This window comes from Neopsephotus bourkii, unplaced genomic scaffold (genome assembly GCF_033783945.1).
Source record: "Neopsephotus bourkii isolate Nb327-2 ecotype Australia unplaced genomic scaffold, CSIRO-AGI_Nbou_v1 NB_1574, whole genome shotgun sequence".
NCBI lineage: Eukaryota > Metazoa > Chordata > Aves > Psittaciformes > Psittacidae > Neopsephotus > Neopsephotus bourkii.
The window spans coordinates 2,514,923-2,980,723 of NW_026902050.1; the positions used below are offsets into that span (position 1 = coordinate 2,514,923).

General features: G+C 40.9%; 13 protein-coding genes and 6 long non-coding RNA genes across 31 annotated transcripts; 10 read left to right on the forward strand and 9 right to left on the reverse strand.

Annotated features, from left to right (window-relative positions):
- Nucleotides 1-18,661: 18,661 nt before the first annotated feature.
- On the reverse strand, nt 18,662-31,551 carry LOC133222121 (uncharacterized). Its single transcript, XR_009728204.1, has 3 exons — nt 31,372-31,551; nt 19,474-19,621; nt 18,662-19,010 (listed from the first exon to the last, which is right to left on the reverse strand). It is a non-coding gene; the product is annotated as an uncharacterized LOC133222121 (long non-coding RNA).
- Nucleotides 31,552-31,693: 142 nt separating this feature from the next.
- Nucleotides 31,694-46,628, forward strand: GYG1 (glycogenin 1). 2 transcript variants are annotated; one of them, XM_061371513.1, is made up of 8 exons: nt 31,694-31,928; nt 35,131-35,266; nt 37,089-37,263; nt 37,658-37,820; nt 41,532-41,658; nt 44,707-44,926; nt 45,561-45,611; nt 45,821-46,628. In XM_061371513.1, exons 1-8 carry the CDS (start codon nt 31,922-31,924, stop codon nt 45,989-45,991), a joined length of 1,050 nt encoding a protein of 349 aa, XP_061227497.1. In that variant the 5' UTR covers nt 31,694-31,921; the 3' UTR covers nt 45,992-46,628. The 2 variants fall into 2 exon arrangements, with proteins under 2 accessions (XP_061227497.1, XP_061227498.1); XM_061371514.1 differs by lacking the exon at nt 45,561-45,611.
- Nucleotides 46,629-49,842: 3,214 nt separating this feature from the next.
- Nucleotides 49,843-77,516, reverse strand: HLTF (helicase like transcription factor). The gene is made up of 24 exons (XM_061371517.1): nt 77,222-77,516; nt 75,815-76,022; nt 75,079-75,245; nt 74,008-74,141; nt 72,426-72,523; nt 71,616-71,690; nt 70,894-71,085; nt 70,647-70,742; nt 69,751-69,799; nt 67,724-67,811; nt 66,931-67,010; nt 65,903-65,989; nt 65,583-65,680; nt 64,124-64,267; nt 63,097-63,235; nt 62,202-62,337; nt 61,707-61,886; nt 61,147-61,271; nt 59,868-60,046; nt 56,620-56,748; nt 54,893-55,005; nt 54,549-54,729; nt 51,544-51,624; nt 49,843-50,811 (listed from the first exon to the last, which is right to left on the reverse strand). The coding sequence occupies exons 1-24, from the start codon at nt 77,239-77,241 to the stop codon at nt 50,659-50,661; spliced, it is 2,952 nt and encodes a 983-aa protein (XP_061227501.1). The 5' UTR covers nt 77,242-77,516; the 3' UTR covers nt 49,843-50,658.
- Nucleotides 77,517-91,464: 13,948 nt separating this feature from the next.
- LOC133222056 (tubulin alpha-3 chain-like) lies at nt 91,465-95,743 on the forward strand. Its single transcript, XM_061371400.1, has 5 exons — nt 91,465-91,798; nt 92,348-92,496; nt 93,366-94,046; nt 94,280-94,584; nt 95,545-95,743. The coding sequence occupies exons 1-5, from the start codon at nt 91,480-91,482 to the stop codon at nt 95,741-95,743; spliced, it is 1,653 nt and encodes a 550-aa protein (XP_061227384.1). The 5' UTR covers nt 91,465-91,479.
- A 144-nt stretch (nt 95,744-95,887) lies between these two features.
- Nucleotides 95,888-114,726, forward strand: HPS3 (HPS3 biogenesis of lysosomal organelles complex 2 subunit 1). The gene is made up of 17 exons (XM_061371502.1): nt 95,888-96,253; nt 97,011-97,505; nt 98,744-98,930; nt 99,369-99,454; nt 100,642-100,834; nt 101,016-101,097; nt 101,850-102,004; nt 102,954-103,062; nt 103,273-103,454; nt 103,797-103,974; nt 104,630-104,860; nt 106,600-106,785; nt 107,930-108,118; nt 108,621-108,728; nt 109,102-109,308; nt 110,750-110,840; nt 111,967-114,726. The coding sequence occupies exons 1-17, from the start codon at nt 96,031-96,033 to the stop codon at nt 112,092-112,094; spliced, it is 3,030 nt and encodes a 1,009-aa protein (XP_061227486.1). The 5' UTR covers nt 95,888-96,030; the 3' UTR covers nt 112,095-114,726.
- A 170-nt stretch (nt 114,727-114,896) lies between these two features.
- On the reverse strand, nt 114,897-132,345 carry CP (ceruloplasmin). The gene is made up of 19 exons (XM_061371501.1): nt 132,136-132,345; nt 129,188-129,432; nt 127,792-128,004; nt 127,092-127,265; nt 126,270-126,524; nt 124,757-124,922; nt 123,623-123,762; nt 122,914-123,054; nt 122,577-122,788; nt 121,848-121,998; nt 120,798-121,010; nt 120,174-120,381; nt 119,014-119,153; nt 118,557-118,685; nt 117,891-117,997; nt 116,897-117,113; nt 116,143-116,282; nt 115,499-115,661; nt 114,897-115,088 (listed from the first exon to the last, which is right to left on the reverse strand). Exons 1-19 carry the CDS (start codon nt 132,288-132,290, stop codon nt 115,054-115,056), a joined length of 3,204 nt encoding a protein of 1,067 aa, XP_061227485.1. The 5' UTR covers nt 132,291-132,345; the 3' UTR covers nt 114,897-115,053.
- On the forward strand, nt 117,112-119,165 carry LOC133222112 (uncharacterized). The gene is made up of 2 exons (XR_009728201.1): nt 117,112-117,836; nt 118,985-119,165. It is a non-coding gene; the product is annotated as an uncharacterized LOC133222112 (long non-coding RNA).
- A 5,545-nt stretch (nt 132,346-137,890) lies between the features above and the next one.
- TM4SF18 (transmembrane 4 L six family member 18) lies at nt 137,891-144,201 on the reverse strand. The gene is made up of 5 exons (XM_061371509.1): nt 143,044-144,201; nt 142,007-142,096; nt 141,144-141,286; nt 139,447-139,627; nt 137,891-138,221 (listed from the first exon to the last, which is right to left on the reverse strand). The coding sequence occupies exons 1-5, from the start codon at nt 143,218-143,220 to the stop codon at nt 138,207-138,209; spliced, it is 606 nt and encodes a 201-aa protein (XP_061227493.1). The 5' UTR covers nt 143,221-144,201; the 3' UTR covers nt 137,891-138,206.
- A 1,858-nt stretch (nt 144,202-146,059) lies between these two features.
- Nucleotides 146,060-192,536, reverse strand: TM4SF1 (transmembrane 4 L six family member 1). 6 transcript variants are annotated; one of them, XM_061371506.1, is made up of 7 exons: nt 172,507-172,674; nt 172,219-172,318; nt 154,087-154,153; nt 149,718-149,807; nt 149,480-149,628; nt 147,879-148,059; nt 146,060-146,708 (listed from the first exon to the last, which is right to left on the reverse strand). In XM_061371506.1, the coding sequence occupies exons 2-7, from the start codon at nt 172,260-172,262 to the stop codon at nt 146,694-146,696; spliced, it is 546 nt and encodes a 181-aa protein (XP_061227490.1). In that variant the 5' UTR covers nt 172,263-172,318; nt 172,507-172,674; the 3' UTR covers nt 146,060-146,693. The 6 variants fall into 6 exon arrangements, with proteins under 6 accessions (XP_061227490.1, XP_061227491.1, XP_061227489.1 ...); XM_061371507.1 differs by lacking the exon at nt 154,087-154,153; XM_061371505.1 differs by lacking the exons at nt 154,087-154,153; nt 172,219-172,318; nt 172,507-172,674 and adding exons at nt 151,528-151,604; nt 172,378-172,473.
- Nucleotides 179,637-181,783, forward strand: LOC133222059 (uncharacterized). The gene is made up of 2 exons (XR_009728167.1): nt 179,637-180,370; nt 181,492-181,783. It is a non-coding gene; the product is annotated as an uncharacterized LOC133222059 (long non-coding RNA).
- TM4SF4 (transmembrane 4 L six family member 4) lies at nt 185,053-189,553 on the forward strand. Its single transcript, XM_061371500.1, has 5 exons — nt 185,053-185,492; nt 185,753-185,842; nt 187,954-188,087; nt 188,878-189,058; nt 189,340-189,553. The coding sequence occupies exons 1-5, from the start codon at nt 185,319-185,321 to the stop codon at nt 189,346-189,348; spliced, it is 588 nt and encodes a 195-aa protein (XP_061227484.1). The 5' UTR covers nt 185,053-185,318; the 3' UTR covers nt 189,349-189,553.
- Nucleotides 192,537-194,338: 1,802 nt separating the features above from the next.
- PFN2 (profilin 2) lies at nt 194,339-329,645 on the reverse strand. 2 transcript variants are annotated; one of them, XM_061371516.1, is made up of 4 exons: nt 329,339-329,645; nt 327,752-327,944; nt 324,773-325,777; nt 194,339-196,042 (listed from the first exon to the last, which is right to left on the reverse strand). In XM_061371516.1, the coding sequence occupies exons 1-3, from the start codon at nt 329,468-329,470 to the stop codon at nt 325,680-325,682; spliced, it is 423 nt and encodes a 140-aa protein (XP_061227500.1). In that variant the 5' UTR covers nt 329,471-329,645; the 3' UTR covers nt 194,339-196,042; nt 324,773-325,679. The 2 variants fall into 2 exon arrangements, with proteins under 2 accessions (XP_061227500.1, XP_061227499.1); XM_061371515.1 differs by having other exon boundaries at nt 194,368-196,042; nt 324,773-326,107; nt 329,339-329,640.
- On the reverse strand, nt 194,368-263,127 carry WWTR1 (WW domain containing transcription regulator 1). Its single transcript, XM_061371512.1, has 6 exons — nt 262,445-263,127; nt 224,982-225,118; nt 210,363-210,562; nt 200,763-200,896; nt 200,110-200,222; nt 194,368-198,113 (listed from the first exon to the last, which is right to left on the reverse strand). The coding sequence occupies exons 1-6, from the start codon at nt 262,834-262,836 to the stop codon at nt 197,929-197,931; spliced, it is 1,161 nt and encodes a 386-aa protein (XP_061227496.1). The 5' UTR covers nt 262,837-263,127; the 3' UTR covers nt 194,368-197,928.
- On the reverse strand, nt 269,729-275,230 carry COMMD2 (COMM domain containing 2). Its single transcript, XM_061371510.1, has 5 exons — nt 275,103-275,230; nt 274,901-274,978; nt 274,394-274,476; nt 273,248-273,421; nt 269,729-272,745 (listed from the first exon to the last, which is right to left on the reverse strand). The coding sequence occupies exons 1-5, from the start codon at nt 275,167-275,169 to the stop codon at nt 272,548-272,550; spliced, it is 600 nt and encodes a 199-aa protein (XP_061227494.1). The 5' UTR covers nt 275,170-275,230; the 3' UTR covers nt 269,729-272,547.
- On the forward strand, nt 276,368-321,672 carry RNF13 (ring finger protein 13). The gene is made up of 10 exons (XM_061371518.1): nt 276,368-276,512; nt 282,938-283,065; nt 286,250-286,330; nt 287,202-287,327; nt 291,527-291,614; nt 293,515-293,605; nt 301,977-302,082; nt 305,462-305,555; nt 315,538-315,618; nt 320,186-321,672. The coding sequence occupies exons 2-10, from the start codon at nt 282,952-282,954 to the stop codon at nt 320,548-320,550; spliced, it is 1,146 nt and encodes a 381-aa protein (XP_061227502.1). The 5' UTR covers nt 276,368-276,512; nt 282,938-282,951; the 3' UTR covers nt 320,551-321,672.
- Nucleotides 329,646-375,262: 45,617 nt separating the features above from the next.
- Nucleotides 375,263-383,281, forward strand: LOC133222120 (uncharacterized). Its single transcript, XR_009728203.1, has 4 exons — nt 375,263-376,287; nt 379,485-379,609; nt 380,071-380,191; nt 382,707-383,281. It is a non-coding gene; the product is annotated as an uncharacterized LOC133222120 (long non-coding RNA).
- On the reverse strand, nt 382,797-384,752 carry LOC133222122 (uncharacterized). The gene is made up of 3 exons (XR_009728205.1): nt 384,498-384,752; nt 383,306-383,445; nt 382,797-382,921 (listed from the first exon to the last, which is right to left on the reverse strand). It is a non-coding gene; the product is annotated as an uncharacterized LOC133222122 (long non-coding RNA).
- A 2,342-nt stretch (nt 384,753-387,094) lies between these two features.
- Nucleotides 387,095-395,486, forward strand: LOC133222119 (uncharacterized). Its single transcript, XR_009728202.1, has 2 exons — nt 387,095-390,854; nt 392,355-395,486. It is a non-coding gene; the product is annotated as an uncharacterized LOC133222119 (long non-coding RNA).
- Nucleotides 395,487-433,681: 38,195 nt separating this feature from the next.
- TSC22D2 (TSC22 domain family member 2) lies at nt 433,682-460,756 on the forward strand. Of its 6 annotated transcripts, none has more exons than XR_009728207.1 (5): nt 433,682-436,016; nt 447,690-447,763; nt 451,582-451,690; nt 458,311-458,362; nt 459,137-459,180. XR_009728207.1 is itself a non-coding variant. In XM_061371555.1 (5 exons), exons 1-4 carry the CDS (start codon nt 434,023-434,025, stop codon nt 458,349-458,351), a joined length of 2,181 nt encoding a protein of 726 aa, XP_061227539.1. In that variant the 5' UTR covers nt 433,682-434,022; the 3' UTR covers nt 458,352-458,362; nt 459,137-459,275. The 6 variants fall into 6 exon arrangements, 5 of the variants coding, with proteins under 5 accessions (XP_061227539.1, XP_061227541.1, XP_061227540.1 ...); XM_061371555.1 differs by having other exon boundaries at nt 451,582-451,653; nt 459,137-459,275; XM_061371557.1 differs by lacking the exon at nt 451,582-451,690 and having other exon boundaries at nt 433,683-436,016; nt 459,137-459,275.
- Nucleotides 460,757-465,801: the final 5,045 nt, after the last annotated feature.

The following is a 465,801-nucleotide window of genomic DNA, read 5'->3' on the forward strand; positions in this document are numbered from 1 at the left end:
ACTGAAGTAACCAAATGGCTGTTCTTAAATGGCAGAATTCCATGCAGATTCTCTTAAACTGGAATGTATCAGGTTTGGTAAATTTGTACATAAAAACTAAACATCTTATGTGATTTTCAGACAATGAATGTATCTCATTGTGGTTTGCGCAGATTTAACTGCATTGGCTTTTTGCATCAATTTTACTTAAATTGATACCATTTGCATGAGGAAAGGGATCCCTCTGTTGTTTCTATTCAGGCAACAATTCAGCTCTTCCTCTGCCCTGACAAATGACTGAGCCAACTTTTACAGCGTGCAATATCTCTATCACTATTTCCAGAACCCCTAGTGCCCTCTGGGCTCCACTCTGCCTTTGTGTGAGAAGGCACAGCCAGATCTCTCATTCCTTCACAAATCTGTCTATGCTGGACTCTTGTTTGAGCTCCCCGAGTTACTGTTGTAAACCTTCACTAAAGAGTTATGAAACAAACAATCAGCACCCATAAATCTATAATCAGATGAATTTAGATTATGCAGCAGTGCAACTAATCCCACGTTTACTATGTTGAGTAATACGCTTTGACAAGCTGAGGAGGAAGTACACACAAAAAAATCTCTGTTGCTAGAAAATAAATAGATGTTTCTTTGTTGAGTAAAGCATACTTGTGTTCTATTGAGCACAAGCTGAGGTTGTTTTCCTAACTGCTGGCTCTCCAAACTCAAGTTTCTATTTGAAATTCAAGTTGTCTTTTTCCTGCTTTGATAGCTGTAATGATTTTGAAAATGAAATATAGCATTCTTATTAAAGTGCAGGCGACAGATTAACATTTCATTCTCTTTCTTACGTTTTGAACACTGCAGAGCTAACAGAAATAGAAAGATAGCAGTTTCTCTGACAGTATTCTCAGCTGTCAATTGCCTATTAACAAAATTCCTGCCTGCAAATAGTGCTCTTACACTGTGACTTAAAAGAAATGCATTTTCGAAGTAACAGTCTTAAGTTTACCGGGTGCTTACAAGTGTACTATATGGGTAATGTATAACTAAAATCGTAACTATTAAGGCCTTTATTATCTTTTAGTTGAAATACATCACGGCGTATTTTATTTCCATCATAACAAGGTAATGAACATTTTGAATAAAGAAAAGACTGTCACAGGTAAGACTGCTTTCTTCTTAATTTTGGGGCGCTACACTTGCAATCATAGATTAGTAGATCAGTTCATAAAAGCCCAGAAATTTTTCCAAGTCTGTCTATTAATAACAGATGAGATATAAAAGACAGTTTAAATATGTGTTCCAGGAGCAGATCTCTGGCAGGAGGAAACTGTTTATACTTATCTCTACAACTGCCTTCTTTCTAGGGTTTTGTTATCCCGCGATAATCTAATCGGTTGCTTTTGTCTCACTGGAGTTCAGTAATTTCATATCTGCATCTTGATGTATTTTACATTTATTGGTTTGGATCTACAATACACAACAAACCTGTGGCATGCAAAAACCATTCTCTAACGGTGGTTTATTTCAGAGGCAGTGATGATTTTTCATTTCCATCAGTGGGTTTGTGAAACCAAGCTACCTACAGGGATAAAAGATTCAGACTACTGCAAAGGTCTGATTCTGCTCTGTTTCAGTTCCAATATGCTACTGTAAAAGTTGGTGGTGCTAGTCCTGGTTCATTCTAGTGTAAACAAACAAGACACATAGCTCATTCTCTATAACATAACTCAAACTACAGATGCAGCTGTGTCTAAAATTAGAAATCTCAGGCCTGGCTTAATGAATGCTGAAGTGTGATTGAATTTTCAGCTCACCATTGCACACTTCTTTGAGGCTGATGAAGCCTACATTGTCCCTCCAGTCCTCAGCACTCTAATATTAACAAGTCTTTATTTGAACCAATTTTAAACAGCTGTTGTGTGCCTGGTTGATTTTTTTTCTATAGATCCCAGATGAACTGGTGCAGTTCCTTGCCTTCCAGTCCAATTTCTCATGTCTTGAGTAACCCTACAAACCTCTTACCTCTTCCTGGTTGTTTCAGGAAGGATGACTTCTCCCATCATGTTACCTCATAGATAAGGTTGCTTTTTCTCAAGATATAGTCCTAAGGAATGATCACTTCTTACAGCAAGAGAGCCCTCTAGATATGCAATGACTCCTGCAATTAAGTTATTAAACCTTGTTATTACAGTTGCTTCACAAAAAAAATTGTAATACAATTTACTTTTTATCTAAATATATAGAGATGTACAATTATAAATTACTAAAGCCAACCATATCCTGGGCTGCATCAACAGGAGCGTGACCAGCAGGTCAAAGGAGGTGATCCTGCCCCTCTATTCTGCACTCATGAGACTTCACTTGAAGTATTGTGTGCAGTTCTGGTGTCCTCAACATAAAAAGGACATAGAACTGTCGGAACAAGTCCAGAGGAGGACCACGAGGATGATCAGGGCACTGGAGCACCTCCCATATTAAGATAGGCTGAGAAAGTTGGGGCTGTTCAGCCTGGAGAAGAGAAGGCTGCATGAAGACCTCATAGCAGCCTTCCAGTATCTGAAGGGGGGCTATAGGGATGCTGGGGAGGGACTATTCATTAGGGACTGTAGTGATAGGACAAGGGGTAATGGGTTAAAACTTAAACAGGAGAAGTTTAGATTGGATATAAGGAAGAAATTCTTTCCTGTTAGGGTGGTGAGGCACTGGAATGGGTTGCCCAGGGAAGTTGTGAATGCTTCATCGCTGGCAGTGTTCAAGGCCAGGTTGGATGAAGCCTTGGGTGACATGGTTTAGTGTGAGGTGCCCCCGCCCACAGCAGTGGGGTTGGAACTAGATGATCTTAAGGTCCTTTCCAACCGTAACTATTCTATGATTCTATGAGCAATTATAAATTACTTAAAAATGAAGAAGCTTTTCAACACCTATTAATATGGTCTGATCTATATCCTATACTTCCCGTGATTCCTGGAACTATGTACTGCTGCTTTCCATTACCTAGATCACAAATACCTTCCTCTCCAGTCGAGAGGAAAACCCATTAAGAGGTGACTGAGTTGAGCTAAAAAAAATCTCAGTCTGGCAGCTCCTGCTGCTTCTACAAGGACAGACAGAAAGGAAATGTAACCTGTCGCACAGTCTGCCCCCAGATCACAAACTAAACCCACTCTGTACCCTAGTAAAGTATGAAACTTGTGAAATTCATTGCTATTTGTACTTTGTTCTGCAAGTTCTACATCTGAAATGAACTAAACTGAAACGGAGATCACTTGTGTCATTGACAGGTTCAGAATGAGTGATCAGCATTTTGCTGTTTGCTTTGGAGTTGAACTGTATAAAAAAGCACTTGAGTTTTGAGCTACACAGGAAAACAAGGTTTATATCTTGCAAACCTATGAGAATATATGATTTACCTGGATAGTAGTACATAGTGCATCTGTGCCATGAGCAAGACTTAAAACTGTGTTGAAAATTCATGTTAGGCTTCAGAAATAACCTTGTGATGGCTAAAGAGTCCCAAAGTTCACACCTCTGCCTTTTCTTTACTGCCTTAAGAGCTCTGATCCTCCAGGTCATACCAGGTTATGCTTTCAGGTTTTCAAAGAAGTAGAATGCTTTTCTCCCTTGTTTGTTTTTAAGCAAAACGCCATCTTTGAGTCAAAAATATCCCCTTCACAAGTTTAGATTTATGAAAACAATTTCTTAAAACTAAGATCAAAATGGGAGGATTAGCAATGATACAAAAGCATGTGGGTAAAGCTGGGAAACAGAAGCAGGGGCAATTCCCTTCACACTGTTAATGTTCTAAGTACAGGACTTCCAAGAAAGGCAAACTTTTAAATCTTTCCTGTACTTTTGAATAAACCTTTTAGAGATGGATCACGTGACACCTGCAAGTCCTGGTAAATTCTCTTTATTCTAGGCCTGCTATACAAAGAGTATAGCAGAGGATAATCTGTGAGAAAAGCTTTATGGGGAAAAAAAAAAAAAGGAAAAAGAGAAAATTTAGTATACTAATCAGTTAAGATTTTACTATGGAAAATAGTTTTCATTTTATCCCACAGTTCTCCTATTGCCTGTGCTAACGTGTAAATCCAGAAGACGAATAAAAAGAAGACAATAATACAATATACTTAGAAAAATCTTTTAAGCAGTCACAGGCTGTAAAGCATTGCTCTTGTCTCCCTTTGCATCCACACAGCTAGGAACAGGTCTCCAGATTGCTGTGTTCCAGGGACCAGGTGCAATATAGTACTATAGTTGCATTCACTCCATAAAGCCACATGGGCTTTTTCCCAGGATCAGGTTTCAGAGCTGCTCGTTAGTTCCCATTTCCCAGGGTGGAACCATGATATGACAGGACCTGTCAGAGGTCAGAGTAGAAAGAAAACCCAGCCTTTATCTCAAATGCCTGTTCTGCGGGGTAAGCTCTTGTACCTTGGTCTTCCACATCCCATATGAGTCAGCCTGTCTTTCTGGCCCAGGTGCATTTAATTTTTCACAGCAAATGAGCAAGTCCAAAGAGGAAAAATGTGAGTGAAATTACCTGGTTAGCTCAGGGACTAGAGCGCTTACCTGATTTGTAAAACACCAAAGTTTCACCAGAATGAAACAGTGGCTGTGATGGAGGCTACAGGTAGATGAGCAGATGAGCAACCCTTAAGTCTTAAAGGTGGTCAAATTGCACTGTGTCAGCCATCTAGGAAAGAGAAAACTATGCACTGGAAAACACAGTGAAGGGTGAGGCTTCTCCCTGGAAGGCAAGTAGCTGAAACACTGCCAAGCTTATCCTGGCTTTTGTAAATGCATTCGTGCTTTTGGTGGGATGATGGCAGATCACTTTTGGGAGTTGCCAAGGTGACCAGCTGGGATGGCTGGCCTTGCTAAGGATGCTCCCCAGCACCTGTCAGCAGGCTGAGACAAATACCAGAGATGCTGGTAGCAGAAGCTGGTGGTAAGTAGGGAGTTGAGGTTTGGTACTTAAAACCTGAACTAAAAAGCAGCCCAGCCTGGGGCCGCTCTTTGGCCCATGACACAGCCCTGCCCTGCCTGGCTGTAGGCCCTGCAAGCTGATGTCCTGGCTTGCACTGCTAGCCCCTGCCATCCCAGGCTGTGTCTGGGCCTTACCATGACGCCCACACATGGGCTCACACCTCAGTCTGGGGGACCAGGAACTGCCCTGAGCTGGTCAGCACTGGCTCAGGCACTGCATGAGGGGCCCAGGCTGCACCCGGTCAGGGGCGCTGGTGGGGTGGTGCCTCTGCTGGCAGGGAAGAGACTGGCGCACAGGTGGAAGCCACAGAGGGAAGGAAGGACCCCAATGTCTCACACCACCTATCTCCTCACAGGAGGAGATTCTCCATGTTCAGATTGTTTTACCTATCACACAGTCAGTCCCCTATGTGCCTTACGCAACCAGGGGATCACCCAGTAACGTCACAGAAATTTTCTGTTTGTGCTGGAATCACTCTGGTTTTGTTTCTGGTACCTGGTCTGATCTTGATCTGTGGGGAAGTCAGTTGCTGAGCAAGCAGCATGGCAGTTTCTTCCTCAAGTCCAAACTTCAGCTTCACCACGCCTGGTGTTTAAAAGAGTAAGCTTTGATATGCACCAGGACAACCCAGCCCAGCATTTAGCTGGGTGGAGTATGGTATCCATTGCTGTTAGCAGACCCACTGAGTTAGCTCTTCATCACAAGCCACTTCATCTTGACTTTCATGCAAAGTTGTCAACTTTGCTTTGATATCTGCAGGAAAAATGCGTAAAAAGAGAAAATAGTTATTGTTTTGGTTATCCCTCAAGATTTTAATGTTGGTATTAGGTTTGCATAGACATGGGTCTATTTTCCAAGGTTAAGTCAAACAACTATTAATCATGACCCTTGCCCTTCGATTATTTTCTTGAGATTGGATAAGATCGGGTCCAATCTTTTGCCTTTCAGGCTCAGTGTAATTAAGCATTTAAAAATGTCTTCTGGCAGGACTGTGTTTTGCCCTATTGATCTCAGCAAGCCTAGCCAAAGTCTCAAGTGGTTTTGAACTTTCTTGACATTTTGCAGACTCCAGCCCTGGCACATTATGGATGTTATGAAACGGAGGATAAACCTCCTTAATGTCTGGCAATCATTCCTGTTTCAGTACTTGTGTGTATCTTCAGGCTCAGTCCTCTCTTCCTTTCCCTTCAAACTCTGGGGCTGAATTTCACAAATAGTTTTCTCTCTTTAATAGACCAGGGCAAAATCCATGGCGTCAAACTCCCTGGCATCAAAACTACAGACAGTTACGGAGGAAAGACAATAGATTCTCTCTTCTGATAGATAGTTTGGTGCAATTCCTGCTCAATTTTGTCACCCCTGCTACCTCCAGAGTCCACCAGATGCTGAGGAGGCTGCCTAAAATGAAACAAGGGTAAGAGCGTTAGGCAGGTGCATCCATTACTGCTAGTCTCCAATAATTACTGGATAATCTCAGCTGCAGATGATGGCCAAATCAAACTGTGCTGTAGTCCTTTAACTAAAGGGTTACTGACGCATTAACCTGTAGAAGAGATGTATGAGGATGTTTTCAAAGAGATGCCCTGTTTGTGTAGGTGTGACATCTAATACTTCTTTGTGTGATCATTCACACACTGTGAATGCTTGGATAAACATTTTAAGTACAAATACTTTCACATGCTCCCTACCTGGCAGTCAGCAGGGTTTTAAGAAAATACAGTCCTCTAGCAAAGCCACATTCTATGCACTGTGTAATGTTTTTTTTGTGAGAACAAGTTTTAACTCTTGAGGATTTCCTCTTCCAACTCTGTTATTTCCTAAACCCCAGAGAGTAACTATAAACAAGGGATTATTATAGATTGGGTGTGCAGCTTACGCTCAGCTCTTGGGTGGATGCTGTTTAACATTCTGAGCAAAGATATGGTAGAAACCATAAAATCATGACTGATGAGGTGTGCAGTGACACAGATTTATGACTATATAAGATAAGAAAGACTATAGAACAGTGATACAGAGATCTGGAGTGCTTGTAATATGCACGCACATTCACTCAGGGCAAATATAAAGTTGTACTCTTGTTACCAAAATACAGGCTATACCTAGAGGAAGGTGACACAACAGAAGAAATTTTCTAAAAGACTGAATGTTCACAGTGTACAGTCAGCAGAATTCAGTATCATAAACAGAAGGGATGACCTGATTTGGGGTGGAGAATGTCAAATCAGCTATGGAAACTATAGTCATCTAAGCATTTCTGCTTATTTGAAGTATGTTATTTTAGGCTGGATTCAAAGATCCAAGAAAACTGCTGAAAATATCAAAATTATACAAAAGAGAACAGGTAGAAGGAGCTTTAAATACTGAAAAATATTATACTGTTGATAAATAATATGCAAATATGCACTTAAATGTCATAGTGCCTACAGAGAATAAGGCCAAAGTGATGGAAGTAGAAATGGTAGTTTTAAATTATCATTATGCAATTACAGAGTCTTGGACTATATAAACCTAATAAAGGTGTGAGGTTTCTTTGATTTGTTTTTGTTTGGTTGTTTTTTTAACACAGTTCCACATGTGGTGGAATAATTTTCTTGTGTGCCATAATTCCCTCCCTTGTTAGAGCATGCTAAAGAGATGTACTTCCTCAGGTTTGTAACCTTCAAGTTACCAGTGAGATGGGGCTCATTAGCTCTGCTGTTTCATGGCATTACCAGTGGCTTTTTTGAATTCACTTACAGGGATCTGGCCAAACTGTATTCTGGCCAGAAGTCTGGTTCTTCATGAAGTGGAAAAGTCACTGGAATTTTAAAATACAGACCAAATAGAATTTTTGTCTTGTCTTGGGAGTTTCTTTTAAATCACTAGTTCTACTTGGAGTACATCAGGAAAAGCAAACCTGAGGCCCACAGTCCTATGGAAAATGTCCCAAACTGTTCAGTTTGGTTATATGGCATCAGTAACTGCAAACAGCAGCAGAGTTCTACTTTTACTTGCTCAAATTCTCAAAAATAAGTATTCTGTCTCCATTTCAAGTGCCGAGCTCCTGATGGCCTCTGAAAACCAAGCTTCTTCAGCCTAATTTTAAACTGGGCAGAAGTAAAGCTCCCTGACCACCTGATACTTTATGTGGAAGACTTTCAAGTTCTACCAGGTATCTGTTGGTCTTTTAGGCAGTCTGACTAAGAACTACAGAAGCGTGCCTTTTAAATGTTTGTCCATGCCTAAAAATACTTTAACTTTTCCCACAATCTCTGATACTTTGAAGGCACTGAAAGATCCAAAGCACTGTAACAGGCATCTCAGCTCTGGCAGCTGTACATAATTTTTTTGTAATGACTCCTGGGAGTCATGGCAACTTCCACTACGGGATGAATGGGTGGTAACTGAAAATCTCTGCATTGCACTGCATTGTGTAGACATGCCCTGAGGCATATTATTTAATTGCCTTCAGATTGTAGGTGTAGAAAGTACAAAGATAAAAGGAATCTTCCACAGTTACATGACTATCTTAAATAGTGCCCTTTGACACTGCATGACTGTGAGCACAGCAGAAATGAAAGCTTAGGTAGGAGTTGTCTGGTTCTCAAGTTAATGTAGCGGCTGAACAGGAGTCTTGCAGTCATTCAGATTTGAAAGTGATGGATGGTGATGTTTAGGCAGATTAAATATTTTTCAGTTTTTCCAAGTACGTCAAGGTAGGGTCCTTAGAATGGGAGCATTCCAAATCATGAGCCCTTCCTGAAACTTTTGGGTAAAAACCAGTCTCAATATGGAAAAAACATACTCTGAGGTACATACAGATGAAAGGTGGTGTATAAAAGATTTTTTAGGAATATAAAAGGGGTCTATAATAGACCATGTAGGAAATTCCTTGAAATTTCTGAGAGAGTTTTAAACATTGAGGAAAATTTACTTTTTCTCTGAGGTCGTTTCTTCATCTCTTTATATCAGGATACTTTGAGTGACTTATGTGGTGACGGATGACAATGAACAATGAAATTTATTTATCTATATTTAATCTATATTATTGCAGTGGTCACTAAAGAAGCATCACAGTTTTATTACCCAGGTATTGTCAGAAGGAAACCTTAATCTCCCTCAGACTAACTCAAACTGATGGTGAAACGATTGCAACTACATATTCACTACTGTCAACTGTCCCAACTTTGAAATACATCACCCTTTACTAGGGGCCAACTTGAAAGTTTACCTTCAGTGAGATACTGGACATAAGACCCAGGGTTAAATCCTGGTTCTTACAGCCTACCCACATAGTGATGGGTGAACGTTCTGGTGTACATCCAGATGTTGACTTTGCCATACTAAATCTCATGGAAAGAAATTCAAAGAAACTGGGAGTGAAGAGCCAGAGTGGCCATGTAATCCCCAATCTCAGTCTGGAAGCAATCTAGCTATACTTACAGAACACAGATCTGTTAAGTCAAATGAGAGGTGTCCTAGCCTCAAGACAATGTTGTAGGGTGCTGCCCTTGCCTGTCCAATAGTGATTTTTAGCAATACCAAGCATTATCAGCTGGTTCAGAGCTGTGAGCAGCAGTGTACAATTCCAAGGTACACCTGCTCCACTGTCTGCCTATAGCATAGAGACAAAAACTCTTTCTCACTTTCATCTATTAGAACTGCAAGGCCTTTTGGGCACTGCCCATCTTCAAAGTACTTTTGTACTACACCTTTTCTGACATGAAGCCAGATCTCAGCAGACACACAGTTTGTGTGTAGCAATAAAGCCTTTACGAAGTCATAACAGACTGCAGCAAAATTGTAGTTTTCAGTTTTTTAGTGGTTTAGTCACTGACTTTAATCAAAGAAACCTTTAGGACCTGCCTGACAGAGCCCCTCTTGCCAATGTATCATCACAGCAGAAATCAAGCAGAGTGTCTCCATTATACCTGTCAATTGGGGAACCAAAAGAATTATTGAAAGCTCTGCCCTTGGCCATCAAATCTACCCTCAGTCCAACAGAATCAAGTACATTGGCAGGACAATTAACAAATCATATTTTGGGTGAGGCTTCTGTATGAGGGTGGGGAGCAGCACACATCACTGGGTGTGAGCTTATTTTTGCAGCCAAATAAATGTTACTATATTAAGTTGGGTTTATCTTGTTCCATCAACATGAAAATATTCAACCCACGAGATGACTCAACAAACAAAGCTTCACTGTCTACCAAGAAGTTATGCCAACAGGGAAGGGAGAGATGACAAAACTCATTGCCTAAAGATGAGGAAGGTACTCAGCGCTTGTATTTGAAAGTGCTGCCAGCTCCCACAAATTCCTCTCTGCCCTAGAGATGAGCTGAACTAGATAGCTGGAACGGACAGCAGAAGATCAGGTGTTTCCTAAAGGAACCGATGCCAGATGAGGCAGGCAGGAACTGGTTGCTCCTGTGGAGCAGAGACCTGCAGCTCTTCTATGGGTATATTTCCATTCTGACAGCAGCATGTGTAGTGGCTCAGCTCTTGAACACCTGTGTCTTTGCTGTAAGGATTCCTTGTGGTTTTCCTGTGTGGCAACTTCTGAGAGAATCCTGCTATCTACGCAGAAGTTACAAACCTAACCATATGGCTGCTATACAATAAATCAAGGTACACAGTGACGTTAATTCTGTTGTCTGGTGCTCACTTCCCCATTGCAGTTTTGCTTTTGCTTCATCTACATCACAGAAATAGATCTAAAAGCCTTACATCTTAGGGCTTCAGAAAGTTGGTCTCTTTTCAGACAGACTGGACAGAAGATGCATGTTAAACAAATCAGGAAGACTGAGTACACCCAGCTGATGACTGGAAAAAGGTCAATATAACCCCCATTTTCAAGAAGGGGAAAATGGATGACCTGGGAAATTACAGACCAGTCAGTCTCACCTCCGTGCCTGGCAAAATCTTGGAGCAGATTCTCCTGGAAGGCATGCTAAGGCACATGAAAAACAACAAGGTGCTTGGTGACAGCCAGCACGGCTTCACTAAGGGGAAATCCTGCCTGACCCATTTGGTGGCCTTCTATGATGGGGCTACAGAACTGATGGACAGGGGTAGAGCAGCTGATGTCATCTGCATGGACTTCTGCAAAGCTGTCGTCACTGTCCCACACAACATCCTTGTCTCCAAACTGCAGAGACATCAATTTCATAGGTGGACCACTCAGTGGATAAAGAACTGGCTGGATGGCCACATGCAAAGAGTTGTGGTCAATGGCTCAATGTCCAGCTGGAGACCAGTAATGAGTGGTGTCTCTCAGGGTTTGGTGTTGGGACCGGTCTTGTTTAACATATTCATCGCTGACATGGACAGTGGGATTGAGTACGCCCTCAGCAAGTTTGCCGATGACACCAAGCTGTGTGGTTCGGTTGATACGCTGGAGGGAAAGAATGCCATCCAGAGGGACCTTGACACGCTTGTCAGGTGGGCTGATGCCAACCCCATGAAGTTTAACCATGCCTAGTGCAAGGTCCTACACCTGGGTCGGAGCAATCCCAGGCACAGCTACAGGCTGGGCAGAGAAGAGATTCAGAGCAGCCCTGTGGAGAAGGACTTGGGGGTGCTGGTCAATGAGAAAATGAACATGAGCTGGCTTCAGTGTGCGCTCCCAGCCCAGAAAGCCAACCATATCCTGGGCTCCATCAAAAGGAGCGTGACCAGCAGGTCAAAGGAGGTGATCCTGCCCCTCTACTCTGCTCTCATGAGACCTCACTTGAAGTATTGTGTGCAGTTCTGGTGTCCTCAACATAAAAAGGACATGGATCTGTTGGAACAAGTCCAGAGGAGGGCCACGAGGATGATCAGGGGACTGGAGCACCTCCCATATGAAGATAGGCTGAGAAAGTTGGGGCTGTTCAGCCTGGAGAAGAGAAGGCTGCATGGAGGCCTCATAGCAGCCTTCCAGTATCTGAAGGGGGGTTATAGTGATGCTGGGGAGGGACTGTTCATTAGGGACTGTAGTGATAGGACAAGGGGTAATGGGTTAAAACTTAAACACGGGAAGTTTAGATTGGACATAAGGAAGAAGTTTTTTACTGTGAGGGTGGTGAGGCACTGGAATGGGTTGCCCAGGGAAGTTGTGAATGCTTCATCGCTGGCGGTGTTCAAGGCCAGGTTGGATGAAGCCTTGGGTGAGACGGTTTAGTGTGAGGTGCCCCTGCCCATGGCAGTGGGGTTGGAACTAGATGATCTTAAGGTCCTTTCCAACCCTAATTATTCTATGAAACAAATTTGTTTCCCAAGCATAAAAGACAGGGGTTTATCACTCTTGGCACATACATTTCAAAAGAGTTATACTGCAGGAATTCTTATTTCTAGAGCTTCTTTGTAGCAGTAGGTGAAAGATTAAGGGCTGATTGTTAGAATTTGTTTTTTTTTCTCAAAGAAAGTTTAATCATAAGAAAGTGCTGACTCTATGAGCCTTTGGCAAAGGGTGAACGTGTAGTCAGGAAATCTTCTGTCTGTGGGAGACATTAGCTTTCTCCTCTGTTCTACATAAGAATCATTAATCAGAAGGCTGTAATAATGAGATAGCAAAAGCCAGCTGCTATTTAAATATGGCATGTGCCTATCCCAGCCTCAGTCAGGCCTGCTGATGCTGCAGTACAGCTATATGGAGGTGGGTAGCTTCCTCTGTATGAAGAATAAAAGGCCAGAGGGATTAATTCACTCACAGCAGGGAAACAGGGATGTACCAAATCAGCAATCCCTCTGCATCAGTAGGTGAAGTCTCATACTAACAGTGATGTGAAAAGGATTTCTGAACTCAGCCCACTTCTAACTAGGCTGTGGTCTACCCATATTCCCTGGTTGGCCCAGAGGAAATATCTCTTCAAAATGCTGACAGAGGGATGGTAAAAGAAAGGAGTCCAAACTGTTGCCAGTCTGCAGCAGGCCAGCACATTTTCCAACAGCTCAAACCTGCACAAATGCTCAGGGACCTCTTGTGGGACGCCATCCATTAGACAGATGTAGCAATCATTTCTATTCACCTCAGACTGCAACAGAGCACATTCATTGTCCCAAAAAGCCTGTTGCCATTTCTCTTTCTGATTGTAATTTTAGACAAATACAAGTTTTTTTCCATTTCCAATGGAGCTCCTTTACCCAAGTAGCTTTTAATGTTCTAGTGCATACTTGTTTGCCTCCACTCTGATTCTAACTTCAGAAGGACTGGTGACTCTTTCTCTGAGGACTTCCAGTAGTAATCCAATCACTGCTCTTGCTTAGTTGCACTGGAAGGTGACAGTGTGCAATCCCTGCTAATTGGGCTGGGACTAGCCAGGTGGCAGTCAGCAGGGTCTATAGGACTGCCATAAGAAAGGCCAGCCCTGGAGCTCATATCCTCTGAATTCCATTTCTGATAGGCATTTCTGTGCCTTTTTCTGCTTATGCTCTTTTTGCCCTGTTTTTATAGAACCTTGAAAGAAAACATCTTCCTGAGTGTAGTTGTATGCTGTTCAACAGATTGTTACTCCACCACTTGATGTGAAACACGCGGAACAGCGCCCAACACCAGCGTGCCCCTCTGAGTTTTAGCAATACAGCTAAGGCTGCCAGATGCAAATGTTTGCACAGCAGAGAAGAAAAGAAGCCATAGCAAATGTCTATGTATCTATCCCCATTTACCTCTTGCAAATTCAGAGCAAGGAAAATGGAAGAAAGGCAACAGCAATGTTGGGATTAGCTTGTGTCTGCAAAGAAACATGCAACTCATCAGCCCTCAAAGGCAGGTGTGCCCCAGCAGCAGCATCCCCCGGAGCTGCAGCCCCTCACACAGTGACCGTGACCATCACCATCAGCCACACTGGCCACTCCGGGGCTCCTCCAGCTCACAGCTGCAGCCACGGCCGTTTACACGCACTAAGCAATCTGGATTCTCTCCCCAGGGACTAGGGCCGGGCACGGGGCCTTGCTGCGCCAACACGGGTACGGTGCCCGCGCTGCAGCACCGCGCTTCGCCACGAAGCGGCAGCACACGGCGCGGGACGCGTGCCCAGGAGCCGCATGAGCACGGCAGTCCCACGCTTTGCCCGCCGGGCGCCTGCCGACAGCGAGCATACGGGGAGTCTGGGGCGGTGTTTCCCTACCGGGAGGCAGCACCCAGCCTTGCGGCGTCCTCCTCCTAGACACCGCAGTGTCGCACTGCCGTTACCGGCGGGCGGCAAAGCGGAGCCCCGCGGCGCTCACCTGCAGTACCGCGCTTCACTCGCTAGGTGGCAGCAGAGAGCAAGGACGAAAGCGTATGCTCGGCGTGCGAGCTGCAGAGCTGCCGTTCAGAGGGTGGGCGGCGAGCAACTTTAAACCCGCGGGAAACCCCACGAAACCCGCAGCAAAACCACGCTTGGTGCTGCAGAGATGCTAAGGCCAGAGACCGGTGTGGCTGCCCGGAGGCCGAGGCCGCGAAAATCACTGGTCCGGGCATGCCTCGGGAAACACGGAAAGACTACACCTCCCGGCATGGCTCGGGAGCCAGCATGGCCGATCGGAGTTCTGTACCCCAGCAGTACAGCTACCAGCCTGCCGCCGCCTGACCCTGCGGACAGGGACCCGACGGGACCGCTATTCAAGCCGCGGGGACCCGCATACCTTCTCACTCCGTAAGGCCGCAGCCCCCGGAGGATCAGCAACTGCTCCACTCTTCACCGGCCCCTCCACGGCCACCCGCGGCAAGGCAGCACTTAGCCCCTCTACCGGCTCCTTGTCTTTATAGGGAGGGGCTGTCGGCATTAGCCTCACTGACCGCACCTGGGTCTCCTCTAGCCCCGGCCCGCAGCCCAGCAGAATCAGGGGGCCATCGCCTGACCTCCACAGTGCATCATGTCCTTCCTCACAGCTCCTCACCCGGTGCAAAGGAAGCGCAAACGAGGCCAGGCGGCCAAAGGAGACAGCGAGTAGTATTTGTCCCATCATCTGTGTAACAAGCCCTAGAAGGGAGTCTGCTCCAGGGCTGGGGGCCTGCCCCTGGGATACCTCTGCAGTAATTTCTGTAGCCATGCTTGGTCAGCCTGGCAGGGAACACAGTTAGTTGGCTCCTGGAGCGATGGGTTGGTGGGCAGAGCTGGAGACGGCAAAAAATGAGGAGCAGGCTGCAGGGCACTAGAAGAAAGGAGAAAAGTGGCAGCTGCTGAGCAACGGGTGTGTAGTAAGAAAGCATGAGGCAGGGAATGGAACAGCAAGAGAAAGCTGAGGACAGGAAGCCAAGCAGAGGTGGAGAACGAAGCAGCAGAGAGAGGGAGTAGTAGCAGGACAGAGAAAGAAAAATCAGGACATGGAGCAGGATGAAGATGTAGAAAAATCCTGGGACAGGCAGCATGATGGGGTGGGGGTGGGGGAGAAGAATAGGAGCAGAGGGCTGAGGGGAGAGAGAAAGACAAAAAAGCAACAACAGGGCAGAGAGGAAGGATAAAACAAGGACAGGGAGCTGGAACAGCCAACGATGGAGGAAAGGGGCAGGGCAGGGGGAACAACAAAAACCAAAACATATAGGTACACACTACAGGGCAGAGAGGGAATAATTAAGAAATAGGGACAGGGAGCCAGGAAAAGGAAGATCACTGGAGAGCAACTAGAATAGCACTGTGTACAGAAAGAAGCAGAAAGGGGGGAATTCTAAAATAGGGTCATCAGGAAGGCAGAGATAGTGAGATGGAGAAAGGACAAAGGCAACAGGCTGCAAGGTAGAGAGGGAAGAGTTGATGGATAGGGACAGAGTGCTGGCCTGAGAGAGATGGATAAATGCAAAAGATCACACAGGATATGTGGCAGAGGGAGAAATTAAAAATCCAGGGACAGGGAGCCAGAAGAGCCAGTAGAAATAAAATGGGAAAAAGTGCTGGGCCCCAGGTCTAAGAGGAAGGAATTGATAAGTAAGGACAAGGACCAGAGAGAGCATGATGGAGATAATAGAAAAAAATAGCAGTGGGCCACAGGGAAAAGGGAGGAATTAAAGAACAGGGGCCGGGAGCCAGACAGAGAGATACGGAGAAAGAAAAAAGAAAGTTGGGGTGAAAACTAAACAGTAATGGTCTACAAGATGTATAGGGAGGAAATAAAAAATACTAGCAAGGAACTGGACAAAGAGACATGGAAACAGACAGACAAACAAATACATGGGGCTATGGAACAGTATGTGGAATTAAAACACAGGAGAGAGATGGCCAGAGAGAGGCAAAGAAAGGTAAAACCACAGATCTCCAAGTCAGAAAAGGAGGAATTTCATAAAGGAAGGGACAAGGAGCCATACAGCCATAGAGAGACAGAGAAAGGGAAGATAGTGACAGGCCATATGGCAGAAAGGGCAGAATTAAAATGTAGGGACAGGGAGCTGGACAGTAAGCAACAGATAAAGAAAAAACTGCAACAGGCTGCAGGGCACAGAGGGAGGAACTAAAGACTCGTGACAGGGAGCAGGACAGAGAATATTAAAATAGTGATGGGTTGCAGGGCAGAGAGGGAAGAATTAAAAAATGGGGACAGGGAGCCAGACAGACACAGAGAAGGACAAAACAGTGATGGGCTACAAGATAGACAGGGAGGAATTCAAATATCCTGGTGTGGAGCTGGACAGGGAAAGATGTCAAAAGAAATGAAATCTTTTTGATGAGAGAGAAGAAGAGACTGAGAAGCAGGAGTGGGGGAAGCAACAGGCCGCATATATACGGTGCTGGACGTTCCACCTGCAGGACCACCATTTGGTCACCGGGCGCAGCAGCGAGCGCTGCCTAGCGCCCTGACAAGGGCAAACGGGCTCCGAGAGCACAGGACAAAGGGAGAGCACACGGAAATTAAAACATGACCCTGAAGCACACCAAAAAGCCGTAGTGATGAGGCAGAGTACCATCAAGCCTGCAGATGATACAAAACTGTGAGGAGTGGCTCCTAAGCCACAATATCACGGTGCTACACAGAGAGACCAGAGGCTAGAAAAACAGGCTGATATTAACCTCCTGAAGTTCAACAAGAGGTGTAACTGTCAGTCTGCTTTTTCCTTCAAGAATAGGATGCAGTTCTGTTATTCGAGGCAAAACCCTGATCTCACCTGTCTGCTTATGCCTTACACCTCGGCTAGAGACCTGCAAGCAACTTTTGGCTGCTCTCAACTCATCCACCATCTCAGCAGAGGCAGCATGGCATGTGTGCAGTGTCAAACCAAGACCCAAGTTCTCAGAGCACAGAGGGGAACACTGGGTGGCACAGGGAAAGGTCACTGTTGTGATCCTAACCAGAAGACTAATGTACAGTTGGGGCATTAGTAATTGGCTTAAGAGTCAACTTGAGAAGGCAGGCACTCCAGCTGTGCTATGCTGCATGTATATAGCTTAGCCTTCAGGCATGTGTTATGCTGCATATTGCACCTTGGTCACAGGACAAATTTAGCTGACTAATTGGGACAAAGGAGCCTGAAGGCAGTTCCTGCTTGCCACTGGTGATTATATGTAATTGTCTTTATCTTACACTGAAGCAGAAGGTTCTCAAGTGAACATTCCATTGTTAGATAGTAAAAGGGTGGATAGCATTATTTTCTTCCAGGAAAATCCTGTAAAAGCTCTAAAGACCAAGATGTGAAAAGATCATTCTCAAAGACAGGAGATGCACTGTGGGCCATGCCTCAGTTGGAGGACTCCCAGATTCTGGATACTGTTGTTCCCAACATCTGAAAGAATGTATGATTATACCATGCTTTTTGCCTGGTAGTGTTCAATAAGTGGAAATTAGATCAATAATTTACAGAGTCTTGAGTGCCTTTTTTACATCACAGTGAACATTAGCCCTGCCGCATAATGGTTACAAACCCCAGAGAAGGGTTCACAACCTACTGTTTATGATTCAGGGCTTACACATTATCTAGGAACTCAGACTTTTCCATTTCACACAGTAAACCCTACAGTGATAAACCAAAAATCTCAGAATCCAAGCAGTCATTAGGTTTGATTTTTACACCCAATGCCCTTGTCAATAAATGTGTAAACAGTAAACCCTGGTAAATAAAGAGCTCCACAGAATAAAGTAATAAACTATAACCTCTGAGTGAGAAATCACTGACACCCACAAACTCTAAACAATAAACCATAAGTGAAAAACTGACCACTCAGTTTTAAGCAAGTAATGTCAAAGAGTAGCTGAGCAGGAAAAGAGTAAATAGAAAAGTAAAAAGGAGATGAGATTTTTTTTTCCTGTAGCTTTACATGTTTCCCCTTCATTTGGAAGGGCAGCAGAATGGGAATACAGACACACCAGAAACACTTTGCAATTGCTGCTTATAGGCTTGGTTTTAGCCACCATTCATAAGTGACCATTTGTAAGAATCAATCCATAGAATGTTCCACTATACTAAGCTGTACTTCCACTGAAGCTACCTGCAACATGGCAAGCCCTAAATCTCCATTACAATTAACTTAATATTTGTGGTTCTCTCAGCTCTGTGATCAAATATCCAAAGGCTGCCACCTGTAACCACCAAACAGCCCCTCCTTAAAGGAAGTGGTACCTGCTGAGAGAGAAGTGTTTGTGACAACAGGTAACACCTTTCTTGCAGTCATTAACACCACCCCAAAAGTCTCTTCCATTGTCCAGTAAATCCCACTCCAAAGGCTGACCAGAAGAATGCCTCACAGAGTCAGCAGAACGAGTAAAACACTGCAGCTGGGAAAATACTTTTTAATATGTAAAACAGACTGGGGTTTTAGCCTGTTACTCACACAATGAACATTTGTAGTCCAAGGTACACAACCACTTGGCCCATCAAGCAAATTCCCATTGCTGGGCCTGTACATCACTCACTAAATGCCCAAACTTCACCCTCCCAGATAAGATTTCCAGCTCCCTCCACCCAGCAGTACCCAGACTGCCACACAGTATGGCTCATCCCCAGGGAGGGCACAACCACCTTCCGCTCACCCAACCTCCCTCATCTACAATGCAGTCCAAGGACTTAGCTGTGCCGATGCTGTGAGTCAGAGCTTATCCTTTGTGTCTGGCCACAGATCCCCCAAGCTTCAATCTGTGATGCTCCCTCAACCACCAGACTATGCTTCAACACCTGCAAAAAGCCAGAAGAGTTGTTACCAAGAGGCCAAGAAACTGCACAGCCCGTCCAGAACTCTCCAATTCCTGTAATTGCTCCCAAATCGCAACTGACTCGCTGTGCTGCTTCAGCCATGTCCTCTGGCTCTCCTTCATCACCGAGATGCCACAGTAGTCCTCACAGATGGTCAGGCTTGCTCAGGCACTCTGTTACCTGCAGCCTATGGCACAGCATACTCCTCAAGGCAACTGCTGCACAGCACTGCAACACTGCATCTGTCTTATTTGGCATAAAAAGCATAGAACCAAATTTAAAGAACAAGTTGGCCTGGAACACTGACAGTGATGGGGCAACCATAGCATCTCTGGGCAACCTGCTCCAATGTCTCACCAACCTTGCAGTGAAGAACTTCTTCCTTATGTCTAATCTAAATCTACCCTTTTTCAGCCTAAAGCCATTCCCCTAGTTCTATCCTTACATACTCTTGTACAAAGTCCCTCTCCAGATTTCTTGTCATCCCCTTTAGGCACTGGAAGCTGCTCTAAGGTCTCCCTGGAGCCTTTTCTTCTCCAGGCTGACGAACTCCAGCTCTTTCAGCCTGTCTCCATAAGAATGGTGCTCCAGATCTGTCAAGGAAAGATGGAGCAGAAAAGCTGTAATTGAAGCCAAGTGGGATGTAATGTATCCTGCAGCATTAATACCTGTATGCCCAGTGAAACTCATGATTGTGTCTCAGTCACTAATTTCCTAGGGAGGTCTTGCTATAAAGAAGCTTGGCTAGCGCCCCTCTTACTTTCCGTAAGTCTTTCTGGGCAATGGTTTCAAGAGATACTGCCAAATGTCCCTATCTAACAAAGCTTCTCAGCCTGTCTTCAAACTTCTCTCCCATACAATTCTTTAGCTTCTGTATTAGCCTCAGCACAGAAGCCTTTTTAAAATTGATCTCACTTAATGTTCCAGCCAAAGTCCCTGATTTTGTCTCTCCCCTCTGCACTGCATCATTGTCATTTCATCGCCAAGAACCCCAAAGAAACTTTATTTTTATTCTTAGAGGTCTCTTCATTTTCAAATTCTTAAAACTTTTACAGCTGAAATTCTTTTCAGCCTTTTGTCTGTTTCAGTTTCACTTATTTTCATTTATGCTATGTTTTCTCCAGCCTCTTCTCAGTTTCTGTAAACCCTCTCCTTTTCCAAGGACTACCTCATGCTTTTCTTTCTCTCAACACTTCCCTTTCCTTTAGAGTTTTTCTTGCATTCTGACTATATAGATGCAGAGAAATTGTTTTTTACTCCACTGCAAACCCATCAACCAAGTGAGTCTCAGGCTCATTCAATTCAGCTAAATTGCATTATTGTTTGGCCTGGCTACTCTCTTCCATTCCATAATAAAGGAAGTCAGGGAGCAGACTTACAGCCTACAGAAACTATTATCTGCTGTATGTTCTCTGTCTTTGTTGAAAAAGAACTCTGAGAAATATAAATAGATGCTTTCAGCAGGCACTGTGAGGGCAAAAGGTAGAGAGAGATTTATGCCTCTATAATTACAACTGGGGCAACACTGAAAACAAGAATGAAAATATTCCTGTTGCAATGTTCTAACATTCTGGGTCATTCAAAAACTGCAACATAACAGATGCTGAGAAGATACAAAATATTCAAACACTTCTGTTTTTAATGCTATAAAGAACACATTTATCATTAAGTGCTTGTCACTGAATGTATTCATAGCAAACTCAGCCACATGAAGCACTGAATGTCCAGCAGTGAAGTCCCAAGAGAAACTTGAGAAAAACAGATAGAGGAAAAACAGCATTGGAAATGTGCATGACTTGAAAGATTCATCCCAAGCAGATGGGGGGCATAATTTTACTGGTTTTATCTGATACTTAAAGGTCCGGCAACAAAGAAGGGCTAGGAAAAGCCCCAGTGGTGGCCTTCACACAAGCATGTGTGTTTGCTCGTCCAGGTTTATTCATAGACTACTTGAGAACTGAACTAAGGTCACCAAGTGGTGCCAGGAGGTGGCACCAGATGGTAGATACAAATCCTGCAAGCTGCCTGGTTGGATGGGTAACAGTTCATTGTTTTACAGCAGGCTTGCTCCTATAAATGGTATAACTGAATAAACAGCACTTAGCTTTAGAGAAGCTGTGATGGTCAATAACCTTGTTGCTGGAGAAAGCAAAGCTGTAGAAGTTGTACTAATTACTCCTGGTTTCAGAAGACTGCATGCTTGAAGGCAACAAATACAAGTTTCTGCCCTACTAAGTTCAGCAGAGTATAGCCAAATGTCGAAGTATCAATGAATATGACTAAGGAAATGAGAAAAGGGTGATAAATGCACTTAAACCAGAAACTGATATGGAGATCTGTCACAAATGTTATACAGCCCTGGAAATGCTAGGTGTGTATCAGTTAGATCTTCTCTGAAAGACAAGATAGCTGACAGCCTTGAAGTAAAAGAGAAGTTATTAAAAGAGAGGAGACAACGTTAGGGCAGAGAAACAAGAAACTTATTTCCTATGGAACAGATAGGTTAATGAGGAGGTACATTACGATATGCCATAAACCCAGTAAAGCTACTGAATCCATGGTTTTATTTGAGCCTCATGTGTCCAAAAGTTTGTCTTTCTCCTACTGATCAAGTAAAAGACCTCTACCTACCAATTCTGTTTATGTCCTGCTCTATTGTCCATGGTCATGTTTCACTATCAGAGATGTCATACTTATGTTAGTGGAATTCCACAGCTGACTCCCCGTTACCAGCACTAAACCACTCTTCATACCAACCATTATTAGCTATGAAGGTGTATTTGGACACTGAGGTCTTTGAAAGATGTGATGAGCAGTTACAAAACAGACATTATACAGATCTCCCTATCCAAGTTGTTTAATATGACCAGCTTTTAAAAAGCTAGATTAAAAATTTAAAGAAGCCTACTGTAATCTCTAGCTTCTGCTCCTGTCCATCTATGTTTATCATCTTTATAGTTTAATGACCACATTCTCCAGCATGATTCTGCAGCACATAAAAGTTCTCCTACCAATTATCCCCTATCACAGATGCTACAAATTGCTACTCCTTCTGCTGCCTCACTTCTTGATCTGTTTTCATTTCTTAGCTGAACCAGTGCACAACTTTGATCTGTTTTAGCTCTCCAAGTTCAGTTAAGAAGCAATACAAAATACAGAACAGAAAAACAACCTAAAAATAGTACTCACTAGGAAAATGCAGCACTCTCTCCCTCATTTCTATTACTCCAGAAAAACTTTGTCCTCTCTACCGCAATTAATCACAAAAGGGTCTTATGAAAGATTTCCATATAATATTTGAAGCCTACCAGTGGTTGTAAATGCTAGAAGGAAAAAGCACCTTAATTTTAGTGAAGCTATGGACCTTACATGTGCCAGAGCTGAAGTAGATGCTGGAACAAAAATACTTTATGCTGTGCTTTTCATAATTGTTACTGGCTTCATAAACAAAGGTTTACTCTTTGCTGTACCTTTTCCTAAATGAAACATGTATCCTCAACATATATTCGTATAAGCAATAAGATGCTTTATCCAAATGGGCCTCCTGAACATAAGCCATATCAACGTTAAGTGCCTAACAGCTACAGGCTAAATCTTATGATCTCTCAGTTGGACCATTATACCCATTAAATATCTAAATAAAACATTTTACAAATTATGTACAAGTAGGGTGGTTTTATTTTTTTAAAGGAAAAATCATGTCACAAATAATTCTGTGCTATAGCTTTTATAAAAGCTATAAAATATTCATTTAGATGAAAAATAATGGCTGGGAGTTCCTACCTACAGAATTTTTATGCCTGTTGTGCAGAGAACACAAACTGCATAGCAGTCATCCCTATGTAATCTAAAGCATTCAGAATATCCCTTGTAAATAATAATTATTAATAGAACATACAGGACCAGTCAAATAACAAAAAAAAAGATGCTTTAAACCTTTTCTGCAACACTAAAACAATTACTTTAAGTATTGTTTTATTATTTAAGTATTTTAGTATAATTCTTGAGAAGATAGTGGGGAACACAGAATTGGAAGGATCTGTAGCACTAGCACTGAAGGATCTGTAGCACTAGCACTGACAAAATGTTAACCAGAGGAGTTCAGTTCGTAAGGTGTTATAGTCAGAAGCATTTCAGGGCTTCTAAATGTTTTACATATTTACGGGAAATAAAAATACAGTCACAAAAAGAGTAATGAAAAACTCTGAGGATCAAAATCCCACTCAAACCCACCTGATACAGACTTTAAGTGCCAACCACAACAGCTACATCAGTGTAAACTGCTATAACAAACTGACCTTCATAAGCAATAGGCTGCATCAAAACATAAAAGGTCACTAGCAAAAGCATCAGAAAGAAGCAGATGGAGCTTAGACCTTCTTATTATGTCAATCATTGCTTTTAAAACAAGCAACCAAGTGTCCATCCATCCCCAGTTAGTACTCTTCGTAATTAAATCTGTCTTCCTATGAACAACTAATGTAAAGAATGCAGAGCATGGGTAATGTGATTGCTGTTCCCAGCCCAGTGAACAGAACTGCTGCATCTGCATTGTGAACAATCTGGAAGCTGTGGGGAAACATTGATAAAAATCCTGATAAAAGACAATGAAAAAATAACCAGACTATACAATGAGAAAAGCATGAGATGTTGTTTCAATGTTCATGCAGGATAAATAATGATACGGTGTGTGTGAACTATGCAGCTAGAAATTCATCACTGAGCTGTGCCTGATACACACAGACCAACTTGTAAAAGAAGGCATTCTCAAACTAATTATGTCCAGCTTCCTAATATAGCCCTAAAACGTTTGAAGAAACCTGCTTTATACAGCATGTACTGCAAGGTAGCTACATTTGACAACTATTGTAAAGTAAACTTAAGGATCAACCTTTTAACATGGGGATATTTACTTGGAATTATAGCCCTGAGACAGCAAACATACCCAGTACAGCCAACATGGATGACATAAATATGACACAGCAAGCAAGAAATTGTTTTCTGCAGACTTCCAACAGGAAAAGAATTATCCATCTCTTAAGTGGATACAGAACTACAGCACACAATCAGTGTGAACGAGGAATGTGTAAGGCTGATTCAAGTAGCACTCCTTTAACTGTCCACCAGACACATTTCTCTTTATATCCAACCAAAGTATTTTTCATTATTGTGACAAGACCTCTTTCCTTCAGTATGTATGACACCAATTTTAGCACAGAGATGGGGTTTAACGCCTACAGACCACTTTGCACTGCGATGGCTTTGATAACAAGGACTGCTGATCAACATCTTGTAACTCTGACTAATGATCTTTCTCTTGTGCAAACCTGATAGTCCCAAGATAAAACTCCACTTAAAGAAGACACTTCTAATTAGCCCTCAAGCACACTGGCACACTTAGGTCAACAACCCAGGAATGTGTACCTCTAGGCTTACATCATCCTGCTTTGATGAATACTAACCTTGTCAGTGAGGTCAGGTGTGAAGCCACTACACCACGGGTCTGTACTGCTAATGTTCTGTGCAGTCCTGAGGAAGTCTTGTAAGAAAGACCAGTGTTGCCTGAACTGGTGGTGTCATAATGAAACAATTCTTTGAGGTCAATTAAAATTACCTCCCAACTAACACTGCTGTTGCTTTATGCTAGCGTAAACTGCAAACTGTCTTCCCATTTAATCTAAATGAAACCTATAATCTTCTTCAGTAAAAATGGATGTGGTAATGGTTAACTACTGAGATATAGGATTAATACTGATAAAGGTTTTGCTATTTTTATAGCAATAACAATAATTGCTGAGCATTAATGTTAATCTGTTACTTCTCTAGTAACATTCTAGTCCTAAACAAAGATTCTGGGTTCTTCTGGTTTAGAGAAAAAGAGTCTGAGGAGTGACCTCACAGCTCTCTGCAGCTTCCTGAGAAGGGGAGATGGAGAGGAATGTGTTGAGCTCTTCTCCCAAGTATCTGGGAATAGGATGCTTGGAAATGGTTCGAAGATGCATTCATCAAAGGAAGTTTAGACTAGACATGAGGAAGCATTTCTTTACCAAGAGGGTGGTCAAACAGGCTTCCTAAGAGGCGGTTGATGCCCTATGCCTGCCGATGTTCAAGAGGCATTTGGACAATACCCTTAATAATATGCTTTAACATTGGGTCAGCCCTGAAGTGGTCAGGCAGCGGCATTAGATGAGCACTGTTGGTCCCTTCCAACTATTCCTATTCCTATTCTGTTCATGTTGGTATACTTCTTTATCTGTGAAAGGGGTTGAAGCATTTGAACTTAATGATACTAAGGTCTTCCAAAGGGAACTAATTGAATTCACTTAGTATTAATCAGAAATGTCATTCCCAGGATATCATCCTGATTTTTTTTTTCCCACATGAGACTAAAGGTAATTACACAGCCTAAAATGGACAAAATACTAGTGTGAAATTCAGCAAAATTCTACCATGAAACTAGAGCATTGTAGTAAGTCTGAGGAACTTGTATTACCACCAGTTCTTCCCAGATCCCTGCTAGAATCTCTGTATTTTCAGCACTTTGCATCTCCAGAATTTTTAGCATGTGCTAGTTTGTTTGTTTCAAGTACTAAAGAGTTTTAGCATTTCCTGTAGTAAGGAATGAAATGCGTGTTAATATAAGGTACTAGAAGTCTTCTGTTTTGGAAGAGTCTTTTGAAAGATTCTGGTCAGCACATCTATGCAGGTAAGAAACTGTTAAGACTGATTATTACCTACTCAGGCAGTAGCATCTACAGCTTGGATACGCGACTGAGACTCCGCTGTATAGAGCAACAGGTGGCATTGCTGGTTTCAGTCTAGTACAGAAGAGAGAAAATAAAGGAAACAAGTATGTAACTGCATTGCTCACCCTTTGCATCATGGCAAACAAGGAGTGCACTGGTGACAAAACCTTGCTTCCTGCTCCCAGACACCAAGTTGTTACCTGTCGGTCTTGTGGCCTCACATCCAGAAGAATCGTTTGCAAAGAGGAGCAGAGACAGATTAGTGCAGGCTAGGAGAAAGACACATACACACGTGCCTTGTTTAGCATATTTGTTGAAGGAGAAGAGGCGTGTGAAATCATTTGTAACTGGTTCTACGTTCTCCAATAACATTTAAACCTTTTCACTAAGTTTAAGAAAGAGGAAAGAGGTCTCAGCATTACTACTTTTTGACAGGTTTGGGAAGACTGATGAGTGACACAACTATTTGTCCAATGAGAAGAAAAAGCTCAGCATCTAATTACTTATTAGATGCCAGGTTACTCATGCAACCAGAAGAGAAGCTTCTATTGTACCTTGCCTTACAGACCACTGAAAACCAAACAAATGGTGATATAAATCAAAAGAAACTGAGATATATTTATTTCACTGCTTATATAAGTGTTTGTTTTATCATGTTAGCTACAAGGAATCATTAAACAGCTGAATGTGGTCATTGCCATGTGTTAAGTAAAACACCAAGCAAATGCAAGATGGACAGGGCTAGAGCAGTTGATGTCATCTACCTGGATTTGTGCAAAACGTTTGACACTGTCCCACACGACATCCTTGTCTCCAAATGGAGAGACATCAATTTCATAGGTGGATCACTCAGTGGATAAAGAACTGGCTGGATGGCCACATGCAAAGAGTTGTGGTCAATGGCTCAATGTCCGGCTGGAGACCAGTAACGAGTGGTGTCTCTCAGGGATCGGTGTTGGGACCGGTCTTGTTTAACATCTTCGTTGCTGACATAGACAGTGGGATTGAGTGCGCCCTCAGCAAGTTTGCCGATGACACCAAGCTGTGTGGTTCGGTTGATACGCTGGAGGGAAGGAATGCCATCCAGAGGGACCTTGACACGCTTGTGAGGTGGGCTGATGCCAACCTCATGAAGTTTAACCATGCCAACTGCAAGGTCCTACACCTGGGTCGGAGCAATCCCAGGCACAGCTACAGGCTGGGCAGAGAAGAGATTCAGAGCAGCCCTGCGGAGGAGGACTTGGGGGTGCTGGTCAATGAGAAAATGAACATGAGCCAGCTTCAGTGTACGCTTGCAGCCCAGAAAGCCAACCGTATCCTGGGCTGCATCAAAAGAAGCGTGACCAGCAGGTCAAAGGAGGTGATCCTGCCCCTCTGCTCTGCTCTTGTGAGACCTCACCTGGAGTAGTGTGTGCAGTTCTGGTGTCCTCAGCATAAAGAGGACATGGAACTGTTGGAACAAGTCCAGAGGAGGGCCATGAGGATGATCAGGGGACTGGAGCACCTCCTGTATGAAGATAGGCTGAGAAAGTTGGGACTGTTCAGCCTGGGGAAGAGAGGGCTGGGTGGAGACCTCATAGCAGCCTTCCAGTATCTGAAAGGGGGCTATAGGGATGCTGGGGATGGACTAATCATTAGGGACTGTAGTGATAGGACAAGGGGTAATGGGTTAAAACTTAAACAGGGGAAGTTTAGATTTGATATAAGGAAGAAATTCTTTAAGGGTGGTGAGGCACTGGTATGGGTTGCCCAGGGAGGTTGTGAATGTTCCATCCCTGGCAGTGTTCAAGGCCAGGCTGGATGAAGCCCTGGGTGACAGGGTTTAGTGTGAGATGTCCCTGCCCATGGCAGTGGGGTTGTAACTAGATGATCTTAAGGTTCTTTCCAACCCTAACTATTCTTTGATTCTAAGATTCAGAAAATAGAACCTAGCTTGGCAGGAGACTATTGCATTGATATAATAGGTGAATGTTTTTGAAGGAAATGAGGCCAAAACTGTGAATGGACTCTGGGACAGGCAAAGAAAATGCCCATTAGGAAAAGAGATTAAGATGGAGTGACAGCATTATATTTTAATTATTCAAATAGAAACACCAAAGCCTATTCAGTCCTACTGGAATAAGTTAGATTATACTGAAATCATAGAATGGCTTGGGTTGGAAGGAACCTTAAAAACCATCTAGTTCCAACCCCTCTGCCACAGGCAGGGACACCTTTCACTAGACCAGACTGCACACAGCCCTGTCCAACCTGGCCTTGAACACTGCCAGGAATGGGACAGCACCAGCTTCTCTGAGCAACCTGTGCCAGCGCCTCGCCATGCTCATAGTGGGTCTAAGCTAAATCTACCCCTTTCAGATTTTCAGAACTCCCAGCCCTACAAAAATTTTGTGCCAAATTTTAAAATTCTCAGCAGACCATTCTAAGTTCTCAAACAATAAATGTCCAGTCTTAGCTTCACAGTAAGGTCAAGGTGAGAAGGGGTTCAGAAGACTGAGGGGATGACCCAGAACAATTTTTGTCATCAGGGAAGTTTATGACAGGGCAAGACAGAGATGGCAGGACAAAAATGGAATCAAACCTCTCAGCAGAGTCTTGAATCAGGCTATATTCTTTTTATACACCCATCTATGCACTTCACACAATGGAACTCTTTCCTAACTAGACAGATTATCATTTCAGTTGCAGTGCTCTGAAAACTGAATTCCAGTACTTCAAACAGAGTGAATGCATAGAGTCGACTATTTTTCTTTTTTCCTCCAGATTTGGCAGAGGCAGAAATAATGTTTTATATTCAAACTTGCCTTACAACATTTTATTAATTTAATGTTTAGACTCGTAGTGCACATTTGAAAAATTATTATATAAAGTGTAAATGGCTAACCAAGTGCTTTAGAAGTTTACACTTAACACAGTTATGCGGGTAGCTGTTTCTGTTACTGCTATGTAAATCCTAACTGCATTTCAAAGCTACTTCTTAGTATTTGGTGTTGTGAAATGTCTTTTTACTTAATTTATAGACAAGCTCCTACTAAAATAACAATATTAGTCATTAAAAATAGGATGTTCCATAATGCACAATGCAACTTCTGTGATACACACTGTGATGTAATTTTGTAATTGCATAATCACAAGCTAATTTTCCATAGGATGTGCCCCTTGTTCAGTATGCCAGTATGCACTAATGAGCTGCTATGCAGCACTTCGTCCATTCTTTCCAAATGTTGTCTGCCTCTTTATCCAGCAAAATGCATTCCTTCTTCCTCCTCACCAGATTTTTATAAAGTCCTATAGTGTCCTAGGCTTAGATGCTTTCCCATCTTAGCTCTCATCTCCTCAGAGCTTGTCTCAAGCATTCCGTTTTTGGGTTCTTTTTTCCAGTTTGCTCTTCTGTTCTCATGTGACATGATCTTTTCTTCCTTCTGACCTGGAAGCCAACGGGACACCGAACTATCCCTCAGGTTCTTCCTGTGACTCTTCCCCTTGTGGGGAAAGGAGTGTTAACCAGTCAGTACAAGGGCATGCATGTACGCATAATCCAGTCACACAAGAGAGCCATTGAATTTACAGCCTGTTCAATCATAAGCATCTGAAAAATCTCAAACACGCGTGTGCAAACAGGAGTGTGCATAGGGGCAGGGGAGCATTTCTCTGTCACACTTTAAAGCTTAACACCGACAAACCTAATTGATTGTTTGTTTTATCGTTTAACATGGAAACCAGAAGGAATTATGCCCTTTTGCTCCACTCTAACACAATACAAAGGAGCCAGAGGGGCGGCGGAGAGGGCAGTCACCAACAGCGGCTATTCTATTGTTTTCTCTCAAAACTTGGCAAAGCAACAAGCTAGACGCAGCTGAAATGTGCTGGCTAAAAACTTCTCAAAACTTTCATCTGAGACAGACACAAACCATGCCCAACACCATTACAGAGAAAGTCTATCAAGCCGTGGATACCTGAAAAAGAGCTGCATTTGGGAAAAATATTAGTAAATCCTACTCACATACAACATACCAGCATTGACTGTAATTGTGATTCATGCATTTTTTTGCACATGCTGTTTTATAAATTACTTGTATGTTCTAAAAGTTTGGGTGTTTTTTTCTCTTGGTCAAGGAGCACTTCCCTGACTTTGGCATTTTTAAAAGTAAGCAATTTGATTTTAAGACATGCCTACAAAAATTGTGTCAGCTCAAACATAATTTTCTATATTGGGTAAATTGGAGGTGAAATGTTCTTTGTTCATCACTTTGCATTTGAGGGCTTGTTTGGTTTTTAAATCCTTTCATGACAAAACCCCTTTGCCATTTCAGGTTGGAAAGGTATCCGCTTCCTAACAGATTTTCCTCAGGTTATTCTTGGTGAAAAAGCAGGTATAGGTCATTGTCTTGAGGAAGACAACAGACTGCAGAAAAGGACCTTGGAGTCCTCATAAATGCCAAGTTGAACGTGAGCCAGCAAAGTGCCCTTGCTGCAAAGCGGGTGAATGGCATCCTGGGCTGCATTAGGCAAAAGCATGGCCAGTAGTTTGACAGAGGTGATCCTTGCCCTCTGCTCAGCACTGGTGAGGCATCACCTGGAAGACTCTGTCCAGTGCTGGGCTCCCCAGTACAAGAAACACATGGACATACTAGAGAGAGTCCAACAAAGGGCCATAAGGATGATGAAGGGTCAAGAAAGCATCTGTACTATGAAAAAAAGCCTGAGAAGTCTAGGACTGTTCAGCCTGGAGAAAAGAAAGCTCAGTCTCACTACGATGATGTATGTAAGTAACTGAAGGGAGGGCATAAAGAAAATGGAGCTAGGTTCTTTCCAGCAGTGCTCGGTGACAGGACCAGAGTCCACAGGCACAAACTGACACACAGAAGGTTCCCTCTGAACATCAGGAAACACTGCCACTGTGAGCGTAACCAAGCACTGGCATACAATGCTACTCAGAAGCCATCTGGACATGGTCTTATGCAGCCAGCTCTGTATGACCCTGCTCAAACAGCAGGACTGGACCAGATAACCTCCCAGCCTCAACCAGTCCATGATTCTGTGAAATCTCTTCAGTTAGGCCATCTTGTACATCTATGCCTTTAGCTATTTGTCATAATTTTTAATTGCTTAGTAGGTAAAGAGTCATGTGAATAACAAAGGATCTGTATTACAGTCTTAATACTGTTAATGCTTGCAAAAGTTATAAAGAAAAGCACAAGAAACCCTTCCTATAGTCCTGAAAAGGAAGCACAGCTTAAATTTCTTCAAGGACTGAAACTGAGCCATAAAGAAAATATGTAAGTGTAGGTATATCTCCGCATCTCACCTTCTGACACACAACCTCCTGAAGTACCAAGCATTGCCAACAGTACCAGTTATGCTGAACAGAAGCATGATGGTGTAACCCTTCCAATTAAAACACCTCACACCTTCCCAAGGGACTCTCCTGCCATCCCATAACCTCCTGCAGCTCCCACCAACCAACCTCCAGTAATCCTGCTTGTGTCAACACCTGCATTTCGAAGCCCACCAGTGATCCCAACTGTGCATGCAGGTCCCTCATGTGAACACCATCCTCAGCTATCATTTTGTGGTAGTTATCAGCAATGGATCACCAGCCCACACATTACCCCAAAACGGCCACAGGACTAGGGTTGTCTGGCGTTTGCCTATGCTGTAAGTGCGTTCCTTGCTGCTTCAGGTGCCTTTTGGCCAAGCGTGGTTTTACTGCTTTTTCCTGCAGGGCTCGACGGACACAGGAGGAACACTGCTGTGCCACCGATGCTGCAAATCAGAGCCACACCATCCCGATATGGGGTCCTATCCTCTGTCCGCACGGTGGCACATTTTAAAGCTCCATTTGGCCTAGGAGGCACCAGGGAAGACAGTACTTCTTCACGACGCCCTACAAACCCTCGTCCCCGCTGCCCGGCCGCCCCTGCGCGGGCCCCGCCATGCCAGAAGAGGGATACAGCGTGCAGCCACCGCCCGAGACCATGGCGGAGACCCCGCCCCCCGGCGACGCGGGGATTCCTTAGGGCGGGGCCTCCTCCTCCGGCCGCAGACGTCTGCCCCGTGGCCCCGCCCCTATATAAGGGTCAGTGCGAGCTCGACTCGGGGAGCGCGGCCGCACCTCTCCCGCAGCGGACCCGCGGACCCGGCGCCATGGCAGGTCAGTGGGCGCGGCCACCGCTCCCCGCGGGCGCCCGGCACGCGCGCCGCGACTCGCGAGGGCTGCTGGCGGCGCGGGCCGCGTTCGCGGGGCCGCCGCGCGCCCCCGGTGGCGCTCCATCCGCGGCGGGGCCCGGCCCGGCCCGAGTCTATTTTTAGGTGCCGGCCCCTGCCAGCACGCGGCGAGCCCGTGCCGACGGCGGTGGGGGTAGGGCTGCACGCGGGGGGGGAATGGAGGCGTCCCTGCGGGCACGGCACCGCCGCGCGGTTGGAAGGGATGCTGCCGGTGCAGCCGCCCTCCTTCCTTGGCACCAGTATCGCCAGCGGGCGGGATGCGGCCAGCGTGCGGGAGAGCAGGAGCGTCTGGGGGGGTCACTGCAGGGCCGCAGCGGCTCGGAGGGGAAAAGCTAGCTCTCTCCCGAAAGGCTGAGGAGAGCGTGCAGCCGCCGTGCGCTTTGATGCGTTTTCACGATCCTTGCCTTACCTCAAGCTGTCAGTGGAGTCGGTTTTACTTTCGGATCTGGAAGGTTGCAGCGAGTCTGATGCTCTGCCTTCTGATGCACGTCTCGATTAGGTGCTTCTGTTCCTAGAAATCCTGTGGTCCAAAAGTTGCTAGAACCAAACTCAGAGAAGAGGCAAACACCTGCAAACTCGGCTGTGTCTGAAAACGCTTTCAGGGGAAGTTTCAGAACATCTAGGGCAAGCACTCTAATGCCCTCCTGCATGCTGTCACATGAAGCTCAGACTTCCAGGATGCTCTGGGGTGTGTAAGGATCCTATAGCCTATGAATTGGGCAGCCAAAGATGTCTCTGAAGTAGCTTGGTTTTGCCTAGATAAATTAATTATGAAGTTGTGCAGCTCTCTCGCATTCTCAGTGGTTTTGCAGCCACATTGTTACTAATAGTTCATTATGTTTCAGGCATAACAGTGACTGCTGTGTGAACATAACCTACTGTAGAGGAAGTGTTCACAGAGAATGGAGAGGGGGAGAGGACAGGAAGGGAAACTCACACAGCTGAAATACTTGCGGTTTTGGTAGAACAGACTAGTCTTGCAGACCTAACTTCTATATTAAAGAGCAACTGGTTGCCAAAGCTGTAGTATGGACTCATTCATAACACATCTGAATGTATGTGTGAATGTACTTTAGAGAAGGTATGAGACAGAACATAATTCATTCAGAACTTTGGAAAGCTGTACTGACTTGGATGCCCTACAAGTTGCTAGTATCCTCCTCCTGTGAAGCAAAGTTTCCTGCTGAGGTTGGGATGTAACAGGGGGCTTTTTAGCCTTTACTCCATCATTAAGTTGACTTTATTTCTCTAAAACCTTTGTGAATACTCAGTTTCAGCAAGGTAAGATGTGGTAGAAGTACACCTGTTAACAGTTCAATGAAAGGTTAATGGCAAGGCCACTTTAAGAATTAGCCTTGCACTGCTGGGGGGAAAAAAAAACCACAAACAAACCAACAAAAAAAAAAAAAAACACCCCAAAACAAACCATAAATAAAATCAAGGCAACATTCAGATGAATGTTGGGCACAGCCCCACTTTATCTACACTGGATTTCTAGTAAGCTGTCAGCCAGCAGAGTGGCAGACTTCTATGTGTTGAGGAGTAACATGCAAATCAAGTAATGCAAAATGTTGCACTATTAGGAGGATGTTATACCACTTAAAATGCTACATGCTTACCGTTTGTAAAGCATAAATAAATGCATTCTGTACATTTGCTGAATATATGTACTAGTACAAATTGGTAGCTAAAGTGAATTGCTGGGATAAAAAAAATCAACCCAACAAACTTTATTTCTGGTATTGCAGAAGCTTTTTTTGAACGTTGTAATTGGCCACTATAATCTAAATCCCTTGGGACTAGTCGGTTTTGCTGCTAAGCAAAACAGAAAGTTTTGTAGCTGGTCTATAGAGCTTGCAAACCAGGCTTCCAGTGCTTATATGCAGTTGTAGTACATGGCTTTCTGTTGTGAACTGTTAAGATAGTATTAAGTTAAAAAGGTAATTGACAACTGTCTCATGCACTGAGCTGTACCAAACAACAGTTTCTCTGGTAGTAGAACACTTGGTAATCTTACTACTAGACTTAATGGCAAGCCTCTAAGTGCCCAGAAGCCTCACTCTCCATCCTGATCTAGCCTAGTTAACAACTTCTGTAAAGAAAAATCACAGTTTTTAAAATAAATTTGAATGTGAAAATCTACTCTCAGAATTCCTGGGAAGAAGCGGTTTTGTTGATGTTGTCAAAAAAGGTTTGGTAAAAAAGAGCACATTTCCTTTCCAAGCTACAGTGCTTTATAAAAAGAGGTCTACATGACAATAGCTAACAGTGAACTGAAGAACTTGTTTGCTTTTGTCTGTTCCACCCTGGCAGCTTAAAACAACCTGACAATTGAAAGAATGCAAAGCCTGTATTATATGACAAAGTGATCCATCTTAATCTACATTTAAGGTAGAGCTGGAGCAGAAGAAAGTACCTGATAGTAACCATCCAACCTTATTTCTTTTTGCTTAAAGAGCAAAAACTGTTGTTGCAAGTCTTATTTTATCATATTACTGGTTGTTTCCAATTTAAAACTTGCATTCCTGTGACTGAGCTGCAGCCATGGGTTGCAGCACAACTAATCTGCAAAATCCTGAGCTAGCAAAACTTAATACTGTTGTCCAAGATCTAATTCAATACTTGCTTTCATTTGAAAATGAAATGAAAATTTTATGCTGCCCTAGCTTCAGGGTTGAGAGCTGAACCTAGAGTAACTCTACAGAACTACTAACTTTGACCAAATGCAAGCTCAGTGACTCCCAGTACTTTTAGCTTAATATTGTATTGATGGCCAAAATAAGGCTCTCTAGAGCTTTTGGATTGTGTCTAACATTTAGCATGACTTATTTAACCTGTGGGCAAATTGAAAGTGGTATTCTATTGCAGCAGTCTTGATTTTGCTGGGGGGGGAGGGTGTAAGGGGGGTGTTACTGCATTTTGCCATGTGTAAAGTTACTAATAGGAAGTATAGCTGTGTAAGTATAATCTGCTTAATTCAGCTATCTGGGTAGACACAATACGCAGAGTTAAAGGGCACATCTTGGGGGTCTTATAACATGACTATCTAACAGTACTAGGTTTCTAGTATATCTGTCTTGGAATAAAATAGTGGATCATGCTAACTTGACCAAGTTAATTTCTTCCAGACCAGTCTTTTGTGACTCTAGCCACAAATGATTCCTACGTGAAAGGAGCACTGGTACTTGGCTCATCTTTGCAACAGTACAGAACAACAAGGAAGCTGACTGCACTCATAACTCCTCAGGTCTCAGATCTTATGAGGTAAGGTCATTTACAGGCTTGAAACTGCTGCAGTTCCTGCTGATGTGAATGTTGAAACATGAAAGTTAAATTCCTTAAAGTAACCTTCCAAAATCTGGAAGCTTAATTGCTGAGTCCAGCAGAATTCAGTTTATACTGGGTTTTTTTTTTTTTTCCTAATACGAGTTAACAAATGCTGTGTAGATAGAGCACTAAATTGAGTTGATACTGATATTTTGACTGGATCTTTGTTCTTTAATAGTTCTGCTTCAGACTGTCCAACAACATAGTATTGCCTATGTGTTCATTAGTGCTGTGTGTATGCATTTGGAAGTGAGAGTAGAGGATTGGTATTTGTCTGAGATATATTCCCAACTGTGATAATGTAACACAAGCTCTCCTGAAATCCAACAGACATTTCAAATTTCATCATGAGAGAAGAAAATGAGCAGAACTAGAATAACACCAAGTATATCAAATAAGCATATCAACAGAGGCATCTAATGTGGTTACCATAGTACAATAAATGAAATTAACTGCTTTCTACAGCCTCTCTAGAATAGTATTGGTATAGAGCAGACTGGGTGCTCTTTCCACATGTTATAGGGTGGGGGGAAAAAAAAAAACAAAAAAACAAAAAAAAAAAACAGAAAACCAAACACCAGTTAATAGTTTATATGAACTACTGGATGATAGGTCAAGATTCTCTACATGGGGGAAGTTCTGAAAAGATCTCTCCCTGTAGAGACAGAGAGGTGTCTCAATAAAAAAATGTGTGCAGCTCTCTCTGGAGTATCTTGACAGCTAAACAGCCTTATTAATATTAAGATCTTACATATAGGAATATCTGTTTTAGCCTATTAAGTGAGTGTGCTCTTTTAAGATGACTCATAGATATGCTTATGTGCTAGTGTAACCCAAGGATACCTGCCTACCTAGTGGTGTATCTGGAACTTGAATTTCTCCCGCTTACCCACTGACAAGGTGTGCCTGAAGTTCAGAAGCAATTGTCCATACCAGAATGTCAGTATAAAGACAGCCTTGTGAGGCAGAGTTCTAAAACACATATACAAGCCCTGTGGCTGAAATTGTACTGATAATTGCTGAGCATTCAAGATATGTTGTAGAATAGCAACAACTTACAGATGCTTCATATTGTAAGCGTTGTAACTCCTTAACCTTTCTTGAACTAATGGTAATGCTTTAGTGATGGTAAAGCAAAGGCTGTCTATCTGCCACAATTTTACTATGCTCTCTGAAAGTCTGTCCTCAGTAGGTGGACGTCATACTGGGTCAAAACACTGCTATGCCCACAGCCGTGATTAAGTGAATAAAATTTTACGGGATGAAGAAGGTTCTAGCAACTGGGTCTAGTGAGATGTCCCCTAAGAGTCACAAATCCAGAACAGTTGTAACTACTGTTTCAACTGTTTAGGATTTAGCTGCTGTCTTGCTCAAGCTACTCTAATGGCGTCCCATTTCTTAACTGACTGCTCAAAGTAGGCTGTTAACTTGCCAAAATTGAGTCTGGCTGAAAAAAGCTGTGTGGAAAGTTTGTACTACATAGACAGTGACCTACTGGACTTCGTAGCAATGCCAACTAAAGCCCTGTTTGGGGAAGGAAAAAAAACCCCAGACTACTTAGTTCCCCAAAATGTGGCCATTATAAACTAGAAACCTTGAGGTAGACAGGTATGCATTCCAACAGATGCAGTCAGCTCTTACTGATGGCATAAGAAATACTGCCAGGTTCCCTGCTATTCCACTTCTCCTAATAGAATCTGTCATGTGGTCTGGCACTGCAATAATGGAACTAAATCTTGTCAACTGACTCTTTCCCCAGGAGAGTACTGGAAAAAGTCTTTGATGAAGTCATATTGGTAAATGTCTTGGATAGCGGGGACTCGGCACACTTGGCATTAATGAAAAGACCTGAGCTGGGTGTCACCCTAACAAAGCTTCACTGCTGGGCACTGACGCAGTTTTCAAAATGTGTCTTCATGGATGCAGACACCATGGTAAGTGGTTATGTCTCATGGTACCTCTTAATGACCTGCTATGGGAGTTGTTGGATTTTATTTTTCTGTAGATTGGCTTTATTATTGTTGTTGTTATTTGAGTTTTTTTGGGGAAGGGAGGTTGGCATTTTTTTAACAGGAGGGGTAATAGAGGCTTTTTTGCTACTTGGACTAGTAACTCTAAACATGTATGTGCCTTTTCATCTAAATTAATTGTAATGTAGTCTGTGGAAGCTATGTCATCAAAGTACTGTCTTCTGTAAGACCAGAGCATTGATATGAGAACTTTCTTACATGTCATAAGGTGGATGTCAAAATCCATTAAAACATATGATACCCCAATTCCTAATGTAAAAAACAGAAAGCAAATTTTCTTTTACCCCTTTACAACTAGGTTTTGTCAAATATTGATGAGCTTTTTGAGAGAGAAGAGCTATCTGCAGCACCAGATCCAGGCTGGCCTGACTGTTTCAATTCTGGAGTCTTTGTTTACCGGCCTTCCATTGAAACATACAATCAGCTGTTACAGTTTGCCACAGAGAAAGGCAGCTTTGATGGTATGTGTTAATTTGTATTTCAATGTAAGGTAGAAAATGGTAATAGTGGTTGGGATGGCTCCCTAGTTACATATGTGTCATGGAGACTCTAGGATTCTGAATTCAGTGTAACTACACAAAAAATACATCATTCTCACAATAGAGGCTATCGTTAATTACTGTATGTAGTAAACTTTTTTCCAGATTTTACAAAATAAAAAGATTAAGTTAGGCCTCCAAACAAGCAGCTGTAAGCATCAGCAATGTAGAATCACATAACAAATTTGACATGTAGTGCGCACAGTGCATGCACTAGCAAATGAAACTTCAGTAGTATGCGTCATGCATTCCTAACACTCAAGGCTTGAGTGTTCTATGCTAACTCAAGTTCCTGGGGCAGGGGGGGGAACAGAACTGACCAGTTTCAGTGCAGCTTCAGAGACACAAACATTTGAAGATGAACCATCTCTTCATGAGCTATGTGATAGCTTCCTGTCATTATAGGGTGGTGACTGTCTTTTCTTTCCCAATATCAAGTGCATGTAGCCTTGGCTGCTTCCCACTGTGGGTCACTTGGGATTGGCCACTGTACCAGACTTGAGCTTGAGAACTCAAGTTCTACTGTCCTGTAAGTCTCCTAAATCTATTACTATTACAGTAAAAGCCCATGCTGCTTGAAGACTGCTATAGTTAAAGGCTTCTGAGTGACTATCACTATCTCCTGTCACTAAATTTCATTATGCAACTACTTTGGTACAAAACAATGTCTAACTGAAAAAGCTTCAGAAAACTACATAAATAAAATGATAAAATGGAACTCTTTATGGAAGGTAATTAACCAGCCTGTTGACTTACCTTCCAGTACTTGGTAAAAATTAAAATTTCTAGATACCCCCCCTGGTCTGCAGAATAATCCCTTTTACTGTGTGGAGTCTTGTGTGCAGTCTCCTTTAGAACATCAGTTGCAGTTGGATGCTTAGTGCTATTATATGAATAAACTCCAGTGAAAATAAATAAATGTAATGAAGGGTTTGTCTGTATGTCTGTACCTGACTGCTGATGAGCTAGCAGTTGGTAGTTCTAAGAGTGCTCTCAACCATTTGGTGTAAACTGACCACCAGCTATGGCAGAAGCTGTACTGCAGTACTGAATTTCTGCATTAGAAAAAAAACTGAACACAACTTCCCCACTAACCCTGGGGTGGGGGGGGGGGGGGGGGAAGAGGGGAGGGATGACACCAAAAACAAACCCCTATCTTTGTGCAAACTGACTGCTCAGTAGCTCCAGGAACACCTGAGTCTTGGCGATTGCCTCCACTGAGCTTTGTGCTTGACTGCTAGCAGACCCCATCTTTTAGAAATACAGAACTGCTTACAGTATATACCTTCTGGCTTGAAAGCTGAAGCCACAAAACAATGAAGCTTCCTCAGTGTCCTGAACATGAAGCAATTGTTCCAGCTCTTACCAGCAAAAATGGTGGGCTAGTGGTTTACCAAATAATGTAATTTGTACTTCAGCTTTAAAACTTACTCAGGTTTTTATTAGATGGTAGCACTAGTCTGAGTAATGAGACCACAGAGGCTTATACTACCTGCATAAGCTGCTGCTGAATTAATGAACTCAGTGTGTAGAAAGGGGATTTAAACTTGCATTTATCTAGACAGTAATAAAAGTTCCTAGGAAACCTTTTGTAAGGGAAGCTTCTGTTAGGGTTGCTACCCTTAACAGAACACAGGGATACAACCACAACAAGCTACCAACCTATGCATAATTAAAGTCAAGCTCTAAGAACCCCAACTGCAGTACTAGTAACTAGGGAATGCAAGACTTTTCAGAGTATTTAATGTTTATTACAGATGCTTCCTATGTAATGTTGTTGTCCAGAAATGGAGTGATAGATACTACTTTTATCTATTTAAACTTTACCTGTCTAGATACCATCTAAAAGTAACATGTGTGTTGGAAAGTTTGGTTTTAAAAAATCTGGCAGTACTGATACCTGAAGAATGTTGCTATTGCTTTGACAGTCATCTAACTCTTTAGCCTAGGATCTAAAATGATTGCTTTATATATACATATATAATGCTGCAAGACTGTATCTGTAGATACATAGTTAATGTAACTACTGCCTGATTCTTTCACCTTCTGTCTAAGGCCCAGTTTATACAAGACTACTGTTGAAGTCTGAACTAGGACAGCTAAATGCCACTTTCAGTGGCTGCCTTTTCACAAATGCATGCAGGCTGAAAACAAAAAGCTGAGTATGTAAAACAATCGAGTGAGAGAAAGTCCTATAGAGTGAGTTAAGTACATTGTTGCTGCCCCTTCAGCTATGAGCTATCTGTTCTGCGAGGGCACCCCAGGCTTTCTTCCCTTTTAGGTGATCTTACTGTTAACATTCACATTCTTAACACAGCATGAAGTTGGAAGTGAAAATGAAACATAGCTGAAGAAAGACCAGGGGACTTGTCTGGTTTCTTTAACTGCACTCTGTTATGGTGGGCACAACTTCTTCAAAAGTGCTTTTTTTCCTTTATGGTTGAGGGGCAAGTCAGAGATCTGAAATTACTGGACTGAGTCTCTAGGCAGTTTCTCACTCTGCAGTCTGTATGTGTGCTGACAGCTGTAACAGGATACTTGGAATTTATATGTGTTGCTATACTGTCTGTACAATTAAGTTTACACCCAGTGTCCAGATGCTTCAGTGGCAAAAAGCAGCTTCTGCTCAAACAGTGGTGAAGGTGTAAACTGCCCTAAATCTAACTGTAGGCCAATACGAAAAACCTTTCTTTAGTCAGCAGATACCGAGTGCTTTAATATTTTAAAGATTAAAAGAAAACATCTCTTTTCTAAGCTATCAATTTACCTACTGTTTAGGAATGCTACTTGCAAATGCAGTTACAGGTGAAGACAGCAAAGGAAAGTTGAGGGACTCCCTTCAGTCTCCTTCATAAGAGGAATTCTTAGCACTTAAATACTAAGTATATTCATTGTAATAAAGAATTAATGGGTATAAATAAGTAGTTTTTACTTCTCAGTAGCTGCCTATTAACTTGTCTGCTTTGGGCCGAGGCTATGTTTCTAGCTACTCTAGCACTGATATACCAAACACTTTCAGACTCATTTGACTTCATTAAAACCTCTGTTTGCAAGCAAAGAGGTGACCACTCCCAATGCAGTAGGACTGGCCATAACTTAGATTATTGTCCTCACTCAGGGGTCACTCAGCAGCTCTAGTTCTGCTAGAGTTGTCACTAGGCTTTTCTTATCACGTTACAGGGTAGGTAGATGCATTCTGATCCTAACAGACCACCAATACCCTAACTCTGGCACTGAGATGTTGGTCATGCATCTGAAAGCATAAGTAATAAAACTAATTTGTGGCACTTCAGCTTCTGAAATGTATCGTTCCTGAAGCTGAACAGTACTTAATTGTCAAGTCCTGTTTTTTGCTGCTTTATACACCTTGAACTTAAGTTACAGAAGAAACTGAATGGCAAGGTTTGTAAGCAGTTAGTAAAATGTAATGCCACACTATCTTTTTAACTCTCTTTTTTTTTAGACTTTAAAAAGCTGTAAGGTTTACAGGGTTGTTCCCAAATAGAACTTTGGTGCTGTGTGCCAAACTCCTACTGGACATGACAACTGCATTACCAACTCCTAATTAGAAGTGATTGAAAGAGATCCTGAAACAGCTATCTGATTGTACTCTATTAATGCTTTCTGTTTCAGGTGCAGATCAGGGGTTATTAAACACCTTCTTCAGCAGCTGGGCAACAACAGACATGAGCAAACATCTACCATTTATTTATAATTTGAGCAGCACTTCAGTATATTCCTACCTTCCAGCATTTAAAGCGTAAGTTAAAAATTCTAAGATGACTTTTGAAGCTTATACAAGCTACTTTCTTCCAACAGAATAACCAGACAGAATATGTACACACCTTTTCTAAAGGTAGACAATTGCTGTAACTGAAAGAAGGTATAATAGTTTCCTCTTGAAGTTTAATATTAGTTAAATGAATCATCTTATGATAAATGCAGAGAGAAAGCTGTATCTGTAGCTTAAATTACTAGTCCCTGGTAGTAACACTGAAATTGATGTAAAAATACTTAACAGGTCACTTTCAAAAGGAAGAACTACTGCTCCAGTGTGGAATACTGTCTGTTACAGCTCTAATGAAAAGCAGTAGCTCTTGAACCTGCTTGAGCTGAAATTCACCATGTCACTGGTAAAATTGTTCCCACCTAGATAACTTGCCCTATCCTCACTCAAATTACTTAAGGCATTTAGCAACTAGTAGTTATAGTTCATCTAATTAACCTATACCATTCAAATAAATGTAGTGAGCAAAGACTTGTATAAAGCTAAATTTCTCTCCCAAGTCTTTCTAGATCTCAATATCAAAATGGAACAGACAATAGCCAACCACCATACCATTGCATGTGCACTGTGTAAAGTAAACAACTGTATCATCCCTAGCTAGCAGTATTAGATTTGGCGTGCTAGTAAGCTATATGTCAGTGGCAGGATCAAAATGTTTGAATAAACAGAGGGAAGCAAAGGAAGCTGAAATGTTACACAAACTTAAGAGCTGCAAAAGTTGAGTGGGGGAGGGAAAGTACCAATCGCATAAAAACAATCTGATCTGAGTGACATCAGGTTACTAGTGTCTAAAGCAGCAGCTAGCATAAGCAGGACTGTTGCTGGCTCAAGATCAAGCTGTGTCTTGTGATCAGAATACCATTTGAAATCATGTCATGCTAAAAGTGGAACGCTTATTTAAAGAAATACATGCAAGCCTAAGAATGATGAAGTAGTTGGATAGCATTTGATAAGCTAACATCTATTGTAAACGGCGTCCTTTTTTCATGGCTGGCTGGTTGTTACATGACCTTAAGTTTGCAAATGACCTTGTTGCCACAAAAGACTAACTGGATTTGGGGGCTCCTGGCAAAAGTTCCATTTAACTGATTGAATCAATTGCCTAACTGAAGACCTTCACAAGTAGAACACTTGAAGTGCAGCCCTTCTAAGTAGGAATGACCTACTTAATAGGTGGAACAATTTCCCTTGGTTAGATCAGCAGCTATACTCCTGATAATCAGCAGTTGGAATAAAGTGAAATTTAAACCTACTGACATCAATAGCTAAGTTTTTAACAGCTTTGTACAGCGAGACTAGATTTCACAGCAGTCTCAGTAATCCTTTTTCCAAAGGAAAATGCCAATTCATGACAAATGCTCTCTAACTTGAAAACATTGATGAAGGACTTTTCTGGGAGATGGGGAAAGACAGATTAGTTGCTGAGGCCAGTGGGGACAGAAAACTTCCTAACAGTTGAGCTTAAATGGCAAAAGAAGTATTGCAGATCTAGAAAGTATCTAGAAAGCGCGTAATGAAAACATCATAGAAACTTGGCATCTGTCAACTTGTGTACAGGTCTTAAGTGGACAGAACATTAAGAATACATTTTTCCATTAGCAGCAAGTGTAATAACATAACACCTCTTAGGCATTCTCTAGCTTAAACAGCCTTGATTTTTAAACAATGACAAATTTCCTCAGAACAGCAGCAGCTTAAAACGAAGAAAACTCAGGCTGTTAAGTAGTGCTGTGACAGCTAATAAAACTAGGGTAGTTCTCTTACAACAAACCTTGACATAGGGAATTTAAACTTAAAGCCCAGGAACTGACCTCTTGAAGACTTTTTTTTTTTTTCCCTCTCACATTTAGTACAAATACTTGACCTTGTTTCACCTATGCATAGGTTTTCATTATGCAATAAGATCACTTGTGTTCAAAACATTGAACATGAATACTGAAATACAGTCAAGGATCTTACAGTAGTACCCCCCCCCCCAATGCATACTGCCTTGTTACATGTTTTTGAAACCCACCTGCATTGTCTCAATATGTAAAATTCCTTAAACATCCAAATTCTGGTCAAAATGACATGTTAGACAAACTAGAGGCCATTATTATTTTAATCATGAGTGGAAGAAATCTAGGGTGCTACAAACCAAAGTAGGCGAGACAGTCACTGTTACTGAAGAGGCTGGAGTTGGTTGTTCACAAAACTTACTCAAGCTGCACTCTAGTTCTGGAACCATAGAAGTATCTCTTTTAGTGTTAGGTTCTTTACTTCAGAAGGGGGTGCATCTCATCTACACTTGTATTTAAAAGAACATACTGATAACATCTGAGACAAAGCTAGAAGTCCATATTGAAGAACCAGAAAAACCCAAACAAAAAAATCCAAACAAACATCCACGGCTCAGCTAATCTTATTTAGAAAATAACGGTTGGTTGTCTCGCAAGACCCCAGTACACAGAGATTAGAAGTCCTCTGAAATGCTGAGGTAATAGCTGCTGTTTTGCAGGGACACGGTCTTCCTGCAGGAGTGCATTCCAATGATCCTTTTTTTATAGGGCTGTAAACTGAAAGGGTAACTAACACTGACCCTTCTCTAAGTAATGCTTGTCATGCTTAACTGTCTGGATCACTGACTTTGGAGAAGAATCTTTTTCACTTTTAAAACCAGTTCTGATTGCAACGGCTGCTTGAGACTGCTCTTTCCTGAGCTATGGACATCTCTACCTAAAGACTTGAGTTGGCTGTAAGTAAATAGCCCAGGCAATTATGTTTTCGCTGTGTTCTCTAGCATAATGTAGAATTCTGTTTGTATTTTTTTTGTTGTATAGCAATGCTTTCAGTCCTAGTAGGCATTGGCACTGCTGTCATTTAGCATTTAGCCTCCTAAATATATTCAGATTTCTGGTTTCTGGACACCTACAGAAACTGTAGGCTTAAAAAAAAAGAAGAAAAAGAATCTGCCAGTCACTTTCTAAACACATTGCTAGACACCTGCACAAACTGTGGGTTCTAACTTTTTCTGTCCAACAGGTTTGGTGCAAATACTAAAGTGGTGCATTTCCTGGGAAGCACAAAGCCATGGAACTATACATATGACTCCAGAACAAAAAGCGTAAAAGGCAACATGGACGACCCTAAAATAGTTCACCCAGAATTCCTCAACATGTGGTGGAATACCTATACAGCTGATGTTTTACCATTACTAGAACAGCATGGAATTGTTGAAGACGTTACTACCAATGTAAACATGGTATGTGCTTTAATATTCTTGCACAAGCTACCCAAGTATGAATGACAGGTTCTTTACCATTCCACTGACTTCCCTCTGTCCAACTCGAAGCATGGGTGTGGTTTAGTTTGTGGGATGCAGGTTTTTTTGGTTTTGTTCTTTTAAGCTTGGAATCAATAACATTGCAGAAGAGAAGCATGATGTAGTGGTCTTGAACATAGCTGTCTGCTTGCCTAAAACAACCTGTGCAAGCAACTAATAGTGCACCAGAAACTATACTGTAGTAACTAATTTATACAGAGAAGGGCTCTAACTCTTAGTATGTTGCAGTTACTGAGGTTCTTGAGCAGAACCACCCCCCTTCAGCATGCAATATGTACATACAAATCTTGCATGGTGAGACAAATCTAGGTAAGATTAGGTTGACTAGAGAATGAATACTGGCAGTGATGTATCCCAATACTTACAAAAGCCAAAGTAATGCTTCTAACTCTAGTTCTCATTCACAGTTTCGTAGCTTCCATCTGACTACAGACTATCTTAGCTTAGTACATGGGCCAGTTTAAGTTCTCAACCTTTCTGAGACCAAAGTTACTATCTCTTAAGATGTGCTTTCTCTTGTTAATCTTGCGTCTTTCTAATGAACTATTTGCAGCTATCGGGCTTGGTCTATACTCTGGCTTTCTCTTGTGGCTTCTGTAGAGAGGTATGAAGAACTTAAACTTCACCTTTTTTTCTCCCTGCTAACTCCTGTAACTCCGCTTTGTTATTCTGCTAGGTAAGCTGCACAATCCCTGCCCCTTGGCAATGCTTGCTGTTGTGCATGAGAATGTCTTTGTTGTTCCATTCTATGGCCTGTTGCTCACTTTAGCTGTGCGAAGTATTTCTGTATTTTCACTCTATCTTCCCTTTTAGGCAGAGGTTACAGAGGCAGTGTCCCACATATCGATATCAGCACCATCACCAGCATTACCAACTATATCTTCAGAAGAACGTAAAGAACGGTGGGAACAGGGCCAAGCTGACTATATGGGAGTGGATTCCTTTGACAACATCAAGAAGAAACTTGATACCTACCTTCAGTAGAAATGCCTGTCAAAACAGTGGTGATGCAAGGACTTGTTCCAGAACTAACAGCTAGAAAGGTGTAGATGGTGGTCAGTTACACTTGCTAGTAGCTTGATGAAAAACTTCTTGGCTGAAGGCCTCTGCAGTGCTACAGATGAAGACTGAGCAAAAGCCAGGAAGCAGAATTCCTTGGGCCACCTATTACTGCCCAATTTCCAATTCTCCCTACTAGATAACACCAGGTATTTTCAGCTTAAATTTTCTTCTGTTGTGATCAATTGGCTCAACATACTTGTTGAAACTGGGTTTATTACCTCACTTTATTAAGGTGATAATTAGCATTGATTCCCTTTGTTTGCTGTTTTAGATGTAAAATCTAATTCATGGGATTGCTCATACAGTAGGAGTGGTAGCCATTCTGCTTTACCATAAATGTATTTATGACACTGGGATACATACAGATGTAACAGTAGTAGCACTGCTTTGCTCTTCCAGTCACAATTGCACTGAAGTTTTGACCAGGTTCTTACGCACAGTGCCTAAAGCATGGCAGGAATGCATTTTTTGGTTCTGTATACTACGGGACTAGTATAAACTGAGTTTTATCTGTTACTTGCAATGTTGCACTTGATGCAAAAATAAAAGCTGTCATGCATTTCTGTCTTCCTTAAACTCCTGAGCAATTGAGGGGGGAAAAAAAAATGCGTGAGCTCTAAAGCCTTCTAATATATTCAACAGGTATAAACTTTAAGCTTCGCTAATGCTACTTTAGCTATCATTAGCAAGTGTCCAGCTTTTAGCTCTGTAATTATTTACAGAGTATACAGCCATGTGCCAAGGTGCTGTTTAGGGCCAATCCTCTGATTAGATTGCCATAAGCAGAGGACTGGGTATTGGAAGAAGTTACCTGCTGAAGCTACTCATATAAGCAACACAGAACTTGGGAATAGGGCAGCTTCCTTTCTGAGACTAAAGAAACATCATCCTGAACATAAGCCCTGTACAGTACGAACTTGTTTTAAGCACTGTAGTGATGTTGTTTTGGCAAAAGAAAGACTAATTAGTTGCTTAAGTAACTACCCCTTCGCTGACTGGGAGAAGTATTTCTTCCATGTGTGCAAAATAAAAGTGCTTTTTTTTCCCCCACTTAGGTTACACGTTGTATTCTAATGCATGTAGAAAAACAGTAAAAGTACTGCAAATAAGAAAAGCATGCTGAAAACAGATTGGCTGTTCTGTACTAAATTTCAGATCCATACTTTAGCCAAAAGTCTAAACAGAACCAAATCGGTGTTCAGTTTTTGACAGCTATGCTCTGTACTAGTCCAGAAACACTAAGAAAATATTTCAGTATTTCCTAATAAAAAAGGATTGTGGAAGGAAGCTGATGCAGTTGCTAAACTTTTAGCCTAGAGAGAGAAAATAAACCAACAAACTCTCACAGGTTGCTGGTAAAGCAGATGATGTAATCCGGGTATGAGATCGAGTTTATTTTTACTACTAAATTGCTCTAAGATTCCTTGGTCACCATTTACCAAAAATGCTGTACACGAGGGCCAAACCTAACTAAGTTGTAGCTATTTAAAAGTACATAGTCCCTGAACTCCCACTTGTAACTAGCTGTTCCCTGTGTGGGTTTTTCTTTTGCTGTGTTGTTGGGTTTTTTGTTGTTTGGTTTGGTTGGGGTTTTTTATTATTATTGAACAGATAAAGCTAAAGTTGTGTGAAATCCAGCAGGATTGTAAGTTACAATCTATAGTGACAAAAGTATACTTTATCCAGCAAGTACATATATTAGAATTCTGTGGGCTCACAAAATGTTTTCTGAAAAGTAGTAAAGTACTCTGTTGAAGACAAGAGTCTTAGTTTTCCACCCCTTGGCTGTAATCACAGTAGAGAATAGGCACGTTAGTTCTTTTTTAAGTTTGTTGGAGAGAACTGAAAATGTAAGAGCATGAGACTATACCAATGTGAAAATTTGGTTTAGCACAGAAGTTTTATTCTGTTACTACAAGAAGATAAGGAGGGATGCTGACTAAGTTGAAAACCTGCATGTTTTAGGTTAAAATATACAGCCAGTAAAGAAAGAAAACCTGTAAAACTGTTCTGTCCTAGTCTCTGTGACTCATATTATGGCCAAGCATTTACCAACAGCCTCAGGAAAGCAAAAGGTATGACACCTATACCAAAGTATGCAGTTTATTTTCAATAAAATTACCTTTATGTCATTATCAGCCACTATTTATTTCCTTCATAATTACTGTAGGCAGCACTTGCAGAAAGAAAAACCCTTTTGTCCCTTGCAGGAGTATTACTTGATACATCAAATGATTTTCTCCTCTAATCTGTATCTACTCAAATCAGTAGCTGAATTAAAGCACTATATTCAAGACATTATTGAAAAGAATCACAGCATTACTTAGATTGCAGTTCAAATACTTGCCTTTAAAAAGCACATAAACTAAAGTGGTCCTTGGATGGTAACAACTCAGAGCATTTTTCTTTTCATTTATGTCCTTATTTTACACATAGAGTAATTAAAAAAGCAAAACACACCAAAAACCACTGAACAAAACAGCATGACAGGCCGCTTAGTCTTTGGAATTAAAAATTCCAAGTTCGTAATTCCAAAAGTTCATTTCTAGAACATGCCACAGAGCACAGTGCTAGAACTTCAAGAAACAAAATACTAACAGCTAAAGATTGCTTACAGATCATGAAAAGCAAAAGTAAACCCCAATCAACCACAACACCTGATTTTTAACCACCCAAGTAACTGGTTGATCAAATCAGATGGGACTTTTTCTGTTCTCACCTTTGACCTTTAACTGTTCTCTCATATACATTAATTGCTTTTTTAAGACACACTTTAATTAGCCATACAGCTTAGTAATAACTCCAGTAAGTTTTTATTTGGCCTTGGAACATGGAAACCATCATCTAGTAGAGGAAAAATTATACTAGTAATTGTTTTCATCATCATAACTTAGCCACTCTGCAAAACATCAGCAGATTTTAATGCAAGTAATGCTAGAGCTTGACTACCCATTGAAATGCGTCTCTTCCTGATGGAATTTTAACTTTGAAAGAATGACACAAAGCCAAGTCTTTCATTCATAATCAGAATTACTTCTCCAACTTCTCTCTGAATGGCAAAATCTGAACCACAAAACCCCAGAGTTATATAAACTCAATTAAAAAAAAAAAAAACACCAAACAAACGAACAAACCAAAAATCATGTATAACTGCTTGCTTGTTTGTCAGCTTTACAGTAGCAACCAGTGACTGGGGTTCATGTTTTCAATTAATCACATCTTTTAAGTCTATTAGAGAAAATTAAAACTGCACCTTTCTGCATAGCTAAGATGCTGGCTTCCCAGAAAACTGCATCAGGCTACATATTCTGAATTCCTTTCTCACTCCTTCCATTGGCTCACCATTCTCCAAGTATCAGACATCTTCCCTTTATTTCTCAGTCCCTTTCCATTTTCTGTGTTTGCAATTCATCTTACAATCAGGTGACTGGTATTCTAAGACATAAGAAAAGGTGAAAGGCATTAGAAGCAAGTCAGATTCCACTTCTCTACTGCCAAACACACTTCCTGAATCTAAACACAGAATCTAAACAGGACCTTAATATAGCAATATCTGCTTCCAATTCGAAGTCTAAGCATTACAGGGAAGGCAGTACAGTATTAGGAGCAGACAAGAACATTCAACTGAGATTTTCCAGTGCTACTTAATACTTTGCAGTACATGAATATGAGTAGCTTACCAAATTCTTCCTATATAAATCAAGATGCATGCAGATCAGCATTCCATTAAGACATATATATGGGACTGAAAAAACACTTAACAGTGCAAGAAAACTGTTAGAAAGCTGTCAGTTACTAATTTATTCTGCAAGGACTAACTGATTCATTGGCAAGTGAGTGGGTCATATTCTGCTTTGCATATAGCACAGTTTTACTCTTCAAAGTGTCTCTAGAAACTAAAAGAAAGCATGTTACCAATACAAGCCTATGATTCTAGCATTTCGTTCAATCATAAAACCTTTATTTTTACAAAAATAAGTGGAGTTCTGCTTAAGGGAAGTAAAATATGATGAAATTTTTACAAATTTTAAGTATTTCATTTTCACTATCCCCTGAAAAGTAATCAACAGAGCAACCCCCTGCTGCACCTGTGTATCATTTAGAATATTTTAGAGTTTTGAATTAAACTACCATCTTTGAACATAAGAATTCCTTCTGAAGTGGTCAGCGATCACCTATTCTGAAACAAACAATCCAGATGCTCTGTTTGGGTATCAGGAACACACCAAGATTGAAATAAGAAGTTAATTCATTTCTTAAGGGTTGCATCTGAAGGACAAACCCTGTAGTTACCTCTAAAAAGACATGAAATTCTTGCAAATTAGAATGCACGAATATGCATTTCTGTTTCATGCATTTTTATGTGTTCTTAAGTGCTGTACATAATAGGCAAAATTTCAAAGGAGTGAACACTGGAAAGATTTCAAGAATACAAAACAAGTTTGTGCATTTCTAAACTTCACATTTAGGAGAAAATTAGATTTTATATTTTATGTGAAGCATTTATGTTTTGACCACAAAGACAGCAAAATTAGAACAACAGAGCAACTTGAAGAGCAATATTAAATATATTTTACCACATTTTCAAGCTATAAATCAATTAGAGCCTTAATTTCCTTAATTTTGGTTTGTTTTATTTCACTTGCTGAAGGCTTTCTGGTAGCAAAGGCTCCTGCTGCAAGTTCCCTCTTCTTGTTCTGAATTTTCAGCATATTTTCCTCCACTGAATCCTTCACAATGAACTGAAAGACAAAAAAAGGCCCCATTGAAATGTTGGGGTTTGTTGTTTGGGGTTTTGTTTGTTGGTTGTTTTTTTTTTTGGGGGGGGTGTTTAATTAAATGTTTATGATGGGACATTTAGGTACTTTAGGGGAAAAACATAGCTGAGTGAGCCTAAAGCACACTTATATTTTGTTACTACTTTGTGAAGCAAACACAAAAGGGAATAGTACAGACAGAGAAAAAGGTTTTGTATTTTAAACACACACCCCCACACCCCTTTTTTTTTAACACTTCTTGGAAGAATATTTATCCCTTAATTGCTACTTATATGAGAAGAGAACCAGTCTTCAATTTCCCATGTTTTTTGTGACCAGGTATTAATGCAACATGCTAGCTGCTCTTTTGCAGCCGAATGAGCTGCTATGACGAAAGAAGAAGCATTCTATATACTTTCAAGACAACAAGCTAACAGCCAGGCCAGGCAGCAGCAATACTACCCCATATAAATCACTCCAAATAGCTCCAAACAGGGACATCTGATCTCTAAAGTTATTATTTCACAAGAAGTAGCAAGTAGCTTACATTTAATATGATCTTACAATCCAAAGCCCACACTTCAAAAATCACAACTTTTGAGTTTATTCATGAGATTATGATGTCACAATTCTTTTAAAAGTACAACAAAGCTTTCTGAAAATTATTTATTTATTCATAATCAGAACACTGATCCAACAGATCATCTCTCAACTTACCTTAGTTATAACAACATTATGCTTCTGACCCAGCCTGTGACATCTATCAAAACACTGGTCTTCTGCAGCAGGATTCCAAGCCTACCAATAGCAATAATGAACAAGTTAAATAACCACTGGTCAAAATACATAATAAAATGCACATAAAATCACAAGGAAGTTATCTGATAATGATGGAAGTACCACCATCTCTTGTACAAATACTGCCTGCAGATTAATTACTCGCAACCTAATTTCTCACTTAAGTATCCCAATATAAATAAAGCTTTGAGAACTTCTGGTTATATATTCATAACAAGCAGGAACTTATAAACGTACAAATGCTTTAAAAACTAAGTTTGTCAGGGGTCTAGGAGACATCAAAACAATCTTATTTCTGAAATACACACTGTATGTACTAACTGCTTCAGTACTCTTTTCCTGATAACAAAACCTAAACCAGCTGAACACAGGCAGTTAATTCATCAGTAGACTAAGTCCCCTTGTCGTTAAAAAAGGAAGGCCATGTATGCTTCCATTAGTACATGCAATAATCATGAAGATAGTTAAAACAAGGAACTTGCAGAACACAAAATAATAGTGTAGCTGTTCCTACTTATGCTTAGGATGTTAACACTAAATATAAGGATTTGGGAAATGCCAGGTCTGCACTGCATTTTTCCAGCATGTTTTTTCTATTTAAAGGCATAATGCTACTCATTGTCACACAACAGATATTTAAATCTAGCTAAAATGTAATCATATTCTTTCTGTGATAAGAAAGTCTCATGCAATGGGCTCACCTTGCCCTGTCTCCCACATAATGAAAGTTACCTAGGAACTCTTCTTAACAACTCCTTTCTACAGAATGGGGGAAAGAAAAGCACTAGGCTAGCACAAAAAAAAAAGACTTATTTAGATTCTAAGAACCTCTGATGCCCAAACCCACTTAAGACATCAAGATGCAAGATAGAAGCCAAACAAGTCTTGCTTCTCCAATATAAGATAGTGAGCAGAAGTACAACAAATGATGTATCTGTCACTACAAGATGAACATTCCTGGTTATGTAGAGCAAACTGTTCCAATACTAATCTGACTGTAGGAAGTTGTCCTGAGGCAAGAGCTAACCCAATCATGCGCAAGCATGTTCCATTCTATTTTTGGTGTAATCAAGTAGGACCAAAGTGTGCTACTCTCGCTCTTCTTCTCTCATCAAAGGAAAACTGAACTGAAACAGCTCTGTGCCTTTCTGCAGTATCTCATACAAAGGATACTGTATTTTACATGGGAAAATATAAAGAAACTTGAGCCTCAGAGAAACTTGTATACTTGCGGTACTCTCATATTAGAGGTTTGTACTTCTTCCTAAAGGTGAGAATTCAGCAGATACAATTGTATTTAAACAAACACTGTAAAAAAGTGGGGGGAGGGGCATAGTCTGCGGTTGGGTAAATGCTACTCCCTTGCACTGTGACACACCACCTGTCAGCAGACCGCTAAGCTACAGTTCTGCAACAAATCCACAGAATTTGAGTAGAAAAAGTGTGGTTTTCCACTAGCTCCAGAGGTTTTTCTGCTTCTTAAATCCTATTATTGCCGCTCATTCGTTTCAAAGAATGCTAATGCATGACCGCATCTCATTCAGCACTGAACATTCAAACATGAGACCATAAAGGTCATGTGGTCCCACTGCCCCTTCATCAAATGTAAGTAGTCAACCACTGCCACATGGGGTGGCTACCACTATAAGATGGTTAACAGCAGGATGAGGAGTTGTTCCATGGTATAGGTGTATAAAGGCTCCAATTATATTTGGTTGTGGTTTGTGAGATATAACTATACACTGTAGATGAGCCAGTGTCAACAATGCTTAACTTATTTTCTTACAACTGCTTGCTGCAGGACAGTGTATGCATAACACCTCATTATCTTCACAGAAAACTGAAATTCTCTTGGACTCCCCACAAGTTTTCTTATTCAGAGAATTCTTAAAAAACCCCAACCGAACAGTTGGACTAGATGGTGGTGCGGTGCTGAACGTCCCTTCCAACTGAACTATTGAATGAAACATACACAAAGACAGTACTTGTGAAGATGTATTATAATCCATAAGAAACCTTTTCCAAGGCAACTGCTCCCGATTTAATTAACTCATATTTAATTCCTTTAGTTTGTTAAGCTTTTGTCTTTATGCTGTTGTTACCACTAACCTGATGTTCAATCTAGTACTTTATTACTGGGATAACCAGATGCTACACTATTATTTGTTGGTTTGTTTTGAAGTGCACAAACTGCAGAATTTGTCTCAGTTTCCAACTGCTAAAAAAACAGGACATCAGAGAGAGGAGTACAGAGTGAACAGGGAAATTCAGTTTTGTACAATGACACAAAAAAAACAATTTAAGAACACCATTTTGCTATCAATAAATGTAATTTACATTTTTATTCCTTACAAATGATTTTGCATTCCCAAGCACTTTAACGAAAGGAAAAAAATGTCATAAATTTAGGTATCACCATCTTTCTCGGTCTCCTACAACTACAAAATGTAACCTCAGACTCATATCTGTATTTCTGAAATAAATGCACAAAAATAACAGACGAGACTAGAGCAGAGAAGCATTACACTGTACCACAGGAAAAAAAAAATAATCACACTGTTCCTGAATTTTCACTTTATGGCTTTTGAAGTTATTAAACAGAACAAAAAGAAAAACACATTCAGAAGTGTCAGACAGACAAAGAAATAGAGAAGGAATAGATATCAAATGCTACACTGTCACAGCACTTTGTTAACAATGCTACTAATATTCTTTCTATTCACAGTAAATAACAGCACAAAAATACTGTGTTAGAATAAAAACGTGCCAGGGAAACAAATTAAGAAAACCCCTATTTGCCCTTTAACAGGTACTCATCAGTATCATTCATTCTCACAGGGCCTTTCCTTGTACCTCCTAGGAAAACACCAAAAGGAGGTTCACCTATATGTAAGCCAGATCATTATTAACAACCTGTTACTCACAGGATCCATTAAAAACACTCGGGAAGCTGCTGTCAGATTTAATCCAACTCCACCTGCTTTCAGAGACAAAAGCATTACAGTTGGGGATCCTCCTTGGCTGCTTTGGAAACACTGAATTGCTTCTACTCTTTTCTTCTGTGCCATTGACCCATCCAAACGAGTAAAGGTAAACCCTGATTCTCTGAAGAGAAAGTAAAAATGTTCAGTTTACCAATCAATTTTCTGCAACAACAGGGAAAAAAAAATCAAAATGCCAACCACTACATTGAAATAATTTAATTTTGAGAAATTTTCTAAAACACTAAAAAAATGTGTTTATTAAAAATGACAGTTGTTCTACTTACTTCAAGGGATTTTCTATCAGTGACAGGAAAGTTGTAAACTGAGAAACAACTAGACATTTAGCAGCTGGATCATCCCTCCGTAGTTCTATCAAAGCATGCATGAGAGCATTTATCTGAAATCAAATAAAGACTTATGTAGCTTATTCTGACTTGGTTAGATCCTACTCCTATAGGTGCTTCGATGAGTTTCAACTGAGAAATCACTGCTCAGCAATACCTTTTAAATGAATTAATCTTAAATTCTGTGTGTGGGGTTTCTTTTAGCTTCCAAAGAAACCTAAGGGTTGAACACTTTTAATGGTGATTGATAGTGCTTTGGGGAAGAGGATTCACAAACCCATTCTCCAGACATACTTCTCCGTGTCAGGAGTCAGAAAGGTCCCTGCCTCCAGGACATAACAAAAGAAAAAAAATAATAAAAATGTCAGAAGAGAGTACTGGAATTCCGACAAGTAAGGCTTAACCTTTCTGTTAGGGTGGTGAGGCACTGGAATGGGTTGCCCAGGGAAGTTGTGAATGCTCCATCCCTGGTGGTGTTCAAGGCCAGGTTGGATGAGGCCTTGGGTGATATGGTTTAGAGCGAGATGTCCCTGCCCATGGCAGGGGGGTTGGAACTAGTCGATCTTAAGGTCCTTTCCAACCCTAACTATTCTATGATTCTATGATAAGAAAGGTACAGCCCTGAGGCAAGTGTTCTACTTAGCACTACTCAGGAAGCAAGAAAGGCTTCCCCTGGGAATATTCAGGCAAACAAGCTATGCAAGACCCTTAGCTAGGTGTGACAGAGAACAAGGAGGCACCAGAAGCACTCTTGAGACCAACATGAGAACAAAAAGAACACTGAATTGTATCCGAGGCAAAAGAACATCGCCAGTTTTCTCATGTACGGTTTAGCTATGATGAGGTAAAGAACCACTAACTAAAGAAGGCAAGTAACTGCACCAGCCAAAAAATAAAAATTAATAAATAAATAAGTAAATTTATTTCAGAGCACAATGTCCTAAATTAGGTCTCAGGCCTCCACAGAAAAATTTTTAGAGAATAAATTTATAGCCAAGTTTTGAAAGAATAAAAATTAAAACAAAAATAAAAAAAAAACGTTTCAGAAAAATCCATCTCAAAAAAAAGAGGTCAAGGTATAAGCAGAAAGATTTAATTTCTTGCAGTGAATGCACAATGAAGGTGGGGCAAAAAATGTGACAGACCTTGAGAAACCGGTCTGCAAACCAAAATAAAAATCTCCCTAGTTCATCTGACAAGTGTTACACTGAACATACGATGCCCAGTTAGTTTTGCCCTCTAGAGCAAAATGCATATTCTTTAGGCAAGTTTTAAGAAAGGACTTATGCAGCTTTTTAGTTTCTAGAAGCAAATTAAGAGCTGAATAATCTCTACTCTATAGTAGTTCTATACCCACAGAAACCTTCAGAAACAAAAGGCAAAGCAATAGCTTTTTTTAACTGAAAGTCTCACATAATTAGTACACATCTCTGTACAGCACAATGACCGTTATCAAATTACAAATGGTGCTCCTTTCTCTTGTTTCCCTGCTGCAAAGTTTGTGGTAAGATGTTATTACATATTTTCTCCTGTGCTGACTAGTCTGTGAAGATTTTCAAATAATAAGGTTATGCATATGTAAAGTACGTTCAGTGTATTTACATAAATATTCTAGAGAGTGCTCTACAAAACCGTAACAAAGCCAAGTAAAACGATATGAAATGTACCTTTGAACTGGATATCCACTCCTGATCAGACTTCTTTTCATTACTGGAATCTATTTCCCCTTCCAGGGGACATTCCACCAAGTGCTCTGCTCGAAGCTCACTCCTACAGAGAGGGCATTTGGCATTTGGCTACAAAAAAAGCCCAAATGACATTAGGAGAAACACATTAAATCAAATTATTTAGAGTGCTAAAGATCAACTTTTAGAAGTACCTTTCAGGAAATTATTGGTATTAATACAAACAAAAAAAATGTCCTCAAGAATTCATTTGTAACACAACTGCTTTGTCATTTCTGACATGACAATAGGAACATTTCTGAGAACATCAGGTAACACAAATATTACATGTTTTAAAAACCTCAATCTTCCTTAAAACTGGTTGTCTTTCTGGCCATATTTATGTATGAAATAAGCAGCTAAATATTTTAAAGCAATCAAATATTTGGACTATGGGGAGAAGACTAAAATATCAGAAAAAAATAAACCATCTTTCAAAGACAAGTCATTCTTTGTAGCTAAGAAAGATCTTGTTAACCCTTTTTCTTCAAAGCCTGCACAGAAATAATTGCAGTCTGATGAAATACGCTTTGTCAGGGCCAGACACAAAGTATCTTTTCTTCTTCCCTAACACAGATGAGAAATGAGGCATAATTTAACACCAAGGTTTGGGGTTTTTTTCTCTGAAGTATACTCTAGATAAGGCAGAGTTTACAATTTATGCAACAGGACTTCCATGAGACTACTCACAAAACTTTAACAAAGACTGCGCACACTATGCAAATATACAACTTTACAGAGCAAAAATAACAAGCACGAAAAACTTTTGCCTAACAGCAACCTTTTAAAATTAGCTAACTCGGTTTATATAGTAATCTGGCCACAGAACCAAGGCATCTTTAAACAGGCTATAAAGCAGACCTCACAAAGCAGATGAATACTGGAAGCTGCTAATCTGGAATGAGCTTCTAGCCAGTTAAAGAGGCTGGTGGTCATAGTCTGCATATATGAATTTATTGCAGCAAGAAAAGATAACCTTTGAAGAGACAGAACCTCAACACAAATGTACCTGAAGTTTCCAAAATGTAGTTACAAATGAACCATTCCCCATTTGCCAGCAACCCAAAAAAAATCCTCCAATAACACGACAAAATAAATGAACTTTAATAAATCTTAAAAAAAAAGAAAAAATCCTAACAGTGCTCACAGAGCTTCTCAGTTTGTTATACACATCTTTTTGCATCCCTTCTCCAATTTAGTACTAGTCAAAGCCAACACAAAAACCCAAAATGCAACTAAACAGTGCCAATAAAAATACGTAAGACTTGCAGTGAAAGTATATAAGAGTGAAAAAACTGTCTTGCTATCAACAACTAGGAAAAAAAAACCCCACCAATACTGTAGAGATTTTACAGCTTCATTAGGCCTTCTGAAGCTAAATGGAACGAAAGACTGGAATCAAGGTGTTAATTTTCAAGCTGTTAACTACTAAGAAAGTTTTTCCAATTTCAGAATATATTTTTAGGTTAACATTGGAAAGATAAAACGTTATCCAAGTCTGTAACCAATGAAAGGCTAAACTTGTCACTCAGCAGTTTTGGGCTGGCAGCTTCACATCCCATGCCTCACTAATGGCTTAATATTCTCACTTGTATTACTCATGGAAACCACAGGCATACTGCCTGGCAGAATCCTTTTTGAACTCAAGCTGTTTTGCGGGAGGAAGCATGCTTTAAGGTGGTTTGCTTTGTTTTAAAGGTGGTAAGTACTTTCCCCGAGCTATTTAATAGGAGAGAGTTGCACTGTAACCAGTCAGCCACAGGAACTACCCAACTGAGATGCAGCACTAGCACAGACACTTATTATGTCAAAAAAGTGAATTCCCCAACTTTGGAATTTAGATGTCTGTTAGTGTTTTAGCTGGAAGCTGCAAAACCTTCCTTGGAAATTGATTTAAATTAGGAAGCATTTTGAAAGTAAGAAAAGCTTAATTGCTTCTTTAGAAACTCATGACAGTTCAAGAGCAGAATCTACTATTTCACTACTATGTAAGCAATCTACGGAACAATGTGGGATTGGACAAAGGTCCTAGTTCTGCAGATTCCTAGATGCCTTCCAGGCAAAGCATAGTAAATAACTTGACTGTACAGTCAAGTAATCCAGGTTCCATCACATCATAACCTGATTTATTTCTCTGCATGACTAACTACACCTGAAGGCTAAGTAGGGGCACTGACTCTACTACAGACATATCAAGAACTTCTGCACTGGAACAAGGCCTCTTCTCTGTTCCTTAGAGAACAATTTCACATCACTAGTTTCCCCTCAAAATTCTCAGAGACTTTCAACTAGGATAACTGCATCAGAACCTTGCATGTCTGGCAACGAAACAAAGTCAAACTGCATGCCAGATAGGTAACACTTCCTAACTTTGTCTTGTTGGGTTGACTAATTATGCGCAAGCAGGGACTGATTTGTCCCCTGCCACCTCCAATAGAGAACACCACCTAGATTTAGCCTGTCACTTGCAGCTCTACTGTGGCTGAGTACAATTCCAGAAAGGAAGTGCTGCAGCACTGGATACTGATGTCAAGATTACTGCACTATCAGATTGCCCTAGAAAGGAAAAGGCAAACAAGAAGAAAAAATATAGCTTAGAAGCACACAAGACATACTATGTTTAAAAACCAAACAAATTAAAAAAAAAACAACCAAAAAAAAAAATCAATCAAAAGACCCTCATGGACAAGCTTATTCTGGAGACAGTCCAGAGAAGGGCCATAAAGATGCCCTCTAGCAAGGTAGCTCTTTCACAGCAGAAGGTTATCAGCTTGAAATACAGAGAATATACATGATTTTACTTCAATAGTCAACTTCCAATACACAACTTTGGTCTCTTTCAGGCACAACAAAATACACATGTATCACACCATGTAAAAGCAGTAAAGAGCATCGAGCCATATGAAAGAATACAATGCAACACTGGTTGCCATCACTTTTACCTCAGGGACAAAGGTGAGAACTGGAGAAAAGGTCTCTGAAAATACTGGTGAACCTTAAAACTGTTCATTTTGAAAGCCACTCTCAGTAGTTTGACTTTAGGACAACAAGTTTTTATAACTCCGCTGATAACTAGGCTTACACTATTCATGTATGATTTAAAGGAACAATAGCTAGATGTCCTTCTGGTGATACCAGTTCATCACTTTCAAATAGCCATTACAATTAACTGCAACCATAGAACAACCAACCTGCTCACTTCTAATGACTTCAAAAATACATGGCCTACAAAACACATGTGCACAGCGTGTTATCACAGGAAGAGTCAGCGATTCCAAACAAACTGCACATTCTTCATCTGAACCAGAGCTCAGAACCAGCTTCATTTTGCTCACTAATACCTCACGCAGTTCTTCAGGAGTTTTACTATCTGCAAATATAGAAAGACACTTTGAGATTTTTATACAGGGAACACTCTGAGGTCGCATACATTAAACAGTTCTATTAATCGAAATTTAACTAGGACAGTTTATACACAATGAGGATACACCCTACCACGTATAAACCCACAAACTGGCCAGCACTACAGAAAACTCTAACCTACAATTTCAAATCACATGAAGAGTAATCTTACTTGGAAAAATTATAACTAGAATTCTAAGAAACTCGACAGTGGTAAGCACATATGCAACACAATGCCTAACGGGAACAAGCATTTTTCATATGGCAGCTGTTCAGGTAGTAACATTGAGTTGACATTATTTATGGTTAAGATTGCTTTATTTCATTCTTTTAGAAATTCAAATCATACTAGTTACTAATTAACTTCTAAATAATTGTTGAACAATTTCCAATCACTTCTCCACCCTGTATTTTTCAGGAAGATAAATTATAACCTTCTAAGCAAGATTCTGACCATATCTCACGGTCTTTCAGTTTCCTGAAAAACTATGCCTATAGCCAATAGCATCTCAAAATAGGATATTTCAAAATATAGAATTTGAGAATTGTCAAATTTAGAGTATTTCAAACAGATTATATTGCTTCTGAAAAACAAACGCACAGTTTTTAACACTATGCAGCTGTACAGTTCTGGCTTATCAAAAATAAAATGTCACTCTTCTTTCACCCTTTCTTACAGCCATAACAAAGTCAGAGCTGACAAAAGCTACCGATCTACAAGCCATTCCTGAAAGCCCCTCTACATCTCCTCTCCTGAGGCAAAGAAAAAAATTTACTGTAAAAGCACTTCTGTAAATTATTACAACAGATGCACTGCTCGTTAACAAGCCTTGTGCATTTTGGCTCTGTAGGGGACCTCTTTGTTCATATTTGAGTATGTGCTAGGGCACCCACTTCTCAAACATATGGTATTGAAAAAAATAAAGGTAACAAAGCTAAAAGTTCAATAATTCAAGCTGAAAAGGCTGAAGCTAGAAAGCCTAGAAAACAAATAAATGTGTTTCTGTTCTTGAATATGAAGTGCAAGTCCTGCTTTTAAAAACAGAGGAGCCAAAAGCGTTCACTCACCAGCTGAAAAACTAGATGAAGATGTATTTATACACAGACGAGGATGACAACAAAGCTGCCTCAATCTGAGGAGGACACCAAGGATGTCAGCATAGTGAGCTAGTACAGTCCCTTCACTGAAAAATCTGAACATAAGTTTTATGGTTAGTGTGAAATGCTACAGCCTGAAGTAACAGATGACATCAAGTGATGAAGTGTAACTATTAGAATGATATTCTAATTTTTCACTTTCCTGTTTTAATTTTCTCAAATCCTCTTCTGAACAAGGTACAAAAGACTACCAGTAACATGTTTGATGTAGAAGAAACACTAACACATGGTCACAAAAATTTTAAGGCCGTTCTTTACATAGCCAGTATCCCATTCTAATACATAGCTCTGCAATAGCCTCTACTTTACTCTTCAGAGCTGAACAGATGCTACACTCATCTGCAATTTTTCGTTTACAGCATACAAATTGATACACTTTGCTAATAGAGCTAACATAATCAAAACTTCCAAAACACTAAGTCTGTGGTATCAAAATCCAACCTTCAGAATTAAGAAAGCCTTCTACTTACCTGCTAATAGCAGCTTTGCCCTCCTTCTTCACCGACTGATAGATTTGTCTCTCTTCCTCTGTGAGTGTAACATACTGAATGAGTACTTTTCGTTCTGGTAACTCCAAAACAGGTTTTCCTTTAACCTTACTTGTTTTAGTTCTTCTAAGGGTAATACTCCTAATCAGAGACTGTAAACGCCTAAAAAGATATATATCAACAACATATTACCCAGCTGGAGTTGTTTCATTTTCAGTTTTGTTTTTCTAGCTTTTCAGTTGTTTTTCTAGCTTATTGCATAAATACATGTTCTGTACAAAGTCCAAGACTAACAGTACAATATAATTCATTAATCTGAAATATAAAATAATTTGAATCATTTAATATTAATTAGAACTACAAAGTTGAAATGAGAACTGATACCAACCGCATTTCAAGCGTGAAACACTGATTAGTCACATTGCCCAAGCACTGCTAGTCATACTCTTTCATAAACCCTTTGGGAACACTTCGTACCCAAGTCCTCCTGGAACTCCCATTGTGACTGGACGTTGAATTGTTCTGTGCCACCACTCTCGATCAGTAAAAGGCTTCAGTTTTAAGAAGGAAATAAGTGACCACAAATCCTTTACAGAATTCTGAATAGGAGTGCCTAAACAGAAAACAAAAGATTGCAAAACCTCAAAGACAGTAAAAAGACACAAATTTTAGTAAAAGTGACAGTTTAGTGCTTTCTTCAAACCATACACCACGGACGAGGTCTCTTATAACTAGGCTGACATGTCATTAAGTATAACATGTATTTTTTAATTGAACTATCACAAAACTCTTACATACATGAGTGCAGATCTCTAGGAGACTTGGCTGTTAATTTTTCCATTTCAGCTTCACCAGCAGCAATCACAATCATGATATACTTTAAGTTACATTTAAGGATCATATACTTGCATGGTCCCTGGCAGTTTTTAGGATGACTATTACATTTCAAAAGCTGCTGAGGTTCCAATATGTACGTAAAAGTCTGAACTTTTAAACTGACATGACATGCCAGATCGTAAATAGGTCCCTTTTTCCTTGCAATTCTATCAAACCTGTGTATCAAAAGTTATTTTAAAATCTGTCTAACTGAAAAAAAAAAATGAAAAAAACCCAAACAAAAAAACCCAACAAAACAAAAACCCAACACCCACATAAAACCAAGCAAACAAAATGAAAAAACTTAAAGAAGACACACCTAAATCACAATGTTAAAAATGCAAGCTCAAGAACATTCCAAATGAATCTGAAGCAGGCAGACATTAACCCAGTATCTCCCAGAAAAATGCAAAGTGGAATCACCAAGTAGAAAACACAAGATGGTGTTATATTAAGACAATCTGCACTGCATTTCCTCTGGTATCAAATATTTTACCTGTAAGTACCCATCTTCTGTGTCCATCCAGATTTAAGGCAGCTTTAGTTTGCTGAGCATTTGGATTCCGTATAGTGTGCCCCTCATCCAACACAATTCTCAGCCACGTGACGTTGTGTAAAGGGCTGTCGCCTTTCATCTGAAACACAGTATTTTTTAAACCTTCCATTAAAATTAAAACTTTTTCACAACTTTGATTAAGCAAGCTATTAATATAACAATTCCGCAATTAATATTGGAGGATATTTATGTACACCTTGTTGATTTACCAGTACAGAAGAGTAAAACTATGAATGAGGCATTCCTCCTTTTAGATTTAATGATTCCTGGAAAATGTTACCAGTCTTTTCATACTTAGTATGAGGAATTAGCTACAGCAAAAATCAGCTCAGTCTGAAAAGAAAGGCTTCAAAGACACAGAGATATAGAAAATGTATCATAGAATTAATTTTTAAGATGTAAATCTTCAGGCTTTTAAAAAGGCTAGAATTTCTCTAAAATCATGACTTCACAAATACATCTCATGCAATGAGCTACCTGGCTGCAGCAGCCCACATCAACAAAAACTATGTAACTATGTTTTCATATGTTCCATATTCTTTGAATGCAACAGGCAAAAGGCAGAAATGGAAGCCTCCACTGAGATTTGGGAAGATTTACATACTTGCCATTTTTTCCTATCCTTAAAAAGTGTCCTCCTTAAGTTATCATAATTGCAGCCAAATAGTTTTCTCTACAGATGAAATTAAAAAAATAAAATAATTAAAAAAACAAAAAATAAATAAAAATAGAAGATAAAATTAAAATAAAATAAAAATAAAGAAATTAATAAAATAAAATAAAAATATAAACCCCTGTCTTGGTTATCACAGCAAACCAGTATGAAAGTATGTAAAGCAAAACTACAATTATAACCTTTTCATTACCTGCCAGAATAGTACTTGAATATACTGCCATCATTAGCCTGAACACTGGAAGTCCTGAACAGTGAGGGGTCTTCAAAGAACACTTTTTCTTATTTACTTACTCCGTAATCAGTAGCCAAGATGTTGTATGTTGTCAGTACAATGTCTTGTTCTGAAAGAAACGACGGGTCTCTGCTACGGTCAGAACCGTAATACATATAAATATTGACATGAAAATCTTGGTGGATGTGTTGTTCAAACTGGTCCTGAAAAAAGAGTTGCCAGAAGCCACACAAAAGACACTTGTAAGCTACATGATTGTTAGCATAATATTCTTTTAAAGTTTCCTTAGCTAAAAAAACACTTCCTCTAGCCCTGTGACATTCTACATCCACTTTATATAAACAAAAGCCATTTGGATTTGGGTTTCTTTTTACTGCTCCCCCGAGGTGAAAAGAGGGACTAGAAGCAGTCACCTCTGTCATTAGTAACAGATACAGTACCACATTCCGTTAACTCTAGCTCTACTTTTTGTATGCTATTAATTCACATCTGGATGGTATATGCACTTCAAACCCCACTGTTCCTCCCAAATTGTAATGGAAGAGCTTTTAAGTTTCTTTTTCACTTTCTACCTTCATCTTCTCTTTGTTCATTCTTTCAAAACCTTACTGGATTAATGACCTACATTTTAACATAAATGACAACACAATCATTGAAGTATTCATTTTAACACCAATGATTATATATTCCCTACATTTGTGCTGTGAAGCACTCTGAATACGCTAATCTTGACAGACAATTAAAAAAAAAAAAAGACAACAAAACCCCCCAAAATTTTAATTTCTGAAGCACCAGATTCTCAAGTTTTCTTTTTAAATACTAATTTGGTTTTGAATTGATGAAAAGATTATTTATTTACATTATTTGATGTTTATCAATTACATTATTTTAGTGTTTTTCCTACAATCTAAGATTGTTTCCTTTTCTTACTAATGTTCTAACCACAGACAGCAAAACCTTCCAGATAAAACACAACTTGAAAGTTAAAGAGATCCCCTTAATATTTGTATTCAAAATGTCATGAAAACAACATAAAACAAAAATTGACCAATGCAGAGACAGAGCTTCAGAAGGGCCCTGCAGCCTGTTCACCCTAGCAGACCTACTCCAACATATCGTGAACAGTGTGCCAATAATCAAACGCCTCTAATGTCACATGCATTATCAATAAAGTACAATAGTATTTTATTCTGAGCATGCACGAAGAAGGACCCATCTCTTCCACCTTCTTCATCTGATTTAAGAAGTTGAGTCACCCAAGTTCCAAAAGTGCCAAACTGAATCTGCCTAGTCAAAACCAGGGAACAGAAAGTGAGCTTGCTACTCATGGAACAGCACTCTCATTACAATATGACTCCATTTTTAAAATTTCTATCAAATAAACCTCTCTCATGAAAGCAGATGTTTCATAAAAAAGGAAAACCATGACCTAGCATGAGAGACTACAGGGAGTACTATTTCTACTACATCATAATCAACACACATCACATACACATATTTAGGAGGCTTAGCACTTACAATCCAGTTGCTTAAGACAGACAGTGGACACACTATCAGCGTTGCTCTGGGGCCATCACCAGAATATTTCTTCTCAACTGACTGAATGCTAGTGGTACCTGAGAAAACAGAAGTCGTATGTAGTGGCGTAACAGCTCACTAAAGCAGAAATACAAGTTCAACAGATTTATGGTTCTCTGTAAGTCCTTTCTAAATTTCTTCACCTGCAGCACCAAAGCTATTTACAAAGACATAAGCTTCATTTATTAAGTCACATATGCATACTACTTATGCTTAGAAAAACAACCTACAAAACACTATTATTTGTATTCCTTCATTACCTTTTCTCTTTGTTCGTCTTTTTAAAGTAGATGGAGGTAGAAGAACAGATGCAAAGCCTGGATCTTCTTGGATAACAAAGGAAGTTACTGCAAAGCCCAACACATACAGATTTTTCACACCATGCAGAACGTATGTGTGCATTTATTTTTATGACATGTTTCATCAAGCCATTATCCAGATTACTTTTCCTTTCCTATGCAATAATGTAGAATATTTCCTACACAGTAATGTACAATATCTTGAGTTGGAAGGGACCCATAAGGATCATCAAGTCCAGCTCCCTGCTCCTTGCAGGACTAGCTAAAACTAAACCACATGGCTAACAGCATGATCTAGATATTCCTTGAAGTCTGAGAGGCATATGTGCAGAAATATAGTATCCTATACATCTATTTCAGGTTATGAGTCTTCAGAGGAATGCAGTTTACCAGTTGTTTACCTTAGCATAGGTTTCACTCAGTATTTTAAACCTAACCTTAACCGCTTCCTCCAGAGTGCCATTAGCCCCCCTTTTTTTTTCATACTTAATTCAACAAATGACATGTGTTCTTGCCTCTTCAAGACCACATTTCAGGTATTTATCACCAAAAAAAAAAATAAAAAAAAAATCAACAAACAAACAAAAAATAACCCACAAAAACAAACAAAAAAAAAAGTTTTTAATTCGTTTTTCCAACCCTAGTGCCCTGACAACAGGTCTATGTCAAACTCTACAAATCTTAATAAATTGAGTTTTTCACCATCTGTTTTACCCTGCTTATAGCTTGTTACACCACCTCTCCTTTAGCTAAGGAAACAGATCACAACACTTGAAACTAAAATACTGCCTTCCTGTTCAGCAATGTCCAAAATTTTCTGCTTAGAAGTTCTGGTTGAACAAAACACAAAAAGACAAAGCACAAAGCCCCCAAGTTTAGTTAATTCCTTTTCCAGTTAATTAGAAATCCTTTTTGGGTTGGCTTCAGGAAGACAGACACCAGATGTCACAGTAACCAACTAATAAAAAAAGAAATTCCTCACAACTTACTTTTGGTTTGTTGCACTAGCAAATCTTCAGATTCTCCCAAGTCACTGCTTCCTGAATATCTGGGTTTCTTGGCTTTATCACTAAGGTATTATCATTAGGAAAGGAGACGGAAAAAAAAAATACAGAGAGAAAGAAACCCCACAACTCTACTTCTGCTCAAATTTACACATTAAATCTCAAGCGCATTGAGCAAATGAACTTGATATTGCAAACAAGATACCACTACGACTTGAAAATTCACTGATTCTAAGGATTTGAAAAAGGAAAGCACAGAACACGGAGCTGCAGGGTGAATGATGCTCATAAAGCGTGGTACAGATTATCACTGAAGTTCACCGCAATTGTAAGAGGCTAGTGTGGTGGGAAGGCTCAAACATGTTAGTAAGTTTCAGAACTTCATCAGCCCAAGGCTGTTCCTGTCAGAAGCATGCCTACAAAGTATTTCTAAAGACCTAAAAACCCAATTAATACTAGAAGGAAGATTTATTTCACAGCCTGTTTTTTTAGCATGCCACACACTGATGATACTAGACACCTTTACTAGTGAAGGAGACATGCAAGCAAGCAGTCACATAACCCTGGCTGAATAAGTAAATGCTTTTTTAATATATTTCAAAGTGCAACACAGATACAGAACACTTAATGATAAATGTAAGCAGAACTACAGCATACTGAAAAGCGAGGAGAACACAGGAACACATTTCAGGCTATGGTTAGTATTAACCACGTATCACTTTATGTTTACTCAAAATCTACGTATCAAACCAACAAAAATATTATTCCAATAATCTACCTTTTTGGAAGACAACTTGAGTCCTTCAGAGGAGCAGTTTCCAACTTTTTTATGCTAGAAACACCAGGGTCCATCACGTTGCTAGAGTCTTTATAAAGAAAATGGTATTTATGAAAAATATACATAGTCTTAAGCTCAATTATCAAACCAACTTTAACATAAAACAACTTAATCAAGAACAACTGTGAACTTTTAAAACCTTAGCTCTGCAAGGGACAAGTGCTACTGCTACTGTGATAAAAAATGAAAAATAAAAATACTCTTTAAACAATCTTAAATATTCATGAAGTCATAAAACATGTACTGTGCTTGCAAGTGGTCAAAAACAAACTGTTAAAGAAGAAAAACACAAATATAAGCATTGCACTGTTAACAGTAAAGTTATTCATAGAAGTCTTAAATGCTAAATGACCTTACTAATTAATAACAACCATTAATTAGTCAGGTTTGACCTTACTGATTTCTACACTGCCAAAAGCTAAATTAACAATTGCTACATTAACAGAAAAAAGTGGTAACATCACAGATGTCCAGGGTGTTAGGGCTGTCCCAAGGGAGTTGTTTTCATTTGGGGTTTTTGGCAGGTTTTTGTTTGTTTTCTTAAGAGTCTTTTATCAGGTAGTGAACAAAACATCACCTCTGAACTCTGCAGATCAGAAACAAAAGCAAAAAAGAAAACATATCAAGACAGAGCTGCTTTCAAAACTGAAGGCACCAGTGCTTGCAGAAAGAGTTTTGGTGTAACTCAGGTAAGAGAATTCATGCTTGATTCCAGATTTAAACTTTAATACAGATTTAATACAGTCCTGAAGACGGCAAACCTTGCAAAGACTCAATAAACAGATACCAATGTAATGTATAACAGGATGAGAAATGGGAGGCAGGGTGTAGTACGGGTTTGAAAGATGTTATCACTTTTTCCATATTAAATAATAGGAGAAATAAGCTCTCCCCTCACTGCTGTAAACAGTAACTCATTAAAATGCTTAATGCTCTGGAACAAAACAAAACAGAACAAAAACTTGGATGCTATTAGGTTCTTCAGTTTTGGTAAAGGTTCTGTTTTTTCTGGAAACACTCATATTGACCTCATGGAAATCTGCTTTTCCTCCTTTCCGGAGTACTGGTAAAAATAACTTTCACCAGAGGCACTTCATACTGTGTTCTCTCCATATCAGTCCTTTTCAGTTATCTTACTTTTACATTTCTTTACTGTGAGATTGGTGAAGCACTGGAAGAGGCTGCCCAAGGAATCTGGGAATGCTCAATCCCTGGCAGTGTTCCAGGCTAGGCTGGACAGGGCCTTGAGCAACCTGGTCTGGCAGAAGGTTCCCCTGGCCATGGCAGGGAGGTTGGAACTAGATGAGCTTAAGGTCCCTTCCAACCTTGATCATTTTATGATTCTTGTGCTATCAGTTAAGGCATCTATATTAAAATTCCTTCACAGGACAGTGAGGAAGAGAACTGCAAAAAAACTTCAAGCCGCATACGTTTCTTTCATCATGTTCAAGAGCATGAAGAGCTACAAAACTTACTAACAGCAATTACAATTTTTCATATACATCTGTACATTCTCCTGATACAACCTGAAAGCTACAGGTGTGACAAAATCCTTCTAAACACTTGTCATTCACTCATTACTTAAAAACATATACATAAAAAAAAACCAACCCTTGATACAGAAGCTAACTGCAATTAGCTACTAATTTTTAAACAAACAAGATTTTAACAGATGCGTAAGTGCTCCTGTTTTACCTATGAGGAAGTAAAAAGGAAAGCAAACGGAACTCTGAATCCATTTCTGGAATGTGGTAACTTTCCTGGCAGGGTTCAACTTTCTCACAAGGCACTCATCTTTTCGTATGTCAACTGAAGCATCTTTAAGGGTATGTTTCAAATACCTTTCTGAGATACTTCGTTTGTCAAGAGTTTGTGAAGATTAGCACTGACCACAGACTAAGAGTACTCCAGATCATAACATTAGTTATCATGAGAACATTACTGGACTTTTGATAGCTTGCTGTCACCTTTACATAGTCTGCGTCCAACGCTGTTCATGCTGTTAGTACCAGATTCCTATTGAGGAATGGAAACTTTTATTCTTTAATGTAGCAACTGGAAAAAATGCCAATAACATTATTACACTAATCTGACCAGTGATTAATCATGCTCTGAATCATGAAAGACTCACTCAGTGGCAAGTCAGTCAGTCACTTAAAGGTGCTGAAAAAGGTGTATTTATACAAAACACAACTCTCAGCATTGGCACTGTCAGAGAATATTGCATAATAAAGACCTAATCCTAGCCTTTCATTTACTTCATTTTCTTCAAAATCATGTCTTAATAAAAACAAAAAGCACGTGAACTGCACTACCCAAGAAGAGTCTGCACCCTGGTGTTAGCTCACTTACTGTAGTTTCCCCTCCTCACTTCATTTCAAGTATTTGGCAAAAATAAAAGCCAAGAGATGTATTTATTTATTTATTTATCTGCCTTACACCAAGGCCCTCTGCTTGCTATTTTAGTTGTTACAGGCACTTCCTCAAAACCCCAGAGGAACTACGCATGCATACCCCCAGGAAAAAAAAACAAACAACAGTCTATTTGTGCAGTCACAATTTGCCTTTTAGACAAATTTATAAGAAACTTCAGAAGTTATAAAACTTAACACTGAGAAGTGTTTATTCCTCCTTATTCTTCTTTCAAGGATACTTAAGCATATACTCCTAAGATAATACAGTATACAGCTCAGTTACACACTGAAGTAGCATAGTCCACCTACCTTCAATTAATCTACCCTATTCTTCCTCTTAAAGTACTTAAGTAACATTCATTTTCTACAAAACATATACAAAGTTCACCATACAGAAAGTTACTAGGCATAGGGTTTTTTTATTAACTATATCAACACTTTCATCTCACCTCATAAAACTTATCACTTGAGATCTTTTGAACAGGAAGAGGCTTGCCATCTTGAAAGTTTGTGAGAATCAACGCAATAGTAGTAAGTGTTTTACCCTGCATAACAGAAAAGAACGTTGTATCTTCCACAGAATGAACCAAATGCCCAACCAATCAGGAAACACATGCACACATTCCGAATTTAGACTCCACCCCCCCAAACAAAGCAAAAACAAACAAAAACCAAAACGAGCTTCATAAGTATTACCAGTCCCATATCATCAGCCAGTATTCCTCCAAGAACATTTTTAGGCCGCTGCTTTTCTGCAAAATTTGTAAGTGTATTATAGTAGAAGTTACTTCTCTCTTCCCAAAATGGTGGCAAATCATTACTGTTCTCACGTGAAACCATCCAAGCTAAAGCCTGCTTCTGATGGGGAAGCAAGAGTGTGGCAACAGCCTGCAAATTAGAGATATATTATGTACTATTCACATATTAGCGTGTATAAATATATAAAGGGGGAGTGTCACGAGGATGGAGCCAGGCTCTTCTCAGTGGCAAGCAATGACAGGACAAGGGGCAATGGGTACAAACTGGAACACAAGAGGTTCCACTTAAACTTGAGAAGAAACTTCTCAGTGAGTGTGACAGAACACTGGAACAGGCTGCACAGGGAGGTTGTGGAGTCTCCTTCTCTGCAGACATTCAAAATCCGCCTGGACACGTTCCTGTGTAACCTTATCTAGGTGTTCCTGCTCCGGCAGGGGGATTGGACTAGATGATCTTTTGAGGTCCCTTCTGATCTCTAGCATACTGTGATACTGTAACATTCCATTTTTGGAACAAAAATTTTTATAAAGTCCTTTGTATCTACTATTTTCCCCCCACCCCGATTCAAGCATCTCCTGTATCCAGACAAAGCTAAACATGCATCTAGATGTTTAAGTACTTATATTTTTATATAAAATGGTTTCTAGCTTAAGAAATACCTCCGCTCCTTCCAGTTCACAAGTTTTATCATCTTCCTTCAGATCCTCAAACAATTTGTCAAATTCACTTTTAAGCTGTATAAATGAAAACAAAAAATGCAATTAAAATTATTGCAATTAAAAATAATCTCACTAAACAATCAATGACTACTAAATTATTTGTCATATGGTAATCAGTATAGATAGGTCTAAATATATAGATAGATCTATAGATAGGTCTCACTTTAGACCTGATTTGCTGGAATATGTTTCTTAGCTACTGATACATAAAAATGAAGTTCAGTTTTTTCCAAGACAATCACATGCCAATACAAGCAAGAGCTTAAGAAGGGATGCCTAAATATATTTTCTTCCTTGTACAACACTCATTAAAGTAATACTTCACTCTAATTTGAAAGAGCAAATAAAAAGCAAAACCAAAAATAAACCACCACCCAATCCTTCACATATCACCCTGGAAAAATCTGAAGATAAAAGCCTGGAAGTCTGATTTTATTTTCACTTGGGAAAATACTTGATATGTGGTAAAGCATTACGACAGAGACGCCACCTCAACAATGTAAAAAGTAAATTACTGAACAACTAAAGCTTTCCAAAATCACATGGGACTCAAGGTTGTCACAGCTAAAATGTCTCCTCACAGTATGAAAAAAGTTCAAAAGTTCAAAATGACTTCAAACCAGATAGGTGACTGACAAGGCGGGGGGAGACAACAGACTTCCACTTCACTAGAACTGCTTTGTTAATGAAAAATTAAAGGCCCCAGTGTTTAAATTTCAACTTCCACGTATTTAAATATGAAATGCAAACCTGTTCAGGTGTCAACTGCACAGCAGCATGAACTGGGGCACTGTAACTAGGACCAGCTCTCCCAGAAATCCACTTCGATGCAAAATCATATTCTGAACCTATGTGCCATTAAAAGAACAGTATTTTGAAACACAACGATATGATGACTTCTCATTCCCAGCCTTCACTGGCTTCTAAGTAACAATGCTGATCAGACTGTGGGCTATAAAACAGAATCTTTCACTTTCTCTTAGCCTCAATTTACTCTTTACTTTCACTGGGGCAAAGACTTTCTACAAAGCTTTGTAAGACTCACAGGCAATGAGCTACAGGTTGAGATCCTTCAAGATGGCAACCATGTTTCTTAAATATTATTGTGTCACATGAAATCTGACTTGGTGACATTACAACAACTGATAATCATAGAATAGTTAGGGTTGGAAAGGACCTTAAGATCATCTAGTACCACCCCCCTGCCATGGGCAGGGACACCTCACACTAAACCATGCCACCCAAGGCTCTGTCCAACCTGGCCTTGAACACCATGGGCAACCCATTCCAGTGCCTCACCACCCTCACAGTAAAGAACTTCCTCCTTATATCCAATCTAATCTTCCCCTGTTTAAGTTTTAACCTGTTACACCTTGTCCTATCACTACAGTCCCTAATGAAGAGTCCCTCCCCAGCATCCTTAGAGGCTCCCTTCAGATACTGGAAGGTCTCCACACAGCCTTCTCCAGGCCAAACAGCCCCAACTTTCTCGGCCTATCTTCATATGGGAGGTGCTCCAGTCCCCTGATCATCCTCGCGGCCCTCCTCTGGACTTGTTCCAACAGATCCATGTCCTTTTTATGTTGAGGACACCAGAACTGTACACACAATTTATTTATTTTTTTTTTAACTACAAACTCTTTTTCAATTAACTATGTGCAATGCAACCTGTAAGTTAAAAACTGAATTCTAAGTATATGTCAAACAAGATCTATCCCTCACCATGCATTTATTTCTGCTTGCATCCTTATCCTGACTACCACTGCTTCAACAAAGCTTAGTTCCAGAAGCACAGGTGCTTTTTGTGTAAGGCTGGCTCTGCAAAGCATGATGTCTGCTAAGCTCATTTGTTTAGAGACATCTCATCTCTATTTGCTCACACCTCACAAGTAGCACTCATGCCCTAGCACTTTTCTAAAAGGCAGCAGTGTCCCTGAAAACCTCTCCTTATGAAAGGATCTGACCTGTTTTGTTGTTTCTCTTTTTTTTTAATACAAACCAAATCAATCTAGAGAAATTCAGGGAATCATTATGGATTTTTAAAGAACTTAAGGAATCAAGTATGTTTCTGAGACTGCTCAACTGTCCCTCCAGTTGCTGGCAGGTAACATAAAATGTAAGAAGTACATTTTTGTGTCCTATAAAGTTTGAAATCAATAGCTGTGGAGTCTGCATTATTCCCCAACTAAGTTAAAAAAATCATTTTGTGAATGACAAGATAATGACAAGAATTAAGCCCTCAAACATTTCTTCCAACCAGTGGCAAGTTCAATCTGAATATTCTAAAAGGAAAAAAACCCCAACAACTCAAACCCAAAACTTCAACACTTGCCTTTCGGAGGAGGAGCCAATTTAAATCCGTGCCTTTTTAGCTGATCTAGCACTGCTTCCTTGTTTTCTTCTCTTCCCCAAAAGCTCATTTGTACAGGCATGGTAAAGGCATTTTTTGCTCCGTAAGGGACAACCCTAATAAAATGCAGGAAAAAAAAACACAACAGTAATTTTTTTAGTGTTTACTTTTCCATAAAAACCTTATTTCTTCAGCAAGATGTTCCAGATAGGTGTTAGTTCTCATACTCCATGAACCTTTAATACACACCACCACATGCAGTTAATTTAAGAGTTCCACAACGACTAAGGAATTTGCTCTAATGTCTTTACATTTTATCACATACAGAAAAGGATGAACTGTATGCATGTAGTTCAATGAAAGAGTCTGAAAACATGAAACTTTAGTAAGTATTCCTCTACTCTACTCTCATGAGAGCCCACCTGGAGTACTGCATTCAGCTCTGGGACCCCAAACATAAGAATAACAGATCTGTTAAGAGCCAGTCCAGAGGAGGTCACAAACATGATCAAAGGACTGGAGCACCTCTCCTATGAAGACAGGCTGAGAGAGCTAGGATTGTTCAACCTGGAGAAGAAAAGGCTCCAGGGAGACCTTAGAGCAGCATTCAAGTACCTAAAGGGGCCTACAAGAAATCTGGAGAGGGACTTTTAACAAGGGCCTGTAGTGGCAGGACAAAGGGGAATGGCTTCAAGCTGAAAGAGAGTAGATTTAGATTAGATATGAGGAAGTTCTTCATGATGAGGGTGGTGAGACACTGGAACAGGCTGCTCAGAGAAGTTGTGGCTGCCCCATCCCTGGCAGTGTTCAAGCACAGGTTGGATGGGGCTTTGAGCAACCTGGTCTAGTGGAAAGTGCCCCTGGTCATGGCAGGGGGGTTGGAAGTAGATGATCTTTAAGGTTCCTTCCAGCCCAAACTGTTCTGATTCCACATTATAAAGAGCTGCCAAGAGTTCTCAAACGAGAACTGTTATAGTTCTCAGAATTTGCTAGTGTAGCAACCAAGAACATTTCTATTATTCACAGAACCAAAAGCATAATCTTCACACTTACCCTTCAATTAATGCTAGTTTGTTGTCCATAATGCCTGCCAATGCTGCTGCTAGTTCTTTTTTTATATGGCCTACCTGGTCTCCATTCACATTATTCACTTTCACTGCATTTTTATCATAAGGATTATTGGGCTCTCTCTGAAGTGCAACCATTTCATTGTTATTAACCTAACAAAGCAAAAAAACAAACACGAGAACACACTAACTTAGTTGCAAATTATCTGCAGAAATATCACACATTGCCTTAAATATCTTAAAGATTAATTTGGTATAGTATTCTGTTCAGTCAAGCTACCATTTACGCGAAATATAAAAAGCATTACAGAAGAGCTACCAAGAAGTTATCAGCAATTTCAAAAGTAATCCTGAGAGCAAGAACTTCCTTCAATTCCTACCACATTTCATAAGGGAATAAACATCCCTTTCTGACAGTGTAAGCAGTTCAAAGACTTATCTAACTTCCTGTGTTCAGTCACTTTCATTTCCCTTATGTGGATGAGGAGAGCTACCAAATAAAACCAGAGTTGAAAGCTTGCTACCTTAATTACATTTTGAATCAGAATGTTTTAGATTAAGTACTTCCTGTGAAGAATGTTGAAAACAGCAAGTTAGAAGAAAATATCTATCGTAATTATACTTAGCCAAAAGTTCCACACATTATTAAAATTTAATTAAACGTATTTTTTTTCTGAAGCTTACAACTTTTTATTCTGCTTTATAACTTATCACACACTTACAATCCCTGTGTAGTATCGTAATCCAACAACACTTCCTCGCAAAGTTCCATACAAGACAGCTGAGTCTGTTTCCTCCTCTGTTCCAGATGTGTCACTTGCAGAGAAGCCTTCCAACCCAAGACTGGTAGAAAAATCAGAAGAGGACAAATGGGAACAGTTCCCCTCTTCTCTGTAGATGTTACATTGAGAGCATCCTCTAGCACCATCTCTGCAGAAAGACAAAGTGTGGAATATTTGACAATAACTTTAATAGCAATAACAACAGAGGTCTTATTTCCTTGTAAACTATTTTACACCTTTATATACAGCTACCTATAAACTCCAAGTTTTACAACTTTACTCACGTAATTTTTACCCGGAAACATGACGAAAATATAAAAGAGTTTTGTATTGGAAGAAAATGTCTGCCATTTTCTAATCCCAAATAGCTCAATTTAAACCAGTTACAATAAAGAGCTGGCAACTTAACTCACCAAACTATGGCACCTGTGCATTCCAACCTACCTTCCCTCACAGGCTTAAAACCTGTTTGTAACTGCCTAACTGTATGTGTGGCTTATAGCCACAAAAACTGAAATGCTAAAACAACTCCACGTACTTATTAAGCTCACTTTCACAACCTGATGTGTATTATTGCTTTATAATAAACTTCAGAGATAACCAGCTGCTCCAACGCAGGTCAGGTAATTACACTATGTATTTCTAATACAAAGCTAGCCAGGCTTCCCTTCTGCTGCTCAGATACATCTACTAGCTCACATTACTTAATGTAAAGAGATGGAAAGATAGCTACCTACACATTTAATGTGTGCCTGAGTGAAGACTGACATACTAACAACTGTTTTTAACACGAGTACTTTAACAATAAAATCTCAATACAAGTTTCGGTTGATACATAACAATTGTGACGTTTGGTGGATCGCAAAACTACGCTTCTGTATTGCTGGATTAATTGAAGAGTACTGCCAACATAAACAATGAGATACCATGCACTAACTACTCAGAGCTTGGCATAGCAAACTTTGGTTTCTTTTGCAGATGATATCTAAAGTTACTGCTCAATCGGCATTCCATTTCCTCAGACACAAAGTTTAAGACGCTTTGCTGTGCTAACTGCAGACGAGCCAGCCGGGGTTTACTACAAGCCATTCTGAAGATGCCCAGGGGAACCCCTCTCCGGGAGCCCTGCCAGAACGCAGAAGCAGCAGGTACGGGCCGGCACTTACCGCACATCAAACAGAACAAGCACAGGGTGGCGGAGACGCAGCCTCTCCGCCAGCCACTTCAATTCACCGCGACCGCCGCTCGCAGGAAAGGGCGCGAAGCGGCCCCCAGAAGGAGGCGCACGCCGCTAAGTGGGTCAGCACCGACACGTCACAGCGTCCGCCACCACCTCCTCCGCCTCACCTGGGCTTCTTCCACGACATAGCCGCTAACAGCACCACCAACTAGGCTCCCGCGGCCCGCAGAACCAGAGAACGCTACACCCACCGCCGCTCCTGGCCGTGTATCCGCACACCAGACCCAACAGCAGCCACTAATGCCAGCCCGGGGCTTCGGTGACGTTGACCAATGAGAGCACCACGGGCCGGACGAAGCCGCTTCTTCCCTGCCTCTTCCGGAGGCGCGCAGCCTGCGGCAAGCGCCGTCGCCGTGACCCGGAACCACACAGCGGACATGTTGTGCGCCCATCGCTGCGGGGCTCTCGGCTCTGTCCGTGTGCCACGTGCAATTAATTAACCGTAAATTATAGACAAGAAACTGCTCACGAGTTTACAAAGATGCCACGTGAAAGGACAAAGCATGAGGCTGTCCAGAATGCTGTTGTCCATAAATTCATCTTGTGATAAAAGACAAGTGTTTGTTGATCAAATCTTGCTTACACTAGTAGAAAAACCAGATGTCGACCTTGAATCGGGAAGGAGGAGGCCTTGCATTAACCACAGACATCCAGTAATGTAAACAATGACTGTGAAAGCTTTGTGCTTATGTAAGATAAACACGCATGCGTCAGGCGAGGGGCACGGGACGGTCACAGGAGGAAAACTCGGGTTTTTCATCCCAGCGACCACCAGGAGGCAGAAAAAGACCCCCTAGGAACAGGCCGGCGCAGACGCACAGTACACCGAGGAAGACGCATACCGGAAATAAAGGACTATAAAAACTGTGGCTCCGGGAAAGGGGGTTGTGAGCCGTTGGCGGAGCAGTGGCTCCCTGGCCGCCCAGCGCTGTTTTGCCGATTTACCGCTTCCTTAATAAGTAACTTTTTATTATTCACTACAGTTGGCTCCTGGACCTTTGTCCTAACTTACAACAATTTTGGTGCCGTGACTCGGATCCAGGCAACTGCGACTCGGGACTCGCACGCTGGGGAGGCGCCCCATCTTTGGATGGCCTCAGAGTGAGAACCTCCCGTGCCGAGACCTGGATACCTGAACCTCTCCAAATTCGGTAAATGGGCAGAAGAATCTGCAGAACCCCGTATTTTTTTGTGCACGAAGACCAAGTGAAGACTTTGGAGTGAGTATTTTTTGTGTTTTGCGGTAATCCACTTGGTTGGGGTTGGGTATCCCGGAGTGTAACGACTGAGAGGTCTCAGGGAGACCAAGCGAGTGCGGACCCTCTAGTAGTGCAGCTCTCGTAGCCCGCGGGGGAGCGAGTCACGACCGAGGAGAGCCGGGGTGTGTGTGTGTGTGCGTGTGCGCGAGTAGGCACTCCGGAAGATGGGACAGAGGAAGAGGAAGCCCTCTGATTCCATAGGTGGCAGCCAGAAGACGCTGCCGGATATTCCCCCGGATAGTCCGTTGGGGTTAATGCTTAAATTCTGAAGTGACTCCCCACGAAGAGAAAAGTAAGGAGAAAATGGTACACTATTGTATAGAAATTTGGGGAGGGAAGCCCCTTATAACTCCTCATATAATATGGCCAGTTTTGGGTATGTCAACAATTGAATTTATGGGTAAATGATAAAAACCCCCTAACCCTGAGGAAAAAGAATATGCTGCTTTATGGGTATCGCAGGAGGATGAGAGGGTGTCCATATTTGCCTTAAAGGAGAAGAAGCGAGGGAGGTCTTGTCCTGAAAACCATGCTTACGGGTGGCCCCCTTCTTATGTTCCTCAGCTGCCTGATTTAACCCCCCCTAACCCCCCCCCCCCCCCCCGAAGGTCAGGACGACCCAGGGGATTCCGATGCGGACATAGGGAGTGGAAGTTCTTCCCATGCCCCTCAGGCCCCTTCCACAAGGATCACAAGGAGTAAAGCTAGGGAAGAAAAGTTATTTCCCCTCCGAGAAGTCCTTGTCCCTGGGGGCAGGGGTCAGGCTGGGGTACCAGGAGCCAGTTATGTCTCAGTCTCATTAAACACCGGAGATGTTCAGGACTTTAAGAAAAAAATGGGGAATTTATTATAAGATCCCCCTGGAGTAGCTGAAAGACCAATTTTGGGGGCCTAATCTTTATACCTGAGATGAAATACAGGAATGTTATTTACCTCAAAGGAGTGAGAAATGATTCGGAGGGCTGGAATGAGAATATGGGATCAGCAACATCAGGCGGGCCCGGCAGCAGACCAGAAGTGGCCTAACCAAAGACCCAATTGGGATAAGCAGAATCCCAAGCACCGGGGTAATATGGCTGATCTCTGTGCCATCATTATCCAGGGAATTAAGGAATCAGTTCCTAAAGGCCAGAATACTAATAAAGCCTTTAGTGAACAGCAAAAAAAGGAAGAGACTCCAACCGATTGTCTAGAGAGATTAAGACAGTCTCCAGTTATATTCAGAGTGGCCACGCAATTCCTGTTGGTCAGGCACTATTAAAGACCCAGTTTGTGGCAAAACCTTGGGTGGACATTAGAAGGAAATTAGAAAAGATGGAAGATTGGCAAGAGAGGGGATTGGATGAGCTGCTCAGGGAAGCTCAGAAGGTTTATGTAAGAAGGGAGGAGGAAGCACAGAAAAGGCAAATGAGGGTGCTGGTGGCAGCAGTAAGGGAAGGACAGAAGGGAGCCTTTGCAGCAGTAAAAGGCCAAGGAAGAGGGGGGGGAGGTCCAAGGGACAGATCTAGAGGGGCCCCAGTACAGCAATCTGAAAGAAGGATTGTGAGGGACACAAGGGACATGGAATGTTTCTATTGAAGAAAGTGGGGACACATGAAGCAAGACTGTAGAAAAAGGATAGAGGATGAGAAAATGTTTAAGAAGGATTAGTGGGGTCGGGGGTCTATGTGCTAAGGACCCCAAAAGGAACAGAGCCCTTGATAACTTTAAAAGTGGGTCCTCAGCAACAAGAAGCGGAGTTCCTAGTGGACTCCAGAGCTGAAACATCTACAGTACAAACCTTACCTAAAGGGTGTAAAATGTCTCCAGAAAAAGTTAACGTAATAGGAGCAAAGGGGGAACCTTTCAAGGTCCCTGTTACAAAAGATGTAATGATTGAATCAAAATGTAAATAGGGGGTTGGATCTTTTTTATTAGTCCCCGAAGGAGAATACAATGTAGTAGGGAGAGATATGATTGTGGAATTGGGAATTAACCTAGAAGTAAAAGATAAAGAAATAAAAATAAGACTGTGCCCCCTCACCATGACCAACGAAGAAAAAATTAACCCCGAAGTATGGTATACTCCAGAAACAGCAGGGAAATTAAATATTGAACCCTTCCAGGTCACTATTCGAAATCCTGAAATACCTGGGAGAATAAAACAGTATCCATTGTCACAAGAAGGGAAGAAGAGGACTTAAACCTGAAATAGAGAGATTAATCAGTAAAGGATTACTAGAACCTTGTATGTCTCCCTTTAATACCTCAATTCTCCTTGTAAAGAAGCCTGATGGGAGCTACAGATTGGTTCACGATCTATGGCGGGAAGTAAATAAACAGAACGATTACTAGATTTCCTGTAGCAGCAAATCCCCAGACCCTACTTAGTCAACTGAGACCTGAAAACCAATGGTAAAGTGTAATAGACTTTAAGGGGGCCTGCCCCCTTAAAGAATAATGCAGAGATTATTTCGCCTTCGAATGGGAAGACCCTGACACTTTTAGAAAACAACAATTACATTGGACCGTATTGCCCCAGGGTTTTACTGAATCCCCCAGTTTGTTTGGTCAAGCCCTAGAGCAAATTTTAAGAAGTTACGACTTGGGTAAAGGGGTAACCTTGGTACAATATGTACATGACCTGCTGTTAGCAGGAAGTGATGAGGAGGCAGTTAGAAAAGAAAGTCTTAAATTGCTAAACTTCCTTAGTCTACAAGGATTAAAGGTATCCAAGTCAAAACTGCAAGTTGTAGAAGAAGAGATAAAGTACTTGGGACATTGGCTTAGTAAGGGCAGCAAAAAACTAGACCCAGATCTGGTAAATGGCATTTTATCTCTAGGAGCACCCAGAAGTAAAAGACAAATCAGGCAACTTTTGGGCCTATTGGGCTATTGTAGACAATGGATTGAGAATTTTAATAAAAAGGTTAAATTTTTATACCAAAAATTAACCAAAGAAGGCCTATTAAAATGGACTCAGGAAGATGAGGATAAATTAGAGGCTCTTAAAACTGATTTGATAAATGCTCCAGTATTGAGCTTACCTGATGTGAGGAGACCCTTCTACTTGTTTGTCAGTACAGAAGGAATTGCCTTTGGGGTGTTAACTCAGGAATGGGCGGGGAAAAAGAAACCAGTGGGATATATTTCCAAACTACTGGATCCCGTAAGCAGGGGATGGCCAACGTGTCTCCAAGCAGTAGTGGCGGTGGCCCTCCTAGTGGAAGAAGCTAATAAAGTTACCCTTGGAGGGGAATTAAAAGTATTGTCCCCCCATAATATTTGGGGGGTACTGCAGCAGAAGGCGGACAAATGGATAACAGATGCTAGGCTTTTAAAATATGAAGGCAGATTGAGCTGTTCACCCAAACTAGAAACTGAAACAACCAGCGTCCAAAATCCTGCCCAATTCCTGTATGGGGAACCCAGTGAAGAATTAAGCCACGACTGCCTCTGTAGTATAGAAGAGCAGACTAAAATCAGGCCTGACCTAGAAGAAGAGGAACTAGAGGGAGAAATTATTTGTAGACGGATCCTCTCAGGTAGTAGAAGGAAAGCGAAAGTCAGGGTATGCAGTAATCAATGGGAAGACCTTAGGGATTTTAGAATCGGGGCCCTTGAGTCCCAGATGGTCAGCCCAAGCTTGTGAATTATATGCGGTCTTGAAGGCTCTCAAATACCTGAAGGGAAAAATTGGAACCATATACACGGACTTGAAATATGCTTTTGGAGTGGTACATACATTTGGAAAAATTTGGGAAGAAACAGGGCTTATAAACTCTCAAGGTAAAGGATTAATATGCGAATCTTTAATCATACAGACTCTCCAAGCCTTAAGGGAGCCTGAGAAGATAGCTATAGTATATGTGAAAGGCCAGCAACAAGGATTAACCTTTAAGGGGAAATAATTTAGCAGATAAAGAAGCAAAATGAGCGGCCCTGTTGTCAGTCAAAATTGGGAAACAGAATAACCCTCACCCTAAAAATCAACAGGAATTAAGGTTCACGGATCAAGAAGAAGAAAAGTTGATCCAAATGGGGATTAATAAAAAAGAGGGAAAATGGGAACTACCTGATGGAAGAGAAATGCTACCTAAGCTCTTAGTGTGGAAAGTAATGAAGGGATTTCACCAAATAACTCATTGGGGAGTACAAGCCTTAGTAGATCAGTTTGCCACCAAGTATATGTGTATTGGGGTTTACAGTATAGCTAAAAGAATTACAGGTGACTGTTTAACATGTCAACGAGTGAATAAACGGCAAATTCGTGAAAGGATTGCAGGAGGTAGAGAGATGGCTCAGAGACCCTTTGCGAAAATTCAAGTAGACTTTACAGAATTACCCAAGATTGGTAGATACAAATATTTGCTGGTAATAGTTGATCATCTGACACACTACGTGGAGGCCTTTCCAACCACTCAAGCCACTGCACACAATGTAATAAAAATACTGTTGGAACACATTATTCCTTGGTACGGAAATGTAGAAATAATAGACTCAGACAGAGGCCCACATTTTGTCTCACAGGTAGTTAGGGAAGCTTTAGCGCCAATGGGAACTAAATGGGAATATCATACCCCCTGGCATCCCCAAAGCTCTGGAAGGGCCGAGAGAATGAACGGGGAAATAAAAAAGCAATTAACTAAGCTCATGCTAGAAACAAGGACATCCTGGGTCAAATGCCTACCCTTAGCACTATTAAACATAAGGACTCAACCTAGAACAGATATTGGAATTTCCCCATTTGAAATGCTATATGGAATGCCCTATGACTTAGAATCTCCTGCAGATCATCCTAGAATCGAGGACGGCATATATATATATATATAATTGAGGGTATATTGTACAGTTAATGAGAACAACTTAGGAGAAAAGGGATGGTGGTCCAGAGACCCCCGTTGGACATTTCAATACATTCTATAAAACCTGGAGACAGAGTGCTTATAAAAACCTAGAAAGAACCATCCTTGACCTCTCACTGGGAAGGCCCCGTTTCTTGTTTTACTCACTACAGAGACTGCCATTCAAACAGCTGAAAGAGGGTGGACTCATGCTAGCCGAGTGAAAGGACCTATTGCAGACCCCACTTGGAAGGTGACAAGCCAGCCTAGCGACTTAAAAATCACCCTGAGAAAAGGACACGCATGAAACAGAACATAACTGCTGTGTGGGTAAACAATATAAGTGAGGCCACGGGCCTAGACTACATCTGTACTGATGATATAGCCATTGCTTGTGTGAATCCTGACTATAACTGTTATCCCTTTGTATGATATGTTTGTAAAGTGTGCCGGGAACAGTGGTGGACCCATTGCCATAACAGAACACCCCCGAGAGGGGTGTGTAGAGAGTGCTGGGAAAAAGAGAGGAATCTAACTGAATTGGCCTTACGAGTAAAAGTTTCAACAGGACAACTAAAGGAGTGGTCCAAGGAATGGTGGGAGATCTTTAGTTTGTGCATAAATCCTGAAAAATATTGTTACCATTCTAATGAACCCATACCTTTTATAATTGAAATTACTCAAGCATGTTGCTGTCAAACCTTAAAGGGAATATGGTGTGATTCACCGGGAGTTAAAAACAAGAACTGGGAACAATATAAGAAAAGGGCAACTTGCTAAGAATGGTACAAGAACCCCTGAAGAATACCCCTGCTGCCAAGAAGATGGCACACCCCGTTGCTCGAAGCAACCGAGTAGACGGGCGAGGCAGAGGAGTAAAAAGGTGGGGAAGAGAAACCAGGATGAGTTGCCTCGATGTTAACCCAAACTCCCATGCTAAGAGTTTAAAACTTCCCGGTGATCGCAGCCATCATCCCAATCCAGATGGCAACAACACATCCTATATTCCATCAAAGATACTAGAATTACTGAGAATCACTGGCAAAAGGTGTACTCTACTATCCCAGCACATACTGGTGTTATTTTTGTTGCTGCTATTGTATCCTGGGAACTCTCAAGGAGAAGAGAGACATATACGTCAGCCCTACAAATGGATTTTAAGTAGATGGAAAGACCAGCAAATTATTCAAACTGTGATTGGACCAGAAGCCCCAAGCTTTACTGCCACCCTCTGTCAATTAGTCCCCATAAAACCCTGTCTAGATCTAAAGGGATTTTATTTTTGTCCCAGTTCAAACCCCGGAAAGGGATACTGCAACCATCCTAATGAGTATTATTGTACTTATTGGGGATGTGAAACTGTTGCATCAGATTGGCAACCAGGGGGAGGAAGAGACCATTACATAACGGTAGGATGGGGGCCCTTTGGATGTAAGCCTCCTAAACGAGATTCCAGCGGTGGAACGGTGTTACCAGGGGACTGTAACTATATATACATAAATATATCTAACCCTCTAGACTCAAGTTGGGTTTTTGGAAGAGCCTGGGGGGTGCGGTATTGGGAACCAGGGACCGATAGAGGAGGCATAATTCTAATCAGGAAAGAAATCTTACCAAATGATCCCATAGGAGTCGGCCCCAACTCAGTACTTACAGGAGAAGGGGAAACAGAAGAATTGAAGGATAATGCTACCACAGGGATAATTAATGCCAGTACTATCCCGGAGAACGAGCCACAAGAGAAAATTGAGGATAATTCACTGTGAAAACTTGTTCAAGCAAGTTACCAAGTACTCAATGCCACTAGTCCAAACCTAACTGAACATTGTTGGCTCTGCTATGACTTCAGATCCCCATTTTATGAAGCCATGGGAGTGACCTCTAAACCTAAAAGAATCAATGGTTCAAATCCTGCCCAATGCCTATGGATAAAAGAGATGGGACAAAAACAGGAAATAACCTTATCCTAAGTCTCCAGAAAGGGTAGATGCCTGGGAAAAATCCCCTTAAAAAAGGATCACTTATGTGGAGTAAAAGCCTCACTAAGAGAAAAACCTCCAGCAGATTGGCTGATACCTGCAAGCAATACTAAATGGATTTGTTCTAAAACAGGAATTACCCCGTTTATCCCTAAAAATGTTTAACAAAAGCAATGAGTAGTGTATAAAAGTGATCATCATCCCCAAGATAATTTACCACCCAGAAAACTTTATATACGATTACCAAATTGTACAGGAACATCACTTACAGAAACAGGAGCCGTTCACGGCTTTAACTATAGGCCTGTTAGTGGCTGCAGGGGCAGCTGGAACAGGTATTGCCTCACTGGTCCAACAAGATCAAAAATTCCGAGCCTTGAGGGTAGCTGTAGATGAAGACTTAATAAAAATTGAAAAATCTATCAGTGCCCTGGAGTCCTCATTAAGGTCATTATCTGAAGTGGTCCTACAAAAGAGATGAGGACTAGACTTAATGTTTCTGCAACAAGGGGGGTTGTGTGCTGCTCTTCGAGAAGAATGTTGCATGTATGCAGATCAGACAGGAGTGGTCTGCGATGCTATGACTGAACTCCGGGAGGGATTAGAGAAAAGGAAAAAGGAGAGGGAAATGCAGCAAAGCTGGTACAAATCATGGTTCAGTCACTCCCCTTGGCTCATCACCTTATTATCAACAATGGCTGGACCACTCATTTTGTTGGTTTTAGGACTTACTTTTGGACCATATATTTTTAATAGATTAATCACCATAGTTAAGGGGAGGTTGGAAGCAGCACATTTGATGCTAATTAGAAGCCAATATGAGCAACTTAGAGAGGGCGAATTGCAAATTGAAGAAGCCCCTATCTTAGAAAAGGCAAAAGAAGCAGTAAGGCGATTTGATGAACAAAACGGGGAAAAGAAAAAGGGGAGATTGTGATAAAAGACGAGTGTTTGTTAATCAAATCTTGCTTACGCTAGTAGAAAAACCTGATGTCGACCTTGAATCGGGAAGGAGGAGGCCTTGCATTAACCACAGACATCCAGTAATGTAAACAATGACTGTAAAAGCTTTGTGCTTATGTAAGATAAACACGCATGCGTCAGGCGAGGGGCACGGGACGGTCACAGGAGGAAGACTCGGGGCCTTCATCCCAGCGCCCACCAGGAGGCAGAAAAAGACCCCCTAGCAACAGGCCGGCGCACAGAGTACACCAAGGAAGACACATACCGGAAATAAAGGACTATAAAAACTGACTCCGGGGAAGGGGGTTGCGAGTCGGTGGTGGAGCAGTGGCTCCCTGGCCGCCCAGTGCTGTTATGCTGATTTACCGCTTGCTTAATAAATAACTTTTTATTATTCACCACAATTGGCTCCTGGACCTTTGTCCTAACTTATAACAATCTTGTAACAAAAATCTGATGTAGAAAGTAGCATTTCTAATACACTAAACAAAGTGAAAGCGTATGGTTTGACACCTTACCCAGAGACACATACATTGATGAGAATCGTTAAGTATCTCTCTGTGAAGTCATCAATCGTTGCCAATGTCAGTGACAATTAAAAACATACCATTACAGGATAGAGCTTTTTGAAAAACATTTTCATGTCACTTCAGTGAAACCACTCTGAAGTTTCCTACAGCTTCTCCCAAAGATTGTAACCGAACGAGCTGTAATTTTAAATCAAGTAGATACTTGCTGTAACTGACAGCAGACGAGGGAAAGATTTTTTTTCTTCTTGGCCTGATGTTAATTAAAAAAAAAAAAAAAAAAGAAAAGGGTGGGGGCAAGTTTTGAAAATTTCCTTTGCTAAAAACTGAGTGCTACCACTCACCATTCCCGGGTGCTACTACTTGCCATTAAATAAATGAAACTGTTTCATAAAGTCACTGAGACAGCCACTGGTATCCACTGAAAAATGTTTTGTCAAAAAAAGGGATTTATGCAGCAGTCTTCTTGGATAAACCTGGATGCTAGATGAAAGAAAATCATGTAGTTTTATCTAAAGATGCTGGTTAATGTTAAAACCAAAAACAAAACCCCACACAACAAAACCCAGAACAAAAAAAGCAAAAAAACCCAACCAAGCAAACACAAAAAAAACCAAACACACAACCACATGAACAACAAAAAGAAACCAAATTTCAGCTTTTACTTATCTTTAAAACTTTGCCAACAAATTCTGTATAAAGGTTTTCATGAGGGCAAACTGGGCTACCATTAAAATCAAATGTATCTAATGAGTAAATCTGTTGTCTTATAATAGATTTGCCAGACTTTGTCAGAGACAAAGGCAGTAATATAAAACCCAGACTCTAAGACTGATTTCTGAGAGAACTTTCTTTTGTGTGAATACATAATTTCTTCTCTTTAGATTTATACAGATATTGCCATGGTCCTAGGCAGTGTTGAGATTGACTCACCTTTTACAAGCCAATTTTAACTTCAGTCTACAGAGATCTTTCAAACGTAAGTGTAGTTTTCTAGCCAAGAACCTGGTTTTCACTGAATTATTGCCACACTGTCATAGATTCAGCAGAAGATGGAGTTTAAAATCTGCCTGTGTAGCTGTGTTGGTTTCATGGTTTAAACCCAGACAGTTGGTCAGCACAAATTTGTAGGTCAAAATAGTGACCTAAAACTTGTATTATAACTGTCACAATTAAAGCTATATATATTTACAAGGAAAACTATAGTAAGACAGGATTCTTAGAAACTGTTTCTTAGACTTTTCGGGGGGGGGGGGGGGGGTGGGAATATTTCCATAAGGACTCACTCGTGCATCAAAACCAAAAGCAGCAAAGAGAATTCCTTCACAGTTATTTTCCAGCTTATATAAGCTTTTCTGCAAAACTGGACTGGTTTCCCACCTGCTTCCTAACTCTTAAGCAATGCATGTGGCAGACTGAAAGGAAAACTACTCTTGGGCAAGCCAGGAGACATGGGCTGGAGTTTTAACCGTGAGTTTCCAACGCTTACAGCTCCATCAAAACCTGCATCAGAGAATGGCTTGCAGCCAGAAATGCTGACTTGCACAGTTCACTTCTGTCATTTATACTGTTTATTATCCCTATACTGTCTCCTTATGCCCCTTCTGTAATTTTTCTTTCATACAATGCTTGCTAAAGTTCTGTTATCTTCTCTTGAATATACCAGAAATACAGACTTGGTCATCTCTAAAATAACAGCATGCTCCAGTCTGGGTATTTTCCAGTTTGATGTGATCAATATGGCTAAGACCACAGAGATCAGCACAAATCATATCCTAGAAAAGGTTTGGTACAGCAGCTTATGTCCTGCCTCCGAAAGGCTGTATTTTCTCCAGGAGTTAAGTATCTACAGATGGATTCACACAGCAAGATTTTGGTAGGGGGGGGGTGGGGAGGGCTGCTGTGTGGCATCTGTTGAGAAGCTTCTAAAAGCTTCTCCCCTGGCTGATGGAATCAATACCAGCTGGCTCCAAGATGGATCTGCAAAACTTTCTAGCAGGGAGTCGAATTAATGGCCATACAAAAGTTTTGCCAGTAAAACATGGCCTATAGCTTTGTGCAGAGTTCTAAACACCAGAGTTCATGAGAATTTAACTAATTTTTATACACATGACAGAGCAAATTTAAGAGATGAAAAGCATGTAACTAAAATTGTTCACACAAGCACAAATCGTTGTAGCTTCTTACACATACATTTCAACAATAAATAGAAAATACGAGACTAAAATAAATGGTTATCTTTGAGATCACTTTGTAACAGCAGTTCGGCGACTTAACTGCCTCTTTCAGCAGGGAATGTACTCAGCATCAATGACACACCAGTAAATATACAAAAATTAGTAAATCCCCATAGTTTGGTACTCTCAGCAAGCCAATAGTCTGAAGATGCAGGAAGGAATGTATGAGACAGAGTGAAATAGGTATGGTCACTACAAGAAAAAACAGCATTTGGGAGTATGGTAGAGCTCAGAGTCTTTGTCATCCCATAGCTGTGCTTTTCTCTCCTTTGCTTACAGAAGCAACTGACTCACAAGTTGCTCCAGTAAGCTGTACAAGTTAATGTAATGGACAAGGGCCTCTGTCTTTGCTGTGATTCTGACCAGCTTAAACTATTGTCATATTGGGCAGGAATCTGAGGAGTACACAGCAGATTTGCCTATTAATAACTTGACCCTAACTTATTCATACATCCCTAAGGAAAAAAGATAAATCACCTCCCTGTGAGGGACTTAAAAGCAAACAAGTTAACAAACTAACCTGTTTTTATGAAATTATAAAGGTGGCAGTGATTATCTTTGCATGTTTGCCATTACACTTACCTTAGAAAAACCCAAAACACTGCAATTAAAGTTCAGCTTACATTAGACTCCTACTTAACATGAATTACACATCACTTGCTTCAAGGAATGAATAGCAATTTCATCTTAATTTTTCTCAGGCCTTACTGTTAACAGCAAATCTGTTATTTGCTTCTCTTTGGAGAGAAAAATACCATTTGTGGCGTGGCGTGGCGTGGCATGGTATGGCAGCTACTCCAGAAAGCAGATAAGCGTGCTGACTTCAGCTCTGGACATCCAGCTTCATCTCTCCAGCTACTGGTCTTCTCTGCTAAAAGAAATTTCCAGGCTGTCCGAGGCTTTATTTTCCTGTCCAGAGCCGTACGAAGTCACTTATACCGTTCCCCTAGCAGACATAAGCCTTCCCCCGGCCTTAAGAACAGACAACACAGCAGCGAACCAGTCAAGCCAATTCCACAAAGCCCAGCCGCACCCCCGATCCCCATCCCCCACAGCCGAGCCCAGCACCTCGAGTACGGGACGCCCCCACCCGCTGCAAGGCCTCTCCACTCGCGCGCTTTCGGGAGAGCCAATCAGCGAGTTCCGCTCGCCTCTGCGCCGCCCGGGTGACAGCCAATGGGGAGCCAGCACGCAAGGGCGAGGGGATCGAGGCGGTTTGTCGTTGTCAGTTGGTGTTGCTCGGCGAGCGGTGCCGGACTGGGTGCAGCGGAGCTGGAGTGTCTCAGCTTAGTCGGACATTATGGTGGGGAACGGGGTCCTCGCGGCTGGGCAGAAGAAGGGTACTTGGGAGGGTCGCTGTAGCGGCGGAATGGGGAGCCTGTGATAGCGTGTGGTCTGTTAGGACTTGCAGTCTCTGTGAGAACGCCCCGCAGTAGCAGCAAGGCAAAAGGACTGGGGAGGAGGAGGAAGAGGAGAAAAAATAATATAATAATAGTTAAAGGGAGGAGAGGGATAAAAACTGGCCGGTGGGTGGTGAGACAGACATGTAAAAAAGCAACGGAGGCTTGCTCTTAAATTCGCGTCTCGCGGAGAGACAAGGAGCAGACCGAAACCTGAGCCGTGGCGGGAAAGAGCGTGGCAGTAACCGGCTGGGCCTGTGCTCTCCGTTGCTTCGGGCTGTTAACGTGCACTGCGCCGGGACCTTGCACGTAGCCAATGGGAGGGGAGGTGCTGGATCAGCATTCGGCGGCGCCGCGTGCTCCGTCAGGGCTGAGTGCAGGGGCCCTCTCGCGGGGGCGCAGGCGCGGCAGGGCAGCCCCACACCGGGAGGCGGGAGCGGAGAGGCTGCGTGAGAGCGTTGGAAACGGGCTGCCGGATGAGTAGAAGTAGGAACGAGCACAGAAGTAGTCTCGCTGGCAAAAGGCTAATGACAGAACCAAGGTGTGAAAATTAAAACATGAAAGTAAGAATACAGGGTTTGATGAAGCTACCAAGGAAAGAACAGCCCAGTTTTTTCCACCTCTGCTTTTTCCTACATGTGCTGTAACAGTAAGCTAGAAGAACAGCTCATTTCCATCTCAGGTGTAAGACAGAATCAAGGTATTGAGAGATCAAACATTTGCGGCACAGTTGCTTGCAATCAAAGTAGCTGGCTAAAAGTGGGCAGGTGACATCTGATTGAGACTCCTGGATGGTTTCAGAAACAAACCCAAATATGTATGAATTGCCAGGGATTAGATATCTGCTTATTGTAAAGGAAAACATACTAATTGGTCCTATATAGGAGAAATTATTGCACAGTATATTTGACAGCAAATAAAGGAAATTAGAGAATGCTCTAAAGAAGTCTTCTAAGGAAGATGAAAAAGAGACTAAGCAGAATATTAAAGATATTTTGCATGGTAAGGGAGGATGAATCTATATTCACCTATGTGTTCACAGAGACTGTGTTGTATTCAGGATCTTCCAGTACTTTCACATGACTCAGCTAAGGTAAGTAGACAGCAAGCAGCAGACAATTTGATGAGTTAATAGTCACTGAAGAGCAACCAGGGGATACTGAAGCAGAGAAAGCTCATGGAAAGATACAACCCACAGATGACTAGTTATTATGAGAAGAAAATCTGGAAGACAGGTAGATCCATATCTCATTGTTCTGTTTTCAATTTGCAGCGTGAATGCATATCCATCCACGTTGGTCAGGCTGGTGTACAGATTGGCAATGCATGTTGGGAATTGTATTGTCTTGAACATGGAATCCAACCTGATGGTCAAATGCCAAGTGATAAAACTGTGGGACATGGAGACGATTCATTTAACACTTTCTTCAGTGAGACAGGAGCTGGTAAACACGTTCCCAGGGCAGTGTTTGTGGACCTTGAGCCAACTGTTGTTGGTATGTACCCAACATTAAAGATCTTCAGTATAAAAGTGAAGAGCCCCTACAGATTACTTATGGTCTGGATTTTTTTCTTTTGGTTTTGGGGGTTTTTGGTTGGGTTGTTTTTTGTTTTTTTTTGGTGGTGGTGGTGGTTTTTGTTCTTGTATATGTGTGATCAGAACCCTGTACTTTGAAAGATGTGTGTCTGCATGCTGTTCTGACATTTGAGGTTATTGTTACTTGAAAGAAATGATGTTCTACAGGTTAACAACATTTTTCTAGAGTGCTGCACTGCACCCAGAGTTTCATTCAGTTGCTATCTGGAATCTTGTCTGTACCTGTAATGTAGATTTTCTGAGTGAACCTCTTTTCAGGAACAAATACTGTTCTATGAATGGCTGATGTCTTCCTCTAAACAAAAGAGCTGAAGTTGTGCCAGCTTTCTAGTCTAGTCAGGCAGTCTGGTTATAGTCAAGGAAATGCACGCTTAGTGTATAGTCACTAAGTGGCATACACAGAACTGAATAGATTGAATCTGTGTTGTGGTAATCTGTTTTCTTACAGATGAAGTACGTACGGGCACATACAGGCAGTTATTCCATCCTGAGCAGCTCATTACTGGGAAGGAAGATGCAGCCAATAATTATGCCAGAGGCCATTATACCATTGGAAAAGAGATTGTTGATCTAGTGCTAGACCGCATTCGCAAACTGGTACGAATTCATGCTGCAAGTCCATATTTAAAATAATTGGTACAGCTCTACAGCTATTTATAACAGTGGTTTGATGTGGTTTCTTCCCTGAGAATTTTGTGCATAGTTTATTGTTTAAAACCTGGTCTTCTTGTTCACACCCCCAGTTAAATAAAAATTCAGTAAATAAAACTTACTACTGGGCCCCCCCCCCGGTTTTGGAATACCAATATTTGAAAGTATTTTAAGGATACCTCAGAAACATTATAAAAGCCTTGAACAAGTGTAACAATGCAGTTATACTTTATTATTTGTAACTTTCAGTTTGATTCCATGCCTGTTATAAGTGGTGCAAAATAGTACCCTCAACCTCAGATTTTGGTTGAATACTTAAAAAAAAATAATTAAAATGGCTGACACTGCACTGAGAAACTCATGTAGGATCATGTGATTCAGAATTAAATGGTGATTGTCTTTCAATTTTTGTAATTTTAAATAACTTGTTTTTAGCATCTAATTGATACTTGCTGAAAGCCAGAATGGGAACAAATGTATTCTAAAGATACAACTTAGCTGTAATTTATAATAATAAATCACAGTGGTGCTCAGCTGCTCTTGCTTACAGAAGAATTAAAATGGCATTACAGACAATAAAGCAATTTTTAAATAGTAAAATACTCCTATTCAGAAAAAGTTACACAGTGGCACTGGTACTTTTGAGTAAAAGGCACACAGGAAAAAAGGAAGCCCATCTTTCAAGAATACTGGGGGGGTTTATTATAAAAATCTAAAACACACTTAAGAAGGAAATGCTGTTGAATGATTATTTTAATAGTGCTTTCTGCAAAATAATTAATTTTTTTTCCCCACTCTTTTCCACCCCATTATAGGCTGATCTGTGCACAGGGCTGCAAGGTTTCCTTATCTTTCATAGTTTTGGAGGAGGCACTGGTTCAGGATTTGCATCTCTGCTCATGGAAAGGCTCTCTGTTGACTACGGCAAAAAGTCTAAACTAGAATTTGCGATTTATCCAGCACCACAGGTTTCCACTGCTGTAGTGGAACCCTACAACTCAATTCTAACTACCCATACAACATTAGAGCATTCAGACTGTGCCTTTATGGTAGACAATGAAGCCATTTATGATATATGTCGTCGTAACCTTGACATTGAACGTCCTACTTACACTAATTTAAACCGATTAATTGGGCAAATTGTTTCATCCATCACTGCTTCACTGCGTTTTGATGGAGCCCTCAATGTAGATCTGACAGAATTTCAAACTAACCTTGTTCCATACCCACGAATCCATTTCCCCCTGGTAACATATGCCCCTGTCATCTCTGCTGAAAAAGCCTATCATGAGCAGTTATCTGTGGCCGAAATCACTAACGCTTGTTTTGAGCCAGCCAACCAGATGGTAAAATGTGACCCTCGCCATGGCAAATATATGGCCTGCTGCATGTTATACAGAGGTGATGTTGTTCCCAAAGATGTCAATGCAGCTATTGCTACTATCAAGACTAGACGTACCATTCAGTTTGTGGATTGGTGCCCTACTGGATTCAAGGTACTTGCAGTGCTTTTTAAGCGCTTAATGTTTGGGTTATTAGCAATTGCATAGTATTTAGAGGTAATAGTCATTCCAAATCTTGTAATGTCCCTGTTAAATATTTTGATGAAGTGCAGAAGAACTGTAATCTATTTTATTTGTTCATAACCATGGTGCTTTTTGATTGTTAACAGAAATAAGTTTTTGAGCCTTAGCACTCATAAGGAACATTTTTATATGTTTTGTTGAAGGTGGGCATTAACTACCAGCCTCCAACTGTGGTACCAGGTGGTGACCTTGCAAAGGTGCAGCGGGCTGTGTGTATGTTGAGTAACACAACTGCTATTGCTGAAGCATGGGCTCGCCTCGACCACAAATTTGATCTCATGTATGCCAAGCGTGCCTTTGTGCATTGGTATGTTGGGGAAGGAATGGAGGAAGGAGAATTTTCTGAAGCCCGGGAAGATCTGGCTGCCCTTGAGAAAGATTACGAAGAAGTCGGCATAGACTCAGTAGAAGCAGAGGCTGAAGAAGGAGATGATTACTTGGACAAAATGTAGAGAAAGAGGAAAAAAAAGTAGAGCCCTGTTTGTAGAACATCTACTTGTTTGCCTGTTTTCAAATAAAGTTTTAAAAGTTCTACTTCTTTTTATTTTCTTCTTTACTATGTATGTGCATACTTGCTAAGTAAGGATCATTTGAGATGGCGTATTTCGGTAGTATCTTGTCATGTGCAAATTACAGAAAAATTCAGGAAACTAAACACATCCCTGGGATGCCAACACATTCTGAGAGCTTCTTCATCTCCTTCGTTTTTGGTTTTTCACAAGCAGGAAACTGCTTCTGCTTCAGGTTGTTATAGCACTAGTTACCACCCTTACTATTCCAAGCCTGTCTGCATGATCCAAAGGAACTTAAACTTTTCTGAAGATGTTTTAAGTATCCACAGTTAACTAATGCTGTACTTCTGACTAGTTATGGCAGATGCCATTACACTTTCAAACAGAACTAGCACTTAATACCTTTGCTAAGGACATAAAACTTCACAATTGAAAAGTGTTTAAAACTTTCCAATTGGAATCCACCCCACTACCTCCTGTATTTGATTCACATAAAAAATAGATGTGTAGATTTCTTACCTGCTTTAAGAATATTGTCACTTTTTTTTACATTCCTACGTTTGCCTTGTGAAGAGAAAAAATACCCCCCCAAAAAAAAACACCCCCAAAATTTATATTCTTTAATGGGTACGTTCAAATGACTATAGCTTTATATGCATTGGAAAGTTAACTTGTATGGTGCTTGGCTGCTGACCTGCCATGTTCAAATTTTTAGTCCTAAATCCCGAAGAGAAACAAGTGTTGTGTTTTGGAGGTTTATATTTTTTTTTCCCTTCCTGTGTTCAAGAAAACCAGGAGGGAGAAAGAGGGGTTACATAGACTAAAAATACCCTGAAGTGAATTATTTTCAGAAGTTCCTGTAACCAGCATCTGTAGAGCATGTTCTGTATGCACAGTTTACAGGGTTCTAAAAAACGAACCGTTGTACCAAAAAGTACCTTTGGTTTTGGTTCAGAAGACGGAACGGCCCCAGAGGGCACCGGCCCGACGCGTGAGGCACAGCCTCCTCCGTCCCATGCTACTCGGCACCGAGCTCTTGTAACCGCATCACACCCCTCACCAGGTCGCTCCCCGCGCCTGACGCTGCGATCCTAGAGGATGCCCGACCGTGCTAACGTTAAGTTACGCCAGCGCCACAGAGAAAAGTGTGTGCAGCCCCCCACAGGACGAGCCGTGGGCTGACGGCGAATGCAGTCCCGGCGCTGTACACGCTCACTTCCCCACTCCACCGCCCGGTTTCGCCGCGGGCCGGGAGGAGGCTTCGGTCGCTGCGCGCGCCGCTCCGCCCCCGTACGGTGCGGAAGCGAAGGGGGCCGCAGCCGCTTCTCGCCGGGGGTGCTCCCGTGCTCTGTCCGCTGCGGGAGCGCAGGTTTTCAGGGACCATGGTGCAGCTTTACAACTTGCACCCCTTCGGGTCGCAGCGAGTTGTGCCCTGCAAGCAAGAGCCGGCCCATTTCTGCTGCGGCCGCGACGTACTGTTCGTGGCCAGCGCGTCGGCCAGTTGCAGGGTGGAGGTGTTCGCCCTGCGCGACCAGGGTCGCTGCGAGCCCGTAGGCTCTTTCGCCACGCTGGGCCCCGTCCTGCGCATGGTGCACAGCCAGACAGGTCAGTGTGCTTCGCCGACGGGCCCGGAAGCGCTCGGCTGGGGAGGCTCGGACGTCTCCATAGCGGGGAGAGGCCCGGGGGCTCTGCCGGGTGGAGGCGCTTGGTCTGTGCCGGGCCGGCACGGCCCGAGCCGGGCCTCGGGGAGACGACGGCGGGCCGGAGGAGGTGGGGATGGCGGCGATTAAGGCCCAGCAAAGCCCTGGCTGCCGCGGTCCGGGCGGCACAAGGCTGGCGCTTGCAGAAGCACTGACTGGTCTGAGAGCTGTGCAACGGGCTGGGAGTCCTCGAGCCAGTGGGAAGTGCGAAGCCAGCACACTGAGTTTTTTGCCGTCTTGCCCTTTTTACTGTTTTTTATTTCAGAGCACGGGTCGGGCGGTCAGTGCAGTCGATCCCACAGCTCTTTATGAGTCTTAACCCGGCTCTTCAGAGAACAAAACGTTTTCTTCATAGTGAATATTCTGAGGGGGGAAACACCTTGACTGCAATCACAGTTCATAATGTGGACTCACTTGGGAGTTAGTCTGGACCTAGACCTAGAAGTTCTTTTGTTTTTAATGATGCGTGAAGTGTGTTCCACCCAACAAAAAAACTTGTACTTCAGATTTCATTGGAGAAAAATTGGTGAAAATGGGTTTTGGAATTTCATGTAAGAGCTGAGAATTTAAGATGTTTCTTTGCAATGTACTATAGCAGGTAAAGAGCTCAAAACATGTATCTATTCCATAATAATATATCACTATCACTGCTTTCTTTGAAGGAGACTATCTGGTGACAATTGAAGAAAAAAGCAAAGCCACTTTCCTCAGAGCGTATGTGAACTGGAGATGCATGTCTGCAGGGAGTTCTCGCGTTTGTGTTCGGATGGTCGGTCACAAGATGGAAGAGTCATACAGTGAAACCTTAAAAGAACAGATGTCAATTGTGGAAATGCCACTTTCAGATCCTCCACTCTGCATTTCATGCTGTCCTCTAAATGGAGATCTTCTTGTGGGCTGCAAAAATAAACTAGTCATGTTCTCTTTGAAATACCTGTTTATAAACCAGAATTTGACTGTGTTAGACTTTGAACGCTCCTTAATTTTACACATTGATAACTTCATTCCTGCTGAAATTGCATTTTGTGCCAGACATATAGCCATAACAACAGAGCTGGATGTTCTGATCCTGAAACTGGAACTGGTCCAGCAAAGTGCAGACAGGACAGAGCAATGTGCACATAGCGTTAGTACACTAGAAAAGCCTGTGGGTGGAGGTGAGTACAAAAAAATTACTTATTTTTTTTTTAATATCCAAGAATCTTCTGGTTTGTGTTATTCTCAGAGAATTGCCCTTCAGAAAATATTTCCAAATCGTCTAAGTACTGTGGATATTCTAGTACATGGAGAGTTATACCACTTGCTGTTGGAGGTAACCCTTAAAATATGCCATCATTCTGCAGACGATTTGAGGATAGTGCAGTCTCTACAGAGATAGAATTAGGAACCTGTTTTGGGCCACTTTGGGTGCTGCCATGGGCCAAAGCAGTTGTAGTTCAGTGTGCTATGTTCAGAAAAATTATTGTTAGTGTCAGTGCCCAGATAACTGTGTCTCTTCTAAGGAGCAAGTGGGAGGCCAAATGGAGGAAGCATGTAATGAACCTTGAAGTCAACCCTGTGTATTGGCTTACACAGTGCCAGTGCCTATGCACTCTTGTAACTTAGTAACAAGACTCAGAACCTGCATAAACAAGGTGTCAGCAAATTCTCTTTTTTCAGTCCTTTGTGTTATTCAGGAGTTTGCCTTAGAATCCTAGAAATCCCAGAAATAGATTTGCCCAAATAGGTTGCATTCCTGTGTATTGCAAAAAATCAGTCCGTATGGAATGAGTTCCCACGTTTCCGAAAGTATCAGATGAATACCAACAAACCTTAGGAAAATCCTTCCTTTATAATTTAAGAAACTTAGAAAATAATGGTATTTTTGAACTGGACACTGTACAAAGAAGAAAAAGGGAAAGCATAAACTGGAACTGAGTGAAGATGGATCTTAACTGAGATAGTGGCATCCTGCACCTAGCTGGTTTTATTCCTAAAAACTAAGAAGAAAAGTTCAAATTACTCTGAGTGCTGTTAGGATTTGCTTTCCAGAACTTATGTGAGTTTAAGATAACACAACTTTCTATCGTAGCTGCCTTTTCCTTCTGAAAACCAATTCAGCCAACATTGTTAGAGGGTAGCCATTTGCAGCACAGGTTGCCCTGGACTTGCCTTCTAATGAACAGTTTACCTGTTCTTTCAGAAATCTTCACTCATGGGTATTGAGATTGTTGAGGCTTAAGTAAAGGATTGTTCTCATCTTCTAGCATAGGTATTTTCAAAACCTCATGGTTTGATGAAGCCAGTGCTAGTTAGAAAGCTGTAATTGAAGTATTTAATTTATACCTTGCCATATAATTTTGTTACTGCTAAATGGAATGGCTTGAACAGTTAATACAGCATTTTCTTTGTTAAGGTGTGAAAGATGAAGGCCCTTCAACGCATACTTTGCAGCTAGAATTAGATGAGTTCATCATATGTCAGAAGCCAGCAGAACTGCTTGGGGAAGAAAGTAAGCTGTGTGAGATACCCATCACACTGGAATACACAGAGTTACCTACGGAAGACACAAAGCGCTTCCAAGTGCGGTATCTGCTTTTCAGGTATTTGAAATGTATTTTGCCCTTTACAGGCTAATTCAGTACACAAAACCAGAATGAGCTGTGTCTCACATCTTGTGGGAATTAAAATCCTGACATTTTGACATCTGGGGTTTTTATAAGGTTAGAGTGTTTTTTGTGCTGAGGAAATAATGTGATACCAAAGAAAGCCCATTTTTCAGTTGGAAGGGATCTGCAACAATAATCTAGTCTAACTGTCTAACCACTTCAGGGCTGACCCATTGTTAAAGCATATTATCCCTAGCTGTGCTGTGAGCTTCTTGGCATTGCCATGCTAATTACATTAGTAGTACGAGCGCATGTTGTTGAGTATAAAACATGAGCTATGGCTTTTTAGCTCGTGCTGTTTACTTGTCCAGAGTAGCTCATAATAATTTCTCACAGAGGTCCTGTGTTGTTCTTTTGGATTTTTTTCTCTAGATGTTTTACACCTGACCAGTCGCCTTTTGGGTTCTGTGAAGAGACAAAGCTGCACTCTGTTCAGCTGCTTCCTGTATACCAGACAGGTATATGGATATGCATGGATGCATTATGGCCTGTGTCACAGGAGATCTGGGAATGGAAAGAGCTTCTTTGTATATTCTGTTCTGTAGACTGTTTCTGTATGATTTGTTTTTAAATTAAGTCTTTCTTTCCTTGACAATGATTTAAACTGAGCTTTTATTAAAAAATCTTTTAGTTTCTCCATGTTCTGCGTAAACCTTGAACTAAAATACCAATTTGCCACACCAAAAGAGGGTGACTAAACCAGCTTTTATCAGTTTCTCTAGTTATAACACTGAGTTATTTTACGTCACAAAACAGTCCCTCTTTAAATTGCGTAATAAAATTATCCTCAGTGTTAGCAGATACTAGGCTGCCCCTCATTAGTCAACAGTGGAAATCAGAGTAGTAAACTTTAATAATCATTAAGATACAGTTTACCTTTCTTCCAGGCTTTAATTAAAGTTTTAATTAAAGGGATGAATGCAGATTTAGGGGTTCACTAATCACAGTACCTCAAGCCACAGCAGACCTGCAGAAAAATTTAATGCTGTACGTTACCAGTCATAACTGACTGCTCACCCAGTTTGTGATTATTTGCCTGTCTGATAAGTTGTGAAGTCTCATTTAAGTTGCAGTAGACTCAAAAGAATGAGCTACTTGCCATTACTCCAGCTGTCCTATGTTCACTTGTGATTTACTGACTTTGACAAGAGGGTCTGTAGAATGGGAACACAGCATTTACCTGCCAAAGCGGCTTTATAAATAAATTATGCCATTTCCAGTCTTTCTTTCCCTTAAGTGAGGACATGTATTTTGGTGAGCTGCAGCTCTGGATGACCATTCATCCCAGCTCACGAGTAGTTGTTTAAGATTACGCTGATCATTCAGTCCATGGATGTTTATTTGTGATGAATCTGACAGGACTCGCAGATGTGGTGACCTCTCTAGAATGTCTTCACTTGGTGGTACAGTCACACTTTTGTTAGAAAAGCCTCCAAATGAGATAACATGGCATACACATTTGCAGCCTGTGCACTGATCCAGCCTGTACACTGGTCTTCATATAGCGCTTTTCACTAGCTATTAACGAAACCAGTCTACAGCCTGAGCAGGTTTGATAGTATCTTTTAGGTATCAGGCTTGCAAAGGAATTGCTAGGTTTTGATTTATGAGGTATATAAAACACTTTTCTTATTGTTACATCTAGGAAGTTCTGTGGCAGCCCATGAGGAAACTGAGACCAAGAAAGAACTACTGAGTCTCTTTTGCTTTTTCTCTTTACCTCATGTTGGATATCTCTACTCTGTTGGGAAGTTAGTAGAACTGATTTCTACTTACCAATATTCAGAGAAGTCAGAGCAGGCAGTTCTCACTCCACAGTTCCTGCATGTCATTACAAGGTACAAGGTTTATGATTTTGCTGGTAGTATTACTGTTTTTCTATTCTGCTGCCTTTTTTGCATGCCCATTCAAGGCCCATTTCTACAAAGGAAAAAGATCCGATTCTCTATAGCTTTGGCTACTTGACTTGAGCAAGTCTTTTTTTTTCCTTCATCATTGTGGTTTCATCTTTCCCTCTAGTGAGAACCTGCAGTGCTTCACAGTGCGGTGCAGTGCAGCAGCAGCTCGTGATGAGGATCCATATATTGATACGACTGTGAAGGTGGGGGCAGTAGTATGGCACTTAGCTTTCTTATGTTTCCTTCTGCAATCCCATTAGTTTCTATTAGCTGAACCAATAAAATGCCATAAGAAATTAGTACTTCAATCTGTGGCACATTGTATTTTAGTGGTCTACAGATGTCTCAATGACACAATCCATTATTGCTGTTTAAGATTCTATGCCATTAGTGCTGTGTTTTCAAAAACATAAAAAGCTATAAAGTCATATATATTCTTAAACTAAATTCTATGCTGTATAAAAAATAAATGAATGAAGGGTACAGAGTTTTCCGGTATTGTAACTGATGATGTTTCTCAAGTATCCTTGAAAAAACAGTTTTTGTAAGAGGAGTGTAGACACCTGAACAGTCTCTGCTACTAGTTACCAACTGAAATCAAGACTTTTATAACCATGTCAGGTGATTTTTTACACCTTGGCCAAATTCGATCTATTTTGTACTAGGTTTTCCATGTAAGGCATCTCCCTCAGGGTCTGTTAATTTGAGGCACACAGCTAAAACTGCAGTTGCTTTGAAGAGTGAAATGATTTTCTGTTTACCCATTGTTAAATGATTTATGTCATAGTTTTGCGATTATTTTTATTTGTAAGTGAAGCACTTAAAGATGGTAAAGCCAGTGCATGTTTTTAGCATCCTTGGAAAAAGGTTACCTCTTCATATTTTTTTTACTTTTCATTTAAAGACTCAAAGTACATGCTAACTGAAATTACAAAACAATCACTTCCCTTTATAGGCTTGTCCGCCTGTCACACTGGATGTCTGCACATTAAGAATGCAGCTTTTTATAGGACCAAGAGCTATCTGTCATTTCAAAAACCATATAATTCTTTTGACTAAGGCGGACACAGAAGGTATTACTGAAAGAAGAAAGCCTACAAGAAAGATGCTGTAAGGATTTGTGTCTTTTGGGGAGATGGTTATTTGTAGCTCTGGGTACAGTGCTCAGTTTGTGGGTGCTGGAGTTGAAGAGAGGTTCCTTTCAAAAAAGTGGAGATAATTTCTAGTTAGTGCATGAGAACAGAAACCAAGCATTTATTTTTTTCAATTCTACTGTATTAACTGACTTAGAAGAAATAAGGATAGGGTCACAGATGCTTGAAAGTCACTCAAGTTTGTAAAAAACTTAAGTTTTATAAAGAATGTTAATGTTATTTAATGTTGTTTATTTTCCTAAAAATTTATCTGCTACTGAGAAGAAATTTTTATTTTGAGGAAACAAAAATTTGTGGGAGTACTGAAGCTACAGGCTCACAAAATGTGTTGTAACACAAAATGAACACAATCTTACATTTGGCTAAGGATTATTTCCAAGAAAAGTTATGAATACCACTGTAGTAATCCATGACAAAAGAAGGATCAGATTTTGGCCTAAGATGTTCTTAAAGCGTGCATGTAGCTAGAGGCATCTTTGTGAGAACTGCTATTCCCATTCTTTTTTGAGGGCCTTTCATAAAACAGCTGAACGGCCATACTAAAACAGCTATTCAGAAATCACCTTTATTAAAGTCAGTTCATTAGCAAAATTCGGACAGCTATACTTGATTGAAGAATTACTTGAGTTGGTATTTCTTAAAGCCTATAACAGTCATTATTCAGGAGACGATGAGGATAAGCCAGCAAGGAGAATGGTGATTCAAAATACTGTTATTTTCTGTGTATACAATACAGTTTCTTCTGCCAGTTGTGTTGTTTCAAAGATTGTAGTTGGCGTTTGAGAAAGATAGGCATTACAGACCTAGCCAGTATTTTTGCATCTAAATCATGAAGTTTGTGATGTTTTTTGTCTGCATAGTGTTTATTTGGAGACTGAAATCTCAACTTTTCTCCTTCTCTCTAGTTCCAGAAAGGCTGACAGCATCAAATCACGAACAAATTCTGAGTCAGAGCCTGGTTGGAATTTATATATTATAAACACTGTTTCAACCATTCAGCTTTACAGAGAAATGGTATTGCCCATCTCCTGCTTTTGTTCTTTGGTGACTAAAATTAAGTACTGTTAATTAACCTCTGGTGCATGTCATTGCTGAATATAAAGTAATGTATTTCTCATGAACAGCCCCTAATCCTGTTTCAAATGGCTGCTGCCCTCATTAACACTGTTCCTGTATATTCTTAATTTTTGCCAGCAGCCTAAGTATGTCCTGTGTCTGTTCTAGGTAGATTATAGTAGAACCTATGAAAATGTAAAAACTGAGAGTTGCATCCATCTGCTAAGCGAGGCTCACTTACTGGTCAGAGCAGCTATAATGGACCCTCATTTCTTTAAATCAGATGAGAAAGAAGAAATTCTAAGAGCATTCAGAGAAAGTTGTGCCTTCTTAGGAGACTGCTACAGCAGGTATGTTCTAGATGACAAAAGTGATATAGGTGAGCTTTTGTTTCCAGTAATGTAACCTTAAAACTAAAATCAATAATTCTTTATCGTTTTACACTAGTATTGCATATATAAATCTTTACGTTCTATGAGAACAACTTTATCTAGTAATCTCTTCAGTATCTTCTTGTCTTTATTGTCATTGAACACACAATATATTACATCGAGCTACGTATATGAGCTATGTATTTGCAGATACTGGTGGGTCTGCAACCTTGTTTGAGGTATTATTTTAATTCCTACAGTGATGGCAAAAGTATCTCCTTTAGTTGTTTTGTTTTGTTTTTCCTTCTCTATTGCCTTTAGGTTTGACACAAAGGATTACCACCTTGCTTTGCCATACTACAGAATGTCAGGTTTATCCATGACTGAAGTTTTAAAGAGACTAGTTTCAGAAGGTGATGAAATACAGACGTATGAGAGAGGATTTATATTTTACTTAACTCACTCTCTTAATGAAGACTTAAATGAAGAATTAAGTAAGGTAGGAACAAATTGAGTTTTTTCTTAATCTGTTGATTTAGTTCTGATTTTAAGAACTGTGTATAAAATTTTAATTAAATTCCCTTTGAAACTGCTGAGCTGCTTATTTTACCATTGTTCTTTTTCACATATTTTTTATTCTCCAATTTTTATTGTCAAAACAGAAAGCAGCACCTGTGCTGCTTTGGGCTGTTTTCAAGCAACATAGTATGAGTTTGACTATCATGATGCATGTTGCTAATGATCTGGTTCCCACTTGCACACAGAGATAACGTCAGTTTAGGAAAGCTTTGCCTCAAATTTCTTTCATCTGCTATTTCTGTAACAAAAGAAACTCTTTCTGTAAATGTTGCCAAATCATACAGGTTGGTTATACCAATTCACTGTGGTGGTGGCTGTTCTCCTACCACCCCAGAGTATGGGTTGAATCGCTGCTGGTTAGAGATCCTTTACTTCTACCAGCAGGGAGGAAAGAAGAAGGAAAGGCACTGTGACTTGATATATAAGCTGTACTTGTCTGTTAAACTAAACAAAAAAATCCAACAATACTCCCCCTCTCCGAAGCAACAACAAACAAAACTACACTACCTTCATATGCCATAGCAGAATACATATCTGGAAAGGTCTAAACTGTCAAATGGTTTTCATTTCTACAGGAATCAGCAAATAAAGTTCTCCAAATATTCTGTCTTGCTGACCCAGTGCAGCTGCCTCATATCCTCTGCAGCCCCTGCATGAGAAATGTATGTCCAGTGACAGCTGTGAAGTACCTTCAGAAAGTAGAAAAGATTATGCCATCAGTGGTCCTGACGCTTACTAAGGCCTTTATGGCTCTAAAAATGGGAGACCTGACAATGTATGAACATGAGATGGACTCCTATAAGGAGGTAAAGTATGCTGAAAGCATGAGCTATTCACATTTTGCAAAGCCCAAATCAGTAGATTTGGCTTTAAGTTGTACCTTACAGTAAAGAAACATTCAGTTACTCTTCCTCCTGATATGCTATATAGGTTCCACTGAATATTTGCAGTTAATTACAGTAGAATCAAGGGCTGGCATATGCTGGGACTACACTGTGTACCCTGCAGGTAGGGTAGTCTTAGCAAAGCCTTACCAAGTAAGTGAAAGTTTTGAAGCTGTTAATTCTTGGTAAATTAAATGCTGTTTTCTGGGGTGTAGCACAAGCTCTGCAGAGCCAGTGCTCTTCAGCACTATGACAGGGTTGGATAGTAGCATTTTTACATCCCTGCACCTGTAATTAATATGTGATATGACCATGAAAAAGATGTATGCAAACAGCCCTTATAAAACTGCATTTGAAGCACAATGTCCATGGTGCACACAGACTGAAGTTTCTGTATACAGTTTCCCATGTTACATGGAATCATAGCACTTAACCCTTAAGATGAGATCAGAACCTGCTTCACTGCTATCAAATAATTCCACATCAGTGGGGGGAAAATGTTAGTGAAGCAGTCTCTGTCACAGATGTTCACATGTGCTTTTAGACTGAGACCAGTCTGTAAATTATTTCTTGTTAAGGTTGGTCAGAACTGCTGAATATTAAAAGGTGACAGAGCTTGAAATATACAGACTCCTTCTGAGAGTGAGATACTGGAGGTCTAAACACTCTTAAACTGATAGCTGTCCCAAAGTTAGATACCATGCTTCAGTAGAAGTCCTGGAGGGCTTTCAAAGTTAGCAGTTTCTGAATTGCAGAGTGGGAGCTCTGGAGTGCTGTTTCACGAGTGATATTCAGCACCACCTGCTTTTGCAGTGTGATCCAGTGAAATTTTCATGTTGTGAGCAAAAAAAACCTTACACATTCTGCTGCATGGATGTGATTTAGAGAATAAGGTGGCTGGTGTTTGGGTGTTGGGTTTTGTTGGGCTTTTTTTCCTTCTTTTTAAACTGACCTATCAAAAAATGTTCTATTGCACCTCACCTTTAAAAAGCATTTTGTTACAAAGTAGAAAAAAATAACAGTTTCAGAAAGACAAAGAAAGGAAAGATAGTTTGCATAGCAGGATGAAATTGATTTTTCCTCCTAGGTCTGCCTTGTATTTCTTCTATAATTCATTTAACCTGCTTAGGCATCATTTGCCTACTGTCTTTCTAAGTGGAAATAGTAATAAGTCAAAATTTCTAAGTGGAAATAGTATCTTCTCATGCTCACCTTCAAAAGCACTCAGGTACCCAGAAACAACTTACTGTTGCATGTTTTGATCATTGTCTCAGGGCTAGTTTCAAAATAAAAATCAATAGCAAAAGCAGTCTACTGAAATGTAGCAAAGTAGTCTGTTGATGTTTCAGCCAGTGATTTTGACACCACCACGTGTATTGAATGTCTTGGATTTCATAGTGAGATCTGTCTCCACATTTCAACAGCATGTTACTTTCAGTGTTCAGGTAACTGGCCTCTTGCTCAGAGTCACTGCTCTGGCATGTGGATTGGAGCTCAGTCTCTGGAGAGCTATTCTGTAAATTATAGAAAGGATTTATTTGCTTCCCCTGACTTCCCTTCATTTCATCTGTCAAAACTTCACTGCTTGAGGAAATACTGTGCTGAGTTGAAGTCACGCGGACTGAATTCTTTACATGATTTCTATCTAACTGTGTTTGTAGACAGCACTGGGTTGTGGCTTCATCGAGCAACCAAAGCTCTTGAGACAGTGGAAAGAAGGAATTGTTATGCCAACTGAATTTGCTGTTCACCTGAAGGAGACGCAACCTGGTTTGCTGGTGGCTGCCACTGTGGCTTTACATGAGAACAGTAAAATTGAACTAGAGGAAGCAGATGCCTTTTTCAAGGTTGGCCTGTGATCATTTTTTGCTTCTATTTTTCTCATGATGGTGATAGGGGTAAGCAAAGCAGCTTTGGTTGCCCCTTCACTCACCTTTCAGCATTTCTTCAGAAAGAGGGACATGAGGACTGGGAGATGAGCTCATGATAGATGCCTACAGAGTCAGAAACTGGACCTTTTGGAAAGAAATACTGGTTAAATCAAGAAAAAAAGAAGTTTTTTGTTTTGACCTTGTCATTTCAATGCAGAATGCCCTGATGTCAGAGTACCCTGAAGCTGTTGAAAGACTTTCCAGTAATTTGGTTTCTTAAGGCTAGTGACATATAACAGAATTTAGATAAATCATTCCATAAGCTCCTTTTGAAGAAATCACTAGGATTGAAACATAATTCTAAAGACTCAGGCTTCAATATGAAGGTATAGAATGTTCTGGTGTTCTGTATAAATTTCTGAAACAAGAGTGGAGTCTTGTTTCAGAAGGATAAATAGAATTGTTTTCTGGTATCACTGAGGTTTTCTTTATTTAGACTGGGAATAGACAAACCTTTTTTATTTACAATGAATAACATTGTTTGGATTAAAATCATGTACTCTTCAGTGTAGGTATTCTGCAGTTCTGTATCTGTTACTGTGAAATACCAGTATCAAAAATATCAAGTCATGAAGCTCAAATTGGAACGAGTGTTATTATTTAAATCCAGTTGGAAACCAAGTAATGATCCTATTCATTGTCATGCCAGACATTAAAGCATCTCCCTTGTGGATCCTACCATTGCAACCAACTGAGCTACACAGAATCTCTTACCATGGCCTTGAGAGTCTTCTTTTGAAGGCACCTGCTTGGCTGTTGGCATATAGAAAATTCTCCAAATTAGCAGTCTATAAATAGTTGCTGACAGTGTGCTGGCATTTCTGACAGTGTAGTAAATCTTGGAAAATAAAACAAATCTATCATTTAGAATTTATTAGCTTAAAATCATTCCATGAACTTTTTACTTTGCCTATTACGCAGAATGATAAGACAAAAAAGGACCAAAATTCTGCTTCTAGTACAAGTGAAAAACTGTTCCTCCTGCCTCTTCTAACTTCTGCTACTAAATAATTACTATACTCTGTGCTAACTTGCTGTCTTCTAATGGTTTTATTCTTAGATGGTGTGTGGTAACAGGGAAAGCACTGTTCCTCAGCTCTTGGTAGATTTCTGGGAAGCTCTTCTTGTAGTGTGCTCTCAGGAAGAAATACTTCAGGAGCTTTTACTGAGGCTTACTTCTCAGTATGTTTCAAGAATATTGAAGAAGCAAGTTCCTGAGACTAAGCCACTGAAAACAACAGAGGATCTGGTAAGTACACCACTCAGAGGAAATTTTAGGACCACACTGTACCTCCAAATACTATCTTTAGTATTTTAGTTTTGGACAATTTATCTCATAAAAGAAACAAGACTGAAAGCAGGGAAGTTAGTGTGCAGTTTTACCAGATAGGTATTGTAGGCTCTGGGGACTCTGCTGTTTGGGGACGTTTCACATATACTTCCCACTGGAGCCTCGGCTCTGGATAGAAATAAGGGTTAAAATGAAACGGTGGCCGCTTGTCAGGTGGAGTGTTTGCAGTTTTGCAAAGTTGACTAAAGGAAAAATGTGTGTGAAAGATTAAAGTATTCTGAATGGGAAATCTGAAATACAGAATTAAATAGAAGATTCCAGTTTATTTGTTACTAAAATGTATGAACCAGAAGAAAGAGTAGATGTTATTCTAAATTTTCTTCACTGGTGGTGCATTTCATATGGAACTGTCACTAATAGAAATACGTCTTTTATTGTAACTTGACTTTTTCTTGTGTAGATAAATTCCTGTAATCATTTTGGGTTGATTTTCCCGTGGGTAACGTTCATAATGTCACTGGGATCTCCATCTGCCAAAGATTACAGTGAAGATATCTCAAAATTACAGGTATGAAACCTTTAAATCGTACTGTTTACAGTTTAGATCCATTCTGCAAATATTCATGTATGTATAAACAACTTTTTTGCACAGACTCCCCTTTTCCTCCCCCTACCTCTCTTCCCCCCCAGGTTATCCAAGTTGAACTAAAAGGCCCATTAAAATGATAGCAGAAAAAAAATACTAAAGAGATATGTTGACAATAATTATATTTGCAGGCCACTCTGAACTGGCTTTCTTGGTTTTCAGTATCATTTATTAAAGGAAACAGTATTTCAGAATTACTCTAATAAGTAAGAGCTTCTGTTCTAAGGTTATAGCGAGCTATTTTTTTGCGAAGTTTGTCTTAAATTCAAACAATATGTTTTCTTCTTGTCTGCAGTCTCTTCTGTGTAGTCAGTCAATCAACATAGCTTCAGCTCTGCCTGTCTTGGAGCCTCTGACAGAGGATGGCAATGTTGGCCTCACCATCCACGTTCTCTGCAATACCCGCCTAGGCAAATATGAGGAAGCCATTGACCAGCTTCTCGAAAGGTGTCCTGATGCAGCTGTATTATATGCTCAGCATGAGCTGAAAGATGACAATCGGGTGAGCTACTTTTGTTAAAATTGTTCAGTATTTTTTGGTTTTTTTTTTCTGTTTTTTGCATACCAGATGGACTCTGGATGGATCAGATAGACCACCTTCAAACAAACTAAATGGCTAAGCTTGCTTTCAACTTCTTGCTTGGCATTTAAATTCCATATCTCAGTTCCCACTGATATTAATAGTATTCATTTTTTCCCAGTTTCCTCTGTGACTAGTAGATTTAAAGCGTAGTCTTCTCATATGGCAGAGTGCCTTAAAAAGGGAGAGTAGTATGTTCTTTATCCATCATAAATGAAGAACTAGCTAGTTTCTCACTAATCAGTGTTCTGAATTGTTTGACAGTGTTGCATAATGTAAACTTTTAGTGCTAACTGATAGAAGAACATGGTACTTCGAATAAAAACACTTAAATATGTTCTTCCTGTGTTCTAGTGACATCTTCTGATACTATAACCTCAGAATGAGTTAGTTCAGGAGTTGACAGTCATGGTCAGACACTTCCTGATTGCGTCAGCACCCTTTCTCCCAGATTTGCATATCCCACATGCCCTTGGTCATCTTGTTTGTAGTAAGCGTGGTTAAAGCCCTTCCCAAATCTTCGCTTGCGAAGCCAAGCCATCAATAACCTCAGAATGGTACTGGTGCACTAGTGGATTGTTCTTTATGGCCCATTTTCCGCTTGGGCCTCTACACAATTTTTATTTTGCATCTGATTTTATTCCAGTGTTCCACAAGTGCAGAAGTTCACTCCCCCGCCCATCACAGCTACTGAATTAACTGTACACAGTTTTGTTGGCCAGAGTTACCAAAGGTGATCATCTACCAGATGGCCATACTAGAGTAGAACCCCCTTCAAAACCAGATCTGTGCTTTTTAGTCAGATCTGAAAATAGTTTTTTTGATTATTTCCACGTTAGTTAGAGTTGAGTGTGATGCTGCAGTACAGGCTCTGAATTCAGGTTGAAGAAAATATTTAGCCACATTTAAAAAAGGAAAGAAATTCCTTTCCCTCTCAATTCTTATCAACAAAATTCATAATTCACTACCACAGCTGTTGGAAGATGACAGGTTAGGAGACAGAGCTAGTAATGCTATTCATCACTTTACATGGAGTTGTTTGGAGGGAAAACCCTTGATTTTCTGACTGCATTAGTCTTGCCAATTATGTGGTATTTTTAGCTTATAACCTTTTATATAGAGAGGCACTAAGGGGCGCTGTGTAAAAGTTTTTGAGTAGAAAAAGTTGGGACTGAGAATTGAAACATACAACCTGTGTAAAACCACTGCATGTTAAAGCAGTGTGTAAACTAACAAGTTCATCATAACCTACCTGTATTTGTACACATCTGAGCTTAGCTCAGTGTATATTTAGCAGTATTTCATACTCTTAATTGTAGTTTTCGTTAAGGTACACTTTTGCTGTGGTTTTTTTCTGGATTAGGCTGTATGGTGGAACAGGCTGCTTCCTGAACTTTGCAAGAGAGCTAGACTTACTGGAAATGACTGCCCTGTTTTTATTTCATCACTGAAAGGTAAGTCAGTGGACTGCAACTCAACTCCAGAAACCTTTGTATGTCATCTGACATTCTAAATACTGTTCAGGCTAAGGACTACTGATGTGATAATTTGGAAGGAAAAGGGGACCTTTTCCTATAGTTAAAGCTAATACAGCTCAGCAGGCTTTCTAGTTCTTATCACAGCATTCTGCGAAGTACAGTGTGTTGCCTCATATAAAAACCATAGCATTCATTTTGTTTTAAAAACAGTTAAATTGTTGGAATCATACTGTTTCTATATAGGTCAAGAACAGACACCATTAAAAACTTACTAAATAGAGCCAATGGACAGTAATTGTTTGGTTGGGGTTTTGTACTAGGCTAAGTGACTATATGACAGCTAACAGGCTACTGTTGATAACCCAGTGAGCACTTAAGTGTGTGTTGATGATGAGGTCACAGATTGAAAAACCCCCACAATGTGTTAACTACTAGAAGTGTAGAAACAAACCCTGGTAGTTGATATAGTCCTATTGGTACACTGACAGGGCATTAATAATACCATACATAGCTGAGGGGCCAGTGTGTTTGTTTTGGCAGAATACAGAGGTTGAATAAAGCACATCTTTTTAAAAAATCGATGTAATGCCAGAGAGCAGAAAAACAGCAACACAGGTCACCATGCCCTGTCATAAACTTCTAGTTTCTAGTGGTAGCATCGTTTTCATGCGGTTGCTTTGCTGTAATCAGTTAAGACGATAACGTTAAAACAGCTTGGTCTGGTCTGAGAGGCTGCTCTCAGAACATCCCATTTTATAGATAGTGCTCAGTTAGAGTACTAGTACAGATTTCAGGGCTTCCTTTGCATTTGATACAAAACCTATGAAGTACTAGATCAGACTCCTGTAATCATTACAGTGCCCCATTTAGACCTGCTGAGTCAAGACAGAGGTATAGTTTTAACGTAAGACATCATTTCAGTTTGGTTTTGAGATTTCCTGTGGTTGTATTTGCTCCCAAATTGGTGTGTCTCAAATGTCATTCTAGTTGCAGTATTTAGGTAATTTGATTACTTCAGTTAGTAATGATGTTAATATTTTTTCACTTCTTTGTACTAAATTGAAAATACCTAAACAAGATCTTTTTCCTGTGCTCTGAGCAGAAACTTTATCAGTTGTTGCAATGGAACTGGAACTAAGAGATTTCCTCAGTTTTCTACCAGAGGATGGAACTGCAGCATTTTTCCTGCCACATCTTCTTCACTGCAGCCAGAGGAAGGTGATGACCTAAAACAACGGAAGCCTGCTATGCACTCAAATACAAAGAATGTGCCAGAATAAAAAAGTAAATGAAACAAACAGAACTACATATAAGGTACTGTAGGACTCCCCTCACATAAATCACCTTTCTTTATTTCTCAGTTGAAACCTTCTGAGAACTATTGAGTGACAGCTATTGTCCGAAGCAAAGCAACTCTTTTGAAGCTAATACTAGTACGCTCCGACAAAGATCAACAAACCAGAATTACTGCCAGGTAGAACTGAATGGTAGTCAGTTGGACTGGTAAAAACATAACTTTTCAACTGTTAGGCAGGATCACATGTCCTCTCAAGGAGGGTAAACTTACAGCCAAAGCAGCTAAAAAATACAGACTGTACAGTACAATTGGACATTCGATGTTCACTGAAAGTAAAGCAGAGAGTCAGACGTATTCTGCGTTACTTAGCTGGATCACTGACCAGGGAGGAAGAGTTGTTTAAATTCAGGCAGAGGTCTAACTGTGAGCAAAAAGCAGGTGACTTACTCCTCCAAGTGGAATTTGGCCCCACTTCATTTTGCAACAGACATTCCCTTGAATTCCAGTTGGTAAACCCAGTCAACTGTTCTGGCATCTTAATTACATAGCCATGCAAGTGTTGCACTGAAAATGTTTTCATTTAGCAGTTCACAAAAAAAAGTCATAATGATAAAGAGCGTCAAATTGAAACCAAAGTGTTTCCAAGGGCATGGAAGATATGGACTACTGCCTGTTTGCTCTTTATTTTCTTTCTTCTGTTGTACTCTGTCAGTAGGAAAGTATTTGAAGTATCCGTAGGCCAGAGATGCAGCTGAAAACTTGTACTACTTCTGGGTTTTTTTTGTTAAACCTCTCAGGTACTTGTGCACGTATGTACTGATGTTTGTCTGTCTTTTGGGCAGAAACTATCCTACTGTTCCTTCAGCTGTAATTCAGTTGTAATAAATTGTTACTATGTTTATGACCTTCTTACTAATGCAGTTTGTTTTTTTGAGAATCTACCACAAATAGGATGACTCCATGATTCCGTAACCATCTAAAGGTTTAATTAGCTGGCATTCTCTATGAAATCCATTTTTACAAAAGCTGTAATGTTACTTAATGTAGAAGACAGTCAGAAGCGATCATCTGCAATGCAAATATATATATAAAAAAAAAAAGTAAAAAAAATAGTATCATTTCTCTGTAGTGTTACTGATACAGCTGAAGTCAGTGATCTGATTTACTAGTAAGGATTATGCTGGTTTCAGTAGAATCTTTCTACCTTAAAAAATGATAAAGCAATTTAGGCTTGTTACAGAAAAGCAATTTCATTTGTTCTGGTAGCTGTAAAGCCTAATATTTTGCTTGCCTGCCTGTCCCATAAATCCTTCCCTCTTGTTTGGCACAGGTCAAGGTAGAGCTGGGCTATTAAAACACACAACGGATGGCACAACAATACCTGCTCTTACTGCTTTCATTTTTGAGCAGTGTCAGTCATGCACTAATACTGCTGCTTCCGTCTGTCAAGAAAAGCTTAATTTGCCTACGCCTGCCCTACATAACTAACAGCAAAATGATTCCACTGCAGGAGCTGTCTAAGATGCAACAAAACAAAGCTCTTAGGTAGAGCAGTCACCAAGTTTTGCCCTTCACTGTGTGAATTTCATCAGGCTTATTTCAGCATAACTTTGTCTTGTAATTATTTTCGTAACAGAAAACCAAAAACATCTTGTGCAACCATGATCCCTCAGCCTGTGCACCTTTTAAATTTACTATTTTGAAAGACGTTACTGGGTAAAATGAGAAAATAATTCAATGGGAATAACAACTATTTTGTTAGGTGTTCAGTTACATGATTGTGTGTGTGTGTGTGTATATATATATATATATATATGAAATGTGAACCTGTGCATAAAGTGATAACTAAATTCCTATTTTAAAAGCAATAGCTACTACTCTATTTGACCAGTAAAATGTGACAGCAGATACCCAAAACAGTCCTTCCTGTTACATAGGGTTGTTTACAATCTTTTTTTAAAAAGCACATTCCATTTCACTCTTCCGTGTCCCTCAACAGTTAAATAACATGCACTAGGCATCACCTAGAATATGTTTAGATTGCAAGTTACTGTTTTTATTTAGAGGAAAAGATACGTAGAAGCTGTTTTATCTAATGAGCTGTCTTAGTCTACAGCACATTTGTGAGCCATGGGCCACCAAATGAAATCTTCCAGAACACACATGGAAATGAATTGTCCAGGGGAGGGTACGTCTCAGGAAATACTTTGCTGAAGGTAAACCTTGGAGAATCACTGTGGTAAAACATTTTCATCATTCTAGTATGCCCCATGTGCCTTTACACTTGAACTGATCAATAATCTTGGTAATAAAGACTGTTTTTCTGTAAGGGAGAAAATAATAGTTCTTGTTACACACATTTCATCAGAAGAATAATAGTCTGCATGTGGACAACAGAATGGAAAATCAGAGCCATAAGTCCTACTATCTTCAAGGTATTGTGTAGTAGATTTTAGAACAGCTTTAAAATGCATTGAAGGGTATATTTTAGTGCACTTTAGATGGCTGGTTGTAAAAAATCCAACGTACTACTTCTACAAATTAAAGTCTGTTTCTGCATCTCTTTCTGTGTATTCTTACGTCAGCCTTTTTATTACATATTCTGTAAATCTCAATGCTTTATAAAATAGAACTACATTGTGTTTAACATTCCAATGTGTATCTTTAGTGATAGATACACGTGTACATTATATAGTTGTGTGTGTATATATACATACACACATTTTGAGATGTTCTTGCTGTTCTGTGTCAGTTAACTGCGATACATACCTATTGTGCTTAGTCTTTTGAGTACAGAAAAGTGTTGCTTTTAAAATTGGATTAACTGTTGAAACAAGAACTTCCCACCAAATTCTTCAAGATGTTTTTTTTTTCACATTAAATATTTCTAAATCAAGGTAATTGTGTCTGTAAAGCTGAAATATGTCCTTCAGAAAGAAAACCGCAGTTTTAGTGTTTTAGTACTTCAGCTGTTAGGGAATATGGCTTCAGGTTTATCTGCTAACTGTTGTTTTAAATGAAGACTGAGAGGGAGTCTGACACTACTGGCACTTTTTGGGGACACAATACTCTTTTGAATAAAAGTCTGTCATTTTTATTTCATTGATGGGAAGCTGAAGCAATAGTCAGTTAACATCCAGTCCTTTAGCTACTTCTGTTTTCTGAGCAGCAGCACTGAGGCAAATATGATTGGATAGCTTGCAAAATTCTGGCCCCCAGACATCAATATTAAGCCATGACATATTGCTAAATGCCAGAACTGGTTCTGAGTATGCTTGTGAGCCCCATTCTGCATCTTTTAACATAATGAACATCATTGAGTTAGATAAGCTCCTACCTTTCTTTGGGAGCACGGTGTAGGTTGTTTCCATGCCCGCGTGGATGTGGTCAGTAACATGACAGTGTAATAGCCAAGTTCCAGGGTTCTGTGGGGTCATTTCCACAGTTTGAAATGTTCCAGGGAATAGATCAAAGACATCTGCCCGGTAGACCTCTGTTTGCTTCAGGACAAGAAGAAACAACGGTTAAATAGTGTGGCATTACCAGATGGCAGTAATTTAAGCTACCTTTTATGCATATTCCCACCACACTTTTTACAGTTGAGTGAAAAGACATTTACTGCATATCATTTCTACAGAAACATGATTTTGTACATCTATTTCATGCTTAAAGGATTAATAAACTAGCAACTAGGTGGAAATGAAGGAAAACTACAGCTGCTGGTTTACCACAGCCATGAAAATTCACAGCCCCCTTGTGGAAGCATCTTGTGAGGTCACTGTTCAGCAAATGGTACTGGCAGATGCTCTGTATATTGTATATTGGTCATACGCAGGTTTGGGGCATGAAAACTTTACAGTCAAATTACAAGTCCTGCTTAATATTGTAACACATGGCTTTTCACTGCAGATTACAGTCCTTGGTATTTGACATAGCTTTCATTCTTAACACAGCGAGAAATGAGTGAAAAGAACCTGTTACCTTATAGTCAAAGCTGTGGCCATGGAAGTGTGCTGTGTGAATGTCTATTTCATTGCCCATTCCCATCAAGTACCAGCTTACTTTATCTCCAACATGCATAGTCAGGCCATGTAAATTTCCAAACACCTTTCCATTAATGGCTAAAGAGAGGAAAAGAGCAAGACAGAAAATAAATAAAACTTTGCGTAGTGTTGTTCTCTAAGCTTTAATGGAATACAAGATCTGAAAGCCAATGCCAGGCAAAAGTAACAATTTTGAATGGTATATGAAAACAAAACAAGTGGACAGCATATTATGAATGGGTCTGACTGTATTCCATATATAACTAGAAAGCAAGATGTAGTTAAAAATTCTTTCCTGTACACCCTTGCTTATAATGCAGCTCTTTGTCGAGGGTAAGCTTTACCAGGACGCACATTGCCTTTCCAGCTTATCCAGAGCAACTGTCCGCTGACATAAAATCAAGATTTCAGATGTCATTTTTAAACCTTTATTCCTTCTCCTGAAGGATTTTTATTCCTTCTCTCTGAGAATTCAACATGGAACCATTTTTATAGGTTAAAAAAAATAAAAAATAAAAATCAGTCATTCAGTGGCACTAACAGTGCCAAAACAGTTCCAAACAGTTTTGAATGAATTTTTTCCTAGAACTGAAAATTCAGAGAGAACAAGAAAGTCAAATTTATATGTAGTATTTTCAAATACATAATTATATAGGGTTTCCAGATTTACATTAACTAAATTGGGAACATACCATGCATTTTATTACTTTCAAGGAATTCTTCATCCTCTTTGTCAACAAGGTGTGGGTTGGTAGAATAGGTTTTAATGTTTTCATCCAAGTACCATGACTCATTTTCATCAAAAACCATAAAAAGAAGAGCGAATTGAACTTTCTTTTTAGCATGAAAAGATGGCAAGTAATGTGTATGGCACACAACAAGTGTGCCTATTAATCCACTGTAAGTGTCCTGAAATGACAAATGAAAAATCATATCATTACATGATGTGACCAAGCAGTAGCATTTTTTAATGTCAGACATGAATCTTCCTAATATTTATACAGCTGTCAGCATCTGGGAATAAAGGTAGCCAGACAGCCAAGGTTATTTCTTGACTGTTACATGGTACCTATGGATCAAGTTCAATGTACTGTGAAGAGCAACTACCTCTTTTTCTTCTCTTGCCAGAAATAAACATTTGTTCCATTTTAATTTGTTGCCTTTCTTTAATTTTTTTTAATTTTCTTTTTTATTTTCCAAAATTCTTTTCAGACTTCAGGATTTTGACTTGGTTTCCATTCAAAATACACTTCTTGAGACTTTTTCATTGGTGCTTTCTGAGACACAATGGAAAGAATCCTTTAACTTACATTAAAAATTGTTAGTCATGGTAACAGGTGGCTTGTACAAAAACGTTGGATTTATGTTCCACAGTTGCATGTTAGTTTTTCCACACATGACAGATTAGATATTGAGGAAGCTATAAAGTGTTAGCTTTAAGAAGGAAATCTGAGTGAGGTGATCTATACAAACAGCAGAACCAGGAAACAAGAACATGAAGGGCTGTGACTGAAATTCTGCCCTGATTTTCTTGCATTATTCAAAGAGGTATTTAAATTCAGAGGTATGGTAACGGGGGGAAAAACTTGACAGAGAAAGCAGAAAGAGTTTCAAACTCCTCTTTTGCTGTAAGTATATTTGTATTGAATTAATGAGCAAAAGCCTTCAGATTTTATTAATAATTACCTTAATTATGTCCACTGTTGAATGGTATGCCCATGCAATGCAATGTGCATCTCCTCTCTCAGGACTAGATCTCTTTGGGATTTTCCAGACATACCTTTTTGTTTCACCTAAATGAAATAAATATAAATTAATTTTATAAGTTTTCTGTGTGCTGACCTATAAGAGGTCATCCCGAAACAGACGTAATCTCTGTAGCTGATACTTGTCTCAAACTTCCTCTTCCCAATTACTGCACTGGCCAGCTTACTGTTATTTCCCTTCTGCAAATCCCTGACATTTTGCCAACACTATATTTTTTGGTGGCTGCACTGTCCGGTTCACCATACTTAATAAAAACAATTGTACCTTTTGTAAAGATCACAGAGGAACCTCTGAAATAACAGCTAGCATAAAGCTATGCTCTCCCTATGTTGCAAAATCTGTTTCCTTTTATGAAAGGTGCAGCCACGCTGCATCAACAAATTACTGATCTGCCAAGGGCTGGGATACATAGCAATAGTTAGCAGGGCCATTTTAATTGTAGAAATATTTTTTTCTACAACTAGAACCTGAGGTGAGAACAAAAGAAACAAACAAAAATGATGTCTTCCCTGCTATCCTAACATGAGAGCTTGCTAAACCTTACTAGAAGGCTTGATATTCTGTTAGACAAGAATGCTTTGATACCTGGGTTAGTTACAGCAACAACAGAACTGTCTGTTTTCACTCCATGGGCATGTATAGAATAAGGTCTTGATGCCAAGTTCTTAAAAACTATTATAATTTTATCTCCAATATTTGACATAAGCAGTGGCCCTGTTGAATTGGAAAGAAAGATTAACTTGGTTTGACAAAAGATCAGAGCAGACAGCAAGACATGGTTGCATTCAAATACACAACATCAGCTTGTAATTCAACTAGAAACTATACACAGAAAATGACATTCACTATGATGAGCCAACCTGAGTAGCTGAAGTTAGACATCTAAAGTAGAGACTCAAGTCCCAAAGCACCATAATAAAAGTAGCAATTCCTTGTAAGTTTAAGCACTTTGTGTGCACTATACTTGGTATTGTTCAAATAGTATCTTGTTTTGTTTCACTGCATTTTTCCAGGTCAAAACTGAACTTCATGATGACTATACCTTGAATTTCCAGGTGCTGCTGCTCCTCTGTTCTGGTTTTGGGAGTACTGAATGTCTGATCAGTGTACTCGCGATACACTACCTTTCTGTATTTTGACCCAATGAATTTGTCTCCTTTATTTAAGAATGGATTGCCAGGACTGGGGGAAAAAGGAAAAACAAAATATGTTGTACATTTCTTTATGTATTTTAAAACATCTTTTTGCAGGCATGGCAATTAATCATCAAACAAATATCTAGCTCAGTGAAACGGTAATCTCATAGATGACCAGTATCTTCAACAAGAAAGGATTCTTGTTAAGCTGGGAGGCAAAGCTTAAGTGCTTTGCTGAAATGAAACATGAAGGACTGATTCTCTGCTAAGAACATGGGGGCTGGAGACCATGGGGAAAAAAAGCGGTAACAGTAGAGTCCCTATTACTTGTACTTAGAACTATGACAGAGTCCACTGGGGTGTGCAGGGCAAGAAAACGTACTATCAAATGGAAGAATAAAATACAATTAAATAAATAAAAAATATAAGCAGTTACAATCTACTACGTTACCCTCAAATACAGGTGGAACACATAGAAATTAATCCGTTAATTGTTTAGTCTTTTCTGCTCATTGGCATGAATTATATGATCCAATCAGTTCTCTCACTGAGATTCAAATACTGGGAATAGAATATCAATGTGACAAGCTTCACAGTGAATGGATTAAGTCAAGAATTTTTCTTGTGTAAACTAATGAAACTGAGAGGAGTACAAAAGAACCTTACTCAGAGTACAGAAAAACATGAGACAAAGACATGTTACATGTTATAAGAAATCAAATATCAGAACAAAGTAGTCATCATATCTACAACTTAACATTTTAATCATTACACATCAAGGACTGTACCAACATCAGTAAGTAGTAAATGTGCATGGACTGTCCAGGATCCGTGAAAAACTGCAGCTGCCCCACAGAAGATCTATGCTGGACTATTTCATGAATGTTATTCTGTCTGTCTCACAGTTACATGGCAACATTACTGTGGAAGGCTCACAAATTCAAGTGATCCCTAAAAATACATATGCAAAGAGTGTCTAGAAATGCCTCGAGGAGGAAAAGGTTCAGAGAAGTGAGTTTGTCCTTTGCTTTTTTGTATCTTTTCCCTTGCATATATTTCAAAGTACCTTTCCTCATGGTATTGATGCCGCTCAAATTCCCATGTCCTGTTAGGAGAATAGTCCCATTCAACTTCCACTGCAGCAATATAATAAGTCTTTTCATGCAAATACATAGATACATCCACATTCCACCAATGGCACTGTTTCACACTGTACTTCTGTTTCATGCCCCCTGTGTAGTGATCTGTTGTCAGGCATGACACTTCAAAAACTCCTAGAGGTTGTACAAGAAATAAAGACTTGAGAACAAAAATCTATGACTAATCTTGAGATTGTATTAATCTTGATATTGTATTAACTACATTGATTTAGATTAATCTTGAGATTGTATTAACTACATTGATCTAGCGTTTAGAGACAGGGACACAGGCTATTGCTCATATAAGACCCCGATTCTTTGTGTAGTCTGGCAACTTGTAGTAAGGTTCAGCATACACAGAAGTAGATAAATCAAGACTTCAGCATTAGGAACTTATGCCCTACAAACACAAATTTAATGTCCTTAAACACGGCTGTACACAGTTTTAGTACCCAAAGGTTCAAAATACCAGCTATTTAAAACTTATCTCTAAGCATAAAATCTTCACAGGTAAACAGTCTATTACCAGAATTTTTAAACAAGACATTTACCTTCAGAATCAGGCTTCATAATAGCTGTAAGAAATGTATGTGGAAACAGATTTGCAGTATCCCTTCTTGTTCCTTTAGTTACAAATGTGTTTTCTGAAAAGTATATCCCATGGACATCAACTTCTGACCCCAAGCCCATCAAATGCCAGGAAACCACACTTCCTTTACACATCTCAAGACCAGGTTGATTTCCGTACATATAACCATTAATGGCTGTAGAAGATTTGAGGAAGCAAAACCCACCTTGATTAACACATTACTTAATTCTGCAATACAGATTAAATAATACACACTTCAGATGGAATGTGATGCCCCAGACTGTCAATAATAAGTTTCATTACATCAGCAAAATTAGAGAATCAATTCAAGCAAAGCTTTTCAAACCCAGTGTTTAAAAACAATCACTAACTGTTCTCCTTTTCAATGTCTACAGCACATGTAGCTGACTCGACTGGCTGGAACTTCCACTGGTTTATAGCTGTTAAGTATTCAGGATACATAGAGCATCCTGTTTTATACCCTGCAAGACCCTCCAGCCACACAGCAGAGACAATCTGAAGTGGGTTTTAGCTACTCCTGCGCAGTTTTCAAAGCCTGGGCCTCACAGGTACCAATGAATGCTCAGGGCTCTGTAAAGAGTAGGAATGTCCCTGAGCACAACATTTAAGAATGAGCACAAGTAAATATGCTTAAAGATTAGGACTAGGTACTGAAGATAAAACTATTCCTCTACAGGAAACTTTCACAGTATTCAAATGTGATCAGTGTGAAACTCAACTCTGCCCTATTAAAGGAGGCTAGTGGTTATCTTGGGCTGCATTATGAGGAGTGTTGTCAGTAGGTAAGATTATGAAGGTCAGGTTGCAGATGCTATTGTAGAATTCTTTCAGCTAAATAGAGCTGGAAAGCAGCTTGTCAGAAAAGAACCTGTCCAATGGAAAGGAATGAAATGTCTCTGCCACTATACAGTTTCCCAGACTCCAACATGAGATCACAAAAGTAAAAACCTTATTATAGAAATGAGTATTTGTCTAACTATAATTTTCTTACAGTGCATTTTGTTAGACTCTTGGAAGTCTTCGTCATCTTTTTCAATTTTACCAGGATTTAGTGTAAACATCAAAATATTGTCATCCAAGTACCAGCTCAGATTCTCATCAAATACAGTGGCAAGTAGAAAAAACTCCATGTTCACATTTTTCTGTTGAGAAGAAATAGCACAAAGGAAAATATAAATGAGTGAACAGAAAATGTCAGGGGAAAAATCTGTGCACATAATAACGTATCATTCACAAATTACGATAGATGCATACATTGATACTTCTTTCTGATAATCAAAAAGCTCTCAAATTGTTTTATTTGGTGACCAGATACCTGCTGCGAATGCTCTATCAGCAGGAACCACCTCCAGAAACAAATGTGTGTTTTGGTCTTTTCTAGTCATTCTCATCCTAGCTGACTTGAATGCCAGTGGTTGCTTACTGCGATGGTGGTTTCACAACAGTGTCTATCTGCAGCCAGACTGATTTTGCTTGGTTAGAAAAACCAAACCAAATGAAAAAAAAAACCCCAAACCAAAACCCCCAAAACCACCACCAAACACAACAAAACCTACTTCCTTCATGTTATTCCCCTGAGCACGTAGTTGAGATTGATGTAGAGAGGAGAAGGGGCCCAGTGGTTGATAAAATGTGGCAGGACCTGAGGGCACAATTCAGGAGGAGAACTAAGACTCAGCTACAATGATGCAAATGCTTCCAGTTCTCTTCTTTGACTGACCTGTTTCCCAGAAGGAAGCAGAGCTCCTTTCCTGCACACCAGGAGAGGACCCACAAGGCCAGAACTGGTGTCTCTGACTGCATCCACAGCTGAGTAATAAAGCCAGGTTAAACAGTCTGGATCTTGATCTGTGGGGCCCACATCTTCTGGCACATTCCACTCATATGTAAACGTAGCACCAGGACTCACATGAGAAGCTGGAGATTCAGTACCTATTATAGAATTCAACATAAGGAATTCTGCCAAATGAACTTTGTTTATTTTATCACCATTAATACATTAACATGTACGACAGCTTTTTCCCTGGTGCTTGAAGGATTCCCATCTGTAGGCGCACCTCTGGAGGCAGCACCGTACCATGCCCCCTCGTCGCTCTTGCGGTAACTCACACCATGGGGCTGAATGCTAAACGGGTGGCTGGCATTGTTTCGGAAGGTCACCCTGATGCTCTCACCCACTTCAGCCTTGATAACAGGTCCTAGAAAAGAGCACATGGTCCAATTACGAGATGTTTCTATCAAGTGATGTATAGGTCATCATGAGCTTAAAGCAATCAATGGCTGGCTGCTTCTTCCATTGCATGGGGGCCTATGTGGCCACAGACTAGGTCCCTGGCACATGGCCTGAATCACACAGCAGCCCAGCAGCAGCTGGAATGTTCCATTCCCAATTCCTGATGGGGCCCAGTGACATGCAGGACAGTTCCTCCCTTTCGAAAGGAACCTACAGACACTAGTACCAACCTCAAACTCAGTCCAGAGCCATGCTAGAAGCAGACAGGTCATAAACAGGGCTAGACCTGCCTAGACCGTTGGTGACCATGGCATACTCCCACAGGCAAGCTGGGGATCACCACAGCATTGCCTTCAAGATCTTTCTTACACCCTGGGTGTCTCTTGGAGGAAGCCACAGGCACCAGCATCTGCAGAAAGCAGGGAGAGACTAGGACCCCTCCTTCAGAGGTGGAAGGACACTGTTGGCTTGCTGGCAGAATTGGGAGTTTACTCTCATAAATCTTTGACACAAAATAATTTTAGATATCTTACCTAAGAGTCCAAGATGTGTTTCCTCTGCAGGTCTTTTTTTATGTTCAGTGAAAGAACCATCTGTGTATTCTTTGTAAATGGCTTTTTTATAAGAGCCACCAATTCTTGTCTCACTTTGTTCAAAAAATACCCGAGATTCACTGTGTGAAAGAAATTTCAGTAGTTGCAAATAGTTCAACTCGTAATGCTCAGCTTCACAAAGACAGTCAGGACCTCAACCCTATTATCTGAGGCATAATGACATGCCCAGTTTGTCTTTCCGTTTTCCTTTCAGTGGGCTGGCTGCACACTTACACGCACTCCTACATAAGGACGTGCAAGACTCTATTGTCCTTCACTAACTTCTCCTTAAGAAAAAGACACAGTGCTGTGTTGCTCTTATAAAGCCAGCATGCTTTGAGACTCATCAGCAATGATTTCTAGTCAACATGTCATAAGCTGAAGTTTACTCTTCTTTTTATTAAAAGTTACAAATAATTCAACATTAGATACGAACACCAAGAATATGTAACATCTAAATAAAAAGTGAGAAGATTTAGTTTACACTTTTTAATCTATACTTTCAGTCTTCATAAAAGGACCTTTCAATGTTTCACAAGCAATGTTTTACTCAAGCAATGAACTGTGTCATGCCCCTTGTGAAGTGGGTGAGTATTCTTTAACTCACAGGTGAAAAATCTGAAGACTCAATCTATTCAGTGAATTGATCCAGGTCTTAAATATGTAAACACAGAGCAAAGGGCAAAGCTATCTCGTGCAAGTTGTTTACTAGCTGAGATGCCATTAGCATCATTTTTATCAGCTAAGGATACAATGATGAATTCCTAGCTTTGTTCTCTAACTCAGAATAATCAACCATCTGGAATCATCAGAGGTCACTACCTATGTATGATATTACAATTCATCCTCATCCCAGTGAAATTACTAACATTATAGCAAAATTTATAGTAAGATAACAAGGAAAACAATAGACATAATTTGGTCTGATATTTAACCTAGCATTAGTATTTAAGCAAAGATGAGAAAATGAGAAATTCTCCTTAGAAGTTAATTCTACCATATGGCTTACCTTATTTAACATGTTTATATCAACATTGCTTGGAAAGTAAAACTACTTTAATTAGAAGCATTTACCTGTCAGTAATTAATTCTTGTCCAGTAAAATGGTTTATTGCAGATGGGCCATAATTCCAGATGATCTCTTCAGCAGCAATGAAGTACTCTCTTATCTTTGTACTCTCATTGTGATCTGTTGTGGATTTCCTGCAGTCTTTTACATTGAAAAGGGCTTGCATACCACCTGGGAAAACAATGATTAGGTAGAGAAAACTAGGGAGAAATAACTGCACTTTGTTTTCTCTTTCCCTGCCCCCAATAGCTCTTCTCTTCCCTGGAGAATTCCCATACCATTGATGGATATGCAAATAACAAATGGAAAGGAAAATGAATTATATGAAAGAATGCATGCCAGATGAGCTAGGATTTAGAAACTTGATTATGCTATCTACAGTAGGCAGATTGGTGTGGTAAAGTGCGTCCTGCTTGTAAAGCTGCAACTGGTGTGGTAATTACAGAGAAGGTCAGGGTGGAGCAGAAACAGTACTGTCAGCACTTCAGTCAGGTCCAGGTGGTACCCGACTGACAATCTTCCATCTAAATCTAATCAACAGCTTACTTGTGAAACTACTATGTCTCTGCACTCTAGGAGGTAGATATGTTAGCAAATTTGTTTGATGGACATATAAATAATCTAAAAAGAGAGCTCTTTAATAGCTCAGGATTAGGCCAAACTGCAGGATTTATGTCTTGTACAGGATGCTTCAACCATGAGGATACTGCTTGACATAATAGCTATTTCAAAGCTTATAACCTCTGTGTAGTTGAAACTGTAGGTTAAACATACTCCTTTTTTACATCAGAATTTTAAAACCTTGGAGAACAATTTTGAGTTTTATGTCCTTCCACTTTTGTGACAAATAGCTTCTCTAACTCACAGGGATATACATCATGGAAAAGTGGGATATGGATCATGTAAGAGTGTGAAATTAGGTTCTAAGTATTTCATATGGTTATCAAGAAACACTGGAAACCCTCCAAGACAGGGGGGTTGGAACTAGATGAGCTTTAAGGTCACTTCTAATCCAAACCATTCTATGATCCTATGAAACAGAAGAAGATACAGGCAAGAGAAATTCAGATGATCTCTGCTTATTAGCCAATGCACTTTCCAGAATATGTCTTTGGCAGCAGGCAAGTTAGCCTGCCTGTCCCTGTGCCCCTTGCCCAAACATGGAATGAGCCCCAACTTTTTTTGTTGGCAAACAGAAAATTGTGATTACCTTCAGTAAGAGGCAAACATCATGCTATTGTTTGTCTAAAGTTGAGGCTTGCAAAACTGCAGCTGTGCCAATTCCTGCCAACTGATAACAATTTCCATTACAAAAAACTATTTCCTTGATTTCTGTGGCTACATGCGCAAGCCCATCTAGTACACTTCTAGGTATTTCAATTACTATGAGAGTTTTGTTACCTTGAGGAGAATATCGTCTGGTTTATAACCAGGTATTGTCAGGAATACTGTAAAGTGACTTGAAAAACTCTTAGCTCAACCTAAAAAAATAAAATAAAACCTGAACTTATTCTGTACCTTCAATATGGTCATTCACTTGGCAGCTGAGCATCCATTCCCCAGGACTCCTTGGTATCATGACAGCCTCAATAAATGTGGCTGGGAAGAGGTTGATGGTGTCAACTCGATGATGCCTTTCTATTAGGGTCTGTCCATGGAAGTAGGCTGAATGAATATCAGCTTCATTACCCATGCCAAAAAGATGCCATTCTACCTTATCTTCTGCACACATTGTGAGGTTTGGGAGGTACCCATACATGTACCCGTTGATTGCTACAAGAAATGTTATTTATTACAGTTACTTTCACAGACCTTAGGATTTTCACTTTGAAAGTAGGTGTCATACAACCATTGCTTTATTACTCAAAATAGAAAGAAGCTCAAAACAAAACTCCGCACCTTTGAAAGTGAACCCACTTCATCTGCACAACTATCTGCACAATTAGTAGCTCCTGCTAGGATTCGGGAATCCATGCCAGAGGCAAAGGTAATTTTTTTGACACACACACTAAACTGTTTTGCTAAACTGCAATATTATAGTATAGAGTTCAGTACTAAGAAACAGAACAAAGTAACTCAACTCTGTTTAGACTGTGTGAGACACACTGGCAAGGAGGTTCTTGGCCCCTAAGAATTTTACATCATAACTCCAAAAGTTTCATTGCACAATACTTGCCATCACTTTTTTTTTTTAAATGATCTTTCTTAATCCTTCAAGAAAAAGCCCTGCTTAAAAAAAACCAACAAACCTATTTACAGCTCATCTTCAAAAGAGACAATACATAAAATTATTACTTCACCATATCAGTGACAAGTAGTATTTATATAATGTTCTCTCACAATGCATTTTGTTGCTTTCCTGGAAGTCCTCATCATCTTTGTCAACTTTGGAAGGCTCAGAACAGTATGTCTTGATATTATCCTCTAGATACCAACTCAGATTTTCATCCATCACAGAAAACATAAGGATAAATTCATCATCAAAGTGTTTATCAGTGCCCTTATTCATTGTATCTGAAAAGGAAAACCATATATTCAAAGTCTTTGCCAACTGACATTATCTTTTCATGAGTTAAAGGTGTAATATCATTAGGGCTGGTCATTGTTTATTGCTTATTGTGTACACTCACAGTTACTTTTCTAGAGTGTGAGTGTACATATAAGCTTACAGACACACTCAGAAAACAAAAGCTAGTTTTGATAGTATAAAATAACTTTACTAAGAATAGGTATGACGTGCTAAGATTATAATAAATCTCATATCAGTATTTTCACATCCTTTTGCATTATTAGCATGAACAGATCTCACTCTCATGGATTAGTGGACAAAGTATTCTGCAAATTATATCTGCTGTCAGACACAAAATCGAACTATTTCCTATATTATGGAAAGGCAGCTAATTGAGAAGACCAAAAGCTGCTATTTCAGAATTAACTGTAATCTTCTTCTCTTCCAGTTAATTACTTCTCTGATATTTATCAATAACCATTAACAATCACCTTGCATATGTATTTACTTACTCACTTATTTATGGTTTACCTTTCCTGCAAATTATTAAAGGCCCAACAAGCCCTGAGGCAACATCTCTTGGAGCATCTATGTGGGAGTGGTAAACCCTGGTTATGCAGTCTGCATCTCCCTTAGCTGGACCTTGATCTTCTGTCACGTCCCATGTATATGTGTATTGGCTTCCAGGCTCTACAGCATCATCTCTCTTTTGCAAATCTTTGGTGTTGTCAGGGTACAAGGCACCTGAAGAATGCCACACAGCCACCGTCAACAGAACACATTTACAATATGTTGTCAGGATAGCACTTGCCACACTTTAGCATTGACTACATTTTGCAGTAAAATAGACTGAACATAGAAATACAGGTAAAAACAAAACCTTTAAAAATGTTTAAAATCAAGTGAGTAGATCTTTTTCTTCTCTTCATGAGTCTTGTCCTTTGCCTTTGAATCCCATGGGAATGCTTTGATTAATAGCATGTTCAATTTAGTCTTTTGTTTTTTAGGAGGGCACTATGTACTTCTGATAAACAGATAACAATTCAAATATTTGTAAAGCATTTGTTAAACATTAATCTTAGACACTGTTCTAAAATATTCCTTAGGGACATATGCAGTATTGGTGTTGCTGGAATGAGAGCAGCAAAAAGAAAAAACAATTAAACACTGTTCCAAAAAGTGTGTGTACTGGTGTTAAACACACTGTTCCGCTCCCACAGAATGTATCTGTATCAAGCCACGTATTAGTTGTATGGCTACTACTTCAAAAATACTTCTAATGAAAATACTTTAAAGATTGCTTATGAGACAACATCATATTGTCAACAGTTTACACACTCTTTTTAAGGCCCACTAAAAAAACTTCCAACAGCCATATTTTGGTGCCTTCTTTTACAGAAAATCCCCCACCACTTGAGTGTGGCACGATAGGCTATTGCAAGGGCAAATCGACACTAATCCAGACAGTACCCCTACAAAACATCTTGAAGTGTGTCAGACTTTCATCTCCTTAACTTATTACTAAAGCAGTAGCTGTTTCTCCACTTTAAGAAATTTTTGTGTATCTTACACACAATATATATAAATTTAGCGCTAAGAATTTGGAACTGTATGTTACCACTATTCAGATCTTCGTGAAAGCATCAATTTTTCCTTTAGAAATCCTCAATTCTGTATCTCATATATAATTACAGTCTTACTTCAGGTGGAATATTGATCTAAAATTGCCACCTTTATGAATTCCACTTTTGGCTTCATATTTCACTTTTGATAAATTATCGAATTTCTTAGCTCTTATTGTATATTTATTGTGTTCTGTTTTAAATCTTTATTTATTTGACCAGTCTTCTCTTTGATGAGAGGGTATCACATCCAGAGGAATGATTAGCTTTGTATAAATCCTGGCATAGAATGGACTCAAGCTTACCTTCATTTTCCTTTGTGTAGGTTACACCGTGTGGATGCAGCGTGTAGTTTCTGGAAGCAAAGTTTTTCAAATGTATAATAATGGAATCTCCAACTTCTCCCTTAATGATGGGGCCTAAAAACCCCAGCCAGGAAGGTTTGTCGACTACCACATCATATAAATGACTGGTGTACTGAGTGTAGACAGCCTTTTTGTAAGTGCTTCCTATCCTATGTGGTCCTCTTTTGAGAAAGACTCCAGCCTGCCTGTAAAGAAAATACACAAACGCATTTCTAGTGTGAGCTAGTCATTTTGTATTTGAATGGTATTAATTAGTATAGTCTCAAATATAAGACCGTGCCTCAGTAGCACTGTGCACAACTACATGTGTTTAACAGCAAATATGCTTCTTACTGTGAAGAGTTAGGCACCCATATAGACATGACATACTAAGCACTAACCTGAATATTTTATACCTGTTGTGTAGACTGAAGATAAGGGTATTTGATACAATTTATACATTTATATAAAAAAACAGGTTCGATTAGCAAGGAAACAGCCTAACCCATGGCTAAGATGAGATTGATGTAGATGGTATTTCCTACGTGTGGTAGGAAGTGAAGTGAGTACCCATCATGGATATACTGCTCAAGCACCAGCAGCCAAAGGTGAGGCGTCACCACATGTCTCTGAAAACTATCAACTGGGAGTGCTTTGGAGCCAACCTTTGCCTGTGCTGAGGGGACAGGTACCTTTCATTAAATATTTTGCTCTCTGAGAAGAGTTATCTTTGTGGGGAAAGTGCTTGTATTTGCTAACTACAATGGAAAGAGAAACTGCCAGCACTGGCTGTTCAAACCAGTAGCACTACTTTTGGTTGATGCTGTTAGCCCGAACTGTAGAGTCTCTTTAACAACAAATCCTCCTGCACAGTTCCCTGCCCACGCTATGAGGACTAGCTGTGAAAGTAAACCTACTCCAGGAGGAGGCAATCCCAGGAGATAGAGCAACACTGCGTGAAGTTCAGCAGCCTCCTGATTTCTCATCTTACATGATGAGAAACCAAGCCAAGTTGGTTTTATACTCCCAGCAGGCTGCATTCTGAAGCAAGTTAATACTGCCAAAAAATGCAAAATGTTTCCTACAAAGCTGAGCATTGTTTGAGCATGCAGGGAAGGGGAAACCTTAGAATACCTAAAGTGGGCATGCATGAAAGCCTGGAGAGGGACTTTTTACAAAGGCATGTAACAATAGGACAAGGGGGAGTGGCTTTAGACTGAAAGAGGGGAGATTAAGATACTAGGAAAAAATTCTCCTCTGTGAGTGTGGTGAGGCACTGGCACAGGTTGCCCAGAGCAGCTGTGGCTGCCCCATCCCTGGCAGTGTTCAAGGCCAGGTTGGATGCGGCTTTGAGCAACCTGGTCTAATGGAAGGTGTCCCTGCCCAGGACAGTGGGTTGGAACTAGATGGTCTTTAAGTTCCCTTCTAACCCAAACCATTCTGCGCTTCTATAGTTCTATGAATTGCTTATAAACTTCAGATCTGTGCTTGCCAAGGTAATTAAAATGCCAATTCAGAGTTCCTTGAAACTTGGAGAACATAAGCTTTGTTGCAGAAGCCCTGTTACTGAAAGTGAGAGCCTGAAGTTTTTCAGCCGCAAATTAAATCAAACAAATACATTTCAGCTCTTCTTGGACTGTTTAAACAGCTACCATTTAATTGTAGAGAATTCCTCCTAGCAGGTACACCACCTTTTCCCTTCTCCCTCTCTTTCCTGCCTCTATAAATATCAATCTCCGTACAAGCAGGTCTTCATAGTTGAAGGGTTCAGGTGAAAAAGAAGAATCAGAAAAGCTGAAAATTAAAAGTAGGATAAAAGGGACCAGCTTCATTGCAGGCATGCAATTACTGAAAAACTGCAATTAGTTTAGCATGCTGCAGGTTGTCACATAGCACAGAAATGCAGTGAAAGTGCAGTGAACAGCAGTACCTTGCTGTATTACAAGACAGCTCTGCAATTCTCAGACACGATGCCGTGTCCCACCATTTCTCAGCCTGCTGCACCACTGGCAGTGTCTTAAATGTCACTCAGTTTATGAGTAAAAAAAAAGAAAAGCTGACTGCTTTGTCCCACGCCTGATGAAGCAGCAGATTATGGCTGAGAGATTGTTGGCTCTCACTAGCAAAAACAAACCACGGGAAATCTCCTAATCCCTCATCTACAAACTAAACAAGAATTAAATTTTGGAGATTTTTCTAATTTCTGAGTTCTCTCTTCATTGCTTTTATTTTAATATTGTCCTATTTCATTTTAAAGGCACTGAAAAAAGGAACTTTGTTTCTCTCTCAGCTATTTCTCTGATGCTTTTTATATCTGAGCTTTTCTTTACTGATCATTCATATCTTCAGGTGCTCCCCTTCTCCTCACCACACTTATCCTCATCCTACTTACTGCTCTCACTCTGCACAGGACCCTCCTTGCCTTGTAACAAGCAACCCAGCTCCTCCACTCTGGGTGGAAGGACTCAGCTGTGCTGCTGCACCAGTGAAAACAACCACTGCCAACAATTAATATCTGAAAAGCAAACCTGTGCCCAGTATGAAAGTTTTAAATCTGTCAAACTTCTGCACTTAAAAACATAACCACAAAGTCTTCTCTTCAGCCCTGGGACTTTAACCATTCAAAATTAAGTATCATTAGACATTCACGGTCTGTTCTTGTCTCTACTTAGTAAATATTTCATCGCAACAAATTCACAAAACCACTACATATATTCCAATGCTTTTAATTAGCAGAGCATTGGAATGCAATTCTCAAGGAAGCCAGGAAAAGTCAAAATTCCTTTATGATTCCCTGACACCAATAGGATTCACTTCTTTGCCTTCACCAGGCTGTCTGTCCTTAGTGTCTGCTTTTAAAGCAGACAATGCTGTAAAATGAACCAACCAGTGTAAACTGTTCTACTTACTCTTCTTCTGCAAAAGGCTGTCCAGATATGATATTGGTATTGCCAGGTGCATAGTTCCACTCTGTCTCAATAATGCCAATGTAGTATTCCCTCTTCACTGCCCCGACTTGGCAACAGCAAGAAACCATCAAGCAGCTTAAGAAGAAAAGCTTCATCTTGCACTCATGAGCCTTGTGGAAAATGTGAAATACAAACACAGGACAGGCACATGCAATTTCCCTTTATATGTTCTTGTCTTTCCCACCCACCACCCTCCTTGCCTCCCCCCACTCCCTGCTCCTGTTTGCTTTGGTGAATACAAGAAACTGTTGCACAATGTCTCAGTGTGTTAAGAGTAAACAAAAGATTCTGGTAATCTCGTCAGTTCAGATAATCTTCAAAGAACTTTTTCCAATTTCTGCCAAGCTACTACCACACAAATGACCATTTAGACTGTTACCGGGCTGTAAACCTTGGAGCTGAACTGAAAGTACGGTAGATTTAAATGGCTTTACATACTTAAGCTTAATTACATTTGTCACAATCATCTTTATCACCCTATAGCTTGCATACTACTCATAAAATCATTTTGGTGATGTGCAGCACAAGAACACAACTTTTTAAATGCGTTGTGAAAATCTCTAATGACACCTGGTTTTCCCCATGTATCTGCTTGTACGCTGACATAACTGGATGCAGGGCAGGCCCTGTAGATGCACACTGTCTGCTGCCTGTTTTCCTTGCTGATTCTTAATCTACAGACTGCCGTTTCTTCCCCCCTGCACAGCAATTGCTAAACTGGTACAACACAGATAAGAGAGGATTAGGTCACTGGTATCAGAGCAGAGCTGATGTGTCTGTGGATAAGCTCTGCTAACCCACCATAGTTCCCTTGGAAATGCAATTTTAACACAAAGTATGGCACATACGGCTAGAGATGAAAAGGACTGCCTGGTCACCAGTGGAGGTAGGGGATGTTTGCGTCTCATTTCCAAGCAGTTTCAGTATTGTCCAAATGGAAATTTCACAAAATTAGCTCCCTATGTTATCTTCCTCCCAGCCTATCACCAGACAGGATAAGTCACATTCCTCAATGATTAAAAGCACAATAGATGTATAAAGTTACAGATAACCTTTAACTGTTACCATTATCTAAATAGATTAACCAGCACAGGCAGCTCTACTTTTGCTTATTTAAGTTCTGTAAATATTTTGTATCTGTAAGTCTCATTGAGAAATAAGAACAAAATTGAACCTTAAATATAGGCCACACAAAACCCACCCAACTGAAGTTTGCAGTTACGTTTTTTTTCCAAGCCTACATCCATTACATCATGGGTGTATGCTTTAGACATGCAAAGCCACCTGTAAACTTGCCAACTGTAAAGACTTCTATGAAATATTGATATATCTTCAGTTGCTTGGGAACTCTTAAAAAATCTCTTCTGCATTTTGAGCACTGACAGAGTCACACTCACTCTAAATTACAGTTTTCATTGTATGGCAACTTAAAACCACCTGTAATAACCAGAATCTTCTTTTTCTTAAGGGCCAGAAAAATTATGAGTATTTTGCATAGAAGAACATAACTAAAGTACAAAAGGTTTCCTTTAATGCACATACAAATCTAAAACTTATTTACTAGGACTGTGACATACAGATAAATTACCAATTTTAATCACTATTCAGATAAAAAATTCAGGCACTGCCAGAAAACTGAAGTTCATAATCCCACCTTTCGGAACCTTCTACACATCTGCATTAAATGGATGATTCTGCTTCTGTCTCAACAACTGTAGCTAAAGCCAAGTTTTTGAAATCTGACCAAATCTATGATGAAATTCTGGAGTTTCCGAGGTTGGCATCACATGCTCAAAATAACCTCCACAGGGATTTTTGTTTTTCTTTGCCAAGAATGAAGGTCAGTGGTTCAGTGGAAAGATCAGCTTGTACAGGTTGCATATGCCCATCTGTAAATTAACCACAGGTAAAAATGAGGAAACGTTTACCTTCTTATACTACTTAAATTCAAATTCATTCCTTAATACTCAGCAAACAGAGTTGTTCATGTATATGTGGGCTATTTGCTTTATTTTTAATTTCCATCAGACCGAGGAAGAGAAAAAAAAAATAAAAATCACATAAGCAGTATCCTTGAAATCTCCATATTTATTTGAGGGTAAAATTGTGAGCATTTCTTTGCCTAAGTCCTTTGACCCCTCTAAATTACTTTTCTTGATTTGCAGAAGAACTGCATGTTGGTTTTATTTAAAGATAAAAATTTCTGAAAGGCAAGATTTGTCCATTACAACCTTTAATTGTGCCTCACCCAAACTTTTAAGATATTTCTGTGCCTTTCCCTAGTATCTTTCTCTTAAGGAACTCAAAAAGCGGACTGAGGTGACCAAGCAATACAGGCTAAGTATTGCTCTCTGCTAAACAGGGCCTAAAAAGACAGCACCTAATTTAACTGGTTAAATTATGAGTCTCCAGTTTGGTGTCATGAATATTCCCTTATTGTTTTAAATCACAGTGCCTCAATTTCTCATACTGAGGATGCTGAGAATGCAATGACTGTTCTGGAAGTTTGCTTTGAAAATATAAAGCTGATCTTTTACTTCAAAAATGTTCCTTGAAGAAATAAACAAACAAAAAGAAACAAACAAAAAAGAAACCAAAACAGAAGTAAACACGGAATATTCTTATAAAAAAGTCTTAACAGAAGCTCCCAGACAAAACTGAAACCCCACAATTTCATAATTCCCTAATCTGAGTGTAGTCTCCTGCCCATTCTGCTGTTCTGACCTCCTGCAAAAATTTGCAGGTAAGCTTTAACTTTCTGAGGAGCTTCATTTGTCTTCTGCCACCCTATTCCTTGTCAATGTGGGAAAACACCTCCCTCCAACGTGTGAAGAATGAGGAAACTGTATTTCAGGGAGACTCACTTTCACCTGCACAAAGAATAATACACCCCAACATGAAAAGGTGTGTTTGGGGCTCCACAGTATTTTACTACAAATCTCAGCTCACAATTATTTGTGGTCAAAATCAAGTCTCTACATCTATTTCCAGTTGCAGTGTTTTAAATGAATGATATTCCCATTGTAGACACAGCATCTTAATACTCTAACAAAATGCATAGGCTGTAAGGAACAAATACTGATGAAACTCTTAACTTCTACATTTCAATATTAACTCCTTACTTAGTGAAGTTTATAACATCAAACCTGCAGCTCTGTTCCAGGTGTGCCCAGGATATTTTATTTAACAAGCAGCACATGCAATTCAGGTTCAGGAACACTTCTTCAGAAAAGGGTTTCTTGTATGCTAGCATGGAGTGAGCTTTGTCCTTGCTCTGCAGCCTAATTCCTTATCCTGTTGTCAGGGTGAGATCTCTTTTCTGCAGCTGGAGAGCCAGACGGTCACGTTGTCATAAACACCACTACCAGAGTTGCCTGTTATGTCTAGATTTCAAGTCAGTTAATATTCCTTACAGGAATCTTTCTTTGCAACAAGGTACAGTTCGAAGTACCTCCTCTTACAGACACCTTATTTAGGATTGAATACCGTTTTAAATGGGTTAGATCAAATTTAAATTTGCCTTATCCAAAAGCCCTGTGTGAGACAAGTTGTTAAATTTGTAAATGCAACCCACTGTTAGCCTTTAGTATTCTTACCATCAATTTCAAATTAATAAATTGGCCATTTAAAAGGTGAGCTGCCAAGTCACATTTGAGTCTGGCTATGGCAATGAAGATGCCAATATACAGATTATGGATGAAGAGGGTTGCAGAATCAATATGTCCAACAAGAACTAAATTATACACCTTTTATTTGATTTAAGCCACTAAAATAGGAGATACCAGTCTCTGATAGGGCAGAAATGTAAATTCACAAGGCAATAACACACAAACAAAAAAAGAAAAAAGAAAACAACAATGAACTAAGGACAGCCAAGCCCCATCAATCATTAGGTACAACCACTAATAGTATTAATATGGAAAAAGCTGTCAAACTAGATACTGCTCTGTGTGTCCTTCATCTGCCAAGCTGAGGCAGATGTCAGCATAAGCAGAGTCAGAAGACCCTGAAAAGTAGAAAGGACATATACAGGAGCAATAAAAGAGTTAAGTTTCCAGTGTAACTTTAAAGTATTTCATTTTTTTCATCCAGCATAGCAACATCTCTCTCAGTAGACCCTGTCTGCCTAAAGATTAGCCTCTATTTTCCCCATGGCTGACCTGGAGTCTGAATAGAACACAGTTTTTCAATGAAATAGCACCATTCACTTCAGGAATATTTAGCAGTTGTAGGGACATTCCACTTTGAATATCTACCCAACACAAGCTATTTTTCAACCAAATAACCAAAATTTTTTTTCAAATATTTCTAACGTCTTTGAAACAAACAGCTCCATAGTTTGCAGGCATGACAATAGCACGATTCTCCAAGATGTTTAGCAGGAGTATGGGTTGATTAAGTTTTCCTTCTTTTCCTTCTGTCTGCAAAAAATATCCACAAGTCCATAAAAATGTGGGATTATCATTTAAGTAGATTGGTGATATGATTTATATTTAAGCCTAGGGAAAAACAAGTGTGAAGATACAAACAGTCCCTATTTTATAATCATGCCTTTTTACCACGCATCTCTGAACACCCATGCCACCTTGAACTAGCTCTATTCTTAAACATCATTCTCAAAAGACTAGCTCCATTCTTAAACATCATTAATTTCTTCATTACTTCTTGCAACTTAATAGTAACTAAGCAATAAAAACTTTAAATGCATTCTTCAAATCCTACAGGAAGAAATCAGCTTTTCAAAACAATCTGGTAAAGGAATATCAAGGCAAAATATTAATTTTGTCTTGAAAAAAAATCGACTGATATATTGTTTTTTTTTTTTTCTAAATATCTTACCCTGCTGCTACTTACTGTACAGTTTGCAGTGCTAGAAGCATTTTATGTTAGATGTTGATACAGTTGAATACCACTAGTTCTGATGTAAGAGATACGTGCATTACCGCAAGTCTGAAGTACATATTTTGCTTTCGTCTGGGTGTTCATTCTCTCATAACTGGAGTATTGAATACAGCCAAATTGTTGCCCATGCAGCTGCAAATGAGCTGAACATCCACCTAACTGCAAATTCCCAAATTTCCAGTGGGAATTAAACAATCATTCTTTGGAAAAAAAATCCAACACTTTTTAGCTGGTAATTTAAAATGGATTATTCTTTTTCATCTGATTATTATTGTCGAGAATATTAGCCCTCCATCGCAGCAAAGTCAGGGTATTTACAAGAGTATTAATAAGTTAGCAATGGGTGCTTACGAGGTTCCCTTATATATTCCCTCAAGTCACATAATAATTGACTAAAAAAAGTTTGCCTCCAAGTATAAAATAAAAAGAAACCCAGTGCAGCTACTACTGTGATCTAACTAGAATGGCTGACTTCAAAGCTGTGTATCTAATTCTTCAATCAGGTCTGGCTGCTACTCTAAAAGCCCTTCCACAGGAAGACTTGATAGACTTTTTCCAGTAATTGCTTTGTGCAGTTAAGAACTTCCAAGACAGAATGGGCAGGATTAGCTGCTGCCCTTCATAATGATCTGTCTGTAACTAAAATTTATTATCAGACCCTTTGGAACAACAAGTATTCATGTGTTCTTAACAAAGAGAGGGCAGTATAAAAGCACTTCCACAGCAGTTTTACAGCAGGTCATTAAGAAAAAAAAAATCATATAAAAGCAGTTCCATAGCAATTTTACAGCAGTTCATTAAAAAAAAAAATTCATATAAAAGCAGATCCATGGCAATCAAATCTCTCTACTGTCAGAACAAGCTGGAGGGTAAAAAATAATGAAGTCTCTGCCAGGGACAACTGAACAGGTTAGAAAACAACCAGGAAAATGTAGACGTCAGTTCAAATAACTTCATTTAAGCTACAGAGGCTTGAGACACGAAGATTTAAGACAAGGGTTTCACTGTCTTTGTAGCACTCATGTCTACTATCATAAATGTTGGAGAAGCCATTTTTCTCTTTTTTTCTGAGGGATTATGGAGAAGCAGTGAAGATTTCCTTGTCATTTTCAGAGAATCCCAGCCTGCAAATGAAAAGGAAGAAATGATTGCCCTCTTTTTCTCAGATTAAGTTGACTGTTCCAACATCCACATCCAATCGAAATCCAACAATCCGACCCCCAGAGGTGACCCTAGTCTGTGCCTGGGGACAAGCTGACAATACTGCTTTTGACTTTTCCGTAAGCTGGGCTGGATCCCAGCCTGAGGAGGCTCTTTCACTGGCAAGAATGTTTTGACAGAAATTGCTTCAGGCCTTGACCTTATGTAGGTTGCTGTTACAGTAAATTCCTACAAGAAGACTCCATTGTCTGCCTGCCCAAAGCCCTCCAGGGCACCTGCAGTTCCTCTGCCCTGGCTGACCCAGCACTGCTCAGGAGGCTTCATGCTGCAGAAGCACTGCCATCCTACTTGCTCTGCCCTCCCAACATTTCTCACTTACATGATAGCACTAATCCTGTTGTTGGTGTGTGTATGCATGTGTACACATACATGGGGGGGGGGGGGGGTCACATGCATGCTACTGAGGGCTGCTGCTTTTCCCAATTAGAAATCTCTCTTGTTTGTGCTGTTATCACTGAGATTGTTAATGGCGTAAAGATCCTGAGAGCTCCTTGATCCCAGTACAGATGGTTAAGGATGGAGGGTTAAGGATGTCTAATTTGACCCTACCTCCACAGCTAGGGAAAGTGAATGCCACACTAAACTATACTACTTCACACTAGTGTTCAGGTGATCAGGATCAGTCACTTGAACTCTGGGGTTCAACTACTTCTGCCCAAAGCAGAGCCTTCTCAGTTACTGTTTCAATAACCTACTGAAAACATAGTAAAAATTGATGTCCAGATCACGACTGCTACATATTGCCTCTTGCGTCTTTCTTGTTTGCTGTGAAACTCACACACTGATAAGAACGTTGAACACATTGAATGCTACAAGAAAGGTACTCAGAAGGCTCTGCTGACATAGGAGTAATGGACTCAGCATCAGCACTGAACTGACAGACACATTCTTCCTTCTCAATCCTAGCCTTAAATATCAGAGTGAGCAGCCACCGATCCCTGTATAACACAAGGAATTAGTGGATGAATTAAACACATTAGATTTATTATCAGTACATATCCTCTGGTAAAAAAACGTGGCAGCATAAAGAAAGCATAAACCGAAAGGGTATGTCCTCAACTGAGAGAAATAGCTGAAGCTAAGCTGACTTGAAGATGGCTGAAGAAATCACCTCTGGTATTTTGTTACCTGGACAAAAACAGAGTAGGTCCCACAGAGTGTCCGTTTCAACTCAGCAGCAACTTTGAGAAAACAGATGATCAACTGCAGTCCACTAAGAGCAATCAGAATAGAGAGCAAGATGATATTCCACTCCACTATGTTAGCAGGTTCAGTGCACCGAGACCAAGCAGTGTAATCTGTGAGGTACCTGTTAGAGAAACAGCAATGCAAAGTAAATTAAACGTGATGAGCGTAATTCAATTTAAATACACATATTTCATCTATAATCTGTATAAAACCCATATTGGGCTTTATATGTTTCGAGTTTAGGAGCCTGACTCTAGTCTTTCTTTACGCTAGCATAACTCCTGCCTAGGTTTATCAAACTCAGCTGCATGATAACACTCATTTTCCTCAAATACATCTGCTTCAGTAGGTTCCCTGTTAGACACCCAAGTGTTAGAAAGACACATTTTTTCAAATGGCAGAAGCCAAGTCTAAAATGGGAATTTTCCTTTCCCTGATTTAATTTCATCTTTATGTGAAGGCCAGCTGACATCAGTTCCACGCAGAGAGAAGGAACACCCAACAGTATCAATCCAACCAGCACATGCAGCCTAAATGGCAGAGCTGAGGTAAGTGTCAACATGTGCAATTTTCAGTTTTTCTAGGGCCACGCTTTGCATCCTTGAGGATCATAATGTGGACAACAAACACGTGCCCTTTTAACCAAGACATGCTATAGCCTGAAGGTTAATTGCAAAACCTTAGACTCACTAGCCTAGTGTCAGTTGCTTTTTTCCTGAACATTCATAACTGAAATGCTTTAGGGAAATCTGGAGTGCAGTATTCAGCATCTGGCCCTTTATGTTGAACTCAAGTTCTCCTTTTTGTATTTCCAGATGGGAATGGCAGTGCTGGTGATGTATTGCAGGATACAATTCCCTGTTTTAAAATAAAGCTGAGTTAAGTCAGAGAAGGCCACAGTTTAGGAACTACCCTGTTGGATGCTCAAGGAACTTGTTTGTGACCCTCTGACAAATTTAATCCTCAGTGCATTAAAATGCGGCTGGAAGACCTTGGCATTATATGACTTGAAATATTCAAGCCTTATAAAATTCTGACCTTTTAACTGGAGAACATAAAATCTTGTGAAAGCAGTCTCAGGTTACTGATCTGAATCAACCTTCCATGCCTGTTGGAGGCTGGGACACATACAACACTTTGTCTGCCTTACTTCAGTGTTTGAGCTACAGCAGCTTTATGCTAAAACTACCATTGATCAAACCACAGAGTTCACTGGGTTTTAGGAGTTCAAGAGAAACCTAGTGAGTTATTAAATATAAAAATGCCATCTATGATTCTATGATTCAAAAACTTGAAGAATTCATGGGAATATACTGAGAAAGTATCCATCTACAGTCACTCTAATCTTACATTTTTTCACTATCTGTGACTGTAACCATCACCAGATAAAGGACACTTATCTAAATGGACCTTCAGTTCTGATCAGTGCAAAGATTCTTACATTTAATCTTTCCTTACAAGGAAGCAAATGCCTTTCTTTGAATGTTCTGGTATTCATTCAACGAGTTGAAAAACCTCACTCACCAATACAGGTCTTGTGTTCAAGAGACTATGATATTTTGTATAAAACTCCAAGAGAATTAGACTATTGTTTTGACAAACAGTTTCTTCCAGGGATTTACACTGATGTTTCTTACCCTCCAGCAGTGTCTTTGAAGATATAATCCCATCCATCTGATGAATTGCAGAAGGGGCCTTGGATCAACCCCAAGGTAAAAATGATGCAACTATATCCAGAGAAAGCAACTCCAAGCAGGGTCAGCACAATTGATATAAAACTCTGAAGAGGGGGGAAAAAAAAATTACTGTGTGGGAACAGTGTCCACAGCAAATAGTCATTCAGCCTGCCTAGCTACTTCCTTGAGGTTGAATTTCACACTTGATTTGCCCAGTCTTTAAAATTCAGAAAGAAAAATATCAGGTACAGAACAGTAAACATACACACATCAAATAAAGACTGACAGAGTTTAAGACAGTCTCACAACTCTCAGTTAAATATTATTTTGCTGTTTGTTTCTGGGGTTTGTTTGGGTTTTTTTAACTTGCATTGTTTCACAACTGTTTCCCAAAATGTGACAGGAACACAATCACGCACTAAATAAGTTTGCACCCCAGACAGTGTGTATTGAGTCATTACTGGAAAAAATAACTTCCAAATGCAAGCAAGAGGATGAAGCTGTTTAGTTGGGGCATTTCGTTGAAGCTCTCAGGCCTTCTATGTTCCAATTTTCTTTTACAAGGATTTTTTTATGGTGTGTTTTTGGGGGTTTGGTTTTTTTTTTTTGTTTGCATTTTTTTTGTTGTTTAGTTTTCTTTCATCCTGCTTATGCATCAGAAGGAAGGAGCTACAATTCCAACTCTCAATCCAACTTCGAATCCTCAGTAAAAGGAAGTAGAAACATTGCCATGAGAAGGCAAAAGGATGTGCCGGAAACACAAGAACAGGAAGGTACTCAGAAATAATGCTGAAGATATGCACAAAAACAAAACACAGACTCACCCTGTAGGTTTTGTTACAGCTCTCACTCTGACAGCACCGATAGAACACACTACACTCCAGTATTATTAGAATTACCGCCAGCAGAAGGATCTGTAAGGGGACATTATAAGGTCAGTGAAATGACTGGAGATACTAAGCCAAAGTGTCCACCTATGGAAGACAGGGACTGCATCTGTTATGCTCTGTTTATATTTTAAAGGGTAAAAATGCTTCAAAATGTGAATGTCACTGTCACAGTTAACGTTTTCCCAAATTTTCAACTACACTTTTCTGTTCAAATTTTCTGCCAGATGCTTTTCACTAGAAAAGACAAGGCTTTTCTTTTAAGAATACACAATTTCAAAAGAATATCTCACATTTTAATAACTCTCCCAGTTCAGCACCTTCATAAAACCCCCTTATGCATGTTTATTACATACCTGCTTTCTGTGCCTGAGCCTATAGTTCTTTATGAACATAGCAAACAGTACGAGCAGTGGGCACATCTGTGTTAGCATATTACTGCAGATGAACATATTACAAATGTCATGGAGAAAATCCCAATATGCCCATCAGAGTGAGATAATCTTATGCATTTTGCCTAACAACAGCGGCACTTGATACCTTGTGAACTGTATCCAGTCCTCTAAATACCGGACTGCACACAGCTCTTAAAAGCATCTAAGCGTTTATGCGCAGCTTTTTTAGGTTTTGTTACATTTTGTTTTCGTAAAAGAGTTCTAACTCAGCCTCCACAGAGGATTAAATCAACACAGTGCCTGGCTCCGCAATACAAACATAAATGACACATAAACAAAAAGCCAGCAGAAGAAACAATCAACATTGCAAAACCACTTACATGAAATTAAGTAGTATACACAGCATATCATTCAGGATATTCACATTTATTTCAGTTTGATCAAGTCTTTCCTGCCTGCACTGTTTTTGTGAAAGTAATCCATACTCTCTTTAAAAGCACAATTATACTGCTGCACAGGAACCCAACATTACTTGCAGTAAGATGCAATTCATTAAAAATTCATAGAATCAACACTTACCATCACACCTGAGAAACAAATCCCTTCAAAATACCACACGTAGTTGGGAAGCTGGTAACTGGCGGCATGCAAAGCTTTCCCATTAGGGAAGTATAATAGGATGTTAACAACAATACTCCAAAGTGCAAGAGGTATCAACAGACAACTCAAACAGTTTCCACATGTCTCTAAAGCCATCTCAGGAACTTCAGAAGTTTTGCTCTTCTAAGCTAACAGAAGATTACAAGCTTTTAGATATGAAAGGCTTTTTGACCTCCTCAGATTGATTCAGTCATTTCATATTCACAGGAACGGGATGACTGGGGTATGATTCCAGAGAGAGAAGTGCTTAACAGTTAGCAGAACAATAGATGCGTATCACTGTCTAAACTCATTGTCCTTTCTAAGCGTGTGTCTTTAAGTAGCAGTTGCCCTTCTAAAAGATACTCCTTTGTGATCTCTCAAATAAAATATGTCAAGAAATTAGACTCAGGAAGGAACTTAAAACCTCATTTCCTAGCAACTGCTTAGAAATGCACTCCTCCCGAGAACACAGATTATGATGTAGATACTCTGTGACAGAAGGGAGGCTGCTCAGCCTTACTGAAGCCAAAATTTTTCCTATACCTTATATAGGGAAGGGGGGCTGTCAAATGATGAGTATGTCCACACTGCCTTACACTACAGAGAATTAATACCAGAGTTTAGCAGATACCACCCTAAGGGTGAACCAACACTTGCTGCTAACTTGGGGCAGCCTCACTAAAACACCCCATGAGTCATCAGAAAAATAACTGAAGAATGAGCTTTGGGTTTACTCAATAGGAAAGTCACAGTCAGAGAACAAAAATATATGGGCTTTATCAAAGGCAAGAAGGCTGATTTTAGAAGCAATGATGTCATGGCATATTTTCGTTCTGTTTCTTCAATAGCTGTTTCAGGCTCTGCACACATGATCTCATAAAAAAACTGGGTTGCATGTTGAAACTAATTCCTTCCTATTGCTCTGAATGAGATCATCCAAGGAAATGGGCATGGTGGTACTCATGCAATTACACCCTTTTTCTACATGTTCTCTGCTGTGACTCTTCATTTCCCCCTCTTTTTCTAGGATGTTTCATTTTGAAGTCCTTAAACTTTAATCTGAGGATTTTCCCATATTCCTGGTTTACTCCCTAATCACTGGACACTTTTATCAGGATTCCCTCTAATAAAAATTAGCATCAAACCTCCCTCTGCAGGCTCACAGGCATGGACAGAACTCATATCATCAACACTATGCCTTACAGTTCAGAAAAAACAGCTGAATTAGACAGCTGAATTAGAAGCAGGCACGTCACATCCCCAGGACTGATTTTTTTATTAAAAAACTCAGAGATCATGTAATAAGCTAGAAACAATGTAATTGGCTGCTATTTCCCACAGTAATGTACTCTGGTTAAAGAAACATGGAAAATGACATCTGAGACAGCATTTTTTCTGCAGTATAGCAGTCTACATCATGACTTATTTTGTACTTAAACTGAGCTCTGCAAATACCAAATCAAGGCGTGTATTTTTGTTGGCACACTATATTGCCAGAACAAAACAAAAAAACAACAAAAACCCACCCAACCAAAACCAAAATCCACTCCATTTTACACTAAGTATTATGCAAACCTAGGAATCAGTTTCTCAAATATCTTACCAAGTGTTGCAAGAACTGCTTTCCTGTTGCTGTCAATATCCAAAAGCTGATGCCAAGCCCATTACCGAAAAGCCATGTTTACTCTGGATGAGTGACTTCTCTGCTAACTGACTTAACCTAAAACCAACCTCTTCTCCATGATAAACTGATTAAACTCCCAAACCACTGTCTTATGCATATGGCAACAAAGGAATTCAACTGGCCTTTTTTTAAATGACAACATAAGCAATGAGTACTAATACTGTGCATTAGCACTGCATGCATCTGAGCTAAAATTTTAGTTTTAAACTGTAACCTAATCATTCTGTCCATTGGAATTTCTAAAGTTGATTCGGTTCTTTAATTAGTTGTGTGTGCCAGAAAGACAAGTAACAACCACGTAAGCATGAAAGCAAACAAATCTGTAAGTTGCATGGGAATTAAGCCCTTTCCATCAAGACCCTCTTTTCTTAGAATCATAGAATAGTTAGGGTTGGAGCGGACCTTAAGATTACCTAGTTCCAAACCCTTACCATGGGCAGGGACACCTCACACTAAACCATGCCACCCAAGGCTTTTTTCTTCCTCCTCCTCTCACTCTACTGTTAATTTAAACTTGCAGAGCTTTCTTCAAAGAGTGTTTCTTCATATATAAAGACACCGTGCTTCAAAGCTGCAAGGAATTTTGTGTGTATACACATGTACATGCACATATTCTCTTCTTAGCAGGGCAAGACACAGATAAATACAATAAACAGTCGCAGTAAAGTATGAAAGACTGCCCTCAACTGTTTCTATGTGTTTATGTATGAATAAACGACATTGCAAGAAGTGGATATCCTGAGATGCTAAACACAAATTCTTCCCATCTGTGAGTTCTTTTGCTGCTGTGGATGCATATGTGCAATTTCATCTTCACAGTTAACTTATCTTTTCAGATATACTTCTGTACTCGGCAGACTGGGCTGTGAGAACAGCTTGAGACACACCTCAAGTTTCTGGTATGTTTTCGAGCTATAGCTCAGCTTCAGGGGAACCCCCCTCTGCTCCCTGGGATGGCCATCAGCAATGAAATAACTACTAGCCCAGACGCAGGACTAAGAGTCCATGTAGATAGTTTTATCTGTCACAGAGCCGTACCTGTCACTGAAGTATCATACCCTTGTTGATGCACAATTGCCTGGCCCAGCTAAATGATCTAAACCAAAGAGTGAAGCAGTTCCCACTCTGACAGAGCCTGCTGGAGAGAAGAAATAGGTTATAACCTGACTGCCTTACATTCATGTTTTAATGCTGCACTATTTTTTACACTAAGACAAGGAAAGCAGTGTTTTAGCAGGGGCAGGGAAAGAATCACCAACACCTGCAGGGTGTTTTTAATATAAATCTTTATTTGTGAAACACAGAACTTCAGAAAACTTCTGAAGAGGTGAAGCACATAGATCTACCCTCAATAACCCACATTTTACTGCTGCTTTATTTTTGCTCCAGCCTAGTATTCCTTTATATACAGGACATACTAGGTTGGGTTTGTGCTCATTCCAATAAAGTGCAACTTCACTGGGAAAACAACATGAAGTACAGAGCCATTTTGTCAGTAGAAAGAAAAAGCACAAACCCAACATCTATAGTGATATATGTTCAGGCAGTTGCCCATACTAAAATGAAATGAACCAGAGAAATTCAGGATACATTTTGGCTTTAGATACAGGCAGGTTGGTGGAAAACACGCACATGACTAACAACAAAGGGTGGCCCCAAGTCAGTTAAATTGATGGCAATAGCACAGTTTGACAACAAACCACATGCATTTTAGTAAGCATGGAATGTAAAAACAAAAGAAAAAAACAATGCCCAACCTCCCACCCCCCCCCAAAAGCCAAAACCGACCAACCAAAAAAAACAAACCCACAAACCAAAAACCCCAAACTTCCAAACCCGCAAAACCCCACAGATATCTCAATACATCACACATATGTACCGACGTCAATACATTGTCAAGTTTCTAGCAAGCGTATGTCTGTGGGGGAAACAAAAAGAAAGAGACTTATTAAGGGGAAGAAAGCTAATATTATATTCAACCACAAGAGCTAAAATTAACCTGGCTACATTTAGACAACCTTAGCATGGCTCTTTTATACTGCAGTTACAGCATGGCAGACAGGAGTGAAAGACAGTAATAGCTTTGATAAAACCACAGCATTCAACTATGTCAATTAAAAATATGAAATGTTCTTAGTCATAATGTATGTGATATAAATCACATCTGGTTCATACCTTAAGATACTGCAGTTCCATCACTATGATACCAATTTTAACAACATACTCAAACCGTTTAACAGGACACAAAAGAAGTCTAGAAAAATTTCTGTTCTTAAAAAAAAAAACACCCCTTCCTTCAAAAAACTCATCAGATCTGTCTGCACGTTTTGTTAGCTATGTGCAATTTAATTCTTTCCCTTTAGCAAGGCCAGATGCTGTGGTTTTCATTACTGTATATTCTCAGTAATACATCTGCTGCATGTGAGCAAAATACACAGCTAAAGCAATATAACTAGAACAAGTAACCTACTACAAAACTGTAGCACGCTATGCAACAATAGTTTAGGCTTTGGCAAATAACACCACCAGGAGATTTGCATTTCAGGTATATCGCACCTATATAGTGCCGATGACAACATGTGCCACAGGGAGGGGAAAAGCCTTCCAGCTTTTCTGCAGCCTAACTTCGCTGTGACAGGTGAGGGATCAGCTGAAGTCATGTGGTCAAACACTACATGAAAACGCTAAACACAACGGGGCTTTAAGAAAACCTGTACACTGAATTGTTGTTTAAGAATACCTATGAAGTAGCTACTAAGTAAGATTCCACAGTAACAACAGTAACAAGTGTTTGAAGTTCATCTGGGAAGTAGAATCACAGAATCATAGAATAGTTGGGGTTGAAAAGGACTTTAAGATCATCTAGTTCCAGCCCCTCTGCCGTGGGCAGGGGCACCTCACACTAAACCATGCCATCCCAGGCTCTGTCCAACGTGGCCCTGAACACTGTCAGGGATGGAACATTCACAACTTCCTTGGGCAATCCATTCCAGTGCCTCACCACCCTTACAGTAAAGAACTTCCTCTTTATACCCAAACTTCCTCCTTATATCCAAAAAAAGTATGGTTATAACTACAAATGGCTTACCTCCTCATGACTGCAGCACAACCCACACAGTCCTCCAAGAATGCCGTTGATTATCTGTATGAAGCACAGAATGAACTCTATTGCTCCCAAGACAAGAAGGATGGAAAAGAGGGTGACATTCCACTGCACAATGTTATGAGGTTCTTGACATTCAGACCACCTGTTATACTCAAACAAGTACCTGTACAAAGCAATTAGAAGCATATTAACAGAGTGGGATGCTTACTATACCTAGAACAAATAATGTCTAGTCTGTAACTGCATTGAGAATACTCACTCTAAGTGGGAACAGAAAACACAATGGTTTATTCCATGCAGAGTTTGCTCTGCTTAAGAGCATGTTGAACTATCAATCATACATTGTTGTGAAGTCTTAGCTTCTTAAAAAGATTTTTAAAAAAAAGCAAAGAAAAAAAAAGCAAACTAAGTTATAAAGGCAGAATCTTGTATTACTGATTAAAGTGAGACACAAGCTCAAGGAAGCTGAAAGAACAAAGCTATTTCTCAAAACAACCAGAGCTTTTCAGGACTGCGCCTTTATTCTGAAGACAGCAATTACTGATCCAAATGGGTCTCTTGTGCTCCTTTCTTTGGGCCCTCACATGCCTGTGCTGGAAGAGCCAGACACAGAGCAAATTCAGAGTATTCCAGATGTTAGTTCGCATTCATATCTTCAGAACATCAGCACTGATGAACCTTCAGCAAGGAGTTGACTCAGTTCTTCCGTATTCAGTCATATGGGGGGAGAAGGGACAAGGGGGGAGGGGGAAGGGAATGAAGGAGAAGGATGAATGTGCCCTCCCAGGAGAGATGCAATTGAAATGTAAAATTCAAGCTCTCTGCTGCAAAGTTGCTTTATGTGGTTTCTTAGTACTCAAACTTTCTATAGTCTGGCTTCAGCCATAAACTTACTAGAAACAACATCAAGGCTGCCAATCATACAGCCACTGTAAAAGCATGTCATGATCCAAACCAAATTCTCTTCCAGCCTATGGGACTTGTGGGGGTTAATGGGGAATAGCATACAATTCAGCTTGGTTTGCTGGAGAACCCTAATTAGAGATAGTTAGGCGCTTCTGGCCCTCCCAGCCCTGTGGTATACAAAGATTCTTATAAGCCTTTTCTAGTTTCATTTACAAAGCTTCTATGCCATTGTCACTAATGAAGGTATTAGGCCAGTTTATAGCAACGCAGAGCAACTTCAAAAGCAAGCCTCACAAAACAGTCTTATACAAATGATGAGATGATTTTCGTAACAACCGCTATTCATAGTTTGTAAATCCCTCAAAGTCCAAAACTTTATGTTAGTGATGTTCATGAGTATGAACGGTATACAGTATATAGGTATTATTACTTATACATATATGATCAGACTCCTTTTTGTAGGACAGAGAATTTATATTGCTTTGGTTTTAAACTTAAGCAGTGTGGGTAACTGATGCCATCTGTTCAAGAGTAAGTAAGCAAGTTCAAGTGAGCAAGAAGCATAAACTTACAAACAGATCTGGATATATGGTTACTGTATATTGCTGAAAGGTACTGAAATACAGTCTGTGTGTACATAGGGGAAGATTTAACTTCCTCATGAACAGCCAACTTACCCTCCAGATGATTCAGTGAAAGGATAAATCCAGTTTCTTTCTAAGTGAGTAAAACAGTATGGTCCATGAGACAAGCCCAGCGCTGAAATGATTATACAATATCCAGAACCAATGATCCCAATAAAGGCAGCCAGAACTGAGGACAGCATCTGCATAGCAAACACAGACATGAATTTTTGACGCAGCCATCACCTTGCCTTTGAGATTATCTGGGAAGGGAGTGTAAAGGCTCACTTACTGCACAGCTTTTCCCACAGTCCTCATGGCCAAAGCATCCACAGCAGTCGTCATTGTGAAGCCCAATGAATACTGCAGCTGGAATAAGTACCTAGATGTGGAGCAGACACACCACACTTCTATTTTGTTGCACAGACAGAACAGATAAAACATAGTCCTCACACTAACTTCATTTATATTGTTCTTGGCAAGGGGCTAAGGCAGTCTGTTTAAGTTATTCAGTTTCACTCCTACTTAACACAGCAGGCATCTTGCCTCTGATATCAGTAACACCAACACCAAGATAGGTGTATTTCTATTTCTGCTTTGCATATACACAGCACTTAAGTGCATAAAGAGCCTGCTGTTGTACTGCTGCAACTTAAAGTACTTCAACTTCAAAAGTTTTTGTTCACATTAAAGGCTGTATCTTCCCAATAAAATGTTTTGCAAAAAAATGTATTCACTTTCTGTCAAATGAGAACTATGAGAGAAGTCTCCCACAATTATTTGTTAAAAAAAACCCCAACTATTACTGACATATTAGTCACTGAAGAGTTGTCATCATTGCCTGTGTGACAAACCAGTATGACTAGAGTCTGGGAATATTTAGCCCAATTCAGGCAAACATCTCATTACAGGCACCTTGCTGCTTCTAGGTTTTCACAACCAGTTTCCAGTGACAGAAATGCAAAATAACAAAGCAAGAGCTACCTGTAAAAAAACACTAATCATCTATATGCCAGAGTTTTTACCATAAAAATCAAGGAGGAGAGTTGATTAAACAAGAGTATCCAACCCACCAACATCAGGACTTAATAACAGTTTGCACTTAAAAAGTTTCCACACCCAGGAGTACCTTGGAAAACCATAAAGAAAGAGCAAAGTGTTATCTGCAAACTGTATAGATTTACTCAACAAGACAGTAAAATAAAAACTACCCAGATGAATAGTCACATACTCGCCAGCCCTTCCTCAAACCTATTGCTAAGCCCCAATGCTGAACATCCAGAAGAGATTGTACAAGTGTGTTCCAGAAGCAGTTAATTGATTTCACTTGTATTATTCTGTGTGTAAAGCTTAGTCTTTGCAAATCCCAGCCTAGGTTCCAATGGGTCTATAACACAGCTGTAAGCACCTCTCACAAGCTTGTGCGCCTTTTGCAATGGTTTTGAACCTGTGATTTGCAGACATCTTCAGATCTGTAGCCTATTTCTAAGAAGGACTTTTAAAAGCAAATTACAAAGGAGACCTGAAGTCAGGGAACTTAAATATGCTACAATGTGGTCCATAAAATTATAAAAGATAGAATATAATAGCTTCAGATTAACGATGTCCTATAATGAACATACTCAATTCTTCATCCTTTACTGTTACTGGAATGCAAAGCCTTGATAACTGACACTTGATTCTTCTGAATAAACAGCTAAGGCAGAGAAATAACTGTCAACATCTCATATAATAGAAATTAAGGAACTATTAACTAAATGCTAGTTATCTAGGGGTATACTGTTGAACTCCTTTTAAATAAGTAAAATGTAAGATTTAACCCTTTATGCAAACCGTGACACGCTCAGAGGCTTGGTTCCGGTTTTGCATTTGTATTCTGCAACCTAGGCTCTGATTTTCTCAGCTTTAAAGCGACATAATGTTGCAGATAAGATAACCAATAACAAGTAATAATACCTATGTGGTAATATAGCTAATTTATTTTGATACAGCTTAAGAGATTCCTGTTGACAAGGTATTTGATCAATTTACTAGTGTAAATGTTAAAGAAATAGTAATATTGAGTAGTTCCAAAATAAACTTGAAAGAAGCTCATTACTTACCAAAAAGCCTCCACCTAGAATGCCATGAAGGCACTCCACGTATTTTCCGAGATGATGCTCTGAAGCGTACCTTGTTTCTCCATTGGGAAAATAAAGTAAAATGTTGGCCACAATGCTGAGCAAGGCCAGGATGAGCAACTTATAGCCAATACATCTAGCACACGTTCCAAAACACATGTCCTAAACTTTACAAATCCTTCCTTCACTAGTCCAATCCAATTTATCTCATACCTGTTCACACCTAAAAGAAGGTCAGCCTTTATCCTCACCTTCTTAAATACTCATGGTTACCTAGCTATGTGGATGACGTTTACACCTCTTTGTAACTACCATTCCCAATTGCAGAGTGAGGGAACAGGGACGGCAGAATGCCACCACCCTTTTTAAATGCAGTAATTGTTGACAAACCAGATGCAATCAAAGAAATATTGAATACTAGGTAATTTCACTCTAATATGATGCTTGGAATGATCATCAGTGAACATGATTAGACATGAACAACAGGCTTAAACCACAACACAAGTTTTGCTAGGGACAGAAGGAAAAAGGTTTTGTTTTCTTTGTTAGAACCAGCTTTGACTTTTAGGTTTATAGACTGATTCAGAACAACCTGAAGCCGAGGAATGACTTGGCTGACTTCAACAGTATTGAGTCAGAGTTTTGGGTATAAACAGAATAAGGTCTACAGCTATGAGAAGGATGTAGAGCAACCTCTCACTTTGCTATCCTGTGGATGGAGTAAGAACAAACCTCAACAGGAGGCTGGCAAACAAATAAAACGGACAGGTAGGCTTCTAAGGAGTGTCCTTGTTCTTGCCATTATATGACAACCTGAATTTAGATTAACAGCCATTTGTTATAGCTAAACCAAGCAAACACTGGTGAAAAGTACTGCTTAGGAAAAAAAAACACATTATAAAATACATTCCTTGCACTGAAGTTTCATGTATGCAAACACAAGAAAACATCACAGGTTTCCAAACTGTGTTACATGTACCAGTAACATTAATTTGCATAGTAAATGCAGATACAAAGAGACCTGGAAAAATGAAGATCTAGCCTGCTCTCTTTTCCTTCATGCAAATTTTGCTAAAATATCCTAAAGCTTTCTCCTTCATGTATACACAGCTCAGCACAGCAGCATGAGCTGCCCACTACTACAACATGACAGAAAATAACTCAGAAGTGCACAGGCCAAGGCTGGTGTGGTGCTGGGAGGCGCTGCTGCTGCCACCATGACAATACAATGTAATGCTCATTGCAAAACCATCAGATAGACAAACCAAGTTTGGGAATGTCCAGGATATTAGAAGACTATACTTGGATTTTTTCCAATTATTTAGGGAGAAAAAACTACTCATTCACTCCTGCTGATTGTTTGGGGGGTGGCCTATTATTTTTTTAATAGCTAAATAACACTGTAAACAGAAGTCCAAACCAAATCCATGGTATTCTTGCAAGTGATGTGAGCAAGACTTAAGCTGAGAGAGAGAGAACATGCAAAAAGGAGATGAGGGGGGTGGGAGGAAGAGAGCAGTCTTGTGCAGATGTGGTTTTGTGATGTAACTTCTCCGGGTATTGTAGCAGTTGACCTTGGAGACTTCCTTCATTATGAGAAATATCCTCCAATTGTAGAAACATAGGCTTACCATTATTGTGCACTTCACCTCTGATGACTAAACAAGCATAAATATCACCCTGTGAGTTTCCTCCACAGAAGGAGATGGCTGCTCAACTGAAAACTCCCTTTATTGTGTTATGCAAAAAAAATTAAACCATTCCTCCTGCAAAACACCACCCAATACCATCCCCCACCATCCCAGCCACCACATACATATGGCTGCTGGAAAGTAGACCTGAAATATGTTCTAATTATAATCTGTATAATTGTTTTCTAAACACTTGATCTGAAACAAAATTTCACAAAATCAAAAAATTTCTATATTTATTATTCATTACCAAGCACATGGTGCATTGCATGGGCATTGCAGTTTGCAGTTGCTACCAAACCTCCTCTCACTCCCAACAATAAAATAGTTCAGAGCACTCTTCTGTATAAGCGTATAGATTACAAAAGTCTTGAGCAAGCTTGTTTACTTCTTATGCCTGTTTGCTTCATAAGTCCTAGTTTTACTGCTCAAAGTGAGCAGCAGTGGATTTCTGGAATGCATTTGGGTACGTCAAGTTTTAAATGATTAACTGACCTGCACACGAGCGGTAGCCAAACATGAGCTTCTCATCAACCCCAGGAACAGCAGGGCCCAAACTGCACCTTGTGACATGCTCCAGCACCATGAGATGGCAGAGTTTACACTAGCATGAACAAAACCAGAACTGGGTTTTGAGTTTTTTATACAAGAACCACAGTGTTTGCACTTAGAGAGGTAAGATAATAATCTAGGTTGTGAATGCTCCATCCCTGGCAGTGTTCAAGGCCAGGCTGGACAAGGCCTTGGGTGATATGGTTTAGAGCGAGGTGTCCCTGCCCATGGCAGGGGGGTTGGAACTTGATGATCTTAAGGTCCTTTCTAACCCTAACTATTCTATGATTCTACTCACAGGTGCTTCCTCACAGGAAACTCCACTATTTCTCTCTCTCACAGGACTATTCCTGTAGCTCTGATGCCTGTCTTGGACAGAGAACACTTATTAGAAGGCAGTCCATCAACCAGTGTTACTGGAAACAATACAAGTCTAATTCTAGGCTAAAGCCTAACTTTAGATTGTAGGTCTAGTCTTCAGCTCTGGCCAAGAAGAAAGTACTGCATTATGGCTCAAAAAGGAGAAGACAATCAAAAGGGCAGTGAAGAAATTTTGACGGCACTCTAAGGTCCAGCAGCAATTTTGAAAGACTTTCATATCCTTTCCTGGCAAAAGGAGGCTAGTTTATAAACAATTACAGCACCTGGCTTGTATCCCCAAATCAGCAATTCTGCAGGATAAAGTCTGTCAGCAAAATAGTGGGGCTGGACACTGAGCTTTCATGCCAGGGAAGCAGCTAAAATTAGATGCCTTGTCCAATTTACTGAGGCATCTAATATTAAGGCTTATTTCACTTGGGGTCCATGAATCCAGGAGCTCCTCCATAAAACAAAAAACCCCACCTCAACAGTCATCATTATTTGGTTCTTCTGTTGCAACAGGGGGACAGAAACCTTCTTCCACAAGATAAAAATGTTAGAAAGAGACTAGTGTTTCCTGATGCCAAACAATGGGAAATCTCACAAGTAGAAGAGCTCTCTACATTCAAGATCTGAAAAGCTGAGTATTCTCCGGCTTTCCGTATCTGATCCTCAGCCAGCATGACAGGAGTAACAAAAATTACTTTCTCAAGCTCAGCTGCATATTGGAAACTCTTGCTATATTTTTGGACAAGTACTAAGTTTACCTACTGTAAAGAGAAGCAATTTATCAAAGTTACCACAACTTGTATAGTTACTAATACTTGGGGGGGGGGGGGAAATATCCCAAACCCACAGAATTTTAGCAAGAAATAGAAAACTATCAAGTATCGCATTTCTCCTACAAAAGCAAATTACTTCAACCACAACCACATCTAGCACCTCCGCCCTAAGCCAGCTTTCCAAAGTGATTCATCATAATCAACAGAAGAAATTGTGTTGCAGCAGCAAAGAAAAGTGCCATACAAAAATGAAGATTTTGGACTTCACTGATGTTTCAATGCCCATGTTAATCCTGGAAACACCCATATTCCTCTATTAAACAGGAAATCAAGTAGGACAGGGGGAAGGATATTTGCAAAATAAATACGGAAGTGGTCAGACCAACCCAGACTTGCTGCATCAGAGGCAGCATACTGTCAAGTGCAAGGTCACACAGACAGATCTCAGTTTCCCTGACTGGACACGGGGCATGCTGCTGTGTTGAACTTCTTGCATGTGTATGCTGTAAGACTCCCATGATCCAAGGCTGCCAAAGAACCCTCTTTCCTTAGCTCTCCGGCACATGAGCAGGACAGTCTGGCTGCTAGTCCCTCCATGGAATTGAGTTTTATAGCTCATCTCTCCCAAATCCCCAGAATTAATCTTGCTAATCACCTATAAACTGAACCTTGCTTTTTTTTTTTCTTGTCTATTTTAGCACCTAAAGAGGATCTCATTCCTTATAACCAGACAAAGGATTAAACATTTGCAAAAAGTGTTTCTGCTGTCAGTGTTTTCTGAGCAAATATAAGCAATCTCCTGATTTAAAGATGTCAGAAAGATGTAAAGAAAGATGTCACTCTACTGAAAAACACATGTTTCTTCCCACTAGTTTCTTCTAATGCTCCAAATGGTCAATCTTTACTGCTTTATGCTGCCTTACAGTCATGCCTAGATGTGGATGGCTAAAAGACACAACAGCGATCAAGAGACACAGCTTAAACACACACATGGCAAATACCTTCTAGTTACCTTAAAAACAATCTACAGAAAAAAAAAACAAACCCAAAAAAACCCCAACCCCAAACCAACAAAAAACCCCACAAACACTATCCTCCCCCCCCAAAAAAAACAAAACAAAACACACCCAAAAACCCCAACCCAAACCAAAAAGCCTTGAAGCAAATAATTTTTGACATTATAAAACCTGGTCAGATGTGAATCAAGGGGCCTTTACTAATAGCACTGCTATTTGGACACTCTACACTACAACTTCTACCAGAGAGTTTCTCATTATAACTTTTCTTGCAAAACTCCTGGTCCCACCCACCACTGCAAAAAGGTTAATGTCAGGGAAGTACCTCTTGAGGAAGCACTGGCGGGGTGTGGTAACTGCATGACATGTGTAGATGAGACATGGCCTAGGAAATAATAGCACAGGCTGCACAGATTCATTTGGAAAGCCTGGGCAACACAATGCATGTTGTATTGACACAGATTATGAATTCACACTTGTATTTCCTCAAAAGCTATTCTCATTTGTTCTTCACTTACTGCTTAGTAAGTTACTGCTCACAGAGGCAAATACTAGCTCAGACAACTGCTGGGAATATGATGAATACACAGCTAAAGTAAGGGAAGCCTATTTGACAGCTATTCAGACAGGAACACCCATGACTTCCCTTTAATCAAATAGAGAAACACCCATCCATGCTACCATGCATTTCTCGATGTCCAAGTGATGCACTGCTCATGTTTTCCAGCCACTTTCCACAAAAACAGTATGATGTAGCTATAATTACCCTCAGGCATATCATCTCATGCGTGCATGCCAATCACCAAACTCTGCCTGGACAGTTTTGAAAAGAAACTGCTCCCCTGAAGTCCTTGATGTCTATGGTCTCCTATCCACAGTCAGAGGAAAGTTTCCAATTAACTTCATTAATTACACGACAGCTCCTCAGATGAACCAATGAGCTGCTTCTGAGGAGGAGAAACCACCTGCTGCCATGAGACATATCGCTGAACATAAATGCAATCACTTTTTATACAGCTATAACACACATGCAGATGCTCGCTTGCTATCTCAGAGATAATCTCAGAAAGAAAACTGACCTGAACTGCAGAACAAGTCAGCTTGAAGTGAGTGCTCACACTTTTATGCAACACCACACACTGACACATACAGAGAAGAAAACTCATTAGTAGTAATGCTGACCTAAGGAGGAGTACGCAACGATGCAACAAAAGCAGTTCTGACACTTCACCAACCAGCTTGGAGATTCAAAAGCTTATAATCAGGGCAGAGCTACCACTAAATGACTGTACAGAAATACCTCTCTCAAAAGAGGAACCCATAAACCTTACTTAAGAATAATTACTACTGACCCTAGACTTGCAATGCTACTGTAACATCACAATCAAATAAACCACTTCAAAAAACTGTTTTCTGGTGACATATAAAAAACATGATGTAGCCTGCATTCATTACTTCTTACAACAATGTTATGATAAAAAGTAGGACACAAAACAAATTCTATTTCTGCCGCAGCCTGTGGGTGAAGCCTTGGCCATGCAAAATGGCCGATAAGAGTTTGTTTCCCTTGGACTGCAGCATTTACACAGGTTTGAATTCTGTATTTCTAGTCTATCCCTAAAATTGTGACATTCTTGCAAAAGTTAAACAAGCACGAAGCATTATCATCACTGTACTATAAGTATACCCTGTTCTATACTGTATGTAATGGCTGTATGGATTCAGAAATATGGATTAGCTTAGCACATATATCTCTGCATAGCACAGCATGAAGAACACACTGTCTTCAAGCTAGAAGTGAGCTCCTTTTGCGACTCCCCTCTCCTGCAGCAATATGAATAAAACAGACATTCAGTAACACATCAAATTCTGACATTCAATTCCATTTCAGAGAACACATAACAAAGCAATCACAATTGTCTTTGGGTTTTGTGGTGCAAAAGTCAATCATTTAGCACTTTTGTGTTTCTCATATGGTGATCCTGTGTGTAGTTTTCTACTTATCTCTAATCAAGCAAAAAAGATTACCTGTATCATACTATATGTATTCAAACTATAGACTCAAAAAAGGAAAGAAAAAAGAAAACAATTTTATTGCCCATTTTGTTTCATTGGCATATGCTTGATGCACTCTTCATGCAGTCTTGTCTCTGGAATTAGCCATTAGTAAATTCATGTCAGCTAAATTAAGAATATTCTTGCTGATTGATCCTACAACTACTGCTTGGCTAGGAACAGTCTCTGTATTGACTCCATGGCAATAAAGTGTGAAATTTAGTGTTTAAAATTATCATGTCTTTCATGTTATCATGACTGATATAGCAGCATGCTGTACTGCTTATAAGTATTTCAGCATCAGTACAAATTGAATCATATAGATCACAATCAGAAGAGCAAATTAGACATGACCACAGACTCTCGAAAGGTGATTTCCTAAACTGCACTCCCACCCTTCATCATTTAAATTGGAACTCTGAAGTTCATTTAACAACACACACTCAGCACACTGAATATTTCTTTAAATGGCTGTCAAAGATACAGCCAACTATTTCAAGGTCATGTTCCGTCACCATCAATACCTCAAAAATGCTATACAAGTGTAACACATGTTTTTAATAGCAGGAATGATCATTAAAAAAAGAAAGAAAAATAATCAAAGCTACAGTTAAAGAATACATCTGACTGCAAAAGATCCCCTTTAATCTGAGCAACATTTGATGGAGAAAAGCAGAAGAAAATCATGATTATGTTTTAATATTTTAGCCTTTTTATTTTTTTTTTAAGGAAACATACTGAAATAATACAACTGAGACTGCATTCTGTGTAAATACACAAAATACCTGTCTGCCATATAGTGCCCCTACTGCACGTAGTACTTTGCTGCTGCTGCTGCTTTCACAAGGTCCTAATCCACATCTGCAGTGCCATTCTAATGAATTACAATTTGGTTTGGAGGGTGGGGAGAGGTTAAATTTCTGAATTATGAGTTTTATATTCCTTTGAACGATAATTACAGCTAAAAGTATTCATGCCACTAGTGCACCTAAATATGGAAGTTAATGCTGCAGAATTACACACATGTTCATTCCAGAGTAGTATTCCATTGCACAGCCACCTCCTCAGGTGTCAGATCCTGCCCACAGGACTTTTTGTAAGTACTTGGAAGGCAGAGAACCCCAAGATTTCCACCAACTCCCTCTAGTGATAATCAGGCTATGACCAAACAGGCTCTGTTGTGTCCACTCAAGCGCTACTGGCTCCAGAAAACTGTCTCTCAAGTCTTCTACACCTTCAGGTTACAGATGCCACCAGCCTTCTGCATAAAATAGCAACGTTCACCAACACCCACTGATGGCACAGGAGTCACGCACGATGCACGCTGCAGTAACAGGAACTGAACTAAAGCATCACACACACAGTCAAATCCTGAAGGTTTCAGTAGGACTGGATTAGGTTCAGGTGACACTTTCTTGCAGAGGAAACTGCAGCCACGTCAGGAATAGTGCTTGCCTGTCAGGCAGAACACCTTGGGGTTTTTTGTGTTACTCTCCATCAACCCCCAAGATTTTGATCAATTACACTCTATCCCAAATTGAAGACTACCTAACTAAAGACATAGGGCTTACTAATTGAGCATTGCTCAGGGGCATACAAAAGGCTGACAGAACATTCAGACATGTCCTGTGGAACCATTACAAAGTCTTTACACAGCTCTTCATATGCAGACTTTGTATGTGGGTTGCTGATTAATCCAGCCTATGATTAAGCCACGATGAATATAAAAAGACTATCAGAACAGGAATGCCATCTCATAGTAAATTTATTTCAGATTATGCACTAAGCAAGCAAATTACTCCTTTATTAACAGGCCTGAGAACAGCAGACAAATACAGCAGAACAGCACCACCCACCACTTCTCTACTACGTACCTATAATGCTGAGAACTGCTATTTACATGGTCCTCACAGTCACTTCTGTTACTGTGTCTGTGCTACAACTGGGAACTCCACACCTAACCGCTTACTTTTCAAGCATTAAATTGAGATCGTACCTCTTCTGGAAGTGTTCAAATAAAGCCAGATGGCAGCTAAGGCTTGCTGAGGATTAGAATCATAGAACAGTTAGGGTTGGAAAGGACCTTAAGATCATCCAGTTCCAACCGCCCTGCCATGGGCAGGGACACCTCACACTAAACCATGTCACCCAAGGCTCTGTCCAACCTGGCCTTGAACACTGTCAGGGAAGAAGCATTCACAGCTCCCTTGGGCAACCCATTCCAGTGCCTCACCACCCTCACAGTAAACTCCAACATGTTTGGTAGTACCTTTAAAAAGATTAAACAAAGTTCTGCAATGAGGTAGAGTGTATGTGATGCAACAAATCTCACAAAACATCTTCTGATACTTCATAGGAAAACTGCTCTCTTGCACATAAGCTGCCTTGGTAGATATAATTTTGCATTCAGTTTCAGATGCCTGATTATTTTTCCTTGTAGATGTTTAATACAGACATCTTGATGCTAGGAAAGTCAAGGGTTTGTCAATAACAGGAAATAAAGGCTGAAGAAGCAAAAATTTGTTTGCATGTCCTATATTGCCCTATTCTTGAGCCTCTATGTTCTTATGAAAACACATCTCTAGACTCTACAGGAAAGGCAAGTGCTCATGTATAACACAACAAGAAGAAAAAGGGTGTTCCTGGAGCCCTTAAGAGTACCACAAAGGGAAGGAAACAGGAAGAGGATTACTGTAGTGAATAAAACAGATATACAAAAAGCAGACTAAGCCTAATCCAAGTATTCACCACATCTGCTTTGGCTATGCTTTTTCTAAACTGTTTGCAAGACTGTGTTAGCTCTCTTCCATCAGCAGGGACTACCAATACACATGCTAAACTAAAAAAGGTGTGTGACATTTAAGGAAAGCACAAAACCAGTGACAGAAGTGGTTATAGACTCCACCTGGCAGTCTAAGGAAAGAATACAGTTCTTCACCCAGCTCTGGCTCATCATCCTCTCACCCCTCTCACACTTTCTATTTGCCACTAACAACATTCCACAGCAGTAACCAAACAGAATAAAAACATGCACAGATCACTAAAAAGGGCCTTCCTCCTGAAATTCCCCTCTGGGAGAGCACGATTCTTACAGCTCTGGATGTGAAATTTGCTTTCACAGGTATTTTAAAACTTTTTTTGTAGTATTTGTCTATTACACTGATGAACATAAACAAAAACACTGTCCTTGTTTCAGCTGGGATAAAGTTAATTATCTTCCTTGTAGCTGGTAGAGTGTTGTGTTTGGGTTTAGGATGAGAATGATGTTGATAACACCTATGTTTTAGTTGTTGCTGATCTCTCTCTCTCTCTCTCTGCATTATGTTTACAAAGAGCAATAAGAAAAGTTATCACCATTGATTACACATGAGAGTTCTATACATACAGGTTACCAGGTACACAGTTGTCAGTGATGCAACCTTGCACTGCTAAAGGAGTCGCTTTCCCTAGTGAGGAGTCGCAGTATTTTAGAAGTCATGGAAGACATTTCTATCTTTCTTTGCCTTAAAGAAAAAAAGCTCAACTATAGCCACAGCACCCCAAGTGTAACCTCACCAACAGTGTATCTGAATAGGTCTGCTCAGACACAAGGCTGACCTGCTAAGGCTAGTGAAGATGTGTAACAATCTCACCTCCAGGACTTGGCCAAAACACACGTCAGTCAGTCCTTTCCTGGAAACTCACATCTGCTGTGCAGAATGAGAACACAGGCAGTTGAGGCTGGAATTCCAACCCTGTTCTCCTTGCATAAAGAAGTCTGTGTAAAAAAAAAGTGTGTTTCTTTAGTTAGAGATTAACAAGAACAGGAAATATTTATTAAAAAGAAAAAAATAACCTAAAAATTAACTAATCTGTCCAATCTGAGTCTCCACACATACTAGAATGTGTTATACTGGCAAATACTTTCTCACTTGCAGTATAAATCCTCAGCCATCTGGAACCAGTCCTGTGCTGAAGACCATGCAAGTGCACTTGATGGAAGACCAGGCATTGCCTAGAGAATCTGCCACAGCGAAGTAAACCGTCACTTCTGAAGGCAAGTCATTTTCAGAACTAGATTTCTGTCCTGGGTTTAGCAGTAGCAGTCATTTTTCTCCTTCTTGGTAGCTGGTGCAGTGCTGTGTTTTGACTTTCGGGCTGGGAACAAAGCTGATAAAAATGATGTTTTGGTTTGGCCAAGGACTTTGTGAGCCTCATGCTCTGCCAAGGAGGAGGGGAAGCCGGGAGGAAGCAGAGACAGGACACCTGACCCAAACTGACCAAAGAGGTATTCCACACCACAGCACATCATGCCCAGGGGGGAACTGGGAGTTACCCGGAAGGACAGGGGGTCTGTCGGGTCGGACTCGTTGGTCGGCGCGTGGTATTGTACTCCTTTCCCTTGCTATTTTCTCTTATCATTGTTGTCGTTGGTGGTAGCGGTGGTGATTTGTATTGTACATTAGTTGCTAGACTGTTCTTATCTCAGCCCGTGGGAGTTGCATTCTTTCGATTCTCCTCCCCATCCCTCTGGGAGTGGGGAAGGGGGGGGCAGCCCCTGGGTGGGGGGAACATGGGCCTCGATTGCTTCCAGCCTGGCACCACTCACTGGGAGTAAGTCCACAAGCTGTCTGGCTGGGGTTAAACCACGACAGTTCTTTTTGGCGCCCAACGTGGGGCACGAAGGGGTTGAGATAACGACAGATCTGACCGGATTAATAGTCACTCATCACAATGCTGATTTATTGGCTCTCAGAGTTGTTCCTCTTGATCTCACAGTTTCAGAATATTGTACCTTACTTCCATCTGGTATTTGCTGTATTAGTGTTTTTCAAGTGTGGGGCTTGGGCTAAAGTTTTTGTCTCATTGTACTTTATGGTAATGACTTGTAATACAATAGAATTATTGATCATGAAACTTATCTGGCTTATGTTCCCAGTATGGTCACCACCTTTATACTTTGGGAGGTATATAATAGAAGTGCTTAGCAATTACACATCTTTTTTCTCCTTCTCGGGTGGTCAACCTGTGAAGGAGACATTCTTTTACCCTCCCAGTCCTCCCCCCAGAGCATTTACAGCATCATTTGAGAGTTTTGAATGGCCTTTTAATGCTGTTGAGACTTGTTTGCTGATTGTGATGGGGATCACCATGTTGGCACGTATACAGAGTGTATTTTGCCCACAACTATTTCATCTGTTTTCAAAAGTTAAGCAGAGTCAGGTTTGGGTCTTGTCTGGGGTTAAACGACGAAGTAGGAGGACCAAGAGATTTTCTCTGAGGCTGGACAGCCATGAGTGGCAGGGTGTGTGGGACAGTATAGGCAAGTATCTCGGTCAGTGGGCCCCTCCAGTACTTTGGAATTTCACCACAGAACAACTGCAAAATCCAGAAGAATTAGTAAAACACTTAAATGAGGTGTGTGGTCATTCTGGCAATACTAGAGACGGACAAATCATGGCAATGTGCTGGGGCTTGGCCTATGCTTACAAGGCCATACCAAGATAGGAAGCTTTCTCCTCACATCTTTAACCCAGGCCCCAGGGAGGCAGCAGACTTCCCTAGGAAGTGGGTCCAGTCTGCATAATGGGCCTTCTGAGAGTCTCCTGTGGGTATTTTTCCTTATGAAGGCAGTTGCGCAGCATGGCGTAGGCTGGGCCGAAGGTAGTGGGTTATCTCAGTTGATTGTTCACAGTCAGTTACAGATTGATCTCCTCGTTCTCTCTTTCCCCCCTTAAAGTGGCTCAGATGGACTTAGACTGGCAGCATAAAAGTGAATTATTTTTGGCCCGGTGGGTCCATGACACTTCAGGCCATCAGGGCAGAGATGCAACATATAGATGGGCCCGTGATTGAGGGGTGGACTTAACAATGGACACTATTGCTCAGGTTATGCATGAGTGTGAAACATGTGCTGCAATTAAACAAGCCAAACGGTTAAAACCTCTTTGGTATGGAGGACGATGGCTGAAGTATAAATATGGGGAGGCCTGGCAGATTAACTATATCACACTGCCACCAACCTGCCAAGGTAAGCGCCATGTGCTTACCATGGTGGAAGCAACCACCGGATGGCTGGAAACATACGCTGTGCCCCATGCCACTGCCCGGAACACTATCCTGGGCCTTGAGAAACACATTTTGTGGTGACACGGCACCCCAGAGAGTTGAGTCAGACAATGGGACTCATTTCCGGAATAACCCTATAGACACTTGGGCCAAAGAGCATGGCATTGAGTGGGTATATCACATCCCCTACCATGCACCAGCCTCTGGGAAAATCGAAAGGTACAATAGGCTGTTAAAAACCACACTGAGAGCAATGGGTGGGGGAACTTTCAAGCACTGGGATACACACTTACCAAAGGCCACCTGGTTGGTTAACACCAGAGGATCTGCCAACAGGGCTGGCCCAGCCCAATCAGAACTTTTACATATTGTAGAGGAGGACAAAGTTCCTGTGGTGCATATGAAGAATTTGCTGGGGAAGACAGTCTGGGTTATTCCTGCTTCAAGTAAAGGCAAACCCACTCGTGGGATTGCTTTTGCTCAGGGACCTGGATACACTTGGTGGGTAATGCGGGATGATGGGGAAGTCATATACCTAAAGGGGATTTAATTTTAGGGGAAAGCAGCCAATGAACTTAATTGTATGTTGTTGCCTGCTGTGTAATACTTTAATAGCCCATTAACCAGATGTCTTCAGGCCACCAGCGACTAGCCCTGACTTCCCTTCAACCATCACCCCAACAGAGAATGAACTTTGACAGAACCAGACAAGTTCTACAGTAAGGGAACGATCAGCATCAGCAGGCAATGACCCAATACTGCACGCAGCCTCTCCTGTTCTGAAAGACTGTTACAAGAGATGGAGCCTGACATCATGGACCAGATGGACTCAGCAGCTTTATAGGGACTAGTCCATGCACTAAGATAGAAGTGCACTGAGATCAGGTGATGGTATATTGAAAATGTGGGATCTGAGCATGACATGAATGGTATGGAATAAGGGGTGGATAATGTCCTGGGTTTAGCAGCAGCAGTCATTTTTCTCCTTCTTGGTAGCTGGTGCAGTGCTGTGTTTTGACTTTCGGGCTGGGAACAAAGCTGATAAAAATGATGTTTTGGTTTGGCCAAGGACTTTGTGAGCCTCATGCTCTGCCAGGGAGGAGGGGAAGCCGGGAGGAAGCAGAGACAGGACACCTGACCCAAACTGACCAGAGTGGTATCCCATACCACAGCACGTCATGCCCAGGGAGGAACTGGGAGTTACCCAGAAGGACAGGGGGTCTGCTGGGTCATACTCGTTGTTCGGCGTGTGGTATTGTACTCTTTTCCCTTGCTATTATTTCTTATCATTGTTGCTAGTGGTGGTGATTTGTGTTGTACACTGGTTACTAGACTGTTCTTATCTCAGCCCGTGGGAGTTGCATTCTTTCGATTCTCCTCCCCATCCCTCTGGGAGCTTGCTTTATTAAAGCAAAGGGCTGGATTAGTCCAGACTCCACATACTGGTACAGAACTTGGAAAAAAAAAAAAAGTAGGAGAGCAATTCCAAATTGGTAGTACAAACCATAATCTGAAATAAATGTGGCACACCAAGTTTCAGATGGACGCTGTAAATGACAGATGTTATCATATGAAAGACAAAGTACTGGATGGAGCCAAAGTCCTCTTATAGCTACGTAATGCCTATATCAATAAGGCATTTCAACCTTAATAGTTGGTTAAGTTCAAACACAATCCTGCCAATAAATTAAAGTAAATACACGTATCTAAAGTACACAAAACCAGACTAACACAGCCTGGTACTTACACACATGGGAATTTTTACCTGTACATAAGTAACAGCTGTGCTTATAGGACTTTCTTCATTTTCCTTCAGTAAGGCTGGCATTGTACAAAACAAGAAGATGACTCCTAGCTACAAGATCTTGCTAAGCACAGGTCTTACTGAATTTGACTGAAGTGCAAATGCCATCAACTTCCAATATTTAATTTCTGCCCTGCAAACACACTAATGAAACAAAATCATTAAACAGAAAGAACCGTGCTGGCTGGTAGAGAAGCAGAGCCACGTGGAGTGTGTTTGGAAAGGTTTATTGCTGCTTCATTCACCTGTTCTGTGTTCACCTTCCACTTTCTGCTCCATACACGTAGATGCAGTTCCTGCCACACTGAACTCTCAGTTAGGGGCACAAATCTGGGGCCTGAACATGTGTCACAGCAAGCAGCAGAACTCTTAGGAGAGCTGCAGTCATCTTTGACTGAAGTTAGGCAGAGGGGAATAAAAGGACCTATGGGAAGGATACTCCTCAACTATTTACTGCTTCCGAATGACAGAAATTAGTACTGAAGAAGCCAGTTGTCATGAGGCACAGACACCTGCAGACATACAAAGACTTAATAACTTAATAACATAATGTCTGTATGGTTCTCCTGTCATGTGGACCAAGACTTACAGTTTCAGGTAAATTTTCCTCTTTTATTCCCTGACTGTCCAAGCAAAATTTTTAGCATTTTTCTTAGGCAAGAGGAAAATATCATGTAGTCATTGAGGAGTAACTTTTGAAATTGAACTTCTTAACCCAATTTTAAACAAAATGCTTTAAGACATCAGTACACCTCTTTCATTGCTATATTTTAAAACCTGCAAACTAATTGTTTCTAGTAAGTCTTTACTGGAAGTTATCAATTGTTATTTGCTCCTTTGCTGCTGCCTTTCATTTTTTAAGTAGTACAACAGCATAAATGGACTAAGATTATAAAAAACAAACTAGGTACCAGAGCTTTGTTGGGGTCAGCACACACTGGGAAAGCAGCAGTGCAGCCGAATTACATGGCCTCAGTCAGTCCACGTAGAGACTCAGCTGTATTGTGACCCACGACTGAAATCAGCAACAAAAGTACAACTGCATTAGATTTGCCACACATTTGAAAATATCCAGTACTGCTGCATAATAAAGAGCACTGTGTCCAGACATTATTCAAGTAACTTATTAAAATTACTATTTTAATCATATTGTTCACAGCACTGTAGTTAGCAATGAGGAATTCTGAAGTGGTGTAAGGTTGTTATTAAAGACCAGTTAAACCATAGAATGGTTAGTTGGAAAGGACCTTAAGATCATCAAGTTCCAACCCCCCCCTACAATGGGAGGGGACACCTCACACTAGACCATGTCACCCACAGCTCTGTCCAACCTGATCTTGAACACTGTCAGGGATAGAGAATTCCCAGCTTCCGTGGGCAACCTGTTCCAGTGCCTCACCAGCCTCACAATAAAAAATTTCTTCCTTACATCTAACCTCAACTTCCCCTTTGAGTTTAAACCCATTACCCCTTCTGAAGATTTTCTTTGAAGTTTATATTGTAGCCTGCAAAACACGGTATTTTCAGCATAAAATTGAAATAAAAACAATTTCATACTAAGAACCTCTCACAAATAAACCCCCATTTTATTTAGTAGTAGAAAACTACTGTAGAGTTTACTAGACCAGGCTCCAACAAAGACTTTCTTTGAACTGCAGATGGTTGCAGATTTCTACTTTACTTCACCGATTCATTCTTCTGGTTCTGAATCATACTTTCCGAATTGGCCAGACTTGAAAAACAAACACACGCCTCCCAGATATTTTGCTGGATGTAAAAGCCACACCTTAAACACTAGAATTCTCCAAAATGGTTTGGGTCAAACCTGTGATTCCCTCTCCACTTGGAGGTATTTCCCAAACATTCACATACCACAGGGAGAAAAAAAGATTCCCCAACCCCCCCCTTCTTTAAACAACAACAGAAAGATCATTATTAGAAATTTATATTGAAGCCAGCATAGAGCGAAACTATTTCTTCATAACACAAACACATGAACTTCTGACAGCAAGGTAGTGGCTTCCCCCACTTCTCCAAGAAACAAGCATAAGTTAGCAGTATTCTGCAGCAGCAGTCCAATCTGCTGTCCAATCCAGTGTGAGAAAGTGCTAATATTCTCATTATTGCTACATGGGAAGAAATCTTGAGCCTTCACAAAACAGACTTCAACTACAGATCAGTTACAGATAGGCGTTTTTCTTAATGCATTTGAAGGTTACTTGGTGCAATCACGGTCATACTGTAGCCTTTATTTTTGCCTAGTATTCTCCATAGCTGAAAAAGCTCAGAACCTGTCTGCAGCAGAGGTGTTCCAGTCAAAATGGTTTGTGAGAAACACAAAAATCATGAAAACCCCTCTTTTACCTTCAGCACAGGATCTGTAAACCGCCTGCAAAGAATAAAAGCCTAGACCGCAAGTCTACTTGCTCATAAGAGAATATCAGTAAACTAAGATGCTTTCTAAATCCTGCGAAATATGGATGCACGTAAACTTCTGCTTTATCAGACAACTGGTACCATAGTTCCATTGGCAAGGATACAGGTCCATGCAATACATGCTGCTTTGCTGCAGCCTTGTGTTTCTTGAACCCTCTAGTTACTCAAGGTTGCACGTAAGCCAAGGCAGTGGCACTCCCAGCAAGACCAGCCTACTGATAAGGAGTTCCATGCTGAGTAAGAGATGTGATTTAAAATGTCCTCAGGCTGAGGAAGGCTTGTGACTTTCCTCATTGGAAAGGCATTTTAATGATCTGCTCTCAAGAACTGAACACCCCAATTTCTATGGCTCTGCTCTAAAAGCAGTAATGCTTGTTCCACTTTTAAAAATGATTCTGCACATGGATTTGCCACAACCTCAAAAATTCCCTCTTTCTTTTGACAGGAACAAGGCACTACACACTCCTCCTCCTGGCCAACAATATCAGTCGGCTTACAGACACCTGCTATTGCAAAATCCATCCCTATGGGAGGAATTTCCTTTCCTCTGCTGCAAGGCAGCACTGGCTCCAGCGCAGCTATCCCAAAACCTGTTGGAAGTCAGTGCCAGTTCTGAGGCACCTTTGGAGGCCTAGCCATTGACCATGTCAAGACAGATCAAGCACTTCCCATTCCTCTTTCAGCATACGTCATCCTGGCAAGACACACTCTGGCTCTACAGAGCACATATACAAATGTATTCAATGTTTCAGATGCCACACACACCTACTGAGCATTAAAGCAAATACCTCCTTTAACACTGAGCTAAACCAAATTATCTTGTTAAGTCTATAAAAATCTTGTAAAGTTTTATGTCTACTTCCAAAGAAACTATGTATCTGGATGTTTTGGTTTCGGTATTACTCAGTACATGGATTTTCCTGCTTTGAAAATAGGAAATTCGCTAGCCCGACAGGTAGCCCATGAGTCCTAAGAGTCTGTCCTGTGTTGCTCAACTTGGACACAACTCACACTAATGTAACTTAAAGTTTCCTCAGGTAAAGGCTAGGGGCACGGGTGTGCACGCAGCCAGGTATTTCAAAACCGTCTCTGTGAGCCATGCTGTGGACTTCTGTTTCTTTCTAAAAATATTTCTCAACAGGCAATGGGTGTGCCACTCAATGAATGACTAATAACTTTTTCCTGTGAGCTCTGGATTACGAGGAATGCTTGCTCTTGGGAGTAAGAAGCATTATGGCATTGCAGGAGAGTGCGCCTAACAGGTGAGTGTGCAGAGTATGCTGACCTACTGGCTGAGACAAAGCAAGTAGTAACTTTTCCTATGGCAAGAATACAAACCTTCCTTTTTCTCATGCATTCTGCAACCCAAATATGATGTTATATAGCTTCAGTATAAAACAAAACTACACAAGTTTTCAGAAGCATGAGGAATGCTAGGAAGTATAATTAGGCAAAGCTGAAATATCTAATCAGCAAGAAATTAAAAAGGTAATTTTGCTTTTTTATGCATAATAGAGGTATATGTATACATATGATCATATCTATGCATTCTGAGTAGAAGCACGTCAGCTGAAAAAACCTGGGACCAAATCCTTTGTATCATATGCCCCGGAACATTATGCACAACTAAACATTGTATTGTCTTCTTTTGTTGGGGTGTTTCTGTTTGTGAGTTTGTTTTGGTTTTGTTTGCTTGTTTTCCATATTGTTATTACATTGTAACAATTGACAAGTACATGACAGAAACGCATGTTATCAGGGATCATGATTGGGACAGTTGAGTCAATAGAGATCACTTTTTTAAAAAGTCTTTGTCTCAAATCTCCCATACTTTTTACTTTTTACAGACTAACAACAGTTCTGAAGACATCTATCAGTACCCTATAAACAAAACTTCAGCGCACGTCCAGTGACTGCTTTCAGCATAACAAGGCTGAACAACCACATGAACCCCTCAGCTGAATTTTGTGGCCTCCACAATACAAAAGTCACTGCAGGTACGCCACGTCATCTGGCAAGTTACAGCTTCAAACAGAAAGTCATCACTTGAGCTTATCCTGAAGAGCTGTAGGCTTGCTAAATGAGCTGCTTGCAGCTTCTCCCTTAACTTTGAGGAAGGTGAAGGTGGCTTTTTACCATCAGCTGAAAACAGCAGTATTTTCAGAAGGAAACAATGTTCTTGTGTGAACAGCATAACATAGTGACTGCACAGGATCACCGAAGGAACACAGAGCCAGTCTAAGTACCAAGAAGATACCAACATAACTAACTGCAGAGGTAGTGGGGATGAGAGAAAGATTTCTTCATAAGGGCTATAAGTGTTTCTTGAAAAACATGCAACTACTTCAACTGCTGTTCATACTGAAAATTGGTTGCAGTTCCCATACTAAGCCCCAAAGATTTCAATTAGAGTACTGGGATATTCAGCACCTTGAAATTTAGGTCACTTACTCTGTTGCCCAAATAGAAATTATAGGTGGCTAGTTTTAGAAATCCAAGTTTGACAGCATTAAATAGTAGCCAGTTACAAAGAAGGAATGAAAGCATTTTATGAAGTGGAAGGTTTTATTAAAACACTGTAAAAATCAGTGACTTCCATTTAAAGACAGATAAATACCTAAGAAAATCATGACATTAAAATGCAGTAGTTTTGACAAAGTCAAAGTGCAAATCTGCATGGTTCTGAGCTTGTGAGCAGATGAAACAGGTTTGCAACCAGAGGAGATCTTAACCAGAGCTCCTTCTGCTCTTGAATTCTAGAGAAATGACAATTTTATCCCACACACATGCACATACAAAATGGCTTATACTCCAGTTAAAGAGTTTGGTAAGCCAGCAGAAACAGCAGAATACAAAGATGAAGCTAGCTATAAAGACCTCATTAAAGATCCTGTGAAGGGAGGGTGTCAAGACTTCTTGGTGGTGCCAGACGATGGGACAAGAAGCAACAGGCATAAACTGAAACACAGGAAGTTCCACCTGAACATGAAGAAGAACTTCTTTCCTGGGACAGTGACTGAGCACTGGAATAGGTTTGCCCAGAGAGGCTGGGGAGTCTCCTTCCCTGGAGATATTCAAGAGCCATCTGAACGCAATCCTGAGTGATGTGTTCTAGGTTACCCTGCCTGAGCAGGGGGTTGGACTAGGTAACACCTGATAGTCCCTCTCAGCCTTGAACATTCTGTTGATTGTATTAAGATAGGACTTCATGTAGGTGATCAGGCAGCTTTGAGTTATAGATAATTACGTTGCAAGAATATACAATACTTCTGCTCAAAAAGGCGAGGGTGTGACAGCAGCTGAAGCACTTGCACAAGGTCATATAGTAATGACAGTCAGAGGAGCTGAGAAGAAACCCCTGTGAGCTCAATGAGGCACAACCTGGTATGGTATTATGAGACATACTGGTGATGATCTAAAGAACCTACTTTGCTACAAACAACCTATAAGGTTTACTGAGGTCTTGAAATATATTCACCATTTAAAAAAAATTTTAATCCCTTCCCAACAAAGAGCAAGATAATGGGTTACATTTGAAAACAGTTATTCCCAGCTGCTTTAAATGATACAACGATTTGCTACTAACAAGTTAATAAACATACACCAGTAAAATCAATTCACATACATTGAATGTGAAAATATTAAAAGAAATCCTTAGTACAACATATTTAAGGCCATTCTCACTTCCTAAAATCACCTCCAGACTGCCAGTAGGCCAAAAGGAAAAACAGATACCTCAAAAAGCATTGTAACAAAAAGATAACTCTACAATAAGCAAACCAAGGGTGGAAACCCCACTGCAGATTTTTACCTATTTCCAAATCACTATCCTACTACTAACTCACATCTCATGCAAATTTTGTTAAACCCAATGCAGATACCTATTTTAACCATGAGCAACCCTGACTACAAGCTGAAGTATGACCCACCTGAACCATGGCTTGAGGCTGTCCCTTCCTAGGGAAGGGAACATCAGACAGCATTTTGGGGAAACATGCTTCCAGGGTAGCCAGCCACGCACTGCTATTCCTTTGGCAAGAACAAAGGAAAAAGCCTTCCTTGGCCTTACTTGCTCTGTGATTGCCTACCTGCTGAGCAAGAGGGCAGGCAAAGAGGCCTGCTCATGGATTTTTACTCCAGGCACACAGGAACAGCATACAGGGACATTCAGAACAGCAGAGGGACAGGAAGAACATCTTGAGAACACCACAACTTACATATTTCCAACATCGGCACAAACACTGGGTTTTTCTCCCACCTTCCACAATAGTAGTGGGAATAATTTACAATAAATGTGCCCAGGGTTTTCACGTATAAGCAAAAGCACTTCAGCACACCACTACAGTCCCCAGCCACACACAGGCCAACAGCAAACTCCTTAACTCTTACTCACTCTCCCTAGCTCAAACTCCACCTAGCTCTTACTCACTCTCATTTTAAAGGACCTAAATTCCACCAAGGTCAGCAACAACAACCTAACAAAGCATCTTGTTAATCAGGCCAGATTCAGACCTCCTGTGTGGAACAAAATGCAGCCAGCATTGCCTTGTTTTATCCTAAACTCACAGAGACTAAGTGAATACGATTGGAAAAAGTTATCTTAACAAAAACAGCCATCCATAAAACTTTACTGTTATTAAGTCACAATATGATTGTACTGCATGAAGAGACCAAATACCATGACATTTACCTTCACAGTCTAAAGGTACAATTTAACAGTTGACTTAAACTGATTTAGCAGCAAATTGCCACTGGAGATTCAGTCCTGTTCACTACTTGCATCTATATATTCCTGCTTCTTCCCTAATACTGTGAGGCCTTCCTTGGACTAACGTGGATGAAAACTAGCCCAGTGGTGGAAATTAAAAAACAGCAAACAACTGGTCTTCAGCCAGGTCAGTCCCTTGATCCTCTCCACAGACAAATTAGCATTGCTGTCAACAAGCCACTGCCATGCCTCCTCCTCTCCATGGTGATGGAAGTCCAGGTGGACACAAGCGGGCTGCCAAGTGCACTCCCAGCCACAGTGAGGGATCTGAGCTGTGCTGCCCAGGCCATGGAAATGTCAGCGCTGGAGACTAGCACCGAGTGACAACAGAAGGAAGCAGTCACAGCGGCTTTTGACAGGAAAAGCATTTTCTGTCCTCTTGGTGAAGTATTAAAAGCACAACAAAGGGAGAAGGGAGAGAAATCGAAGAAGCTCAGCTAACTGCCAAAGAGGATAAGAGTCCATAAATTACTGTGGTGGTTTTTTTCAGATCCCTGCTTCTGCAGCACAGAGGTGCCTTCTTAAATAATGCTCTTATCAGTATCCCTTGCTCACAGGAAGATTATGGTGTGTAGAGCAAGCATGGACATTGGTGATTACCAGGGAAATGACAGGTGATGCAGAGCAGTGACCAGGGGTGGGAAGCACAGCAGAAAGCATCCCATCTCAGAGGCACAGCTGATCTCAGGCACTCATGGCAGAAGGAGATGTAGGAAGAAGACAGCTTGTTGAATACTAAATCTAAGGGCTGCTACAGTCCCTTGACCTCAGGCCAGCTTCAAGAAGGTCAGCATATTTTTCACAATGAGATTAAGATAACAAACTAGAATGATTTCTAATTTAAATATTTTCCCCCTGATCTAGTTTATTTCTAACATTTCTAATCACTCTCAGAACCTTAATGTTTGCAGTGCTAGGATCCATCACAGCTTTTACACAAAGAAGCACCAGGTCTCTGAGGCCACACAGTCAGATACCTGGTATTAAGGCAGGAGATGCATTATCTCTCAAAACAATATGGGAGTGTTCTGAAAGTAACAGGGTACAGCCTGGTACCATACCATTAAATATTAACACAAGCGATAACTAATCTACTCAAGGTGAGTCAACGACCAGAGTTTTAACCATTTACAAAAAATAAGTTTAACAAACCAAGTCTAAGCACATAAATTATTGTAAGATGTCAGATTATAGTTTTGAGAGGGAAGATGTGAAAAATATCAGAATTTAATTTTGCTGTTTAAGAAAAAAAAAAAGTTCTGTAACTATCCATGAGCTTGCAGTTCTTACAGTTTTATGAAACAATCCTCTTTTGCATTCAAACTGGATTACTTTCATGCCCTTTGGAAAAACAAAACAAAACCCTAAACCCATACGTGATCTATCTCTGAAATAAATGGTGTCCTGATAAACTTCTCTCTGAGCCTTCTAATTGCATGATAGCCAACTTCAAATTTGAAGCAGAAGCGGGTTTTTGTAGACTAGATTAACAATTATCTAGGTCTAGTTAAACTGGTAAACACAGTAAAATTTCACAGCAATGAGAAAAAAACAACCCCCAAAAGGCAATGCATTATGTTTCCTACAGCTGAGATCCTGTATGTGCTTTTAGCATGGATGAACTAGCACTATCAATAGGCTCTCACTCTCAATTACCTATTTATTTCTGCTGACATTTGGTTCTCAGCAACCTGTACCATTACATTCTCTACACAACAAGGTTAAGTGTCTATATTTATCTGCTCGTGATATGGAAAATTATTGTAGTTACCCATTTATTACTATACAGAAAAGCCTATCTTCCACCCATTTCAGTCTTACATTTACTGAAATGAAGTTATCCAGGAAGCAGAAAGAGTTGCCATGGAAATAAAACCAATTTCACAGAGGCTGCTGCAAAACTTCCATTAATTAACCTATTTATGATAAAACCATTTCTCCTCTCATTAAATGTAGTTGCTATCATTTCAATGACACAATAAGAAAAATACAGCTGCTCTCCACTTCTTGTATATTCCATGCTTTAGTGAGAACTGCATCAGCACAGTTTTGTACCACTTTTTATACTTCATGACAGAGCTCAAACTGAAGTGGTGAAAAGGGATTCACAATTTGTGTCCATCTATAAAATTGAATGTAACTTATTCCTGAAAAAAAATGAAGATTTTTCTTGCTTGTTTTGAAACAAAAATAACTCATTTAGAAAGTAAGTTTAAAATTTGTTTTAACTTCTGAAATCTAGACTGTCAAATTCTTCCCTAAAAATATATCTTGAATGTTTTCAATAACTATGTCGACAAAAAGAAATGGTCCATGTCAAATCTCAGGAAATAAACTTTAAAGCATAGAGTATAATAAAGGATACATCTGTGAAATAGTTTAAAAATTCCAACTCTGCTCTCGGCAGGATACTAGTACACTATACCTGAAAACACATGGGCTTTCAAAGAGAGAGTAACCAGCTTGTTTCTTAGGCTGGGAAAACTTTCTCTGCAAGAAAAACAGGTATAACTAAATGAAGGAATAGCAAGAATATCCTTTTGCTTAGTAATAATTCAGCAACAAAGCCCTGCCTAAACAGCTATCACATAATGACAATGACAAGAACTATGCTATAAGGAGGGACAGACCATACCCATAGGCAAGATTTTCAGTGTCAAGGATCATTTGAAGTAGATGTGGTATAATTCCACTCCTGCCCTGGCAAACTTGGTAACAACAAATCAATAATTACCAGCCACAAACACTATGTAATACAAACCAGTTCAGACCATCTGGATGTTTATTTACAGATCAACCAATTTGCTGCTGTACCTAATGTAAATTTCATGATTACAAGGTAATTTGGTGGAGGGTGAGAGAGGAGTATGAAAAATGCACCACCTCTCGTGTGGATGCTCTGAAAACAGGCACAGGGTAAGCTTCTCAAAGCTGCAAAGCAAAGGAAGAACTGAAGGGGCAAAGAGGTTGGAAGAAGGTGTTAGGGGCTGTCCTGTCCTCCCCCCAAAACTCTAGCAAAGAAATTCAAGCTAAAAAAAAAATAAATCCAAACAAACAGTAGTAAATAGTCTTATAACAGAAATAGCATGTCATGTCCTTGCCTCCATGGGCTTCTCTTTGGATAGCACAGGGCTGTCAACAAACAGCATACAATTCACAAAACAGCCGATGTTTTATACATTTTCAACTGGTTCATAAAAAGAATACAAACTTTCACAGAACTGGTGAGAAACTAGACTTACTATTGCATGAGCTGTCTCATTTTTTAATTTATTTGTTAATCAATGAACAATTCCAACAGTGGAAAGGCAAACTGAGCAGATTTTGCTCTCCACTACAACAGAGTGGACAGGTAATAAATCCACTGCAGGTAAGGCCGCTAACATGTAATCACATATTGCCCACAAGGACGAGCACTCCAAAAATCTATGGAGCCTCATGCTGGCCACAAGAAACACAAAGACTGCAAGGTCAAGCCACCAGCAATTTGAGACACGCTGGACAAAATAATGCACTGTCTTAATTGTGGATTAAGAAATATTTTGGTAAGATTACTCAATTCTGCATTCACTTTTCCAGCATGGCTTCCCACAGAAGTCAGTGGGAACCACAGATACATGCAGGGTATGTAACTAGACCCTTAACATATAACTAAAACCGATAAGCTTGATTCATTGGGGGGGGGGAGGAGCAGAAAAAAAACCCAAACCAACACAAAACATCAACCAACCCAACCCAAAAGTCACAATTGAGAGCTCTAGACACCAGAAAGCTAAAATCCCAACTTGCTGCTTCCTTTAGAACTTCTTGATTCTTGCTATCATCAGAGCTCAGCATGGAAATAAAAATACTCTTCAGTCATGAAAATCTCTCTTTTGAACAGAATTCAAGCAGAGGATAGATAAATAACTGAAGAGGAAATGAAGTGTCAACATGGACTCTGACCCCAGTCTTAACAAACGCTCCCAGTAAAATCAGCATAGGAGATGGACTAACCAGCTGGAAGCATGTTTGCAGTTATGAGTGAGATATGAGGCATTAAGCATCCCAGTCTCACACCAGATGGATTAAAATAAATGCAGTACCTAACAGCATTCCTATTGTCAATAAAAAGCTGTACAGAATCACATCTAAGTACATGAGACATACATCTTGGAAGATGCAGTCCTTCGCAGTTCTTAAATTTGATCAAATTCAAAATTGTAACAGTCTTCCAAATTTGATCTAAAATGTGAGACAGGAATTATCCAGTTCCACAGAGAAGACAGCCTTCCTGTCTCTCGTCTGTCTGCCTCCCTACACAATCACCAATTTATGATCTGTAATTTCGCACAGGTGATCTGGAAGTAAAACTGAAGTTACCTATACCATCCAGATATTCCAAGTATCAATAGTATAAGATTAATATTATTTCCTGCAAAGCAGGGTCCATTATTTTCCTCTGCCACACATGAACCATTTCCACATAAGGGATTTTAGAGCTAAGATAATTTTAAGTCAGACACATCCCTTACAGAAAGATGGGTGGGAGAACCAAAAAGCCAGTGGGCCACAACTGTGTCATTTCTGTGAAGCATGTGAACAATGCAGCTGGACGACACAAATTGAGGATATGAAGCCAGGCAGCAGGGATGCAACTGGAGAGAGATACTCAGTTCAACCGATGTGTAGCTCACATCTCCTCATTACCACAGGAGCCCGCATGGTGTTGAAGAGTTAGCATACAGGGAATGTTGTTAGCAGCAATACAAACAAGTAACAGAAATTAAGAGCTAGTACTCCCTTGCTCTCATGTACTCCATGTCTATAAAGAAACATGAGAAAGACAGACGGGCATTCTTTTCCAGGGTAAAAGCAAAGCAACTCCACAGAAATCTTCAGCATTATACCTGTTTCATGTTTGGGGCCACTCGGGCCACAGTTTATTTCTACATGAATGAGTTAATGAATTCACAGAAGGTTTTTGCACTGCTATCTAGCAAAGGATAAGAACGCCCAGGCCTTATCTGTGGAACCTACCTTCCCTTAAGATCACGCACCCACCACTTGATGTTTGCATCCCAGTAAAGACAGAAACAATCTCCAGCCAGCACTGACAAGTCAGGTGACACTGAGGGCAGTAGCTCCAGGCAAAGGCTTTAGTTCTAACATGCCTCCCAGCCCACTTCTCTTAAATACTGTTCATCAGGATACTTTGCTTTTCTGTATTCACAATCAATGTGCAACTTAAAATACCACCTAGGCCAAACTACATCTGTCACAAGCTCTTATCTGAACAGAAATGTCAGGAAGAGAACAAAGGTCAAACGATACTAGGGGAACCGTGCATGTTTCCAGCCTGTGCTCAGAGGCCAGGGGGAAGTCTGGCAGCTGGGGCTGGGACAGGAAAACACTGTCATAGGGAAGCCCATGATACTGAGTTTTCTCTTGGGCATTTTTCCCTTTGCTACTTTCACATGCCTCACCGCACTGCTAGCCTCCTGGTTTGACAGAGACATCTGTGAATACAAAAAGGAATTAATTTCTCCTGTGTCAAAAGGTTGATGATAGCTTTTACTCTGCATATACACAGACCCATTTATGCAATCCTCCTCTCCTAGCATCCCACTGACATGCATTCCATATCCATGCATTCCACAGAGAAGGTGTGGCCCATCTGAGTTGCTGCCAAAGAGGAATGAGGTCTGTCCCCTCTGTATGTCTACCTGGGCTCACTACACTGGTATCAGAACTGGGTGGCAGTTCTGTCCTCTGTTCTCCAGAGGACAGCTCGTACTATTGTGATCCTTCACTGCAGTGAAGACTGGGGTAACATGAAGGGAGACATTTTTCAACTCGTTCTTCTTTGTTCTCTTTTGAAATAAAAGGAACTTGGTCCACAGCTTACCAGTTTCTCTCTAGTCCTCAATACAATGGCACAACACAAAATCAAATACCACATCACATAAAGTGTGTTCAAGAGTGATTTTATGCAGGAAATTCTTTCTGTATTTCTTGCTTGAGATCAGTATGTCACCATCTATATGAAATATATATAAACATACATACACACAAACTTACTTGCAGCAGGGTCTTGAACAGACCTGGTTTCATCTATGTAAGTCCATCCTACCTACAAATTCGTAGCAAAATCCTCCCTGGCTTAATCGGAGTCAGGATCAATATTTCTCACAGAAGCTTATGAAGCTCAAGATATCCAAACTACATTTAGAATATGGAAGCAGCTACACAAATCATAACTGCAAGAACTCATGGCCTTGGGTCATAACTGTCTAATTAGTACAGTCATTGACACAAGAACTGACCAAAACACACCTATCTGCAATTAAAAATTCATAGATACATCAAAATATACGTTAAATAACATTCACCTATCCAAACAAAATCAGATTACCAAGATTAGCAAGAAATCCATGGCAACAATGAAAAAAAGAAACTTCTTGTAACAATAGTACTGTGTGGTACCTCAGGGGACTAGCCCCAGGTACTGAGAGAAGGATGATTAAATAGTGTATGCTGCACCCACGATAATTTACTTCTCAGGTTACCACCACTGCTACATCTGGTTCTGTTTCAAGGTCACTGCTTCCAATTATTGAACTTTATCATTTAACAGCTACCAGCTCCCATGCATTCTGCAGGTTTATATACAGCCACAGAGCATGTAGCTGTATTTATATTTATTTTTATCCTTTGTATTTCAAATTATCTGTGTCCTCTCAGTCTTCACTTAATTTTCAGATCACTGCCTGTGTCTTTAGAAACCAGGCAAAAAACTGATAAGGTATCATCACTGATACATCCTACTGAAACTACCAAAACTGTTTGAGTGGCCTCCTATTAGTGTCAATTTTCCATAGGAAAATGTCATTTCACCTTTCTCTGCAAAGACTCTGTGTGATTCAGGAGGTGAGGTGAGGAAACACCCTCTAACAGCATTCCAGAAAGGAGTGCCTTCCATTGCGACTCCACAATTGCTAGGAAAACACTGTTGCACAGGACAGCATGACACAACATTGAAAGACTGCCTCCACCCCAGTTACCCGCCTTCACAGTCTCCACAACAGAGTATTTATTCCAGGAAAAGCAGTTGTGGCTGATGCCTGACAATGGTCTCGCTGGTTCTCCTCCCCTCCCAGATAGATGGCCAGAGTTGGAAAATGTGGACTAGAATGGAAGGGAAGCACAACCAGTTCATCTCAAAGGGGTTTGAGTCACTCAGTTTTTCCCTGGAAAAAGACTTGAGCCAGTCTCAGTTTTATTTTCCAGCTCAGGCTGAATACCACTTCCTCTTAAGCCGTCCTTGCTGACAAGTGTAATTTAACCTCTCACCTAAAGGTTGGCAGTAGTTTAATAAGGCCATGCATAAATAATAATATAGTTGAACAGAGGAGTCTGGCTAGTTTTCTGTGATACTGACAAAGCTGGTGAGTGCAAGAGCAGGATTGCTGTGAAGCTCAGCTTGAAAGCCTAGCAAGAGCCTGGTAGAAGCATCTGCTTTTGAATCACTTGCAGTAAATCAGGATGGCAGGTTGCTGGGTGCAATACCATTTAAACCTTTTCCCCTTATTGCAAGCCAAGATTCACAACTGCAAAATAGCTACATTCTGACAATCAGACAGAGAAGGAGGAGAAAAAACAAGATTTATATACCAGCTACAGCAAATATTTTCCCTGTGCCTGTTCCTGTCACTGCTGTAACTGGGAGCCAGATTACACATGCTCTCTATCCACTGGGAATGTCATGAAAGTCTATTTAACATACCAGGTAAAGTATGGAGAGTTTTCAAGTTCTGAATCCTTTGCCACAGAAGCAATAGCAGGATACAGAAAGCCATGAAAACTGCTTACATTGGCCTGACATCCTACTGAACACCACGTGTAGACTGTGCTATCGGTCAAGACTTCTTAATTTGTTTCTCTCTCTGCTTTTCTTTTGCATAATAGCTGCCCTTCTTGGACTGAAATATTAAATTTATGAACCTTTCAAAATGCTCTCAGTGGTCATGTGTAAAAAGCATGTTGCTTTTACACTCATGGGACCAGATGGTCCTCTCTCCTTTAGGGGCCCAGCTAACAGCAGCAATGGCTCCAAAAGTATCTGTTCCATGAGGAGGAGGTCAGGTACATTCAGCTCCCAGGTTATACATGACACAGGCCAAAGCAGCATGGGCTTTGTGGAAGGCATCTCCCAGAACTTCCTGAGGCAATTGCTGTGGCTCAGCAGAGTGGGATGTAAAGGGTAACGCTTTCTGAACACAAGCCAAACAGCTTATATTGTTCACAGCCTTGCAAGATGGCTGAAAGAGGAATCACAATGACACAACAAGACAACTCAATGAAGTGCAACTCCCAGAAACTGTTCAATTAATCATCAACTGGCTCCTCCTAAAGCTACCTGTGCTCATAGTACTGAATGCACTGTGCTTGACAGGGATCTTCAACTCCACTGGGAACCATCACTGCCATCATCCAGACTGTCCTGCTAGATCTGCATCAAGAACCTGTGGACTTCATCCATGTTGCAAACTTGAGAAGCCAGTCAAAGTTTGTCTTACTAAATACCGGAACTTCTTTTTACAAGGTAAACTAGTGTGATTTTCTAAGGAATCATGAGTTTACTTAGCACTAGAGACATCAGCACTACAGGCATGTTTGTTCCTAGAAGTGATCCTCACCAAAGAACCATCCTCTGGTCTTCCTAATACTCAAAACAATACATACGATTACTTCGGCAGTGTGTTAACCTAAAACGTGGCATATGCCACAATTTCAAAATACAATCCATGGAAGATACATTCAGATTTTGATTAATCTTCATCATACAACTTAACGTTTCAGTGAAGAGGGCTATTAAAAATTTCTTCCCAGCAAACAGCCTTGCACCATATAGCAGAGCTCCCAGAAATCACAGAATATATATAAAATCAACCTTTTAACCCCAAATATGTTAAACAGGCTAATTTATTCCACCTATGTTTATACAACCTAAAGTCAATAGACTGGTGTTTCTCATTATTCTGCAATCCGAAAACTCTTCCAGATTTGCGGATATGCATCTTTATCAGCCTATGATGTCTCATCTTTAGATCCACTGGTTTATCTGCTGTTTCAATTATGCAAGCATCTCATGACGTGAAAGAAGAATTTGGACCGTGAATATATAATTGCAACAGAATTAACTTATCAACTAGTTAATAATAAAAAAACCCCTGCAACCAAACCCAACTGCCTTTATTTTCTAATATGTATGTATCTAACAGAAGGTTGCCACAATACTTTTATTCAGGTTCTTGTTAAAGGCAGAATGCCAAGTAAGAGGTACTGGCCCTGAACTGAGCTTAGCCACAAATTTTATACACCTGCTAACACCACTCTTAGGCACAAAACTTTTCAGAAAGTTCATTTGGAAAACTCCACGTGCTGCAGGTGAATGAATGACATGGACATGTCATACATGAGTAGCTGAATGACCAATAAAATATTCACCTCTCATTGTTGAATGTGATTCATAAAAGGTCTTTCATGCCAAAGTGCAATGCTACTGTACAAAGTCAGTGCGCAGCAGGCAGATCCCAGAAGAGGACATGCTGACTACAAGAGTAAAGAAATTCCTACCTCTATGGAAGAAAAATTTCCTAAGAACAGTTCTGGAGAGTTTGATTTGTTGTTTTTATAAATGTGCCATCTAATCTGTATGTAATAAACTGAATAGGATTGAAACATAGATTTGATATATTCTGATGTGAAATACACCCCTATGCGAATCTGATCTATTTCTATTTAAATCAGTGGTGTAGTTATAGATAGCTTGGGTGGAAAAGAGGTGGATCTGATCCCATTACTGTTCTGTCCACCTGTGTCTGTTTCCCATCTTCCACCCCATTTTAAAAGGACAAAGAGCTGATTTCAGAATTCTGCAGTTCTAGTGATTCTAGGACTTACTGCAGTGCAAGTCCTGGTGCTTCACTTATTTTTACAAATATTATTCCACCTCCCAGGCTTTTTCAATGTCTTAGATTTCTGCTTTGGTGTTTTGTAATTTAAGAATTAAAATCACAAACCAAGTAAAAAGGGGTAACCTCCAAACGCTCATGTCTAATTTAGATACATCTATTTTTTCCTATCTCACCTCCCAGTTTCTGCATCTTCTGGGTAATGCACATACTTTCACCTCATCATAATGGTTTTCAGAGTTATCAGAGAACAGAATCAGTACAGTAAGGAACCTGACAGCCTTTAACATTTGCCCAGTTAATCCCTAGTATCTACAGAAGAACACTCTGGAATAAGTAAGATTTCTTCAGCGAAATTGCTCCACTTAATGCCAAGTGAGTACACAGTAAATAAGTGAGCTAATTTTTTACCTGCAAAGATTACACAGTACTGTGATAATTTCCTTAGGTTGAGAGCAGGCTCCCTGAAGCAAACATGAAGCTCAAAACTCACATCTTATGCCTGACATGAAAATGGGTTTCATAGTTTCATCTTTCTATGAAAAAAAACCCAAGACCATTATCCTTTCTGCCTGAAGTTAGAGAGAATTTAGCTACTGAAAAGAACAGGACTATACCCAGCACCATATCTAAGTTAATAGTAATTAATTTTCTTTACATTTGATGCATATTTTACATTAGAACCCCAAAATACACTATTTGTCAGAGAGAGTACCTGTGTTCAATCCTACTGGCACCTTCAGGAGAAAAAGTATTGGAGAGCCCTCTCACAAGCTGACAACCCTTCCAATTGCACCTCATGACTACAAGCATTCCATACATAATTAAGTAGGATTTCTAGTATTGTTACTGTTACCTTAAAAAGATACTCACCTAGAAACATCAGGTTTGACCCTCTGGTCTAGTAAAACTGCTACTGTTTCTGCACAGCAGCCTAAAGCTGAGAGGCCCACGCCCTGGTTCTTGAGCATCAGTGGTGTCTCAAGGCATCCCTGTTCCTGCTCTCCCTGCTGCCCTGTATTTGCACAATTGTTAGTGCGGCTTGTGATGAACCAGATTAGGGAATTAGTCTAGATGAACAGTGACTTGGACTTCTTTCAGCATCGTTTCTGTAAGGATGGTGGCTGTGAAAACCAGCTTATTCAGCACTGCCACCTAACCCGAAGCCATAGCTCTGGACAGTTCAATACAGCTTTTGGACAGTTCATTATCATGAACTTCATCAGATTTTGCTCTGATTTTGTTCAAACACCTTTAAAAACTTATTTCAAATTTGAATGAGAATTTCCTGAGCTTTATCCTTTGAGTAAAGTGGAAACTGTTGTCCATCTCAAAATACATGGAACTGCATCTATCACTATTTGCTAGGAATGAAGATTGCTGGGAAATATTATCCTAATACAAGTTCAACAGGACAATATACCAAGTATAAATATGATAGAGAAGGTATCCAGTTCCTGTTAAAGATCTGCAGAGTCTGGTTTAAAAGAGTGCTTGCTTGAATAAAACGTTGTATGCTAAACCAGTGAGGCTCTGCTTGAGCTCCTGAGCCTGCCTGCCACATGCAGCATAATTTTAAGTGGAAATTTTGTCTGAGTGAAAATGAAGTGCGGGGCTTTGAGGGAACGCATTATCCTTAGAGAACACAAAATAACACAATATAAAGAGCAAGTCCACTGAAACTTCTGATGATTAGCCTTCCGGAGATACCAGCTGCAAAGCACTGCCTCCATAAAAATTCATTACCTATTACAAATCTATTAATTGAGTGCTTCAGAATAACAAATTAGTAGCTCAACTTTCCCAAAGAAAATTCACTAGAACTTTCCCATTGCACATGGCTGGTTCTTAACATCAGCTGATTTGTTACGTGCTTTCATGTCAGTCTTTACAAAGAAGTACTGTGAAGAAGCACTGTGTGTTGTAAAAACTAAGAAGGGTATCTGCCCATGACCTGCGCTCAGATAATGAAACACCTCATCCATATTAGTAAAATATTAACAGAGGTTATTGGTTGTCATAGTAAAATGAGAGGCTGCATTGAACGTAATTTCATTTACAGACGTTGAGAAAATTGACATCATGGCTGCAAGAATGTATAAATAACCAGCACACTGCATTTCTGGTCAACTGCAGCAACATCTCTGAAGGGAGCATTCTACAGGCTCAGCTCCTCTAAAGACACAGCAAAAACTGGATTCTGTAAAGTACACCGAGGAGCTCTTTTTTATAGAGCAGCTCTAAGAACATCAAAGAGACTTTTTCCTCTGCCTTCAACTGCATTTACCACTTACTTAAAAAAGCAATGTGCACGGGAAGTTGTGCTAAGTGCCTGGGAACCACTCTTATCCCCCTGGCTGTGCTATGTACCCTCGCTAACATTTTGTTGTTTTTCCCTGGAGGAAAAGTGGCTAACGACAATCAGCACATTACGAATGAGGTCTGGTACTTCGGAGGGATCTTGGGGTCTGGTGTATTGGTGAGTATATAAATCCAGATATTCCCACCTTTCCCTCCCACCCACACCATCACTTTGCATTGCTGAATTTCTTCAGTACTTCAAATGCAGGTTCCACAACTGCAAAATCTTTTCTGATAAATCAGTTACAAGTCATCCAACAGTTTTGCATTAAGTAGCTTAATTTAGCGATAAGAAAAAAACCCCAGAGAACTGTTATATTACAAAGCAAATGTAACTTGAAGTCATCCTAATTCAAACTGTATTTTTGTTATTGTTAGATGATCTTTCCTGCCTTGGTTTTTTTGGGCCTTAAGAATAATGATTGCTGTGGATGCTGTGGTAATGAGGGCTGTGGAAAGAGGTTTGCGGTAAGTGAGAAGAAACACTGCAAAGAAGTAAAAGCTAAATTATTACCAATACATATATCTTCTGCTCACAGTCATTGAGACACTGTACAAATGCTGATCAGAGTGTAAGACACAAATCAGCTATTTGTCTGAGTGCTGGGAAGTAGAAATAGAGGCTGTAAAAACTGCATTATGCCTTTGATTCTGTGTCACACGTATGACAACTTGGTGTATTTTGCTATCACAAGATACAGTTGCTATCACAATTAAAACTAATTTCTGAAAGATCTGCGCTTAGTTTTGCAAAGCATGACAGTTTTCTCTTTAGACATTTTTTTGTTGTCATTTTAAAAATTATTCTGACAGTTGCACACTACATTCCCAACTCACTGCAGGCTCACACCTTGGGCTGCAGGTATCTCATTAGGTTCATAAGAAATTTCAGGTTGGAAGAGACCACAGAGAGGTCACCTAATCCAACCTTCTACTTAAAGCCAGATATACCAGGCTCCACTTTGAATTCATAGCTTCCTTTCACATGAGAAGTGAAAAGTTTTAAATGGATATCTCCAGATACTAGTAAACATTTAAAGCATTTTGGTTTAAAAATGAGATTAAATTAAAAATAAATATATTTCTATTAGGAAAGTCTGTCCTTTCGAAATAAATTGTTTGGCTTGAGTACATAATTACACTTTTTCACAAAGAAGCAGGCTTTCAAGTTGGAGAAGGAAAAAAAAAAAAGGAAAAAGCAAATAGGAAAAGAATCACAACTATGAGGTTAACAAGGGGCCTTCCCTCACCACGCTGTGTTATCAATGTTCTGTTAGCAGTGAACATATCTTAGTTTAGCTTTGAAGACCACGCATAACTCAGGGACTATAAAAATTACTAATGTTTTGCTGCTGGGGGGCCACTCACACCCCTGCGGTGCAGCTGAACCAGCAGCACAGTTACACCGTGGGTGACCGGCGGTGAGCGCCTCCAAAGCTGTGCCCGCTGCCGCACGTAGGCGGAGCCACGCACACAGTGCTGCCCATACAGCAACCGACATCCTGCGGTGCAGAGCCTTACTGAGGATTCCTGTGAGAATGCAGCTGAGAAACTGGGTGTTATTAATGCAGTCACTAGTATTAAGTACACTGTACCGAAAGAGTCCCAGTGGCCTTACCACAGCATGACTGAGGACTGAATTTGGTCTTGTATGTTAGCAGAAACGCTGCTATTATTTGTTAGCCCCATCAGCTATATCAACATAAAAATGCGTATCAACAGTCAAGGCAAGAGTCTTGTGATGACGTCTGAAAAAAAGCTGAATAAAAGTAATATTTTTTTTCCCTACCAATATCTCTTTGATCCAATAAAATGCACTAGCTTTACCTACAAACTATTATGGCTACAAGTGCTTCAGAAATCAAGCAGAGCATTAGTTTTTGCATTATTCGTTTTTGCATTATCGGTATGTCTACTTACATATCAGTACATATCATATTACACATCTGATGTCAGTATATCGGATTATTTTCAGATCAGTATATAAAAATGCCATAATGGAAAGCCAGAAAGATAAAGATGTCCTTTCCAATCCATTCCAATTGCACTAGTAGAACTAACGCTGACAAGTACCTGAGAGGAGATAAAGTATACCAAAATGAAACCTGAAAGGGAGACTAAGGAATAAAAACTGTAATTACTTGGTACAAATGTGACCAAGACACCAAAGCCAACTTGTAAAGCATACTGTAGATTCTCTTCTTTAATGTCTTGAGTGGTCCAAGACCTCAGTCTTGCTTGTATGTCTTGAGAAAGACTTCCCCTTCAGTGAAACTGAAGACCTTGAACAAGATGAGGACTGTTGGACAAACACTATCTGAAGGGGAGGAGTGCCATCTACTGTGGCAGCGTCCAACCCTTTTGCCTTCAGACAAATGGTGCCAATTGTTTTAAAGCTTTTAAATACCAGTGTAGGTATGTGTTACACATCTGGTATGTAATTGTGAATTAATACATTTCAGCTGTTCAGAGTGTAGGACCTTTAAGAGATAAATTCAGGGAATACACATTCACATTAATAGGGTACATTTCATTGTTTGAATGAAAACAAAAAATAACATGATTTTTCTCTTCATCAGATGTTTTCTTCTGTAATATTTGCTGCAGTTGGAGTTGTGGGAGCTGGATACTGCTTTATTTTGTCAGCAGTAGCCCTAAACAGAGGCCCTAAATGCAACACTGGAACAGAGTGGACCTATCCTTTCAAAGACGGGTGAGACAACACAATCAGAAAAAAAAAAGTTACAAGTTTTAATTTTGTGGTATGATTTAACTTTCAAATCTGTAATTATACTATTTGTCTACAAGACAGAAGCTCTTGGAAGAGCCAGGAACTCACAGCAATACTAAGTAAGGCTCAAGAGCAGATACAAAGAATAGTGAGTACTTTAAAACTAGTGAGTTTTAAACGAGCCCATAGAGGGAAACGCAAAGCTTTCTAGGTTACTCCTGGAATGATAAGCAGTATATGAGGATAAATTCCACCTAGATGAACAGCAGTGACATTTTATATTGAAATTTGATGGCATGCAAATAATTAGTATCAATTTATTATTTTATCTCGGTTATGGAATTTGGAAGTTGTCTGTTCCTCACACTCTGCAGCTCAAACGTATTTGCTGTCATGTATATTTATCACTTTCAGAGAGCTGGTGTAAAGAATATGAGCAACCCCTAGCAATCCAGTTGCTGAGGGCTGAAACCAGCAAAGGTCCAACAGAAAGCAGGGTACAATGTATTGTCAAGGAGAGCAGGCGCGAGCAGAACAGATCAACGAGGGGTAAACTCCTCACTGTCTCAGAATCTTTAATGCAGTCTTCCGCAGTCAATTGCTTCAGTTGACCTAGAACCTAAACAAAATTATGTTCTAGATATGTGGCACCAGTGCAATAATGGAAATTGTTTCTTGCACTAACTGAAGCTAACAGAGACTCAGCTGTATCACAACAGTGACAGCTTGTGACAGACTTCCTCTCTGTGAGCTCACATCATCTTCTTCACAGGGATTACCTTTCTAACCATACACTGTGGAACATTTGTCAGTCACCTGAAAACATTGTCCCTTGGAACTTGACCCTCTTCTCCTTGCTGCTCATCATGAGTGGGATCCAGGCAGTGCTCTGTGGTATCCAAGTGGTGAATGGCCTGTTTGGAACAATCTGTGGGGACTGCAAATGTTGTGGGGTGAGCAACTGACTGTTTTCTTTTGCTGTTTTTTCTACTGATAATAGTTATATGCATACCTGACTAGCTGACAGTCTGAAAAACTAAACTAGCCTTTATTCAGTGCCATGACGATGTTTTCTTAAGTGTAGCTGAAGCCCTACAATGTCCCCAGCTGCTGAAAATACTATTTCAGTCCATATTTATGTTGTTTATTCCATAGCTACTAGGAAATCATAAAAACATTTGAAAGTGACAGGAGTGGTAGCCACTAAATTATCTCCATGCTTTTATTATTCCAGGGATCTTGAACTGTCTAAAGAATATGAATATTGCGCACAACCTTTACCTTGGGAGGCTCCTTTTTGCAGCCGTTGCATAAAGCAGCTTTCAGATGCATCATATCTGGCTAAGAAGATGAGAATGAAGGGCACTTCCCCTTAAGAAGCTCTGACTCCCTTTCCAAACTTCCTGAAAGCCTTTATCATAGAACAGAATAAAATAAGTGAAATTTAACTCTAACATTCATATTTATTTTTGTAAAACAGTTTCTGTCTAAAAGAGGATATTCTCAGGCAAAATATTTTCTTTCCTGAGTCAACTTTCCCACTGGGGTTCACCAAATGCTGCTGGTACCAGCTCAGCTATAATGCAGTTGTGTCTGTTTTCTCTTGAGGTTTATCAGATGGAAATACCACAAGTCTAACTTTTTTTAAGTATGTTTATGTTACATGGAAAAGTGAGGACTTCTCTTTTCCAAACCCATTATGATTAAAATGGTCCCCATTAACAAGAGATGTTTACATGCTGAAATACATTCTAGAACTGTAATCCTCATCTTGAATCTCTCATACAGAAACTATGCAGCCGGTGTAATTTAATGACATAGAAATAGTCACCGTAAGTAAACTAATCTGTTCCTACTTATGAAGGGCTTTTATCTCCCTGCTCATGGCACTAACTCACTGTGAGCTCTCATCTAACAAAGGTGATGCAGTGACTTAAGTCACAGATTAACAGGTCTAGGAGCCTACCTTTGCACGTAAAGGCAGCACAAACACCACTTAAATATTTTGTAAGACATTTGTGTAACCTGTTCTTAAAAATCTCCAAGTTCAGATGATTGTGTGGCCTGTGCTTTCAGAAAATGTATTCATGTACTCTGCAGCTATATTAGAGCTATCTCAAGAACTTAAAAAGTATTCAGAAGCACTAAAAGCTGGTGTGCAACATGCAAAAATGTGAAATAGCTAGTTTTAGGTACATTAACAAAAGCAAAGCAGCCTGAGTGATACATTGTGCAAGATGATAAAAGTAATGATAAAACGAACATCTTCAGAAACAGCTGTTTCTCCCACCTGTTCTACTGCATTGCTGGGGAATCCGAGAGCACCCTTTATACCACCACCCACTGATGCAACTATCCTACATCTATTCTTTCATCTGTGGTTAGCAGCTGTCCTGCACCTCATCTCACATTTGTTTCATTTTATTTATATGAAGCCTTTGGGAACATGGAATGTTTCCAAGCACCAGTGAAGAAAGGGATGGGTCACTGCATAGCGTACAATTTTGATATATTAATAAACAGAATACATAAATCTTTGTGGGAGACTTGGGATAACAAATAACAGAGAGGAGCTACGATACCTAAAACCAAAACCAACAGGTGGTTCATGAGTCAATGCTTAAAAGATGCCCAAGTACATTGTGGTTTTCTAACATGAGCTAATACCTAGTAGATACTGAAACAAGGCACACAGATTTCATCTCAACCCGGACTGCATTTGCACCTTGGCCTTGGGATGCATTGAACAAGCATAAATGAACTGGAATCAGCAGCTTAGCTGATCTAGCATTTTCAAGAGCCAACAGTACTGTTCCTAAATTTATTCAGTTGTGATTAACATCTGAGGCTCCCACCTAGCATTTAACTTCCTGGGAATCACACTTATCCAATTGTCAATTCTGCAGCAATTGGAGATAGCTCCCTCTGTTTTTCCTGAGCAAGGCATCCAGTAAAATCAAGGGGTGGGACTGATCACAGATCGCTGTGACAGGGAAAGAAGTAATGGGCCAGCACTACTCCTAGTAGAGAAGTTACAGATAAAGAGCATACAGTGTTAGACATAAACAGAAAGACGTTGGCAAGAGAAAAACTACGAACAGGGAGAACTGAAAGAGTTAAACCTGACCTCAGTAGTCCTTACCAACTTGAACACCACACTCAGTTTGTGTGTACAAATATCAATGCTTACACAGATGTAGAAATCCTAGTAGCTTAAAGGAAAAATATTAGTATTGTCTGTAAAATCTCAGAGATGCACGTGTTATCTGGGCCCTCGTTATTCACCCACAAAACCTGGCTGCTCAGTGCCAGTTGACTGGGTGCTGAGAGCAATTCTGGGGCATCGGTTCAGCTGAGAGTTTACATAATTATTTAACACACAAGTTATTTAACAACTCAGATTACAACACGTGGAGTGTGTGCACATGATTCTGAGCCCGTGCATTTCAACTTCTGCCTGCGGAAACTGGTGCCCCTGCACGGCTAAACTGTATACAGTTGGAGCTCTCTTTATTGATTGTCTCCAATAGACTGCAACAAGATGATACATTAACCAGTACAGCGCCACCTGTCGGGAATGATGCATTATCTAACTGGCAACTTTTTTTTAAAGGTTCATTTCCAAACTTAGGAAGTTAACATACACAAAGTTAAAAGACATTTGCTTAGCCAAGAGCAAAGAATGTTTTCTAACATCATTCTAGTCTTGAATGTTCATCACCTGCTCCCAGTTCAACATTAGCTCACACTTCATGGCTTCTACATTACTCACGGTGTAACCAGCCACAAGGCAAACAACAGCAAGCTCTGCAACAACCCCTACTGCCCAAGGATGGGGAGACTGACTTGCTCTACCACACTGATACGAGTGGGGTCTTTGCCCCGAGGGTGAACACTGGTATCAGTGATGGACATCAGCGAAACTCCAGATAAAACACCTTTGAAGTTTTTCCGTGCCAAATTACTTTTTCATGGGGATAGAATCCACCGTTTAACTGAAATTACAAAAGCTCTGCCAATACAAAGGGACTTTTTATAGGCATCTTCACCTGAGAAGCACCATCATTATCCTCCACCTGCCACTGCTCATTTGCTGCAGGACCCTTCACTGAAATACAAATTGCTCCCACCTGTGGATCCAAACAACCTAAACCGAAAAATATCATTTGTTGGCACTGAGAAATAAAGTCTACCAACTAACTGTGCTAATTGAGTTTACGGCAATACTTGGACACTGCTACGTGCAGAAAAAGGGCGCCAGTGGAAGGTCTCCACTGCCTTTGCGTGTGCACATCTCACCTGCCGGGGAATCTCCCGGCTGCTGAGGGTGCAGGACCAGCGGCAGCGCCCGGCCTCGGGCCCCATTGCTCCTTCCCCCGCGCCTCCTCCCGTAAGTCACCCATCCCCCGCCCAAGCAATAGCGGTGTCGAGACCCGCCATAGGGCCGACCCTATGGAAGCAAGGACTGAATCCCGGCCCATCCCTCACCTGCGCAACAGCCCCAGCCAACAAAACAGCGGGAGCCCTCGAATGCATCTCCCGCCTTCGGCCCAGCCCCGGGGAGGTGCCACGGTCTCCCCAGTGGTCTCCTCCTCCCTTCCACCTACCTCGCTCCTCCCGTCCTCGCCGCCCCGCCGCACTCCTGAGGACAAGGTGGGAGCCGCAGCCAGGGCGGGCCAGCAGCCCAGGAGCGACCACCTGAGGTGGCGGCGGGGGAACCCGCCCTGCCGCGTCCCGACTAGGCAGAGCCGAGTGGCCTCGGGCGGGGGTGTCTTCCCCCTCACCTTAGTCCCGCCGTCGCGCCCTCCCTGCCCTGCCCGTCTTCGCTCCCTTCCTCCTAACTGAATTCTGTAAACGCCAGGTTACAAGAGGGCTTGCTTTTAGCCTAGCCCAGCGTAGGGTCTTAATTTTATCAAAATCTTCTAGCCATCGCATTTTGAAGAATAAAAGGGTACCTGGTGAGGGATGCAGGCACTGATGATGGTACAGCGAAGAGTAAGCTTTGAGGACCAGGTAGTGAAAAGGCTTAAGAACAGGCGTTAGTACCGCACTGAAAATAGCCACGTCAGGATGCTCTCCTGACAAAACTCTCAGCAAACGGGTGTGAGAGGTGAGATTCCCGGGGGTGAAGTGCACACCCTCACCCTGGAGAGAAAGCTAGCACCAGGATCCTTTGCAGCTGTGCAGCTGTCCTTGCAGCCCGAAATGGCTTCCTGAACTCATGCACAGAAACCAGAACAGAAGGCCCGTCAATAGGAGTGCTGCATTAAACGGTTATCTGAGAAAGCCAGAGTACTGACATGCTTCCTCTGAAATGCCTGGGGTTTTCTGCACATCACAATCTCGGGAAATCCCTCCCTAAGGGTTTTATTACAGCTCTGAGGCAATACCACACAGGAGCAGCAATCTTTGCAGCGCACCACTGAGCAGCTTGGAAGGAGAGCGAGCTTCATTAGGAACAAACAAAATGGCCTTCATAAACAAACACACAGTGTTTCTGCCAAAAAAAATACTTGATTAATATTCCCGAGTAAATGAACCATGAATTAGCAAACACATTTCTCAAAACAACTGATAACACTTTGCATTTCTGTTTAGTGGCGGTTCCACAACTTCTTTCTGTTAAAAGCAAGATACTGTTAGAAGCATTCTAATAATTAATTAGAATAAATTATGTGAGGGAACAATTCAAGAAAAGTATTAAACTTAATTAATAGTAACAGTTGCATTGGATCAAGTACCATGGCTGGAAAGACAAGCCTGGTTGGTTAGGTTTCATGGTTTGTTCCTGGAAAAGAAGACAGTATTTTCTTAATGCAGAATTTAGGATGCTTCTTGAATAAGGGATCAGGCTGAAAGCTGTGCACTGAAGTCCCCCAAACAGAACTTGACAGCAAACGTACTTGGTGTTAACTCTTCTGCTTAGAGATAAAGGTATTAAGCCAAATCGTAACAAAACATTTGTGTCAGTGAATTATCAATTGCAAGGTGCCACTAAAAGAAACACGTAATGGTGGCACTGGGAAGGAAGATGTTGTAGGCATTACAAGTAAATCTGCCATTACCACTAATGGCTGTAACAACTGCCAATAAATTAAAACATATGGGTAAAATAACTCATCTGATTTGCTAAGAGCTCGTAATTTAATAAAAGATTTATGCCTTTTGCACAGAATAGTATTCCAAGCAGTGTTACACAGTTCCCTGGGAAGCACATACTAAAGTCTCCAAAATAAAAAAGAAACAATTTAATAAACCAATATGCATCCAAAATCTTTAAGTTCATTTATATTTGGTTTTCATGTACAAGATCAAAGAAATAGTAAAAAAAACAGAATCAAACCCTGGATACAACAGTTTGATCTGACTGCTTTTGATACATACAATCTGCTGCAAGGTACTCGAAATTAAAAACAAATGCTCACACATGTCATATAACAAAATGAAAAAAGTAACTAAAAAAGTTAAAGTACTAGCATGTACATGGATGTAGTGTATTAGGAAACAAGTTTATCTGAACACCCATATTTTTCTGTATTTAAAATAGACATTTAAATCCTTCCCTCAAACAGCATTTGTTGTCAAAAAGTCAAATCCCATCCCTCCCCAAGTTACATTCTGACAGTATTACCAGAATACAAACTGTAATTAACAACATCCCATTACTCCTGTATCACCAAGACTTACATATGCCACCCTCGGTGATGGCTGACATTAAATCTATCCAGCTGGCATATTTGCTGTATTTATACTACAAGCAGACAGTGTGCATTTAGTAAAGTAAATGTTCAAAACCTGAAATAGGCAAACATTGGCATCTATAAATCTAGTTTCAGAAGAATTGCATATGCTTTGAGTACTTAAAAGTTCTGCCACAGCCTGTTTAAAGCTAGAAACTTCTAGAAAAAGAGAACTTTATAAAAAATAATTTTGTTGTTGCTGCTCATCTGACACATCCTCTCCATTACAAAAATGAAAAGTTTACAATGTAAAGTAAAGAATGGCTTTTAACTTAAACGTGATTCAGTTCATGACTGAGTAAAGACCTGACCTAAGGTTCTGGCAGTTGTTTTACACTGTAAGTATTGTTTTGCACAGCTGGTTTATTATGGAAGCAATATGGAAAGAATTTCTGATTGTTTTACCTCTTTAAGGTCTTTGAACCAAGACACTTAGCCACGTGAAACACCAATGAAAAGAGGAATCAAGTTTGTAGCTTCACAATTCTGATAAACATCTTATGTGACCTTACAAGATTGGGTTTCACTGTAAGAAGCATGGCCTGTAGTTGATGAAATCAGTGTAGCCAAACAGAAGTCAGGTTAACTAATGCACACCAGCAAAGAACCCGATCTGCTTGGAGTATCTTCTACTATGACAAAGCTTAAATTTACAGTAGTACAGACTTACTAGCAAATGAAAAAACTGCATTTTCTAAATATAATCTAAGGGTGAGTAGTATCAACTGAGTCACGCTAGAGCTCAGATCTGCAGCTACTGTGTTCTAGCACCAACAGCCTTCAGCTTGCTAGGCCAATCACGCCGGGCTTAAGAGTTGCCTTGCAAGTCGGCATCACAATCAGATGCCAATAAATCTCCAAGTCAGTCATGTCACTAAAGAACAAAGCCTTAGGACGTGGTTTTTGTTTAGGCTGACAACCTGAAGACACCCTTAAAAGAGAGAGATTAATCATAGTTACAGTAATATTGGTCAGCTCTGCCCGGTCCCCTGTTCGTTGAAAAGAAATTTCTGCTATATCAATAGTTGGCACTCACAAAAATAATTAAAAAAAAAGAAAATCCAAAATCCCAAAACAACAAATAACCTCTCAAAAAAATAAGCACAATGCCCATTCAGTAATTAAATCCTGTGCAGACACAACTCTGCTGTCACATCTCATTTTCTATTAAAAAAACCCCAAACAAAAAACCAACCCCTTAAAAGAGCTATTTTTCCCTATGTAATAAAACTTTATGACTGTAGGTCTTTGCCTTCCACCTCTTTTTTTAATTTGAAATTTGGGTGTGTTTGCTGTTTTTTTCTACCCTCTGGTATCTTGTACAACCAGCAGTTCACCATTGGCAAGGCAGTTCATTGTATCAAGTTCTTCCATTACATTTTTTACTGAATGCTGATGATGCATTTTCTGTGTATCCCTGTCTGCAACAACCCTTCCTGTCAAGAATCTGCATCTGTTACATGATCATTTGTCTTCCAAACCTCCTCCGCATTCCCATCTCTTCACCTCTGACCTTTTCACCTGCTTTCACCCAACCAGATGGAAAAAAAAGTTTTTAGTGATCAATATTCTGGGGAATCAGTAAGACCTTGTTAAGTGTTATCAGACCTGCCAAACACATTTACACTGAGTGCTACATCTCTTTCTCTCTCTACATAGTCCGGCTTAAGGTTAGAGAAAAGTTTTAATGCCTTTCATAAAAAGACATATTTTTCAATATAAAAAGCTTAAATTCACAGATTATAAATAACATAATTTCAAAATATTTAAGAATTTTAGGACTTCATTTGCATTTCAGGGGAACTGCAAGCTTAATGTCCTTGATGCCTTCTCAGTCCCAAACCTCTGATAAAGAAGTATTTGTAGGATATACAACAGGTAGAAATACCCAGAACACGCCTTGTGTCCTGTATACCAACTGCAGTAAGTAAAAGACTTAACTAAGTAACTTTACCAGACAAGTTCCAATACTGCTGTAGCACTGCCCTGATAAAGTTACCATCTTTTTTTCATGTAAACAACTACATGTATTTTGACATTGTCAGTTAAAACATTAATGAAAACAGTGTAAGGCTTCTTTCTGCTACATATGACATTAACAGGTTATGCCACATTTTCAGACCTGCTTTTAAAAGAATGTTTTTGCATTTAAGATGTTTGACAAAGATTTTATATACATAAAAATTGTTTGTTTATGTGTTAAGTTAAAAAAATGTAGTGCTTAATATAATAAACATCAAAATCTAAGATCTTTTTTAAAAATGCTTGTTTATAATACATTACTTTGTTTGTAAAAGGCAGCAGTCAGTACCAGCCTGGTTTATTCTGCAACAACACTGTAGTATAAAAACGTTGCTAAACAATTCTGGTACTTTCAGATTGGAAGTATTTGTTTTCCAAAAACTATACAGTAATATACTGAAAAAAAGAAACTGCAATAGTACTGTTTGTGCCTTTGCAAATACATAATGAGAATTATTATGGCTGATATGGATCAGATTTAATCTGTATTCCATACAGCATAGTTAGTAACTAAGAATAAAAAAAAAATAATAAAAATTAAAGCTTAAGTAAATTGATAAAAAACCCCTTCTGATACTATTGTCATAAATGCAGTAATAAAACTGCTCTCATGGTCTGGTGCTGTGCATGTTTTTTGAACCAAGTGAGCTAGTATTTAGCTTTGGTGATTCATGAAGGGTTTTCAATGCTAACCAACACCTAGGATTTCAGTCAGGGACATGCACAAACACCACCCAATTTCGGTCCTTAAAGTGAAACATTTCTGCCTGGTCTGAAAAGGTAAAGAAGTATACAGATATGTAAAGTAGTGTGCTTGTTTGTAAAGAGGAATAAATATATATGCATATATGTATTTTTAAATATATATATGTGTGTGTATTTTATATTTAAATTAGTGTCAATGAAATCCAGGCAGAGATTAAACCGACCATAAAGATGATGTAACAAAAGACATTAAGGCAGTAAGTTGTATCTCTTGAGCATTTTCACATATTCTACCTATATCTCAAGAAGAAAACCAAATGTTGAATTGCATTGTAGGCCAAATCAGCATTCAATGATTACAGCCAGGTAAGGAAGGGCTCATTTTTGTTGAGTACTGACTCCACATCGTTGAGAATAGGGATCAAGTCTTCTGACTCTAGAGTCCCAAGATCAACATTTGTTCCTGGAAGACAGTCGAGGAAATCAGGGAAACGTGTTTGTTGTGGATTTATGTTCATTGTCGTCTGTGGTATAGTTTCTCCTAGGAAAAGTAAAGAAGAAATATTTAAATGCCAAAAACTCGTCTTGTGGGTAATTTAAACAAGCACAATCCATATAAACATTTGACTCCCCCTTTCCTACCCTCCTGTGGGATGGGAAAGCAGTTGTGAGCATTCCCATCCTCTACAAATGTTACCTCAAGACTATACTTGCTTGCAGAATGCATATTCTTCTGAGAATTAATTTCTCATCTTTGCTATCAGCCGCTGACTTTCCCCTTGGGAAGCACAAGTTCAAATTTACTAGTCATCCAGGGAGCAACGCGATTGAGTCTTATGTAAAGCCTCTATCCTGCTCCCTGGCATAGAGTGAATGCTGTCCTGAGGGCATAACTAAAGAAGGAAGTGTCTTACAGCAATTTAGATCTGCAATATTATACTACTTTTTTTGTAAATTAGTAATAACAAGTATGAACATCTTTAATAGAGAAGGCTTTCACTCTTAGCATCATCTAGAACTTCTGATGAATACAAAAGGAAGCTCAGGTAAGGAAGTGCTAATAATTTCACTATCTGGGAAAAAGCTTGTCAATTTCATAGAAATTTCTTTCAGTATTTTAAATAACATGATGACAATGATGTAAAAATAACTAACTGTGAAAACCTGGACCAGTTAAATACATTGTTTGAAGTCAAATCCAGCTTTGCCATTGTAAGAGATTTACTAGTGAGACTAATTTTCCAGAGTACCAAGAATGTAACCCAGATTTTTCAGGATCAGTGTTGGGACTGGTCTTGTTCAACATCTTTGTCGCTGACATGGCCAGTGGGATTGAGTGCACCCTCAGCAAGTTTGCCGATGACACCAAGCTGTGTGGTTCGGTTGATACGCTGGAGGGAAGGAATGCCATCCAGAGGGACCTTGACATGCTTGTGAGGGGGGCTGATGACAACCTCATGCAGTTTAACCATGCCAAATGCAAGGTCCTACACCTGGGTCGGAGCAATCCCAGGCACAGCTACAGGCTGGGCAGAGAAGAGATTCAGAGCAGCCCTGCAGAGAAGGACTTGGGGGTGCTGGTCAATGAGAAAATGTACATGAGCCAGCAGTGTGCGCTTGCAGCCCAGAAAGCCAACCATATCCTGGGCTGCATCAAAAGGAGTGTGACCAGCAGGTCGAAGGAGGTGATCCTGCCCCTCTACTCTGCTCTCATGAGACCTCACTTTTAATACTGTGGGCAGTTCTGGTGTCCTCAACATAAAAAGGACATGGATCTGTTGGAACAAGTCCAGAGCAGGACCACGAGGATGATCAGGGGACTGGAGCACCTCCCATATGAAGATCGGCTGAGAAAGTTGGGGCTGTTCAGCCTGGAGAAGAGAAGGCTGCGTGGAGACCTCATAGCAGCCTTCCAGTATCTGAAGGGGGCCTATATGGATGCTGGGGATGGACTATTCATTAGGGACTGTAGCGATAGGACAAGGGGTAATGGGTTAAAACTTAAACAGGGGAAGTTTAGATTGGATATAAGGAAGAAATTCTTTACTGTTAGGGTGGTGAGGCACTGGAATGGGTTGCCCAAGGAAGTTGTGAATGCTCCATCCCTGGGGGTGTTCAAGGCCAGGTAGGACAGAGCCTTGGCTGCATGATTTAGTGTGAGGTGTCTGTGCCCATGGCAGGGGGGTTGGAACTAGATGATCTTAAGGTCCTTTCCAACCCTAACTATTTTATGATTCTATGATTTTTACTCCTCCTACCTTGGACTGTGGTATGAAAATACTAATTAAGGCTCACATTTTCCAACTTTTACTTCTTTTGTTTAATATCAGTGTAAGGTAAAAGCATACAATCTGAACCTAAGTTAAAGCTGAGAAGCTTCTAGACACTAAGTACCTTTTAGGCGTTTTTCCCCTCAGTCTCAGTCTGTTCGCTTGCACAGGAAAGCAAGAGATTATTGTTCAGTTGTGCAATTATAAAACTTGTTATAACACAGTTATTTGTATCATTATATTTTAAGCTAAATCAGAGTGTTCTACCTGTATCCATCTCATCCACGTTGCTGAGGAAATCTTCCGGTGTCGTTGGTATACTGTAACATCCTAATCCCAAGCCACTGTCAGTACTCTGTTCCCTGGAATGGTATGGCCCACTATAAATTAAAATATGAAAAAGCTTCAGTAAAGATGTTCTGGTAGACACAGTCCCTCATCATGGTCTTTGAAAAAAGATGGCACAGTAGGTAAGATATTAAATACTGAGTCATTAAGCCTCATTCTCAACTGTTGGCCACTAATGTAGTCCTGTTAAATCAGCCCAAATATAAAGCAACTGAAGTGAGGCTACTCGTAGATTTTGAAATACACACATGTATATCTAACTCTCTAGACAAAAACAGTTCTGACAGCCTAAAAAAAAAAGTTTATTTATACTTAGGTTATGTACTTATTCTACCTAGGGTTGTCTACATACACCTACCTACAGTGCAATTAAAACCATCTGTTGCCATTTGTTTGATTTTTCTATGATTCCTTTCTAGAAGTATAAACTTCAGGTCAGCCACTCAGCTGTACCCCATGTTCACAGTAAGTACAAAAGACGATAGTAATAGGAAACTACTTTAGAAAGACAGCTTTCAAAGTGTAGAGAAGACAACAGGACTAATTGCCTAATGAAGAGGACACGAACTTGCCTGTTCAAGAAAGGATCAGATCCATTATTTGTAATAGGCCTCATGTCTTGTGTCATGGCAGGTGTATTCACAGCTGTCTGAACTGGGACCATATTTTCGGAGTCCATCGGAAGTTGTCTGCACAGAGCAGCTTCCTGAAAAGGCAAACAAATACAAGGGAGGAGTTATTCCAGCAGCTCAGAAGTCCTGCAAGAAGTCTTATAACAAGAGAACACATAATCATAGAATCATAGAATAGAATCATAGAATAGTTAGGGTTGGAAAGAACCTTAAGATCATCAAGTTCCACCCCCCCTGCCACAGGCAGGGACACCTCGCTCTAAACCATATCACCCAAGGCCTTGTCAAACCTGGCCTTGAACACTGCCAGCGATGGAGCATTCACAACTTCCCTGGGCAACCCATTCCAGTGCCTCACCATGTGCAATATATACACATATCTTATTTATGAAAGGAATTCTATGCAACTTAACTAATGTCTATTTGTTTACAATGGTGTGAAAGTCGTAATGTAGACAGCATCTTTCATACTGACCTGTGCTGCCCTAAAACACCACAGAATCTACTTTTCAGTTACTTACATGGCTGGAAGACAGTACAGTAGTTCAGCCAGCAGGCACACGTTCTGAGGACTTTGTAACACGTTTCACACTAAACCAGAGAGTTTGTCTGCCTGCTTAAACTAGCCTCACTCTCTTTGTGTGATGCAGATCACAAAATACTCATATAAATGCTTTACTGGCAGAGCTGTCACAATGGTAGTGGCAGACAGCCAGGAGGAAGTCAAACCTTGAACAAACACAATGACCTGCAAAATGGCTGCATCTCTATAGCCTTGCTGAACCCAGAGAAACACCCTATAAAACCAAATTACCTATGTTATAATTTCAGACGCCTTGTCTGTCACCTCATCATAAAACACTGATAGGTCTGCACATTATAACTGATTCCTGACAGCCTGGACACACTTCATGGGCCAGCTAACACCAGCTGACAGTTTTCCATGTTGACATGCATATTATAGCTATGTTAATGCGCAAATTACAATTTCAGTTTACTGTTCAGTAAGGACAAGTTCTCTGAGAGCCAGAGTGGCAATAATAAAGCAGTTTAAGATCTGCAGACTTAAACTTAACCTCCCACATATTTGTTTCTACCCTTAACTGAAATTGCTCTCAGTTTAGTTTAAACCAGTGCAAAAGAGACAAAAATCAGGCACTGAAACTATGTGAGTTGCTACTAGATTACATGATTTGCTATATACCAAAGCAGAAGATTACTACTTGCAACCATAAAATATGTAAAATGCTGAAAGAAAACTACTGGAAGAAGGCTTTGACCCAATAATCTTTAGAATGTATCCTCTGCCTAATAATAACATCTGCCTAATGACCTGTCCCATGTGTACTGTCATTAGGATGACAAACAAGCCACTAGAGCCAAAAGAAACTTGCTTCAGAATTTCCTGAAAGATAATTCTAGCATTGTCTCTGTGAAACAATCATGACATCTAGTGGTACAGAAGTCTATGCAAAGGTTGTTTGGCTCCACGAGGATGTTCCACACAAGTATCCTAAGACCTAAGAAAAATAAAGCTTTATCTGTATTTTACCTACTTTATTCAACCTTACCAGTATTTTTTAATGAAATAAACAATGGGAATATTTCATTTAAATCCTAGTAGAAAACTTCTCTCCAGTGAATCAGTCATTCATTCTCCCAACTACAAAAAAAGCTTAATATGTTTTTGAGGCTAGAATATGATAGTTTACTATGTTTTCTATTGATTTTGTCATTGAGGAGGACCAGTCTGGTCTCTTCATGAATAATGTAACAATTATTCATTGGGAATTAACTTATGTTGGTGCCAATTAATGCAATGTTTCCTTTATAATCAAAATATCAATATATGCACAGATAAATAATAATTTACATTAGATGGTGTCATTATTTGGGAAGCGCTAAGAACAGTCTGAAGATTCTGAATAGCCTACGTATTTCATTACATTTGTTAAATGACAACTCCACTGGTGATGCTTCTATTTATAATTAAATCAGCTGGAGTTTGTCAAAATGTAATCTCAGAAAATGGTCAGACTGTATTTTTAACTGTCTACATGAAGATACTGCAAGTATTTGTTCAAATATAATTAACAACTGCATCAACACAAGCAAGGCTAATACTAGAAAAACAGCAAGAAAGAAAAAAAGACAGCCATAAAGAAAGATACACAGAAAGAGAAAGGAAGAAGAAAAGACAGACAGAACGAGGCAGGGTATACTCAGCTAGGGTTTGGGTTTTTTTTTAAAGTCCAATCTAGCAGTGAAGTTCGTGGTTTTGATACTAGGGCAGTGCATTTTCAAATCTCACTGGACATTGTTCCATTCTAAAAAAAGGTAATATCAGTATGGGGTGGGAAGAGAGGGGTGAAAGGCAAAAAGAAAGCCTTTCCCCTAGTTTGCCAACATATGAAGTACATGTTGGTTATCATTCTGGTTGCTGTCATTTCTGAAAATCAAATGCTATTACTGAAAATAACTGAGAAAAGTCTGTTCAAGATCCAAGTATCTGCCTCTTTCAGAATACTCTAACTCCTAATTTGATGTCACTGTTACAAGCTTTCTAACCTCAGGTTAGCCTACAATTGCTGCAATCATACCTGCTTTTTACAGAACAGACACAGGCACTGCCTTTCTCCAGACAGACACAAAGATTGTTCTATATTATATTGTACTGGGGAAAGTCCTAAACCACTGGTAACTTCTGTAACTTACTCCCCAGTAATTACTTAATTTCCAAAAAGTTGCTCAGAATAGACTATTAACAAAGGAAAAACAAAGGCATGGAGACTGCATTACTGCGATGCATCAGGCTGTCTGTCCTATGGCCAGTAAGATGAACAGTCAGCCATTTGAAAAGGATTTCTGTTAAACTTGAAGGGTTCTCAATGAACTGCCTCTCAGAAATATGAATGCACTGCAAAATGCCCATTCTTTCCAGGGCATTACCTGGACTTAACTCCTGCATGAAATGCTGTGAATTTCACATGCATCTGCAAACCTTAATGCTGCCCAGCTGTTCTCTGTCCTGCAGCTAACCTATGCAATTGGGGAATTCAGCTAGTGATCTCTTTGGAAAACATGGTGCCAACTCCTGCTTGGTCCAACAAGGAGAGATTCATACCCAGGTTTATAATCACATCCCTAGACACAGTAATTAGCCCTCCCAACTGCTAACTGCAGCAGGGCCAGAAATCCATTCCAGGAATGTTTAATCTACTGCAGGAGTTAGGCAGGCCCTGCAAAGCAAGACAGTTTGTGAGTTGAAAAACCTTCAGCACCCTAAAAAAAGACTCACACTGGCATTTACAAAGTCTAAGTTCATGTCTCCTCTTTCTTGCAAGAAACACTAAATTTGTTATAAAGTTACTTTTTCTACTCTCTCTTGAGGAATGACTTGGCACCTCCTGTGTCTTTATTTCAACATACCGCATGTTGCTTGTAATGTTAACTCCACGTGTACTTTATAATACAGAACAACAGAGCTCTGCATACTGGAGTCAGAGGCAGGCTGGGGAAGCAGCGTACTGGCTCTTACCATACATTGAACCAACCTTCTGCTGCTGCCTGATGCAAGTGATATGTTCAGAAGTCACACCACAATATTAGTACTGCTACAGATGTCAGACTTGCTTGCTGCTTTGCTTCTCTGACATTGCTATATCAGTGTCAATAGTAACAGATCAATTACACCATCACAAAACCTGTGTGATAGCCTGTTATGTCTGGTTCTCTATTCTAAGCATGGCATGACTACAAGATTCTTAAGAAGAATATTCAGGCATCTCCTACCCTAGGTGAAGAAGTCTGGCAAAAAATACCAGAGAGTTCTTGCAGCCCTGTCAATGGCAATATTGCAGTTGCAAGCTACCAGAAGAGGCTTAGCTAGTCTAATTAGCTCGTAGCTCCCACATGCAGGAGTGCCTCCTGTTGGCCAGCAGAGACCATACTTAGCACGTAGCTTCAGAAAGGACCAAAGACCCGTAAGTATCTGCTTGGCAGTACTGTAGGCACCATTTTAAAACCCCAAAGGTGATTTTCAAAATAAGTAACAAAACAAAATTAATTAAAAAACCCCACAATACCCTGACATCACAAAGGCATGTGAAAAGCTTCATCAGTGGTTATTTTGCAAAACTTTTTAAAAGCTTCAAAGCACTACAGCGAGCTAAAATTATTCACTGCCTCTGCACACAATTCTGATGTAAACCCCCTTTACCTGTATGCCAGACAAATCTAGACATTCATTGTCATATTTCCTGGAACCCTCTTTGGCACAACTGAACTGAGCTCCATGCTTAGTTTTCAAAAAGTCACTTCTAGCTGCTGGAGGCAAGTGAGGGCATTTTTACAGCGAGTTTACATTGCTAGCCACTGGAATTCCTTTTCTCACAGTTCTCATCCTTAAGGTGGAAAATGAGACGACTAGATATTGCCTTTGCCATCAATCTATCAGACTATGAACCAGTCTGTGCAGTGGAAAGAGTACAGCAGGACATTTTTCTGTTCACGCTTTAGCAGGTCAGTAATGTTCTACTCTGCGCAGAGAAAACACTGATACAGGTTCCTCTACAGCTCCATACAGCACCCCTTCTACAGTCTCTTTTGAGCCCCTGTATTTTTCTGTGCAGAAATTTATGGAATAGGATTGGGGGATCAGAAAAGGAAGCTCTGAGAAGTGTTGCCTTTTTGTACCCTTCCAAACATGGTGCACGATGGCACTTGTGCACACAGAGAAATGTTGGGACATCTTCCCCACAAGGCCCTTTCAGAGGTTCTTACTGACATGACCTCTAACTACTTCAGTTTCCAAGAAGTGCTTGAACATCAAACAGATTCTCCCTTTTCCTTTGGAAAACTGCCAAAACCAACCAGGAAAACAAACAAACAAACAAACAAACAAAAAAAAACCAACAAACCAACTTCTTTCCAGAATGACAAAACTGAGTAAGGAAACATTTACAGAGAAGCTGTCATACTGGTTTCCTGAAGCGCTGCCCTTCTTGCATATACTCAGCCTGCAGTTCTAGAGGCTTTACCAACTAAATTAAATGGAGGACAAAGAAGGAAACAGACTCCCTAAGAGGAGATCTTCCAGAACTGCATATTCCTCCAGGTTGGGTGTGCTGCTCCATGCAAGCAGCTGCAGCCAGGAATGGCTGTGGGGAGTCAGCAGCTGCTGCCAGGCTGAAAAGAAGTTTGTGACCCACCAAAAGAATTCCTTGCCTCTTGCTCAGATTCTCTGCACCAACTCACAGTTGCTAGCAGCACTGTGCACTTACTCAGCATTTTTCCCTTAGACAGATTACACTAGAAAAGCAAAAGCAGCAGTAAAGGGTCAGGGCAAGAGAAACTGTACTTGAATGCTGATGACTCCAGAGGGATTTTTGGCATTCTTCTCAGCTATCGGGGTTCAGAAGTGCTCAGATTACTGTCGGGAACTTCACAAAGTTCTGTTAGAAAGGATGGATTTTGCATCTAGCTTTCCTTGGATGGGAAGCATGTTGCTACCCCAAGAGCTACACCAGTGCTGAAAACTTTAACAGTGCAAAGTGCTCCTGTCCTGCTTTATGTAGTGTGGAGTTCAACCAGCATAGATGCAGGGTGTAACTAGGCATAGTAAGTCGGAGACTTGATCAAGTACAGCACAGCTGCAGTGTGGTGTGTGTATTAGCTTCAAAGTAAAACACAGTCAGCAAAACAAGGAAACCAGCCCCTGTATTAATGGCACAACTGTTTTGAAGCTCCATTTGCTCTTGTCCTGAAGCAAAAACAGGGCCGAAGAGTAAAAATAGCTAAATATGCTATTAGCACGATGACAATTCCGACTAAGCTATACCAGATATCCCCACTTGCTTTCCACACCCATCTCTGTTATGTTCTGAGCTCTTGATAGCAAAGGAGAAGGTACTCAAAATACTTGAGATCACTGCTTATGTCAAACACCATTACCTTGAGCATAGTTCTACACACACAGGTAACATATCTTAATGTAAGTCCCCAAAATTACAGGTAGTGGAAACTAAACACAGTCACAAGATGTTGGTGTCTACAAAAGGTCTGAACCATGAAAGTCAAATTCAGCCCTGATGTAAACAGGTAAAAAAAATCAGATACATTAGTGGAATCGTATCTGCCTTTCACCCCTGTACAGCATGAGCATTGAGCACTTGTTTAACCTTGAGCATGGACCGAAGATGATGGGAATAATAATGTGCAAAGATAGCCAAGTGTCACTGCAGGAACTATAAAAGCTCGTAATTTCAATGCCTCCCCCCCCCCCAAATGCAGCTAGGTGGTGCTCTGCAGTTTCCAAATGTATTAATGAGTTTTTGTTAATTACTTTTGCTAAGCATTTTTATTTTAAGTTCTTACTCATGTATTTAGAGGAAGGAGATAAAAGAGTAAAAAATATAAATGAAGCAAATATAGTTGTAAAACGTTTTTACAAATATTCTCACTAATGTTTTTGTGATTCTACTCATCAGACATCCATTTTTATTTTTACAAAAGCCTACTCTATGGTAGTATGTACATTCATCCTACTTTGGGTCTTTCTGTCTGCACAAGTTGAAGTTACTAAGGTTCCAGTGGTATAACTGGAGAGAAATTTGACTTACATATAGTTTGTACATAGGAAGTGTCCTGGGTTTAGCAGTGGCAGTCATTTTTCTCTTTCTTGGTAGCTGGTGCAGTGCTGTGTTTTGACTTTCAGCTGGGAACAGAGCTGATAAAAATGATGTTTTGGTTTGGCCAAGGACTTTGTGAGCCTCATGCTCTGCCAGGGAGGAGGGGAAGCCGGGAGGAAGCAGAGACAGGACACCTGACCCAAACTGACCAAAGAGGTATTCCATACCACAGCACGTCATGCCCAGGGGGTAACTGGGAGGTCCCCGGGAGGGGCTAGGTGGACTGCAGGGTTGGAGGAGGTATCGGTCGGTGCTTGGTCGGGCTGGGGGGAGCAAGTTATCGGTTGCCTGGTGATGGGGTGTTGTATTCTCTTCCCTTGTTATTTCCTTTATCATTACTATTATTGGTGGTAGCAGTAGTGATTTGTGTTATACCTTAGTTACTAAACTGTTCTTATCTCAACCCGTGGGAGTTGCATTCTTTTTTATTCTCCTCTCCGGCCCTCCCAGAGTAGGGGGAGGGCAAGAAGGGGGGGGGAGTGAGTGAGTGAAAGCTGTCTGGTTGTGGTGAAACCACGACAGAAGAAAAGTACAGTCATATTCTTTTTTGTTAGAAATCTGTATTAATAATAAATACCCGCATCAAACTGCATTTTCTGTATATGAAGGAAATGTCCACTTTCAATACAATTCTAATAACCTTTGTTTTGGTGAGTAACTGTAATAATGTCTATTACTGCTTTCTGAAATGTGATTTTATAAAATGCCATTAAAAATATTTATTCTGAAATAAAAGCACAGAGAAAGAGCACCTCAAATTCTCAATCATTATAAACATGAAAGACCTTTTCTTCCATTAATTTTACTGAGATAGTATGTTTAAAAAAATATTTAGTAAAACCAACATTCAAAGGCTGCAAGAGAGAAAACCAAAATGCTGGCCATTAATTTGAGGTTTTCATGACTGTTGCCTCTAAAAGATGACAAAAACTCTGTGAGTTCATAAACCTGCTCTGATCATGCAGATCTCTATTTCAGACCTAAGAGTTTTAAAGATACACATGTCCTTTTCTTTGCTACTCACAAAGTCTTCCAGAGGTCACTGAAATGCTCCAGTCTGTTTCATCAGTAATGTGTTTCTCTCAGTCATTCTCCTCCAGATTTGGAAGTAAAAGTGCATCACTGCTCATTTCGTGGTGGCTAGTCAACCTATGACACACACTCTGCTACTCCACCTCAGAGGGTATCTTAGTGTGAGGATTTTCCTTAGGCTTCTTTTCACATTTTACACAAGTCACATTTCAAAACATTACAGCAAGTTATGGTTCTTCAATAAATCATAGCAAAGTTCAGCCAATTGGCGTCATCAGTCCAGTAACAACTTCTGGTTACTACCTGTTACGAAACAGTCATACTGCATTTCTAAATACAGTACAAACAAACATTACCCTAAAATAACCACAGATTCTGGTACAACCCTAAAGGCAAAAGGACTGATGGCATGAAATAATGACTCCACAAAATTCCTATTTCCACAGAGGATGGAAGTAAGGTTGGGTAACCTGGGAGGAACACAAGGACACTGTACGAGCACACAGGCATGAGGTTAGGAAACCTAAAGCCCAGCTGGAACGGAGTCTGGCCAAGAGAGTCAAAGACAACAAGAAGAACTTCTGTAACTACCTACGTATCAATAGGAAGGTTACTGGAAATGTGGGCATGTTGCTTTTCCTACAAGGAAAGGCTGAGAGAGTTGTGACTTCAGCCTGGGACAGAGAAGGCTTAGCAGAATTTCTTCCATGTATATAAATACCCAAAGGGAGGGTGCAAAGAGGAAGGAGACGGGCTCTTCCTGGTGCTCCCCAGTGACAGGACTAGAGGTCAAACAGACACACAGGAGGTTCCCTCTGAACATCAGGAAACACTTTGTCACTGTGAGGATGACCGAGCACTTGCACAGGCTGCCCAGGGAGGTGTGGGGTCACTGTCCTTGGAGGTGACCTGGCAACCAGCTCTGGGTGAACCTGCTTGAGCTTGTACCAGATGACCTTCAGAGGACCCTTCCAACCTCAACCAGTCTGTAATTCTGTGAACATTACCATTTTTAAAGGTACTTAGAACTGTAGCATTTACAAGGCCACCAATAATGGTGTTGTTCTTGATAAAAATGTACTTTGTTCACACTGTTCCTGAGAAAAACAGGTTATTTTTTTTTCCTCTAAGGAAGCTGATTAATATGCCATGCAAAACACAACATCGCTAGTAGAGTTGTCTGTAACAGAAGAAATGTAATTGCTAAAACTTTTTAATTCTCTAAGGCACTGTAAGGGAAGTTACATATCTATTTTGCATAATAAAAGTCCTAATATAGATCTGAAACTTTAGAACAATAAACAATACATCCACAAAGAATCATCCCTGGCAAATCTTCAAGTCAGAGGTTTTCATGTAAGATGTGATGAAATTTTATTTTAATCCTAAGGCAATAGGTGCAAGTTACAGAGGTGGGATCAGACTCAGGAACAGCTTCAGATGTTCTGCCTTTATCTTCAGTGAAGCACGAGCATGGTCTCCTATGCAAACCAAGTTAAACTGCAAATTAATCTGTGATAGTTGCTCTAGATTTATAAACAGACACAGACCAGAACTTGGTCCTTACACTACTTTTATACCTGAAAGGAAAGACACCAATCTTTAACTCCTGACAGATGACCATTTTTTGTTCTGTTCAATGTTATTTTAGAGAAAAAAAAAAAAAAGAGTTCTATTTATATTAGCTTTTTTGTTACCCTTACCTAAAACAATGGTTAATCTTGACGAAGTTACAGAGCTACTAATTGTATCTGGTAAAAATTTGGATGCATTGAACTAAAGGCTCTTGAACAAAATGAAAGAGTATCTTTGACATTACCTGTCGCAGTAACTCCTCCTGACGCATCCTAATTCGCTCCCTCTCCATCTGGATTCGCTGGAGCCTCAACTTCTGCTGCTGCTGTTGCTGTGTGGTCAGTGCACTCGGCATGTTCAAAAGCCCTGGCTGTGGAGTCTGGGGAGGACGACTCTGCTGTGACATGGCTGTGCTGGGTGTTATTTGGTGCTGGTGATTCATGACTGCAGGAGAAGAAGTAAATCATGGCTGGTTAAGTAGAACTGTACTTTAACAAAGGACCTAGGACACATATTACTCCTTTACAGTATAGAGTCAGTAGAATTACTGTATTTCAAATGAATGAGACGACTAATTCATCTGGCAAGATCTGGTACTAGTAAATGATTAGTAAATAATTTTTCATATTTCATATGTGTATAAAACATGAATGCTTCTAATAAAGCAAGTATTTATATTCATCCTGGTATGTTCAAATATTTACCTAATGATGTGTAGTAAATGACATGCAAGCTTTTTTAATTGAAAATTCCCCTACAGATGTGTACCTATAATATGGCTGGTCTCCTGTTCCAAGGAACAAGGGACAGGACAAGAGGAAACGGCCTCAAGCAGTGCCAGGAGAGGTTTAGACTGGATATTAGGAACAATTCCTTCCCTCAGAGGGTGATCAGGCCTTAGAACAGGCTGCCCAAGGCAGTGGTGGGATCACCGTCCCTGGAAGTGTTCACAAACCGTGTAGATGAGGCTCTCAGCGACATAGTTTAGTAGTGGTCTTGGCAGTGCTGGGGGAACAGTTGTACTCAATGATCTTAAAGGTCGTTTCCAACCTGGCTGATTCTATGTTTCTGCGCTAGCCAGCTTTCTGCCAAATCAGGTACTGTCTTATCTTTGCATCTGGAGTAACACAGGTTTCTCTGGCATTAGGCCAGCATAAAAACTTTGCCCTGCTTTGTTTGACAGAAATATTTATTTACATATGCTCACATCAGATCTGAATTAGATTTTTCCTTCTGGATGCTCCAGTATCACACAGGCCCAGCATGTAAAGAGTGTGGAACCATTTGAGATTGTAGCTGCATATTATTTTAGCTTTATGGCAAATCTAGCTCAAAAAATAATTCCAGTTTAAAAGTAGTCCTGCAGTAACATAACCTTTTCACAGGTTCAGCTTATATGTGGTCCACAAATAGCTGTATCCACACAAATGACATCATGCTTCCACATGAAACCAGAGCGTTCCCATTTATCACCTCCTTCCACACCCAGCTGCTGGTTCCTGCCCACATGCTATCCCTTCACTAAGCTGGCAAAAGCATTTTTGTGGCAACACAGCAAACTAAAAATTGTCTGGGAATAAAAAGAAGGTATTTTCTAGCTAGATCAGTTCCCAGCAAAAGTAACTGGGTCGCCATGAAACTGCATATGTGCATCCAGTGTAGGAGTCCAGGGGAAAAATAATCTGGCTGCAGGAAAGCCAGACCAAAGCCAGCACTGATCAGTGATGTTTCAGTGGTACAATCCCAGAAAGGTTAGTATAGAATCTCCTAACCTAATGCTAAGAATCCAAGCTGGCTGAAGGATTATCACAATAAATTCACAATATCACAGTAAATTCTCCACAAGAAAACGGCTTTCATCTAAGCAGCAAGTACAAATAATAGAACCAGGCAAAGTTAAGTAAAGATCAATAACCTGCACAGTGTGTCTAGGATACACTCAGGGCTAGGGCATGAGTTCTAGTACTGTCTGTCATGGCTATTTGTTGCTTTTGCTATATAAAACTCATAGAATGATGGAATGGTTTGGGTTGGAAGGGACCTCAAAAAACACCCAGTTCCCCCCCCCACCCCCCGCCACTGGGCAGGGACACTTTCCACTAATCGGTTGCTCAAAGCCCCATCCAACCTGGCCTTGAACACTTCCAAGGATGGAGCAGCCACAGCTTCTCTGGGCAACCTATGCCAGTGCCTCACCACCCTCATAGTGAAGAACTTCTTCCTAATGGCTAATCTAAATCTACCCTCTTCCAGTTTAAAACTGTTCCCCGTTGTCCTATTCCTGCATGCCCCTGTGAAAGTCCCTCTCTAGCTTTCTTGTAGGCCCCCTCTAGGTACAGCTGCTCTAAAACCTGGAGCCTTCTCTTCTGCAGGCTGAACAACCCCACCTCTCTCAGACTCTGAAAAATGCCATTCTTCTTCATCAGCTGATCTCTACACATGTATCAACAGCTGAAATTATACATGCAAGAAGATAAAGAACAAGACAATATGAAAACACTGAGAAATACTTCTCCCTGGGCTATTTCTTCTTATGGACAGACAGAATATTTTGGTCCAATGAACTCTATATCTTGCAGTTAATTACTTTTCTTTCAAGCAATAGGATCCATTGTTACATACCATCAAGAAACTACAGGAAGCTCAGTACAATGCGTAAACATTCTCACACTTTCACAGTAGTATAGAAATTATATCACTCTACATCTCTGACAATTCAAATATGCCTTATGTCTTCTAAGAAACAACAACAACAAACATTCTACTGCCAAAATGTGCATCATATGGATTTGGTAAAGCTATAGCTGTAGAAAAGTTTTACAAGTTTCAGTGCAGGAGATACACAGAAGGCAACAGAATAACCAAAAGCCATCCTTATCCAATTTTACCACCTGCATTATTTGGCTCAGCTCCTCTTTCAGTGACCGCCTTTCTCCTCAGAGGTTTGTAGGTCTAAATCTCTGAACAAAGGTCCACAGAAAAATTGATTTGTTCAAAATTACCATTAATTGGAATGGCTTTTAAAGAACTGTTGATTTGGCTCACAGAGACAAACTTACTTAAGATTATTTGAACATACTGACACCACATTTTTCTCTGGCATACGATGCTTCAAGAAAAAATGGAATTCAGGTAACTCTCCATTCAGTTTGAATACCAGACACCTACTTTCATAGCAGCCCAAACTGGACAGACTCAGAAATATTAAGTGTAAGCAGTCATTCATCTGTGCTTTCAAACAAGTACAGATAGTTTTATCAAGGTATCTGGATAGAGCATGTTTATGATAAAGTCTATCTTAAACCAGAGCATTAAATCCATATGGTGATAAATTTTCTTTTTTTAATATCATTCAAAACTGGTTTATAAAAACACCGATGCTGAGGCCCAAGTTTTGATCCTACCAACTGTGTAACAGTGTCATTCTATTTGAGTTATTCTGAAGTGCAATAACAACATGCCCTATAAGGAAATTTAGGACATACGTGGTCTACTTTTGTGAAGTCAAGTTTAGTTTCTGGGCATGTGCATGCATACATACAATGGACATTAAGTTAATCTAACCTAACTCAAAACAGTAATTGGAAATAAAAACAGTATAAAACATGAGACTGTTAGGGTTTGGTTTTTTTTAATCTATATATATATCTATTATAGAAAACAAAATGAAACCAAGAGCTGGGACATTCTGCAGCACTTCCCACAACAACTGCTGTATTCAGCTGCTCTAAAAGTATACCCTGTGGGTCAAAATGGTACATGTACAGTAATGAAACACCTGACTCTGGGAAGTAGCTGAAGAGTAATTAAATCATTGCAGATTTGCAAGTACTCTTCTGCATTGGTTCCACTGAAAGGCACTGGAAATTATTATGAGCAAGCCTTCAGTTCATGTGTTAAGTTTTAGGACTTTTCTGTACTAGCAGTGCACATGTTCTGGTATTTGGAATGTGCCACTAACAGTCATTGCTACTTTCCTCAGCACAGTGCCGTTAAGTCATTTGGGCACTGAGTAACTCCATGCAGTTTGTGCACTAGCAAACACCCATGGGCACAGATAAATCACTCATAGGTATCACATTTCCCTGTTTGCTCAGTTCCCTGTCACCCTCCTCACTGTGCAGGAAACCAGCTGACTCATTGACTTCACACTGACAGAAATTCTTGAGGTTGAGGTTGTGTGTGAACATGCACTAAGCAACACCTTCTCCAGGGGTTCAGGGCTGTGCTAGACAAGACAATACTCTGCAAACACGGTATCAACAATATGAAGATCTTCCTTTGTATACAGAACTGATCACAGAAGATAAACATGAGAAAATGGTGGAATGATTTTATTATCTCACTGGGAAAAGTGATCCCCAAAAGTAATACAGATGTAGCAAATATACTACAAAGACAACAACTTATGGGTTAATCTTACACACAGGAAGAATTCCTGACTCAAGACAGGAAACATTCACAGGAAGCATGACTGTGGCTCTCAGGAAAACAATGTAACTGACAGCAAAATGTCTTCAAATACCAGGGAAAAAATTAATTGAAACATCCAGGAGAATCATAGAATGGTTAAGGTTGGAAAGGACTTTAAGATCATTTAGTTCCAACCCCTCTGCCATGGGCAGGGACACCTCACACTAAACCATGCCACCTAAGGCTTCAACCAACCTGGCCTTGAACACTGCCAGGGATGGAGCATTCACAACCTCCCTGGGCAACCCATTCCAGTGCCTCACCAACCTAACAGGAAAGAATTTCCTCCTTATATCCAATCTGAACTTCCCCTGTTTAAGTTTTAACCCATTATCCCTTGTCCTGTCACTACAGTCCCTAACGAATAATCCATCCCCAACATCCCTATAGCCCCCCTTCAGATACTGGAAGGCTGCTATGAGGTCTCCACGCAGCCTTCTCTTCTCCAGGCTGAACAGCCCCAACTTTCTCAGCCTGTGTTCATATGGGAGGTGCTCCAGTCCCCTGATCATCCTCGTGGCCCTCCTCTGGACTTGTTCCAACAGATCCATGTCCTTTTTATGTTGAGGACACCAGAACTGCACACAATACTCCAAGTGAGGTCTCACGAGAGCAGAGTAGAGGGGCAGGATCACCTCCTTTGACCTGCTGGTCATGCTCCTTTTGATGAACAAAATGAATAGAACAGTAAGAGCCAGTAGCGCTGAGCAAATGTATCAGCTTCAGCTGAAAGAGCTGTGAATTAACAAGAGGAAGGCTGATTGAAAACCTAGCTGAGGTAAGCACAGGAAGACAGTGGTGAAAATTCCCTGATCAAAAGACTGATCAATTCCCAAATCAAAAGACTGATGAACAGAACCGCTTTAGAACTTCTAGTGTCAGAGATACCCTTGGGTATCTCATAGTGGTAAGTAAATGTACTGATTGTTCGAACCAGTCATTTTCAGTAAAAAAGTCTGTAATTGCACAAGCAAGGCCAGAACTTCTGATACTAAGCAATTCAAAAACACTGCATACACTCCTGATTTACCTGAGACAAAAGATCTTCCTGTTTATGGTGCTAAGAATAGCATCCAGCACTGATACCCTCCAGGTAAACCAGCAGTGAAATACAGTGAGTTTTCAAAGAATTAACTATATGGTTTGTTCAGAGTGCAGATTAGCTTTATTACTTAGGCTAATTAGTCCTAGCTGCATAAAACAGGCATGGATTAGTCCTGTGCTACACCCAGTGCCAGTCAGAGGCAGCTTTATTACCTGTAGGTGGTGCAAAGCCCACACTAATAAACCCTTCTGGACTTGGTGGAAGAGATGTAGGCATAACTAAACCGTAAGTAAACTAAATCTTTATTTATTCTTGAAAATCATTACTTAACATATGCACACAAAAATGACACTGTACAAATCTGTACAAGTTAAAACACATTAAAACATCCTAGACAGGGCAATTCCAGAAGTAAGTCTCAGCAGAGTATCTGATTCTTGCTATTATTATCAACCTCTAGTTTATACATTGATTGATAACAAAGTGTGCTTTTACAGGCAATTACCTGCATCTTTCTAGACATTTTCTTTACAGAATTAACACCATTAAAACCTGTGGTCACATTTGTCTCCCTTATAATTGTACCACTTAAAATTATTTTCCTCTTTTTTCTCTACCCTCCTTCCCCTCCATGTTTTCCAGGCACAATACTCTATGTAACACCAGGTGGGTTTTATCCTGAAACACTATCTACTTGGACACAAACGAGCATCCATACAGAACTCCAGTCTCCTCAAAATAAGAGTGGAAGAGTATGATGATATAGTTATTGCAGGACCAAGTCTTCTCAGTGCTTTTTCATTTTCCACTGAGTTCTTCAAACAATGAGAAAACAAGAAAAAAACCAAAACAGTAAGCTGCTTTTCTTAAGGACAGAGCTACAATGATATGCATGTGGAAAACAGAAAAATATACTACGTTGAATACCTTTAAGCATGTTTGAAGGCTCTGATATTATCTAGATTTCATTTAATAGTGAATCTTTAAATACAGTAGTTGGAATGAAAAGAATCCCAACAATGGAAAAATTAGCCCTGTGTTATATCCAGAAGCTTAGTTTGCAAAAAGTCTTCTACCTAACTGCTTTTCCTGGAACTAGTCAAGTGAACCAGGGCTGGACTCCTGTACTGACCAGTTCAGGAACACTGTTTTTGAATATTGCTAATAGCTCTTCGTAACTAAAGGTCTGAATGAGCCCACTGAAGTCAAAGTCCTGGGTCAACTCCAGTGAGCAACTTAACAATACAGCGACATTCTACAAATCTCTATTCCTTATGATGTAATCATATGGCACATTTATTGTGCTATTTATGCAATTTTATTAATGTCTGCTATTATTTATATTTGAATTCTCAATTTTTATTTGAATTTTATGCAGAACATAATGGAGTTTGGGTTAAAAAAGAAAAACTTACAGTTCATGCCCCGTCTACACTACCCAATATGAATATTGATTTCAGTACAATGACACTCATCTAATGAATCAGTGATGCTTCAACAGATTACAACCCTTATGCCTGTGATCTGAGGAGTCTTAGGACCTCTGGACTGTTTTTGAGAGGTCAAAAGGTAACTAAGGAAAATCAGGTGGTCTTCAGTAAGCTTAAATTCAGTAGGCAGGGTTTGGCACTCCAGTGTAACATTTCTAAGGTTCTGCAAAAGAAACTGGATATAATACAGCAGGTGAAAAAGATTCACCATTACAGCAGACGGACTTGGGCTGGACTTGAATTCAATTCTCTTGAGGAAAAATAAATTTATTTTGCAAAACAAAGCAAGTCTCTTCAATAAACAGCCATTACACAATTTTCCAGCTCAAATGAAGGCAAGTAAAAATGTGGAGCCAAGTTCCAAACACGGACTGTGTGGTCACAGTTTCATTGCAGTCCATGGAATTACAACTAATTAGTTCACATCTCAAATCAGACCTATGTAATCTTCTATTGCCAGTTAGATGGGGGGGGGGGGGGGAATGCTTTTGTTTGAATTAGGTTTTCTGACATTGCAGGAGACCTTTCTGTTGATAACTTTCCTAGATGTATACTAAGCAAGGATTGTTCTGCGGGCAAGAGACTGCAAGTTGCAGAAGTCAAAACAGGCAAGTGTAAATTGTTTCTGATGGGTACTGAACTGATTGTACCACCTTTTATTATTTTAGTGTCATAAGTTTCTGGATGCAACTGTGGATCTTTTTCTCTACTCTGTTTATAGGCAGTCCAGAGCCTAATTCGTATGAACTGGCCAGCATCAGGTGTCACGCAACACAGTCTGATGAAAAACAAATGTCTATAGAGTTGTTTTTTCTTAAAAAAAAAAAAAAAAGAACAAACCCAGCCATGTTACAATTTTGACTTAGTCACGACATTGTGAAGAAAAAAGTCTAGGTTCCCCTCCTTTTCTCTCTCTGCTTCTGCCAACAAAGAACTGCTTGTTTCATTTATTTCCCAGAAACAGCATTAGCCTTCCAACAAGGTCAGCAAAAAATGCTGCTTTTCAGTTCTGGTGCATTTTGTTCCAAAAATCTGTAAAGTATTAAACCAAAAAGTTGTACTATCCCAGTGCACAGAGACTCCTTTATTCAGATTTCTGGGCTGAAAATAGCTATACAGAAATTTCTCAACAGTTTCACCTCTGTTAAGTTCTGTGATATTCACTTTTAACTAATCTTTCCCGTCTTCAATGACTCAAGCTTAAAAAAAACCCAAATGACCAACCTGCAGGTGCAGCATCAAAGCTACAGTTTAGCAGGAAGTTATTTAAAAGATTAGAGATTTACTTTGTAAGCACTGTAAATCAGTAACAACAACGAAGTGAGGGCTGTTTGGTGAGACAGCTTTAAAGCTAGTGATCAATTACAGATTATGATTATTATTTTAAATATTTATTAAATTATTTTTGTTTCAGGCAATCTTCAGCTTTTGCATTTCATTCACTTTGAAACTATGGAAAATGACACTCCATTCTTGCACTGGCGTACGTTTGGATTACTAACCTTGAAGAGAAATGCTTAGACAAACAGGAACTTCTTTTGTGTTAACATTAAAAATTACCAGATTTTGAAATAATACCAACATCTCTTCTGAGCACATCACCCTTTAACATTTCAGGTTTACTAGACAGTCAGTTGCTGTTTTAAAGGTGTGTTGTCCTTTGAGATATCTGGATTTGATTTACCAGATACTGGAGTTAATTCCTGTTAGTTACTGGAACTATTAGCTACTGTCTTCAAAACATTAAAAAAAAAAAAATTAAAATAAATACTCCATCTGAAATCTGCCTGATAAATTCCTTCTTAGAGGTTTTAATTGCAAATGACAAAAAGAAACCCACCCCACCCACGTTCTTTTCCAGAGCTGTGTCATAACTCATTCCCACAGAACATGCAAGTACTCCACAATTCTTTCAGCTCTCCTCAAAGTGTTATTTCACTAACCAGAAGCAAGCACCAAAATTATTCACGCTGACCACAAAAGAACTGTGTCCACTTCTACCAGGATGTCCAGTAATTAAAAATGACCTGGAACAGGAAGCCTTTCCACTGTGCAGGTGGTGTGAGGGCATGGGCTACACTGTGGAAAAAACACGTTCCTCTCACTGTTACACATATATAGCCAAATTCCCAGGCAATGCAAACTAAGCCTTGCAAAATCTAGACCATTTCATGTATGTTAGTTATCACTAAAATACATACCAACTGTTTTTAAATGCTGTGGGAGTTTCTGTGTTATCTCCAGAGCCTCAGTTTGACACAGTAACCAAAACTGCATTTTATCATCCTCAAACAATGGTAGCTACACCTCTTTTATCATGGCAGGATATGGAAACTTTGGTTCATGTGTTTATTGCTCTTAGACAGGATTATTGCATTGTTTTATTGGTTGGATTTCCTGGCTGATTAAGAAAAATGAAAGCAGACACAAAGTGTCATAACTCCCAGTTGTATCCAGACCCAATTAAATACCGTTAGCAATGCAGTAGAAAGCTAAACTTTTTTAATTCACAGACAAATTTCTGTAACAGTTGCCAGAGTAAGAGGCTCTTCAAGTTACATTCTATTCTGTAATATACGTCTTTCACCTTAGAGAACCAGTGTATTTATCCTGTTTGTACCACTTGGATCATGCCTGCTGGTGGACCTTGATAGAATAAGTTTCTAAGGTTAAGAATATCTTTCTCTTCTTCAGTAGAGAAAAACAAATAAAAATCAAGTAGTTCTTCATCTGGAGTTTGACACAGTACATTAATATGGTTGAATTCTCAGGATCAATGAGTACAATAAACAAATTAATGTTGGGCTTTCCACTGTTTTATGCCAGAACTGCTTTATGGAAATAAATATTACCAGCTTCTACCACAGATGTGCCATGATTTATTTTTCTTATATTCTGCATTTATACATGATCTGATCAGGTGAAAGTGCAACCAAAAGTATATTTAATAGCCTTCTCGCTCTGCCAGAAATTTTTCTCTGTTCTTAACAGTGTATTCCATATTCCGAAACTTCACCACCCCATGTTGATGATACATCATCCATTTTCCTTATGGCGCCAGTCTCCTACTTGATAAAAGCGTGAGAACTGCACCAGGACCCTCTAAGCTGGCACAGAGATTTTTCAAGACCGGACTGCATAAAGCCCTGAGCACCTGGTCTGATCTCACAGCTGACTCTGCTTTGAGCTGTAGGCTGGGTTAGAGATCTCTCAGGGCTGCTTCCCAACTGAATTATTCTGTGATGGCTACAGCCTTAAGTTTTGCCATTCCCCAACCCTCAAGTTGAGTGGAAACTCACCCAGCTTCTTACCTCAGGACAGGCACCTTTACCTTTGCAAGCTCAAAACATTATTTACCTGAAGGCAGCTGTCCCTCAATTCAGTATATCTGAGTGAGTTCAGTTTCTTATAATACCCCCTTGGAGGATACCACTAGCAGAAAACTGATAAAAAAGCAGCAGCCTGTAAATAAATCAAAACAATGTCTTCTAGATACTGATAGAGTACGGGAACACTGAAAACCTCAGGAATTTTAACACCAAGCATTTTTATGATTGTTTTTCCTGAATATATACATACTGATAAGTTCATCTTGACAGAACCTGAGAGAACACATAGTTACGAGGTATTATGTCAGTGTTCAGAATTAAGAGTGATCTGGGTACATTTTCTGAAGACAAGATTAGCTGTGCCATTAGACACTACTCAAGAAGATGCTAATTTACCAGTTACAAAATTATCAGGTTACCAACCATCATCATAGAACAGCCCAGGTTAGAAGGGACCTCAAAAGATCATCTTGTCAAAATTATATGCAAAATAATAGATTATAAGGGAATAACCAAAGGGGGTAGGAGATGACTCAGCTCTAATGCATAAGGGATCTACACAAGCATCTTTCTGCTTGTCTCTTTGCTTCACTCCTTATCACATCTTCCTGAACAGCCAGCTCATACATAATTGCAGCTTTTAAAAGCCTTTTCTCCCATCAATCCCATCTCCATGCAAAGTCTGAGAAGTCACACAAGTTCTGTTGTGTACCAGAAGTGGAAAACGCATTGTGGTAAAATCAGGTATGTATGTCTGTTATTGCTGGTGCTGGACTGTCCAGTGTGAAGAGAGTCAAAGATGACAGTGGTAGCCAAGCACTGGGAAGCATTAGGGACATCCAGCCTGGTTGGACTTCAGTGAGTTTAGAGAGACCAAACACACATTTTAACCACATTTTCTAGACAAATAAATTGAAAGCCCCTATCCACACCCAAATAAACTCAAAGGCATTTTGCAAAGTGGCAGAATGCCCAAAACTCTCAAACCACCAAACTCTGGACACTACCTAACACACAGCCCAGTCACTCACAGAGGACCTAGAATAACTGTGCCTTGCAGTCTGCAATTGGTATTTGTCCTAAGGCCTAAATTCTACAAACAACTGTACCATAAAGCCTATTCTTTTTGTATAAGGAACTTCTGCATATAAATCCAAGCTAATTTATACAGAATAGATAAATAATATGAGAGAGGCTTATTATTTTATGTCAAAATAAGTTGCAACTGTTAAATTTGAAAAACATCTAAATGAAGACCAGATTGTGCTCACCAAATGGATGAAGAGCACAATCACAAAAGAAATCTTTTAAATCTTTAAAAAAAGTCTGAAGGAAGCAGGATGAAAATAACAATGGTTTTGAGTGTTGCATAATGTGGAATAAAGACTACAAACCAAGTATTTAATTAAAAATTGTTGCAAAAGAAATTTTTATAAGGTTCTGATTTTTTCCCCTAAATCTTGCTACACATAGGCAAAAACTACCCTCCAGCATCTTCTTACATCAGTGACTGCCATTAAAGCAGAACAGCTTCCCAAGCTTGGACTTTGGCACTCCCAGCAAACAATTTAGTTGTTTAAGTCAGACAGTAGTTTGACCATTAGCTTAGCTGCACTGCAACTGCTCTCCTTCCTTTTATTCACACAACGTCCATGGAGCTTGGTCTCCTAATTCAGGAACCTAGGTTAGATGTCTAAAATAAGGGTGTACAAACACCCTTCCTCCCACATACAGTCTTTGTTTCTCTTTGACTTGCAACAGATATTTAATACCTTATCAGTCAGCTGAAAAAGACTCTTTCAGAATGGGCAGGAAAAGAATACATGTGCAGATTCAGCACCAAAGTAAATAGGATTTAAGAAGTACTTATAAAAATGGAAGAAATACAGTGTTGAAGTTATGAGAAAACCAGTATGTGTATCTCATAGATACCGTAAGACCACAGCAGGAAAATGGTAGAAAAATACAAAGGATTTTTTAAAATATATCCAGTAATTTCAATCAACTTTCACTATATGCTCCTCTTATGTCTCAGGCACAGTCATACTGTGATTTGGTATCATTTAGTCACACTGTGCTTTTGATAGAATGTTTGTAAGTGCCTTTGTACACTTCTCAGCAAATACTGCTGAAAGGAGTTTATAAAGTAAAGCAACAAGCTGTACAGAACAGACCGTATTTTCCATCTCTTCAGAAGAAGCATAGCAAGGAAAACACATGTGTTAGTAATTAGAAGTGCAGACCAGTACGCAGACCTGGAATACTTGAATCCTTTTAAGTGGCACATCTTCAAAAGAAAAACTACTTATAATTCCTACAGTACCAAAAAACTGCAAGGCAAAAGACAAATGCACATACTTCATTTGCTAAAAAGTTACAAAATTATGTCCAGAAGAATGGCTTAACTGGGTATCCAATTTCTATTTCCCCCCTGATGTCTCTAAGATGTTGGCACAATCGCTTCTGGCTTGGAGTTCAGACTGCCAGACCAACAAACTGCTCACTTCAATGTCTGAGACCCAAGAAAGCAGGTTCAGCAGTAACACTGTTAGCACCACAAAAGAGCAGAAAGACCTTGCCTTTTGACCAAGCTAATTTCAAAATAGAGACATTCTGTTTCAGTACTGGAAAATGCACTCACATGTATTTTAAACGGTCACACAAAGTATTCAGAGGCTACTGTTCACATTCTTGCAATTTTCTGTGTGTACATGTATGTGCATATATGTAAAAAACAGTTCCTAGATTAAATCTTTTTAAATATATCTTTTAATATAATAGGTCACCTTGGTGTGTTCAAACAGGTAGACTGGAATATCAGGGACTGTGATGATGATTTTAATAGTATGGTGCTCAAAATGCTACTAAGCTGTGCAAACATATTTGCTTGTCGCAAAGTGTCACAGTATGCTTTTCAAAAGCCACCAGAATGAGAAAAACTCCACCAAAACATATTGACAAAATACTTTCTTAATTAAATAAGTATGAACACTGTGGAAATATTTACATACTATTTCTAGTGGGCAAATGTTTAAGAAATTCAGTCACAGATCTGAACCATGCCAAGCACTGTATACACCAAAAAAATGGAATTTCATCTATAACTGCAAAGGTTACTGAATGAAATACAGTCTGTATTTGATATAACAGATTTTGAAGTCTTTGGAAATGCCCCTGTTGGGCACCTGAAGTCCCTTCAAGACTCTTAATTAGGTGTATGCTTCTATTTCTAACCCTCTGTATCCTGAGAAAGACCCTCCTCTAAAATTCAGTATAAAAGTAATTCAGTACAGGATTTGGTTTTTATTCACCTCTTCTGACAAACTGGGGGGAAAAAAGCTTGCTGTATACTGCCCTGATTTATGGTACCTCCTTTATCATTGTAGAGAATGTAAGAGATGTAAGCATAAGCTGAGGAGTTGGCAAGAACAAACCCCACTGTCCTATTGGCCATTTCAGAATTGCTATGAACAGATTGACCTAAACGCAGCTGCGGTCTGAAGTAATGTGCACAGAGCAATTGTTAGCTTTACCATATAGTATAAAACAATGCAGTTGCAACCTAACCTTTCCAATTTTACCACCGTTTTCGTGCTGGTGAAGGGACAGCCCTGATGAACCACACTGCAAATAAATAATCATGAAATCATGAGACCAACATATCGAAAATTAACCTGGACAAGAATCAGGTCTGTGTTTTTAAAACTACCTATTTGACAGTTTTGTGATCTTAAGCCTGTAAACTGACCTATCCGTTCCTCATTGTCTGGAATGGTGGAACAGTTAAAGCAGCAGATATTAGGGATTATTTGTAATTCTTGATTATACAAGAGAAATTTTTCTTCCATTTTTCTTCATGTTTTCTTTAAAATAGTCAGTGTTTTCATCACTTTATTTTCCCTAGGGTTCATATCTGGCAAAATCAGACAAATGAAAACTGGTGCTTAAATTGAAGCTCCAAGTGCTAAACAGGTACAGTGACAATCCCACACTGTTTATAGAAAGTCTTCAGGTAGTTAAGACTGCAAAACAGATTTTTTAGTATTTTGCAGGTAGTTTCCAGTGCAAAACCTAATTATGAAAAAAAAAAAACCCAACCAAAACCCTACCACCATAAACAAGCAAGCAAACCAGATACAACCTCTGACCTGAAGAAACACAGATTATCTATCAGCACGCTGTACAGTCAGCTTTGAAAATTATACAGTGGGTTTGTGGAGGCTTTATATCATCTCTGAATGAAAAAGCACAGGAAGACCTTATTTTATTGTTAAGACTACATTAAAAAATTGTCAGAGAGACTCTAAAATATAATATAAGACATGTTAGAATTTAACCTCAAACAGGATGAATTCGCTTGCTGCAAATTCCACAGAGGGAAAAATAAGAAAGTGGAGAACATACTGGTAGGTCTCACAGCAGAATCAGAGCTAAGCAAAAAATACTTTGGGAAACAAATTAGTAAAAGGTGTCTCTCCTCACTCTTTTTATTTTCACCACAGAGATGAAGTGCAGAGATGACTCACCAAGATTTGGCTGAGACATTGCCATAGATCTCTGCGGTACTGGTGTGGAAGTAGCTGCATGATGGTGGCTCATGTGGTTCAACGGTTGGTTCATAGTTTTTCGGGGATCTTGCCATGTTGTAATTTTCTCTATGTGACTGAAAAAGAAAAGATAAAAACACAAGCTTAACATGAAATAACCAAGTATATTATATTCATAGCTTGGCATAAAGTCACAGAAGTCCTATTTGCTTCTCTTATGCCACAGTTTTCCAACCTTCTGATCTCACTCTACGTGAAATTACGTATCATTGTAATTTATTCTTCTGATCTTCTGCCCCTGCCATTTTACCTTTTTTATGTACTACTGTTGAATAGCTACTATTACTTGAACAATGCGTGAATTCTATTATGATACTAAAAATCTGTGATGCACACTCATCTTCCAGACTATTTAATTATCCACTGTAAACCCTATATTACTCTGAAGACAATGGAGTAGTACATAAATCTGCACGAGATTTTACATCAAGATAAAGTGTGATCTCTGTATAATATTTTTTAACACAGAATACAGTGGTAAAGGAACTATGGTTTTGTTGCAACTGAAGGTTTTTGCTGAAATGCGTCAGTTTTGAAAGAAACTTATTAGGACAAGGATTTTAAGGATCAGCACGTAAATTCTATTTGAAGCAAGAAAAGAAAGAGGAACTATCTTAAAGCAATCAATAGTCTGGTATTTATCCAGGGACTGCCTGGTTCTGTGTCCAGCATTCACCCAGCTGAATAACCAGGCTACTGATTACTGGCTGGACTTTGATGGGTTTTCCTCTATTACTTTTTTGTTAGAAAACGTGTAAAGAGGTAAGTCTTTAAGAAGAACGTGTAAAGAAGAAAATATTAAGCATTCTCTGTCTGGAAAGCTATTGCAGTAGAGCTTCCATAAAAGCATGGTCTAACATCATCTTTACTGAACTCAAACTCATCACTGCTTTCACCTACACTACTAGCACTGCCATTACTGCTGTAAGCACTCCCACACCTTCAGGCTCAGCTGATCAGCTGCACCACTTCACATGCAAGTTCCCATCTATTATGATGTTATCACATATGAACTCTTTATAGCAGGCCTCTTGTATTACGAAAAATAATGTGAATTACAAGCAGGAGAAAAACCAGAAAAACAAAAACCCCAACTTGAACCACTTTTCAGTTCTTTAAAAAAGTGAAAGTCTTTGTAGAAATTTTCTTTTCCTGATATTTTACATTTAATGTATACTTCCAAAACTGTAACTGAAGATCACACTTTCACTTCAATGCTTGTCTAAGACTCACCCTTTAAGCTTTCAAGTCACCTCCTTTCTTCACAGCTTCTAAAATATCAGTTATAATTCATAGTGAAACCACCCTCCATTGCTTCTCCCTAGCATTAAGGCACCCCTCACTGAAAACCTTTATTATATTTTAGCTTTCATTCTTTTTACCCATACTTTTCAAATCTAAGAATTCTTGTTCCCAGTTCAGTTAAATGATCTTTTTCCAAAATTAAAAAATGTTATTCTGAATGAAAGATGCTGCTAGAACAATATAAATTGGGCAATGTTTTTTGTTAAGTCCTAAAGGAGATGAAAAACAGTTTGACTGTTTTGTTCTTTTGGCATTTTAATTCAAATAAAGAAGCTACACTTCATGAAAGCTGTAAGTTTTGGAATATCAACATATAATGCAAAAGATGAAACATGTTTGTAAACATGAGTTTTAGTGATTAAATTAATACTGTCGTGATGAAACTTATGTAAAAACATTTCTCACTTTACAATGCTGTTTTGGGTTTTTTGTTTGGGTTTTGTTTGTTTGGGTTTTTTTGTTTTGGGGGGGTTGGGGGGGGTTTATAAAAACATAGTAAAATTTAAGCAGAAAGCTTAAAATTAAATTAGACTTTTTTCCCTGTAATATTACTCTCTTAAAAAATGAAAGCACAAATACCTGTTAGGAAAACTTAAAGCGTAAGTTAAAGTATTTATGAAATCAGTTGTATTAAGCAATCTGTAACTTCTTTGAATATATTCCTCACTCTTAACTACAAATCCAAAACCTTCCACTAGAACTGTCAATTACGTATGGTGAGTGATAACCAGAAGTGCTCTTAACAAAAAGCCACACTAGAATACTGAAATGGTCAACTTCAAAATTCTGTGTTATCAAAGTTCTTTTCAGCAGGAAGCTCCCCACAGCTGTGGACAAAGGGACTCCACACCACCCACCATCTCTGTGTGAAACTTATCTCAAAATACAGTTTGATGTTCATGTTGTTTTGCTGGTGACAGGACATGTCCTATGAGAAATGGCTGAGGACTCTGGGTTTGTCTCATTTGGAGAAAAAGAGGCTGAGGGACAACCTTGACCTTATTGCTCTCTGCAGCTTCCAGAGAAGGGGATATGGAGAGGGAGGTGCTGAGCTCTTCTTCCTGGGACCAAAGGACTGGATATGTGGGAATGGTTCAAAGCTGCATCCATCAAGGGAGGTTCAGACTTGATATAATTAGGAAGCATTTCTTTACCAAGAGGTTCATCAAACACTGGAACAGGCTTCCTAGAGATGTAGTTAATGGCCCATGCCTGCTTGATTTTGGGAAGCGTTTATTTGGACAATTCCCTTAATAATATGCTTTAACATTATGTCAGTCCTGAAGTGGTCAGGCAGTTGGACCTTATGATCATAGTAGGCCTTTTCCAATTGAACTATTCTACTCTATCTCGATGATGCTATTACTTTATGCAAAATGCAATGTAGAGAAAAGCAAAAATAATCTGCTCTTCTTTGCAAAATATGTCAGCAAGTACTGAAAGTAGACATTGAGCAAAATACAGAATTTGTCATTTAGGCCTTGATCCTGAAGCACTGAATTCACCAAAAGTTTTACAGATGCCAAAGGAAAGTAGGTCATGGTCTTAATTTTGCACAGATACTGCATGGCAGATATTTAGGAAAGAGCATGGTATCAGGAATGCTTGGTTGCAGCTGGCAGTCCATTACAATAAGTATTAATTTCTTTGTCTTACACTTTTTACACAGAGCCACTGGGTTGACTTTATTGAAACTGTAAAAAAAAAAAAAAAAAAATCATATAGGATTTAGGTAACAGAAGTCATTAGAAATGTTCTTCAGCAATTCAGTTTATATAGTGCTGACAGTAAAATTATCAGCTCAGCAAAACTTGTCAAAATTATAACTTTGAAAAACATTATATAAGAACAGTATCATGTTTAGTGTTATCCTCAGTATACTTTAAAAGCCAAGGGTCAAGCAATAGTTACACTTTTACAAAAACATTCTTTGTAACACCTCCTGTTGAAGTACTTGGTTTCTGATCACCACATTAGGATGAAATGAACAGTAATTCTGTGTTTTGGGTTCAGCAGGAACAGTCCTTTTTCTCCTTCTTAGTAGCTGCTGCAGTGTTGTGGTTTTGACTTTCAGCCTGGGAACAGTGCTGATAACACAGACGTTTTTAGTTGCTGCTCAGTAATGTTTACTCTGACCAAGGACTTTCTGAGTCTCATGCTCTGCCAGGGAAGAGGGGAAGCCGGAAGGAAGCAGAGATAGGACACCTGACCCAGACTAGTCAGAAGAGTATCCCATACTACATTACGTCATGCCCAGTATATAAACTGGGAGGAGTTACTCAGAAGGGCTAGACCACTGCTCGGGTCTGGCTGGGTATCGGTAGGCAGGTGGTGAGCGGTTGTATTCTCTTCCCTGGTTATTTCCTTTATCATTATTATCATTGGTGGTAGCAGCAGTGATTTGTGTTATACCTTAGTGACTGGACTGTTCTTATCTCAACCCGTGGGAGTTACATTCTTTCGAGTCTCCTCCCTATCCCTCCGGGAGCAGGGGGAGGAAGAAGGTGGAGGAGTGAGCAAGCGTTTGTGTGGTTCTGAGTTACTGGCTGGGCTTAAACCACAACATTCTGTAAAGGAGCTTTTTTCCACATTGTACCAGAGGACAATTTTTCATCCCTTTCCTTTTTTTAAATATGCCCACTTAAAATGTCCTGCCTACAAGGATTATGAGGAAGAGATCTGTCATCTGCTTTCCCTGAAGTACACGTCTTTTCTGATTTATCTACATAGTGAGGCAGTTGGCATTAACCCAAGGCAACCAGCATCAAGTCAGCACAAAACATGAAGAAACACATAATCTAGGATCAATAATAAGGAAGTATTTTCTAACTTAGTGTCTTTCTCAGATGTATTTTTATTGCCTTGCAGATTTTCTCCTTTTTCACTTGAAATAAGAGTTGCAAATTTAAAAACACTCCATCAAGTTTTATTAAATTCATAAAGCCTCTTCTCACATAAAAGTCGTCATAATAAAAGATTAAAATGTTCTGCAAATTGCTATCGAAAGCAACCAGACATGAAACTGTAGCTGAAAAATACTGCTTTTGTTCAAAATCTGTTTGATCCTTCTTACTGAGAAAACAATCTGTACCCGAGTTACACATGTGAGAAGCATGGCAATGACAACCATTTAGCAGCACTTCCTAATTTACAGAAGAGCTGAAAATTGATCAAAAATTTAAGGATCATAGCCCTTAAGGAATCCAGCTGAATTTAAAATAAAACAAAACATGGGAATTTTCTGTGTAAACATGGTAACTTCTTAGCAGCCACTGCGAAGACCCAGGAGTGGCCTTGCTTACCCTCCTTGGGACCATCCTGACAGTGTACAAACACATCTTCTTCATTAAAAAACCACGCAGACAGATTGTCTGAAACAGAACCCTCAAATATGGCATTGATATTATGATTCAAGATCAAGTAATGACTGGCTGTTGCTACAATTTATTACGCTAACCACTAAACCAGTTTGGTTTTATCCAGTTATTAAAGGCTGTTAAACATTAGACAATGCTTATTTAACAACTTAAGATAGTAGAATCGAAAACCCAACATTCTCTAAAATCACACTACGATTCTAAAATAAAGGGCTTGGTTTCAGGACAGAAATACCTCCCTCACTCTGATTTACGTTGTTTATATAAACCTTGCCCCTTGATTTCTGTACAGGTATCAAAAAGGTTACATTAAACTTTGCAGAAACAGGTACCAGTTAGTTCCACCTTAAATGTATTGGATTTATACTGGAACAAAAGATTTTGGTGCAACACCTTTTTTTTTTTTTTTACAGAAGAATAAAAGAAAATGTATCAGTGACAGGAATTAGCCTTTTTTGATATTCTTACAGCCTCTTGGGTACCAGAACTGAAAAAATTCAATTTGGAACACCCTATTTCTATTAAAGGCCAGTGAGTAATAACATTAAACATTACAGGTAGATTTCAAACACTAAAATGTAGAATACTATCCTAAAATTAAGGACCTTCATCACTAAATCCAATTCAAGGACAGTTACCTGGGTACACTCACCAAACGACAGGCTGCTCCCATCCATAACCCTGTTGCAAATGTTCAAGTAATGCACACCGTGTTTGAGCAGCCAGATCAGATCTAGTCACAATGAGCAGGAGTGAGAGTAGCGTTTTAGCTCTGAGGTTTTGTTTAAAAAGTATGATACAGTTTGATCTTGGTGAAGCTGTGATTTCATGACTGGCTGAGGACAATCCAAGTCCATGCTGCTGTTGAGAGGGGAAGTCCCATGTCCCCAGCCATGTGTTCTCCCCTTTTTCTTGGCTTAACAGTATTGATCCCGCAGTCATGCAGCCTGCCAAATCAGGTTAAGCAAACCCTTACAGCTAACACTACTAATTTCTTACTATTTTCTGTTTTGCGATTTGTTTTTTTGCTGGCCTCTCATCCAACCAGTTGTATGGTTGCATGATGAAGGGAGAGAAAATTCACAGGCTTAGTGGCGGAAGAGCAACATTGCTAATTATGAAACCACACCCTTTCACCATTTGTTTCCACCCTGGAAAAAAAAAAAAAGTCACTTATACATGTGAAATTTCAATTTAATCAAGACCATTTATTCATCTCTGCAATGTGTATCTGTACACAAGAAAGAAAAACACTACAGAGAGAACCCCTAAATATCCTTATCTGGGATTCTATCAATCCATCTGTTCCTTGTTTTATTATTTCCAAAACTGTTAAACCCAGAAGGATTTTTTTCTTGGCATAGATCTCACGGCCTACAATGAGACAAAAAACAAAGCTTCAGATAAAAGCAAGTTACATGTGCTAGAAATCTTGTCTTCATTGTTAAACTGTACCTCACGGGTGACCTGCTTGGAAGACAGTAAAATCTGTACTTTTCCCAACATCTGAGCTCTGCCCGGGTACTGGACAGAGAAGAAAGCATTAAACCCCTGGCCTAAGTGTCGCCATGGCACTGACTTGCATGCTAGTTTTATCCACTTTATCAATGAAATTATATTGTTATAAATCGCTTTACACATTAACTGGGGTTTTCCAATGTCTGTACAGAAAGATAACCTGTTACACTACATCTGTCTAAATTAATAAACACCACAAAAATATCCTTCATTCAGTCCTAAGAGTTATATTCTGTTTCTGTAAGTTGTAAGAGGTTTTCACTTCCCTTGAGAAAGAAATTATTTGTCTACAATGCTAATCTATGCTTTTCCTTTTTGCATAGTTTTCTGCAAATGCCAATAACATTTTCATTTCAAAAGTTTTTCGTAAAATAGCTCCAAAGTTATGCAAATAATATTTTTCCATTTCCCTTGTAATTTTTACTTTTTTTTTTCCCTGAAAGGCAGGGTGAGAAGAAAATAGGAGTTGGAATAGTAACACAATCTTGGTTTAAAAATGTATATGAATAAAACCAAATGCTTTCTGTAACAAGTATTATTATACTTCCTCAACCAAAGATGAAGCTGAAACTCAGTGTAAGAACAATTATGAAAAAAGACTGACTTATGAATGGTCCAGATATACAATTATTTACTCTTCTATTACCTACTTAATAACAGGTAATATTTTTTATTGCAAACATCTTTTATTGCATCCCATTTTCTGTTCATTGTCTACACACATTATCCAAAAAGACAACCTGAGAGTTTGGAACAGAACTGGTGAGACAGTTCTTTGCTATAAATTTTGGAGGGAAGTGTCTCCATTACATGTGTATGAATCCGAAGAGGAAAAGCCCCAAACTTTAAAGAAATCTTGCCTAATCTATACTACGGAAGGTTCACTATGAAGTAGCGGAAACTGCTATGTAGAAACAATGAACTTTTAAGACTTGCTCCTGTAACATTCTTATTTGATGAATATTCCAACACATGACAAGGTAGCCCCAAAATACATATTCAAATTCTCATGTTTAAGTTTTTCAGAAGCAAGCTTTGCATTTCTTCTTCCTATAAATCCTAGTATCAGAGTAGGCCATTTCTCAACACGGTCTTAATTCATAAATAAGCAGGCTAGGAAAGAAGGGACATTAATTTTAACTTCTATTTCTGCATCACAGATGAGACTGATGGAGGGTCTTCACAGCAAACAAGAAGTTCCAGTGTTTCCACTGAAATCAGGGAAGTATTTACCACTCACATGAAATACCCCAGGTATCTGTCAAGCGTGATAGAGAACATGCTATTATAAATGGCACCCCAAGCTGCCCAAATCACAGCATTCACACCCATAAAAAGTGCTACGATGCACAAACTCAGTAAGTGGTAAATTGTTTTCCAATGGTAGCCCCTCATCAGAGAAAAATTAAAGCAAAGTTTGGATGTAAACAACTCAGTATTTTACTTGGACTTTTGATTCTGTTCCACCTGTTGTACTGTAGGCTTTCGTTAAATGCTTCCTGTTGGGGTATCTGCTTCCCACTTTGAAATGACAATGTTCTTCAGAACTTGTGCTACTGCCGGGTACTGCATTTTTTAATCCACCACAGCCTTGCCAAGGCAGCTCAGTTATTTTAAATTAGCAAGCAGCAGCATGAAGTATACTAATTTTCTTTCTGCTTGTACTAACTCCAACAACAAATGTATCTCAGTAGGTTCTATTTTCAGACTCTTTTTTGTTTGGTTTTTTTTTTCCTCTAGTATTAGGAAGTTCAAATCTGTTCATCTAAAAAGGTTTAAGGGGAATGAACCAATTTGAAATACATTATTCCATAAGTGCACTGTCACCTGAAATAACACAACCTTAGAATTTGGCTAATGCTGTAGTACTTGTATGGGATCCTTTATCAGGCTTTGTCATATGAATTTTCTGACTGAGCCACATCAAAGTAAAGCTGCTTCAAGGCAAGTGGGAAGCTGATGACTGAGGAGCATGAACAGCCCTCATGTTCTGACTCATTAACTGCTCTGAACACCACCACCACTCACACTGCCTTGGAGCACCTCCAGGCATCTGCTTCCGGCTACACCACCATTGCTAAACATTGGGAAATCTGTTTACATCTCTGCAGACAGAGCCAAATCATTGCCCAACTTTTTCTCTGTCCCTCTGTTCCTTGTAAACAAAAAAGGGAAAAAAAGGAAGCTTGTCTCAAGCAAGAGTCCATTCAGTGTTTTGACACTGCGTGATGTGACAGATATACTTCTATACAGATGGAAAGTTTTTTAAATTTAAGAAAAATACCTTGGGGCCACAACATCCCAGTCTATTGTGTGAGCTTGTGCATGGTACTGCAGTGCAATTTCTGGTAAAACTACAGTCACAGCCAAGCCACACAGTATTTCAGTAACCATTATCATGCAGGATCTAGCAGCAAATGAGAAATTGTGTATAAGCTTTTAGTGCCTTAGAAACTTGCTTTAAAACATGCTGGTATAAAACAAATTATTGACACAAACCAGAGATGCTCCCAGTAACTGCAGGAGCAGCCCTCCCATCCCTGCCCTTGGCAGGTGGGTTGGGACTAGATGATCCTAAGGTCCTTCCTAACCCTAACTATTCTGTGCTTCTGCCCTGCCAGGGCCTCAGTCATACTCTCAAGTAGGGCTCCCACTCTCTAGGCAAGGTGGGCTTTCTCCCCTGAGGAGGAGTTTGTCATTTTGTCCCTCTCTTCGGTCCTGATGAAAGCATCCATTAGTATCACAAGTCAGGTGGCCCAGAACTCCTGAGGGCTCACAACCCACATGAGCAGTACACCTTCAATGTAACCACCAGCATAGCTCCAGCACAGCCTGAAGACAGCTGGCGGAAAGAAGAAAGAAAAAATCATGGTTTTTTCTTATTAATACCTTCATCTGTGTAGAGGCCTAACCCACAAGGCTGATAGCATTCAGTCCATCAAAATATAAAAGGTTCAGCAGCATTTAAAGTTTTGCAGTACATTTTGTGAGGTCACAGTGTCACAGTCAGTCCTGCACCTTGCTCATTCCCATCTTCTGCAATCTCCTTAGTTCATCTGGTACAACTAGCTTAAGCTATGGACAGCAACTCAAATTAGTGGAGAGATCCACATTAAAAATAGAACTAATAAATATAATTATTAATATACTGGATCAGTTTAGCACAACTTAAGTGTTGCTACAAAAGTTGGAGTGATTGGTCAAGGCAGGAACTCTTTACACATTTCCTCATGGATTTTCACGCTGGGCTAGATAAAACATCAGCTGTCCAGAAATAAGGCCTTCTCTGCATGCAGAGAGCTGCATGCAACTTCCCCCTCAACAGCTATTCCAACACAAGAGCTCGCTACCCCTGGGCATTTATCCCTGCACTCCCAATGCAGTTGGCTGTCTCCCTCCTTCAGTTACACTACAGTTTTGTGGGGCTGCACCCTAATCCAGATTCACAAAATTAAGTGGGTTATAAAGAACCCTAAATAAGGAATTAACTGTAGGTTCATGCAGTTGCACTTTCTTACCTTTAAACATGCAAAGTCCTCTCACCTATTTTTCAGTAACCGTCTTTTATAATCTACTATGGTGACTTATGGCAGAGATAAAAGTAATCTGTATTATCACTATTAATGTTGTTGTTTTTTTTATAAGACAAGCCAGGGCCTGTTCAGTGTACTGCATCCCTCAGACCTTCTGGTACTCATCCCTTGGCCAAAGGAGATGAAAGGACTAACTGCGCAACACAACGGGCAATTGCTAAATAGAAGTGTGTTTGTATGTGCTGCTGAATGTACATAAACTTATTTCAGGGGTGTGTGGATTCATATGTACATTCACATTAAAAATAAATAAATAGTGAGTATCAAGAGCAAATCAAGACTTTAGTTTGCACACACCAACTGAGAAATAACGTGTTAGCTTACTCATTAATTATGGTGGTACCTACTAGCTCTATCTTCTTTTGCACCAAACCATAAATGTCAATTGCTTACTGCACACATCAGCCCCAGTACATTCGTGCATTGAAAAAAAAACCCCTGTCAACTGCCTGAGGGCAGACAGTAGATCCCACTGAAACAGTCCCTCATTTCCTCTCCTACAGGCGAGTATTCACATAGAGTAGCTCATTCTCAATTTCCCAGTACCTTTTATGTAACAGTATCTTTTACCCGTCCCATCTGCAAACAGTTCACAGGTTTTCTGTTATTCCAAGTTCAGTTCAAAAAGAATACTCATTTTAGAACAGTCAATGCACTTGACAGTTGGCACCCAGCCAATTTCACAATACTTTATCATTTAATTCCCCTCCCTATATCCTTTGCTTATCTAGCTGTGGCTTGCCCTCTCTCTCTCCAATTTGCCATAAGCAGACAAGGTTTTTGGGTTTGTGGTTTTGGGGTTTCTTTTGCAACTCTCTCAATTGAAAGGACCATCCTAGGTGGCTTTGCCTTGTAAGCTCACTCAAAATTCCTAAATATGCTTAAATATTTTTTCTCTTGCTCTACTTATAAACTTATTTGACACTAGTCCCTTTTACTAGGGTTTGACTCTACAACTGCATAAAATCAGCTTTAGACGGCTTTTTAACACAGATTGTTTTAAAGATCCTGTCTATTAAAAGGGAGTTTGGTGAGCTGTGCTGTAGACTAGAGAGAAAGGAAATAACCTACTAAGAAACAGAAATAAACAAACATAGAAAACTTGTGTCTTCTTGATAAATTATTTGAAAAAGTTTAAAAAATGTAGTGTATACCTTGTACTCTAGGTGGTCAACATGAAAATCCTTTTTTTTAGACTATAAACTCTGGCTAGGTTTTCACAACCTTTGTTCTACTTGAGTGAATTGGGAAACATTAGATTCTGGTTGTTCACAGATAATGAGTTTGGAACAATCTGGTTTGGTTTTCACTTAACTGTTAAGAGACATCAACATAAATACGCTTCGAGCTCCAAAAGAGTTTTGGCATAAAAGCTATTTACAAGAAATTTTCTTTCTACTCCCTGAGCTTTACTAGATGTTGAATATTTCAAAAAAAGCTTCTTCCAGACTTCATATGCAGCATACGCTTTATGGGCTTTTTTCCTAGATATGGCATTGTTAAAGCCATGGTAAAAGCTATTTTTCCACCTGCAGCTCACATCAAGTGAAACCTATTTTAAGTCTTGCATTTTTTCATGTCACAGTTATTTCTTGCCAGGTGGCTGTAAGAACTAAAGTATAAGGATACCAAATTAACTCACTGCTTTTTCATTTGAAAAGCCAACGGACCAATTCTACTAGTTCTACATTGTTCTTTGAAGTTTTCAAATGCTAGGTTAACTCAACTGGAGTCTGAAGTCATGATTTGGTTTAAAGCATATTTCTTGAGGCTGCTTCACTAGCCTCACAGAATCTTGTTCATCTGTAAGTTTAGTATCATCAGCTTCTGAAAGACCTTAGCTCTCAAGTAACCTTTATGCCTTGCAGTCACTGGCGAGCAAAACTTAAGATATGAATTGAACAAAATGATTTTTAGCTTTAGAAACAATTACCCTATGTGTGTGTGTCCAAGTCCCACAGAAATTAATTGTGCTAAAAAAAATCCCAGCATCAGGACCATAAAGGTCCTTTACTATACTGTATCTCTGACATTGTGCAAGTGAATAAGCATGAAAGGGAAGACCACAGGACCAGTATTCTTTGTCATTAAACAGAGAATTCAAACCCCATCACTAGAATCTAAATAAATGGAATCTACTTAGTACAGTCTGATTAAAAAAAGAGTCACAAGAATCCAGTTCACCACCCAAAAATCACATGAAGTGACCTGCAGAATTTTACCCCTTTAAGGTAAATGGAAAAAAATCATATACAAGTATGTAGTCCTGTGTAACAATTAGAATGCAAAAAAATAAAAATGACTGCATATAAAAACATCCCATTTTTATTACAGAAACCTTTGCTCTCATTTTCCTCACACACTTTGAATTTCCAGACCTAGTGTCTGCTCCTAGGAAACTTCAGGAGGAAAAAAGTGAGACCTAAGTGCACAGAAAATTAAAAACACTGGTTTGGGCAAAAAATTAACTCACAAATGAGTATTTTTAAATGCTTACCAACTGCAGTTACATTTATTGGTGTGTTCAGAAACCTCCAAACCCACTGTTCACTATAGAAACACCAACAGCTCCCTGAGGATCACAGCGGTAGCAGTGCCACTGTAATACCACCATGAATGCCTTGCCTGAAGGTGCTTAGTTTGATCAAGGGAGTGGCCAGGAATCTCTGAAGGGAATGAAAAGGATCAAGGAAATTCTATAATTAAGTGGTATTTTACAGCAGCTTATGGCAGCTGTTGGAACCAGTGGGAGGACTGGTCAGAATTCCTCTTCACCAGACCACACGCAGCCTGTCACCCTCAGCACAGTCCCTGCCCCATGTCTTACCAAGGTTACTTTACACCAACACCTGCTGGTTCTGCAGACTTCAGTTATTGCTGTCATCTTCCCAATCCTGACAGGGGGAAGACTTCATTGTTCATTAAAAAAAAGTAACTGAGAAACATTTTAGATTGTCTCTAGTAAGAAAACTGTACATCTGCTACATGCTCCCTTAGGTATTATTGAGAGAATTTGCAAATGCTTCTTTGCAAGAATCCTAGATTAAACCCTGTTCTTAATTATTAACAAAACACTAATGTCTTAATTCTCAACTTCAAGTAGCTTTAGTTTCATAAGGTGAACCTTTAGTATTGGATATACTGTAATTTATATATAAATATATATAATACATACAGTATAATTTTTATATATGCAAAAATATAAATAATAAAATATAAATATTTTATATTTCCTTGAAAATATTCTGTCTTCTCCATGGTCATTATATGCACAAAAGAAGGGCAGGACGTGATTTGGTAACTGTGTGAGACATGTAGCATGCAATTGGATTCCTTTTCCTTTACAATGCTTCTTTTCCCTTTCTCTCACCACAGACTGGAAAATTTCAAGAACCAAGCTCTGCCTCTCATCGTAACATGGAAAGGCTTTACAGAAACTACAGCACCATGTCTTAACAGCACCTACCTGTGCATCTGGTAACTATAACTCAAGCAAGTAGACTGCAATGGTTCCCACAAAGTGGGAACTACCTCCCAGACACGTAAGACACAGTCACTTCTCTTTAAACAGTAAAGCCTGAAGATCATGACATAAATTCAGTAAGATAGCCCAGTTTTTATGGCTTGTCACTTGTTTACAGCTCTGTTAAATGCAAACTTGAGAGGAAATGGGATTGAGTTAAATTAAGATTTCACATACTGTGAGCCCATAAAGAACATATTTGGAGAAAAATCTTTATTGGCATAGATAGTTTACATGCCAGACTATGCAGACAAAACATCAATTTAATTACGTTTGTAGTTGTCTTAGTCTTTTCTTCTAGATTATATTGCACAAAAAAAAAAAAAAAAAAAAGGCAGAAAGTTTAATACAATGAACCACAATAACATTGTTAGCTTCTTTTGGTCCTCTCATGGTTGTGCATTGTGATACCATTGATAGTTATATAATTATATGCTAGTTTTGCAGAGTGTGCCTGCTTTATTTACTAAGTGCATGGACTATTCAAAGGCTCAGTTACTGACATGCTATTAAGTATTTTCTTTAGCTAGCACGCAGCTTCATCCTGTATTTACTATGAAAGTCTCAACTCCATTCTAGTGACAGATGTAATAAACCGTCTTTGAAAGACAATGAGTAAATCGCCACAGTGCAACTTCAGATTACCTTTCAGTTTTGTAAGGCTGTTCCATTTTATAGATCAGTACAACAGGCCCTGACCTTACAAAGTAGGTATTGCTTTTGTGTTCGAAACACATCAGCTATCACTGTGAGTGCCTGGCATATTTAGAAATCATGGTGGGGCATGGGAAGGGTGGGATTAGTATAGGTCAGGGAGCTCTTTCAAATACATATACCCTTTCAAGCAGTTAAATAGAGATAAAAAACAATTTTCATACAGCAAGCACTAAGATGGACAGAAAATGAAGACTTCCTTTAGGCTATCTTGTGAAGAAAAAGTAATTCCCAAAAATATTTTTAGCAAACAACGGGTAAAAATGGCATTCCCCACAGACATTTATCACATCCTTCTCTTGTAGATTTATCATCTGTAACAACCACATTAAAATGAATATTATCTGCAGAACAAGTATTTCTCCATTACCCTCTCATTTTTCAGCATCATATAACGAAAAGTTGATAGGTCTGGTGCTCTTCCAGGTAACTCAAGGAATTCTATCACCTTCTCATACACACAAAAGGAATGTACATTTATTTTTAGATGGGTTCTACCTTCTCTAAGAAAATATGTGAGAAATAACAAGTGATTTCTAACAGAAGAGGGAAGAATGGCAAAGATTAATGGAAATCTACCCTGATATTTTCATTTTATACCAAAGCCAGACATCAACAAACATGCGCTTTACTACATTTTTAGTATGAACTTGTACAACTTCCCTCTCTTAAATGGAAGACATTTGCCTATTCTTAGGACACTCTCCAAACACACTGGCACTCAGGACTAAGCCAGTACAGCTACCCCATGTTTACAGCTGCTGCAAAGCACTCCGGGTGGCCCCTACTGAGATCCTGGAACCAACTGGTGGTAGGCAGCCAGAACAGCTGTTAAGTATTATTTTCTAGCTTTGGCATTTTAATTATCTGCTGACATTACTCGCTGTTAATTGGGAAAGCAAAAAAGTCTGCCTTTCTCAAAGCAAAATTATACAAATATTTTGTAATATTTTATCAAAAGTATATGTATTAAGAGAAAATACCTATTAGGCAAAAGAGCTAAAGCTGCATGCTGTTGATTTCATTTATACTGTTCATGTCAGCAGTTGAAAAGAGTAAGATTTTATCATTCATTATATCACTAAAAGCACACAAACAAACCCCTGTATCTCAATCACTTCTCCTTTGAAAGTACAGAAATTAATAACTAACATTTAACAGTTCAACTATTCACTACTGCAGTAGGCTCAAGTGACAGTCTACAGTATTTCAACCTGCAGGTTTAGCTCGTAAAATTCATGGCACTTGCTAATTCAGACACCAATAATGTTTCATGAAAATTTCATGAAGCTTTAACAAGGAGACACAATGTAATTATTAAACTGATTGAACCATGGACTTTGTTCTCCTACTGCATCGTAATTTCTAATCTTGAAGCTGGAACATTACATAAGTATCTGAATATTTATTATCCTATGCTAAGTACTAATTAAAATAACTTCTTCAGTGAAAAGAGTTGCTCTTTTCCTGAATTAGTTTCAGCATTATTTGCTACTATGAAGAGAACTTTTAAGAATGTCCCGCTAAGCTCCCCTGTAACTGACTGATTCCATTGTTCGTATATGCTGAAGACTTAAAAAACATTAAACTAGTTATACAAATGGAAACAAAACACCCTTTGAGTTCTATTGACAACTTAACCTTTAGAATTGGATGAAATCCCAATTCTGGAGAGAAAGGAAAAAAGGTACTAAATGAAACTATTATATAGAACATTCTTCTGGGATTTTTTAATGTATACAATATATAATGGCATTAAGGCATTTGTTTACTTGATGAGTGCCTGTTGCACTCATACTTAAAGAGATATATTAATGTTTCTATTAAAACCATGTTTATCTTATTTTTTGGGAAAATGTAATCATGTGAAGACAAAATACTCCTTTGTGAGAGAGGGATGCATGACATTTTCAGATTCATGGAATCACATTGTTATATAGGTTACCGAATGAAAAATAATTAACTGTCCCCACTTGAGCTGGAGGGCTATAATCAGGTTTTGTTATGAATGCCTTCATTCACCAATATAAAAGCCATATCAAAAGCAATCATATTTATGAACAATCAGGGATTACGCACATAAAATACAACATGGTGCAGTCTTGCAGCAAGAAAGGGAGGAGCAGCCCAATCTAATAGTCTTTTACTACCAAGCTGGCATTTCTAGACAAACTATTATTATTTTAACATATTCTGCATTCCAGCAAAAACAAACAAACAAGAAACCCTCCTTCAACTATGCCAAATCCCCTTACAGGGAAATAAATCAAAATCGTGCCCAGGCAAGGAGGAGGATTTTGAACAAAACCAGGCATAAAATCCCTGTGAAGTTATAGGAAAATTCTCTTTTAAAGTTGTACCCCACTGCATTGGCCAGAGGCAGAGAAATGTATGACACAGACAACTTTGGTCCCAGAATTCTCTCCTGCAGTCTAGATTTTAACTTCGTATTTTGCTTTCAGAGTCTGTCAGAATGTCACCAGGAATGTTGTTTCCTGAGCACCATACATTTTGTATGTGCGTTAAAAAAAAATGGATTTTCTTTCTAGTACTGGTGCCCTTTTGATCAGACAATCAATAGGGTTGAACTCATCACCATAAAGCCAATAAAACCCTACTTGTGCTATTTAACTAATCATCATGTGCTGTTCTCTTTGTAATTTGAAGAATAACTGTCAAGAGCTTCAGATCAGTGCAGTATATCCAATCACACTTTTGTGAAAGATTTTGTTGCAGAAATAGATTATTTTCCACTCCAAAAGTAGGCAATATCTGCACTCCTGTTTACCTGCTGGCTTTGATATCATACAGGCACTAGTATTTCTTAAAAAGACAACAAAATGGTGTTACCACAGGCTCTAAAATTTCTTCCCACAAATGCACAGCAGTTGTTCTAACTTTTTCCTATGACAAGCTCTCTCTTTTTCCAGTTCTGCTTGGTCAGAGTTTCCAAACAATAACACGAATTGGCTTGCAGAATATATTTCCCAAATAGACAATTCTCCTTCACTGGAAACTGAGAACTCTGGCTCAAAACACACACACTTGTGCAAAGCAGTGATCATTCTCACAACCTCAGCTTTCAGGTCATTTATTAAGCTCCAAGAAAGTCATATAGCTTCTGCTCTCTGAACTTTATAGGGTGCAATCTGCAATCTTTAGATTTTAATACAAATGCCAGTGGCTACGGCACAATCAACATGCAAAGCCAGGCTAGATCCTAAAATATCTTTTTTTTTTCCTCAAAGCCCCAAATTCCTAATTGTTCAGACCAAGATTCACATCTTGTCCATAAGACTTTAACTAGTTTGCCAGAATTCCTCTGGCAAAAGCATTTTCTCCAATGATTTAGTTACAACATAAGCAACTAAAAATAATGTTTAGACAACAAGCTTCATTCATTTTATCACAGACATAACTACTTAGGTGAATAAAATTACTGTAGATGTATATTTACCCACCACAGCAGTGGCTATGAGGTAGCCAGAATTATTTTAAATTTCAAGCCCCTCAAATCTCTCAGTATTTTAGAAAATAATGCTGTGTTGAAAAATTGTCAGGAACAACTTTTTGACTGCTAACTGTGCTGAAGTTTTATCAGCTTGCCAGTGATGCAATGCACACTTATTTTTCATATTTATTTAATGACAGGAGACATTGAAGAAAGGGCTTCTCACAGCTGTGTTAGAAGATTGCTGCTTGTGGAAGCAAATTTACCGATTTCACTGGAAGTGATGCTTGTACAAGAAGTATGGAATTGCTTAGAGAAGTAAGAAAGATAAAAACAAATCTGTGCTTCATGCTGCTTATGTAACCACCAAACTGTTTTTTCAAGTCCCTGCTCTTCTTTCACTGTCACATGGTGTAGAATAATCACAGACTCATAAGAAGCGCTCTTTCAAACCTACGTGTCTGAAGTTAAGTAAACATTTCTAAATTTTTTATACTGTGTAACATGTACATAAGGAAGCAGACAGGTGGTTGGTTACCTGTAAAGGCTGTACTGAACAAGTGTTTTCACAAGGTTGAAGAACCCTGACCTCCCACACCAGGGTCTGTACTAACTAGTCAGTGGTAACTACACACAGATGACATTCTTGCAGACAATCATTGTCAGAGGCTGAAGGCTCCATGCATATTTAAAAACCAGCCAACTAGCCAGCTTGAGCTCCTTTCACCCCAATCCTGCAAACCCAAAACTTTTAGATCTTGTTCACACAGTTGAAAGTCATCCTCTGGACAATATGGGCAGAGAAAGAGGATATCAGGATGCCTTTGACATTTCCTCCGTAAAGTATCTGCTTTATTTAAAATAAGACTGAGACACCCATAAACTTGAATGGATCAGGACTTCATCTTACTTCCTCCATTTTTGTAACTATTGAGAATACAGTATGGGCAAAAGACGTTTCAAGATAAATATAGTTTTAACAGATAGAAGGTGTAACAGAATGTTGCCCTCTTAAGTCCTCACAAAGTGAGCAAAAGGAAACCAGTACAACCAAAATCAAACAACGTATGCTAAGGAAAACGGAGGATAGCTCTTCCTTGTAAGATTAAGAACTGCATGAGCACTCCTGATATTCAAAAAACACCATCACTTTCAGGACCATATTAAATATCCCATGGATTCTGTTCAAATAATGACAAAACTCTCATCATCAACAACATCTCTCTTATTCCATATTACCTGCTTAAGGGGCTCCTTAGAACATGGGAAAATACCAAAGCGTTCATTCTCTTACTTGGCATATACACACAAGAAAATCCCACCAGTTTTTCCAGTGAATTGACTCATAGGAAACAAATCAATATCAATCAAATTTCTCATGGCATCTGTAGTTTTACATGTTTTAATTACCACCTTGGTTTTAATTTTGAAGGTCAACTTAGAATATAAAATATGTTAATGAATGTATGGTTCTTTTCACAGTTAGCACTGGTTATCCACTGCCTTCTGCTCACAGAACTTTAACTCACTGGTTATGTGTTTCAGGGTCTTCAGTACATCAACTCCACTAGACAAAAGGGGATTCAGGAGGTTTTTTACAAAACTTTGACTCCTGAAATACTGGTTCTAGCTCCTCAGTTTTAGTACACAAAGGTCATGAAGTGTCCTATTTTGATTTTTTTTTCCTCTTTGTTATTCATTGTGCAGGTTGATTAGTTAACAGATGATTTTTTTCTTGGACCCTATTTCTACCGTCCATATGACGAGCTGATTAGTTCCCATGGAAGAAAAGGCAGTACAAATAACCATACTAATCACTACAGTTCAGAAAGCTGGCCTTTTACAATCTCAAACCACTGTGTATCCAGGAAATCCTGCCAGACAGTCGCTGTTTGCAAATGGTTGGGAAATGTGATCGTCTGCCATGAAAAACAGATGAAAAGCAGGATCTGGTTAAAGGACCGAGTCTTTGCCCAAACAAAACCTTTTCAAAATAAAGAAACAATGTCTGGTAGCTGACAGTTGACCTCAGCTCAGGAAGGGTGACAGTTCTACACTGGGGCTATCTGTACTTAATTTGAGAATTTTAAAATTAGGCCAGAATTTCAAGTAAGATTTAGCCAAACGGATGGAACTGCTGTAAATTCTGATACTGTAGTAATACCCTGATCAAACACAGTCTATTTGAAAAGAAATCTGTCCTTTTAAAATTTAAGTACAAATGTGGACAAACAAGACCTCCCTTAAGCTGAGAATAATGTGTAAAAATATCAGACACTTAACAGTGTAAATGTCACTGATTTACAATGAGGTGCTCTGTTCACTTAGAAGTATAAATGCACACTTTTTTGAAGGATTATTGGTACAAGTATGAGAAGTTGTGTACATTTCAAAAGAATATACAGTGCTGTGCTATTATAGCAGCATGTACTATCTAGCACGGTTTAGATGTAGTCCCTAAGCCTACTAATGCAAAAGAGAGTAACTGACCATGTAATACTTAACCTACACATTAAACCTGACTAACAAATATCATTTTGGGGTGGGAGGAAAAGAAAGAGGCTTGCTACCCTCAGAAAAGGTGTGACTATTTTGTTTAATATTAGAATGCTATGCCATAGCTACAAAAAGATATTGATTTAAAAAAAAGTTTTACAGTCAGTGTCATAGTATACTGCAAAATTTCCTAATAAACCATTTAAAATCTGGTAGCTAAAATCTGATCTTTAAAATCCAGTAGGAATGGAGTATTTTACACTGTCTTCTTACCTGAAAAAGCTTCCCTGTATTTCAGTTGGACTTCTTATTAAATAAATGCAGAATTTTTTCATAGAACTATAAAATACCCTGAGTTGGAAGGGACCCACAAGGATCAAGTCCAACTCCTGATTCCACAGAGAGCAACCTCAAAGTTAAATCAAGTGTCTGAGAGTCGATCAAATGCTTCTTGAACAACAGTAGGCTTGGAACCATGATCACTTCCCTAGGTAGCTTGTTCCAAACATGGTTTGACCACCCTCTCAGTGAAGAACTTTTTCCTAGCACCCAATTTGAACTTCCCAACACAGCTTTAACCCAGACACCTGGAAGAAGAGGCCAGCACCTTCATCTCTGCTTGTTCCACGAGGAAGCTGTAGACAGCCATAAGGTCACACCTTAGTTTCCTCCAAGTTGCGCAAACTAGTCCCTCAGTTGCTCCTCACAAGTCCTGCTCTCTACTACTTTCACCATCTTTGCTGCCTTCCTTTACAATTTCACATTGTAAATATTTTTGATAGACTGTATTTTATTAAGTTCAAAGCCTTAAAACCCTTCATGGTCTTAAAAGAAAAAAAAAGGGGCAAAAAAAAGCCAGAGAATTTGTAATAGCTAAATTCAATGACATGGTAAATAAAACTGAATCCTTGACCAAAAATAAAGCACTAGATGGCCAAAGAAACTGTGAGAATGCAAATTAAGATATGACACACAAGGAACTCTGTCATCTTAATGAAGATTTGTGATGTTTTACTGGCACATTGAGTTCAGAGATGAATAAAGCAGTCCTATTTAAAAATTTACCTGGTATAATGTAACCATATGTTGGCACTTTCATAATTTACAATAATGAAAGTAATCAGATTATTACCTGAGAAGTAAAAGCAGTCATTCTGTATTTGTGTTTTCAGTTCAGCTTCTACCAGCCAAAGCAACATCAGCCTTTTTCTTTGAGTACAACTGTATTGTGACCCAAGATGAACCCCAGATATTTGCCCCTAAAGCCACAATGCAACAGAGATGAAGTCAGAGGGTACTGACATTACTGTCTGTGACACAGATAGCTTTGTGTAGTTGTCTTTGTTCTTGCATATAGTGAAGCAAGGACAGGGAATCCAATGGAGCTCTCTTTCCCTTGCCTCATCAACCAGCCCCTGCATCAGGGCTCATGCCACACCAAGAGGCCACTTCAGTGTCTGGCTGTTTATCAGCTCCTTGTCTCCATTAGTAAAACCAGCAGCAGGAATGAAGACCTAGCATAAGAGCTCTCTGCTCCTACCTAAGACAGAACCGAGTAACAGTTGAGCAAGGGGCTGAGTAACCTGAGAGGCAGCCTGTAGACCACTGCCAATTGAACCAATGGAAAAGAGCAGGGGGAAAAATACCTTCTAAACTTCACTTTTAAAACCTGCTCTTGTTCCACTCATCTATGGAGTTCAACCGACTGTGCATGCTTATTTTGACTTCCCAGTATCACAGGATCGTCCACTACCAAGGGTATTATTGTGGTGTTATTTCCATTGAAGTCAGTATCTGTGAGTACTTAACACTAATCCCCATTAGTCTGCATCTTATTACACTATCTTATGTACTGTTGACATAAAGTATGTAAATAAAAACAGACAAGCACAGGAAAGAAACCAGAATTATGGTGTTTTCTGGTTTTGTTTTTTCTTCATGGCCTCTGATTGCTTTCTGCTGCCACAAACTACTGATTCGGGGCAAGTGTGAAGCCATCAATCTTCTCTGGAACTTCCAGACTCTAACACATGACAGTCAATAAACGACATGAGACAAATAACAACTCAGCATTTCCATATGATTACTGTTGCCCCCACCCTTTTCTGTATGCTCTCTGGAAACACTGCAACAATACCCTAAAATAAAAACCCCACGATACTAAACTTGGAGTCTTCTCTTGTTAACATCATCAAAACCAAACAGGGTAAACATATGCAGAAAAAACCCAAAACAGGCTTCTTCAAATTCAGCATGAAGTGAACATTACATGTAACAACTTCTGCTGGGAACCCCTAGACTTAGGGGTCTGCAGGTAACCCAGTTACAGAGCCTGGCTTTGACTCAGCTGAAAAATAAACCAGTATTTTGTGCCTGTAATTTACAACACATTTTTTTCACCCACAATTACAGTTATCTTAAATTAGGACTTTTTATGTATACAGTTGCCTGTAAATTAGGAATTTTTAGGTATACAGCTGCCTAAAGTGACTGTGGCCACTAATCACACAGCCGGATTACAAACTTCTTTTTTATTTTACTAGAGACACACATTTGGAACCTCTAAGCTGCAAGTAAACTACAGATCCACCAGTTGTTTCATAGGCAGTCTCTCCTAATTAGGAGAAGGACTACAGAGATCAGAGAAATGACAAGGCTATCCAGGGGACTGGTACAGCTCACCGAAGAGCACCACAAACTCCAGTGAAAAGGTAGTCTGTCTTCAGAACAAGTTCATAGTGTTCAGTCAGTAAGTAAGGTATGAAAACACAAGAAAGGTGATGAAGTAAAGCACCTATGTTTACTAACTGTGAACTTCTCAGACCGTGTAGTGAGAGAGTCAACAGGCCAGGGAAATAACATGCAAAAGCATAACTAAAGATGCTTAGCTGTCAAAGGTGTCAAAATAAAGGTTGTGCAGGGAAACAAAAACTGGACCTAATAAGGCAGCAGGAAGTTTCACAGAAAAAATTAGGTTAATGGGTCTGGTTACCATAAACCTTAATGACAAAGTGGTGAAGGGGGAAAAAGGGTTGAGAAGTCATAATTTTTCAGGCACTAAATTGCTTGCAAGCTATACGCAAGTTTCAAGTCCCCCTGACCCTTTTTTCGTGTAGAGTGCATGACTAGATTCTATTTCTAAAGTGAGTTGTTACCAGTTCATCAAAAAAAGCTTAAAAGGCCAGCGAGCATCTTCACAGTGTAATCAGCTGAAGATCAGCAAGAGTTTTTCACTACACCTTGTAGAAAGGAAAATTAAACTTCAGCAAGTTTTCCATGGGCATGACTGCAAAACTCATTTACTACTGTATTTCACAGCAGGCAGCTAGCTTGCTAGCTCCACAGAGCAGGAAGCACTGCCTAAGGGGGATGGGAACTTCTGTATGACTTGCTAAGGCCCATCAGCTTCAAGGACTAGTTCTGGGAGAGGTATCCAACTACAAAACCCAACAAAAAAATGGCATCTTCAGCAGAAAGAAAACACTTGGAATTTCAGTCCAACCATGCAGTTACAACTCTGTGGTCAGAGAAATAATGGTGGTTATTCCCAGAAAAAAATGATTTTTACAGACCTTCTAAAGGACACAGTTGTAATAATACACAGTTTTCTCTCTATATCTTGTTCAATACAGATCCCTTTCTTCTTGGCAACTGTGATGTACATAAGTCAGTACTCTGTTTCATGCATGCTAATATGCCTGTTCACCAGAACCAAACCCACTTCCACAGTCCCACCTGGCACTATCAGAAAGGAGCGGAGGAAGAAAGGGAGTAGCTGGGCCAAACTCCTGCAACAAAAAACCCTTTTCCCACAGCAAGAGTTGGAGAGTATTGTCTAGCAGTTATGGAAATAAATTAATTATCCCCTATATTATTTAACACTGGCTTACTTTTGTCTGTATGGAAATAGAGACCAAATGCTGTATTGCATTATCATGCAGTGATGGACTATAGTGGAACACTGATCAGCTAGCTCTCAGTCCTGTTTCAACCACTAGAAACCAATACAATATTATTTTTTTGTGTGTGTTGGACTAACAGTCCACTACAAAATACATTAAGAGACAATCTTATCATCAGCTTCTTATGCTTATTTAAAATGTTTGCTATTAATCTTCATTACAACTTTAATTCCAAGCATATGAATTAAAGACAAATCCCTATATCAAACAGTGAAAAATGGTTACTTCCGTTGCCTACTTTGTACATGCAGATTGCATTAAAACACACAGGCTTTTTTTTTTTCATAAAAGCTCTTTTCTGGAATAAAACTCATGCATATCATCTGCCTTTCAGAGCAACTCACCAGACTATTAAATAAACCTACACATGGTTTGCACTGTGTATTTCTTTAATATTCATAAAAGCAAAACTTTGCCCTGTAAAAGCCAAATATCTTGGAACTAAACAAAATCAGTAAGTTTTTTATCTTTATTTTGAAATACCTGTATTTAAACGCTTTACACTGATGTGATCTTAACAGCATTCTAAGTTGAAAACAAATAAATGTTTGCAAAAAAACGAGAATCTAGTATAAGGGAAGTGTTTATAGGATTTATTTAGATCCAGCAGGTCAAGATTCCTGCATATTGCATCTGGAACTACACTACCAAAGGAATACCCATTCAAATGACTCAAAGGAATGAGTCATTCGTAAACTGCAATCTCTCAGCAGTTAACTTTTCTCTTTTCTCAAAAAAAAAAAAAAAAAAAAGCGCTGTGATTTGTGTAAACTTTCATCTACTGATTAGAATTAAAGACTGGCATAGCTTTGTCTCAGAAGCCCTCATGTAAAACACCAAAAGCAGCCTTTGCAACTTTGTTGGGTTTTTTGTTGGTTTTTTTTTTTTTGTAAAAAGGCTGGACACTGCCTGAATAGAAAACCTTTCTCTTCTTCCAGCATTTGAAAAGGCAACCTGCAACACTGACACGCACAACAAAGTCAGAACAAATGTCATGTCTGTATCAGGTCAGAAAGAACTTCCAACTGAGATTTCCCAATATGATCTTTTCTCTTGCTTTCAAAGCACTTAGTCACAGTCAGAATCTATACCAGCCACAGTGCAGCAGTAGTACCGAACATTGCGACAGATAACATAGCCCACACAGGTTCACAGATGGGATGTTGCCAGAATACCTGCTGCTGTACTGAAGCCGATTTGAGGTTTTCATATGTGTAGACGGAATTTTTTGTTTGTTTGTTTTTAATTTTGGGTTGGTTTTTTTTGTTTTTTAACAAGCTCATCTTAAATTATGCTTCACATGAAGTTCAGATAATATAAGGAAAATGGTAAAACTGTACTATCCCCTCAGTACCTAACAAAGAGTTACTTAGTTTGCTTCATACCCATATAAACTAAGTTGTAAGCAATAGCATGCATTTCTTTTCATCTTGTCTTCTTTACAGCTTCCTGTTTTTTTCTAGAAAAATGAATTGGACATTTGTTTCTCCAAGATAAAAAAAAAACTACTGAAAATATTGTTCTAGTAGAGGCCATCTTACAGAAAAAGGAAGTGTTCATGAGACAATATCCTCAGCAAAAGGCATGCTTTTTGTAAAGCAAACCTGACAGTAGCCCAAAACTACTCAAACAAATGCAAACAAATGTCTGTATCTACAGGAAAAGTAGCACACAATGGACAGTGCTGCTGTGTCTTAACTGCATCCTCACTTGTTTTATTTGCAAGCTTATGCTTCTCTGTTTAATGTACTACATGTCATTTTAAGCAAGATCTGCAAAAACTGCTAAAAAGTGCACATCAAAAATCACAATTTAGTCATTTTTTAAGAAGTATTTGTCTATAAATATACTGCACCAAATACTGGAATCAATTGAAATGCCCAAGTCTTGGCAATTATTTGACAAGAAAATCAACAGTCCCTATATGATAATTAAGTGGGTCTCTTAAATCTGAGGCAGTTTCTACAAAGCAGACTGTGGGACTTGAACCAGATTATCTCTTTGAGTTAGGACAACCTCAGATCATGCAAGAATTGCTTTCTGGAACATACAGCACCTGAAACCACTTCTGGTGCCACAGACTCTTCATACATTTCCACACTAATTCCACGCAATGCAAAACAGTGACCTGCCACAGCAGCAGGAACTTCATCCAAACGGAACATCACGGCAAGTCTGTTTCCATCAAATAATTCACAGGAGATGGTAGATCTAGCTGTTAACATAATTAAACAGAATTTAAGGAATCAAAGTTAGATCATCCCTCTGTCCTCAGAGCAATCTACTACAGGGAGGACAGGAGAGCATCCACCAGGCACTGAAGGCAGTGCTACAACAAGAAGAAAATAATATGAATCATTCAGTCACTGCAGGCAACTGCTTAAAATTATGTTTCTCCATAGATTTGAGTATCTATGGTAGAGTGAGTATTGGCACAGTTAATACCAAGAGATGACCCTATAAAAGTAAAATTTTGTGGCAAGAACTATTACAGGATGCAGAACAGAATTATTCTTTCCTCATCACAAGACAGAATCCAGGAAAAAAAACCCTACATTCAAGTCATTGATGAAAAGGAGTTATCCAACAATATGCTGTGGCTGGGTGAGACAAAGAGAGGCATCAGCGAACAAAATCAGTTTATTCATCATGTCAGCAGGGTTATTTTAATTAACATCAAAAACCAAACACATTTGGTGAGAGACCTAACTAAAAGGTCTTCAAGCTGGGACAGTTACTCAACACATCAGTACACAGATCCCCCACTTCAGCTGTTTGCAAGAAGAAAATAATTATTACTTTTGGTACTAAAAGTAAAAATCCCAAATGAATAAACCTTGAAAAGTAAAGTTTTGCCTCATCTTGGTTAAATGTTAAGCATTTAAAACAAGCTTGCCTACAGAAGTTATGGAGAGTTTGACATCTCAGATCATTAATGACAATCTAAACTTAGAAAGCCATTTAGTGAAGCAACACAAAACGCACTGTGGGGTAGCATTACCCACACTAGAGCATATCAGCCCTTTATTAGGGAACCAAGGCTAGAAGAGGGCACACAAATTCTCTAGTGGCATTCCTGAATTTTGTGTCTCTTCCTTGTACTTGGACAGGGGACCAAAATGCAATCACAATCACTGGCTACCAACTAAGAGGTGAAATTTTTTGTTTAGAGCACGAAAGAGAACTCAGAACAAAATTCCACAACTGAGTCACTAGGGTTATCCACACTTACGCAGGACCTGCTTGTTTAGAAGCATGGGTCATGGGGTCCGTCTTCAGTAAGGATGCAAGAGAAGAACAAACCCATAGATTCTAAATTTAAAGTTCTGGGACTCCCTTTTCTCTCTGGGAATACAAGACATGGAATTCTTTCAATGGAAAAATGTATTCTCACTGACTGTTACTGTCCAAGCTCAAACTGCAGGATACCAAAGGAGTCCTGACACTCACCCCACTACCACCAGCAGCTTAGGCACCTGAGCAGCAATGTACACCCTGCCACTACAGGACCCCCTACATACCAGATGCAGGCAGTCAGACTGCCTGATCTGCCAGTCCTTTCTCATGGTGGGACCTGAGAGAGAAACAGGTCACAATGTTAACACTGCAGTCAGAAGCATCTCTCCAACATGACTGCTCACTGAACAGAGCACAATTGGATGTTGCGGTCTTCAGCTACTGCTTCATGCTGCAGCCACCCCAGTCACAGACAAAACCCTGACAGGTAACCCAAGTACGTGTTTCAAATCTAGCTTCACACCTTTGTCAAGCAAGGAGGTCTGGGTCCTCTGCTTCTGGATTTCATTTTGAAAATGTTTTATTAAGTAATTCCTATTCACATGATTAATCTATCAGAACTATGGACCCGTGAGATCAAACTTTTAATTTGCAATAAAGAAAAGCAGTATAACAATCACCTACTTTGCAAAGCATCTTTTCCGAGACAGATGTTTCATTGCAGCAGTAAATGGTCTAACTACACGTTTTTGCAACACTTCTTATATTGTAGAGGTGATAAAGAAAATTTTAAAACCTAACAAAACAGCTAAACTTCTGCCTTTCCATTACATCAACTTGGTTTTCCTGCTGACTTATAAAATAAACAGTCACAGAAAAACAAGTCCAACAGCACATTTAAAACAAGAAAGCCCTCTGAAAGTGCCTTAAAAAAATTAGTAAAGTAAAAACAAGGCCTCAGACATTGAATTCAATACTAAACTTTGTCTAATTATGTGTGGCTGAGTGTGACACTGAAAAATAATGACCTGCCAGGCTCCCCAGAGAACCTTATTTTCCCTTTCCAAATGTATATTTAAAGCAAGACAACAAGAACAATTAACAGTGTTCCCAAAGGTAGACATAAGTATAGAATTTTGGCTAGGTGACCTTCAGCTACAGCTGCACTACAGCTGATCACATCCATAATCTTTGTACCAACAATTGCCTTCAGAGGCCTTTACAAGGATGTCAGAATTAGTTTGAAACTAATTCTTAATCTATGTTTGTAGGGCACTTAGAACAAATCATACTGAAAAATTAATTTAATGAAATGTAAATAAAACATAATACATAATCAAGTAATACAAAATCAGTAGCTCCAGAAAGTTTCATGAGATTTGTTTGCTTTGTTTTTTATTGCAATTGTGCCCCTCTTTTTTGTCTTTTGACTGATTTTGTCTGATGACTAAGTCAACATTTTCCTGCTTTCAAGTTTGGCAGAATTTGAAAAGGATGCTTTCTTAATCCTGGGAATGTAACAAATCTCAAACCAGGATTTCTCCTCACTTTGACAAAGTATCTTTTACAACATACCTACCTTTACTGCCTTCTCTGTGCTGAATCTCAGCAACACCTTAATGTCTCTTAATTATCAACCATTTAATGTTCCACTTTAAGTAAGTTGTAAATAGTCTCACAAAAAATCTCTTTTACTCTAGTTATTCAATTTTACATGGTCCATGTTCTTGCAGTGGCATAATTTCATCATTCTCCACTGCCATAAAGTTTTTCAGCAGCAGATAAAAATCAAAATGCCAAATGTAAAACACAAGTAAAAAGCAGAACTCACTGCCACCTCTAATAAAAATGAGTTTTGCCTAAGATTACAATCTACTATTTGAGTGATGTCGGGGCTGAGACACAGTGATGGTAACATCTGCGAAAACATCATCCCATGACTGGAAAAGTCTTCATTACAGGAATGGTTGACAGAAAATTATATAATTTCTATCCTCTGCAGTACGAGGGGATGTAAGAATCACTGCCATCACTGCATCCCTCCTGCCAACAAGACTGTGATGTCAGTTAGAGGAGTTGTAGACTGCATGTGCACACATTTTCTCCACAATTTTCACATTAATGTCATATCACATCCTCATTTTTGACATGTGCCTATTCAATTAAGCTACATACATTTGCAAAAAATACATTTTTCTGAAGGCAAAAGCATTGAAATTTCTGTTTAAACAGTAGAATGAATAAAATGACAAACATGACTAGGAAAATGTAGTGTCAAAACCAAATGTGACATAAAAAAAACCTTTTGTGAAGAACTCCCACACTAAATTCTGCTCTTATAAACTCAGAAATTCTGACTTTTACTACATTCCCCATAAAGATGTACAGTGATGACCCCACAGAGCAGACTGTACTCATGTACCATTGCAAAGCCTGATTTGTTCCAGTCCCTGGATATCTAATGCAGGTGAGTGATGGCACTCACAAGAGAATTCTTGCCAATGTAACTTCCTGGGTGGCTCTAAAAGCAGCCATAGAGAATGCATGTTAAGATTAGAAAAGCTCCTTACACCCATATTGTCCAACTAAGCAGACAATCCAGACCCTCTCTCAAGGGGTAATTACTTTTATTTCTGAAGCTTTTGAAAATACCATATCTTGAGAAGATCCTGAAAATGACATTCGCATTTCCACCTTCATGTGTACAGGGCTGCTTAGGCAAACAAATGAAACAAACCAGTTTGGTTTTGTTCTTTTTCTTTCTTCCTTTGTTTAACAAAAAGAGACTCCAAATCAACATCTCCAAAATGATTAATCAGTTAAGAGACCTTTGAAAATAGGTCTAAAAATATAACAAACTCCAGTTGGGCAAGTTTGTTCCTATGAAAAATTCCATGCTACCTCCAAAGGTGGTCCGGGTGTTGCTGTAGTCTGTACAAACTATAGTTACCTTTTGTAAACAAACCCACAGGAGAAGCATATTAAAGAGCAATCTGTATCTTCTCCAGGGATTTTAAACTCCTGCAGCTGGTAGAATGGTCAAGAATCACCAATGACTGCACTAGGATGCTCTAGTGATTAAAGTCTGAGCCACCCTATGGAAACACAAGCTTCGTGACCATTGAGAATGGCAACACTGGAAAAGGATGTAAGCTCAGATTTCCGTGGAGTGAAAGTTTAGTGCTTGTTCCTGTACACAGCTTCAACACACTGAAGTTTTCCATGGAAAAGAACAGACACTGATCAGTTCTTACTGCATACGTCCTGCACTATCAACATCACTATGGAAACTTCTGAGTTTCATGCTAGTGCCTCAATCTTTAATGTGCTATTTCACAAGAGCTACTAGAAAGTGGGAAAACATATCTGTCTAGTTTCACATACCACAAATGAAGGCACAGAGAGATTACATGATTTCCTAAGAGTCACCCTCTGCAGCACAACAGGAACTGCACAACTGTTTCCTTCAACCTAGGTCAGCTTTCCAGTCTCCCATGCTTCCTTCTTCTCTGATGCTCCTGTATTTAGGTGCTGCATAATGAAGGTGAAGCCTAAGAAAACACAACAATCAAGAAGTTCTGATAACTTCTTTAAAAAAAAGAAGACACACAGTTCAAAACCAAATTTTTATTTTGGAAACACAATACAGTTTAATGCAACTTTTAAGAGTTTCTTGATAGAAGGCTGTTACTTCATTTTGTGATGCTTACACCATCGCTCACAAATCAATCATTGAAAAATAGGAATGCAGAACATTTAAAAACACAAACAGAAGACAGACTAGGAAAATTGATCACAGGTAGAAAAAAAGGATTACTTGTGGTACAGGGAAAACCTCAAATGTACCATGGAAATGTCCTTTTATTCACAAACCTGAAAGACTGTCAGAATATTGAACCCAAAAAGGATTAGGGACTGACTGATACCAAATGAACAAAAAGGAGCATTCTGATCAAGAAAATAGCAAGGGCCAGCAGATGTTACATAGCGTATGGGCAGACCAATGAGTTACTGCAGGAAAAGATGTGTCTGTACTTGCAGTTCTACCACTGCTGTGCATACATTGTAACTACCTATCTGCCTGCCCATAGCTACGAGAAAGTACAAGACAGTGAACTCCTTTTTCACATCTCCCCTTATATTGTAGCGATTCATGGAGTGCTCTAAGAAATTATTTTGGTTCAAACATTATACATTCTGTTCAGTTCTCTAGGCAAGCCTTTATCTGTCTTCAGTCACATCTGCCTTAAAAAGTCATAGGTAGAGAATAGAGCAGAACCATGCCATGTTCTCAAGTTTTACATTCCTGAAGAACTCGTACAACAGTCACAGACATCAGCATTCACACTACGTCTGGACTTAGATTTAATCAGTGTAAAAAAAAATAAATAATCCAACCTCAAACAAACCCTCCACCTCCAGCCCACATCACACCCACCCATCTCTCTAAAATGAAGGGAGTGAATGCCACAAGTCTGTATGTTGAAATTCAGCCCACATGACATTTCCTTTGGATTTAATTGCTTCCATACGATTTGTATCTGCTAGTCACGCTAGGCCCCAAAGCACTAAATATGCTGTTACAAAGAGGCTCTTGTCCTGTAATAACCTCCTTAATCAAAGAGACAGAATTATGGGTAAAACAATTTTCAGCTTCACCCAAAGCATCCGAACAGAGAACAAAATCAAACCCAAACCACCAACTCTTCCAACATGATGTGAAGGAGTGAACAGTAAGAAGCTGGAAAGGACTTTGCAGATTCAAACCTCTTCAAAGTTGTGTTTCACTGGCTTGGGTAGCAGACAGCTCTGTGCCCTGTCATTTAGCATTTACAGGATAAAGATGGGCTGTAAGACTTTTAAATGTTTACCATCTCTTAAATGCTGACTATAGCATCTCACAAAAACTACAAAAATAAACTTACTCTTCACTTTTCTTTCTTTGAGAAACTGAAACCATTAGCAAGATTATACTCTTTCATATAGTTCCAGTAAACCCATTTGTTTTTCATGGAAGTTTTCTTAAGTAATTCCTGTATCTACTGTATACTCAGCTTTCTAAAAATATATACTAATCAATATTATTTTACAATGATTAATGCATAAAGCAATTTTATTTTCAGCTCGTATTATGAGATGGATGCATGTCAGTTGTCATCCATTAATGCACAAATACTCCTGGACTTTGGGTTTAACACTAACACCACAGTATTATTAAAGATAAATTTCATTAAACCAATGCAATTCTGCATGCACATTATTAATTTATTAGCTTAGACATGTACATCAGTCCAATATAGCAAACTTTGCATCAACACAATAGTGTGTATAGCAGAGTTGTCACCAATTTCCTTATATCATTTAGAAGTGCATACACCTAAATTCAGTGCAGCTTTTGGGTGGAGACCATCCTTTACAGTAAGTTTCTTAAATATTTCCTCAAAGAAAACTCTTCTTGGTAACACTTCTAGACTCAGTGTAGCCTTCCTTAAAGCTTTCTTCAATGACACTTTACAACTAAATCAAAAATGTAGCACGCATCCTAACTCAGAAGACCTGACGAGAATTAGGTCACATCTGTAAATCAAATGTGTCCTTGAGTATTACTGCAGATCTGCTTTTGTTCTCAGATTTTATTAAGCACTACATTTGAAGCACCACATTATCCACCTAATTTTATTAAGCATCACAGGTGACATGATTTCAGATTCTGAGAAAATAGTCTATGAATAGTCATGAAACAACACTATGGTGGACAAGAAAATGAGTAACTTTTAGTTTTCACCAGAAAGTGTTACTGTGTCCACTACCAAATACAGAGGGGGAAAAAAAGTAGCTCATAGCTAGCTTCATAGTTTTCTTAAGCTTTTAAGAGGGACTCTAACGTCAACATAGAAATTAGCTTACTTTTTCTTTTCAAAGAAAGTGGCTTAACAAATCTGTATCAAATGAAGTTATCTGCCTATCCAGGTCAAAAATTATTCCAGTGAATCAGTCCAATTTTAATCTATTCCAAATATTTGTAACTGTTAATGGGAAGAAAAACTTTAATTTCCACAAAGTTAAACACATTAATAACTTTTTTTCACCTTGCTGTAAATTATAAGCTTAAACCAGGCAGCTCCTACTGTTAGGACTTGAAGCAGACTTCATTAAATTGCCCATTTACAGCCATTATCAATGAACACAATCCACCACTCTAGCTGCAGACCTATAGAGTCAGTCTGCACTACAGTAACTTAAAACATCATGTTTTGCTCTTTTCACCAGCTCTCTTTGGTCAACATCTGAAATAGATCCCTACCAGTCAATAAAACTTGATCTACCTGTGAACAGGACCAACCAAAGACCCTAGAAATAGTTTTTAACTTATCACTGGATTTCTGCTATGAGGCCATTGTCATTGTAAGTAAATCTGCATCTGTTTACACACTCATGTACCTTTAACAACAAATGCAGCTACCTCTAAAAAACCTGTATTAATCCAAAACAGAATTTTAAGCTCATGAACCAAAATGCGGTCCACTAATAAATTAAAAATTTCTGACATTCTGATTTTAAAAATCAGTGTATTTAGTTACAAAGCTCTCTCCATAAACTACTAGGCCACTTGGTGTTTCACCATTTAATTTGAAAGCATGACATTTTAAAATGTCAGCACGTGAGCCCAACCTTACAGCACACGCATTACATCCATGAGCAACTGTAGTAATAACTGTTGAACAATACTGTAAAGGTGCCATACATGGTTAGCTTTTTCTACATTTTTATCAGAACTTAACAAAGTAACTGCCTTATGCATTGCTCATCTCCTCCCTGATTTCTAGTTGGGTAACTAACTTTCTTGAGGCAGAAAAGTATCTTCATTATGAATACTGTGCAGCACCATGCACAACATCAATATAAAATAATAATAATAATCTCTACAGAATTAACAGAAAAAGCTTTCAGGGAAAGGCTGTATTTGGAAATCATTTGAGCACTTGAACTATCTTCATAATGTCTGTTTTGTCATTGTCAGTAAAAAAGTATTACTTTTTATGTTGTCCTGCTGAACACGGCCAATAGTATAAAATTGATCATGTGTTAAATCAAGCTTCTCTATCAACATAAACCAGTAGAAAAAAAATGGAACATGTTGAGCAAATCAAATAGTGAAAGTAATTAGCTTTCTTTCCCCTTGAGAAGGATCTACTGGCAAATACATCCTGGTATGACAAATGTTCACTGTAACATTTAAAAAACTGCAGTGTGATAAAGGTAACAGCCCCAACAGTTTCACAAATCTCCCCAGTGCAAAAGCTGCTGTACTCTCTATATTCTGTTTACCTTCTGGAATGAAATCAGTCTGACCAAGAAGCACTGTGCACACACTCACAGAACATTAAAACCTTAGTCTTCATTTGAAATATGAGTCTGTACCACCTGAAAACAAAATCAGTGGAAAGTAATACTTGAAAAATTCTTTCTACGGAATATGTGTACACAGCTTAGCATGTGGATCAACAGGCAAATGATATTCCCACTTACCGACACAAGAGTTATGCAAGGCAGTTTGACTGTCTTTCCAGAAACCATTTTTATCAGAAATACATCACACTTAAATTTTTTTCCACACATGCACACACAGAAAAATGCTTTAGATAACATTGCTGTAAGTGTGTGTGTGTTCATTAGTCTGTTTTCCACCCCCCACTTCTGTGGTTTGGTATTTAATTACAGGGTGGAGTGGTCCCCAGGCTACTTATGTTTCTTCCAGTCACAGCCAGAAAATTTCTGCAGGAGCTGACATGCAGGAGTGCGACCGCTTCAAGTTATAGCTGGTTCCCTGTCAGTAAGGCTAGCTCACTCTTCACTGAAACTCCCAGCACTGCTTTTGTTTAAACGTATGCTTAAATAGAATAAATTGCATTCTGAACTTCAACAGGACCTAATTTAGCTATTTACTCTTAATTTGCTTTTCAATTTTCTTTTGCTAATGACTACAAACAAATCTTTACGGATAATTAACTTGGAAAGAAATGGCAAATTTTCTTTTCCCTTGAATACAGGAAAATGTAACCTTGTATGCCTGGTTTTACCAGCTGGGATTTTCAAGCACATCATCTGACTTGAAAACTATGTGCAATAATCCACAGGGTTAAATACTGCTTTCCATAAACACTCTTAAATTTCTGCATAAAATTCTAGTTTCACCTGAAAAATATTAGACCACTCATAAAATATTATAGTTCATATATGACCATTTTATGGTTAAGTATTACTCCCAAAAGTATTGGAGTATAAAGAAATACATTATTCAAATTAATTTTTATAGGAATTAGAAAAGTTCTGTTGGATAAATAAAACTGGGCAAACAAAATAAAGACAAACTTAAGTAACAAATACATACACAATTAAACTTTTGTTTTATATTAAAACAGGATTATGATAATCAGACTATTACTGTTGACAGGATTTGGAAAAAAAATAAAAGAGACTTTGGGGGTTTACCCATCATTTTTGTTTAAAAACTTGCATTTTCAGCCTAAGCAACAAGAATCCATCAACTTGGAAAACTATGTCTTTTTCAGACATGTGTGACATGAAAGTGAAACCACATGAGCTCATTTTGACTACTAGTCAATAAAAAGAGAGCAGACTATGTTACGTAGTTTTTAGCCAGAGGTATCTGAAAACACCTGCTGGCCAAGCCCTAGCAAGAATTTATATGAAATACTTATTTACAAATGATCTCTTACAGTGCTCCTGTCAGTCACCTACTTCTCTGTCCTGTTCTACTGAGAAAAATACACGTAAAGTGCAGAGCAACATGATCCTCTCATTCAGGTGATAAACCTGATTATAAACCTTTTTTAATAAAAAACTTCTAAGTTTGAACACTAGCACATGTTCACTCAATATTATAGATCATATACAGTAACATACAGAATGGCAGAAAGAATGGAAACATAGTTTTATGCTTTGCTAGTAGCTCAGAGCGTGACTTGAGATAAAAAATCTAAACTCTGCAGTTTCAAAGACTGGGGTCTTGAGTAATCATTTGGAAATTCCAAAGCAACAAGGCAAAGAAATCATTATAGAATCATGCAGTTTATGCATGCATTAATTTCTCTACACAGTAAATATCCTTTTTCTTTCCTCTCATGCCTTGTCTATATGCTATTTATTATGGCTGGACACAGAGTTGAATATGAACTCAAGATAATACTCTTCTGACTAAGGGCTGTGGTAAATGAGTGAATGATCTCCTGTAGCCCTGGCAGTTTAACTCCCTCAGTATCCTTGGGTACATCCTTCATCAGCAAACGTTTTATTTCATTAGCAAACATTTTGTCACTGTGTATTTACCTGGTTAATACAGTGCCATTTAATTCGCAATGAATCTGGAGCAGAGATACAGAATTTACCAAAACAAGGCACTGTGACCTGAGCACATTTTACAATTACTACATATTTTCAGGCCTATTAAACTGCTTCAAATGAAATTCCAAATGCCATAAATAACACGGTAGCCAAAATTTCTGGCCAGAAGGGATAGGCAGTTATGTTACACTTCTCAAAATCTGTCACTAAAATAAAGACGACTCCTCCCGTGTCCCTAAAGATATGGATGCTATAAATATACATACACACCACTTGTGCTGCAGCCGTGCATTCCGTTTGTGAAAAGCCACCCACGACCCGAGCACAACGGGTTCGCGGTTAGAACCGAGCTGGAGACCCGGGAGCCCGCGTTACGCGGTCCCTCCCACCGAGCCTGCTTCACCTCCAACGGGTCACCGGCACAGGGTGCCCTGGTCCCACCTCCCGGAAAACTCCCGGGAACAACTGCTATTAAACTTGCTTTAAAAAAACTTTTATAACAGTTTTTACTAATGAATCTGGGACGCCTGGCCAGGCAGGGAAGCTGTGCGGAGCCGACAGTTCACATGCTCCGGGAACTCCCTCCCGCCAGTGCCTCGCTTCACCCCGCTCTCTCCTCTTCCCACTGCTGCACTGGGAAGAAGTTTCCTCCCCCTCGGATTCCACATCTACCTCACACTTCGAAACCCCCGGCGCCCCCGCCTCACGGCCAGCACAGCAACCGCCTCTATTCCCGGAACTAGCCCCGGCTGGCCGGCGTGAAACTTGGCGGACCACCCTCCCTCCCTCAGTGCGGACCAAGCCACGGTAACGGGCCTCCGGCCCGGGACCCCTACTCACTTGAGGAAGTACCGCTGTCCCGTGTGCGTGAGCGCCATCTCCCAGCCGGGCGGCAGCGGCAGCTCGTCCGTCACGTCGTAGGAGCGCTGGCGGAGGTGCGCGTGCTGCTGCGCGGAGCCCGAGCCCAGGAGCGAGGCGGGCGAGGAGTGGGAGCGGACGTGCTGCGCGGCGGCGGGCCGCAGGGGGGGCGCGCCCGAGTCCGTGCTCGACTGCCGCGAGTGCGAGCCCGAGTCGGGCTCCTTGAAGAAGGACTCAGGCAGTATTTTCTTCCTCCAGGAGCTGGGCGTGGGGTTCATCACCGCGTTGAAAAGCGCCTCCAGCTCCGTGTCCAGGTCCTGCGTGACGTGGATCACCTGCTGCCCTGGCGGCGGAGCAGCAGGAGCGGGGTTCATTTTCCACCCGTCGGCCGCAGGCGGCTCTGGAGCAAGCAGTAGCCGGCGCCGGCCCCGCTGCAGGCCACCGCCGAGGACGTGCCCTTCGGAGCCAGGCGCTCTTCAGGAGTGGCGCCGCTCTGCCGGGGCGGGCGATGAGTGCCTCTGCGCCCCCGCCAGCAGCGTTGGTGTCCCGGGCGGGCGGTTCAGCCCGCAGGCCGGGTCGGGCCGCGCCAGGCAGCGGTGGGACGAAGGCAGCGCCGGCCCCTCCCGCCCGCCTCTCAGCACTCGGCCCGGCCCCCTCCCCGCCCGCAGTTATGCAACTGCAGTAAAACTTTGGGCGCTCGAAGCCGTGGAGGTACGGGGGTGCTCTCGTCGAGCAACAGAGGGGCCCTTGGGACGCCGGGGCTACGGGGTGGGCTGGGACCGCTGGGCTGTCCCTCAGAGCCCGCCGGGGCCTGTGTTCGCACCCCGTTTGCCCCTCTGGTCGCGCCGCCACACCCCAGTCCCACACGAAGTTAGCAGGACCAGGAAGGCGGTGCCAGGGCCGCCGGGCGGGGCGTTCCGGGTGAGCGCGGCGGCCGCGGACCCGCTCGGCGCCGCCGGAGCCCTCCTCTGTGCTTGCGGAGCCGGGTGGTCCGCTGCCGGGAGCAACTGCATGGCCCGGCAATTGCCGGGGGCCGCCGCAGGCGGAGCTGCTGCCCCTTCATGTCATGCAGTGCAGTTACATGGGGCGTCGCTTCAGTGTTCAAGGAAACTCGAAGCATTTTCTCTCCTGATGGAACTGAATTTGTGTAAACCTAATTAGCTTTGCTCTAAAACCATTATTCATGAAGTTCATGGGTGATACTAATTTCTGGAGGCAAACTGATGCTTAAATTAGTTCACATACGATCTTCATAGCACAATTCAGTGATGCTATGGCAATGGGAAAAAAGGAAGGAAGCATTCGTGGCCCACAACTATTCTGTTGTAGTTTAGGTAATGCTTAGTGCTTTGCTGACAGGTACAAATTTGCTGCTGAGTTGTATCATAAATCTTTCCAACTCACTATCCATAGGTGGTTTCGGATACAGCTGTGACATTTCATGGATCTATCCTGACCTCTTGTAAACAGTTGCTTGTCCTCTATTTAGTCTGTACTAGAAGCCAGAGCCACTACCAAAATGCATTCCTTAGGCTTCTATACAGTAAATGTAATACATTTTTATTTAATCTTCTCTCATTTGCTTGGTGCACTTGGAACACCTTTTGAATAGTGATGTGACCAGAATTAGACAAGTCTATGGAACAGATCTTGCTTGTGCATTTCCTGATTTCCTTGCTTCAACAAATACTCCCTGTCATTTACTTTTCCTTACATTTCCTGCTTGTGTTTCCATTAGCTAGGCAGATCTTCTTTTTGCTGATTTTCTTTTTCTTCCCACATCTGCTATATTTCTGGTCAGGAAACCCAGTACTCCTGAGACTTGTTTACGCTTCCTTTCCCTAAGAATTTTCCATGCTATCTTTTGTACCATTCTTCTACTGCTTCCTTATGGGGTCACTTGCTGGCGTTTTTACTAGCCCAGACAGCTGTGCTAATTACAGCACCTGCTCCAGGGTTATGCAGCTATTACATATCTTCTTTTTTTTTTATCCCCCCCTGCAATTTCCTCGTTTAAAACCTTGGATATTAGATGATTGCATGTGTATGTGTGTGTGTGGCTATTGCACAGATAGTGATCTGAAAATGAGTGATTTTCCACACAGCCTTTACAAGTGCTTTTTTGCTTCCTCCAGGCCTCTGTATCCGTGAGTAAAGGCACACCCAGCTACTGACTACATTCCTTTCCAGATGACATGGCTGTTCAAGGGAAAGCTCGATGTGCCCTCTCATCTGTGTTAATTAGACCACTTCCATAAGAGAGTGTTGTATCTCATGAGTAAGTGTATTCACATTTTAAACAATATTTATTACATCTAGAACTGTCTCCTTCAGCAAGCTGTACTTTTTCCTGAATAAGAGTTAGCTGCTATTGTACCAATGTTGCAGGCTAACGCATCTTTTTCTACTAATCTGAAAGTGATTAAAACTGTAAGACTAAATTCTCATAGTACTGTTGTTATTCTATGTTTAGAAAATACTAACTTCCTTCTTTGAACATAAAAATAGGACATGACCACCAGCTTTTACAGAAAATGACTCAACATGTTCAAGTCCGTGGAAGACAATGCCACTTCCATCACAATGGGACTGGATTAAGTGATAAAAGAAGCAAACCACAAGCGTGATGTGCAAAGTCTCCTTATCATTACTTCTTTCTTCTAATTACAGGATTGTACATTAAAAAAAACAAACAACAAAACACCACCAAAAAAACCTAACCCAATAACATTATTTTATCTCCAGTCTATGTGTGGTTCAAATGCTTTTCAATAGCACAGCCTTTTTTTTGTTTAACTGAAGTATTTATAAAGTACACTACTTCGAGCATATCATATTTGTCATACATTTTTAGCAGCAACTTCAGTCTGTATTTCAGTGGCACACCAAGCAAACAGATAAGAAATAAGTTCACTTTCAAATTTACCCTTAGATAATGAGCATCTAATGGTTTGAAGAAACAATACCATGTTGTAATTTTTAATCTAGATACATCACTGCTTTGCATTAAAACCCTACATTTTTTATTTTTTTTTTCTTTTTTCTGAGAAAGCCCACACAGGTGAAAATCCATGCATGATGTCTGCTACAAAATAAACCAGTCAGCATTCCCTGGAAAAATCTCATAGTTTTGGGGTAACTTAATTACATAGTGCAGACCACGAAGAGCTGCACAGTTCCTGTCTTCTGTTTAGGTATGTACTACACAAAGAGGCTTTAAAGTGGTCATTAACTACATCTAGTTTTTTTTTCATATACTTCAGTGAAGAAGAGCTGTATATAAAAAGAAAGCTTCTATTCCCCCCAGATAAATAGAGAAAAAGAATACAATGGAACAGTAGACGTATTACACAAAATTTCACTACAGAAGGCATATATGTGCATCATACACACGCATTTACACTTTGAAAAAATACAGTTTGTCATGCAAATGAATGATTTTATTTGCACTTGTGGGTATTGTTTGATAGGCTTTTTTTGTATATTATGCTCTTGCTAATAGTTCTATATTAATATAATTTTCAAGAAACTTCTGGAAAGGTATACTTAAGAAAAATTTACTGTGTTTTTTTAACAAATGGGTCAGTGCTTAAGTTTCTGGTTTTTATCTGCATGCATTTCATAGCTATTTGTTTCTCAGGTAGGCTTAAACTTTGGTTGGCACCTCAGAACACACACAAAATGTATCCTATGTGTGTAGACAACTGTGCTGTGGTTTGTTTAATACAAAAAGCTGGTGTATATTATAAAGTTTCACAAAAATAGCTATGTAAGCAGATGTCCCTTGCCAACATCTTCAGGCCAGCAAAACCTCTAATGTGAACACAGTGAAAAAAAAACAACCCAACCATAACCAAAAACAAACCAACAATTGAACTTGTGTCAGCTTAGTTCATGTTGGTTTATAAGTTGATGTAATTCTCCTGGCAAGGAAGCTATGTGAACATCTATAGATGACTGCTCAGACATTCATTTCAGAAACAGCTGTACTAATCAAAAAATTGCACTAATGTTTGTGTCTCAGGGGTTATTCCTCTTTCAGTAATGCCAGTGGAATGAGACATACGAACACTGCTCATCACATCAGTACAAAGGCAGATTTCACGTAAGCAATTTGGAGCAGTGATTTGGGAAAAGCTGTAGTTCCTGCTTTGCAAACAGCTGAAGCCCTGTCGGTAGTCACTATGCCACAGCTGCTGCTTTAAGCTTCCTCACTGACGTTAGCATGGTTCCTCCCCAAAAGACAGTTGAACAAAATACAAAAAATACTATGGCATAATCAGTTTGCCTTGGGTAGCTTAAACTGCGGATGAAAATAAGATTTGCTAATACAGCTGACTTTGCACATAAACGACTTACTTAGGAAAGAAATTCACGTTTGTGGAAATGGTGGTAGTGTTAAAAGGACAGAAACACAGCTAGTCATTATGACTTTCAGTTACTCCAGAGAGATTTGGAAGATGATTTTTGGCCAAATTATCTGGGATAAATAAGTCCAATAATAGTCATGTAAAATAAACTGAGACCTGATCTGTTGCTTCAGACTAGAAGTCCATAATTGCAATAAGAAGAAATTGCTTAATACAATATGATCTTATTGGCATGAGTTTTTCTGGAATAGTTACGTCATTCTAGCTCCCTGTGTGAACTCTGCTGACAATACCAGAATAACAACCCAGCTAACAAGACTGAAATACACAGGAGAAGCAACTGAAGAAGAAAAATATTCTGGAATAGCTCTGCAAATATTAGCTGAAGGGTAGCATAAATAGTGCCGAGAATCATAAAAAAATACTTTTTCTAGGTTAATTTAACTTGCAGGAAGATACATCATTCTTTCTTGGTAATAAAAACTGCATGTACACAGAGGGTTTTCTGGTGTAGATTTTGCCAGGAAACAAAGGTAATAGTTTAATTACAGTCATTCAGATTTGCTATTTTGGAAGAGTCCTCCAATTTGCATTTCCTGTGTCCAACACAGAAAGTATATGATTTGCTTAAGCTTAGCAGAACAATTTGAAATGAGATTGATTATTCTGACATCTGCTGTTGCTGTTAGTGTAAAATATTTCAGCTGTTACCTATTAAGTGTATAGATACATATAAATAAGTCTTATACTTCATAACATCATGAAGTGTTGATGGTTGCACTTGCTGCTCAGCCCTTTCTATTCACCCTTCCCCACTTTGTAGAAGGTAAGTCCTACATAACTTGTTCTGTGTATTTTTGAATTGCTGGATCCTCTTGTTTCCCCTAGCGACTAGAAACAACACTCATCATCAGTATTCCCTGTTTTCATCATGTGTTTTCTTTTTGCCTGGAAAGTCATACTTGGTACTGATTTTTAACCTTCGCGGGAGAACAAGCAGGGATGAGAGGGAAATTGTTGTTCTAGGAAGCATGAGAGTTGACTAGTATAAAACCAGACATTTAAGATGTGGTCCTGCCATTAAGCACACACATGATGGCAAGAATAGTTATCGAAGCAGAAAAAGAAGTACTTCTCTTCCATGCCCCTTTTTGTTTAACTGCACAGGGGAAGGCCCGCAAATGGGGGTGTGAGTATGTAGACCAGCAAGCAAATTTAGTCTTCAGGTGGACAGAAACAGGCAGCACAGGACACCTGAACATCTCATGCTTGGCCTGGTTTCCAACAGTGATCCATTGAAAGAGACCAGCTTCATCAACACCACAGACTAAAGACAGCTCCCCTGTTACAGGAATGGTTATGGTGAGTACACATACTTCCACTTCAGACTGTTTGCTGTCCTCCAGCAAACCTGAACTGCAATCTCCAACAAGAACTGAGAAATGTTTGTGAAACTTGTAAATTGTTAGACCTTAAAAGATACATTTGGATGTAGAAGAACACAATGGTGATTTTAAAAGCCATTCATGTAAAATTATTAAACAATTCCTGGAATTCAGAGCAAAAGTGTTTAAAAGTGTTGTCTCAGTAACACCATCAGTACTAACGGAGAGATTTCTCTAAAATTAGGGTTTGCTTAGGGCTTCTGCTAAAGACAAACCTAACAGGACAGAAATTCTTCTGTTATCTTACGGTAGGTTTACGAACACAAAACACGTGAACAGCTGGGTAGAGAAGCTTCCCAGCTTCTGCAGTTCTGGTATTTTAAGCATCTGTTCTAAGGAGTACTACTTGGAATGTTCACACACATGCAAGCACACCACGGAGTAAGATAAATTCCATAACGTGAAATTCAGTTTTAATCTATTTACTTTTCTTTTTGGAAGAAAAACAACCCCAAACCTAACAAACCCAACACCATTCCCCCCCCCCAACACCAAAACCCCCAAACAAAAAAAAACCCCAAACACACAGCCCCCCCCCCAAAACAAACAAAAACCCAACAAACCCCCCAAACTAAAGTAAACCTTAATGTGTTTTGCAGCATATTTGCTCACTATAGTTTGCATCTTAGCCTGAATATTACCTGTGTTTTGGGCCAATCAAAATGCAACTATTTAGAGTGGTGTCCCTATTATAAACTTTGTTATTTTCACCGATGGAGTGAAAGATTGCCTTTCCTTATGTAGTTAGGGTAAGTTCTAATAAAGAATCTAGAATAAACAAGCTGTAAAGCTGATGATTATGGTAATTCCTAAAATGTATTCTAAAATTTATTACACACTCAAAGCTGCGCTTCTATGTACATAAAAGCACTCTGCTCACTATCTGCCATAGAACTACTGGTAGCCTTTAAAACCTGCCACATTTCAAACAAATACAAATCCAGACCCTAAATGAAATAATAGTATTTGCTATAGATACAAATAATCTGATAGACAAGTGAAATTTCAACGTACAACTGCAGTAATAAAACTGCCACAATTAAAAAATAAAATCGGCAAGATTATTTAAAAAAAGAAATTGTGCTGTAAAATACCTGACCCTGAGCACAAAGCCAAGCACGGTGTGAGGGAAGACTTCCTTCCCTTTGTTTAGAGCAGTAAGGACCAGCAGAGCTTTACTCATGGAGTTTTGCCAGGTTATTCCTAACCTTGGGACTTCCTTTCCTACGCACAATCTATTGTTAATCTTACAAAATCACAGTGTAGGAAACAGGCGTTCTTAACAAAAACTAGGACTGAAACAAAGTCACCATTCGTGCCATACATGGACACATTTCCTAAACAGCACTAAATTTAAACCAGTAATACATTTAACATTAAATTCAAAACACAGTGTTAAGACAAAATCTTAGTTCGGTGGGTTTTCTGTTAAATGAGAATTGTAGGCCTAATGCAAAGTTCGGGTATTGATTTTATTTATGTATGTGTAGATCTAAATTAACTCTACCCCTGTTTAGATGAAAGCAGTTTTCCACATGTAATTCAAGGAACATCTAATTAATTAGCCAGGTGAAAAAAATCTTGGTCCAGTACATTAAAAAATCATGAGAAAGCATGGTAAGGACAAGCAAAAGTGCAAGAAAATAAAGCTTACAGGAGATCCTAAATACACTTCAGAGATGAGGAACTGATTCAAACCTGGATCAGAGACTTAAACAATAGATTTTACAAAATGGACAACGATTATATGAGTTCATTCAAAGGATTAAAAACCAGAGCAGGAGGAAGAAAAGTGTTGCCTCTTGAGTTTACCCAGTGCTTAAAAGAATACAAACATTTTTCAACACCAAACAAATTGTTATCCTGAGCTTTAAGAACTGGGGGTTATATTATATTCTTAGCTAAGTGGCTTAGCAAATTCATTAGCAGACGGAGAATGTTGTACAGTTCTTGAAAACTGGATGTATTGTTTTCAGTTTAAAATTAACCATGAATTAAAAAATATAAAGTGAAATACATCCCAAACTAAGTATTGAGACAAACAATTCTTGCTGCAAGACAAACGCCGAAATGATTACATAGCAGAACTTTTCCTTTGTAGATTATAAAAAAACTTTCTGCCCCCTGCTGTTTAGACCAGGAAAAAATAAACTGGGATACAAATCTGTTGAGACATGTACAGCTAAAGCTGAGCCTAACTTTGCTTTTGAGAAAATAATCCAGTTTGTACTTGAACTAGTTAGATGTTTAGTTTTTTCGTGCACTTAAGACTCTGCACTGGCATGATGTTCGCCTGAATTTAGTGCTCCATGAAAAAGGTGCCAGGGAGCCACTCACAAGTTGCTGACTTGGTAAACCAAGACCATACTGACACCCACAGGAAAGGCAGCTCTGCAAAATGACATTAAATCTGAAATGAAAACAGTCAAAAGTTCTACATCAAGGTCAAAATATTATACTCCATATTCAAAAGATGTTATAGGTGAAGCAGTAATGTAATACACTCAGAACTTAATGTTTGTAAACTGCTTCAAGGTTAAAATGTTGCATTGCCTACAAACTGACTTTGATTACTCACTTTGGAAAAAAAGTTACTGAACTTTCTAAGACACAAAAAGCTTCTAGGACTGGTATCCAAAACTTCTATTTTGCTGCTGTAAGTCCTAAACTACAGCTACAGTGAAAAGCTGGAATAAAGAGAAAAAACCTGGCCTACATATAAGCTGTTCTGTATTTCACCTGAAAATGTAGACGAATTACAGGGGAAAAAAAAAAAACCAAACAAACTAATCAGAATTCTTAAGTAGTAACGCTTAATTACTTTTAAGTACCACATACTAAATGTGAAGAGAATTTTGTGACTCTATGAAAAAAGTCACCACATATGAATGGTAAATGAAACCCGTTACTGACTTGCACAGAGAAGAGGAACTGAAGTTTGTTCACACAATCATCACACTACACAAAGCAATTACAGAACAAGCAACTCCCTGTTCCAGGAAACTGACCTCTTTAAGTGAATGTTACTGATTAAAGCACTTTTTCCAGGCAGGTTTCCTTTGGAACAGCAGCTCTCAGACGTCCAAACATTCAAACCAACAAGAAAACAATGCATTTGGGACTGAAAAGACCCAGTCAGTGCAGAAATTTGTGGTGTTGCCATGACAGACAGTAAACACACAGCTGCTGCCAAGATCTGTGTGTTACAGTTCCCTCTTGCCTATCTGTCCTCTTCAACGGCTTTATGATGCACCCTACTTGTGACAGTATAACATTAGGAGAAGTATTTAACCTTAGTCCCAGAAGCTACAAATATTTGCATTAGATTACAACTGAAAGATTATTTTTGATATAACCTTTAAGACTTTTTTTCTTGAAAATGGAAAAGTGTCATTTACATTGCAATACTTGGCTAGTCTTTCCCTTGTGAGCACACTACCCAAGCAGGGGGAATAAAATGGTTGCATCTCAACACAATATCCGATTCAGCAGAAGTTAGTACTATTAACCTGCCTCCCAGCCTGCAGTTTTGCTTCTGCCATTTCTCAGATCACCTTTTACCTCTAACCAGTATATGCTAGCTCATGTCTAGGGCATGGGGTTGTCTGTGGCAACTGCTCCCTGCAGAAAGCTGAGACTGCCTAAGCAGGAGTTACAGCTGACTGTGTTGGAGTGGATTACCCTGGTCATAATTACTTAGAAGGGTAGAAAAGCAGTGTAATGTCCAGCCTCAAAATTGACTGAATCTTCTGCAGGAAGATGGCAGCAGTCCCACATTGACTCTGCATGTACATGGGTCTAGACAGAGGAACCTTTCTAGATGGAATTGGTTAAGGACCATTCCCACCAATATAGTTTTGTGGGGTTTTTATTTTACTAACGTCAAAACAAGCAAAACCAAGGCAAAAAGCTACTTGATAAATGTAAAAATAAATGTGCAGCTTCATATAATATTGGGACAGCTCTACTTAATGTAGGAGAGCTCTTCAAGTGGAACAATACTAATTTAGAGCTAAAGAAATTCTCAGCATAGCACACTGCATTTCTACATTTGCAAGTAAAGCCACCCAATTACCTATCTCCTATCAGGCAGGTGTATCAGGTTAGCACCCAGCGGACATTTAGCTTATAATTATTACTGGTTCAAGATCCTGGCACAGGACAGCATTTCATCTGATCCAGATGTTTATTTTTCTTCAGAATCTATTTGTGATCACTGTTTTCAGTCATTTCACAAACTGCTCAGTAAGATGGCGACCACCGAACATTCCTATTTCATGTTGCGCACTATTCTCCTGCAATGGTTTGTTTTCATTTCCCCCAGTGCCTGCTCCAGCTGCTGTATTAGGTGCAGGAGGGTGGAAGGGTCTGTTTGCAACACGTGGGCAGTCTGATCGTCATTCTCATTAAGGTGTAGCTTTATAGTCACAGCAGGCTTGATCTGTTGTCTCAAACTCCTGCTTGCAAGCTGCATGGCGGGGTTCCGATGAAATGGGTACAGGGAGACAAACACACGAGAGTTATCAGCTTTCACATTTACAAGTCACAACTGGCTTGCAAGACCTGCTTGGAGGACTGCTTAAAAATCCTTTTCACTCACATGAAAGATACACACGATCTATTACTCAGTTTTCTCATTAGGCAATACCAATCCACTTGAATCAATGTGATAATATTTCTGAAAATCAGGTGATAATTTGAGATGGAATATATTTAGTATATGCAAATATTTTTAACACACCAGTGGAACTATGAGACCACCTTTCCTAAAGCAACAAATATACTGTATCATTACATATCCTAATCACCTCATAACTAGCTATCTCTGGTGCAATCACAAAATTGTGTTGGTTTTAAACACATGAAAACCTGCTGCCTCTATTTCTTTAAACAATATAAATTGTTTAGTACCTGTTTGTGATGTAAAAAATGCGTAAAGTAAAATGCTGAACACTGAGAACAGCAGTTACCTGCACATCCAGTCTCCACTCAAGGTTGTGGTAGCTGGGAAGCTTTGGTGCCAGCTCACCAAGAACACTTCTGATCTCTTTCCTGTTATCAAGGTACAGCTGGAGCAGCAACTTGTTCAGTTCATCTGAGAATCCCAGAACATGAATGGAATCTTGGAAGTCCGTCTCAGAAATCTAAAAGTAACAATTTAGTCCTTAATACAGAACAGTGCAATAATCATTATTTGTTGAGGAAAAAAAAAAAAAACAAAACTAAGTAAATATTACATATGCTATGGTGAAGTTGTTCTCCTGCACGAACATATGAGGACAGATCTACACCCAGGACAAACAAATAATCCACGTCAAGTGATTTACATGTGTTGATGTATTACTGCTGGTTATTATGAGCTTCAGGAACAGTTTTAGACCAGGTTTTTATAAAAAAAATTCAACACCCTCACATTTAAGCCTTCATACCAGAGAAGAAAATGCAACACAACACAGCATCTGAGCTTGTCACGAGGAAGTACATATTTTGGTTATCAATTTATCAACAGTATGTGAACATAATACCGATACTCAAATACTCTTAACTGACCTGAATGTTGACAGATGTAAGCAAGCACCACATACAACTTCAAGGCCCATGTTACAGTAACTCAGCACGGCCCCAAGAAGCCAATTCCCTCAGCTTCAGCCTTTGTGCTGAACCAAAGACATGTGGTTCACCCTTGTGCCAGCAGTTACATATTCAACAGCAAGCATCATGCCTTTACAGCACACTCATTCATAAACACATTCTGTGATCATCTATATTCTGCCACAGTACCCTGCATTCATCTGTTATTCAAGTCACCCGACCTCCCTCTAGGGAAGATTCTGCACTATTTCAGTTCCTCCTCCACCTCACTTCACAGTGCCTGCTTGAGTTTTATTTGGAATTCCTTGTCTCTGTATCCCTTCTCCATGTTGTCATTGTTCAAATATCCTACTTTATCAAAAGTATATACAGTGTTTCAATAAGAGGCACCTTTTTTTGACATTAAAACATGCCATCAGAATTGTGAACTAGGTTTTCTCTATTCATCGGTATTTTCAGAGCTGTATGTGTTTAGATAACACCTCCTGGTGTATCCTTGAATTTGAGAACAAAGGGACCCTCACCATAACTTTGGAGCTTTCACTGAGAAGATACGTGAGTCCTTCCACTCCATGCTGAATGGTGTCAACGTCGATGTTTAGTTTTCCTTTAAGGAAAGCATAAAGTACCTTTTACTTCCCCATTAAGCTGCCAGAGCACCGATGCAAAAAACCTGCAAATTCATCCCAAGCCAACTTACAAAACATGCACAGAAAAGTAAAAAAGCCGAAAAGGCTGCACACCCCTCAAATGCGAATGTTAAGGGAGACAAACAGCCAATTCGATCCCCCACCCAAAACAACCCAGAACGCCCTGGAGAAGCCCAAACCGCTTCTTACGGCTCAGTAAGGAAGCTGCGCGCTCCCCCCCGACGCCGGGCTCGCGCACACAGCAAGGCAGGTTTTGCCGCTGCCGGGCCGGCCCGACACCCGGTAACACAACCCTAGACTGGCTTGAGCCAAACTCTCTCCCTCCCCCTACCCCTCGGGCCCCGTGCAGCCTGGCTCCCGCCTCCACCACCCGTGCCTTACTGGCGGCCGCCTCGTAGGCCCGCGGCGCCGCGCCCCGCCGCAGCAGCTCCACCGCCAGGCGCCCCAGCTCGCCGACCGCTGAAACGAGAGAAAACAACTCCGCTGCACCCCTGCCGCAGCCACACCCGTGTCGGGTCTCCCCCGCCGCCGACCGCGCCGAACCCCTGAACCCCCCACCATGGTGCCCGTCTCGGTATTGAACCTGCGGCGCCCGCCCGCGGCAAACAACCCAGATCCGCTCTCTGCGCCTCCGACAGCACCAGCAGCATCGCCCCAGCCTACGCACGAAAGAGTGCGGCTGTGCACCGGTACGCGCCTGCGCGGAGCCGTGCGGGGCGTGGAGGCCCCTCTTGAAGGGAGGCGGGGACTACCAGTGTTTGTGAGCACCGTGACACCGTTTTCGGTCCTGCCGAGCTGCGCTGAAGTGACCTAACGGATCCCAATCCCTTGTGCCCTATCATAAACTAAAGGTGATTAGGCAGTGTTTGAAAGTGAGAAAATGGAATACAAATCTTATGCTTAAAAAGCAGGTGTAAAAATGATGGGAAAAGGTAAAAGAGAAATAAAACAGTGGAGATAAGATGCATGAAAAAAAGGAGGGGGAAAAAATCCCCAAACCTGAATATGTATACATGTGAGTGAACTCTAGGAATCCTGATAATTGCCTCAATGGCAGCTCATTGCCTTTGTGCCAAGAACATCAGTAGGATAGTCCAGAGAAATAGACTGTATGCTGGCAAGGAAAAAAAAATACACAAAGCCGAAGACTGGAAGCATACAACGAGCCAACAGGCGATACATGCTATATGACCCCCACCCTCTCCTCCTATCCTATTATTTTTTTGTGTTTACTGTAACATTTTCTCAGGGTACTTTTCTGGTTGATTTTTTTTTTTTTTTTTATACAGACTGGGGAAAACCATCTCGTCTCCCGCACAGTGCAGCTTGTTCAAGCTCTTCCCTCGCCGGGTACAGCCCGCCATTCCGCAGGACCGGCGGGCTCCGCACTGAGGTAGAGGCATGGCGGCTACGTTACTCTCCGGCACCCGATCCCCACGTACTTCGGGGGGACAGTTCCGCCGTGCCTCACTCCAGCTGAAAGCTCGAGGACGACGGCACACTTCAGCCAAACCACGATTCCGCCACGCTCGAGGGGCTGAGGAGGCCACTCTGGCCACCAGCATCGGATACCCGTGATAACAGCCACAGTGCTCGCCTTCCTCAGCTTCCGCTACTAACACAAGCGACACAGTAAGTCCAACAACCAACGACCGCGCACGGTGAGCGCAAAGCCGAGGCCACTACAACAGCCCCACCCCTGCCCGTACGCAAGCGCGGCCCCTGGCGACGTGCACAGCAAGCCCCGCCCCTCGCGGGCGCGACCGGCTGCTGAGCCCAGCTCCGCCACTCACCTGCTGAGCCCGCCCCGCGTCCGGTGCCAGCGATTGAGTGGCAGCCAGGAGAGCCATGGCCTGTCCCCCGGCTAACGTCTCTTATTGCTCGGCGGTGGGCGGGACTTCCGCTGTGGCCGCGGAGCGGACGGAGGGCGCCATGGAGTCGGCCTAGGCGCGGCTCTCGGCTCCCCGCGCCGGGCCCTGTGCCGGGCCCGCAGGTGAGGGCCGCCACGGCGGGGGCGCGGTGGAGAGGTCCTCTCGGCACCTTTCCTTGCTGCTGGGCGTCTTGGCTTCGTGGCGGTTAAGGAGTTAGTTGCTCTGTCACGCCATTGCGCAGCGCTTATTTGCCTCCACCCCTGGAGCAGCGAGGTGGGGCCGTCTGCCCGTGCGGCTTTGGCGGAGCCACGGCCGGCCTAGCTGCCCCTTCCCGCAAGCCTTCACCAAAGGCTGCGCCGAGGTCCACCTCATCAGGAGGGAAGGAGGGTGGGAAGGAAGGAGCTAAAAAGCTCTTCGAGCGTCGCTCCAGACTGGATAAAGCTTGAAGTCTTGCTGCGACATGTTACGGCCCCGCCCGGTGTGTGATTCCCCTCGGGCTGGCTGTACGCTGTGGGACTCGTTGTGCTTGGAAGAGAATGAATAGCGTGGAGCCTGGCTGGCTGACAACCCAGTTGCCTGTAGAAAGATGGAAACTGGTTGGGAGGAATAGTTTATGCATCTTATCAGATCTGAACATGGAGCTTGCTGTGTGTGCGTTAGTTTTCAGTTCTGTGGGTAGGTGGATGTTCAGCTCTGTTCATGGAGATTTAGAATGTTGTCACTGAGTTTGCGTCAAGACAAGGTTTTTATGTGGTCCTATGATTTGGGGGATTGTTCTAAGCATTATAATCCTAGTCAGCACTAAAGTAAAAACATACAGATATGCGAGGTTTTTTTTCACTAATGGAAGGGGAAAGATCTGTTCTCTTGAGACTTATACTATGAGCGTAACTACTCAGATAAGGAATTGCTTTGTGTTGTCTTCTGCTGTGAAATACTTTTCGAGCTAATAGATAAGCGTCAGATTTTCAGAAGCTTCTATGTATTTTGTGGAGATAGGTTTGTGGATATTTGCCAAAAGCTCTGGAGGTTCTTATCTGTGTCCCAAGCCATGTAATGTCTTTATGACCTCTGTCTTAAACGTACTTCTAGGGCTTGTTCGCATTGGCAAGCGTGAAACTAGTATTTTTGTCAGGATGTAGGGGCTGTATTCAGGAGAATAATTCCACTGAAGTTGTTTATTCTGGTTTGGGAGTCAGTGCATTGGTGTTAAAAACATTGTGTATTTCATAACCCCTATTATTAATGCAGAATACCGTTAATGAATTAAGAGGTAGGCAAGACATTGTTTATGTCCAGTACAGCAGATAGCTATATCTGTTATGTGTTGTCCTTGTGTCGAGCTTATCCAGCCATCCTTATCTTCTGGTGAGAAGGGAGGTTTTGCTCTCCCCTTCCTTTGAAAGTGTAATCAGAAACATGTTATCTGTTGTACAAACAACAGTATTACTGCTGCCTTTTCTTTATGGACAGTACCTTGTCTGGTATATTCCAAGTCAGCGTGTTTACTTCGTGGTTGTCTTGCTGTTTGTAGGTGTGCTGTAATGCAGCACACCCCACGTTCTCTCCTCAGTTCTGACCTGGTTATCCTGTTCAGTCCTGTGAGGGAGCAGTGTAGCTCCTCAGGCTTGTGAGTTCAAGAATGTAGTGTGGGAGGAAAAATGATTCTCAGAATACCTGGAGTTACTTAAGGAGAACTTACACTGGAAAATCAGATGTAAAGTGCTGAAGATTAATGCAGAGTCAAGTTTAACTTCTTTTGTGTGGTTTACTGTGTAGTCTTTAATTACATAAACCTATATTTCTGTGTGTTCTAAGCTGTCTTGTTCAGTTAAGAGTGTAATCTACAAATGAGCCACGGAATTTCAGGAATTGTAAGGCGGGGTTTTTTGTTTTGTTGTTTTGGGTTTTTTTCTTGGTTTTGTTTTTTTTTAGTTGTATTTGAGGCAATAGTTCTTAGGCCCAGAAGAATCTGTGTGTAACTCTTTGACAGAGAAGATTACACTGTGCATGCATGTTGTTAGCAAGGACAGCTCTAGTTCTGGTATTTTTATGACTTGCTCAATGCTGTTTTAATGTTTTTCTGTCTTGTAAGGTATGTGCTGAATTTACTGTCTTGGTTAAAATACTGTGATAATGTCAAGTGTATTGTTGCTTCTGTCTGGTAGAAGTTGGTAGGTTTTTTTGATTTTTTTTGTTCTTTATCCTTTCAGTTTCACTGACATCCTCTTTTTTAGGCCAGGCTGATAAGGGGAAGTGGTAAATCTTAATTTAGAAATAAAATTTCGTGAATGTCACAATTAATTACAGGTTCCTGTGACTGTAGCTTCTGCTCTGCTAACAAGTTGAAAGTTGCACAAAGCATCATGTCTGAATGACCAAGTCAGAATCATGAGAACTCTTTTTGAAAATACCAGCTGTTTCTTCCCATTAGTAATGGTGAACTTTAATTATCTTCGTTAGTGTAAGTTTAAATTGAATTTAACTGACTGTTATTTGCTGTAATTAATATTGAGGACCTCTGATCATGGGACAGTGCTTTTTGCGTAGAAACCCCATAAGGAATACGACAGTAAGACAGGAGTTCTTAGGTACTTCTTGATTGTGAAAGAAAACGTAGTAGTCCTGAAAGAAAATGTAGCAGTCTTGGCTGTGATTCTTCAGTTAAGTCAACAAAGATACAGTTTTCACTATGAAGTTATCTACAGTCAAAACAAATCCCCATAGAACCATTTTAATAAGAAGGCTCAATTTTGAGGTTTTTAACATATACAAACAACTTGAATGACCTAATAGAGTTGAATTAGAAGTGCTTCTAATTTCTCCAATATAAGAAGTTAGAGGAGATCTGGATGCTCTGATAACAATATTAATTATGTACCATCTAATTTTAAAACTTGAACTTTTTTTAACTATTATAGCAATATTGGATCCACTGTATTTGCTGCTGTTTTCTGTTACCACTATTTTAATTTTATGTCATTTCAAGTAATTCCTCACTGCGAGATTGTAATAATCGCTGCAGAGGCTTAGGTGTTCATTTGTGGACCAAGCAATTCTAAATTCAGCAATGCAAGTGGCTAGATTTCATGCTGAAGGTAGCATTTAGTTGTTGCTTGTTTAATACTCTGAAGTAGGTAGTGCACTGGATCATATGGTTTTTGTTGAATATGTTGGAGGTTTGAATGTTCGGTTTTTTTTAGCTCCATCACATTTAGGTGTGGGCTTTTATAAGGGACATAAGGTATTTTGTACCTCTGTTTCTTAAGAGATTGCCTGTGCATGGTCACGCTATAGCTAATCCAAAGCGGAATGTGGTGTTCCTCTGTAGACAGCTAATCATTGTCTGTCTTAAAACTGGATTATGACTGTAGCAACAGTGCGAAAAGAAATCGTCATATGTAACTTGTCATTGCAGAACAGAGGTCGTGATCTTCGGCAGTGGGTTGTGTTTTTGCAGTGAAAGGCATTTGGAAGTGAGAGCTGAGGAGGAGGTTCTTCCTGGCTGTTCTCATAAACAGTGGCTACTGTTCTCATGGGGATATTCCTGATGCCAGGTGTTTTCTGGGAACTAATGGTGATCAGGCTGTACACTCATATCTTACTGTATCCCAGGTTAGTTAGAGGCTGTGTTAGGGTACTTATCCATTACAATTTGTTCCAAAGAGGTTTTGTTGTTAAAACAGTCCTCTTCAAAGAAAAACAGAAAGGTATTTGTTTAAGCACTAAAATGTGTTGTCTCACTTGGTGAGTAGTATTGTTTGGAATAAACTCATTCTCTGTCATGCCTTTTTAAGACCTTGTCTAGCAGACGCACCCGTTGTCCGAGTCGGTTGTAATGAAGAATCACGATCTTTCCTCTCTAAGCTTGTGTGCTTGTAGCTGTCCCATTGAACCTGCATACTAGGGTCAGATCGTAAGAGCATGTGACACAGAAATGAGCCATAGTTGTTGTCCCTCATGTTCTGTAGATGGAAGTGCTGCTGTTAAATGATCCAGGCTATTATGTAGCTAAAACACATTCTTTTAAAATGCAAATTCAGAAAACATCTCCAGTGTTATCAATGCTTATATATAGGCTCATAGGTTAAGTCTGGTTTTGTGACTTAGAGTATTGATGCAGAACATGTTGTATTAGGACTTTTAAATTGTACATTGATACCGAGTTCTGTTTTAATAAAATGAAGTTGATAGACTATGACATCTGGGGGAAAAAAAAAGTAAAAGGATTGAGTCAATAGAGAGGTACAGAAAACAAACACTGGTTTAATTCTTTTAGGGGCGGGGCAGAGACACATGGCAGTAATCCATCCTGTCTTTTGGCAACATCATACGGGACAGAAGCCTCAACATGTAGTGCCTGAGAGATGGGGAGAAGATAGGTGGGCATCTGGCCAGTATTCTTACACAGCTCCATGTCTTTCCAGTTCAGGTTGCATTTCTCAACAGCACAACTTAACCGTAAATCTCAGCCCCCCACATTACTGCAGGCTGTGGGAAGTATATTTACAGGAATTTAACCACCTTTAGAAACATTAGGAAACTTGTAAGTCATGGGGGAAGTATTAAAAGGTACAGTTTATGTGGAAATCCAAGGACTCAAACTGGGAAGTGCTACTTTTATGGATGGTTGCACTACTTCAGTTTATCCATTTGCCCTCTTGTGCAGAAATAGCTATACAGTTTAATAAATTATATTCTCATATTTTTCCACTGCAGAACCTTGCTTTATTCAGTGCATGAGTGGCATGCACTAAAAGGCATCAGGCATTATGCAGAAAGCTGAAATTTCTTCCTCTTCCTTGCCCAACCCAAGTTTTTGGATGCTTGATTTTGTGATTTAGCTAGTAGAATCTTAACCTGTATGTGAATGTGTATTGCCTGTTGTTTCTATTACCAGCTGATAGACCCATGTGAGGTTAAATGTTCATGGGCATTTAATGGTGTTCAGCATTTTAAATGAGAGCTTTGCAGAAACACCATTTCTTACTACCTTAAATGTGATATGTAAATGTTGCAGATGAGTACCATGTTCTTATTTTTGTGGATTGTGAGAGCATAAATATGAGTGTCGTATAATTGTGGAGGAAGTTGGTCCTTCACAGGCATATAGTAAATCCTGTGATCTTAAGGAGCAGCCTTTGTCAGTCGTGGAAATGACATTTCAGCCTGAATCATGTTTGTTGTCTAGACTAGGGACTCTTTGGTGCCAGAAAAATAGTTATTTGGAAGAGACAAGTGGAAAATAATCTGTAACCTTTTTCAAAGAATACTGAGTTTCTGAGCTGTAGATTAATATAGTGTGTTAGCTTTTGTCTTTACTGAAAATAATTGAAATGTTCAAAACCTAAACACTGTATCTTTAACACTTGTGTTGTATTTGATGTGCCAAATTTTGTAATATAAGATACACATGATTGTAAAGTTTGGCAATTTTTGATAACGAGAGCTTACAGAACAAAATCTGTTCATTCATATCTTTGGTTTCGGGCATGGTTGTTTGGGGCTTTTGCTGGTGGTTGTTGGGGGTTTTGGGGGAGTTTGGGTGGGTGGTTTTTGTTTTTTGTTTTTGTTTGTTTTTGAAGGAAACATGAAGGTCTTAGTGACTTCATTAAGGGTGTAGGTATCATTCATTGCTCATACAAGGAAGGCAGTCAGGCCCTTAGTGTATTTTTTTTAAATCATAAAAAAAATAATAATCTTTGTGTGGCAAAGGAAAAACATGAAAATGTTTGGTTTGCTTCCTTCTGACCCCTCTACACACTTTTTTTCCCTTGATTAATGATAAATCGGCAGTTTTTAAGAAGAGTTTCTGTCAAAAACCATGCTTATTTCCAGATACAAGCTATTGCTTTTTGCTCCTGTTTTTAATGAAAATTTATTAACAAAGCAGAATTAACCTCTGTTTAATACCATGAGCTTGTGAAATGCATACAAGCATACTTTACAGAATACTTGTACTCTTTTTTTAAAGGTCTTAAAAATGCACATAGTTCACAGGAGAGTAAATCTCCTGTCCAGACTGTAAGTTGCATATGTACATTTGTGCATGTCACCGAACTTCATAGAACTAGTTTGTATTTCTTGCCTGTTGGTATCACACTGGTTTTGCAAGTGTATATTTAGAAATAAGTAAATGCTTTTAGTACAACTATTCCAGGTACATGAAATTTTGCTGATTTGGATTTATGCTAGAAGAAGGAAAGATTAAAATTAACAATGTCTAAAGATTATTAATACCATATAAATGTTAATTCCTGTATATAGTTTGCATTGATACATGTTTCCTAAAGCTCTTTGAAGTGGTAATATTACAATTTTTGTTTTATGCATGCACTCCCATGGAGGTTACAAGCTCTTAGCAAAGAGGGCTTCTATCTCTAAAATAGTTGGATAAATTAAAGATTACTTGTAATCAAAAGTAAACATAGAACAAAGTTTTGCATACTACTTTAGAAAATTTTAACTGACTAGTAGAGCCCAGTAAAAATCACAGGAAAATATTTGCTGTATGTCTTGACTCTGGTTTGGCTTTTTTTTGTTGCAGGTGCTAAATAAAATATGCTGTTGTCAATAGGAATGCTGATGTTGTCTGCCACTCAGATATACACTATTCTGACTGTTCAGTTATTTGCGTTTCTGAATCTTTTACCTGTGGAGGCAGATATTTTAGCAGTAAGTATAAGAATGTTTTTTTACGTAGATGAAATCTCTGTAAAGCTGAATCTTCTTTTAAACTATTCTATTAATGAATCAGTAAAATAATGTTATAGTAGGTTCCTCAGAATGGAATTGCCTCAACATTTTAGTTCAGTAAAAAAAAAAGTACATTTTCAAATACAGATGGTGTGTGCTCAGATACCATGACAGTGAGAGTACTTCATTCCCTTAGACATTTTAAAAGTTCGAATCTGACCAGATACCCTATAGCATGTTATAATCCTGTTAAAAAATTTCATGATTCATTGGTTTAGACAGCAATTTAAGTTTAGATGATGAGTACCATTTTGTAGGGCAGTGGTGTATAAATGAAGTAATATAATCTTTTGTGAGTAGTATAATGTATGTGTGTGCTAGAGGTCTTGTCAGTTAAGTGTTTGTGTGTGTTGCACCTACATAGATGTATATATATAATTTTTTTAATAGCTGATAATATCTGCTATCATTAAGAATAATATTGTTGGTATGTGTAGAATTTTAAATTATCAGGCTAATAAAGAATATAATGATCATAGGGTTAGTGGTAAAAGTTGTTGCGGGGCTATGTATTACCAATTTGTATATAATTAAACATAAGTACTACAGTCTTCATAGTCTCTGTTAGTTACAGTAATATCCAGGAGAGTTGTTAATATCAATTAATTTAAGAGAACAGCATGAAAAAATCTTGAAATTAAATGTTAAAATAAAAGTACTTAAAGCATAGTGGTAATGTGGAGTTGATGATTACTGGATTATGCAACTTGGATCTTTGGGATGTTACTGTTCTATCATTTTTTGTAGATACAAATTTTAAGGATCAGTGCAGATAGATAATTGCTTTATTGTGGAACTTACATCACCATTCTGTTGTGAAATTTTAAAAATTACTTTCTACTGTAAAACTGAATTTCCCTCCTCCCCTTTCCTCTCTAACCAAGCACATGCTTCCTCTTTTCATAAGAAACCTCTTTTTCATTCTTGCTACTTCCTCCCTTAGAAAACATATTTAAAACAAAACAATCCACCAACCTAAAAAAAGGGCTTTTTTTTTTTTAAGTTTAGTTTAATTTCTTTTATTTAAGTTTGTGTGCAGTATTCTGAAATAATTCCATCTAAATATGAAGTGTGTCATTCATGAAGTGTCTGGGTATTTGGAAGTTACTGATCTGTTCTCATGGGAGACTAGCATCATCGAGTGCTTTGGGTTGGAAAGGACCATAAGATCATCTAGTTCCAACCCCTGCCATAGGCAGGCATACAGTGAAATTGGATTGTTTGCTTGTGCTGCTGTTGATTCCCTCTCCCTCCTGCAACGGGAAGGTTCCCAATGGTGCAAGCTGGCTATTGTCAACTGAAGGAACAAGTAGAAGACTCTCCCCTCACACACCACCCCACCCCCATTTTGAGAAATAGCACCTTGTAACAGAAAGATGGGTAGAAAGGCTTTTGAAGGGTTAAAAAAAAGGGTTTTGAAGGATTTCTGAGAATATCTTTGCAGCAGGAAATGAAAAGATGAACTAGGCACTTCTTTAAAGTTTACTATAAAAAGAAGTCAGTGGAAAGCTGATGAGATACTCAGAAGAGAGAATGTTTGCACACTGTGTCACATGGAGTTGAAGGCATACAAATATTTTATAATCTCAGGAGATTTCATGGTTTAAAAATTATCTGTGGAGAAAGATTCTGCTCAAAATTTGGGTTCTCCAACAAAAGAAATTCTTTTTTGACTGATTTATGTGTATTATGCTTAAGTGTTCTTGTGTAGTTGCAGCCTCAAATGAAGGATTATTTGTATAAAGTAGTTACATTATATGAAACATTATTGTTTATTTTTTAAATAATGGCTAAAAATAAACAGGCTTGTGTCTGACTCCCAGATTAAGTTGGGGCTTGCTAAGTGATTCAGAAGAGTAGCACTAGCTCAGGAAGGGCATTTTAAGAAAGCGGATAAGTGAATAGCGAGGATGGAGGAAGACAGGTTTTCCTGGCACAGTGCTGTGCTATGTGATGGTAGGATGGAAGATCAGGAGAAGAGGTTTTATGGAGCAGGTTGATTAAACAGAACAGAAATGCTTCCTTCAAATTTAGTTCCATTCCTGTCTCTTCCCCCTCGATTTTATTAAAGTCTGTGGGAAGGCAGCTCCTTTGAAATTTTGCTCCTTTGAAAGAGTTAAGATAAATCACGGTAGTGTTTTTCTGTGAGCTATAGTTTGAATTTCTGTGTGTAAGTCTGGCTCTTAGGAAATGCCTTGTCCCTCTGAAAGAAACACAGTCCTTACTTAACTGTTCTGTATGACAACTGTGTAATATAATGAATAGGGAAATATTTCTGAGTCACTAAGCTATGTAATAAAATTTACCAACTGATGTGCATTCAACTCAGTTATCGTATAATTCACAACTTTTGCAAGAAACTAACTTTATCACTTTTAATAAAAAATACAGCATACATAGTTTTTTTTTATTGGTGTGAATTCTGCATTGGTTAGGCATATCATAGACCTACAGAAGATGAACAGAGAAAGGGGAAAACAAGTTTCCACAGATCTAAGGTCTTTGTAGTATTCCTTTCCTTTGAAATGAGAGTTTGTCGTTAATATAAAACAAAACCATATAGTTTTCAGCTGCTAACCTGAATAGACAGCAGGTAATTTAGAAAGGATAATGTATGGAGGCTATTCTTTGCCTACAAAAAACCACCTGTTAGAAGTTGTTCTCCCCTGTATGTAAGTGAATTCAAAGGGGAAAAAAAAAAAGTACCCAAGCCAACAAGAACACCACCATCCAGAAAACCCCCACGCCCCAGAAAAACCTTAGCTCTTTCGATTTTTGAGCTTTTTGGGTTGTTTGTAGTTTATAGTCTGCAAGTATAATGGTATTTGAATTGTAGACAGTAGAAAGAAAATTTAACATAGGGATAATTTAACAAAAGATCTGTTACTTCGTTGTATTGACAACTAGTTAAGAAAAGAATGATGTTGCCATGACAAGTGGAAGAAGCAATTTTGTGATTTCATTGAAATGCTCACAAGAGGTTCTATGTCTGATAGATACTTTAATCTAAAAAAACAAATGTGGTTGTCTATTTCAGTTTACACCTGTTATCTATTTATTTCTTGTTGCAAACCTGAATTTCTTTAAATTTTTTTTATTTTAGTATAATCTTGAAAATGGAACCCAGACCTTTGATGACCTGCCTGCTAGATTTGGCTACAGACTGCCAGCAGAAGGCTTGAAGGTAAAAAAAATACAAAAATAAAATCCCCACTGTATCTTTTGAACTGTATCTGCTGAATATTTCTTCTATAAGCCAAAAAAGATAGAAGTTAAATGAATAGCACTGAGGAAAAATAAGTACAGAACAGATTAATCTACTGCTCGAGCAAAACAGAAGTGGAAAAGGTGACACCGTTTTCATGCCTACTGGTTTTATTTTGGGAAAAAGAGCTGTGTAGTTGTTTACTGACTATATGAGAAACAGTGCAATTAAGTAATTTGCCCAAGTAGTTTAATAACATCCAAAATAACTTCCCTTGGCAGCCCATTCCAGTGCCTCACCATCCTAACAATAAAGAATTTCTTCCTTATAACCAATCTAAACTTCCCCTGTTTAAGTTTTAACCCATTACCCCTTGTCCTGCCACTACAATCCTTAGTGAACAGTCCCTCCTCAATATCCCTATAGGCCCCCTTCAGATACTGGAAGGATGTTACAAGGTCTCCACGCAGCCTTCTCTTCCACAGCCTGAACAGCTCCAACTTCCTCAGCCTGTCTTTATACAGGAGGTGCTCCAGTTCCCTGATCATCCTCATGGCCCTTCTTTGGACTTGTTGCAACAGTTCCATGTCCTTTTTATGCTGAGGACACCAGAACTGCACACAATACTCTTAAGTGAGGTCTCACGAGAGCAGAGTAGATGGGCAGGATCACTTCCTTCGACCTGCTGGTCACGCTCCTTTTGATGCAGCCCAGGATGTGGTTGGCTTTCTGGGATGCAAGCGTGCACTGAAACTAGCTCATGTTCATTTTCTCATCAACCAACTTGTCTGCTAACTCCTTTGTTAAGGGAAAGAGAAATGAAGCACCTGTTTCTGTTCGTATTTTCTAGGGATTTCTAATAAATTCAAAACCAGAGAATGCATGTGAGCCTATAGCCCCACCTCCACTGAGAGACAATTCGTCCAGTGCTTTTATTGTGTTAATTCGAAGGCTTGAGTGCAACTTTGATATCAAGGTAAGATTCTTCTAATATTCACAGAATCACAGAATCCCAAGGGTTGGAAGGGACCTCAAGAGATCATCTAGTCCAACCCACCTGCAAGAGCAGGGTAACCTAGGGTACATCACACAGGAACTTGTCCAGGCGGGCCTTGAATATCTCCAATGTGGGAGACTCCACAACCCCCCTGGGCAACCTGTTCCAGTGCTCTGTCACTCACACATTTTTACCCTCTCTCTGTTTCAGGGTCTTAAAGAATTTACTGGTGCTTCAGAAAATATACCTATAGGTAACATCAGGATAGATGCTGATCTGAAGGGAAGTGAAAATTTTGTATACAGGCATATAAAGCAGTATTGTAACATGATTTAGTTTAAGATTACCTGTTTGGGGGCCAGGTTACATGGGAAGTAAGGATGACAGATGCTGCAGTTTTAGAATAAAAAGTATTTGGTAGCAGTATCAGCTTTTCTTGCCAGTTAGACTCTTTGCTGCAAGGGATCACAGCAGAGCTTCTTGTGGCTCGCATCATCTTTTGGCTCACACTGAGACCATGTAAACAGTGGTAGTGTCATGGTTGGCTGCTGGGGAGAGGAGACAGTGCACTGTTGGGTAGAAACGGGCACTAATGGCAGGATGGAAATGTTTTTAAACACATGTAGGTGTTATGTTACAAAGTATGTATAAAAATTTTTACCTACAGCTGGAGTATTCTCTGTGTTAATGTAAAAAAAAAAATACAAAATTAGAATTACTTTTGCTTGGCTAGAATATATGATTTTCTTGAAAATGGCCCTCATACAGGGGCAGCTGAGGATATCTTAAGCAAAGCAGTGCTCTTCAATTTGCATTGACTTCCTTGCACTGAAAGGAGATCCAGCCCTGTCTGTTGCTACATGGTATGGTCAGTTATGTGGTATGGTGTTTAAACATGTGAATTCTATCCAGACTGTAGATTCCACTGCTCACATAATCTACCTTCACATCAAACTGGCAAATGTCATATATTTTGTATTGTCAATCCTGTCACTGTACGTAATGGCTTAGTGAGAAAAGGAAGGGCAGATGACTAATCGTCATTTTCATATCCTCCTTGCCTGATTGCTGCCTCTAAATTGATGGAACAGTATTAGATTTGTAGAATTTGTTGTTAGGGACTTTAAAGATCATACAGTTCCAGTCCCCTTGCAGTTTTACTGCTGAAGACATGGTTAAAGGAAGGGGTCATAATTTTTCAAGTGGAACAGACTTAATCAGAAGTACTTACTCGCTGAAAATTAGTTGTTTTGCTGGAGAAGCTGGCATTGTGACTGAGCCTTCAGCTTTTTTACTGTGGTGCTAAACTACAAAAATCACATCTCTGTTGCTGGCTACAGAATTCTGAGATAGAGAAGCTTTGGAAAGGTACTCAGCTACAGACAAGAGTCGAGCAGGGGGAAGACATGCAGAATTTCTTTTCCACATAGCTGTCAACTTAGTAAATGTAGATTCTTGTACTTTAATTTTACATACCTTGATTTGCCGCACACTGTTAATGAGCATTCCTTGCAAAAAACGGAAGATTTGTACATTATGGTTGAGGGATTTCCATGGTCAGTCCTTCAAGGATTAAGTCACACTGGCTTGGCGTGTAGAAAATTTTTATGTTTTGTATTTCATGTCATATCCATGGAAAAGAGGATTCCCGCACTTTATTAAACAAAGAGTAAGGTGGAAGGTGAATGAGAAGTTCCAAGTCAAGCATGGGTATCTGTGTACTCAACTGGCAAATGAATTCGCTCTTGTGTTGTTAATGCTGTTGCAATATTGCATTATATAATTTTATGCATAGTATAGCATTTTGCCCTAAAGTTTCTGCCATGAAGTGGCGTGTGCACAGAGATGTGAGTTGTATTACATGTCAGCTACTTGACTGACAGGATGTTTATTAGAAATATAGGTGCATAGTTATTTCTTGATTTCTATCATGTAAAAGTATATACTGTGCCAAAAACTGTCTCCCCTTGCGGACTTCCAAGGTATTTGCATTTTCCAGCAATATTGTTTTCCTGTTTGGAATACAGCTGTTAAGAATAGAGGGAGAGAATCTGAATTGCTTGCACTCTGAGGCCTGTAATTGTTGAGTGAAGAGTTGACTAATTTACTTTAGTGAAAGGTTACTATACAGTGAGAAGTCACTTCCTGAAGGTATTTCGTCCTGCTTAGGTGTATCTTAAAAATGGGTTAGTGCTTCATTTTTGGTGCACAATTAATGCTTTTGTCTTTGGGGTCCTGAGTGGCAAGGGTAAGCTTCACAATGTGATTGAACAGGCAGTTGCTACTGCTTTTTGCAGCTGGATGGCATGATTAAGCCTGTGGTAGCTTGTGTGAAAGGTGCCTGGCTGTGATTGTGTCAATGTCATCCTTTATTCAAGTAACCCTGTGTTAGCTCAAAACCACATTTATGTGTGATTTTACAGAAACACCATAATTTTATAATCCAATAATTAAGCAAAGGGTCTGTGTTATAAGGAACTAGCAGAAGTGTGCAGGGAAGTGGAACACTTCCTTAAGTAATATAAATTATTTACAGTCTGTCCTGAAGGATGTGTTTCAGTGTATAATGGATGGTTAATAAATACCTGTTCAGGACATGATGTCAGAGAAATAAACCAAGCAAACAAGAAAATGAATACGACATGGAAACTATCACTAATTACCATAGCACATTTATGTGGCTATGAAGATTAAGAACCTGTGATAACCAGGGAGCTTTAAAGCTCAGATCACTCAAACTTTTGTGTTTCTTCAGCTTCAATGCTTGGTGACTTGTAAGTTATCCATGATGACTCCATTACTGCCATTCTGTGTCACCAGCGCAGATACATAGATATTCAAAGTTTTTAATCCTTTTCTTGTCCTAATCTTGACTTTTCCATTTAAAATTCTTATGCCTGTTTGTTTGTTTGTTTGGGGGTTTTTTTGCCAGTTTTTGCTGTTGTGCAGCAGGCAAAAAGGCTTCATATATCAAACTTCACCTAGAGAACTTCTTTTATTTTTTTCAGTATAATCAGTGGAAGCTTTCCAGCTTTACAACTCATGTTCCTCATTGTTTGTCTCTTGAGAAATTGGGAGTGTGTGTGTGTATACATACACATGTATCTTCCCCTCCCCTGAGGGTAGAGGTCTTGAAAAAGAACACTCAGGTTTCCCCTCAGTTTTTCAGATCTGGTGATGACAGTCTGCTGTAGAAGAGAGGTGGGGGTGACTTCTTGTAGGACCAAGATTTGTATGTATGTTTGTAAGGAGGTGGTATTTGATGCCATAATATCCAAATACTGCCACTGTTTTCCAGTTTCAAAGGCATTTAAAGCTGTGATCTTCTGTTCAGTTGTTCTTAATGATTATTTGTTTGCCTGTTACATAAATATTTGCATTACAGTGTCCTTAAGTAAATGCGTGCATCTCAGTGCCCTATGCTAGCTTAGTTCAGAGCAAGTCTACCCAGCTATTGCCAAGCTTATTAATGTAGTTTTAAACAGGAGTTGAATACAGGATGAAACGTTAGTGTTTTCTCAAGGTTCTCTAGTGCTTTTTGCATTTTGCTATGAGTTTTAATGCTGCTGTTGATGCATTAATGCAATATGTAAGATGAATAGTTGTAGCTTGGTTATGCAAATGTTAGTAATAGTCGCTGCAGCAAATGCCATTTACATGGCCTTTAGTCTTTGTCTATATTGACAAAAAAGCCAGTATATAGCATAAATGTAGCCAGTACACAATGCTTTTATAGTTATGTATCCATATTTGTAATTTTGTACTTTTCCATGAGAAAGCTTCTGATACCTGGGCTGTCAAATTAGTTATTTCACATTTTTAAAGGCACAGAAAAGATACTACTCAGGTGATTTCTTAAGCTATCAAAAGGTAATTTCTAGTTTACCGAAGTTAGTGCCTTTATTTTCAGTTATGATTAAATATTATTTTTACCTATCCATAGAAAGTTTTAAAATCTGTTTTTAATATATGTAAAAAAATGTCTGTCTGCAGACAATACTAAATTATTTTTCTGGAAAAGTAGTGTAATTACAGGAGTATAAAATAATGACATTTTTATTTTGAAACGTGCTAGTATTTGTAATTTGCTGAAAGTGTACTTTGTCTTAGAGAGGACAGACGGGTTGCTGTATTTTTAAGCAGTGTTTTTTGTAGTAAGTACTTTGTATGGCTTACAGGTATTAAATGCACAGAGAGCTGGATACAAGGCAGCTATCGTTCACAATGTTGATTCTGATGACCTCATAAGCATGGGATCCAACGACAGTAAGTACAGGTATCACTTCTTCTCTCCTGTTTGAAAATCATTTCACCCACTAGTGTACAGTATTAAAATCGGTATAAACCATTATGATGAACTCACACTAAAAAAAAACAACACACCAAACCAAGCAACAGCAACAAAAAAAACCCCAAGACAGACAACCAAAAAAAAACCAAAACAAAACTCCAAATGAACCCTCCCAAACCACCCCAACAAACAACACAACAAAAAACTCAACCCAACAACAAAACCGCAAACACCACCAAAAAAAAACCAACAAAAAACCCACAGAAAAATCCACCCCAACCAGAAATCCTTCTTTTAATATTTTAAAATAGGAGAGGCTTGTATAAGAAAGTATATATCTACTTGTGTATTATTTGTGGCACTAAGTTTGTATGTTCTCTGAGTGTTTCTTCTGGTTTTCCTTTAAATTTCAGTTCAGCTGTTCTGGGTTAAATGGTTAAATTTGAGATAGACTTGTATAACTGATGTGGAAAATAGTTGATACAGTCTTAAGTAGAAATATAATTAAACTACTGTATTGGAAGGAGATCAAACTTTAAAATACAGCTTTTTAGTATTTGATAGTAGTTCAGTAGTTTTGTGGTTGCACTGTTGTGCACATTTTCTGTTCCCTTGGACAAATGGATTCTAATTTCATATGAATGTATATTACATATTTTCAGTTTTTCAGTTGGAAAAGAATCTTTAGAGACCAGTGCACCATTTTCTGATTATGATGCTAGTTGTTCCAATTTTAATCTTATATGGAATGAATGTGTTAGAACAGTTTGTAACCTAGTCAAAACTTTTGTTTTATGGTGTATGTTTTTTGTCTGTAATGCTGTCATGACTTTCATTGTGGCATTTCTTTATTTTGTTTAGTTTTTGAGCATGCTCAATATGGAACAAGAACATAAATGAGAACAAAAAAAGTCCTTCCAAGTGGAAACACCATTGAGTAAACTAGGAAGTGAACTTTCAGCAAACTAAATGGCAGCTAGGTAGCCAAGAAAGCTACATGAAAGTGGTTTTGATGAATTCTCAACCCATGTGACTGTTATTTTCAGGTTTCGCTGAGAAATCAAAATGTAGAACACATTTGCAGCAAATGCAGACTTGGGTGGTGTGAGGTGACTCTAAGCCATATATGCTTTTGCCTTGGGAAACCTGAATGCTTTGCTACTAACTCAAAAGATACTTTGACCCTTAAAATGTGAAGCGTAAGTCAGAGATGCAAATCAATATAATGTGAAACTGAGGAAGTTTTCTACAATATGGGATTTATCTTTCAATGTTTTTCATTTGTGCTGCTTCTTTTGAGCTTCTTGTTACCTTCACAATTAAGCAGTGAAGGGGGAGGAGAAAGTTGCACTCAGTGTCTTGAGACTGAAATAAAAATCTGGGATTTATTCATTCTGTTCTTCCTTCTTTTTGATCTTTTCTATCCAAAGCTGTTTCCAGTATGTTCCCTTATAATTAGGATGAAAAGGAGGGAAGAAAGATTAATTAAAATTTACAGTAACGGATCACAAAATCCTAAGTTTCCAGAAATTTTGGAAATTAGTGGAGATACGTGACTGACAAAGTCTCTGATCTGGTTAAGCTTACTCTGATGATTCTTCTTTTGTAAAAATATTTTGGCTGTATATCCCTTTAAATGTTCCACTAAAAACTGATTTCTGTACCTGCAATAAAATACCAAGATATTTTGTAGGAAAAATACAGTCACTTCTTAAGTGAAGTATAGATATGGTATGTACGTATATCAGTCTTTATGTCATTATGTTAAAATGTCTTTTATGTTGTAAGTCTCATCATGTTAAAAAGTCTGATGTCTTAAGCATGCCCATAGTGTCTGCATAATAATAGTTTTTTTCCTACCTTTTTAAAATACAGTTGAGGTTTTAAAGAAGATTGACATTCCTTCTGTCTTTATTGGTGAGACGTCAGCTAATTCTCTTAAAGAAGAATTTACTTATGAAAAGGGGTAAGTTATTTCATGTGCAGCTGTGTTATTCCTCGCATTAAGTCATTGCCTTTTTTTTTAACATTTATGGGCTTAAAATAGGATGCTTTGATGACGGGCTATAGGTATTCCAGGTAAAACTGTGTGCCTGAAAGCAATGGGCAGAAAAGATTTAAAAAAATCAATGTAAACTTATCTCCTGCAGGAAGGTTACTATCTATTTAGGAAATGCTGCTCCTCTATTTTCATATAGCATTAAGCATGAGTTCAGCTAATGATCTAGGAATCACAGAAATGCCTGTGAGAGCATGTCTGTTTAAGATCTAAGGGTGTATTATTCTTACAATGTCTTTCAGTTACCATTGAAGTCAGATGCTGGTCTTTGGCGGGGAGGGGGAGGGAATCATCCTTTATTATTGGACTTATTAATTATCCTTTTATTGGACTGTGAACTGGCTGAAGGAGAGAAGCCAGAGAGTTGTAGTCTATGGGGCGGAGTCTAGTTGGAGGCCTGTATCTAGTGGAGTGCCTCAAGGGTCGGTACTGGGACCAGTATTATTTAATATATTCATCAACGATTTAGATGAGGGAATTGAGTGTACTATCAGCAAGTTTGCTGACGACACTAAGCTGGGAGGGGTGGCCGACACGCCAGAAGGCTGTGCTGCCATCCAGAGGGACCTGGACAGGCTGGAGAGCTGGGCGGGGAATAACTTGATGAAATATAACAAGGGAAAGTATAGAGTCCTGCATCTGGGCAGGAACAACCCCAGGTTCCAGTATAGGCTGGGGAACGACCTGTTAGAGAGCAGTGTAGGGGAGAGGGACCTGGGGGTCCTGGTGGACGACAGGGTGTCGTGGTTTAACCCACAGCCAGACAGCTTGTTACCCACTCCCCCCCCTTCTTGCCCTCCCCCTACTCCTGGGGGAACGGAGAGGAGAATCAAAAAGAAATGCAACTCCCACGGCTTGAGATAAGAACAGTTTAGTAACTAAGGTACAATACGAATCACCACTGCTACCACCAACGACAACAATGATAAAACAGCAAAGGAAAGGAGTACAATACCACGCGCCGAACCGCCAGTCCGACCCGGCCGACCCCCTCTCCTTCCGGGTTCCCCCCCCAGTTCCCCCCTCGGCATGACGTGCTGTGGTATGGAATACCTCTTTGGTCAGTTTGGGTCAGGTGTCCTGTCTCTGCTTCCTCCCGGCCTCCCCTCCTCCCTGGTAGAGCATGAGACTCACAAAGTCCTTGGCCAAACCAAAACACCATTTTTATCAGCTTTGTTCCGAGCCCGAAAGTCAAAACACAGCACTGCACCAGCTACCAAGAAGGAGAAAAAATGACTGCTGCTGCTAAACCCAGGACATTATCCACCCCTTATTCCATACCATTCACGTCATGCTCAGATCCTACATTTTCAATATACCATCACTCCGATCTCAGTGCACTTCTATCTTAGTGCAAAGACTAGTCCCTATAAAGCTGCTGATTCCATCTGGTCCATGATGTCAGGCGCCATCTCTTGTAACAGTCTTTCAGAACAGGAGAGGCCGTGTGCAGTATTGGGTCGTTGCCTGCTGATGCTGATCATTCTCTTACTGTAGAACTTGTCTGGTTCTGTCAAAGTTCGTTCTGTCTTGGGATGATGGTTGGAGGGAAGTCAGGGCTAGTTGCTGGTGGCCTGAAGACATCTGGTTGATGGGCTATTAAAGTATTACACAGCAGGCAACAACATACAATTAAGTTCATTGGCTGTTTTCCCCTAAAATTAAATCCCCTTGAGGTACACATCGGACTTCCCCATCATCCTGCATTACCCACCAAGTGTATCCAGGTCCCTGAGCAAAAGCAATACCACGAGTGGGTTTGCCTTTACTTGAAGCAGGAATAACCCAGACTGCCTTCCCCAGCAAATTCTTCATATGCACCACAGGAACTTTGTCCCCCTCTACAATATGTAAAAGTTCCGATTGGGCTGGGCCAGCTCTGTTGGCAGATCCTCTAGTGTTGACCAACCAGGTGGCCTTTGGTAAGTGTGTATCCCAATGCTTGAAAGTTCCCCCACCCATTGCTCTCAGTGTAGTTTTTAACAGCCCATTGTACCTTTCGATTTTCCCAGAGGCTGGTGCATGGTAGGGGATGTGATATACCCACTCAATGCCATGCTCTTTGGCCCAAGTGTCTACAAGGTTATTCCGGAAATGAGTCCCGTTGTCTGTCTCAATTCTCTCTGGGGTGCCGTGTCGCCACAAAATGTGTTTCTCAAGGCCCAGGATAGTGTTCCGGGCAGTGGCATGGGGCACAGCGTACGTTTCCAGCCATCCGGTGGTTGCTTCCACCATGGTAAGCACATGGCGCTTACCTTGGCGGGTTGGTGGCAGTGTGATATAATCAATCTGCCAAGCCTCCCCATATTTATACTTCAACCATCGTCCTCCATACCAAAGAGGTTTTAACCGTTTGGCTTGTTTAATGGCAGCACATGTTTCACACTCATGAATAACCTGGGCAATAGTGTCCATTGTTAAGTCCACCCCTCGATCACGGGCCCATCTATATGTTGCATCTCTGCCCTGATGGCCTGAAGTGTCATGGGCCCACCGGGCCAAAAATAATTCACTTTTATGTTGCCAATCTAAGTCCATCTGAGCCACTTCAATCTTAGCAGCTTTATCCACTTGTTGGTTGTTCTGGTGTTCCTCAGTGGCCCGACTCTTGGGTACATGGGCATCTACATGACGTACCTTCACCACCAGGTTTTGCACCCGGGCAGCAATATCCTTCCACAGTGCAGCAGCCCAGATAGGTTTACCTCTGCGTTGCCAGTTGCTCTGCTTCCATTGCTGCAACCACCCCCACAGGGCATTTGCCACCATCCATGAGTCAGTATAGAGATAAAGTACTGGCCACTTTTCTCGTTCAGCAATGTCCAGGGCCAGCTGGATGGCTTTCACCTCAGCAAACTGACTCGATTCACCCTCTCCTTCAGCAGTTTCTGCAACTTGTCGTCGAGGATTCCATACAGCTGCCTTCCATCTCCGATGTTTTCCCACAATACGGCAGGACCCATCAGTAAACAAGGCATACTGCTTTTCACTTTCTGACAGCTGATTATATGGTGGGGCCTCTTCAGCACGCATCACCTCCTCCTCTGTTGATATCCCAAAATCTTTGCCCTCTGGCCAGTCCATGATGACTTCTAGAATGCCTGGACGACTGGGATTTCCTATTCGAGCTCGTTGTGTAATTAGTGCAGCCCATTTACTCCATGTAGCATCAGTTGCATGATGCGTAGAGGAGACCCTGCCTTTGAACATCCAGCCTAGCACGGGCAACCGGGGTGCCAGGAGGAGCTGTGCTTCGGTGCCAATCACTTCCGAAGCAGCTCGAACCCCTTCATAGGCTGCCAGTATCTCTTTCTCAGTTGGGGTATAGCTTGCCTCGGATCCTCTGTATCCCCGACTCCAAAAACCAAGGGGTCGACCTCGAGTCTCTCCTGGAGCTTTCTGCCAGAGGCTCCAGGTAGGGCCATTCTCCCCAGCTGCGGTGTACAATACATTTTTTACATCTGGCCCAGTCCGAACTGGTCCAAGGGCCACTGCATGAACTATCTCGCGTTTAATTTGCTCAAAGGCTTGTTGTTGCTCAGGTCCCCATTTAAAATCATTCTTCTTACGGGTCACGTAATAGAGAGGGCTTACAATCAAACTGTAATTTGGGATGTGCAGTCTCCAGAACCCCACTGCACCCAAGAAAGCTTGTGTTTCTTTCTTATTAGTTGGTGGAGACATTGCTGTTATCTTGTTGATTACATCTGTGGGGATCTGTCTACGTCCATCTTGCCATTTTATTCCCAGAAATTGAATCTCCTGTGCAGGTCCCTTGACCTTACTTTGTTTTATGGCAAAACCGGCTTTCAGCAGGATTTGGATTATTTTCCTCCCTTTCTCAAAGACTTCTTCTGCTGTATCGCCCCACACTATAATGTCATCAATGTATTGCAGGTGTTCTGGCGCTTGCCCCTGTTCCAGTGCAGTCTGAATCAGTCCATGGCAAATGGTAGGGCTATGTTTCCAGCCCTGGGGCAGTCGGTTCCAAGTGAACTGGACACCCCTCCAAGTAAAAGCAAACTGTGGCCTGCACTCTGTTGCCAAAGGAATTGAGAAAAACGCATTGGCAATATCAATCGTGGCATACCACTTGGCTGCCTTTGACTCCAGTTCATACTGAAGTTCTAGCATGTCTGGTACGGCAGCACTCAAGGGTGGTGTGGCTTCATTCAGGCCACGATAGTCTATTGTTAGTCTCCACTCTCCATTAGACTTTCGCACTGGCCATATGGGGCTATTAAAGGGCGAGCGGGTCCTGCTGATCACTCCCTGACTCTCCAGTCTACGGATCAGCTGATGGATAGGAATCAGGGAGTCTCGGTTGGTGCGATATTGTCGCCGGTGCACTGTTGTGTTTGCAATTGGCACTTGTTGTTCTTCGACTTGCAGCAGCCCCACAACAGAAGGATCCTCTGAGAGACCAGGCAAGGTGGACAGCTGCTCAACTTCTTCAGTCTCCAAAGCAGCAATACCAAAAGCCCATCGGTACCCTTTTGGGTCTTTGAAGTACCCTCTCTTGAGGTAGTCTATGCCAAGGATGCATGGAGCCTCTGGGCCAGTCACAATACGGTGCTTTTGCCATTCTCTCCCAGTCAGGCTGATTTCAGCCTCCAGTACAGTCAACTCTTGGGACCCTCCTGTCACTCCAGAAATATAGATGGGTTCCACCCCTTGACAGCTCGATGGCATCAGGGTACACTGTGCACCGGTATCTACTAGAGCCTTATACTTCTGCGGGACTGATGTGCCAGGCCATCTGATCCACACAGTCCAGTAAATCCGATTGTCCCCTACCTCCACCTGGCTGGAGGCAGGGCCCCTCTAATAGTCATCACAGGTTTGGACGCTTAAGTCATGTTGAAAGGGATTATTCTTCTTTATCACAGGAGCTGGAGTAAGATCAGCTCTTCCACTCCACCTGGGAGACTGCTCACCAGAGACTGAAGCCGTAGCTCTCATGGGACGCTCAGTCTTGGCCTTTGCTCCTCTTTTCAATTCATTCACCCGTTCCTCCAAAACTGAAGTAGGTTTTCCATCCCACTTTGTCATGTCTTCTCCGTGATCCCGCAGGTAAAACCATAGGGTAGACCGTGGTGTATACCTCTTGTATCTCCTTTCTCGAACAGTGGGACGCCTTTTGCTAATAGCTGAAATGTGTGTTGGTACACGCGAGGAGTTGGATAAGTCAGATATATCGTCCCTCAATTGTTTGAGATCCTGGGACAGTTTTTCCACAGCTGAGATGATGGAAGGGGTGAGATTGTCTTCGAACTCGCGGAGTTTATGAACCATTTCATCCACTGTTAGTGGTACTATGTCATTCCAGGTTACTGTTGCCAATGAATGGGCGTATGATGATGGTGCATTCCGTGTAAGTTTTCGCCACATGGGTCGTGTACATTCGACTTCATCTGGATCTATAGGTATATTCCCGTTATTCGGCTTGACGTGATAGATCATCTCTACGATGGCTGATTCTCTCAGAGACTGGATACCTTTGTCTATAGTAGTCCACTTGGCCGAACGACTCATAACATCGTCCTTGTATGGAAACCTTTCTTTGACAGCTGCCAAGAGCCGCCTCCAAAGACTGAGGGACTTTTTCTCTCTTGCAATTGCTTTGTCAATTCCTTGCTTTTTAGGAGTAGGGGGAGGGCAAAAGAATGCCTCCTTCACAGGTTGACCACCCGAGAAGGAGAAAGAATATGTGTAATTGCTAAGCATTTCTATTATATACCTCCCAAAGTATAAAGGTGGTGACCATACTGGGAACATAAACCAGATAAGTTTCATGATCAATAATTCTATTGTGTTACAAGTCATCATCATAAAGTACACTGAGACAAGAACTTTAGCCCAAGCCCCACACTTGAAAAACACTAATACAGCAAATACCAGATCTAAGTAAATTACAACATTCTGAAGCTGTGAGATCAAGAGGAACAACTTTGAGAGCCAATAAATCAGCATTGTGATGAGTGACTATTAATCCGGTCAGATCTGTTGTTATCTCAGCCCCTTCGTGCCCCACGTTGGGCGCCAAAAAGAACTGTCGTGGTTTAACCCACAGCCAGACAGCTTGTTACCCACTCCCCCCCTTCTTGCCCTCCCCCTACTCCTGGGGGAACGGAGAGGAGAATCAAAAAGAAATGCAACTCCCACGGCTTGAGATAAGAACAGTTTAGTAACTAGTGTACAATACGAATCACCACTGCTACCACCAACGACAACAATGATAAGAGAAAACAGCAAAGGAAAGGAGTACAATACCACGCGCCGAACCGCCAGTCCGACCCGGCCGACCCCCTCTCCTTCCGGGTTGGCCCCCCGGTGCCCCCCCGGCATGACGTGCTGTGGTATGGAATACCTCTTTGGTCAGTTTGGGTCAGGTGTCCTGTCTCTGCTTCCTCCCGGCCTCCCCTCCTCCCTGGCAGAGCATGAGACTCACAAAGTCCTTGGCCAAACCAAAACACCATTTTTATCAGCTTTGTTCCGAGCCCGAAAGTCAAAACACAGCACTGCACCAGCTACCAAGAAGGAGAAAAAATGACTGCTGCTGCTAAACCCAGGACACAGGGTGACCATGAGCCGACACTGTGCCCTTGTGGCCAAGAAGGCCAATGGCATCCTGGGGTGTATTAGAAGGGGGGTGGTTAGTAGGTCGAGAGAGGTCCTCCTTCCCCTCTACTCTGCCCTGGTGAGACCTCATCTGGAATATTGTGTCCAGTTCTGGGCCCCTCAGTTTAAAAAGGACAGGGACCTGCTGGAGAGAGTCCAGCGCAGGGCAACTAAGATGATTAAGGGAGTGGAGCATCTCCCTTATGAGGAAAGACTGAGGGAGCTGGGTCTCTATAGTTTGGAGAAGAGGAGATTGAGGGGTGACCTTATTAGTGTATATAAATATATAAAGGGGGAGTGTCACGAGGATCAGCTAGGCTCTTCTCAGTGGCAAACAATGAAAGGACAAGGGGTAATGGATACAAATTGGAGCACAAGAGGTTCCACTTAAACCTGAGAAGAAACTTCTTCTCAGTGAGGGTGATGGAACACTGGAACAGGCTGCCCAGGGAGGTTGTGGAATCTCCTTCTTTGGAGACATTCAAGACCCGCCTGGACACGTTCCTGTGTAACCTTATCTAGGTGTTCCTGCTCCGGCAGGGGGATTGGACTAGATGATCTTTTGAGCTCCCTTCCAATCTCTAACATACTGTGATACTGTGATACTGTAATAGCTCTAGAACAAATCACAGATAACTTCCTATGCTAGGTAAATCTGCAGGAATCATTTAAGATGATTCTGACGGCATGCATGATTAGGTTCGCACTGCTCCTGTTCTGCTTTAAGTTTAAAACTTGAAAAACATTGTGAGAACAAGATGGTTGAAGGCATATCTTGAATAGGATGGAAAAGGAGGTGTGTTTTGTTATTAGTCTAACGGTCTTGCTTCTGTAGGTTTGCCTGTCCTTTCACTGACTAAATCAGAACTAGATTTTGTCATCATTCTCAAGCAGACACCCTGATAAGTGTGGTTCCACAAGAGTAGTGGTTATAGAACTACTAATACTTCTATACATTGTCCTTTCACAGGTGTTTCTGACTTTGTTCCAACAGAATAATAATTTTACTTCCTCAAGTATCAGTACATACTGCTATTCAGATATCCAGTTGCCAGCATCTGTATCAGGTTGCCTGGGAAGATGTTTCGTTACTGTACTCTATTTTAGTGACTCCTCAGAGGACAGAGGGTGCAACTTGCTATGCTTCATGATTTGAAACTAAACCTTCTGTATAACCCAGAAAACTTACTAAATAACAGTGGTTTCACGGTATGTTCTGACAGAGTTTATATAGTCATGTTTAATGTATGGTGTCCCTGCCCATGGCAGGGGGCTTGGAACTAGATGATCTTAAAATCCTTTCCAGCCTTAAGTATTCTATGATTCTGTGTTACGTTTCTCTCATTCTGCTATTAAAGCAGCTATGAGATTGTTTTCCTGGTTGCTTTAGATGTATTTATGATTGAAGTCAGCAAGTAGGTTTGACTCCCAAAAATGTTCAAAGAAACATTGTTTTATCCTTTCATTTGTTGTCTTTACGTTACGTGGCTATCAGATGAATTTTCTATGTTGTTGTGCATAGGTAGGTATTCCTTCAGTGTGCCTAGTGATAATGCTTTATTTCAGTAGGTTGGTTGGTCTTTTTCATTGTACTTATTCTTTAATTCATTATTAAATTCTAACTTATTTACAAAGTGTTACCTTTCTCTCCCCACAGTGGCCATGTTGTGTTAATCCCAGAGTTCAGTCTTCCTTTGGAGTACTACTTAATCCCTTTCTTAATAATAGTAGGGATTTGTCTTATTCTCATCGTCATATTTATGGTAAGTTTCTTCTTCTAATAACACTTTTTTCTAAATTTAAATGAAGGGATACAGTAAAGAAAGTAAAGGTCAAAGGAGGTTATCCTGGCTCTGTACTTTGCCTTTGTGAGACCCTTCTTGCAGTTCTGTGTACAGTTCTGGTGTCCCCAACATAAGAAGGACATGGATCTGTTGGAATAAGTCCAGAGCAGGGCCATAAGGGGGTTTGAGCACCTCCTATATGAAGACAGGCTGAGAAAGTTGGGGCTGTTCAGCCTGCAGAAGAGAAGGCTGCATGGAGACCTCATAGCAGCCTTCCAGTATCTGAAGAGGGCCTATAAGGATGCTGGGGAGGGGCTCTTCATTAGGGGCTGCAGTGACAGGACAAGGGGTAACGGGTTCAGACTTATAAACAGGGGAAGTTTAGATTGGATGTAAGGAGGAATTTCTTTACTGTGAGGGTGATGAGGCACTGGAACAGGTTGCCGAAAGAAGTGGTAAGTGCTCCATCCCTGGCAGTGTTCAAGGTCAGGTTGGGTCTAGTGGGAGATAAGGTCCTTTCCTACCCTAACCATCCTATGATAATGGTGAAAGCTCTGTGTACTGTACGTACCTGTACTTATAACCCTTTATTTTGTCAGTAAAATAAACAGGTACAGAATTTTGGCAAAGTGATATCTTTAAGGGATCCCTTAGGGTGTTCTACTTGGCATATAACTGCTTAAAAAGAGTTATCCTCAATGCTACCCTTTGTTTTTTATCCAGTAATGACCTGTCCTTGTGCTCTCATATGCTGAGACTATGTCCAACTTTAACAAACTTGTGCTACATAATAAACTTTAGTCCCTTGTTCCACATTGCAGTTTGTTATTGCAGGTGTAGTAATGGATCAGCAAGCTTGGAACATGTTACAGCATACAGCGTATGACTAACAGCATATATGTTACCTATAGAGGTTCTCAGCTGAACATGTCTCCTTTACATAGCTATGCTATTTAAACTTTTTTATTTCAGAATATTTGGCATCCCACTTCTTGGAATCTCTGCTGGTCTCTGACCAATTTATTATTTTACTTTTTGATGAAAATCAAGTAATGTATCAACTGTTCTATAGCATTTTATTAAAATATTTCTTTGTTAGTGGTTTTTTTCACTGCAAATTATGTATTTCTTTGACAATCTTGGGCATATTTGGCATAATCAGAATTGCAACAGCTCTCTGAAAACAAAGCAGAAGTGGTCAGCTGGAGATGATGTAAAATTCACCAATGCTTTGTCTGACCTTCTGGTGATAACCTTGATTGGAGGACTTTGTCTCAGTTAATTTGGTGAAAGTACAGTTGTATTGTATCCTGATGGTCAGCACTTTGAGGTGAGGAGAGATGGTATGTCTTAACAGAGAGCCATTACCAGGGGTAATATTCTCTGAACCTCTGTTACAAGACTATCAGTATTCTTACTCGAACGTCACTAATAATCTGCTTAAAGTACACTTAAGTTGAAAATTGAAACAAAATACTAGTAATCTAATAAGTGGAGTGTAGAATGCTGTGAAAGGGACTGTAGTATCGTTTTGAAAATCAAAAGTACTTGCTTTGCACCTTATCAAAATACGGTCTGTCATTTTTTGGAAGGATACTGATAAGGGAATGAAGGTAATAAGACTAGTTAGGGGGGCTCTTATTTAAACAGCAATTTGGAATGCTACCATTGAAGAGAAAATTAATGAAGGAGGGGAGACATACACTGTTGAAATTACTGGCATAGCAATACTGTTGTTATGAGGAGTGTGAGCTTGACTTTTATCATGACCACCACTGTGGAAATTCAGAAATAAGGGATGGTTTTTACTCTCAGAATATTTCTTCATATTTCACTTCGGAGTTTTTCACCAGTTTGGCGGCTTTTGTTTTTAATTAAGTTAGTGCTGGACTTCAGTGCTGTTAGCTACAGGTAAGTAAATGAACTGAGTTACAGACTAATTTACACCAATCGCTTTAGCAGGGAACTAGAGCTACATAACACAGTGCTAATACCACTGGAAGGCCATGTCTCCTTAGAATTGCAGGTGTTTCCCTATGAAAACAGCAGTTTTCTGCATCCAGAGTGTCATTACAAATGTTACAGGAGTGAGCTAAACAAATTTGTAAAGTGTTTTGACTGTAGGGCATAGGTGCGTTCTCTTATCAGAAGCAATTAAATCACAGAATGATTTGGGTTGGACACAGGAGACCAGTGCACATGAAGTAATGATACTACAATTGGGTTGAATTTGGTACTCACTCATTTGTGGTTTTGGTCCTGCTTATTTCAGGAAATCTTGTTTTAACTAAGAAATTAATCTGAGGCTCTTCCATAGTTACTAAATACCTGAATTACAGAAGTAAAACTGCAGTTTATGCATGCATATGGGGTAAAAAAAGAGTCTGAACAAACAGTTTAGATCCAAAGATGCTTAAAAAGTGAAGACAGGTGTGATGCAAAAGAGTAAGTAAACTTTATTTTGGCAAAAGCAATTACAGTTTCAAATGTTCCTAATAGTATTTGTGAATAATATACATATACTTGTACTTTCTAAGAAATAATCTGTTATGAAGTATACCAGTGCCTTTCAGGGATTTCTGAAGTGAGAGGTGTTAATGCAGTTTATAATATTAATACTCTCTTGTTGTTTACGTTACCCACAGTGTAGGCAGGTGTAGAGCAGGTCTGCAGATTTCAAATTATTTGTTAATGTGTATACTTTGGTTAAAGCCCTTGCTTGTCTGTCATTGTATTGGAAAAAAAGAATGTTTTATCACAGATGCTAGAATTAGGAACTGAACAGAAATAGCATTAGGGGCTATTAAGAAAATGGAAACAATGTCTTTGTTACAGTTGAAGACAGCAACTAACTGTGGCTGGAAGTAACCCCTTTAATGGTTCCTAAACTACACCTAGATACTTTGAAAACAGTTCTGATGAATGTGGGAGTAATAATGCTAAGAGAGCTGTAATAGTCCAAAACTGTGAGCAAAACCACTGAATGAATTGTGTTTTGTATTGAAATGTGCCACCCCATTATATGTGGCTTTGATAGAGGATTGCCACAATGGCCATTATTTTATATAGTATAAACCTTTTTTTTCCTGTTTCCTTTCAAAAAAAAACAAAACAAAAAAAAAAAAAAAACCTCAAAAAACCCACCAGCTTGTATATTTTCAGCTTCAAGTGTCATGGTCATTGAAAACTCCCTTTAGGCTTGTTTGGCTTCATCCTTGAGTTCAGGCTAGGAAAGTGGTGATTCAGTTAGAGCCAGGATTCCCTTTTGACTAACTTACTGTGTAGACTCATAAATCAGAATAGTTTTATGGTTCTTTTACTGTTTTAACTTTCTGTTTTGTCTTATGTCTGTTTCCAGATAACAAAATTTGTGCAAGACAGACACAGAGCAAGAAGGAATCGGCTTAGGAAGGATCAGCTTAAGAAAATTCCTGTACATAAATTTAAGAAAGGCAAGTGAATCATTCTGTGTCTAACTAATTAGACCCCATTGTTTCTAACACCAAAGAACACTCTAAATTGAGGAGGATTTGTAGTTTTGAATATAATTTTGAGTATGCTTGAAATAGCATTTGAAGTGAAAGCACATTAAATAGTTGACCCTGTTCTGACTGAAGAGTTTTAACATTTCTGTGACTGAAACACAACTGATATCACATGTAGACTCCAGCTGAAAATGAAAATGTTGGTTAATATACCACGGAATTGGTACAGAATTTCCACAAAAATTCCTTGTTGTGCTGTCATTAACAATGAGCACAGCAGTCAGTCACTGATGCATTATTTGGACCCTCCCCCCCCCCCAAAGGACTGTGTCCAGCTCTCTGATTCTCTGGAAACTGAGATACTAGTACATAAGTTGCCTGACATGGTAAAGACTATAAACCAAAACTATCTTGTGGGTATAATTTATCTGATTTTCTAGAGGAGTGGTCTTTTCATTCAATCACCATACTTCTATAAGGGCAAGATAGATTTAAATTTAATTCCAAAATACTTGCAGTTGTGATTTTTTGTAGTGATTCATTTTTATGCAATATCTAATGACAAGGTGAGAAACAAAACTGTTACTTTATTCAGTGAAATAGAGAAGCTGCTGTAATTCTTTCTCTGTTGTAGTCTATTCCTTAAAAGTAGAAAAAAAATCTGCTACTTAATTTTGGGGTTTTTATATGTGCCATCATTTTACCATCGTTCTTTCATAGAAGCTATTGCAAGGCATGAGAGGAAAAGGTGGGAAAAGCACTTACTTGAAACAATTACCACATAACACGTGTCAAGAAAGAATGTATTTTCTGAGGCACAAAGACCATGTTAGGGAATACGCCTGGATTCAAGGATAGAATGGCTTACTGTTCTTTGCCCCTGATAAAGCCAACTTGTATTATTCATGACATCGCTCTCACTGCAAAGCAGATGTTCAGTTTGAGCAATACCATGTTTGTGGAATGTTAGTCAGCCTCAAAGGAAAAAAAAATGTGTTTTCTTCTGCAAGGTTGACTGAACCTTGCTACAGTGCTATGGATTTAAAATTAACCATGAAAAATTATCATAAGCCAATAAAGGTAACCTTAATTGTGTTTCCTTTTCTTGAGTCCTTGTGACATCAAATTAGAATAAAAATAAGCAGTAAATTACGTTCTACCTTATATTGAAATTTGCAAGAAAAATGGTACTTCAAGAAGGTCAGTTAATGTCTTACTATAGATGAGTACAATCAACTGAAAATCTCAAGAATTACAGGACTAAGTTAGCCAGTATATGAACCTCTTACTGCTCATTTCCTCATTCTCCTTCCTCTTTGCTTTTGCTGAATCTTACGCCATATGCATTGTTTGGCGCTCTGTCAGTCATTAGAAAGCAACCTGGCTGTAAATCTCTAGGTAGCCACTGCATTTGGTGGCTTATAAAAAACAAAACAAAAAGCTTATTTGTTCAACTATGATTTCATTTCTTTACGCAAATGATCGCTTTGGTTCTACTGCTGTGAAATTAATCTCTTACATTACTTTAAGTCCTTTTACTAAAAGGACAGAATTTGATCTAGTACTTGCAGTATATTGTCTTTAGTGATTATAATGAAAATATATCGCTTCATGTTTATTTGTGAAACACCGTCTTTCTCAGGACATTATTGCGCAGTCCATTTACTTCAGATCTCTTGATATTATATCCAAACAACCTTAACCTTTTATTTTGGAAGGACAGGTGAAACTAACTCCTGTGGACTATAATCCTGTTTTCAGGAATGCTGGATTTTCTTTTTGTCTCCAGTGTATTCTTAAAAATCCATTAGTATTGAAATGTTAGCTACTGAAGCTAAGACACCATAGATACTGTTTCTTGTTTCTTGCCTTGTTTTTGTATCATGAACTGCGTAATAAATGGTTTCACTGTAAAACATTTTTAAGGGAAAGTTGGCTTTAGTGGTTGTCTAGAATTTTATAGGTTGATAGGCAAATGATGATGTAATGAAGATGCTTGTTCTGTATAGGGGATCGCACCCTGACATAACTGAAGTTGTTAACACAGGAAATAACATGAATAATCTCTGATTTAAGTCAAATACCACCATAACACATGGAAATTCTTTTCCTGATTTCAGTAGGCTTTAGATCAGGCACTTAATATTTCTGTAATGAGTAGCAGATGCAGAAACAAAAAGATGTGACATTGACTATCTCTGCAAAGTCTGAATCAACAAGCCTTGCCTTTGGATAATTCCACAGAATGCAATGTGCTCTGTATTTTCCAGGCTGGTGGATTTTTTTTGATTGTTGTGTTGTGATTCCTTACAAATGGATTACAGTTGGGTCATGCAAAAGTCAGTGGGGGTTTATATCTTTTGTATGGATGTCTCTATAACAAAGTGAACACAGCAGAAAAAGACATCCATTTAATGTGCCTGTAATTTGATCTTTGACGTATCTGAATATTCAGAAGAATTACAGCTTAGATGTGAATTGGTAGTTACGGTAGAATTTGGTTTTTTTTTAGAAATACATAATTTTATTTCCACATTGGCTTAACTAAAATGGAATCTAGCAAAGACTGAAAAGATTTTTAGATTTTAACATCAATGAAATTCCAGTGTAACCTCTCACTCCCATAGAAAAGAAAATACTGTAAATTTAGTGAAGATGGAATGCTGCAAAAGGAACAAATGTGTGGGCATATCATTAAGAAATTAAAAATGAACAGAGCAATTTTTTTCTACATCGAGTGTTGAAAACTTAAGATTACAAGTGAGTAGTTAGATATGTGATAAAGAATCCAGAATTTGGGAGTTGCTACAGCCACTAGACTTCTAAAAATGGAGCTGTTAGGTGAAAAAAGAGTTTTACTTAAGCAGTCAGCTTTGAAATGCTTCATACACACATGAATAAAACCCCAATATATGGAGCAAATAATAAGCTGTAAGAGTACGTTTCATTTTAAGTAAATACATATTTTTATATATTGAATTTTTGTGTACTTATCTTTATATGCAGACTGATAATATATGATTGAGAATAGTGGGGAATAGAGGTATCTCAAGGCTTTCTAAAAATCTGCTCCAGAGTAAGTGCAGTTCTGCCGGTTACTGTGTATTCCTAAATTATTTCCCCCCCCCTGCAAATGGGAGTATAACTGATCATTACTGACCCTTCTGCTTAAATGCACAATACGTTTAATGTCTAATAGAGATAACAAGTCATAAGGTCTGCTGCTCTTGGCAGTTTTGTTCTTGCATTTTTTATTGCTCACAAGTGCACGTATATGTGGATGGCTAATTCTTTGTTTCTGAAAATACTTTATTTGTATGTGCCAAGTAGGTAGAAGATAATACTAAAGACTTCTCATACACAGTTTATTTAGGTAAGATACTGTTGTGGTTTAAGCCCAGCTGGTAACTTAGAGCCATGCAGCTGTTTGCTCACTCCCCTACCTTCCCCCTTCTGCCCTGCTCCGGGAGAGATGGGGAGGAGAATCGAAAGAATGTAACTCCCACCAGTTGAGATAAGAACAGTCCAGTAACTAAGGTATAACACAAACCACTGCTGCTACCACCAATAATAATAATGAAAAGGGAAATAACAAGGGGTGAGAATACAACTGCTCACCACCCACCAGCCAATACCTGACTCGACCCAAGAAGTGATCTGACTTTCCAGGTAACTTGTAGCAGTTTCTGCACTTTTTCCCCAATTTTTGGTGATTCTGAGTCAGCTTCTAAAATACAGTAATGGGTATTTCAGAAAAAGTTGTCTGCAAAGTGTTCCTTTTAGAAATTAAATCTGTTCTTTCAGGGGCATGTCATCATGAAGGATCAGCATTGCTAGAAAAGTTTATCTGTATTTACATGGCGCAGAAATGGATATGATGCTTTACCACTGTGTTGCTTTTTTCTGAATGTGCTGATGTTCATTTGCATGAGGATGTCTTAGAGAGATAAGCACACTCAAGAGCAGTGTGCTATCATTTTTCTGGTATTTCTTATACATGTTGAATGACTAGTGGGGGGATAAAAAGACAAGTATTATTTGAATGTGGGTTTTTTTAAATTTTCATTTTCTCTGAGCTGTGATACCCTTGACAGTGCTGACTGATGGTTAACATTCATTTCTGCAGTTAACATGATGATAATGTGCTGATTATAAATGATCCATAAACGTGGTTTGACTAATAGGAACAACAGAGAGAAGGAATGTCATAGCAAAAGAGGAAGCAATTTTCTTTTAAAAGCTATAGCTGAAGTACTTCACTATGTTACATTAGACAAAAACTCGTATGTCAGTGATCTAGGTCTGGCAGTAATGGGCTCTGTGTAATCACTGACTTTTCCTACCTGCTCATGAAGTGTTTTTTGTTTGGTTGTATTTTTCTCTCCTGCTTTCCCTTACCTTCTCCTGTTGTATAGGAACTATTGGGGAAAACTGGTTCTCATGTCCACTGGGCTTATTTTGAAATGCCAGATTTCCACAGTGTTGTTTTCCAGTGGTGGTCATCTGCTCTGCATGTTGAATAATATATATTAACAAAAGTAACATGAACCACAATTTACAGGCTTCTATGCCACCACAGAAGCCCTTGGAATTTATCTTTGGGGAAACAGATGATTATTGAGTTTTAATAATGGATTTCTGTTATTTGGAAAATAGACATATGAACTGGGAGGTCCTGAGTTGCAACATATACTCTGATGTTTTACATGCTAAGATAAAATAATTAAAATCTCCGTCCACTTTCTTTTGTATCCTTATAAACTAAGAGTTGGCATGTTTACTACTTTGCAGTGTTCTAGTGGAAGCTGAACACTTAACGTTACAGTGCTCTATCAATACAATTTTTTTGCATTGATTCCTTTTATTACTGTCTAGTTTAAAAATGGTTTTTAATTAAAGCAATGTAATTACTGCATGTGCACTAATCTCCATAATTTACCTTTGCCAGTAGAGGAGCACATTGCAGATGTGCTCCTTCACTTCTCTTTGCAGTCTTGCTTCCATACTTTCTTGCCTGTCAAAGCACTAGCTTTAGCAAAGCTGTAATTTAAGTAATTTGCTGTGTCTTTGTTAATTGTACCCGTGCCACTGGCTGGTATATTTAGTGTGATCTGTAATAATGGAGAAGCCAGGCATTATGTTTACTGCATGAGAGATCAGTCTGTTTTTGCATAGGTGTGAATAGTTTTTGGCATCTATCTTAACACTCACAAATAAAGAAATCCTTTCAATAATGTGAAGAAGTTGCCTTTTAAGGACATCTTACGTGCCTTGGTTTTGTATCTGCTATATAATTGAGTACTGTTTGAAATGTTTTGTTGGTCTTATGCCTTTGGAAAGACAAAGTTATAAGTTTTTGTTCTGTTTTAAAGTGGAAGTGTTAGGCACAGGCAAAATACAGATTCAGTATAAATTCTGTCATGGCAATCATAAAACAGAAGCAATCAAGTGTATCCAGTATTTTGGATTTACCAAAATATCCAGTATTTTGGTAAAATGAGACAGCTCATTTTGCATTCCTTTGTTTATTAGGGGAGTTGAAATTGTACAAGGAATACAAGAGCAAGCCTTATGAATGAGGCAAGAAAATAATTGTGTGCAAGTAGGCTTCCCTTACTGCCTTCCAAATATAGACCTAGTAACACAATGGAGAGCCCTTCACACTCTTTATGGTTTTTCCTGCTTTCGTCTTTAATAGATGTCAATTTTGTTTGTAGTACTTTTGAATTATTGGAGTCTTTGTGGGGAAGAAAAAAAATAATAATTTTGGCACAACAGCAACATGTGACAGTCATGATCCTCCATAAGATCCTATTCCATGTCTTCCACCCTATAGAAGACAAATTCCAGATAACAGCACCACATATTGTCTGTATTTTATTTATTATTTTTTTAATTGACAGCACCCTTAGAAAAGCCCAGGACAGAACATGCTTTATGCTGAAAATTTTTAAATCTACAGAAGCACCTGCTACCAATGCAGCTAAACACAAACTCAGATAAATTAAAGCAGCCTGATTGTTAATGAGCTGTCTCAGTTCTTAGAATCATAGAATAGTTAGGGTTGGAAAGGACCTTAAGATCATTTAGTTCCCACCCCCCTGCCATGGGCAGGGACACCTCACACTAAACAATGTCACCCAAGGCTCTGTCCAACCTGGCCTTGAACACCGCCAGGAATAGAGCATTCACAACTTTAACCTGGGCAACCCAAGGAAGCTCTCCTTTGTTAGAATCATCTGCAAAAGAAAGCTTGCAGAAATCCTGAATCAAAGCAGAAGAGAGCTTCCCTTGGTCTGGTAATGTGGAGTATAAGGCATGTTCTTACTTAAAAGCTGAGGGTACAGTTATTTCTATGCAGATATATGAATACTATTAGGCTACTACTGTAACTCTTTGGTATGTTTTTTAATTTTTATTATGAGAAGTATTTAAACATGACCAAGACTGATGTGAGTTAAAGACTGTTTACAGACTAAACTGGAAAAACTGTTATGCTGCATTTGACTGACAGTATCCTTCATTTTGGAATTAATATTTTTGTGTTGGGTTTTATTTGAGTTTTTTACATTTGCAAAGGAAGTTTATTTTTCTCAGTGAAATATATTGTTGCACAGTTAATGAAAAATCCTGGTCAATTTGCTTTTTAGTACTTTAAGTTTTGAATTTAACTTTTGTGCTTTATTAATGATCATATTGCGAACACATGAACAGAAAAATAGTACATCTTTGCCTCAGCTGTTGCTGAACAATTTAATTTTGCTGATCCTCTTCCCCTGAAAACTGATTTTCATGTAATACTTGAAATTTGAGCTGACAATGGCTATTCATCTTCTGTGCCTCTAGTGTTACTTCTGTTACCTTTCTGCAGCCTTCTTGGAAAGCTCGGCTCCTTTGATGTTGATGTAGAGCTCTTAGTTTTCCTACTCTGATATACTTGGTCTCCTTACTTGTACTAAACAGATACAGAACCATGCTGAGTTGCATTATGAAAACTAAGTTTTCATTTGAAAACTGACTCTAAATACCTAATTTGTTAATTTTGCCGTCTGTAGAAAAGGATTGGATTTAGCAGGATGGTATCAAAATGAATTTTGAGCTGAATTTCCAGAAATTCTCTCCTATCATGCAGTTTCATCACAGGCTTTTGTGTTGAAAGGACATCTCTTCTGAGTAATGCAAAATCTGCTGGTTTCCTTCAACTGCAGTCCTTCCTGATAGCGTAGAGTAAGCTCATGACCCAAGTGTGGGCCTGCTGTAACTACACACTACTAAAATCTGCCCCATTATTTCCACCTTTTTCCCAAAACAACACTTCGACAACTTGGCTGTTGTGTATTGCGCAGATTTCTTTGAACAAGCCTGGAGTGTGAACTGCGATGTCAGTCTTGTGTATGTAATCTGGAAAGCGCTTTGGGAAGTAGTATAAGATTCGGTATTAAAAAAATCTGTCAGTTTGTGCTAAGCTCTGGTGTGTCACAGGTTACTGCGGGTGATATGTGTATGTTGAAAGGTGAACTAAGTATGTGAAGACATTCTTTTGGATATTAACTCTAGCCCTAGCACGTTAGTCTTACGCATTTAAATCTGACATTTCCGGTGTCAAGCCTTGGAGTGATGTGCAGCAATGAAGCTCTAGTGCAGCAGATAGTCAGGAAAAGACTTGACAGAAGTTTACTGGGAAAGGATTAAGGTGATGCTGCGGGGCATGGGAGTAGAGAATAGAGTTGTGAGCATATCTGATGAGGTAACACTTGTGGGATGTATGTGGCTCAGGTAAGGCAGAATTTTTAAGGAATTGGAAGGAAATGGGGAAGGGTGCCCTGACGGGCACTGGGAATGAGATACAGCATCTCAGCCCTTTTTTCGTTTACCTTGAGGTGACAAGATCATGGGGACCTCATTTCTTTCATGGGGGTTGCTACCTTGCTGTATGCCTTCTCCCTTAGGTATTTTAGTATATGAGATAGTGAACCTTTTCTGCACATGCTCTTTCTCATGGGACTTACACCTCCTTACTTCCCTAGCTCGTCTGCTATATGGTAAGACAAAAAGGGTCTTAGCCCCTGAAGACGGTGAAATGTAAACTGCTGTGCAGTGGAATGTTAAGAAGCAGCTGTGAAGATGGTACAGATTGGGAACAGGCAGACTTGATCTAGGGTTCCTGTTATGAATACTTAGCCAAAATATCAAAATACGCAGGGAATGACACAGTTCATTGGGATATTTGGGGTGTCCTCCTTTGGACAGTCTTTTTTTCCTGCCCAGTCTTTTATCACTGGTGCCTTTGCTTTCCTATCACAAGGCATATAACCAGGATGCAAGCACACTAGCACCACATGTTGAGCAGATGACTGCCCTTGTGATAGTATGTACAAATACACATTGGATCACTTGACCTTGTAGCTATCCAGTCCCTTAACCTGTTAGTCAAGTGGTAGAAAAGCTGTCAGTTTAGCCTGCTGCTGCATGGGCTTCTATCCCTGTGACAGGGAAGACTTAATAGGGGAGAAGGGGGGCTGAACCAAGCAAACTTTTTTCTGGTACACTGTAGTTTAGACATCTAAACAACGCTTCATGGTTGGGAAGGTGCAGCCCTCCCAAGCAGCTGCTTGTGAAGAGACAGTGCAGTACTAGGCAGTGCTAAGGCAGTAAGGTTCATTTGTTTAAATGAAGTGCTGATGGCATAATAGAAATACCATCTGGAAACAGTGAGTTGCAGTAGTGGATGTGTCTTAAGTTGCAAGAGATGTATGAAAGAAGAGTTCACCAACTTTTGCATGTATAGTGGCTTTGAGCACATGGCCAGAACTTTTCCAGCCTTAGAGCTGAACAGATACTCAGCCTAGCTCATGTCAAAGCAGGGGGTTCAGTAACAAACAGTGACCCTTTCACCCCTTAAGTCCCTCTCAGGTGTTGATCAGATAAATATTCACAATACATACCTGAAATATGGCTCCCTATAAATGTAGCTACCTCTTTATTTTAAAATATGTACTTTGCACTACTCACCTGTAATAATATAGCCTAGTAATTGGCAGTCTTGGACAGGAATTGGGGGATCTAGGCTTATTTCTCTCCATTGTCTTCTTTCTTTTCACTTCCAACCTAGCAGTTCCTGGTCTGATGATAGCTCTTCCCCCCTCTCCCCTGCCCCAGCTTCTCTGGGTGATATTGCTCCTCTGTGTTGTTGATAGAGAAGGCTGAATGAATCCCTTTTCAGCCTTGAAATATTTCTATTAAAAATATCTGGCTATTTTATTTTACTCTTCTTGTATGATAAGTTTCTCTGTTATGTGATCATTAATACCCTTTTTTTGTTTCTGTTTGAATTAATCTTTGAGGATACAGGTGGCCACATTACAGACTCCTGAACAGTACTTAATGCTTCTGGAAAGACTAGTCTTTGGTGCTCTCTACTGTTGCATTTTTCTTCTTCCCCACTTATATCACACTAGCAACACCGTAGTGATCAACCAGTGCACTCTGCTTCTTCGCAGGTTTTGGGATTTTTTTTTTATAACTGATTAACTCAGGTTATGAGAAGGGCATAAGCTTCTGGTGTAACTGCAAACTTCAAAGAGCCAGCATCTTCAGGAAATTTGATTGGTAAAAAGGACAGTCTAAAAGCCCTTGATAAAAACGAAACAGGAATTTTTATGAATTTCTTTAATCTTTTTATAAGAATGAACAAGTATTACAGATACAGTGCTTCACATAGTTGGAAACATTTATTAACCTGAAGGGAAAGTGAATGAGCTGTAGCTTTAATAAGTAAGGATAGAAATACAGCAGTCACCTATGTAGTTTCAAAGAACCTGCCCCTTGCATGGACAGGGAAGAGTAGTAGTTTCTTCAGCCTGGGAAGCTGAGTAAGAGAACCTGTATGCATGTGTTTGCAAAGGTCTGTTGCAAATCTGTTAAACCGATTCTCAATTATGTGCTGCAGGAGATGAATACGATGTTTGTGCCATTTGCCTGGATGAGTATGAGGATGGAGACAAGCTCAGAATCCTTCCATGTTCTCATGGTAAGCAGCTGTATGTTGGGTTTGGCATTTGTATTAAAACAGCTTTCTAAAACACAGTGTCTAAACCCCACAGTGAACTTGTTTATTGATACATAAAATTTATTTTTGCTAATATACAGGAGTGTATGTACAGATTGGGAACAGAACAAACTATTTTTGTCTTTTTAAATAGAGAAAAAGCTCTTTTTAAAAGAGAAAAAAGCTCTTTTAAAGAGAGAAAAAGCTTGTATTTTAATTTGGGTGTACACATGAAAGGACATCTGGGTTTAACACTGTACTCTAAATCATAGAACAATAGAATAGTTAGGTCTGGAAAGGACCTTAAGATCATCTAGTTCCAACCTCCCTGCCATGGGCAGGGACACCTCACACTAAACCATGTCACCCAGGGCTTCATCCAACCTGGCCTTGAACACTGCCAGAGATGGAGAATTCACAACCTCCCTGGGCAACCTATTCCAGTGCCTCACCACCCTAACAAGAAAGAATTTCCTCCTTATATCCAGTCTAAATTTCCCCTGTTTAAGTTTTAACCCGTTACCCCTTGTCCTGTCACTACAGTCCCTAATGAAGAGTCCATCCCCAACATCCCTATAGGCCACCTTCAGATATTGGAAGGCTGCTACGAGTTCTCCAAACAGCCTTCTCTTCTCTAGGCTGAATAGCCCCAACTTTCTCAGCCTGTCTTCATATGGGAGGTGCTCCAGTCCCCTGATCATCCTCATGGCTCTCCTCTGGACTTGTTCCAACAGTTCCATGTCCTTTTTATGTTGAGGACACCAGAACTGCACACAATACTCCAAGTGAGGTCTCTTGAGAGCAGAGTAGAGGGGCAGGATCACCTCCTTCGACCTGCTGGTCACGCTCCTTTTGATGCAGCCCAGGATACGGTTGGCTTTCTGGGCTGCAAGCGCACACTGCTGGCTCATGTTCATTATCTCATCGACCAGTACCCCCAAGTCCTTCTCCACAGGTCTGCTCTGAATCTCTTCTCTGCCCAGCTTGTCACTGTGCCTGGGATTGCCCCAACCCAGGTGTAGGACCTTGCACTTGGCATGGTCAAACTTCATGAGGTTGGCATCAGCCCCCCTCACAAGCGTGTCAAGGTCCCTCTGGATGGCATTCCTTCCCTCCAGCGTATCAACTGAACCACACAGCTTGGTGTCATCGGCAAACTTGCTGAGGGCGCATTCAATCCCACTGTCCATGTCAGCAACAAAGATGTTGAACAAGACTGGTCCCAACACAGACACCACTCGTTACTGGTCTCCAGCTGGACATTGAGCCATTGACCACAACTGTTCGTGTGTGGCCCTCCAGCCACTTCTTTATCCACCGAGTGGTCCATTCATCAAATTGATGTCTCTCCAATTTAGAGACAAGGATGTCATGTGGGACAGTGTCGAACACTTTACACAAATCCAGGTAGATGACATCAGCTGCTCTACCCCTGTCCATCAGTTCTGTAGCCCCATCATAAAAGGCCACCAAATTGGTCAGGCAGGATTTCCCCTTAGTGAAGCCATGCTGGCTGTCACCAAGCACCTTGTTGATTTTCATGTGTCTTAGCATGCCTTCCAGGAGAATCTGCTCCAAGATTTTGCCAGGCACAGAGGTGAGACTGACTGGTCTGTAATTCCCCGGGTCATCCATTTTCCCCTTCTTGAAAATGGGGGTTATATTTCCCTTTTTCCAGTTGTCAGGAACTTCACCTGACTGCCATGATTTTTTCAAATATGATGGCCAGTGGCTTAGCAACTTCATTTGCCAGCTCCTTCAGGACCCACGGATGAATTTCATCAGGTCCTGTGGACTTGTGCATGTTCAGATTTTTAAGATGGTCTCAAACCAGATCCTCTTCTACAGTGGCCCCAAGGTCTCCATTCTCACAGTCCCTGCCTCTACCTTCCAAGACTTGGGTGGTGTGGTCAGAGCCTTTGCCAGTGAAGACTGAGGCAAAGAAGTCATTCAGAACCTCAGCCTTCTCCAAATTCTGCGTAGCCAGTTCTCCCAATAGTTTCCAGAGGCGGCCTACGTTGTCTGTTCTTTATTTGCTAGGTACCTGTAGAATCCCTTCCTCTTCCTTAACATCCCTAGCCAAGTTTAATTGTAACTGGGCCTTAGCTTTCCTGACCTGGTCCCTAGCTTCCCGGACAACATCCCTGTACTCTTCCCAGGCTGCCTGTCCTTGCTTCCACTTCTTATACGCCTCTTTTTTCATTTGAATTTTCCTCAGCAGCTCCTTATCCATCCAAGGAGGTCTCCTGGCCCTCCTGCTGCACTTCCTTCTAGTTGGGATGCAACACTCCTGAGCTTGTAGCAGGTGATCCTTGAATATCAACCAAGAGTCTTGGGCCCCCCTGCCCTCTAGGGCTATATCCCATGGAACCTTACTAAGCAGGTTCCTGAAGAGGCCAAAGTCTGCTCTCTTGAAGTCCAGGGCAGTGAGCTTGCTGCACACTCTTCTCACTGTCCTGAGGATCTCAAATTCGACCATCTCATGATCACTGCATCCAAAGCTGCCCTGAGCACCACATTTCCAACGAGCCCTTCCCTGTTAGTGAGCACGAGGTCAAGCATGGCACCTCTCCTTGTCGGTTCCTCTGTTACTTGCAGAAAGAAGTTGTCTTCCACACAATTGAGGAACCTCCTGGATTGCTTGTGCCGGGCCGTACCGTCATTCCAACAGATGTCAGGGTGGTTGAAGTCCCCCATGAGATCAAGGGCCTGTGAGCGTGAGGCTTTTCCTATCTGTCTATAGAGTGCTTCATCCACAGGTTCCTCTTGATCAGGCGGTCTTTAACAGATCCCCACAGTAATGTCTCCCATCACTGTTTTCCCTTTAACCCTGACCCACAAGCTCTCTGCTATCTGCTCACCTGTCCCCAGACAGAGTTCCATACTCTCCAGCCTATCCCTAACATAAATAGCAACTCCCCCTCCCTGTGTGCTGGGCCTGTCTTTTCTAAAGAGTGTGTAACCTTCCATTCCAACACTCCAGTCATAGGAGCCATCCCACCACCTTTCTGTGATGTTTATTATATCATAACCCCGTAGACGGGCACACATCTCTATGTGTCTCATCTAATGTCTGTATTTAATGGGGAAACACATTCCAGAGTTACTTTTTACATTTAGAAAAAGTAGGCTTTTGGTTTCTCCAAGGTAGTTAAACCATAAAAATATAATTCAGGTATTAGTGACAAAGACATTGGACAAGGTGATGTAGTTTGTCCTGTAGCCTGAAACTGTATACACTGCTGCATTGGCTGCACTTGGAAGTCAGTGTTGTCACTGCAAAAATTAGCAGAACATTTATACTGTAACAAGTAAAATACCATACTGTGTGAACAGTCTTTCTGAAATACAGCCCACTGCAGAAGGTGCATCTAGTAGTCATGTACATGTCTATCCACAAGGCAAGACTGCTTTTAAGTGCATACAAATACAAGAAGCATCTAAGAGCTTCTATCTAGAAGTCTCTAAGAGACCTGGGCCCAAGAGCAGCTCTAATTTTTATATTTTTATTTATTTTTTTAAACCTGTGTCCACTCTTATCACAATAGATTCATCCTTCCTAGCTTGAGACCCCTTTCTGCCTCTGAGTCCATTAACTGTATTACAGCCATTTTGGCTGGATGCAGTTTTACCCAGAATTTTCCTCATTAGATTCCTGCTCTGATCAAGCACTGCAACAGCAAATGCCACATCACTAAGAGATGTGAAAAAAGAGGCAGCTGATGTTACAGCCTTACATCCATAGTCAGCACAGCAGGTGACAGACTTAAGAGCTTTGTAGGTCCCAGTCATAAAAATTTCAAAACAGGCTGACAAAGAGATCTCGGAAGAGAAAGAACAGATCCATAGCATCTGTCCCAGCTAGGGACTGCAAAGTTAATGAAACCCAATCACCAGTATCAAAGATTGATGACAAAAAAACCCCACTACAGTAAGTTTTCATGGAGAGCATGCTACTCGTGGGTTTTAACATGTACTAAACACAATATGCTCTTTGCCAGATACAAGTCTCTGTTAATAAGCAGAGCATAGTTTTTAATAGCATAAGACAGACACTTTAAATTATTATTTTTTTTTAAACCAGGCCAGTCTGGTCACAGTGCCAACTGTAGAACTGATTTATTATTGGCACAATCACATTGTAATTTTATTTAATAACAAGGTGCTTCAATTCATATCAGTGGAAGTTAAAGGCACTATGAGGAGAATGGTCGTGGACATGTTTGCTGCAAGATAGGTACAGATGGGCATAGATCCTCAAGCAGCTTTTAAAGCTTATTTTGTGAAACATGGCCCATTGCAGAATTGCTCTCGGATTGGTTCAGCAGAGGAAATAAGCATTCATTTCATATATCTGCCTGGCCAAGATCATCATGCGTTAGGTGTTTTGTACAGAAGGATAGGCAGTCTACATGCCAGCAAACTTGCGACTAAAGTTCTGAGTTAAACTCTAAAATTCTCTTGTGTTACTAAGCATAAATACAATTCAGCAGGTTTCCTTGTCCTTTTCACTCAGTTAATGGTGGACTTGTGTTTTGTTTTTTAACAGCGTATCACTGCAAGTGTGTGGACCCATGGCTGACAAAAACAAAAAAAACGTGTCCTGTATGTAAGCAGAAAGTGGTCCCTTCTCAGGGGGACTCTGACTCTGAAACAGACAGTAGTCAAGAGGAGAATGAAGTGTCTGAAAACACTCCCTTGCTTAGGCCATTAGCCTCAGTTAGTACTCAGTCATTTGGGGCTCTCTCAGAATCTCATTCCCATCAGAACATGACTGAGTCCTCAGAATATGAGGAAGATGACAATGACAATATTGATAGCAGTGATGCAGAAAATGGAACAAACGAAGAAAGTGTAGTGGTCCAACTGCAGCCCAATGATGAAAGGGAGTACAGAGTGGCAAATACTGTCTAAGACTACTAATGATGAATAGTGTACGAACAAAAGCATTCTGAAGGCTATATTTCACAAACCTTTACATAGGGAATATCTTTTAATCTCTAATCCATTTGGTTTCTTCAATAGGAGCAGCAGTTCATGTAGTAGTACTATGGTTAAATCATTAGAGATTTATTTCTGACACAGGTATTCAGTCGCGCATTCTGTCTTCTCAAAATGAACAGTTTAACTGGACTTCACAATGCTAATAAATAATGTTAATAGTTTATATCAATAGAATTATCACAGACTCTAAATGTATCTTGTTGAAATGGGGTTTATCTGGAAGTAATTTTTTTTTTCCATTTTGTAGCTACAACCGGGTCATACTGACAGCAATATTTATTACATGTATGGTATGTGTTACCCCTGAAGCCCAACAGAACAATGTATTTGCATGTTTGTATGGAGTTTTCCTAAAAACTGTCACCACTTCTGAAAGAAAAATGTAGAACAGATTGATACTCTATGTGGTGGAAATATCAAAACAAAGCAGAAGAAATACCACTTTTATCTCAAAGCAGATTCCAAACTGTGGAGTTTGCCAAAGTAGCTGAGTTTAAGCAGTTCCATTGAGCAATTCCTAGCATAAGGAAACTCAGAATATATGTTTTGTTTTGAGTAGTTCACAAGATCACCATAAATGGATTAGCTATCCCTACCTGCTACTGTGATGTAGTCTGGTTTCCAGTGATGATGTGGGAGTCGGGGAGGGGGGGTGGGGGAGGGAGGGAGAAGAAAAGGGGCTGGCCAAAACAGAGGTTTTGTTCTACATCAAAAAATAATTTAGGTAAGTATTCTATTGATCCTCAACTCATATACCTCTCACTAAAGAGCATTTTATGCTGCATTAGTCTGCTAAACTATGTATATATAAAAAAAATTCTTTTCAAATACCTGATTTGACAAGTGCTTATAACTGTTTAACAGAACTCAGTACTTACCAGTGTATCATGAAAAAGGTAAATGTTATATAATACCTCTGTAACTATGTAGAAAGTAAAAACACACGTATACTCAAAATGCAGAGATTTTTTTTACATGGCCTTGAATAAGGAAAGCTTGAAAGAATGTTAATAAACATGTTTTCCACTTTAAGTATCAAAAGGAATTTACTGAACTCTTGCATTACGTACACTCATGGTGTAGTCTTCTGTATTTATTACTAAGGTTAAAGTATTTTTAAAGATCCAGAAAATGCAGCTATTAAGATTGGTAAGCAAACAGCCTACACTTCACTGTGTATCACAGCCCAAAGTGCTGGACTGAGCAGCACTGTGTGCAGGAGGACCAAGTTAAACAGAAAACCTCACTGTTGTTCACTTTTAGTCAGAAGTTTTGAGTCTGGGTCTGTACGTGTAATTTGTGTGGGGGAGAGGGAAGGAAGACCAGGGTGCTGTTAATATTTCCTGCCCACCTGCTGACACCTGTAGAGCTACAATCTGTGAGCCTGTGTTCCGGAAGTCAGAAAACACTGAACCCTGGATGGCGGTGAGTGCAGGTGAGGGGTTTCCATTTGTTGTTTCTGACCTAAAACACCAAGCAGCAACACCCTCCTTGCTTCAGCCTGGCAAAGGAAATCAGTTCTCTGGGACTGGGTAATAGCAGAGAAAGTTTATTTTGCAGAATGAGACATGGAAAAGGTATAATAATGAAAGAATGACTCATCTTCAAATCACTGCCACCAGCAATCCATGGGGTTGATGACAAAGGGTGTATTTTCACTATGTAAAATTCCACTTTCAGTGTATGTATGCCTAGTTAAGTCCCAATGTGAAAACATTTCTGAAAACTTACTAAGCTGAAAGATGTTTCTTAAAATGGGTTCCTACTGTTCAGATGTTGTCAGTGCATTCACAATTGCATTTCAGGCACCCCAAAGCTAAGCGGCGCTATCCTGCTAAAGGAGGATCCATTGCAAAAGGAGGATGATAGGTGTGCAGGACTGCACAGGGCTTGGGTTCAGCAGAAAAAACAGTTACATGGAACTTTGCAATGTCTGAACCAAAGCATTTCACTGTATTTCTTCTCATAACTTCAAGGAAAATACTAATGCAAATTTGTGACCTAGATCATGATTCAGTGCTCAGGCCTTTAGCATAGAAAAATAACCCTCAGTATTTAAATCATCTGTTGATACGGAAATGTGAAATTTATCAGTTATTCAAGAAGTATACTTTGCACAGACCCTAGTAAACTGGGTACACAGACACCATTCTGCTGTGGAAATCCAACAACAAACACGTCTGAAAAATGAATTTGAGCAGCACCTAATTATTACCAAGAAAAAGTGTACAGGTGACGTACTGATACCTGTTCAGGAGAGGGGGATTAACAGTGTTAATAAGGAATTTGGTGTGTTCTGCTGGTGGCTGTTCCTGCCTCTGAGGTGCCATTACAGTTAACTTCAGCTATGGGCCTACTACAAAAAAAGGTCTGGGGAGTGATCCTCCCCCTAAAAAAGTTCTGCAGTCAGGGTATGAGTTGGGTTAAATTGGGTTTAGACAGTTTAGATACAGAGCAAAACAAGAAACAAGGATTCACACACATTTAAGGGAGAAATGAAAGGTTTGCAACCTCTGTATGAGTTACTACTAAATGTAACCTTAAGTGCTATGAGCTTTTTCTTGTCTAACACTAGCAGCTGGAAGGCAAGTTTAGACACCAAACAACTGGAGTACTTGGAGAAGGCAAGACCTTTTGCATACAAAGGTTTTAGGTTAGGTTGGGATCTAGTGGCAAGCAAAGGAGCAGATACAACATTCACACTGAAGATTAAGATGCAGGGGAAAACAAAGGCATTTTAATGGTCATCTCCAGGACCCAGGGAAGCAGAGGCTTAGCTAACCTCCTGTGGTTTGGGCTTTTCTTTCCCAGCCCCTACGCTCCCATTGTCCACTATTGCATCTCACCGATGCTGTGTTAGTTCACAGGGCCCACCTTGGATAGCAGAAGTGCCAAAAGCCAGGCAGAATTGTTTTGGGGTAAGAGAGACCTTAACTCTGCCCTTTCCAAGAGGAGCATGTTCTTACCCTGTGGAGAGCTGACCTTGGTTACACTGCAACATATCCTAATGAGTAGGTAACATGGCAAAGATCTCTAGCTTTTGTTCCAGGGGTTGTACATTAGGTACCCACGTGGCAGGGGAACTCTCTAACCCTAATCAGATAAATGTGGAGTTCTGTGACAAGGTATCTCACTTAAGATGATTTACCCAAGAGGGGGCCTGGCCTTTGACTAAAGAGGTATTATCACACTATTGCTCTCTTACAAAACTCAGAACTGCACCTACATCTAGTATTAGTGTAGTCAGCCATGCAGTGAAGAAGGGCCTCAGCGGATTTCTGTTAGGAGGGGAAAAATTACCAACAGTCGGATTTTGTTTGGTTGGAATAAATTTATTTCATCTGTCTGTAAACAAGGTGTTTTTAATAGTTATGGCATTTTTTGAAATGCATATTAAATCAGATGAGTTAGACTGTATCCCAGATGTAACAAAGTGCAGGGAAAGAAATGGACAAATCAGCAACAAGAATTCGTTTAAATCTGTACATTATCCACAAGGCCCAACAATAGAAGCAAAGACTAGAATGTCCCTACAGTAGTGCCATTCGAAAGAAACCCTCGTAGTCAGTTAAAATCCATCTCACAATAGCAACAGTTCATTTTTTTTTTTTTAACAATAGTATGGCACAGAATACATATTAAAAAAATTCATCACAAGACAGCCAAGTCAGTTATTCCAACCAATACCATCTCCCATTTATTCTTTTGTATACAGAGTTCTGTAGTTCTCTTTAAATGGACATACAAGTTAGTACCGTGTCTGAACTGAGAGTTTGGTTACAGACATTTCAGATGACTAGTGCACAAGGCAGTTCACTCCATCATTTCTGCAGCAAGGGTGTGACAGGCCAAATGAAGATTTAAAATTTGAAATGGCATCATTTTGACAGTTTAGCTTTCAAACTACCAACCTTCATCCAAACACTGGCCTCAGAGCAGCAAAACTCTTTACCAGTGAATGATCTGGCAGAAAGACTGGAGTCAGTCAGAGCGCCCGGTGTAGCTGAAGGTGGCAGTTTTCCACAAGGACATTGTAGTTCCATATTAAAAAAGAAAAAAAAAAAGAAAAAGAAACAAAAACAACCCCAAAACAAAACACAAAAAAAAAAACCACACAAAAAAACCCACAAACCCACCCCATGACTCCCCCAAGCTGCAAACTAAAATTGGTCCTATGAAAAACTGAAACCAGACACACTCCAGATGGTTATGTTGGGCTATCTAATGTCCATAATGGCAGCCTTTCACAATTCAACTACAGAACAGGAGCTGGCAAAAAAAAAAAAAAAAAAAAAAGTGCCTGAGCTATTGCAACGATGGAATGTCTGTGGGGATCTGCTCGGGATGTGGCTTTAAGGTCATGGGAGGAAGTGCGTCTGTACCCTTTCTTCCACAGTTTTGTGATTGCACTTGTTAAGCAGTACAAGCTTCAGACATCATGACAAAAAAATAAAAAGACTTAAGCCTAGAGTGAAGTGCAACAACAAAACTAATAGAACGTTAATAGCTTCTGAGTCACAACTTGGTTAAACAAACCAGGCACTATAAAAACGGGTGTGAGCAAACACACGTGGAATAAAAAAATAAAGAGGGACAGAAGTAAAGATATGCATGCACTTTTTTCCTCCCAACCATGCTCTATGAAAGGAAGACTAGTGAGCTGTGTAATTGCTCAAAGTGCTGAAGAGGCATTGATCAAATTAGATTGTACAATCGGCACCTTGTTTAGTGTATTTAAGTTGTTTTAGTCATCAATATCACACTAACTGCTAAGACAAAGCAAAGCCTACACTTGGCATATTCCCCACCCAAAAGTTTTTCAAGGTATCATGCATATCATCTTTGTGGTGCAGTAATGGTGCCAGATATGGGACTTGGTTACATACAGTGGTTAACATATAAATGAACAAAGGGTAACTGGAATTATGACATTAGGAAATGGGTAAATAAAAAACACAAACTATCATCTACAGTCTGGTAGCACTGAACACAACTGGGTGGTGATGAAGAGAGTTGCTAGGTGGATGGGGAGAGGCTGCTTAGACGTCAGACCTCCTCAGGTATAAAGCCAGTTCATATGCTTTCTTGTTGAGTGTCCCTCCATGGACACCTTCCTTTCCCATGACTATAACCAATGCTGGAGTACACAAGGAAACAAAACAGAAATGAAGAGAATTAAAGGGAAAAAAAAAAAGAAAAAAGAAAAAGAAAACACCTTTCCCCACCAACAAAGGGATACAAAGGAGACACAGGTTCATACCCCATCACCCTGCATTGCTAATAAAGTTTCCAGAATGTAAGGTTTAAAGCTCACCGCCAGGAAAGTTTAATAGCAATCTTCCCCTAATACTTAACAGTCTGCCTAGCAACTAGAACCCAGAGTCTCTCAAGTATTTTGCCATTGAGTATGCCTTCTTATTCAATCCGCCTCCATGGACCCCTTCTTTGCCCATTACAAAGACCAAGACTGAAAGAGAAAAGAAAAAAGTTTTAAAAAGAGTGTGTTAGACAAGTAAATAATGCAAGTTTTAGGCAGTGTAATAAACACACTCAAATTCAAGATTTAGTATTTGGCTATAAAGCTAGTTTAACAGGAGTTTCGTAAAAATATAGGTATAGACAGGGCTGGGGGAAGGCATGAGTTATCCTCGTGAATATTACGTGACTATGTAAGTCGTAAGAGTTCACTGCTAAGAAAAATGCAACCAAGTATCTCAAAAAAGCATCACAAGTGCCTCTCCGTTATCAGCACCATCCACCATCACGGAAACCCTGGATGCATCTTTAAATAAAAAATAATAATAAAAAAAAAAGCTTTTCCCCAGAAGTGTAACTTTAGAGCAGAAGTGGGAATATTTTTACATTCTTTTCTGTAGTGGTCACTACTGGTGTGAAAAACAGTAACTGCCTCAATAAACCCATGGGGTCAGAGATCTAAGACTTTTCACACAACCATGCAACTAGAAAACATGCTTTTTGTGTAAGACAAAACACAAAGAAGATCTCGGCGTTGACCCTCTCTATTCCAGCAGTCTAGTGGACAAGAATATCCAAAGTCTTCTCAGCCAGTAAACACTACTTGCGAGTTGCCAGCAGATGTCACCAGCAGGTACACAGACACAATAAGCCCTCTGCTTCCCCAAGCACAGCAGCTGTTTCCCAAGCTAGGAATACTGTAACTGGAAATACTGCAGTCAGCCTACCTACAGGTGACTGTACATCTCCATAGCAATTCCCTCACAGAAAGCTTAAGACAAACAGTTCATTGGCATTTCACAACCAGTAGCAGAACCAGAACTCCCCTTATTTCACTTCAGTGCTGTAACTTTCTTCCGGTATTTTTGCCAACAGCTTTAGCCTACAGAGAAATTTTGCTCTAGTTTTGTTTTTATACTTATAAGCAAAAGTCCGCTGCTCAGCAATCTGCTTCACAGCAAGGCAAAAAATGCTAGGCCAAGTATTTTGAACACAAAGGCCTGCTACTTGTAGCCAGTATTTCGAGGCATGTTTTTACATCCAAATCTAGTGCCTTCCCCATGATAGGTTTCACTAAAAGTTAAGTGACGAGCACAAGGAGTTGGTGTACTAGCATAAAGCAAGTTTCTCAATGATACCAAACTGGATGGGCTTTTAGCTCACAGACTTCAGAGAGCTCAACAGGAATGCAAGAAGAGTTAGTGTAGAACTTGTAAGAGGCGAGCAGGAGAAATTCACACAAGAACTCACATCTTTGCAGAATAAACCTTCTGTTCAACAGTTTACAACATAAGAGTCAGATTCACTACTGACCATTACTAGATCACTACCATAAGCTTTAGATACCAAGCTACCTTATACTTGGTAGCCTACTTCGAGCTGTAGCTTGCTCTTCCCTGCTTGCCAGGGATCTGGTTAACCGCTTCCTAGCCTAATGCTCAGATAGGAACAGGGACAAGTATGATAACCAGCCAAAGACCTAGCCAGCCAGCCAGGCCACTGCCATCCACCCTCCTTGCGTCACTTCCGAAATTAACCATTAAATACAGGAGCCTGGTTTTCTTAATAGCTGAAGTCTATGCTTAGGGTCATACTCTTAATTTAGTGAGCTGAGAGTGAAGAAAATCATGCTTACCTCGGCCAGCTCTGCCTACAGCAACATTGTACGTTGGCTCACCACCTTGACTCTTTGTCCTGATGTCCATTGTGCAGTCACCATCAACATACAGGCTATCTCTGATCACAGAGCACTTCTTTGCACCAAGGGTCAGACCGTTGGTGAAAAAACCCTCTCGGTCTTTTCCTACAATCATATCTATTTCTACTGGCTGTCAAAGAAAAAAAGTCCATAGTTAGTAGGGCAGTATTTTATTGTTTTATTTCAATTCAGAAAACATCCTGTCTTGTGTTGAGACGATCAGACAGTACCTTTCCCCCTGCTCACACACAGTGCTTTGTTAGTCACAGTTTGCACTGAACTGGTCTATTACCACTTTAAGCAGTGGATCCGCTGCCCTGGACTACCTCAGCCCAAATCTGCAGCGACTCTCGGTTCCAAGCTCTCATTAAGGGAGGTGATTCAGGGTTGAAACTAGCTAAGCACAGGGCCCGTGTCTTGGCGATAGAACGCACTAACCCTGTGGAACCCAAACACCTACTGCACTCATCCCCGAAAGATCGGCTCAAATGCCACCCGCCCGCACCGGCGGGGCACGAGCTCGGCCCTAGCCACGCTGCTGAGGCGCCTCCGCATACTCGGGGCAGCTGGTACACGCGGTGCCTCTACGCGCTACCGCCCGGCTCTGGGGCCACCGTCCATCCCTACGTGAGGGTGGAGAGCACCCACCCCGGGAGGACAGCGCGGTCGCGGGGGTCGGGCGGCGGCGCAGCCCGGTGAGGCGGGGGAAAGCCGGGGAGGGCCGGGCCCTGCTGCAGAGCGGCGGCCTCAAAGTGCAGCGTCACGACGGGCCCTGCCGCCCCAATCACGGCACAGCACTGCGCGGCCGCCGCCACAGCCGTAGGCCTTGACCGGCCCCGCTCTGCTCCAGCTCTCGAACCGCGACCGGGCCCCTCCACGCCTGGGGCGGGGCGCGGCTCTGCCGCCGGGTCGTCCCGGGCAGGCCGCGCTGCAACATGCCGGCAGCCCCGCATGGCCCTTACGTAACGGCGGCACGGGTCCCGCCCGGCCTGGCGGACGGCGGGAGCGGTGCCGATGGGAGCAGAGCGGGGTGGCTGCGGGAGCAGAAGCGAAGGACGGACAGGGGTGGGGGGGATGGGGAGGGAGGAATCAATGGCAGTGCGCCATCTTGGCGATGAAAAACATGGAGCCAGCGGCGAGGTGGGCATTCACGAACGCCTCCTACGCCGCGCACGTAAGCCTCGCCGCAGCGCCGGGCCCGGGCGGCCCTACGCAAGCCCCACCGCGCACACCCCGCGCGGCCTCTCCCGCCGCCTCCCGCGGTCCCACCGCATCGAGCCGCGGCCCCCGCCCCCGCCGCCGGGAAGGGCCCCAGCGGCGGCACCGCCGGCAGCCACAGACAAAAAGGCAGCGCGGGCTCGCTCCCCCGGCGCCAGGCCCGCCGCCGCCTTCCCCCGCCGCCCCGCAAGGTGCCCCCGTCCCTCGTGCGCCGCCTCGCCCCGCCGTTAACGGCCACGCTCGCTCCCACAGGGCCGGGCTCGCCCTTCCCCGCGCCCTGCCCTGCCTCCCCGCCGCCGCCCTTACCGTGATGCTCTGGAAGATGCCGCCGGCCGTGGCTGCCCAGACGTACTTGGCGTCGCAGTAGCCCACAATGGCGGCCTCCTGGCAGCAGCCATCGCACATCAGGTTGTCCACGTAGCTCTGCCAGCCGGCCATCTTCGCGCGGGCGGCGGTGGGGGCGAGCGGGGCGGGCGGCGAGGCGCGGGCCAGGCGGCGGGCGGCGGGGCTGGGCGAGGCGGTCCCGTCCCTCTCTCCCTCCTCACAGCGGAGCAGACCAGAGCGCTGCAGCGGGCGGCGCGGCGCGGCCCAGCCCTCCGCGCTGCCGGCGCCGAGGGGCGGAGGAGAGGAGGGGCGCGGCACAGCACCGCCCCCCGCGCCGCCGGGCTCCGCAAGGCCGAGGCGGGAACGGCGGGGCTGCGGCGCCGACCGCCGGGTGGAGGAGTGCGGGGCTGGCGGGAGGGCGCCCGTCGGCGGTGGGTCCGGTTGCGGTCGCGCCCGGCAGGTAGGTGCGGGGGGCCCAGGGTGCCCCGTCCCGGAGGGAGGGGTGCGCTCTCCGCGCTCTTCCGGACACCTGGGGGGGGGTGGCTGGGGTCCAGCGCGCCCTCGCCTCAGCACCTCTGGGTGACCGGCCCCTCGCCCCGGTGTGGCAGTCGGCGCTGCCGCCGCTCACTGGTGCTTCTGCACGGTCGGGGCTGGGGTCGAGCACCCGTGCGGTGCTGGCGGTTCTGTGTGCCGCTTTCCGCGTTTGCTCTGACGCTGGAGGAGTGCGAATGGTGCTCTGATGTCCAAGAAATGGCGATGTTCTCATCTCTGGAAGCATAGTCGTTGCCTAGGTAAAACTCTGTTACTCCTCTGTTGGTAGTTGGCCGTACTCTGCTTCCTCCTTGCCCCTGCAAGCTGAACCAAAGTCCTGTCAATGTAGCGAGAGGATTTCTGTATCGAATTGCTGGTCTTGTATGGAGCCGGTGGGCTCCTTATCTCACAGGCTAACATCTGTTGCATTTTATTTCTGTGTGGTTTTGTAAGTGGCTGTTTCAGGTTTTATTCTTACAGGTACCACCAGGTTGAGATAATTTAGTTTCCGCATTCGTTTGTAAGATGTCCAGGTCTGATCCCAGTTTTTTGCTACATTGGTATTGGGCTCTGGGTAGGATCACTGCTTGGAAGACTGGCCTGCTGCTAGTTGCAGAAATGTTCACCTGCAACATTAAGGGTGTGTTTTAGGGCAATGGCTCTGCCCTTAACATTGAGGTTGCAGTGTGGTAGTGGGTCACCTTCCTTTTGAGCAAGGTGGTTTTGCCTTACATAGTATCTGTTGTGATTATCTGGGAAATGGGGACAGGTTGGAATGTGAAGTGGTGGTCCATGCAGTTAACATTGAAGCTTTAATTCAAGAAGTTAGATCTTATACCTGAATAGGCATGGCATACAATAATTGCATCTGTCTTTTCTGAGGTTATACCCACCAGGAAGAATATTCACCATATATTTCTAATGAATATCCATACAGCATGCTTCAGAGTATAGTTTTAAAACCTGTTTTGGTTGTCATAGAAGTAAGTGTTGTTTAGATAGTAATAGAGATTGCTTACATTACTAGATACTTTAAAAAGCCCTTATTTGCATGTTTTAGCTTTACTCTGTAAGTATCTTCTCTTTTTTAATTTTCACAGTGCCTTTCCCACTCTGAATTTGGACAGCACCAGAACTTTGCTTTATTCTTTTCCAGCCGCCCATGTATAGCAAAAATGTCCTCGTGTCATTCTTGGGTGACATGGTGTAGTGTGAGGCATTCCCACCCATGGCAGGGGCCTTGGAACTATATGATTTTAAGGTATTTTCCAATGCTAACCATTCTATGATTCTGTTGCATCTCCCAAAGAGTTACAGGCTTTAAATTTGCTTTCACCTCTTTAACTAGCTAAAGCTTTTTGTGAAGTTTGGGTTGACTTCATCATCCTCCCATTTTTGCCATGGAAAGGAGAAGTTCTCTTCTATCTGAAGCTGCCATGGAAGGCCACTTTTTTTTTGTAATGCTTGCCTGTAGGAAGTCCCAGTTTAACACTAGTACTTGCACTGAATAGAATGCATCTATCTTAAATGAACAGGAGGCTGATGGGTCCATTATTTTTAGAGTTTGATCAAAATGTGGGGTTTGCATTTTTTGTTGGTTTTGCAAGCTGCAGTAAGGATTCCAAACTGCTTCACTTTAGTAAGTGGATTTACTAAATACAGGGGCAGACATCTGATAATGCTGAACCCAGAGGAAGGCCTGGTGAATTTTGGAGCTGCCTGTGTGCCAGTGTCATTGTCCTTGATTAACAAGAGGTAAGCTTTGCATGGACAGCAGGCTGCTTGGTACACACATGGAGGAATCTCACGCAAGAACCTGTGGGTTTCCAGGGCTTTTTATAAAGGCTATGCCACCTCTTGCCTTGAGGTATCTCACCTTCCCACATGGACCCTTCCACCCGTTTGTCCATCCCTTATACCTGAGGACCACGCATTCATTTCGAGGCCCTATGGTGTAATGTCCAGTTTCATGGGAGGTAGAGGCCCATTGGTCACTGTCAGCTAGATGTCTGGGAGGAAGCACCACTGCTCTAGGAGCTGCGGAACTGCTGCAAGAGGCACTGCTTGGCTGTCCCTGGGACTTCAGAGCCTTGCCAGTTTAGTGTGGGGTGGGTTCAGTGCTCCTTTGAAGAACTAAATGTTTCTTATGGATGTCAGAGAACGCAGTGAGTCCTGTAATGCTACCACTGCTTTGCAGGGAATATCACTGTTTTTTAATTAAGCTGCATAAACCAGGTGATCAAGTAGTGTGAATGCTATTTTGATGAGATTACGTTAGTGACACAGGGAATACAGGTGTCTGCTTTTAATGATTTAAATTGGAAATAACTGCATGGAAGTCTGGGACCTCCTGAACAGAAATGATAAGAGTAGAGGATCTGCCACTTGCTTGGTGTCTCGTCTTTTAGTCATGTTACTTGTGAAGTAACTCTAGTAATAGAGTGAACTCTAAATTGGATTACCATTATTTAATGATATGAAATTACCAGATAGCATACCAGTATAATTTACAGATTCAGGAGCCACCAGTGCTATTTCTAAAACTCGTACTCCTTTATTTTCACTATTAGGTACCTCATTTGGATGTGTTCTAGGCTATGCAATTATTATAATGCTATTTGTATAGACACTACTTTTGAGACTATTCAGTTTAAGAAGATGAGGATGTGCTCTGTATGATAAAGACTGTAAGAGACATTCCAGTTTTATTATTTGTTACAAGTCTTAACTGAAATCTGAGACATTTGTTATATGATTTATGTATTAACGAAAATATAGTTGTTAAAATTGATAGATGGAGCAGCTCATTTAACATTGATACCTGGACTGACATGAGAAATGGTGCTGTCTGAACATAAGCCATACATGTATCATAACTAGTTGCTAACCCATGATTTCTTGTATTTTAGTCTCTTTTGACATTCTGCCCACTAGTTCTTTGTAGAAGTTTTTTGTCCAATACAGCCAGACTTTGGTTTTTTTTTAATGCAGCTTGTAACAGTTATTAGTCATTTTGCTTTGATTCAGAACTTTGTCTGAAATGTGTTGGATCACATCTAAGAGAAATAATCATTTGAAAGAATGCCTGTGCTTAGCCAGAGTGTACTATTTGTAGTTTTGTGAGAAACTTGACTGCTTTTTTATTAGCAACATGAAAACTGAAATTGACAAAAAACTTGAAGGAGGGTGTGTATTTTGTTAGTAAAATAACTCACATTTTTCTGTCAGGCTTTGTAAGTACTGGAGCATTTTGAGAGAAATTTAAGCAGCATTTATATGTAGATAGAAAGGGCAAGTGACCATCAACAGAAAACATCTTGACTTTTGAAAATTACCCTTTACAGAGCCAGAGCTCACCTGAGGCATCATTCGTTACCACGGTTCATGCCAGTTTGTGGTGCTGCTCTGGTAACTTCCTCTTCAGAGCATACTAGATTTCCTGTGACAGTCTTTCTATTTACCGCAAGTGCTTTCAGAAGTGCAGAGGGTAAAACCCATTTATAAGTGTTGCGAGTTAGCACATTCACTTCTGCTGATTAAAAGGCAAGAAGCAAGGAGCAGTCTGTCTCTTAGCCTCATGGGGATGACTTGAAACCTGGCAGTGCAGTCCTTCCACTGCTACTTAAGTGACTTGGCTGAAAAACAAGGAAGCCACCAAAGATGCCTGTTAGTTAGAAATAAATTGTAAAAATGGCATATTAATGAGCAGAAAGCTTGACGCTAGGATTCGAAAATAGTGATACAAAATGCAAGAATCACTACATTAAAACCACAATGCTTTGTCTCCACAGAGGAGGTTTGCCTGGTATGGTCTTACCAGTATAGGTAGCTCAACAAAACCTTTGTCTTCCCAAGGATTAATTAGATAAGCAGTTAAGCAGAATTTCCCTTATCCTTTATTTAACCATCAAATTCAAACACTACAAATACATATTCTAGTCTGAGGCATCCCTGCCCATGGCAGGGGCACTGGAACTAGATGATCTTAAGGTCCTTTCCAGCCCTAACTATTCTATGAGTCTATGACTCTATAAAACCCAAAATCTGACTTAAAATTAGATGCAAGGTTAGTAGTGTTGAAATGTCAGATAGGAGATTGTTTCCATTTTGGTGGCTTCCAGAAATGCTTTAAATCTGAGGAAGGACAGTTCTTTGTGGATCTGATTTATAGACTGGTCAGAGCATTAAAAAAAAAAAAAAAAAAGTCTGAAATCATGGAACTTTTCCTTTTTTGGATTTTTAAGGTAAATTCTTGATCTTGCATGTGGCCAATAAAAAATAAACCTTAATCCTAGAAATTAAAGTTTATTATATGTAAATTCTTACTTGGACAGATAGTCTTCAGTTCATATTGGTGTCTTTGGTGAGAGTCCCTGCATGAGTGAGATGTGCAGAATTAGGTCTTTATGACCCAGCTTTCTTTGTATTCACATTTATCAGGCAGGCTCTTCAGGGTACTTGGATCCTGCAATATTTTGTTTTGCTTTAAATAAAGCAAACAGAACCCAAATAGGTAGTCCTTTGTTAATTTTTCAGTTATGAAACAAGGGTACTGTGAAATTCAGTAAGTTTGTAGATAGCTGGATACAGTGGAAGGAAGGTGGTAGCATCTTCAATCCAAGATCTTTTGTTTACTTCATTTTATTCAAGCCCGGTGGCTCATTATATGCCTTTGTTAACTGATTATTTCAGTGGGTGCAAGGCTGTATAAAAGTTAATCTAAAAAGTGAACACTAAGGCTAAGAAATGCTTTAAGGTTGTTGGAGGAGCCCAAAATTAGAGAGTTAGAAGGTTAGGGAGAGGAAGCAGAAAGGTGGAAAATCGAGCAGCATAAGCATGGGTTCTCAACACAGTCGTTTTTAGCAGATGTTCATGCAGTGTGGTTAACCAGGAGCAGCTAACAGCCTCCTAACTGCATGAAGTCTGCACCTCCGATCTCTGTGCAAACTTCACTGACTGCACTGAGAAATGGTATTAGGTGGAAATGAACATTAAAGTTTTCCCAGGCCTTATCTGTTACTTTGGTTTGTTTTTTCTCTGCCAAAGTTGACTGGTATATAAGTTTACGTCTTAATATCTGATCTGCATTTCTGCATTGTGCTAGCATACCTTAAGAAGAAAGCCCAAAACCTTTACTTAAGTTGCATTTGCATTGCAGGTACACTGCAGTCACAGCAGAAACCTCTCCTGCTGAACACCATCATGGGATCAGCAGCAGCATTTCCTGCCGGTCCACGTATGTGCGTGGTCATGTTCTGGTTATTGAGCTGACAAGCCTTTATGTTTTTCATACTCATACTTTCTTTAGGTGATTGTTTCTGCACCGCTCTCTGCTGCTTATTCAGTCTACCACGTGGTTTAGCCAGGAAATTCTGAAGCCTTGTTCAGTATGTTATTTCCTTCATTAAGCTTTCTTTCAATAACAGTATCTGTAAATATGTTTATCTGGGTGCTACTTTCTTCTCTGATCACAAATAATTTTGCTGTTGATGCTTGTTATTTGTTAAAAGTCCAAAGGATTTTTGTATCACAGATACATAAATTTATGTGTCATATATAATTTTTACCCAAAACATTCACTGTCTGCAAAAGCATTTAATAATAATTCTGAAGGAGAAAAAAGCATATTTTCTGAGGAAATTTATACAGTTCTAACAACGCTCTGTAAAATTGCAAATATACATTATTTTTTGAATGAAGCAGAAATTACTGCATGCTTTTTTTTTTTTGCAATTCTTTTAAAAATTTGGTACCACGTTCCTTTGTCGCCATGAAGTACTTGGTTCTAGCTATGAGTAGCAGTCAACCTGCCTGCTGCCAGCTCACCAAAGAAGAGCCAGTATATGTGTATTTAATGTTTAGAATATTTTTGTGTGAATTTTGATAGTTGAAATACTAAGTTTCAGCACCCAGATAATTATTTCTGACACAGCTGTAGTGTTTTTCTCTGAATTACATCTAGTCAAATATTACATTTTTGAGAAACAAAGTATGTGAAATTTATTCTGCTCAAATCTATCTACATAAAAGAAGATCAAAGAAAAGTTTTAAAATACATGAATTGTGTGCTTAGAAATGTTGTACTCAGTCTAGAAGTCTAATACTGCTGAACTGGAGAGCAGCCACTGGTGTGGATGAAAGGAAATCTGAAAATGGAAACAATGGGGAAAAGTAGAATTGAGTAAAGGGGAAAACAGCCTAAAAGTGGTGTGGTTTAGTTCAGAATATTTTCTCTTCTTTTTAAATACCTCACTGAAGGTAACAAGTAATACCGTATCTTGACCAAACAGCTATTTGTTATGAAAAGTAAACATGCTGAAAGCTTGACAGAAGAGAGGACTGCAGTGCTGAGGCAGATCTCTTCAGTGTCATGGTAAGCTGGCATCCGCAGAGACCTGTTAGAAGGCTTCAGGAGTTGTGGTTTTGATTGTATACTGGTCTTGTGCGTGAATTGTGCCCCCAGCATCCCTGGTCTAACATTGTCTACATAGTAAGTGCCAAAGGAGGCAGGCATCTGAACTTCAGATTATATGCTGTTTCAAGCAGGTGCTGGACTTTTGTTACCAATCTTTGCAGCAACTGGGAGTGAACTCGTGGTGGTGGTATTGTGAGGAAGAAGATTCCAGTCATCTGCTGTGTGACTCTGCTCTCCTGTCCATCTTCCTGGCATCTTCATCCAGCAATGCAGCTTGTACCACGTCATCAGATCATGCTTAGAGTGTCTGCAGTTGCTCATACCTGGTTCTTGGTCATACATGTTTCTAGCTATGTATTTCCTAGTGCATGCTTCAGGTTATGTGAAAAATGAATCTAATACAGCTTGTCTGTACTCTGGATGAAGATAAATGCCGAACTGGAAAAGGGCTTTTTAAAGGTTAGCAACTCGGGTGTATTACATTTATCTAGATGAGAGAAAGGATTCCTCCTATTTCAGTGTTCACTGAGACTCACATATAAAATGCAGAATGAGGACAGCTTTTCTTAAATGAAAATACATTACTTCAGTATATGTATATATAAAAAGGAAGTTTTAAGTTACTGCTTTGAATAATCAGAATAACTGTCCTTTGCTATACAAACCTTGTCCTCATTATTAGGCTAAAATAATGTTCATAAGGCGGTTGTGACACATAGCATGGTTTTGGTTACAGAGCAGAAACAGGTGCGGTTTTGCCGTTGGCATTGCATTAAAAAAATCAGAAAAACAGAGGAAGGGAACATCAGCATCATCTAGACTTTTTTGTTTGTTGTAATAGACACCCAGTTTCTTCTGTTATTGGTAGATGTCTAGGGAGAAAATAATCGTAAACTGCTGGCGGGTAGTCAAGCCATGTATTAAACATGCATCAGCCTCTCAAAACTAGGATCTAGATACAAGTTAGTATCAAGTTAGTGGATGAATTGGAATACACACTCTTTCACTGGAAGGAGATTTGGCTCTTGTACTGAAATAGAACAGCTTGGAGGCAGCATTTAGGTAAAGGTATACTTGTTTCTCGAAACCTCCTGTTGGCATGGACCTGGGGACACTCATCCAAATAATGGCTGCAGCACAGGAAATAGCACTTTAGTGCTAGATTATACACCTTTTCTTCACCTTTCTGTTGGAAACAGCCGTTGTTTCTTCTTGTTTACATACTTTTCTGTAGTACCAACAAATATTTTTTTAAAAGTAGTTTGTGGCAAAACCTAAGATTGCACATCACTCCCTGTGCTTGAGGCATTATAAGTGCACTGGCATTGGTGTAACTTCTGTTACTCGCTAGTGTGAAGGAAAATCATCCCTGTCAAATGACTGTTAAAGACTAAACAAAACAAAATAACCTTTATAAAAAAAAAAATTGTTTTTAATTTAAATAACTAAATCTTTTTGTTGCTGTCTTTGTTGTCTTAGAAACTATATGCTGTAGCAGAAAAAGAAATGCTGTGTGTGACAGCTTTGTGATGCTAGGCTTGCTGCTTCTTGGTAGTTTTGTGACTGTGTTTGCTTGTTTTGGACTGCAAGCCTTTCAGTACCTTCCAAGACCCTGGCACTAGATGGAGCTTTAATCTACTTGCACTTAGAAGTGTATTAAATTTAACCACAAATTAAAAATGGGGAAGAATAAATTAAGATACGTATGCCTGCTGCTACATTTCCAGTGCCCTTTTCCCCTTTTGTAAGCAGAGTGGTGTAAATTATAATTTAAATTTAATTTAAATTAAAATTAAAGTATTGCAGCGGGATTTCCTTGATCTAGTAGGTTCTTTATAATTACTCTTACTAGCACCCTTTAATGTACTCTCAGGCTCATGGGAGAAGTTGCTGTAAGTTAGATTTGCTGAAATTGTGCTTCAGGTTTAAGCTAATGACCACTCTGTGCTGAATAAAGGTAATGCCATTTTCTGAACAAAGTTCCTGTCTATATCTCAGGATGGGGTGGGGGTGACCAAGCCTTCTGTTTGCTCTGCTCATTCAGTAACGCATTTGCATTTTTACTTCATACTGCCAAAGCCAGCAATTCAGAATCATCAGTTACTAATCACTCCATTTTTCTCCATGTGTTACTCTCAAAAATATTGACCAAATAGAAACAAATATAAAACAGCTTTGAAACTGTAGTGCTTAATACTTCTCATTAAGCAAGCACCACATCTCCCAGGCTGCATGGCACATATCAGAAATTTAAGACTATCTCTGCCTTCCACAGAAATAACTGGAAGTAGATTTGTATTTTTTCTGGGGCGCCGGTGTTCTTATCAGCAAGAGACTGCTTCACTCCAAACCATTATCTAGACACTGAAGTAACAAATATGTAATTGGTTCCTAGTCACAGCCCCTCTGCCATCTTATTAAATGGTTTAATATAGTATAAACCAGGAGATACATACTTGAGGAAAAAAATCAGAAGGCATACCATGCTCCGAACACTGGAGGTAATGACTGCGTATAGCATCTCACTCACATTGCCTTCTCAGGGTCTAATCCTTCAGTGTCTTTCACCTTTTATCGGCAGGACTGAGGGACTCCACACATACCACAGAATGAAAACCCTTTGTAGAAAACTGTATATGAATGCAGTATTGCCAATATGAAAAAAAGCTCATATTTCTGGAAGACTTCTACTTTACTACTAAACTGTTAGGGAACCATATTATTTATGGAAGACTACATGCAGTGCTGCAGATGATAGGGTTTGCGTATGGCAATGTGATTACAGTACGGGCTGTACAGAGCAGGGGACACCACAAGCAGCTTCCAGAAAAAGACCCTACTGCAGAAAGTAATTTTAGAAGGGTATTTCGTAGTTGACCTGGCAAAATTTTAATTGCTGCTTGTGACCAGATTAAGTGTATTCAAAGTCATAATCTCCATATGTGAATCTCAAGTGAAGTCTGGTGATTAGGTATCTTTTAAGAATTTGTTCTTCAAAGTTGTCACCAGTTGCATTCAGACTGTAAAATGTCATTAGTACTGGTTTCAAGGGAAGTAGTTTGCCACCCTTTGAAGACAGAAGGAAGCAGTAGGAATGAATACGCTGATACCCAATTCCTCATGCATCTGAAGAGCAGTGAGAAGTTGTAATTCCTGGTGGCATCACTGATACAGGGCATAAAAAGGTTAAATGTCATTACTTCTTTATACTTTCATTTCATTTTGCAAAAGTAGCTTGTAAAGTTACTAAGGATCAAAGTTGCTGGAGCATTCTTTGTGGTATTTGGCAGCTGCTCTGCTGTTGTGCGTGTGGACACTGTTTTGTTAAATGGGTAGATGTGGCTGGTAAGGTGTCCTTTGGCACATTAGAGGAAGTATATCTAGAGAAATAAGTGTGGTAAAATCTGCACAGTGCATAAACTAACTTCTATTTCTTTTTTAGATGTTCTTATCTCATTGTCGTATGTACTGATTAACATAGCTGGACAACTCTTTCTTTGCAAGTGGAAAAGAAGATGCATACATTTTCAAAGATGGCTAAAGGATTTGCCCACAAAGCTTCCTCTGGACTAAAGGTCTGGAAAAGTTTCTCCTTTGAAAATGTGGAGGTTAGATATTAGATTAGATGTAGATGTTCAAATAAATAACTGTAATCCCTGAAGTCTGGATAGTATCTTGGCAAGTAAACTAAGCCGGTCCAGGGAATGCAGAACAAAGGAATCTGTGGTGACTAACAACTGATTAGTTTATACAGAGTGTGACAGCAAGACCATGTTTATATAGATGTATGTTGTCCACTGCATTGCTGTTCTTCATTTAATTACTCCCGAGGGTGTGGTTTATGCCCTTGCTTTAAGAAATCCTTGACAAGCATGTGCTTGTCTGCATGGCTGAATTTTTAGTGTTCCCTTTAAATATGGGTATACAAAACTGCAGACACAGTTCCAGTGTTGTTCATGCTAATGCCACAAGGAGAGTTAAAATCACCTTGTTCCCTCTTACTACATTGCACCTGCTAAAGCACAACCAGTTGCTGCAGACTGGTAGGTCAAACTGAGCATTAATGCAGACGGGTCCCTTCCAACCCTAACCATACTGTGATAAATTAAAGTTTCACAGGAAGAAAAAAAATCTGTGATAAATAAACAACTTGGAATGTTCCTTACTAGTTTCAGGGATCAGGCTAATGAAGCCAAGCCAGGAAGCAGCACCTCTGTTGGTGTAAACCCAAATACTGTAACTCTGAATGGAATTAGTCCGGAGCAGTATGTGTTAGCATACTGTGGGGGAGAAGCTCTGACTTCCTGATCATTATTAATTCTTATTAAAATCTCTGCTTGCCCATTTTTTGCAGTGTTCTATTTACCTGCTGTATTAGATGCTTTTGGAGTTGGATGCATCAGACACTTGAGAACAATGCTCTTCACAAATACTGCTTCTGAAAAAGTATGAAGTTCTTTCCTTTTGTTGTGTTGGCAGTTGGGCAGGATGACAGCACTGTGAGTGAAAAGTAGAAAGGGCAAACAGAGACATGTCCTGTAACCACCCAGGGCCTGAATCTGGTTGTGTACTGTTCCTTGTGATGATACCACTCCTGATCTCTGAATGATGCCCGATTCAACAGACTAGGTCCACAGTAGCTGTTGCAATCAAACCACAGAAAGCAACTTATGACCTAAAGCTGAGGTTGCTCCTCTTCGAGTATTAATGGGGTGGGTTTTTTCCTCCTAGCAAGCTATGTTAAATGGCCAAGAAAAGAAAGCGTAGCAACTGTTCGTTGATTATGACAGTGCTTTCATGGTTGCATTTTACTCTGACCTAATCTCAGTAATAGGAAAAAAAATCAACAAACAGAAGTTGGGAACTGAAATTACGATACTCATAATTTTGCCATTAAAGCACTGAATTTTTTCTTTATTGCTTCACTACAAAATCTGACCTTGAATTCCGATCTTCTTCCAGGCCTGTCTTTTCAGAGACTTTGGTTTGACCAGTAGGAGTATACAAATAGGACAGGCAGGATGCATGGAAGTCCTCCGCAAGGCATGCAGTTGTTTGCAGCATCCGGTTAGACATGGCCTGCAAAGAATGCACAGAAATTGTCATTGTGTTCTCACCTTCTTTTTGATAGGTAAAGAAAGCTTTGTTTGTTTCTTTGGATAATTCTGTTATTTATATCAGGAGTGCCTGTGGTGCTCAGTATGTGACATTTGAGGAAATCTTTTTGAAATCTCACACACAAACTTTACAGGTTTATTCTGTCATGTACCATTGCACTGGGTCTTAGTCACCCTTCAGCCTTCCAGTGAAGCAGGGCTTCAATTTCTATAATTAAAACAAAAACATTTACTAATTTAGAAAAAAAAAACACATTCAGTCACTTTGGTTCATCTTTATTTCTCTTCAGTGAGCAAAAATCTTTTGTCTCTCACAGCTGAATGTTAGTAGGTGAGCAGGAAATAACTTTGTCACTTTGCTCCTCTCTGGAAGAGATAAAACCACTTCTTGCATATGAGAGGCTTAGGCATAAAATAGACACTAGGCTGCTCTGCAGTGTTAAGGCTGATACGCTTCCCAGTATATTCAGAAGACCTGGGTCTCTCGAGACTGTGACTTCAGAAATGCTGACATTTGTGAATTTAGGCAGCTGGTAAGCAGGAATGTTAGAGCTCTGGGTCCCTGAAGTGGCTGAACCCTTCTGAAGACTGTTGTGAGAAAGAGGATGTTAGAGCAGGAATTGAGTTCTAAACAGAGCCTAGTCCTCTGTGGTAGACATTTTGTCTCTGTGTATTCCCAGGTCATGTACCACTTGTGTTTGAGTTCATGTCCAGAATAGCTCATGTCCAACAGTCTGCCAGGAGCACAGAAAGCCCTGTGTTGTGAGTAACTCCCAGTCTGACCTTTTGTACTGAGCCTGTTACCAACAGCTGGGAAAGGTCCCATCATCGAAGCTTTCTCTCTGTAGCAGAAGTATGTGTCTGCCTTTAACAGTTTACTGGCGGTGTGTTTGACTAGCATTGAGTTGCTGGATTGTAGTAGTCATCTCCTCGGTCTTCATCCCGTTGGGGGAGTTCTCCTTTGTGTTTTCTTGAGCTGGGTTGTTAGGGGATGGGAGTTGGTGAGCTCTGCCTGTGCTGGCCTCCTAAGGTGTTCCTGGTGCCTCTTGCTGCTACGTGCCATGGATGCTTTTGCCTGCTCCCACATGAATATAATACAAGATGCAGGGCAGAGGAACAGGAGAGCAGCAGCTCTTCTATTCTTTAAAGGCCATTTAGCCTTTAAAGGGCTAAATACTGGTTTGCTCAGGCAGGTTTTTGGTTTTTTTTTTTTTTCTTTTTCTTTTTCTGGTGGTACCAAAACAAACTCATTTAAATAAACATTTTGCCTATATTTCCTTTCATGCCATTTTTCACAGACTCCACAGCAGTATTAACTGCCAGCTATTGCAGTATATGACAAATACAGTGGAGCATTTGAGTCTTACGTAATAATGCTGTGCTGAGTACCTTTTGTGTTTCTACCTAGAAGAGCTCCATGTTGCTGTGATTACCTTATCTTGATGATAGAACATTGGATTTTGATTGTTGCAAGTGGAAAAAAATAGCGATTGATAGAGTAGAATTAATTTGTATTTGCTTCACTACCAACTTGCTACTTCTGATGGAACAACAGGCTACACTGGGCAAGAGTGTCAGGATGCAAAGATACTGTAGTCCCAGCACCTAGCACTATACAGGCCCTTGTTACAGAGAAGATCCTTTGTTCTTCAATGCATTAATGAGGAATTCCTTTCCACTTTCAGCTCTGATAATGGCAACTGTAGCACTTGCTCCAGCAGCTGATCTAAGGAAGCAGTTGTTTTGTGTGTTTCTTGGAGGCTGATGCAGTGCTACTGCTAAATCTTTGCAGCTCTGTCATGTTAATGCCAGAAAAGAGAGCGTATTTGATTTTCTTAAAAAAAAACAAACAATCCTACCACAAACCTTGCTTTTTGTGGTCAGCCCCTCATAAATGCTCTGGACTCCATTCAGTTCTTTCTACTGAATAATTTCAGCATAAGGCCCTTGTAAAGTTGGCTCTAAAATGGATTTAGTCCAAACCTTTTGTTTGTTAGTAAAGAACAAGTTATAGACAGGAGATCTTTCTTGTTTAATATGTATAAGCTTCTTTTACAAGCTCTATCCAAAGAACATTCAGTTAATTACTCAAGGCATCTTGTTATTTGAAGCCACTGCTTGTAGGGGAAGTGAAACTGCTTTTGAGAAAGCGCAAGCAGTTCTTTCTGACTGCTTTGTTCCCTGTCCTACAGCCCTGCTGAGCACTGCATGTTGCTCCCTCACCAATGGGACAACCTCACTGTGTCTGATTCTTTCAGTGCTCCAGCACAGGGGAGGAATAACTGAAATCAGGCAAATGGCACCTAGGAACAAAATCGAGCAGCATGAGAGGAGAGTTTGAGTGGCTGCTGGGGCAAGGGGAACTGAGCTGACTTCTCTGCTTTCCTGTCTGGCCAGTCCTCACCATGCTGGAGGAGAGCTGGGCAGGGATGCAGAGGTGGTGCCAGCTGTCGCAGGACACCGTATACTTGTTTTTGCAGGGCAAGTCACCAGTGTTTTTAGATAAGTGCAGGAAGCTGGTGGTGATTCAGATTGAGGTTTAGGCGTAGCTGCCAGCTGATGGGCAGCCTTTCTGCTTCCAGCAGAGCCTGGCTGTTCCTGAAAGGGCTGGCACATAGCTTTCCTGACCCCTTTTCCCAGCCCAGGAGAACAGCAGTTGCATCGTGCACCTTTAGGGAATGGCCATCAGTGTCAGGGATCCCTGTGCCCTTTTTTGGGGGTCCCAAGAAGGGGTGTGCTGAGGAAGCCTGAGGCTGGTCAGGAGGTAGAGAGGGATGTCATGGGCAGGTTGTGAGGGCTTCTGCCCTTCCATCAGTGCTGTTGCTGCTCCCCTGTTACAGACCGGGAGGTTTCATGCTGCAAAAGCACTCTAAGAGCTTCTCAGCCTCCATTATCCCCTGGCACTGGGCATGAGGAATAGGGCAGAGAGTTTCTTCTTGCCCAAAGCCCATGATGCCTGCCTTGTGCTGCTGCTGGGTCCCCTGCTGCCCCAGCCTGGCCCTGCCTGCTTGCTGGCATCCAGGCACTGCTGTGACCCATGGAGGTGACTGGCTCACGTGCTCTGGGCATGCAAGGTGGGAACTGCTTTACCTCATGTGCTGCATTAGTGCAGAAAGTGGAGGCTTAATGTTAATCCTCTGGAGAGCTGGTGTAGGAACTGCCTGTTAGGACCGTGGCACAGCAATTAGACCCGGGTGATTAGCGAGGGAGTACTGTGGCTCTGCTCTGGCGCCGAGGGAGCACGTGTTCTCTTGTGCAGTGAGTGGAGCTGGGCCTGAGCCTGAGTCTTTGCTTTGGGTGGAGGCACAAACCAGAGGACTAGCTCCCAGGGTTGCTGGTTTCCATTCCTGGCCCAGGCAGAGTATGGGTTAGTAACCAAGGCAGGAGTCCGGAGTCCCTCTCCGGAGACACTGCAGCACTGCAGGAGTGAGATGGGACCCTGCATGTCCTGCTGCCGGTGACCAAGGTCCTCTCCCTCCTCTCAGAGAGGTTCTGTCATGCTGACCAGTGAATGCACAGGACAGAGCCACAGCAGCTGTGCAACAGCGAGGTGTCACAGTGGTTGTGCTGTCAGAGTACAGCAGCTTTCACATCAGAGAGAAGAAAACATCCAATTGCAGAAACGGCTGCCCCTCTGTAAATAGCAAACCAAGTGACCTAATTCAGTGCAGAGGCAGCTCCTTGGAGGCTTCCCTGAGCAGGCTCCATGGCGGCTGTTCTCAAGCTGACTCATCACTTCCAGCAAGGCAGAGATTGGAGCTTTCAGGCCCTAAGGATTTCACTCTCTTTATTAATTTTAAATTGATTAAAATGAATTTTTAAAGTAGCAGGAGAGACTTGCCTAAAGAAATGATTGCAAAAAAATGAAGGAAATAGTCTGTGGGAGTTAACTGTGTGCTTAACAATCTCTGGCTCATAGAGCTGTGAGCACCCATTGCAGCTTGGGAGGAGTCTTATGTCAGCTATTATGTCCTTGTAGATTAGCAAAGATGGGATTGATCCATCATTATTATAAGAAAGTGACAATTATAAAGCATTTTTGCTTATACCCAGCACAAACCCACTGGTGTCCGCATCCATGCCAGGGTGGTATTGCAGGCTTCTGCTCTCAGCTACAAGGCTTTGTCCAGAAGTCAGGGTCTCTTAGGGAAGTGCATCCCTACAGGAGCATCCTGTTCTCTCCCAGCATTGCCCAGTGCCTGACGAGTCTCCTCATATGGTCCAGAGACTCCCTGGGGTAGCTTGTGCAGTGTCTTGTACCAGAACAGGCTGTTGGGTCCTCTGCTCAGTCTCCAAGTACAGGTGCTGCAGCAAGTGTAGGCAGTAACAGATGGGCGGAGGATCCCTTTTCCAATCAGTTAGAACTAAGCTTTTCCCCTGGGCCATTCTCACTTGCTGTTTGTGCCCCCACTCTGCTGGGTGGAAGATTCCTTATGTTGTGAAGCAAGAAGATTGCTGCCTCTTATGATTTCTGTCTGCTTCAATGTAACAGCACAAGTCAAGGTTACACAGATACTTACAGCTTTTCCATTCCACCTCTCAGCTTTCACACAGATGGGGAGGTAGGTGCAGTCTGCCATCGAGCCAGCACCCCAGGGATTCCTGTGGATCCACCCAAGGCAGAACCAGTGAGGATCCTTCCATGCCATGGTGGACTCAAGAGGTGTAGGAACCCCCTTGGATGTTACAGAAACATGGTCAGAGCCCTCTCCACACTGGAATTCTCCCTGAAGGTTTGTCCTGGAACATTATCTCTCAGCCTCCCACCTGCTGCTTTGGAGGGGGAAGGTGGACAATAACACCCACCTCCATGGTGCTGCACCAAGAAAGTGGTGCAGGGTCTGGCCCTGTTTGTCAGTAGGGATTGTTCTCTGTCAGTGAAGGTCAGGGCTAGCTCAGACAGCATAAACAGTAGATTGATAAAGCTTTTCGTCCTGTAAATAAATACTAGCAAATTCAAAAGAAGAAAAAAAAAAAAAAAAAAAGCTGTTGGAGAGCTCTGTGGTACTTCAAAGAAGACAGAGGAGAAGGCTGAGAGTGGAGGAACAGAATATGGAATTCACATGGAGATAATGAAGCAGCAGGTTTTGTCAGCCTGTTTTATGCCTATCTAAAAAAAGATACCCCCTATTTCAGTGAAACTAAAGAATAAAAAAAAAACAAAAACAAAACCTCTGCAAAAACAATTTGACATTTGCTATTGATTAGAGTACACAGAGTTCTAAGAAGTTGCATAAAAGCGTTTTTGGTCTGCTTTAAAAAATTCCTCTGAAAGATACAGTGATATCACTCATATGCTGTCCACCTATCTGTCTCTTCTCATCTCTAGGTCTCAAAAGCTGAACTGCTTCTAATTCAAATGCCAAAGCAGAATCTTATTTCTCATGTGCCCTGCACTCAGCTGTCAGACTTGCATGCAATACTGCAAAACAGATCCTGCTGAGGAAAAGCCTGGCTGATGGGGAGACCTATAGTTCCTATGCACCTCCTTGAACATCAGGAGGAGTCAACTGGGATGACTGGAGGAGCCCATCTCTATCCCTTGCCCTCTAAGATCAGGTACAACAGGGTCTTTCTTAGTTCTTGATGTCCCACAGTCAGCAGCAGTGCTTTGTCCTGAGTCAGTCACCACTCCTGTAGTATGCTCACTTTGGCTTCACCTTGGAGACCTGTGAAAGATAATAAAGGACTGGGTGGATTATTCTGCATGGCGTGCGGATTGGTGTTTTATCTGAGAGTGGCTTATGTTTATGTTTTAACATGTTTTAATTTTTTTCTGATCAAGATGCTTTCCAAATTAATAAATTATACTAATTAATTCCTTCCTGTGCTTAAATATTTAGTCATATTTAATGGTTTACCCAAATAAGGAAATTATTAAGTAGGATACGAACAGTGGATTACAGAATGTTCTTACTTCATCCATTCTGTCAATTGCAGTTTTAGTTTTAATTATTTATAACACACCATAATGTACTACTTAATTTACAGTAGCATATTTCTGTACAGTCATGAAATTAGTGACATGAGACTTACTGCAGCACTTGCTGTTTACTCGTTGCTGATTGATATACACATGAATTATGTGCAATTAGAATGACTTTCAAATCTATATAGACTCAGCTGGAGGGTTAAGGTGTTTTAAACTTGCTAATTCTTCATGTAGTTAAAAATAGAGTCATCTAAGACCTGATCCTAAAGAAGTACATGAAATCAGCATGACTATTCATGGAAGGAAGCTTCTGGCAATGTGAAATTCTTTCAGCCTCTCTAGGGCCAGGCCTTAGTCAACAGTCACTAAAGAGCATGTTTTAGTGTTTTTAGAACAATATTCTTGTATATGGTTATCTTATTCCTGTTTCCTTCTAGTTAAAAGATACTTAACAAGACTGCCTTCTCTGTCCCTTATGAGTTGCTGCAAAGCCTGTTTCAAGCTCCACTGCTTGTTAATGATGAGCACGGGTGTGAAGGTCAGAGAAATGCTGGCCCTGTGGGCCTGAAACATGGGTTTGACAAAACAAAATGCTGTGAGATTCACAAGGCAAACAGACTTGAAAATAGAGAAAATATTTTTCACATTTTTTAAGTTTTATCACTCAGCTGTGCTATTTGTAGTAGTAGTAGTAGACATAACATTTGCAGAAAGAAATGTGACAGATCTATTTAGCTGGCAATACAAGGTTTCTCTGTACTGATACCACATCTTGCCAACAGCTCCCATCCTGTGGTGAAAGTTGTGTGTAGTTACCTAACGAGACAACGGGCTGTCTTCATTATGCATTTCCATTTTTTCAAGCCAGAGATAAGACATGCCCAGCTATGCCAGGAATTAAAACAAACCAACACGTTCATTCTTGTTGGGTGAAAATGTTGCCCTGTATTCTCAAGAGCAAAACAATTATATTCTCTGTATTGTCACAGGCTCTGCTATTTAGTGGTAATAGCTGACAAGCATCAAAAAACCCCACAACAAAACAAATAAAAAACCGCAACTGATTACATTCTTCCTAGCAAGTGCCCTACCTTACTCCCTGCTTTGCTTCTCTTAGCTCCGGGCTAAGGGTACTGCTTCTGAAACAAGCGTGATTCACTCCCTCCAGCTATACCAACAGCTGGCCTCCGAGGTTTTGGTTCTCCTATTCACCCTCGTACAGTGGTTTGCTATGAAACATGCATAACCATGCTTTCTTGCAAGTCTGTACGTGAAGCCACAAGGACTTGTGAAGGCAGGACTGGCTGGTTGAACAGAACCTGAGGGGCTTTGCCCCTCAAAATTCGGCATATAGGTCCCATGAAGTAATTGAGATTCATTTTCTTTCTCCTTGAGACTTTTCTGGAGGAACTGCCATTGCCTTGCTGGGTGGCCAAAAGCAGTAGGGGTGCAGACCTGTGCGTACCTGCTGGGTAAGCACTTCTGCGCTCCTGCCAGCAGTGGTGTGTGGAAGGGCTGTGTGCAGGAGTGTCAGAAGCTTCTTGGGCAGCTCCTGTGTCCCGCCAGCCCTTGTGTTGAGTCACACAGCTCTGGCGGGGCTCTGCATGACTGAAGGCAGAGTTACACCCCACACTACTGCACAGGAGGTTAATATGTGCACTGGCAAGCACACAGCCTCCTTTAGTTTTCTGGAGGACAAGGGTTGGGGTGTAAAACTTTCCCACAAAATCACCCTTGGCATTTACGCAAGCATCCCTCTGCTTGTTCCTGGCTTATAACCTCCCCCTTCAAGAAGTCAGTACGACAGATGAGTTTTCCAGAAAGCATGTGACTTGAGTAAACCCTGCAGGGTAGGCAGTGGCTCTGTGAATAAGCCCCACAGGGGAAGAGCACTCAGTGGAGATAGGCAAGGGTGACAGGTCCCTCAGAGTAATGCAAAGAAGCTGACTTTATCTCAGCATGAAGGGGGTGGAAGGGTGGCCTTTGTTTCAAATAAATGGGTATCAACAGCTGAGTAAATCAACTGGGGGTGTAAATGTCTCCCTGAGTTAGCCAGGCTGGCAAGGGAGGGGGGAGGAGCGCTTATGTGGCTCAGCCCAACCTAGGGTAAAACATCTGAACAGCTAACGGGAATTTTGAAGAGCAAGAGGCTTGAGCTGGCATCAACCCATATATCCCTGTTTGGGGATGCCCAGTGTTGTCACAGTGAGTGTACTATGGAGGCTGGCAATGGGAATCGGGGAATCACACTGGTATGGAGACTGAACTGTGTATTGCAATTGCTAACTCGCATTTATGTTGGGTTATGTATTGTTCTGCTAAGTCAGAAATCCTGTGCGCAGACAGTGGCAGGAGTGCCCAATAGCTGTCAGGGCTGGTGGCTTTAGGCCATGTCACACTGTGTAGTGCCAGCACTTGTTCCAGTTCTGCACATCCCATTACTGTCTGGTCTCTATTTTCCCTCACAGACAACAGGGAGAGCACCCCTTTCAAACATTGTGGCTGGTGCAAATTATTTTTATAATGATACCTTTATTTCACACACATCCATCCAGATAAACAAGGTTCTATGTTGTTCAGTCAGTAACAGATTGTCATTTAGTCTTGCTGATTTTTTTTAAATTGTTAGCATCAAAATGCTGGTGGCCTGTGGTTTCTTGTCCTTGCTTATGCACCACAATCATTCAGTGCTGGGTAGTAAAAACAATCCATGCACAAAAAGCTGGGCGCCCCAGCTCTGCCTGTCATCCTGATCTGAGTGTGGTGCCAGTGCTGCTCTTCAGCAGGTCAGTGGCTCTCTGAGCTTGTACAAGAGATGTAGGGAGGCAGCCAGCACGACCATATGGATGGAATAGTAATTTATGATGGCATTGTCCTCTGTGTCCTCCTATTAATGAGGAAACTGGAACAGTTACTTGTGCAAACCCTTCAAACCATGAACTTGGTCAGGTCTTAACCCATGTTGGGAGGGAGAGAGTCCTTTGGTGGCAGTTGATTTCTCACATTTCTTGTGTGTATGAAGAATTCTTACGTAGCAAGAATGTATGTATGCATATTGCAGAAAGGCAGAAAATAATTGAAAGAACTACTCTATTCTTTTTTTGCTTCTAATTTGCCCTTAGAAAGAAACCTAGACAATGAAGAACCTACAGAAATCTCACCAGGAGCAACACCCACATGCAGGTACCAAATGCCTGCATGCACCTGAATTCAATTGAGGCAAAGGAGCCGAATACAAATGCACTACAGAACAAAACAGGGCCAGCTGGAGGGTTTTCTGTCAGAGAAAGGAAGAGCCTGGGGAGGTAGCAGGCAGAAACACTAGGCGGTGACATATTCCTCCTTGCTGTGAGTAGTGCATCTGGAAGAATGGGTATGTCTTATCTGGTCATTTGGCCTAGTGAACTCTTCCAGCTAATGCTTTTTCATCCAACATTTGAAATGTTGGAGGGATTTATATTTTTTATGTATATTTAAAAATGTGTGTGTGTGTATATATACATAGATATATATATATATATATATGGGTGAGGTTAAATATGTATTCATTATCAAAGGCTCCGGAAACACTATGCTGCTGTCTCTGAACGTAAAGAGAAGCAACAGAAGATACAGAAAAGCTTGTCAGGGTTGCTGTGAGCAAACAGCTGTGTAAGTTGTGTCAGTACTGGATTTCAGAAAATCTTTTGTTGGTGTGTGGTGGTGCCATGTAGTTCAGGTTGTTGCTGGAGTGCTGCAGAGTGGGGAGACTGCTGCTTGCTTGCCGGCCTGCAGCATCTCCCTGCTGTGGTGGGGGGGGTGTGGGTGCCAGGGCTGGGACTGCTTCACAGTGTTCAGGGGAAGAGGAAGGGCTGGGGAAAGTACCATGGGGATCCTGGTAAATGGGGCTGCAGAGGCTTTCAGCAGGAGTCCTTGCAGCTGGGATGCTACTGCTAATAGGCATGTATGTGGTATGGTGCAACTATTGTCCCATTTCATCTGGCTTCAGCCTCATCCTCCTGCACCAGCAGCTTGAGGCTGGGGGTGCCTGACCATGGTGTTGCAGAGAATAAGACCCACAGCACCATCTTTGCCCTGTACAGCCCCTGCGCTCTGTTGCTTCTGGCTTTCCTACGGGAGCAGTGGCAGGTGGCTTTTGCAGGTCCATAAAACACCTTGTGGGTTTGACTATTTCACAGGCTTCTAAAGCTGTTAGGTTTCCAGTATTTCCTTTACCAGTCATTAACAAAAAAGCTTCTTTAAGTCAAGTAAAAATGCGTTTAATTCAGTACTTATCTTGCAGTCTCGATCTCATCGTACCTCTAATTTTAATGTAGGCTGAGTCACTTTCATCCTACTGCTTTAAAATCAGACTATGGAGCATGGTCGTGTTCCGGTATGTTTGGGAAGTAGAACAATTTTTCTCTCAGTCAGATTTGTCCTGCCAAGTTTCTATCATTCTGTGCTCTTAGGTATAAAAATAACATATAGCTGGGGATGGTTTGCAGAGTTAGTTTTAGGACTGTAAGCAAAATTGAAATGTGAAGAATGCCAGCTTACATTATGCAGATTGATTTATAAAAATAAATAAGTATTAGTCCTGGTGAAATATTTAACCCTGTTTTGAGATAATTCCTTTGGGAAGAATTTGCATTGTGTATGCAATACAGTAGTTTGCAGTACTTGCTTTCTCTATTTTGCTTATCTGTGGCCTACTGGTTCCTCTTCTGCCTGCCTGTAGAACCTTTCTCTGAGGTTGCAGTTGTTGATGCTTTTATGTTTAAAGTACTATTCCTTTTTCCACCATTCTTGTTCTTAAAAACATCTGATTTGGTTTTTGCAAATCCAAAGACTTCCCTTTGGGACAGATTCTTGGCATGGAAAACACAGGTGGAACAGCTGTAGTCTGGCAATGCTATAAACTCCTGCAGGTAGTTGTGATGTGAAGCCTGGACATCAGGTAGAGCTCTTGCAAATGTTGTATTTGCAAGTAAATGTCCCTGTGCGTACAGGAAGAGGGTACAGAAAATACAAGAGGAGCACCACAGTATGTGTGTGATTGGAATGCATCTAAAATATTGCACTCCTGGATCCACAGTTTAGGAAGAACATGGCAAAACTAGAAAAATACTGAAAATGGGACAAATCCAAGATTGAACAAGCTTGCTCTGTTTATATACAAAATGTGGTTGTGAATCTGGGCTGATCTATTTTTTGCATTTACAGGATGGTTTCTTCACAAGAATTCGAAATGTAAAACAGTGTGTTGTTTTTTTTTCGGGGGGGGGGAGGGTGTTAATTATTTCTTTTTTATTTGAGTATGTTTGAACCCCTATCCTGGCAACAACGCGGGTCACAAGAGAATCAAGTATGTATGCATTACATGGACCTATGCAGAGTTTTTTCACCTCTTGGTCTGTAGAAAGTCGCTGTACCACTCTTCCACCTCAGAGTGGGTGCTGTACTGTCCTGCCATATTCCACTACTGGCGCTGCACTGGCAGAGGGAGGTGGATGAAAGCAGCAAGACAAGCCCTGGGGCTCAGCTGTGTCATTGTAATGTTCTTCCCAAGCTGCTACAGGTGTCTCCTGCTAATGTTAAATGTGGATTTTGGCCCATAATATGACATGAAACCTTGTGAGAATTTGCCTTACTTCTACTATCAGATGGGCATTAAAGATCTCTGCTCATTCTTATGTTATCAATCTGTTTGCACAACCAAGAAGCCTCTGGTTTGCTTGGCTGGTTTTGGCAAGACTCAGGGATAGTCCTTGCTTACAGAGACGCACTAGTAATTGTTTGCCATATTGGTGGAAACAACGTATATTTTAAATGAAAAAAGATAACTTGTTTTTACTTTGCTTTATCTGTTCATTTTCTACCACTGAGTAGTTTCAAACCAAATTCTCTTTTCTGCTAGGTGAAAGTAAAGCACCTTACAATAGCAAAAAAAAAAAAATACATTATTCACTAGGGGTTTTCTGTTTTGTACATAAGTTGCTATTTGTTATATGCTTAAAAGTTGGTTTGGTTGAAAATAATGCTTACAATATTATGTATAATTCCGTGTTTCCCACATTCGATGGCATATAAGGAACAACAAAAAAAAATGACAGGAGCAGACTTTTTATTTCCTTACAGGAAGTTACACTAGGATTAAAGATTAAATGTAAAGGGAAGTCATATTATGCCTCTTTGAGGCTTCTTATTCTGAAGACCTTAGTATAAATTGAAAGCAAGCTTCACATGTTCACGAAGGAGTGTAAAGTATGTTACCTTACACCTGAGCTTTGGCTTCTCTTCCTTCTAGATGCAGTAGGTTTTATTGTGCTGCTCTGTTGCCACAGTGCTTCCCAAAAACCCCTTGCTTCCAAGATTCACTCATCACCCTGTGGGAGTCATGGTCCCACCAGGAGGACCTGTGGGATCCTTGCATGCCTGTATATATGCTTGTTGCCCATTCGGAGCTCAGTTCAAGGAAGTAAGATGACTGCTGACTTTCTTTCAGCTGCTTGCCCTGATGCTCAACCTGCCAGTGAGATGATGGTGGTGATCTCTGGTGGTTGTGTTTCTGGAGACTGGGATCTCCCCCAAAGACCAGCCTTGTTGGACCAGATGCTGGACAAATGCAAAGCAGGCATAAGACAATGTTTGTGCATCATCTGATGCATTTGCTTGCTGAATGAGAACTAGGCTGGGATGATCAGTCTCCTCTTGCAATAGCTACATCATCTGGTTGTGCCTTTCAGTTGTTAAGAGACAGGTGTCGGGCACTAAAACAGGCTGTGCCTCATTGCCAGTTCCCTAAAAGCTGCCACCTGTGAAAGTTGGTTTTCTATTTGTAGCCATGGGTTTATCTGCTGGTGTTTAAAAAATAAAAAAAAAAACCAACCTTGCACAAATGGATCTCCAGCCAGCTAGGCAGACACAAACTTGCATGGCAATTAAATCTCCTTCCCTAGTGACTGCTGTCCTATTGCATCCCATATTGTACATGGCACATTCCAGCTTTCTTACAAAGCAAGAGGTGATGGAGTATATAGCAACACTGACTAATGTCACTTGTCAGGTGCCTTCTAAAGGACAAGGTGAGGCTGAATGTATGTAATATACTTAAGAGAGTATGTTAGTCTGGATATCTCCATAACTTCAGTACAACAGTAGAAACAGTGTTATCAGAAACACCGCTTCCAATATTGAAGATAAATTTATTAAGACAAATGTAGAGTAAAATAAAGGAACACTTAAAAAATACATAAAGGTGTGTCCTGTGAATAGTGTGTGGCAGGGCGGGGCTTCAAGTAGGTGGCCCCTTTGCAGCGTGCACTTGTCTAGATTTGGCTTCTAGATAATTAAACTGACTTATGTTTTGCTAAGCTTTTGAAAACAAATTCACTGTTTGAAATGCAGGCTTTAGCCAGAATGAAACTGGTATTGGGCTAGGCAACAATTTTCTGTTCTCAGGCTGCGTTTGGGGTGTTTGTAGGGTATTTGATTTCTGCTTAAATGTGGAGCATGCACATTTATACCAGCAAGTTAAGTTCATCAGTGTCTTGATTTTTTTTTTTTTTTTCATGCCTGTCTCTTCCACAGAGCTTTCTTTAAGATTGCAAAACTTTCCTACAGAATAAAGGTTTTTTTTCCCCATGGGATGGCAAAAAACCCCAACCTGTGGTAATGCTTTCTGCTGCCAAGGACTGGTGCATATTGTACATACTGAAGGACTCAAACCAGCTAGTTTGCTGGAAGGAACAAGGTCATGGTGGCTTTCCACTCCCCAGTTACCCAATTTAATGGATGTTTTTCTCTTCTGTTATTTTAAAGAGCATTTTAATTTTGGCTTGTGGCCTGCTTATGGTGAGACAGAGTGACTGTGCCCTCTGGCTCCCACAGATCTCCATCTGTCTCTGAACACCTTTTGTTTTGTTGGTTTTTTTTGAGAACCACTGTCGGTAGATCCTTCTCCTGCCTACTGCCAGCTTCTTGCAGTGGTGGCTCCACCTGAGCAAGGATGTGCTGAAGACATTTAGGCTGAATGTTCTCTGCTCTATCATCTAAATGGTAAAGGCTACTTTAGTGAAGCCATTGTCTGCTCCTGGCTGAGCTTTCCTGAGTGTCAGCATGTGTGGGTGATCAGCGCTTCACTTCTCTTACTCTATAAAGCATGCCAAGACACAGATTTTTGGAGTTGGAACATTTGTACTTGGTGTCTCAAATGAAACAATAAGAAAGTGACTGTACCTACAGTAACTCATTCTTGTTACACTGTGGAAATCATGAAAGTAAGTCTTTGTGCTATTAATCACAAGGAGGGCAAGAGCCTTCAGTAATGTCATCAACAGTAGTCATGATGGGTCAGATACGTCAGTGAACTGGCTGTTGGTACATGTTCATAGATACTTATCCTGTGTTTGTAACTGCAGGCTGTAAGCCTGACAGTGTTTTACTTATAAAATTGGTGAAATAATACTATGCTCTTGCTATGATATCTACTGTGGTTGCAGCAGACTAGTTTAACTGTTGGTGCTCTCTAGGGTTGGGCTTAAATCACAGATGGCTGTGGTCTGAACTTGACAGAGGAGGCAGAGCTTCCTGTTCACTTTGGTCTATCTGGTAGCATGCACTAAACCTTCACCTTGACTTTTCCTTAACTGTATATGTATTATGCCGTAACTTGCTTAGGTGAGATTGTAATGTCTATGTTCAGCTGATCAGGGACAAGGGAGCAAGGTAGTGAGCAATGTCTGTGCTTGTCCTCCAGTCCCTTCCCCTGGTCCAGGTCTGGTGACTATTGCCTGAGGTTTGCTCAAATGCCAAATGGATATCACTGTGGCCAGCCCTCCTACAGGCTGATCTTCAGAAACACGTGGCACATGGAAGTGTTTGTCACTTCTGTTGGGTCATCTGCATGGTCTTCTGGACCCAGAGAGAAGATAGTAACCTAAGTGCTGAAGAGTGAGAATCTAATAGGTACAATTCAGATGACCACAGCTTACCTCAGGTTATAATAAACCACACAGATTTGGACAGTGTATAACAAAGCCATGCTTCTACAGACTTCGGTTTTAACTAGATGAACTCAAAGAAAGAATTTTTGAGAACTCCAAGCAGTTTCTGAGGAATTTATAGTCTGGATTAAATTGTGTCTTCATTGACCATAGAGTATAAACTGAGAATGTCAGTTTCCAGCTTTCAGAAGGTGGTAACTTTCACTTTCTTTAATCAGGTTTTCTATGTCTAAAATAATGAAATCTACCAATGTAACTGGAGTACTGGTTACAAAATCATGCATTGTTCTTCTGAGTCTTTACAAAGCCATTTTGGAGCCTTTCGCATGCTACAGAAAGAAAAAAAAAAAAAAGAAGTTGAAGTACAGAAGTTTGGGGTTATGGGGGAGGGAGGTATCTTAAATCACAGGAATATAATTGTTAGTCACGTTCCCTCTGAAGCTTTCTCTTTCTAGACTAAACAAATCACATTCTTCTCATTTCTCACAGAATCGAAGGACAGTTGAGGCTGGAAGGGGCCTCTGCATCATCTAGTCCAACTCATCTCTTCAAAGCAGGGGCAGTGCAGCAGGTCATGCAGAGTGCTGTCAGGCATGTTGTGTCTCCTCAGCATGGAGACTGTACAACCTCCCGAGTAACCCACCCCAGTGTTTGACCAGCCTCACAGGAAAAACGTTTTTTCTTGTCCTTGAATGGGTCTTCCTGTATTTCAGTTTGTGCCTCTCACCTGTTGCTCTGTTACTGCACATCACTGAGAAGAGTCTGGCTCTGTCCTGTTTACTCCCTCCATCAGTACTTATACATTGATAAAATCCCCCCAAGCCTTCTCAAGCCTGAGTGCTCACAGCTTTCAGCTTCTCCCTGTATGTCATGTGCTTCTAGCCCTTTACTGAACTCTCAAGTATGTCCAAGTCTCTCTGGTATTAAGTGATATTTAATATTGCCAGATCTTGAGATCACACCAGTCTCAGCTGCCGTTCTGTTCCCCAGAAAGACTAATGTGCACAAATACAGTTCCTTCCGTGTTTTGCAGGGTGTTTTCTTCTAGTGAAATACTCTGTAAGTCACTTCAATCTCTGTATTAACTCTTATGTAAGCCTTTTCCTAGCTGGTGTTTGTGAAATGAGATGTCCTGAACTGCAACTGACGAATAAAATAATAGGATTTCTTCCCTCTGTGGTACCGACAGTTTAGTCACTTCAGCCTCCCTTCATGAATATAGACTTTAAGATTTCAGAGGTATAAGATTAAAAGATTTAGGAAATCCTAGGAAAAAAATCATGTTTCTGGCTGCAGTGGAAAGGTTGGAATCCATTTGAACCATCTGTAGATAGAGAACTCCGGTCTGGCAAACAGCTGGGGCTACTGTGAGTTTGGAGGAACCAGTGTGTGCTTGTCAAGGACACTTGTTTAAATGGGAGAAGTGGCAAAACTAAAACAGGGCTTGTGTGTGGTGACCAGAATTGGGTAGCGTAGATCAGAAGGGTTTGAGTCTTTGTCTCGCTCTCCAATGCTCATTGATCTTGACCAAGCTTCAGCAAGTGCAGCTCTTTTCCAGGAAGTCGTTCTTGTTAAGAGAGATTGGTGAAGTCCCAGATGCATTGCCATGTGATGACTGCCCCCACAGAGGTGGGGCAGGCAGCTGGAGAAGAGGCAGGAAGACATGAGCTAGCTTGGCTGTGCAGAGGCTGTGCATTGTGAGGCATGGTTTCGGGGGACAGCAGAAAGGTTTAGCAGAGCTGGGAGGATGGGATTTACTTATGGTGAGGTTTGTCTGGCTGGCTTTTTTTCCCCCTAATCTCTTTCTGCCGCTTCTGCAACACAGCCAACATCCTTGGAGTATCTCCACATGGAGAACTCCATGTGCAGAATGCTAGCACACATAGCTCACATGGTATCCTAAGCTAAGTCTTCATGTGAACAGTGTCTGAGAATGGAGTAAGCTGCCTTGCACCCAGTGCAGACTGGGGATGTCTGCTGTAGGGTCACACTGAAGCTGGCTGTGTGCCAACTTCTTCAGGCAGGCTGGCTCCAAAACCCACACTGGGTCCCTGACATGTTTCTGACTTCTACCTGCAGCGGGGATGCCATCAGTCCTGCGGCACAGGCTGTTTTCTTTACATTAAACTGTGTAATCTGTGCAGCTCTGAGCCTTTATAAATAGGGTTGAGTTCTTTTGGCAATGAAGAAATACTGTGGTGATGGGACAGTTGCAACTCGTGATTGCCAAGGCACACAAAGCCCGCTGGAGAAGAAGCACTTTAGGCTGGGTGTAGGTATAGTAATTGCCTTGAGTTTATCTCAGTTGAGTTAATAATGTAACTGATTTGTCAAAGAGGGTGTCCAACAAAAGGATGTCTGGTGGCTGAACAAGGGTTCTGTGACTGTTACAGAGCAGAAGGGAGGAGAGGGTCAGTGCCTCATGCTCCTGTGTTCCCATGGGATTAATGTCGTAAATGCAGAGCAAACACGGGTGATGATTAGCACTCAAAAGCAGCTGATCTGTTCACTTAGAAAGTGCCATTTTGTGTCCTTGCCTTCAGGAGGGGTTTGTTTTCCAGTCTGTAAAGTGAGAATGACAGTCCCTGTCCAGAAGCCTCACTGTACCATGTGTTAGCAGTCACAGCTGCTGTTGTTGTCTGAAGTGATTTGTCACAATTCCTTTCTTGGGAGTTGCAGTATTTCTGTTCGGCAAAGGTACAGCTAACCTAGAAGTAAAGGAGTGAAAACAGTAAGTGTGAGATTGCGTGGTGTGCAGAAAGAGGGAGGCAGCTCATCCCAATAAACCATGAGGTGTCATGTTGAGGTGGAGCTGTGAATCCAGTCTGCAGGATGCAGTGTAGGATTTGTCCGAGCTTCTAAAAGTGTATGGGGCAATCAGTGGTCATGTTTGCTGCTGCAGTGCCAGCTGGTGTTTTGGGGAAGGGCTCTAGCACAGACACGCGTATCTGACAATGGGTTCATGAGTGCAGTTAAACAGTCAACACAGAGCACAGCAGGTGAAGACTCTTGTTTCTCCTCTGTGAAGGCTCTCCTTTACTGCAGTGGAGGTTGAGGATTACATTTCAGATAGAAGTAGTCCTGCAAAGCCTGGTGTGTTTTGAGGAATTTGGTGGCCTTCTGTGATGGAGCTACAGAACTGATGGAAGGGATAGAGCAGCTGACGTCATCTACCTGGACTTGTGCAAAGCATTTGACGCTGTCCCACACAACATCCTTGTCTCTAAATTGGAGAGACATCAGTGTGATGAATGGACCACTCGGTGGATAAAGAACTGGCTGGATGGCCGCACACAAAGAGTTGCGGTCAATGGCTCAGTGTCCGTCTGGAGACCAGTAACGAGTGGTGTCTCTCAGGGATCGGTGTTGGGACCGGTCTTGTTTAACATCTTCATCACTGACATGGACAGTGGGATTGAGTGCGCCCTCAGCAGGTTTGCCGATGACACCAAGCTGTGTGGTTTGGTTGATACGCTGGAGGGAAGGAATGCCATCCAGAGGGACCTTGACACGCTTGTGAGGTGGGCTGATGCTAACCTCATGAAGTGTAACCATGCCAAGTGCAAGGTCCTACACCTGGGTGGGGGCAATCCCAGACACAGCTACAGGCTGGGCAGAGAAGAGATTCAGAGCAGCCCTGCGGAGGAGCACTTGGGGGTACTGGTCGATGAGAAAATGAACATGAGCCAGCAGTGTGCGCTTGCAGCCCAGAAAGCCAACCGTATGCTGGGCTGCATCAAAAGGAGCGTGACCAGCAGGTCGAAGGAGGTGATACTGCCCCTCTACTCTGCTCTCAAGAGACCTCACCTGGAGTATTGTGTGCAGTTCTGGTGTCCTCAACATAAAAAGGACATGGGACTGTTGGAACAAGTCCAGAGGAGGGCCACGAGGATGATCAGGGGACTGGAGCACCTCCCATATGAAGATCGGCTGAGAAAGTTGGGGCTGTTCAGCCTGGAGAAGAGAAGGCTGCGTGGAGACCTCATAGCAGCCTTCCAGTATCTGAAGGGGGGCTATAGGGATTCTGGGGAGGGACTCTCATTAGGGACTGTAGTGATAGGACAAGGGGTAACGGGTTTAAACTTAAACAGGGGAAGTTTAGATTGGATATAAGGAAGAAATTCTTTCCTGTTAGGGTGGTGAGGCACTGGAATGGGTTGCCCAGGGAAGTTGTGAATGCTCCATCCCTGGCAGTGTTCAAGGCCAGGCTGGACAAAGCCTTGGGTGACACGGTTTAGTGTGAGGTGTCCCTGCCCATGGCAGGGGGGTTGGAACTATATGATCTTAAGGTCCTTTCCAACCCTAACTATTCTATGATTCTATGAATGCTGATCATAGAATTGTTTGGCTTGGAAAAAGACAGTAAGATACAACCATTAACCTGTCACTGCCAAGGCAATTGCTAAACTATGTCCCTGAGTGTGACATCTACATGTCTTTTAAATCCCTGAGGGATGGTGACTACCACTTCAGTGGGCAACCTGTTCCAGTGTTTGACAAAATCCCCTCAGGGAAGAATTTTTTTCTTAGTATCTAATTTAAACATCCCCTGGTTCAACTTGAGGTCATTACGTCTTGCCCTGTCTCTTCTTACGTGGGAAAACGGACTGACCTCCACCTCACTAGGCCTTCTTTTTGGGTAGCTGTAGAGAGCAATAAAGTCTCCACTGAGAGCCTTCTCTTCTGCAGGCTAAACAACCCCAATGCCCTCAGCTGCTCCTCATAAGACTTAGGCTAAAGACCCTTCACCAGCTTCACTGCCCTTCTTTGGCATTCTCCAGCACCTCAATGTCTTTCTTGTAGAGAGGGGCCTAGAACTGAACACAGTATTTGAGGTGTGGCCTCACCAGTGCAGAGTACAGGAGGATGATCACCTCCCTAGTGCTGCTGGCCACACTATTGCTGGTACAAGCCAGGGTGATCTTAGCCTTCTTGTCCATGCAGGCACACTACTGGCTCTTGCTCAGCCAGTGCTGACCAACACCCCCGGGTCCTTTTCTCCCAGGCAGCTTTCCCGCCACTCTTCTCAAGCCTGTGGCATTGCATGAGGTTCTTGGGACCCACGTGCAGGACCCAGCACTGTGCTTTTTCCTGGGCTTGGCGCTCCCTCCCTGCCTTGCCTACCCCAGCTGTGGCAGATTTTTCTTACGGTGGTTTTTGGGCATTTGCTGCTTGTATCTACTGCCTTGGCAGTCTCAGTAAACAGGAAGGTTACTGATGCTCATGATCTGTGTAGCTTTTTTAATTTTTTTTATATTTTCTTTTTCCACAGGCTGTCCATTAGTCCTTTACCAGTTCTGAGCAACACCTGCCTTTACAGAGGTTTTTACATGTGTGTTCCATGCCGTTTTCCACATTCTTTCATGCTCCAATTCTGTGTTTTCTTTTACTTACCAGTTTTCCTTATAATCATCTCCTCCACCGCTCCAAGTCCTGGGCTGTGGCCTGTGGGTGGACAGCAGCCAGCACAGCACATGGTGTGAGTAGCAGAGAAGAGTGGATGTTTCTCACCTGAGTCAGCCGTGGGGGAGTGGCCACAGCAAGCACAATACAGACCAAATCTGGAAACTGTTTATTTGGATACTGAAGCATGGATGTTTGGGGTAAGCTGTGCAGATTGGAGCCTTCTGTTATAAGAAATCCTGTTTGGTGCAGCAGCAGAACTAATGGTCCCCTGAGATCCTGCAGAGCTGGATGTTGGCTTTGAGCAGTAGCCAAAGCTATACTGTGCAACTGGACAGAACCTGGTAATAAATGGAACTGTAGGCGCCTGTTGCTTGTGTGTGGTTGGGATAAAACAGGCTTGGCCTTGTGACAGTCCTCTCTGCTCCTACAGCTGTGCTAAAAACACCTCTGCCATAGGCTTCTTTAGCTGAAGACTTGTGTGAACTAAGGCCCTTTCACGTTTCAACATATATCTGGTGTTTCCTTCCAGAAGCTGTTGCATGTCTATAGCATAGATTATTGCAGGCCAACACAGGGCGTGCTGGATTGAAAGACATGCCACCTGGCATGGCTAAGGCAGTTTCAGTGAAACTCCTGTTGATGAGATACTTCAGCTGACATCATACTGCGCCATGGGTTGGCTGATACGCCTCTTGGCAAGGCTGTGTCGGCACCAGCATGCTTTCAGAGCCAGTGCCTGGGACATGTGTAACATCAGTGGTGAGTGGGAACTTCTCTCCGCCACCAGTAGGTTGTATCCCTTTCTGTTACCAGGCAGAGCTGCTTTAAAAAATCGCTAGCATGCATCACCGCATCCAGAGACATGGGCTATCTTTAACTATAGGGGTATTCTTCTGTAACCATCTCCACAACAGTAGTGCTTGGCATCCTACTTCCTTTGCACAGGAATACTGTGAAGATGAATCTAGTCAGTCTAGTCAGGTGTATTTGAGGCATCTACCTTACAGACATTCGATTAGAGTAACACCTGCCTCATCAGACACCCAGAGGGACAAAATAATTGTATGGGAATGCTGTTCCTTTTTTTTTTTTTTCCCAAACACTTTATTTCTCTTTTACCACTTGGGTTAGAGCCTTTGTTTCAACCAGTCCAAACTGCCTTTGAAATCAGAAATGTGGATGCACCATGTTAATTCCTTTCTTCTTCAGACAGTGTAATTCTTTTCCTCCCTTTCTTCGTGAAGCGAGCAGCCTCTGGGGTGTTCTGCAGTACTACTGATGTTTAACATGAAGAGGCCGAGAAACTAATGTATGCAATGACTAAGTCACTTTCACAAGGTCATGAGGCGAATCACTGGTAACGCCAAGAATAGCACCCTAAGTCTCTTGGCTCTCTCTAGCCCACCCAAAACACTACAGCCTGCCTTTTCCTGGTGAGCACGATGTGATTCATAATGCAGCAGTTCTGCTGTAAGGCTGGCTACCTCTCTGCGATCTCTCTGCTATTGCAGAGAAAAGCAGTCAGGCTCAGGCAGCAGCAGAGATTGCACGTCCCTAGCAAAAACACTAAACCCCAGAAACGGTATTTAGCAGCTTATCTACAGATAAGCTTATAAAATGTACTGACTGGTTAAAAATAGCTTCTAAAGTTCGAGATGTTTGGCAAGAACTTTTTATTCTTTGGGTTTTGCTGCAGTACAAAAATACCTTTTCAATGATTCTGATTCATACTGGCTTTTTCTGGTCTTTCTGGAAAAGTACCAAATTATTGATGGGTGGTTTTTGCTTTTAATTGTGCTCTAGTGCTAAACCTATTCCTGCTATTTGCTTGTAGTATGTTAGGCTATGTTTAGGCAAATGCAAATGTAAGTGGTTATTCAGTGCCGTTGGCACTCTGAACAGAATGTACTGAACTCCCAGCGCTTGTTACAAAGCCTCAGCCTCCAGCACTAACAAAGCCCATGCAGTCAGTAGCTAAAATATGAGAACTACCTGGGCTTGACAGAGGGGGTTCAGAGTAGCTTGGGAGTTCATGGATTATGAACTTGCACCCAATTTTTGCCCTATGGGTTGAGTAAATAAAATACAGGGGCCCCTGCCTCTGTGCTAGCAGCTAAGGGTGCTCTGGAGATGAGCCGTGCTGTGCATGCATGCACTGCCTGTCATGCTGGGGCCAGGCTGGTTTAACATTGTGGTCTGTGGATCTTTTTGCAGTGTGTAGTTTACCCATGAAGCTTGTCTCGCTGTATCAACACTTAGCTGAATGTGTTCCTGAATCATAATGGAGGCTTTCCTTCTAAAAGCACCACAGTCCCTGGAAGTGGAGTGAAACAGCGCAGGGCTGCTGCCTGCTGCGTGTCCATTGGCAGCAGCTCGGGATTTTTTACAGTTGTTTGCCTTGTTACTCACCCTATTTTAAGCTCTGATGGAATAAGGATGGCATCTGATCACAGTACCAGGCACAACTGTTTGGCTTCATAACCCATGTTTTAAACCAGGGGCTTTTTTCCATATATGCTTGTGTCTTCAAATAATTTTAGACTTGTGGCTTTAGACTTGCACGTACTTTTGCTGGCCTTTACTGCTTTATCTTATGAGAGAACTCCTGACTTACACTTAAGCGGGTGTTGTTTATCTAGGTGAGACCCTCCTCAAAGTAAGGAGTGTGGTGATGACTGTGTGGGGGTGATGTACACTGAACAAATCACTTTCTCGCCTCCATCCTTCCTCTGGTTCTCGTGATGGGAAATGTCTTTGTAACTGTCTTTTGATTGGATTTTATCATCTCCACATGTGTGCCAGTGTGTTCTGATCTTGGTTTTGGTCTTGGGTTTATTGAGCAGGTACTTAATGTAAAGACTTTACAGGATAAATCTCTCCCATTGTGGAAACGATCAGCTCCTAATGCTTGTTCTGTGTTCATCTACCTCTAGGACACTGAATGAGCAGCCTCTTTCTACCGCATAAAATACATTTAAAACTGGTGCTCTGCGTTTTACCCACAGGACTGAAACTTCTGAGAGCAGCTTGTCCTTTAGGCTTGGTCCTTCAGCTTTTTAGTAGATCAGGCGCATTTGTGCTTAGCTGGGAAGTTTAGGCCCATGTCATTTTTTATTTATTTATTTTTACTACTGTGCAGAGCAAGGCAAGCGGCTTGTTTCTTCTTGCAAGTGAATGTAGCCAGGAGTGAATGTTTGCCATGTGGGAGGAAAACCAGGACTGGCAGTAACATGAAGTCAGAAGAAAAGGAAAAGGAAGCGCACGGCTGAGAGAAGGACAGAGTACACAGAGGAGGAGAGGCAGGTAGTGAGATGTCCGTTGTGGTTGTCTCTCATCTCCTTATGTAAGAAACCTGGAAAGTAAATCACCAAACCTGCTGCTTTACACTGTCTTTGGGTAATAAGGAGGAAAACCGTGGGATTCTTGCCTGCTTTATTCCATACAGATGTTTTTTCAAGGCCCATGCAAATGACCAATATCCATAAAACTACCATGCATTTATTGTGTATGAAATTAGATCTCTGCCCATGTATTCTCCTGCTTTTCTGTATTGATGGCCTCATTCTTATTAAATCTCTACCTTTCGGGTTTTGTATTTTCAAGCTGCACGTGCATATGCCAGCTTTGAGGCAATTGTGCACCACGTTTTTACACCCAGATATCTGCTACTTGTGACACCCTGGGACTGAGGTTGGACATTTTGCTCTAACCTTTAAAATCAGGACTGCTGGGTTATTTTGCAAGCTGATGCTTGATGTGTGAAAGAAAATCACATTCTGCATGAATTATAGTTCCTGAAGCTTCCATGCTGTATAAGAAATACAAAGAATTTGATCATTAAAACATCTAGCTAATTCATTGGCTGAATTTAGAGTAAAGACAAATGAACCAAAAGCTAATTCAAAAAAAGCAAATTCAAGCTGTTTGTGGGAAGGGAGATGGCCTTTACTGACACCTCCTTCCTAGTATTTCCAATAGCATCCAGGACTGAGTGTGCATCATGCACCCAGAAAAAAATGGAATATTTTGGTCCTTAACAAAGACTTCTTAAGCTGGAGCATGAATTGCTCAGGTGTGGGAAGGGACAAGCAGGCCACTGACTGTGCTCGCACCACTGGAGTCCTGCTGGCTCTCACCAGTGGTAACAGGCAGCATGGCTTGAAGGAAAAATCTCCAGAGGAGATCTGTGTGTGTGGGTTGGGGTGCTTGGCAACACATTCTCTGTCTCGGAGCCATCTGTTCCCTCCTGGCCTTCCCCTGGAAGGCCTGGGAAAGCAGGGAGCTGACGCCAGGGTCTGTTGGGTTGCTGCAGACCTCCTGAAGCTGGGTACAAGGCTTCCAAGAGGTCAGCTGGCTCTCATCACTGTAGTTTGGCCCAGTGGAGGATTCTGGGCTGTTCTGCACATTTATTAGTACCCTCATGGGCTTTGGGAAGCTGTTCCCTTGCCTTGGGCATGAGGTACATCAGCACAGAGCCTCGTAGCCTGGGGGCCATGGGCTGTCCCCTGGTGAGAGGGTGCCTGCATGGACCGGTTCAAATGTGTTCTGGCCATCTGTGCTCCAGCGCCTGGCCGCGGGGATGGCGCTGGTACATCTGCAGCCTCTTCACACTCTCCCCCAGTGGTTTGCGGTGCATGCAGGCATCTCCAAACACACCAAGCCGGCAGCGAGCTGGGGGGCTGTCTGCCTCTGTGCCATGCTGGGATCTGCTGCAGAGCTGCTGCAGACTGCACCTGGGGGAGGTGGCTGCTTCAGCAGGACCCCTGTTCATGTTCATGCCTGGTAACTGAGCCCATGGAAGGGATGCCTGGGAGCACACCCCCAGTATGCTTGCATGCTGCTTAGGGGTCAGGCTCCATCAGGTATGATGGTGGTGAGGTGCCTCACCAAAGGTCCCTGTCTCAGTGGTCATGCATAACTGGCACTAGAGCAAAGGGCTGCAGGTACGTCTGGCCGCAGCCTTGCTCTTGCCTACCAGGCTTGTGTTGGGTATCTGAAATGCCATAGGAGTCTGCTGATGGAGGTACCTCTCAAAAAAGTTGTTACACTTTAGTTCCTTTTGCTTGTGATTTCTAAAGCAACCTGTGTCCTGTAAAAACAGTTTTTCACAAAGCTCTGAATATGTTTTCCAGTATTTCCTGGGGGCATCCCTGATCCAAGCTCTGATTTGGTGTGAATGCATGAGAAGCTGAAAGAGAAACTGGTTACTTTCTGCACCTCAATTCCATTTTTCTGCTTGTGCTAAGGGCCATAAAGCAGAAAAGTAATTGAAAAATGGTAGCTTAAGACAGTGCTGTACATGTACTTGTAAGAGCTGGCTACCCTTCCTCCTCCTTGACTCTTCTCTCTGCTGTTAATGGGTTTGGATAGAAAGCGGAAGATTCTTGTTTCACTGAGGCAAGCTTGCTGGCAGCTCCTCTTGGTGCTGTCACTGGCAGCCTGTGCTGGCCACGAGGTTCCGGCCCCTGGAAAGGCTGCCTGCCCTGCAGTCACTGCAACAGCTGACTGCTGGGTGACCAGTTTGCTTTATTTAGAAAGTTGGTACATCCATAGGCTGTAACGCAATAAATAGCGAGCGATTGAATGCTTTGGAGCATACCAAGAACAATGCGGAGAGGTTGGGACTTACTGCATTTTAAACTTTTGCCATAGAAGGCAAAAGGAATACTGTGGTTTTGCTTATTTGTGTGGTCCTCATGTACTGTATTCTGAGTTGCAAAGAATGATTGAAGTAGACAATGTTTGTGCTGGTAACAGGGATTGACATATTTCCTGTCATGGAAAAGATGAACAAGCCAATTCCACATCACCTTTCTTTTCTGAGACTTGTGAGTACCATCAGTGTTGCTGCTATTTTAATTTGTGAGCTATTGCCCAGTGTGATATCAACACCATTGCTATGAATGGTCAAATGTCATCTTCCCAGGAGTGCCAAGAAGGGAGTAAGAAGGCATGAGCCCTCCTGGTATTCCTCTATGTCTCCTGCTCTTCACTTTTTGCTCTATCACATGCTGTTCAAACCAAAGCAGGGGCAGGAGAGAACAGGTACTGAAGGTGGCAGCAGAAGAGAAGGGCATAAAGGGGCTAGAGGGAGGGGAGATCCCAGAGCAGTAGCAGAGAAAGCCAGGGCACCATCCTTGGTGCCAAAAGATTTCTGTGGCTATGGTGGGTACCCTGTGCTGAGGAAAGAGCAGGCCTTAAGAAGCATTTCCTGTCATTCCTGGCTGGTGACAAGCTTGGTGACAAGCCTGGCCACAGCAGCCTGTACCTTGAGCAAGGAGGAAAAACCCATCCCTTCCTTCTCATTGGAGGAGGAACCTGGCCAGCCCTGAAGAAATCATCACAGGTGTGTCTCCTGTGGTCAGCGCTGTAGAAGTCAAACCTCCAGCTCTGACGAGAAAATTGTGAGTTAAATTCTGCTTGTGGAGGATGGCAGCTGTATTTGCTGGGGGTAGCTGGGAGGGGCAGAACTGTCCAGCTGTCTCTTGCCTTCTAATCTGAACAGAACAGAAACATTAAATAGAAAAACTTGCAGGTTCTCTTGAGGTTGTTTTTTCTTGCTATAATCATAGGCAAAGAAGACTGGATTTTTCTGGAGTGTATGCCTATAGTAAAAAGCCCTGCATACATTTGCCATTGTAATGGACAATTAGTATTGGTCTTGACTGAAAAGCAGCTTTTGTGTGTGCATCAGGTGTTTTATGCATAAACTCAGAGAACATGATGCTGGTAGCTCTTAAGGCTGTTCTAACAGGTGTTCTGAAAGGGACAGTTGGACAGAAATCCCCTTTAGTGAATCTGAGACTCTTGGGTCTTTTTTCTGTCAAAAAGGGAAGATGACCTAATCGTCCCTCCTGTAGTCATCATCCGAACTGATGGTGCATCATCTTGAGCCAGCAAATATCTCTTGCAGTGAGTGCATGTCAGTAGGTACAGAACCAGGCAGCTGAGAAACTTCTTGAAGTTTCCTTTTGCCTCCTTGGGAGCAGAAGTTTCTTCCTGCACCCTCAGCCCCCAGGAGCTGCTCTTCCCTACACTGATGGATCCACTTGGTTTGTCCCTTACTATACAGCTTGATACTTCTGAAAGTCTCCTAAGTATAAGGGGCAGATACTTCAGGAAGAGAAGCAGTGAATCAGTGCTGAAACTGGCAGAACCTGCCTGTACTTTATGTCCCTGTGTGTATGCGTGTGTGTGCACTCATGCATATCTCCTCTTCAGCACTTTATCTCCCTCTTCTCTTTAGTGCTTTATCTCACTTCTGCTCTTTAGTGCCCATTATCTCTTGTCAGCTATCTGCATTACAGAGTGTAGGACACTATTTAGGAGTGCTGTGAATCAACCTTGTCTGTCATCCCCAAGAGAGCTACGCGTATGTGAATGGTGCATGTTTCACACAAGTATGCTTTTCCTTCTAGGGTGCTATAATATATATGTGACCTTGTGCTGTGCTGCAGTAGCCAGCAGCACACTTTTGGTCCTCCCATCTTCACTTGAGTAGAGGTGTAGGCAGCTGAAGGTACGTAGCCTAACTAATGTCTGTCTGCAGTTCCACCGTCTTTTCTTTCCTGTATCATTCATTATCATCCTGTATCAAGTGAGTGCCTTATGCAAGCACTATAGATTAGCTTCATAATCACCTGTCTGTAAATTATTTTCATGCTCTGGTTGTGAGTAATATCTGCATGCTTTGGTCATGTTCCATGTAATGACTCCAGTTTTCCTCTCATTTCTTAGCAGCATGGCTTCACTGTGCACAAAGAAATTATGCAGGGGTCAGGCTGGAGTGAGCAAGGAAGACTGTCCCCAGGCAGGTTTATGCTTTTCATAGATACCTGAAGTAACTAGAGAAAGTAGCTTGTGTCCAGAATATGCACATGCAAGTGTGTGACAAACGAACCAGTTTTCCATTTTTTGGTGAATTAAGTAAAGGAGGTGTACTCAGCCAGGCAATGAGCCCTGTGTTCCTGTGGCTACAGGAAACTTGTCTGCTAAAATGGGAGCCTGGTGGGTAGAGCCCAACCTGATTTTTGTCCCTAGTGTCACATTATTGCTTGTGGACTGCTGCCCTCAGCCTGTGGTTGCAAAGATGAATAGCTGGTAGGAAGGTAGCAAGTATGTGCTACTTAAACATACATTGCCTAATGGCTGTCTTCCCAGTGCCCAGATGTATGGCTATGTTCTAGGACACTGGGACCTCCCTCTCTGCTGCGGTAGACACTTCTATTATTAGCTTAGTGGCAGTTTTCCATATGCCAACACTTGTGACTGCAGGACTGTTTAATTTTCACTTCTCTGAAGTATTTAATTTGTCATCTCTTGGCTTCTATTCGGTAGAGACCAAATGTCAAAGTCTTTACCTAGATTTTTGCTCTCTTAGGGCTGAAGCACGGATCCTGTCTCAACAGGCCATTATATCTGTGCGAAATTAGACACAGGATAAAGTCTTAAATCCAGAAAGTCAGTCACTACTGGGCTATTTGGTAGAAAACCCCTGTCTTCAGAGGTGGGTGTCTAATCTCTCTTGCTCTGTTAACTTCTATTCAGAGAGATGAAAAATCAGTTCTGAAAATACTGCCTGCTTGTGTTTCAGTACCTGCCTGTGAAGATGTGGTGCACAGTTGCCAGTGCCTGTGTGCAGGTGCTGGCACTTCTCTGGTGGCTGAGGTATCTGAGGCTGTGAGATAATCACCCATCGATTCACTGCTGGGGGCCTCTCTTTAATTATTGAATGCAAGAATAGATGTATATTGAATTACCTTGCTGGCAAATATCATCTCCAGCATCTCATGTAACTCTACAATATTCTTGGCTTGCCTACTTGCGTAACATGAAGTCTTCTTCAAAGAATCTAAAAAAAGGTCGGAATATGTTTTTATATATTGCTTATATTGCAGTGCCTGTTTCCAAAGAATAACAAGTTGTACATTGGCTTTGAAGATATCCTTCCCTGGCAGTCAGTAGCATGTGATTACTCTTTAAAGTCAAGCCTGCATTTGGATTTTTAGCAGAATGAGGCAGGATGTGCATGGTACATTAAAAAGGCAACCAAAACCACAACCAACAAAAAACCAACACACACACATCACACCCCCCCTCGGGGAAAAAAAACCCAAAGAACCAAACAGAACAAGAGGGAGCAGCCTAACTTTGTTCTCACTTATCTGCAGTATTTAATTTGTCAGCTCTTGTTGCAGAAAATCTGGCTGATATGTCTTGAGGAAATTGCAGCTGTAGTTCTGGTCCTGTGGTGCACAACATCACAAAGACCTTCTGCATCTGTGCAGGGTTTTATTGGAGTCACTTGCAGCAGCACATAAAGATGGGGTGGGAAGAGAGAAAATCAACATCTGCATTTGTAATTTCTCACAGCTTGCAGAGATGCAAGTAAATGCCAATGTTGCCCTTCATCCCTCAGCCCCTGTCCTGCTGTTAAATAGAGACTGTAGGTGTTAGGTCTGCAGGCAGTTGTTGAGAAACTGGCCACAGATCCCTTGACCTTTAGTGCCTGTAAAATCCTCTGGATAATGCAGTCTTCAGTACTCACAGGTATGATAAGATTTTTATATATGATCTCTCAATGTGACAAGCACAATCTCTCATTCCTTATTTTGCAAGAGAAATAAAGCATGCCATGTCATTTTCCAAACTATATGGAATTCCGTGTAATCCTGGTAAAAATTTACAAAGGAAGCACATTACACAATGCCTAACCGGAAGGAAAGGCAGTACTGTGGTTAATCAAAGATTTTTGTCATTTACAAGTTTTGGAGAATTTCATGCTGCTGGGTGATGTCGAGCAGACAGCTGTGGAGCCCGAGTTCCCCCCTTTGTAGCCACCACAGATCGGTCAAATGTAGCAGCCCTAGCAGGTGCTGACAGAATAATTACAGTGCTCGAATTTGTAGTACTGCAGGCATTAATGGACTCCTGAAGCTGGTGAAAGGAGAGCTCCATCTACTGTTGTACGGAGGGAAGGCAAAAATAACTGGCATGGCCTTCCCCCAACACCACTGGAAAGCTAGTGGGTACCATGTACTACTATTTTTTTTATTTTTTTATTGTTTCTTCCCCTCCCTTCTTCCTGTGGCTTTTAGAGTCCTCCGTTTCAAATCCAGTTCCCTGCCTTGGATACTGTGCAGATACATAGCTGGGGACAATCTGACAATCCCTACTTAGCCATTGCTGAAGAGGCAAGGCAAACAAAGGATTTGAGAACAACAGCATGGAAACGAAGTGGCTTTTACATGCACATATAGAATTAGGAGTAGAACCAGAAACTGACCCCAATGTATAGTTAACAGGAGGGGGTTCATTCTTTAAAATGTATTGAATGCAGAGGTTTCTTGGAGAGCTGCAGGCAACACTTGCTTTGGAGCTGCAGAAGCAGGGAAAAGGTGTGTATAGCACATAGTTCTGCACTTTTTTGCTTGATCTGCCACTGTACTTTTGTTAGTGTATCTCATATTGCTAAAAAAAATATTTATTCCATAAGTATAGGTGGGCATTTATGAGAATTGAACCCTGCAAAAAATGCACAAAAAAAAGGAGCACCCTCTCCTACCAAATCTGGAGATGCAACAAGAAATGTGAGCCCTGAACTGAGGTCTGGATGCAAGTTCTGCAAATGACTTCTGTCCTCCAGTACCTTCAGCTGAAATCGTGCTCTCTGCCCATTGGGTAATGCTTTTGATAGGGGAGCAGATTGCCCAGAGAAGTTGTAGCTGCCCCATCCCCAAAAGTGTTCAAAGCCAGGTTGGACATGGCTTTGAGCAACCTGTCTAGCAGAAAGGTGTCCCTGCCCGTGGCAGGAAGGTTGGAACTAGATGAGCTTTAAGGTCCCTTCCAACCCAAACCATTCTATGCTCAAGCACCAGTTGTGCTGACCTGAGCTATATGTTATATATATATATAGCAATTACTGACCAGTTTGAGTAGTTCCTAAAGCAGAGTGTGTACAGTTTAGTTCTAGAAAAAAACCCCAAAGATTTCAGGATTTAGAATACTTTTAAAAAGTACTAATTTTTTGCTGCAAATGATATGCTGGTAGTAAAAATGCATTGTTATTCTGTGCTTGCAGGCAACATAAAGTGTCTGGATTCTTAGATTTCCACAAAAAGCTTAGCTGATAGCTGTTCTGCACTGATGTCAGGAAGAGTTTGTGCTTATGTTACTTGCTGAGAGCTCATTTCAAGTTGTGTGAACAGATGTTTCAGATTTGTGTTCAGCCTTGCAGAAGAGAGAGAACAGTCTAGTCCTCAGCGTTTTCCATCTTTCATAGTAGTACCACAACCTTGCATCTCTGTATCATTCTGCTGATACTTGCAGTCCCTTCTCTGCTTTGAGGGGAAAAAAAAAAGCAACAGTGATTTTTATTTGAGGGGTTGGGGTATGTCCTTTGTTTGTTTGTGGTTTTTTTTGGTTGTTGTTGTTTGTTTTTACTGGATTTTTCTTAACATGAAACTGAAATGTAAACTCTAAAAGAAAAGGAGAGATTTAGTTTTTTTTCCAGCCTAGTACTTCTCATGTGGGATGGTACTGAGTGAAACATGCAAGTATAGGGTACTCAGTGTCCCTGACCTAAATGTTTTATTAATGCTGGCCTTTGCTATACATAAAGAAGTTTTTGCATCTAGGTATGTGTCTTGACTACTTTGGAATGAGACTTACCATGGACGCAGGATGTATCACAAGTCACGGTTGAATGTTGGATCAGAGAGGCACCGACACTGCCTGTACCAGATTCTTCTGCTTCTGGGCTGGAAGTACAGCTGTGGCTGCTTTCTTGTTAGTGCTACAGCTGGGTATGAGCAGAGGTCCCACAGCCTTTGGCCTACTCTTATAACCAGCCTGACTGCTGGCTTGGTCGTAGCCAACGTGACACAGGTGCCTTTGTCAGAGAGATGGACCCTGCTGGTCCTTGGAGCTTCAGCAGGAGAATACAACTTCGCAAGTTTTCCTAGCTCTGACAAATGTGCTAATAACTTCGGATTTTATTTTGTGAAATGATCCATAGCTCTCTGAGCATCTTACAGTCATTAACACTAACTCTGTACTTGCTTACCAATAATCTGAAACTTCAGAGCTTCATGCGTTTGCTCAAATGCCTTTTACTTGTCAATATTTTACTGTATAGAGCTGCAACTATTTCTGTAAAGCTGTAACAAACTAAATCCCTCTAACCCACTCTCGGAAGATACTGTCTTTCCACATCTTGGTACATGTTGCACAGCTCAGAAGCTCTTAATGTAGCAACTTCTATGCATACAGCAAGAGGAACAACAGAAGAAACATAAAATACTTCTCATGACACAGCTGTCAACAATTAGACTGTGTGAGGCTTTGCTAGCAGAGGTTATGAAGAAGCCCATGGAAATCTGAAACAGCTTTCAAAAGAAAGCACTGAAAATATGTGCCAGAAACCGAGGAATAGATTGCAGATGGCAAATATATGTCTCTGCAGACTGTCAGGGAACAATTTGGTTTGACAAATGGAGCTGTGTAGAAGATGAACTGTCAGGCTGCAGAGCAGCAGTGTACAAAAATGATGAAGCAAGATTAAGCATGCCTGATACTGAATTTTATGGGAGAATTCACCCAATATATTCAATGGCCAGATCCCACAAACTGCTGGGAGATGGAGGATCCTTCATTCCTTCAAACAATGCTGTTTAATTTTTATACCATGCCTGACATCTGTAAACCCTCAAGACCCCTTTTAAGAAAGAGGAAGATGTGGTGGTGTTCACCCATGAACTGAGGCACGGTGCTAAAATGCTCTTTGAGAGGCTGGAGAGCAATGAATTGGTGGTACTGGAAAGACATTGAAGCCTTCCAGCCCTCAACATTGTTCCTGCAGGGCTGGAGGGGATCGAGTCTGTCGTAGCAGTGAATGAAGAGATGGAAATGTTAGAGGAGTGCTCACAGCAGCTCTGGCCCCAGCAGCCTGGCAAACTCTGTGGGGTGGCAGTGCCTGTTCCCAGGGACTGCAGAAGCAGGCAGGCCAACTGCATGTTCCCCAGGGCTGCTGCAGCCAGTGTGGCAGAGCTGTCCCCATCCTCAGAACAACCTTACCTTGGGTGGGAGCTCTCTCAGCAGCAAAAGAACACAGAGATATTAACTGATCATAGGCCTTCTCTTACAGTGCAGGGGACCAGGCCATAGGCACTACACAGCCCCTGAAGGTTCACTTCTACTGCAGAAGTCTTTGTATCTTAGTCTCTAAGCTTCCCGGGGTTTTGGCACTGTGCAATGCGGAGAGTGGCTCACCATTTCCTTGGTCACCTGTTTCTTTCACAAAGCATTTTCTGGATTTTCCCAAATTAATGATTTACTCTACTTTCTAACACTGCAGGCTAAATTTTGCCCATGGTAATGTAGCCTGTTAACAACAGAGGGTTTGAATGGGGCTGGAAGACAAGACTCTGGATTTGGCCATGTTGCTGTGCTTGGGGAGAGCGTGAGGGTGGTGGGAGGTGGGGATCTGCAGGGCTGCAGCAAGTAGGTCTGATTTTTGCATCTAAAATAGCTGAACTGTGATGTTTTCTCTTGACAGAGCTGGTAAGAGGCCACAGACGCTTACTTTCTGTGATTCTGAAACTTGCAGATCTTCTTTGAGTCACACCTTATAAGTAAAATTAGCTTGTGCCTTGCTGTTGCCAAACCTTTTCAAAGCAGAGATATTTGTACAAAGGAATTCATCAACAGAAACGGAATTCACTTGTGGATCAGATTACTGCTATTTCTGGCTGGAAGCAGCACCAGAAATACTTGCAGGGATTTCCATTTTGCCTTTTGAAAGATGTTATGCATATTGTTGATAGAAAAGTAGCTATTTGGGAGGATAATTCATGTACGTTAAGAGACAGGAAGGGAGATGAGCCCCACAAGGCTATCACAGCCATGAATGAGTGTTTAGCTTTGCACTGTAACATCCAGTCGCTTTTGAAATGGGGATCTTTAGCTGTTGTTGTGGAGAATGTTGTGACGTGAGCTGCAATTGCTGCTGCTTGGGAGATGTTTCCAGCCAGAAGCCTAAGCTTTCATTCAAAGAGCAGTTTTTATGCTGATTCTGTATTGGCATCCTAGAGAGTTGTTTCAGATGTCTTCCTGCATGTGACAACTCTGCAGATGATGCGTAATGAAGGGAAGTATTTTGATATTAAAGTAGTGATCATTTGTGATACTGACACATGTGATGTTACCTTAAAACCTGTCGGTTGGGAGCATAGTTCAAAAAAGTCTGGTGTTTAAAATACATGCTGATCAGTGGTGTATGTTTTACAGCCAGCTTTAAATAAAGCCTGAGTCCACTGGATAGTGCTCTCCTCAGGGACAGACCCCAATGTCATGTGAAGAGCTGGGCTCAGCGGCTGATGGACCTGCACAGCCCACAGAGGGGGAGCGGGGCACCGGAAAAGTGCCGGCAGTGACAGTGAAACATCATGTTCCCCTCTGGATGCCCGAACAGAGCAGATGTTTCCAGCAGCATTAGCTACCTGGAGCAGCCAAGAACAGCTGTAAACTGTGGACTTTTAATACAGGTACCTGATTGCTTGTAATATAGTTGATTTTTAGAGTAAAGTCAGAGTCTTCTGATCATAGTCCTAAATGCTGATAAAAATGGGGAATGAACGGATGTCTGCAGTAAAATATAAGACATTTTTATTCCTGGCAAACTGAGAATTTTAAAGCAAAAGACTATAAATCAGTTGTACTTAAGTAGGCAAGTTATGTTGAAAATATGGCAGGTTATATTACTTTACCTCAAAATAATAAACTTCATGACACTGTTAAGTGAAGTCTTACTAAGCAACAACATGGTTTTGTGGCCATCTTGGCTAGGTTTCTTCATTCTGCTGGGTGGACTGTGCACAAAGAAGTGTATCTCCAAGGAGCGAATTTTTTGGCTCTTTTGTAATGTGTGTGAAAGGGGACAGCAACATATGGGCTTGGCATACCTCAGGGGATGACTGTGGGAACCTGGGAACATTTCATGCCTGCAGCAAGTGTAGGAAGAAGGGAGGAGGAGAGACCAACCAGCTGCAGTGAGCTGTGTGACTGCACCTAATTACATAGCTGCTCACAGGAGCAGAGCAGCACCAGAGGAGCCCAGCCATGCCCAGGTCTTTATGGCAGTTGAGGTGAAGAACACAACTTATACCATGCTCCTTCCTTCCACATGGGTTGCAGCAGAATTGGGAGATTCTTGCAAGAAGCCACAGGCAACATCTGGACCAGAAGGTGCAAATGAAATTGCTGTCCAGACCTAAAGCAAGCCAGATGCTGATAAAAGAACGGAAGAGGGACTGGTTTGGAAACTCAATACTGTCAATGATCAGAGGCTTCAGTTGCCAGCGTAGGCGGTAGCATGTTGTGGCTTTTCCAAATGTACCACCATGAGGAGATGTATTTCTGGATCAGAAACTCCAATGCAAGCTTGACAAATTGCAGGTGAGCACACCACAGGCAGAAGGGCATGCACAGAGTCCTTGCAGTGAAAGCCTTCAAGAGTCTGTGCGCTGCCATATACTTCACAGCAGGTCTTAATCACATTTTCTCTGAGATCAGGACAGAGCAATTGTTTCAGTGCAATGACTTTGCAGCTGTAATGGCAATATGTTCAGTCTCTTGTTCTGGGTCTTAAAGAACAGCCCCCTCATATTGTAAGTAAATGTATGATTAAATAGGGTGCACTTTTCTCTGCCTAAAGTGTGTGACACACCCTAGTGAGGTCAGTGGAAAGGCTCACGTTCCTTTCAACAAATTTTGTTGCGCACCTTAAAAGAACATCTTCTGATCTATTTACAAAGCGTGCTCACAGAGGCTGGGCCTGTTTTCCACTCTGACACCTTGATCTGGTGTTTAGCAGGAGATGTTTTCTCTTCCTTAGCTGTTAATATTAGCAACTCCCTAGTATTCTAGGAACAGCACAAGCCTGACATCGCTTCAGACTTACCTGCACGTAGGACCAAGTGACATTTCACAATTGCGTCTCATAATTGGGTCCATGCTGCACTCTTGCCCTGCAGCTGTGGGCACCGCATGAGCAAGTGGTAGCAACAAAATGGGAAATTTGTCTATATCTAAGCACAACCCACTTGAAGGAAGTAGTTTTGACAATAATGTTATTGTAAATCTATTCTCATTGTCTTTCAGACTATATAGTAACTCTTTGTTATTACATGAAGAATTAATAGTATGAAATTATCCAAGAACAACAGGAATCAGTTGGGTTTTTTTTTGTCTTGAATTTCCACTTGGCTCCAATGAAGCAGAACTGCGTCCCAGAAATATTAATACAAACAAAGGAAGTCACTTCTAGAGCTAGTGTATAAACCAAGTTGCTGCTTGAGGGAGAATGTAGAACTGAGCTAGCTGTCCTACTGAGTAGAGGGCTTGGAGTCAGAATCCCATTTTAGCCTTGGCAGCAGGACAGCTGATGAGGCTCTTCCACTGCACACCTAATGTATGTACTCACAGACATGCATCCAGCCACCTAGTCCTTCTCTCCAAGTCTTGAATTCTTATTTCTGAATGGTTCAAGCAAACGAAGAAATAGCTCTTTCTAAACGATGAGGCAAACTCTGCACTAGTAACATCCTTCAGCTCCAGTGCAGAGGAGATTCAGCATCTGACAGCCTCACTTCTCTCCAGTCTTCTCTCTCCTGATCTTTTGTCCTTCTTCTGCATGTGTTTTTATTTGTCCATTTCTAATCTACTGTGTCTCATAAGTATTCATGCATGGGTGATGGTTAATGATGGCTCCCATGCCCTGGCATTTTTGTAAAACAATGCTGATTTGTGAACACATAATCTCTTTTCGAGTTTGTTCCCCACACTTTAATTGCTGGGAATGTTAAAAGCCCTGGCAGAAGTGTCAGGTGAGCTCCCTGTGTGCAAGGCATGCCAGGCTTACCAGGGCTTTTCCTTGAGGAGCAGGGAGAAGCATGAATGGGAGCTGATTTTATGGTTATTTGAGTCAAGAAAAATCAGGGATATGAATTGCTGAACTGTCATCAGTTTCAGTGACTGCAGTGCTCAAGCCTCTAATTTTAGTTTCATGCTAATGCCATTGTCAGCTCTTTCTGTGAAGCAGGTGATGCGGTTCTAGATGTGGCTCCTCAGCTGTTATGACTGGATTGTCTAGTTCCTATGACCTGACACCCCACAGGAATATCAGGATAGCATGTGGAAATGCTTTAAAAGGCTTGGGGTTTTTATGCTGGGTTTGTTGTAGGTATTTCCTTAGGGGTGTTGGGTTGGGGGGGGGGGGGGGGGCTGTTTTGTTTTGGTTTCTTTTTAGGGTGGGATTTTTTGTTTGGTTGGTTTTTTGGTTTTGGATTTATTTTTTTTCCCCACTGCTGCCCCACCATGATCCACACAGGACCAGCCCTGCTCAGGCACGATACCGCCTCAGCTGACCCCCTATCTGGTAAAAGATAAAGGTTTACTTAACACATTAGAGTTCTCTAGCTCACAAATCAAAAACAGGGTGTCTGCAAATTTCGGGGTGTTGCAGAAATGTGCTGCTCTGGCCCCATACCTGTGAGCAGCAAAAAGGACAGAAGTGTTCCTTGGGCAGCAGCTGCCCATGGGTTTCCACTGAGTGTCCCTTGGACATGCTGGGCACAAGGTGTCAGAACAAAGGGCAGCAGCAGGTTCAGCCTTGTCCTGCTGCTGGTGCAGTCCCAGCAGAGCGTGGTGCTCTTCTGAGCATAATGTACTTTGCTCCATGCAGGCCCGCTCTGGATTGCAGCATGGCCACAGCAGCACATGAGCCTGGCCTGACAAAGAGCAGTCAGCACTGCCGAAGGTGGAAATTTCAGCTGTAACTGTGCTTCACAGTGTTACATCTGCTTGCAGGTACTTATATGGCTCTAACCTTCCCTATGTTATCCCTTATGGATCTTTAGTATTGAAGTGATGCTTGATGGGGTAACTGGGGCCATTGAGAAAATACCTGGACATGGTCAGGTATTAAAGTGCAGTACAGAGGTTTATTCCTTTCTGGAAGATGCTGAGTGTGTAGATGGGAGTGCATGGGAGACAAATGCCTAGCATCCCTGCCAGGGATGCTTGGCAACTCTGTCCATCGGAGCTGTGGGATGGGGAAAACTTCCATGAAACATAGTGGTTTATTTAAACATATATTCAATGAGCTGGACCCACAGCATTGGTTTCCTAACTTCAAAGACTGGCTGCTGACCTAGAGCAGTTGAGCTATATTTGCAAAGAATCGTTATTCTCCAGTGAATTTGCAAGTAGGAACACAGCATTATGTTAACTGTTAACACAGATTTTTGGCTTCCCTGTTATACTCTCAGTCATTCTAGAGGATCCACACACAGGCCAGAAGATGACAGGAATGCCAGAACAGGCTTTCCACAAAGAAAACAAAACTTTCTGAAGCTTCAATAATCTCTGCTGACTCATGCTGTTTCTGAGGTATGTCCAAGATGGTGGCCACCTATGAGTCTTTAGAGTTCCTTTTTAAGGTCTGAAGGCTTTGTTTTCCTGGAGAAAAGCCTATCTGAGCATTATTTGTGCTGGACTCAATTTCAAACAAAATTGCTGCTAGCAACTGACAGCAGACTTTGTATGACAGCTAGTGGTATATAGCACAGCCCTGTCAAGGAATGGATAATCCCCCATCCTTAAATACACTATTTATGTTGGCACTATACAGACTTCTAGGGTTTTTACCATCTATCTCAGACATAACACTTCAAAAGCGCCACTGAGGAAACATCTACGCAAATCTCTGTTTCAGAACTTCTTAACTAAATAATGTGAGTGGGCAAATATGTTGCAGCCCGTTGGGGCTTACAGTAGAAGAACGTTCAAAAGTAAAAGGAAAATGTTTGGGAAGTATTAATCTTTTCTTTTTTCTTTTTTTTCCTTTTTTCTTAATTTTTGTAAACTATCACACAGACCTGGAAATGGTGTCAGCTGAGGGGATACACCAATTTGTTATTGCAGCTTAATTTTCCCTGGTTAATTTACTTTTCATATTCATCAGAATTCCAAGGTACTAAACTGAAACCCTTCCTCACGTTTCCCTAAGCTTGAACTGACAGTTGTCAGCGGTCAGCACTTTCACAAGAAACATCACCATGTTTCATTTAAGTATTACGAGGATGCTGTATGTCAGGATTTCTGTGAGAGAAGCTGACAGCATGGAGCTGTGCTGCTGCATAGCCTCTGCTTATACTGCTGCTGCTAGGGGCAGGGAGCAGCCAAAAGCAGCCCCTGAGTTCAGCCCCTAAGCAGCTGCAGAGGATAGCCTCATGAGCCTGGCCAAGGGCAAGAATTTCTGTCTGCTGAGCAGTGGTATGCTGTGCCCCACAGCCTGGGCTTGCTAAATATACTGCTTGTTGGAAGTGACCTGTGGGGATCACACTTCATTGCTGGCCCTGGCTGCTAATTTCCGTTCTTGGGTTTAGGTCAGCCTGTTGTAACAGAAGTTCTCATGCTGTGCAAGGCATCCTCCACTCACACCACAGTTAACAGCATCCCACCAGTCAAGTTACCCCACCAGCCGAACTGCCTTAAGAGCTTTCTGTTCGGGCTTGCAAAGTTTCACAGAAGTCTGCACTAAAGCAATCATATTCATACATTCCTCAGATTTGGCCTCAAGTTCTTCTGGTTCTGGCCTGCTACCCAAATATGCTGGAGAGCTGCATCTGTGCAAACACCACCCTCAGTGTCCAGTTTCCTCCTCCTCTTCACAGTTTGTAGAAAGCAGCTAATAGTGTTAGCAGAGTCGGATGTTTTGTGAGTTTGGAGAAGGAGGGACTTGGTGTTGTACCCCCTCGGTTCTGTAGCTATATTGGACACTTTAAGTTTTCTGTGGTTTGTGTTCTGAAGAAATTACCTTGTGTTCTAGGGAAATTATCTTTAAATTAAGTTAGAGATGAATGAAATTGCGTGTCTGTCTGATGAGGAATTTACATAGATTCTATTTGGTTTCATCTCAAAACCAAGGAATTTTTTTTTTTTTTGTGAGAATAAAACTCCAAATAAGAGTTAGGAATGTCTTTTTTTATTTAAATGAAACATTTTGACATTCCCAGACTCAATAGCATTCAGTTTGTGGAACCGGCTTCAAAGTCAGTTTCCACTTGAAGTCTTTTCCCTGTTAAGCTGCATTTTTTAGCTAATACCTCACGAACTTAAATCTCTTCAAGTGTCAGGGTCCCCAGGGAGAGGTCAGCAGCTCCCAGGGTGTGTTGCGCAGATTGGCATCAAGACATCTGCATTGCATTAGGGGAAACATGATCTTCCTGGAGGCTCTGCAGCTCTAACACAGCCTACAAGGAGATGCAGTATAACATTTGCTTTAACTGACATGTAACAGAACATTTTAGAATAAACTAACACAAAAGACCCAAACAAAACAAAACCAAACCCCCACCAAACAATGAAATAGGTTGCTACCATTTTTTCTCAGTAAATGTTGAACGTTTTCGGGAAAAAAAAATAATGGTTTTCCACATTGTTTTATAAAAACTTCTCTGGATGCTGGTTTGCTCAGTAACAACAGGTTAGGCTGCTGGTAACTGTACTAAAAAGTTACAGTGGAGACTTTCTTGGTTTTTACCATCTGAATCCAGGGATCCAGTTTCTGGCTTTCTCTTATGCTGACTGGTGCAATCACCACAGGCCTGGTTAGAGTTAATTGAATTAAATGGGAAGCTTGCCAGGAACTCCAGTATCTTGGTTCGGTCATTAGCACAAAAACAGTGTAAGGATTGGCTGTAGTTTACTATCCTAGGCGTTAGTGGTGACATCAGCCAACAAGTTAAGGTCTTGTCAGAAGCAGTGTATTCTGGGAGAGTAGCCTTTCTGACTGATTGTATATGTACCAGTTTTTTTTAAATGCAAGTGTTCCTCATTGGGATAATTTTATTTCATTGCTCACTTTGAAAAGTTTAATGTGTTTTGTATATTCCCTTTTCAGTTGTCACCTGCACTTCTATTTTTCAGGGGTTTTGCAAGTCTGTGAGGTGGATTTACTCATCTTTCTGTTGGACAACGTTTCTGGAGGATTCCCTTTCCAACCCTTCGTGGCTGGCTTTGCCAGGAGTCCTGAAGGGTGATCAGTGATGCAGGTGGTTGGTGCTGCAGCTGCCACGCTGAGCCACTGCTCCAAAGCATTTGCTGCTGTCATGTGAGCTTTGCAAGGAGGGGAGGAAGGAGTTGGCCTGTTTGATTCGGAGGGATATTGCTTTGATAAATAAAGAACAGCTTTGACTGATGCAGGAAAGTGTGGGGTTTTGCTGTTTAGTATCCTAGATGAGAAATTCTGGTCATAAAAGTCTGTATAATTACTGAGGAAGCAATGGGAAAAGTAATACTCTCGTGTGCCCCAAGAGACCCTCTAGCAAATCAGGGAAGAATTAGCATGCCTTAAATACTTCTTGAACAAGGAGGGGGGGAACCTAAAACTTGTTTCTTTTCCTGCTCCTCCAGCATTTCAGACTTTTCATCTGTTTTACAAATAAGCAAAATGGGAGACAAGGTAAATTTGTGAGTACCCTTGTGTGGCAGGCTATTCACCCGGCATGGACTGACCTGTCCTGAAGGGCTGCGCATGCCCCAACAGGGTCCCAGAGAGCAGAGCCAGCCATGCTCCCCACATGCCACCCACAGTAGTGCCTGCATCCCACCTATGGTAGTGCATCCTCTCTGTGGCCCATCTGGAAGTAAAAGACAAACTGCGTTCTCAGGCTTGGGAGTGTTAATTAATGAGCGGAACTGATGCCAATAATACTGCATGAACTGCTGAACTCAAAATGTTTTCCCTGTCCAGGGTTTATGGGGGCTGTGATTGCATCTGGGCTATAAACGAAGATTTGAAAGTGCTTCTGAAGCAGATCAGCCATCCCCCCAGCTGGAGCAGTTTCTAGTCCTGGTGGATGTCACTGCATAAATTCTCTCTGGGCGAGTCTGAGCCCTGTGTCCTTTTGGTGATGAAGTCCTGCCAGGAGCCAGAGAAGCTGTGGCTCCTGTTTGTTAAAGCTTGGTCCATGCCGGGCTTTGCCCATGCTGGGCTTGGCCCACAGAGGTGAGAATAGCCAGAGGTGGCTCCACATCAAACCCCTGACCTAGGTTTCTTAATGCATTTATTCTTTAATAAACCACTTCTTAAAACACGGTACTCTGTGCAGTAGGATTTGCAGTTATGCTAACTCTGTGATTTTCAATAGTAACCTCAATGCATTCTGAATGTTGTGAAAGGCCATTTAGTTTAAGGAGTAATTTTTGAACTCTTTTGAGGGACCTTAAATATTTCTGAACTTTCAAACTAAATTCTTGTAACTCAATATTTATTGTTGCACTTAGCATGAAATACAGAACAAAGCCTAAATTCAGGGATGCTCTTGACTTTAGCAGTAAACACTGACAGCATTTTTAATATATATTGTATTTTAGTGGTGAATACTTAAAATTCTTCTTGTGTTTTGTGTCCTCAGCTATTTCTCTCTCTACTGTGGTTAGCCCTAGATTCTGCATTGGAATGAGCAACATGCAGAGATCTAAGACTTATGATAATCTTAGCCTAGACTGATCTAATGCATGTTTTGTAGAGAAGTATAGATATTTTCTGACAAAGACATAGATTTATTTATTTTTTTATCCTTTGCCTTTTAACATGGTGTTCCATCTGCATGTTACAAAAAATAAAAAGAGGGTTAAAGACCACAGCAGCCGATGAACTAAGTATAGCAAATGCAGTAGACAAAGAAACCTCTCTTTGGTCCTGCTCTATATTATGCTGCTCTGCAAAGGCCATCCTGGTGCAGCCACCAGCACAGTGTGCTGTGAGTGTCCTGCCTCAGGCTGTGTGAGGGCAGTAGCTGTGGGTGCAGTGGTGATCCCCTTACACGCTGGGCTCAGTTACGCAAGCCTGCTGTGAGCCCCAGAGGCAAAGCTGCCCAGGGCACAGGCCTATAGAGACCATCTGCTCTGGTCCTTTCCTTACCACATTGGCTCTTTCTGTGCAGCAAAGCATCTGAGGGGAGGTCCGTTGTGCAGCAGGTGGGGTTTGCTCTTGCCGTGAGCCTTTTTGTTACTGCCTGCAGACACTGTAGACCAAGCCAGCCTCTTGGGTCACAGCCTCCATTACAGGCCTTTCATATGTAGGAAGAGCAGTGCCACTTGCATTCATGGCGCAGGACTCTTAGTAGGTCATGACTCTTGCCTAGGTAGAGCTTGCCAGTCCAAGATCACCAATTTCAGTCTGTTCTGTCGTTGCAAAATAGTCCCTTCTTATGGATAAATGAGAATTAATGTTCTGGGGCAGTGGAAATACGGTTCAGTAGAGGGTCAGTGTGCTGCTGACTGACAGCCTAAGGTTATGGGCCTTGACCTGGGTCTGGCCTGCAAAGGCTATTACAATTTCCAAGGCACAGCTGTTAATTTCTCACATACTCTGGAGTATTATCAAGAAATATAAATATACAGGGCTTAAGCAAATGCAAAAATCCACAAAATGTCTTTTGTACTGTTTGACAAAATCACATAAATGTTTCTTTCATGTAAAATATCCTTGGTGTTTTGCTGATTCCAAAGAGAAATGCATTCAAGGTGGTAACTGAAGTAACTAGTAAATAGAATTATAACTGCTTTCTGAAAGTAAAAACTCACTGTAATGATACAAGGGCAGAGCTGGTACAAATAAGTAGTCTTCATTAAAGTCAAAATGAGACAGATGTGAAATATTATGCTAGTATTTCCTCAAGGGTAGCACTTAAGGAGTTCTTTGCTTACAGAAATGTACCACAGAAGGTTTGTATCAAAGTAACGTTAGCATAAATTATTTGTATAAGAGGAGATAACCATCTCTCTTTTGGAATTTCACAGATAGGCTTATCAGATGTGAGAAATACGGCACAGACGTAATGAAAGCCTTCAAAAGATGCTCTTTGTCCCCAGGCCTTTCTCTGGAGAACATAATGTCCTGAGGGGACACTGAAACAACAGTTGTCTGTGTTAAGTGAAAAAGCAGATATGTTCAAATTACAGTAATAAAGAAGGTGCGGAGCTCACTGTAGTGTACCCTGTAACCAGCAAGTTACAATAGGTAATGAACTGATGTGTTCAAAGACTCCAGGTTTCCCAGTGCAGCAGGATGATATTAAGGTGCTTTGTAGTGAAACTCCCCAACACTCCAACATTTGCCATAGAGCCAGTGTAGCCTTTGGTTGCACACATGCACTGTGCATGGGCCCCTTGGTCTTGCTGGCTCCGTACCTGGGTTTCCTTTTCATTAAATCACTGGTGAGATGTCTTCATCTTCTCCTGAAGTAGTGACCAAATGTGGCTGTTGTCTTACACACTCTGCAGGAGCCCCACAGGAACCAGTGTCTTCACACAGTGGCTGGTCTGTAACATGTTGAAGCCAGTGAGTGGCCTTTGAACAAACAGCTGGTGCTACAGCTGCTGTCCTGATGCTGCCTGCTGTTGAAACGTGCAGCTCATAGTCAGCATGGAGGAAATGGGGGGAAGGTGCCATTGGCCCTGGAGAAAAGTTCCTGGCAAGGGGCCCATCCCCAGGAGGAGGGTGATGGCTGTAGAGTCACAACGGGCTGGCAGCACAGAGGCACAGGAACCATGAAGCTGTGGGGTCCCCAAAGCCCCTCTGCATTCTCTCCTGATTTGGGTGCATTGTGGATTCTGCAGGTCCTTGGGCCAGTCCTCCAGTCTGGGAGGACTCTGTTCTCAGCTCTGCTTTCCTCTGGGCCCAAGGTGAGTGAGCAAAGTGGTGTCTGGGGGGGAGTTCAGAGATCCAGCTTTCCAGGACTGAAAGGAAGTTAAGAACAGCATCACTCTCAGCTTGCACTTCGAGCAAGTGTCAGAAGGAAAAGGAGTAAGTAAAGCATGCTGGATTGCACCAGGCCCATTTTCAGATGAACACTAGCCATAAAAATGATTGGTATTTAATGAACTGTGCAAACTTGAACTGGTTTAACTGAAGGCATGTTTTGCAAATTGATTTCACTAAGCTGGTTCAAAATCCCCATCAAATCTTGCCCTGAGTTAATACAGAGCTGTCTCCAGAATATTACGTTATGCTCACTGAGAATAACTAAGCTAAATTCATGACCTGATGTAAATATGTCTGTGCTATTCTTTATGCCAATCGAATAGTTATTTTTAGTTTAAGAACCAATGATTGGTGTAACTTGTGGCCCAAGGCTATGACATCTGTTTGTGGGCAGAGAGAAGTGTTAATGGTTTGATCTAATGAGGCTGATGATTTCCATCAATGAGTCTGAGATACAGAAAAAAGCCACTGAAGAACTCTCCAGAACCACAACGTCTTGCACAGAGGGACTGTGCCACTGGGATATGTCCCAAAGGGTTCCAGCTCTTTCTAGCTGTGTTGTAGCAAATACTGTTCTGTGACATCCTCATGTTTTAACACTCAAAGTAGCAGCTAGGGATACAAACACTTGCTTTTGTTTCTGAGCAAGAAATCGGTGGGTGAGAAGACAGGACTGTATTTCAGAGCAGTGAAGAGGGCCTCAGAAAGCTCTGCTTTACCTCTGCTGGATGTAAAGAAGTTGTGATGCCTCAGAGGTACCACAGAAGGAGCCAGAGCGTGCCCATAACTTCCGAAAACTCTCTGTTCTTGCGTTTGTTCCACTGTCACAACTCCTATGCTGTAAGGAGAGCTGAAGCATGTCTGCAGGGGAGTTTTGGGAGAGAATGGCTTATACCAGGTATTTAGAGTGCACAGTAATTAAATTGTAACAGTAAAGAAGTTAGTAAAGGTGAAGTTCAGTAGCTGTCTACTTACTTTTAGCAGATGTGTGTCTTCGGGTTAAGCCACTGCTTTGGCATCCTAAAAAAAGCTTTCCAGCAATGTTGCTTTGGTGACGTTGATAATCTTTCTGCATCTTCTCCCGTATATAAAACACAGGCAAACTTCCCTTCTCCTCAGCAGACTTGTTTGGGTCAGGGACTGCCTCTGAGGGTACAAAAATCATACCCAGCGCCATACAGAACTGATCCCGGAGCTCAGTTCAGCTCTAAGAGTGCCGCTGCAGCAGGAGCAGATAGCAACAGGAACATCCAGCCATGCTGGCCGTGCAATACTCGCTAACACAGAAGGTGAAGGGAGGCTGTTTACCTGACTGCAGAGCCTGATTTTGAGTGTTCCTATAAACAGCTTTCTCAGAAGCCAAGGTGAAATCTGATGCTCCAAAAGCATCTACTAATATGTAATAATCAAATTATTTCTTTTTAAATTTTAATGCAAAGGATTATATGTTTTGTACATTACACAAATCCATTAAAAGTACTAGAATGTAAGTACCAATCCTTGATTCTATTAGGCTTCAAAATAGAAATGCTTTGAGTTTTCTTTTGATTTCTATTTCAAGTCTTTTCTGAATTCTGTGGAAGCTTCCCATAAAAGGGCTTTGTTTTCAGCTGTAGTTCCTGCTTTTCCCCGAGAGCGCAGCGAAGGGGATGGTTAGGTATGCCGTCACACTGAGTTGGTCATGTTAGTAAATTCTTTTCTATAAGGAGGTGTCAGATTGTTCAGCCAGCTGAAGTAATCCAGTTGGCAGGAGAGTGACTTAATTCAATAAGCAGAATTTAAAAAACACTGTGGTTCTTTGTTTAACAGCCAGATTCTACAAAATTAGCTCCAGCTCTGAAATAATTCCTCTCCCCACCCTGCCCATACTATCCCCCTTCTGTCCTGCATGTCACTACCTCTTCTCATTGCCTTGTTTTGTCTGGTACTATTCAGTGCTGGAGTCGTTCTGCACGTCTCCTATGGTGATCTGCTCAGCCCAGAGTCAAGTCAAGGCTCTCGATTTCAGCTCAGGGAGTGAGGCAGCTGGAAAGGATACAGGCATCTTGGTGTTGGGTACTGCTGTCCCACTGTGCATGCCCTGTGCAGTAATTCACTTCTCTCTGGAGGGATTGCCAGGTGTCTAAAATAAATCCTCAGCAGGAATGCATGACTTGTGCAGGCAGATGACAGAGGTTGATCTAAATCTATCTGTAGACATGGCTGGGCAGGGAGGACCCATGTCCCTTCAGCACTGGGAGGGAAGACTGTACACCCACAGCACACTGCTGGATTTTACACAGGGAAACTTGTAAACGGTTGAGTTCAGTTATCTTGAGCAAAGGGCGTGCTTTGACCTGTTATTGCTGTCACAATGTGAGCACCCACCACCAGCAAATCTGGTAGAAGTAAAAAACACTCAGGGAAGAGAAACTGTCTGTGCTACAGTCCTAAGTTTTCTACACTGCTGCTCCTTGCTCCCTGGAAAATGTGCTTTGCTTTTCTTTTTCTTTTTTTCTTCCCCTTGTCTATTGGGATGGATGAGCAGACAAGTTACCTGCCTGGTGTTGTTGGCAGTTCCTGGTAGGAGTAGGCTCCACTACTGCTCAGAGATGCTTCTTAACATATTCTCTCTCTTTCATATTTTGCCTTTCCAGAGTACAGTTTGTTTGTGCACTGCCCAGGTTCAGGGTTGTACATTTCATACTGCCAGCAGCCCTGGAGCTTTTTTCCGAAGATATTTCTTCCTTTCTCTTCACCTATGCTCCACTTTGTACCTTTGCTACTTTGAGGAAACCATCACTGTTGGTTAGTGTTTTTCTTCTTAGAGGAGAATATCACTTTGATCTGTATTGCTTGAAACCACACAAAGTTTGTTCCAAAGCACATCCTGCAGAACCATTCCCCAGGAAAAGGGCTCTGAGACTACTGATCACAGTTGGCAAGGGTGTTTTCTTCTCTGCAGTCCTCTGCTGGCTTTCTGTCCCTGCAGTGTGTGTCCAGCAGCAACAGCTGGGAAAATAAATGGTGAAGAAAGATAGTGTACAAAATACCACTCCATACTGGATACACATGTATGGCAGGCAGCTCCTTGGGAGCAGCAACTGCCTGTTCCAGGTCTTCATTGCAAACCTGCCCACAAGACACTGTTGGAGGAACATCCCAGGACAGTGCCAGGGAAGGTGGGGGAACAGCACAGATCCACATGCTGTCTGCAAGGGGAGATGGCTTCAGGACTGCTCTCATAGCTGTTCTTCCTCTGAATTCACCTCTTTTTCTTGCTCTCCCTACCCCTGTAGAAAGCAGAAAGGGATCAGGACAAACTGAAGGGAGTTTTCCTGGTGCTGCCGGCTCTCCCAGGGATGGTAGGGGAGAGTGGCATGTAGACCACTGTGTCTGAGTTCACAGACCAGGAGAGCTGTAGGAAGTGTAAAATGTTTTGCCCAGATCAGGTTCCTTCTGAGGAGACCTGGAGGAGTGAAGCAGGGTGAATGGTCAGGCCCAGGGCACAAGTGCTCCAGCAGCAACATGCAGAGCAAGAGCAAAGCAGCCTGTGCCCTGCAGCACCTGAGCTGTTCCGTCATTTCAGGGAGGAGGCAGCCAGCCAGGCTTAGTCCCTTCAGAAGAGTACCTGGAGGGGGTCCTGTGGACTTCTATTCGGATTCATGAATAATGCAAACACTCCTAAAGGTCATATTAATGGAAAATTACAATTTTCCTATTAGCCCATGTTTCAAGTCTTGTAAAGATCACATGTTCAGAAATAACACAGAGAAGTATATGACCGCCTTATTTATGTGCTGCCAAGTTTTACCGCCCTTTTTATTGAGTGAGCCATTTTCCTGGCTGAATATGGTACCACTGACTGTAAGTATGGCAGAGAGCCTGACTGATGGAGAATGAAGGTATGCAGCAAGTATTGCTCGTCTCTCTCTGGCAACTGTGCTGTTATGATTTGTGTCTGTCATTCACAAATCCTTTACTTTCTTTTTCAAATGTACCTTGGTAATCTTAAAGAAGCACAGATGCAACTGAAATTCTAGGCAAAATTGCACTAAACGTATCACCCCTTTTGTTCTTTTCTACTACTGGTATGTGATTTATCCTTTGCTTTTCATTTCAGGTCTGCTGTTTTGTTGTTGGAGTATATTTTCTAGTCTGCATTATAAGAAAACCCATACATGAAGAAAGGAAGAAAGAAGTAGATACAAAACAAACCACAGGCATGGCCATTGATTTTTCTGGAGAATGGATGACCTGCCTTCTTCAGGTCTCCAGACCTGCTTCAAAATATGCAAGGTAAAAATAGAAAGCAGAATACTAAAACAAAGAGGGAGTAAAGATTAATACAAGGGACTTGGTGGCTTAGAAATAGACAATTCTGCTCCCCTCCAGTGACTTACAGTAACAGAGAATATCCTGCAGCCAGCATGATTTGGCCAGTACCCAAAATATAACACAGAGATCTGACAGTAGGGATTGCAGCTAGAAAATGTGACATTCTCTTTGGTGCAGCTGTCATATTATACTAAGCCAGTTACTTCCCTTTAATCCTAATTAATTCTCTTTCCACTCTGAGCCAGGGTCTCTGGTCAGCAGTAAATCCAGGGGGTCTGCTGCTGCTCTTCCTACAGGAACCCTCCGTCTTCAGTCAGCTTGTTCCTTTGTTCTCCTTCCATAAGGAAGCAGCTAAAATCATTATTTTAGCTGCTTCTCTAATATCAGTTAATCTCATTAACCGATATTAAATAGAACTCCTGGCATCCTCACCAGCAGAAGAAATCAATGTTTCATTCATTAAAGATATCCATACTTATATAGGGAACACATGTTTGCCAGATGGTGCCAGTTCAGGGTTGCTGTCAGAGGGAGAGGTCTGCCCCTACTAAAAACAGGCTCCTGTCTTGCTGGCCAAAGCCATCCCAGCCCCTGGGTTACCCCAAGGTGCTTGCTTGCCTTGGTGCACCTAGGGCAGATGCCACTGGACCTCCTCTAGCTTGGGCTACTTTGCAACCCCAGACCGCTAAGTAATGTACAAAAGATGTTTTGTGGGAGGGAGGAATACAAGCTGATATCTAGTGTCTAGATGCCATGCTCTTGTAACGGTGTTGATACAGACATTATTTTAGTCCCACCATTTTTCAAATTATGTGATTTAATCCAGTTTTCTAACACATACAGTAACCAGAAGTTATTTTAAAGGACAGTGTGTCTTTGATAGATGCCGAATATATGTTATATAAGCATTGCAAGTGTTAGACAATGTATTTTAAAGTTTTAGACTGCTGTTAATGGGAACAAACAACATGTCTGTAGTCTCTGAATACTGAAATGGTTTGGTCTCTATTTCTTGTAATTATAAAATTTCATATTTACTCAAAGTAGATCTCTATGTGCACGTTATGAAATATTTCATCCAAACGCATGTACGAGATAAACGCAGTGGGAGTGCACCTTGACTTGCATCAAGAAATCAAAGTGGGCATGAAAGAAAGAGAGTACGGTACATCAAACAGCAGGTTTTTAACCTTTTTAACCTTTTCAACTGTGCAGAAAGGAGTGATTAAAAGACATTATGTTTGCACTTCAGTAGAGAAAACTCTGTGTGTGTGCATGTGATGGACAGCTATAATCTTAGAAATAATTAGAATTAACATACTTTTTCTTGTTTCTTAAAGAGCATGTATTTCTGTGGAATGTTGCGAGTGGAGGATAGATAATGTGAATGTGTACACTGCTCAGTGTGAATGACAGTGAGCAGTGTGCAGTGCGTGCCTGAGCGGTTTCTTCTTCCCACAGCTTGTAGTCATAGGCGTCAGGGCACTACTTACAGCTGGCAAGTGTGCTGCACTGTGTGTTACTGTCACTTGGGGGACACTCCATCTCACACAAACCTACCTCAGCTAGGGTTTTCCCATCCCAGTCACCATGAGAGAAGGCTGGTGATTCTTCCTGCAACTGCAAAATGTTGTTGCAGTTGCAGGCTGCAAATGTCATTTTGCCTGTGTTCCTTGCCACAGCCCAGCAGCAAAAGCAAGGGGAGAAGGGAAGTTGGCTGCAGCACTGAGTGGCAAGCCCAATGTCAATGACAAAAGAGGAGGACCAGATTTAGTGAGCATTCCTTGAGCTGCCCTCCTAATACTGATAGGCAAGTATCTTCAGCACTCCCTAAGCCTAGGAGCACCGGGTCCCTTTCCTTGGAACATGCCTGTTGGCAAAAGCACCCTGAAAATGTCTCATTCTGCCTCAGACTCTCTCACCTGCAGCCCCTTTATGGAGTCAAGCAGTTCTAGTTCATCCACCATCTATTTTGACACCCAAGGATCTTCCCAGCCCTGCAAAGTGCACAGCTTTGAAGCTGGTAGGTTTTGTGGAGTAGCAGCATGTGTTACTGTGACTATTGCGTGGGGCAAGATGGGTCACCCGTATGTTGGTATCTGTAGCATTATTTTTGTGTCTATGAAAGCTATTAATTAAGTCTTTTCCTTAAATGTCTCAGATGGGACTTCCCAGAAATTGTCTTTGGGCTGATGCTGATTGCATCAGCCAGCACATGTACAGGGAGCAGCTTAGCTGTGTGCACCACTGAGCAGCCCAGATGATGGCTGCAGTGCAGAAGGAGTGCTGGGGGAGGCACAGCTCTGAAATGCTGTGGATCCCAGTGGCTGTGCCTGCTATGGAGACATCCAGAGAGGACCTTCTTTCAGGAGGAGCGCACTTCATCAGATGAGCAGGAGGATCCATCTCCACTTCAGCTGTCAGCCGAGGAGCAGTGAATCAGTAAGCTGAATAACAAACCTACAAAACCTAGCTTTTTTTCTGCTGAAGAGTTCTAGAAGAATGTGAAGCTTGCACCACTCAACTAACTGCAGTGCAAATCTTTGTAAGTCAGCACTGAGGCTGAGAAATGGAAGTCAGCAGGTGTAGCTAAGCCTTGTGAAAGGCTTCAGAGGTAATCCGTTGACCTACTGATTAATGTCAAGCTCTTTTACCAAACAATCTATTTGAGAACTGTGTTTGTGTAATTATCGTTTATGTTCCTTTATGGTCTGCAAAATGTTTGGAATAGCAAATACTTTCCAGAAGACTGGAAATGATTTTGAGGTCTGATGCCTCTACTGGCAATCTTTGAAAGAGCCTGCAAGAGTGTGGTTCAGATGATACAGTCAGCCCCAAGTACTTCAGTTGCCTTGCACTGAGGAGCTGATAATGACAGCTATTGGACATACTGTTGGGCTGGATAAAACTTGGACAAATTGTGTCCCTGTGTCTTCAACAGCTTCTGGATCCTGGGGCTGTCTGTGTTCTCCAGAAGAGCTCCATACAGAGGAGTCACTTTCATCATCTTGATTTGTGCAGCATTTTCCCAGTAGAGGTGCAGATCTTTTTCCAATAACAACAGCTTGCAAAAATTACTTCTTGTGGAAGCTCTAGAAATAATCAACAGCTCTCCACAGTCCGAGGCCATAGGCAGGAGAGGGAAGGAGCAGTGCACTGCTACACTTTATCTTGATTTGCTTTTATTTTGTACATGGCTCCAAAGGATATCCTTAAGTTTTTCCTGTCATTTTGTCTCTGACAGCTACTCCAAAGCCAGCAAATATGCCTAGCAAGCATCAAATGCCCTGAAAACCAATGAGTTTTATCTTCAACCCAGATCTGGAGCAACAGTAGCAAAAAAATGCTGGTTTTCTAGATTTGATCAGGTGTGTGGCAGATGACTACTTTCCCCAGTATGGCTGATAAGACACCTTTATGACTCCACACCCAGGAAGAGCAGCAACAACAGGTTTGGATGACAGCAAGTAACTTTTTCTCATCACTTAGCCACATAGATACTAGCCAGCATTAATCATCTGGAGCACACAGAAAGCCTCATGGAGCTTCAGAGGAGAGGTGTCAATACTCCTCATGCTTCAGAGGTACCTCAGCAGCGTCCTCCTAGAAAACATGGTGAAATGAGTAGTTTAATTCTTGGTCAATAGCATGTTGCTACTGAAGAGGAGATTTCTTCCAACCTTGAATCTGCTCTTTTCATTTTCTCTCAGCCAACAGTATCAATCACCTTACTGGGCTCTGCCCTTGCTGTACTGGTGAGGGACTTTTTCCCAGCATTCAGTTAAAGCCCATTGTTCCCTGGGAGCACAAGCCTGCCGGACTTCATCACTCCGATCACTATCAGTCCTTGCTGGACGCTGCATTCCTTTGGGATAAAGCTTTAGAAGAGCTTTTGTGTGAGCCATCAATGAGGCAAACAGCTCTGACAGCCCCTAGAGCTGGGCTTCGTTTGGCTTCATCCAGAGTTTGGCGTCACTCAGCCTAATCCAGACACGTTTTAGTGAGGCGGTAACTGCTTTCCTTTTCCTTACTTGTTTGTGAGGACATTCTGCAGCTTCTTTATTTTTTGTTAATTCTTGCAAAAGCTCTCGTGAGCAGAATCAAGCACATGATCCTGAACTTAATCTTTAAATGGGGTACGGGGTTTTTCTGGTATTTATGTATTTTAAACACAGTTTTAACTCTCCGGCAGGAGTGGACCACCACACTAGAAACTAGTGGGTCCAAAGCCGTGACTGGGCTGAGTGGGATAAGGCTTGCCTTGCCAGGAGGATGTGGACCTTGTAGCAGCAAACACAGGGGAGGTGGGAGACTTTTGGAGGAGCAGTGGGGAGGGTCAGGTGGATGGTCCCATGTCCCCCAGCACTGCATCCATGGGGAATGAGTCCACAAAGGAAAACAGGTTTGTGCCAGCTGGGGTTCCGTGCCCAGTGGAAAATGGAGCTCAGCTCTCATGGAGTGCTTCTGGTGCCTGGCACAGTGTGCAGCTCTTCTCAGTTGACCTGCAGCAGCCAAAGTGCTCCCTAATGCAGCTGTACTGGGGGTTAGCAGTAAATGCACTTGCGTTGCATTAAAATTACTTTGTCAAATATATTTGTGAGTTTTCATGTTTTCCTGAATTAAAATGTGCATCTCTATGCATGTATCTGACCAGAACTGCCATCATATTTGGGTCAGTGTAACGATTGCTGTCCAAAGTCTTGAAATACTTGTGCACATTCACAGTTATGTGCAGGAAAGGAATCCTGTGCAATGCAAACTCTGCATAACTTCTGTAGTGTCTGGAGCAACGGTAAAGAATTTGGGATTGGGAACTCACTGCGTTGTTATTTATTGGTATTACATTCCTAAGAGGACAAACCAGGGCCTCTTTGTGCTAGAGTTTGCAATTTAAAAAAGCTTTTGCTTTAATAAATTTACAGCCTAGTGGCATTGTTCTGTTCTTGCTTGCAAGTTGTTTTTCAGAAAACAAGTCCAGTTTATTAAAATATCTCCTAAAATATAAATTTTATCTAGCAAAGCTGCCCTGTGCTTCCATTCTTAGTATAAAACAGTTATTTACTTTTGTAGTTGAAATTGCACATATGACAGAAGAATGTAAAGTTTCTTTAATTTTGTTTGATGTTCTTTGTCTAGTTTTGTATGAAAGTTAGGATTATGTGACCATCTTGTGGCTGTAACACTTGTCAGTTCATTTAAATAATGCCTTAGTTTCTTATTTATTATCACAAAGTTTATTAGTTTGATAGTGGTAATACTCAAATTTACAATGCCTGAAAGAAAAAGCTGCAGTGTGGAATCACCTATAACCCTTAACATCGGAGAAATCACACGGAAGGGAAAACCACAGGTATCCAGGTTCACAAGCACTCCTGTTTGCCTGTCTGTGTGTCTGTCTGTGTGTCAGAGATCATTTTTAGGTTGTTTTTCATACCATGACACAAATGAAAAGTAAGCCTTTTTTTTTTTTTTGGGGGGGGGGAATCTCATAAGTGACTTAGAAGTGTAAGAATCTACTGAGAAGTGTGTTTGAAAATCTCAGCAGCTCTCAGGGCAATGGTGAGCAATACAGATTTTGCACAAGCAGGTGACTTGTGAAAATGGGTGTCTTGGAAAGAAAATGTAGAAGGAAATCATGCAAGGATATGGGACGGGCAGGTTCATGGGGCAAGTGAGTTAGAGACTTTTACAAAGCCACCTTGTTCTTTTCCTGGGCTTTCATTTAACAAAGAAAGTAGCTGGAAAAATTGCCCAGAAATATTTGACCTTCAAAAAGGCCTCTAAGACCCAATTACCTGATGTTCACTGAGCTGGTTCATGTGGTTCCCACTCTAAATTATTTTCTAGGTTCACCCATGTGAGAAAAGGGGTTTGATTATACAGAGGAGGGCAAATGAGAAAAGAAACTTCAGGAAGGAGAGAAATATGCAAGGGAATTCTACTGATAGTGTTTACTTTGCGGGAAGGAAAGGTCAGGTAAGTGTAACCAGCTCAAAGTAGCTTTTCGGCTTTGAGCTTCAAAAGAAAGTAACATAGGAGAGATCTGAAGCATCAACAGCACTGGGTGTAAGCTGTTTCATGGAGTTGGGTAGGAATCGTAGGATACATCATACTCTGCTTTCTTACCCCGATGGGAAATTCTTTTTTTTTCCCACAAGTACAACAAAAATATAATAAAACCTCACCTTATTTTCCCCCAGTGCCTTTCTTTCCTTCTGCCCTTGGTTGTCTTGTGCACAGGAGGTCACTTGGCTGCCAGTGTTCACCCAGGGTCCAGCCATTCTCTCTCTGCAGAGTTTCAGCTCTTTCCACTGCATGCTTCTGACACTGGAACAAAGCGAGTGAGTTATCTAGGGCTGCAATCTCTATTAGGCTTTAGGCAAAACACTTTTTTTTTAAGGAAATAAATTCTATGTTTGGCACAGAAGTGCCTCTGCCATGCACTCTTTTCAGTAGAAGATATAACCAGGTGCACACAGAAGTATGACTTCAATAGTTTAGTATTGGCAGAGACACAAAGCAGCATTTTAAATGCTGCCCCTCTGCTCTGAACTGCCAGCAGAATTGCATGGCTGTGCAGGGAGACAGGCCTTTGTGCAATGTGAAAACAGCAACTCCTGAAAATGGGAAGACATCATGAACCTGGGGAACTGGATTTCCATCTTTGATGAGAGATTATAGTGTGCAATAAGTACATTTATATGGAAGAAAATTATTTTAAATAATCAGGACCTATAGACTTTCATGAATAAAAGCAAGCAGTTAGTACCCCTCCTGTCTGCAGTACTTAACAAAAGGAACAAATTCTCTGAGACAAGGTAGAAAGACAAGAGCATCAGTGTGATGATAATTGTGCCACTGCAGCAGTCTTTCATTATTTGATCAAGTATCTTTATGTAAATAAAATATTCAGATTTCACATTTGGAACTGTGGCTTGAAAATCAAAACTCTACATGCAGACAGGTAACAAAATGAGGTTTTGAACACTGCAGTCTTTCAACCTTGTGTTACAAAAGAGCAGTAGCCTCCAGTATCCATGGGGCATCATAGCCTGTTCTGCCTGAGAAGTCCTTTGAAGACAGGTTTTGACTGTGTCCAACTATGTGCCGCAGTGTGTATCTGATTGTTGAATTTTTCCCTTGGGTATTTTAACCATGGGTCACTAAGGACAAGTGGGCTCATACTCCAAGGCATGGCACTGGCACTTGGAACTGCAGATAGGCGTGAAGTTGCCCTGTGAGCATAGCACCTGCCAGCATGGCACCTGCAGCAGCCAGCACATGCCATGGTGTGCTCTGAGTTGCCCAGCCCTGTTCCTGTTGGGACTTATGCTCTTGGCTCTTCTCTGCATCTCTCTGCTGGGGTGAGACAGCCTGGTGCTACAGACCTGCAGCAATAGGGTGATGCTGTGGTTTGTTAACCTGGTACTTGCAGTGCTCAGGTGGAACACGGGAAAACCTGGGATCCCATTTCTCCTGTGGCTGGGAGGGCCAAGGACTTCTGGGCATGGCTGGTTTGCACTCCCCAGAGGAAGGAATCAGTCACCACAGCAGACACCGCTTTGCACAGCTGTTGAAGCTGTCACAGGGCTGGAGGCAGCAGGAAGACCCTTGGTGCTGCCCCAGGGCTACTGATGGCATTGCCTGGGACTTCCACACCCGGTGGCAGTGGTGCTCCCAGTGATGCTGTGCTGAGAGGTGTAGCACCCACAGCCAGAGTCTGTGTGCTGCACAGCTTCTTGCCTTGGTACTGAGACATGACTGGAGTGAGCAAGGTGTGGGACACAAGGCCCTCCAGGCAGAGTCTTAATTAGATCCCTAATCTAATCTGATTAGATAGATGAGCTCTGTCTAACCTGTGGTCACTGGGCCAGAGGATGTTGCTTGTAGGCTGAGGCACCCACCTCCAGGAGGCAGTTCATGGCTGTGAGTGATGCCTCCATGGGAAGCAGAAGTCGATGGTGGCAGGTGAGCACAGACACAGTGACCTGTGGAGCGGCCCTCTGAGCGCAGCTATCCAAAAAGACTGAAACTATCACACGTTTCTTGTTGATGTGAGATGACTCCACTTGGCACTATGTGGGGTCAACATGCCAAGTTTAATTTTGGATTCCAACCATTAGTGTAGTGTTTCCACAGAATTTTGGGACTTTGGAAATGTTCTGTTATTTTACAGCACAAGCTCATGAAATAAAATCGTCCTTCAGGGACAAAACAGAACAAATGAAAAATAAGTGCTCATGTAAAGTCTGCAGGTTGAGGCAGTCTCAAAGCGGTGGTCTTTCTGCTTGTTTTACATCAAGCTCAGGAACAACTCTGAGGAGGATTTGCCTCAGTTTAGGGAGGCAGAAAAAATCTCTGTGCTTTAAATAAGAATCCCTGAATAAGAAGATTTTACAAAAAGCCATTTATTTTCCTAAGCAAGACATCCAGATCAAAAGTGAGTGGTGATTCAGGAAAGCGCTCAAACACATGGTTACAACAACAACTTCCAGACTCCCTCTGACAGCAGCTCCACTGGCGCTGGAAGGCCAGGTTAGTTTCAGCTCATTGTAGCATAAATACAGGCTCATGCTTCCTTCGCTTGAAGGCTGAACAATGTGCACGTGTCCATGCTCCCGAATTCATGCCTGTTCTGGCAATTTGTTTGCCTGATCCTTAAATGTATGTGTTCAGCTTGGTCTACACCAGCTTGGTCTGCCCCAAGCTCTAACAAGCCTATGGCAATTAGCAGTGGCCTCAGATGGATGCCTCAACTTACCAGAGACAGTGTGGAAGTTTTCAGCCTTCCTGCACTGCCTGCTCCTTGTTAACAGCTGATCCCTAAAAGCAGCTGACATAAGGGCACTGAGGAGTGTATGGCTTTACAGAAATACCCTGCATTTCTGACTAAGGATATGTGCTGAGTAGTTAAACTATGGCAGAGACACTGAAATATTTGAGAGGTTTCTACTGGAGCCTGCTTTTAACTCTGTTTGGAAAAGGGCTGTAGTTAGTACATGCTTTCAGCTTGAATTTGCTCATCTTAGGTCGTGGAGGAAGAATGGAAGAAATGTTCTGAGAGCAAATTCCACATACGTCTTCTGCCATCTGCTAATAGCATGTGTGAACAGCTCTGCTGCCAGAAACTGAGGAACAAAGATAACATCATTGTTGAGAAAATTGCACTGCTCAGAAAATGAGACTCATATTCCAGATGACTTGATAGCTCAGCACACTCTGGGGCCAAATCTGGGGCCAGGTTCTGGTGACCAACACTTATATAGGCCCAAGATAATGTTACTCAAACTGGTGTGAGCTCTTACAGGGGCAACATTATTCCTGCTGAGCTTAAGGAGCAAATAAGTTTTATAATCCATTTAGTATGATGGCCTTGCTGGAATCCCAGAAATGAGATTACTTAGGGCAGGAGGAAGGTTGAAAGCTGAAGAGCTTCTCCACTGAAACTACATGCAGGCAACTTGCAGGAAAAAATGTGAGGAGTCCAGACAGCAGTGAAACACAGAAGAAACTGTCAGCATTGACTTTCCATGTCTCTCTCTCTGTCAAGTCTCATTTGTGCAATGCATGTATCAGTGCACCCTTTAACACTGCAGCAATGGCAATGGGATCAGAGCCGCCCCAGTCCCAAAGCATGAATCCCACATGCAAGCCACACACTTGCAGCATGCCGGGCTGCCTCCCTCCTGCTGTACAGCTGGTACTTCAGGGTAGGAGATGATCCCTACTGGAGGGTAAGGGATAATCATAATTTACAGGTTTGAATTCTGGCAGAGTATAATGGCAGAGTATGGCAGGCGTGCAGCTCTTCAAAAGTAAACATCCATTTACAGCAGGATCATCAAAACCTTTGAGGCACTCAAAAGCAAGTTGCCTGTGGCTTTTCACCCTTGTATCTTCAGGAGTTATTGCTCAATGAGGGAGTATGTGGTGTTTTGTGTGAACCAGGAGGTAATTGTGAACAGCTACTTAAATAGCCCTAATTATGTTTAGAGAAGGTTGCTCCCTGAAAGCAACTAGAATCTGTGAATAAACGTATTGCCACAGGTGACCACCTGATCTATGCATATGGACCTAAAAAAAGCCAGTTAGCTTAGTTTAAATACCTCAAAGTAAGGCTGAGCAGACACCAGACGCCAGTAGCAGTTCGTGCTCTGTATGCTACCAAAAGCAGCATTGTACAGGGGCTTTGTAGTGGAGGAGAGTGCAGCTCAGGTCCTTGTGGCATTGCAGACAACCACATAATGTCTAGCCAGCCCATAATGCTCTCCTGAGGGGACTAGTGGGCTTAAAATATCGGCCTTTAAATACCACATGGACAAAGAAAGATGAAGAAGTGACTAGGCCGCATGAATGTGGGGATGGAGAAACCCAGTGGCTTATTTTGCTTAGTCCTTTTGCAAACACACTCAATGCCTGCTGAAGTCCAGGAGAGCAATCTGGACATTGTGGGCACCCACAGCTGATGGGGCTGGGTGGGCGCAGCCTTGCCCCTGAAGCTACCCCCTCATGAGTAATGCTCAGATGCTGTAAGGCCTTGTAGGGCACCCTACCCACCCTCCTGGTGAGGCTTGGTGCTTCAAGCAGAGTTGAACCCATCCTGCTTTAGATCACCCTTGCATATACCACCAGCCTATAGTCTGGCCCTTGGAGAGGGCTGAGACCTGCTCGGCTCTGCCAAGCCCACTGCCTGGCCAGAGAGGCCAGCAGTTCCTAGCATTAGTTTGCAGCACTTGGGTAGTGAGCTGGTGAGCTGGGCTCAGGCAAATGGGGCTCAGCCACAGGACCCAGCTTCCCGCTTGGCAGCAGCCCTGCTCTGCCAGAATTCTTGGGAGTCTGTGAAGGAGGGGACAAACATGAAGCTGGTTAACATCCATGAGGGTTGAAGAGTTCATGGTGACAGCTGAGATAGTGCCAGGCCTAGCTCCATGCCCCAAGCCCTCCCTGCATTGCCAGCCTTCTCCTCCTCCTGGAGCAAGCACCCAGCTGCCTCACCCCACCACTAACCATGTGTGGCTTCAGCACAACTTAAAATTAACAGGTATGTGTAAAATCGGTACATAATTATTATATATTCTGACATGGAAGTACACCAGGTCTAGAAATAAACTCTGTGCCTTTTTGAATTAACCTGGCGGCCCTCTGAACAGCTGGAAAAATATTCTTAGTATCAATGGTAGTCAGCCACTTTTTGTTCTGTTTAGATCAATAATTGCTTTCAGCACTCCTCATGCACGGCCCCGGGAGGAAGCATGCTCAGAGCTTGTCTCCCTTCCCCAGGGCCCTTGTTCCTGCTGGCAGTGCAGGAGATGCCAAGGAGATGCCACCTCCACCGCAGCTCCTCAGGACAGGTGATGGTGATGCCGATTGCCTCACAAGAAATTACTGGCATTGGCTTGTACAAGACAGCTTCACCTTGTGCACAGCACCTTCCCATTTTGGCACCAGCCTCCTCACCATCACCTCAAGCTTATAGGAGCCCCTGCCCCGTGCCCCTGCCCAGGCAATGCCAGCTCCTGCTGCTGCTTTCTTCGCTCTGGTGCTGCTAGAAGGCCTCCATGACAAAGGTACTCCTGACGCACCCAGCTTTTCCCCTTCTCCTTCAGCTCCCATCTCTGAACATTTCTCTGCATTGCTCCCCTCTGGTATCATCCTCGTGGTGTCTCTGGATTTTGGCTTACCCCATATGGGAACATACCTGGGTGGCACCTCTGAAGCTGGCACAGAGTGGTAAGTTTAAAGGCATTTTCCGAGGAAATCAGGGACAGCCAGTTCTGAGTAAAAGGCTCAGTAGAGGATTGCTATCAACACTTGCACTACCACAAGGATCAGCTCCCAGCAGAGGAACATCTGGATGAGGATGCTGCCTGTGGAGGGTAAAAGTCTCACTGAGCCCTTTTAGCAAATTCCTCTGATGTCCCAGGACTTCAACTAGAAACTGTGTCTGAGAATGGAAACCTGTGTGAGACAAGACAGGACTGCCCATTCACCCATCACTCCTGGAACAACTGTGCCACATCTCCGCACTCCCCCAGCCCCACTGCCTCCTCGCAGCACGAACAAGATGTGAGAGGCTTGGATCCCACCAAAATGAGGATGAGCTGCTCTACTTGGAGAGAGAGCTGAGCTTGCCCAGCATTTAGCCTACGCCAGTGTATATTGCCTTGCACATATGAAGTGCAGAATTCAGTCAGCTTTTAGATTTTTTTAACATTTGTAAAAGAAATTCTTAGGAATGCAACTTAAAATACCCCATAGACAAAACCTTTCAGTAGCAAAGAGATTTTACAGAATTGTTTTAGAGCAATTATGGAATTACAGTTGAGGTACTTTAGGAAAGAAATATAGTTGGAAGGGGGAAAACAGTATATTTAAGTAAGAATAATAAGCTGATAGTGAGAATAAAGGTAAGTTTTAGAGAGATGAGTAATAGGTACCAGAGGGATAAAAGATTGTCACAAGTCCTCTGCATGATCAGTTTGTCAGGGTCTTCAGTCAGGCAGCCCCTGCACCTGAAAAAGCCATAGGCTATTGCAGCAGGTTGGGGCAGTTTCAGGGAGTGCAGAGCTGTGCTGCTCTATGTTACACAGGTTACACTCCAGGCTCAGAGGCTTTCATAGCCCTGCTATCTTGCTCTTACGCTTGAAGCAACACCACTATCACCGTAGGCTACAGGGGGAAAAGTCCATTGAACCACACTGCCTCTTTGCTAGACAAAACCCAGAAAGGTGACTCACACCTGAAATACGAGGGTTTTCCTGACATTTTCCAAACAATTTCATGCCTGAATTTCCAAGATAATATGTAAACAGAGACAATTATGAATCAAGATATCTAGCGTTTTCTTCACACACCATAGAACCTTTCAGCAGAACTTTGTGTGCATTGCACCAGGCAGGAGAACAGCCACTGTGTGACTCTATCATCAGCTAAAATCTGTGCCATTAGGGGACAGCTGAATCTCCAGTTACAACCTTCTGAAAATATAATGAAAAACACACAGAATACCAGAACACAGTAACATCCAGTGAAGGTACAGACGTGAACCCGATGTGCTAAGGCAGTCACTGCTTAAATAAAGATGCTGTTCAGCAGGATGTCTTTTCTGATGCTATTCCTGAGACCAGGGACCCACAACGTTAGTCAGCATATGAAAGCAGATCTGTCTCTCTGCTTGTTTACGCAGACTCTCGGCACAGTGGCTCTAAATATCCACAACCAGCACCACATCCCTTTTTCAGAGAAGTGTTTTGAAACATTCACTCAGACTTTTCAGCAAGGGTCAACAATTACCAGAAGGAAAATAGCAACACGTAATTAGAAAAAAGCAAGCCACGGTGGAAGGGGTAGACTGCCTGAATTTTCAGTGTATGTCAGAGATTTATCATGCTCTTAACAGAGTCTTAGCTACATTTCTGCAGGCGAAAGGCCCAGAGACTGGATACGCTTTAATGTCTGTGTACTTAGAGGTTTAGTCCTGGGGTAACAACTGCAGCTATCAGCAACTGCAAGCCCCCGTGATGAAGAGCTGAGTGGCTCTAGCATGCTTCTTCCTTCTTCATGGTACTTTGAACCCAACCCAGAGACATTTTTTTTCTGCCTGAGCCTCACTGGGTCCCTGCTAGAGATCAGTCTTGTTTTTCTTCCCTGGTTTCTCTATAATTATAGAGCATAAGGCTGGTAAATGGAATACAGGATTGCTGCTGGCCAGTTCCCTGCGCTGAAGACGTGCAGGCAGAGGGAGGGCTGTTCATACTGACTTGTGAAGGATGCTATTTGGTTCCTTAGTAAATCTGTCATGGTGTGGTTGGATGATGATTCATGTGCAGTGGTAGGCTGAACTGCATGCCCAAAGCTCTTATGGCCACAGGCTGCCTTCCACATCACTATCTTGGAGGCTGATGTCCCTAAAGCAAGAACAGACTAGCAGGACACACAGAAGCCTCAGAAAAAACACACTTTATAATCTGGTGAACCAGGGCTCCTGTTAGTCCCCCTGCTCAGCTGCAAGCAGACACCTACAAAACTGTAAGAAAATGGCAAATATATCTATTGTTTTTACCCTTGCTAACTTCCCAGCCTTTAATATTTTCAGTTCAGGGGATTTTATGAGCTAGTTGTGGCCTCTTTTGTAATTTCCACTGGCTCTGTTCCATGTACTTGTCCATTTTCCCCTTGAGTCTTTGACAAATTTTTGCATGTTTTTGCACATACTCTTTGCAAAGCATTCTGCAAGGTTAGTGCTGCTGTTTGAGGAATGACCTTCTCTGATTTGCTTTGAACCTGGCTCTTATGATCCTCTGCTCTTTGTAAGCACCCTTATCCACCCTGCTTGATAGCTTCTGGGGTGTCACCTTTCCCTGAATCTTTTCACACTACCTAGCACAAGGTCAAGGCCTCACTTGTGCCTGGTAATGGTCAGCTCAGTTTTTGTAGGTGAAGCTATAACTTTGTCTAGTTACGTAACTTTACAGCTATATTAGCATTAAATATAGTTTGCTGGTTTATTTCCCTGTACTCATTTTTGCTAGGGTTTTACACATTTCTTAGTAGGCAACTCTTAGTATTGCAATATATTGAAATACGTGCTAGTAATCTTTAATGCACTGAGTCAGGAGCTGCTAGAAGCCTTGTTCAGCATTTTCCCTCCAGGGTTAGCAACATCCAACAGAGTCAAGGCAGGAAATGGGAGATGGTTACAGCATCAATCATCTCAATGTAATTTATTGTCAGATGTGAATCAATGCCTTAATCTCACTGTGATGAAAATCTTTATGAACTCTGCAGTGGATAAAGCTGTTTGGTCAGGCAAAGTAGCCAATTTCAAACCAGTCACTACAGTCCCCTTTTTCACCAAAGAATGTGATTTTGTAATCATTGTAAATACTAGGTCCCACCAGGAAATCATTATTTTATAGTGTTAACTGCAACATTAAATTTACTTTGGACTTTGTCAGCATACATGACGGAGTTGTTAGTTTGCTTCATTCTAGTATCACAGACTGCACTGACATGGAACATACAAAGCTAAGTTTATGTGCACTGCTACCAAACAAAAAAGACTAGAGTAGCATCTTTTTCAAGAATGATGAGCAAGCATCTTTAGTTAGAGGAAGAAGGGAAGTATTGCGGTTAGACAACCACTTAGGAGCCATAGAACTTGGCTTGTTTCCAGTACTGAACAGATTTTTTGTATTATCTTTGAGCCCCGGCTTCCCTATTCAGGAATTCTGTGAAGTTCAAGTGATTCATATTTCCTAAATTGATTTCTGTCTTCCTTCTGTAACCATTTTGGCTGACTAGGTTTGTTCTTCTCTTGCAACAATCAGATTTAAATATGAGACAACCTGGAAGAAATCAGCGCAGGATGTACTGGCTTTTACCAATAGAATAGTCCTAAATGCCTACATTTAAAGAATTAGAGTTTAATTGTAGAGTTATGGCACTGTCTACGTGAAAGGTCAACTTCAGTCTTCTCAGCTGACATGTCTGTTCAGCTCAGAAAAGCCAGGGATGCAGCAGACAATGGCTGTGATGATATCCATTTCCCTCTTGGGTAGGAATATGCAGACCTTCTGTAAAGGAATGATTAACATGCTTTTCTCCTGTGTTACAACAGCTTCCCAAAGATTAACCCATGCAAACAAAAGAACTCATAAGACAAATACCATGAACCTCTAGACCCCTCATTTATTCCCAAGAAACTATATCACTGACATGCATAGTCATGAGATTCTCTTTTGCATTCCTCCTGGCATATCCGCTGAAGGATATGATTCAGAGATGGCCTCTTATTGTGAACAGGATGGCATTTCTTAGCTTTCACAATAACCAGATGTTAAATCATAGATGACTATGCCAGAGCAACCCAATTTTTTTTGAATGGCAATGATAACATTTGGCACATACCTCACATTTCCAACAAAAAGCCCTTGTTGCATCACCCCAGAACAGAGTACAGCATGTGCTTCCCCTTCCTCCTGACATGTCCATTTATTACCACACTGCTCAGAGAAGGGCAGGAGCTTATGGGTACTGCAAGGGGGGAATACATCCCCAAGAGGCTATTGGCACTGTATATTTGATCCCTCCACATTGGCAGACCTGGGTTTGTGATGAGAGATAAAAGAATAAGGCCCAATGCAAGCAGACACCCAGTGCAACCACTGATGATGTCTGCTGTCAGTAGCTGAGTCTGGCTACCTTTCTTAAGGAAACAAAAATACTGCCTGGTAGTAAATATTTTAAGTTACCGGACAGAAAAAAAAACCCAAACACCAACCCCCCCAAACCCAAACAAAACAAAAAAAACCCCAACCAAACAAAAAAGAAACAAACAAAACCCCCCCCACACAAAAAAAAAAAAACCCAAGCAAACAAAAAAAACCACCTAGCCAAGTCTTTGGGATAGAAAAATCTCAAAAATCTAGATGAGATGGATGCAGCATGCCTCCTGCCTGGAATACCTGGGAGTGTTTGCTGGTAGCATGCCTGATCATGTACTGCTGATTGGACATGGGGCCAAGACCGCAGCTGCCATCTGAGTGATCCCTGTCCCTTGTTCTGGCTGTGGGAGAAGCAGGTGATGCCTGGGTGGGAGAGCTGCAAGCATTAGGAAAGACCACTTAGGCCTATGGTTCCTTTCCCAGGCAAGGCATGCCTGGTTCCCAGAGAGTGAGGCACTGGTTGCAGTCTCCATGCCCACTGCTTTGCTGTGACTGTTCTCAGTAATGTGCTGCAGCCCTTCACAGCAGCGTGGGACCACTGAGGCTGACTGTGAAAGCCAATAGAGGAATAAGGTGAATGGCACCAGACTTGTCAGAGGGGAAGCAATTTTGGTGCAGTATTGACCACCCATACTTCAGAGTTTTACTTTGCAGCGAGGCAAACAACAAGGCAGCCTGCATCTCTTGCAAGCCAGGAACCTGCACCAGCTGCTGTGGCCACAGGTCAGTCCTTCAGGTGATACCAAGGCATGGGTCCAGCTCTTGGACTCCTTCACCTATGTATCACCAGGATTTCTTCAGCACAGTTGTTAACAGCTCACACATACCTGCCACACCTTCCAGCACACGCCTCTGCACTCCTCGCCCTCCTCCGAGAGATGCCTTCTTCATGGGTTTGTGCTCTCAGAGCTCCCATTCACTGTCTTATTCATGTGTGATCAACTAGTCCTATGAAGTGCTCATAAGTTCTGGTCATGATGAATTTAGCCCTGTCTTTACAAGAACAGATCAAGGACAGATTATCCTGTTGCCTCACCAGTACTTTTTGGAAGTATTTTGCAATTTGCATAAGAAAAATAAGTGCTGGGAATACCTGATCTGTAGTGACAACCTCTAGACCTTATTACACACATAACAACAGCTAATGTCTATCATTTTTGCCTGTTCTCTGATCTGCGGCCAGAACTTGCAAGTCTTTTCTCAGCTTATAAAGGTTTTCCTACCACTCTTATGTTTACAATTTTATATTTCCTACCACTCTTATATTTACAATTTTATATTTCCTACCACTCTCATATTTACCAAGTCTGCAGTTCCCAAGTGCTGTGAAAAAAAATCTAAGAAGGGGTATCTCAAGAAGAGTTTGTTAGATTTATACAGTAGGGAAGGTGTCCTCAGGCTCTGGGTGGGAAAGATGTCACACTGATTACCCTTATTTTCTTCTGGTAACCTTTCTGCACATGCAGCTCCTGTCCTGACCATTAGATATGAGGGTCATGACAGATTAAGGTATATATTTTGAGAACTTGTGTATAGTAAATAAGATGTTGCTGACAGATTCACTTCAGGCCCTTTGCAAAAGAGCTTCATGCAGGAGAGATGCCATGAAAAGGGATGGAGACACACGCGGGAGTCAGGCTGTTTGGGCAGAGAAGCTCCCACTGTTGCCTGCAAGAAGGTTTGCAATCCTGCTGCAGGGAGCTGCTCCACAAGCCTTCCTGAGGGAAGAATGACCGGGTGGTGGGAAAGGGCTTTTCTCTGGGACTGATCCCAACCCATGCCTGCTTTGAGGCTGTGGATTTCTTTTGTTGGTTCCCTGCGATACTGTTTTGATTTAGGAAACTGACACACCTTGAGATGTGATATCACTTGTCTGATTACAGCAGAAACTCTTGTGGCCACACACCAGTGCAAGGTTCGCCTGCTGTCTCAGTTTTATTTTCTAATCTGAGCTTCGCAGTCTTACATCCATGCTATTTCAGCGTACACAAAACTGCACTTTAAAAGTGGTCAGTCTGTTTTCACTGAAAAAAAAAAAAAACCCACCTTTTTTTTTTTTGCTAGCATCAGTAGGTATTTTTGCTAACATCTACCCAGAACATGATCCCTAACACAGGGAATATGTTCCCCACTGATGTGTCAGACAAAAGTTCATGGTTTTGTCTTGCTGAAAATGAAGTCTTGATTATTCATGCAGTTCCCAATGAGTCACTCCACACCCTTGAATTATTTCTGACAGATGTAAAATGCCTGCTCCTGAATTCCTACTCCGAAGAGCCTTTTGCATGACTGGTTTATCAGTGAATGTGAGCAGACTCATGATGTGCTTCATCTTCATGGTATGTGTAATATTAGACATGATGACTGTGGAAACCAGACCCACCTACTTTTTGCTATAGGCTCACAGCCTCCAAAATCTCCCAGCAGCCGCACAACAGGCATTGGTGCAAGGCAGGTATGTGCAGAGGAAGACCCTGTATTACCCTGTGGTTCTCAATACAGCTATGCAGATGAAAGAAAACTGATCGGTTGAGGGTATATGAATTCACTTGCTAAGTGCTACCCTGAAGGCCTATTTCTGTCAGTTTTTGCTTTCTAACTTTCTCTTTGCCTCTAAGAGTGTGCTTACCACTGTCTAAATACACACCTGTAGTGCAGGTCATGCACGATCACTGTCCTTATGCACAAGCAGTGGTGACCAGACGTTTCCCTTTGTGAGCTAAAGCTCAGCCCCGCTCCCTCAGCCTGCTGTGCTGGCCTCACCTCCTTTAAGCTGGAAGTGCAAGCTGGAAGTGCACTCTCTGCTGTGTTTACCCACAAACACAATTTGTACATATCACTCAGTACACAGTCAGGAGACACAGATGAACTTTCCCGCAGAAGTCAGGTGTAGGCTGATCCCCAAAGGTTCTATGGCTTCTTCCTGAAATGAGGGATTCCTGGACTGGCCTGAGGATCTTCACAGATCTTCTTTCTCCCACAGATAGAAGCTCTTTTGGGAGCTCCAACATTGAGGGGACAATTTTCAAAGAAGAACCTCCTCCAAAGCATGAAGTTAGCTACCGTGTGGATGCTCTGAGGGGAATCAACAGCTCAGAGCTCCCCCTGTGACCTGACACTGCTCCCGGGTGCAGCTCTGCTGTGCACCACTCCATTATGAAGCAGGAACATACCCATGGTAATTCAACTGCTGACTTCGAGATAACGCTCATGCTGCGGGGTTTAGACTGGTCAGAGGTAATTGCTGTCCTGTACACAATGCTACATGTGTCTCACAAGAAATAGCATGGTCTCTTATAAAAGTGAGCTCTGTTAAGCAGCTGAGCACTTACTGTCAGAAAAGAACATACAGAAATCCCTGTTGTCCTACCTGCAGCTAGTGAAAGGGCAGATGTGCTTTCACTGATGGCTGCAAGTATTTCAATGACATTCCCTAGTAGGCAGCCAGTTTTGGCACAATGTGAGGCTGAAGGCATTACCTCTGCAATGTGAGATTTTAGGCTGGGATTCCACATTTTTCTCCTGTGGAAATCTCTGTCACTGTAAAACAAAACAGCAGCACCCGAAACCATGTTAAACATTTTCAAAATCTATTATTCATCTGGCTAATTAAAAAAAACGACCATGCATTAGACCTTACAGCTGTAAATTTTGTATTTTCAATGGTGAAACTCCCCCCTTCTTTTTATTCACAGATGGTCATGATGATACTTTTGTTCAATAATTAATCATTTTTTGTCAGGTTTGACTTGTTCTAGGGAGAGGAGTGTCATGGAAATCTGTAACTGAGATACAAATCTCTGCATCTGGGCTTCTGTGAAAGACTTCACGATTTGTGCAGATGACTAAGTATATGTTTTAAAACATATATTTGACTACCTTAAAGGCATAGACACATAATGTTAGAACGGGCTGATCTGTCATCTCTCTGTCCTGCCAGTAGATCCACTGGATTCTGACAGCTGAATAGATGCTATTAATTAAAACTGCCAAGTTTTGCCAGACTTTTGTCATACTCCCTAGATAATTCAGTTTTACGCAATTCAAGCAGCTTCAGTGGGAACATAACCAAACCTTTCAATTTTCCCCCTAAATTCTATGCCTGTCTTTTAAAGACAGAGGATTTATTCCCACAGGACCAGCCCTTGCATTTTGGGGGATCAGTGTAACTCGGTGCTGCATTAGAGAGTACCCAGGTTTTTGCAGACTCCTCAGGGAGCAGTCCCAGGCACACAGTCGAGAAGCAGCTGTGCAAAGGCTCTGGTATTGACTCCGCACCCTCAGGAAGGTTACAGAGGATAATGCCACAAGTTCTGCAGGAATAAAGAGACCTTTTCTTGCTTCTCTAAGGAGGATTTATGCTAGAATAAGCAAACAAAAATTAGACCTGATTTCACATCCTTCTGCTCCCACAGCTATCCTCACTGGAGTCAGTAATCTGCTCGTGTGGACATGCAGTGCAGTATAACGACTCTCAGCTATTCATTTTTAAAGGAGAATGTAACTATGTAGCTGTGACCTATTTTTAATTTTTGCTATATAAGCAAACTCACTCTTTGTGGTATATCTGTGAATCCTTTGAAATTCATCTGATACAGAGCAAATGATCAGACTGTAGAGGCGTATTTAGAAAATGCCAGTTTCATTTATTTTGCATGCTTAGAATTGTCTCTGGCCGTATTATCATTCATGATTTTCCATGGGTTTCCATGAGTTTCCATAAGTAGCTTTCAAACTAATGTTGGTTTGTCTGGATAATTAACATTGCTAAAAAGCATTTAAAATGTCAAACACAAGAACAATTGTTTGTGTGTCACACTACTGCAGCCTAATACAGACTTGAGCCATCTTGTTACAGCTTCTGAAGTCTAAGTTAAGGTAGATTATTTATAGCATAGCACAAACATACCCAGTAAAGATACAGAAGTATCTGTCATAAATCCATAGCATGCAAGTGGGTGGAGCTTGTATTGTTCTCTCAGAGTCATTTAAAAATAAAATTGTTTGGGTTGAGAGATTGGTTTAGGATGAGATAATAACCTGTAGTCATAATGGACAGGTCTTTTATTCAGCTGCTTACTTTCTAAATTATCCTCACCACAACCAGGGCATTTCCTTAAACATTTAATTATCTCTGCTCCTGTCTACTCCCTAGACTTCACTAGTCAGCAAAGACTGAACTGGGTTAGGACCAGGAATGAATGCGTTCCAAAGGGAATTCATACAGCACCTTCCCTGGAGGCAGCTATGGAGGCAAGATCTGGCACCTTAGGCATTCAAGAGTATTTTCGTATAAGTCACCTGAATTCAGGTGGTTGTCTCCAGAGACTTTGTTGTCCATCACACTTTTTCTTCTGCGGTGTCCTGTGCAGTAACTAATGAGGTAGCCAGGTTTTCTGTTCTTGGCCCCTTCTTACAGGACTGCCAAAGGAATGAGGGGCTTTGGTCCACCTTTGGCCTACCTCACATGTCAGGGTCAGTTTGCCTGAAGATCTTGCTTTTATTCTTGGTGCAGGTGGTATCTTGTAAGACCACCTGCTGTTATTCTCTGTGTTGTGCAATGCAGTATAAGGGCTAAGTATGATGTTAAATTACAAAGTGTAGTGAATAAGAGCATCTGCCAATGTGTGCTCCTATATGAGGTCAGTGGGTTTACATTCCTTCAGGTCAGAAAACAGAACAAGTGTGATCTCATCCCCATGCCAGTTTCTCTACATTGCAAAGTCACTGCAAGACATGACAACACATCATTCATGCTCTGGGAGAATGGGACTAAGGGCTTGTCTGCACTGCTTGGAAGAACAATCTGGAAGGAACAACCACACACAGTCTCACGGTAAGAATGCAGCAGAGAACAAGCACACTGGTTTTCCCACAGTATGAAACAGCCGAGCTCACAATATGTACCTCCAAAAACCCTTAAATACCTTTACTGTAATTTTACCACATTTATTCATGCTCTGTAGTAAAACTATGCTGCAAGATCTTAGTGATCACATTTGCTTGGTGTCTGCCCACCTGGTGAGCAGAAGAGGTCTATAGCTTCAAAGTGATGTATATGACCGTGTCCAGCCCTGATGATTAGCAACGGAGAGGAAAGTAGAATACTGGGAGGCAGCTATGAAAAATCTCCACAGAATTGTATTTTCCCATTGCTCATTTGTTATTCTGTGTGCTAATGTATTAATGTTTTAACTAAACCCTTGTGATTATTTTCATAGCCCTTACTGATGTCACTCTTAATATTACTGTTATCCTTACAAATACACAATCCCCTTTCTGATGAAATTGTAGCCATCCAGCTAACATACCCTATGACTTTGAAATCAGTACCGTGAATTCATTCGCAGAATTGAAAATAAAATGAAGCTTTGGATGAAAGCTACAATATATACCCCTAAGGCTTATAAATTTGGTGTGGTCCAAGGTGTAAGTGTCTTATGACAAATGTAATTCTATGAGTGTTGTATGTTTCTTAGAACTAGACAATCTTAGAATACATATGCATGCAAAACAAAGCTATGGTTATAAAGGCATGTTCTGGGTTAAGGTAGCAAGTGTTGTATCATACATTAAGGATGTTTACATTAAGGATGGGACTTGCTCGTAATTGGTATGAGTAAAGCATACCTTTAAGTTTTATCCACTTTGGCAGTGGATAAGACTCCATTTGCACACCTTTGCTCTCTTTAAGCAAGCCTGCTGCAACATAATCTGTCTAGTGTGGAAACAGCCCTGCACCTAGATCTGAGTCTGGCCAGGGTGTATCCAGCTCTGATGGCAGCAAACTGGAAAGCTGACATTGGCACAGAGCTTGTCCCCAGCAGTGGGCTCTGCTGTGTGTTCTTGTGTGGACAGCCATGCTGTGATAGCTAATGGGGACATTTTTTCTGGTGAACACACACTATAAGGCCACCATATGCACAGGTCTGTCAGAGCCAATAGGCGAAGATGGGCTGTAACACTGGCACTTTCAACATTGAGTTCTTGTGCTTACTGGAATGCAAAGCCACTGGACAATGTCTTAAAGGCATGGATGGTCTTGATCCTAGAAATAGGAATGCATCCATTGTCCTTTAATTTAATACAAAAACACTGGACTCTCCTTAAGCATGACGTGTGAAAGTTGATGTTGATAAATGGTGGACATAACTCTGACACCCATTTGGATTACATTTTCTTTCAAAATTGTTGTCTTCATAGAGATTGACACTGATTAACTGTTCAACACCTATTTTCCATGCTGAGAGACAAAAATTTCCTATTTCTTTTCTTCAAAAGCCACAAACCTTCAATATATTTGCTACCTTTGGGTGCAGCTCTGTAAATCATAGATTTGTAGAATGGTTAGGGTTGGAAAGGGCCTTAAAATCATCTAGTTCCAACCCCCCTGCCACAGGCAGGGACCCCTTACACTAGACCATGTTGTCCAAGGCTCTGTCCAGGCTGGCCTTGAACAATTATAGGGATGGAGCATTTACCACTTCTTTGGGCAGCCTCTTCCAGTGCCTCACAGTAAAGAGCTTCTTCCTTATATCTAACCTAAACTTCCCCTGTTTCAGTTTAAACCCATTACCTCTTGTCCTATCACTATAGTCCTTGATGAAGAGTGCTCCTCTGGCATCCTTGTAGGCCCCCTTCAGATACTGGAAGGCTGCTGTGAGGTCTCTATGCAACCTTTTCCTCTCCAGGCTGAACAGCCCCAATATTCATAAACGTTCTCATGTAATGAGAGAAAGCTTTTATGGAACCATGTTTTGTAAGTACTAGTGAAAAGCTAAGCTAGATAGTACCTAGATAACGCAGTGATGAACACACGATAATCAGGTTTCTGTATTTATGGGCAGATCCTAACACCCACAAAATGACCATATATATTGAGCAACAACCAAATGAAGGAGTCAGTCTCTGAAGATCTACTTGGATAATGCAATTATTCTTTTCAATGCATAAAACTTGAATAGGTCTCTGGGCATTAGAAACAAAAATAATGATGATAGTGATGAGTTTAAAATGCTTTCCAAACAAGAAATCGTGGACATCTTTAGAGAGGTCTTGTGGTAAACTTGATAAATCTTTCCACAGTTTTTAATTCTGAGTATTAGTTATTTCATAATCCACAGTGCTTACTTTGCAACTGCTACAGGCTATTGAATAAACTACCATGGCAGCATACAGCTTTTGCCGTAGGCCAGGATCACAAAGCTGCTTGTGTATCATTTGTCATCCTGAATCTGCCTGTGCGGTAGTTATTTTATAACTGCAGCTCTCAGGACAATTAACAATGCTAGATATTCATCAACCTTATTTTGAAAATGGAGTAACTGTGACGTAATAAGATGAAGAAATTTGCTTGACATCGTTGACTAAATTAGCGTCCATGCAAGGATTAGAACACATTTCCGTATTCCTGGTGCCATTCGTAATCCACCGCTCAACAACGCCAAAGCCAATTCTGTTCCAGCAGATAAGTGAATTGAAGGACTAGGCATTAAATCTTCTTCACTTTTCTTTTTTTTTTCCTTAAACTGTTGTGACTAAAAAGAGAACTTGAGCAGCTGCAGAAAAAAGTCCACAATGTGCGTGTTTTCGCAATATAGTTCCTCTCAGAGGTCGACCTCCATTCGCTCACTTCATCCTCTTGAAAAACCATGAATACAGTCAAGTGTTAAGGACATTGTGTGAGAAGTTGTGACATTGTGTGAGAAGTGTTTACGGTTTTTGACCCTCGCAGGAACACAGCACATAGCCAACACAGCCATGATACAAGGTATTTCTCTGGCTCACAGATCTATGGGGGGCCACAAAGTCCAGTTTGTTCTGAGTGACTTTACCACCACCACTGTTGCTCTCACCACCCCAACAGCCACCAGAGACAGAGCAATGCTTGGCATTATTTTTCATACTTGTACCTCGGAACATAGGAAAAGTCTGACTACAGTGTCACAAAGTAGGGCCCTTGGTCAAGACATACTGAGAAAAAGCAATCACTGCTGACAAGAGTGACGAGAATGTAGCATGAACCTCCTCTGAGAGAGATATCACTGTTCTAGGATCACAGGTTAACAGGTTGGAAGGGACTGCAGTAGGTCTCTAATCCAACCTGTTACTCAAAGTAGGGCCAGCTGTAGGGTCAAAAAGGGCAGTCGAGGCTTCATCCAGTCTGGTCTTGAAAACCTGAAAGGGCAGTGACAGCAAATGGGCCGCCCGCTCCACTGCTTGACTGTCCTCAAGCTGACAGTTTCTCCTTATGTCCGAATCGCCACTGTTTCAGCATATGTCTGTTTCTCTTCTCCAGGCTCAGCAAGCCCCAGTCCATCATTTGCAAGTGCTCCAGCCCCATGACCATCTTGGTGGCCTTCTGCTGAACTCAGTCCAATTTATTGGTGTCCTGTATAGATAATCACTCCCCTTGATTGACAGCTGTGCTGCTGCTAACACAGCTCAGGATGCTGCTGGGCTCTGCATGCTTTTTCCAGTGATAAAGATTCAGATGGTGGTTCATTACAACCAGAATCCTTCAAGAACAAAGACCATAGCTTGTTTCAAGGATGGCTTTGCTTGAGTAAGGACAGTTGTTATTTAGCTTACACTGTCATGGCTTCTTAGGAACTTAAATTCAGATTCTTCAAAAGCTCATATAAATTCAGGACAGGATCGTATTTATGCAGAGGTGGTTTAACATATAGAAGCGTGGGTTTTGGTAGTCTTTTTAGGCTTCAAGAAGCCACTGAGAAGAATAAAATAAGAGTATATAGCCATTATATTTTAAGGACATTTGCTTTCTTGGGCCTTTTTTTGAGTATGTAATCAAATATTTGGTGGGTAGTTGACATAGGGTTAAAAAAATTGTGGTGGAAAATGTAAGCATAGGAAATAGAAACAACCAGTTTGCAAATCCAGTAATGTTCAGAGGTATCCACTGGGTATTTCTCAGGTCCCTTTGTGTTACCAGAGGTCAATTTCTACACAGACTGTACATAATTTCTATATTACTTCCACTTGATAGTGCAGTTCTTACAGATAGATACCAGCACAATTAAGAACAAGGGTTGTCTTGAATTATGTTTAATGAATTTGGAAGCAAACTTGACATCAAATTTCTGTGCCTCCATTGTTTTTCTTCTAAGCACATCTACAATGCACTATTGTATTTTTTCTTTAAAGTCTGTGGATACTCATAAAATTTATGAAGAAAAACAGCTGAATTACTCTTTTCTTGTTTTATAACCTGTGAAAATAAACTCATAAAACTCTAATACATTTTTAACTTCTGTCTTCCAAGATATTCTGATACTTTGCAACACAGCACAAAGGAGATTGCAGACAAGTGCTTTCAGGTTTACTCATTATCAGAGCTGTGATGTGGGCTTGTAATTCAGGTTCTGTCATCTGGGAAAAACTGCAGAATGCCCCTTGCACCTACCCATATATGGTATCAGATGCTGATTGCTTTAATCATTAACACTTCATATTATTATTTGATTAGCATACTGTCTAGATAGATTTCTTACAGACCAGCATGTTACTATGCTATCAGTTACACAGTTTCTTCTGCTCTGTATTTGTAGATCCCCAAATGGCTTGATTTACCATGTGTTATTCCCTATAAACATAACATCAAAATAAAGGCAAAAGGATTGCCCTGCTGTCATGGTCCTACCACCAGTGCTCTGCCATAAAGCTTTTCCCGTTACAGTTGAGTGGGCTGGTGCAGTAACTGCAGTAACTACTGCAGAGAGGAATTTGACCAGGCTGGAATGAGGGCCAGCAGGGACTGTGAGGTGTGGTTTTCCATTTTAGAATTTCAGCAAGACAAGGCTGAAAGGTATTAAGTCTAATGATTTACAAAGCAAAAACAGGGTTACAGAGTTCCTATCTATGTGCAACTATAGATGAGTCATGGAAGGAAGTAATACATGTTACACATTCTACAGGGTAAAGTCATACAAACTTGTCACTTGGGGTTTCTCTGTACATAAAACAAGTCCCTGTCAAGTTCCTGTTACTGACCCTTATTCATATCCCACAGCTTGTCTTTGTAAATACTGGCCAAAGCAAAATCACTGCTCTAACCAACTCCTTTCAGTTATGATATGACCGAAATACACATTCTCATATAAAATCTCTAGCCATCTGCTAGGAAGACAGAGGAGACTGGTTTGTAGTCTTTGAAGTGCTGTGCTCAAGAACTCTGATGACCAAGCACTAGACAACAAGCACCGGGAAGCCACTGCAGCTGCACGGAAGCCACTGCAGCTGCATGGAAGTCAGAAGCACTGACTTTCCATGGAGAATCTTACACCATGAAGTTAGCATATGTCCTTCTGCTGCCACACATGCAAAGGGGGAAGGAGGAATGAGAAGGCAAATGTCATAGGGAAAGATATAAACAGAAAATGTGGGCGGAACTGAAAGCATCTCCCTTCTCCTTGCCCAGCTTTATCTCTCCAGCTTTACAAGTTTCTGCTCTGCATCACCTCTGTTAAAAGCAGAATCCTGTTTCCCTTCTTGTCAGAGAACACACAAAGAAGTATAGGCTCAAAAATCCTTTTGTGATTTAACACTTAAAATTGCTTTTTCCACAGTATCCTATGTGTTGTCAATGCATTTGCAAAAATACAGATGCAGAAACAACACACTAGTGCAACACGTATTATACAATGCATATATACACTCAAGATAGTTTACACACTGCACTGTTCAGTTTTACATTCTGCACGGTAGTAGGAATGAGCTCAAGAAATCCCAGATTTTAATTTTACTTTGGGCACTGACTTGGTCTGCAGCTTTGCGAGAATCATTTGTAGTTTAGTTTTCAGTTTAATTATCTGAAAAGAACAATGGGACATATAAGCCTTGTAAGAAATTCCCCGAAAATCCACCTGTTGATTACATACCATTCACAGAAGTGATGCTACAGAAACAGAGAGTGCATGATGCAGAATATATGGCATATTTCTTCTAACAACTGGGTATATGATGATGCTGAAGGCCTGATTCTATGAAGTACATGAGAAGAAAAGTATGTATTTTCTTAAGTGTGGAGCTATAGAAAGAAAATTGAATACATCAGCATTCTTGAAAAGAGTACTTTCAAATAAATTATGAATTTATTTGTCATGCTAATTTGAACAGCATGCCTGCATGCACATTTTAACTTAAAAAAAACTGAACCTTTCTTTCTGCTGCTTGCACATACATTGATATTGTTTAACCTTCATATTCTTAACAGAGCTCACCATGAACTTTCCCTCATGCTAAATCTATCATACTATGTATTTACTTATCATTATAAAAGTCTTTTGCCACATAAGTAAATACTGAAATATTTACACAGGTTAACCATGATATTGGTCTACATAGAATAAAAATACAGTTACACTGCACTGTTGTTCTGTATTTCAGCACCATACTTCCACCATCATCTTTGACTCCTCTAGTTTATTCTGCCCTATATATACTCATAAAGACCTTGCTGATACAACAGTCTTCCAAACGGAGCAGACTATGACTGGACAGTCACCCCTAGGATCATCCTGGGAAGAAACTCTGTTTCTCTGAAGCACCATGTAGCCATCAGACCAAGAATTAAGCCCTGAGTGTCTCCCTGAAGGGAGCTGCTTGCCATAGTCAACCTTGGCCAGGGTAGAGGAGAGCAGGAGCATGCTCACCATCTCCCTGTTGTTGCTGGCAAGGTAAGCCCCCATGCTGAGCAGGAGAGGGGCCACTCACACTCTGGCAGTAACTTTTTCTTGTAATCTACATCCAGAAAACTTCCCTACGTTTATTATACACCCTGCATTCAGAAAATTTCCATTTATAGTTCACATTTTGCTCTCAGATTGTTTTGCATTGGTTTACATACACCAGCATTCAATTAGCATTTCTAACTAGTAGGACCATGCAACTTGCAAGCAAACTTGCCCATCAAGGTGTCTGAGATCTGGAAGACCACTGCAGACCTTTCAGCATTTTGTTTGATCCCCTGTATAGCATTGTGCAAACTGCAGTTCTGTAATGGAGAACAATATTGACCTCACTTACTGTCTCTGCCTTTGTTATTGGCACCACATGAGAAGAAAAAAAAATCTGCTCCAAGATCATTAGATGGAGAAATGTCCTAAAACTTAAAAAAAACCCAAGGGATCTTTGATCTAAACAGTGCCCAATTGATAATAAGATATGTTATCCTCTGAGTGCCTCGCTGAGGAGAAAAGAGTGAGAAACTGAATGGCTTTTATACAGTCATCACAATGCAGACTGAAGGTGCTAATGCTGAAAGACTAGGAAATTCAGAAAAAACTTTCCCTTTTCCTTGAACTGACCTTCTCTTTGTATGACTGTATCATCTAAAAATTGTGTATGACTTAATGGTGACAAAAAGCCAAAACCTCCTATATTGGGGAGACCACAATGAAACTGCTTACAGGCTGAATTACTCATAATGTACATTATTACCATGTGCTACTGAAGTGAGTTATCTGTGGAGTGTGAGTATTGGACAGTACAAATACTATTGTCCAAGGAAGGAAATCTACATTACTTCTGGCATTCTATAATCAAACCTTGTCCATCTACTACTTAAGTAGAACAGTTTTGGTTTTTTGTTTGGTTGTTTTTTTTGTGGGGTTTTGTTTTTTTTTTTGTTGTTGTTGGTTTTGGGTTTTTTTGGTTGTTTTCCATTTCAAACATGATATTAAAACTGGAAAAGAAAACAAATGAAAAATACGGGCCAAATTTGTGCTGACCTAGAACACGGTTATTCAAGTAGTAGGATAACTTCAAAAGCATTTCAGAACCATTCTCAAGGGAATGCCCATATGAGTTGAGATTGTTATTGTCTCTAAAGAGGAAGGGAGAAAAGGTGGAAAAGAAGAAAAGGTTAATAGACAAGCATAAGATTTACTAATTCAAAGAAAAATAGTCCGTATATTTTCACAGAGCAAATCTCCTTAGAGATATTGGATAATATGTTGCATAATTATTGCCAAATATCTCATTTTATTCGGGTGGCCCATTCTCAGATGAATGCGTATTATCTGTACAGGTTTGTGATCACAGTGGTGAACTAAAAGGAAATCTAGCAGTTTACTCAGTATTCACCTCTTATTTTCTACTATTTTTCCAAACCATGTTTGGTTTTAGTATAAATGCATCTGAGGCTTTTCCTAGAATTTAGAAGAGTATTAAAAGAACCAGTCATAACAATTTGATGCCTGCAACTTCAGGCAGCATTCAGAGTGATATTTCATCTCTGCATCATCTCCTGCCAAAACTGAACAATGCCACAGTATGGGAAAGGCAGCAAGAATCCATTATCCTCACTGCAGTTCCAGCAACTGTTATTACATACATTATGTTCAAATGCTTTGGTTGTGTATTCATCTCTATTTCAGATCCAATTAAAAACTTCTTGAGAATTCCACAGGCTTTGTCACCAATTCACGTTTAATTTAACTCATCAGCAGTGCCTTCACTCGACTAACATTTTAATGAAAGAAAACAACATCAATCTGTGTGTCAAAGAGTGCAAAGCATTTAGAAACAGTTTATTCGTTGTAGCAACAGACATTGCTAAAACTGGTGAAGTGTTTGCTCACACCTATTTCCAAACTGGATTTTGGTGGGAATTCTGCTTGAAAAATGATTTAAAGATTGATTCCTGCATTCCATGTATGCCTGCTAGTATTATTTCAGTGACCCAACTCTACAGTTTTTAGCAGAGAGCAGTACAGCTAAAAGACTTAATTCCACATGAAATTTGCACTCTTCAGTAAATTTATCTACAAATAAGGGAGTCATAGTGTTGCTTCTAGTTCTACCACTAACTAACCAACCATATAAGAACTGAAGGTTTTGATGTCACAGAACTACTTTTTTTTTTTTTTGTAATAAATGTATTTGGTTTTCCTAGCCAAAATTTATTTGGTTTTTATGGCTTTGAATGCTTTGCCACATTAAATCAGCAACTTCCTCTTTTGAAAAGGAATGACGGAAGATTATTTTCCTATGCATCAGTACAGAATTGCTACTAATAAGTTGGTCTAGCCCTAAACTTTGTTTACTACAGCAAGGCAACCACTAAGGAAAAAATCCTCAGTGATGAAGACTTGGCAAGCCAGAAACCATATTTTGTTTTCCATGTTCTCAGCACACATTATTATTTACTTTTTGCAACCATTAATGTAAGGTAAATTTTGTTGATATAAATACAATACAGAATTGACAGTTGTACCTGAGACTCAATGCATGATTAAATAAAACCATGTTAAGCAGAAGGGGAAGGAATAGTTGTTTCTTAGAGTAAACTAAAAGCAAATACCTGCCTTTTTGCAGTAGAATAGCATGGTCTGACATTAACAAGCACTGAAGTTGAATCCAAACTTTCTTATTAGGATTACTCTTATGAGCGGGAAACAATTATTTCTTTCTGACAAATATTTTCTCCATTCTCTCATATAATGTGCTTGCTGATCATCACAAAAGCCAGTGTAAAATGGACTCATGTGCTTCCGTCTCGTTGACACCAGTACAAAAGAAGGCTGTATACCACTTTTTCAACTAGAACTTCACATTTGAATCCGTTTTAGAACTATGGTAAATGCTAGTAGGTGGGGAAAAAGAGAGAGTACTGAATTGTGGGACTAGTCCTGCTAGTGTAAAGGTGAAATACTGTTTTCTTATGGGATACTTCCTGACAACGCTTGGTCTGATCTGGTGGAAATTGTCCCTGGCCATGGCAGGGCAGTTGGAACTAAATTATCTTTAAGGTGCTTTCCACCCTAAACCATTCTATGATCCTATGAACACTGTACCAGACAGTGCTTTTGTGCCTGCCCTTTGACTGGGTTCATGACAAAAGCCTGTTGTAAGTTCTCTCTGGACCTTCCAACTGAGCTGCTGAGATCCACAACTACTACTATTTTGGGATTGGCAATAGCTAACAGAAATAGGGGTTTTACTGCATTAAACACAAAAGGACCTATCCTAGTTACTCTAACCTCACATTTCTGACACGGCTGCTCTTCTGTGCTTTCTGGCATCTGTACTGCTGTATGTTACAAGGATATTTGGTCAGCGGCAGTGCTAGGAGGTGGGACACAGGTAAGTGACTGAGTGTGCATTGAACAGGTCAGCACCACTAACAGTAACACTACCGTAAGATTTCCCTTAGAATAAAGCCAAAACCCCAACTCCACTGTTTCTGTATCTGATTTGTATCTACTGCATGTATGGTGTATATCTTTCCACACTTAGTCTTGGCTGCTGTGATGTCATGACTGCTGCACTGTGCAGCCCATCTACTAGTTCACTCCAGATTCCGTCAAATTCATTCAAACATCAGCAAGAGTGTGGCTGTAATTGGAAACAAATAACAGCCATCCCTCTCTTTCTATAAGAGGGAGTCACTAAGCCCTGGCTACTCCCCCCAGAGACCACAGAGCCACTTCTTGGAGACCACTGTATCAATATCTCTTAATGATTTTCAAATGCCTTAACAGAATATAAGCCTGTAAAGAAAAATACCCTATGGTCTTAACTTAAAACATTTACAAGCTAATTTTTATCCATACAGAATGACTTATTTAGAGTGCAACTGAGAAAAAAACAATCCTCCTCTAAATGAAAATGCATAGTATATCACTGCTTATGCAATTATTACTAATGAGTTTCCACACTATTTAACACCTTCAGGACAATTTCATTGATCAGACTCCTAATGCAGATTTTTTAGGTGATTATTATGGAAATCCAATTAGTGATTTTTTTTAAGTATTGTGGTATTTTAGATTTCACCCAGAATTAAGTTTGTACCACTTCCACCAGTTTACTCCAACAAGCTTCAGAATAATCACTTCCCTAAATGTTCTATTTTCTCATTTTTCTCAGGTTCCCAAGACAGAACTCTGAAAATGTTTTGAATTTGCACACATAGATATATACTGAGATCACTTCTTTAGTATTAATAATGAAGGATAACAAATTGTGCCTATTCTTTTAATCATGTATATAATGGAAGTGTTCCATTATAAGATAATAATTGCAATACAAAATGCTGGTTGTCGAACAACTATTGTTTTTATACTTCTAACACTTATTTTTGCTGAGTAATCTTCCTGTTTCACTGACAATTCTATTTCAATGGATTTCAGTGGAACTACTTATGTAAGTTTTAAAATTAATTTAGTAGTAGAAAAACCGAGACTTATATGAACAGAATTTAGGCTTATATTCACCACATCATTTTAGTGTTTGACATCATGAGTGTTTAATACGGGCATTGTCACAGCCTTTTATAGTATGTGCACAGTCTGATGAGAAAGCAGAAATTAGCCATAGAAGCACCACTTTTTTGTATATATTTTTTTATACAACTTCCATTTGGAGCCAGGGAATCTAGAAATCCACTACAAAACCAGCATTTGTGCTTTTGTAGAAAAGTTGCAGATATTGTGGAATGTAAGGTTTATGTGGCAAGTTTATGCAAGAAAGGCCAGGAATCAGTTTTGGCTAATTGGTATCCCACATGATATGGTAGCAACAGATATGTCAAAAGTTACTCAGAACCTAAATATGTAGAAGTTCCCATATACCTTTATTTATCTAGCTCTAACCTTTGCTCTTGAATGCATGGTTAAGTAGTAAAAAGGGGAAGAAAAGGCATTGTGCTTGTTGAAGTGAAATGTGAGGAGCACAGATATAGGTTCACCTTTGAACCTGACTCGCTCACACACCTGAACCAAACTAATGTTGCCTCAGGTAATTAGAGAGTACAGACATCACCATTCCAAACAACCAGGACTCCCTGAAAAGTCTATTTAAACAGGCTGTCCAAATAATATAATTCCAGAATTGTAATTGCTTCAATGTCTACCCCATAACTGCTCTCTCATCTTAAAAATAGACAATCTTTCTGCTCCACACTCTTGTACACTTATGCTACAAATATTACATAAGGACTTTTGGAATTCAATATTGCAAACTGATCTATAACTACGAGTCATGCCACAGTTTATTTAAAGTATCTGACTAGCTATCTGAAATCTGAATGTGTTCATTCACTTTTTGCTTAGACAACATCCAGTGTTAATTAAAAATAAATAAATAAATGCCCTGCCATTATTCATGTTTGTAACACTGAGAGATAATTGGTGTATCTGGTAAAAATCCTGAACAATCATTTATACACAAAATAAAGTGATCATTTACTGTTCAAAGAATTATTCAAGAAAACTAGCAAACTGAATTCCAGGAAATCCAGCAAGGAATTATTGACATCTCCCATTAAAATACACTCATGTCAAACAGAAAGATTTAAGGCATACAAAAACTATCAAAGAGATGTGGATATTCTCCACTATTGATTTCAGTCTTTACTCAGTATAAATTTGAAATATGTGAGAGAATATGCTGCTGAACTCTATGTAAGATATCTGAAACAATTCACATTGCTCTTTTAACTACGTTAAATGAAACCTGATCTGGATTCCACTTCACCATAAGACTGGAATGCTGAAAATGCTGTAATCTATTTATACATCAAATTGAAGAATTTGTGTCTTTAAATTTCATTGCATTCCAATGTATTAACTAAATATCTACAGTTTATAAACTGTTTCATGTTCAGACTGAGAAAGAAAAGACAGATCAACCTGACTTACATATCCTAAAGCCATGATTTATTTCCTGGTTTTTAAGCTACAGATAAAACCCACGTTTGCTCTACGCTTTCCCTAGAAGCGTTGTTCTGGCAGCAATAATTCATTCCTAGTGCCCACACATGGTAGTTGCCTCATAATGACTTCAAAATGCATACTTTATGTCAGCATCAAGAATGTACTATAATCCCAAACTGGATTTGCAGCTCAGATTTCACTTACACTTCTCTTCTTCTTTCTGCCTTTAAACCACAAATGATTCAGAATTCGGCAGAGAACAAAGCTGAAAGCAACTATGCAAATGAGAACAGCCAAATCAAAGAGAGGAAAACCACACTGGGGCTTATACAGCCCAGAAGCAATTGATGATAACTAGTCAATTAACAGACAACCTCAGACTCCCCTAGTGAAACAGTGCTCTTTAGGCAACTGTTCCATACAATGCTATTATTTCCCTAAATTACTTACATAATTGTTTAGGTATTCATAATGATCTTTGGCACTTTATGGATAGAGGAAAAGTCCTGCCCCAGGCTGCTCCCAGCACAGCACCTCAGGTTCAGCACAAGACAGTATGGAAAAAGTAAAAGTATGTGGCATGAAGGAGGGCTTTTTATGCTAAAGACCTGTTCATTTATCTGTACAAATGTTCACTGTAGATTTTAATATATCTCAGTTAAGTAAAACACAGCTTCCACTGATATTCAATGGGTTTTGCTATTGACTTTGAAGGGGTCAGGATTAGGCTTACAGCAACTGACGAGATTTCATAACATTTGTTTATTTCTATTTGCACTTTAAATGTGTTTCCATGTGTGTAAACAGTTTCCATTTTGTTGGTCATACTAATTTTTCTCATTAGTTGTTGGATTTAGTGCCTATTATATTCCATACAGAAGACAATGAAAACTGCGAAGAAAAAAAAGAGCGATTTTGTTAGGGTTAGGAAAGAGGAAATTTCCATGCTTCTTGTCACATGAGACTTTAAGAAGAGCCTAAAGCTAAATACTGCAGCTACTATTCACCAGTTCTCTTGATAGTTAGTGGCCTTTATAAATACAAAAATCCTACTTAGACATTCAAGTAACTCATTTACCCTTTTCTATGCCCTTCCTCCCTCCAGCAATATGTAACCTGGAATTTGTCTTTTATGTCTTGCAGCCAATATCTTGCAGCTTGTAATTCAAAAGGACCTTGAAATTAAAATTACCATTGCATCTCAGTCCAGTCTGAGATCATTTGTGGTCATTTAGATGAGTTTTAAAAACAAGAAAAGTTTGGATAAATGTCTTACTGTCTAGCACTACTAGTTTAATAAAACGGAAAATGTGCAACTTACAGTGAAGGAAAGGAATGTCTGAAATTACTGTTTATTTTTGAATTTAAGATGTTAATGCAGGATCGTGATACAAGAGTCACCTGAAAGGGAGTGCTCTCTTCAGGTGCTAAACTGGTAAACCTCAACTCACATACGTGAAAGTTTAATTTTTAGTAACTCTTAGGTTTCTGTTCAAACTTGAAAAGAATTCAGTCATAAATGAATTGCTTATCACATCTCCATTATTGTGCCAGTATGTCACTATTTCTAAGACATTATCACATAGCCTGACTAAAACTTAGGTCCTCAGTACTCAACACAAAAACAGGCAGGCAGAGAACTGAAGACTTTTCTGTATCTGCAGACAAGCTGGTAAATGGGAGAAAAATAGAAAAGAGGCACAAAGAATGAAAAATAACTTGTACAAGGCTACACTGCAGATAAATACCAACTCAGGTGTAAGACTGAAATTAAAACTAAACCCCTGAACTTATCTTGCTGACTTCCATACAAACAATTTCAGCCTGAACTCTTGATGCTTGGGTGAACGCTCAATCTGCTAAATCACACTGTCTCCCCCAGCTAGTTTTTAATCCTCAACGATAATCACCTAATGCTATTAATAATCACCTAATGTAATTAATGTTGTTAATATTACTATTTGACCCCATGAAATCTAGATACCAATAAACAGCTCAACTCCCTTTGATAGTTCCTACATCTTTCTTTCAGAAAATATTGTATTTTTAGTGTTATCATTCGGGATTTTCAAAATGTAGAATTTCCATAAATACCTACTATTATACATCTTTATCCACCTTTGAGGCTGAGAGATTTTGCAAAAGATTTTGTGTGGCTAGTGCATGATTCTTAAATGCCAAAATACGTGAATTCACCTGCAGTCCCCGGAGAAGAGAATCACAAGTGTGGAAAGCTTCTACTAGTTCTTACCTTCACTGAAACTCTGTCCAGGGATCCTGCTAGTGAAATGTCTGATGGTAGAAGGTGATGGCAGTACTCTGTCAGATGACACAGGAGCACTGAAAAGGAGTCTGCTGCCCTCATTACTACCTGCTAAATCTGTCCTTTGCAGATTTTCCTCTTGAAAAAACAGGAGTGCACACACGTACACACAGAAACCACGAGGGTCCCATACAGTCAACTCAAAGAGCTCAAACACGGGTCATGTGGGAATTTAACTAACTGTGGCAGGTGTTTTTCTTGAAGGCAAAAAAGGAATACATACGTGCTTGACACATAATAAAAATATCAGTATGTTTGTGCCTAGCATACTAGAATATTGTTCAGCACTAATTCAACCTTGCAAAAATATTATCAGTGTAATGCTGCCAAGGCCATTGTGTGGATTGTTTGTGTATATCTTGGCTAACCTGGCCATGGGCTGTAGCAATTTTTATGCTTGACTTTTCAGAAACCTTTCTGGTTTGTTAATGAATCAGTTTATCTTGTTTGCTCTTATTTCTCATCCTTTCCTTATTTTACCTTTTATTAATTTCCCTGTCTCCCTTCCTAGACCTCACTAAATGTTAGCCAAATAGCCCATTCCTCATTGCATTTTAGGTTATGTTAAAATATTCATATATACACAGTTCATGAATGAAGGGTTTAGTAAGTGTCTGTTTCAATTAAAATGCCCAAATGCTTTTCATTTGAAAATTCAGAAATAAAAAGAAGTCTATACACAAAAGTAATCTCAAGCCTTTACTGTTTCCTGTAGCTAGCTATTCTTTGCCTTTGTGAGATCTCCCCCGAAGATTAGCATCATCACTTATGGAAGATCTATGTCACATACAGTCCCAGCTGCTTCACCTCCCTACAGCTTTCACACTAACCTGGAAAAAACCCAGAACTCCTGCTGACCTCACTGATATCTGTGCTATATAAAGTAGCACTGTATAATATAGTGTTATTATATATCTTTGGCCATATGACTTTCCCCTGGCTATTTAATCCACTGTTGCTGTGACTAATTTAAAAACTCCCAGACACATCCATATGCTGCCTGTTAAAATGAAACTCAAGTTGCCAAAGCAGCATCGCCCTCTCTGCTCAAATATAGACTTACATTCTTTATTAAATTATACTTGGTTGACTTGCAGAAGAAGGAGTAATAGTTCTTGGGCTAATGGCGGGTACAAGGTCTAACGGCAAATCCTACACCAAAAGTACACTTTCTCATGGACATAAGAAGTTTGTTAAGATTGAAATACAAAGTTTTAGTATTGCAAATTGGTATTAAGATAATGCTACTCATTTTTAGAGATCTTATACTGTGTACATTAAAATTCTTATATAACATTTGTATATTTGAAATCATGCAGTGAAGAGGGTGCAGGAAACACAGGATTATGTGTTGGAGGGCATTTGCTTGGGAGAAAGTTTGGAGGATTGCCTTTATTCCCTCTTCAAAGTCAGAGTTGGATAGAAAAGATAAATTCTAAGAATGTAGATTTTATCAGAGGGCTAAAAGATGACAGTAAACGGAAGATAAAAGATATTATTATCCTCCAGTGAGTACCTACTAGAAGCTACTCCAGAAAGTGTTGCCTGACGAATCATGTCATAGCAGGAGCAAAAACTCTGTATAGCAGGAGGAAATCCAAGAATTACAAATGGTGTTCAGATTGGAACTCAAAATCATTAAGGAGGAAAAAGGATGTCACATAGACAGTTAATCATCTAACATATGCAGAGTGAAGAAACTCTAGAAGGCAGACTTTGAAGAATATGAGGACAGGAAATAATAAGTCATAAGCACTACAAAGAGAAACAAAATTGAAAAGAAGGTTCATACTAGCATAAAAAGAAGTAGGCAGAAGACAAAGTGCCAAAGAAGATGAGAAAAGCAACTCTTGGCACAGTACATTATACATGGCATCAAGTACATTATACACATAAGGAGAATTCACAAGGCACCACAGAAGAGAATGCTTTACCAAAAGCAGAACAAATGGGGTATAACCTGCAATCCAGGACTTGAAAGAGACTACTCAGTGTGTATGGTGACAGTCCACTGCTTGGAGCACAGCCAGAAAAGCTGGGTTTTCTTTCTTGCCAGGATATAAACAGTGAGGCATTGACCTGAGTCTAGTAGAGAAAACTCAATTAGTTATGTTCTTATGCTTGGTCAAACAATACTATCAGATCCCCACTGAATGACACCAGAGCATCTTCACCAGGCTGGTGAAAACAATGGCAATGTTCAAAGAAGTGGAGACTTGGGTGATTGTCAGAATTCTTTTCTCTCTGAGAAGAAATGGGAATGTGTGACAGGATAATGAAAAATGAAAGTTCAAAGATGGAGGCTCTGACCATCTGAAGTATCTGAGTAATGGAAGATGCTAATATCATGAATGATGCATACCTCTTGCAGAAGTTTTCTGGAATTTGGGCTAGCACAGTTGATAAGAACTTCAAATTAAAGTTTTTTTTAAAAAAAGGTGGAAAGACAATTGCCAAAGACTTGTGTAATCAGCATGCCTGATTGCAATGGATAAATTTACCAAGGTGGCTCATGCCAGATTAGCACAAAACTCTAATATATATGAGTTCTTACAATGTTAATGCCTTAGGTTTAATCTCTGTTGAAGCTAGAGAAGTATTCCTGTGTGATGTACTCTAGGTTACCCTGCTCTTGCAGGGGGGTTGGACTAGATGATCTTTTGGGGTCCCTTCCAACCCTTGGGATTCTGTGATTCTGTGTGATTCTGTGATTTGGTATGATATCATATTAGAAAATACTACTGAAAATAGATACAGAAGAGATGGATTAGCATGCCAAATTGCAAAATAAATCACAACTTGGCTGACCTGTTGCACTTATAGAAGAGTCTATAATGATATTACCTATGATGTGGCTACAGAACTGATGGACATGGGTAGAGCAGTTGACATCATCTACCTGGAGTTGTGCAAAGTGTTCGACACTTTCCCACACGACATCCTTGTCTCTAAAGAGAGACATAAATTTGCTAGGTGGACCACTCAGTGGATAAAGAAGTGGCTGGATGGCCATACGCAGAGTTGCGGTCAATGGCTCAATGTCCAGCTGGAGACCAGTAACAAGTGGTGTCCCTCAGGGATCGGTGCTGGGACCAGTCTTGTTCAACATCTTTGTCGGTGACATGGACGGTGGGATTGAGTGTGCCCTCAGCAAGTCTGCCGATGACACCAAGCTGTGTGGTTCGGTTGATACGCTGGAGGGAAGGAATGCCATCCAGAGGGACCTTGACACGCTTGTGAGGTGGGCTGATGCCAACCTGATGAAGTTTAACCATGCCAAGTGCAAGGTCCTACACCTGGGTCAGAGCAATCCCAGACACAGCTACAGGCTGGGCAGAGAAGAGATTCAGAGCAGCCCTGCGGAGAAGGACTTGGGGGTGCTGGTCGATGAGAAAATGAACATGAGCCGGCTTCAGTGTGCGCTTGCAGCCCAGAAAGCCAACCGCATCCTGGGCTGCATCAAAAGCAGCGTGACCAGCAGGTCGAAGGAGGTGATCCTGCCCCTTTATTCTGCTCTCATGAGACCTCACTTGGAGTATTGTGTGCAGTTCTGGTGTCCTCAACATAAAAAGGACATGGAACTGTTGGAACAAGTCCAGAGGAGGGCCACGAGGATGATCAGGGGACTGGAGCACCTCCCATATGAAGATCGGCTGAGAAAGTGGGGGCTGTTCAGTCTGGGGAAGAGAAGGCTGCGTGGAGACCTCATAGCAGCCTTCCAGTATCTGAAGGGGGCTGATAGGGATGCTGGGGAGGGACTCTTCATTAGGGACTGTAGTGATAGGACAAGGGGGAATGGGTTTAAACTTAAACAGGGGAAGTTTAGACTGGATATAAGGAAGCAGTTTTTTACTGTAAGGGTGGTAAGGCACTGGAATGGGTTGCCCAGGGAAGTTGTGAATGCTCCATCCCTGGCAGTGTTCAAGGCCAGCCTGGACAGAGCCTTGGACGACATGGTTTACTGTGAGGCATCCCTGCCCATGGCAGGGGGGTTAGAACTAGATGATCTTAAGGTCCTTTCCAACCCTAACTATTCTATGATTCTATGATTTATAGGGAAGAATTGAACTGAAGGAACAGCTGATTGAAGGGAAGCAAGTACTGGGGATCTTCCATATTGTAGAACTGGTCTCTAAAGCACTTTGTGATCTTTCACAAAAGCCAGGATAAGCTAATGTATGATTAGTTGCAAGGTGTGACTGTGCAAACTGGGAGCAGATTATCAAACACGAAACCCATGACATTGGTGGCTGTAAGAACTGAAATGGGATATAATGAAATGTTGCACCATATCATAGAATCATAGAATGGTTTGAGTTGGAAAGGACCTTAACATCATTTAGTTCCACCCCACCTTGCCATGGGCAGGGACACTTCCCACTAGACTGTGCTACCATATAATAGATAAAATATGTATCATATATTGTACATCATACAACATATATCATATAATGGATTTGTGAGAGGTGAGCCCGTGAAGATGCCAAAGGTAGGTTTTTTTATGGTTTGGGTATGAACCACCAGTATGATGTAGGTATGGAACAAAAGAGGATCCCGCAGGAAGTACACGCAGCGGAAAACCGGTGCTTTAACGCGGTACTAGCAGCGCCCCATCGGCGAGCCTGCGTGCCGCTCTGCTCGCTGCTCTGCAACAGGATCTGATTCAAAATGCAAATGATGCGAGTCGGCCTCTGAGAATGATCACGGGAATGACGAGAAATAGCTAGGAATTGGTTGCCTTTATTAATATAAAAACATGACTAGAAATGGGCTGTAATAAATTCAGGCTGGAAAATTATTTTAATAAGGAGTTTCTGAAGTAACTTCCTATCGTGCGGGAGCAACTGCCATTCCCCGGGAGGGATGAAGGCTGAGGTACGGTCACCTTCGCCTCCGGACGACCGGGCTCCGGCGGCCCTGGCTTAAGGAGACCGGACTCTCCCTTTGTAGCGCGCACGGACGCCCGCCAACCTTAGTCCAGGGCTGCGCAACGGCGCTAAGCACGCGCCCAACCGACGCCGGCTCGCGCGCAGCCGGGAAGGACCAAGCCGGCCCGGGAAGGGGGGAGCTGCCGGCTGGTGGCATACTCCAAACGGCCACCGCAAGCTCCGCTCCACCCCTCCCTGCCCCGCCTATGCTCTGGCGGGCGTGACGTCATCACGCAGTAGCGTCGGGGGGTGTGGCCGGCGCCCTTCCCAGGGTGCAGCGCAAGAGAAGTTGAGCCCCATCTTGGGCGAGGGGAGCTGCAGTCGGAGCCCGCGCTCCCCGGGCCGCCGCAGCGCAGCGGGGTCTGTTGCGCCCGCCCGTGGAAGGGAAGGGCCGCCTCGCCTCCTCTTCCTCCTCTTCGCCGCAGCCGCGCCGGCCCTCCGTCCGGCGGTGCTGCCCGTGGGGCTTGCCCGCGGGCTAGTTCCGAGCAGGATGCGCCTGGCGCTGGTCTCCAGGTAGAGCGCGGAGACAGGGCGGGGGGGAGGGGGGAGGACGGGGCCGCCTGGGCCTCGCCCGGCCGCCGCGGGGCCCCTCGCGCGGGGCGGGCCACGGGCTCGCTGTTGCGCCCTCCGCGCCCGGGGCCCTCGCCGCGGCCGGCAGGAAGCGGCGGGGCGCTCGGCCGGTCTTGCCACGCTCAGAGCGGGGTCTGTGGCGGGGAGGAGAAGGAGGAGGAGGAGGCCCGCGTCCCGGCCGCGGGAGGAGGGCTGCGGACGGGGAGGAAGAGGAGGAGCCCCGCCGCCCCCCGCGCGGCCCGCCGCCCGCTAGCGGGAGTGTCGCGGCCCGCCCGCCTGTCGCAGGAAGCAGCCGGAGGATGTGCGGTAGCGCCGGGGGCCCGGTCGGCACGCCGTGACAGCCCGCCCCAGTAAGGCGCTCGCCTCGCCCCGGCCGGTGGAGCCCCTCCCCGCGGAGGAAACATGTCCAAGATGCCAGCCAAAAAGAAGAGCTGCTTCCAGATCACCAGCGTGACCACGGCTCAGGTGGCCAGCAGCATCACCGAGGACACTGAGAGCCTGGACGACCCGGATGAGTCCCGCACGGAGGACGTGTCTTCTGAAATCTTTGATGTTTCTCGAGCCACGGATTACGGCCCTGAGGATGTGTGTGAGCGGAGCTCCTCCGAAGAGACTCTCAACAACGTGGGCGAGGCCGAAACTCCTGGCACTGTCTCTCCCAATCTCCTTTTGGATGGGCAGCTGGCTGTAGCTGCTGGTGGGGTAGCTGCGGCTGTGCCAGCTGTGGCTCCCAATGGAGGGGCTGTGCCCAAGAGCTCTGCTGTGCCCCTCTCAGCTGCTGTTCCTGGCACTGCTGTGGCAGGAGCCAGCAGTGCTCAAACTGCCTTGCCCTCCACAGGGCCTTCTGCATCAGCTGTTCCTGGGACAATGTCTCAGACAGTGGCTGCTGCATGCAGCTCACGCTTCAGGGTGATCAAGCTGGACCATGGTACAGGGGAGCCCTACAGGCGAGGACGATGGACGTGTATGGAGTATTATGACCGGGACTCAGATGGTGGTGGTGTTCTAGGCAGGACTGGAGATTGCATTAGGCACAGCAGCACCTTTGAGCAGGCCACTCAAGAGAGGGACAGTGGCCTTGGTGCCACAGGAGGTTCTGTCGTGGTCTCAGCTGTGCCAGCATCGGCCTATGGCCCTGATTCTGTAGCTGACAGTTCCTTGACTGCTGTGTCACAGCTCATCCAGACAGAGAAAATGAACCAGTCCTCTCTACAGCAACCTAATTTTGTCATTGGGCAACAACAGCAGCCGCAACAACCCATAGGTGGGGCCGTACCTCAAAGTACTGCTCAGCCTATGTTTTCTGGGACATCAGTAGCAAATCAGCAAATGATGGTGCCCCAGCAGTCACAGCCACAGGTAAATACACAGGGTGTTGCACAAGCTGGACCTAATGGGAAAGGCATGGCACCTCCAAATGTGACAATAGGCCAGCCAAGCATTCCTGTGGCACAGCAGCAGGTGCAGCAGGCAAGCATACCAGTGACTCAGCCTCAACAATTTGCTTACTCTCAGTCCCAGATTCCACCAGTTCATCTACTGCCGACACAGCCTTCTGGTCAGACCGAATACATGCAGCACGTGACAATTATGCAGTCTCAAGGAGCTATTCAACAGGCTACTACAGGCTCTGTTCCAAATACTGTGGCTTCCAGCCTTCCTGTGGGGCAGGTGACCGGCCAAAACCCCTCACCTGTGGGAGCACCAGTGATGGGGGTGTCAGCGCAGCCTGGTGAAGCAGTTGGACAGGGATCAGGATTAATGCAGAGTGGCCAGACACAAGCTAGTCAGCCTGCCGTTCCACAACCAGGAGGTGCGGTGCAGCAAGGCATTGGACATGCAGGGGTTGTGCAACAGAAATCTGTGACTCAGCATCAAATGGGTGGAAGCAGCCAAGTGTCCGGAATGCCTGGTGCTCCCCATGCTGTGGTCTCCGGAGTTCAGAACGTGCCTGCGGTTGTGCCCGGTACAAGCGTGCCTACTGCATCTACCACCATTTCTGTTACTATGCCAAATGTCCCTGTTACGCTAGTCCAGTCCCAGCTGACAAGCCACACTTCTGTCAGCAGAAGTACCGGTGTTGTCCAGCCGCAGCATGTCGGACACTCGTTAATACAAGGCACGCCTAATGTACCTGCAAATCTGCCACAGTCAAACCTTGGACAGTTTCAGACCCAAGCTCAGTCCTTAGTAGGCCAGATTGATGAGTCTAGAAGAAAATCGGAATCCCTACCTCAGCCACCACTTTCTCTTATAGCTGAAAATAAACCTCTTGTGAAGCCTCCCATTCCAGACGCTCTAGCAAATCCACTTCAGTTACCTGCAAGTACTCCTATGAACAGTCTTGCCAGCTCTGTGTTTGGCATATCTATTCCTGTTGATGGTGATGAAGACAGGTATGAATTATTTTATAATGCCATAAAAATAGCTTTTCTGAAGGGGGATAAAAAATTGACTTTCAGGTTCCTTTCAGGCGTTTTTTTTGTAAGTTCATATTTTCAGGAAGTTGTAGTGAAATTTACCTTGACTACTTTTTTATTTTTTTTTTCGTAGGAGAACATAGCAGTGTTTAAGCAAGTAGTGGACTGTATTTGTTCTTAGGCTGTAAATGTGATTATTTTTATCACAAAGCAGAAAGTACCCTGGAAGCTGCTTAATGCACATGTAATGCACCTCTTCCAAATCAAAGACCGAGAACTCCTTCTGCACCCAGTTGCTCAGTATGCAAGGGATTCTGCTCTTCTCCCCTGAACACATTGTAAAACACTCAAATGACAGCCAGGTTAGAATGAATTTATTGACACCCCTATATTGTGGTGTTAAGAATAGAAGCTTAGTGCTATCTTGGGGCCGTTGGGTGAGGAATTTTGGAAAACTTTAACAGATCTGTAACTTCAACAGCTTATAACAGATTATTGATTTTTATCCTGCTGTTGAGTTTGCACTTCATAGTACCAGTTAGTGAGGAAAGTAGTTGCATCTGGATGTGAATTTGTGTGCCCTTACACAGTGAAAGCTCTTCTGATAACGGTTCTTTTACACTGAAAAAGAATGTCCGCAACTTACTTGGGCAAAGATACCTGCACAGTGGAAAATACAATCTCACAACGAGTTTTCTTTGCAGGAAAGTAATTTGGAACGATTAGTTGCAACAGAGTGTGTAGTATGAGCAGGGTTGTCAGAGGGCTTGAAGCATGGATGTTTTATTCCTGTAGACTTCTCAGACTGCTCTGAAGGGTAGTATGATGACCAAAACTCCTCTTAATTGACTTTCAGAGAAGACTTTCAGGGAAAGCAGTGTTAGAGCACTGAATTAATGTCATTAGTATTTACTGTTAGGACTACAGTAGTTTGGAGGAATGAAATACATGTGGGTTATATGTATTTGTGTTTTTTAAAGTAGGCATAACACTGTTCTGGGAAAGTCTGATGATTTATCCTGAAAGTCTTCCCTTGCTTTGAGAGAATACTAGGCTTTGAGATTACAGAGTCAGTAATGCTCGGAGTGCCTTTTAGTAAAGCAGTTGCATGTGTGGCGTCAGGGTGAGTAGATGGAGAAGGTACTTTCAAGACAGGTTAGCATTTGGAGAGTTAAATCTGCAGTAATGCAGGCCTTGTGCACACCAGAGCTTTTGACTAGTGCTGACTAATGCAAAAGCCTTGTGGAGTGTTGCGCTAGGTCTGGTTAAAGCAGTAAAGGACTTAAAAGCTAAACAATTACAATATTTTAGCAGTTGTGCCTTCCTTAAGAGGATTGCTGACACAGCTGACAGGCTCTTCCTTGTGTGAATAAGGTTAGATTTCAAGCTGCTAAAGTTTTTTCACAGTTCAGTGTATTATCAGAACATGATTTCATAGAATTACAGAATGGTTTGGGTTGGAAGAGACCTTAAAGATATTCTAGGGTTTGTCTTGTTTAATCATTCTGATGATTAAGGAGTCAGAAAGAGACCAATGTATTTGACATTCCTTTTGTATATCTTCTAATACTTCATTTTTGTATAAATTCTAGTAACAAATGGTTATCTGAGACAAATTAATCACTTGATATAATAACAAGGAAAAACTTGCCCTACTTACTCAAACCTGTAGGCTGCTCACCGTGTTGCACACCAGTGAGACAGTTGTTGGTACTTTTAGCCCAAACAAATGATTTTTAAAGTTACTTACGTAGTTTTGTCTTCGAACTTGAGCCACCTTGCAGCATTGCTTCACGCATTCATTTCTGAAGAAACCTTTTCAGAAACTTGACTCTGAGAACTGCAAGTAAGAAATAAGAACAGACTCGAGAAGTAGAGTGCTTTTTTGGCATGCCACATTATAATAATCAGTAGAGAAACTAAGCTGTGGTTATCTGGAAAGAAACGCGTATTTCTCAGTTGTTTGCTTCTGCATTGGGTGATAAAACCTTGTTGTTTGCTGAAGTGTTATGTGAAATAAGGGTTTATATGGTATTTGAAAGTATCTCCTGGGTTTAAACAGCCCTAGGCTTCATACTAAGTAGATCCATGCAGAGCTAGTAGATCTAAGTTTATTCTTAACTCCCCTCAAACAGTAGCCTGACTTTCACTGGTTTCAGGCAAAGAAAGGAGAAAATAAAAACCTAGTAGCTTGCTAAGGCTGTTTTGCCACTTGGTTTTTATTTGCTCTGCTTGCTGGGAAGGCTTTACTATAAAACTGTCTCCTGTTTGTCTGCTGTTAGGTTCTTGCTCCTGCTTTTTTCCTCTTTCCAGCCATTTAAATTGCACCATTACTCCTGTGGGCCTATGCCCAGCTGTTTATCTACTGAAATCCATGGTGAAATAGTTAATGAAGACCTTCAAACGTCATTAAAAGACTCGGGGTCGACACTCTGATAAAACTAATAGAATGTAAAGGGAGTTCACACATCATGAGTCACTGTTCCAGGCTGCCTGCAGGTTCAGGAAGTTAATGCTTGGTTTTGTTCAGAGAGTTTACTTTGTGATCGTGAGAGCTGGAAATTTGTGGAAAATGTTTTTTCTCTTTTATCTCAATATGTAACGTACTCAGGAAGAGGGGGGGGTCAATGTGTAGGCAGGTATCTGCTTTTTTTCTGGCACTTTCAATTATATTTAAATATTTGTACTTACTTGAAGCTTGCAGACTTCTATAGATCATTCCTCTGTAGTCATCCTCTGAAACAGTGATTCATCAAGGAATACTGTATAGCTCAAAATAGCTTAGATTTATCTAGTAAGTCATTCACTGTTCGTAATATGGAGAGGAGCTGTTCTGAAGGTAAAATAATTTAGGATGGAAATTCTTTGAAAACAGAATGTGAGAAAATGAGAAGTGTGAGGCAGAGAGGTCTGATACAGAAAAAGCTGGTCAGTTCCCATCTTTCCTGTCTTGCAGTCTGCTGTTTTAAATAAAACTCTTGAGATAGAGGTGGAGGTGTAAGTTGATAAAGTCATAGTTCTGTGTATCTGTAGATGTACAACTGGTTGGTTTTTGTTTGTTTGTTTGTTTGTTTTTGTTTTGTTTTGGTTTTTTTTGCAGGACCTTGCTTGAAGATCTTTAATTTCCCCTTTTGTTAATTGAGACCACTTTTACACTAGTCTAGACAAAACTGTGGTTCCTTCCATTGCTGTGCAAGTTATGAAAGATCTACAGGATAACAGTTTTATTTTCTTTTCCTCTCTAAATGTGGCTACAGGTAGAATAAGCTGCAACAGTATTGAAGGATAGAGGAAATGGTACTCTTACTGAAGCAGATGTGGATGTCACAGTCCACTTTAAATTTGGAGTCTGACAAATACTATAAAAACACATGAAGAACTGGATCTCAGAATTGCCCTGACTCTTTATTTGCTGGGCTTCAGCAGCAGTACTGGTTGGTTTGGCTGGAGGGCAGTTAAAGTACCTGAGAGGATTTTAGGAGCAGTGTATGTCAGTTTCTCTACCCACATTTATGCCCATGGATACACAAACTTGTAGTTGACAAGCATAATATTCCATCTGGCTTAATAACTTTATTTTGGCTCTTGGGGAAAAAGAAATATGTTGCCTCTGTTAAAAGAATGTTACTGAGAAAGCTTGTTCAAACCTCCTACACGTTTGGCAGACTTTTGGGGCAAAATATTACTAGGCATGTTGGAAAAGGAACAGTGTATAGATCATTTTCCAGAGATAGCTGACCAGCTTGAACTGTGCAGGCTGTATTCCAGGAACGCTAATGAATGGCTGCAATTGTGAACTGTCAACTACAGCAGCTTAAACTGCTGAAAACCTGATTGTGCAGACTTCTTCACAGCATATATCTCTCCGCTCAGCTAAATCATGTATTTGTATAGTGTACTAGCTGTTGATAAAACTGAGCTTTTCAGACCATGTTCATAATACAAGGACAAAACTGAGCATGGGCATTAATATAACTTTGATATGGGTTTCCTTACATGTTGCCTTAGATGCACTTAGATGTACTTGTAAAGAAAAAAGAAAGCATCCTGCAAATAACAAACCAGTAAGCAATACTTCAGTTACATTATTACTGAATACTGTCCCTTGCTTCACTTTGCTCATAAACTTACTAGAGATCTGAGTTCTACTGCAGCTGCAAACTTGAATGTTTTCAGTTCCCCTGAAGGATTGTGTTTGCAAGAGTTTGTAGAAGCAGGTGGAAATGAAAAGAGGATAGACATGCTACAGTCATGAGTGCCTTCAGTTTGACAGCAAGACTGCAGCATTTGAAAAATAGTTGAGGTAGAATTGCTGAGGTGAACATTACAGTTGGCAACAGGTAAATGAGGTTAATGCAAACAAAACTCCAGTTAGTTGTTTGTTTATGGCTGTCCTTTCTTGTGACAAAAAGTACGTAAGGTAACTCCCGATGTACCAACAGCACCACACCAGATTCTAGATTATGGAAAAACTGTCTTGCCATACAGTCAGTTCTTGAGTGTTCTGAGACGCCTAAAAAGAAATATGTGGTTTCCCAGCACTGTTTCCCGGTTTAAACATTCAAGTGCCTTTGTAAAGGAGGAATCAATACATGTTTAAAATTAATGAGCTGTGTTTTAGATGAGATAGTTACTATGAGGAGGAAAGGGGGAAAATACTTGAAATAAATTCAAAAAGTGAAACAGTGCAATTTGTTTTAAAGACAGTAGTGTACAAACTCTGACATAAATGGTTCTCTGTACCTCAAACTTCCAAGTTCTGCTCTGCTGCTGTGGGTTAATTTTTTTTCTGCTTCTCTATAGAAGAGTGCAAGTGTTTCATAGTCAGCTCATTTCTGAATGCTGTCTTGTATGGTAGAAATAACAGCATATGTTTCATGAAAGGTTTTTATACTTGTTAAAAGCTGAATATTCAAGTATTTAGTTCTTTTTGAGCAGGCAGGGCTGTCAAACTACTGAAGAGCTGAAATTTGTCTCAGGCTATGCCTTTTTTTACAGGAGTTACTGATAATATTTTATAACTTCAGATGACATAGTGAAAAGTAATTGTTCCCTATTGAAATAGGTATTTCAGTATTGTCCTGTTGCATATTGAGGCCATGTATTAGTTTTGTCAGTTGTGAAGCTGGTGACTAGCAGCTTCTGTTGCTCGTGGAAAGCGCAAACCTTGTTTGTGTTTTCTGTGTGTCAGCAAAGATTCCGTAAGAAACTTCTGTGAGGCTCCTCCTGGTAAGGTACAACTAGTTTAGTTCTAGTAGATAAATCTAGATTGTCAGCCACAGGTGTCTGCTTTTATTCTTATTTTTGACAAAGTTTAAAGATGGAAGTATTTATAGCAACTGCTAAAGCTACTGTCTTCTGAGAAAGTTCTCCAGACATAAAGGTCACTTGAAGTGCAGTGTAAGGTTGTATCTTCATTCCTTCTCTTGAAAACAACTCTAGCTTTAAACTTCATGCTATATAAATACAGATGTGTATTGAGAGCTGGTGAATTTTTTGCATTATAGAATAATCTATTTTTACTCATGCTGAGCAGGTGAGTTATTTAGCCAAATGGACTGCTGGATGCTTGTCATGTTTTATTTTGCATGGTAGTATTATTCCAGGAAATTTTTTGTATATATTCTTCGATAGAAGCTAAAAGTAATGCATTTGTGTCATGACAGCTTGCTTGAATGCTTTTAACAGTGCAGAGAGAAGGTAGAAGTATTAATTAGTACCATAGAGAAGTGTCAGCTGTCTGTCAATGGCAGCTGTGATGCTTGTCTAGCACTCATTAAAAGATTACAAACTGGAATTGGGATCTATGTCAGTAGCAGACACCAGTCAGAATTGCAGACTGGTTGAGGTTGCAAGGGACCTCTGGAGGTCATGCGGTCCAGCCCTGCTGTTCATGCAGGGTTACCTAGAAATACCTGCTCAGGACCATGTCCAGATGGCTTCTGAGTAGCATTGTATGCCCGTCCTTGGTTACCCTCACAATTGCAGTGTTTCCCGATGTTCAGAGGGAACCTCCTGTGTGTCAGTTTGTGCCCATGGCCTCTAGTCCTGTCACTGGGCACTTCTGGAAAGAGCCTAGCTCCATTTTCTTTATGCCCTCCCTTCAAGTACTTACATACATCAATGAGATCAGACTGAGCCTTCTTTTCTCCAGGCTGAACAGTCCTAGACTTCTCAGGCTTTTTTTTCATAGTACAGATGCTTTCTTGACCTTTCATCATCCTTATGGCCCTTTGTTGGACTCTCTCCAGTATGTCCATGTGTTTCTTGTACTGGGGAGCCCAGCATCTTCCAGGTGATGCCTCACGTGTGCTGAGAGGAGGGGAAGGATCACCTCTGTCAAACTGCTGGCCATGCTTTGCCTAATGCAGCCCAGGACACCATTCAACTTTGCCTCGCTTTGCAGAAAGGACACAGTCCCAATACTTTGATCTCTGGGAGGGAATGAATGTAGTATATATGTGATGTGGCAATGCAGAAGTGTAGCATAGAAAGAAAAGAGGCAATTGACCAAAACCAGTATCTGAAGATTTTGTGTCCGTCCAGAGCAGGATTAACTTGTCGGGTTTATTGGAGGATGAGGTGGTCAAAAATGAGGGTTAAAAAAAAACTTGCTTCTCTGTCAAGCTATTTCAGCTATTTTTCTAGGGGTGTAGATGACAACTCCTGGAATTGTCTCCTATGTAGAACACTGTTCAGTGGGGGCAAAGACCATAAATTCTTTGACCATCCCTACAAATGCCTTTTTAAAAATACACTTTCTTTAAGCCAAGCAGTAAGCTCTCATACTGATGGTGCTATAGTTAGAAGGTCAGCTGAGTGCAGGCTGGCCTGAAACTTGGAGAGTCGTAATGAACTTGTAAATGATGTGGAAAGGCAGCCGAATACACTTGTGCAGTGTAATAAACCATGCCATACATGGTCTAGGTTCTGATATCTTTTCTAAAACCTAAGTATGTAACCTAAAATGTTTGCTAATGGATGCTTTCTTGACCAGTGTTACATAAGTAAAGACAGGTGTGGTTTGGCTCAGACTGTTTGAATCTGGTTTTTCCACTTGCTTTTTTGCTCTACAGATACTGAAATTCTTTGCTTTCAAAAACCAGGAACCAGTTGTAGTTATAGATAACTGAAACATCTGAAACTTCTGTACTGCAACTTGGGGGGGGGGAAGGGAAAATCTAATTTTTGTGCTTTTTTCTTTGAAGATGAATACTCAAGCCAGCTGTTCTACTGTGCAGGGCCACTTTCACCAATAATCATGAGCAGCTTTCCCTTTCATCAGTAGATTTGGAGAAGTCCAGCACTGTGGGCAGAGTAGGCAGTAGAAGCCTAATCCTGTACAATAGCATGTTCACAGATACGAATAAATGTCTTTACCAGTCAAGTTGTGTAAAAGTCAATACTTTTAACAGTTTTGACATCCAGATTTTTGAACGTATAATGCAGTATGAGCAAATGTGGATCTTCTAAATTCAGAAATAAGGAATTTATGCTCTTTTTTTACTGCCTTCTTTCATGCAGCATATTAGGGTCTTCTTTTAAATGCATTCCAGGCTTTCTCTCTTGAATGGGGTAATTTGCGAAAGAATAATACAGCAGAGTGGTACTAAATAGTTAATTACAGTGCATGCTGAAGGATTACTGTATGTTGTGTGGTGAAGTTCAAGATGTTTGTTGAGACCATGTAAGTTGTTTTCAAGAGGTCTGGTGGGTTTTTTTTGTTGTTTTGTTTGTTGGTTTTTTTGTCCCAGTTCATCAGAACATGGATGATACTGATGGGCCTTTCTGTGGCTTTTCTTGAAAGCTTCTTAATACTGGCAAGAATCTCTGACTGGGTCAAGCAAAAGACTTTCTCCATAGCCATTAAGTTTGTCAACTTCTAATCTATAGTTGTTTCTCTTTGAAGATGTGGTCTACTGTGTTTCAGTTTTTTTCCTTGAAGTATCACATGAACTACATTGTCTTGTATCTCCTGCGTACAAGAACTGAAGGTTAACTTCAACCAGTGAGAAGTCATTAGTATGTGAAATGTTACACTTCTTATGTGTTTTGATTTGAGAACAGAATCACTCAGATCAGCCCTTACACAGTCTGTAATATTCTGTAATTAAAATTCAGCCTGACAGTCATGACAGCCTTCACAAAACAGCCTTGCTTTATTAGCATGTATTATTTTAATAAGTGTGTGTATGATGATGCTGTCTGTGGGGTGGAAGAGAGCAAGAGCATTGGTTGCCTGATGGGAACAGAAGTACTAGTCAAGAGTGAACTAAGGGTTCACAGTCTGGCTTTGAAAAGTGGGAGGATGATATGTAGAGGATGGGAAAGATCATCAGCGAGTCCTGAATGACCTTAAAGTTGTTATGATTACAGGATTGTCTACTGTACAGGACTACTGAGGTTTGGGGGCCAGTTTTCTGGACCCAAGAGGATTCGACATTAGTTTTGAGTTACAGCTGTTGAAATCAGAAGTAAGGAGAGATTCAGAAGATAAGCACCTGCATTCTTCTATCCGTAATTAGTATCAAATACTTATATCAGAATTTACTATTTGAACTTTTCAGCAAAGCTTCATCAGAAATACTGAGTGATTATTACCTAACACAGCTAATTTTATTTTAATTAATTAATGAAATTATTACTGACTGATGTTATTTACATCTTAAGGCAAGGTACCACTGTTTTATCCATCCAGGGCTTTGTGAACAGGAAGCATTATATCTTTGCTGCTATTTTACGAGACAATGAAAAAAAAGTTACATAACCTTTTCTCTCAAATCAGTATCACTTCAGGTCTGTCATAATGGTATAACATGGCATAGTGCCTCTGCTCTAACTTTGTATAAGACTGTAAAGGCTTTGAGTATGTTTTAAAATGCAGTCAGGTATAAAAGTGTCTTCTACAGCTATTCAGTGCTGGGACAAGAGAAGAAGTTGTTGGCATCTCTCCTGTATAACTGAGAAGAATGGCGATTTTCCTCAGGTGATACCAATGACTGCTCTTGGTTCAGGGTGGGCTGAAGCATTTGAGATGCTTCCATCTGTCCTTCCCTAAATACTTGGGTTAGTTACTGCGTCCCTCTGGTCTGACCATTATTAATGTTGATATAACGTGCTCTGTCCATGCTGTATTGTTATTACCAGTTTTTGTAGAAGTGGTTTTACTCTTTTTCCCTAGTATTCATAGGGACCAAAAAAAATGGTAGTGATGTCTTTCTTAAGAGAGCGAAGCCCCAGAACAGGGAAAAGCTGGTGCCAACATCATAATGGAGCAAGCAAGTGATAAATGAAATGCCTCTGCTGGAATTCCTTACCCTGCACACTTGAGACAGTCATCTCTTACTCACTTCTCCTTAGAGATGTCTAGTTACTGCATAAGATTATTTTCCAAAATCCTCTTTTGAGAACAAGGCTAAGAAATTATGGGCTACTGCTCTGATCTTTGCTATGGAAAGGTGATGCAACTCGTAGCGAGGTCTAGCTTGCTCTTTTCTGATACTTGAAATCTGAATGTCAGGAGTTTGAGATGCAGCTAATGTCAGACTTCCGTGCCTTGTGCCAGGTGGTGTATGCTGCTTTAGTTCTCTCAGTAAAGTTACCTTAAGGTGATTTTCATTGTTTCTGTTTTTCACCACTTAAATTTGTGTATCTCTTGATTTTTCAAGTGGAGGTCAGATTCATGCAATATGCTCTCTCTCCAGTGTTACGATACTTTCATATAGAAGTAGCCTGTGAACCCCTTTAACATGGTGATTGAGAACCGCTGTTTCAAAAACTGTCATGCAGCCTGCTAAATGAGTCAGCTTTTCCTGACCTTTGCAGCTAGAATGCACCTAAAACTGAATGTAACAGCATCTAATTCTTGCTAGTTTTTTTTTTTCAGTGCATTTATTTCAACTATAATGGCTTTAAGGAACTATGAGAACAGAATATGTAGTTAAACACAAAGCTTAAGAGCTTTAGTCTTGAGACTTTTTTTTTTTTTTTAGTTTAATTCCACATTGACTTCCCCATGTTTAGTCATTGTCAAGTTTCTCCTACCAATGCTTTGTACTCCAGTTACTCTGTTTTGAGAGTAACCTACTCTGCAGGTGGAGTCTTACGAAATAAAGCTGATTTGAAGTTGCAGTTGCTTTAAATAGAAGGCGATATAAATAAAAAAGCAAAATGTCTTCTAGGAGGGATGGAGAAGGAATTCTGTTACTAGTGTAAATGTATTATTGAAATATCATGAACTTTACTGGGAGTTTCATGATAAGCTATGATAAAGTGATTGCAAAACCCCTTGTTCAGATCTTAAACAAACTGTGCCGAGTGTTTTAATTTGGAGACCACCTGTAATCAGTTTCCACTGCAGGTCATAGCTAGTAACCTAGTTAAGCACAACCCTTTACTGGTGTTTGGTAAGACACGTAACTGAAAGCTACCTTGGGTTTGAAATGCTTCTGAGTACTAGCACATCCGATTTTTTTCTAAACTTTATAAGCTACGGAGGGATTCATTTCTTGTCCTTTAGTGCACATCAAAATAGGCAGTTGATGCTCTATATATTTTTATTTTTAATGTCTTGATTCCTTATTGATCAGTCCAGTGAAATACATCTACATATCCTGATAGTTGTCTTAAGTAATTTCAGACTGTTCTTACTGTCAGGTCTCTTGACTTAAATAAAAATTCTGATGTAGCATACTTTTGTTTGCTGACTTCATGTTCAGGCTAGTTTTAAGTCGCATTTCTCAAACTTTAGTTCACTTCTGGCACTGCAGAAATAATGTAGATGTATAAAGTGACATACTAGCATCTTTTATTTGATAAATGCAGCTGAAGAACACAGTTTTATTTACAGATATCCTGTCAGGCTCCTATAGCATTCTGTAGGAAGGATAGGAAGCTGGATGCTTGCTGTTCAATTCCCATTCCCAATTCTTCTTTATTTTCTATTTCGTAGTTAGATTTAGTTCCTGTAAGAGTTGATACTATTCAAAGGCAGACTTCTGCTTTAAAGTTCTTGCTAGGGCCTGAAATCTTTTGGAGCAGTGACAGTTTGTTATCTTCTAGAATGACAATATGGAAATCCCACCATGTCTTTAACAAGTCTTTTCTATTCCTTGATGTTTGTGTGAAAAACAACTCTAGTGTGTAGTTTAAACTTTCTTAGCTGCAATTAAACCTCACAATGTTTGTGCTGTACCTAACAGGAATGAAAACGAGTTTTCTTCCCTTCACAGATACTTTAAACTGTGTAAAGTCTGTCTTTCATCTCTTTTAAATGCTTAATTCTCCTACTTAGTGATTCTCATTATTGGAAAAAAAATAATAGAATATAACATGCCTTATAGTGATCTTACCTGGGTAGGCCTATATCCTTCTGGAGAGCTGGTATCCAGAAATGACCATACAGTCTAAGTTAAGGACTCAGGCCAAATAAAACAAGACTTCAGTTAGTATGCATACCTCTTGTGTAAGAGGAGTATTGCAAGTTTGACACCTTTGCAAGGGTTATATTTTTAACTTCTGTTTGTATTCTTTTCTGTGGAATTGCAGTCAGCTACTCTTCCCATGTTTTGTACTTGTGCAGCCGATTACTGCTACCAGAGTGTAATACTTCATGCTTATCCTTATTGAATTGCATCCTTTTTATTTCAGACCATTGCTCCAATTGGGCAAGATCTTCCTGAATTCTATTCCTGCTGTCCAGAGTGCTTGCAGATCATCTGCAGGTAGAAAGATAGTCTGTACTCTACTGTCCAAGTCATGGATTAAAGTGTCCCATAAAACATTCGGAGGAGACCCCTGGAGAGCTCTGTTTGATGCATCCTTCCACTCTTCCACTGAACCATTGGAGAGCCATGTGTACAGAGTAGTTATCCATCGTGGACCTGCTTTGTATAAGCCATGTTCTTATAAAAATGTCATGCAAGATGGCATTAATAGTGCTACTAATTTTATGACAATCTTTATCACATCTTTTGTGTTTTTTTCTATATGAAGCCCATTAATTTTTCTCAGAAGGAATTCTTGTCTGATACAAGCTTCTGAAAAGCTATCCATGTTGGCTTGTTGCTGTCTAGGTAAAACAAAATAGGTGGTTCTGCTTTGCTTTGTTTTTCCTCTGAGGCATTGAGTAGAGATTACAGGTTGTCTGATCAGATACTTTCATGTTCTTCAAAAATAGGCACATAGGCATTTTCAGTCTTCTGTATCATTCCTGTTCTCAAAGTCAATGAAAATAATAGTGATATTGAGAGAGAGAGAGAGAGAGAGAGAGAGAAAACTGTCTGAGGTGGTCTAGCGTGAATTTTTTACTTTTCCACCTTGGAGTCAAAAGTGTGGTCTTCTTCACAGGTTCCTCTTGTTGCCCTTAATTGCTGAGGTTGATCAGTGGTTTGAAGGCTGAAGCACATCTTCACCTATATTGTGAACAGTGATGTAACTATTCCTCCTTCAAAGGTAGTAGATGGAAAAAAGGCAACTGTGCAGCAACTTTTGCATGCCAAGTTGATACCTATCACTTCCGAAGTCAATATCATTATTTAAGCTAAAAGGCATTTATCTGTGTACTTGAAAATTTGCCAGCTTTCATGAGCGTGGTTTCTAGTGAAGCGGAGCTCTCTAGAATTTGTATTTGGCATATGCAGATTAATGGCAGTGGGAGGACACTCCTGAATATGAGGTGAGAGTTCAGATGTGTTTTAGATTTCCCTTTTAAAGGGAAAACTTATGAAAATGTTCTGAGAACTGACCTTAGATCAAGTTTCCATTGCAGGAAAACTGTTGTCAGAAACCATAACATCAGATTGTGCTGGGAATATTGACATTTGTGAGCTTCTAAAGGGAATAAATACGGTATGAGTTGCAGGACTTCTTAAGAGACACAGAGGCAGTTTTTACCAATCAAGATACAGTTTAAATGTGCTAAGATAGTTGCCTGTCATAATCCCTGGGACTGGAATTAAGCCTCTCTGTCCTTTGGAAATACCTGTTCTCCTCTCTTATCAGAGATGGAGGAAGGGAAGCACCTGGTACACCTCCTGTGGAACAGGAGGTAGACTTTCACTTCCTGGCTTGGCATCCCCTTTCTGGCTGACTCTTTTCTCCCCTGTGGCAGTCTGCCATCAACTGGGGCGGAGACTTGACCTCTGGGACCTGGCCATGTGCTGGGAGTGCAACAGAGGAGTCTGCTTTGTTGGTCTGGGCTGTCAGTTTGGGCATTGTCAGGACTTCTGCTGTTTCAGTCGTGATGCAGCCCCAGCAGGCCATGTTATACTACTACTGTAAGCTGTTTTCTCAATTGTTCTGCAATATGAAAGAAGTTTTTAGTAGTTCTCAAACCCTTTACTGCTTGTGGTTTAAAATAGATATCTCAACAGTTTGAAACTCAGTCATAGTGGTTCAGACCTGCACATAAGGCATCATTCATGTTACCTCTATGGATCTGCTTTTCCAGTTTAGGTAACATCCTTTCTCTTCCCCAGTTAAGACCTTGTTAAAATATAGCTACCTAGTAAAAAATGTTCTCTTAATTGTCTGAAGTAATGCAAAAGCTGTTTCAACGACAGGGGGTACAAAACAAGCAAAACTTTCATACCTTTCCAGATACTTGCTTAAGAATAGCATAAGAATATATAGCATATAGGGTATCAGTATAAAAATAGACAGTATGAAATACACACCATGTGGTTATAAACCACAACTTCTTATACCTAACAATAGCAACAAGGTTTTATATGTTGCAAGTAAATTTATCTTGGAACTTGAATAACTTTCTATTTACAGTCGCATTCTGAGAAGGAGAATTTTACATACTCCTCACAACTGAATTAGAAGGGCTTGGGCCTTGTCCTTCTCTTCCACAAAGGAACATTCTCTTGATCTGCAGATGCCAGTTGCTTTCCATATGTTAGACCCTACATCACTCAGATGTCCTTTAGCTATTGTGTTGCTCTTCCTATAATTAGTTATATTTAGTTGTCACTCAAGTGTGCAATACTTCTAAAAGCGTAAATAGTACCAACATACGAGTATATTTATCAGTTTGGTCAAACAACTTCTGTAGCAGGTATTAAGCTAAATTCCAGACTTGCAATGATTTTTTTTGTCTTTTTGAAGGATAGAGTGGTGAAAGTGGAAGGGGGAGTAAGAAGCATTTCAAACAAGTGATTTCTGATCACTGCAAATGCACAAATACTGGTACCCTTGCAAGGTTTCTGGTATACACATGCCATGGGAATCTGGTTACTTCAGACAGTGTTTAGTTATGGGTTGTGTGTTTTGTGATTTTTCTTTTTATTTTTTTTTTTGTTCTGTGATTTCAACTCTACAGTAATTGTACTTAAATGGAAGTGTTAAATAACTTGACAATTTTAAGAAGTATACTTGCCGTAAACTTAGAAAAGGGATGGGCACTTGTGCTTCTAATGTTGGCATAAACATTTTATTTTAAAACTGTATTTAAAAGGAACTTGAACTAATACTAGCTTTTTTGAAGATGTTTCAGCTAGGTTGTTGTGTCCTTCTCTAGGACTGGTATAACTGGTATACCAATGTAAGGATTCAGTATTCAGAGAAGGAGTTTTTAAGCTTAAGTATCATGCTCTCATACAGCCACTAGCAGTAGAGAATTTTGACTTTGTGTTTAATCCAGTATCTTGTAAATGGTAAGTGTTCAGATGAGACTTTTGAGAATTAAGTTCTTCAAATTGCACTCTTGGTACGTTGCCAGCTGTGGGGCAAGTGCGTGCTGGATGAGGAAGGTCAGGCTGTCTCAGGGGTCTGGCCCTGGTGGCAGAATTTATGCTGTGCTGTCCAATTTGCAGCAAGGCTACTGGAGCCTATGCTGAAGGCTTGTGAGACCCAGGGTAGTAGCTGAGTGTTCTGAGTGACTGGCAAAGCGCTTCCAAACAACAGTTGCCCTGTTGCACATAAAAAAGGGGACATGTGAGGGTAATGGACAACCGTTTACAGAATTAGGAATATTTTAGATTCCGCTTTTCAATTTTAACTTGATCTGGTTTTCAGTTGCAACTTAATCTGTCATAGCTTGTATGTGGCATATTTAGGTCTGACTTCTAGGTTCCCTTGGAGAACATGTGTATATAAAGTAGGGTGTAAAGTAGAATAGAAATATTGAGTATTGTTTGCAGAGATTTTTTTTTTGTGAATTACAAAAAGTGAGAAAGGTATCTTTTGAATTTAGCATTAGAGTTGTAAACAGCTTACCTATACAAGATTGTCAGTATGACATAAGATCATTTTGTTAATGGCTTTACAGTTGTCTTTTTACAGTAGAAGCTTGAAATAGCATGAAAATCCATAGGGCTTGAGGATTACTTTCTCTTTTTGAATAAGGATGTCCTTAATGGAAAACCATAGAAGCAGTAAGGTCTTCAGTCATTAAACTGTGCTTCAGGCATTCGGTGAAATCTGTAAATTTAACCTGTGTGGATCACTAATTTGCTTTGTAATGCAGGTTGAATAAGAGAGTATTTTTATTACGTACCCATTTTCAATATGTTTGTTTGATTCTTGGATCTCATAGGAATCCGTCAACTGCATTCTACCAAGCGTTCCATTTCAACAAGTTACGCGAGTCAAAGACCTTCTGGGATAGGTATGAATACTTAACTATGGAATGCATACATGCTGAGGTATGCATGAACAGCTTCGCTCTATGCAAGTTTCTTGTTGGTTTTGTTTGCACAGAACTGCTGCTTGTGTTTAGAACTTCACACTGGGCTTCTGCAGCCTGAAGATCTAAAAGCAGTCATGGAAGCGAAGTTTTTGTACTGAACTTTAATACTAAATAAGTCTAAAATACATGACATGACATTTTTCCTTCCTCCTTCCATTATGCATGTATCATACATAATGTGTAAGCTGAAAGAGTTTAATGCACTGCTAGCTGACCATCGCTAAAATATTTGCAGCTTCCTTTTCCAAAAAAAGGAAACTTTTTTGGCATTGAGGTTATTGAGTCCTGTATTAGAAAACAAGTTGTGTAAATATTATATTCAAACACAATTTTGGCAAAGTTAAAAATTCTTTTGGTCTCAAAACCAGGAAAGGAAGCTTTCTGGCTTTCTTTCATTCTGCTTAAGTAAAGCTAGATGGGGAACAAGCATGAGCTGTGACAAGATATGATGGCAAAGTAAAACTGCTAAGTTAGCATTGAACTCATGGCGAGAAACTGCAGTGAAGTGCAACAAAGTCATATCTGTCACAGATATGGCTTGTCAGAGATGCATTACTAATTCATCAGTAGCTGCAAACTGTTTATTTCCTGCATTTTTATGATTTTGAAGGGTTTTTTTTGTCAGCATTAAGCTGAAGTCCTAGTGATTATGTGATTTCATGCCTTGTGATGCTCTGGCTTATCACAATACTTCTGCTTAACAACCACTGTAGAATATGAATTTTGCTTAGCAACTGAAGTATTGATAACTTTCATCATTGTACTGGCTGTGTTTGACTTGAGAGGCTTTTCAACTTGCAAAACTTAACTGAATCCTTTAAAGTTTGCTTGGCAACAATTTATATACTGTACAACACAGATGGTTAAAAAATGCTATTGCATCCTGCTTTTTTTCTTTAATTGCTGAAGTGCTAGCATTAGTTTCGAAAGCACGTCTCCTTTTGTAGCAGAAACTTGGACAAATTTGTGTTTTTGCTTTAAGCTCTGGATGATGCCACTTTCCTGTATTTATGGGACAGAGTTGGTATTTAGGTTCCAAGGACTTCACTATTTAATTTCAGGTCTTTGAGTACAAGTTTGGTATGTAGATGAAAAAGCTCACTTTAAGGTCTTGCCTTCATCTGTTTCTCTATTTTCAGATCTTAACTTAAAATATTTCTTGAGTAAGCTGATTACAAACAAACCCTAAAATCAAATAATTAGTGATTAAGGCTTCACACATACGAAGTTTATATGCAATGTCTGAAACAAGTACTGGAGACATGGGATACAGGAAAACATTAAATTCAGGTAGAAAAGTATAAATGGCTTCCTTTAAAATAGTCTTGCCTCTTTGCTGTTAGAACAGTTTGTGGTAAAAACAAGTATTTGTAAAAACATAATCAAATTCATGAGGACTGATAGAAATTTTAAAATTCTGTTCCATCCAAATTCTGAAGTCTTTGATGTGGTTTAGCAGGTTTTGCACTTATACCCTAGTTACTAGATTTTCTTAAGATGATGTTAGGTAGTTTTGCTTTACTAGATGACTGAAGCTGAAAAGCTTTTAACAGTAATCTTCCAGTGAAACCTAATGGAGGTTTATAAAGGTGCCCTCCAAGGGCACAGCCAGTAAAGCCTGTTCTGGGGAGCTCCTCTCAGGGTCCAGGTATGGTGAACCTCAGGTGTGCAGCTCTGCCAGCAGTGCGTGTCCTGGCAGCAGCAGGGCAGGAGACTGACGGCACCCTGGTAGCTTCAAGCTGTGTAAGCAGTGTGTCATCTGATGCAGGTGGGGATCTGCTGTCAGACTTGAGTACTTTGGTAACCATAAAATTGTTCTGTTTTTTTTTTTTTGATCCTCAGTTTTTGAAAGAGAAATCTCTACTGTGAGTACTATAAGCTTGTTTAATTTCCTCAAAACCCCTTTGTTTCCCCATCACAAAATGTGGGGGTTAACATGCTGTGAAACATAAGGATCTTAAGTCTGCTGGCAGTAGACTCTCAATTACGTTTTGTAGCTCCTTCAGAAGTAGGTTGTGAACCTCAGGGGCTTGAGTTAGACTTTAGTGTAAACATAATAGAAAATCTTCATCTGAAACTTCACTGGGGTTTTTTTTTCTAACAAATGTGGATTATTCTCCTATGATCAGGTATCTTTGGGACCATTTGAAGGCAGCAAAGCTAACCATACGATATTGCAGTAGACAGTAGAAGATTGCTAAATTGCTCCAGTAAAATAGAGACTTGTTTATTTTTCACTTGTTTGGGGGCTTGGTTTTGTTGGGGTTTTTTTTTTTTTTTCAGGGCTGGTAATAATCAAGCCACTAAATATTAGTGAAATACTGGTTGTTACTGATATGTTTTCAGGAAGCCCGCAGATGTTTTCTGCGTAGTGTTCACATAAGTGTTGCTAAGAGCACAAGTTTCATGGGTCTGTCTTCTCATATGGCATGTTACTGAGATTATGAAGGAGAACAGTGGCTTCTTGGCATATTCACATGAGTCTGGGTGACTGCTCTTCTGTGCCTGGGTTGCCTTTGGGCGGTAATAGTGCCATAGGAACTTTAGATGGGTTTGCCCAAAATACAGACTTTTTTGGTAAATTTGGATTTAAACCAGTAGCTACTGAACACTTTTTTTTCAGCAATGTTACAGCTTGTTGATGGTACTGAAACATCTTTCCAATAATATCTTGCTGTACTCCTGGGATGCCATGTCTCCACAGGAAAAATTTTTACAGCAGTGAAGTCAGAATTATACCAAAGCTTTGAAGAAATGTGATTCATTATGGAAAGTGTGATTACTGTATATTGCATAACATGCACTTAGATTCAGAAGTTCTCTTCCCATTTTCTTTATCTGTATGTACATGATTGTCTGGGACACTTCTCTCAGTTTGTTTGAAAGACATTTGGAACAAAAAAATTGCAGATCTGTCTTCGAGTTGTAGGACATAGGAAAAATACACCTAAAATACACCATAAAGAAGTCTGAGGTGCATGCTGTAAGTATTGGATAAAAACCACTTTGTTCCAAATGCTGCATAAGTGACTGTGAGCTATGAATAAGCCATGTTATTAGCAGTTAAAATCTATATATTTTTTTTCCTTTGTCTTTCAAAGTAAAATGTGGGAAAAAAAAAAATTTTAAGCCAGTAGGGTTTCTTAATCAAAATGAGGGTTTCTCAGACTAAATTGTTTTGCCTGACTGGTGTAGGAAAACAGGTTTTGCCATCCATCTCTGGAAATGGTAAACTGTGCGTGATACTCTTTGTCAATTTTACTGACTGTAAATCTTGCCTTGTACTTAACAGGCTTCAGAGTGATCTTCGTACAGCAATGTAACTTCTTTTTGGTCAGAGCCTTCATTTTTGTAACCTTAACTTGGATTTCCAAGTCAGACTGAATTGATCTCGTCAATTACTGTGTATACACATGGTAGCTGGTTGACTACAAAAGCTCAGTTTGAGGGGGGGTATGTAGGAAGTTTGCAGTTACAAAGAAAAAAATTATATGCATAATGCATCCCTTGAAACTGCCTATCTTAATGTGGATTTTTGTTCACGTATTACAGCTTTGACAATAATTGTCAGACTTGTGTAGTTCCTGGAGCAATCAACTTTGTTTAAAAGCACAACATAGTAATTGGTCTTTTTTGTAAGACTTAAATAGTGTCTTTCCACTTCTAACTCAAGAACTTTTCAAGTTGAGGCATTGAATACACAGTGGATGGATCACACACAGAATGTATCAAACTCTTTCAAGTTATGACATCCAAAAAGACTCAGTTCACAGATAACTTCTTCTCCTGGCTTTTTTGTAAGGACTGGATTGAATCTATAAATTTCATTCTACAGCCATGGGATAAAGTATTTTTATGCAAACTGGGATTTGATATCAACAGCTAAGGATTTGAAACAAAGACAAAATCTTGAGATTTGGCAGCATTCGTGGTCTGTACCATGAGAACAGCTAGCACTGGAGTACTCTGCTTCTGAATGTTTCACAGGAGCTGTTCGCTGTGGGGAGCACTATTAACATGAATGAAGAAATGAGAGAACCATTTGGGAATTATGCTAGCATAATACCTAATTCTCATATGCTTTTAGAAAGTGAAATGAAATGGTTAGATGTGGTTTTATCCTGATGATGAACTGGAGGCCACTCTGTTAGGGAGGAACTTTTCCTGGGCAGGTGGTAGTCTGCATGGTCCTGGGCTCTGCCTGCTGGAAATACAGAGCGGGGGCATGGAGGTTTGTGCAGGAAGCAGGTTTGGAATCCCAACTCCATGTGCCAGTAAGAGTGCAAGCTGCTCTGGGGGTAAGGACAACAAAATAATGAAACAAATTAGTGTATAAACTACTTACGCCTTTCAGCACTGTCCATTAGTGTCACATAAAGTGTAAAATGTGGCTGGGAGGATGACAGCTTCTCTGACTGCATTCAGATCACACACATAGTTAACCCTGTGCTCTGTTAAAAGGCAGACAAGAATTTGGAGCACAGGGTACAGCATGGGAAAGGTACTTCTGCAGCATGCAATGCAGGTACGAGTGTTTCAGGTGATCAAGGAGAAGACTGCCTATCTTCCACTTGAGAGGTGTTCGTATCGAACTGATGCAATGCCCTAACTTCTGTGTAGGTGAGCTTTGGGTTTTTAAATAATCTAACTACAGAATAGGAATAGTAGAACCAAAGCCCCAGTCTCAAATTTAACTAGAAGAGTATTGACAAAAGGTATATAATTGCACTGTACGAACGCGGTAGATCCCACTGGGAAGTTTGCTGTTAGCTTTAATTTTCCTCCCCTTTATCTCTTCAGAGCTGCCTCACCTGACTGGTGTTCATGAAAGGCTGGGACATGGAGCAGTCTTGCGGATTTTTATGACTCTTGAACACAGATGTTTTTGATAGTTTCAGATCTGAAACATGTTAAGTCAAGGTGGAAAGGAATAATTTTTAATGAGTTACAAATAGTTTTTAATCTGAGGAGCTTTACTACAAATATGGCTTGATAAAGGCTTAGAAGACAACAAGATACTGGAACAATTTTCTAGTGAAATGTATGTTTAGCACTTCTGATTTAGACTGCAAGCTTTGTTCTGTTTGGAAACAGAGGCTGTTGCTTCCTCAGTTTGAAAAGCTGATTCCTTCACAAATGCTTGATGCTAGGTACTGTCAATTCTTGTGAGTCTTGTTAGGGTGGCTTTGTCTACTTCTTCTAATAGTCAAGCTTTCTTTCTCATATGTAACTAATACTGCTGAACATATTGCCATTACTCATTTTAGAAAGCCTTAAGTAGCTTTTTTTCTTAACACTTGGTTTTGGTGAATGTTGTGTATTTTCAGAGAGGCAAGTTTCCAAGCATGACTGGAAGCCTTGCATTTTTCCTGGACGTTTACTTTTTAAACGTAGCTGCACACTGCTGATAGCAACTTCCATCGCTGAGGGAGCATTATCAGTAGTTATCACTGACGGGGCTGGTAAATAGCCCAGGAAGTGCCATCTTGTGTCAGACACGGCACTGTGGAGTAAAATCAGACCACTGAGACCTAGTATGGGTGGGCAGACTTGGAGCATATGGAACCTGTGTATGGATGGAGCATTCTGTGGCTGCCATGGGGGATTCCTCTGCTGCAGCATTGGCTGACCTGTCTGACCTCCTGGGGAGAGCTGCAACTCCCCTCCTGATCTCCCAGAGATCAGCATCTGTCAGAGCACAGGGACACCCTGGCCCACCCAAAATTCTAACTTGAGAGCTTCATGTGAACACGTGGCTTATTTTCCTGTACTGGGACTTTAAAACAGACCAAATATATTAAGGCCTGGATTTCAGTAACCTGGGATTTAAAGATGTAGTTCAACATCTTGCTTTGCACAGTAAATACACACTCTTATGACTGAGATGTTTTGTTGGACTGGCTGGTGTTAATATGTCTTCAAATCAAGACTGACCCTAACTGTAACCAGCAAACTGCAGTACTTTTCTTAGAAGTGGGAAGTCATCTGGGGAGAACTCATTGAAAATGAGTCCGTCTGCTCATGGAGTTCAGGGCTTTAGTCACGTGTTACTCTTCTTTTAACTGCTGCCACTTGCTCAGAAGTACAGGGCTGAGCCAGGAACTTTTTAACTGGAAAGTAGTCTTCAAGTAAAAGCAGAGAACAAACATTATGACAGCTTTGGGATTTTTTTTCCACAATCTTTATAAGAGCAATTTAGCAGAAACAGAACTAGAGGTAAGGACCCCATGAATATCCCATGAAATCCCTGTTTTCTCCAGTGAAGAAAGCTGAATAATTAGGCAAGAAATCAAAGCAGTTACTTTACTGTTTATTCTAATGCATTTTTCTGGTTATGGGTGTCATAAGCATAGTTTGAGGAATAATAAACTGAGGAGCAGTGTCTCTTAAGTGCTGTAACTGTACTGGGCAATACAGTGGGGGAAACCCATCTAGTCCCCACCTCAATGTGTACTGAATTCTTGAATCTGAAGCTTTAGCTTTCCAGTGACAGCATGTTCTAAGGAGTCCTGTGGGTGCATAGTTTTAACTGAATGATACAGTAATGCTGACAAAGTTTTCTCCTTCTATTTACAGTGCATCTGGTGCAAGTGTTGTTGCCATTGACAACAAAATAGAACAGGCAATGGTAAGCAAAACATAAATTATTTCTAATAGGATTAATGATTTGTTGCTGAGCATAAGTTTCCAGCTGTATTGTGTTTTTCTGAGTTTGTAACATCCTTTCAGTTGGGTCAGACTGAAACTGAAGCCATCATTTGAAAAAAGGATGTTCGGTTCAACTGTGGGATGCCCATAAACCATGATTGCCTTTACTGTTGGCCCAGAAATGTCCCTGAATTAATTTTCCTATGAATTTCCGTGAGCAAGCTGATTGAACTTAAGGGTGTGTTTAAGTCTCTTCAGTGAAGTTCATTACTAGTTTGTCTTAATGGTCACTTAAGCTATCCCATCTTTGACATTTTGTTCAGCTTTGGTTACATCTGTTCCATTTTTTGCTTCTGCTGATTTAAAGGTTTTCTTATTTCCTCCTTATTGTACACCTCAGTGCTTTGGTCTGTAACAGACTCCCCCCTCCAGGTCAAAGCTTCACAGCTGATGTTTTCACTCTGAGTAGCTGGAACATAATTCTAGTCTGTGTCTTCAGTGTAACCAAGGTGACTAGAACTTAATTCTGAATGCTGAAAACAAAGCTTTTGATGTAAGGGCCACTTTACAGTGAATAAAAGGGCTGGGTTACTTGATCTTGAAGGCTAATTTATTCATGTCTTCTTAGTGACAGTGTTTTAGTTTTCTAAGCTTATGCTTACTTCAGTGACACTACTAAAACAGTAAATCCTGGGTTTGGAGTGGAATGAAACTATTCTTTCACCTGGTGTAACTCTTTACTTACTCTTCACAGGATCTAGTGAAAAGCCATTTGATGTATGCTGTAAGAGAAGAGGTGGAAGTCCTGAAGGAACAAATAAAGGAATTAGTTGAAAGAAACTCTTTACTTGAACGAGAAAATGCACTGTTAAAATCTCTCTCAAACAATGATCAGTTATCCCAACTTTCAACCCAACAGGCCAATCCTAGTAGCACTTCACAAGCGCAAACAGTGATAGCACAGCCTCCGCAGCCAACGCAACCTCCACAGCAGCCGAATGTCTCCTCAGCGTAAAGCTTTCTTGCCTCCATTGAAACACAAGTCCGAGAGCAGTCTGTCCTTGTGTGCCACTGATGTTCTTTCCACTTTATATGAAAGCAAGTAGCCATGCTTCTGTTGTGTGTTTGGCCTTTTCAGTATTAGACAATCATTCTACAAGAGCTGTCCCTCACTGGTGTGTCCTGAAGTGCAGTTGGTGTCTGTTACGTCATCAGTGCACGAGGGATGTCGTAGAAGGAGTTACTAATGCAGAGAATGCATTTGCTTGGTGTGCAGGAGTGAGGTCTTTAAGAGCTTTGGTGGCTCTCCGAGGTTTCCATGTCCCATGGATTACTTTGAGCCTTGCTGTCTGGTAAGAAGTAACAATTCATCTTCAGAGCCACTGTTCTTTCAATATAAGTAACATTTGCCTACATTAGTTTCATTTATTTGTTTTATTTATTACAGGGCTGCTATTTTCATAATGTACATGAACAATGTCACAGAACTTTTTAATTTTTTTAATAAATGTATGTATCAATAAAATGATAGATGGGATTGCGTTTAATAGATAAAATGTTTAGGCAATAATTGAACAAAAGAATCCTGGCATATTTCTAACACTAATGGCAATTTACCTTTGGTATTTATTTACGGTAGTAAAGATCCAGCTTGAATGTAAATTTTGTATAGAGTGTAAGTATGAAGACCATAGTGCATCTGTACAGGTAGTCACCAGTTATTGTGATATAATAAATAATTGATGGGCTATTTTGATGAAGAAAACTTTGCTCATTTCTGTTTCTACTTTCTAATAGGGAGAAATTGCCATGATTCCTCTGCTTTTTGACATTTCGTATAATTTCTTTTTTCTTTTTTTTTTTTTCCTTTTTTTCTTTTGGATGGGAATAAAAAGCTGTGAAATTGTTCAACCTACTTTGTAACCAAAGAAGCAAAGCTGTGTAATTGAGTTGTTTTGTTGGGGTTTTTTTATTTTATAATGCACATTCTTTATGTATTTTTATTTAGTGTTTTCTCATTCACAACTTTCTTTGCTGTCTAGCATGATCTGCATGACCTATAATCTTTGAACCACTTTCGTACCTCATGTTTTTATCCAGCACTCTTATTGTAATATGTAATAGTCTGTGAACAATGTCAAATAAAAAAGAAAGAACAGCTGGTGTTGGTGGAGCTGAGCTAGTGTGCTACGCACTAGTTGTTAAAAAAAATATTGAAGTGAGCCATCTTTTGTTCATTTAAAATGGTGTTTTGAATTTCGTATGCAGAAAACATTTTGTTACATTGCAGATTTTAATGTATTTAATAAATGCAACATGCAGATTACGTGCAGTGTATACTGAGTATTTAAATTAAAAATGTACATTTCATAAATTCAAGAGAGACCATCATTTGTGTAAACTAACACAGTGTGTCAAGTTGCTGTATAAATATATATATATTTTAACACATTTTTCTGAAATTAAACTGCAGTTTTGTTGAATATTTTGGCTGTAGAAGTTGTTGCAGTGTAACTAAATTCACTAGTACTTTTTTCCTTAACAAAATTGAGAAGGGCAACCTCAGGGAGCCAGTAATAGAATAATGCCAAAATTGTAACTGCTTCTCTTGCAAGAGACTAATTTTCTTTTATTCTAGGAAAGTGTAATTGCAGTGCTCCTGTTGGTTTTGGGCTTGCACCAAGATGTATATACACACAGATACAGAGAGAGACATTAATGTTTGGCTGTGTGCTGGGGCGTTGAGAAAGTTTGGTATGTTGTTGTGTTAAAACCAAGAATTCACTTGTGAGGAACACCTGTAGAAGTAAAGGACATCATGTGCCTTCCCGGCAGGCAGCATGGGGTGCTTGGTTTCCTCCAGTCTGTACTTACTCTCTCAGGGTGCTGCAATATCTTACCCTTGTATGTATTTAACTCTTGTCAGGTTTGTGTGTTAGGTAAAACAAGAAAACAGCACTGGTTTGGTGTCTTCTGGTCTTGAGGAAGCATCTCCCATGTTGCAGTAACTTAGAGAGCATCACACCTTCGTGATAAGCATCAATTCATGGCACTCTTCAAAAAAGGCACGTAAGTCTGTGTGTATATATATATGTGTGTGTGTGTATATATATGTATGTATGGGTACTTGCTGCAGTAATATATTAAAATGTTCTTCAGTTGTAGCTTGTGTTCTTGGCCTGCTATAAGCAAATACCTGTGCTGCTGTAAATCCGCTAGTGAAATAAGAGCTTTGCAAATTGGAAAACAACACATTTCAGTAGCAAAGTGTGTGCTTCCGTCCAGTGTGATCAGTAGCTCACTGCAGCTATACTGTAAGGATGTGTCTGGTAAAGTAAGTAAAAATGACAGATCAGGGGACTTTAGGGAACAGAAGTCCTTTAGATGAATACTTGATTAAAACTATGGGGGGAAATTACTGTCAGTTTGCCCATAATGAGTGAAATGGAAAGGAGGCATTTGAAGCATGACTGGAGTTGCTACCGTCCTGCTGATGGCAGCAGCTGAGAATCAAACCGACGAGAAAATGGTCCCAAGCACTTCAGTGTTCCCATAGACCTGGTATTCGTGCGTCTCCTCTCCCTTGTGTCATGCTTGTGGTCTTGTGGAGTAGTCTTTGTGTGAGCTCTGCCACACAGTGACAGATCCGCTTACGCACAGGTATTCTGGAGAGGTTTTTTCTCCAAAAGAAAAAAGGATTGAGTAAATCAGCGGAAAACAGGAGATGAAACAAAGATTAAAACGATACTATTAGAAATCCTTTGTTTGTTTCAGTCACTCCTGTCAGGTTCAGTTTTTCAGGTTTTAGTTTTTTCCTAGTGATAAGTTGTGTTCCGCTCTAAATGCCAACTCAGGTTGCTGTGCAAGAGCACTGCAAAATGGGAGAAGAGGGTCTCTGAATTGTTGCCATCTCTTCTTGAAAGGTAGTCTGAGGCTGCTGCCTGGGGAGAGAAAGGAATTGTAGTTCCTCAATGTTAGAAGGTCATCTTGATGTTCTTGCAGGTTTGATTTCAGACTGTGAAGAAAGGCTTGTTGACAGATGAGTATGTTCCTGTCGGGCTGTATTGGCTGCTGCATGGCTTTGTGCACATGGTGTCGGTCAGTTTCCTACCACTGTAAAGCCTTTCTTTGTTGTCCTCAAGTGTGCGGTGCTGTGTGCTGGCACCAGTGATGTCAATCAACTGCCCTTCTGCGTTTGCATCACTTGAGGCTGCCTCCTCGGGGGTCTGGCTGGTGCCGCTACAGCTCCCTCTGCTCAGTGCCAGTTGTTTGATTTTAGGTGTTCTGTCGGGGAAATTACTGTGCTCGGGGAGCTACATGTGACAGTGGGTTCTTAAGATGTGATGCCATCCTCTCTGGGATGTGGTGCTGTTGCATATTCCTGTAATGCATGCCTTTGAAATAATTCCATGACTTCAGCATAAAAAATAGAGACATAATTCAGCTACTGGACTTGCTGTGCTTTGAAACAGGGCTGACTCTATGATTGTGTGTATGCAGGTGCGAGGGAGAGCGCAATCGTGGTGTCTCAGCAGCAGAAACACGAAGAGCAGAAGGGTCGCAAAGTGATGACACTTAGCTTAGTGATGGCTCTGAATTAGCCCATGTGTTTCAGAGAGGATGTGGCAGAACATGCAGGGAAAGGCTACAAAGACAATGGAGGATGCTTCAAGAGGAGAGCCCACACAGGCTCTGACCTTGTTTTGAAGTGAGCAGGCTTTGGGAAGTCTCAGAGTCCAGAGAAGGTGGTGGGTGAGGTGAGCTGAGCACAGGACAGATCTCACCTCCAGAGAACATGTATCTTTTCATGTAGCAGAAAGCGAACTTGGAATCTGGTTGCCACAGGGTGTTGGGGAGGCAGGTGGGATGTTCTCAAAGGTGTTAGGCAAATTCTAGGCCACCAGGCTGATGAAAAGGGATGTACGCTCTTTACCACCCCTACACAAGGCTTCAGGGTGTGAGGAGAGGAGAATGAGCTTTATAGGGTGGCTGAAGTTCCCTGTCTTCCTTCATAGCAGTTCCTGCTGCAGCTGCTTGACACAAAGTTCTGGGCCAGTTGGGGCATGTCAGAGCTTTGGTCCTCTATTACAAGCTCACAGTGTTTTGTGGGCTATAGTAAGATTTCAGTCGAGCAACAGTCTAGCAGTCAGCCCCCTCGAGCTTGAGCAAAGTTCACTGCGTGTCTACTGATATGCCCCTGGTATGGTAAGTAGCCTGGGTCACTGAGGTGCCGTTCCAACGTGACTGTGGGGGTGAAGCAGCCTCTGCTCCACGAGAACTAAGGCGAGGATTGCACATTGGATGTGGAAGGAGTCTGCTGCCTTCCTGGTGCTTGTGCTTTCAGTGGAGGAGGCTCTTCTTCGGGCCACCATCAGGGACTCGGGGGCCTGCTGCTGCGGGGCGGGGGCGGCGGGCACACCCCCAGCTCGGCCCCGTGCCCTTGCGCGCTGCGCTGCCGCTGGGCGCCGCTGTGGCAAGGAGCCGTCCGGCCATGGCGGCCGCCAGCCACGGGGCGGCGCAGTGGGAAGCGGAGCAGCGGGTTGGCTGTGGCCCTGCTGTGCCCCGCGGCCCGTTCCCGATCGGAAGCGAGGCCGAGCGGGAGGCTGGGACGGTTACCCGGGCGGTGCTCTGAGGAGCTCCGGTCTTGCGGCCTCTCGGTGCCGGCCACGCTTTGTTCCTCGTCCCCTGGGGTCTGCGGAGTCCCCGGGCCCCGCGCTCTTCCCGTGGCGGCCTCGCCCGCCTCGAGGAAGATTCCCCCGTTGCTCAGATCGGCTGCACTGGCCCTCCTGCTCTGACAGAGCAGCTGCTGCGCCCGTCCTTCCAGCGTTTGGGTGTGCTACACCCTGCGCCCCTGCCACTTGTGCGATCCTGTTGCTCGAAGGTAACAACCTGTGGGCTTCTGAGCAATAACTGCTGCAAAGGGTTATTATTCCCTTTCTGAAAGTTGCTTTATTACCTCACGGCTGTTCTAAGAGAGTACGTGACATGATGCTGTCTGCATGCCCCCGTGTGCTTCTAGCTGAGCAGATACACATGGGCCACGTCAGCTCACGAGATCAGTTCTATCACCAGGTGTTTATGTCAGCAATGACCCGATCATTTCCCGTTTGTGCTGTACTGAGATGAGGGGAACCTTGCAGCATAGTACCAGCTGCAGCTAGTGCAGCATGACAGGATGCTGGGGGTTTGCAGTGCTAGAGATGTGGCAACTGCCTGTGGCTGTAACTACTTTTTTGCTGCTTGTCAACATAAGCACCCGCAGAGCACTTGGGTTTCAGTTCAGCAGTGCTTTTCAAGTAGCACAATACACCAAACTGCAGCGATCTGAACGGCTGTCACTGGCCCCTGGTCTGTCGGACAAGGAGTGCTGTTGCTGCTGTAATTACAACACAAACAGCTGCTGCACATCCCTTTATTTACATGTGAATAACAATGTGCTTCTGTTCTGAATCCAGTGATGCTTGAAAACATGCACTGAGCCACCACAAGGGCAAAGCACTGCAAAGAGCAATGATGCATGCTGGCTTTGTACCAAAGCAAGCATGTCTTGTGCAAATTTGTTCTTTGACAGTTCAGTAAAATCCACCATGAAGTTTCAGGCCACCACAGTCTCTCATGAGGCTGTGTAAACGGCTCCTGTGGAAGCAGGAACCAGTCAGACCCCCCTGGGCTTCCACTGTAGCCCCAGGGACCAGAGAACAGGCATGTCAGAGAACAGGGACACACTGAACCCCCCACAGGGAAGGGGAGCAGCACTGAGTTGCCTCTATGGCTGGAGCCCCTGCAGCCAATGGTTCCAGGACATCACAGCACCAGCACAATCCAGATCCCAGATGAGCCAAACATGGGTGTTTCCTGCAGCAAAAGGGATCCTCTTGGAGAAGCTCAGTAAGCTGCAGTAATTGTGAAGTGGCCTGGTTTCAACACCCAGTAGGGCACAATTTTGCCGACCTCAAAACGAACACATCTTGCACTTGAAAAGAACTTTATTTTAAATCAGAGGTTATACCACTTACAAAATACGAGCGTCTGAGCACAAGGGATGCATGTTACCTTGTACAGCTCTGGGGCATGCTCCTGGCCATGCCAGCTTACACCAGTCCCAATAATATCATATGTATATGCGACAACTCATATGAAAAGTCTGCTCCTTCATGGCTAACGAGCATTTAATTAATCCCCACAGAAACTTTTTTCTATTACCGCTAATGTAACCAGACTTAAATTTGTCTACTGCTAAGAAACCTGAAAAAAAGACATCTTCCTGTACAAAGGGTACAACAGCAGACCCATTTCAGACTGCCTTTGTTACCACAGACAGCAAATGGCCAACATAAAGCCTGGGCCATCAGCAACAAAATACAATCAATAGCAGTATTTCCCACTGTGATCTTGAGTTACAGTCATCTGCAAGTGTAA

Excerpts from the sequence above, each read along its gene's own strand:
- COMMD2 (XM_061371510.1), bottom strand. The coding sequence starts at position 275,169 with ATGCTGCTGGTGCTGTCGGAGGCGCAGAGAGCGGATCTGGGTTGTTTG. Across the intron at positions 274,477-274,900 it reads GGCCTACGAGGCGGCCGCCA|GAAAACTAAACATCGACGTT; the intron begins GTAAGGCACGGG and ends CTTTCCTTAAAG. Across the intron at positions 273,422-274,393 it reads GTGAAAGCTCCAAAGTTATG|ATTTCTGAGACGGACTTCCA; the intron begins GTGAGGGTCCCT and ends TGTTACTTTTAG.
- WWTR1 (XM_061371512.1), bottom strand. The coding sequence starts at position 262,836 with ATGAACCCCGCTCCTGCTGCTCCGCCGCCAGGGCAGCAGGTGATCCAC. Across the intron at positions 225,119-262,444 it reads GGACAGCGGTACTTCCTCAA|TCACATAGAGAAAATTACAA; the intron begins GTGAGTAGGGGT and ends TTTCTTTTTCAG. Across the intron at positions 200,223-200,762 it reads TCTGATCCTTTCTTGAACAG|TGGGCCATACCATTCCAGGG; the intron begins GCAAGTTCGTGT and ends TTTAATTTATAG.
- HPS3 (XM_061371502.1), top strand. The coding sequence starts at position 96,031 with ATGGTGCAGCTTTACAACTTGCACCCCTTCGGGTCGCAGCGAGTTGTG. Across the intron at positions 99,455-100,641 it reads GCTTCCTGTATACCAGACAG|GAAGTTCTGTGGCAGCCCAT; the intron begins GTATATGGATAT and ends TGTTACATCTAG. Across the intron at positions 103,063-103,272 it reads TTCAGCTTTACAGAGAAATG|GTAGATTATAGTAGAACCTA; the intron begins GTATTGCCCATC and ends TGTCTGTTCTAG.
- RNF13 (XM_061371518.1), top strand. The coding sequence starts at position 282,952 with ATGCTGTTGTCAATAGGAATGCTGATGTTGTCTGCCACTCAGATATAC. Across the intron at positions 283,066-286,249 it reads TGGAGGCAGATATTTTAGCA|TATAATCTTGAAAATGGAAC; the intron begins GTAAGTATAAGA and ends TTTTTATTTTAG. Across the intron at positions 287,328-291,526 it reads AGTGCAACTTTGATATCAAG|GTATTAAATGCACAGAGAGC; the intron begins GTAAGATTCTTC and ends TATGGCTTACAG.
- HLTF (XM_061371517.1), bottom strand. The coding sequence starts at position 77,241 with ATGTCGTGGAAGAAGCCCAG. Across the intron at positions 61,887-62,201 it reads GGAGTTCCAGGAGGACTTGG|GCGTTTACAGTCTCTGATTA; the intron begins GTACGAAGTGTT and ends ATATCTTTTTAG. Across the intron at positions 54,730-54,892 it reads CTGATAGAAAATCCCTTGAA|AGAATCAGGGTTTACCTTTA; the intron begins GTAAGTAGAACA and ends CTTTCTCTTCAG.
- TM4SF1 (XM_061371503.1), bottom strand. The coding sequence starts at position 151,704 with ATGTGTTTTGGAACGTGTGCTAGATGTATTGGCTATAAGTTGCTCATC. Across the intron at positions 149,808-151,527 it reads TTCTAGGTGGAGGCTTTTTG|GTACTTATTCCAGCTGCAGT; the intron begins GTAAGTAATGAG and ends CTCCACATCTAG. Across the intron at positions 149,629-149,717 it reads ACTGTGGGAAAAGCTGTGCA|ATGCTGTCCTCAGTTCTGGC; the intron begins GTAAGTGAGCCT and ends TTTGCTATGCAG.
- TM4SF4 (XM_061371500.1), top strand. The coding sequence starts at position 185,319 with ATGTGCACGGGAAGTTGTGCTAAGTGCCTGGGAACCACTCTTATCCCC. Across the intron at positions 185,843-187,953 it reads GCTGTGGAAAGAGGTTTGCG|ATGTTTTCTTCTGTAATATT; the intron begins GTAAGTGAGAAG and ends TCTCTTCATCAG. Across the intron at positions 188,088-188,877 it reads ACCTATCCTTTCAAAGACGG|GGATTACCTTTCTAACCATA; the intron begins GTGAGACAACAC and ends TCTTCTTCACAG.
- LOC133222056 (XM_061371400.1), top strand. The coding sequence starts at position 91,480 with ATGGAAAGATACAACCCACAGATGACTAGTTATTATGAGAAGAAAATC. Across the intron at positions 91,799-92,347 it reads CCTTGAGCCAACTGTTGTTG|ATGAAGTACGTACGGGCACA; the intron begins GTATGTACCCAA and ends GTTTTCTTACAG. Across the intron at positions 94,047-94,279 it reads GGTGCCCTACTGGATTCAAG|GTGGGCATTAACTACCAGCC; the intron begins GTACTTGCAGTG and ends GTTTTGTTGAAG.
- TM4SF18 (XM_061371509.1), bottom strand. The coding sequence starts at position 143,220 with ATGGCTTTAGAGACATGTGGAAACTGTTTGAGTTGTCTGTTGATACCT. Across the intron at positions 142,097-143,043 it reads TTTGTTTCTCAGGTGTGATG|ATCCTTCTGCTGGCGGTAAT; the intron begins GTAAGTGTTGAT and ends GTCCCCTTACAG. Across the intron at positions 141,287-142,006 it reads GCTGTAACAAAACCTACAGG|AGTTTTATATCAATTGTGCT; the intron begins GTGAGTCTGTGT and ends CCCCCTCTTCAG.
- TSC22D2 (XM_061371552.1), top strand. The coding sequence starts at position 434,023 with ATGTCCAAGATGCCAGCCAAAAAGAAGAGCTGCTTCCAGATCACCAGC. Across the intron at positions 436,017-451,581 it reads GTTGATGGTGATGAAGACAG|GAATCCGTCAACTGCATTCT; the intron begins GTATGAATTATT and ends TGGATCTCATAG. Across the intron at positions 451,654-458,310 it reads TCAAAGACCTTCTGGGATAG|TGCATCTGGTGCAAGTGTTG; the intron begins GTATGAATACTT and ends TTCTATTTACAG.
- GYG1 (XM_061371513.1), top strand. Across the intron at positions 44,927-45,560 it reads TTACTACCAATGTAAACATG|CTATCGGGCTTGGTCTATAC; the intron begins GTATGTGCTTTA and ends AACTATTTGCAG. Across the intron at positions 45,612-45,820 it reads CTTGTGGCTTCTGTAGAGAG|GCAGAGGTTACAGAGGCAGT; the intron begins GTATGAAGAACT and ends CTTCCCTTTTAG.
- CP (XM_061371501.1), bottom strand. The coding sequence starts at position 132,290 with ATGAAGCTTTTCTTCTTAAGCTGCTTGATGGTTTCTTGCTGTTGCCAA. Across the intron at positions 129,433-132,135 it reads CAGCCTTTTGCAGAAGAAGA|GCAGGCTGGAGTCTTTCTCA; the intron begins GTAAGTAGAACA and ends TTTTCTTTACAG. Across the intron at positions 116,283-116,896 it reads TGAAAGTAATAAAATGCATG|CCATTAATGGAAAGGTGTTT; the intron begins GTATGTTCCCAA and ends TCCTCTCTTTAG.
- PFN2 (XM_061371516.1), bottom strand. The coding sequence starts at position 329,470 with ATGGCCGGCTGGCAGAGCTACGTGGACAACCTGATGTGCGATGGCTGC. Across the intron at positions 327,945-329,338 it reads GCATCTTCCAGAGCATCACG|CCAGTAGAAATAGATATGAT; the intron begins GTAAGGGCGGCG and ends TTTCTTTGACAG. Across the intron at positions 325,778-327,751 it reads TGTAGGCAGAGCTGGCCGAG|CATTGGTTATAGTCATGGGA; the intron begins GTAAGCATGATT and ends TGTGTACTCCAG.